Here is a 576,716-nt window from a genome sequence, read left to right as displayed (position 1 = left end):
CCCTTAGAACAGGTATTCTTCACACTTTTCATCTGGCTCACTTTTGGGATAAAATCAGTGAATGGGGCAATATACTGAAAGGTGGCCAAAAGTGTCCAAAAACTAAAAGTGCAGATAGGAGCAAATTATCACTCATCCTAAAGTTAACTGGGGGCCCGGAATGCAGCACTGACAGTAAAAAACTTCTACGTCGTGTGGGATCGCTAACGCTCACCCTAGCTAGGGTTGAAAAGTGTACATTCCTTCAAGGTGTCTCAGAAGCCCTCCAATCATGAGATTTGAATTTTTTCCTCAAACCCAAAAATATGAGTCTCAAACAACCCAAACGGTTTTCAAAACCTCTTGGAAATGTATCTTCTTTAATAATCTGTCTTCTTTAGGCAAATTTTCATTGAGGTGAAAAATGCTTTCAAATGGTACATACATCGGCAAGCTTTTGATGCCTGGCTAGGGTTAGGGTTAAAAGAACCATAGAATTTTGCCCAAAGTTACACTTCTAGCTGCACTTTAAATGACAAAATGAAGAGAGTTTACCCCTTAGAACAGGTATTCTTCACAATTTTCATCTGGCTCACTTTTGGGATAAAATCAGTGAACGGGGCAATATACTGAAAGGTGGCCAAAAGTGTCTGAACACTAAAAGTGCAGATAGGAGCAAATTATCACTCATCCTAAAGTTAACTGGGGGCCAGGAATGCAGCACTGACAGTAAAAAACGTATACGTCGTGTGGGATCGCTAACCCTAACCCTAGCTAGGGTTGAAAAGTGTACATTTCTGCAGGGTGTCTCAGAAGCCCTCCAATCATGAGATTTGAATTCTTTCCTCAAACCCAAAAATATGAATCTCAAACAACCCAAACCGTTTTCAAAACCTCTTGGAAATGTATCTTCTTTAATAATCTGTCTTCTTTAGGCAAATTTTCATTGAGGTGAAAAATGCTTTCAAATGGTACATACATCGGCAAGCTTTTGATGCCTGGCTAGGGTTAGGGTTAAAAGAACCATAGAATTTTGCCCAAAGTTACACTTCTAGCTGCACTTAAAATGACAAAATGAAGAGAGTTTACCCCTTAGAACAGGTATTCTTCACACTTTTCATCTGGCTCACTTTTGGGATAAAATCAGTGAATGGGGTAATATACTGAAAGGTGGCCAAAAGTGTCTGAACACTAAAAGTGCAGATAGGAGCAAATTATCACTCATCCTAAAGTTAACTGGGGGCCAGGAATGCAGCACTGACAGTAAAAAACGTATACGTCGTGTGGGATCGCTAACCCTAACCCTAGCTAGGGTTGAAAAGTGTACATTTCTGCAGGGTGTCTCAGAAGCCCTCCAATCATGAGATTTGAATTTTTTCCTCAAACCCAAAAATATGAATCTCAAACAACCCAAACGGTTTTCAAAACATCTTGGAAATGGATCTTTTTTAATAATCTGTCTTCTTTAGGCAAATTTTAATTGAGGTGAAAAATGCTTTCAAATGGTACATACATCGGCAAGCCTTTGATGCCTGGCTAGGGTTAGGGTTAAAAGAACCATAGAATTTTGCCCAAAGTTACACTTCTAGCTGCACTTTAAATGACAAAATGAAGAGAGTTTACCCCTTAGAACAGGTATTCTTCACACTTTTCATCTGGCTCACTTTTGGGATAAAATCAGTGAATGGGGTAATATACTGATAGGTGGCCAAAAGTGTCCGAAAACTAAAAGTGCAGATAGGAGCAAATTACCACTCATCCTAAAGTTAACTGGGGGCCCGGAATGCAGCACTGACAGTAAAAAACTTCTACGTCGTGTGGGATCGCTAACCCTCACCCTAGCTAGGCTTGAAAAGTGTACATTCCTGCAGGGTGTCTCAGAAGCCCTCCAATCATGAGATTTGAATTTTTTCCTCAAACCCAAAAATATGAGTCTCAAACAACCAAAACGGTTTTCAAAACCTCTTGGAAATGTATCTTCTTTAATAATCTGTCTTCTTTAGGCAAATTTTCATTGAGGTGAAAAATGCTTTCAAATGGTACATACATCGGCAAGCTTTTGATGCCTGGCTAGGGTTAGGGTTAAAAGAACCATAGAATTTTGCCCAAAGTTACACTTCTAGCTGCACTTTAAATGACAAAATGAAGAGAGTTTACCCCTTAGAACAGGTATTCTTCACACTTTTCATCTGGCTCACTTTTGGGATAAAATCAGTGAATGGGGCAATATACTGATAGGTGGCCAAAAGTGTCCGAAAACTAAAAGTGCAGATAGGAGCAAATTATCACTCATCCTAAAGTTAACTGGGGGCCCGGAATGCAGCACTGACAGTAAAAAACTTCTACGTCGTGTGGGATCGCTAACGCTCACCCTAGCTAGGGTTGAAAAGTGTACATTTCTGCAGGGTGTCTCAGAAGCCCTCCAATCATGAGATTTGAATTCTTTCCTCAAACCCAAAAATATGAATCTCAAACAACCCAAACCGTTTTCAAAACCACTTGGAAATGTATCTTCTTTAATAATCTGTCTTCTTTAGGCAAATTTTCATTGAGGTGAAAAATGCTTTCAAATGGTACATACATCGGCAAGCTTTTGATGCCTGGCTAGGGTTAGGGTTAAAAGAACCATAGAATTTTGCCCAAAGTTACACTTCTAGCTGCACTTTAAATGACAAAATGAAGAGAGTTTACCCCTTAGAACAGGTATTCTTCACACTTTTCATCTGGCTCACTTTTGGGATAAAATCAGTGAACGGGGCAATATACTGAAAGGTGGCCAAAAGTGTCTGAACACTAAAAGTGCAGATAGGAGCAAATTATCACTCATCCTAAAGTTAACTGGGGGCCAGGAATGCAGCACTGACAGTAAAAAACGTATATGTCGTGTGGGATCGCTAACCCTAACCCTAGCTAGGGTTGAAAAGTGTACATTTCTGCAGGGTGTCTCAGACGCCCTCCAATCATGAGATTTGAATTCTTTCCTCAAACCCAAAAATATGAATCTCAAACAACCCAAACCGTTTTCAAAACCTCTTGGAAATGTATCTTCTTTAATAATCTGTCTTCTTTAGGCAAATTTTCATTGAGCTGAAAAATGCTTTCAAATGGTACATACATCGGCAAGCTTTTGATGCCTGGCTAGGGTTAGGGTTAAAAGAACCATAGAATTTCGCCCAAAGTTACACTTCTAGCTGCACTTTAAATGACAAAATGAAGAGAGTTTACCCATTAGAACAGGTATTCTTCACACTTTTCATCTGGCTCACTTTTGGGATTAAATCAGTGAATGGGGCAATATACTGAAAGGTGGCCAAAAGTGTCCAAAAACTAAAAGTGCAGATAGGAGCAAATTATCACTCATCCTAAAGTTAACTGGGGGCCCGGAATGCAGCACTGACAGTAAAAAACTTCTACGTCGTGTGGGATCGCTAACGCTCACCCTAGCTAGGGTTGAAAAGTGTACATTCCTTCAAGGTGTCTCAGAAGCCCTCCAATCATGAGATTTGAATTTTTTCCTCAAACCCAAAAATATGAGTCTCAAACAACCCAAACGGTTTTCAAAACCTCTTGGAAATGTATCTTCTTTAATAATCTGTCTTCTTTAGGCAAATTTTCATTGAGGTGAAAAATGCTTTCAAATGGTACATACATCGGCAAGCTTTTGATGCCTGGCTAGGGTTAGGGTTAAAAGAACCATAGAATTTTGCCCAAAGTTACACTTCTAGCTGCACTTTAAATGACAAAATGAAGAGAGTTTACCCCTTAGAACAGGTATTCTTCACACTTTTCATCTGGCTCACTTTTGGGATAAAATCAGTGAACGGGGCAATATACTGAAAGGTGGCCAAAAGTGTCTGAACACTAAAAGTGCAGATAGGAGCAAATTATCACTCATCCTAAAGTTAACTGGGGGCCCGGAATGCAGCACTGACAGTAAAAAACTTCTAAGTCGTGTGGGATCGCTAACCCTCACCCTAGCTAGGGTTGAAAAGTGTACATTCCTTCAAGGTGTCTCAGAAGCCCTCCAATCATGAGATTTGAATTTTTTCCTCAAACCCAAAAATATGAGTCTCAAACAACCAAAACGGTTTTCAAAACCTCTTGGAAATGTATCTTCTTTAATAATCTGTCTTCTTTAGGCAAATTTTCATTGAGGTGAAAAATGCTTTCAAATGGTACATACATCGGCAAGCTTTTGATGCCTGGCTAGGGTTAGGGTTAAAAGAACCATAGAATTTTGCCCAAAGTTACACTTCTAGCTGCACTTTAAATGACAAAATGAAGAGAGTTTACCCCTTAGAACAGGTATTCTTCACACTTTTCATCTGGCTCACTTTTGGGATAAAATCAGTGAACGGGGCAATATACTGAAAGTTGGCCAAAAGTGTCTGAACACTAAAAGTGCAGATAGGAGCAAATTATCACTCATCCTAAAGTTAACTGGGGGCCAGGAATGCAGCACTGACAGTAAAAAACGTATACGTCGTGTGGGATCGCTAACCCTAACCCTAGCTAGGGTTGAAAAGTGTACATTTCTGCAGGGTGTCTCAGAAGCCCTCCAATCATGAGATTTGAATTCTTTCCTCAAACCCAAAAATATGAATCTCAAACAACCCAAACCGTTTTCAAAACCTCTTGGAAATGGATCTTCTTTAATAATCTGTCTTCTTTAGGCAAATTTTCATTGAGGTGAAAAATGCTTTCAAATGGTACATACATCGGCAAGCTTTTGATGCCTGGCTAGGGTTAGGGTTAAAAGAACCATAGAATTTTGCCCAAAGTTACACTTCTAGCTGCACTTTAAATGACAAAATGAAGAGAGTTTACCCCTTAGAACAGGTATTCTTCACACTTTTCATCTGGCTCACTTTTGGGATAAAATCAGTGAATGGGGCAATATACTGATAGGTGGCCAAAAGTGTCCGAAAACTAAAAGTGCAGATAGGAGCAAATTACCACTCATCCTAAAGTTATCTGGGGGCCCGGAATGCAGCACTGACAGTAAAAAACTTCTACGTCGTGTGGGATCGCTAACCGTCACCCTAGCTAGGGTTGAAAAGTGTACATTCCTGCAAGGTGTCTCAGAAGCCCTCCAATCATGAGATTTGAATTTTTCCTCAAACCCAAAAATATGAGTCTCAAACAACCCAAACGGTTTTCAAAACCTCTTGGAAATGTATCTTCTTTAATAATCTGTCTTCTTTAGGCAAATTTTCATTGAGGTGAAAAATGCTTTCAAATGGTACATACATCGGCAAGCTTTTGATGCCTGGCTAGGGTTAGGGTTAAAAGAACCATAGAAGTTTGCCCAAAGTTACACTTCTAGCTGCACTTTAAATGACAAAATGAAGAGAGTTTACCCCTTAAAACAGGTATTCTTCACACTTTTCATCTGGCTCACTTTTGGGATAAAATCAGTGAAAGGGGCAATATACTGAAAGGTGGCCAATAGTGTCCGAAAACTAAAAGTGCAGATAGGAGCAAATTATCACTCATCCTAAAGTTAACTGGGGGCCAGGAATGCAGCACTGACAGTAAAAAACGTATACGTCGTGTGGGATCGCTAACCCTCACCCTAGCTAGGGTTGAAAAGTGTACATTCCTGCAGGGTGTCTCAGAAGCCCTCCAATCATGAGATTTGAATTTTTTCCTCAAACCCAAAAATATGAATCTCAAACAACCCAAACGGTCTTCAAGACCTCTTGGAAATGTATCTTCTTTAATAATCTGTCTTCTTTAGGCAAATTTTCATTGAGGTGAAAAATGCTTTCAAATGGTACATACATTGGCAAGCTTTTGATGCCTGGCTAGGGTTAGGGTTAAAAGAACCATAGAATTTTGCCCAAAGTTACACTTCTAGCTGCACTTTAAATGACAAAATGAAGAGAGTTTACCCCTTAGAACAGGTATTCTTCACACTTTTCATCTGGCTCACTTTTGGGATAAAATCAGTGAACGGGGCAATATACTGAAAGGTGGCCAAAAGTGTCTGAACACTAAAAGTGCAGATAGGAGCAAATTATCACTTATCCTAAAGTTAACTGGGGGCCAGGAATGCAGCACTGACAGTAAAAAACGTATACGTCGTGTGGGATCGCTAACCCTAACCCTAGCTAGGGTTGAAAAGTGTACATTTCTGCAGGGTGTCTCAGAAGCCCTCCAATCATGAGATTTGAATTCTTTCCTCAAACCCAAAAATATGAATCTCAAACAACCCAAACCGTTTTCAAAACCTCTTGGAAATGTATCTTCTTTAATAATCTGTCTTCTTTAGGCAAATTTTCATTGAGGTGAAAAATGCTTTGAAATGGTACATAAATCGGCAAGCTTTTGATGACTGGCTAGGGTTAGGGTTAAAAGAACCATAGAATTTTGCCCAAAGTTACACTTCTAGCTGCACTTTAAATGACAAAATGAAGAGAGTTTACCCCTTAGAACAGGTATTCTTCACACTTTTCATCTGGCTCACTTTTGGGATAAAATCAGTGAACGGGGCAATATACTGAAAGGTGGCCAAAAGTGTCTGAACACTAAAAGTGCAGATAGGAGCAAATTATCACTCATCCTAAAGTTAACTGGGGGCCCGGAATGCAGCACTGACAGTAAAAAACGTATACGTCGTGTGGGATCGCTAACCCTCACCCTAGCTAGGGTTGAAAAGTGTACATTCCTGCAAGGTGTCTCAGAAGCCCTCCAATCATGAGATTTGAATTTTTTCCTCAAACCCAAAAATATGAGTCTCAAACAACCCAAACGGTTTTCAAAACCTCTTGGAAATGTATCTTCTTTAATAATCTGTCTTCTTTAGGCAAATTTTCATTGAGGTGAAAAATGCTTTCAAATGGTACATACATCGGCAAGCTTTTGATGCCTGGCTAGGGTTAGGGTTAAAAGAACCATAGAATTTTGCCCAAAGTTACACTTCTAGCTGCACTTTAAATGACAAAATGAAGAGAGTTTACCCCTTAGAACAGGTATTCTTCACACTTTTCATCTGGCTCACTTTTGGGATAAAATCAGTGAACGGGGCAATATACTGAAAGGTGGCAAAAAGTGTCTGAACACTAAAAGTGCAGATAAGAGCAAATTATCACTCATCCTAAAGTTAACTGGGGGCCAGGAATGCAGCACTGACAGTAAAAAACGTATACGTCGTGTGGGATCGCTAACCCTAACTCTAGCTAGGGTTGAAAAGTGTACATTTCTGCAGGGTGTCTCAGAAGCCCTCCAATCATGAGATTTGAATTCTTTCCTCAAACCCAAAAATATGAATCTCAAACAACCCAAACCGTTTTCAAAACCTCTTGGAAATGTATCTTCTTTAATAATCTGTCTTCTTTAGGCAAATTTTCATTGAGGTGAAAAATGCTTTCAAATGGTACATACATCGGCAAGCTTTTGATGCCTGGCTAGGGTTAGGGTTAAAAGAACCATAGAATTTTGCCCAAAGTTACACTTCTAGCTGCACTTTAAATGACAAAATGAAGAGAGTTTACCCCTTAGAACAGGTATTCTTCACACTTTTCATCTGGCTCACTTTTGGGATAAAATCAGTGAATGGGGCAATATACTGAAAGGTGGCCAAAAGTGTCTGAACACTAAAAGTGCAGATAGGAGCAAATTATCACTCATCCTAAAGTTAACTGGGGGCCAGGAATGCAGCACTGACAGTAAAAAACTTCTACGTCGTGTGGGATCGCTAACGCTCACCCTAGCTAGGGTTGAAAAGTGTACATTCCTTCAAGGTGTCTCAGAAGCCCTCCAATCATGAGATTTGAATTTTTTCCTCAAACCCAAAAATATGAGTCTCAAACAACCCAAACGGTTTTCAAAACCTCTTGGAAATGTATCTTCTTTAATAATCTGTCTTCTTTAGGCAAATTTTCATTGAGGTGAAAAATGCTTTCAAATGGTACATACATCGGCAAGCTTTTGATGCCTGGCTAGGGTTAGGGTTAAAAGAACCATAGAATTTTGCCCAAAGTTACACTTCTAGCTGCACTTTAAATGACAAAATGAAGAGAGTTTACCCCTTAGAACAGGTATTCTTCACACTTTTCATCTGGCTCACTTTTGGGATAAAATCAGTGAATGGGGCAATATACTGAAAGGTGGCCAAAAGTGTCTGAACACTAAGAGTGCAGATAGGAGCAAATTATCACTCATCCTAAAGTTAACTGGGGGCCCGGAATGCAGCACTGACAGTAAAAAACTTCTACGTCGTGTGGGATCGCTAACGCTCACCCTAGCTAGGGTTGAAAAGTGTACATTCCTTCAAGGTGTCTCAGAAGCCCTCCAATCATGAGATTTGAATTTTTTCCTCAAACCCAAAAATATGAGTCTCAAACAACCCAAACGGTTTTCAAAACCTCTTGGAAATGTATCTTCTTTAATAATCTGTCTTCTTTAGGCAAATTTTCATTGAGGTGAAAAATGCTTTCAAATGGTACATACATCGGCAAGCTTTTGATGCCTGGCTAGGGTTAGGGTTAAAAGAACCATAGAATTTTGCCCAAAGTTACACTTCTAGCTGCACTTTAAATGACAAAATGAAGAGAGTTTACCCCTTAGAACAGGTATTCTTCACACTTTTCATCTGGCTCACTTTTGGGATAAAATCAGTGAATGGGGCAATATACTGAAAGGTGGCCAAAAGTGTCCAAAAACTAAAAGTGCAGATAGGAGCAAATTATCACTCATCCTAAAGTTAACTGGGGGCCCGGAATGCAGCACTGACAGTAAAAAACTTCTACGTCGTGTGGGATCGCTAACGCTCACCCTAGCTAGGGTTGAAAAGTGTACATTCCTTCAAGGTGTCTCAGAAGCCCTCCAATCATGAGATTTGAATTTTTTCCTCAAACCCAAAAATATGAGTCTCAAACAACCCAAACGGTTTTCAAAACCTCTTGGAAATGTATCTTCTTTAATAATCTGTCTTCTTTAGGCAAATTTTCATTGAGGTGAAAAATGCTTTCAAATGGTACATACATCGGCAAGCTTTTGATGCCTGGCTAGGGTTAGGGTTAAAAGAACCATAGAATTTTGCCCAAAGTTACACTTCTAGCTGCACTTTAAATGACAAAATGAAGAGAGTTTACCCCTTAGAACAGGTATTCTTCACAATTTTCATCTGGCTCACTTTTGGGATAAAATCAGTGAACGGGGCAATATACTGAAAGGTGGCCAAAAGTGTCTGAACACTAAAAGTGCAGATAGGAGCAAATTATCACTCATCCTAAAGTTAACTGGGGGCCAGGAATGCAGCACTGACAGTAAAAAACGTATACGTCGTGTGGGATCGCTAACCCTAACCCTAGCTAGGGTTGAAAAGTGTACATTTCTGCAGGGTGTCTCAGAAGCCCTCCAATCATGAGATTTGAATTTTTTCCTCAAACCCAAAAATATGAATCTCAAACAACCCAAACGGTTTTCAAAACATCTTGGAAATGGATCTTCTTTAATAATCTGTCTTCTTTAGGCAAATTTTAATTGAGGTGAAAAATGCTTTCAAATGGTACATACATCGGCAAGCCTTTGATGCCTGGCTAGGGTTAGGGTTAAAAGAACCATAGAATTTTGCCCAAAGTTACACTTCTAGCTGCACTTTAAATGACAAAATGAAGAGAGTTTACCCCTTAGAACAGGTATTCTTCACACTTTTCATCTGGCTCACTTTTGGGATAAAATCAGTGAATGGGGCAATATACTGATAGGTGGCCAAAAGTGTCCGAAAACTAAAAGTGCAGATAGGAGCAAATTACCACTCATCCTAAAGTTAACTGGGGGCCCGGAATGCAGCACTGACAGTAAAAAACTTCTACGTCGTGTGGGATCGCTAACCCTCACCCTAGCTAGGGTTGAAAAGTGTACATTCCTTCAAGGTGTCTCAGAAGCCCTCCAATCATGAGATTTGAATTTTTTCCTCAAACCCAAAAATATGAGTCTCAAACAACCCAAACGGTTTTCAAAACCTCTTGGAAATGTATCTTCTTTAATAATCTGTCTTCTTTAGGCAAATTTTCATTGAGGTGAAAAATGCTTTCAAATGGTACATACATCGGCAAGCTTTTGATGCCTGGCTAGGGTTAGGGTTAAAAGAACCATAGAATTTTGCCCAAAGTTACACTTCTAGCTGCACTTTAAATGACAAAATGAAGAGAGTTTACCCCTTAGAACAGGTATTCTTCACAATTTTCATCTGGCTCACTTTTGGGATAAAATCAGTGAATGGGGCAATATACTGAAAGGTGGCCAAAAGTGTCTGAACACTAAAAGTGCAGATAGGAGCAAATTATCACTCATCCTAAAGTTAACTGGGGGCCAGGAATGCAGCACTGACAGTAAAAAACGTATACGTCGTGTGGGATCGCTAACCCTAACCCTAGCTAGGGTTGAAAAGTGTACATTTCTGCAGGGTGTCTCAGAAGCCCTCCAATCATGAGATTTGATTTTTTTCCTCAAACCCAAAAATATGAATCTCAAACAACCCAAACGGTTTTCAAAACATCTTGGAAATGGATCTTCTTTAATAATCTGTCTTCTTTAGGCAAATTTTAATTGAGGTGAAAAATGCTTTCAAATAGTACATACATCGGCAAGCCTTTGATGCCTGGCTAGGGTTAGGGTTAAAAGAACCATAGAATTTTGCCCAAAGTTACACTTCTAGCTGCACTTTAAATGACAAAATGAAGAGAGTTTACCCCTTAGAACAGGTATTCTTCACACTTTTCATCTGGCTCACTTTTGGGATAAAATCAGTGAATGGGGCAATATACTGATAGGTGGCCAAAAGTGTCCGAAAACTAAAAGTGCAGATAGGAGCAAATTACCACTCATCCTAAAGTTAACTGGGGGCCCGGAATGCAGCACTGACAGTAAAAAACTTCTACGTCGTGTGGGATCGCTAACCCTCACCCTAGCTAGGGTTGAAAAGTGTACATTCCTTCAAGGTGTCTCAGAAGCCCTCCAATCATGAGATTTGAATTTTTTCCTCAAACCCAAAAATATGAGTCTCAAACAACCCAAACGGTTTTCAAAACCTCTTGGAAATGTATCTTCTTTAATAATCTGTCTTCTTTAGGCAAATTTTCATTGAGGTGAAAAATGCTTTCAAATGGTACATACATCGGCAAGCTTTTGATGCCTGGCTAGGGTTAGGGTTAAAAGAACCATAGAATTTTGCCCAAAGTTACACTTCTAGCTGCACTTTAAATGACAAAATGAAGAGAGTTTACCCCTTAGAACAGGTATTCTTCACAATTTTCATCTGGCTCACTTTTGGGATAAAATCAGTGAATGGGGCAATATACTGAAAGGTGGCCAAAAGTGTCTGAACACTAAAAGTGCAGATAGGAGCAAATTATCACTCATCCTAAAGTTAACTGGGGGCCAGGAATGCAGCACTGACAGTAAAAAACGTATACGTCGTGTGGGATCGCTAACCCTAACCCTAGCTAGGGTTGAAAAGTGTACATTTCTGCAGGGTGTCTCAGAAGCCCTCCAATCATGAGATTTGATTTTTTTCCTCAAACCCAAAAATATGAATCTCAAACAACCCAAACGGTTTTCAAAACATCTTGGAAATGGATCTTCTTTAATAATCTGTCTTCTTTAGGCAAATTTTAATTGAGGTGAAAAATGCTTTCAAATGGTACATACATCGGCAAGCCTTTGATGCCTGGCTAGGGTTAGGGTTAAAAGAACCATAGAATTTTGCCCAAAGTTACACTTCTAGCTGCACTTTAAATGACAAAATGAAGAGAGTTTACCCCTTAGAACAGGTATTCTTCACACTTTTCATCTGGCTCACTTTTGGGATAAAATCAGTGAATGGGGCAATATACTGAAAGGTGGCCAAAGGTGTCCAAAAACTAAAAGTGCAGATAGGAGCAAATTATCACTCATCCTAAAGTTAACTGGGGGCCCGGAATGCAGCACTGACAGTAAAAAACTTCTACGTCGTGTGGGATCGCTAACGCTCACCCTAGCTAGGGTTGAAAAGTGTACATTCCTTCAAGGTGTCTCAGAAGCCCTCCAATCATGAGATTTGAATTTTTTCCTCAAACCCAAAAATATGAGTCTCAAACAACCCAAACGGTTTTCAAAACCTCTTGGAAATGTATCTTCTTTAATAATCTGTCTTCTTTAGGCAAATTTTCATTGAGGTGAAAAATGCTTTCAAATGGTACATACATCGGCAAGCTTTTGATGCCTGGCTAGGGTTAGGGTTAAAAGAACCATAGAATTTTGCCCAAAGTTACACTTCTAGCTGCACTTTAAATGACAAAATGAAGAGAGTTTACCCCTTAGAACAGGTATTCTTCACACTTTTCATCTGGCTCACTTTTGGGATAAAATCAGTGAATGGGGCAATATACTGAAAGGTGGCCAAAGGTGTCCAAAAACTAAAAGTGCAGATAGGAGCAAATTATCACTCATCCTAAAGTTAACTGGGGGCCCGGAATGCAGCACTGACAGTAAAAAACTTCTACGTCGTGTGGGATCGCTAACGCTCACCCTAGCTAGGGTTGAAAAGTGTACATTCCTTCAAGGTGTCTCAGAAGCCCTCCAATCATGAGATTTGAATTTTTTCCTCAAACCCAAAAATATGAGTCTCAAACAACCCAAACGGTTTTCAAAACCTCTTGGAAATGTATCTTCTTTAATAATCTGTCTTCTTTAGGCAAATTTTCATTGAGGTGAAAAATGCTTTCAAATGGTACATACATCGGCAAGCTTTTGATGCCTGGCTAGGGTTAGGGTTAAAAGAACCATAGAATTTTGCCCAAAGTTACACTTCTAGCTGCACTTTAAATGACAAAATGAAGAGAGTTTACCCCTTAGAACAGGTATTCTTCACACTTTTCATCTGGCTCACTTTTGGGATAAAATCAGTGAATGGGGCAATATACTGAAAGGTGGCCAAAAGTGTCCAAAAACTAAAAGTGCAGATAGGAGCAAATTATCACTCATCCTAAAGTTAACTGGGGGCCCGGAATGCAGCACTGACAGTAAAAAACTTCTACGTCGTGTGGGATCGCTAACGCTCACCCTAGCTAGGGTTGAAAAGTGTACATTCCTTCAAGGTGTCTCAGAAGCCCTCCAATCATGAGATTTGAATTTTTTCCTCAAACCCAAAAATATGAGTCTCAAACAACCCAAACGGTTTTCAAAACCTCTTGGAAATGTATCTTCTTTAATAATCTGTCTTCTTTAGGCAAATTTTCATTGAGGTGAAAAATGCTTTCAAATGGTACATACATCGGCAAGCTTTTGATGCCTGGCTAGGGTTAGGGTTAAAAGAACCATAGAATTTTGCCCAAAGTTACACTTCTAGCTGCACTTTAAATGACAAAATGAAGAGAGTTTACCCCTTAGAACAGGTATTCTTCACAATTTTCATCTGGCTCACTTTTGGGATAAAATCAGTGAACGGGGCAATATACTGAAAGGTGGCCAAAAGTGTCTGAACACTAAAAGTGCAGATAGGAGCAAATTATCACTCATCCTAAAGTTAACTGGGGGCCAGGAATGCAGCACTGACAGTAAAAAACGTATACGTCGTGTGGGATCGCTAACCCTAACCCTAGCTAGGGTTGAAAAGTGTACATTTCTGCAGGGTGTCTCAGAAGCCCTCCAATCATGAGATTTGAATTTTTTCCTCAAACCCAAAAATATGAATCTCAAACAACCCAAACGGTTTTCAAAACATCTTGGAAATGGATCTTCTTTAATAATCTGTCTTCTTTAGGCAAATTTTAATTGAGGTGAAAAATGCTTTCAAATGGTACATACATCGGCAAGCCTTTGATGCCTGGCTAGGGTTAGGGTTAAAAGAACCATAGAATTTTGCCCAAAGTTACACTTCTAGCTGCACTTTAAATGACAAAATGAAGAGAGTTTACCCATTAGAACAGGTATTCTTCACACTTTTCATCTGGCTCACTTTTGGGATAAAATCAGTGAATGGGGCAATATACTGATAGGTGGCCAAAAGTGTCCGAAAACTAAAAGTGCAGATAGGAGCAAATTACCACTCATCCTAAAGTTAACTGGGGGCCCGGAATGCAGCACTGACAGTAAAAAACTTCTACGTCGTGTGGGATCGCTAACCCTCACCCTAGCTAGGGTTGAAAAGTGTACATTCCTTCAAGGTGTCTCAGAAGCCCTCCAATCATGAGATTTGAATTTTTTCCTCAAACCCAAAAATATGAGTCTCAAACAACCCAAACGGTTTTCAAAACCTCTTGGAAATGTATCTTCTTTAATAATCTGTCTTCTTTAGGCAAATTTTCATTGAGGTGAAAAATGCTTTCAAATGGTATATACATCGGCAAGCTTTTGATGCCTGGCTAGGGTTAGGGTTAAAAGAACCATAGAAGTTTGCCCAAAGTTACACTTCTAGCTGCACTTTAAATGACAAAATGAAGAGAGTTTACCCCTTAGAAAAGGTATTCTTCACACTTTTCATCTGGCTCACTTTTGGGATAAAATCAGTGAACGGGGCAATATACTGAAAGGTGGCCAACAGTGTCCGAAAACTAAAAGTGCAGATAGGAGCAAATTATCACTCATCCTAAAGTTAACTGGGGTCCAGGAATTCAGCACTGACAGTAAAAAACGTATACGTTGTGTGGGATCGCTAACCCTAACCCTAGCTAGGATTGAAAAGTGTACATTCCTGCAGGGTGTCTCAGAAGCCCTCCAATCATGAGATTTGAATTTTTTCCTCAAACCCAAAAATATGAATCTCAAACAACCCAAACGGTCTTCAAGACCTCTTGGAAATGTATCTTCTTTAATAATCTGTCTTCTTTAGGCAAATTTTCATTGAGGTGAAAAATGCTTTCAAATGGTACATACATCGGCAAGCTTTTGATGCCTGGCTAGGGTTAGGGTTAAAAGAACCATAGAATTTTGCCCAAAGTTACACTTCTAGCTGCACTTTAAATGACAAAATGAAGAGAGTTTACCCCTTAGAACAGGTATTCTTCACACTTTTCATCTGGCTCACTTTTGGGATAAAATCAGTGAATGGGGCAATATACTGAAAGGTGGCCAAAAGTGTCTGAAAACTAAAAGTACAGATAGGAGCAAATTATCACTCATCCTAAAGTTAACTGTGGGCCAGGAATGCCGCACTGACAGTAAAAAACGTATACGTCTTGTGGGATCGCTAACCCTAACCCTAGCTAGGGTTGAAAAGTGTACATTTCTGCAGGGTGTCTCAGAAGCCCTCCAATCATGAGATTTGAATTCTTTCCTCAAACCCAAAAATATGAATCTCAAACAACCCAAACCGTTTTCAAAACCTCTTGGAAATGTATCTTCTTTAATAATCTGTCTTCTTTAGGCAAATTTTCATTGAGGTGAAAAATGCTTTCAAATGGTACATACATCGGCAAGCTTTTGATGCCTGGCTAGGGTTAGGGTTAAAAGAACCATAGAATTTTGCCCAAAGTTACACTTCTAGCTGCACTTTAAATGACAAAATGAAGAGAGTTTACCCCTTAGAACAGGTATTCTTCACACTTTTCATCTGGCTCACTTTTGGGATAAAATCAGTGAATGGGGCAATATACTGAAAGGTGGCCAAAAGTGTCCAAAAACTAAAAGTGCAGATAGGAGCAAATTATCACTCATCCTAAAGTTAACTGGGGGCCCGGAATGCAGCACTGACAGTAAAAAACTTCTACGTCGTGTGGGATCGCTAACGCTCACCCTAGCTAGGGTTGAAAAGTGTACATTCCTTCAAGGTGTCTCAGAAGCCCTCCAATCATGAGATTTGAATTTTTTCCTCAAACCCAAAAATATGAGTCTCAAACAACCCAAACGGTTTTCAAAACCTCTTGGAAATGTATCTTCTTTAATAATCTGTCTTCTTTAGGCAAATTTTCATTGAGGTGAAAAATGCTTTCAAATGGTACATACATCGGCAAGCTTTTGATGCCTGGCTAGGGTTAGGGTTAAAAGAACCATAGAATTTTGCCCAAAGTTACACTTCTAGCTGCACTTTAAATGACAAAATGAAGAGAGTTTACCCCTTAGAACAGGTATTCTTCACAATTTTCATCTGGCTCACTTTTGGGATAAAATCAGTGAACGGGGCAATATACTGAAAGGTGGCCAAAAGTGTCTGAACACTAAAAGTGCAGATAGGAGCAAATTATCACTCATCCTAAAGTTAACTGGGGGCCAGGAATGCAGCACTGACAGTAAAAAACGTATACGTCGTGTGGGATCGCTAACCCTAACCCTAGCTAGGGTTGAAAAGTGTACATTTCTGCAGGGTGTCTCAGAAGCCCTCCAATCATGAGATTTGAATTCTTTCCTCAAACCCAAAAATATGAATCTCAAACAACCCAAACCGTTTTCAAAACCTCTTGGAAATGTATCTTCTTTAATAATCTGTCTTCTTTAGGCAAATTTTCATTGAGGTGAAAAATGCTTTCAAATGGTACATACATCGGCAAGCTTTTGATGCCTGGCTAGGGTTAGGGTTAAAAGAACCATAGAATTTTGCCCAAAGTTACACTTCTAGCTGCACTTAAAATGACAAAATGAAGAGAGTTTACCCCTTAGAACAGGTATTCTTCACACTTTTCATCTGGCTCACTTTTGGGATAAAATCAGTGAATGGGGTAATATACTGAAAGGTGGCCAAAAGTGTCTGAACACTAAAAGTGCAGATAGGAGCAAATTATCACTCATCCTAAAGTTAACTGGGGGCCAGGAATGCAGCACTGACAGTAAAAAACGTATACGTCGTGTGGGATCGCTAACCCTAACCCTAGCTAGGGTTGAAAAGTGTACATTTCTGCAGGGTGTCTCAGAAGCCCTCCAATCATGAGATTTGAATTTTTTCCTCAAACCCAAAAATATGAATCTCAAACAACCCAAACGGTTTTCAAAACATCTTGGAAATGGATCTTTTTTAATAATCTGTCTTCTTTAGGCAAATTTTAATTGAGGTGAAAAATGCTTTCAAATGGTACATACATCGGCAAGCCTTTGATGCCTGGCTAGGGTTAGGGTTAAAAGAACCATAGAATTTTGCCCAAAGTTACACTTCTAGCTGCACTTTAAATGACAAAATGAAGAGAGTTTACCCCTTAGAACAGGTATTCTTCACACTTTTCATCTGGCTCACTTTTGGGATAAAATCAGTGAATGGGGTAATATACTGATAGGTGGCCAAAAGTGTCCGAAAACTAAAAGTGCAGATAGGAGCAAATTACCACTCATCCTAAAGTTAACTGGGGGCCCGGAATGCAGCACTGACAGTAAAAAACTTCTACGTCGTGTGGGATCGCTAACCCTCACCCTAGCTAGGCTTGAAAAGTGTACATTCCTGCAGGGTGTCTCAGAAGCCCTCCAATCATGAGATTTGAATTTTTTCCTCAAACCCAAAAATATGAGTCTCAAACAACCAAAACGGTTTTCAAAACCTCTTGGAAATGTATCTTCTTTAATAATCTGTCTTCTTTAGGCAAATTTTCATTGAGGTGAAAAATGCTTTCAAATGGTACATACATCGGCAAGCTTTTGATGCCTGGCTAGGGTTAGGGTTAAAAGAACCATAGAATTTTGCCCAAAGTTACACTTCTAGCTGCACTTTAAATGACAAAATGAAGAGAGTTTACCCCTTAGAACAGGTATTCTTCACACTTTTCATCTGGCTCACTTTTGGGATAAAATCAGTGAATGGGGCAATATACTGATAGGTGGCCAAAAGTGTCCGAAAACTAAAAGTGCAGATAGGAGCAAATTATCACTCATCCTAAAGTTAACTGGGGGCCCGGAATGCAGCACTGACAGTAAAAAACTTCTACGTCGTGTGGGATCGCTAACGCTCACCCTAGCTAGGGTTGAAAAGTGTACATTCCTGCAGGGTGTCTCAGAAGCCCTCCAATCATGAGATTTGAATTTTTTCCTCAAACCCAAAAATATGAATCTCAAACAACCCAAACGGTCTTCAAGACCTCTTGGAAATGTATCTTCTTTAATAATCTGTCTTCTTTAGGCAAATTTTCATTGAGGTGAAAAATGCTTTCAAATGGTACATACATCGGCAAGCTTTTGATGCCTGGCTAGGGTTAGGGTTAAAAGAACCATAGAATTTTGCCCAAAGTTACACTTCTAGCTGCACTTTAAATGACAAAATGAAGAGAGTTTACCCCTTAGAACAGGTATTCTTCACACTTTTCATCTCGCTCACTTTTGGGATAAAATCAGTGAATGGGGCAAAATGCTGAAAGGTGGCCAAAAGTGTCTGAAAACTAAAAGTGCAGATAGGAGCAAATTATCACTCATCCTAAAGTTAACTGGGGGCCAGGAATGCAGCACTGACAGTAAAAAACGTATACGTCGTGTGGGATCGCTAACCCTAACCCTAGCTAGGGTTGAAAAGTGTACATTTCTGCAGGGTGTCTCAGAAGCCCTCCAATCATGAGATTTGAATTCTTTCCTCAAACCCAAAAATATGAATCTCAAACAACCCAAACCGTTTTCAAAACCACTTGGAAATGTATCTTCTTTAATAATCTGTCTTCTTTAGGCAAATTTTCATTGAGGTGAAAAATGCTTTCAAATGGTACATACATCGGCAAGCTTTTGATGCCTGGCTAGGGTTAGGGTTAAAAGAACCATAGAATTTTGCCCAAAGTTACACTTCTAGCTGCACTTTAAATGACAAAATGAAGAGAGTTTACCCCTTAGAACAGGTATTCTTCACACTTTTCATCTGGCTCACTTTTGGGATAAAATCAGTGAACGGGGCAATATACTGAAAGGTGGCCAAAAGTGTCTGAACACTAAAAGTGCAGATAGGAGCAAATTATCACTCATCCTAAAGTTAACTGGGGGCCAGGAATGCAGCACTGACAGTAAAAAACGTATATGTCGTGTGGGATCGCTAACCCTAACCCTAGCTAGGGTTGAAAAGTGTACATTTCTGCAGGGTGTCTCAGACGCCCTCCAATCATGAGATTTGAATTCTTTCCTCAAACCCAAAAATATGAATCTCAAACAACCCAAACCGTTTTCAAAACCTCTTGGAAATGTATCTTCTTTAATAATCTGTCTTCTTTAGGCAAATTTTCATTGAGCTGAAAAATGCTTTCAAATGGTACATACATCGGCAAGCTTTTGATGCCTGGCTAGGGTTAGGGTTAAAAGAACCATAGAATTTCGCCCAAAGTTACACTTCTAGCTGCACTTTAAATGACAAAATGAAGAGAGTTTACCCATTAGAACAGGTATTCTTCACACTTTTCATCTGGCTCACTTTTGGGATTAAATCAGTGAATGGGGCAATATACTGAAAGGTGGCCAAAAGTGTCCAAAAACTAAAAGTGCAGATAGGAGCAAATTATCACTCATCCTAAAGTTAACTGGGGGCCCGGAATGCAGCACTGACAGTAAAAAACTTCTACGTCGTGTGGGATCGCTAACGCTCACCCTAGCTAGGGTTGAAAAGTGTACATTCCTTCAAGGTGTCTCAGAAGCCCTCCAATCATGAGATTTGAATTTTTTCCTCAAACCCAAAAATATGAGTCTCAAACAACCCAAACGGTTTTCAAAACCTCTTGGAAATGTATCTTCTTTAATAATCTGTCTTCTTTAGGCAAATTTTCATTGAGGTGAAAAATGCTTTCAAATGGTACATACATCGGCAAGCTTTTGATGCCTGGCTAGGGTTAGGGTTAAAAGAACCATAGAATTTTGCCCAAAGTTACACTTCTAGCTGCACTTTAAATGACAAAATGAAGAGAGTTTACCCCTTAGAACAGGTATTCTTCACACTTTTCATCTGGCTCACTTTTGGGATAAAATCAGTGAACGGGGCAATATACTGAAAGGTGGCCAAAAGTGTCTGAACACTAAAAGTGCAGATAGGAGCAAATTATCACTCATCCTAAAGTTAACTGGGGGCCCGGAATGCAGCACTGACAGTAAAAAACGTATACGTCGTGTGGGATCGCTAACCCTCACCCTAGCTAGGGTTGAAAAGTGTACATTCCTGCAAGGTGTCTCAGAAGCCCTCCAATCATGAGATTTGAATTTTTTCCTCAAACCCAAAAATATGAGTCTCAAACAACCCAAACGGTTTTCAAAACCTCTTGGAAATGTATCTTCTTTAATAATCTGTCTTCTTTAGGCAAATTTTCATTGAGGTGAAAAATGCTTTCAAATGGTACATACATCGGCAAGCTTTTGATGCCTGGCTAGGGTTAGGGTTAAAAGAACCATAGAATTTTGCCCAAAGTTACACTTCTAGCTGCACTTTAAATGACAAAATGAAGAGAGTTTACCCCTTAGAACAGGTATTCTTCACACTTTTCATCTGGCTCACTTTTGGGATAAAATCAGTGAATGGGGCAATATACTGATAGGTGGCCAAAAGTGTCCGAAAACTAAAAGTGCAGATAGGAGCAAATTATCACTCATCCTGAAGTTAACTGGGGGCCCAGAATGCAGCACTGACAGTAAAAAACTTCTAAGTCGTGTGGGATCGCTAACCCTCACCCTAGCTAGGGTTGAAAAGTGTACATTCCTTCAAGGTGTCTCAGAAGCCCTCCAATCATGAGATTTGAATTTTTTCCTCAAACCCAAAAATATGAGTCTCAAACAACCAAAACGGTTTTCAAAACCTCTTGGAAATGTATCTTCTTTAATAATCTGTCTTCTTTAGGCAAATTTTCATTGAGGTGAAAAATGCTTTCAAATGGTACATACATCGGCAAGCTTTTGATGCCTGGCTAGGGTTAGGGTTAAAAGAACCATAGAATTTTGCCCAAAGTTACACTTCTAGCTGCACTTTAAATGACAAAATGAAGAGAGTTTACCCCTTAGAACAGGTATTCTTCACACTTTTCATCTGGCTCACTTTTGGGATAAAATCAGTGAACGGGGCAATATACTGAAAGTTGGCCAAAAGTGTCTGAACACTAAAAGTGCAGATAGGAGCAAATTATCACTCATCCTAAAGTTAACTGGGGGCCAGGAATGCAGCACTGACAGTAAAAAACGTATACGTCGTGTGGGATCGCTAACCCTAACCCTAGCTAGGGTTGAAAAGTGTACATTTCTGCAGGGTGTCTCAGAAGCCCTCCAATCATGAGATTTGAATTCTTTCCTCAAACCCAAAAATATGAATCTCAAACAACCCAAACCGTTTTCAAAACCTCTTGGAAATGGATCTTCTTTAATAATCTGTCTTCTTTAGGCAAATTTTCATTGAGGTGAAAAATGCTTTCAAATGGTACATACATCGGCAAGCTTTTGATGCCTGGCTAGGGTTAGGGTTAAAAGAACCATAGAATTTTGCCCAAAGTTACACTTCTAGCTGCACTTTAAATGACAAAATGAAGAGAGTTTACCCCTTAGAACAGGTATTCTTCACACTTTTCATCTGGCTCACTTTTGGGATAAAATCAGTGAATGGGGCAATATACTGATAGGTGGCCAAAAGTGTCCGAAAACTAAAAGTGCAGATAGGAGCAAATTACCACTCATCCTAAAGTTATCTGGGGGCCCGGAATGCAGCACTGACAGTAAAAAACTTCTACGTCGTGTGGGATCGCTAACCGTCACCCTAGCTAGGGTTGAAAAGTGTACATTCCTGCAAGGTGTCTCAGAAGCCCTCCAATCATGAGATTTGAATTTTTCCTCAAACCCAAAAATATGAGTCTCAAACAACCCAAACGGTTTTCAAAACCTCTTGGAAATGTATCTTCTTTAATAATCTGTCTTCTTTAGGCAAATTTTCATTGAGGTGAAAAATGCTTTCAAATGGTACATACATCGGCAAGCTTTTGATGCCTGGCTAGGGTTAGGGTTAAAAGAACCATAGAAGTTTGCCCAAAGTTACACTTCTAGCTGCACTTTAAATGACAAAATGAAGAGAGTTTACCCCTTAAAACAGGTATTCTTCACACTTTTCATCTGGCTCACTTTTGGGATAAAATCAGTGAAAGGGGCAATATACTGAAAGGTGGCCAAAAGTGTCTGAACACTAAAAGTGCAGATAGGAGCAAATTATCACTCATCCTAAAGTTAACTGGGGGCCCGGAATGCAGCACTGACAGTAAAAAACGTATACGTCGTGTGGGATCGCTAACCCTCACCCTAGCTAGGGTTGAAAAGTGTACATTCCTGCAAGGTGTCTCAGAAGCCCTCCAATCATGAGATTTGAATTTTTTCCTCAAACCCAAAAATATGAGTCTCAAACAACCCAAACGGTTTTCAAAACCTCTTGGAAATGTATCTTCTTTAATAATCTGTCTTCTTTAGGCAAATTTTCATTGAGGTGAAAAATGCTTTCAAATGGTACATACATCGGCAAGCTTTTGATGCCTGGCTAGGGTTAGGGTTAAAAGAACCATAGAATTTTGCCCAAAGTTACACTTCTAGCTGCACTTTAAATGACAAAATGAAGAGAGTTTACCCCTTAGAACAGGTATTCTTCACACTTTTCATCTGGCTCACTTTTGGGATAAAATCAGTGAATGGGGCAATATACTGATAGGTGGCCAAAAGTGTCCGAAAACTAAAAGTGCAGATAGGAGCAAATTATCACTCATCCTGAAGTTAACTGGGGGCCCAGAATGCAGCACTGACAGTAAAAAACTTCTAAGTCGTGTGGGATCGCTAACCCTCACCCTAGCTAGGGTTGAAAAGTGTACATTCCTTCAAGGTGTCTCAGAAGCCCTCCAATCATGAGATTTGAATTTTTTCCTCAAACCCAAAAATATGAGTCTCAAACAACCAAAACGGTTTTCAAAACCTCTTGGAAATGTATCTTCTTTAATAATCTGTCTTCTTTAGGCAAATTTTCATTGAGGTGAAAAATGCTTTCAAATGGTACATACATCGGCAAGCTTTTGATGCCTGGCTAGGGTTAGGGTTAAAAGAACCATAGAATTTTGCCCAAAGTTACACTTCTAGCTGCACTTTAAATGACAAAATGAAGAGAGTTTACCCCTTAGAACAGGTATTCTTCACACTTTTCATCTGGCTCACTTTTGGGATAAAATCAGTGAACGGGGCAATATACTGAAAGTTGGCCAAAAGTGTCTGAACACTAAAAGTGCAGATAGGAGCAAATTATCACTCATCCTAAAGTTAACTGGGGGCCAGGAATGCAGCACTGACAGTAAAAAACGTATACGTCGTGTGGGATCGCTAACCCTAACCCTAGCTAGGGTTGAAAAGTGTACATTTCTGCAGGGTGTCTCAGAAGCCCTCCAATCATGAGATTTGAATTCTTTCCTCAAACCCAAAAATATGAATCTCAAACAACCCAAACCGTTTTCAAAACCTCTTGGAAATGGATCTTCTTTAATAATCTGTCTTCTTTAGGCAAATTTTCATTGAGGTGAAAAATGCTTTCAAATGGTACATACATCGGCAAGCTTTTGATGCCTGGCTAGGGTTAGGGTTAAAAGAACCATAGAATTTTGCCCAAAGTTACACTTCTAGCTGCACTTTAAATGACAAAATGAAGAGAGTTTACCCCTTAGAACAGGTATTCTTCACACTTTTCATCTGGCTCACTTTTGGGATAAAATCAGTGAATGGGGCAATATACTGATAGGTGGCCAAAAGTGTCCGAAAACTAAAAGTGCAGATAGGAGCAAATTACCACTCATCCTAAAGTTATCTGGGGGCCCGGAATGCAGCACTGACAGTAAAAAACTTCTACGTCGTGTGGGATCGCTAACCGTCACCCTAGCTAGGGTTGAAAAGTGTACATTCCTGCAAGGTGTCTCAGAAGCCCTCCAATCATGAGATTTGAATTTTTCCTCAAACCCAAAAATATGAGTCTCAAACAACCCAAACGGTTTTCAAAACCTCTTGGAAATGTATCTTCTTTAATAATCTGTCTTCTTTAGGCAAATTTTCATTGAGGTGAAAAATGCTTTCAAATGGTACATACATCGGCAAGCTTTTGATGCCTGGCTAGGGTTAGGGTTAAAAGAACCATAGAAGTTTGCCCAAAGTTACACTTCTAGCTGCACTTTAAATGACAAAATGAAGAGAGTTTACCCCTTAAAACAGGTATTCTTCACACTTTTCATCTGGCTCACTTTTGGGATAAAATCAGTGAAAGGGGCAATATACTGAAAGGTGGCCAATAGTGTCCGAAAACTAAAAGTGCAGATAGGAGCAAATTATCACTCATCCTAAAGTTAACTGGGGGCCAGGAATGCAGCACTGACAGTAAAAAACGTATACGTCGTGTGGGATCGCTAACCCTCACCCTAGCTAGGGTTGAAAAGTGTACATTCCTGCAGGGTGTCTCAGAAGCCCTCCAATCATGAGATTTGAATTTTTTCCTCAAACCCAAAAATATGAATCTCAAACAACCCAAACGGTCTTCAAGACCTCTTGGAAATGTATCTTCTTTAATAATCTGTCTTCTTTAGGCAAATTTTCATTGAGGTGAAAAATGCTTTCAAATGGTACATACATCGGCAAGCTTTTGATGCCTGGCTAGGGTTAGGGTTAAAAGAACCATAGAATTTTGCCCAAAGTTACACTTCTAGCTGCACTTTAAATGACAAAATGAAGAGAGTTTACCCCTTAGAACAGGTATTCTTCACACTTTTCATCTGGCTCACTTTTGGGATAAAATCAGTGAACGGGGCAATATACTGAAAGGTGGCCAAAAGTGTCTGAACACTAAAAGTGCAGATAGGAGCAAATTATCACTTATCCTAAAGTTAACTGGGGGCCAGGAATGCAGCACTGACAGTAAAAAACGTATACGTCGTGTGGGATCGCTAACCCTAACCCTAGCTAGGGTTGAAAAGTGTACATTTCTGCAGGGTGTCTCAGAAGCCCTCCAATCATGAGATTTGAATTCTTTCCTCAAACCCAAAAATATGAATCTCAAACAACCCAAACCGTTTTCAAAACCTCTTGGAAATGTATCTTCTTTAATAATCTGTCTTCTTTAGGCAAATTTTCATTGAGGTGAAAAATGCTTTGAAATGGTACATAAATCGGCAAGCTTTTGATGACTGGCTAGGGTTAGGGTTAAAAGAACCATAGAATTTTGCCCAAAGTTACACTTCTAGCTGCACTTTAAATGACAAAATGAAGAGAGTTTACCCCTTAGAACAGGTATTCTTCACACTTTTCATCTGGCTCACTTTTGGGATAAAATCAGTGAACGGGGCAATATACTGAAAGGTGGCCAAAAGTGTCTGAACACTAAAAGTGCAGATAGGAGCAAATTATCACTCATCCTAAAGTTAACTGGGGGCCCGGAATGCAGCACTGACAGTAAAAAACGTATACGTCGTGTGGGATCGCTAACCCTCACCCTAGCTAGGGTTGAAAAGTGTACATTCCTGCAAGGTGTCTCAGAAGCCCTCCAATCATGAGATTTGAATTTTTTCCTCAAACCCAAAAATATGAGTCTCAAACAACCCAAACGGTTTTCAAAACCTCTTGGAAATGTATCTTCTTTAATAATCTGTCTTCTTTAGGCAAATTTTCATTGAGGTGAAAAATGCTTTCAAATGGTACATACATCGGCAAGCTTTTGATGCCTGGCTAGGGTTAGGGTTAAAAGAACCATAGAATTTTGCCCAAAGTTACACTTCTAGCTGCACTTTAAATGACAAAATGAAGAGAGTTTACCCCTTAGAACAGGTATTCTTCACACTTTTCATCTGGCTCACTTTTGGGATAAAATCAGTGAATGGGGCAATATACTGATAGGTGGCCAAAAGTGTCCGAAAACTAAAAGTGCAGATAGGAGCAAATTATCACTCATCCTGAAGTTAACTGGGGGCCCAGAATGCAGCACTGACAGTAAAAAACTTCTAAGTCGTGTGGGATCGCTAACCCTCACCCTAGCTAGGGTTGAAAAGTGTACATTCCTTCAAGGTGTCTCAGAAGCCCTCCAATCATGAGATTTGAATTTTTTCCTCAAACCCAAAAATATGAGTCTCAAACAACCAAAACGGTTTTCAAAACCTCTTGGAAATGTATCTTCTTTAATAATCTGTCTTCTTTAGGCAAATTTTCATTGAGGTGAAAAATGCTTTCAAATGGTACATACATCGGCAAGCTTTTGATGCCTGGCTAGGGTTAGGGTTAAAAGAACCATAGAATTTTGCCCAAAGTTACACTTCTAGCTGCACTTTAAATGACAAAATGAAGAGAGTTTACCCCTTAGAACAGGTATTCTTCACACTTTTCATCTGGCTCACTTTTGGGATAAAATCAGTGAACGGGGCAATATACTGAAAGTTGGCCAAAAGTGTCTGAACACTAAAAGTGCAGATAGGAGCAAATTATCACTCATCCTAAAGTTAACTGGGGGCCAGGAATGCAGCACTGACAGTAAAAAACGTATACGTCGTGTGGGATCGCTAACCCTAACCCTAGCTAGGGTTGAAAAGTGTACATTTCTGCAGGGTGTCTCAGAAGCCCTCCAATCATGAGATTTGAATTCTTTCCTCAAACCCAAAAATATGAATCTCAAACAACCCAAACCGTTTTCAAAACCTCTTGGAAATGGATCTTCTTTAATAATCTGTCTTCTTTAGGCAAATTTTCATTGAGGTGAAAAATGCTTTCAAATGGTACATACATCGGCAAGCTTTTGATGCCTGGCTAGGGTTAGGGTTAAAAGAACCATAGAATTTTGCCCAAAGTTACACTTCTAGCTGCACTTTAAATGACAAAATGAAGAGAGTTTACCCCTTAGAACAGGTATTCTTCACACTTTTCATCTGGCTCACTTTTGGGATAAAATCAGTGAATGGGGCAATATACTGATAGGTGGCCAAAAGTGTCCGAAAACTAAAAGTGCAGATAGGAGCAAATTACCACTCATCCTAAAGTTATCTGGGGGCCCGGAATGCAGCACTGACAGTAAAAAACTTCTACGTCGTGTGGGATCGCTAACCGTCACCCTAGCTAGGGTTGAAAAGTGTACATTCCTGCAAGGTGTCTCAGAAGCCCTCCAATCATGAGATTTGAATTTTTCCTCAAACCCAAAAATATGAGTCTCAAACAACCCAAACGGTTTTCAAAACCTCTTGGAAATGTATCTTCTTTAATAATCTGTCTTCTTTAGGCAAATTTTCATTGAGGTGAAAAATGCTTTCAAATGGTACATACATCGGCAAGCTTTTGATGCCTGGCTAGGGTTAGGGTTAAAAGAACCATAGAAGTTTGCCCAAAGTTACACTTCTAGCTGCACTTTAAATGACAAAATGAAGAGAGTTTACCCCTTAAAACAGGTATTCTTCACACTTTTCATCTGGCTCACTTTTGGGATAAAATCAGTGAAAGGGGCAATATACTGAAAGGTGGCCAATAGTGTCCGAAAACTAAAAGTGCAGATAGGAGCAAATTATCACTCATCCTAAAGTTAACTGGGGGCCAGGAATGCAGCACTGACAGTAAAAAACGTATACGTCGTGTGGGATCGCTAACCCTCACCCTAGCTAGGGTTGAAAAGTGTACATTCCTGCAGGGTGTCTCAGAAGCCCTCCAATCATGAGATTTGAATTTTTTCCTCAAACCCAAAAATATGAATCTCAAACAACCCAAACGGTCTTCAAGACCTCTTGGAAATGTATCTTCTTTAATAATCTGTCTTCTTTAGGCAAATTTTCATTGAGGTGAAAAATGCTTTCAAATGGTACATACATCGGCAAGCTTTTGATGCCTGGCTAGGGTTAGGGTTAAAAGAACCATAGAATTTTGCCCAAAGTTACACTTCTAGCTGCACTTTAAATGACAAAATGAAGAGAGTTTACCCCTTAGAACAGGTATTCTTCACACTTTTCATCTGGCTCACTTTTGGGATAAAATCAGTGAACGGGGCAATATACTGAAAGGTGGCCAAAAGTGTCTGAACACTAAAAGTGCAGATAGGAGCAAATTATCACTTATCCTAAAGTTAACTGGGGGCCAGGAATGCAGCACTGACAGTAAAAAACGTATACGTCGTGTGGGATCGCTAACCCTAACCCTAGCTAGGGTTGAAAAGTGTACATTTCTGCAGGGTGTCTCAGAAGCCCTCCAATCATGAGATTTGAATTCTTTCCTCAAACCCAAAAATATGAATCTCAAACAACCCAAACCGTTTTCAAAACCTCTTGGAAATGTATCTTCTTTAATAATCTGTCTTCTTTAGGCAAATTTTCATTGAGGTGAAAAATGCTTTGAAATGGTACATAAATCGGCAAGCTTTTGATGCCTGGCTAGGGTTAGGGTTAAAAGAACCATAGAATTTTGCCCAAAGTTACACTTCTAGCTGCACTTTAAATGACAAAATGAAGAGAGTTTACCCCTTAGAACAGGTATTCTTCACACTTTTCATCTGGCTCACTTTTGGGATAAAATCAGTGAATGGGGCAATATACTGAAAGGTGGCCAAAAGTGTCTGAACACTAAAAGTGCAGATAGGAGCAAATTATCACTCATCCTAAAGTTAACTGGGGGCCAGGAATGCAGCACTGACAGTAAAAAACGTATACGTCGTGTGGGATCGCTAACCCTAACCCTAGCTAGGGTTGAAAAGTGTACATTTCTGCAGGGTGTCTCAGAAGCCCTCCAATCATGAGATTTGAATTTTTTCCTCAAACCCAAAAATATGAATCTCAAACAACCCAAACGGTTTTCAAAACATCTTGGAAATGGATCTTCTTTAATAATCTGTCTTCTTTAGGCAAATTTTCATTGAGGTGAAAAATGCTTTCAAATGGTACATACATCGGCAAGCTTTTGATGCCTGGCTAGGGTTAGGGTTAAAAGAACCATAGAATTTTGCCCAAAGTTACACTTCTAGCTGCACTTTAAATGACAAAATGAAGAGAGTTTACCCCTTAGAACAGGTATTCTTCACACTTTTCATCTGGCTCACTTTTGGGATAAAATCAGTGAATGGGGCAATATACTGATAGGTGGCTAAAAGTGTCCGAAAACTAAAAGTGCAGATAGGAGCAAATTACCACTCATCCTAAAGTTAACTGGGGGCCCGGAATGCAGCACTGACAGTAAAAAACTTCTACGTCGTGTGGGATCGCTAACCCTCACCCTAGCTAGGGTTGAAAAGTGTACATTCCTTCAAGGTGTCTCAGAAGCCCTCCAATCATGAGATTTGAATTTTTTCCTCAAACCCAAAAATATGAGTCTCAAACAACCTAAACGGTTTTCAAAACCTCTTGGAAATGTATCTTCTTTAATAATCTGTCTTCTTTAGGCAAATTTTCATTGAGGTGAAAAATGCTTTCAAATGGTACATACATCGGCAAGCTTTTGATGCCTGGCTAGGGTTAGGGTTAAAAGAACCATAGAAGTTTGCCCAAAGTTACACTTCTAGCTGCACTTTAAATGACAAAATGAAGAGAGTTTACCCCTTAGAACAGGTATTCTTCACACTTTTCATCTGGCTCACTTTTGGGATAAAATCAGTGAACGGGGCAATATACTGATAGGTGGCCAACAGTGTCCGAAAACTAAAAGTGCAGATAGGAGCAAATTATCACTCATCCTAAAGTTAACTGGGGGCCCGGAATGCAGCACTGACAGTAAAAAACTTCTACGTCGTGTGGGATCGCTAACCCTAACCCTAGCTAGGGTTGAAAAGTGTACATTCCTGCAGGGTGTCTCAGAAGCCCTCCAATCATGAGATTTGAATTTTTTCCTCAAACCCAAAAATATGAATCTCAAACAACCCAAACGGTCTTCAAGACCTTTTGGAAATGTATCTTCTTTAATAATCTGTCTTCTTTAGGCAAATTTTCATTGAGGTGAAAAATGCTTTCAAATGGTACATACATCGGCAAGCTTTTGATGCCTGGCTAGGGTTAGGGTTAAAAGAACCATAGAATTTTGCCCAAAGTTACACTTCTAGCTGCACTTTAAATGACAAAATGAAGAGAGTTTACCCCTTAGAACAGGTATTCTTCACACTTTTCATCTGGCTCACTTTTGGGATAAAATCAGTGAATGGGGCAATATACTGAAAGGTGGCCAAAAGTGTCTGAACACTAAAAGTGCAGATAGGAGCAAATTATCACTCATCCTAAAGTTAACTGGGGGCCCGGAATGCAGCACTGACAGTAAAAAACTTCTACGTCGTGTGGGATCGCTAACCCTCACCCTAGCTAGGGTTGAAAAGTGTACATTCCTTCAAGGTGTCTCAGAAAACCTCCAATCATGAGATTTGAATTTTTTCCTCAAACCCAAAAATATGAGTCTCAAACAACCTAAACGGTTTTCTAAACCTCTTGGAAATGTATCTTCTTTAATAATCTGTCTTCTTTAGGCAAATTTTCATTGAGGTGAAAAATGCTTTCAAATGGTACATACATCGGCAAGCTTTTGATGCCTGGCTAGGGTTAGGGTTAAAAGAACCATAGAAGTTTGCCCAAAGTTACACTTCTAGCTGCACTTTAAATGACAAAATGAAGAGAGTTTACCCCTTAGATCAGGTATTCTTCACACTTTTCATCTGGCTCACTTTTGGGATAAAATCAGTGAACGGGGCAATATACTGAAAGGTGGCCAAAAGTGTCCGAAAACTAAAAGTGCAGATAGGAGCAAATTATCACTCATCCTAAAGTTAACTGGGGGCCAGGAATGCAGCACTGACAGTAAAAAACGTATACGTCGTGTGGGATCGCTAACCCTAACCCTAGCTAGGGTTGAAAAGTGTACATTTCTGCAGGGTGTCTCAGAAGCCCTCCAATCATGAGATTTGAATTCTTTCCTCAAACCCAAAAATATGAATCTCAAACAACCCAAACCGTTTTCAAAACCTCTTGGAAATGTATCTTCTTTAATAATCTGTCTTCTTTAGGCAAATTTTCATTGAGGTGAAAACTGCTTTGAAATGGTACATACATCGGCAAGCTTTTGATGCCTGGCTAGGGTTAGGGTTAAAAGAACCATAGAATTTTGCCCAAAGTTACACTTCTAGCTGCACTTTAAATGACAAAATGAAGAGAGTTTACCCCTTAGAATAGGTATTCTTCACACTTTTCATCTGGCTCACTTTTGGGATAAAATCAGTGAATGGGGCAATATACTGAAAGGTGGCCAAAAGTGTCTGAACACTAAAAGTGCAGATAGGAGCAAATTATCACTCATCCTAAAGTTAACTGGGGGCCAGGAATGCAGCACTGACAGTAAAAAACGTATACGTCGTGTGGGATCGCTAACCCTAACCCTAGCTAGGGTTGAAAAGTGTATATTTCTGCAGGGTGTCTCAGAAGCCCTCCAATCATGAGATTTGAATTTTTTCCTCAAACCCAAAAATATGAATCTCAAACAACCCAAACGGTTTTCAAAACATCTTGGAAATGGATCTTCTTTAATAATCTGTCTTCTTTAGGCAAATTTTCATTGAGGTGAAAAATGCTTTCAAATGGTACATACATCGGCAAGCTTTTGATGCCTGGCTAGGGTTAGGGTTAAAAGAACCATAGAATTTTGCCCAAAGTTACACTTCTAGCTGCACTTTAAATGACAAAATGAAGAGAGTTTACCCCTTAGAACAGGTATTCTTCACACTTTTCATCTGGCTCACTTTTGGGATAAAATCAGTAAACGGGGCAATATACTGAAAGGTGGCCAAAAGTGTCTGAACACTAAAAGTGCAGATAGGAGCAAATTATCACTCATCCAAAAGTTAACTGGGGGCCAGGAATGCAGCACTGACAGTAAAAAACGTATACGTCGTGTGGGATCGCTAACCCTAACCCTAGCTAGGGTTGAAAAGTGTACATTTCTGCAGGGTGTCTCAGAAGCCCTCCAATCATGAGATTTGAATTCTTTCCTCAAACCCAAAAATATGAATCTCAAACAACCCAAACCGTTTTCAAAACCTCTTGGAAATGTATCTTCTTTAATAATCTGTCTTCTTTAGGCAAATTTTCATTGAGGTGAAAAATGCTTTCAAATGGTACATACATCGGCAAGCTTTTGATGCCTGGCTAGGGTTAGGGTTAAAAGAACCATAGAATTTTGCAAAAGTTACACTTCTAGCTGCACTTTAAATATCAAAATGAAGAGAGTTTACCCCTTAGAACAGGTATTCTTCACACTTTTCATCTGGCTCACTTTTGGGATAAAATCAGTGAATGGGGCAATATACTGAAAGGTGGCCAAAAGTGTCTGAAAACTAAAAGTGCAGATAGGAGCAAATTATCACTCATCCTAAAGTTAACTGGGGGCCAGGAATGCAGCACTGACAGTAAAAAACGTATACGTCGTGTGGGATCGCTAACCCTAACCCTAGCTAGGGTTGAAAAGTGTATATTTCTGCAGGGTGTCTCAGAAGCCCTCCAATCATGAGATTTGAATTTTTTCCTCAAACCCAAAAATATGAATCTCAAACAACCCAAACGGTCTTCAAGACCTCTTAGAAATGTATCTTCTTTAATAATCTGTCTTCTTTAGGCAAATTTTCATTGAGGTGAAAAATGCTTTCAAATGGTACATACATCGGCAAGCTTTTGATGCCTGGCTAGGGTTAGGGTTAAAAGAACCATAGAATTTTGCCCAAAGTTACACTTCTAGCTGCACTTTAAATGACAAAATGAAGAGAGTTTACCCCTTAGAACAGGTATTCTTCACACTTTTCATCTGGCTCACTTTTGGGATAAAATCAGTGAATGGGGCAATATACTGAAAGGTGGCCAAAAGTGTCTGAACACTAAAAGTGCAGATAGGAGCAAATTATCACTCATCTTAAAGTTAACTGGGGGCCAGGAATGCAGCACTGACAGTAAAAAACGTATACGTCGTGTGGGATCGCTAACCCTAACCCTAGCTAGGGTTGAAAAGTGTACATTTCTGCAAGGTGTCTCAGAAGCCCTCCAATCATGAGATTTGAATTTTTTCCTCAATCCCCAAAAATATGAGTCTCAAACAACCCAAACGGTTTTCAAAACCTCTTGGAAATGTATCTTCTTTAATAATCTGTCTTCTTTAGGCAAATTTTCATTGAGGTGAAAAATGCTTTCAAATGGTACATACATCGGCAAGCTTTTGATGCCTGGCTAGGGTTAGGGTTAAAAGAACCATAGAAGTTTGCCCAAAGTTACACTTCTAGCTGCACTTTAAATGACAAAATGAAGAGAGTTTACCCCTTAGAACAGGTATTCTTCACACTTTTCATCTGGCTCACTTTTGGGATAAAATCAGTGAACGGGGCAATATACTGAAAGGAGGCCAACAGTGTCCGAAAACTAAAAGTGCAGATAGGAGCAAATTATCACTCATCCTAAAGTTAACTGGGGGCCAGGAATGCAGCACTGACAGTAAAAAACATATACGTCGTGTGGGATCGCTAACCCTAACCCTAGCTAGGGTTGAAAAGTGTACATTTCTGCAGGGTGTCTCAGAAGCCCTCCAATCATGAGATTTGAATTTTTTCCTCAAACCCAAAAATATGAATCTCAAACAATCCAAACGGTTTTCAAAACATCTTGGAAATGGATCTTCTTTAATAATCTGTCTTCTTTAGGCAAATTTTAATTGAGGTGAAAAATGCTTTCAAATGGTACATACATCGGCAAGCCTTTGATGCCTGGCTAGGGTTAGAGTTAAAAGAACCATAGAATTTTGCACAAAGTTACACTTCTAGCTGCACTTTAAATGACAAAATGAAGAGAGTTTACCCCTTAGAACAGGTATTCTTCACACTTTTCATCTGGCTCACTCTTGGGATAAAATCAGTGAACGGGGCAATATACTGAAAGGAGGCCAACAGTGTCCGAAAACTAAAAGTGCAGATAGGAGCAAATTACCACTCATCCTAAAGTTAACTGGGGGCCCGGAATGCAGCACTGACAGTAAAAAACTTCTACGTCGTGTGGGATCGCTAACCCTCACCCTAGCTAGGGTTGAAAAGTGTACATTCCTGCAAGGTGTCTCAGAAGCCCTCCAATCATGAGATTTGAATTTTTTCCTCAAACCCAAAAATATGAATCTCAAACAACCCAAACGGTTTTCAAAACCTCTTGGAAATGTATCTTCTTTAATAATCTGTCTTCTTTAGGCAAATTTTCATTGAGGTGAAAAATGCTTTCAAATGCTACATACATCGGCAAGCTTTTGATGCCTGGCTAGGGTTAGGGTTAAAAGAACCATAGAATTTTGCCCAAAGTTACACTTCTAGCTCCACTTTAAATGACAAAATGAAGAGAGTTTACCCCTTAGAACAGGTATTCTTCACACTTTTCATCTGGCTCACTTTTGGGATAAAATCAGTGAATGGGGCAATATACTGATAGGTGGCCAAAAGTGTCCAAAAACTAAAAGTGCAGATAGGAGCAAATTATCACTCATCCTAAAGTTAACTGGGGGCCCGGAATGCAGCACTCACAGTAAAAAACGTATACGTCGTGTGGGATCGCTAACCCTAACCCTAGCTAGGGTTGAAAAGAGTACATTTCTGCAGGGTGTCTCAGAAGCCCTCCAATCATGAGATTTGAATTTTTTCCTCAAACCCAAAAATATTAGTCTCAAATAACCCAAACGGTTTTCGAAACCTATTGGAAATGTATCATCTTTAAGAATCTATCTTCTTAAGACAAATTTTCATTGAGGTGAAAAATGCTGTCAAATGGTACATACATCGGCAAGCTTTTGATGCCTGGCTAGGGTTAGGGTTAAAAGAACCATAGAATTTTGCCCAAAGTTACACGTCTAGCTGCACTTTAAATGACAAAATGAAGAGAGTTTACCCCTTAGAACAGGTATTCTTCACACTTTTCATCTGGCTCACTTTTGGGATAAAATCAGTGAATGGGGCAATATACTGAAAGGTGGCCAAAAGTGTCTGAAAACTAAAAGTGCAGATAGGAGCAAATTATCACTCATCCTAAAGTTAACTGGGGGCCAGGAATGCAGCACTGACAGTAAAAAACGTATACGTCGTGTGGGATCGCTAACCCTCACCCTAGCTAGGGTTGAAAAGTGTACATTTCTGCAGGGTGTCTCAGAAGCCCTCCAATCATGAGATTTGAATTTTTTCCTCAAACCCAAAAATATTAGTCTCAAATAACCCAAACGGTTTTCGAAACCTATTGGAAATGTATCATCTTTAAGAATCTATCTTCTTAAGACAAATTTTCATTGAGGTGAAAAATGCTGTCAAATGGTACATACATCGGCAAGCTTTTGATGCCTGGCTAGGGTTAGGGTTAAAAGAACCATAGAATTTTGCCCAAAGTTACACGTCTAGCTGCACTTTAAATGACAAAATGAAGAGAGTTTACCCCTTAGAACAGGTATTCTTCACACTTTTCATCTGGCTCACTTTTGGGATAAAATCAGTGAATGGGGCAATATACTGAAAGGTGGCCAAAAGTGTCCAAAAACTAAAAGTGCAGATAGAGGCAAATTATCACTCATCCTAAAGTTAACTGGGGGCCCGGAATGCAGCACTGACAGTAAAAAACTTCTACGTCGTGTGGGATCGCTAACGCTCACCCTAGCTAGGGTTGAAAAGTGTACATTCCTTCAAGGTGTCTCAGAAGCCCTCCAATCATGAGATTTGAATTTTTTCCTCAAACCCAAAAATATGAGTCTCAAACAACCCAAACGGTTTTCAATACCTCTTGGAAATGTATTTTCTTTAATAATCTGTCTTCTTTAGGCAAATTTTCATTGATGTGAAAAATGCTTTCAAATGGTACATACATCGGCAAGCTTTTGATGCCTGGCTAGGGTTAGGGTTAAAAGAACCATAGAAGTTTGCCCAAAGTTACACTTCTAGCTGCACTTTAAATGACAAAATGAAGAGAGTTTACCCCTTAGAACAGGTATTCTTCACACTTTTCATCTGGCTCACTTTTGGGATAAAATCAGTGAACGGGGCAATATACTGAAAGGTGGCCAACAGTGTCCGAAAACTAAAAGTGCAGATAGGAGCAAATTATCACTCATCCTAAAATTAACTGGGGGCCCGGAATGCAGCACTGACAGTAAAAAACTTCTACGTCTTGTGGGATCGCTAACGCTCACCCTAGCTAGGGTTGAAAAGTGTACATTCCTTCAAGGTGTCTCAGAAGCCCTCCAATCATGAGATTTGAATTTTTTCCTCAAACCCAAAAATATGAGTCTCAAACAACCCAAACGGTTTTCAAAACCTCTTGGAAATGTATCTTCTTTAATAATCTGTCTTCTTTAGGCAAATTTTCATTGAGGTGAAAAATGCTTTCAAATGGTACATACATCGGCAAGCTTTTGATGCCTGGCTAGGGTTAGGGTTAAAAGAACCATAGAAGTTTGCCCAAAGTTACACTTCTAGCTGCACTTTAAATGACAAAATGAAGAGAGTTTACCCCTTAGAACAGGTATTCTTCACACTTTTCATCTGGCTCACTTTTGGGATAAAATCAGTGAACGGGGCAATATACTGAAAGGTGGCCAACAGTGTCCGAAAACTAAAAGTGCAGATAGGAGCAAATTATCACTCATCCTAAACTTAACTGGGGGCCAGGAATGCAGCACTGACAGTAAAAAACGTATACGTCGTGTGGGATCGCTAACCCTAACCCTAGCTAGGGTTGAAAAGTGTACATTCCTACAGGGTGTCTCAGAAGCCCTCCAATCATGAGATTTGAATTTTTTCCTCAAACCCAAAAATATGAATCTCAAACAACCCAAACGGTCTTCAAGACCTCTTGGAAATGTATCTTCTTTAATAATCTGTCTTCTTTAGGCAAATTTTCATTGAGGTGAAAAATGCTTTCAAATGGTACATACATCGGCAAGCTTTTGATGCCTGGCTAGGGTTAGGGTTAAAAGAACCATAGAATTTTGCCCAAAGTTACACTTCTAGCTGCACTTTAAATGACAAAATGAAGAGAGTTTACCCCTTAGAACAGGTATTCTTCACACTTTTCATCTGGCTCACTTTTGGGATAAAATCAGTGAACGGGGCAATATACTGAAAGGTGGCCAACAGTGTCCGAAAACTAAAAGTGCAGATAGGAGCAAATTATCACTCATCCTAAACTTAACTGGGGGCCAGGAATGCAGCACTGACAGTAAAAAACGTATACGTCGTGTGGGATCGCTAACCCTAACCCTAGCTAGGGTTGAAAAGTGTACATTCCTACAGGGTGTCTCAGAAGCCCTCCAATCATGAGATTTGAATTTTTTCCTCAAACCCAAAAATATGAATCTCAAACAACCCAAACGGTCTTCAAGACCTCTTGGAAATGTATCTTCTTTAATAATCTGTCTTCTTTAGGCAAATTTTCATTGAGGTGAAAAATGCTTTCAAATGGTACATACATCGGCAAGCTTTTGATGCCTGGCTAGGGTTAGGGTTAAAAGAACCATAGAATGTTGCCAAAGTTGCACTTTTAGCTGCACTTTAAATGACAAAATGAAGAGAGTTTACCCCTTTGAACAGGTATTCTTCACACTTTTCATCTGGCTCACTTTTGGGATAAAATCAGTGAATGGGGCAATATACTGAAAGGTGGCCAAAAGTGTCCGAAAACTAAAAGTGCAGATAGGAGCAAATTATCACTCATCCTAAAGTTAACTGGGGGCCCGGAATGCAGCACTGACAATAAAAAACTTCTAAATCGTGTGGGATAGCTAACCCTAACCCTAGCTATGGATGAAAAGTTTACATTCCTGCAGTGTTTCTCAGAAGCCCTACAATCATGTGATTTGAATTTTTTCCTGAAACCCAAAAATATGAGTCTCAAACAACCCAAACGGTTTTCAAAACCTCTTGGAAATGTATCTTCTTTAATAATCTGTCTTCTTTAGGCAAATTTTCATTGAGGTGAAAAATGCTTTCAAATGGTACATACATTTAGGGTTAGGGTTAAAAGGCTTTCAAATGGTACATACATTTAGGGTTAGGGTACATACATTTAGGGTTAGGGTTAAAAGAACCATAGAAGTTTGCCCAAAGTTACACTTCTAGCTGCACTTTAAATGACAAAATGAAGAGAGTTTACCCCTTTAAACAGGTATTCTTCACACTTTTCATCTGGCTCTCTTTTGGGATAAAATCAGTGAATGCGGCAATATACTGAAAGGTGGCCAATAGTGTCTGAAAACTAAAAGTGCAGAGAGGAGCAAATTATCACTCATCCTAAAGTTAACTCTGGGCCCGGAATGCAGAACTGACAGTAAAAAACTTCTACGTCGTGTGGGATCGCTAACCCTAACCCTAGCTAGGGTTGAAAAGTGTACATTCCTGCAGGGTGTCTCAGAAGCCCTCCAATCATGAGATTTGAATTTTTTCCTGAAACCCAAAAATATGAGTCTCAAACAACCCAAACGGTTTTCAAAACCTCTTGGAAATGTATCTTCTTTAATAATCTGTCTTCTTTTGGCAAATTTTCATTGAGGTGAAAAATGCTTTCAAATGGTATATACATCGGCAAGCTTTTGATGCCTGGCTAGGGTTAGGGTTAAAAGAACCATAGAATTTTACCCAAAGTTACACTTCTTGCTGCACTTTAAATGACAAAATGAAGAGAGTTTACCCCTTTGAACAGGTATTCTTCACACTTTTCATCTGGCTCACTTTTGGGATAAAATCAGTGAATGGGGCAATATACTGAAAGGTGGCCAAAAGTGTCCGAAAACTAAAAGTGCAGAGAGGAGCAAATTATCACTCATCCTAAAGTTAACTGGGGGCCCGGAATGCAGCTCTGACAGTAATAGACTTCTACGTAGTGTGGGATCGCTAACCCTAACCCAAGCTAGGGTTGAAAAGTATACATTCCTGCAGGATGTCTCAGAACCCCTCCAATCATGAGATTTTAATATTTTCCTCAAACCCAAAAATATGAGTCTTAAACAACCCAAACGGTTTTCAAAACCTCTTGGAAATGTATCTTCTTTAAAAATCTGTCTTCTTTAGGCAAATTTTCAATGAGGTGAAAAATGCTTTCAAATGGTACATACATCGGCAAGCTTTTGATGCCTGGCTAGGGTTAGGGTTAAAAGAACCATAGAATTTTGCCCAAAGTTACACTTCTAGCTACACTTTAAATGACAAAATAAAGAGAGTTTACCCCTTAGAACAGGTATTCTTCACACTTTTCTTCTGGCTCACTTTTGGGATAAAATCAGTGAATGGGGCAATATACTGAAAGGTACCAAAAGTGTCCGAAAACTAAAAGTGCAGATAGGAGCAAATTATCACTCATCCTAAAGTTAACTGGGGGCCCGGAATGCAGCACTGACAGTAAAAAACTTCTACGTCATGTGGGATAGCTAACCCTAAGCTAGCTAGGGTTTAAAAGTGTACATTCCTGCAGGGTGTCTCAGAAGCCCTCCAATCATGAGATTTGAATTTTTTCCTCAAACCCAAAAACATGAGTCTCAAACAACCCAAACGGTTTTCAAAACCTCTTGGAAATGTAACTTCTTTAATAATCTGTCTTCTTTAGGCAAATTTTCATTGAAGTCGAAAATGCATTCAAATGGTACATACATCGGCAAGCTCTTGATGCCTGGCTAGGGTTAGGGTTAAAAGAACCATAGAATTTTGCCCAAAGTTACACTTCTAGCTGCACTTTAAATGACAAAATGAAGAGAGTTTACCCCTTAGAATAGGTATTCTTCACACTTTTCATCTGGCTCACTTTTGGGATAAAATCAGTGAATGGGGCAATATACTGAAAGGTGGCCAAAAGTGTCCGAAAACTAAAAGTGCAGATAGGAGCAAATTATCACTCATCCTAAAGTTAACTGGGGGCCCGGAATGCAGCACTGACAGTAAAAGACTTCTACGTCATGTGGGATAGCTAACCCTAAGCTAGCTAGGGTTTAAAAGTGTACATTCCTGCAGGGTGTCTCAGAAGCCCTCCAATCATGAGATTTGAATTTTTTCCTCAAACCCAAAAACATGAGTCTCGAACAACCCAAACGGTTTTCAAAACCTCTTGGAAATGTATCTTCTTTAATAATCTGTCTTCTTTAGGCAAATTTTCATTGAGGTGAAAAATGCTTTCAAATGGTACATACATCGGCAAGCTCTTGATGCCTGGCTAGGGTTAGGGTTAAAAGAAACATAGAATTTTGCCCAAAGTTACACTTCTAGCTGCACTTTAAATGACAAAATGAAGAGAGTTTACCCCTTAGAACAGGTATTCTTCACACTTTTCATCTGGCTCACTTTTGGGATAAAATCAGTGAATGGGGCAATATACTGAAAGGTGGCCAAAAGTGTCCGAAAACTAAAAGTGCAGATAGGAGCAAATTATCACTCATCCTAAAGTTAACTGGGGGCCCGGAATGCAGCACTGACAGTAAAAGACTTCTACGTCGTGTGGGATAGCTAACCCTAACCCTAGCTAGGGTTGAAAAGTGTACATTCCTGCAGGGTGTCTCAGAAGCCCTCCAATCATGAGATTTGAATTTTTTCCTTAAACCCAAAAATATGAGTCTCAAACAACCCAAACAGTTTTAAAAACCTCTTGGAAATGTATCTTCTTTAATAATCTGTCTTCTTTAGGCAAATTTTCATTGAGGTGAAAAATGCTTTCAAATGGTACATACATCGGCAAGCTTTTGATGCCTGGCTAGGGTTAGGGTTAAAAGAACCATAGAGTTTTGCCCAAAGTTACACTTCTAGCTGCACTTTAAATGACAAAATGAAGAGAGTTTACCCCTTAGAACAGGTATTCATCACACTTTTCATCTTGCTCACTTTTGGGATAAAATCAGTGAATGGGGCAATATACTGAAAGGTGGCCAACAGTGTCCGAAAACTAAAAGTGCAGATAGTAACAAATTATCACTCATCCAAAAGATAACTGAGGGCCCGGAATGCAGGACTGACAGTAGAAAACTTCTACGTAGTGTGGGATCGCTAACCCTAACCCTAGCTAGAGTTGAAAAGTGTACATTCCTGCAGGGTGTCTCAGAAGCCCTCCAATCATGAGATTTGAATTTTTTCCTCAAACCCAAAAATATGAGTCTCAAACAACCCAAACGGTTTTAAATACCTATTGGAAATGTATCATCTTTAAGAATCTGTCTTCTTTAGGCAAATTTTCATTGAGGGTAAAAATGCTGTCAAATGGTACAGATATCGGCATGCTTTTAATGCCTGGCTAGGGTTAGGGTTAAAAGAAACATAGAATTATGCCCGAAGTTACACTTCTAGCTACACTTTAAATGACAAAATGAAGAGAGTTTACCCCTTAGAACAGATATTCTTCACACTTTTCATCTGGCTCACTTTTGGGATAAAATCAGTGAATGGGGCAGTATACTGAAAGGTACCAAAAGTGTCCGAAAACTAAAAGTGCAGATAGGAGCAAATTATCACTCATCCTAAAGTTAACTGGGGGCCCGGAATGCAGCACTGACAGTAAAAAACTTCTACGTCATGTGGGATAGCTAACCCTAAGCTAGCTAGGGTTTAAAAGTGTACATTCCTGCAGGGTGTCTCAGAAGCCCTCCAATCATGAGATTTGAATTTTTTCCTCAAACCCAAAAACATGAGTCTCGAACAACCCAAACGGTTTTCAAAACCTCTTGGAAATGTATCTTCTTTAATAATCTGTCTTCTTTAGGCACATTTTCATTGAGGTGAAAAATGCTTTCAAATGGTACATACATCGGCAAGCTCTTGATGCCTGGCTAGGGTTAGGGTTAAAAGAAACATAGAATTTTGCCCAAAGTTACACTTCTAGCTGCACTTTAAATGACAAAATGAAGAGAGTTTACCCCTTAGAACAGGTATTCTTCACACTTTTCATCTGGCTCACTTTTGGGATAAAATCAGTGAATGGGGCAATATACTGAAAGGTGGCCAAAAGTGTCCGAAAACTAAAAGTGCAGATAGGAGCAAATTATCACTCATCCTAAAGTTAACTGGGGGCCCGGAATGCAGCACTGACAGTAAAAGACTTCTACGTCGTGTGGGATAGCTAACCCTAACCCTAGCTAGGGTTGAAAAGTGTACATTCCTGCAGGGTGTCTCAGAAGCCCTCCAATCATGAGATTTGAATTTTTTCCTTAAACCCAAAAATATGAGTCTCAAACAACCCAAACAGTTTTCAAAACCTCTTGGAAATGTATCTTCTTTAATAATCTGTCTTCTTTAGGCAAATTTTCATTGAGGTGAAAAATGCTTTCAAATGGTACATATATCGGCAAGCTTTTGATGCCTGGCTAGGGTTAGGGTTAAAAGAACCATAGAATTTTGCCCAAAGTTACACTTCTAGCTGCACTTTAAATGACAAAATGAAGAGAGTTTACCCCTTAGAACAGGTATTCATCACACTTTTCATCTGGCTCACTTTTGGGATAAAATCAGTGAATGGGGCAATATACTGAAAGGTGGCCAACAGTGTCCGAAAACTAAAAGTGCAGATAGTAACAAATTATCACTCATCCAAAAGATAACTGAGGGCCCGGAATGCAGGACTGACAGTAGAAAACTTCTACGTAGTGTGGGATCGCTAACCCTAACCCTAGCTAGAGTTGAAAAGTGTACATTCCTGCAGGGTGTCTCAGAAGCCCTCCAATCATGAGATTTGAATTTTTTCCTCAAACCCAAAAATATGAGTCTCAAACAACCCAAACGGTTTTAAATACCTATTGGAAATGTATCATCTTTAAGAATCTGTCTTCTTTAGGCAAATTTTCATTGAGGGTAAAAATGCTGTCAAATGGTACAGATATCGGCATGCTTTTAATGCCTGGCTAGGGTTAGGGTTAAAAGAAACATAGAATTATGCCCGAAGTTACACTTCTAGCTACACTTTAAATGACAAAATGAAGAGAGTTTACCCCTTAGAACAGGTATTCTTCACACTTTTCATCTGGCTCACTTTTGGGATAAAATCAGTGAATGGGGCAATATACTGAAAGGTGGCCAAAAGTGTCCGAAAACTAAAAGTGCAGATAGGAGCAAATTATCACTCATCCTAAAGTTAACTGGGGGCCCGGAATGCAGCACTGACAGTAAAAGACTTCTACGTCGTGTGGGATAGCTAACCCTAACCCTAGCTAGGGTTGAAAAGTGTACATTCCTGCAGGGTGTCTCAGAAGCCCTCCAATCATGAGATTTGAATTTTTTCCTTAAACCCAAAAATATGAGTCTCAAACAACCCAAACAGTTTTAAAAACCTCTTGGAAATGTATCTTCTTTAATAATCTGTCTTCTTTAGGCAAATTTTCATTGAGGTGAAAAATGCTTTCAAATGGTACATATATCGGCAAGCTTTTGATGCCTGGCTAGGGTTAGGGTTAAAAGAACCATAGAATTTTGCCCAAAGTTACACTTCTAGCTGCACTTTAAATGACAAAATGAAGAGAGTTTACCCCTTAGAACAGGTATTCATCACACTTTTCATCTGGCTCACTTTTGGGATAAAATCAGTGAATGGGGCAATATACTGAAAGGTGGCCAACAGTGTCCGAAAACTAAAAGTGCAGATAGGAGCAAATTATCACTCATCCTAAAGTTAACTGGGGGCCCGGAATGCAGCACTGACAGTAAAAAACTTCTACGTCATGTGGGATATCTAACCCTAAGCTAGCTAGGGTTTAAAAGTGGACATTCCTGCAGGGTGTCTCAGAAGCCCTCCAATCATGAGATTTGAATTTTTTCCTCAAACCCAAAAATATGAGTCTCAAACAACCCAAATGGTTTTCAAAACCTATTGGAAATGTATCATCTTTAAGAATCTGTCTTCTTTAGGCAAATTGTCATTGAGGTGAGAAATGCTGTCAAATGGTACATATATCGGCATGCTTTTAATGCCTGGCTAGGGTTAAGGTTAAAAGAAACATAGAATTATGCCCGAAGTTACACTTCTAGCTACACTTTAAATGACAAAATGAAGAGAGTTTACCCCTTAGAACAGGTATTCTTCACACTTTTCATCTGGCTCACTTTTGGGATAAAATCAGTGAATGGGGCAATATACTGAAAGGTACTCTAAAAGTGGTAAAACTGTTATAAGTATAACATTATAGCCTTCTGTAAAAAAATATTAGTAGTATATTTATGTCAATTACTTTGAGATTCCTTCTTCGTGTTCAGAAGAGTATTTTTATAAATGTGTTATGGACAAGCAAAATGAAGACTAAAATGTAATCTGAAAAGAGACCCATTCTGCAACAAGACAAGTGGCTTACAGCTTGCCCTCTGTCTGCACTTTTCTGTTTCTCTCTCAAACCTGTCTGTCACGACCACCAGGCAGTCAAGACCTAATCGTAAGCGAGCTAATCAGCCCCAGCAGAGGGTGATTATTAACAAACGCCGCCGCACGAGTTAAACCACCTGCGCACACTCACTGTGCGGTGCGCACTGCTATTTAAACCATCTTCACCTGCTTCCCACTGCTCGGTATTGAGTCTACTCCTTGAGAGCTCTACCTGGCATTTTTCCCCGTACCTCGTTTATTCTGGATTTTGGATTCCCCTTTTGCCTTTTCGACTTTGCACCTCGCCTCTCGCCTCGGACTGTCTGTTACCGGAGAACTTCCTGGATTACGACTTGCCTTTCGCCTTTTGACTACGACCTTGCCTCTCATTTTGGTTTGTTCGCCTGCCTCATCTATCACCCGTGCCTGCGTCTGCACAGGATCCGTGTATCTTCCCTCCAGGGATTCCTAACACTGTCCCCTGATTCTTAATGATCATGTAATAACTGTCCCTATATAAGGCTATTTACTGTATATATCTTTTAATACTAAATCCATAGGAGCCGTGGTAGCTCAGACAGCAAGGGTGTCTAATTACTTATTGGAAGATCCTGGGTTCAATCCCAGGTAGGGGCAAGTGATGTAGCTTGCTCTAATTCCTCCCAGGTGTCTCCCAGGTCCACTCAGCCTGTGTTCCAAATGAGTACCAGGGGTTAATCCTTCTACGGGTAATAGGCCAGCCGGAGTGTGATGCTGACCACTTCAACTCCACTTCCACTGTTGGATGGTTGAAAAAAAATCCCCCATGGGCCTTTATGGACTGAAAGGGAACATAACCCACCTACTAAATACACAGTAGAATATTAATATTAAATATTGAGTATTAATTTAAGGTGCTAGGCAATAAAGATGGAAAGAAAAGAAAAAAATCTCAAAAAGTTCCTGCTGTGTTTTTCCTTTATGATCAACAGGATATTTCAGATTTTCTTGCACATTCCCAGCAGGCAATGAAAGCTACATGGCTTAGATTTCTGTTCAGTAACTTGAAAAAGGTGATGTTGTTTTTGGAATCAATAGCCGTAAAATATGAAGGAGTTATACAGTGTAGATTAAACCGAGCCAGGGACACCAAATAACGTAGGGAAAACCGGTTCAGGGACACCAAATATGTAATCATAGTGGCTCTCTGAAGGCACCAGTTCTGTAGGGTTTGGGCATTTACTGAGACAATTATTAATTGTAGCAGTAAATCACAAAGTTGATTCTTTTGATGGCTTTAGAATCCAACCATGCGACATAACTCAAACAACGCGCACACACAGGTACTAATACACGAGGATACATTTATTAATACATAGAATATGCATATAAACCTAACAGATCTTATCGAAAGGGTTATCAGAATACCAAAAGGTATATATTCAATCAGTTACAAAGAGTTACACATCAAGAGGACATACGTTCAGTATATCATTCATTAAGACCGTTTCGTAAAGTGAACTTGGTTACAACTTCTACATTAGATCCTCAAAACAAGTACATAACTCTTAGGAATTAAATTGATATCAACTGTTTGGATAACAATTGAATTCTCGAGCTGTAATGCATTGAAGTTGAATACTCATCCAATCTTTGGGGATTCAGATCTCCTGCGGGCACAAAGAAAGAGTTGCAGGCTGTTGCTGTCCAATCTGCACTCTCTGGCTCCGTGCCAGGGTGTGCTGTGCGGCTTGTGACGGTGCGCTGCTGATGTTCACTGTTGGCTTTAACTAGCAAAGTTTGTGCACATGAGAAAAGATGACTGTGGGTCCCAGCAAGTCAGGAAGAGGACCAGTTCGTTCCTGATGAAGAGCTAGTTCTGAATAGTGATTCAGCTGTCCACAGTTCCGACCTGTTCACGAGGCCTGCTGCTGGTTACTCTCTGGCAACCTCCACTCTAGACTCTTAGAACAAAGGAAAGTTCTGGCACTCGGACACACTGGCCGTTCCGTGGTTGTCCGGGCTGAGTCTCAGGATGGTCAGGAGGCGCGCTGCGAGAATGTCCTGCCCTTGGGAGCCTTCTGCTCCTGGGCCGTCCTGCCCTGGAATTCTCCTTTGAATTCCCTTTAGAATTGTTGAATCTGAATCTGAATCTGAATCTGAAACTTGTTGAATCTTGTTCTGAATCTGAATCTCAATCTCCCAGGCTCTCTGTGTTGCCTGTTTTTACCTGGAGGAACTTTAGCTCATTGATTGGCTGAAAGTTCCATGGGCATCAGAGTCCCACGTGGGTTACTCGGCCCTACCAGTCCCTGATTGGTTGATCAAGGTGAGATATGAGTCACTTAGTCCTGACACTTAGGAATGCAATCCAGATGTCCAACTCGCACTCCCTAGACAGATAGGCGCCAATGGATGACCATTGATCATGATAGCCAGGCTTAGCTAAGTGCATCCCCCTTTGGGAGCTGTCCTTATCAAAAGAAAACATCTTGCATGAATGGTTTCTCTGTGGCTGCACCACAGAGATGAACAGAGAAATGGGGCCTCATTTGGGAAGCTCAGAAACACTTAATTCTGCATTATTATTAAGCCTCACCGCTACAACAGATAAAAGTCCACAATGTGCTTGACTTGGCAAAAAACTAATTCAATGAACAAGTTTCTTCAGCAACTATAGAAAATTTACTTCCACTAAAGCAGAGCTTTGAATAAAATAGCAGTATTAAAAAATTGAGATTCTTAAAGAAGAATTCAGCAGTTCCAGATTCTGTGGATGTTAAAGGACGGTAGAAGAAAGCAGACCCAAAGAAAGAGTAGCTATTACCTGAAATTCCTACTGTTCTTAAAACTGTAACAAATGAAATAGTTATGTTTATACTAATTATAAATTGTTATTGTGATTAATTTGATTTTATTATTCTGCCAGTAGAACAGAGACTTGCCTCTGAGATACTGGAAGCCAAGAAATAGCTGACTGACAAAAGTACTGTTTGTCTAATCTGTCTGGCAAGAAACATACATTCTTCTTGAATCATCAAAGTTACAAAAGGCCATTTAGTAAGCAATCTGAGAATTGAGAATAAGAATAGGTAAAAATTGGTCCTTCGGGCACAATAGAAAGTAGGTTGAACAATGAAAAAATAGAAAAGGTTTAGCACCAAAAATATTTCACACACCACATTCACCATCAGCTACAAGGACTCATAGGGCTATAAATAATGAACATGCAGCTGCTGATCAAATTCAGTAGAGCATACTGCACCTTTCACCTCATGCTTCCAAGAGACTAACCAGCCAATCGCAACAGGCTCAATACATGAACTCAGAGGGTCACACATAAAACCAAAGAGTCTATACAAGCAAATGCAAAAGCAAATGAACTGTGAAAATATAGCATGCACAAAGATGCTGATATGCTTGTTTCCTGATGCTTTTGTGCTTTCAGTACTAGACTTATTGGATATATAAATACAACTTAAAGTAAACTAAGTCTGAGTTAAAAGCCATGTAATGCAGTCTTATAGCACAATCTAAAGGTAACAGAAATAGCCTTAATGAAAAAAGGGGCCAAACAAACAAAAAAACAAAATTTAGCTTAGCTTTATATTCTTTTCTATTATAAAGGTGATGTAATTCAAAATAATTACATTTAGAGCATATGCTATATATGGAATCCTGTCATTCATTACCAGAAAACTACATATTTCTGATAAAGGTCATTACAACCATGCCCTGTCCCTGAAAAGTTCCCCTTAGTCCACAAGGAGGGACTAAACCTTGGACAGGTTGTCTATCCTTTAATAGGAAACAACTTAGAGACAGCTGTTAATCAAGGTAATCTTTGAGAGTTGGGAGAAAACTGCACCCAGAGAATATCCTCAGGGACATGATAAAAACATACAAATTCAACACAGACGTTTCCCAGGCTGAAATTAAACCCAAGAACTATGAAGCAGCAGAGCTATCCACTGTGCCAGTGAATCATCCAGAATCTGCTAGTTAAGAGGTGATTTACATTCTAGAGGAAACAACCTTTTGAATTATTTTAAAATGCAATATGAGAGCTTTGTTTTGTTTGCATTTCCAGTCACTGTCTCCTGTGGCTGTCTGATTGCCTGTCCTAAACGACCTTGCTATTACAACATACTTTAATTTAATAATTTTAATATGATCTTCCTGAATACAACAAATAAGTAACATGTAAGTATTGTTCAAAGTAATAACAGAGTAATTAAATGTCAATATAGGTGTGGTGCTAAACTGTCAGTCTCATACAGGCATAGCCATCTTTTATCGAATATATGAAATCAAGCTCCTGTCCACTCGATGAATATTAAGAACACTTTTGTACTTTTTTGCAAGATTGGGCATTTGACTTATTGTCAAATCCAATATATGTGTGCTGCCTAAGCTCCCCCTCCCACCGCCGTACAGTTCACATGGTTTTGCTGGTTTGGAAAAACACTTTGAGATTCTTGATTGCATGAAAAGCACTTGTTGCAGTATGTAATCTCATTGACCTTGTCTGCACTTCACAGTCTGGAGACTCACTTGGAGGCAAGTGCAATTAACAGAGTTAAGAATACAATAAGCACATTTTACAGTGTTGTGAGGAATGAGTGGAATGGTATACCTTTTCTCTTCAAATGAACAGAAAAAATGTGTCATGTTAACAAATTAACAAAGGCTTGTCTCCTACAAGATTACCCTTAAGAAGCTTTTTGTCCCTATGCTGCCAAGTGATATGTCATTATCTCCATAATTAATTGCCCCTGAATTTTGTAGTGATATACGGTTCATTAATTCACATTCAACCATGGGTTAAACTCCCTTAGGATTCACTTACATCCTATCCCATCATCACTGAGACTCTAGGGCAGGTCTCCATTGGAAATAAGAATATGCTTTTAATTAACATGCTTGGGTACGTGATTGATGACAGATTAATATTTTCATAGCATCTTTTGCATTGAAAATCAAAATCGCTTGTGGTCTAATCAATAATCAGTATGCTATGGTTCACTCTCATCAGTCATCACCCAAATACACTACTGTGATGCTCTTGTCGGCATATATCAAACATTCTGTCCCTCCTAGACAATTCACACTAATATGTGCATCTATTGTGTATTCATGGACTGTGGAGAATGAGAAGGTTTATAGGATAAAAGCGTTACTGCTAGTTACTGCTGAAATAAAAGATGCAGCAAATGTCCTAAATGACATTGTGTCAAAGTGCTTAGTAGTCACTTTATAATCATCACACATTGTCTTTGTTTCTCTTTCTGTAGAATTAAAGATAAGACAAAGTGCAATTTATTTTTTTATTAAAGGTTTTGAAATCAATGCAATCAAAATCAAAATTTCAATTTTTTCAATTCACCAATAAATAAAAGGGTTGGAACACTGGCCTTCTATTCACTGATGGCCACTAACATGACCAAAACTGTGTCTTTTAAATTTAAATACAATTGAGAATAGAACCAATAGTAAATCATTGTAATTCTACATATTAAACAACATATCTTTATTTGGTTGTATTTCCAACCAGAATATAACATAGTGGTACCTATCATTGATATCAACTAATCATCATGATTAATCGACTTATTTGGGTCTCATCTTTTCAATCATATTGGGCTATATTTCATCAAAATGATTACCATACTGTGTTCAAAACCACTAGCTAATAGTTATTTATGTTATCTTTTCTCCTCAGTTTGGTAGATCCAGGGATACTCACTAGAGTTGCCCTATCTCACCATTGCAAATTGTAATTTCATTAGAACCCCTAGTTCAGGCAAAAACACTTACCATTTTGGTAAGTGATACCATTGACACAAATCCACACAAGATGATATACTATGTCTGAATGCCTATTATTCTTCAAGAATCCTACTGAATCAACTTTCACTTCTGCTTTACATTTTTGAAATCATAATCTGCTATTGTATTATTATTGTGATTATTATGATTATGATTATTATTAATTTATTACTACTACTGTAGTATTAGATACAATACTCACAAATCAAATACAAGGTGGTCACTGGTCTTTATGATTGTGGAAGAAGGGAGATGCCCACATGTTAGGTGTTTGACACCACTCTACGACAATTCCACAGGAGGACTGACCAAACTTTAAACTGTATTTCTGTTCATCTGTGTAGTGTCCAGTCACAGTGTGGTTTCATAATGGAGATTATGCTTTATGGTTAAGTTTTCTCATGGTCTGGGAATGCAGAGATGTTCTAGTGCAGTGGTTCTCAAACTTTTTGGACCAAGTACCACCCCTAATCCAACCAAAGCATCCAAGTACCACCTACAAGTCATCATCTTATAGGAACCCCAGCAATTCTCAATGACCAACATGAGCGCGCGTGCACACACACTCACACACACATATAATAAATATTATAATAATAAACTTTATTTGATATAGCGCCTTTAAAGGTGGCTTCTTAAAGTGTTTTATAGAAAAAAAACAACAAATAAAAATAAAAAAGCACCATTTCAGTGAGAGGGGTGAGCCTGTTTAGTCGAGCAAAGCAGATGTGAATTAATTTTTCGAGCCTTCATACAATTCACAACAGTCTTAACAGATTTTAAATCGTCAGGCATTGTCTTGACGGCAAAGGTCTCGCGGTGGATGTTGCAATGAAACCATTAATTTCTGGAGCAACCTCTCTAATTCGTGTAACTACACCGCTGTGTCAGCTTGTCATTGCTCTAGCACCGTCTGTACAAACTCCGACACATTTTATCCAGTCGATACCATTCTCTTCGATAAATTCATTCAGAAGCTGAAATACGTGCTCTCCTGTAGTTTCTGTTGGTAGCGGTTTACAGAACAGAAAGTCCTCACAGGACGTACCCTCAAACTCGTATCTAACGTAAACGAGCAAATTGGCCAAATCGACTACAGACTCATCTAATTGCAGTGAAAAACATCTACTCATCTTAACGCGCTCTGTCAGCGTACTTTTGATATAATCCTTCATTTCAATAATTCTATGAATGACTGTGTCTTTCAGGGGAGGCAGCAGGTCGAGCTGTTCAGCAGCCTTTTCTTTACACATAATAGTGTGGGGCTTACCTGCTTTAGCAATCCACAACCTTGCATTTTTTCACGTTTTCGTTTTTATTTCAGTGTTTATTTTAAGTAATTATTTCATGCGCATGGAAGAGAAACACAGAGACGCTCGGTGTATTTTTCTCAAATTAAGTTAGAACAGTTCTTAAATATTTTTCTGTTATTTTTCACACTTTCCTGTGCTCACAAGATTACCAGCGTTCGTAGCACGCATTTCTATGCATTCCTGTGTTTACAACGTTGGCATTGTTCCAAAATCACACACATTCTCCTTTCTCCCTATTTGCTGGAGATACAGTAGCTTTTTTTAAATACAATTGGTCACTTGCGTCCGTAGCACGCATTCCTACAGAGTGGTATAGAATTACAGAGTATCTCTTGTGTCCACTGAAGTATTAACGCGCACTGTATCGTAGTACGTAAGCTGCATATTCGACACGTATAAAAATACAAAATATGAAAACCCGTCCCGATTTTTTCAGCGCACACAACACAGTTCCAGGGTCATTTGGCGTACCACTTGGCAGCATGCCACGTAACACTGCCGGTACGCGTACCACAGTTTGAGAACCACTGTTCTAGTGTTTATGGAGAAGGTATGTGTGACAATGTCCACAGTGCTGTAGTGTTCCTTGCTCCCCTTTAATCCTACTGCTAAATGATGACATTCTGTGGCACAGAACCACAGAAAAGGGTGCAGTTGTCTGGCATTGCTACTGCCAAGCGTTCGGCAAAACAATTGCTTTTGCTTAAATGGAGCTGTCTATTTATTTAACTATGAATCCACAGAAGAACGTGACATTGGGCAACATTGACGGTGAACATAGGAGCACTGTTGTTCCTGTTGCCAACCTCCAGTTAGTGAGTTATTTTTGCAGAATCCCTGGCAATGGGCATTTGGGCTGGGGTGGATTCTGGGAGAAGGATGTAGAGTTTATTCCTGGAGGGAGGGACGTTCCTGGAAGGGTGGTGTTGGGGTCAAGGGAGGATTAGGTAGGGGGGTGGGTGTTATTGTGTGTATGCTTGGTTTTTGATTGTTTGATGATCACAATATCCAAAATAAATCATCCATCCATTTTCTAAACTGCTTTATCCAGTATAGAGCTATGGGGGAAGCCAGAACCTTAAACCACAAGCTCTTTCGCAGAAGGGCCAATTTTACAGAAGCTTATTAATCTATAGTACCAGCATGTCTTTGGAATAGAAAACCCATACAAATACAGAGAGAACATACAAACTCCATGTGGATAGCACCTCAGGACTGGAATCAAACCCAGGACCCCAACACTGTGAAGCAGCAATGCTAAACACTGCACTCCATGCGTCCCCCAGAAATATCGTCTTTAATTTAAACATGCTTGTTTCAAAGTTCAGACAATCTTACTATTCTGATTCCAGGTAGTGTCTCTAGGTAACATCAATGCATGGCTTTCTTTTATGGAACAAATGCCACTTTCACAGTTAATGTTAGCCATATCTCAAAATTATTTAAAAGAATTATGTGTAATATCAAACAAATGATGTTATTTTGAATTATTTAAAAAGTCATATGTGTAACTTCAACTGCAAAAACACACTTCCATTCAATCTCCTGGATCTTGACTGGAAATACTTCCTTGAGGAAAAACATTACATTAAAATGTTTTAAAATTTTAATTTTATTCAACAGATGCAAAAGGTTATTGTGACTTTTATTTATCTGATGTTATCACCATAAAGTGACAAGGTTATGAACAAATGTAAAATACGTAACCTTTATTTACCCTCTGATATATCACATAAGCAAGCAAAGGGTTTCCATACTAATCTGTCTCATGACAAGGCCTGCATAGGGATTAATCAAACCAAGAGACAACTTTAAGTACTGGCCATACCCTTGGTTATGACAACTACTAAAGCATCAAATTACAATCTTTACAAGGGTAAAAGAAAACAGCAGCTGGAACATTGCTTTGACCTTCATCAGCAAAAGAAGTAAATTGAAAAAGAAGGCAATGGGCTCAAAAACTCATTTTCTGAGCAAAGGGTCACTTTTCTGACTCTGTCATGCCTTGAGTAATGACAGTCACTGTTGGTGAAAAGGAAGTGTCATTCTTATATATCTGCATTTCATTGACTTTTGTCACTTTTGTAAGTCAATTAACAGACAACATGAACAGATGAACCTACTGTCATTCACTGAAAGTTTTTAAAAATCTATCAGCTGTTTAGAAATGCAATTTATTCTTGTCTGCTTTAAAGTACTAGTATAAGACTTTTTGGCTGTAAATATTGTAAAGGTTTACTCATTTAAATGTATTGAAAAAATTATGACCTGTGCCTTACTAGTGAATCAATACTCTGTGTTTTCATTGTTTAAAGCAAAATGCATTTATAGACAGCATGATAGCACATCAGTTCTGTCACCCTTACAGACTAAAATGTCAGTTGAACCAGTCTTTTCCAATAGTTTGTACAAACTTTTCATTTGTAATAATGTTACTATTCCCTTGAGAAACATGAAGTGAGAATGGTAGAAATATAATTTACCTTAATCTGAATAGAGTGCAGGAAAATACACATTTTAAAAGTAGTGGGTGGGTGTGGAGGAGGACAATGAACAATGAAGGCCAGAAGCAGGACACAGATGATTAACTGTCTGTTAGATCAGCCCTGATTTCTCCTTTTCAAACAGGAAAGGAGTTAAGATGTGAGGAACAAGCCAGAAGAATAACAGTAGTGCACAAAAGACAACAGGAAGTTTATTAAGTAAACATCCACAGTGAAATTTTTGAAAAGTCCCCTGAAAAATGAATGAGTTCCTGGTTATCATTGTAAATATAATGATAGATAATGGATCATTATAAATACAGCTTATTACTGTTTTAATGCTGTAAGCAAAGCAATTAAAAAATCTCCTACACATTTCTGAAGTTAATTATCATCCTAACATGGAATCTTTAAACTATTGCAAAATAACTTTAGGCCAAAATTTGTGTAGTTACGTTATGCTTTATGATAATATATGCACATTTGGAGTAGTAATTACATTATGGCTTTTTAGTATTTTAGGAGCTGTTATTTGTTACATTAGAGAAACTATGAATTCATATATACATCTAACATTTTCATCTCATTATATTTCTTGCATCCTTACAAATAATAGTTACTTACAACAGAAAGCTAGCCTTGTTAATGCTGAAGTTTTCTAAGCAACAAACTTTGTGTAACATAATTTATTTAGAAATTGTAAAAAGAAATATAGGAGCCATAAACAAGTTGCAGTGTATATATTAAAATTATTAAATCTTAAAAAGAAATATTGAAAACTATAGTTATTTTTTCCACACATGCTGGTACTTTTTGTAGGAAAAAAAAAAGTTTTGTCTCAATTGACAAAAGAAGGTCAAGACAATGTGGGCCTGTATTAATATATGGGAAATTAGGTAAGTACAGTCTCCCTATAAATCTAAGAAGTAACAGATACATTATAAATCATTGTGATAATATGAATTCTTTCTCCAGCCTACATGTGGGGAAATGGGATGTTGCCAAACATAAAACTGTTTTGAAGTTAGAGCTTACTTTGCAGATTAAATTTAGTAAAGCAATAACTACAGTATTTTGCAGTGTTTTTCATTTACATTACATTGCTGTAATCTTGGGTAAGTAATTGAAGCCCTAAATGAGCAAGTATTTTTGCTCAAATTGAATTTCTCATTGTTTTCAGGATCAGAAAAATGAAACCTTTTAAGTTAATAATAAAAAACTTAATTCATAATCTTAAATTAATAATAATTACTAATATTAAAGAAGCTTCTATCTAATCAAATTGTTAGTTTAAATTAGCAACTGAGAATTGTATTGGAATTAATTTCAGTAGAGCCTGGAATTTGAAATTATTTGATAAAGTATGTCATCTGGATTATTATTATTATTATTATTGTTGTTGTTGTTGTTGTTGTTGTTGTTGTTGTTGTTGTTGTTGTTGTTGTTGTCAATAATGAATTTGCTTTCTTAAGGCGTTGTATTAAATTACAGTACAAATGTAAGTGACCAATTGCATCAACTTCATCTGAAATCCATCTTCTTCTATAATGCAACTCAAGCTATTGGACCCTGAGAGTGCCTTTGTTTTAAGCTTAAAAATGGAATTCATTGAGTGCCAGTACTAATATTGATTTAACTTAAAGAACATAAAAGCTGATTATCACTCCGATTGGTAATCTATTTAAACGTTCAAGGATTAGTAGGACATTCTTTACTTTGTTATGCAACAGAAAGAATAAAATTTAGCACTCTGCACAGTGCTATTCCACAATTTCCTGAACAACAAACCCAGTTCTTCCTTGCTCCTAGAAAGCATAAATCTTTTTTTAAACTGTTTCTGTTGTAGAGAAGAGAATTAATTGATTTTGCACACAGATTCCTTTGGTTTGCTTCAGTGAACATTCAAAAAAAAGAAATGCTGACATCCAGATACTAATTTAAGCTATCTATTTCCAGTAGCCGATTTACCAACCGAGTCCAAGCTTAGATAACAGAGCATAAAAAGCTGAATTACACCATAAACTGGACACCAGTCCATCACAAAGCACACACATGCACACTTTTATTCACACATGGATACCGGTGTCTATTTAGAGACATTAATGAACTTGGACATAGTATTTGGACTATGTGGGTAAACTGGGGCACATGGAAAAAAAAACAGACATGGGAAGAACATGAAAACAACTGTAAGGCTAATGTTCCAACCTACTAATTGTATGCTGAATATTAAGAAAATTTGTGCATTATATAAACTATAATTTCATTTGACTATTTTCATAGTTTTAGGAAGCCCTGCTTGAAAGTGTTATATAGCAGAATATTACTGTAGCCACAATATATTTTTAAAAGTATGTAATGATATTAACATACAGTATAGGATTTTGTTTTGATTTCAAACAATTAGTGCCTGCCTAAAAAGTACAGCATTGAGCTTTTTCCAACCTCAAATAATGAGTGCTATAAGCAAAGGGTCTCCAACCAACAGCCCATCTGGCCCGCAAAGTATTTTTATTCTGCCCAAGAACAGAGGACAGCACCACCACTGAATGCTTCTTCACAAGTGTTAAAGTTAAAGTGAAATAACCTTTACCTCAGGTTCTCTTGTTTGTTGTTCTTGAGTTTTCTTGCATTTTTTGTTTATTTATTTTACATCGAAATGTCAGGAGCTTAGAGGAGGAAAAGTTGCCGAAGTGTGTCGTGTTTCTAATGAGAAGTGGGATGAAAACTTTCGTGATTGAAAGCAATAACAAAGCATTGCATTTAATATCCAGAGAAACTCAAGAAATATAATATCCAAAGGCATTACAATACGAAGATAAGTACTCAGACTAGACTGTCAAAATGCATTCAGATTAAGTAAAAACACTAAAGAAAAACTTAATTTATCAGTGTGAAAAATTCACAACGCAAACACAACAATCAGAATCCATTGTAAGGGCAAGTTTCAAATTAGCCCATGTCATAGCTTAGGCAATGAAACCATTTACTGATCGGCAGTATATAAAAACTTTTATTATGAAGGCTGCTGATGATCTATGTCCAGAAAAAGTTGTTTTGTTCGAGCAAATAATTCTGTCAGCTAATACAATTGCTCGTCGCACAGAAGACCTGGGAAAACCCGATTATTTTGCACTGTATCATTCATCAGCAGGCTTTGTGTGGTAAAAATGTACAATTATCTGAAGTAATGGATATAGTTGTGAAGACAGTGGATTTTATATGACCGTCCTCCCTTAATCATTGTCAGTTTAAAAACTTCCTATCTAAAATTAAGAGTGAACATCAGGACGTTCCGTACCACTGTGAGGTTCACTGGATCAGCAAAGCTAAAGTGCTAGAGATTTTTTTAATTACACACAGAAATTGATATTTCCATGACTCAGACCTAGTAACGCTCTCTCTGACAGTGTTTGGTTATGGAAGCTCGCCGTTCTTGTGGATTTGACTGCATACAGTACATACCTGTAAGTGATCTGAATATAAAACTTAATTCTTTTCTTTTTGAAAACCAGGTGGCAGCTAACAATTTTTTTCATTTTGCAACTTGTGAAAAGTACAGATATGAATGTACTGATCCTTTTCAGAATCCGTTCACTTTAAACGTGATTTCACATTGGAAGCAGGAATGTCAGGACCAATTTCAAGATTTTGACAGTATCTCAGAGAACATAAGATTGTTCAGAATGCTTTTGCAAGTGAAGCTCAAGATCTTCAGCCTGAGTTGGAGAACGAAGTAATTGACCTTGCTGTGAATGACTTCTGTATAGGGATCTGTTTAAGGAAAGAGATTTGTTAAACTTCAATAAATCACTGCCTGAAGAGAGTTTTGAGAACATTAGAAAATGTGCTTGTGGGATGTTTTCTGTCTTTGCCTCCACATATTTGTGTGAACAGACATTTTTAAAGATGAAATATGTAAAATCTAAATATCGAACATCACTCTCTGATGAGCACCTCAAGCAGATTTTGATTCTGGGGGCAACAAAGTTTGAACCAGATTTTGAGGACATTCTGTCACAGAAGCAATTCCAAATATCGCATGAAGTTTGTACACATGCATGTGAATATTTATTTTAGTTCTATTTGTTCATTTGAATATTACAATATATGACATAAGGGTTTTCATTAAATTTATTATACGTGTAAATTGTGTTGTTTATTATGTATTCCTCCATCATAAAATCTCCCTATCTACCTACCCTCCCACTGTCTGGCCCTCTGGCCTTTCTTCCGAAGCAAATGTGGCCCTCAAGAAAAAAAGGTTAGAGACCCCTGCTGTAAGCCATTTTGATAGTTATGCATACGGCATATTCTGATCTTTGGGGGAAAAATAGAATGGTGCTCCCTTTAGCCGCCTCATAACAATCACACACGGTCTGAACACTGCACAGATGGGATTTGTTCAGTCATGCCACAGTGCTCACTGCTTCCTTTCAAACTTTTACACTAGGGTCATATCTCCTGCATCTACCCGGTCGCTCCCTCACACATGGATGTGGACAAACATAGAGCCTCTGATTACATTGCCCCTCCTTCAGCACAGAAAGAAATGCTTTTGATATATGTTTTTTAATTCCCCTAGAACTACATAAGTGCATGTGGTTAAGTACGGTACATGTGTGTGGGAACAACTCAGAATAATAATAATAATTAACTTTATTTTATATAGCGCCTTTAAAGGTGGCTTCTCAAGGTGCTTTACAGGATGACAACAACAATAAATAAGAAAAATACACAAGATAAAACACAATTACAATATAAAGAGGAGACCATGGATGGTGGTACTAAGAAAAGCAGAGGGGTGAAGAATGAAACCAGTTAAGTAAAGGCTTTTCTGAAGAAGAGGGTTTTGAGTCTGGATTTGAAGGAGTTTAGAGAAGGTGACTCTCTGATATCCTTGGGGAGAGAGTTCCAGAGCTTTGGGGCATAACAGGAGAAGGCCCTGTCATCCATACAATGTAGACGGGCTTGGGGGACAGTAAGGAAAGCAGAATTAGAAGAGCGAAGGTTGTGAGGTGAGGAGTAGGGCAATAATATATCAGACAGGTACTGAGGTGCCAAGCCATGCATAGCCTCATAGGTGAGCATGAGAATTTTAAAGTCTACACGGAATGTGACCGGAAAACAGTGCAAGGACTCCAGGATAGGAGTAATGTGAACACTTGCACTAGACCTGGTCAGGACTCTGGCTGCTGAATTTTGGACATACTGCAGTTTGTTTAGAGTAGATTTAGATACCCCAGTAAGTAGATCATTACAGTAGTCAATTCGAGAGAACACAAATCTGTTGATCAGCTTTTCAGCCACAGTTAGTGATAGCAGAGGGCTTAGTCTAACGATATTACTGAGGTGAAAAAAAGATTTTTTGACAGTATGCTGCACATGTGAGTCGAATGTTAAGACAGAATCGAATATAATATATATATATATATCGTATTATATAATATATATATAATATATATATATATCGAATATATATATATTTTGATTGAAGCTCAAATACAGAACCATCTACAGATAGGGTTACAGGACTGGCTTTACGAAGTTGATGGGGGGTGCCAATAAGCATGACTCCGGTCTTGTCACAGTTACGATGAAGGAAGTTTTGAGTCATCCAAATTTTCATGTCAGAGATGCAATTAGATAGAACAGAGACAGCTAAATCAGTGTCATATTTGGTATGGATGTATATTTGAGTATCATCAGCGTAAAAATGAAAGCTGAGGCCATGTGATCTTAAAAGCTGACCAAGTGGAAACATGTAAATGCTGAAGAGCAAGAATTTATGCAGTAAGGATGTTCAATATGGGCAGAGAGCAGCAGAAGAGAAGTGTGAAGGCTTTCAGATACTGTGTCTCTGTTACAATTCTCGGTGAATACTTGCAGCGACTTTTGTTAAAATACAGAGGAAGATATCTCTGAACTGGTACAGGACAAACATCAAAGAGGGATTGAAAGATATCACTCTCTTTAGCAGCAAGTGTTGGAAGCATTTTCTTTCAATTCCATGAAATTTTTAAGATCAGTGGTTTCAGCTATGAGCTTTGTTACCTTGGCCCCTGTAATACATGATGTGGCAAAAAAAAAAGAAATGTGGAGGGTCTTAGACATTTCTTGATTTCTTTGGTGCTGTAGTATAATGAGAGTATGGACTACATACTATTTTATGCTTTCAAAAGCTGGTATGACAGAACCATAAAAATATCTGTTTTAAGTACAGTACCTGACCCATTCATCTCTTAAAATGCTCTAATTCAGTTTGTGTTTGAAGATTGCTGGTATAAGAATGGTACAATGACTTTAAGAAGAAAGTAAGCCATCTCCTGCCTATCATTCCCAACACCGCCGACACAGAACCAGGAGGAGTTCACTACAATGCAAAACAAGATCACGTTGAGGTAAGAATACTGAGTAGTGGGTACTTGAGCAGGGGGTAGGGAGAGGCTTATTCACTAGCTAGATTTGTTTCACAATCCTAAAGTGTGGCACAGTTAATTTAAATCTATTATTTAACACATTTCAGCTCGGTTTCATCCAGCTCTGCTCTTCTTTCATCAGCTAGAGCAAATAACAAATAAATTAATTTGCAAGTTCATTCAAGACCATATTGTATTAACATATATGGATATGGATTGGTAGAATATAAACTTTGAAAAATTATATATTTATGTTTTGAAGATCGCATACTGTATTTCAGATAGTTTAAGACCATTGACACCACTGCCTTGTCAGTTCTAAATTGGTAAGTAATTAGTCACATTTTTAGCCTAGAATAGCAAATGGGTTGACAGAAATAAAAACTTATTTGTTGTCTGTAAGTTTCCACTTGTTAACCAGTAATCAGGATGGAACTCTCATTACCTCAGGAAAGAGCTGAATAGGAGACCTGTGATGTGTCTCTTAAAAAAATTGACTTTGTCTGTCTTTCACCTACGGATAGTACTTCCTTTTTTCTTTTCGATCATTAAGTATAAACATCACACTTGTTGCCCTCTCACAAGACTAATTTCTTATTTAGTTTCGAATGTGTTTTCTTGTTACCTGCTGATATTGACAGGGTTCCCAAGCCAGACCTCAGCAGGTAATCCTGTATAAATATTGTAGTTAATTTAAAATATTCTTTGATGAAGACTCAGCAAGGGTTTTCTGAAGTTAGAAATCCTTCATCCCAACAACATAAACTGATCTACTGATTTTTTTCTCTAATGGTCTATTAGTTTTAAGCCTAAAATATTTTTCTGAACTATATATATACTGTATGAACCACAGGCAACATTTAGTACAAAACTTGTTTTCCACAGGACACAGAAGATGAGTGTGCATCTGACCATTAAGCATGGTTATATTTTAATAGTAATAATGGATTAGTCTGGAATATCCATCTTTCATGTATCTTCGTAGGGAACATCATATGACTTCAGTTTGGGTGCCTTGGGTCCGAGATTGATGTTCATGAGAGAGATTTTTTATGACAGTACTGTAGATAAGGTGAAGTTGCTACAAACTTGGACTTTCAAGCTTCTTTCACTTCCTTTGTCAGGAATGTTCTTTGATGGAGAGTAAGAATGGTTTTACCAGTGAGTATACTGCTAGTCTTCTCTGATTGATGAACTACCCACAAAACTATTTTTATTACGTTCAAACTATGTTCATGACCAAGGTTGGGTACTTGTTGGTTTTTAATGCTTTCTCTAAAATATCGAGGCAATACATAGTTTAATTCCCTCCAAATTCTGGAACAGTATCTGAGGGTATCTTCTCCTTTACTACATTGCTGGCCAGATGTATCACTGAATTGGAAATCGATCTTTTTAGAGCTGTTGGATTACATTTGTTACGCAGTTTTTCAAGATGAAAATAAAACCATTTATTTTGCACAAATAAGTCTCTCTTACATTAAACAACTAAAATGTTGATATCCTTAATCATTAATTGGATCATACCGTATATGTCTTTTAGTCACTGTAATAATAGTTTACTAAAGTTTCTATTATTTACAGATTGTATTATCTTCATAATTCTGTTTTACTTGAAATCATGGACCTATTACTGTGGATTTGAAAGAGGGTTGTAGTCTTACTACATATATACTTGTATATACTACTTGTATATAAACAAGTATTCAGGTTCACGAGGTAAACCTAGAGGATCTACTGTATATGGGTCAGACTCATAAAAAACACTCTAAAGGTATTTTGTTAGACATATGCTATACAGTAGATTATCAAATGCAGATGTTAATTAGAATGCAATTAAGAATCAATGTGCAAAAGAAGAAGTGTTATATATAGAGAGAGTGTTTTTCCCAAAAAGACTGGGAAACAAAACTATAGGAATGTCATCAGTAGAAGCCAAAATTGTTAAAGATTGTTTTTTGCCTACTTTCTTTGGAGTACTGTATGTACAAGAGGGAGTGTATGCATATATCTTGTCTTTTCAAAAAGAGGTGAGAGAACCTTGACCATAATACGATGTTTGGAGTATACTTTGAAAGTGTAAAGAAATGATTGTCTGAAGAGTCCAAATTATTTTCTCTGAAAGACTAAGGCAGATCTTAAGAGAAGTAAAATGGGACTCGATAGAAATGGGAAAAAAGGATAACAGCCATTTAAAGGGATTCTGTTGAAGCACAGAACAGTTCTGTCCAAAGACTGGGTAAATCTCGTGCTAAAAAAACATAACAGAAAGATTTAACAAATTAATTAGGAAAAATATATGGGAAAAGAACAAATACAATGTGTAGAAATTAACATTATACATTTAAGAAACTAGTGCAATGTATTGCAAACACAGCAAAATGAATAGTAGAGACAAGAGACAGAAGGAAAGCAATATTTTTAAAATAATAAAAGAAACATCTGTGCTACAAAAGTAAAAAAGCCATAAAAATGAAGTAAAATGTAGCCTCAGGATGTTACATTTTACGCAGGGCAGTTCTTCATTAAATAGTACTAACATAGGAGAAACTGAAGTGTTTCAGGTGCTAGTAGCATTCAGAGAAAGAAATCTCTTGGACCCTATGATATTCTATTAATTGTACTTAAAGAAACAAGAGATTCATAAACCATTATGAATTATTCATAGGTCACTGACACAAGACATCTAACAGTTGCTCAAGACAGGTGGAGTGTAGAATTGCCAATGCAGCTCCAATCCTTTAAAAGTGTGACAAACCTTGATTAAGTTATTAAAGACAATTATGTCTTCTGTTAAATTTAAGGTTATGGAAACAATTATTAGAACTAAAAAAATGGAAATGGGATTCTGGGTAATCAATACGGACTTAGAAATGTTATGTCTTGCATAACTAAGGTTTTTTTTTTAATTCAGATTACATGAAATAGGCATTCAGAGAAATGTACGTGTTTGGTTTAGAAAACAAAGAGCGTAGGGAGTGCTTTAAATATGGGAGTACCACAGAAATCTGTACTAGGTAAAGATTAACAGGTGATTCTGGTATAGTTAGTAAACTAGTTAATGTGTGTAGGTGCGTCAGCATTCATAAGCTGCAAAGGAACAAGTAATAGGTTTATTCCTTACTGAAAAGAGAAGAAAGAAAACAAAACATTTTGGCTGTGAAGCCTTCTATGGGTGTCACCCATAGAAGGCTCCACAGGCAAAACGTTGGGTTTTCTGTATGAATATTAATTTCCTTGAGGGGGACAATGATACCTTAGTGTTAATTCAGTTTCATCCATATCTGTTGCATTTTCTGCCCTAATCAAAAAACATCTTAACTTAAGCACCAGGCAATTACCAAACTTGACTCAGAGACCAACAGGGGAGGTTTACCACTAACAAATTTTTCAAGATGCTGAGACTGAGGAGGATGCCTGGAATTCCACTGCCTCCACTGTGGTGTAAGGAGGCACACAAGGTCACTGACTGGAGATGGATTTGGAGAATGCATTACAAAGGTAAAAAAAAAGGGAGAGAAAGAGATTGAACCTGTGCAAACAATGTAAAGAAGAATACTAAAGAAAAAAAATAAGAGAAGTGGGTGGGTTTATGTACAAACATTTAAAAAAACAAGGAATAACAACTGTTTCTTTTTTTCCAAGATGACCTAAAATGTTCTAATTATTGTCTATTCCCACTGGTCACTGTGCAGCCAGGAAGCACACAAGGTTCACTGAACCCACGAGTGTACAGCTGTTATCTTTGACTTGTGGCCAAAGCAAAATTGGAACAGAACAGACTCAGACAAGTGTAAAGCCTTCTGTTTAAGGCAGTTATTTTTTTAAGGCCACTTAATCTGCTTTGAGACCAAGAGGCAAGGAATCCTTTTATATTACAGGAAAATCAAACTGAGGTCAACTTCAGTAAGAAAAGATGTTAACTTGGATTACTCACTTGGCTGCACAGAACTGTTGAAGTGAAGCAAAAAGTTAAAAGTGGTGAAAATTAACCAGAGTACCTGTTGAAAATGCCATTTCCGTTCTTAGATACCCATTGAAGCATTTGTACTATGAACTGAACATAAAAAGTAGGGTAGAGAACTCAAAAAAGAAAGAAATGTGTCCCTGTTTCATAGAGGACAGTTTAACCACTAATATTTGCAACAAATAAAATCCTTCAGAGTTCTTAATCTGAAACATTTCTGTGCTTCTGGTTTGAGGCCATCTGTATTTCCTTTGAATTTTTTCAGTATGAATAATTCATATCATGAATAACACAGATTGTACATTTACAAGCTATTCATTTAGTAGCTAAGTGAAATTTTAGATTCACTTAGCTACTAGACTACCAAATGAGAAAGATGGGTCGAATGGTGCCCCCTTGTTTACAGGCCTTTCTTATGTTCTTATTTTTTTGTTACAGTGGTGGCAAAATCTGCTCCATTTGTATCCCTAAAACCTTGCTGGTAAACCGTGCTTTTTTGTAGCCTTTTCAACATCCATTACATTCATGTAAAGGAAAATCTACAAAAAATGTACTGTAATAAGCAAATGCAGTGACATAATTCAGGATGGATTAAAAATTTAGTGCAGTACCAGTTACAGCAGATGAAACACTAAGTTAGATAATACAGTTAATACTTAGCTACTGAACAGAGTTTCCACTATCTCTGAAGATGACTTACTGTAACTTTTCATAATGTCTTACCAAGTTAAACAGCTGTGCTACCATTATGTTACATAATGTATCAATTATTTTAAATTTACACTAAACCCTTATAATTAATTTTAATAACAATAATTTAATTTTACAATTTCATTAACAATTAATAAAACTGTTTGTTTGGAACTCTTATATCAAAAGTGACCAGAACAAATATGTTGTTATGTTTATTTTTATTTTCACAAACACAATATAATACAACAATTAAAATAATATTTCCTAACCCAAACAAACCCCCTCTCAATGGTACTTCATAGCCTCTAATTTTCTAAAGATTGTTAAATTATGGTAAAAGAGCTATAGTGAAACTTATATATAGCATGGCATTGACTCCAAGCTTCCACTGTTTCCTAACTGGCATCAGGGATCCTAACTGTTGCAAGTTGCCCCCAGTAGCACGAATGCTCTGAAAGTTACGTTTAAGATTAAAAAGACTTATCTGTTTCATTTGATACATTTACATCTTTAAGACAACGTGAAGAATGAAATAAACAGCTAGAGAAGACCCTCAGATAAATTAAACTATGCAAAAAAATTAAATAGATGTGCAGAAACGGTCATATTCCACTTGTAACTTTTCATATGTTCTTATTAACTGTACCAGCATACATGCTCAGTCCTCCACCCAAGGGTAATTTGTGGACAAGTGGTAATTTCTCTTTGCACCCCAGATTTGTGATTAGAGTAATTATGGCACCATTATAGGAAGTGAGCATATCACTTCCCACACTAGGTGGGATGGTGAAGCTTGGCACTGGAGATTGCAATTTGCATTTACTAAATTCACATGGCAGCTATGAAGTTTCACCCATTATATAAACAATAATTGTGAAGAATGGTGGAATGCTTAAGTTCTCTATCTGTGTGTGTTTGGTTGTTAATTTCATTTTGGATAGTACAGTGTAACATTCAGAACTGTTTCTTGTTGGTCTGGACTAGGGTGGGGTACACAACCATAGTTTTAAAAGATCTTCTGCTTTGTACTATTAACCTTTTGAAAGCTCTATTGTAGTTAGATGAGCTCTTCGTTCAGTGTTAATTACTTTGTTCTTAAATTCATTATTGCTTTGATATGTGGCATCACTGAAATTATAACTACAATATATGGTGACTTGCAAAATAATTCGGCCCATCTAACAGTGAAGTCCTATGTTGGTGAATTACAGATAATGTACAAACATCGCTTAAAACGAATGTTCAAATTGAAGTAAGTTGAGATAAGTGAAATGTCAGAAAAAAACTGCTAAGAAAAAAATAAAAAATGAAATATGTTGATTGCATAAGTATTTGCTCTTTCTGAAGGAGCTCTGAGAACAAACATTTCTCAATGTTCTGGAATTGAATATATGTTTATAAATTTAAAATCAGATGCTGATAAGAACTCCTGTTCTTGTATACAATTCTATTTCTGCAGAACAGAAAGTCAAATAGAGATTATGGCATTCATGATAAGTATGAAAATTAAAAAAACAGCAAAAGGCAGGGTGTGTTTTATATTGTAGAGTAAATAGATATTGTTGGAAATTCACAAAGAAATTGTGCACAAGTTAAAATTTGTAAATTAAAAACAACGCAGGGAATGTTATTTGTTAAAATGTGATTTAGAATGTTATGTACTATTGTGGTTATACTTCAAATAGGATTTTAAAAATGTTCTGAAATGAAAGCACGTGAGACAATTCATTTGACACCAAGAAAAAGACCAGTGAATACCAGTTATATCAATACTCCCAGCTATATCAATGGATACCAAATTTTGTGTATAAAATAGGTAATTGTATCTTTTCAATTGCTTTTCATAAATGCAATAACAATAAATGGAAAATTAAGTGCTCAATACTTGTACTATAGGTGTATAGACTAAACCTTTAAACCATTATGTGAATCCTGACTCTCAGATTATTTAATAAGTGATGTGATGAAATTCCAAGATCAATCACTTATGAACAACCTACATACAGTCATCTAGAGTGACATGGTAGCAGAAAACACACTGCAGTATAATACAGTCTGGTCTGGCATACCAAATTAACCCCTTCACTGCTCAAAGAAGATCGATAAGTGACATTTGGCGATAGATGTTACTGAAATAGTCACTTCATTTAATCTGTTTTTTTAGTCTAATAGTCACATTTCTTGAAAATATAGTGTATTTTATATGTTGTATAGATACAGTATTTAAAATACATAGCCTAGCTGTCATTTTATATATAGCCTAGTTACGGTACAGCTGTAACATGGTTGTACACATTTTTTTTCTTAAAATTGCATGTCATGAATGAGACCTGGATCCATTAGATTGAAAGCTCCTGCATTAGACCACTGTGTATGATAGTACAAAGAAAAGAAATGTAAAATTCATGTGCTGGAAGCCTTCTTCTTTAAATCCACTTAATATGGAATGTAACTGAAGGGAAATTCTAATAATATGAATATGAAATCCAATAATAATTTCAAACATTATTAACAATATGAATTTATTAAAATAAATATAATATAGTATCATAAATGGTAGTGGTAGTTAAAAAAATAAGGTAAGAAATAGTATTCCACCATCTTCATAAACATTTTCTACATCAAATTCTTTAACTTAGTCGCTTGCTGTAGTTATTTTTGGAAAGTTTAAACATGCTCATTTTAACTACATTTCCCATAAACACTTGCAAGGTTCAAATTAAAGACAAACAACACATAATTTAATAAACATAAGGGATATGAGACTTATAAATCACCAAGGGTGGTTGGGACCTGCAAGACCCAAAGAAGCACAACTGTGAATTTCTGGGAGGTGTAGTTTTTGCAGGCTGACGAACCAGTCTTCTTCTCATCTAAAGAGTGTGACTTGCTTGGACCCGCAGTCACTTTTCATGTGCACAAACTCTGCTAGCTCATCCAAGAATAACTAGCCGGTCTTCAGAGAGTCACCGCCAGCACGCCACAGCAGGAATCTCTCCCTCCTTCTCCCACACCTCAAGCCGCACCAGGACTGCCTGGCAGATGCCGATTGGATGCAGCAACACCCTGTCACTGTTCCTTTGTGTCCATGGGAGATCTGAATCCACATAGATTGGATGACTATTCAACATTCTGCATTACAGCTCGAGAATTAAATTGTTACCTCAACCCCAGATGATGTCAATTTAATTCCTATGAGTGACGTACTTGCTTTTGAGTAGTGTAGAAGTTTGTAATCAAAGCTCATTAACGAAACGGTATAAATGAATAGTATACTGAATGTATACTATCATAAGATCCATCATAAGATCTGCTATGTTTATATGTACACTTTATGTATTAATAGATGTATTGTCGTGTATTAGTATCCATGTGTGTGCGTTGCTGAGTTGTTCCGCAAGGTCGTTTTTTTTTTAGCCATCAAAGAATCATTTTGTGACTTGCTGCTACAATTAATAATTGTCTCAGTAAATGCACAAACTCCCAACACATCTATCTTGTTTTGTATTACACAAAAAGAGGAGTATTATCTAATTTGTGAAACTGATGAAAATTGTCATTTTAAATGTCACTTTTCTGAGAATAAGGTATACCACACTGGATTTTTTTTGTGATTTCATACTTAATAGATTTTAATTAATTTAAACATTAAGATGTTTAATTAAATGTATTAAATCCAACTTAATAGAAGTTTCATCTTTAAATAAAAACTTACTTAAAATAAAAATGGGTCAAGGAACTTATGGAGTGCTGTATATCCATAAATTAGCTTTTTAGTGGTTTCTGAATTATGTGCATTGATAATTATATGTACAGTATGTCTGTAACAAATGCTCCATTAATTAATGATAGTAGCAAATGTTTTTTTCCATGAAGCTGCTTTTTCTATAAATTTGAAATAATATTACAATAAAACAAAATGCTTTTTGAAAAAATATTGTCTACTATTTTTAACTTCACATTACAAAATTTACCTCAAGTATTGAATCACAAAGCAATTTAAGGAGAGTAGATTTCCATTATTTTCCCTGTTCTCATTCCAAAATGTTGCCAGCAGTTAGCTTGAGCCCAGTTGAAATTGTTAAATTGCATGAGAGGTGTTTTTATCATATGAATGGACCCGTTACTGTTAATGGTTAACAGGGGCAAATTTTGTGACACCATTTATAAAAAAAACGCTGTTCGTTTTCATCAGAAACTAAACTTCTTTCAGATAGCCAAAACTACTGTATTTAACACTTTTCAGAAGTGTTTTAAAATACTCCCTTACTTGCTGTTTCGGTAACATCCATACCATTAATTGTAATAGGATGGTAAATTAATTAATATAAGCACCAAAATCATTATAACAAATCAAATAAACCTAAATGCCTAAATGCTCTCTACAAACAGAGGATTCCTAAAAAAGCCAAGAGCATTATAGAGTGTATGGCATACCCCCTCTGCTGTGAATTTACATTACTTTTACTTCTGTGTCTCCAGGTGTAAACTTTTCATATCTTCACTGACGTCTCTCACATTCTAGATGGTTGCATCTGTAGTGATGCTGATTGGCCTCTCATCTTTCATTTGCTCTCAGAGTAACAGAGGGAAACTCAGCTTACAGGCATAATATCAGCATTTTCTTTTAGTTTATTAGTCACCCATAGCAAATGTAATCCATATTGCTTTCACGCAAGCTTACATTTCCAAAACTTTTTTTCAATTACATGTACCTCCTCCAGTAGCACAGTGAGTATCCTTACCTCTTCAATCATTCAGTAAAGTACTGTAAATTTTAATTTTCGCAGCACTCCAAAAGTAACTGTACTCCTTTCCTGCACTAATCATTACATTTTACTTTCAGTACCTGTGGATCCCTTTATTCCATTTACTTGCTAATCAGAGAAAAAGGAATTACAGCTCAGGTTGCTCTCACGGACAAGTCTTACTCAATAAAAGTTTATAGGTGACAAGAAACCACTGCTGGTGAGTGACAATGAGGAGATTCACTTCTTTTGCCAGCTGGATTTATTTCAGTGGAGATGAAGAGAGTTAGACTTATCTTCAAAGAGTTTTTAGTACCTTTCTTCCTTTGAAGTTTGGACTTAAATATGATGCAGTTATTAATAATCTCCATCTAGTTTCAAAATAAGATCATTAATTTCCCTGGTTTAAGAAGTGTTTTATAAACCATTCACAAATGCAGTATGATCTTTAACCACACTGTTTTCACTTTAGTATAATTCCCATTGTATTGTTCCTCTGTTATTTTTCAATCACCAAAGACTGTTTTAGATTTTTATATCTTGACATTTTATGTTTTGTCAATTAATAGTAGTAACTAAAATATATATATAATTTAATGTAAGTTTTTAAAGTAACTATTACATATGGGAGTAAAGGCTAGGGGAGTCTGCACTCATAACTAGAAAGCTGTGGATTCAAATCTCAGGTAAAATAGTACCATTGTAACCTTAAGCAAGGTACTTCACCTTTGTTTTAGTGAAATAGCGAGCTCTATAAATGAGTACACAAGTAAGTTGCTTTGGATAAAACTTAGCCATATGGCATATAGCCAATTATTATTTTTTTCGCAGTAAGATGTCTCAGGCTTTTCAAATCACCAGAGTGCTCTTAAGAGTTCTTTAGAATTTGAATATCCACCATTTTAACTCATATCAAGTCAATTTGTAACCAAGCATATTAACTGTAAGTTACTTTAATACATTCATTTTTAGACAAACAGCATCCTCTCAATTAAACAAATTACTCATGATCTAATGAAATACAGTATGTCATTTTATGCAATAGTTTAATATCTAACTCACATCTATCAATTGCACAACAGTAATAACATTATTTGTAGTTTATCTCATTTTTCAAAATATTTGTATTTACTATAGATGTGTTGCAAATCATTGTAAACTGAATGGAATAATAACAGGTGATTTGATAATGACAGTTTTTGTAAAACTTTTACTGTCATACAATGATTATGAAAACTAAGTTTAAATCAATCAAAACAAAATTTGTATTTTTTCTGTCAAAATTATCAGAAAATAAAACTTGAAAACATCTAAACCTTATTATAGCTCCAATACTGAAATAATTAGATTCAATGTTATTCTACAATTTTAAATTATTTATGTCACAAATATTTTATGAAACAAGTGGTACTCCCCATATGTTGTCAAAACAATTAAAATAAATTAAAGTTAAAATTATATAATTTGGAAGTCACTAAAATTCCCCAGATCACTTCACAATTTCAAGAGCACAATCAAAATCATTTAATAATTCCCAATAATTTTATTTAGATTTATAACTACTACTTTAAGCAAATGTGTTTTGCTCAACTTGGAAATAGGCTACATTTAAGTATGCTAGAACTTCTCTCTCACTGTTTCACTCTTTTCCTTTCTCTTTAGAGAAATCCCAAACCTATTTCTAACCAAATTTAAAACCAAATTATTTTTTTCCTTTTATAACAAAATGTTACTCAATCTAATTGGCCACTAAACAGCAACAATAGATGTAAGAGACCAGTAAAATAATTCAGCCGAACTGACAGCTATATGTTAGTTGGCAGACATAAATGGAAACATACCAAGTACCAAGTACCATCCAGAGGACAAACTAAGATCCTGCTGATACAGCTCAGGCCTGCAGACACTTGGTCACAGTTGCACAGTTGTACATGTACTAGCCATTATCCCCCAATACAATGTCTCAAATTCCTTTCCAATTTACTGGTACACTTTACTCTCAACCACAGTGAGTGGACAACAGACAACATGAACTGAAAAGTCCATATTAGATGTTTCCCTGTGTTCTATACAAATTAATATAGCAATTACAAATTTGCAAAGGATTTGAAAAGGAAAACTTAAGTGGATATTGTATATATGATATTTATACCGTGAGGCATAAAAAAGTTTCAAGACTCATTTATGCTTTAATGCCCCTCAATATTAAATTGATAGAAGTTAACCAAAAATGTGTCCATTATGATTGTGACCAATTCAATGGTCACAATGATATTGGCCAGCAGCCATATCACCCTGCAACTCACAACTGGCAACCCACAGAAGCTAAGCAGGTGTGAGCCTGGTCAGTACCTGGATGGGAGACCTCCTGGGAAAAACTAAGGTTGCTGCTGGAAGAGGCGTTAGTGGGGCCAGCAGGGGGCGCTCACCCTGCGGCTCATGTGGGTCCTAATGCCCCAGTGTAGTGACGGGGACACTATACTGTAAACAGGCGCCGTCCTTCGGATGAGACGTAAAACCGAGGTCCTGACTCTCTGTGGTCATTAAAAATCCCAGGGTGATTCTCGAAAAGAGTAGTGGTGTAACCCCGGCATCCTGGCCAAATTTCCCCATCGGCTGTTATCAATCATGGCCTCCTAACAATCCCCCTCTGTGAATTGGCTTCATTACTCTGCTCTCCTCCCCACTGATAGCTGATGTGTGGTGAGCGTTCTGGCGCACTATGGCTGCCGTCGCATCATCCAGGTGGATGCTGCACATTGGTGGTGGTGGAGGGGAGTCCCCATTACCTGTAAAGCGCTTTGAGTGGAGTGTCCAGAAAAAGCGCTATATAAGTGTAAGCAATTATTATTATTATAATTCAAAAAGTTATTAACAGGAAAATGAACCTTTTTTCCAGAAGGTACACTGACATTTAATTAAATAGGCATGACATAGGTAAATTCTTTGTGCTGATTAACATTTACCTGTTGTGTTTAACCTTGTTGTGGTTGATCAACAGGGAATCTACTGGGAAAATAACACGCTAGAGCTATGTGTGGCCACCATCAGAAGAAATACTAGCTGTATATCTGCAATGCATGCCACTAGATTGAAGAGGCTGTCTTGTGGGATTGTATATCATTCCTCTCAAAAAACCTAAAAAAGCAGGTGACACCTGACTGGACTCTGAGCCCTAGATAGATAGATACTTTATTGATTCCGTGAGAGAAATTGCAGTGCAACAGCAGCTTAACACAGACAACACAGCCACAGTGTAACAAATTATATAATAATAGTACGATACATACAATACAATACAAGAGTTACTCACAGTCCGGACACACAAAGAACAGACTAGAACAGAACAGTACACAGAAAAATCGTATCACACATATGAATATAAATATAGATGTATAGATGTAAATGTATTGCACAGGTCCCTGGCATATATTGCACAAAAAACGGATGTAAACGGGAAAAGAAAATAAAGAGAACAGATGTAGCAGTAGATGTGTAGATGCGTTCAGTCCAGAAACAGGTCACTGTCAATGTTGCCTCTGCCCAGATGCAAGGTGGATGCGTTGTACAGTCTTATGGCAGAAGGCAAGAATGACCTTCTGTAGCACTCTCTGTCGCACCATGGATGAATCAGTCTATTGCTGAATGTGCTCTTCATTTCTGCAAGCCTGTCATAGAGGGAATGGGAGATGTTGTCCATGATGGCCTCTAGTTTGGACACCATTCTCCTCTCAGCCACTACCTCCAAGGGGTCCAGGTCAGACCCAATGACAGAGCTTGCTCTCCTGATGAGCTTGTTCAGCCTTTTAGAATCCACTGCTCTAATCCCAGAGCCCCAGCACACCACTGCATAGAAAATGGCACTCGCTACCACCGACTGATAGAACATATGTAGCATCTTACTACACACATTGAAGGACCTGAGCCTCCTCAAGAAGTAAAGTCGGCTCTGTCCCTTCTTATAGATGGCCTTGATGTTCTTAGACCATTCCTAGATGCCACATGTTATCCCAGTACATACCATAGACGTTCAGCTGGGCTCAAGTCTGGCAAGTAGGGCATCCACAGTCTTACCGTCAAATTCACATCCTGCAAGAAAGATGATCTTGATGTTGCTCTGCTAGAATGTTGTCATGTTAGGCAACATTCTGAATTGCAGGAGTGGCAGAAAATTATTTCCCAGGCATTATTGTATCTTACAGTTACAGCAGGTTACCATCAATCACTAGAAATGGAGTTGTATAGGAAAGAGACACTCATGCCAAGACCATCATGTAACTATAATTAACATATCATTCTTCATGTCCATGCTACACAGCTGACATCCATCAGGGTGGTCTACACAACATTTTTAACTCATTGCAATGATAGCTTGGCTCTGTTGCTGGCAAATTGACCTGAGGTGACTGAGTCCACCCTCCAAAATACTGAGGTATTTGTGCAATCGGGCACCTTGTTAAGCGGGGAATATGGGTTGCCTTATATGCTTTACCTTCTTGATTTTAACCAGGTTTGACTTTCAGCAAGCTATATCACCTGCCCAATCAACTCTCTCAAGTGGTATGATGCTTATACAACAGTCCAAGTCAACTGAGTGTATTTCAGTCAGTCATAAATGTTCAATCAATCAAACTAAAGCCAAAGGAATTTAGTTTATTTTGAAATTTCGTATACCTTTCTATTCTTAAAAAAATATTTTCTAAAAAACGTACATCAAAACATCAGAGTGATATGGTTATTTTTCAGTATGTATATATACATCATATACAAAAATTCAACCATTCAATTATTTAGATCTTGGATATGAAATGTATTTCCTCACATCCTATCCTGTTATGTACCCACACACCAAGTACTTACAAAATAAAATCTATAAATGGATAATCGTCCCCTGGAAACACTGTGTATCTCTAATGTTGATATTTAGGCTTCTGGGCTATCTGGCAAGTATTCACAAAATGAAAGTCTGATTTGAGCAAACAATTTGTTTGATATACAGTGCCTTGCGAAAGTATTCGGCCCCCTTGAACTTTTCAACCTTTTGCCACATTTCAGGCTTCAAACATAAAGATATACATTTTTTATTTTATGTGAAGAATCACCAACAAGTGGGACACAATTGTGAAGTGGAACGAAATCTATTGGATTTTTGAAACTTTTTTAACTAATAAAAAAATGAAAAGTGGGGCGTGCAAAATTATTCGGCCCCCTTGCGTTAATACTTTGTAGAGCCACCTTTTGCTGCGATTACAGCTGCAAGTCGCTTGGGGTATGTCTCCATCAGTTTTGCACATCGAGAGACTGAAATTCTTGCCCATTCTTCCTTGCAAAACAGCTCGAGCTCAGTGAGGTTGGATGGAGAGCGTTTGTGAACAGCAGTTTTCAGCTCTTTCCACAGATTCTCGATTGGATTCAGGTCTGGACTTTGACTTGGCCATTCAAACACCTGGATACGTTTATTTGTGAACCATTCCTTTGTAGATTTTGCTGTATGTTTGGGATCATTGTCTTGTTGGAAGATAAATCTCCGTCCCAGTTTCAGGTCTTTTGCAGACTCCAACAGGTTTTCATCCAGAATGGTCCTGTATTTGGCTGCATCCATCTTCCCCTCAATTTTAACCATCTTCCCTGTCCCTGCTGAAGAAAAGCAGGCCCAAACCATGATGCTGCCACCACCATGTTTGACAGTGGGGATGGTGTGTTGAGGGTGATGAGCTGTGTTGCTTTTACGCCAAACATATCGTTTTGCATTGTGGCCAAAAAGTTCGATTTTGGTTTCATCTGACCAGAGCACCTTCTTCCACATGTTTGGGGTGTCTCCCAGGTGGCTTGTGGCAAACTTTAGACGAGACTTTTTATGGATATCTTTGAGAAATGGCTTTCTTCTTGCCACTCTTCCATAAAGGCCAGATTTGTGCAGTGTAAGACTGATTGTTGTCCTATGGACAGACTCTCCCACCTCAGCTGTAGTTCTCTGCAGTTCATCCAGAGTGATCATGGGCCTCTTGGCTGCATCTCTGATCAGTCTTCTCCTTGTCTGAGCTGAAAGTTTAGAGGGACGGCCAGGTCTTGGTAGATTTGCAGTGGTCTGATCCTCCTTCCATTTCAAGATGATCGCTTGCACAGTGCTCCTTGGGATGTTTGAAGCTTGGGAAATTGTATCCAAATCCGGCTTTAAACTTCTCCACAACAGTATTACGGACCTGCCTGGTGTGTTCCTTGGTCTTCATGATGCTCTCTGCGCTTTCAACAGAACCTTGAGACTATCACAGAGCAGGTGCATTTATACAGAGACTTGATTACACACAGGTGGATTCTATTTATCACCATCAGTCATTTAGGACAACATTGGATCATTCAGAGATCCTCGCTGAACTTCTGGAGTGAGTTTGCTGCACTGAAAGTAAAGGGGCCGAATAATTTTGCACGCCCCACTTTTCATTTTTTTATTAGTTAAAAACGTTTCAAAAATCCAATAGATTTCGTTCCACTTCACAATTGTGTCCCACTTGTTGGTGATTCTTCACATAAAATAAAAAATTTATATCTTTATGTTTGAAGCCTGAAATGTGGCAAAAGGTTGAAAAGTTCAAGGGGGCCGAATACTTTCGCAAGGCACTGTACTATCAAGGATGGGTTTAAAAGGGGCTACACAGCAAAAGCCCACTGAGTTCTTCTTTAGCTAGCCGTGGCACTGAAGAATCCAATGTAGTTGTTTTCTCATATTAAGATATCCCATATTACTAGACATGAAGTATATAAACAATTAAGCTTGAAGGATGTCTGTGTATTACTATATGTTTCAGTTTTAGCAAACTGAATGTGACAATCACAGGTCCACACAGCTGATAATACAAGACAATGGATCAGTTGTTGAAGCTTATAGTACCTACAAGTGTGTTTTACTGGAGTGTCTGCTGAGTATCACATTTTCATTGTTTTCGTATTTTTGGTTGCCTAGACTGATTGAGTACCTACCACAAAGTGCTATAGTATCTGCAGGAGTCACACCATTGGATTTAACCTCTGGTCTGCAAAGTCAAAGGGCCAATTAAACTGAGTAAGCCACTGAACAACATCACTGATTTGTAGAATGTGCTAGAAGCACTAACCCCAACCCATTCATGTCTCATCAGTCAAGATGGGATTGTTATAAAAATAGAATTCAAGAGGTTTAAAACTAGCTGAATAAAAAATACACATTTTCATTAGTGATATCATCTTTAGTTTCTCCCTTGTGGTTTCCAAGACAATCTATGCCAATGTTGACCTTTTCACTTTAATTAAATTATTTTAGAAGGCACAATCAAAGATAAGGCACATATTTATTTTTGTCTTCTAATCTAGCTGAGAAGAGAAATGACTGCTTAAAAAGGTGCTCATTTATGATTTGTGTTGGGTGTTATATGTCTCAACAAATTGTCAGAGGGACAAAAAACATCACCTCTAAAACTGCAGTTCAATTGCAACCAAGGTCAGTATTGGCTGAAAAATATTTTGAGCTGGTGGCTTCATAAAGGCTTTTGTAAAACACATTTTCTTTTTACTTCTTTCCAAAGTAGGGCAAAGTGTGATGCAATCTAATGTGTATCAATTGCTGCCACTGTTTTTCCCAAACTGCGAATCAAATGAGGTGTTATATTATATATATTCTAGATAATTAATTATTTCATGCAAATAATTGTATGCATTTGCTATATTAATTATATTAATCATGATAAAAAAGACCATTACACAGTATATTCCTTTTAAATTAGTGACACAGGGAATAAAAAAAATGCATTTGCAGAAAAAAACATTTCCCAGTCTGATAATATTAATTACCTTTTTTATTGTTTTTATGTTTTTTTATAAAGAATAAATTTGTGTAATAATACAATATTCTGCTTACATTTGTAGATGTTTGTTAATGAGTGTACAGTACATCACAACCCTATCCACCTCAAACTTATATTCATATACCTTCTTCTTTGGTTCCTTCTGATTTCAAGTTCAAGTCTCCTCTCCAGTTGTCTGGAAAGGGAGTGCAAGGGAAGCTGCAGGGTTTGACCTCCCTATATTTGCAACCTTCACTTTGGTTCCCTTTCTTAAATAATCACCACACCAGAGTTACTTTATCCACCACTCCACATAACATTGAAGAGGTGCGTTAATGTTGGCACTGTAATGTTGCCCAATATTTTCAACATCTCTAAAGAAGTCTCATCCTCACTACTGAGTCTCACTACTGCTGCCTATCCACTATGAAGACACACAAGCCTATCCACTATGAAGACACACAAGCACTGCAATGACCTTAACAAAAGTGATAGATTTGATCTCAATAGAGGTTTCCAGCACTACTACCTGTAAGGAGGGTATGTCCACAAGTTTAAAGAGTTCTTCAAAGTGCTCCTTTTGCTTCTCTATACTTTCCTTGGATAATCTTAGGGTTTCACCACTTACTGAGAACAACCTTGTTAATGTCCCACCAACCTCTACTAAGGCTCTTAGAAATCCAGCAGGTTTCTGAATGGTTTAGAAGATCAACTTCAAAGCTGTCTGTTAGAAATTTCCTATGGTTTCCCTGAACACCTTCAAAGCCAGTCTTTTGCTTCAGGAACCTCCGCAGCCACAGACCTTATGCACTTGCCAAAGTCAGCCAATTTTCATGAGACTAATTTCTTAGAAAGCCTTCTTCCTTGACATGACAGTTTTGGTCAACAGTGGTGTTATCCAACAGTCGCAGGGTTTCTGTGAGGGCACTAACTGCTTTTAGGCATCAACTTTTAGTGGCTCCATTGACAATGGAAGTTTTAGACATGGTGAACTCTGATTCAATGTTCAAGATCTATGAGGCATTGTTAGACAACCCAAAATAAGTATTTGGGCTGCCTGAGTTCCATGCATAAAATCTAAATAACCAGCAAATAATGATCTTTCAACATCATTGCTCTGCTCTTTACCTGAGTGTCCAGAACATACGGCTCTAGTTCTGAAGATAGGCCTATGAAGTTGTAGCGGTGAGGCTTAATAGTAAGAAAGAATTAAGTGTTCTGGGCTTTCCCAAATGAGGCCCCATTTCTCTGTTCATCTCTGTGGTGCAGCCACAGAGAGACTATTCATCTAAGGTTCCTTTGATTTAAGGTCCTAGGACAGCTCCCAAAGGGGGATGCACTTAGCTTAGCCTGGCTATCATGATCAATGGTCATCCATTGGCGCCTATCTGTCTAGGGAGTGCCAGTTGGACATCTGGACTGCATTCCTAAGTGTCAGGAGTTAGTGACTCATATCTCACCTTGATCAACCAATCAGGGACTGGTAGGGCCGAGTAACCCACGTGGGACTCTGATGCCCATGGAACTTTCAGCCAATCAACGAGCTGAAGTTCCTCCAGGTAAAAACAGGCAACACAGAGAGCCTGAGAGATTCAGAAGGGGAGATTCAGTAAGATTCTGGAGAGGATTCTGTGGACTGTTCTAAAGGGAATTCAAAGGAGAATTCCAGGGCAGAACGGCCCAGGAGCAGAAGGCTCCCAAGGGCAGGACATTCTCGCAGAGCGCCTCCTGACCATCCTGAGACTCAGCTCGGACAACCACGGAACGGCCAGTGTGTCCGAGTGCCAGAACTTTCCTTTGTTCTAAGAGTCTAGAATGGAGGTTGCCAGAGAGTAACCAGCAGCAGGCCTCATGAACAGGTCGGAACTGTGGACAGCTGAATCACTATTCAGAATTAGCTCTTCATCAGGAACGAACCGGTCCTCTTCCTGACTTGCTTGGACCCACAGTCATCTTTTCTCCTGTGCACAAACTTTGCTAGTAAAGCCAACAGTGAGCATCAGCTGCGCACCGTCGCAAGCCGCACAGCACAGCCTGACACCGAGCCAGAGAGCGCAGATTGGACAGCAACAGCCTGCAACTGTTTCTTTGTGCCCGCAGGAGATCTGAATCCCCAGAAATTGGATGAGTATTCAACTTCAATGCATTACAGCTCGAGAATTCAATTGTTATCCCAACCAGTTGATATCAATTTAATTCCTAAGAGTTATGTACTTGTTTTGAGTATCTAATGTAGAAGTTATAACCAAGTTCATTTATGAAACGGTCTTAATGAATGATATACTGAACGTATGTCCTCTTGATATGTGTAACTTTTTGTAACTGACTGAATATATATCTTTTGTATTCTGATAACCCTCTCGATGAGATCTGTTAGGTTTACATGCATATTTTATGTATTAATAAATGTATCCTCGTGTATTAGTACCTGTGTGTGTGCGTTGTTTGAGTTATGTTGCATGGTTGGATTCTAAAGCCATCAAAAGAATCAACTTTGTGATTTACTGCTACAATTAATAATTGTCTCAGTAAATGCCCAAACTCTACAGAACTGGTGCCTTCAGAGAGCCACTACATTTTGGCTACGGCTATGATTACATATTTGGCGTCCCTGAGCTGGTTTTCCTACAAAGTCAATGACTGTCCTTTGTCTCCAGATGTCTCAAAGTTGCCATTTGGGGATCAAAGGGAACACCATCCATGAGGGTAGGTTCCAGTATCCCTGTTCTAGGTGCAATCCGTTTTATTAACCAACAGTGGGTTCTTGGGATTAACCCTATACTGTTACAAATTAGTAGTGAGGACCCTATGCAGAAAACCAGGCCAATCTCCAGGAGCATATTCGATAGACTGTGAAGCAGCATTATATAGGCTGGGATAAATGGGCTAATTGGGAACTGTGTTGGAAAGCGAGGTGGAATGACGAGTCTTCTGGGGGCGTGCTGTAACATATACCTGTTCATCACAGCAGAGAATTGAGCTCCAGTTAACATAGTTATTAGGTTTATCTGTACCACTGCAAGTTAATGATCTTTGGAGGGGGCACTTTACACACATTAGTTTAAAATTCCTTAATTTATTATGGATCTAGCAGCAAACCAGCTATAAGGTAATGGCTTGCTAACTTAATAAATAACCTTGACAAACTGATATTGCTCTGTTATCCATAAATCATTTTATTTATTAAATATACTGCCCCACCTGGGCGTCTGAAACAGATATTTTGCGAGACATGTGGAATCACACACATCTGCCAAAGCTGATATAGTTTCACTAGGACTGCAATCTGGTTTTGCACTGAAATCTGTGTACCTCTAAAATATTTTTAGTTTTTAAATTATCATTATTACTAAGAAGTACGTTTGCAGGAGAACTTAGAGGCCATTTTGTGTTTTGGTTAACTTATTTTGGGTTGATTCAACAGAGGTAACATGAGCCTCTTTTGCTTTATGTAGATTTAGGGGATTGGGAAATGCCTAAAATGCAATTGATAGAATCCTGGTTGGGATGAAACCAGATATGACACTGGCAAGCAGAGAAATATGATGAGCCAATAGATCTGTCTTGTGACCCAGAAGGTTCCCAATGGTTTTCAGGCTCCAGAGGGTTAACGTCCCATAATTAAATCATACTGAATTATTTATTATTAATAATAATTATTATGAATAATTAGTTTCATGGGAATTAAAACAATATGGCTGCATAATCAAAACACAATGAAAAATGTACTTCAGAAATTCTATAAACTGATTGTTTTGTCTCGGAGAAGGGGATTTTGCATAAACACTCTAAACAATCAAGTTAATCAGGCAAAGTAAAATCTATTCCACAAGATGATGTGATTTATTTCTAGAATGCCATATACAGTATAAAATAATAATGAAACACAGAATATCAGTATTATGTTGAAGGAAATCTAAAAGTTCAGTTTCCTTAGGCAACAATGATGTAGAAAATATCTAACCTTTACCTTACTAGCATTCCAGGGATACCAATTAATTGCTGTCCAGCTATGAACAACAACAAAAAACTATAGAAACTACATTAGGGAACACAGTGTGAAGAGAATAAAGTCAGCAGCAGAACAGGAGGATTTGTGATTGCGTTATGCTGATTGCTTGCTCTTCTAGTTTCAGTGCTACATAGGATTTCATACATTTTTTTAGTTTTTTGAAGTTTAAGTCACTTGGGAACATCTGCAGGTGTTAAGTAATTGGACAGTTGAGCTCTTAGCTCGGCTTTACTCAAGGGGTAAGATCGGTTAGGAAAGGATACAAGAGAGCAAAAGTGAAAGTAGGGAGTATTGCTGGATGCTGAAGGCATTAGTCTGCAAAGTACAAACAACTATGTATCCAGTTAAATTACTGTGAGATACATGCCTTAGGCACTGCCCTTACTGCATTACATTAGTAAATAAACCTGAATTTCTTTTCTAGTAACTAGCCTCCAGTGCAGGTATTCCTAAAGGTAACACAAAGACAAAATCAGTTATATCACTGTATGTCTGTTTATATTGAATAACTGTTAGCTATTTTATTTTTTTGCTGGAAATATAAAGTGATTTCCTTTATAGGATTTTGGTATATCTACACCATATAAATGTTTTTGTTTAAAACTTACTTCCAGGGAAATGGTTTGTACATGACAGTTCTGGAATTTACTAGGCCAGAAACCCAGTTATACTATCTCCCTAAAGGGAAACTAGACAAATGGGGCCAGATCTATGGTCTACCTCAGCTGTAATTATCTGGCAATCCTTACTTTGTGGCAAATCCTTCTCAATTAGCAGGGTACAGTAACTGCTTGATAACAAAGAAACAACAGCCCTCTGAAGCAGTACTGAATACAGATTAGTGACTGGCATCTAACACTATAAGCTGGAAAACAACAGTGAGATTTGCAAATTATTTTATTTACATTGAGCATAAAGAAGAGTTACTGACAATGAAACTGAACTATGTAATCCCCACATTTCATGTAATAATAACGATCCAGAGTTTTTTTTCATTTATGTAACTGATTTCCATAATTGAAATACAGAGTGAAACACAATTCAAATTTAAATAATTGACATGCTTACACTGAGCATTTAAGCCTTTAATTCAATAATAAGGAAGATTAAAAGCTTGGATTCCACCTTCACTGGAAACATTCCCAACGGGATAACAGTTCCTCTTGGCCGGAAGCTGTTAATGAAAAAAGAGAAAAGAATGTCATGCATCATTCACATTCAACAACTTTCAGTCCACGTGTGTGTCTTTCAGTATGTATTGCAAGCTGTACATCTGCAAAATGAACTGTAGTTTACATGAGCCTGAAGATGCTAACTTGTGGGATTTTGTCACATTCCTCTCAAACGGATGAGACAAACAAGGACCTTTTTGCTTGTCTCTGAACTTTAAATGACACATTTAATGTACAAATGTACAAGCAGAAATAAAGTGTTTGTGACGAGCAGGTGCTCACCCAGTTACTTTATAGCTAATGACATTATATAGTTATTTTGTCTTGGTTACTTTTCTAAATTACTATTTATAGTTGCAGCCTTACTTCGCAGCGCCGTAAGTTGTGCAATTTTTCTGCTGAATTTTCTCCAAGATGTAGGTTTTTAGGTCATCTGCTCCGTGAACTATAGGGTTTCTATGTTTCTATAGGGAATTAGTAGGGTTCTATGTCATGACCCAGGTCATTCATTTCTACTTATGGTGTACAATATTTGTTTTCCATACGTGTGTTTATTACGTAAGGCTCTGTCATATGTGTAACTAATTTTGTTCTTTTAAATGAGAAAAGGTTATTTAGTTATATACGTTTTTGCTGTGGATCCATAGCCCCATAGATACATACAATAGATTCACCCACATTGGGGATAAGGATATTTAAACCCTAATATGTTGCATTTGAGGGACTTGACTAAACAACTGTTTATTTTTTTTTATAATTTTTTAATCATTTTCAAAATATATTGTTTTGTTTTTCAGTCTAAAGGTAAATTTTTCCTATTTTTTTGTTTTTTCTAAATATATTTTTGTATTTTGTGATAACTGATTTTAAGGTTACAGTAGGCCCTAGTTGATTTTTTCTTTTTTCGTCCAATAGAAGATGTGATTTAAAAAAAAAACACTTCTTTAAAAAAAGTACTCAAAAGTACACATATCTTTGAGGAAAAATATGCTTCCACAAGAAAATCTGCTTCCACAGGAGCATTTTTCTTGTCCTTTTCTCCATTTTGACCATCTCTGAGGGACAGCTTTATCAGAATGATACATTTGTTTTCCATATGAATATATACACTGTAAAGATCTTAATATCACACAGTACACAGCTTGTGCACACCTACAAAATTTAAAATGCCTTAATTTCTTGTTTCATTTTCAAGGCAGTTTTTAAGGAATTATGAAAACAAATTTAGGACATCAAACTTTTTCACAGTCAGCATTTTTTGTTCTTGTTACTTAATCATTTTGTATTTAGGTCCATATCAGCCAGAGATGCCTTACGTTTGGAAGGGGATAGATGATTGATGTCAGTTTGCATTGTCCATTGTGTGATTCAATGTAATTGTTATTCTTCACATTCACTTAAATAGAACAATGGTCTTGACTGGGAGTTGAGAGCCTTTTCCATATTGTATCTCCTGGACTGCCAAAAAAAATTTGCTTGTTTTCAATTAAAAAGAACAGCAGGCGTAGACACAATCATGAACTAGGTTATGATTTAAACCTTTTCATAACTGTTACATTAGGGAAGTAAATGGAAAAGTTAGGCCACTATGTTATATTAGTATTTTTTCAGGTTTTTACAATAAAGCTCTTAAAGTCCAAAATATGTTTACATTTTATATGTAAGAAACATGAGAATTAATTTGAAAGTGACCTTTTATGTAAAGTAGTGCTTTACATAAAGCAAATCAGAAAATGTGTCCTGACTGCTAGAACAGAAGCATGCACAAAATATTTTCCTCTGCAAAATGTCCTGGGATCTGTAATTATTAAATTTGAGACTTACCTCAAGCCAAAAAAGCACAAAATATAGTTTCCAACATTAAAGGGTCAAAAGAACAATTATATGGAGTGTTTAACAAAGGTTCGGGAGGAATGAAGGCAGCCAAACTAATTGAACTCAGTTGTTGCAACTCACACTAATTCTGATGTCGTCTTCATATATGTCACCCTCTCGTCTTCCTCACTTGTTTTTCACATCGCACAAGTCCATGCTCTACCTTGTGCTGCTTACTTTTTGTGTTTCAGTTCCCCATGGATCTGCAAATTTACTGCTCCGATGACAAGCTCTTCAGTAGCATAGAGGATTCCCCTACCTTGCCTGATCACACCCTTTCATTTATCATAATGGCTGGTCCAGCTGCTTGGCTCACTAAGGCTGACATCTTCAGTGCCTTTAAAGTGATGCCTCTTGACCCCGACTTCTGGCATCTTTTTGAAGTTTGTAGGTGGAATAAGTACTTCTTTGCAGTTAATCTAAACTTTGGTTGCAAGAGTAGCCTAAACATTTGACACTATAGCCAAAGCTCTCTGTTGGATACTTTTAAACAACTACAAGCTCTTGACAATTTCCTCACCATAGATTTTCATCATGACCCCCTGACAAGAGCCTCCTCCACCCTTATTTCCATTTTTAAAAAAACTAGGTGTGCCTCTCCCTCTGGTCAAAACATCTGGCCCCTCCCAAACTATTGAATTCCTTGGGATTCCCCTCGATTCTGTTGATTTCTCTGACTCCCTGCCTTGTGACAAGCTCCACCGCATCCAGCTGTATATTTCTACCTACTTTTCTGGGAACTTCTCTCCCTGCTTGGCCACCTCTATTATGCCATATGAATCATTCCTGAAGGCCAGTTGCTCATTTCCTACCTTCTTGATCTTGCCTCTTAGGCTTACATGATAATGAAGAGAAAAACTGCAAATATGAACTCAGGCTATGGGAGCTTTTCTTGGCAAACTAGAATGGCAACAATTTGTTGTCTTCCCCTGTGGATCTACAGCTTTTAACTGGTGTGGCCCTTCCATTGGTTTTAGAGGCTACTACCATGGCCAATGGTTCATGGCTTCTTGGCCTCCTGAATTCTCCTCTATTCCTCTTACCAACAGGTCTACGGCCTCATTTGAAATATACTCAATTGTCATTGCTGCTTCACTTTTGGGCCACAATTGGAAACAAAAATCCACTCTTATTCATTCTGATACATCACAATAGTTCATATAATCAACAAAGGAATGCTCATTACATTAAGAAATTCCTCTACTGCCTCAAATGGATTTCTCCCAGAAATCAATTAATTCTCACTGCAGCTCATATTCCAGGTCACCCTAACAAAATAGCTGATTCTCTCTCTCACTTTCAATTTCACAAATACTTGGCAACAGATGCGAGCCAGAAACCTTGCGCAATACCTCCTTATTCAGAACTCATGTTCCTCTGAACCATCCTTTCCATTGCTATCTCCAACTGGCCCAGCAAACTATCTTGTCTGGAATTGGTCCTCGCATTCTCAAGTCTTACTGGACTGCCTGGAAAAGTTTCCAATCCTTCTACCTTTTCACAAACTTAAGGTTCCCATATTTCGATATACTCACCATTTCCTCTTTTATCTGCCATAGTAAGAACTCGCTCAAAGTGCGGGTATCCACTACTGAAGTATTCCTCAGCGGTATCCAGTTCTTTCACAAACTCCTTCTTTGTATGACCTGTCCAGCTCTTATTCACCCTCAAATCACTCTTCTTCGAACATTCCTAGAAGCCTCTTCTGAATCAACGTGCACCACTTATCTCAGACATCTTCGACATTTATGTTCTCAGATCTGGTTACGACTCACCCTAGTTTGACAGCACTGGTGTTCTTGAGCTTCCGCAATCTTTGATCCTTCCTCTCAACCTTGCTTACCCGACATCAATATCTTCTCTCCTGATACCTTAACCTTCTCAAGAAAAGCAAAACTGATCAATTCAGTTCCAGCAACATCATATTTTTTTTTTAAATTCAATCTTACATCAGCCCATATGAACCTCTATCCAATTACATACAAATTTGCGCTTCGTCCAGAGCTTTTCCTACTGATCCTCTGTTTGAATACAAGAAGGGCCTTATTGTGATCCATGCCTGGTTTCTCTCTCACACTTCAAACCGCTGGTTTTCTTTCAGAACAATTCTTTGGCTATTCCTTCAGAATTGGGACTGCTTCCTCCATTTCTCGACAAGGCACCCCAGACTACCTTATTAAACAACTTGGGCGCTGGCCATTAGAGCCCTATCACACATATATTAAAACCAGCCCTGACATCCTCAAACAAGCATTTACTCTCCTCGGATGAATTTAGGACAATGAGCATAGTTTTTTTTCTGCACTGGTGATTGGGGGTCCAGCTTGGTTCTTTTAGGAGAACTATCATACCCGTCCAAATTCCAGGAGATTGGCCCTCAGCCAAGTGGGTTAAGCCACATGTTTACAACTCAATTCTACTTTCCCCCATCTTTGGCTGCTATCATTCCTCGTCAAATATACTTAACAGCAGTGTTTGGATTATATCTCTAATTCATCAATATGATTATTTGACAGTACATTGTAACCATTTCATTTAATACAGATGTAAAACTGAGGCATTGATAACACAACAGGTATATTTATTACAATTGAATTGGATGCATATCACATGTTTCACAGAGCAAAACATATAAAAGATCAGTTTTTAGATTTTCATATTGAACGCCCTGACTTCCACATACAGTTTTATTGAAATTGTGTTTTTTATTGGAGCTGTAATATTATTGCAGCTGTCTGTTTGAATGTAATCATCTGCTATGTGTTGTCTTATGGTTGTTGAAGAGTGGACTTGCTGTCATGTGTCAGCTCCAGATATTTTGTCTGTGCAGACACTCTGCCTCAGGACAGGATGACCATATGCATAGTAATGTTGCTAGACAAGATCTATTAGCCGAAAGAAAAGGGCATTCAAGCTTGTTCATTTTGTTTCAGATATCAACAACTGCTGTTATTTGGCGAATCAAACAAATATGTGTAACTAAAATTATACCAGATGCATGAAATATAAAACTGTTTTATTAAGTGTTCTGGAACATACTGAGGCTTGAGTGCTTTGGGTTACGTGCAGGTTTAGTAAGAAACACCAGAAATAATATCTGTCTTAGGACATCATTGATGGAATGTGTAACTTTATTTCCTTGACTTTTCAGTAATGCAGTACTTTGGAAGACACTGCCTACTGTTTTCCTCCACCCTGTGGTCACTGTGGTATAAGGTGAACTTAAGTTGCAAGCTTTATTATTACTGTATGTATAACCAATGTAAAATACTATTATCTTTAATATATCCATTTAAGATTATGTATTTTTTTTCTTGTTATTTCTACCTTTTTTATTCATTACTTTTTAACAATCTTGTTTACAGAATCCAGCAGATAATTACTAAAGTTGTATACTGTACCAATGTATTTGATTATAGACAAAAGTTAATGCTTAAAATAGTTCTGTAATGATCTTTTTTATGAAATACACTATGCAATAGAGAAAAAAACTGCTTTGCTTAATTAATATCGTACAGTATTTTTAAAATAGTGAAGTTTTAAGTAAAAATAATCACTGTAGTTAGCTCAACAGTAAAATCAAAGAGAGGCTTAGAAACCTAATTTTGAACACTTTTATGTGAATTAGCTCTTAGACAAAGGTGAGGGGTATTTAAAATTAAATTTGTGTTGTATCCTTAATCACTAGCCTTATTTGATATATTAGTTATATTTTATCAAATTAAATTGTACATTTAGAACAGACTAGTCACAAATGCTGAAAAGTGGTGGCAAATAAAAAAATAAAGCAATGTTTGAAAACTACATTACATCAAAGCCAAATAAAACCTACATCTTCCAACAGAAATAATAGCTGATTGAAGGTATGAAGTGCATTTCTCCTTCTCTGTACCTATTGTTGTGACATATTGTGACATTTGTTTGGTCTGCATACTGTGTGCATTGCCAGCCTCTCTCTCTAAACTCTAAAATCATCCTGTATGTGTTTATTTTATTTAAAATCTTTTTCTTAAATAATAAAACAGAGGGTAATGGTAGAAAGTAGTAATAGCACACTTTATTATTTATATTAAGATCTTGAGGTCTACAGTACATTGAGATCTTGAAGAATAATGTTAAAATGATTGAAGGATGTCTGTATTGATCTTGATAGTTGATGTAAACTGCCAAAAGCCCCTAAATATTTGACAACTATTATTTGCCTTTTTATGGCAGCCTTAATTTCAAACTTGCTGTTTATTAATTAAGTGGTAATTAATCTTGGCTCCTTACCTGTAACCTGGACTAATGATTAACCTGGACTAATTCTTATCCCTTACATTTAAAAGGATCCTTATTCTAGGGGACTTTAATATACACATTGATTCAACCTCTTCCAGTCTGGCTAAAGACTTCCTTTCTCTTTTGGGATGCTTTGACCTTGCTCAGTTTGTTTGTACCCCTACACATAACAAAGGACACACCTTAGATCTAATTATTGCAAATGACTCCTTTGTCTCCCACTGCTCCCCCCTTGATCTAGGCCTCTCTGACCACTTAGCCATTCTCTTCAATCTGGAATTACCTGTTTCTAACACTTCCCCCTCACGCTCTGTCAATTTCCGCAACTGGCGATCAATTGATCACCCAAGGTTTGCAAATTCTGTTCTGTCCTCCTTATCCTGTTTCTCTTCCTCTGACCCTCTAGAGGACAAAATACAGTTACTTGACAATGCTCTTTTATCTACCCTCGACACCTTTGCTCCTTTAAAAACTCGAACCATCTCCTTCTCTCGCCCTGCCCCCTGGTACAATGACCATCTGCGTTTCATGAAGGCAGCCTCTCGCAAACTTGAGCGTAGGTGGCGTCTTTCCGGCCTAAATGTACATTATCAGGCCTGGAGAGATTACTTATCTGATTATAAGGTTACTATAGAGTCTGCTAGATCCACCTACTTCTCTCACATCATTGAAAATCACCAAAACAATCCCAGACATCTTTTCTCCACCATCAACAGACTGCTCAAGCCAAACTGCCCCACCACATTACCTGCCTCATCACAACTTTGCAACACATTCTTAGATTTCTTTAGTTCTAAGATTGACAACATCCGGCATCACATTCTCTCCACTACGGATATAATTTCCACACCTCCTCCCTCCTCATCCAACTTCTCTGTTTCCCGTCTCTCCAGCTTCTCTCTTCTTGACTCAGCATCCCTAAACAAACTAGTTACGCGCATGAAACCCACCACATCTATTTTAGATCCCATTCCCACCACTTTATTCCAGTCCTGTTTCTCTTCTCTCTGTCCCATTGTCCTCAATATAATACATGAATCCTTGAGCACCGGCATTGTACCAACGGTCCTCAAAACTGCTGCTATTACCCCAGTGCCAAAGAAGCCTAACATGGCTCTCGACAATCTTAACAACTTTCGCCCCATCTCCAACTTACCCTTTCTCTCTAAAATTCTAGAACGTGCTGTCACACTTCAGTTACATAACCACCTCATGACAAACAACCTTTTCGAACCCCTCCAATCTGGCTTCCGTCAACTTCACAGCACAGAAACCGCCCTAGTCAAAGTCACCAACGATCTCCTAATAGCTTCTGATTCTGGTTCTCTTTCCATACTCATCCTTCTTGATCTCAGTGCTGCCTTTGACACTGTTGACCATAACATCTTGCTTTCTCGTCTCGAGACTGTGTTTGGAGTCTCTGACACTGCCCTCAAATGGTTTAAGTCTTACCTCACTGATCGCTGTCACTTTGTCTCTCTCAATGGGTACAGGTCTGAAATTGGTCTTGTCAAGTCTGGTGTCCCTCAGGGCTCAATACTGGGCCCCTTGCTCTTCAGCATTTACATGTTCCCACTTGGTCAGCTTTTAAGATCACATGGCCTCAGCTTTCATTTTTACGCTGACGATACTCAAATATACATCCATACCAAACCCGACACTGATGTGGCTGTCTCTATTCTATCTAATTGCATCTCTGACATAAAAATTTGGATGACTCAAAACTTCCTTCATCTTAACTGTGACAAGACTGAAGTCATGCTTATTGGTACCCCCCATCAACTTCGTAAAGCCAGTCCTGTAACCCTGTCTGTAGATGGCTCTGTACTTGAGCTCCAATCAAAATTGAAAAACCTTGGGGTTATATTCGATTCTGGCTTAACATTCGACCCACATGTACAGCATACTGTCAAAACATCTTTTTTTCACCTTAGAAATATCGCAAGACTACGCCCTATGCTATCATTAACTGTGGCTGAAAAGCTGATCAACATATTTGTATTCTCTCGAATTGACTACTGCAATGCTCTGCTCCCTGGGGTATCTAAATCTACTCTGAACAAGCTGCAGTATGTCCAAAATTCAGCAGCCAGAATCCTGACCAGATCTAGTGCAAGTGTTCACATTACTCCTATCCTGGAGTCCTTGCACTGGCTTCCGGTCAAATTCCGCGTAGACTTTAAAATCCTCATGCTCACCTACAAGGCTTTACATGGCTTGGCACCTCAATACCTGTCTGAACTTTTATCGCCCTACTCCCCACCTCGCAACCTCCGCTCTTCAAATTCTGCCCTCCTTACTGTCCCCCAAGCCCGTCTACATTGTATGGGCGACAGGGCCTTCTCCTGCTATGCCCCCAAGCTCTGGAACTCCTTGCCCAAGGATATTAGAGAGTCATCTTCTCTAAACTCCTTCAAATCCAGACTCAAAACCCTCCTTTTCAGAAAAGCCTTTACTTAACTGCTTCCATTCTTCACCCCTCTGCTCTTCTTAATACCATCTTCCACGGTCTCCTCTATTGTTATTGTTGTATTGTTGTAATTATAATTGTGTCCTGTCTTGTGAAATTTTCTTATTTATTGTTGTAGTCTTCTTATTTATTGTTATTGTCATCCTGTAAAGCGCTTTGAGAAGCCACCTTTAAAGGCGCTATATAAAATAAAGTTTATTATTATTATTATTATTATTATTCACACAATGATCCCTGATTAGTCCGTTCAGACAGTAGGGGTAGGATTGGTTGGAGAAGTGATGGGACTTTCCCTGACAACATGGCAAAATAACAGGCTTCCAGAAAGTCAGGGGGTGGGTGTTTTGCCATCAGCCAACTCACATTAGTATGGTTGACTCAGGCCCACACAAGTTCAGCAACACTTAGTTAATTGCCCACTACTGGCTTCCAGCAATATATGGACTGCAGAGCCCAGAATGCACTCCTGACAAGAGTCTTTACTACATGCAAGATTAACCTTTATTTTTTTCATTGAACTTATTTAATTCATAGTATGTTTTTCAAATTCATGTAACAGCACAACGTAGGAGAATTAAAAAAAAACTTAATGGTTAGTTCACAAATTGTTCATTCAAATTCTTGCTAGAAATTCAAACAGTTTATTTTCCTGGTTTTCATAAAATGAGTACGTCCATGCTCAACAGAAAATTTTTCTTTTTGTTGAACAGTAGATCACTATCAGTAAGACTCTAGCTACTGTAGTACTGTTAAAGGCAGCCATTCATGGATGCTGTGTGGCCAAGTTCCCCTGAAATTTTTGATCACGTTATTAAAGCAAGGGTGAATGCCTTTTTATTTGGTGTTTGGAGGATTACCATAGGACTGTTTGAACACAATGCTGTTCTGTCTTTTCCTGGACTCAGTAGTCATGAAGTTAAGTCAGTAATTTTTGATTCACTACATCTGTCATTTAACAACATATCAAAATCATATGAATGTAAGTAACTGACAGCTGATCTGATAAATTGTCTGTTCTGTATTGCCACTGCTAATGATTAAACATACTTCAATAATATATCAATGAGCATTTGGAAAACCAGCCATACAAAAATGGTAAAACTGTTGCTGCGCTTCTTTGGCTTCTGATAGAAGTCTTCCATGGAACTTAATGATGGCAAGGAAGCCAGCACCAGATCAAAATCTTTGAAAAGCCAGAAATTGTTCTAAAAGTGGACCTCAACATGCACATGGGTCATATTTAATAATGAGAGGGGAAAAGCTTTCAGGCTTTAGAATTTTTTGAGGGCTGGCATCATCCATTAGAAAGTTTTCAAAAGCATGCGCAATCTCTCTGACACTGTCATATTGGAAAATGTCACCTAAATTTGTTTAGTTCTCACTTAAGATTAATTAAATAATAATTTATGTTTATTTTGACTTTTCTGTTTCTTGATCTTTTCATGGCAGTTTTTCTGGTTTACACAAAGGTTTTCTGTTGGCACATTATATACATGCTCCTTTTAAGTGATTTTTGCATTGTCATGCTTACAAATGCATGTTGTAGTTAGTAAATACGTTTTCTAAATAATTTTAGAAGAGGCTACATTGACCTGTTGGAGCTGGAGGACTGAAATAAAGGTTACAAGGTTAGTTGAAGAGAAACTCCTGGACCTGGTTGTAATCTGTTACTGCTGCTGATGCTTGGAACATGCTGTGGAACATTGGCTTTTTCAATACCATTTTATAAATATGACCACTTTTGCAAAGTCAACAAGTGTTTACCTTGTGGTAATATGTATCTACCCAGCCATGTGTTTAACAACAATACCTTGGCTTTCTTCATGAAACAGCTGGGTGAGATCCTGGGATTAATATGCACCTAACTGGTGCTAACTGCAGGTGGACTGAATGTCTCTCCTGTCATTTGGAACCTTTCTAATATTCTTGCGTTCTTATCTTTGCCAGGATTTCGGACACCTGGATAACAGAATAAAAACCCCTAGAACACCTATTCCAGGCCCTAGAAAAAAGATAGATTAAACAATTAAAACTTTAATTATATACTCGTATTTTAAACCATATTTTCATGGCTGTCTTATATAATGTAAAGTTCAACAATGATTGACATAAGTGATATACTGTAGTGTATGAAAAGGTCTAATCATTTGTTTCCAAAATTCCAAATTATGGACGTTTAGGCAGAAAACATGTTATACGGCCTTTTGACAAAATAAATTGGCTTTTCAATGATTTTATAATTTAACTTGAATGAAAACATTTTTTTTTCTTATGGTATTATTGGGTGGGTTCTTAAGTTAGCCTTTGTTCTAAGAATACAACAAAATAATTCTAAAACAGGTTTTTCCATCCATTGTCTAATACACTAATCCAGTATAAGGTCATGGTGGGAGCTGGTGCTAACCCAGCATGCAACAGGAACAGGGTGAGATCTGCCCTGGTTGGGGCTCCAGTCCAAGGCAGCAGTGTGAACCATTGCACCACCATGCCTCCTACTAAACCAACTTCTTGTTGTTTAAGAATAAAAATATATATATATTTTGAAAGAAAATCTACTGTTACTTTTTGTTTCCTACTGCAATGGAAAAAATAATATTTTTTATTCTTTTGTCTATACTATTTTTTTCTCAACTTTGACTTACAGATACTGTAAGTCAACGGCTCATCCTGCTTACTTTTATTATAACAGTCTCATAATAAACAGAAAATAGGAAGTTGCCCAGACATGAAATTATCAGAAGCTTACAGAAAATCAATATCTTCTATTTAGAAGCATATAATCTATAATGCACACCCAGTTTGCATTCTGACAGCAAAGATTTGCAAAAGAACAAGACTATAAAAAAAACCTGCCCTTCACATTTCTTCAGTTGTATTGTTATGCGTGCATAAAGAATGAATTACTTTCTAATTGGAGTTGAACAGATTATGAATAATGGAAAAGGAACAATTAGGCACTCATCAAGCTATCCTTATATACGTATATTTAATTATTTCACCATGATGATACAAAAGCAGTTTCACACAGTAATATTTAACATAAATTGCTATCAAATTTGTTTGCTTACTTTAGTCATGTGTTAAGAATTCCAAATACAATTTACAGTCTGTTGAATTTATCTGCAAAGGATTCATTCAGGTTTCACCCACAACCATTTTGATTTTGCTGTTATTGTTGTTCTCATTGTTACTGCAGAGTAATTTTCTATAATGATTGTCTGTCTTTGAGATGAAAACAGCCAGGTCATTTATTTAGTTTCTGTCAAAGGCATATTCAAATCGCATGTATTTTGCTGAAAGGTTATGCCATTACATATATTTTACCATTTAAAAAAATACATGGTGACAATTCAAGCATAAAAAAACTCTAGTAAAATGACAACTGTATGACCTGCAGAAGCCAAGCAAGATAAAAGTTCAAACTGCTGATGGTGTTGAGAGTCTATGTACTGTACATTTCCTTGCAAATGTAATTAAATGTTACCAATAACATCACATTTTGATAAATTACAAATAATGTACACCCTTATTATGTATTAATATTTTTTAGTTATACAGTGCACTCTACATATACTGGGAAAGCATAGTCGAAATTAATATTTGTGCTTTACAGTGAAGAAAATTGGATTTGTAATCATTAATGTGTAATACAATATCCATTCATCTATTTTCTAAGTGTTTTTTGCTATACGGAGTAGTGGGGAGGCCACCGCTAGAATATAATACTTTATTTTTTAATATGGTCAAAGGAATTCCAGACATTCCTTTGAGCATTTTAGAAAACAAAATATGCTTAGTGTTCAACCCAGTAATCATAAGTTTTGGGACACTGTTTAAATAAATGTAAGTGTTAAAGGTAGTATTTGGTTGTATACTCCATTGCAAATACAGGTGTTCTTTCCTGTTCTTGAGATGCTCATTTTTTTATCTTGGTATGTAAAATGCATGCTGAATTGTATTTAACACTGGAGATTGACATGGACAGTCTTTTTTCACTATTTAGTCATTATGAATTATTTGGTTGTATTGTGCACATGTTTTGTATTATTGTCATGGTGTCTGGTCATCTTTTACATAAGCAGACAAAATGCTTCTGTTACTAATCAACATATTCATTAGCTTTATTAACAGATTACTCTTTAATACAATTACATTTTAATTCTATTATACTGCCATCATATTGTTTATTAAATGCAATTTTAATGCACCTAAGTACACCTACAGCAAATGAAAAGGCGTTCCAAACCATATATATTTTTTGTGATGACATTTCATGGAGTGCTGGAGTTGCAGAGATCTGTATTTCTCCACCTAAACAATTAGCTCCATTTTGTGCTGACTAAACGTTTCTTGGACTAAACTTTTCACTGGAGCAAGATCTGAAACATGGTTTTCCACTTTCCTGTTTACTTTGATTATGACCTCATCAACCAGTCATCGCCTTCAGTCACAGGGTTTCGAATGTCAGCTAAGGCCAACTCATGGAAATTGGACTTGTCTTCCTCTGAAAAAATCCAATAATTCGTTTTTGGGTAGTAGAAAAAACAATCTACAGTACAAATGGTAAAAATTCAAGAACGTAGCCAAAATATCTAGGAGTGGCCTTCCTAACAAATTCTCTCCAGGATCTGACCATTCGATGCACTTAGAAGTCTCAAAGAACCCCAGGTTTACATCCAGGGCTCTACTGGCCTCTCTTGCTGTGGTAAATGTCAGACTTATTGGGAAAATATTGAATAAGAATGCCTTTCAAGGAAGGATAGCCAGGAGGAAACCGGCTGCTCTATAAGAAGAACATTGCTGCATACTGTAGCTTTATTTTGCAAAACAGTACTTGAATGAAAAACAAGACTTCTGGAACAATGTGCTCTGGAAAGATGAGTCAAAAATTGAGTTGTTTGGCCTTATTTCAAAATGTCATGATTGGCAAAATCAAACACCGCCATTGTCCAGAAGTACCTCATACCAACCATTAAGCAAGGTGGTGGTGGAGGGGGGCATGGTTTGGTTCTGTTTCACCATCACTGTACCTGTACATCTTGCCATCAATGAGTCTGCCATGAAATTCCCACTAAAACAGAGTGTTAAAAAGAAAAATCTGAGCCCATTTGACCAACAGCTAAAGTTGACCTGAAAGTGGATCATGCAACAGGACAATGGTCCAAAACACAGCAGGTCTATGACAGAATGGAGTAAAAGAATGGCTTTTGGAACGGCCAAGTCAAAGTCCAGACCTAAAACCTTTAGAGATGCTGTGGCAGGACCTAAAGAGAGCTGTGCATACAAGAAAGCCCTCAGACAAAGGGGGCCAGAAGTCTTCCCATGCAATGTGAAAGACTGATCAACTCTTACAGGAAACAATTAATTCAAGTTATTGCTGCTAAAGGAGGTGCCACAAGTTACTGAATTAAGCAGTGCACTTGTATTTCACACAAGAATATTAATGCTGGCTGACTTTTTAATAAATAACGACAACATAGAATTTGGGTGTGTGATTTGTCAAATGGGTTTAGTTTTATCTCCTATTAGGACTTGGTAAAGGTCAAGTATGTCTAAATATGTGAAATCATAAGGGAGTGTGCTTTCTCACCACACTATATGCTTGATTTGAGTAATTCTAAAGTAAGTTGCTTTGGGGAGAAAATGTAACCATCAAAAATTGTATGGCAGATACAGTCCTTACAATGACTTATTAAAAAGGTAATGTTTCAGAAGAAATTACTATGCACTTTGCTAAGAAAGCATTTAAGCATACTGCCCTAAACAGATTCTTGTTTGTTGCAAAGTACTGTTGACATCAGAGAACTGCAGGGTTCCACCATACACATATACATATTAATGAAGCGATTTATTTATTTACTCCCATGTTTTACATTGCAACAAGAATGGGAATTACACTCAAGATCTGAAATGAGGTCAGACTTTCCTGAAAATATTATTTAAAATGTAGCCTCTGGTCTGCTCATTTTTAATCTTAATTCCTTCATTACAGATTATCTCTATGTTTTGCACAAATTTGTTCTACAATGAAACAAATTGCTTTCTAAAAAGATTTGGAATATGCTGTTTCTCATGTCTACTGATTTTAGTCTTACCTTTTTTCATATTGCAGTATATTTTTCATTAACATACATTATAAAACAGACATCCATAAGACTTTTAAGAATATTAAAGAACTCTAAGGGTTTGTATCAATTATTTAAACGACAGTTGAAACTACACATGTATCTCCTTAAAGATTAACACCTACAACTACATGACACTTGTACTCTCTCTCTTATTACATTAAATATTAAATTTAAGTTTCAAGATGGAAAAAAGCAAGGGGATTGATATTGATTTGTTTCTCTGATATAAAATGCCAATTATTTCCCTTATGTACCCCACCTTGGAATGCTAAATTGGTATTCATAAAAACATGAAAAAACTGCAAAAACTTGTAGTCATACTTCCCTAAAAGGAGCTAAAATTGTGGGTTTCAGCCACACTCAACTTGTTGTGTAAAGAACTGTTCCCTTTTCTCTGTCCTAAGTGAGGTCCCCTTTACTTCCCAATAGTGATGAGGGTCTGAAGTAGTCCCCCGAGCTGAAACTATTTATACCACTTAGATCAAAACTATTCTAAACCTTCGTTGTTTTGATTGAAAGAGATTCAGTTTCTTTGATTTGTTTTATACCTTCTTTTATACTGTATTTGTATAGAAACTTCCTGAAACCAGTAAACTTTCTAGTTTCTCTTTTGTGAATCTTATAAGGTTATCATATGTATGTTGTGGCAATGTGACCAAAACTGTACATAATATTGTAAATTAGGTCTAAATAGCTTCCTTTGATTTACAGTATATGCCATGTAGTCTTATATACGTTAACATTTAGTTTGCCTTCATTGCACCTCCGCATTGAACTGAATTTAATTATTTCCATAAATACACAGCCATACATTAATGTATTGCTTCTTACACCTGGGAATCACCAGTGCATTATGTGTAGTTTAAGTCATAGTTCCTGTATAGATCTCTGTTTAATGATAAGCATTAAATTGAATACTGTATATCAAAACTTCTCCCATTTCTACATTTTTCTTTTCCACTATTTCTGTGTTGATACCCCTCTTTTTGATTGCATTATCTATTATTATGTACATTTTTAATCAATTGACATTGTTGACATTGTATTTACAGGAAGAAAAAATGGTACTAAAATGAATTCTAATACCACACCACAACTTACAGTGCCTTCAGAAAGTATTCACCCCCCTTTGATTATTTCTCGTTCTGCTATGTTGCAAAGTCAAATTAAAGCATATTTAAATGGGGTTTTCTTTCCACTCCTGTAGAAGTAATTCTCTATAATGTAAATTCCTTCTCAAACAATAGTCCAGCACTCCTAGACGATGTCGAAAGCTAGGCCTTAAAATAACTGAGTTGTAACTGGGCTAAAATGAATCCAAAACCAATCTGAATCTTTTCAAATATCAGAAAGAAGCTGCTGTAAAAGTATGCAATGTGAATGTGATTGAGTTTGCACCAGACTTCGTTTTTGTTGAAACATGGAGCTGAATTTGTATTTGAAATACATATTTCTGAACCATACTGTACATAGGTCAATATTACAATGAACACTACAGTTTGAAATTCTCATCTTGTGGTGTTCTAAAATGTTAAAAATAAGAGATTTGAGTATGTGGAAATTATTTTAAAAAACGCAGACGGGCGCGTCAACTAAAAATTTAAAAAGTGGTCTGAAATTTATTTTTCAGATGAACAGCAAATATCACATTTCCTGCATTTCAAATTCACCCAGAAACACAGGAAAGCCATCAAAAATTGTCTGTTCATTATGGAACCTTAACCCTAACCTTAGATCGGGGACTACTAGACCCTAAGCCTAAAGCTAGGCCTTAATGCAGGGGTGGGGAACGTAAATCATTTGGTCTGGCCCTGCCAAGGCAACCGCAGGCATAGAGCCTGGCGATAATTCGATAACGATAATTATCACGATATAATTTTCCTCTATATAAATTTAACAAAAGTTCGATCAATGTTCATGCTTTACGCATGATACGCGCATGTGCACTAAATACTGCGTGAGTGCGCGTGCGTGTTGCAGACCGAGCAGCTAACAGATTTGTTTAATGTTTCTGCTATTTGGCAAGTGTTGTGTTTTTAAAATAAAGAGTTGTTTAATTCACCAATTAACTGTCTGGTTTCTTCAACTTTCACTCAGGAGAAAAAAATCTGCCTTTAAACTTGAAAGAAATAATGATTTGACATTTATCGTGAAAATTATCGATAACGACTGATATGAAATTTTTTATCATGACAATGTTTTTGGCCATATCGCCCAGCCCTACGCAGGCGGGACTTGAAATTCAATAAATCTAGGAGCTTTTTTCATAGCAACATAAATTTATATTAAGTGAATCATAATAATAACGTACATTTTGAGGGACAAGCAAGGAATGTCCATTACGGGATAGACAGGACACATACGAGTACATGACGGGACAGACACGCATGCTTCTTGCCGGCTGCCCGTGGCCCGTCTGCCTGTATTGCGGTGACTCAGAGGACAGCCAGTGCCGGGCAGGCTGGGAGTGTACACGTTGTGAAAGTGTTAACACACTGTGTTTAAGAACTGCGGGATGAAGTCAAGCATTTCATGGAGGTGAAGAGAAAACCTGTCAGGGAACTCAATGATAGCAAGTGGCTGTTTGATCGACTGCGCTCCAGACTGACCGACGCAAACCTGGAAAGTAGCGAGTAGCAACATCATCAATACTAGCTAACATCACACGCCTCGCCAAAGAGAGGCAGTTTCAGTCATCACGTTAGGGGTGAGTTAATTAAATGCTTGGCCAAATATAGCAGGCCAAACATTTAATTAACTCACCCGCGTATGGCCCACGAATGATGTTATAAATATCCAAATGGCCCTTGGCAGAAAAAAGGTTCCCCACCCCTGCCTTAATGGAACCGAGTTGGATCTAGGCTCAAATGACTCCGAAATCAATTAGAATCTTTCCAAAGATCAGCAATAAGGTTTTGTAAAAGTATGCAACGTGAATGTGTTTGAGTTTTCACCAGATTTTGTTATTGTTGTTACATGCAGCTGAATTTGTTCTGGAAATACATACAATGTCTATTTTTTTACCAACCAGCACGTCAACAAGAAATTCCAAATGTGGTCCAATTTTTTTTCTTTTTCTTTGGGTTTAAGAAAGAGAGGGCAGTCAGCAAAGATAATAAAGCATAGGAAAACAAAAGCCAGGAGAGAGGAGGAGGCAGGAGCAGGGGAGAGGCAGAGTGGCCAATCAAGTGGTGCGAGGTCGAGAGAGGTGAGGAGAGGTGTGAAATTAAACCTCCAAATGAATAGAGACAATTAGAAGAACACAAGTCTGTAGTTTAGAGAAGGGGGAAGGTGTGAGCCACGTTTCAGGATAATTTTTGTTTCTGATGTCTTTCTGCTATGGGAGTTAAGAAACCCTACTTTCTGATGCAGATGGAGAGATCAGTGTGCTCATGGCCGTCAGGGGTGAAATGAGAAACTATGGGCTTGGAGAAATCTTTAATCTTCACAGCCCATAGAAGTTTAATATTAAGGAAAATAATAAAAACCATTGCATTTTGACTTTGATTTTTATTAGTCACTGCACTGCAGTGGCACACCCCAGAAGAACTACCATTTTGAATACAATTTCCTCCCGCTGTCTGTCTGTTTTACCAATTAGCCCAGTGTTCTGATCTCTGTCCTGGCCTTCTCCACTTATTTCTCTAACTTACCTAAGTGTATTCATGTCACTTTCATCTAATTTTTATTTTGTATTTATTTGTAATTTCAAAGATCAGTTTTGGACTCTTTGGATATTGAGATAAGAGTTTAATTTGTATGTTTTTCTGTCATTATTAACATACTACCATCATAACTGTTTCATTCTCTATCAAACACGTATTCAGTAGTATTCTATTCTTTCCACAAATCTTATGGAAAAAAGTTACAAATATATTTCATTGTATTTTAAAAAAGTATTATAAGAAATCCTGAGTGCATTATGTTTACTTCCAGGTTTATAAAGCTTTACAGAAGAACTGACTATGCAGAGATCTATACAAAGTATTCTTTCACTTTCACAACTCACCCTTATAGTTCCAGTAAAGTATTCTCATTCATGCTTGTACAAGCCTTTCAGCTTCCTAAGCTCTTATCAGCTTAATCTCTGATTAGTTTCCTTCTGAAATGGGTACATAGGTATTCAGACACATCTGTTTATGAGTGTGTAATCTCCTCCTCCAAAGTCTTGAAATTCTGCATATCTTTCTTTTTTTTGCATTGGTTATCTCATGATATTCACTTATGTATGAAATGTCATTCATTTTGTTTTATACACACTGCCCTGTAATCACACATTTAGTTACATACATGGAAAATATAGTAGAAGCAGGTTTATAAATAAGACAAGACCATTCACCCCATCTAGGTTGTTTGGTCGTTAATAGTCAATTCATCCAAGGAATTCATGCAGCCATTTCTTCAAAGAAGCAATAGGCCATGCCTCAGTGATATAGCCTGATGATTTTAAATTCACTTCCAAGTACTTTCCACTTGTGCCTTTTTGTTTGCGTGTCACTGTCAATAAGGCCATTGGGTTGAGTCTGTAAGTGCCTTTAAGGATTATGAATTCTCAAAGCTGCTTCCCTCATTGTTTTCTCTGTCCAAAATGTTTTGTTCTTTCAGCCTGTCAATTGAGGATATTACTTGAGAAAGCCTAAAAAGATTGGACTCCTTGAATATAACATAGAAATCATGACAAGAGTATGGTGTACCATGGCAGCGTACCGCTTTTCCTAAATAAACACCTAAAGTTTAATCAGGCTAATGGAAGGCCTGAGTTTATGGATTTGCAAGGGCAACTCACTGTTTGCCTCTATCCTGGAAAACCCATTGCAAACTCATGATGTGGAAAGTGTTTCATGCTGTCATCTGTAGACATCTGTAATTTAATGTTAATTCTTTAATGTACCACCATGGGATGCAGTGGCAGTGTTCCATAAATATGTACACTGCATGCCAAGAAATGGGAGTGCACTGCATCCTTGTCACTCAGAATTATCCTTTTTGCTGATTAATATTAATATCCATCACACCCATTCTAGAAGTGATTGGTGTTTTTGTTTTTAAGATGACATGAACAGGTTTCATATTTTCTTACTCCAGACATGCATAGCCCATAGCTCCATGACTCAGAAGGTCTATTACAAAGCCTTAGATTTAAACTTAAGAGTCAATGAAGCAGTGGCATTGCATTTGAGATTTTGCCTTTGAGCAAGCGTTTAAGTAGCAAATGATTTTGGACAACTAAATGGGTTATTTACAGCATTATTTTAAATAAAAAAAACTTTCTTTGATTTCCATAGCATTGGGCATCATTGATTTAGCAAGTATAATAAACTAAAGCAAGGCATGCGGAGAATTGCCTGTAGAGGTAATGTAAGAAATTAAAGAGCTAAGGAAGGATAAGAGTTAGGTTGGCACCAGAATGCAAATAGTGGGTTGTAATGAATATTCAAAAAGACATAACCAAAATGTAAAAAAAAAACAAACATTTTAATCATTCAAAACCATTGAATCATTCATTCAATCATTGCTTTGTTGATTTAGAAATCTGTTTAAAATTATGTCAAAAAGGATGTGCTTGGCACATGAAATATTATACTATATATCCAGATACAGGCTGTGTGCAAAGGGAGCAGGAGGAAGGAAAGCCTTCAGACAGCACTTAAAACCAGGAAATTCAACAATGCCAATTTTAGACCTTCTTTTACACATTGATTCCAATTATTATTTATATATACAGCAGACAGTTTAGTGCTAATTTTTTTTTTCTTAAGGCAGAATTACTAATACTATTACAGTAACTATCAAGACAGTGAACACATGCACAACAAAATAGTTATCTCACACACCAAACTAGTCAAGCATCCTCAATATTTGTGTTTTTTAACTGCAAACAATACAAAACCCAAGAAGCCGTACAGCTTACAGAATAATAATGGACAATTACATCACATAACACTAACTCCCACGTGAGTGTTCTTCAGAACGGAGGTATCTCAGTCATTGGAAAATCAACATTAATCAGTTTTCATATTCAAAGGGCTACATAAGGGGTGAGTTTACCTTGACTACATAATTACTATTTAGTATTTGGCAACAAAACCAGATAAAGAGAAGCCAAGGGAATCTAAATGTGAGGTGGTCTTAAACTGCATTTGACTATTACATTAAAGAGGCTGGAACCATGTGAAACATTTGAATACAATTCAATAATGTTATCTTAGAACTAACCAAACTCATCAGCACTATAATTACAGAAACCTTAACCATTTTCTGGAATTCTGTTTAATAGTGACAGGAAAGTTCCAAGAGATGATCTTTGTTGCTTTCTGACAATTTGAGGTAACCCACCACTGCTACATTTTTTAAGAAAGTTGGTTTTATTAATGTAATATAACTATATTGTCCTTTTTGAGAAACAGAGAAAAGCCTAAAGAATTGTATCATTGGGATGTCGAAATAACAGGAAATACATTTCTTGTTACATATTTTTTGCTTCATGTTTTTAAGCCTAACGTTTCTTGGAGGAATACTGTATACAATGTTTTTTTCTACTTGGTGTACATGCTATGCATGCACAAAGAATTATGGACAACATATATCAACATACATGTTAAAGAGAACAGGGCACCATGCTGCTTATAAAATATATTTTCAGTAATGAAGCAGGTTGAACATGAATCAATGAAGCAGACACAGAAAAGGTCAGCATGCCACTGTGATAGAGGCCTGCATGCCAAGCCAGTGTGGGTGAACATTACCGTTTGTGAGTGGTATTAATCAGGTGGAGTTCAGTCTTGGCCAACCCATGAGTATCCTACGGAATACAAAACAAATGCTTTAATTTCCTACAGTACAGTGACATACAGATGTCTGTTTTGAATTTGTATTTTTTTTTATATTTGGATTTTTAACTGTTCCTGAGGACTCTAACAATGTACTTTAGCCATTAAGAAAAAAACTGTAAAAACTATGGATAAGGATTTTAAGACTTTGTTAAACTCAATTCAAGCTCATTGTAATCATGCAACATCAGGGAGTGCATTTTGCCAATTACGGATTCATCTTACAGATTTTTTTATACGTGTGGCAATTGTTTACTTTCATTAAGAATAACATTTCACAAACTTTAACTCAACCTATTAGGCTACAAATCTTTATTTTTAATCATAACAATACACCACCATTTTTGGTGGGGGTGGGGGCAGGTGGTGTTAATACAATATTGAAAACCAAAAGCCTAGTGCTCTACTGCTGCTTCTGTACATCCACTTCGTAATTAACACATAACAGTATGAGATCTCCTAGGTCGTCCCTGTCACTTAGCATTTGCCTATTTTGGCAGACTTACTTTTTACAACAGGGGTGGCAGCAATTCACTGTTTCACACAGTGTGTGCCTGGCAGTCATGGAACACCTTATTTATTAGATGTCAGACATCTGGTCTTGGTACGGCTCAAGGATTTCGTGTTGATAGACACTGCAATTATTCAATACAATTTTGTCGGTGGTAGAACAAGAGGTGGAAAAAGATTTAAGATTAAGGAAACTGCTTTGCAAGGGAAAAACTCTCTTACACTGTTGTATGCTGAATGGTTGCCCTTTCTACTGCGCCTTTCACAGCATGGTTTAATGAAAATGTCTGTGTTCTTTAGCTCAGCATACTTAATCTTTGACAAATTAAAATTTGTAATATAAATAAGAAATATAACCAAACAAAATTGAAAACAATATACAGGTAATACAACATACAGATACAATCACTAAATAGAAGCGATATACTACACATACACCCTGGAAGTTACAACATAACGTCCATTGTTTTTGTTTGAAATGAGTAGGTGAATATTTTCACATTTGCTTGTTTACTTCCTTTATGTTTAGTGTAAAATACTTATTGATAGATTCATACAATACATATCAATATATACAGTATCTATTAATACAAGCACTTCATATATATACTGTAGGACACTTTATAATTTTTATAGTATTGTATATACAGTACTCCACATTTGTTAGGGATGTCAGATATAAAATACATAATAACATGGAGACATTTAATAACTGAGTTAACATTGCATGAAAATATATTATAAGGGAACTTAATAAGAGCCCTTGTATTGCACAGTTGATACTTTTATCACCCATCACCTGGATTTTCATACTCATGTCAAAACAGGACATTGGGTGAATTACCTGCATAAAACACTAAAGGGTGCCGAGACAACCACTTAATCAATGTCTTAGCAGTGAAATGATGAATTATGACATTGGCATTGCAGGAAATCTGTTTGAGAAGAGGTCAATGTTGCTGCCACCCTGATTGTGTCTCTCCCACACCGTTATTCAATCGAGAAACAAACTTCAGAATGCAGTAGGTTTTCATGATTCAGTCCTGATGACACTGAAACATAATGAAGCAGAATAGACATCAAGTGGGCCAGTCATACAGGTATGTGGTGTAAACAGCTACTGTATCAACAGGGTAATGAAGGGTAATGTTCCACAGAACATACAACAGACAGGGATTTCAGTAACAATATTACATTTACTGACATAACAATAACATTACATGGATATATCTAGAACAGTTTTCATATCATACAGTAACACCAATTTAGCTGGAAGTCTGAGGGAAACATTTCCAAAATCTTTCAATAAGGAATTTAAAAGAAAACAAATCCAAAGAAATTTGAAAGCTTCGTAGTAATATCCCAAAGACTGCAATCTGTTCCTGAATATGCTGCTTCTTGAATTTAAAAAGCAAATATTCAAGGACTCCTAAGAAATACATTTTGCAAATATTTTTTTTAAATAGACATCGCTCCATATCTTCCTTTCCCCACTACTTTCCATCTCCCATCATCACTTCCAATTACCTCAAGCAGTAAATATGTGATGTCTGTGTTTGGACTACCAGGTGCTTTCAAGATTTCAACAGATGCCTCTTGTGCCCTTGTGTGGAAAAATGCAAATTGTAAATTGTCAGCAGTCATGTGGAAAGAGAATGTGAGTGGCTGGCACTTGCATTGCTATTTGAGAAGCTAGTGCTGAATGAAGTCAAATCCAATAAGGCAGTGCTGAAAACTGGTTGCTCACAAAACAAATATGAGGCAAATTAAGCCAAACCCTTCCCAGTATGCTGAGAGGCACAATAATGTTTTTATTGTCAACTCCTAATGAATAAAGGAACTGAAGTCGTTGTGCAGCTCTAAACAGATTAATCTGTATTCTGAGTGACGATAACACTCCAAGATCAAAATATTGTTATCTAAAAAGCAGATTAGTTAATAAACTGATAAAACAGAAATCAGACTAACAAAATGGCAATTTTATCTATGATTTAAGATGAAGAAAATGAGGAATGCTACACTAAATTGCACATTATGGCATTATTTACAGGATGTTGAGATATTAAATATTAATGTGCATAGAGTTTCTACTGGCTTAGTCTCAAATAACCATAAATGTCTGGCTTTAAAGAAACTGCTAAATGAGTGTTGTATATCCTGAATCACAGTTAGAACAGTTTTCATCCTGAGCTTGTCCAGCTCCACACAGGCAACCAAGGAAGCATTTAAATAAATTAAAATAGAGAAAAAAGTATTTAATATTCCATTTCTTTTGAATTACAATGTGATTTAAATTTATAATGTAAGTCATTTTAGATCTCTGACGTATTTTAGCAATAGCAACCTAATATGAAGCATATTAGTGTGACGAATATACAATTACAAAAAATCTTCTTCACATTATTTTTTGGAGTATACTTTTACATTTGATTTTGTAAAAATTAAACAAGGATTATTCTTTCCCTCCAAAAATATATTTACTGGTTACTTTAATAACTGACTATTTGTAGCACTGGTACTGCAATTCCAGAATTGTCTCCTGGGGATTTGTGGGCCAACATTTTTTTCTCTAATGTCTGCATAAATTAACTCAAAGTGCACAGCCATTCTCTACTTCATGAATCATCTGTGGAATTACTTTTAGTATTACAAGAATACCACCTGATCTAGCTATCGTTTGTCAATTTAAAAAGGTCAAAAGAAGGTGATTCTATTGTCTTCAATGGATTTTTCAGGCACTTTAGGCTTTCTGTGCACTACTGACAGCTTGGAAGAGAAAAGCTAATATTGTTCATGTACAGTATATCCTTATAAGCTTCAAGTAAAACTCATTTGAGTCTATTAAAGTACATAGTGCCATGTGAGCTTATAATGCATGGAATACAAAAACAGTCAGCCAAGACGGATTTTAATGGAAAACAAGAATCCATTCATTAAAAGCAGTGTTTCGTGTGTGCCTCACTTGGAAATTAAAATGACAGTTCATCTAGGTGGCAGATCTTCGTGCAAAGCATAAAACTGCTTTATTTCCTGTTTTGCTTTATTAGGATTCGTGCAACAGAGAATGTACACACACTGCTTAGCATATAGTATGCCTTCACATCCATTAACAGGTGTAACCGCTGCTGTAATTACAGTATATTATTGTGTAACTAATTACTGTATCTGTTTAATTCCTTAGCAATGCAATGAGCTTTCTTCATGTAACATGGGATGTGACATTCCACAGTGATGTATAAAATGTCCCCATGTGGTTTTCTTTGCACTTATGAAAAGGTTATTGTGGAATCTATATACAGTATATAATATGGCACATATTAAATTATTAAAGCCTTTCTCAGTATCAATAAATCTATGAGCATGTGAATCTTTTTTACATGATTGCTAATCTTTTGGGGATTAGCAATATTAGGTACAAACTTGATTTCCTGTAAAAACAGGCTTGAACACAAGACGTCTGTGCAGTGATGTCATGCACTTCCATTCAATTTGCTGCTTGCTCCTCACTATATTGCATCAGAAAATTTGAAGCGTACTGCCAAAACAGGGAAACAATTCAACCACTTCGGTGTTATAGTCCAACTGTGGTCATGTCATGTCGCCATTTTTTGTGGGTCTGGATTCTAGTCTTATCCCAGACGATCTTAATACCAACTGGGTAAGCTTTAGTTTACATGACTTTGAAAGTGACCTGTGGTACAGTACTTCCTGTATTTTAGTCAGCAATGCAATATAGGCAGCACAGACCAAATCCACATTCTTAAGAATATTAAGTCCTAGCTTAGCCTTATGCACTATTCATTCCAGGGTCCAGATCACTGAATATAAAGCAAACAACTAGGCTAGACAGAGGCAGTCAAGACTGAGCTTCCTCTTCCATGGTTCAATAGCTTGGCAACTACCACTAATTATAAGAGAGAATGGATCAATCTTCAATCACTTCTTAAGCATAATTGTAGCAGTTAGGTAACAGTTTAGTACATTCATTGTTGAAGTGATAAATACTAAGTGATAGGGTTGCAGTTGTGAACTAACAAAACACCTTTCCACCTTTTTTTTTCTGGTGCCAAATATACTTCTTTTTCCAATTTCAAAAGAAAATTGAGCTAAAATTCCCTGAGATTCACAGTGCTTTGTTTCATCTGCTGATTTAAACTTTTACTAATACTAATAAAATCAGAAAGACATTTTGCTCTGGAACAAAAGACTTTGAAAACCCATATGTAAATGTATTTTAAATTCCAACAGATTAAAAGTGTGTTGTGCTGTATAGAAAATTAAGGTGCAATTTGATTAAACACGAAGAGAATTTGATATAGTTTAAGAGTAACTGTACATACAGTGGGAATAAAAAGTATAAGTGTATCTTAAAATCCTGAAGTAGCAATTTGTAATAACTAAGCAATATGTTACTTTCATTATGTAGTCATTAGGGTACAAAGAATACACACAGAGCTACAGATATACACTTGGAAAACTCAAAAGACCTTCACGAAAATGTTAATAATTCTCTTTCTGAAAATCCTCCCTTGTAATTCTGAGCCTTCTGTGATTCATAATGCCATTGATTTTCTGAACCTAAATACTTGGAACTTAACTTTGAAAAGACAAAGAATAAAGAATGCCACTAAGAGATTTAATGCCATTTTAAATCTTCAGTATTAACTTACAACGCCTCTTAGATTTGGGAAGGAGAAAATATTAAATGCACAATAAAAAGTGAGTTTAAAAAGCATGAGGGAAAACTGAGATACCTTGGTTTCAAAATATAACATTGGTAATACACAGGTGCAAAAGAGACTGAATCTAAAAACACATCAAATGGAATAAATGGAAAAATAATAGGTAACATTTATAAAAAGTTGGTTTGTCTTTTAATTCACAAGCAATTAAGACCAGGATCATGCTGCTGAGTAAACTGGTGGACCTGCAATTCTTGTTTAATTTTCTTCTCTCTACACTGGAAAATATAAATAATCCTTGAAAGTCAAATTGCTTTATAGCTCAGCATGTGTCACATTTGTGGAACAAAGCCCTGGGCCACATATTTAGATTTTGAACAGATTAATTAAAATACAATCCATACCTATGGAGTTTTTAATAATACATTAAAAACTGTTGATTGTAGGTTGGGCTTTTTTCATTACATGTACAACCTAATATGTAGTGGTGCGTAAAATCAGGTACACATTAACAGGAAATGATGACAGCTAAATCATTTTTTCTTAATGAAATGAGACGTGCTGAATGACAAAACAAAATCCAATTAAAGTATCAAATACTTTTCTTCTATCCGCTTATTCATACAAAACAAGGAAACATTTGCACAAGCTTTCTTTTATTGTATAAATGATGCTACAAAATGCGCAGTTCCCAGTTCTTACATTATCCTCTAATTAAACAGTGCTGATGATCTGAAGTAGGGAATAAGAAAAGTGAATTTAATAAAGATATAACAAAAAACAGTTTGGATAGAGATATAGCTACCTTGTCTGATTTAAGTCTAATAATTAAATTTTGTGAATAGATTATCACCCTTGTAGTGCCTGAGAGAATATGCGATTATTACAATTAACTGTGAAAATTCCCTCTGTGTGTCTCAATCCAATTCAACACCCACCACAAAACACATTCATATCGGTATTCAACAGGGAAGAACCAACAAATTACAGGACAAATCCACTTACTGCAATTACATGTTCACTCAAATTGAAATAGTGAAAGAAAAAGGGTTATTTTAAATGGTAGGTAATATTTAGCAAGTCTACCTTTGCCAAGCATTCGCTTTGCTCACAGACCTCGAATCAGCAGCAGACAACTTTACCAATAATTAAATTTAAAATATTAATTTAGAATACAGTCAATATTGAATGATTAGCATAGACAAAACTATACAATGGCACCAATTAGTATAACCACAGACGGACCTGAATAAAGCAAAACATTGCCATAAACCCACTGGTTGCTGGTTTCTGTTATACCTACTCAATAGAAAACTGAATATGCAATTCATGACTAACAGGCAGGTCAATGTTCTGGTTTAATCCAGGTCAGTGACTGAACCCATCACAAAGAGGACATGAACTCATGTAGCTGAAAATAACATAAAAACACCAAGGGACAAAGTGCTATTCTGCCAATCCTACGTACAGTAAATGTGAACACAATACACACACTAATAAATACAATAAAATGATGCATGTATATCTGTTTATGTGTGTATAATAAACATATTATTGCAGTCACATGTGAACAAAGAATGCTGATTTACATGATCTTTATATGGATGCCAAAGTATAACAATAATGTTTTATGTAATACACAATATTCTGTTCAAGGGTTAGACATAAGAAGACATTTTATGACTTAACTTTTTGGCAGAAAGCTTAAAAGGGAATTAAAATGAGAAGTAGACTGGATGACTTCAGATTCATTTTCACAAGTAATGATTAGAGTGTAAATGCAGTGTGTTTATATATATAGAAAAGCAAAAATGCAAAAAGTGTATACAGTATGCAAAACCAATCTGCAATGTATATGGAGGGGTATTAAAATTCAAGCTTCCAATATTCTTTTGCTGTGTTTTAATACCTCTCAGTATACAGCATTTATAAGGGGTGGGGAAAGAGCATGTTAAAAGAACTGCATTTAAACTGAGACAAACCTCAGGGCACTGGCGCTGTTGCATTATGAGACACCGTATAAACTTCATATTTTAACTTGCACATAAAAAAAATAATATAGATAACTTTATTTTTTATTTTGATTTGCATAGACTTAAAATTACATGTGAAGAGATAAAATATAATTATTTTTGTTAATTTTACATTTTGGGTATTGTGATAGTTTTTTCCCACTACTGTATGCAGGATACAGTTCTTGTAGAAATCACATTTTGCTGTAGGTACTAAAGTATATACTTAAAAGGATTCCTGAATAACAAATCATCCATTTAATTAATTGGAATAATGTCTATTTTTCTCCATCACCTATGAAAGAAGAAGCACAATACATGTATACAAGGGCAACATTCAGCAGAAGAACCATATTCAACTTATTACCTTTTACCAACTCTAACATTCAGATGTTATGGAACAAAATGTCAGGCTCTGAAAAAGGTTAAGGATCTTCAAATAAAGGTTAATTGTGAGAGTTATGTGATAGACCACTTTTGCTCATTAGAAAAATGACACCACACTATTGTGATGAGCTTGTTGGTTGAACAGTCTAACCAGACAGGTTGTCACATTACTCTCTTTCACAGGAACATGTGCATAGCAGATAGCATGGCTGTCCTGTTGAAAGGTTACAAGGCTCTTAATCTGGCCAGGAGAGCCTCTACGTCATTCTCTCCTTTAGAGGGGCAGCCTCCAAGCTCAGTTTCCTTCTCTTTGCTGCTTGAACCATACTGGGTCTCTCGCTTCCCAGACGATTTGCCTCTTCCTGTAGCTGAATGAGGCTCCACCTCATAATTCAGCTCCTTGGTGGCTGGTGATCTTGTCGAGTTGAAATGAATATTCTGCCGAGACCGTGACCTTTCAAAAGGTGTCTTCATGTTTTCTGCAGTAGAGAGAGACAAAATAAGTAGAAACTGAAGAGGTGATCTCATGAAAGTTTGAAAAAGGTGGTTTAAAAGGGGGGCATGTAAAACAGAGAAATCATTAAACAAATAGTAGTGGTTGCTGGAGAGGAAAAGAAGCTTTCAGTGGAAGAGGATGAAGCAAGAAGGTGTCAATCAGAAGGAGATGCAAATGAGTACCAAGGGATGAAGAGATGACTAAAATAATTAAATGGAATTGTAACTAGAACCCAACAGTGGCCTGTTTTGAAGTAAAACTTTTACTGAGCAAATTCAGCCTGAGGGAAAAATGGTACTGATGTAGGCAATGCATCTTTAATAGACTGATTTACATTTTGCATTTTCATGTTCAGCTAGACAAGTGGAATCACCATTTAGTGGTAACACTTTCACCTCCTCACCTTGGTTTTCAACAAAATATACAATACAATACCAAACACATGTGCCAGTATTTAATTCACAGAGAACCCTTCTTTTCCTTTCTGATTTTTTCCAGCATGCAACTAATATGTGACAGTGATCATGACTTATCACCTTCTATAACAGTCTGTGGCATTGGTTTGATGATTAAATGGCTCTTGCTGATTGACTTTTTCCAAGACAGCCTGAGCAAATTCCACCTTTTTTTACTCCACATGGCTCACTGGCAATGAATGTGCATTATGAATTACAGCCCCTTAGCAGATCTCAAACTTTAAAAAAAGGAAAACTCTATATTCATGTAACCTTGAGCAGGCTCGAAAAACAGCTTCGACAAACTTGACATGACATTTAAAGTTTTTCAGTTATTCTGTAAAAGATGTTCTATCATCCCATCAGTAATGACTTTGGAGCAGAGGCAGTCACTCATGACAGTGTGTTTTATGGCTACGCTGAAAATTCTTACCAAAAACAGCTTGAACATTAAAAGGTACCTGCGGAAGATATTTACTGCAGTGTCATTTCTTGACCAGAGGCTTCTTGTGATGGATGAGTATTTTACACAGTCACTTGGACAATCTCAACAAATCTCTTGGAATAATCACCTTGAGGTCATTGCAAAGAAAATGGAGGCTTCAGTCAAATATACCTCTTCTAAAACAGAATATATATAATTTTATATACATGTCGCAAATATATAAGGACACACAATGGAAGTGAAAAGGTCTTATATTAATATTTTTATGCCAATAACTCACTGGGCATGTTATTTACATTTTAAATAGTGTGAGGTTGAAAGGTGGTTAGAGTACTGTTGTATCTTGAACAAAACAGAGTTCAAATAATTTTGTGATTTTATAATAAAGGCAGGTGCTCAGTGTGTGGTATATCAGCTTAGTTAAAATTCCTAGGAGATCACCCTGAAATGAATAAGAATATGAATACACATCCATTCAAACAGAACTGATTTAATAAAGGCAAGACAGATTCGACCAGATTTTGTTTAAGGCAAGAAAGATATGACCAGTACTGACTGAGTACTGAAGGCTGCACAGGTGTCGAGATCGTGACATTGCCAGGTTTACTTCTTATGAGGCCAACAAAACATCTGGAGAACCAGTTCACCAATGCCATCAACAACCACAACCAGCCAGGCTTCGTTAGCTAACACCAGGAGCAGAAGAAGAGCTGCAGAACATCTCTCAGCAGTATATCCAGTGAGTGTTCAGGTCTATGCATCAACTTAGCAGACATTCTGGTAATACTCAGGGAGGTGGTACCTACTATCTTGTCATGTTTTCAATTCGATAGTGTGCCAGTCATTCTGCAGCCTTATCATGAATCTTTGATCACAATTTCTGTAACAGTGTTTGACAAATGAGCTCAATTCTAGATGTTTTGTTTAGAAAGTAGGATACAGATTATTTAAAACATTTTTGCACAACATTCTAAGTGTAAATACCAATTTGTCACATAGATACTAATAACAAATAAAAAAGGAAAAGAAAGGCTCTTTTCTCAGATTTCACAAGTAGTCAAAGTAAAAAGACTAACTGCTCTTCAGGTTTACTGTTTAATCCATGTTCATTTAGCCAGATCTCCTCCATGACTGCTGTGATCTCATTAATCTGTTTTTTCATTTGTTGCTGCAGTGATTCCTGTCTGCCTGCCTGTCTTTTTTTTGTCACTTCTGATGCTCTGAAAGAGTTATCTTCAGGCCACACTCATTAGCTCTGTTTACAGGCAAGATTTCCAAAAGCTTATTTTCTTGTGCTATTAAGATGATGTGAGCATCAACAGATTTTTTTAAACATTACTTTAAATTATGGTTCTTTTTAATGAACAATTAAGTAGACAGTTGAAAATGAAAGAACTGAAACAACCCATCTTGTGATCAGCTATTAAACCAATATGTAGACAGGGAAATTCTTAGTCTGTTATTATCATGTCTACTATTACAGTAACCCTGATTATTCATGACTGATGTGGCCTGCCTGGAAACCTTTACAAGACCCACAACACTGAAATCCTTAGGAGAAAAAAAAGATCTAGGTTAGCTCAAAGATTTGTTTATAGAAATGGCATAACTTATTATCCCATAGGTATCTCACAGTGCAAGTTGAAACTGTTACTGGCTACTTAGTATAGTGGGGGTTTGTATCTTGAATGCTTTGTTATTTGTATGAGTTTTGAAGTTCCTAAGAGATACAGATTGTAATCTGGCAGTCTGGCTGCATGTGTCACAAAGAAACTATGATTAGAATCATTGAGACTCGTGCCTAAGAAGAGCGGAGGTTGCTGCAATGCTTAGACTCGTTGCTAGAGTGTAACTGGTTTTGCAGTGTCAATCAGACTGCTATGGTCTAAGATCTGTCAAATCTGCTGCACAGAGGCCATGTCTTAGATCCACTTTCTGGTTATAGAGGGTTTGTCCATTGCAGATCTGAGTTTCGTGGGTGAGGGCACACAGACAGTCTGAATCCAGTGTCCATCTGCTTGTGCTACACAAAAACATATTTTACTTAACATATCACATTGTAATAACTTTTCCTGTATCTGCATTCTGTGTGGAGCACAGTGTTTTTAACAACACTACACCATACATTAATGAATCAATAAGTTGAAACTGGTCAATTAATTTTACAAATGCATTAATAGTAACTGTTACAATAAATTATCTTTATTGTGGTACACAGGTCTAAAAGCACACTTCATTATATTTAAGGGTGCAAAATCCTAAGCAAATACTTAAACAAATAATCGTCCCATTCTTTCTATTCATATCTTTCAAAATACAACATTATCATGTCTATTGCTGCTAATGCGCTTGAAGAGCAACAATTAATAAGTGATTTTTTTTTCTAACTAGGAAATTTAACACCCATAAAAGTATGTGTGAAATATGCTTGTATACTTTAGGAGGAAATGCAGTACTTAATAATTTAAATGTGTTGCTATAAATACATGCAATAATTCTGTCATGCATATTCTGTAAATGACTTTTAACTGCATAATACATTAACAGTACTGTAGTTTTAATGTCACAACTAAACTGATGACAGAAACAACAAGGTTAGCATATTTGATTGTTATATTGTTCACTCACAATATATAACACTCACTCACGTATATGACTGTTTTTTGGTAACAAATTTCAATGCCAATTTTCAGAACCTCCATAGGCTGTCTGAGCCTGCAAAGACAGGGATAAAAATAACCAGTACCTTTAGCTTTCCCTAACACTTGATTAAAAGAATGCTAATTGTTAGTGATAAGGGAAATGAGAGCTCACGTGGAATCGCTCTCCATTTCCCTTCATCTACTCTGTAAAGCTGATTGCTCGGCCCAGCAAAACACTTTGTCTAGACCAACATCCGATATTAAAAGTAAAAGGTTAGGGATCATCTTGGGAGTTTAATTATGCAAAAGGCAGCTAAAAACAAACCTGATCAGAAGACACAAAGACGCAGAAAGGCTCCTTCACTCTCTGACAGAGGAGGTTAAGAAAACATTTATGATAAAAATTGGAGCATCTGCTGATTATAGTTGAAGCTGCAGGACACCACCATTAAATCACTGAACCGTCTTGGCAGCTTCTGGGTACTTGGACTCTGCGGGGGCTTCATTCCACTGGTAATTTACAAAGAAGGCTGCCAAAAACTGAATTAATGCCAAAAATACTTCATTATGAGAAGAAATCTCTGGTCGTTCAGACCTTGCACTGCAATCACAAAGAAGGATTTTAAATCTACTGTAGGTAATCACCTAAGCAGATGGATTTTTAGCCCTCATAAATCCCACTACTTAATAGGACTGTGAAACATTAAAACTGATACATTCTTCAAAAGAGCTATAATGCCCTTTATTGATAACTAAACTTAATTTTATGATCCATTTAGCCTGTAGCTCATTCATCTCTTTCAACAGTACTTACCCTTTATTTAACTACTTTTGGGGAAAGGCTGATGACACCCAAAGACAAGGTCAGGTTGGAATTCAGTTTAATTCTATAAATGTGTGGAACAGACCAGAACATTTTTGCATTTAATGCTTTAATTGATATATTTATGTGTTAAAGGTGTGATTAGCTGAACAGGAACCACAAAGATTATGTAATGTGGTTGCTAAGCAAACAGGGGAACACAAAATGAGGCAGGGGGGTGGGGTGGGGAGTTGAACCATAAATCAAGACGACAGTACAATTATGCCCTGAACTGTCTTGTTGAAGGACTTACAGAGCAGTGACCTGCACATTATCCCACTTCAGAACATTATTTAAACAGTAATTAAGGAAATAATTTGCAAGTCAAGTCATTTGAAAGACAGCGAATGATTTCCCTTCCCCCAGTTTCTACAGGTATCATGTTTTTGCTAGCTGTTGCATGTTTCCCCCTTTCTGTCTATAGATAAAAGATACAGGAAACAAAATCTATTAAAAAAAGAGAAAAAAATCCACAGAAATCCACAGAGGTTTAAAGCCTGTGAGGTAACCCACAGCATGTCCTATTGTAATTCATATCAAAGCCTTCTCCACTGCTGAACTGGGATTTTTTCGCTTGATGCTATTCTCATCATGTATTTAACACCAGAATGTCTTTGTTGAAATACAGAAAGTGAATCGGTAATGCTGTTGGTAGAAAACTGAATAATTTGGGCAATGTTTTTTTTTCCCTATGACTGACAGGCACAGTTCTGAAATTATAGCTAACACCTTTGTTGGCATTGTATAATCACAGCGATTTACAAAGACACCAGCAAGCAATGTTAATCCTGTGCATTAATGTGTCTGAAAATTAATTTAAAAGTTGAAATGTTTTAATGCTTACCCAAGAAGAATTTTCATCAAGTTACATTTGTCATAAAGAAGAAATACTGTAGTGAATGTGTTGAAGTCCCTCCAGTTACTAGCAATATCAAAATTATTACAAATTTGAGATTCTTTAAGTCTCCAACTGATGTAAGCAGCAAGCAGCAACAATTACATTTTATAATACATAACACATAAATTAAATTATAATGCCACATATCTGTTGTACCTGTACTTTTGCTAGGGTCTTTCTGTGACAGGTACAGAGTTGTGTTTGGACAACTGTTACTAGCCACACTGGATTGTGAAGTTCTATTTTGATCTTTCACCTTTAGGTACCTTTGGTTGGATGGTCTATAATGTGGAGAGGATTTATAAGGTAAGTTTGAAAGGTCTGGACTACACAAGTCAAAGCTTAGCACGTGTGTAAGATGTGTGCTATAACTAGGTAATAATGTCCTGCTGCCATTTGTTTCTGATCTTGCCATTATATCTGCTTGTGGTTTTTCTTCTTATAATTCTGTTGTAATACAGTATGAAAAATAAACTACAAACTGTAATATGACTGAAATCTAGAAAAGAAAACCATATTTGTCCAGACGTTTTAAACATATTTAAAAAGCCGAGGGGCTCAGATGATAAAGAAACAATCTCCATCCTGAGCTCTTTAAAGTTTAAGAGTGAAATGCATGACTAGTATAGATGCTACAGTTAAAATTTGCTGCCCTAAAGTCTTAACCCTTCCCACTGAATGCAAAACACATGTGAAGCATGAAATCTTATTATTACGCTTTAGTGGGTGAACTGATTTTAAAATAAGATTCACTTAAAGCAGTAGCTGCTAGATGTACTGTGCCTAACTGAAATATATATATTAGGAGCTAGCTGGAACATTTAAACGAGTATGAGTTGGCAGCACAGACATTGCAAATATGCTACTGTGTCATTTTTGGAAAGAGAGTGAAAAAAATGTGTGACCGATTAGTTAGTGAACAAGGTTAATCAGGGAGAACAACCCTGAACCACCATTCCAATCAATCCTTTATCACTGCCACTACTGACCCAAAACCTTAAGTGGGTTGCACTGACTGGAGCACATGAAGCTGCAGATGGTCATTTTCGCAACATGACAGACATTCTTGCTTTATGCTAATCTTATTTACACGGTGTGTAATGGAGTGAAGATGTCTGTTCAGCTTTTGATTACTTAATTCTCAGGTCTATTTCCTGAACATTACAGCTGCAGTTACAGTGAGGAGCATAAAGAAAACAATAGGCTAGTGGAAAAAAAACTGGCATCAATTCAAAGAAAGTTAAGGATGTTTTAAGCCCCTTTCATACTTGCAGACCAGACTCCATCTGGGTCCAAGATTATACCTGGGCCTTGAACTGAGATGAGAAGTGCTGCGTAAGTGTAAAACAAAGTGTGAGGTGTGAAGCCTCTTTAAAACCACGGTCTAAACTAAGTATATCTATAACAAATGCAATGAAATTCCTTTATATTTATAAATTTAGAATTGACAACTGTGTTGTTCATAACTTTGCTTCCAGGTGAACCCTGTGACGGTACATGGAGCAGAATGAAGACACGTAGGCACACTCCTCTGACTTGTCCTGTGAGCCCCTTCACCTTTTAACGTGCACCAGATGAAAGAGAGGTTCGGCAGTCAAGAAGTTGCGGGTGTTCTTGTGTGAGAGCGAATACCATACAACCTTCAAGGGAGCTGAGCCATTTGGGGAAAGTGCTGCCACTTGTGAAATCCAAAATCAGTCAATGACATGCCCCAGTCTCAGGCCTACAATCGAAGTGCACAAGCTGAACTCAGTCTTGCGCTTACCACTTGAGCCACTAAAAAGGCTAAATAAATACATGTCTGATCCAACAAAATTAAGCGGTCTGAAGAATTTAAATGTTAATCCCATAAACCCAATTTAATTAGCGGTTTAATTTACAAAATGAGTTATTATTATTTTTATTAATTTCTATTATTCTAATATTTCTAACTATATTTCTATTATAATTCATCTGTGAATTATCATGTAAAGCTTATTGAACAATGCAATGACACATCCTTTATTAAACTTGAGCTTGATCCAAATATATTTAAAAGGTGGGTACACTCATCAATAAAACAAAACTTAAATATCTTAACATGAAATTACCTGTGTAAAGTGAACAACCATTAACCTTGTCCAACATGTAAATTGTAATTGAATAATAAAAATGATACTGATAAAGCTTTCTCCATTGTTCCATATCAATCCTGTAGGAATTTTATAAAAGCTTTTCAAAAGGGTCAAGATTTCAGCAAAGCATGGCTGTTTTCTTGACAAATCCCCAACTTACATTAAGCACCGACCATTCATTTTCTCTTGTTCAATCAGCCCACATCCTGAGATGGGTCTCTGCCAACCAGGTCAACCTTCTCTTGCCTCAGATATGTGGTTTCATACTAGATAAAATTTTCATCTGAACAACCAATCAGGTCAGAATGTCAGTGTGCATGCACAATCTAGATAAGTACCACTTAAACAAAATTTAAGTTCAATATACCACCAGGTTCTGTTTAAAAAAATCTTTTAAATCCCATGCAAATTAATTTAAACCTGTCACATATTTATGTCTTTCCTGAATTCTTTGAAAATATATGAATATGTATATCCAGATTACTCACACTAACAACAGGGTGTCTAGAACACCCACTCTGCTGTCAACAGTGTGAAGGGTAATATTGATTACTGTCTAGTTTGGGTTCCCGTATATGGTAATTGTCAGCTAGTTAACCATATACAAGAAAAAACACCTTTAAAAAGTTGTAATAAACTAGATACATACCTGTATACTCTGTACACAAACATATATACACATTTATCAGTGGCATCATTTCTAAATTTATGAAACAATATATTCTAGTGTGTCACTAAAGAGAATATAGATTTATTAGTTAATTAGACAGGGGTAAATATTTTTGTCTTTCATGACAGTATGGCACACATTGATTGGAGGGTTTTATTGTCTGCAGGATGTTAAAAAATGGGTCAAAGTATAAATAAGTGTTAAACAATTGGCCTGCATGTAATCCAGAAGTAATATGTATATTAGTTCCTCTATTTTTCTTTTAGACATAGTAAATTCCCCCCTAAAAACTGTGATTGTTATAATCTTCTACTGAATTTTGTCCAGTATATTTTGGTTCTGATTTTCACTTTGATTCACAACATTTCCTATTTTATATGGAAACCTATTTCGACAGCTTTCAATATGCACATCTACTTCTTTGAGACTTACTTATAAATTCAAAACAGCCTAGAGTCATGTTCCATATTTCATTCAAGTTGAATATTTAAAAAGATCAACCCACTCAAAAACCTATAAAACCTTTCTTACTGGGTCTACTGTCCTATAAATAAAATTTCACATGCCATATCGTATTAAAGCTAGCCTCATCATGCATCTACCAGAGAGAAACAATACTGTTCTAGTTAAAAGCCAGTCCACTAGAATATTGTACATTTTCAAATGTGTCTTTTCACGTGACACAGGCATGAAAGTAGTTGTGCTGTAGAAATTAAACTTTATCTGAGATATAGAGTAAATTCCACACAATTCGTATGAGGGAATAAGCTGTTTGACGGACATTAAAGAGTTGCAACAATACTCAGCATTAAAGATAAATATTTGTGTGGGTTTATGAGCTTTGATACCAACAAATTTGAGATTCTTTCCAAAATCACCTCACCACATTGCTCACTTTTAACTGAATTCTGTAGTTGGTTTGTATACCTTGATTGCTTTTTTTGTTAACGTTCATTTGTTTTATTTTCAACATTTCTTTCTTGTCAGCCTTTTACATTTGTCAATAGAGAAACTAAATGACATGGTCTTCTTGTTCAAGCTCCTCTTGTTTTTTTTTTCTCTTGTAACTTGACTTTTGTCCATTGCCAATATCCTTTTTTTGTCTATTGCTCTAAAGAAATCAAGATTTTTTTTACCTGATTTGGCTTATCAAATTTTGATTTGATTTGTGAGGTTTTCATTGGTCTGGAGATAGCACTGATTTGCCTAAATCATAACTAAACTATAAGCTATATATTCTAACACTCTTCGTTTATTGCTCCCTCATAGTGTCTACAACATAAAATGAGGCGTTAAAAAAAACATTTTCATAAGTATCTTCTTCAGACTTAGTGCTTCCCATTTTATACAAAGGAAGCTAGTTTCCAATCCCCATGGACAGTATCCTCTGCCTGGGGTAATCTGGGCTCCTTTTCACACTTTTTTGTATGTCCGGAATTAGGTTGAAGAAACATATCCTTTCTTGTTTATCCATTATTCTAATTTGGAACATGTTAAGGTTTATTTCATGCTGAAAAGAACAGAAAAGAAACAGTGTTTCGGCTGTGGAGCCTTCTTCTTTTCTGCTCTTTTCAGCATGAAATAAACTTAACTTGTTCCTTTGCAGCCCATGCATGCTGACGCAGCTACCTACTTGAACTATATTATTTTAATTAGGTATATTCACTATTCACAATTTGTGCTCTTGCTAGATGAAGATTGTAATCTGGACCTCTATCTGCAATAGAAGATCTGGCTGGCTACTCTAGTTAGTTACTGATGTTGTATAGTGAGCCTCCACATCCTCCTGATTGCATGAATGATCGCTGTTGCGGATGTCATGTCAAAGTCTTGTTACATAGGGCTTTCCTTCTTGCCGTTAGAATGTATTTTACTTGTGTACTGTTATTTTTGGAGAAAACATTTTTCACACAAAAATCAAAAGGTGTGATTTAAAACTAACAGCTTAATAGTAACAGTTTGTGTTTGTGCTTTAAGAATAACTATGTCTACAAAGATACAAACAATGTAGGTAAAAGGGGTACAGTAGTTACACAGTTATGGCTGAAGTAGTATACTGTATGTTACAATAAAAACATGTAAAAGGCTAAGCGAAAGACACGTACATTTCAGTTTATTCTAAATTGAAATGAAATGTACTAAATAGCATTCATCAATACAGAGATACATTTTATATATTTGTAACCATAATGGAAGAGTTCCTGTTTTCTTTTGTCTCACTTCTTAGTCAAAAAGGATACAATGTCTAATACAGAGACTGCCGAACAACACAGTGTGTAAGATTATCTTCAAACGGGGCTAATCTTACAGTCTCAGACTGGAGACTGCACCAGGTGGTGCTCCCAGCTGTGTGCAAAGTGAAAGAAATGATAGGGCTAGTCTGTGCTAGGTTAGGCACACACTCCCACATTACTTTCAAGGAAACAGCAATAGGACTTTATTGCTTCAAGACAGCACACATTGTAAAGCTCCTACAATAAAGATTCAAGAAATATATCCAGCAGAGACACTGATTTGTTGTATGTGTCATTTGCTTTTGTTCCTGTCTGAGGAGAAAAATTTAGGATAATATTTTCGCAATTATTTAGGTAAGGCTCATAATGAAATAGATAGAATGATACATGTTTATTTCTAAATACATACAATGAAGATTATAATAATAATAATAATAATAATAATAATAATAATAAACTTTATTTTATATAGCACCTTTAAAGGTGGCTTCTCAAAGTGCTTTACAGGATGACAATAACAATAAATAAGAAGACTATAACAATAATTAAGAAGATTTCACAAGATAAGACACAATTATAATTACAAGAATACAACAATAACAATAGAGGAAACCATGGAAGGTGGTATTAAGAAGAGCAGAGGGGTGAAGAGTGGAACCAGTTAAGTAAAGGCTTTTCTGAAGAACAAGGTTTTGAGTCTAGATTTGAAGGAGTTTAGAGAAGGTGACTCTCTAATATCCTTGGGCAAAGAGTTCCAGTGCTTGGGGGCATAGCAGGAGAAGGCCCTGTCGCCCATACAATGTAGACAGGCTTGGGGGACAGTAAGGAGGGCAGAATTTGAAGAGCGGAGGTTCCGAGGTGGGGAGTAGGGCGATAAAAGTTCAGACAGGTATTGAGGTGCCAAGCCATGTAAAGCCTTATAGGTGAGCATGAGGATTTTAAAGTCTATGCGGAATTTGACCGGAAGCCAGTGCAAGGACTCCAGGATAGGAGTAATGTGAACACTTGCACTAGACCTGGTCAGGATTCTGGCTGCAGAATTTTGGACATACTGCAGCTTGTACAGAGTAGATTTAGATACCCCAGGGAGTAGAGCATTGCAGTAGTCAATTCTAGAGAATACAAATATGTTGATCAGCTTTTCAGCCACAGTTAATGATAGCATAGGGTGTAGTCTTGCGATATTTCTAAGGTAAAAAAAAGATGTTTTGACAGTATGCTGTACATGTGGGTCGAATGTTAAGCCAGAATCGAATATAACCCCAAGGTTTTTCAATTTTGATTGAAGCTCAAGTACAGAGCCATCTACAGACAGGGTTACAGGACTGGCTTTACGAAGTTGATGGGGGGTACCAATAAGCATGACTTCAGTCTTGTCACAGTTAAGATGAAGGAAGTTTTGAGTCATCCAAATTTTTATGTCAGAGATGCAATTAGATAGAATAGAGACAGCCACATCAGTGTCGGGTTTGGTATGGATGTATATTTGAGTATCGCCAGCGTAAAAATGAAAGCTGAGGCCATGTGATCTTAAAAGCTGACCAAGTGGGAACATGTAAATGCTGAAGAGCAAGGGGCCCAGTATTGAGCCCTGGGGGACACCAGACTTGACAAGACCAATTTCAGACCTGTACCCATTGAGAGAGACAAAGTGACAGCGATCAGTGAGGTAAGACTTAAAGGGCATTTGAGGGCAGTGTCAGAGACTCCAAACACAGTCTCGAGACGAGAAAGTAAGATGTTATGGTCAACAGTGTCAAAGGCAGCACTGAGATCAAGAAGGATGAGTATGGAAAGAGAACCAGAATCAGAAGCTATTAGGAGATCGTTGGTGACTTTGACTAGGGCGGTTTCTGTGCTGTGAAGTTGACGGAAGCCAGATTGGAGGGGATCGAAAAGGTTGTTTGTCATGAGGTGGTTATGTAACTGAAGTGTGACAGCACGTTCTAGAATTTTAGAGAGAAAGGGAAAGTTGGAGATGGGGCGAAAGTTGTTAAGATTGTCGAGAGCCATGTTAGGCTTCTTTGGCACGGGAGTAATAGCAGCAGTTTTGAGGACCGTTGGTACAATGCCGGTGCTCAAGGATTCATGCATTATATTGAGGACAATGGGACAGAGAGAAGAGAAACAGGACTGGAATAAAGTGGTGGGAAAGGGAAAGTTGGAGATGGGGCGAAAGTTGTTAAGATTGTCGAGAGCCCTGTTAGGCTTCTTTGGCACGGGAGTAATAGCAGCAGTTTTGAGGACCGTTGGTACAATGCCGGTGCTCAAGGATTCATGCATTATATTGAGGACAATGGGACAGAGAGAAGAGAAACAGGACTGGAATAAAGTGGTGGGAATGGGATCTAAAATAGATGTGGTGGGTTTCATGCGCGTAACTAGTTTGTTTAGGGATGCTGAGTCAAGAAGAGAGAAGCTGGAGAGATTGGAACCAGAGAAGTTGGATGAGGAGGGAGGAGGTATGGAAATTATATCCGTAGTGGAGAGAATGTGATGCCGGATGTTGTCAATCTTAGAACTAAAGAAATCTAAGAATGTGTTGCAAAGTTGTGATGAGGAAGGTAATGTGGTAGGGCAGTTTGTCTTGAGCAGTCTGTTGATGGTGGAGAAAAGATGTCTGGAGTTGTTTTGGTGATTATCAATGATGTGAGAGAAGTAGGTGGATCTAGCAGACTCTATAGTGACCTTATAATCAGATAAGTAATCTCTCCAGGCCTGATAATGTACATTTAGGCTGGAAAGGCGCCACCTACGCTCAAGTTTGCGAGAGGCTGCCTTCATGAATCGCAGATGATCATTGTACCAGGGATTACCAGTTAATTCCATCTGGCTCATTGCAGAAATATAATCAGAGGAAAAAATAAACTCAATTAGAACAATGCAAAACACGTGGAATAAGTGTATTTTGGTTCATATACATGTAAGTGGACTATAGAAAACATGTTTGACAGTCCCTCCAAAAAAAATACAGTTAATGTAAAAGATCTAATAGGGTTAGTTTTACTGTTGTTATTTACTTAAAACCTATTTATTGACTCCAAAAAGATGCCTTTTAAACATTTTGAAGTTTGTGTGACATTGGTATTAAGGTTATATGTGCTCTTACATTCTTCTTAAAAAATCCATTAGAAAAGTTTACATCCTGACTTGTCCTGAATCATTTATCCATTTCATAAGTCTGACTTTCTTTGGAGTAATTAGGCAGAATGCTAAGCTTTATTGAAGGTCATGGATATTCTGTTTTTAAAAAAAGACATTAACCAGCAGTCTCATATGCCTGTTGTCTAGAAAGGAATTGACAACTCTAACTGAGCCAGGCAATTAAAAAGATGTGCACCACTACCCTTTTCATGAAACTAAAATGTAAAACAAATGCATTATTTTTAAATCGGTCCAAAGTGCAAATCAGCCTCAATCAAGTTATGCCCTGAAATCATTCTAAATTAAGAATGCTTCACATCATTGTAGGGTAGTTTACATTTACTGTATAGTGCCTTGTAAAAGTATTCATGCCGTTGCAGTTTTATCATTTTGATGCTTTTTAAAGCTTGTAGTCATGAAACTTTGAAGTAGCAATTAATGTGTTCTATAGACAACCTGCTCCACACACTCATTTCTATCCATAAAGGCCTAAGTTTACAACTCTAATCAAATTTCTTATGGCAAAGAGCTACATAATATAAAAGGCAAAAATTATGTGAAAACCTACCAAGAATATTATCATAAGAGAAGAATAAAGCAAAGGGCATACTGATTTGAATGCTGCTGCAATTCTTTTTCTTACATGATGTGAAGCACTACCTTTGGTTATTCAAAAGTTTTCACTAAACATTTCTACTCTTCTTATTAAGCTATTATAATGGAAAGACAAGACTAACATTTCTCAAAATCTGGTTCTCTGTTTCTGTTTATATCAAACCAATCTACTTAATTTTTGGGGAATTTCAAGTCAAAATCATATTTGTGTGTACTTTCTCCAGGAGTTACCTTTTATACAGTATATCTAGAAACAGATGGTACTGACCATTCAAGCTGTCAGAATATGTTGTACAAGAAGTCTTCTTATTAGTAGCACTTTGGAATAAAATAAAATACTGAAATATGCATTACTAACATACCTGTATAAAATATATGTATAAAGTGGGGTTCAATAAAAAAATGAAAAATTTTCTAGCTTGTGTTTAGATAAGACAACAGTCAGATGAACAATGACCTCTAAGGCTTTCATGCAGGACTTGGAAAGTTTTGTAATACATGACACTTTAACATGTCCTTTTGCACAGTGCTTTACAGTTAGATAATTTACTGATATTTTTATTCATTTGAGCACTCTACTATCAACATGCTATGCATTGTGTTGCATGTAGCATTCAAGCTAAAATAATATCTGAGATACACCTGAGTAAAAACAAATAGACGTAAACTACTACTATTATGAGTTAATGAGTTCAAATCTTATTGGAGTATTGTCCCCAAAAGAAATTACATACATCTGAAAACATTGTGACGATCCTGATGTAATCAAATGCAAGGCAATGTATGGTACATTCTAACATAATATTTATACACCTACCAAATAACATTATAGGGAGACATCTTTACTTTAACTAACATATAACTTCTGACTAAACTATCAAAATAGGTTCCACCTCTATTACTACACACAGTATAACACCCCTTAAAAATGGAACAATTAATTATATGTTTGTGCCTTTTCAGTTTTGAAGTGAAGTTTTTTATCTAATAGATAATATTGCAATTTTCTGTACAGTATGAAAACATTGAATAGTTTTTCTACGGTAGGTTTACCGTAGGTGTTAGGCTCAATACGTATCCAAAATCCTTTATGTAATATACTGCACTGTAAAAATATAAAAATGTGACTTACATTTTACAAAATATAAAACTTACAAAATATAAAAATGTAATTCTTACTTAGGATTCAGGTTACGTGGCTGGCTCAGTCTATGTCTGTATATGTAAGGTGATGCTGACAATCGTCATTACATTTTTTAACTTTGATGTTAGAAATATTCTGAAATGTAGCTACTATGTTGCCTGCATTTATGGCACAACTGTAATTACTAACAGGTTTATGTTCTCGGCAATGTCAGTTACACTAACCAAATTCTTGAAAGGCCACAGAAATTCTACTTCAGATTAATTGTTCTGTTTTGAGTTTGTTTTTTGTAAAGAAAAAAGGTATCCTATGGGGTTAAGAGACAGATTTGAACATGAATAACATATATTTTAGCATTATCTCAAAAGATCTTACTTTACCTATAGGAAGAGACCAACACCAAAGTGCAGCCATTATGTGCCAGGAGCCCCACTACACAGTAGATCAGTTAGAGAACTTACAGATTGTATATACTATACAATATACTGTACCCTGGACACAGGGGGGAACACCCCTTTTTCTTTGTAAAGTGGCAGGTGAATGTGGACTTCTGAAGAATAAAGTACAACTCTGTAAATCCTAAGAACCCTATTTGGGATTTTTTTATTTAGCTTTTCGTAGAGAACTATTTTAAAATCTCAACTGTCTGTTCCCTGGAATTTACCTCTGGCGTTTAAAGACCCTAAACCTCCAATTTATCAACATTATAAAAAGTCCTGTATTTTACTGTCAGGTAATGAGAGATAATTTATATTATGGACTGGAAACACCTTTAGGAAGAAATACAGAAACATCAAAGTCTAATACAGCGCCCTTCTTGAGCACTTTGCCTTTAATTATGTAACCAATACCCCGGCAAGACAGAAAAATAATTCGAAAGTCAGACATAAACCACGCAGACTAGACTCTCCACAGGAGCAAATTCAACTGCACTGCTGTGAAACTCATTTTATCTGTGAAACAACAGATGTGGCAAGTACCTTCTTTGATCATACACAACATAAAAGGAAGGTGAAAACTAAGGTGCTGTTTTCCCTTCAGTGGGATGCTGATTACCCGCTTTCACAGCCATATAAGCTTGTTTACTTGAAGCAGGCCTGCCTCATAATTTACACATAACAAATTATGTGGAGTGAAGATTCATGTTCTGCTGGAATAGTACTTTTTTTCTGCTGAGTGTGTAAGACAATAATTAAAACTAATCTTTGTTTATCCACTGTTTTTGAAGCTTAGTGCATTTTAAACACAAGCAGATTAGTTAACAGTGCTGATGAAACTGCTAAAGGAGAAGACTTCTATTCAGTGCCCAACACAACAAGAAAGATGATTCCTCTTAAAAACCAGGCACAAAAACAAAATTGGAAAATCCAGTGTCCTATCAAATATTTTCAAGCCTTCTAAGTTTCTTCTTTCCTCTCCAAGTTAATTGTTCATATTTGGATAAAAATAATAATTATTACAATAAAAAATAAATTATGTATACAATGTCTTCTGGTCATTATTTGCATTCTATTAAAATTTGGTATTGCCAGTTGTGGTTTTTATGTATTGGCTCCTGACTGCCAACTTTACACCAACACACAGAGTATAAGGAAATCAAAGCCCCATACAGGATGTTTAGAGCTGTTTGATGGAGAAACTTGCCACTCCACATCAAAACTACAAGTCCCCAGGAGGATGCAATGGTCGCTGTGTTTGCTGAGAGCTGAGACGGCCTTTGTGCCACGTTTCTATCCTAACCTCAGCGGAGCTCAGCTAATTGTGTGCTGGCAAGAAATCCACGTCAAGTTAGCTTGAACCAAACTGAGCAAATCTTGTGCTGAGGTGAGCGCCTTTACCATCTCATTCATTCTGGATGTCCATTTTTCATTTGTAAATGTACAGTCGGGGGACTTTAGAGATTCTGAAATACGCTTCCAAATATACTCAACTACAAACATGCAAAATTTGAGAATTTAATCTCAAGAGAACTAATTTAATATCCATAATTCAAATTCTAATGCGGTATAGTAAAACCATCTGTGAAAATATGCCAGTAAGTAAGTTGTAGATGGCAAGCTCTACTCTCTGTACAGTGTTGCAAACTACTGTTACTTTACCAAGATCAAACTACCGATTAATGAGTGTTATCTTCCATTACTAGCAATGATAGCTGTATACTATCATTCCAGGAAATATTCTTAAAGACACGTGGCTAATAGTGTGACTTATGGTGTTCTATACCAGGAATGCTTAGGTAAGACATGATGTGTGTGCTATGTAATTATCATGCTTGGAAAGAATATGACACTGAACAGCAAATAGTGGCATAATAACTGGTTGCAAACCATCAACTGAGCACTGTAAAACACGTGATTGTACTTGATGCCCCCAGAGATGGTAAGCAATTGCAAAATGAAAAATCCTAACAGCCTCTTTCTTCAACACAGTTCTCAAACTAAAAAGCAATCCTAGCAGGTACCTCTACTTGCACAAAGCTATTTTATTCACATAGATATCCATGTATTTCCATCTTCAATTACAACCAAGCTGGTAGGCCAAGTTGAACATTTTTATTTTTTAATTTCTCCTTTGTTATATGTTAATCAAGCAGGTATCATAAAATGCAAAGGAACACGGTGTGAATGTAAATTGAAGACTTGCATTTGAGTGTTTTTCTTGACTTCCAGCATACGCAAGCCTTTGGTATCATTAACAGTATTGATTAATATATTAAAATGTCCAATAAAAATATAACAGCATTTTAATCTTCAGTGTTTAGCGTTAAACTTTCGAGGTTTGTGATAAAAACTCACCTCAGTGCTCAGTACCAAAGATCAGGTAGGTGAAACTACCTAAAATGTACATATAATTCAATAACACATGCATTAACATTTCCTCTTGAACAGTTAAAAGATGCTTTATGCATAATTTTCCATTAATATTATGAAATATGCTTAGATTCAAAACAGAGAGACAAGAAATCTTAACTCATTTCTTAGCCTTTGAGCATTTGTTCCATCTTTAGAACACCACAATATAATAATGCAGCACAGGTTTGGAAATATAAACATTAATTAATGCAGTTAATGGGAACTACAACAGCAGCATTCACTTTCAAAACCTGTAACAAATGTCACTGAAATCACATAACTGCAATTGTCACTGATGCTGGCAGACTGTCAATAATATTTACAGATAGATCTTTGCAAAATTTACAAATAATATGCATCTTATTGCAGAAAGTTAACCATTTTTGGCAAAATACTTTATAGCGCCCTAAATCTTTACGACTTTTCAAAAGCTATGATATCATGCTTCCTAGGAGGTATTGAAAATAATTCTTACAGTGTCACTATTTTAGAAGGGATTCACCTCCAACCCAGGCACCAGTACATGTATGTTGGGGATGGCTAGATAAAAGAGATTTGTTTACGTGTTTTCCCATTAACAGTACTATAAATACTATATACAGTAAGTACTATAACTAAAAGATTGGGTTTGCTCTTGGAGAAGAGATGAGGTATTAGGTATCTGGTTGGAAATTTCTAGACCTTGACCTGTAGCTCATCTGATGATGTGATGAGGTTTACAAAAGTCAAGAGAAAGTATTTAAGCAGGAGAGCCAAAAAAAAATGAGCCAAGACAGGACCAATTATTTTTAGCCGATAGCCCAGTCTTTGCTTTGGATCCCCCTCTATGATGAAGTGAAACCAGTTATTGAATATTGGAGGAACTTAAACAAAATTTAGGGAATTGAATGCATTGTCAATTTGGTTGACCTATTTCAATTATTTTAAATCTGCAACACAAAATCTGTCACACTTCTCTATTAAATGCATTTTTATTAGGGATAAAATCTGGTTGGAATTACAGAAAAGTTGTTTCCTTTTTAGCACTGGTTTAGAGAACAGGCTCCTGTGTGGAGATATCTTTAATCAAAACAGTAATATTTACCCTTACAAAGATTTGTGTCCAGTTCTAAGTGCATCAGATTTATCAGTGTTAGGAATCCAGGTGAGAAGGGTGAATGTACAGTGATGAACTCCTATTGAAAATAGCTGTTTGTAAATATTAGCTTATGTGCTTTATGTCTTCTGTTTGTGCTAGCTAGTATAATAAATATTTGTTTTTTAAGCTATTCCCTCTTCATTTCTCCACCACCAAACTGCAAGAAGATTAAAGGAGTCATATAAACTTGCAAAGTATTACCTCATAAGAGGTGGTTATTCTTTAAAAAATAATTGCCTTTAAGATGCTGCCATGAAACATTCATTGAACACTATTACAAAGAATATAGTTTGAAGTACTATACTGTACATCTGTTTACAATAAATTACATGTGTGTAAAAAGTTCTATATATTTATTTGAAATTTATTTCTGACTACGTTATCGATTTAAAGCTGCAGTTTTTGTAAGTCATGTCCATTACCTTTATTCATTATAGACATAAACATGAATCAAGCTCACTATATTACACAGTAATGCCTGTATCAATGGACCTTTCTGAAGATCTTACTCATTGTTAAAGCAATCAAAAAGCAGCAAAGAATGAAATGGTGATTGAATTATTTCAGAATTTATAAAAATAGCCGTTACAGTATCACAAGAAATGTACAGAGAAAAAAATAACTCATCCAAACATTTTCCAACCATTTTATCCAATTCAGGGTCGTGAGGGAGCCAGACCAACCACGGGAAGCAATGGTTGCAAGACAAAGTACACCCTGGAAGGTACACACTTCATCGCAGAAAATTAAATCATATATTAACAGTTTAAGTTAGATTATAGATAGAAAACAGATTAATCTTTTCTTTGCAATTATTTTTTATCATGTGAGAAAAGTATGAATTCTCTCACAATGCAAGGTAAAACTATTTTCACTGTACAATACTCCTACAAATAAAAAAAGCTAGAAATCACATTCTTTCATTTTGAGTAGACGTCAGTGGACCAAAAATTGGGAAAATAATATTTATTTTTTTCAGACCATACCCTACATTGGCCCATATGGCCTGTTAATAAAAGGTTGATTTAATTCAGCAACTGTACTTGGAGCAACCAATTACTTGCACCACCCTGTAATATTTCAAAACTTCTGACAGGCTTGATTTGAAGTTTCAAGTCATTTTGCTTAACAACTAAAAGGTTTTATTATTCTCCCTAGGGAACACAGTAGGAGAGTTCCTTACATTTCTTTAAGTGCATAGTATGAAGAATATTCCATGCTCTTCTAAAAAATAAAATATATCTGCAGATATTTACTGTTCTTGAGTTTGTCAGAATTATTATTGTGACCTACTTATTCAAAGGAGATGTGCCATAATTGGTTATATTAATGGTTAATAGTCTTACAAAATAAATATTTCCCTGAATTCCAGCAGATTTTTGTTTAAATCTGTATACATCTACAAGTGCAGCCATCTAAAACATGTGAGGTGCAGAGGTGACGTGGCATCTTGAACTTGAACTTTATTGCCATATGTAACCGGTACTGGTACAATGGAATTCTTACTCACAGAAAGGTTCTCGATTGTAAAACAAGTGTAAAAAACAAAACAAAGTGCAAACAGTGCATCAAGACAATGTACAAACAAACAATAGACAATGTGCAAGTAAACATGCAGACAGTTTGAATGTAAACAATACAGACGTGTAAACAATGACTGGAGACGTACAATAAATAAATTACAATGAGGTAGATGGTGATGGTGTAGGTGTGGTCCGAGGGGGATGGCTAAATGTGTTCGCCAGTCTCACTGCTTGTGGATAGGAGCTATTGAAGAATCTAGTGGTAAGTGTCCGTATGCTCTTATATCTCTTGCCTGAGGGCAGTGGGGTGAAGAGCTCATGCCCGGGGTGGTGACTGTCCTCTGTGATGGCCAGAATTCTACCACGGCAGCGGTCCTCATAGAGCTGTTTAATCTCGGTGAGACCGCAGCCGATGATCTTCAGGGCCATATTGACCATTCTCTGCAGTGCCTTTCTTTCTCGCGAAGAGGTGTTGCCATACCACACGGTGATCCCGTTGGTGAGGACGCTCTCGATAGTGCAGCGGTAGAGGTTCACCAACACATGTATTGGCATCCCCCATCGCTTGAGGCACCTCAAGAAATAAAGGCGCTGCTGAGCCTTCTTCATGATAGAGTCAGTGTTCACAGTCCAGGTTAGATCTTTAGAGATGTGAATTCCCAAAAACCTAAAGCTGGAGACTGTTTCCACTTCCGTTCCATCAATACTGAGTGGGCTGTGAGTGTGTGGCCTGCGTCTCCGAAAGTCCACTATTAGCTCTTTCGTTTTCTTTATGTTCAAGTCCAGGTTATTGCTATGACACCACCTAAGCAGCTGTACAACTTCATCCCTGTAAGTGGACTCGTTATCATCACTGATCAGTCCTATTATAGTGGTGTCATCGGCAAACTTGATAATGCGGTTGTTGCTGTGTCTTGCTGTGCAGTCGTGTGTAAATAGGGAGTACAACCTTGGACTCAGACAGCAGCCTTGTGGGGTTCCAGTGCTCAGGGTGAGTGGTGTTGATGTTTTATTGCCTATCCGCACCACCTGTGGTCTCTCGATAAGAAAGTCCAGCAGCCAGTTGCAGACAGAGTTGCACAGACCTAATCCCCTGAGCTTTGTCACCAGTTGACTGGGTATGATGGAATTGAATGCTGAACTGTAGTCCACAAACAGCATTCTCACATACGAGTTCTTAGTGTCCAGGTGTTCCAAGGCTGTATGCAGAGCCAGGGAGACAGCATCATCCACTGATCTGTTGTTCTGGTAGGCGAACTGCAGGGGGTCCAGGGACTCTGTGATGGAGGAGTTGATGTGTGACAACACCAGCTTCTCCAGTCTTTTTGGGGGTTGGAACAATAGCGTTTTTTTTAAAGCAGGTGGGGACCATGGACTGTGACAGGGAGGAGTTAAAGATGTCTGTAAACACTGTGGTCAGCTGGGCTGCACATGTCCTCAGGACGCGAGGTGGTATCCCATCAGGCCCTGCAGCCTTACGGATTTTCACCCTGCTCAGAGTCTTCTGCACGTCCTGCTCTGAGAGTTTCTATCTTTTATTTTATTGCGAATGTCGTGGTTGAACCACGGTTTCTGATTGGGAAATGACCTAATTTTCATTTCTGGTACACAAACGTCGGTGCAGTATTTAATATAGCTGGTGACCGCGTCCGTATACTCATTTAAATCTGTGTCGGGAGCTCTGAATGCGTCCCAGTCTGTACTATCAAAGCAGTCTATTAACTTGCTTTCCGTCTCCTCAGACCAACAACGCACTGACCTGTTCGCAATGGGGGAGGTCTTCAGCTTCTGTTTGTACTCAGGAAGCAACAGGAGAGCGATGTGGTCCGACTTACCGAAACTCGGTTTGGGAAGCGCTTTGTATGCTCCTTTTATTGTTGTGTAGCAGTGGTCTAAAATATTGCCTCCTCTTGTCGGTACAGTGACATGCTGAATGTATTTTTGCAGAACTTTCCTCAGATTGCAGTGGTTGAAGTCCCCAACTACAATTGAGACGGCTTCTGGGTGGGAGTTTTCGTGCTTGTTGATAATGTCGTGGAGTTCGCTATGTGCTGCTTCCACGCAGGCTTGAGGTTGAATGTAAATGATTGTGATAATAGTGGCGGAAAACTCCCTCGGCAAATAAAAGGGTCGACATTTTTATTCTTACCCAGGTGTGAAATGCAGGACTGCACTACTCTATAATACTGCCAGGAGGCGCAGTGAAAACTTAAAATTCCCAACCACCAAGCTGCTGCACACTGGTGTGCTGTCAGCTGAGGTCATGTATGTGTGTAAAAAACTTTAAAAACAACAACAAAATAAATTATTTAAATCATGTTAAAATAACAATCACCAGTCAAAAATCCAGATCACTTAATTAAAATCTCAAAAGGCTATTTACCGTAAATTACATTATTGTCTTTTCACATTTACTTCAGCACATCAAGAATGTGGTTAAAATGCCTTAATTATTTATATTGCGTTCTGACAAAGTGGTATGCAGTGAGCTTCAATAATTTTTACAAAGTGTGCTGCAGGTAGAAAATGGTTGGAATTATTACCTTAAGTGTACACTGTAGCTGCATGTGGTCGACAGAGAAATAGGAACTATAGAAAATCTAAATTTAATGTTAATTAATTTGTTAGGGTTAGTTCATTTATGTGATGATCATATACTAGCAACAATTGGTTGAACAAAGTTGTACATAAAACAGTTTTCAACATCACTACTACAATTATTCCGACTATTCCAAACATAATTTAAAAAAGATAATAAATTACCAGTTTTATAAGCATCATATAGTGTAAAGGAACAAGTAATAGGTTTATTCCATGCTGAAAAAAAGAAGAAAGAGAACACAACGTTTCGGCCGTGGAGCCTTCTTCAGGTGTGTCACACCTGAAGAAGGCTCCACGGCCGAAACGTTGTGTTCTCTTTCTTCTTTTTTTCAGCATGGAATAAACCTATTACTTGTTCCTTTGCAGCCTACGCATGCTGACGCAGCTACCCACCTGAACTACAATCATATAGTGTATACAATAATTAACAATAGTTTACATGTAGTAATTGGAAAACTAGTAATTTTGTTTTATGTTGCAATTTCTGTATATTATATATATATAGTATTTCGGTGACAAGATAAACCGCATCTGTTAATACAATCACCTAATATTATGAGTCATACAGGTATTGTGGGTATAGAAAGTCACAAACCCCTTTCAAAATGTGTACCTTTTGCTGTATGACACTCTGAAAATAAAAACAAATTAAATCAGGCTTTTTTAATTAGCCAAGTGAAAATACAATTCTAAACATTCTGAAAATTAATTAATATTACAACAGCAAAATACCTTATTTGGATAAGTGAACACCCCCCTTACAATTGCATTTGTAAACTTGCTCAGGTATAACCAATCACCTTATAGATCACACAACAAACTAACTGGCTCCCACCTGTGATCAATTGTGCTGATGTTGATTAGCTCAAAATAAAAGCTGCTGTTTCTAGCTTGAAAGCACATTTCAAAGTAAAGAATCCACTATGGGCAGAAAGGTGCTTTCAAAACAACTTCGAGATAAAGTTGCGGAAAGGCACAAGTCAGGAGATGGGTATAAAAAGATTTCAAAGGCTTTAAGTATCCCATGGAGCACAGTCAAGACCATCATGTGGAAGTGGAAGGTGTATGGCACCACCCAGACCTTAAATAGATCAGGCCGTCCCTCCAAACTGGATGACAGAGCAAGAAGGAGACTGATCAGAGAGGCTACCAAGAGGCCGATGGCAACTTTGAAGGAGCTACAGGCCTTTCTGGCAAAGACTGGTCACTGTGTGCGTGTGACAACAATATTACAAGCACTCCACAAATCTGGCTTGTATGGGAGGGTGGCAAGAAAAAAAAACACTCCTTTAAAAAAGCCACATCAAGTCTCGTTTATGTTTTGCTTAAAGATTCTGCGGTCAGATGAGACCAAAATTAAAATGAAAAGCTATTAAAATGGAAGCTATCTGAATTACAAAAGTTTGTCAGAAATGTTTAAATTAACATTGACGGATCAAACTACGGAAGCTATCTGAATGACAAAGATTTGTCAGAAATGCTTAAAGCTGTTGCAAGCACACTCTTAGAAGAGTTAGATGCTGCTGTAGGGACAGGTCCTGTTTTTTCCTTAATATTGGATGAGTCCACTTATCATTATTAGTTATTTGTATAGCTATTTTTATTTTCAGCTAGTAAAATTTCCCTTTAGTTACAAGATTCAATATTAACTAGATTTAAAGAAGTAGGCTTCAACTACATTATTGTTACAGTACTGTACATTGAAGAACCATACTTAGTTTATACTTAGGTCTAACGCTACAGCTTTCAATCGAATAGATCCAGGCTGCATTTATGGCATGTAATCTCCTTTTTTTTTTGAAAAAAGTACAGTCGCATTACATTTTAAAACAGTATCTAGGCAATAGGTATTAGATATTTATACAACCAAAAAATATCGCTGTATATTCAAGAAATATTATTAGGCTAAGAAAAATACAGATTAAATGAATCTAACATTTCAGTAACATCTAATGTAACAAAAATACCATCTGCTTGCCGGATAGAACTGTAGTTTACCGCAGTATTCTTTCCACTGGCGCAAATTTTAATGTGCATTCTACATGGCTAAATCTGTACAGTGTCTATTCACCCCTTGGACCTTGTCACATTTTGTTGTGTTCCATTATGGAATCATAATATATTAATTAGCAATGTTTTGCTGTGGATCAACACGAAACACTCTTTAATGTCAAGCTGAAAAGAAAATTCTACAGATCATCCTAAATTGAGTATATAGAACAGAAAGTAAGAGATTGTGCAAGTATTCATTGAAAAAACACAATCAATGCAATACATCTGATGGACACCAGTAGGCTTTGGGCAAGTATCTAAAGTCAAAAGCATTTCAACTATGATGCCAGGATTAAATTGGAATAGAAGGGAAGAATAGAAAATAAGATCTCTACAATTAGATCCCTACAGTGAAGAGTCAAAAATGTAACCCAAAGGAAAGAAACAAATTATTTTACGACTTTTGTACTGAGTGTTTATGCCCACACTGTATGTCAGGATTATTAGGAACAGACTGCAATAAGTAGAAACTGTTGTTTATGAGTTAAGTTGCTGCACTATAGATCACAATCGGCTGGTTTAAGGAACTTATTCTAGAGGAAGGGTCTCAAAATCTCTAGGACCTAGCATTTATATGCGTTGCCACATATAAATGCATTCAGATATTAATTATAATGTTGGCTTGAATAAATCTGGAATGCATGTACAAAGGAAGATGTGCCTATAAGGGCAGATATTAATTTTCCTCATGGGTAAAATGATTATGGGTGTCAGTAACTGACACCAAAATGGCAGAAATGGCTAAAATTAATTTCTTACTCAGTTGGTTAGAGCACCTACAAGAAGGGATGTCTGTATTGCAGTTTTTCTTTATAATTACAATAGAAAGAGGAATACTTAAGATAGCCATTGGGGAAAATACAATGAAGTATACTTTAAAACTGTACAAGTGAAGCCCAAAATAAATATTTGAAATTCCAAAAAAAAAACAGAGGCTATGAATAATTGAGACAATTGAGACAGAGTTCAAAAGTATAATGGGATTTGAAATCAGAAGAGTATGATTTTAGTGCAGAACAGGTTCATTCCTAGAGAATACAAAATCTAGGGAGAAGTGATCCAAACTGTATAATTCAGTGGTTCTCAAACTGTGGTACGCGTACCTGCAGTGGTATGTGGAGTGCCGCCAAGTGGTACGCCAAATGACCCTGGAACTGTGTCATGTGCGCTGAAAAATCGGGACGGGTTTTCATATTTTGTATTTTAATACGTGTCAAATATGCAGCGTATGTACTACGATACAGTGCGCACTAATACTTCAGTGGACAAAAGAGATACTCTGCAATTCTATACCACTCTATAGGAATGCGTGCTACGGATGCAAGTGACAATTGTATTTAAAAAAAGCTACTGTATCTCCAGCAAATAGGGAGAAAGGAGAATGTGCGTGATTTTGGAACAATGCCAATGTTGTAAACACAGGAATGCATAGAAATCCGTGCTACGAACGCTGGTAGTCTTGTGTGCACACGAAAGCGTGATAACAGAAAAATATTTAACTGTTCTTATTTGAGAAAAATACACAGAGCGTCTCTGTGTTTCGCTCCCATGCACATGAAATAAAAACTTTAAATAAATACGGAAATAAAAACGGAAACGCGGAAAAATGCAAGCTTGCAGATTGCTAAAGCAGGTAAGCTACACTATTTTTGAAGAACCTTATTTACCCTTGGCAAAAGAGCTGACACGTATTATGTGTAGAGAAAAAGCTGCTTAAAAGCTCGACCTGCTGCCCCCCTCCCGCTGAAAGACACAGTCACTCATAGAAGTATTGAAATGAAGGATTATATCAAAAGTACACTGATAGAGCGCGTTAAGATGAGCAGATGTTTTTCACTGCAATTAGATGAGTCTGTAGTCGATTTGGCCAATTTGCTCGTTTACGTTAGATACGAGTTTGAGGGCATGTCCCATTAAGACTTTCTGTTCTGTAAACAGCTACCAACAGGAACTACAGGAGAGCACATCTTTCAGCTTCTGAATGAATTTATCGAAGAGAATGGCCTCGACTGGATAAAATGCGTCAGAGTTTGTACAGACGGTGCTAGAGCAATGACAAGCCGACACAGCGGTGTAGTTGCACGAATTAGATAGGTTGCCCCAGAAATTAATGGACGCATTACAACATCTACCACAAGACCTTTGCCGTCAAGAAAATGCCTGACGATTTAATATCTGTTAGACTCTGTTGTGAATTGTATCAAGGCTCGAAAAATTAATTCACATCTGCTTTGCTCAACTAAACAGGCTCACCCCTCTCACTGAAATGGAGCTTTTTTATTAGTTGTTGTTAATGTTTTTTTTTTCTGTAAAACACTTTGAGAAGCCACCTTTAAGGGCACTATATCAAATAAAGTTTATTATAATATTTCTTATATGTACAGTATGTGTGAGTGTGTGTGCACGCGCGTTCATGTTGGTCATTGAGAATTTCTGGGGTTGCTATGAGATGATGACTTGTAGGTGGTACTTGGATGCTTTGGTTGGATTAGGGGTGGTACTTGGTCCAAAAAGTTTGAGAAACACTGGTATAATTAATCAGTTAAAAACATGAGAAGAAAGAACTTTATTTAAAAAAAACAAATCAATGTAAACAAATAAGAATACAATGAAACACAGATGACAAACGTAAAAAAGGGAAATAGAAAGGGAAAAAGAAAAGAATATTGAGATGAAGACTAAAATATAAAATGCCAGCTTATTTCAATACTACAAATGCAAAGAAATTAAAAAGGATGAATAAAAATGTCTCAGGAAACATGTAGATGATGAAAGGGAAATGGCTAACATATTAAATTATTTCATTTATATTTATTTTTACCAAGGAAGAAAATGACAACATGCCTCAGGCTGAGCAAAGACAAAGCTATATATTAAACAGTATTAGAACAGAATAAGCAGAAGCTTTAGAGGCATTAAAAGCACTTAAACAATTCTCCATGGCCTGATGGTCTTCTACTAATTATACAACAAGAAACAGTATTCATAGAACATAAACAAAAGCAGCTTCCAGTCAATCAAGACAGGGCTAAGACCCAATCAAGACAGGGCTCAGAACCAAAGTTATTATAGATCAATACATCTTACTTTGATTACATCAAAGATTATGGAAATGATAAATAGAAGTAAAAGGGAAGATCCCTTGTATGGCTATAAGAGTCTAGGAGATATTCAGAGCATATGATATGGCATACTTTAATCTTGAGAAAACGTTTGATGAAATTTAATCTTAAAAAAATGTAAATTCTTAAATTATTTGTGGTACAAAACACTGGGCAGATGACATTCTGTAGGCAACAAGAACTATTACACAATAGTAGCATTTAAAATAGACTATACATATTATGGTGTGCTTTCATTTTCATTAATTAATGCTGCTAATCTTAGACAGGAACTTCCCCTACACCAGACATTATAGTTGTTACAGTACCTATCTAGATAACAGTCTAGAGAGACAAGAGATAGAAACAAGATGCAGGGCCACTTATGAGGTTGGACACTTCCAGAAGATGTCCAGTAGTTTATATGACATTGTGGTTGATAAGATACTCTATATTTTTAAGCTAGTACATACAGTACATTTGCACCCAGTTATACAGCTAGGCATTTTACTAGAGCAATTCAGGGTAAGTACTTCGCTGAATACAATTCTACCAAATATGTACACCTATAGTATATAGCAGGGGGAGAGAAGTGGCAAGACAGCAAAGAGTGAGTTACAACCTACAATAAATCTTTCAGATCAAGCTACAGTAAATCTGAGAAAGGGGCTATAGTTTTACATTTGTGGATCTATTCAGGTTAGCTGTTGTTAATGGGTTGTGTTAACTACCCTGCAAGTGTTCTCTTTCTTGTATTGATTGCATTTTTGTTAGGGACCAGTTTGTTTTCTTAACTCCTTCTTCTCAACACCAAATTATGAAACATTAAAGAAGCTATCTGAACACAACGGATATTAGAGACACATTCCCTGGCCATTGTGGATGTATTATAACTTAACTTTTATAAATTGCTTATACTCAGGCTGGTGTCAGAGCTGACTACTATTATTTACTTAAATGTTTAAACATTATACCTTGGTTATTATTTCTAATGCCTCATCAAAATAACAAAAAAGATAGGCAGGGCTATGTTTGATGTGTAATTCAAGAAACATTTTGAATGTAGAATAAAATGCTTCCATATTTATTGTGAAGTTTACTTAAACTGAATATTTTCTAATATTCAGAGTCATTTGAAATCATTGGATTGGAGATAAAATGTGATGAAATGTATGCATAGATATACAGTACCTGAAATATACTTGATATTTGATCATTTATATTAATCTCATTATTACAAATACATATTGCTTGACTGTAAATAAAAAATAACAGTTTTCTGCCCTAATTCTTTGAGGGTAATGCACATGTTAAAATTGTACAATACACTGCTAAACCTTCCTTAATAATACTGCACAAGTACTGTACAAGTCATCATGCTACAAAAATATTCTAGTGGTCTGGAATCAATCCAGGGAGGAGTGAATGGATACACATCCAGGGTCGAATGAATTTCCTACTCTGACAGGCTAAAAGAAGTTAATCTTTTTTTTTTAGTCTTGAACTGAGGAGAATATGAAGGGACGTGATTAAAGGATTCAAAATACTCAAAGGCACTGACAAAGTCAAATCAATGAACTTCTCCAGAATCAACAGTGAAACATGAACCACAGCAGACAAGTAGAAACATTTAAAACTGAAAACAGGAGGCTCTTCTTTACACAGTGTTGTGTTGCGGGAGTGCAGAACAAATTACCAGCTATGTTGTTGAAGCTGATACCCTGCCTCCTTTGAAAAAGCAGCTGAATTGAAATCCTCAGATCACTTAACTGCTAACAACCAATGATGAGCCAAATGGCCTCCTCTTGCTTGTAACCTTGCTCGTGTGTTTATGTAAACCCTTCATATTATTTTACTTTTATTAAAGACCAAGAATTATTGTTTTGTATTCTTCACTGGTTTGTAAACTTAAGCTGTGTTTGATATAGTGAATTCAGCAAGTAGCAGGCAGGTCCTGATTGCCTGAGACTGCAATACATTGATAGCATACTACATGCACCTCAGTGAATACCTAATCTTCTCCTTCTGCCTGTAAATAAATCATATTTACCTGGCTCTGCTTTTAATCTTAATCCTTTGTAGACATACACAGAAGTACAGAGTGCCTTACCATTTAGCAATGATTTCCTTAGAGCAATGCTTATGAGGGAAACCAGTGGTTAAGTTAAATCACAGAAACAGGTACATTAATATGTCTCAGAGCGCCTCAGTCTGAAGTGTCAGTTACACTGAATGGAGTCCTGTGACAGATTCTGACAACTTTTCGCTTGGAGCAAGAATTTAAATAGTAAAAGACAAAACCCTCTCACTGTATTGCTAAACAGAAATTGCATTTGCACCCTATGTCTGGGTTTTGCAGGATCTGGGTTGAGAACGCCAACCACAATAATCTCCTAGATCCTTGTCAGAGTGGTCATGACCCAACTGGGACCTCACCATGATTCTGATCTCCTCAAAGATGTCACAATAAATAAACCTCTTTTTCCCTCTGGCATGTTATGAATTCTTAAACTTTGCATTAAAACAGAGCTAAATTTGGTGTAATGCATACACTATTTTATCAGAGAAACAGCTGACATATAATGACATATAATATATATGTTTATATATTATTTTTACAAGTATCAATATCAATGTAAAATTAGATGAAAACCACTATAATTTTTAGCTTTCACATTTTGGAGGAGAATTGACAAAATTAATAACACAATACAGAAAACTGATTTTCGGCCTTTGTCAATCAGGTGATAAATACTGATAAACAAATAAACTAATAAAGTGCAGCTGTACTTTTTAAATTAAGCTTTAATGATTGTTTTTCTTTTTAAAAAAGAAAGGCATTTCTTCTGTACACCAGTTTGTATAAAACCTGACAAATGGAAAAAATGAACAATAAATCTTTTTTATCTATATTGTTTTTCAATTTTGTTCTTCAGTACTTGTTAATTGCACATTACTTTCTGTTCATATGCTTGACACTTCATCCAGCAAGCCATTCTAATAATAAAAAACAACAACCTTCACATTTGTTTGCCTTGTTTCTGAGTGGTAGAAACGATAGACACTCATTTCACTTACCATGAACCCCAGAGTGAAAAGAAATGCTTTGAATAAAGAAAAATGAAAATGTATGTCAGACATTATCTGCTAGTCCACAACAATAATTATGCAGGAAATACCTCAGAACAATGCTATATTTAGGCTACCTTGAATTTGAGATCTGCAAAACAATTGTTAGTTTTTCTTCAATTATGTTTTGTTAATTGGATGCAGAAACATTAATAATATTAAAATAGGCCCCTATAAATTTGCTGACTGACCTGATACAGTATCTGCTAAAGGAAATGTTGAAATAGCACACAATATCTGAAAAAAAAACAAGTATTTAATAAAATTAACTTCTTAGCTCCTGATTAAAATTGCCCTAATAATGTGAGTGATTATCTTGACTTATTACTTTACCTTGATTTAGAAGGTATTATTACAAAAAAATGATATTTTAAAAAGCTACAAATACTACATACTGTTTACATAATACAAATGATTTCTATTTTATCAACAACTGAAGGTAAAGTCTTGTTTACACCAAGATGTGTCTGTACAACAACAAATTCTATCAATGGAAAAGCATGAATGAAAGCAATGCTTATTAAATCATTAGGTTGTATATGTGTAACCGACAGATAATGATACACAGGTGAAACCTTTTTTTACATACTTGTCTATTAGAATAACGAAATATATTAATGAGTTATTTAGTAGTCATATAGTATTTCTGTGGCATAAGACATAAAAAATCAAAATAAAAAATGTAAACAGAAATAAACCTGGCAGTTACACCCCTGCCGGCAGCTCTGCCAGAATAATTAAGTTTATTCTGTGAGTTAGTGAACACAGTTAAGGGGCAGCTGCATTGTGCGAGCGAGGAGGCTGCCTGGCTTGGTACTGCCTGACAATGACCTTGCATGCATGATTAAAGAAGCCACTGGTGCATGACTGTGGCCCTACATATTCTGCTTACCCCATTCAGACTGCCAGTTCTTTAAATGACTGTCACTATTCAACCTATTTACTACAAAATTGCCTTGCGTTTTTTGTTGATAAAGCTACAGTCTTTTAAAAAAATTGAATTTCATTACAATGTGTTTGCTGTGACTCAAAACCATGGGATTTCCAGCATGGAAGTTTTATATGCAAGTAAACTAAAACACAAGCACCTGAGGTTTTGCTTTAGAAAGGACTCAGTAAGAACTGTAATTAAATCAGAAAACATCTAATAAACACAGAGCACATATTTGGATTTGTAATGAAGCATTATTTGTTGGGTTGGAATGGACGTATTTAGTTGTATTTGAATAATAATAAAACTTGTTTGGAATACAAGACAAATTTGAAATTTGTAGTAAACGGACCTTGAGATTTTTTGTGTTAACTTGCTTGATGCTTTGTGAAAAAAATGGCTTATGCTACACTTCAGGTGCCTACTAAATACAATACTTGCCATGCACAGAATATATATATAAACAATGTATTAATTTGATGACAGTCAGATAAGCTATAGACCCTTGATTATGGACATATATCTTAGGGTTTGGATAATGTAGGAGTTAATGTAATTAGAGAGAACTTTCAGGCCAGCCTCTCCCATTTGAGATTTAGATTTGGATGAGGATTCAGACCTGCTTACTAATTAACACATCATGGCTCCTTAGCATGTCACCTATTAATATCTATTAATATTAAAACTGGAGCCATCTAAAGTTTAGGTTTAGCAGTATACTAAAGTTGATCGTGGACTACAGGAAGGATCAAGGAACAGACCATGCCCCAGTTTCAAATTCCTAGGTGTCAACATCACAGACAATGTAACCTGGACCCATCACACCAACCTCATAACTAAGACAGCAGGCAGCGTCTATTCTTTTTCCGCAGACTAAAAAAGTTCAGCATGCCATCTCACATCCTGACTAATTAATACAGGTGCACCACTGAAAGCATCCTAACCGGCTGCATCGCTGCCTGGTATGGTAACTGCAACGCCTGCGCAAGGTACTCAAGAGGGTGGGGAAACTGGCACAAAACACTACCGGCTGCGCTCTACCGAACATTGAGGATATCTACTCTGTTAGATGCCTCCAGAAGGCCGGGCCTATCCTCAGGGACCCCAGTCACCCTAACAACAACTTGTTCTCTCTACTACTACCATCCAGAAAACAATACCGAAGTACTTTATACAGACCAAGACCAACATGTTTCGAAATAGCTTCTTCCCCCAGGCAGTAAGACTGCTAAACAGACAACCATCGCAGACACCTACAATTACCCAAATGGCTGCTGGCGAATAGGCTAACTCCTTGAACTGATAGGAAGGCAGTTATTTGGTTTTTCCAATTCAAAAGTTTCCTCGTTGTTTCCAAAAAGTTCAATTTTTGTCTTATCTATCCAGAGAACATCTGACCAGGATCATTTTCTGAAATGAAAGGTCCTGGGTAGAGTTACCATGGTCTTGAACATTTTACAACTGTAGACCACCTGTCTGACAGTGGATGGATGGAGTACGGAGCATGGATGGAGTACTAAAAAATGGTTTTGTTACCCGATTGATAAGCATTAACTGCTCTTTTTCTGAGGTTTTCTGAAATCTTTCATTGTGGCATGACATGTTTCCACTAACCTGTAGAGTGAAAGCCAAAAGGTTTCTGAACATAGGACATGGATACTCAGTCTTGGTCCTTGTTTGTCAATCATTTAACAGATTCTAATTACCCCTTTAATTATGCTTAGTTTACTATGGGAAAACTTATAATTACACATACACTGATTCTTAATTATTGTATTTTTTCTACTTCATGTACCACTGTGGCCAAAAAAACAATAAATGACTCCTTTGATTATGTGAGAAAATATTGGTTTTATATAAAAAACGGGTATTATAGTAAGAAATTATCATGCCCATCAATAGGTTCACAAACATTTTCTCAGCACTGTAAACTCTATCAAGTACAAAACATACTCGTATCGTTAGTGCCAAAAGTAACTTGCACTTAAAGTTTGATCACTAATACTGTATATGCTAAAGACACACAATATTATTGAATTAACTACCACCAGTGCCCTCAGCTGCAGTATTAAGAACTTTTAAAACATATCTTTTAACCATCACCTGTGCATGCATGGGAAAGGTGTTAAAACAGTCTTCTCAACTAAGTCATTAGTTTAATTAGCTACTGATGAACTCACATAAGATAAAAACCAGAGGCCCTAAAGCACTGGAGTTAGAGACCCCAAGTCCATGGAATCTGCTTAACAGAATATTTACTAATTAACATTTAGCTAAAATATTATGTAGAGTTCAGGTAATTAATCTAACTATTTAATAGTATGAATGCACACATTCAAAAACAGTATGTGACCTCTTAGCTAGGAACAGATGCAGGTTTTAGTGTAAATTAATGGGGAGGAGCAAGATGATATTGAAGGAGATGGAGTCTGTCCAATAACCCACCCACACAGACAAAATTATTGTAGAGCAACTGGCTACAGAAGATAACTGCTACTGTTATCCTAACAAATTTAGCTTAAGAAATCAATTGCCATATAGTCTTAAAATGTACCTGAAGAAGCAGTTGTAATCATTTATGTACCACACAATGAAAAAGTGATGCATATATACAAGAAAAAATGTATCTATATTTAGCCTAAATATATTTGAACCAGCACATTGAAATATTTAAAACTATGCATTGAGATTTGTCTGTACAACCTTTTGTTACTGACAGCATATAATGCTCAAACAACTTTAGATTCATGGTGACAAGCATCTATCCCTACACATTTTTTTAAAAAAGTATTAAAATTACAATAGGTAAGTAAAATTACTATTATACTTTGTGCAATATTATGAGGATTATCACAACAAGTCAGTACAATATTAACCTATTCTTTTATACCTTTTTAAAGACACACAATTAAGAATGTAAGAACATAAAAGATGAATAACATAACATTAATAAGAACTGCTTAGCTTGTTCATTTGGTAGCTAAGTGAATCAAAAACTTTGTCCTATCATTTATTGAAAGAGCAAAGAATCTAAGTCTCACCTGACTAAGAAACATGTTTCAGACACCCACAACTCTGTATGAAGAAGCACTTCCTATTTTCTGCCTAAATAAGTTCGCTTTTAGTTTCCCATTTCCTTGTCTCACTACTGCATCTAAAATTGTTTCATGGGTTGATAGGATCTATACACCATAGCGTTTTATACAACAGGATCAAATCTTCTCTCAGTCTCCTCTGAGATGTATTTCCTTTATCTTATCCTTTATGACAAGTCTTTGAGAATTTTCTAATGCTAATTTTTGTGATTACATAAACAAAACTGAACACAATTTTCTAAACGAACATCTTTTTCAAAAGCTCTTGAGTATATTTTTTGCCCTGTAGTGACATCAAGAATTTTATTAATTCATCATCTTCCATTTAAAACACATTGGTTGCCTTTTAAAATGATATTGGTTTGAAGGTACGGTGGGTATAGAAAGACACCACCCCCTTTCAAAATTTGTACCTTTCGTTGTATGACACTGAAAATAAAAATAAATAAATAAATTAGGCTTCTTCCATTTTATTTACACACAGTAATCCACATTAGTCAAGTGAAAATAAAATAAAATATTCTGAAAATGAATTAATATTACAACAGTAAAATACCTTATTTGGATAAGTGAACACCACCTTTACAATTACATTTGTAAGCTTGTTCAGGTATAACCAATCACCATAAAGATCACACAACAAACTAACCGACTTCCACCTGTGATCAATTGTGATTGATGAGTTCAGAATAATAGCAGCTGTTTCTAGAGAATTCCACTGCTTGGAAGTGCATTTCAAAGCAAAGAATCCACTATGGACAGAAAGATGCCTTCAAAAGAACATTGAGATAAAGCTGTGGAAAGGCACAGGTCAGGAGATGGGCATAAAAAGATTTTAAAGGCTTGAAATATCCCATGGAGCACAGTCAAGACCATCATTAAGAAGTGGAAGGTGTATGGCACCACCCAGACCTTTCCGTCCCTCCAAACTGGATAACCGAGCAAGAAGGAGACTGATCAGAGAGGCTACCAAGAGGCCGATGGCAACTTTGAATGAGTTACAGGCTTTTATGGCAAATACTGGTCACTGTGCATGCGTCAATATCACAAGCGCTCCACAAATCTGGTCTGTATGGGAGGGTGGCAAGAAAAAAGCCACTCCTCAAAAAAAGCCACGTCAAGTCTTGTTTTGCTAAAAAAATCACCAAAATCAGGCAAATTCTTGAAGAAAACCTGCAGCCCTCAGTCAGAAAGATAAAAATGGGACGTTGGTTCACCTTTCAACATGACAATGTTGTGGGAAATTCTTCATCAGTGGGGCAGGCTTGTGCAGATTCAGTTTTATTGAGCTCAATAAGTCTAACAATGTGCGCCAGGTCTGCCCCGTAGAACAGACAAATGCAAGGATTTCCCAGCTCTTATATACAGTCAGAAGAAAGTTTGTTTCACAATCTGAGTGCTTGTCCTGTTACTATTACTATTTGTCCTACTTTGTCTTGCTCTAGGCTCTGTCCTTTGATAAGCAGCAGACATTGGTCTGCTTTGTCCTGTTTGTGGGTTTGTGGGTGTCGTTCCTGTCTTTTATTATGTAGCGTTAAGCCACTTGGGCTGCCAAAGCAAGTCAGCTTTATGGCATCTTAGTGTAACTTTGTTTGAGGCTAAATTAACAGACCCCATCAACACCTCTCACAATGTGCTTAAGTGGTGATACTTTGATGTTGGATAAGTGAGACATATACATGTCCCACTTCAACAATGACCCAAAGCAACCATACAGTTGCTTTGGGTCATTGTTGAATGACCTTGAGTGGCCTAGTGAGAGCCCCAACCTAAATCCCATCGAAAGTCTTTGGAATTACTTGAAGAGGGTAGTCCATCAATGGTCACCACGCAGTTTGACTGAGCTTGAACAATTCTGTAAGGAGGAAGAGGCAAATATTCCTCCCTCTGGGCGTGCAAAGTTGGTGAAGATGTACCCAAACAGACTCAAGGCTGTAATTCAAGCAAAAGGGGCTTCCACCAAGTATTAACTCAGGGGGGTGTTCTCTTATCCAACCCAGTTATTCTACTTTTTTTCCAGAAATGTTGCTTTCTTTTTTCATTTGGATGCTGCAAGGTACAATTTGCAAATAAAAATGGAAAAAGTATGACTTTATATGTCTTCTTTTTGGGCTTTAGGGCAACAAAAGGTGAATATTTTGAAAGAGGGTGGTGACTTTCTATACCCATTGTATACATCAAATTTAGCTCAGTCTTTCCATAAGTTTACCAGTAAAAGAAAAAAAGAGATTTGTCTGTGTTTCCTCATTCATTTTGTCCCCTTTTTATGAGTTACCCTTGTGGGCTTCCAATCTGTGGATACAGCTCTTGTGCTTAGTGAGAGCTAAAATGTTTTATCTAGAGGTTTATGAATAACATATTCTCCGCCGCTTAAGTACGACTAGGAGAATGCTGTCTTTGGATGCAGATGCTTATTAGTTTTCAGATGCCATTCCCCTGTAGGACCTCAATATCACTTATGTTAAAAATGTCCCAATTCTGACAGAGATCATTCTATAACATGAAACATGACCTCTATTGCAAAATCCTGTGTAAAGTAGTCTTTTAACATGTCTTATATTTCCTTTTCATTTTCTATTATCCAATATCACATAGTTTTTATATATGATGTAATAAAAATAATCTGCACTCTTTCAGTGATTTTCACATAGTTTTCATCTGGACTTGTAGCTTAGTATACTTTTTTATCTAGAAAATTTGGTTTCCTTTATGCATCTAGGTACTGGTTGAGTTCCTGAGGAGAATGCTGTAGAAATTCTGCACTGGATTCTTGGAATAATGATCTCTATAATATTACTGAAACAACTGCTATTGAAACATTTTTTTGATGTGGAGATGATTTGTGAAACAATAGATAGTAACGTATCGTGCTGTGACTTTCTGCAGAGCTGTTTGGGCTAAATTGGAGCCAGATGAGTTAGCCTTAGCAAAAGCTTACAGAGTACGGTCTTTTCTTCATGATCTTTCTTCTTCTCACAAGCACAGAAGTGTGGTAGAAATGGGGCTGCTGAATTTAATAATGCTTAATTTACAAACATCTTCATTTTAACTTTAATTCCTTACCTTTGGAACTCTTTTCCATTAACCTATATCTTCAAATTGTCCAGCTTTCCTTCTAAAAGGGAAATTACAAACTACTGTACCAGTGCTTATTCACTATAATATTTTGTTTATCTTTGCATTGGACAAGAATAATAATAAAAACTTCTAGAGGACACAGGAGATTGCTTGAACAGAGAAAAGAACAAGGGCAAGGATATTGATAGAATTTTAAATAGGATAGGATATATTTACTAAAGATAACAGACATTTCAGAGCAAATGCAAAAAGAGTGTCAGTGATAACACTGAAAACTGTCAACAATTTAAAGAAAAATCTAACATGTGAGTACGCTGGCTCACACATCATAATTCTAGCTTTTCGGTAAATGATTAAAAATACTGGTAAAGCTATATTAAATATGAGTTACTATATACATTTCAAATACAATTATATCTTTGCATAAAAAGAAAAAAAGCATTTTTTCCTCTGTTATACCAAAAGCTCCTCTTTATGATTTAACCACTGATGTATAAAATTGCTCCATTGTTGTAACTTTAATGAAAACTTTTTTCTACTGATATAACCTTTGTGCAATTAATACATGAAGTACTACATCAACAGTTACCCATTTCCAACAACTGAAGTGCTGAATCAATATAATCAATACTCAGAAGGGTCAAGCATGTCAAATGCACTTTGATAATTGACATACAAGACAAAATTAACAGAAATGTTTCCATCTGCAGACAGAATCAATTTTATGAATTATTCATAACCTTACCAATGCTCGAGTTCAATTGTCAGAAATGCAGGAAAACTAATGGCTTTGTAATCTAATGCAACACTGCAGTGAACATTCCACAGGCTTTCAATGAGGCATAACCATCTCCCAATCAACAGGGACTCATGCTATGCAGGTGGCTCACATTCTTTGCCCTTTTTTCAGAGGGCAACTGTTTACCATTTCACAGGGGAGAATAGGGCCTTTTTTCCCTGAACCATACAAGAACAAGACCAACAGACATGCCACACATAATCTTGTCACAATATTCAGTCAACACTGCAAGCATGCAAACTGCAGAGCTTTTGAGCTACATGTACTTCTATAATATTATTTGTACATTGTACAGCAGCCGAGACAACTGTCCCCTAAATGCTTTGCAAAGACAGAACGATATATCATATAACAATTCCAGAAACAAACCAATTCACCACAGTATCTACCATTCAGCATTTGGTGTACTCATACGGTAACTGAGAAGCTTTGCACATCAAAGGTTTTATCAATACAATTTAAAATGTCTACACAACTATTGATTAATGTTTTTTTAAACAATGAAGGAAAAAAAGAAAAAAAGAAAAGAAAAAAAACAATGAAGGAACAAGATATCAAGAAACAAGTCAAGTAGATGTATCTAACACATCTAACACAACTAAATTCTCTGGTGAAATTATGATTTTACATAACATTACACCAATATAAATGATATGGATTTTTTTAGCTCATACAAACTAAAAAAATGTTTTAAATGTAGAAATAGCTTAGAATTTAACAGGCTGTGTATTTAGTACATTCTCTGCATATGCAATGAATGTATTGTATGATAAATAAAAGCATTAATTACATACCCTGAAATGAGATTTAAACATTTTTAGTCCTAGTACATGATTCACTAGCCTATTATAATGCAGCTGGAAAGTGAGAAATAAGAAGCTAAAATACTTTTTTTTTTCTTCAGACTCCGTAGTGGTACAAGTGTTATTACTAATTATAAAAGTTATAAAAGTTATTACTAATTTCAGAAGGTCAAACACAAAATATCCACATGTTGTATTTATTAGGGAATAAATCAAGCAAAACACATTATGTTAATCTCAAAATAATAATAAAAAACAGTATGGATGCAAAAACCACATGTAAAGTTATTAGGAAGTTTTTCTCTTCCACTTTCAGGACACTGAGAAACACGATCTGTAACAGCCTGTAAAAGATTACAGTAAGAGGTGCAAAATATGCTGTAGTAAAGCAGCACTACTTAGGAAAAGGATTATGCTGCATTATGTCTGATTAAGAACAGAGCATGATAAGAGCCAGACTGAAGGCCAGCAAAAAACGACTTAGTGAGGCAGACTTTAATAAAGTGCACCACACTAAGATTTTAAATAAATCTCTTCCAAAATGAGAACTACTGTATATTACATCAAATATAAAACCTTTGTAAGATAATCATAATGGATATATTTCAACGTAAAATAAAAAAAAAAACAATGCTTTGTGGAAGAAAACAGTAGCTTTTTAAAAACTGAAAGCAATTGGTCACAAGGATATGACTTTCAAATTCACTCTGTTGTATGCAAGGGAAATGCCAGTAGTAAATGCACAGCTGAAGTGAGTGTCTTGAACTGTAAAACATGTTGAGATAAAAGAAGAAAGGGTGAAAATACTGACAGAAATTAAAGGGTATCATGATGGCATACATAAAATGGTGACCACACAACAGGAAACATTTGATTAATGAAAGCACTTCAGAGATAGAATTCTCACTTCTGCGTGGAATTTGAAAATAAAAATCATGAGGTAAAGGACAATTTCTTAAAGGTCTTTCTGGACTTATAATTTAATACTTAGATTCTTGTTGGTGATTATTGTTTGAAAACATACATCAGATTGGTGCTTCTTTATTCTGAATGGAAAGATCACCATCAAATCAAGTTAAAATCAGCGTTAAAGTCAACTTAATTTTCAAACAAGCAAACAAAAACAGAACACTGATGGACCATATTGAAATTCTTATGCTGTATCACAAAATGTGTCTTGTACAATAAACACTGAATCTAATGTAAGAGAAATGAGTAAGTATTAGCACTTTTCATCATAAGTCACTTAATCCTGGTTTCAGAGAGCAGTATAGATGCAATTAAATCTTAAAGGCATGTAGAACATTGTTTTCAAGCTAGCAATTAAAAAGACTTCTACACATTTTAGCTCCAGAACTGCTTCCCAACACAACTCAGCGAGATGTAAATGCTCTAGCTACAGGCAGCATTTTAAACCCTGTAATCTAAATTAGAATAATATTAATAATTAATTAATTGCTTACACTTATATAGCGCTTTTCTGGACACTCCACTCAAAGCGCTTTACAGGTAATGGGGACTCCCCTCCACCACCACCAATGTGCAGCATCCACCTGGATGATGCGACGGCAGCCATAGTGCGCCAGAACGCTCACCACACATCAGATATTAGTGGGGAGGAGAGGAGAGTAATGTAGCCAATTCATAGAGGGGGACTATTAGGAGGCCATGATTGGTAAGGGCCAATGGGAAATCTGACCAGGACGTCGGGGTTACACCCCTACTCTTTTCGAGAAGCGCCCTGGGATTTTTAATGACCACAGAGAGTCAGGACCTCGGTTTTACATCTCATCCGAAGGATGGTGTCTGTTTACAGTATAGTGTCCCCGTCACTATACTGGGGCATTAGGACCCACATGGACCACAGGGTGAGCGCCCCCTGCTGGCCCCACTAACACCTCCTCAAGATAATGTATGCAGATATACAAAAATCTAAAAAATATTGAAAACAGTTCTGAATAAAGTTAAACATAGATGTCTCTCATCCAGGCTGCAAACATTTTAATATTTTTATTTACATTTTTTATGTTCCTTCATTTGAAATTGAATTCCAGAATGCTGGAATTTCAGAATGGGATATGAATACCAATAAGATAAAGAGGTTCTGTGTATTAATATTTAAATTCTTGTGTCTCAGTAAATGAATATCAACAATTAAGCTGATTAAATTATGATGAAAGGCATAGGTGCTTGGGGAACCTTTTTTTTATATTGGTAAGGAGTATGGTTTTGAAGCAGACAAAACCATACTCTGCAACTGTGCAACTGCTTAAACAACATCACTGTATTTTTTCCTGTAGTTTTTCCACCCGTCATAGGATTTTTAAGATTAAAATGTAAAACTCCACCACACCCATTCTGAAGCTTTCATCTTTTAATGGAGGGGGCGTTTTGTGTAGGGGTCTGCCCTAAATGCTGCTGTCTTTCTGAAAACATAATGGAAGTGAAATGGCTTTCTAGAAAATGTTATATGATGTTTCTTTTCATATTTTGGGGGATTTCGTCACTGGTTGTATGTGAATCAAGACACCTATATCTTAGACACATTCTGTGCTTACCTGCAATGAGCTGACATTTTTAACACAGACTTTAAATGTGTAAAATTAAAAACTATGTCAGTCATCAAAAACCAGTGGAACTAGTGACAGAGTTCTCAGAGATCAAAACTCAAATGTTTTCTTGAAAAGTCACGTTCATAATGATATATATTTTTGAGCATGAAAATTTGTATTTTCTCCAAACTATTTAACTTCAGGAAAAAGGCAATATAATATACATAATTGGATTAAGACTCTCATTTACTATTATAGTGCTTAAGATAACACTCCCCAAAAAACAGAAACTTCTTGCAGCTATATATTAATATTAATTATTAATAAATATTACTGAATTATATTAATAAAACATTGTAGTGATTAGGGTGCAGGACTCAGCTGGAAGGTTGTGGGTTCAAATCTCAGGTGAAGCATTGGATTTGTACCTTTAAACCAGGTACTTCACTCAGCTGTATAAATATGGACAGATTGAAGTTGCTAAGGATATAAGCATCATCCAAAGAAAAGAAATACTGTACTGAAATGTTTTTTTCCCCAATATTTACAATGTTATTTTCCAAGCAAACACAAAGGAAAATGTTATGTAGTACAGAAGGTAGCCATGAAAAAACAAATTGTTGAGAATAAAACAATCTGAATAATGAAAATACCAACAAGAATACAAACAAGTAGAAGTCATAACAACAGGAACATTCCATACACACATATATTCTGTTTACTCCTTAATTCTGATTAATATTCTTTGCTTTTAATAACAAAGCACAATGCCGTAAAAAAAGTAAAAATTCCATAAATATTGTGGAAATTTTCACTCAGATATCGTCATAATTACAATCTCTTTTTCATGGGCATCTTATGATGGCCAATGAAAAACAATGGAAAAAATCTTGCTTGTGGCTTTTTTAAAATAAAATATTAGCTGTAATAAGAGCCAGCTGCAAGCAACATCTCTCAGAAATCTTTCACCCAAGCCTAATCATTTGCCACATGCCAAAAAGCATTAATATGTATTCCTAACCTCTCCCCCCCCCCCAAGTAACACAAGCCTGAGGTTTAAAGCTTTAGCTGTTTGTCTACTGGTGTTTCTAATGAATTGCCCTGTTGCACTGCAGCTTCCTGATTATAGTATAACAGCTTTCATTAGTCATTGCAAATAAGGATTGGTGCAACCTGATTTACATTCTCAGTGCGAGAATGGTTGGTAATTCAAGTAACAATCAATTTAACAAACTTAATATGTGGACATATCAAGAAGTCTTATTTTGCATACACTTTTAAACAATCTTTGTTGTTATTTTTCCATTTACCTTTTTCAGAAAGTTCTACATTTACAGTAATCATCCAGTGAATCAGCTTGGAAAATCAAGAATCTTTTAGATGCTTTCATAGTTATACACAGTGACTTACACAAAGTAAATTTTCCCTAGTGTGGCGACTGTTGCTGAAGGGAAAAAATAAAAAATAAAATGAATCATGATCCAGAAGTTCAAAAATAAATGCTAAATATCAGCAACTGCTGATGAAATAAATACTGACAACTAAATGACATCTCTTGAATTTTAGTGTCATTGAAGGGAAATAAAATAATACAAAAACCATTAGCAATTAATCTTCCTTAATAAATGCATTATCATTCTCTGTCTGGAAGGAAAGGATGAATACTGAATTATCAGTGAAGAATGTCCCACTTTCCCATAGCTCAGGGTAGGCTGCAAACATAGTAACAGATTAGCTGTCTTCAGGTATACTCACAATGGAATAGCACGCTGAGCCTTTTTATGCACTTTACTTGGCACAGAAACCTCATTTCTCACTTACAGAAAGCAGTCCAAAGTTTTGCAACTGGGTATCGAAGGTACATCTCCTCAAGGTATCAAGTAACACTGCACTCTGTGAACACATCTAAGTATCATTAATCTTCAAACGTCTAAAAGACTAGACACAGAAGCAAAACAAATAACAAAACCCAGTAACAGAGCTGTAGTATGTTCTAATATGCTATTTCCATTTGCAACTGAATAGTTTAGTTAAGCAGAATGGTAGGTATTCTGGGTTTTGTGCTTCTAGACAGGCAATATTATCAACCTCATTCTGAATGGTGAATTTTAAATCGAGCACCAAAGCAGTTTAGAGAAGAAAAAAGGGTGAAATTGTGCATTTCAAAGATCATTTTTATCTTTGTGGGATCTGGTTTTGATTAAATATTTAATTGGCTTTCAATTTGACAATAAAACGTAAACTAAAGGAAATGTTAGCTGGTCATGTTTGAGAGTTGCAACTAGAGACGGACAGGATAATAAGTACACACCGGTGTTCTATGCAACTGCAACTTTCTGTCCAGTAATTATTAGTCATTTCCATCCCTATTCAAAATATCTTCTTTCATCTGAATTGAAATTTCCCTTGTAAAGTCAAAAACACCTTGACTTTACTGACGACTTATGCCCTTTGAGACGACCACATGATACTAATGTAGAACACATTATAATTGGAGCACTATGTCTGTTGCTATGGCAATAGTCAAACTGTTTTTAGAATATTAGGATACCAGGATATTTTTTTCAGAAATTGCAAATAAATCTTAACTTATACAATTTTCTGCTGACATGGTTTTCTAAGAACCTCAACAGATCAGTGAAATGCAATGTAAAAAAAGCCAGAATAATATCGAGAACATATATGTGGTAGATAAAAAACAAAGGAATAATTGGTAATATCCAGAGTAATTCTAGTTTTTATAGCCTAATCAATGTCAAATGCCACAAAACAACGACACCGTGTGTTTAAATTAATAATTACCATGTGTTGTGAATAATTAATAAGAGAACAAAGTGCCATTGATTATCTCAAAAACACGTTTTTTTCAAATCACCACGGGAAAGCTCTCTCTATTCTGTATAAAGGCATTCAAGGCAAGTATTTGATACAATAGCTAATCCAATGTGAAAAGTGAAGAACTTGACTTTAAATATTCTTACATTTTCTGAAATACTGCCATGTTATTCTTTCTATATTTATTTTTCTTAGGTTTTTCCACATGACGTCAATTTTATGCCTTAAGGGAAATAGGTTTACTGTCTGTCAGTTTTGTTTCTGCACTAGATTCCCCTTATTATCTTCATCCGAGGCACTGAGGCTCAAGGTAAAATAATCCCAGAGATAAAACACTGGGCAGCTGGATATGCTGATGAGGAAAGAACCTGCACGTTACCTGAATGAAATAAACAATGCTGCAATTATTTTGCAGACTGAAGTACTGTATGAATGTGATACATTTGCTCACATAATGCCAATTATTACTATTGTAATATTCTTCTTATACAGATTAATTTAAAACTTCAGTTGCACTAAAAAGCAAAATAATAAAAAAACATGCATATTAATTTAGGAATACAATTTTTTAATAACAGCTGTTAAAAATATTACCAAAAAAACATCTGAATTTTTCTGAAACATCTGAATCATTTTTCATTAAGAAGCAATAGATTATATTGATATACACATACAACTTATATGTTAAGGAAAAAAAATCTATATTGATTTGATACAAATTCTTACAAAATGTTACCTAAATGGAGAATATAACTAATTAAAAACATTTGGTCACAATGGAATGTGTGGACTGTTTTATCAATATGATCAACCCATGTAAAAAGGCTCTGACATTGTTAAGCTTCGTTCTTTTAAGACACAGGGAGAAAAAGGCACTATTAAGACTTGATAAAAATCAGCCCTAGGATATGCAAAAGCACATTAGTATTGCAGGACATTAAAGCCCCGGATAAATGCAACATACTGTAACAGTTGAGGTAACCAGCACACTTTAAGATAAAAGGAATTTCCACTACTTGTTATTTTCTTTGTCCTCACATTAGGGGATTAGACATGTCCTAAAATGTCAAAACACTAACATGGGCATTCAGGAGTAATATTCTTCGATGATCTGAAATCCCCAAATGCTGGAAACACTAGTAAACCCAAGAGACACAGGATGTGATTTTTGAAGCTTAGTCACATTTTCTCATAATAATCATTGGGACCCTTACCATGACCTCATGTGAATATGGCAATTATTTTATAAAGAAAAAAAAGATGACAGCCGGTGCTTCTCCAGGAAGTTTAGAAATGAAACTAGCATCTTTATTTACAAATAAATGCAAAGAAAAATATGGAACTGAGCACAACAGCAGTTCAAATATACTGTATGTACTACATTAAAAATAATTAACTTCCCTAAAAAAATAAATCTTAGGACTATACTATTCACTTTCACCCATTTCACAACCAAGGCCACTTAACATTACCTTCACTCATTTGGATAACCCTTTATTTCTGTACCAACAACTGCAGTTTATCATTCATTCTATAACCCAGAGAAGACATTTTGCTAAATTTCTCCCCGTTAAATCAAATAAAACAGGCCATTGCCTTTGAGGCTCTGTGTCACTTCCTCTTTGTGTCACTTCTCTGCACCGCTGCACTGCTACTGCGGCCACAAGAGTAGACGAAGCCATCAAATCAATTATAGCAGCTTGCCATTGTCTTAAGCAGACAACTCATGATTGATAACAAAACCTACCTACCTTCAGCTCTCATCTGACAGCAACAAAACAGTCCATGCCTGCTTTTACTGACATTTGTCATAAATCAATAGCAATTTCATCAGTCAGAGAGAAGCTGTCAGCCTTACTCATTCCATCTGTTTTCACTTTACTATCAAAGTTTTTGAGTAGAACTGTTATAGACAAGCTGTGGCAATCTAACTGCACTGTTTGCACTTATCACCCACTCTCCTCTAAATACAGTGTTAGTTACTGCTAAATTATAAAGTGCTTTTGGTCAAAGGAATCCTTCCCAAGACACAAACATTCACAGCGGCACCAAGTCCTGCCTTTATAGCAGTATTACCTGCTTCCTTATCAATCTGTTTATTTTCAAGAAAAAGAAAATAACTTCCATCTCCATTCATACCTGTAATCAGACTTACAAAATAGCTTAAACTATTTAAAACATTAACAATATGTGCATTTATATTAGAAAACGCATTATTTCTTTTTTTTCCCCCAAAATGTTTATGTAGAGTAATGTTTGTACAATGTTTAAAGAATTCTATGCAAAATGCAAGTGAGGATGGTTCAAAAACAAAAGGAAATAAGAGGCAAAAAAAGTAAAAAGTCTGTGAGCAGCACTTTTCTAAACAGGGAAACATCCATCACTTGTCTAACAGAACAGTGCTCTCCAACCAGCATCCAGATAATTGTTCCAACAACTGAACATCTGCATTGTTCTCTAGTCCACAAAAAAGCAATCCTATCAGCCTTTAAAGCTTCTCATTTACTGTAATCTGTTGTAGCAAAAAATAAAAGCAGATTTAATCAAACAAGTTTATCATATATTTCTGGTAATTTCCTTTTTTTGTTAATAAATCAACCTATTTTATTTTTTAGGTATCAGAATTAAATCATTTTGACTATTCTGCGACGTCAAAATGGTTTCTTCAGAGAACATTTGCTTCTCTTTTGTGCCTGTGTAGACACACAGATGTGGGTCCAATGTATACACCCCACAGTCCTTTTTAAAAAGCACTCTTAAGCCCAACAAGAAAACATGTAACTGAGAAGATCAGTTGCAATTATCTTTGATACTAAAAAAACCCACAATAAATTGTTCTGTAGTTAAAATGACCACCAAAAACTTACAGTTTGTGGTTCAAATAAAAAAGAGAAGAGCCTGTGAATCCATATGCTTAAATACTTTCATATGTGACTGTTTCCATTAGTACCATTATTCAGCAAAAAAGTGAGCTTTGTGGATGTATTGATTCCATACATCATGAAAAAAATTGATTGAATATATGCTGAATATTCAAAAGTGACATCAACTAATCTTGGTGAGCCAGACACCCAGAAGTTTTTGATAAGTATGCAGCTCCTGCAATGAAAAATGACCTCTTTAATTAAGATTATAAACATGTTTTATCAAAGTGGACCCTGTGAAATAATTTATGGTCAGCAGCGAAACAAAAAACAGGCACAAACATAAAAATCATAAGGACGAGCAATAACAAGTGAAAACAGGATGCACTTCTTTAAGGTGAGAGTTATACATCCACCCACTTTTTTAATTGCTTTACCTAATAAAGGGTCATGCGGGAGCCGGAGCCTATCCTGGCAAGCAACAGGTGCAAGGAGGGAAACACCCTTGACAGGACAGCAGTCCATTGCAGGGAATACAAAGACACAAACAAACACAGGCTCACACCAGGACCAATTTTCCCAGAAGGCAATTAACCTACCAGTATGTCTGTTGGAGGAAACTGAAGCAACCGGAAGAAACCCACACAAACACCACGTCTGGAACTGAACCCAGGGCCCCTGTCAGCAATATTAACTTTGCCATTGTACCACCCCATTATGGGGTATCATAATATAAAAGATACTTTATCTAATATATAAAGATATATCTAATATATAAAAGATCTTTTAAAATGCTTACAGGAATGTTACTTTTTCTGTTCTCTTCACAATTACAGAGTTAATCAGCAATTAAGAAAAAAAGAAAGAAATTAGAGTTTCTAAACAATATAAACTGTCAATGTGTAAAGTTAAATTTGCACATAAGAAGTAGCATGTTAGATATAATATGTAGAAGTGCTACGATAGAAGCACTAAACTATATTACAGAAGTAGAAACATTAGTGTTTCATTATTTCATTTAGCTGTTCTGGGAAAAGATCAGAGACTGTTCTTTAAATTATCTAGTTTGGGAAGACATACTCTCCAAGTAATTATCCTAAGAAAGGTATAGATGAAAAGCACTGCATTTTCTCATTTCTTTTTCTCAGTGGTTTTATCTACTGTTTAAACAATACGTACACTTTAACTGTAATTGCATGACAGCTGGAAAAATAGTCTACATAAGTAAGGGCACTAGGCAAGCTAGTGTTATGCATGTCTCTTTTATGACACAGCATGTTCTGATTATTTACTATAACAATGTATTATTTCTGTAGGCCAGTTGCACTTTTTGATAGTCTTTAGAAACCAACCTAAATATTCACTTGTAATAGATTGCATTACAGTACATGACCTGTAGCCAGACTGTATTTCCATAAAGCGGAAGAAATGCAATAATGGCATGGAAAATGGATGTTAAAACCTCAAGCTCTCATTTTTCACTGGAAGAAAAGAAATGTGAAGTCTACTGTGTTCTTTAGGGAGTATTAGTTAACATTCCCAAGCATTCTTGAGTAGCAAATGATAAATCATTAATTTTTTGGATATGGAATGGAAACAAGTCTGCAGTCTTCAAAGAGCCTTAAGTTGTTACTGACTGCTAATAAATTATTTAAAACACTCAATACTTTGAAAGAAATCCAACATCTAAACTGAATAAAAGCAAACACATGGGCATTTCAATCCAATAGTAGCCTTCAATATATTCTAATGGCCTATAAATGTAATATGATTATTATGTAAAAATAACATTTCCTATATATCAACTCAAAAACAACTTATAAGATCTTGACACAGACTTTAATTTATAGTTACTCTTTTCTTACTGCATTTTTCAAACAATTGTGTGGGTATAACATTGTACTGTATATTAATATAATGAAAATGAAGCTACGGTATAAAAATAAACAAGCAATGCAAATGGCACATAAGATAAATTAAAATAATTAAAACAGCATACTGTACATGTTGCATGGATACAGAGAAGTGATGTAAACACCCTGTAGGTATGCATAACTTGTTTACAGCAAGTAAATCCAATTAGCAAGGTACATTACCAGCTGGAGAATTAAAAACATGAATGCACCTCAATATAGAAGCTACTGAAGAATGCCATTGAGAACTGAGAGCTTACAGGTGTTGTCTAAACTAGTTAGTTAAAATGGTCCTTAAGATGGTCAGGGACTGGGGAGAACTGTTTTCTGTGGGGAGATCACTACACCCTGAAGGGCAAAGGGGTACAAAAAGTTTTGGAAAAGAGCAGGAGGGGTTATGGGGAGAGATAAGAGACTGAAAATAAGCAGGGGTAGAGTGACTGAGACAGCAGTAGGCCAGGACAAGCGTTTGGAATCAGATTTTTGTAACAACAGGGAGTCAATTAGAGTAATGGAGAAGCATGAGGAAAGACAAGGAGAACAGCAGAATTTTAAATGAGTTAAAGTGGACAGATGGCAATGGCAGGAAGGCTGGCCAAGGAGATTCAAAAGAAACCCCTTATTTTATATGAATGGGGGCGTTGTTGGTAATTTCCAGTTTTCGTGCAAAAATTCTGTTTAGAACATTTAAGTCTCAAAAAATATTTTGACATCTGACAACAAATTAAAAAAAGTATATCTTCACTTAAACATTTCTTATTTAAGAAATAATGCATTGACATACAGATGGCGTGTAGTGCCACTTTCCATCCTCTAGTTCAGGAAGTGCAAACCATACTAAGAATAATAAAGCTTTCTGATAATGGATGGATGTACAAAACAGCTTATTGCAAAATGTGTTAAATTAAAAGTAATTACTTAAAATATAGTGAACATTTCAGAAAAGGCGCTAGATTAAAGGTGAGCATTTGATGGGATACATTTACAGACTTAAGCAATCTTAGACAAATTACCAAGTTTGAGTGTAGTCACATAATCTTACATGAGTTCAGTTCTGTTAAGACCCAGCAGTACAGCGCTACCATTATGCAACTGCTTACAATGGTGGCATTCCCTTGCAAACCTCAGTGAAACTTTCAAGGTTTCTTCCACGTCATTGCCAAATGAGACAAAGACTGTTTAATATCCAGAAGGTTGTCATCCACGTCAATGCACAAACTGCAGTCTTACAGTCCAGTGAGTCATGACGTTACCATCTGAGGGGCACCTGCCGTCTGCAGTCTGGTTTATGGATCTTTCATGATGCCCACTGTATTAGCATAGAGAATTGCTGCTGTATGGAAGCGAACCCTCAGGTGGTCCTACTCAACTTTCCACACAACACATCCCCTTTGTCTTTCAGGCAGGGCACAGTTTTAGTGTCAGAGAAACCTACAAACTTCATTTGGGTTAGATTTGGGACAGCAATTTTATATCCTATAATAAAATGTGCTTTCTGATTCCCATACCATAGGGAACAATATGTTTAAAGGTACAGCATACTGTATGTATACAGTATATACTGTACACACAGCTATAAATACAAGAAGCCCGCAGTCTAATATGACTTTTTTGAATCAGAGATTTATTTCAGCCTTACTTGATCTAATTTCTATATTTTTATACTGTATGTTGAAAACAAGATGTACATAGTTAATAGGGAGAGATAGTTCATACATACACAAATAGCATTGCATCAACAAATCTTGTCTAGTTACCATTGAGTGCTGTAAGCAAATTTCATTAGTCTCTCCCCACAAGTATTTTTATCACAAAGACTTATTTATTATGGTTTTGTTCAGGAAATCAAAATACGTTTCACGCAACTTACAGTATGTTCAATAGATCTCCTCCTACCTCAAATAAAGATTACATTTGGGAACACGATTTAGCAGTACAGTGCTACTGCAACCTTGTTCATAATGAAACCAAATGGCATCTAACTGTGATTTTCAAATGAGATTGAGATTTTATTGTTTTAGTTCCCCCTAAAACTCATTATTGTAATTACAGCATTAAATGCTGGTTGTGATGCTGCAGTTTGAGGCCTCTTCTTGTATAAGCCTTTAAATACAATATGAAACAACAGCAGATCTCTGTGACCTAAAATATACATTTGAGATGTGACAAAATAACAGGCATTAAAATGAAATACACTGTCATGCTCTGCGTTGGGATGAATTGATTGTTTGATTCTTGACAAAAAACATGCCTTAAAGTAATTTTGCATGACAGTGTTTCTTCATTATTTAATTAAAAAACATTATTGAAGGACAATAAAGCATCTTATACTGAAGAAAGGTAAACCCCACGCTTTTCAAGGGTCTGTGGATTCTAGATTAATCTGAATTTATGTTCTGACAAATTCTGCAATAATTTCCTTTAGTTACTCTTTTTTTATTTCTCACAAACATTACCTAGTTAGAGATGAGCTTTCATTAATTGCTGTCTGTTAATTTATTAGCTCTTAAGAATTCACAGCGTGAGTAATTTTTCTAAGATGATGCACAGCTAGGCTTGCTAATATAAAACCTCAGTAGGCTGAAGCTTGGCTGATTCAATCTAATGAACCTCTTAGCCTCAGGCCACTCCAGAATCCACTATCCAAAGGGCTGGAACAACTAAAGCCCTTGGTGCCTGAACTCTGGCTTCCTTGACGCGTCAATGTTGTTGCTCAGGATAACAGAAACAGTTGTAAAGATTTGACTAAAACTAGTCTCAGAGGAACTGGTGTCAAATTAATCTTCATGTCATCAGCCTTTTCTTCCCTACAGGTTTTAAACATCCTTTCTTTTTAAGCCCCTGATCAACAGTTGTCAGCATGTCAGCCAAGCTGTGCCTCTTTGCACAGTAGCACTGCAAGCGCTGATGGCTGCTCAAACAATTTTTAAACAGAGCAGCCGGTAGCCATCATCAGAAGTGTTTTGGGGGGCAAATCCTGCCGTTTGCCCTAAGACTCAGAGCTGTGGCACAGTGGTATCTTAAGAAATAGACAGAAGGGACAACAAATGGCTACAATTAGCATTTGTACAACCCCCAACCTCCTTTACCTTCTGCATAAGAAATTGTCACCATGGAAACAGAAGCATTACAGGACACCGACTCACTCTATAAATTACTACTTAGATTAACCGCACATTTCTAAAATCCTTCATTATTATAAGGCTTTATGGGATCAAAAAAAGAAAAGAAATGGGATTTAAGGTTTAAGCTTTGAAAAAAGACCACTGACATAAGCATGATTTTATGGGTCACATTGCACCATTTTTCTATAGACACTGAATTCTCACTAATTCTATCAGCTAGACAAACCTATACATCAATTCAATGCTAACTGGTAATCTTACCACAATCACCTTTCCTACCAGTTGTGACACAATTTTGAGTTTATTTTCTTTATTGAAAAAAATCTTGTTTCTCCGCCTCCTCCTTTTATTTGTCTTCAATAAATTGCTAAAGGAATCTGGCATTGATATAAATCTGGCACCTTCTAATAAAATTCCATCTTAAGGTATGGCACGCCTTGTAAAGCATCGCTAAAAGGGAAGACAGACAATTTCCTTATATCCCCCTTAATACATAACGGCAACATAGGCAAAATTAGTCTGCAGTATGTGGGAGGGTAGCACTGGTATGCAAAGTCAAGATAACGCAAGTGTATAATTAAATTAACACAAAGCACACAGAGTTGTTAATTTCTGGAAAATTCACATTAACTTGAATTACTTTTGCCAGAATTAAACTGATGCAAGTACATCTGGATTATGATATGATGATAGTTCCTTTTTGTGGATCTGTGCAGTTCACACTGAAAAGCAGAGAGACATGCTGCTTTTTGCTCCTGGACTGGGCATTCAATAAACGGACCTCCACAGTGAGTCTGCAGGTACCCTGTTGATAACTTCAAGTGCCTTCATTATAATGTTCATGACTTAGTGCCAATTCAATAAAATCATCATGTGGATTTTAGTGATCAAACTTCGCATATGAAAAGAATCCTTTTCACAGATAAAATATCTTCCTGCAGAAGCATAAAGCTATTAAATCAAAACACACAGAATCATATAAAAGCCCAACCAATTTTAGATTATTTGCTCACCTGCTAGTTCCCTTAAGCACATGTGTGGAGTCTGATTACACTTCTGTGTTGGAATTCCAAGGTCACAATTCAGTTTCAAACCGTTTTTTAAAATTAAACTAGACTTCAAACTTCAATCACTGAAGAATTTAAAAGCAACAGACAGTATATTTGAAAGTTTGACGTCTAAGTTAAGAAGAAAAAGATGAATTTCACAAACAAGGATATAATTGCTAAAAGCACTGAAAGATCTCTATTTAACGTGCTTTGAAAAGCAAAAAAAAAACATCATGCATAAACAGCTAACAAGGAAGAACACTATTAGTGCATACTTTAAGAAACAGGGCTAATTTTAAAATTTTCATCCACTGGTCTATTAAAGTGTAACACAAATTAACAAAAGTTGCAAATCTTACTTTAAAATATCTGTTCTAGCCCAGGGGTCGGTAAACTACGGCCTACGGGCCAAATCCGGATCACTGAACTTTTCTGAGTGGCCCGCAGCTCAATATTGTTTGAATCTCGAGGGTTATCTTTTGCATCAGATGTTGAAAATCTTCCGCCAGTGGCTTCTACTTGTTAGCTCTGCTGCTCTCTCTCAACACTAACGGACAATTGCAGAACAACTCCTATTGCACGATGCATTTTACTTTTAGCCTATCACAGCCAGCAGCCATATCACCCTGCAACTCACAACTGAAAACCCACTGAAGCAGGTGTGAGCCTGGTCAGTACCTGGATGGGAGACCAGGGAAAAACTAATGTTGCTGCTGGAAGAGGTGTTAGTGGGGCCAGCAGAGGGCGCTCACCCTACGGTCCATGTGGGTCCTAATACCCCAGTATAGTGATGGGGACACTATACTGTAAACAGGCGCCGTCCTTCGGATGAGATGTAAAACTGAGGTCCTGACTCTCTGTGGTCATTAAAAATCCTAGGGTGTTTCTCGAAAAGAGCAGGGAGTATAACCCCGGCACCCTGGCCAAATTTCCCATTGGCCCTTACCCTAATAATCCCCAACTATGAATTGGCTTAATTACTCTGCTCTCTTCCCCACTGATAGCTGATGTGTGGTGAGCGTTCTATGGCTATGACTATGGCTGCCATTGCATCATCCAGGTGGATGCTGCACATTGGTGGTGGTGGAGGGGAGTCCCCATTACCTGTAAAGCGCTTTGAGTGAAGTGGCCAGAAAAGCGCTATATAAGTGTAAGCAATTATTATTATTATTATTCTCATCATTATTATTATTATTATCATCAGACGTCAGCTTTAGCCTAGGTTACACACGCCTGTGCTACAACAGATTCTTACTGTAAATTCATTTGGGTTTTTGTTGCCTACTGTGATTGGCTCAGTCACGCAAATTACGTCTAGTGTATACTATCTAGTTTGAAAGCAGGTAATGATTTCAAATGGTTCTAAAAGCTATAACTGACAAGAGGCTAACTGTTAGTTATTCCTGCCATGTCAAAAAAAAAAGATTGATGCAGATGGTCGAAAATTCAACAACAAATGGTCAGAAGACCATTTTCGCTCTGAAAAAAAAGGTAATGTGTCTTATATGTCAGGAAACAATTGCCGCGATTAAAGAATACAACATAAAAGGGCATTACGAGACAAAACATCAGGCTAGGTTTTCGGAAAGGAAATGGACGAAGGAAAAATCAGAACAGTTGAAAAAGTCGCTTCAGGGGCAGCAAAAACTTTTCAAGAGAAAATTCGAAGAAAATGTTGCGGCTACCCGAGCTAGTTATCGAGTATCACAGCAGTGTATGCAAGAGATCGCAGAGGAGATTTGCCTGGAGAAACACAACCTATTCCAGTCGGTGAGTTTATCGGCTACATAAAGGATTTCAATCAGATGGCCCTTCAAGGTTAGTAAAAAAATTTTAATGGTCCTTGCTCTAAAAAGGTTGCCGACCCCTGTTCTAGCATCTCAAAATGACAATTCCTAACTTATACTAAATAAGCAATGTTAGTATACTTTTTACACAATACAGTAACTAATTCTTCCAAAGTATCGAAGATAATGTCTTCTGGTTAGAAAAAAAAATGTTTTTTTTGACATTGCATAAATTGGTTTCATACAGTTTCAAATATTTTAACAAAAACTAACAAAATGTCCTCAGACCTGGACACTTGTAGTGCTCTGCATTTTATTTTAGGATTTAATGATAAGACAAGTATTATAATCTTTACACCATATTATTAGTTGAAAAAAGTTATGAGGAAATTATGGTTAGAGGTCAAATAACAATAGTTGCAGTGGTTTTTATAACCCTAGAGGTTGAACTTATAAGTTCATTAACCACAGTCACTATGCAACATTCAGCTAAGTTTAAAGTAGTTATTAAAATTCAGGAGTTCTCTCTGCCCCTGCTTAATTAAAAGATCACCTTTGTTATTAACCCCTGTACTAGCTATACTGTATATTTAACTGACTGTTATTCAGTGTCAGCAGCTCAGGAATTGTATATCTGTCAGCTACTGGTGTCCCTGTGGTTTATTTAAATTGGCAACAACTACATGAAAAATATCATCTTTATTACAATTTACTTACAATTTTTTTCTGTTCTTATGTCCCAGGTTATAACTGCTGAGCTGAAGAGCACTTCAGCTGAGTTGAAAACGTTACTGCTCCATTTTCTATTAGTAAAATTCTATATTTGATGTAATCTAATATTTAAGTAGGATTATTATATACTTCTTAAAATGGGAAAAAATAACCATTCTTATAAAAAGCATAAAAACAATGTGTAGAATACCTATGAAATGCAAACATGTCAACAGTGTTGACAGAATAACTCTTAAAATAAAGTTCTATTTCATTTTAAATGAATACTAGTGTAATGACCACAGTAACTTTAAATGACCACATAAACAGTATGTTTCTGTCACAACTGGCCAAAAATATGTTATAGGGTTATGCTGAGTGTGATTATTCTGTAATTCACACAGCAAATAACTTTTACGTGACACACTTCCTAATGGATCTGCAGTTCTTATATTACTTCTAATGCCATTTTTCAAGAAATGCAGTGATATCTTCCAAACAGAGAAAAACACTGGTTTTATAGTGTCGCGTGCGATTTTTCCACCAAATACTGTAAATGATCTCTGGTATTGCCTTAACTGATCAGTAGATCTTACAGTAGATCATCTTTAGAAATAACACAAATTTAAATCCACTTGGACATACAGCTAAAAAAAGATCAATGTGTATAGTATTAATGCTTTTATAATCTTACGGAAAAAAAACCCCTGTGGATCAAAAGAAACAATCACAAAAACAATTTATCTTTATTTTATAGATGGACTAATTCCTACATTCAAGAAATCCCCCCTTTTACACTCTTGTCATATCAAAAATATAATTACAGCACTTGAGGAAATCTTCTGAAAATAAAGTACCACCTTCACTGCGAAAAAGGAAAGACTTGAGCATGTAAAGCATCCCTCAAAAGCCTAATTGACTTCGTGGGAAGTCTTATCAGAAAGAAAATAATTTCTACATCTGCCTTTGTCTTGCTCTCTCTTTCTCTCTCTCACCCTCTGGCTCTCCCATCATTAAAATGATTTTGTCATGTAATACTTTCATAACTAGCTCTGATATAAAGTAGTTCTGAAAACTGTTGGATAGGCTCACATAAAAGTAAAATAAAATGTATTCAGTGTAGAAACCTCATTTCATAAAGGCTGCATTCCTCCCCACTGTGGGAAGTAAGAACACTGATAGCAATCCCTGTTAACAGAAACTGGTCTGGTGGCACACTGCACTTAAGCACTCTATTTCAGTGCATCAACACTCTCTTCTCAAGAAATGAGTTAGACAAGGGGTGAGCTCATGATGACTGCCTGAGCTGCACAGGCTTGGAGTTCATATTACTAGACAATGGAGATGGTGGTTACCCCCTGAGGGTCAGGGAAACCAGGGGATTGGTAAATCAAGAGCCAACGCTGTCACACTCAGTGGCTGAAAGCAATGTTGCTACCACAGAGATTTATACACGTTTCAGCTATACAGTTATTTTTGGACTACTACTACATCAATTAACAACAAATAACCTAAAAATAAGCATCTTTAATCATGCTATTTTCTTTTTTCACTCTATCACCTGTTCACCTGTATCATATTTCAAAATAGTCCCTTTCAGTTTCATCTTAACAAAATTAATTGCTATGTAACAGCACCATTGGTCACATATTTCCATTACTTAGTGCTTCTTACAGTTCTAATTTGTAACATTCACACATACATTAAAATGTAGTTTCTTATTAATTGAATTAATACATTCTTTTCAGTTTAATGAATACGAAATGTTTGCTCATATGACTCACTGACATGAAAGAAAGCTGGGCATGTTCACTTGTTTACGGCTTGTAATTTAAACAGAAAATGGCTTAGTATAATTTTAATTTTGTAGTCTGGTTAGTTGTGCTTGAAACAACCAGTGTGACCCAAAAGGTAAAACAAGATTATAATTCTATAAAATTACGACAGAATATTTAGGACTATGGAGATTTTAAAATTATTTAGCTAGCAGCTGTTAATTTGAGTGATTTTATAACACGCAGCACTAAAAAATGATAAATTATATTAATAAATAAAAAGTAAACATAGAGAACACTAAAATCTGCCCCTTCTAATGCTACCATCTACATATCTTACCATAAGCAACTTAGAAAAATAACTGTCATGTCGCCCAATGATTTTATGAGAGGTTCAGTGTGTAATGTGACCCTTACCAGCCTAGTAATAATAATAATCATTATAATAATTGCTTATACTTATATAGCGCTTTTTCTGGACACTCCACTCAAATCACTTTACAGGTAATGGGGACTCCCCTCCACCACCACCAATGTGCAGCATCCACCATAGTGCGCCAGAACACTCAACACACATCAGCTATCAGTGGGGAGGAGAGCAGAGAGTAATGAAGCCAATTCACAGAGGGGGATTGTTAGGAGGCCATGATTGATAAAGGCCGATGGGAAATTTGGCCACGACGCCGGGGTACACCCCTACTCTTTTCGAGAAACGCCCTGGGATTTTTAATGACCACAGAGAGTCAGGACCTCAGTTTTACGTCTCATCCGAAGGACGGCGCCTGTTTAAAGTATAGTGTCCCCATCACTATACTGGGGCATTAGGACCCACACAGACCTTAGTTTTTCCTTAGTGGGTTGCTAGTTGTGAGTTGCAGGGTGATATGGCTGCTGGCTAGTAGTTGGGTGTCTGGAATAGTTAAAAGAATTACATATTTTTTGCAAGGTTGGAAGTTCAATTCCATTAAACTGCCAAAATACAAAATAAACACTCTTCAACAAACTGTGTTAGTAAGCACTTTGGTAATGCTAAAGTAACTTTGTTTTCTGCTGTGTGTAACTTTCTATTAAAGTTTATTAGAAAACATATTAATCACTGATATCTAAGTGTGATTGATGGTAGCCAGGTACATCCTGCTTGAACAAGTTGTAAATCTGGAGAGCAATCACCTAATGTAACACCATGAAAGGATATGCTTTGCACCCTAATATTTCAAAAACTGTACCTGAGTCAAAGGACTACTCATCTTCCTAACATCTTTAATATGCAAAAATGTCATGCATATTAATTACATCTAATACAGGATTCTGAATTATGTTTTTAACACAAGAGTGTAAAAAAGTAAAAGCCTCAGAGAATGATTATTAAGAGACACTGAGAGATATAATAAAACTATTACCCATGACAAGTTCAGACTCAGAGTAACTGCCTATATTACACCTTTATTGACTAATCAAAACATTTTCTGTTCTTAAATAAAATTAGTTCATGTCAACATTGGAAATTGAACTCCTATAACCTTTCCATTAAGCAAAAGTAAATGTGACAAAGCCAAAAAGGAAAACAAGAAATTGGACTGGACAGAAAAATAATATATAAAAAAAACAGATGGTCCAACTGTTATGAAGATAAATATAAGGCCTGGCATGAACTGTGAAGCAATTTGCTATATTCACATTGAGGACTCTGACTGGCAAATGGAAACATAGTGGACTTGAAGCAATGCTCAGGAAGCCAGCAGCATGATTAGTCAATAAGCTGTAGCCAAAGGAGGCAGAAGCAGGAGTCAGCCTGGAAGTGCCCCCTCAGAGTAGTTTACTTTGCCTTGTGAGACTTGAACAGAAATCCCTTAATGTACTGTGCCCTTCATTTATTTTTGCTGCTGGACATCTGAGAGCAGTTAACTATGAGACAGTTTTGTGGTTGTTTTCCCAGTGATGGATCACATAAGACCCACAGGATTTTTCCCTGTATCCCCCACACCCTATAAAAACAGAAATAAAATAATACTAAGACAGAATCAATGTCTTTCATCCCAGACTCTGCACTGAGTAATGTGCGAAAGAAGAAATGATTATTTTTTTATCTTTTACCAAAACAAATGTTTCATATCGAAGGAAAAAATGATGGTAACCCTACAATTTGTCTTTTAAAGTGTATAACATGATCTAATAACTAAGGTAATAAAAACAAATTAAACTTCATCAGGGCTTTTAAAGGTTACTCTTGGATTACTTATCTGTAACCCCAAACCATTTAATATTTGTCACAATCAGAAAAATATCAGAAAACACTCTTCATGCCGTCAGTTCCTTAATTCTCTTTTTTTAAACTTTGGTATAGGTGTAATATAACTGTTTCTGTAGCAGTTTAGTTTTATACTTTCTAAGTATAGTACAAGGCATTAAGTTTTGCTGAGTTACAGAAGTTACAGTTCTATAACTTCCCAGAGGAAGTTATAAGAGACAGAAATGTCAATTTGCTTGATAAACCGCTGTTAATCATCTGCAGTATGTAATTCATAGTCTGTACCACATGTATGGCACTTGAAAACTAAATTATTTCTCAGATGATGACAATACAGACAGGAACTTTTTTCAGTCTTAAATTATGTGAACGTATGCAGTACATTCAGAAAATGTTCAAAATAAACAAATGAAAGCAAACGTCTTATTATTAATTGTTAGAACAAGAAGCAGCTTCAGAAAAACAAAGCGCATGCTGACGAAGATTCAGCTGGAAAAGTAGCACAGGTAAAACTGCAATGCATGATGAAAAAAAGTTTGCATAGATTTTTTTACCATGGTTACAAGACTTCAAAACAGGCTTCTGTGAACCTGGGCTGAGACTTTGGCGGACATCTGCAAAAGTTATGGAATAAAACTCTTAATATAAACAATGTCAAAACACAGAAAGGGTTTTAACCTTATCGATAACCAGGCAGTCTATCAAAAAGAGCAAGCAAGCCCCAATGTAAAGAGGAGTCTAGGTAGTGATAACTAGGCAGAGATAATGTAGAGTTTTCAATATGTGGTTATTTGACACTAACGTTCCTTGTAAGGAAATTTAATATGAACTTAATATGACAACAACAAAGAAATACAACTTTCAGATAAAGAAGGGTGCAATCTGTTGACAGTAGTAGTATTCTCTAGCTAAAACTTCTAATCCTATGTGCTGTCATGTGCAATTCCATTCTCGAGAGTCATAGTACTCACCACAAATTTAAAATTCTATAATGGTATAAGTAGACATTTCTAGACCTTTGGAACTCTGGAACTTTGTTATGGGCTGCCAGACAACCAATGACATTGCAGCATGTCAATATAAAACTGTATTAGATACCATTTAATTTTTACACAAAAGTTATTTATAATGCATAATTTGTATTATATAGCCATTTATTCTTTTGATTCCATAATTAATTTTCAATACTTTAAGTGGGAATTTGTGGGAGGAATAAAAGGCTTTAATTCTTTAGGGACATCATGACTTTCAGCTTCCCATATAATTACATTAATACAAAACCCACAGAGATAAGCTGCATATGCTTCTGTGGAGCAGTCTTGTCATTATAATCAGGCAATGCTGACTTCAGTACATTGATTCACAAACTGGTACTGACATCAGCCAACTGGAATAAGCGTCTTTCTGACATTTGTCATAGTAAAGAAAAGATTAAGCATGCCCCCTGGCACAGCCAGCTTTTCTCCCCTAAAGCACTTCAGTCATTACGTAACATGCATTATTTTGACATAAAAAGGTACGAATTCTGTTTCCTGGCTCCCAAAGAGTGTAATATCAAATAAGTAGGATATTCACCTTTTGGCCTGGGCACTCGCTTCCTCCGGTCTCTGAATGCAGCACCTGACTGCAGGGCCTCAAGCAAACTATCCATCACTCCCGTCTCATCACTCTCTGTGGAAGAAAAAAAAAGATTGGGGGAATTCTATCAGCCCTGAGGGTTGCCATAGCAATGTCAAAGAATACAGGCATAAAAGAAGGCCACTATGTCATGACAAAAACCAGCAATTTTAAAACTAGACAAGCTTTTAACTTGCTCATAAATCAGCTTTACCTTTTACTGAAATAAGTCCTACTTTGTGGTTTCGCTGCTGTACGATAAAATGGACGAATGTTCAACTGATTTACTTCAGGGCATTGGGTTTTATAGTAAAAATGAACAACATCTCTGTGCAAAATATGCTAACAATTAAAACAGAATTCATGTATTGGAATGCTTAAAAGGTTTGTCAAGTTATTTTAAATAAGCTCTCCTGTTTGAGTGGTCATTTCAGCTATTTTTAACACTGAACTGAAAACAGAGCTTCAAAAAACTAACTGCATCACTATTGCGGACAGAGACTTTTCTAGTATGACTTGAAACTGACTCTATGTAACCCGAATGCAAATCAAGTGTTTATTGCTACAGACAAGGGCCCATTCATTGGCATGAAAGAGACAACAGTGTTAACCTTTGCATTGATTGAAGGAGGCATGCTGTTCTCTTACACGAAAGTGATGAAACTACACCTAGACATTTAAAGACACACTGCACATAATATTCACAGTCTCAGAAAATACATTCAAATATTGGTAAATATTTAGCATGAGAAAAACAGCATTCTCTCGTTGATATCTGATATAAAAATAATACTAATACTACATTTGGTAGTTATGCGTATATAATATCTAAAAGATGCCACATTAATAATCTTTGAATTGGCAATATGTTTTTAATATAGTGCTAAATATCTCTACTTTTATTGTTGTAGTAAAATAACATTATAATACAATACAGATATGATCAAATAAGGAGAATGTGGTAAAGATATTGTCTTGACATTATTTCACAAAACTTGATCTTGAATTTCTAAGAAGTACCACATTGCAACAGGTCTGTTTAAAATACCTAGGGTTGAGTAAAAACATGAATATTGGCAAAAAAATAAAGTGTACAACAATGTTTTCGTTTTCTCAAGTGTTTCATTTTAAATAATAAAATTTAGGACATATACATGCACAAAGTCAGAATTACACCTGTAAATCTTGGCTGTGCAATCAGCTACTTGTTCTTTCACACAGAGAATGAGGGCAGAGGACAAGTGGCTTCAGGGAAGGAGACAAAACACAGTGATCATGTATTCATAATTACCCATCACAAGATATTCTGTGGTGAAAATCAAGAAAAGTTAATGTCTCTCATATGGAGTGCAGACCACAATTTATAGCTACAGTACAGAAATAATAGTAGTTATGCCAACAATAGTAGTAGAGACAGACATAGGAAAAGAAGTAATCTGAGAAAGTAGTTTCATTTTGTATATACAGTAAGTCAATAGTTTTCCATCTACTGTACTTTCCATAAGTTATGTTTTAGAAAAAAAAGCTCCATAATTTTGACAACTGGCCTATACATTATGCAGCCTATGGATATTTGTTCATTTTCAATATAAAGATAAGCCTCTAATCTAAAAATATGATTTATCCAGACACAGAAGATATTTAATGAATTTATAATTTAGGTCAAAGAGTAGAATTAAAGAAATAGTAATATATATATCTTTTATCCTGACATTCTTTTTTTCCCTGACAGAATAAAATAGTCTCATTTAAGAATATAAACCTTGACACTAATTGTAAGCATATACCTGGAAAGAATTCTAGGGCAACATAGTAGTCTGTAAAGTGAAGAAGTGCAAAGTGACTGCAATATATCGACTGCCTGAACTTTGCTTGTCTAATAACTTTATCTGTTTCAGGTTTCGGCGCCACAAATGGAACATATGTAAAACCTAATTATAAAAATTAATACTTATGACTATATGATTATACTGCAGTTCCATGATGGTGTGTGTGGTAGGTCTTTGAACCTGGGTTCAATTCTGGGCTGGAGCACCTTATACAGTATGTGGAGTTTATATGGGTAGTTTCTTAGGGCTGCGGTGTCCTCCCACTTCCCCAAAATTAATACACTAGGTTTCATTGGCCAGTATAAATCAATTCTATGTCTGTAATCTATCAATGAATTAGCATACAATCCTCATTTACTCTGGGTCTCGCCTTCTTCCATGTGTACCAAATTACAGCAGCTAGTCTTATAGTCAGAGTGACCATTTCACTTACAGGCCAGTGTCTATTCCTGATGTTATCTCTGCCTTTCAGCTTTTCCTATGATGTCAGGAAAAACGGCAGGTGTCTATTTAAAATTCACCTAAGTCAGATCAGGAGTAACGACCCCAGGCCACAGTCAGATTTGTACAAAAGCAACAAAATAATATTTTTGCTGCAGAGACTAAAATCCAAAGAAACCACATAAAGCATGGCAGAAAATCTTTGAAATCAATGTAATTCAACTACTGCTGTTGTAAAAAAAAGCACAATTGATTATGTATAGAGACCTATCTGCAAACTTTTTTGTAAATTAAAAAAAGAAACAAAAGATCAGCTAATTCAGCCACCTGTTTATACTGATTTTCAACAGCTTTCCTGAACAGACTACCACACAATTAAAGATGCATTAATAACTAGGGACTCAGAATTCTAGTGTGTACATGTTAATGAGCTCCAGTGTTAATGGACTGCAGTGTTGAGTGAGCTGTTGTCAAGGAAAATGAAAAGCTGTCCATTCACTAGACCTAGAAATGGAAACTAAAGGTCACTATATTACAATATTTATAGCATAGCCTAGCTCTGTGTTGCCCCTTCATGTCGCTGTACTTAAAAGATTATGAGGACATTGAGCATGCGATCAGTCATTGCTTCAGAGTTTTCTAAACCTAACATTTCCAGTACTAGGATTTCAAAAAGAAGAAACATATCACAAAAAAGAATTAAAGAAAACCTGTGAGTGGTAAGAACATTGCTTAACTTTATAAACAGCATCAAAGCACTAAAGAGAGCTATAAATATGTGCAACTTATAATGTGTAATGTGCATGTGATTCCCTTATTGTGCTGGGTACAATGCTGCAAAGCCGATTTGGAATTGCTTACACATCTGCAGCAGGAATTTGAAAAAAGTGGATGGTATAACTGTTGACAGGGTATTTTAAGATATTATTACTATTTGCTTTATGCTTAGTGTATGGTATGAGACACTACTGGGGCAGAGGGTATAAGTGATATGTAATCAAGGACAGCAGGCTGCTGCTTCTCCTGCCATATAATCTGTAACTGGGCAGTGCTCAGGATGGCTGTGTAAAGACACTTCTAAATAGCTATATTATTCGGAAATCAGTTCAAGGACTGAATGTTAAATCCCAATCTAGGAAGCAAGCACACTCAAATGCAAAGTTTTTTGCAAAGCAATCTAGTTTATCTAAAATAAAAAAGACTGATTCCAAACAAAATGACCTCAATTCTCTAAAAGATGGGAATGGCACAGCACAGAGTGCTTTACAAATTGAAACCTGCCACACACAGTGGAGGAAGAAAGTCCAAATGATTGGGCTCAGAAGCTGCGTGATTAAAAATGTTTTTTTCAACAATTTGAAATATATACAAACAAGCAATATTCTATAGATTAAATGTCCTGTTATTATCATGTCAAAAACATGGAAATCTATATTGTCTATTCTTCACTGAGTTAAGAAAACCAGGTTGTACAATAAATGTTGCACCTGACTGGTACATCTTGTTTCATACCCAGTATTCAAAGCAATGCACAAAGAACATGCCAAAATGACTGAGTTCTCAATTGTATTACAATAAATTTGTCTGATGCTATCACAGTTACACAGTTCTTTACAGACTGATAAAATCAAAATAATTGATTGGAGTGCTTTCTACCAAGTACATGAGCAGCATTCCAAAGTAAGTCAGGCCCCACAGACTATGTGTATTTAAACTACTAGGCAAGAACTATATAGACCTAAAGCATGTTTTTGAGGGAATGTCATGGTTTGCTGAGAAAGTGGAAAAAAACTAAATTATCACTTCTGCCACTATAATCCCTTGATAGGTAACCTTTCATTTTATTTTATCTTTTCAGAGTCATGACTTTTGAAAAGATACAAGAAAAAAACTATTATATAATTCATTTTGTTCTGTATCACTTCCACAAATGTCAGGAGCCAATCCCCAAGGAAAGTTACAACTCAATTACTGAATATCTTATATTGCTGGTAATTTATTTCTCATACTGTACATTTGTTAAAATACAAAAATGCAATTAGTTTCCTTTATTTACTGCACACTTTTGGATTTCCTAAAGGGGCATTTCATTACTTTTCTACAAGGTATGCATTGTCATCAAACCATTGTTATTGATAGGTACTATCCAATATTGCTGTCTGCACTTCTCCTGACTCACTATCTACTGCCGTGAAACATACAGTAGGAAGGAAAACATACAGTAGCCTTTCTTCCTTCATGTCTATGGAAAATCCTGGAAATCTGTCACTTCATGAAGATACTTAAATAATATTGGGATGTTGAGGCATTAATACTTAGAATTTAAGACTTTGATCACCTACCCAGCATAATGTAATAGGCTCATAAGGCCACTACTTCTGAATTACAGATCCAGAATTTACAAAAACTGCGTCCTAAATTTCTCAGTTTAATATTATGAGCTTTTTTGCTACTACACAACACTACTCATATACACAAAGTAAATTATGAAGAATTGTAGCAGTTTCTACAAGGTACATGGGTATTGGGATATCTAGGAGTACAGTACAGCTAAACAGGTTACCACATTAATTCATCATGGATGATTGTCTACACTCTGACACCCAAAGAAACACGGACCATCCATCAGTTAGAACTCATACGTGGGAGGAGGACACCCCCTCCCCTCCAGCCTTTAATTGACAACAGGTCAGAATGAGTAAGCAATTATCAGAATGGGTAGAGGAAAGAAAAAAAAAGAACAAAAAAGGAAGCTGCATTTTGATCCCGGTTCAAATTTACAGACTGTTCATCGCAAAATGATGTGGCTTTGATGAATATGAACAAATGCAAAAAAGGTTACTACTTTCTTGGAAATTACTTCTGAAGAGAACATGTTGTCAAATTTTACACAGCACCAATAAGTGTGTAAGAAAACCAGGAGAAAGCTTATATAAGTTTTCAAAGATATATTAAAAATAATAACATGAATGTGACAGACTTCCAAGGTAGTATTGTAGAATGCTGAAAAACTGGAATATGATTAGAACTAATTGCTGTGAAATAGATTTGAAATAGTAAAGAACCAGGACTTCTAAGAAGTGACAAGAAGGAAGCACAGGGTATAATCTTCCTTTGAAGATAACACCAGTGAATGGGGCTTTGATGTTTGCAGCTTTACTGGTTCGATTTATGCCTTTCCTAATATCTGAAGTACCTGTGACTGGTGTTTTCACTAAAGAGATGTACACAGAATATTTTGCTTTTTAAATGAAGAGCGTGTGCTTACACATACAATATCTAAAAACATATAAAAACTGAAAAAATGTTAAAATGCTCTGTATTCTCTACCTCATTAATATTCTCTCAATGCAGTGGGCAGTGATTAGGAAGACTGAGGAAAAAAAAAGGTAGTGTGCATCTAATGGAAGCACACAAATCTTAATACAAATGGTATTCACTAAAAGTAAGGACTTTAATAAAGTAGAAAAGCACTCAAAACCTCTGATTAAACTTGTAATTCACTGCAAAATAAAATATAATTTCTCATTCAGGTTTGAAATTATTTGGAATAATAATAAGAATATTAACTTCAGCTATGTCCTTCAGAAGCCATTTGGTTTAAGAAGACAAGGCTTGACTATATTTTTAAATATTCAAAAAGAAACAGCACCTTTGGATCACAGTATGGTAATTTCCTTCAGACCTTGTGTGCACTCTGCTGGATCTTGAGTAAACACAAACCAGCATATTTCTTTATTCAAACAGAATGCACTCCTTCCAAATTCCAAATAAATAAAAGTACTTGAGTGTAGTGGATGTGTGGTCTGTGCTTGACATGTTTTACAGTTGGCTTTAATATTAGGTAAGGAGTTTTGATTACTTTCTTGTAAGGGCTAACTGAACTGGCAAGTAGTTGCTTTGGGTAATTGATGGTCATTGTATTCAGTGCAGTTTTACATCCGAAGAAGGCCGCACAGCCGAAATGTTGTGTTCTTTTTCTTCTCTTTTCAGCATGGAATAAGCCTATTACTTGTTCCTTTGCTTTATTTGAGAGCATACTGTGAGCAAGCATATTGTAGGTCTACAATGCACACATGCACCCCACCATTTAAATTCATCACTAACTACCAACAGTAGATTATTATAAAGCTTAGCAAATCGTCATACAGGTGGGTCGTTGGCTGAAAATAAAACAATGAATGACAACTACTCTGTTGACTCATCTTAGCAATAAAATAATGAACACAGCCATTGTGACATTGAAATTCATCTGCCCATGGGTCCACCGTTGTGTGTACCATGGACAGGCTCAACAGTTTTGTAGTTTTGTGGATATGGCAGGAATGTCAAACCATTAGAAATATCTACAGGCAACATAGTGGAGATCATGCAACGTAAAATGCCACAAGTTCAAATTGTGTTGGGATGGTGCATAATTGATATTACCTCATAATAATATATCTCATATAGTTGCTTCTCATATAAAACATCATGGCCTCAGTGCAGATGGTACAGAATCATGCAATAAGTATATGTATAGGAAAGGATGAATTGAGACACAAAAGATTGCACATAGCCCTTAAATGAATCGTCTCGATTCATCGATCATGTCTCTGAGGTACACTGCACTGCAACTTCTTCAACTAAAACAAAGCTACTTCCTGGTCAAAGACACATTCGATTACTGCCGTTTTACTGGGATATTACGACCGACTCACTACATCCATCGCAGCACAGGATGCCGTTTTTTTCGTTCGTCTGCCTGCGGAGTCTCTATCCCTGCCTTTCGGCGCACGTCTGTAAGTCCATCACGTACCGGCACCAATCTCAAAAATCTCCTCTCACTACCGCACCTGGACCGCACTCCGCTTCCCCCTGCATCACCGAGACTGGCCAGATCAGCGCTACTCAACACCCGCTCCGTTAACAGCAAGGCTCTTCTGTCTAATGTGACATTATCAAAGAAAAACAACTGGACCTTCTGTGTTTAACAGAAACATGGCACAAACAAAACGAAGGACTCCTGTTCAACCAACTAGCTCCTCCTGGATATGGTTTGTTTGACCTTCCGCGTCTTTCAGGCAGAGGCGGGGGCATCATTGTTATTTACAACCTTTTTTACAGTCTAAGTCCTATAGCTATACCTCCTCCCTCTTCTTTTGAGTGTCTTGTTTTAAATGTTTCTATCCCCCAATCTACTATTATTGCCACAGTTTACAGACCACCCACGCCCAGTGGAGTCTTAGGTGAGTTTGGTGATTTTCTCTCATTCTTATCCCTTAAATTTAAAAGGACTTTAATATACACATTGATTCAACCTCTTCCAGTCTGGCTAAAGACTTCCTTTCTCTTTTGGGATGCTTTGACCTTACTCAGTTTGTTTGTACCCCTACACATAACAAAGGACACACCTTAGATCTAATTATTGCAAATGTCTCCTTTGTCTCCCACTGCTCTCCCCTTGATCTAGGCCTCTCTGACCACTTAGCCATTCTCTTCAATCTGGAATTACCTGTTTCTAACACTCCCCCCTCACGCTCTGTAAATTTCCGCAACTGGCGATCAATTGATCACCCAAGGTTTGCAAATTCTGTTCTGTCCTCCTTATCCTGTTTCTCTTCCTCTGACCCTCTAGAGGACAAAATACAGTTACTTGACAATGCTCTTTTATCTACCCTCGACACCTTTCCTCCTTTAAAAACTCGAACCATCTCCTTCTCTTGCCCTGCCCCCTGGTACAATGACCATCTGCGATTCATGAAGGCAGCCTCTCGCAAACTTGAGCGTAGGTGGCGTCTTTCCGGCCTAAATGTACATTATCAGGCCTGGAGAGATTACTTATCTGATTATAAGGTTACTATAGAGTCTGCTAGATCCACCTACTTCCCTCACATCATTGAAAATCACCAAAACAATCCCAGACATCTTTTCTCCACCATCAACAGACTGCTCAAGCCAAACTGCCCTACCACATTACCTGCCTCATCACAACTTTGCAACACATTCTTAGATTTCTTTAGTTCTAAGATTGACAACATCCGGCATCACATTCTCTCCACTACGGGTATAATTTCCATACCTCCTCCCTCCTCATCCAACTTCTCTGGTTCCCGTCTCTCCAGCTTCTCTCTTCTTGACTCAGCATCCCTAAACAAACTAGTTACGCGCATGAAACCTACCACATCTATTTTAGATCCCATTCCCACCACTTTATTCCAGTCCTGTTTCTCTTCGCTCTGTCCCATTGTCCTCAATATAATGCATGAATCCTTGAGCACCGGCATTGTACCAACGGTCCTCAAAACTGCTGCTATTACTCCCGTGCCAAAGAAGCCTAACATGGCTCTCGACAATCTTAACAACTTTCGCCCCATCTCCAACTTACCCTTTCTTTCTAAAATTCTAGAACGTGCTGTCACACTTCAGTTACATAACCACCTCATGACAAACAACCTTTTCGAACCCCTCCAATCTGGCTTCCGTCAACTTCACAGCACAGAAACCGCCCTAGTCAAAGTCACCAACGATCTCCTAATAGCTTCTGATTCTGGTTCTCTTTCCATACTCATCCTTCTTGATCTCAGTGCTGCCTTTGATACTGTTGACCATAACATCTTACTTTCTCGTCTCGAGACTATGTTTGGAGTCTCTGACACTGCCCTCAAATGGTTTAAGTCTTACCTCACTGATCGCTGTCACTTTGTCACTCTCAATGGGTACAGGTCTGAAATTGGTCTTGTCAAGTCTGGTGTCCCCCGGGGCTCAATACTGGGCCCCTTGCTCTTCAGCATTTACATGTTTCCAATTGGTCAGCTTTTAAGATCACATGGCCTCAGCTTTCATTTTTACGCTGACGATACTCAAATATACATCCATACCAAACCCGACACTGATGTGGCTGTCTCGATTCTATCTAATTGCATCTCTGACATAAAAATTTGGATGACTCAAAACTTCCTTCATCTTAACTGTGACAAGACTGAAGTCATGCTTATTGGTACCCCCCATCAACTTCGTAAAGCCAGTCCTGTAACCCTGTCTGTAGATGGCTCTGTACTTGAGCTTCAATCAAAATTGAAAAACCTTGGGGTTATATTCGATTCTGGCTTAACATTCGACCCACATGTACAGCATACTGTCAAAACATCTTTTTTTTACCTTAGAAATATCGCAAGACTACACCCTATGCTATCATTAACTGTGGCTGAAAAGCTGATCAACATATTTGTATTTTCTCGAATCGACTACTGCAATGCTCTACTCCCTGGGGTATCTAAATCTACTCTGAACAAGCTGCAGTATGTCCAAAATTCAGCAGCCAGAATCCTGACCAGGTCTAGTGCAAGTGTTCACATTACTCCTATCCTGGAGTCCTTGCACTGGCTTCCGGTCAAATTCCGCATAGACTTTAAAATCCTCATGCTCACCTATAAGGCTTTACATGGCTTGGCACCTCAATACCTGTCTGAACTTTTATCGCCCTACTCCCCACCTCGCAACCTCCGCTCTTCAAATTCTGCCCTCCTTACTGTCCCCCAAGCCCGTCTACATTGTATGGGCGACAGGGCCTTCTCGTGCTATGCCCCCAAGCTCTGGAACTCTTTGCCCAAGGATATTAGAGAGTCACCTTCTCTAAACTCCTTCAAATCTAGACTCAAAACCTTCTTCTTCAGAAAAGCCTTTAATTAACTGGTTCCATTCTTCACCCCTCTGCTCTTCTTAATACCACCTTCCACGGTCTCCTCTATTGTTATTGTTGTATTGTTGTAATTATAATTGTTTCCTATCTTGTGAAAGCTTCTTAATTATTGTTGTAGTCTTCTTATTTATTGTTATTGTCATCCTGTAAAGTGCTTTGAGAAGCCACCTTAAAAGGCGCTATATAAAATAAAGTGTATTATTATTATATTATTATTAAATGGACTCTGCAACGTTATTTTGATATTTTGGGGTTAGAAAGAATCAGCACTGATGAGCACACCTCAAACCCCAATTCATTACTAGTTATTACAGTGACTTGTGAGCAGGAAAGGGCGCATCATGTTGCAAATTATGGGAACTCTCACTCTCGCTCGTGGTAAGACCAGGGGCTTGTGACAACATGGTGACTTACAGTACTTTTACAAAGTTCATGATTTTGTGCTTAATTCAAAATTGTGTTACTGAGATTTGATGACTGGTCTGGGAAATTGGGACTGTAGTTCCCCTTTAACTGACTCAGTTCAGTTCAGATATCAGTTCTGATCACAGAAGACTTTTCTGTCTGTCTCGACTATAAAGACAGAAGGGTGAGGATCTGCAGCTGGAAAGACTTGCGGAGCAACATACTGACATATACGTGGACTGTATACTGGAGTGATGAATTCACTGGGATGGATTTCTATGAAGGAAAAACAGGCCTGTATGTTTTATATATACAGGTACATGGATTGTACAGATACATTGTGAGACCTTCTGCAGGAGTCATAGGTCCTCAGTTCATTTTGACAGATGGGTACCCTCTCAACCTTTCATTACAGAGTAATTAAGAAATACTAGAAAAGGAAACTGTCTATAACACAGACTGATTTGTATATATTCTTAAATAATCCTATGATGTGTCATTTTTTGCTCAACAAACATCTTCTTCTGAGTCCACCATGGGAATTAATAAAATACTTTTAAGCCTGAAGACAGACACTACAAAAAACAATTCCTCCATCTGAACTGCCATCACTACAGATTCTATGCAAATGCAGAACACTGTTTGTCTTTAATAGCAAATGTAATATAAAATTTAACAGTGAATCATATTTGTTATTTATTTCTGCATTACATGACCAGTACTAACACAACTGAATTATATGTTAGTGCACTTAAGATCAGACACTGAAAAGAATATGGGCAGAAGTGTTACCTCCTTGAAACCTGATCTCATCTCTTTGACTTTATATAAAAAAAGCTAAGAAACAATAAGAGATCAATCAGATCAACCTCAGTTATTTGGTAAAACCACATTCAGATATTTAGAATTTTGTGTTTATTTTGAGGGGTGGCAAGATGGCATTGTGGTTAGTACTGGTGCCTTGCAGTTCCAGGGGCCCAGGACTCTAATTGTGGAGTGCTATTTGCGTGGAGGTTACATGTTCTCCCCATGATTTTGTGTATGACCCACAATAGACTGCCATCCTGTCCAGGGTGTATCCAGCTTTAAGCACAATGCATCCCGGATAGGCTCTGTGCCACCGTGTATCTGGATTGGATGTGATGTAATGATCACCATGTTACAAAAAAAATACATTGCTGCTTTGGACTTAGTACTACAGGTTAAAAGGAATATCCTACACTGACAGGCTGATGGAACTTAACATTTTTAATCTTGAACAGAAAAGATCATGAGGTGACCTGACACGAGTATTCAGAATCCTCAAAGGCATTCAAAGTTAAGGAGGCACTTACCCACAATGTTGTAAGAGTACAGAAAATGCTACGTAGCCATGTTGTTGAAGCCTATATCCTGGCTTCTTTCAAGAAATTACTGGATACGATTCTTGTATCAATTAACTGCTACCAAACGGGTTAGATGGGCCAAATAGCCTTATCTTATTTGTAACCTTTTAATGTTCTTTTGTTTATTAGGGTTTCTAATATAGATCCCTGTGGTACACCACTAGAGCATTTATTAATGTCCTTATTTGTATAATTTATTTCCTCTCTTTTAAACTCTTAAGCACAATGATTACGAGTATAGTCATAGAATGATTACTGCATTCAATTTGAGAATTAAACTTTTATGAGGAACTTTATCTCACATCTCCTGAAAATCTAAACATACATCATTTGCTATGTGCTTGTTCAAAGAAGATAAATTAAACAAGAGCTAGCATTTTTAAATCCTAGTTGACTCTCCCTTAATTTTTTACTGCAATACATATGATCCTCTAGTTTAGTTACAATTATTGCTACCATAACTTTGCACGTAGTAGAAGAAAGACATACTGGTGCATAATTACTTGGGTTGGTTTTATCACCCTTTTTATGTAAGGGCACTACATTAGTAATTTTCCAGTCAGTGGGTATTACTCCTGTCTTAAGAGACTGCTCAAAGAGTTTTGTTACATGCCAATAAATGACATTGGGTCCTGGAGATGCGTTTAGTATCTGAAACACTTCTCTTTCTTCCATGCTAATGTTATTTAGTAAGAAACATTGTCATTCCTCAGCCTGAGGCATGTTGTCATCTGAGATAAATATTCCTTTAATTCATCAGTCTTTTCACCTTGTCATCATCAAGTTTACCATTGTTATCACTGAGACATTTTACTTCATTATTTACTCTTCCTTTGTTGTATTAGTACTGAACAACAACAACAACAACAACAACAACAACAACAACAACAACAACAACAACAACAACAACAACAACAACAACAACAACAACAAAATTGCAGTATTACTTTCTATCTCTCTCAGCCATTCCAAAATCTTTTTTATCCTGTGCTTTCAGTTAATTACTTTCCTTTTCAATTTAAAGTGGAAATGTAGATAATGTTCTTTTTAGCATGTTTTATATGGAATGATTGAATGCTCAAGGTTACAAACAAAGCAGCAAAGCAGGAAAAAAAGCAGTGCTCCACCCAGGATTTATAAACATGACCTTCAAGTTGCAAGTGCAGAGCCATAACCTTCAGCTCAGAATACTATACTAAAATGTGCTTCAATAAAAATGCTCATGTTATATAAATCTGTATAAAAGTACTGTATGTTGCTTCGCATAAAAGAATACATTAATAATGATCACAGATCATTGGCGATACTTCCTTTGGAGTTTGAGAACTGATTGGCTGATCTCCTGTTCAGCTAGACTTGTGTCTGCCTAAAGAAGAAAAGTACATTATGATAGTATTGTAACCAGAGAATAAAATCTATGAATCTGTAATATAGTGAAGGATTCCTAGAAATGGATCTAATTCAGGAATATTTAGGGGTTATTGAGAAATAAATACACCCCTCAACCAACTGCTTGTGATTAGTTTGCTTTCTACTATTTGTGCTTTGTTTCTGTCAGTTCTTCTACTTGAAAGTCACAGATCATCCCTTACAAAACTAAGCATGTTCTCTGAGTTTTCTGTGGCATGACATCATCACATTATATTTATTGTGTACTCTATCTACCTTAATTTCACAAGTGTTTTTCATTATTATTTTTCCAAGGACTCAAGCATGCACCCAGGCTTGGTTGCTAATGTAGAGTTCACAAATTATGAATCAATAAATTATTAGTCATTATTAAAATTGTGTGCAAATGGTGCTACTAAATGTATTAATTAAACAAATAAGGTTTCTATAAGGAATTATTTTATATATTCTCTTGCTAATTGCAGTTGTTTCTAATTGTGTGGAAACATAGCTTTACTAGCAATAAACCATTCTAATTATTGTTGGCACTCAATTATATAACAACATTCTTTGGGACAGGGTATACATACAGCCTGCATCTACAAGTTCAATGTTAAAGGTAATCATAAAAAAGTGTTTAATATTTTTAGAAGATACAAGCTTCCACCACAAATTTAATCTTTGGTTTTACTTTACAAATCTCCAAAGCTCAGTTCAATTAACAATTCACAAAGTCCTTTTTTTCTGAAGTATTGGAGTTCACTTCCTGTGCTTTAAACACTATAGGAAAAAGGAAGGCTTTAACATTAATTTAGACTCCATAAACAACATGATTTTTTGGCCTTAAGAGAATCTCTTGATTGATTCAAGCATGTCTTTGAAAGGACATTGCACCATAGACCAGGCTATTGGCTAAGACCTGCCCATTTATAATTTATCTGTTTCAGACACTGCAATCTTTGTAAATTTCAGATACGTGTTTCAAATATAATAGAAATGTACTGTGTGATAGTACATTAATAAATAAAAATATAGTGGTCTAAGTGAAAGATTTGACTGATATTGAGGCATACAATTACATTGTTAATTATAAGAAATTACATGTTTTTTATACTTTTACACAAAAACAGAAGACAAATGTGATTTTAAAATAAACAGCATCAATAGGAATAACAGTAACATGGCAGTTTTTGAGGAATATAATGCGAAATTGAAAAACATTTTGTTTCCTTAGCATCTATACTTTGCAACCAGACCCGGCCCTGGCATAGGCGATCTAGGCCACTGCTAGATGTTTTTACAAATTCACGTTTTCTGCAATATTACACATGCTGCTTGGGTCACCTGCCTAAAAATTGGCACTACCTGGCCAAACAAAAGAGTGAAAGCAAATGTGCAGTACAAAAGACTGTTCAGCACTTATACGTAACTGGCATTAAAACATATTGTTTTCTTGCAGTTTCTTCTGTATTTAAATGGAGGTTTTCTAGCCCTCCGGATTGCACTCACTCTCCCAATGACGGCGGCAGGAGTGGAGAGGAGTCTTTCAGATCTCAAGTGGATTAAAACATACCTGAGGTCAACCTTAGTTCAGTGGACTGGCCATGACAAGCAAGTGGACTGGCCATGACAATCATGCAATGGGACGACTACTATTGTATGAAGATGTGAGTGATGATTTTGTCTCCAGAAATCTAGGTGAATTGATTTCTTGAAAGTTTTTTATAAAACTCTCCTATTTGCTCAGCCTTTCTGATCTCACCTTCGTTATTGAGTGTACTTTTTCTTACTTAATTACATATTTATTTCTATAATTCCTTTCTACAAAGGATTTAAATTAATAATTTGTAACTTCTCCTATTTATAACTTTAAATATTAAAGGTTTATTTCTGAAAAGAGAAGAAAAGAGACACAATGTTTCAGCTGTGGAGCCTTCTTCAGGTTCTTCTTCACACAATGTCTCTTTTCTGTTATTTTCATCAAGGAACAAACCTTTACCTCTTCCTTATAAAATGTATGCTTCTGTTCTTCTTTGTAACTTTTGTGTTATTCAAAGCTGGTTAATACGTTTTCTAGTGATTTATTTTTTAATTTAATTGTTCTAAATAGTTAAATATGGTTGGGTAGTGAGCTGATAATAGTAATGTATGTTCAAATCGGGATCTAGAGGAGCCCCATTACAAGATCTTCCCTAGGGCTCCCAAAAAGCTAGGACTGCCCCTGTTTGCAACTATCATTCCAGTACTTGTTTGTCATTGATTTATTTAGTCACTATGTAATGTTTGATGCATTTGAACCTTACAGTGTGCTACTACTAGGGAAAACAAAAACTTTCAACCATTATACATTTTATACCATTATACCACCTAAAATGTTTTGAATATTTTCTAAGGCTTTAATTATCTATATCCTTAAGAAATCTAGTTCCCATCCATCTGAATGCTATGTGTTTTCTGAGGAATTCCCCGGGCTTTAGGTTATACACATTTCTTAAAATAAACTTTTAAGCACTAGTTTGGGAAAATCAATTTTCTACTATTAGTAGATCAGGTGGATCAGAAGGTGGCAGTCTTTTGTCTAAACCTACATTCAACAGAACAATGTGTTGTGAGAGGTACCATAGCTTGAATGAGACATTTAACTAAGGTCATAACTACTTGGTTATCAAAATTCCCATGAAGGTTTCTAAACCCTGGTATCCTGGCGAAATTACTTTTTCACTTTATTTGATTGGTAAAGCAAATTCCCATTTCTTTAACTAATCTGCTGTATAGTGGATGTGGGGTTACAGTACCTTACATTATTGAGCTGACTGTTGCATTTCAGTTTATAAGTCAAGTGTTTTGGGATTCCTTGTGACTAAATATGCTATACAATTAAAAATAATTAATATATTACTAATTAATTATTAAATGAAATGACCAGCTGTAACCTGTTTCCATGACTATGAGTTAAATATATCAAAAGTGTAAAGAACATAGGCTGTAATAACTGGATTGTTTCTAATTAAGTTTCAGAATAGTTTCCAGAAATATATCCCAAATTTAATACTGATTTTATTCTCACAGACCAGTATCTTTGAGTAGGCAGAGGAGGCAATCTATATTACAACTACTATTCTGGTTCCAAAAAGTTTTCATTTGCTGAATTTGCCACATACTTTTTTTTTTAAACACACCCTGGCACCTGCAACTGTAACATTTAGCAATATACTACTGTAGCGGCAAGGCTTATTAATAAGGCAGAATTAAGTGTTTCTGAGCTTTCCCAAATTAGGCCCCATTTCTCTGTTCATCTCTGTGGTGCAGCCACAGAGAGACTATTTATGCAGGGTGATTTAAGGTCCTAGGACAGCTCCCAAAGGGGGATGCACTTAGCTAAGCCTGGCTATCATGATCAATGGTCATCCATTGGCGCCTATCTGTCTAGGGAGTGCCAGATGGACATCTGGGCTGCATTCCTAAGTGTCAGGAGTAAGTGACTCATATCTCACCTTGATCAACCAATCAGGGACTGGTAGGGCCGAGTAACCCACGTGGGACTCTGATGCCCATGGAACTTTCAGCCAATCAATGAGCTGAAGTTCCTCCAGGTAAAAACAGGCAACACAGAGAGCCTGGGAGATTCAGTAAGATTCTGGAGAGGATTCTGTGGACTGTTCTAAAGGGAATTCAAAGGAGAATTCCAGGGCAGGACGGCCCAGGAGCAGAAGGCTCCCAAGGGCAGGACATTCTCGCAGCACGCCTCCTGACCATCCTGAGACTCAGCCCGGACAACCACGGAACGGCCAGTGTCTCAGAGTGCCAGAACTTTCCTTTGTTCTAAGAGTCTAGAGCGGAGGTTGCCAGAGAATAACCAGAGGATCCACCCGAGGTTAGCACCAGCAGCAGGCCTCGTGAACAGGTCGGAACTGTGGACAGCTGAATCACTATTCAGAACTAGCTCTTCACCAGGAACGAACCGGTCCTCTTCCTGACTTGCTGGGACCCACAGTCATCTTTTCTCCTGTGCACAAACTTTGCTAGTTAAAGCCAACACTAACTAGCCGGTCAGTGAGCATCAGCAGCGCACCGTCGACAAGCCGCACAGCACAGCCTGGCACGGAGCCAGAGAGCGCGGATTGGACAGCAACAGCCTGCAACTGTTTCTTTGTGCCCGCAGGAGATCTGAATCCCCAGAAATTGGATGAGTATTCAACTTCAATGCATTACAGCTCGAGAATTCAATTGTTATCCCAACCAGTTGATATCAATTTAATTCCTAAGAGTTATGTACTTGTTGTGAGTATCGAAAGTAGAAGTTATAACCAAGTTCATTTATGAAACGGTCTAAATGAATGATATACTGAACGTATGTCCTCTTGATATGTGTAACTCTTTGTAACTGACCGAATATACCTTTTGTATTCTGATAACCCTCTCGATAAGATCTGTTAGGTTTACATGCATATTCTATGTATTAATAAATGTATCCTCGTGTATTAGTACCTGTGTGTGTGCGTTGTTGAGTTATGTCGCATGGTTGGACTCTAAAGCCATCAAAAGAATCAACTTTGTGATTTACTGCTACAATTAATAATTGTCTCAGTAAATGCCCAACCCTACAGAACTGGTGCCTTCAGAGAGCCACTATGATTACATATTTGGCGTCCCTGATCCGGTTTTCTTACACTACCATTATGCTAATCCCAAAACATACTGTGCATAATTTTAAAAAAAACTCTACTCATAAATTACAGTCTGCTATTATTATTACTTGTGATGTTTAACATTTTGAAGATGGTAGTTATTAATCCTAAGGCACCATGATTCATATTTAAGGGATATCAGTTTAATATAAGTAAGTTGAGGAAATTACCTATAACAAAACAACTACCTAAATATTCTTTAAATATTTAAAAATCATCCATAGGAATTTCATGTCACCTTACTGAGATACTGTACCTCACAATATCACGTAAGTCACCGTAAAGAACATTAATCTCCACAAAATGGTGCAGATTAATTTTAATCTATATGATTAAAAGACTGTGGCTAATAAATTGCCTCAAACTGACTGGAGAGATTCACCACTGAAAGCATGCCTGTGTGACAGCAGTATAAAACTCACAAAAGGAAAATCCATTAACAAACTGCATGTAGGAGTGTAGTACCTGCATTGTTCTTTTTTAGAAATATCTGATCTTGATCAAAAGTAGCAGTGTACATGGACCTAGTGATTGCTAAGAACCCTCATTTTGTACAAATTGAGATATATGAATTGTAGACTTCAAATGAAATAAAAAATAAGTGTTTCTGCATTCAGAAAAGAGAGAAGTCTCCCTAATCTCCTACCAGTATTCACTTCCAGCAAGCGCTTTTTCTTCTGCAGTCTTTCCCGCTTCTCTTGTTCGGCCTTTTCTTTGGCAATCTTGACACGCCTTTGCTTTTCCTCAGCTTCTCGCCTCTTCATGTTTTCCTTTAACGCTTGCTGTACAGAATCAAGAAAGTGAAGAATTGAGGGAAAGTTTACACAGCAGATGTTTATTGATAACTAAAGGAAAAAGAGCCGTTGTTGGGAGTCCATAAGCAGCCAATGACACCTGCTGGGTGACCCCAAAGGCCTTCTTTTAAGACTACACAGAAAAAAGAAGAGTTCTATTTAGTGTACTGAGATGCACACTTATAAGTGTTCTCTAAGCACTTGAACCCAAAACATGTTGAGATATTTTTGCCTCCCATTAGTAGGTGAAGGCTCTTCTTAAAACGTAAATCCTGTTTTGTGTGATAAGAGCTACTCTTATTTGTAAAAGCACTCTTTGATCATCAATAATATGATTTTTGAATATAATACTGGATGCAACAGTAAATCTTGATTAATACCAAATCTTACAATTGCACAACACATAAGATATTATTATTCTTAAACATAAACCCATGGAATGCTGATGTGTACAGAATGTAGAAGTAATAATACAATTTGATCAATAAGCAATGTATTATGCACTCAGAATAAAAAAAAATATATTCTGGTGTTATCAAGTTACATCATGCTACTCCATCCTACAGAAAACAACAAAATGCATTTAAATTAAATAAAAAAATATAAACCAGAAATACACTTGTTTGGAGGTTAACTTTGCAGTTCAAACTTGTAATGTTGTTGACTCTCTAGAGATGCATCTGGCATCACTTAGCTCATTTGTGAGAAAAATAGAGCATTTTACAACAAGCCTCTAGACAATTAGCAGCTTGCCTTGTAACACAGTACAATTTGCATGTTCTTAATACTCTTTTACGAAGCTTGACATAGATGTAGTAATGGAGATAAGATATGAGCAGATAATAATAATGGAAATAGCCAAAAACCAAAATAATGAGTTATTTAATGTTTTTGTATCTACAGTGAAATTAATGGAATGGAAAAAATGCGGAAAGTATTTTTTCACAAAATGCAAATTAATACCAAAACTAGAAACATTTACAGCTTCTAAAATGTAATAACCTCTAAGAAAACTAAATCTGTCAAAAAGCATTACAAAGGTCAGTAAAAGTGCTGTGAAAAAGGATGGAAGTTTTTTTTAAATAAATGATTCAACAGATGGATTTATACTGAAGCATAGTTTTAAGGAAATATGGGAAAGGTTTAGAAAAGGCTATGTTAACAAATCACTTCAGCTATCATTTTACATTTTTTAAAAAAAACATAACTAATAAAAATGAAACAGACATGTATTTAACTATTTTCACAAGGAAATGGATAAAAAAGCATAATACATTAGTGGTTCAAGATGTTCAAGTAGGTAGCTGCGTCAGCATGCATATGCTGCAAAGGAACAGGTAATATATAGCTTGGAATAAACCTTTACCTGTTACTTCCATAATACATTAATACTTGTGTAGGAAATAAAAACATATATATATAAAGGATGAGATATTTCTACAAATGTAGTTTGTACATGTAAATACAAAAGTGCAGTTGGTCACAAAAAACAGTGGAAAAATTTACATGTAGTGTCACAAACGAGTTACATCAAGAACAACAGATCCCTGCAGTTCAGGGAACTAAGGTGCTACAGAACCTTTTATGTTAGTGGATGAAGTGTAGTAAATGACTTCTAAAAAAATCTGAGTAGAATATTTTGTGAGCCAGAGCCTGACAATGTTGGTGCACTAATGAGTTCATGAATCAATAACTGAATTAAAAATCATAGTTAAAAATTCCTCATTTTCAGAGTTTATTTGTACATTACCTTTCAAATACTGGAAACATGAAAGGGAGCTGAAAAGTTTTACAATTTCCCTTTAAGAATGTCTTACACTTTGGAGTGCCAGTTTGAAAAATTGCTGAAATTATCTGGATGTCATACATGAATGAAACAACTTTTAAAATTGGATGTTCTTGGGAAAGATGGGCAATAATCTCATACATTTTTAAAGGCAGAATTGCCTACTTTTACAGCTTTTTCTGCTTTTTTCTGTAAATTGCAAGTATTCTTAAATAAATCAAAATGATTATAATTTTTAATGTCTTATAACTGGAAAACATATTGTATCCAAGGAAAATATGTAAAAGTAGAACATGCACCAACATCAGTTAATAAAAACTGAAACTATTCACCATCGGCTTTATAGGATTGGTCATTTGCATCTGATCGTCAGACTCCAGATACTCAAGGAAGGTCCTTGCCTCCCAGTTTAATGAAGGCAATTGTACAAGAGGACAGAGGAAATATTCCAATGTTACTCAAAAAGAGCATGAAGAGAGCTCACCATATCTGAATTGCACTGTACACAACCGCAGATAAAACCTGTTCAGCCTCCCAGTGTGGATTCTGTATCGATTTTATCAGTCACTTTTGGGTTAACAGAAGGCAATCAACAAGTGAGGAAGAGTCAATGAATGAAGTGTAGTTAAATGACGCACAGGGGACCCTGCTTAATATCTCTCTTCTTTTAAGCCACTGACTTTCTGTTAGTATGGACATAAAACTTTCCTTGACTATATGCCGAAAGGACGTAAACTGCCCCCTAAAAATGTGTTCGAGCTTAGATCACAAGAAATGTCAAATTTTTAATAAAATCATTGCAAAATTGCATTGTATTATATATTAATCATTATAAATATATATTACTATATTTAAGAACTGTATGTGTCTGAAATTATGTATATTTTTACATTTTTTCTGTGCCCTGACATTGTGCTCTGAACTCAAAGTGCCATAACAAAGAAGTTCAAAGAAACACCAAAAAGCACAAGCAGATTACATTGCTAGATAAATTAATTTCACATTAATTTTACTCTATATGGTAGATGTCCTTAGTTATATGTACAGTATTTAGTGCAACTTAATGTAATAGCATAGTGTACATAAGTTAATTTTTAAATTCTAAGTGTTTTTAAAACATTTTCAACAAGGTTAAATTGCGATTAAGTGCTCAACTTAATGGAGCATTACAGTAATTATTCTGTTTACACACAGAAAAATTTACTTTCTGTTCATGTACAGAAAATGTGAATGAACTCTGCTACAGACTTGCATCTTTACGTCCTGGTCTCTATTAATGTTGAAATACATTGATTCTTATGGAGAAACATGTCACACTTAATGTCCCCCAGAGAATATTTATGTCCTTCTAGTTCCCAATTTCTAATTTCTATTAATTACGGAGAATAATTAATGTTTTATGACCCCCATCAAGGATGTTAAACAGGGACTTCTTCTATATACTATATATAGTATACAATAACATGTACAAAATTAAAAAAGTATAAACCAGATAATTTATATTACACAAATTCATAGGAAAATAAGACATTGTTAATAGTAATGATATGCTTGTGGGGCGTAGAAAAATATAGTTTGTATTTCAATGTATTTGGCTCACATACTGAATAAATGCCACTCACAAAAAACAAAATACAGTATATATTTGTCTTTTGCCTTTGTCCAATTTTGACATAGTTAGGAGTAAAAATATATAAGGCTTCAGCGGGACCTGCGAGACAGCATGATTGAAAGGCAGATTAGCATGCCTGTGTGAAACACAACTTTATAACGGCTGATATAAAAAAAAAAGTCCATGTCACTTGCAGCTACAAAGAATTAAAATAAGTTGTACCGTTATCGATTTAGGAAAATCATTCAGAAAAGTTTCACTTAATTTGCACAATATCACACAATTTACATCGCAATTTGTATTGGGGATGTGCTGTATCGGATATTACACTGAGAAGAAAAGATGATACTTATAATGCAATGTATGGAAGGAACTAGTTTTAAATATAATTAAATATAATTTCCTGATCTGGGGCACAGCACACATGCACTCAAACTGAGGAGAGATTACATGGGAGGGAGAACAGGTGGAACATATAATCTCTGCACAGATAGTCAACTGGGGACAGGACAAGTTTATATTTGAAAAGAACATTGTCTCTAGTTGGCTTAGCATTTGATTTATTGACAATTAGTTTCATTGTCCATTACACCTCAAAGTGGCAGCAAAAAGTCAATTAATAGAAAATATTTCAGATTAGTAAGGTTATGAAACCAAACCAAATATGTGTTCTCCTCTCCCTTGAATCACCTCCTTCTCCTTCCCTGAGTGATTATTCAACATTTAGCATAGAACAAGTGTAAACTTTGAAGAGAGTCTAATATTTTACTGTGCCAAGCTAGGAAAAAAAAAAGTAAATCTAGATTTTATGAAAACAATTGAGGCAGGACTGACACCTTATTGTTTGGTAACTAGTTCACCACACCATCTTTTGGAGGTTAGTTTGAGCTGGAAAAAAGAAGATCTGCATGGTGTTGTGAAGAAGATGCTGAAGGATTAAAATATGACATTCACACCAGGTGACACTCTTCTGGGATTTCTCACTAGCAACAGAGTCTCAAAACCAAAACTAATGTTAAATTTCTAATGGAATAAATATGAGGATTTCAAAATCAAGGTATTCAAGGCAACATACAACAGTGTTACTACCTTCTGGACCACAATTTCCAATAGAATGCCCCGGTGCTGTAGAAGTTGCAATTGTTTGGATAAAGCGTTAAAACAATGACTTCTTTGTCAGTGAAAATCTCATGGCACTATTTGTAAGAGCAGGGGTGGTAGTCCTCTTGTCCAGGCTAAACTTGACTTTGGTCTCGGCCTACTTAATGTCTCCCCCCGCCCAATTAATACAATTGTAGAAGCAATTTTTCCCTTCTGACTTAACAAATAAGGATGCTTCTGGTACCTAATGGATATTGTGTGTTACACAGGTACTGTATGAGCTGCACTTCAGCAATGGATGACAAGGGTCTCTTCCAATAAATAGGGATTGTCTGTGAAGAAAAGCTCTATAAACACTTGGAATTAAAAATGATCAAGTGACTGAGATATACTATGGAGACTACATACAGTATAAACAGACTTTTAAGTCTTTTTTTTCCCCCACAGAATCTATTGAAGGATTGCATTTTATGCTTTGTATAACACAACTGTAACCAGAGTAGAATTAACCTGTAGCCTACAAAAATTGCTTATATAGCTAGTTTCAATAAAAATATGTTTTTAGTGACATTTGATAAAACTAAAATGCAGACAACTGACAGGAACAAATTCTCTGAACAACAAGCTATATATCATTTGATGAATACAAAGGAGCACCTTTTGATTGTTACAAATAGCCTAATAAACTTTAAGTTACAGACAGGGGAGAAGGTTTGTTCCTAATCAGGAAGAGGTAATTTATCAGTTTACCTAGCACAAAGGAGTGGCTACCAAAATGCATTTTTTGGAACAAATGTTTGTTACAGGGTTTAAAAAAGACCTGCCAGAGAAACTGGCAGTGGTCTCCTGCTTTCACAAGCTGCTGCTGTTGTGCCTCGTCTTCAGTACTGAAATAAAGGCCAGTTGATCGCTTCACCTCTGTAGCCTGTTTCTTATTTATGGTCTTCAAAATAGGACCTCACCTGTCCACATTCACTATGAAGTAAATATAAAGGTAATGCAAGAACAACACTGTGTTACCTGTGACATACTATATGAAAAGATAAGTGGACTCGAAAGCCGTTTTCTTTCACGGTATGTGACCAAAGAAGACTAATTTTCTTCTTTGTATACTATTGGAAAAGTTTCAAATTGGTGTTCAATGTCCTTAATATATATATATAGGTTAAACTAATAGGTATATAAATCATATATTGGTTTTATGTTGTAACCAGGATATTCATAACAGAGTAGCATTTCTTTGATTTCCTGATGTCTCTATTCTTCCATAAAGTGAGCTGCCTTTGGATCTTTTTCTCATATCGACCTTCCTGGTTGTACAGTTCATAAGTATTGGGACAGTAAAGTTCAAATTGTTCTTTTTGCTGTATACTCAAACAATTTAGATTTCAGATGAAAAGAAGAATATGAGGCAAAGTCACTTTTTATTTTAGAGTATTTCTGCACTTACTGTATATGTTGTATTGTTTTAGCAATCATAGCACTTTTTGTGTTGATTCCAACCATTTCAGATGAGCATAATTATCGTGACAATTGGCTGCTAGGTGTTCCTGTTGCATTGATTGTGCACATATACAAGAGCTGTGAATGTGTACAGTTGGATTTAGCTATTGCGTTTCCCTTTGGTGGCTGCCTTTGGAGCCAGTAGGCCAAAACCACCATGGAGACTTTGAAAACTGTCTATGAAAGAAAAGCAAACAAAATGGAGGCTGAAAGAAACTAATTAAGTTTGAACCACTGCAAAGAATCAGGGCACAGCAAAATCCGCAATTTGGAATATCTTGAAAAAGAAAGAAACCGCTGGTGTACTTTGCAATTCTCAATGACCAGGTCATCTGAGGAAAACAACTGCAGTTGAAGAAAGAAACAAATATCATCACCATAATCGTGGCCAGAGAAGTCTTAGATTGGCCAAGTCAATCTCCTGATTTAAAACCGAATGAGCATGCTTTTTACTTGCTGAAAAGGAGAGTGAAGTCAGAAAGCCTCCTAAACGAACAGTAATTTAAAATGGCTGCAGCAAAGGGTTGGCAAAGCATCTCAAAAAACAGAAATCAAGAGTTTGGGGATATCAATGGGTTCCAAGCTTGATACAGTCACAGTACATTAAGGTATATATAGTGGATATAAAAACTCTACACACCCTTATTGAAATTGCAGGTTTTTTGCAGCCAGAAATCAAGATAAATTATGTCAGTAATTTTTCCATCTTTAATGTGACCTTCCAACCAACATAATTATTATTATTATTATAATTCAAGAGAAAAACAAATAGATAATTATTAGGAAAAATAATTGAAATTAAAAAACCTACAACATCCTGGTTGCATAAGTGCGCACACCCTTTCATAATGTGGGCTGTAGCTGTGTTCAGAGTTAACCAATCACATTCAAAATCATGTTCAAAGGTAGGTAACATACACCTGCCGTCAATTAAAGTGATTGATGATGATTAACCCCAAATAAAAATCAGCTGTTCCTGTAGGAGTTCCTTGAAACTTTTGTGGTTGTATCCTACTGGGATAGCAATGGTCCGAAAGGAGCTGACATCTACGGGATCTTATTGTTGAAAGGCACTGATCAGGAGAAGGGTATAAAAGAATATCAAAGGCACTGGATGTAACATGGAACACTCTGAAGACTATAATCAATAAGTGGAGAAAATGTGGCACCACAGGGACATCGCCGAGATCAGGACAACCCTCCAAAGCTGATGATAGGACAGGGAGAAAACGTATCAGGAAGACTACCAAGAGGCCTACAGCGATATTAAAGGAGCTGCAGGAATTTCTGGCAGGTACTGGTCACTCCTTGAATGTGACAACATATTCTGCACGTGTATGGGCTATGGGGTAGGGTGGCAAGACAAAAGCCATTTCTCACAAAAAAGAACATCCGTCTAAATTTTGCAAAAAATATATTCAATCACACCAAACCATGTGGGAAAATGTCTGATGAGACAAAGGTTAAACTTTTTGGCATTAATTCTAAAATGAGAATACAGCAAAAATAACATTTGTGACTACACTGTTGCAGTATTTATGGAGGATACTGTACATTGAGCCTTGGAATAGAAAGAGATTTACTGGTTTCAACACTTACTTTTTAATCTTAAAGGTCAGCTTAATTGTAACTTCAGTGCTACTAAAACATATGTTTGGCAATAGATTTTATTCGTGGCTAGCTCAATTCTCTCAGTTTACTGGTTTTTGCAAATCCTCTTCTACAGTTGGTATTAATGCAACACTGTCTGCGTACAGTAATATAGATTTTTCAATCGTATGACCACCTATTTTAAAACCTTTGTCGTCTACTGCTAGTCTCATTACTACATCTGCCAGATGTAGTAATGTGTTGACATCATACAGCTCTTGCACCTCTTCATATAGAAACCTATTCAGACGTGCTGCCAGGTACCCTCACTGAGCAAAGCTGCTTTTTGTACATTGAACACAATGATAAATAACTATTATGTCCCAGACTCCATAGTCACCTTATCTGACTTTTAGTTATGACACAGTTGACTTGTCATTTGCCATAAATAACTTAATCAGCAGGAACACAATGCAAAGGAGCAAATTCTTCTCAAAAACCTTGAAAAGGTGGGTATAATGACAACTGAGCACTTGTGAAATAAATATTCACACCAATGTAGTATTACAGGATATTACTTTGAGGAGAAAAAAATGAATCTAATTAAATAGAAATACATTTTCAAATGAGGAAAATGAGCTCTGAATCAGACCCAGTTAAACACAATCTATGATGAACTGCAGTTCTTATTTAAATGATCTATGCATTTTTTGCTGTAATTTTGAAAGCTGTTAAATGCAGTACTGAAATATATGTGCAGTGACTCCTCAATGCTTTGTCTCCGTGCTTCAATATTTTTATGATAATTTTGTCTTATAATGCTCAACCCTGTCCACACTTGAATTTAAGAGATTTAGGCATGTTAATGGATGTATATGCACTAAACAGACAAATGAAGATGCCTAACAGCACAATAGATTAACAATTTGTTAATAATAATATGGAGTGCTCGGTTCAAATTATAATAGGAGTCAACAAGAATTAAATGGATAACGTCACTAAACATAGTGTCCCATTCTCCATTATATCACTTAATGACTTCCAGTCCTAATTAATTTGTTTGATACTTATTAACACAAACTTCATAATTTAACTGTTTGTGATACCGTAGTAATTATTCATTCCTTGTACCATCTACTGTAGTTAACATGGTATCAGAATGGATAATACGCATATATGTCTTAAAATAAGAGTAAATGATTGCTCATTGTGTCAAACATACTGTAGGATTTTTCAATAGGGAAACTACTATTGAAGAGTAAATTTGGCGGAGTACCAAGAATGCCAGAATTTTGATGAGAAGCACATGATGTATTTTTGCCTAAATACTTTATGCTGATTACTTATTTTAAGTAATTTAAATGTAACAAACCTCTCTCTTTCACTCTGTATAAAAAGAGAGGTTCATTTCTAGAGTGGTGTGAGTAAAATCCTGCATGCAGCGTCCTGAGAGTGACATAACTCACACTCCTTGGGCCAGACCAATTTGTTACATTAACATTAACATTAAAAATTGTCAACTTAGAACAAGATATTGGCATTTATGAAAAAAGGAGGTGGAGTGGTGGTTGGCATTGCTACCTCATGACTGTTGAACCCTGGGTGTGATTCTAGTCTGATGTGCACTATGTGAGACATCTGCATGTTCTTCCAGTGTCTGTCATGCCGGCTAGGTTAAATGGTGTGTCCAAACTGTCCCTGTGGGCTTCTGTGAGTGCACCCTGTAAAGGACTGGTAACCCATTCAGGGTTCAGTCCTGCTTTGCACCATACCGTGGACATCACAACCTTATTAGGAATAAAAACACTTTCCTGATGGAAATGGAGAGTGAATAACAGAGTGGAGCTGTTAGTTTAATTTACAATTTTAAATAGGGTCATTGCACTGTTAAAAACACACTAAGCACAACAAAATCTCATTGGGCACATACTGTACATCATGTTAATAACATTTAAATAGTAAGCAGGAAGGTTTGTGGTCTATTAGTTAAGTATTATTTCTTGGGAAGAAAATGCTTAGCTCAAGTTGGGAAACTTCATAAAAATACTGTTTGGTGTTTGAGTTGAAATAAAAATGGCAATAGTGAAACATATGAACAAAACCCTCTTGCCTGGCTGCTCCTGGCTTGATAAGAGGCGGCTGGTATGTGAGTAACCTCGTGGAAAATGAGATGTTTGGTTACAACAATTAGCAGGCTAGTCCAGAGAAACCAGGAAACTATTTGAGGGATGTTATGGCCAGTGAGAGGGAGTACTCCAAGAATATTTAGACAATCCCTTTTAGGCTGAATGGTATGATTTAAAATGGTAGTTACATACCAATTGCAAAATATTATTAACTGTCCTTTTCTTCATTCTCTTCAAGAGGAAGTATCATCTGAAACTCTGAGTCTTCGAACAAGTGTGTTTACGCAACAGTGCATTTTAACAATGCTTAAATGTGTCTTGATATCCTGAATTTTTAAGGGAGGTTAATTTTTTTCCAACACACCTATGATATTGAGTGCAATTACCGATCAATTGTTTATTGTATCAATCTGTTATATGCTATACATTTACAATGAATTGAAGCCCTGTATTCTGTAGGCAGCTAAATATATTTTGCAGTTAGCATGCAATTAATGAGTATCACATTCTTTAACTCATCTGTCATGGTATTTAGAGGGGGATTTCCTGTAAATCCTGTTCATTAGATATGATCCATCTGTACAATGGTGTTCAGATTGTTGTAGCTACACCAAGAAGAAATTCAAGATATTATCCCCTGTAGATTGCCATTTGCATGAAAATGATCTGCACACTCAGATTTCTTTTTGGAACCACCAAACTGGCAGCAGAGAATGTGGTAAAATTTTATTTTATTCATCAATTAATTTGGACTCTTGAAAACATGTAATTTAATTTCATTACTATAATTTCTTCATGATCCACATCTCCATACATTAATTAAATAGAGATATGTTTCATCTGCAATCATGCATCCTGTAAAAGTACCTTTGTACTGTACCTCTGGGAGATGCTGTTCTTAAACTCCTCTAGCTTAAAGTTGACAAGCCTGAAATGTTATCTTCACAACCAAAATGGCATGATGTCAGTTAGATTCCTGTCACTACACTGTGTTGCTCTTTTAAAAGGGTGATGGAGCAAACGTTGAGTGCAGAAGAACATCTGCAACGACAATCTTCAGGAAGTATATGGCAGATTGTATAGAACCTACATTGACAAAAGTCAGCCCGAAATAATGAGTGAATCTCTTTATCTTACTGTTTCTCACATCATTTTTTATAATATTACAAAGGGACAAATCTAAATAAATATAGAATACTCTGAACAATACTTAAAGAAGTGAAATTCAATGAAAAAAAGAATATCTACTGTAGTGTTAGCATTTTTATCATTTCTTAAGTAAATGCTATAGGGTTTGATTGTTACAAGACTTCTTGTAGAAGTAAGCTCTATAACTCAGTAGGTCTGCCTCAGTGTCTTTATATACTCTCCAGCTAGATTATGAAAATCAGCTGTGGTTAATTTGGAACATAAAGTGACAATTTATAAAATATATAGAAATTAATTGTGAAGATGCACACCCTGAGGTCAAAGACCAACTGGAAATGGTGAAAATGTTCATCATTGTTTAAAAAAATTATCTATAAGATATTAGAGGAAGTCCCAAGTCTGGTTCTCCAGAATACTGCAGATTCAAAGAGAAATGGAATTCAGAGCTCTCCAACTCACAAAACAAAACACTATAATTACAAGATTTGTATAATTACAAAATAATGGTAATTCATCAAAATTAAAACAGCTGTCAAAAACAGCACTGTGGCACTCTTTTCCAGCAAAAACATAAAGCTGTCTATAAAATGTCAACAATATCACACAACATATGAGTGGACTTTATGGGATTCTGAAATGAAAAGCCACATAAATTGTGCTCTTTTCCTGTAAATAAGTAGTTCTTCACCCTGGTTGTAATGTTTTGGTAGAATTTCATGTGAAAGGAATTCACCTGCCTAGATCATTTTTTTTTATTGGTTTCCTTCAAAGAACTAAAACTTTGATATAGAACCACAAAATGCAATAGTTCCTGAAAGAAAGTACAGGCAAAGTTCATGAGAAGGACAAATGTCTAGGGTGCAGAGATTAACTGGACTCAAGCAATTGAGGATGCCCCAAACTTCAAGAGCACTTGTAGATTTCTTATTAATGTCACACTTTCACACTAACTTTTGAATTTTCAATCATAAAATCAGTTAAAATAATAAAAGCAATGAGATTCTTTTCATCATTGTCGCAGCCAAGTGGAAAATAACTTTGCATTTCAAATGGCAGTTCATATAAAACAGTCTACTTTTCTTCTGCCAAATAATTGCAAGTTTAACATTTTGAATAGGAATGAGGGAAAGAAGACACGTATGATATTTTAAAAATCCAAACCACACAGACAGAGAAAGACAAAGGCAGGGAACCATGAAATCCATTTTGATAACATGCATGCTGATGTGTCACTCAAGTACTATATTGAGATTCATGTGTGCCAATTAGTGCAAATTATCTTTAACACCAGTCCATTGTAAAAGAAATACAACTGATTACACACTTTTCCTGCAAAGCTAGTATATATCACACCAAAAGCATAACTTGTTTCTTTGGGCTGTTAGTTTACTTTGTAGTGTAAATACCTTCTTTATTCTTGAACAGATGAAAAGGAATCTAAACTGACATTAAAGACTTAAAAACATGATCAATTTCTCCTCCAGAACCAAACTCCATATTTTGATTTGGCTGTTTCGTTAACAGCATCTTGTGAACAGCAAAACCTGTTTTTCTTGACCCTACAAAAACATTCTCCACTTTTTTTTTTTACTGTGTCAGACTTTAAGGGGTTATAAAGTCCCCAAGTCATTGCTCACATTAGAATGTGAAGATTTTTAATTTTCACTCTCAGCAATCATGATGACTGTGAATAAAAACTTATCGAAGGAATAAAAGAGTTTGATGAAAATGATGACAAAATTTGAAATGTTGTGAAATCACTTAAATTAAGAGACACTCTCCCATGACTCCATGGTACATTACCTCAAAAAAACACCTTCAGATGTTCTTTCAATGAAGTGATTGGTACAAATCCTAACACTATCCCATTAGACAGTACCTGCCAATGTCTTTGCGTCTGGGCAATGGATAATGTATCTGGATATAATGAACAGTACTTATTGAAAGAGCCAGACATTTTGGCAGAGACAGTGGTCACATTGTTAGTAATCATCTCTTTATTTTTCCAATAAGATACTTTGCATTGCTTTGGAGAAAAAAAAAACATCTCAATATTTCTAGTGTATTTATTTATAATGTATTTCTCTCATACATTATCCTCTTATACTAATAAAGACTCCATTGCTTTGCCAGGTTAACATGATTCAAATACAACCTAGTGATGTACGGTAAGTAAACAGCAGCTACCTTGGAGAAAAGAGGAAAAAATATAATATAGTTAAATGAATAGGAAAATAAAACAAACATTAAGAAATTTAATTCAGTGACTTACCATAAACATGGAATGGAAGTTGCTCAGATCAATGAAGAGCTCCTCTATTGATGTTTTCTTTGGGTCTATGACAAAATATTCCACCAGGTTCTGTTGGAGTGTGCACATGTTGTTGTGCATTATAGCCAGCTTCTGGTACTGCTCTCTGCCATACATGGCAAAACTGTAAAGCCTCTGTTAAGGACACATCAATGTTGGTGCCAAAATATTAGCATTAATTAAAGCCAACACACTTTTCATGCTGATGAAAAGCAAGAAATGCAGTACAGAAACATGAGGTACATGCAGTACAAGAAGCAAAATGTGAAGAACACAGAAGAAAACAAAAATAAGATGTTTTTTTCCCCTTATAACTAGCGCCTTGTTATTACTAATAAGAATTTATAATCTGACATAAGCAGGTGCAATACTATCTGAAATAAAAGCAGAATTATACAAAACAGTGGATTATTTCATTTTAAGCTTTTTTATATCTTATTTTCCTAAAGCAAAAATGCTTACAAAGTGTATTAGCTTACAAAGTGTAAAAGAGTTTTAAAAATATGCTGAATAAATAAATATTTCCTTGTACACTACAACCATAATTAAGGATGTGTATAACTGTGTTTTCTTAACTACATTAAATTAGCAATTTATTACAATTAAAAAAAACAAAGATAGCAGTTCTTCTCCTTTTCAAGAAAAAAAAAACAAGTAGTAATGTGAACAACAAGGATTAAATTTTGTTAAAATGTCAAAACATGAATGAGAGAGCACTGAAGCAGATCAAAGACCAGAAATGACTTAACAGTGTGAAACAAATGCTGATATGAAATGGGTATTTAGGGCTGAAAACAGGAAAAAAAATGTTTTCTTTTTGTTTTCCATTTCTATAGAGGACAGGAAAAACTGCTTTAACAGATCGGTTTGACTACTGCTGGGCCACAGCAATCCACCTCAACCAACAGAGAGAGAAAACTAAATATTTTGCTACCACGTATATTGTGCTTTTTTTCTTTGAATTTTGGATTTCAATCACTTTTTTATTCCCGTATTTTACCAGGTAAGTCAATTGAGAAAAAAATTCTCATTTACAATAACAACCTCGAGACCCATTTATCTCAGGGCATTTACTGGAGCAATCAGTGAAATACCTCGCTCAAGGGCACAACTCCCACGCACAGAAGGTTCTGTACTCTTTGCATGGTCACTTTTATGGTTTAGAAATGCAATGTACATCTAAACGTTCACATCCTGAATGTCAAATGCAGAGTGTGTATTTTCTTTCTGAATGAAAAAGTACAACAAAAATAGCAATGCATATATATATATGTTAGCATTCCATTTACTGCAGAACACACACTATTTCTTGCAATGGGCCTCAGAGGCTTTTGTGGGTTACTTAAAAAACCCAAAGGACTCCAGCATGGGAATTTTTTTTTTCATATTTATAGCACGGAAGTAATGAGGAAGACAGACAACATATGAAAAGTCTTTGGGAATTCCAAATTGTGTAATAAAACAGCAAACATCCTACAGTCTGTTGTACAATTAAGATGGCATTTATGTTAATTGCATATATAATTTTATTTAGCATGAAAGACATTTCTGCTTTTCAGTAATATTCAGCATTGAATTGAGATGAATAAGAATAAGGGGCAGTATTTTGTATTATCAAGTTTGCTAGAAATATATACAGTATATTTGAAAACTCTTGAACATGAAGGAAATGTATTCTAGTTCACACAAAAAACTGGGATTATGGCAGGACAGGGGCAGGGAAATTGGGAGTCAAAAGTAAGTAACATAACTTTTTTAAATGCATGGGCTGCTTTTAACAGCATTCTTCTTCACAAGATTAATATGATCATTTTAACAGGGTCTTCAAAGATGGATATTTCTGAATCCTAATTTATTTGGCTTACAGCACTATTAATACCAAACTAATTCTTCAGTTTCACTTTTATCTATTGCTTTAGAAATAATGAACCTCGGGAGAAATGGAGAAACAAACAGTACATTTGAGTTAAAATAAGTTACTGTAAGTATATTTAAGGTTATGGCACAAATAATATGGTATTTACATGTGTGATTTGAACTTGTAATTCAGGCTAATAACATTTTCAAGAACATTTTGTATTAAATCTGCAGAAAATTTTCAAGTTATCTGATAATTAAATGCAATGTTAAGATTTAACAAGTTAGGCATTAATTCAATCATGCAGCTATGGAAAAAGGACCTACAGTTTAAACTCAATGAAATAGTGCTCAGTGATGATATATATTTTTTTTAATTTATCATTTTAATGTTAACTCATGCCCTATTGGCTTTATTAAAATTTTAAAAACATTGCTGAATCATTTATGACTTCTAGTCTGGGCACTATCCATATTCTTTCCTCTTTAGAAGACAAATTTAAAGAAGAAGAAAATATTTTATTCCTTACATTAGGATTCCTTAAATGAGGAATCATGAGTACCATTTTAAGTTTGTTTCATCACTGCAACTATTAATAATTCAAAGTCATAAAAAAATAAATGTTGGATTTTTGTGAGGCCAGTAAAAAAAAAAACTAAAGTTATTCTTATGAGGGAAAAAAATAGCATACAAAGATACAACAGACAAAATACAAAGATCGACAACATCCGGCATCACATTCTCTCGACAACCTCTTACCTCCACACCTCCTCCCTGCTTGCCTTGATTTACTGGATCACTTCTAACTTCTCTCTACTTGACTCTGTACCCCTCAGTAAACTGGTTTTGCATATGAAATCCACAACCTGTCTATTAGATCCTATTTCCACCTCTTTGTTTCAATCCTGTTTCACTACTTTCTGCCCCATTGCCAGCAGTATAATAAATGAACCCTTGAGCACTGGTGTGATACCAACGGCCTTCTTAACCGCTCCTATTACCCCTGTACAAAAAAACAAACAAATGATTCTTTACAATCTAAACAATTTCCACCCCATTTCCAACTTACCCCTGTGCCAAAAGGCCAAACATGGATCTGGACAATATGAAAAACTTTCGCCCCATATCCAATGTACCCTTTCTTGCAAAAAATCTAGAACATGCTGTTAATATTCAGTTAAATAACCATCTAATTGCAAATAACCTCTTCGAAACCCTCAAATCTGGTATCCGACAACTTCATAGCACAGAAACTACCCTGGTCAAAGTCACTAATGATGTTCTCATGGTTTCTGATTCTCTCTTTCCATCCTTCTTCTTCTCAACGTCAGAGCTGCTTTTGTCACTATTAACCATGATATTTTTCTTTCTCGTATTGAGACTATGTTTGGAGTTACTGAGTTACTGACACTGCTCTTAAATGGTTAATGTCTTACTTCACTGATCTATGTCACTTTGTCTCTCTTAGAGAATTTAACTCTGAAATTGGATTCGTTCAGTCTGGTGTTCTTCAGAGCTTGATATTGGGCCCCCAACCTTTTAGTTTTTACATGTTCCCACTTGTTTAACTTTTAAGGTTGCATGGCCTAAATTATTATTTCTACGCTGATGGTACTCAAATCTGTGTCCAGACCAAACCTGTAACTGATGTGGCTGTCTCTGTTCTCTCTAATTGGATCTCTGACATAGATGACTCAAAACTTCCTTTATCTAAATTGTGACTAGACTGCACATCAACTTTGTAAAGCCAATGCAGTAACCCTATCTGTGCATGGTACTGTACTTGAGCTTCAGTCAAAATTGAAAATCCAGGGGGTGAGATCTGATTCATGATTGATGTTTGACCCACATGTTCAACATACTGTCAAAACATCATTCTTTCACCTCAGAAAAATCGCCAGACTACGTTCTATGTTGTCGCTAACTGTTGCTGAAAAGTTGGTCAACACATTTGTCTTGTTTCGAATTGATTACTGTAATGCTCTACTCGCTGGGGTTTCTAAATTCACATTGAACAAACTTCAGTATGTCCAGAATTTGGCTGCCTGACCAGGTCAAGTGCAAGCGATCACATACTCCTATCCTGCAGTCCTTGCACAGCTTCCTGTCAGGTTTTGTGTCAACTTCCAAATCCTCATGATCACTTATAACGCACTGCATGGCTTGGCTCCTCAGTACCTGTCTGAGCTACTATCGTCCTACTCTCACCTCACGACCTTCGCTCTTCTAATTCTGGTCTCCTGTCTATTCCTCATGCCCATCTACACTCTATGGGTGACAGGGCCTTCTCCTGTTATGGCCCAAAGCTCTGGAACTCTATCATTAAGAATATCAGTCACCTTTTATAAGGTCTTTCAAATCTAGACTCAAAACCTTCTTTTTTAGAAGGGCCCTTACTTAACTTTATATATCCCATTGCTCCTACAGTATTCCATAACCCCATCTACTATCTTCTCTTATTGTGTATTTTCATTGTGTATACAGTGGTGTGAAAAAGTTTTTGCCCCCTTCCTGATTTCTTATTTTTTTCATGTTTGTCACACTGAAATGTTTCAGATCATCAAACAAATTGAAATTTTAGACAAAGATAACACAAGTAAACACAAAATGCAGTTTTTAAATGAAGGTTTTTATTATTAAGGGAAAAAAAATACAAACCTACATGGCCCTGTGTGAAAAAGTGATTGCCCCCTAAATCTAATAACTGGCTGGGCCACCCTTAGCAGCAACAACTGCAATCAAGCATTTGCGATAACTGGCAATGAGTCTTTTACAGCACTGTGGAGAAATTTTGGCCCACTCATCTTTGCAGAATTGTTGTAATTCAGCCACATTGGAGGGTTTTCGAGCCTTAACCGCTTTTTTAAGGTCATGCCACAACATCTCAATCGGATTCAGGTCAGGACTTTGACTAGGCCACTCCAAAGTCTTCATTTTGTTTTTCTTAAGCCATTCAGAGGTGGAATTGTTGGTGTGTTTTGGACCACTGTCCTGCTGCAGAACCCAAGTGCGCGTTAGCCTGAGGTCACGAACAGGCCGGAAATTCTCCTTCAGGATTTTTTGGTAGACAGCAGAATTCATGGTGCCATTTACCACATCAAGTCTTCCATGTCCTGAAGCAGCAAAACAGCCCCAGACCATCACACTACCACCACCATATTTTACTGTTGGTATGATGTTCCTTTTCTGAAATGCTGTGTTACTTTTACGCCAGATGTAATGGGACACACACCTTCCAAAAAGTTCAACCTTTGTCTCGTCAGTCCACAGAGTATTTTCCCAAAAGTCTTGGGGATCATCAAGATGTTTTCTGGCAAAACTGAGACGAGCCTTTATGTTCTTTTTGCTCAGCATTTGTTTTCGTCTTGGAACTCTGCCATGTAGGCCATTTTTGCCCAGTCTCTTTCTTATGGTGGAGTCATGAACACTGACCTTAACTGAGACAAGTGAAGCCTGCAGTTCTTTGGATGTTGTTGTGGGTTTTTTTGTGACCTCTTGGATGAGTCGTCGCTGCGCTCTTGGGGTAATTTTGGTCGGCCAGCCACTCCTGGGAAGGTTCACCACTGTTCCATGTTTTCGCCATTTGTGGATAATGGCTCTCACTGTGGTTCGCTGGAGTCCCAAAGCTTTAGAAATGGCTTTATAACCTTTTCCAGACTGATAAATCTCAATTACTCTGTTTCTCATTTGTTCCTGAATTTCTTTGGATCGCAGCATGATGTTTAGCTTTTGAAGATCTTTTGGTCTACTTCACTTTGTCAGGCAGGTCCTATTTAAGTGATTTCTTGATTGAGAACAGGTGTGGCAGTAATCAGGCCTGGGTGAGGCTAGAGAAATTGAACTCAGCTTTCCAAAGATGTGATAAACCACAGTTGATTTATGTTTTAACAGGGGGGGGAGGAATCACTTTTTCACACAGGGCCATGTAGGTTTGGATTTTTTTTCCCTTAATAATAAAAACCTTCATTTAAAAACTGCATTTTGTGTTTACTTGTGTCATCTTTGTCTAATATTTCAATTTGTTTGATGATCTGAAACATTTCAGTGTGACAAACATGCAAAAAAATAAGAAATCAGGAAGGGGGCAAACACTTTTTCACAACACTGTATATTATGTATTGTTTTTCTTGTCAGTTTGTAAATTGCTTTGAGAAGTCACCATTAAAGGAGTTACATAAAAATAAAGTTTATTATTTAAAGGTAAGCCTCTGCATAACAAATTCTTAATTCTTTAATTGTTATTGTTAATCATTTATGATCACTGGTTTACAGAGATGCGGATTTTACAGATAAACATTCGTTTAAATGTTCTACAAAGAGCACTCCTGACCTCTTGCAGACACTACCATCAGAATCTTTTCCCTTGCATATGCTCTGTCCTTGGGGCACTTTTGACACTTTTTTACATATTTCGGGGATGTCCAGATGTTGTTAGGTACCTGAATCAGGTTTCCTTTCCTTTTATGTGTACTACACCAAGCAAGTATATTTCGTCTTAGCATTCTTACTAAATTATTATGTACATTTTTGTTTTCCACAGCAGAAATGGATGCAATAGACTGATCTTACAAAAGCTAAGGAAATATACTATAGGTATAACTCTGGGCTAATTCAGATTCTCTCCTCTGACTTCACTGGATCTTGTCATGTCTTTACATTATTTGCACTGAGTTTTCCAGTTCACTGATTTCAGATCTATAGTTGAGGTTTGGAGTGCTGCTGTTGACGTGGTCAAATCCTTAAGGCACAGTACTTTGTTTTAGCCATTTATGGGTGCTTTGCTAGGACTCCATGATTAGGTAGCACTGCCTGGAAAGTGGATATGATTTGCCATGCTTTAGTTAATAAAGTTAATAAAAATTGTTTAAAAAAAACAAATGTTTAACAGTAATTAAGCAAAATAAATGCTAGATACTTGATTAATCCATTCTAAAATTACAGAAAAGCTAATAAAAAGAGAAAAAAAAGAAGATTAAATGGCATTATGAATTGCTATTAGACAAAGTACCTTATTAAATTATATGGCAACTTAAAGAGCCATTGAAATAAATTAAATTGAGAACTGATTTATATTTGTAGAGAATTACCATTCAATGATGATGATGAATGCACTTCTAACAACAGGAAACTTCATACAGACATAGTGGTTGAAAGGGTATTTACCAAAACACCTTCACTGCTGTTGTTAAGGTTAAGCACATTCTTTTGTAGTCCAAGAGTTTACCAACCTACGCATTTCACTGAATATGTCCTGTTTGAGGAGGACAAAAGGACTTGAATTAAACATTCCAGCCCAACTACTTTTTAATCTGTCCTTTTTTGTTTGAGATCATATCCTTTGCAATGCACAACACAGAAAATTGGCCCAGATCTGTTGTTTCCTATCTACCTAATTTGCTCAAAATACCTTAACACCAGCAGCTCTGTCAATGACAGGAAACTATCTCAGGCTAGGATGTGGCTGCAAAGCCCATTTCCCTCTTATTAATGTTCTACACATCACCCACCAATGCAATGTTCTATCTCTATACTGTACAGTATGTTGAACCTGTAGAAACCATTACCAAAAACAACTGTAATTTTCATGTCATAACAGCCTGATGAGACTTTGGTAAAGACAAAATGCTGTTTTAAGCTTAAGTTATGTCAGAATGACATTTTTCAGCGATAGTGTAAGCACACTATTTGCAATGAATGCTCTCGATCTATATAATTTATTTGAAATTCAATGGCATAAGCTTTGAAGTTGACTTAATTAATAATTAGAATCATCTGTATTGATCAGTGTATGTTTTTCATTTATTCTGAAATACAATATTACCATCATCATGAATTCAGATTTCAAATTGAAATGACATGGTGAAGTGTACAATACTCTCAGCTGCTTTTCCACTACATTTCGTTTGATCGAACTACTGTATTTGTAGGTTGCCTTTTGAATGATGTGCAAATTGCCTTCAATAGTGCCATTTGCAGTTTGACTTTTGAATGAGGCACAAACTGTAATCACATCCAAACTATAATCATCTAAAGTTGAGTGTGAGGTCTGTGAAATCAATGGAGCTCTTTCACAAATATTGGTTCATCTCTCACTGCCTTTATAATCTGTAAATCTACATGTAGTATTAAAATGCAATCTATTATTAATTTTCCTTGCTTCAAAACCAATCTGCCAGCAATTAGGGTATTCAGCTTTTCGTGGCTTTTTCAAGCTCAGCTAGCAAGCAGGGGAAAATAATGGGACATATCCAAGATATTAACACATTAGTGTCATAACACTGTATTTGGAAAGTGGTATTACATCAACCTCACATATTTAAGGTCCTTCTTTAGAGTTAAACAAAGTTGAAGTAATAAGATTATCCCTTGATGAGACGTCCATCCAGTGCAAGTTAACCCTCCAGAAACCATGGTATCAGGTAACTATGGCAACACAGGCAGAAGTTCTATCAGAACAACTACGTTAAAGGACATTACTAAAGGATGTAATAGCTGGGTTCAGCTCCCTAACCACTTAACCACAATGTTCCCTGAGAAAGGGATATCGATATACTGATTAATGCATGGCGATTGAACCTCAGTTTTTATATATATGAAATTTACAAAGGAATTTAGGTATAATCCATTTTGGGGCTTCAGATTTCAGACTCATTATGAACCTTAGTATATTTATTCATCAATTTTCTGTCCATTTGTCCTGGTGAGAGTAAAAGTACACCAGTATATAAAAAAATATATATTTGGCAACAGTCACCTCAATCACCTATTTGGCACAGCTTCTAACTAGTGGATTGTTTTTTAATGCACCACTGATCTCCATTTATAAATGTATGGGCATATCAATTCAAAATAATTCATGTTTTATATCCACAGCATATCCATAGTAGAATAAAAAGTGAATACTTTCTATGAGCAAAGAAAACAAAATCAATAAAGAAACACGAACATATAACTTCTTTTCAGAAACATAATTCAAAATTCAACTGGTGGGCTTTTGTATTTCCTCAGGGACTGTCACCCCGAGATAACTCCCCCTGGCTGATCTTCTGAAGGTTAAATGGCGTCATGTTTCATTTTCTGCTGACAACTTCTTTTTTTTTTTCTTAGAAATCTTGGCTTATTTCCTTGATTGGAATACAAAGCTGCATAAAGCCTTTTCTGGCTTGCGGGGCTGAAAATACGTTAACATATTTGAATGATAAAGCAATAGGTGAAACGCAGATACCTGTTTTTTTTAAATAATTGTCAGGAATATTTGAAAACTGGAAAGGGTGCCAACATGAGAAAAGACCCAGTATAGTGGTTAACCTGAAGTAAATGAAGAGATAAAGGTCATGTTCCTCATATCCCCTGGAAATCGCTTTAAGGTAAAATTCGAGTCTAAATGCACCTTTATTGGATAGCCCCAAAAGAAAAAAAAAACATTCCCTTATGTCTCTTCTTTCAAACAATGTGAAACAATGTGAATTCTAGTGTAGAAACAATAGATACCGTCTAAAGGTAGATGAGATATTTACACTTGACAATACACTGCAAACTGCTCTAACATTGAATGTAAAAGACACTATATATGACATACTGTATATAAACATTTCCAGTAATGTGAATACTAAACAAATTAAGATCAAGTGTTAATATGTGGATTACTTGTCATCTAATATGTTCCAACTAAAAGCATACAATAAAATGACAAAACCACAATGTTTCAGCAAAGACATTTTCCATTCCTCCTCTAATCACAAAAAAGGAAATCTTTAACTGGACTAAGTTCACCTGCTTTCACGTCTAAAAAGTCAACTAAACCTTTATGTAGATAGGTTTTGTAAAAAGATTATGAACTTGGTCTACAGAGAAGACAGCAACTGTTTGCACATCAGAATTATAAAGGGATTGGGAATTCTAATCAATTCATTTCATTAAAAGCCCATTGACTGTGATATTTAGTGACAGAGTAGGCTGCAGGCTGTAATTGGTCTCAGAATGACAAATTGTTTCCATCATGGCAACATCCTTCCTGTTTTGGATTTCTTGCAAGCTGCTTTTTCTGAAAACTTTTGTGGGATTCTACACAGCTTCCCGTCTAAAGCAGAAAAGTTCAGACAGCTCCAGACAACCAAGTGCTATGCTGCAGCCCTAACCTTTTCATCAGACTTCCTTTGCTTAAGTAATATATCGTACCTTGAGAGCACTTCCCTAATTAATGTGCTTGCCAGGCATTACTAGAACCATATCCAAGACTTTTAAATGAGCACCAGTCTTCTGGGACAGGATGTAGAGGACTACTACATGTATCATTTGAGAGCTTGATTTTACAGAACACAATCAAGAGCAGGTAAAAAAAAAAATTGCATCTGGCACTTAATTTAGGCAGATGTAGAGTAATTTACTAAAACAATGGTCAGTCATCTAATGACTTCCCACGATACATACAGATACATAGGAGGCTTATGTTAGCTAAAGGCACTGTTATTATTTTGTTGTCATTCTTAATTTACTTTAAAATATAGTGATAGACTGACAGAAAGAAAAACTGATAGTTATTGATCCGATGGAAGCAAAGAGAGATTTGTATCACATAGGGGAGAGAAAAGTTATCTAAACAAACGATATAAATCTTAAAATATAACTTAAAAAAAACGTTAAGGTAGAAACATGATGTTTAGACATTCACATAATGTAGAAAAATGACGTTTGCAAAAATACTAAGATTTAAGATGAAATATAGGAGTAACTTTTGTCAGCCAGTGGTATTTTGACACTCATGATTCCAAAACTTACAAACTCGCTAAAAAAAAAACTCAAGGGTGTGTCTGGACTTAAATTTAGGGGAACTTTTTATTATAGAAATAACCTAAATGTTTAACCAAAAGAATGGTAGAGGTAGTGCTATGAAAGAACAATTATGATGATCGTATCCTAGACATTTCTAAATAAAAAAAATAATATAAAACTTTTAAAACAGTGTATTAATGCTTCTGGCAATAATGAAATAGATGAAATAGAGATAAACACACAGATGGCTGACTGAGCGTTCAGACAGAAGATAACATTTTGAACACATCAGGCCCGTTTAGTTGAGAATAAAAAAAGGGTAAAAGCTGAAAGGAGAGGATGTTTTGTTTGTAAATCTTTTTCATTTTTTTGGCTAGCGTACTATTTAACTATTATCTTGGTGACATTTAAAGAATTGTTGAATTGCAGTGAAGATGAAGGATCTCTGCTTTGGACTACCACGTTACACACTGCAAAAGTCAGTGACGAGACACTAGTCTCTAACCAGTCTGGCAACTGCAGTTAATAAATTAACCTTTAAACAAAAAGAACATTTTACAATTAAAATACTTTGAAACCATAATTCAAAATAAATAGGAATTACATCACCAGGACTGCTTAATATTAAAATCAAAATATGTTTCAAGAAAGTAAGTTCTGAGGTGTCCTTGTCTGAATAACAGAGTGGAAGCTGACAGAGCACTTATACAAGGATTATGCAAAAGAAATCTGAATGTTAAATAAATCTATGACTTAAATGGCTAATGCTAAGTGACCACTGTAACTGTCAGGAAGGATATGGTCATCTTTGTGACAAACTTGTCATGCATGTCCTCCGCAGGCGTAAAGGTCTCTAAATCCTTCTCAAGCTGTTGAAGCTGCCGCTCCATCTGTTTTAAGTTCTTCTCCAGGTTTTCTGCTGAGACTGAAACCGAAGAAAAAAAGGAATAAATTAAACCAGTTGACATTCTCATTTCACAACGCACTAATTATGCAAATACAATCGGACAAATACAACTCCAAAAGCAATCAAGCATGTAGGTATATAATAATGCTGCTTACATGCAATTTTATTCTTTAATTTACTTTGTCTTCTTAGGAAAAAAATTATAATTTATTAAATTTAATCTAACAGGATACTTAGAATCTCACATATTAATCCATTTAATTTTCCTTTTCAAAATTTAAGCCCAGTACAAAATTACCTGCGCTGACAATGTGATTTGTTAAGCAGTCAATTCCTTACCAGTGATTTATTTAGACAATGGGTTTGTAAACAAAACTTTGTGTGCATTTTAATTTAAACCTACTCAAAACAGAATCTTTCAAATAGATCATCAAAAGCATTTGATAAAAATATATGAAAGAAGTCAAAAAGATTTATGGTTATGGTTAACTGAAAAAAAAAAAACTGACAGCAATTGACACACTTCTGTCAGGGACAAATCACGTCAATTGTTAAATCAAAATAATGCACAGATTTTGATTCCATTAGGCATGTGTTAAAAATTTAACAATATAAATTTAAATGTATTTAAATAGTTACTACTTCAGAAATAGTAGTTACTATTAGTTAAATAGTTACAACTTGGAAGCTTTATTTAAAATGGAACATTTAACAAAGGTAAAAATGATTTTTAATTATAATTGAATGAGTTAGCCATGATAATTTAAATTGATGCATTAGGAAAAACTAAAGTTTGCTGCATAATTGCCTTAGTTTTAGATTGTTAGCCTGTTGATGAAAGAGTAGATTAGCTAATTGATATGTATCTGTCCCACATTCTCCTTATTTTCAAAGCCACAGCCTCTTTACGTATCAGTGGAACAAGCAATATAACCAATGCAAAGATCAAAGGTGACTTCACAAAATGATACATTCCTCTTCTTCAATGTACACAGAAAAAAACAGCATAGATCCCTCGAACCAAACAGGGACAGCTGGCATACCTTCTTTTAAAATAAGTTTTCTGTCTGTACAACAGAAATAAAATGAAAATAAACATCTTGATTTTGACACAGCCTTTAGAAGAGCGATTTCCATATATCCAATGTGCTCTTTTCACAAAGAAATGCTGCTGTCTCAGATGTGGAAACCACATGGCGATTGTTTTTAACTTGAAACAGAACAGCAACATTACATCTGAACCCTTTTGGCAAGCCCAACATGCAAATGTTATTTTATTGTGAGCGGTATTCCAGCTTGAGTATTCAGCACTACCTTTGTTCCCACTGATCACCCCAAGACAAAGTTCAGTTTTGAGACCAACTGCTGCAAAGCTGAAATCTTTAATCAGAATCAAGTTCCGAGATACTGCTACAAACTGAAAGCTCACCACAGCCATCTCTATTTTTCTAAACATCTGCTTGGTTTTAAATAGACTATGCAAGTGGCTATCGATGACAGTACAGAAGAATCAAACCCTTTCCATTTATTTCTTACAAGTCCAAAGAATAGGCCTTTTTGTTCTAACATCCACTATATCATAAAAATCACATGCACAAATCAAATGAAAAATAGATGGGGGAAAATTAAACATAAGCAGAATCTCTACCTTTGAGCTAAACACCCAGCATACTGGTTACAATATCTCAACATTATGTTTATAAGACAAAAATAATCAAGGTGCTAGTTTTGCTCAATACATTTTAAAATGTATGCTAAGCTTTTGTGCTAAAACAAGTTTGATGTATTTTTAAAATAATTACTATAATCTTAATTTCCTGATGATACTTTACCTTAAAATCAAAGTGTAAGATGCTATTATTATAAAACAGCTTATGAAGAGTTCATGAAGCTAATGATGCTACAGACTTAAGTGAAATGGAAGCAGTATTTATGTGTGGTCCTCTAAACTGAAAATAAAAATATGTACATTAAGGCCTATGATATGTTTTCAGTCTATGATAAAAAAGTACAACAGTGAACAGAGCAATACAACTGTTTAATATGGCAGTAAGGCTTTCAAATATCTTAAGAACACATTTGCATGCTTAACATTCTTCCCTTTATTGCACTTCTTCATGCACTACAGGCAGGTGTGAAACACTTGAAACAGCACTGAAGGTTGTTTCTCTGTGAACTGCAGATCAGGAATGGGAATCAAATATTCAAAGATAAGCAGGAGAGAACTCATTACTTCTAAATAAAACACTGCTACTAAACCTAAAGGATTTCTTTGTTAGGAAAAAAGTACACTGTATATATCACAGAATCTTACCAATCTGATGTACTAACAGGTCACTAATATGCAATTATAGCTCTTGCATAGCCTGTTAAATTTATTACTGTAGTGTATACTGCATTATGACACAGTGGTGTATCTGATGTCTTTTATATTTTTGCATTCACTCCACCAATAATTACTTAATTTTATTTTTTGTCTTTCTGATAAATAAACAGAGACATCAAATGTCACTTTGGTATTGAGACAATTTGTTACAATGCACATTTGCTACAGCTGATTTACAGCAGGACAGTAGCACTTATTCCCTTCACTGATTACCTTTCTTCCCATGTGGGGACACGCGCCTCATTTGTAGAGGTAAAATATGTGAGGGACACCAAGTAAATGACAAGATGTTGTTTTCAGATTTGAACATGTTCTCCCATTTCATTTAAAAATTAGATGTCCTGCTTTATTTTAGGTATAGTTCCAGGTACACAGTAACATAAGGGAGACTGAAATTAAAGACAATGAGAAGGTTCTGCGGATATAATCTTTGCACATCAGTAATCATCTATTAAGCCCAGCCTACATACAAGGAGTTAACATTTAATTCATCTGCACAAAAAGACGTTTGTAATTAATCCATGTCACTGTTATAAGCACTGTTATTTTTCATTCCATAAAAAACATAATATAATGAAAAAAAAGAGAAACTTTACCTTACAGAAACAGAACCTAACCGAAACGGTTACTTATTACAATGTAAACAACAAATGTGATGTTGAAACAAGTATACTTTAAAACTTACACAACTTGAATCACAGTAATAGAGAAAAGAGAAACAAAAACAAATGTAACAAATGAAAATAAAAATCCATTGATTTCAGCAAATGTTTAATAAATACATCAGAAATATAAGAGACTCACTGTAAAATTAATCTCAGCGAGGCTCCCCTAATAGATGGTTAAAGTCATGATGTGAAATGTTCAGTCTCAATACAAGATTTATATTCAAGTTTAATTTATGTTGTCTCTTACATTCAGCTATTGAAATGTCGAGACCCTAAACCTTATATTTCTTGAACTATAAAAAATAATACAATAAGCAAAAAACAATCCCAACTTCAGACGTGGGATGAAAAATATAATTATATATGAAGAGATAAGTTGCCATCATCTGATCAGGTTTATAACAGGTTTTTATGGGCAACAGTCCACTAAAGATGGTTGACCAATAATTTGGCTAATTATGATGTTGTTGTTTAAGAAACTTAATGCTCATATTTTAGATAAACTATGCATACTTCCCATTTGGTTTTACGTTGGTTTACATTGTTTTGTTTTATAATACCACCAGGAAAGTAACCGGTTAATTACATTTGGAATTAACACATCTTAAAATTCACTCAATTAGTGTGACTGCAATTCCAAATCATCACAATGCTGTAGGACAGTAGTAGCAGTTGTAATTTATCTTCCTTAAATTCTGTAGGAAAAATACAAAGTACAGTACACTAAGTGCGTGCATACATAACAAAAAAAAAAAATTAGAATATTTCCTGAAGGTTCAATGCACAGGTCTTCTTTATTAATATCTAAACTGCAAGATTTTATCACGTTCAGAACCTATTATCTTTATCAGGTTTCTTTACTCCAGTGGGATTTAGCGACACAGGCCATGGTTTTCAAGACATTGGAGCAAATAAAAAGGAAAACAAGAAAATAATGGGCAAGACAAAATAGAAAGACATGGATTGTGTCTGACCCTTTCTGTCTTTATAGCTACCAAAGAAAAAAAACTATGTGAATGTAAACACAGATTCTACTTTAGGGTCTCTACATTGTACCTTTTAATCTATCTTTCCTCTATTAGCCTGCAGCAGGAGGCCCTAAACAACATATGTTTTCTGAATAAGTTGAGGAAGATGTGATGTACTACTGCTGACAACCTTCCTTGTAGCTATACAGAATGTCTGATAACGTATCCACTTGGTGAATACTAGTAATAGTTTTAAGTGCCAGACAGCTGACTTCAGTAATGAGAATCTTTTAAAAGGACGTGGCTGTGTTTTGATATCACGCTGCTTTTAACTAAGAAATGGAAATTATTTCACTTTTATTTTGCTACAAAAAGACTAAAAATACTGAAAAAAAAAACGTTTTTTGCAATACAAGACAAAAAATTGATCCATTATATGTTACACAACTGTGGTGCTTCTAGAAAACAGATTAAAAAACAATATGCCTATGACAATCCTTGCCACTACCACGATGCTCACCTCCTTCAAGGTATGTTAGGCTTTTTTCTTTAAATAATAGCCCATGTGAATAAAGATTTAATGTGCACGGTTTAACAGTATTTGCTTTTACAGTTTTGTAAACAGAGGTGTTACAGAGAAACAGGAAAGATGGAACAAGTGGTGATATAACAATCAGATACTGAATTTTAGCCAAGTTGAATTGAGGGTGTGACATGACCATCAACAAGACATGGACAAATGCAGGACACAACATTTAAATTAACTGGTGCAAATCTTTAATGATTAAAAGAAAAAGAAGTGCAGAATGTCCATTAAAACAACACATAGTGCAAACAACACAAAAAAAACACTCCCTGTCACCCCACCTAGGCCAGGCAAATAAGCCCCCCACCCCAGGACAAATCTGACTAACACGTGAACCCTATTTTACAGGGTGAAGCGGCTGGTTCTTTAACTTGAAACAGGATGGAGGAGCAGACAGAACAATTCAAGTCTGTAGATCCACAATAGGCAAAAGTAACACAAAACACAGCCTTATAACAATTAAACAACGTTAGGCCACACAGGTCATGCGACAAGGGCAAAAACATCCAGTAGCTCCTTCTCATAGACTGTCACAGAAAAGATATGGATCAGACTTATTAAAACATTCAAAGATATTTTGTTAGGAATATACTATATATACAACCAAATTCAGTTATCATGTACAGGAAAATGCATAGAGAAAGATATGGGAGATTTCAAAGTAGATTTTAATTTTCCTTACACAGACTGGGAAAAAAAGAACAATTGACATGTCAGCAGCTTAAACTGGAATCTCAAACATACACATGACTGTTGACAGCTTTGTTAGTCAGAGCACCAACTACAAGGAGTGTCTCCATTGATATAAAGTAGAGGTGGGAGAGCCATTATGGAACTGTGACCATAATACAGAATGTTATAAAGTATATTTTGAAACGGTACAAAAGCTTTGTTTTCTAGACCTTTGTCCAAAACAATGTTTTTGAATTATGCCAAAACACGAAAGTGAGTACTTACCATCACACATAATGTGTTTTACTGCTAACTTGAAATTTCATGAAAAATGTGGGGAAATTTTTTGTTGGTTTGATTTGGAATTTGTACATTCCATGTATACACCTGGACACAGTTTTCTTATAGATATGAACTCCCCTTATCACTCTGTTATAAGCTGGAAAGTTACATTATTTAAGAACACAATCTGAATGTATAGTGGGACCCTCTTTTATGTATTTGGTTAGCTACAAGTGAAACATGGAACCTAATTTATTCTTATTAATTCTGACTCTGTTTCTTTAGTTCTTATGGGAAAACCTCCCCATTTAAGTCAAATGGGCAAAGTGTATGCTCTTAGGCTCACACACCCTGGATATTCCTATTTATACAGTACATCATTTTGCTGTATGTCTTGATTTTCTAGTCCCTAACCTTGATATACATTGGTATAAAAAAAATCTGTTAAACTGTGAATCAGTAATACATACTTGAATTCAGACCTGATTAATGGACAGGAAACAGAGGGTACAGATAAAGGGATATACAGTATGTTCAAATTGTGGTGATGTAATTAGGGGAGTACTAGAGGGTTCTGTATTGTCAGCCCTGTTCTACCTATTTTATATTAATGATATAGATTCAGGTATTGTTATTAAACTAGAGTAGTTCTCAGGTTAGAGCAGAAGAAACTGCAAACATTGTAGAAGCTGTAAAGGAAATTAAAAAAAAACTGTCACATCTTCAATAATCAAGCTCAGTATCGCATGGAGGTTGGAAAAGCATACATTACAAATACTGTGTAAGATGGGATACACCGAGTTTGAAGAACCAACTTATGGAAAAGACTTAGATGTTTATAATGATTTTATGTCATTTATGTCTACTAGACAATGTGCGGAAGCAATATCAGGCAGATATTATAATCAGATAGAAAGGCAAAAAAAAACTTATTAGGATTCAAAAACATATATAGGTATTAAGGAGTTAAAACTTTAATTTAAATCAAGGGGAGTTATGTTAACATTATACAATTTAGTTACCTTGTAGCAAAATAATGTCCTACTCTGACATACTAAAGAATCTGTGCTTTTTAGTTGGACTATGAAGGGTCCTGGTTTAAGTTTTCAAAATCACTCCAATTGATTTTTTTATAATGAATGATGAAACACATAAAAAAATGGCACCTATAGAAAAGTGCATTTAAAACTGTGAACAAAGGGCACTTCTTAACACAAAGGGTTCTTGGGTTCTGAAATAAGTTACTAAATTGTGTAACAAAAACTATTAAAATCAAATAGCTACTAACAGACAAATAAGGTAGATGAGCAGAGCATCCAATCATATGTAACCTTTCTTAAATTAACAAGGTACAGTATCTTAAAACAAAGGCCATGCCTTAACTGTTTGATGGAAAATGGAAAAGAAAACACATTCCAGGATTAAGTAAAATTTACTGGCATGAATTAAGATATGAAGAAATACCATAAGGGAACAAGCTCCAAACTGAATGCAATTTCCCCAAAAAATTGTGGTTAAATAATTGTGAATATACTACATTTGTAGGACATGTTCCGGGTGAATGTCAATCTTTGCTAGTGATTTAGACAACTAAGAATTTGCTCTATGGTGATTAAGAGAATGACATCTGAGAAAGCTTGCTAGGTGCTTGGCCAGTAATAGGAAGCACTTGGTTCCTCTTAGTCCTAAAGGAAAACTTGTCACAAGCTTGGTAATTTTCTGAAGAGTGATTTGGCCCATGGCATTTTAAGTAAAGGCTGTGTAAGTCACCTACCGGCATTGCATGACTACTGTGAAATTTTGCAGATTGAATTTCGTATTGACTTGCTTGTCAGTCATCTAGACAAGATATTTAATGAAATACTATGTTCTAACATTTTACAAAATGAATAAAAAGCCATTTCTAGAAAGAAAAAGTATCAGTATTTTCTAAAAGTATTTTATCAAAATAATTTCACCACTGAAATTATCTATATAATGAATACACACAACAATGCTGAGAAAATAGTTTCCATAACATTTACATTTTTTAAACCAGAAAACCTTTAGCTTACAGCTTTTTTTTTAGTACATCCATATTAAATGTCTACAACCTCTAGCACCCTCTTATGGAATACACAGTACTATAAGTGAAGATAACCATTAGTGCATAACTAAGCTGATTATACCACTACACACTTGGATACAGCCTTTTCTGGTAGACCTGAATGCATACGCACACTGGTAATTTGCTCTCAAAATGAAATTTGTGCAGGCGTCCGGCCTGTGGTAGATGCTATCTGCTCACTTGTGGGAATTACTGACAGGAGACAGCAGCAAGAGCCTAAGTTCTTCTCGAGTGCCTTGCTTTGTGGAGCAGAAGATAAATATACCAATATCCCTTTGACTGAAGTCAGAAAAACGAAATAAATAAGAACAGTGATAAGTGAGATTATCAAGTAATGCATGATGGATGGTAAATTTTCTCAAAGCATGCTTGAAATAAGCCTCAGATCATGAAACAAGGAAAAAAAGCATATTGCTTTTAACACCCAGAATCGGTTCTAGAATATTAAAATGCATGCGGTCTAAAGAAAATGGGGATTTTTGAAGGATTACTTTCATAGACAAACTACTTACAGAAAGAGAAGAAAATCAATGTAAGCCATGGTAAACATCTACAAACTATAAACAAGTCAGAAGCAAAGGTAAGTTGGGTATGGTTTCTTTCCCCTTGTGACAACAAGAAAGTAAGGCAAGCCCTAGGCAAGAAAGACTCTCGGGACTGAAGTCAGACTTTCTTTTTCTTTCCTACAGTACTTGTCAATTTCAATTTTTATGCCCTTCCCTCAAGGAAGTATGAAGTAAATTGCATTAAAAACACATTTCACCTGAACAGCAATTCAAATTAGATTTCCACCGAAAGTAAACAATTTCCCCCCTTTACTATATTAACTAGATAGGGTGGCTAGGTTAAACACTAACAAGTTATGATATCACCACAAAACATGTTCCAATAAACAAATGTTCAAAGATGAAACATTAAATTAGCAAAGATGCCAGTAAGATTTCTGTCTGACAGAGCAGTCACCTAATTAGAAAACATTTCTCATTCGTAAAGTGAATGTGTACTTTTGTCAGACAGCAGTCATAGCATGTTTTCATTATGTATCCTCGGCAAAAGAGAACTAAATGGAAATCATGGTAATTCAGATATTTGTAAAATAAAATTGTGCAATTTCAGACTTTAAAAGAAATTAGTACAAAATGTAAAATCAAATTTCAGAAATGAATAATAACATTTTTAATGTACTGCTGAAATTCAAGAGAATGCATGAAGTAATAAAACTCTGTCTAAAATAGAAATCACTGTGATTTAATTGTTACTCTTATGGTTTCTATTTAGTTCAAAGGACTTCTGTGTGCATTTAAAAAAAATCATGGAGTGAACTGGCAGTGCTGCTGCAGGAATTGTTAGGCATCTGTCATGTAGCACAACTCAACGGTCAAGCATTTTTGAAGTGACATTTCTTTTACTGGTGCCCCTGGCATGCACTGCCATAGCTGTTCTCTTGTAATGAACATCCCTCGCTGGGATACCTGTCCTTAAGGAAAGGTCTCTTAGTGACAAGCTCTCTTTGCTCAGCAGCACTACATTTTCTTAAACAACTGCAACTTCTTCATACCTCTGAAGTCCTCCTAAAAAACTGCATTGTTGAGCAACGGTTTTATCAGCATTCAGTATTGTACACTCATTGTATAACATCTTAAGCATAATGTATCGTAAGAGTTACATTTATTCATAGTCATCTTCACATATTAAATTACAAAAATATTCTATAAATTAGAAAATGTTTTGCAAATATGCAGGGTTCCAAGGAAGTTCTAGGCTCCTTGGCTAGGTGTGGGCATTCCAGTATTCTGGAATGCTGTTCTTCCACATTGCAATTATACTTCCACAATAGGAAGTACATACCAATTATGAAGTTCATTGACCCAAACAAATTTTGAACAAAATCTAGACACGCACAACTGTGTTTCTCCAAGCTAAAGGTGACAGCTGTGAGCACAAAAGGAGTCACTACAACATGTGAAGAGCACGTTTGATGCATTTTTTACTGTAAGTAAACCAGACACACTACAATCCAAACAGTGGAGTGGTTCTCTTGATAGTAGCTGTTTGAATATTGAGACCAAAAAAAGATGGTCAGACAGCCATCTTGGCTTAAGGAGGAATCCAAATTTCTACATACAGTATGGCAACTGTATTATCGCTACAATGATACCTACATTTTTTTTTCTCATGGATACTTTATAGTTCATGGTTTGACAAAAGAACAAATAGTAGTCAAGAGGCCCACCTGGTTTATGATGGGACTCTGTTTCACCATGTTGCAATTTTAATGTCAATAGAATGTTACCTACCAATCTGAAGTACAGAGGCCAAATCATTTTTGAAGAGCAGCTATTGCCAACCACGTAATGACCTAGTTTTGGCATAGAAAAGATTCTTGTAACCCGTTTCCATCAAAAGAAAAAAATAATTCCAGAGAAAAAAAAAACATCAGCATGACCTTTGTTTTAAAATGCTTAGAAAACATTTTGAAAAATATAAAATTATGTAGCATAAGAACATAAAGAATGCAACCGTAAAGAGGTCATTTGGCTCATCTGGCTCGTTTGGGTGCTCGCAGGAAACTGATCCTAGGACCTTTTTTTAGAAGTTCCTTACAAAAACAGGGTAACAGCTTTGACAAATGGCTTAATAGCTTGTTTAATACTCCCACTAACAAGAAAACCCAGCCATAACAAACTTCTTTGCAAATGTTTCTAAGGTCCTCACACAAAGTCACTTTTTTAGCAGAGCCTTTATATGCGTGCTTATATATATTTATTTAAAGGGGAAACATTATTAACTATTCTCTGTTCTAGATTGTTTTGAAATGACTGTAGTTAACACAACAGGATTTAACCATGATACAGCTAAGATGCTCCCAAATACATGAGAAGATAATAATGATGACAAGTCCAACTTGGGTCTATTTGGTCCATCTATCTCATTTGGTAAATAGCAGCTAAGCAATCTTTTGATATCAGCCAGCCATTTCTGGATGTATCTATTGTGAATCGGAAGCATGCTAGCCACATGGTTAGGAGTCAAAATTCTCAAAATCTCTCAACCCTTTGAGTAAAAAAGTAAAGCGCCTCCTCTTATCAGTTTTAAATTCACTTGTAATTTTCACTCATATCTTCTTGTGCTTCACTTTTGGTCCTGAAAAGGTCCATAGTGTTCTTCTGTTTTCACATTTTGAAGCATTCAATGATGACTACTTGTGTTTCAAGATGATCTAAAAATATTTCCATGTTTTTAACCTGCCAGTGAGGGACAACCTTTTAAACCAAGGAATTCCACTGGACTGAACTTTAAGGCTAAAATTTACTGTCTTAGAATGTTATCTACATATTATTCTACATCTCTGAAACTGAAAATTTCTTTATTCGAGTCTGAAATCGACAATTTTTTTTTTACATTTTCCAATTATACTTCAAAGGCTACTGAATTATCATCAGTTTTATATTTACAGAATTTTGTTTTGTATCTTTGATTGTTCAAAAAGACTAAAAAGGTAAACAAAGGCATTCCAACTGAGTTCACCTTTAGCCATTAATAAAGACAAATGGGCAAAAAATGCAGTGTGCATATGTTTTCTATACTGTACATATAGAAAATGCATATTAATAAGGTCTTTTTAATCCAGGTGTATTCAGGTATATTTGAAGTTCTATCTTCTACCATTTTACCATGAATGTAATATTAACATATTTTGTGCATATAAGAACCTTCTATAGTGGAATTATAAAATTACATGTGTCCACTAATTCAGGGAAATGTCCTATAATCTGCCTGATCCTGACAGAGAATGCATGTCATAGTGCCTCAGAGTATTGATTTTTTCCTTTAGGTTTCAAATGATTTAAGGTTTGAATTTGGCAACTTACAGCAAGGATTAAAGAGATGATGTTCTGAAAAGAATACCTACTTCCCATAAAACAAATACTTGGACTAGCACGTGAGACCTGTTTTAAATCAAAGACACCTTTTGATTCAAAATAATAATCGGTATTAAGTTACTAAAATTATTTTTAAAGAAATAGTTTCTACTGTTAGTCCACATTGTTTCTTAAATCTGCTAGATGCTGATTTAGATGAAATACATTTTAAAAAAATAGAACTTCACAATTTATGTAGGTATATACTGTATATAAAAAAAACACTGACAGAATCATTCTATTGGATTGTGTTGGTAAAATATTATTTGTAGAACCTGAGCAAATAAATGTAGTTTTGGGACATTTAGTGAAAATCCTACAATTTATACATTATTAAAATATTTATGTTTAATAATTACTTTAAAAAAAACTAATTAAATGAAGTAAGTTCATGGTATTCCATTACAGAGTGCACTGTCTGTTAGTATGTTAACACCCATAAAGGTACAGGCTTACTGTGCAAATAAAATGTGGTTGATAGAAAGTACACAAGAGCTAGATCACAGCACAGGATACTGTGAAACCATGATTGATTTTATTATGTCAAAAACACAATTAAAGTACAACAATGAAGAATATATTAATTTTCTGCAGGATGGTTTTATGGCTGTCAAAAGACTAGCACTCTTTAAAAATCTAGATTACCCAATATTAGTCGTGTTACAAAAAGAAAATCTGATGCTTACAACACGTCTCTTTCCCCATTATCATTTTATTTGCCTTTTAAGATGTTACAATGTATTTATTACCCTTAAAAGGATTTTAATTGACATGGCAGGAAAATGGATTTCATTTGCTATGTATTGTAATACACTACTTACATAGTAAGGTTAGAGAATGCATCCCCACACACTGCTCTCGTTCAGGCTTTTGAGAGAAATAAAATAGCACACTACCATATCTATTTGGCCAACAACACTGCATTTTCCTATTAATAAAATCTCTGCTACATTTATAATAGAAAACAGATGGTGGATATATTTTAAATATAAAAATCATGAGTAAGTATAATATGCCCAATCATTTCTCTAATTGGTGTTGCTTTAAAAGGTAATAACAATGGTGCATGAATTAATTATAAACAGCACATGGTGCCTTATGGGGATCAATAGCTGTACAAGATATTTGAATGAATACAATTCATAAATGAACACAAATGGAAAAAGGCAATAAAACTAAAAACAAACACTGAATATAATGTCAGGAAATTAAAGCCATCTTGTACATTATTATACAATCACATGGATGTCTTTAGTCATTTTTGTGGCAAAGGTACATTATGAAGGAGAACATATATCATATGCACTTCATCCTACTTAATGTAATTTCAGAGAATACGATGTTATACACGTCAAGCTGTTCAAGGGCAGACATAACTGCTTGTTAGCATTTTGTTTTAAACAGGAGTGACAAACTTGCTTTAAATCCAGTTTTTCTGTACAAGGAAGAATGAATTATTTTGATGTACTGCACAACAACTACAGTATGTGACGGAGAGATCTGTTGATTAGGCCACAAGTTGTTTTTGTTCATTTGCATGGAAGCTACAGCACAAGTTCTGGGACAGTTTGCACAGTTGCAGATATTACAGCTCTGGAGTTACACAGGACCTCTGCATTAGAGTGTTTTTACCCCCTGTTCCTTATATGCAAGATTCATCTGCTGAAACCGCACCTATGATGTCTCAGCTCTGAAATGTATCCTTCAATAACTCTAACATTGTATTGCACAAATGTCATAAATTATCAGACCAGTAACAACTTGTTAATTGTGCTCTACACTATTCATATACTACTTTAATTCTTACTATTTCATATTTGTATAGCACTTGTGCTAGTTATTTTCATTTTATTGATTTAGGTCATTAATATATTGTACTTGACTGTAGGCACATGAACATTCCATGTACTAACCCTTGAAATGTGATATATGATGTCTGTACTGTATGCTGCACTGGGTAAGGGCATTTTACAACAGATACATGTAGTGCATATACAGTAGATGTATCTTTCCGTTGACTTTAGAAATTTGGAACATTTTTCAATTTGATCCTAAGATTTTTTTTTTATTATCTCCTTCTTTAAAGTAAAAGATCAATAAAATATTATGTGATGAAAAGAAAAAAAGATATTATAGCTGCATAGTATTCTTCCAAAGATATGTAGAAACATGATGAAAGCAATTAAACAGTGGATAAAAGACAAATAACTTGAATGATCATTTAAGGAAGGGTTACTTATGTCTTTTAACCTTAAACCATACATGTGACATACTGTAGTACATTAGATGACAGTATAGCCATAGACTTTGTTATATGTGAATTTGGGTATTTGCAATGGTTCTCTATATCGCAAATGTTGGGACCCTACTGTACATATACAGTATACTTATATAAAAAAATAAAGCTTAATTCTGAGATGCATATCTACCCTTTGACACTTTTGTGTTCGGGGAAGTTCTCCTTAAAAGACATTTTGCTGAAACATGTACAGTAGCTAACAGACCTACATAACCTAACAGACCTAAGCTAAGCTAACAGAACTATACTACAACAGTATATGCAATAAGACAAAACAAAACAGCTGTAGGAAGTAGGAAGCAATATGATCTATTTAAAAAAAATGCAAACTACATGCCTAAAGCCATAGTTTACCTAAACACTAAACCAAAAGAATAAAAAAATGAAATAATGAATCACTAGGACTGTTTGACTTCATATTATTGTCTAAGGTAATTAAACTTCTGATGAATTACTTCAAGTGGTATTATGTTACTACATGTTTACTGAATACAGTAGGCACTGTTACCTTCAAGAACCCTCAGCATCAACGTTTTACCTCAGTGACCTCATAAGCTCTTTGGAGATTGTTACAGATAGTTATTCACTGATTTCTCTTTCTGTGCATCAAAATAAATGCATCATTCTATTTGTGTTTGCATATTTTTTAGAAAAATAAAGTACATGACTGACAACTGGTGCTCTCTCTTGACATTAATGGGCTTTTTTTGTTGCTGGAAATTCTGGAACTTTCCACAGTCCATATCCACGGCGCCGACACACAGACAATGAGGTTATGGGAGTCTGAAATTGTATTAAATAAATAATTCTTTTAATTTTCTTTTGATCCTTTATATTTCCTGTTTCCCTATAATTGTTGGAAGTTTTTTTATTAAATATATTTTCTTCTCGTCTCTAGGTGTGGGTTGCCGTTGTGACTGGGGGTGGGAGAGCGGATATCTGGGTGGTAGGAGATGTTGTTTTGTTCTGTTTTTTAGTTACTGTTTTTTCATTATTGTTAACAAAAAAAAACAATAAATATACAACAATGTTTTGGTATTATTGTATTTAACAGATAATTTATTACAGATCCTGATACTTTTGAGTGACATTCTTGCATAAGCATTAGATCACCTATTTAGTGAGAGAGTTGACAGGGCAAAGGTGAGATTAATCTAAGGTTAATCTACTGAATGTCAAACCTTGTGTAAAGGAAAAAATATAACTACAGAAAGAAACAAATGCCCCGCTTATAAAAATCTATGGGTCACTGCTAAATAGAGGCTAGACTAAGTCAGCATACTGTCACCTGGAGTTAGTCTCACGAAGAAAATTAACTTGTCAAGCTGTGACTGCCCAACAGTCCATCAGTGATGGGTCATGATCTAGTAGACCATGAGTCACGACATCTCAACAAGATCAAATGGGGAAGTCCAAGTGTTATGGTCAGAGCAGAACTTGCTAGAAAACTCTACTTGTAGTGATAGATGACAAAACCAAGTCCCACAACCTCACTAATTGCCCTTGTCAATGGCTAACCCTGCGCTCGACCCCAGGCTCTCTCCCTGTCTGTGTGTCTCATGGAGAGCAAGCTGGGGTATGCGAAAAGATAATTCCTAATTTAAGAAATTGTAAAGGGTTAATAAAGTGATGTTGTTGTTGTTGTTGTTATATGTCAAACTAAAATTGAGTACTGTATTTAATTGAAACTAAATATTTTACTGTATATACAGTACTACTGTTTTGGTGGTGATTTCTTTGCCTTGATAACCAAACAGAAAAATAAAAAAACAAAACCATACTTGTTTCAATTTTGAATTTCATATGAAACTTATTTTATTTTAATTAGATTATAGACATAATGTGATTTGAATATTTAACCCCCATGGAAGATGGGAATAAAGAATTATTTGTTTTTGATCAAAAGGATCTAGCTCTTAAACGAAAAAAAAAACTGCTTTCTGATAATGGATGCTTGCTTTTGAACTTTGTATTATGAATACAATCTGCACTTTAAAAGGTAGAATATTATGGACCAATAAATTGAATACAATCTTACACAAAATGTCTTGTAATTGTCATAGCACACCTACTGGGTTCAAACAATGAACTTCAGAACAAATGACAGTCTTGTTAAGAAAACACAGCATGATTTCTAAGAAAAGTAGTTGCATGGTTATATATAATGAAAATAACAGAAAGACAATACAAAAACATATTGCAAAACAATAAAGACTAAAAGGAAGTGTCCCAAAAGCAAAGCTACAAGTCATTATCCCTTTGCAAAACTGCAGCTTTAATGAAGTAGATTGTGTGAAACTGTCATATTGGTAGCTCATTAGATGCAGTGAACTTTTCCCAGCTGAACCATTAGCAGATAACTGCCAAGATTTGTTATTCCTTGATAAAAATATATATATATTTAATTACAGATACACAAGATTTATACATTTTAAAATGTACAAACATAGCGTTGAGTGGAAGACAAGTATTGAGTATCTACTGTATGTGCAAGATTTGAAGTACGTTACCTCGCTTCTATCAGTACTCTACAGCAATTCTGCAGCACTAATTTACTCTACATTCCTTTATCCAATACATCGCAAGTGGCACAACAGTACATCTTTAAGTCACCCCGAGAATAACTACAGCACCTATAAGCTATACAGCTTTAAAAAACTGTAATACTTAAAACATTTCAGTTTATATAACATCACTTTATTAGCCCTATACAATTTCTTGCATTAGGAATTAGTCTTTTCGCATAGCCCTGCTTGCTCTCCATGAGAAACAGACACACAGACAGGGAGAGACGCTTGGGGTCAGAGCACAGGGTCAGCCATTGTACAGCGCCCCTGGAGCAGTTGGGGTTAAGGGCCTTGCTCAGGGGCCCAACAGAGTAGGATTCCTCTGCCGGCTGCAGGATTTGAACCGGCAACATTCCAGCCACAGGCGCAGATCCTTAGCCACAGAGCCACTGCTCCGCCTCACGTTTGCCAAGTAGGTTGCATAAATAAACTATTCAAGTCAGATAATTATCATTTCAAGCACATGCATGTTCTATGACAGTGACACACAATGCATTTAAGTCGTGAAAAACCACAATTAATGGGGTTGTCACTCAATATTTACATGCTGTGCTAATATTGCATTCACAGGAACAGATGTAATAAAACTAATTACTACCAAATAACTAATTTTGATCTGGCTTGAAGGAGAGATGCACAAGTAGAGCCTTAAGACATTAAAATTGCTTGTTGTTTCTGAGAATTCGCATGTGCTGTTACAAAACATCCTCAATGTTTAAGCACCTGCACCAACAAATTATTTGTTTACAGTGGCAAAACTAAATAACTTTACCAAAAACACAAAAGTCTGCAATACATCACCCATTCAAACCAGAGGTTCATTCCATCTATTGAACTGCTAAATACATTGAAAAAAATACAATAATTTACTGCACCTTCACTAACAATTATTGTATTTATGGTCAAACAGTCATCAGGAAAGTTATGTTCCTTAGCAAACTAGTTATAGCCTTAAGTTTATGGCTGTTGTTAATTTAAATACCACAAAGATTCTCATAGGAGTCTATGTGTTGTTGTACAAATAACTGTGAAAGTCAAAAGTCAGACTTTTGTCTGATGTGTCTGATTTTTATTAAAAACGATTTGCTGAGGAAATTGTCACTTTCTCAGGGTTTCGTCATGCAAGGAAGCAGTTTTGCACAAGGCTACTGGTGCATTCACAATTACTTGCCCTAAAGTTTTCCATGAAGTGGAAAATGATGTGGTGAGACAGTCTACATACCTAATTGTCTTTATGCCCAGGGTGTCACTTCAAGCAAGTTGACTGTACTGAACATACATCAATATCATACTCTACTGTCAGTCATTTTAAATTAGTAATACTATGTCTTACTCTACTGTAGGAATTTGTAATTGAGAAATTAATATAAGGATCTGCTAGACCAAAGACCTAGATGATCAGGAATGTCTGTTGTAAAATGAGGAGATAAAATTTATCTTCCCCATTATTAGTATTGTGTGAAGGATTTTTGAGAAATTTGGAAATATTAACATTTTTTTCTATTAATGTTAGCTTTGTAAAAAAAGAAGACTTTTTATTAACATTTAGTGGGGAAAAAAGCAGTGCCTAAGTTCTTAAGCAAAACAACATAAGGATCAAATCTGACAGCACAAAACCATAAAGGATAATAAATACATATTGAGTGGAATTAAAAGTGTAACACACCCTATTGGTTCCAATAGCTTTAAAAAAAATAAATGTATTTCCTATCATTATGATGACAATTTCCTCAACTACATCTGCCTGGACTCTAATATCAGAGCAAACATGGGATGGTTTTACATTAAGCTTTAGCAAAACAGCACTAGGAAAGAGAAGGTTTATTCAATATTGAATTATTAAAATCTAATAATTTTATTTCAAGACTTAAATCCGGTTTGGCTTTATCACTTTTGATCACAAAAATGAAAAGCATATTACAGTCTCTGCAATTCTGAAAATTGTGCTACAGACACAGCCATCTAGAATGCACATCAAAACTTACACAAGTGGAAAATGCTCTGCAGTAATCCACAAACTTGTCTGGCATACCACTTTCAGCCCTTCACTGCTCAACAGATTGTGCCAACAGTGGTGGTACTTGTGTCATGTTATATGTTATGGAAATGTAGTTTTTGTAGCCTAAATTGATAAAATTATGTATCAGAATATTACCAGCTATTTCATAAAACCCCTGTTAAATGGTATTCACTAATGTGAGGCCGGGAAACTTTATGAATGTACGCAAAAACTGTTTTAACGCAAACACGACTTTCCTCATTGCTCAACACACTATTATTTAACTCCAAGTCGTCAATACAGTAAAAAAAAACTGCACCATTGTTATCAATGTGTATCGGTTTAAGAGATTATCCTGTTAACCCCCTAGCCTTCTAGAGGCCATTTCCACCTGGAATGGCTATGCCCTTAACATTTTGAATTTAATTGGAAAGTACAGACAGTACAGGCCTGGTTTAGGGCTTGAATTCAAGGTAACCGCATGGGCATCAAGTCTAAAACATCACATTTTTTAGATACATCTTACTCAGTACATATCATTATTGGTGAGATAGAGCCACTGTAGTGGTCTCAGATCCATTTATCTACAGTAAGCAATTTTTAAGTTTGCCTTGTTTTATCTTAGTTAATTAAGTTCTGGATTAATTATTTATGGCCAAACAACAGTCCAGAAAGACACTATAAACCAGGCAAGTACAGAAAAGAGCAGGGAAAGTAAAGGGGAGAGAAAGAAGATAGAGGGTGAAGGAAGAGGGAAAGCAAAATATCAAAGATGAGAGCTCCTTATCCAGATCACCTGGAAAGACCAGATTGAAGCTAAGTATTTGAACCCTGTTAAGTTTGCTATTCTGTTGTTGTAAGGAACTTTGATTTCCTGTGTAAAGAATCCCTCTGTTAAAATAAGCCTATACTGGTCAGTGGGTTTATTTTTTAAAATAAGGATATAGGTTCCCATTTACTTTGTGGCATCAGGGTTTACAGTGAGAAAGATTTAACCACAGGTTTTATTGTGTTAATCCCTTATTGAGCTAAGGGAAAACCTCTCAGCAGAGACATGTTAATGAGACAAAATTAGATAAGAAATTAGTCAACTATTATTTCTATATATATTATAACAAACAGCCATTTTATCCACCTCCAGCCATCACTTCTGTAATGTGTTTTACTGATGTACACAATCCGAGGAGAAAGAGTAGTCAGAGAACATAATATAGTACAGCTCATAGCTAATCATAGTTTAGTAGCTTCTTGGAGCTCGAAACACACTTTTTATCTTCTGACCACCACATATAAACCCTTATGTCAACCTGCAAAATCACTGAAGAACTGAACTGATAAGTTTTTTCTTCTTCTATTGTCCTTTGCTATTTCTTTAAATGAAAAAAAAAGATCTAATGGTTGTAAAACATCCATTGTGTACACTACAATTTAATCAATGAGCCACAAAAAAAATCTGCTTTCATAAAGAACTCTTTGTAGATCTGGACTTGATTTTAGCAGTAGGTACTTGATCTTTACTTCAACAGGAGAGGCTTCCATGAGGTGAAACATATAAGCATTTCAAATCTGGGATAATGCCATACTTTTAGTTTTAGATCATTACATATGAATAGCTAGTGTCTACATCTTAACGTATAGTTTTGAAATTACATATACTGTAGCACAGAAACATAAGACAACTGGGAAGATTTTAAGTTAAACTGAAGACAGGAATACAAAGACACAGAAAGGGAACTATGAGACACGGTCCACCAAGCTGGACAACACAAATTGGCCTGTCAGTCCTTGGGAAATCTCACAGTTAAGATGCTGTTATGGTGGTTTCTCGTAAGCACGCGGGTCACAATTCTCAACTGCTGCCATTTACAATATTAAGAGCTATAAAAAATGCTGAAATTGAAAGTAAAATAGTACTAACCTCTGCTGGCTTTGTCAACATGCTGAAAGTCATCCAGAAACTTCAGCGCATCGGGAAACCTTTCCTCACACATTTCAGCCAGAAAATGAAGCAGAGTTGTTTTTTGATCAGCTGATTTTGTGTCTTTGAGCTGAAAAAAAAAAATAAAAAAGCAAGGTAAATCAGTAAGCAGTGAGAAAACAATTAAATTAGAAAAACAGTTTTCTAGAAGAAAATGTTATTCACATTTCCTATAGGAGTAATTACATTCTGGAAGGCATTAACCAGTCATGGTAGGAGATATTTTATCAGTACATACCTTAAATGAATACCATTATCAATAGATTTAACAAGATGTCTACACCTTGTTGACAGAGTTGTGAATATATATAAAAGAAGTGACAATATAAAGGAGAATAGAAGTTAATCTTAATTTGTAAAAATACTTTTTATGTCAGATTAATTTGATGTAAAGTTATACCTTTATACTGTACTGTATACTGTACTTTACGATCACACTAATCTCTCCCTCTGTGTTCTCAAAGATGGTTTTCAGAAAGGCTATAGAAACTAAAATTATCCTGCAGCTAGGATCACACCTTCCCCCTTCTCTTAACGACAGACTACTTTTCTTCTAAATTTTCTCTATTCGTTGTAGATTTTATTTCACACCTCTCTTCACCCATCCTGACTTCGCACCTCTTGATTGGCCTCTCTTTCTGTCCCCTGCTCCCGCCTCTCACTTCTCCTCTCTCCCAGTTTTCGTTCTCCCGCTACATTACCTTTGCTTACAGCCCTGTCTTTCTCACACCTGAAGAAGGCTCCACAGCCGAAACGTTGTATTTTCTTTTCTTCTTTTCAGTATGGAATAAACCTATTGTTCCTTTGCAGCCTACGCATGCTGATGCAGCTACCCACCTGAACTACTACAGCCTTTATACCGTATGTTTATATTGTAATGTGCTTGACAAGGTGGCTGTCTTAACAGAGCTGTACTTGTTAGGAAAAACCACTGACCTAACTAATATTAATTCAAAAAGAAAGTAAACAAGGCAAACAAGCAGTAGTGTACGAGAACAAAAAAAACTTTAACAGCTAATACACCATGGAGCAGTACATGGAATAAGCAGTTTCTCCACGTATGGTGCCGGGAATAGCAAAATACTACTAAATATCACTGTTGCATAAGAGTTGCTTTTAACACGTAGACCTAGTAACTAGTGGGGTGTAAAATACCCATTGCCATCTGCTCAGTTTGTTCTTAATTGTGCCTTGAACATGGAGATGCACTGCCATGCTCGCATGAAGAACAAACAGTAAAATGTCAAAAGGGATCATTAAAATGCAGAAAATCATACTGAGTTACCTAAAAAAAGAAAAAAAAATACTCATAATTAAGACTCAAAGGTCAACAATATATTTAAATAGATGTTTAAGACTAGCCTATAATACAGCTAGTGGCAAAGAGAGAAGGACAAATGCTGCATTTTCATGTATCAAATATATTCATTTGATATACTGTAGATGCTAGAATTGCATATACATGTGCATAAGAACATAATAGAACTGCATGATATCCAGGCTTCCAGGATCCTAAACAGTACTCCATTATCCAACCTGAACTTTAATTCACAGGAAAATACATTACAAAAAGTTCACATAATTGGAAAAAATTAGGAACTGACTGAAGAATCACACTTTAACTTTTAAAACTTACATTTCAAATTACATTTTGAAATCCAAACATCCAAGTTTCAAAAGCTTGATACTAAGAAATATTTGTAATATTGCATACTTCCAGCTATTAATATTTTTTGGCGTTACGGAGTTTGTGATAAGCACTGAAGAAAGATATAAGATGTGAAAAAGGGGTTAACTGATTTCTTTCTGTACATAGACTTCTTGTGACACACGACATTTCATGCTTAGGGACCTTTAAGTTATGGCAGGGATGGGAGTTAATTGATAAGAAATTCCAAGTGCAAGCTAGAGACCCCCTAACGGTTTTAGGAAAGATAAAACCGACCATTAAAAGTGTCCAAGGTCTTGGGAATGTCCAAACACAGGTGGTCCCCCCATCACCATGGCATCAATTTGCATCAGAAGCAGCTGAAATTTGCTATATAAACTGGAAGTTTTGTACCTGTATTCCAAACAATACTTTGGTCTTATTGTTCCTTGCATGTAATAAACTCAGTTGTTTAAATGTGATCTTGGGATCCAGAACGTATTTGTCTGTTACAACAGCACATTTAAGAAAAGGCTAACAGGTGAAGCCTGAGCTGAACTGCATTCAATAGATCTTTTTTCAACTGACAAAACTAATTAGAAATTATTTTCATCCCTCGACTCATGTAGATCAGAATAATAATTCACAAACGAGAACAAAAACATCTAAGCAATATGTTTATTTCTCACTGGAGTAGACTACTGAATAATTAATACAATGAATATGTAAACAGTCTATATAGCTATTTATTGAATGAAGGTTTAAGATTAGAATTGCTAAGGTTAGAATTGTTTGATGAGTGAATATCATGTTTGAGAACAAAAGTTCAGAGCAGAGGAGGCCTAGTTGAAAGTTTCTTAATTACCAGAATTAATTCAAAAAATTATTGGTTATTTGAAAGAAGCAACCAAGCCTGTTAGAAACGTACTTTTAACATTTTTTTCAAAGCAGTTAATTACACATATGTATTTTTTTATTTTTTTAAAATCAAGTTTTTGCAAATTTGCATTGCTTGATTTGTACTAAATATGCAAGGCAAAAATAAACTTGGAAATTGATTTTTGGTTCTGTTATTGCTGTTGCTTTTTCCTTTAAAATTGTATTTAAATAAAAAAGTAAATGTATACTGTACATTAAAATAATCTTTTAAGTCTTGAAAAAAAATTAATCAACCCTTAATTTAGGCCAGATAGATCAGATAGTCACCTCACAGCCATAAACATTCTAATTCTAATTGACTTTCAATTTTAACTTCTCATTTCTACTTTATGTCTGCAAAATTCAAAATCCCCTTTGCCTGATCTCTACTGAACAGATCTTGCTTTGCTTCTTCTGTTAATAGATTATAATACTAATACAAAAACAAATAAACAGAAAATAACAAAAAAAATATCACTGACAGGCAAATTAAAACAAGAACAGTCAATTTAATCTGTTCCTTCTAACATTTACTTATAAGGACACTTCAGGGAAAGCATTTTCATAGTGTGTGACTTTAAAATAAATGAGATTTCTTGCCATGCTTTTAATATATGAAAACATTTCCCTGTCCATGCCTTGTCAAAATGTATATTGTACTATATTACTTAGGGAGATGTTTATCATTACAATCTGCAGCTCCTACCTTGTGGAAAATGTGACTTATTCCAAAGCATGTGGCTGCTATTTCCTATCATGACAATGCTAGAGAGCCTCCTATCTTTTTTTATGACTATTTTGGAAATGCTGTTTTTAATCATTTGAAACAATTTTAATTCTATGCTGAGAAAAACATAAAAAGCATTTAGTGATTAACTACAATGTAATTCTAAATGAAAATGTTACAAAATAAGACATAATTGCTAAAATATATGAATATAAAATATTTATTAAGGAGAATTTCTTTATATACAGAAAAATACTGAGAAAAACGTAACTGAAGAAACTGAACCCAATTGTTTTGATGAATCATTACACTGAAAAATTGTATGTGTAAGAAAAATCCTGCAAATGCACAAATACGTTTTTCATTATTACCCTTATATGTGTATCGATAAAATGGACTTTTAGATTTGGCTTCAACACAAATCTTGTAACCTGCATATCACACAAATCATATTAAAACCTAGTTAACATTTACTATTGGATCACTATTTGCTCAGCATAGAAGGACAAAAGAATTATGGATGTACAAAGTTCATGGCTTCATAGACAAAGATGAACTTGTTTAAATGGGTGTTGTTTTTAGGTGATCAAAAGCTTCCTTGTTTTGTGCTAATAAAAAATCTTAAACAAGAAATCAAAAGGAAAGTGATTTGTATTTGACAACTTAATTAGAAGCCAGACTCAAAAACTGTACCAGAAATGGAAAAATAAAATATATAAAAAGTAGTGAATGTTTAATAGTTAATTACTAAATGTTTAGTAATATGATCACAATTCTGTATCATGTTAAAATACTTAGTTTTATAGAATTTAAAATTAAATGATCTACCATTACTAAACTTTTTGGCTTACAGAGTGCACATTATTTTCAAAATATCCTATAGCTCTGATAAACAAATGAAGTAAAAAAAACGTGCACTGCATTGATTTTATGGCAAAAATATCTATGGCTACAATACATAAGCAATAAGCACACAACCATTAAGAAATTTTAGGCTTGATTCATGAAAGATGGACGAGACCATCAACATTGGTCACCAAGGTAATTGTATTGCACTGCTGGAGTCAGAATGTCAGAAAATAAAAGGCCCAGACTGCCAAAAACCACAACTGTTGTGGCTTCCCAATTTATTTTGTTCAGAGGCACAAATGAACCACCACAGTGAACATGCAGTCGGAAAAAAAAACTAAACAAATACAAACAAAAAAACGAATGTAATTTGAGGCATATTTCAGTCACTATAAACTGCAACTAAAACTAACACAAGTGCTTTCTGCCTGAGCAATCACAGCAAATGCCAACCTTGATGTGTGGCTCTGTGGTAGCCAAATGTGTTGTGATACCACTCTAACATACTGTATCTGGGTGTTATCATGATCATGAGTCTGATCTTCAAGCCCCACATAAAATAGACCTTTGAGGAATTAGCTTATCTCATAAAAGGGCTTTCCTAAGTAGAGGGGTAGTCCTGTGAAGATGGGCTTGAGCCTGGGTCGAATCAGTAGCTGAGTGCGACCGGGATTCACCAAGCAACCACGAATAAATGGAAATGTGAAATCTCGAAGAGGGCTGTTGTCAAGGGCTTTCTCAACTCTAAGCGAGGCAGCCTCCCCGGTGCTTACAAGCATATGATGCCGTCAGTTAGGACGCAACTGTCCTCCAAATGGCAATGAACCTACTGTAAGGGGCTGTTCTGGAATTGGTAATTCTATACTGGATGGGCATTACAATCGTTCTTGGCAACTTTTGAAAACCTAAAAAAAATCTGATTAAACCAAGAGTCAGCAAGATCTTGCAGGATGAACCTGGGGTGCCTTAGCTGATATGATGCAAAAAGCCACTCTATCAGAGATCCACTCACCAAGAGAACACTATGCCTACACTTTGGCAGCTCGTACATAAAACTTCTACATATGCAACTGAATAAAGGGATGCATTAATTATGCCAACAGTATAATTTACAAATCTTCTTGTAAATTTAATTAAGGAGAAATCATAAGATATTGTGGTCATACAACTCAAACTATGGATCATATAATGAACCGATGTCCTGTGAAGAAATAGTAGTCATGCATTGCAAAAAACTAAAAATTAAAACTGAAATCACACGAAATCACCATTTTAAAGGTATTAAATCTTTTAAAAATAAATGCCAAAAATATGTTTAAATTATTACCACAGATTCTTTCAATGATGCTTAGCATACCAAATGTATAAAGGATGGTTGCATTATGTTTGTACACCTTAGGAGGCTCTGCCACACCACTCAGGAAACGGAGATCTGCAGGATTTCTATTGCATTTAAGCACCAATAAATCTGGTTCCCTTAACAGCTTTCCATTTTCTAACAGCTTTATCCAATATATTGTTACAAAGAAGCCAAAGTCTATTCCAGCAAGCAATGGGAGCCAGACAGGATACACTCTAGTTGGGATGCCAGTCAATCTCCGTACACACACAGATACAGACACGCATACATACACACCAGAGCAAATTTTCCCAGAAGACAATAAACCTACTGTACAAGTACTGTATGCCTTTGAAATGTGAATGGAAACCAGAGCACACTGAGGGAAACCACACAAACACACAGAACAAACCCCACACAGACAGCAGCCTAGGAATTGAACCCAGGGCCCCAGTGCCAAATTCTTACAATATCTTCATTAATTTGAACCCAGGACTAAACATTTTTAATATCTTGCATATTTTAAGGAGAGTAACTCATACCACCTGTATCTCCCTTCATTCATATTTACATTAACTACAGTACAGTCTATCAAATATCACATATAAACATCAGAATGTTTGTACATTAAACTGTTATGTAATGTTCTGAGCACACTATGCAGATGTCATCTTAAACTGAAATGTTCTTTATCTGACTCAGTTTCTGTTTGTGCACTGAAGTTCTTGTGTTTTGTCTGTGTAACATGAAAGGGGTACAAACTAATATAAATTGCAAAACAAAACAGAGAAACCATGGAAAAACATACAAACATAAAACATAATTTAAACAAGTATAAAGGCTGCTTGGCCCTTCTTTTGTGCTTCTAACTGCTAGTGCTGAGACTCAAAACTACTTCTAACTTTCCCCAAAACTATGACTTACTTCACATCACACACTATCAGTATTCCTTGGTCTTACTATAAACTGAGAAGCAGGGTGAATTTAGTAACCTTTAGTAAATATCATCTATGTGTTACACATCTCCTTGGGGGGTATTTGGTGTCAATTTGCATGCATTAGCTGTCATTATCCTTCAGATGTAAATGGCCTGAACATGGGTTAACATTGTAATTTTCCCTTGTGCTGAATTCTGTTAGATCAGCCCTGCTGCTTTTAGTGAAGACTGGTTGTGTACCCAAGATCCAGGGGTGATTATGACATGCAAAATATTACTGCCATTAAGTGAATGAGGCCTTATATATGCATTGAAATATACAGACTAGATTTAATTAAAACAGGTTTTTCCAACCCCTGATCACAGTGTATTGGAGATGTAGCTTAAAGCACATAAATAGCCACATGAATTAGTAAGACCTTAGACATCTATACAATTCAATATATTGTATGGTGTAATAAATATATAAATACTATGAAAGTTTCTCTGTACCACAGACATCTAGTTTAATATTTTATTAATTTCTGATGATAAAACCAAAGCAAAGCAAGCCTTAGAGAAGGTCCAAAGAAGAGAAATTAGACTTATTTTCTAGGTACATGTTAGCAGAATTAACAATTACTTAAGAAATGTTTTTAGTAAAGAGGGAGGGATGCTTTGAGCAGTTCACAAGATCATGAATATGATTGTTCTACAGTACTAGGACTCTTAAAAGATGACTAATCAACTGACAGGCTGAAGGACAAGTTCAAATGCTCTTAATAGCTTAAGGTCTTTCCTGTCAGATCCTTACTTCACTTAGGGTGTTTTTAAGAACAAATTATACCATAAAACTAACAAGGTCTCCAAAATGAAAAAAAAAAAACAACAACAACTAATTTAATTATACTAATTTAACAATAATCCCTTACTTTACTGGTTCCATCTTTTCCAGAGTAACTTAATTAGAATTCTGAATGAGAAATAGTATTTTATATGAGCACTTTACTAGATTTTTGTCTATCATACTGTTTACACACTGCAGTTCCTTGTAATTCATAACGTGGCCCAGAGTTACTACACACCTTGGCAAACATGTTAAGAAAAAAACAACTTGCATTTTTATGCATATTACAATGATATTATTTTGTTTTGTAAACATTTCTCCTTAGCCCAATTAGGAATTTACATTTTTAATATAAAATCTTAATTTATGAAAATGTGAAATGTATCATACTGAACTACAGACTTATCACACTACCTTCAGTGGAGTAAAGGCATGCTGAATTGACAGTCTTCACATGTAATCACTCATTTTCCAGAGCTTCAGGCTATAGTCTACACAGTTCCTAATGTGGAGCACAAGTATTTTTAGTCAGAATGCCAAAAGGTGTCACCATAGCTCAATAACTCATTATTCATTGCCATATTCTCTATTTTCCCAATGGAGAACAATTATACTATCAGACTAAATCTGATCCCATCTTAAGTAAAAATGTAGCACAAAGTCCAAAGACAATTTAGTATAACAGAATCTCACCTTGAAGCAGCCTATTTTCACAAAACAAAGTAATTTTTTTGACTGCTACTTCATGAATGAGACAATTTTAGATGTAAAAAAAATACAATAACTATGCAAACACTTACCTCTGGCAGTCACGGAAATATTTTTTTAAAGTGTATTTTGATAATCTATGTTTTACAGGAGAAAAGTAGAAGTGTATGCAGTGAATGCAATAAACATGGGACATGGGTATAACAATCTCATGCATTTAGGCATGCAAGATTTCCTCAAGGTCAGACACTCCTGAAATTCCTCTTCTATAACATACTGATTGTACTTATTGTAGTCTGTTAGTTATTGTTAGTCTTTAATGTCTTCAAAATGCGTAATTTCTGATCTTGCTTTTGACAAAAGGAAACTAAACATTTCACACTTTAAAATATTTGTTGATATTATTCTGGTTAATTGCATTTTATACTGCAAGTCAGCTCTATTCATCAAATAGATATGCTGCAATATAGTTTTAATCACATTATTTTTTTGTTTTGATGTGTGATTTTAGATTTGTTAGGTTTTGTAGTGTGCATGTCCTATGACAACAACTTTCCTTTCTTCCTGCAATCCAACAATTAGCTGTCTTTGCAAACCCTTAGCTCTCTCAGCAAGTGACAAGGTCCATTATCATGGGTACAGCTTATACCTAGTGGCTTCTCACAGAAATACATGCACAGGCATAACAAGATCTTTTTCCCAGTGAGACTGGGTTAGAGATTGCCTTTTTCCTTCCTTGGTGAGAGCCAGAAATGCCTGCTTCACTGTGAGAAGATAATTTTGACTTTATTACAATTAACTTGACAGTTAATTGATAAATGAGTGATGTTTTTAACAGCAGAAAATATATTTATGGTTGTTTTAAATATAATACTCCAATAGTACATTATTACTCTTATTTCGCTATCAAACTAGCCCAGCAGATGATAAAAAATATTTTTCTCCATGCTCTTTTTTAGTTTAAAGAAGATCTTACTTCAGCGTTTGACGTATAATACATATGCCTAACAGTTCCAAATATCAAAGAAATGTGTCACAAAAAACAGTGTTTTTCTAACTGGACCTTTCAAGGTCTGAGTTTAAGAGAATCAAGGACACCTCTTTGAAAAGCCTACAAAGATGTCAGTATACTCTCTGAAGTGGAGAGGATTTAAAGGATTGTTAACAGTGGAGAGATGCTCTTGCAAATGTAGCAACAGTACAGTACATACTAGGAAAACCAGACTCACTTTGCAAAGGGAGCTGAGGTCGAAACCATAAGACCGCGCATTTCGGGAGCCAGCATTCATGTAGTTTCCCATTAGCAGCACAAGCTCCAGCAGCTTCTTAAAGCTTTTACTTTTCCTTATCTCTTCACAGGCAGCATTCACAGCCATGATGCCAGGTTTGATGTTGTTCACCTGTTCTTCAAACTGCAGCTTAAATAGAATAGCATTAAGCCGTGGTCGTAGTCTCTTCACTCCACTCATCTGTTCAGAGACAAAATAGAAAAGTTGCTTTCATTTTATGTTCCAAAGTAAAGCAGTTAGTTAATCATTCTAATGCATATGGTTATTACCTCAAATCTTAAAATAACATCGTTATAATCTTATTTTGTTAAAAAATCACATCTTGTATATTGTGTTTTCTGAAGTTGAATTTGTGAAAATGTAAAATTTGCACTATGCAAAACCAGGTTGTCATGTTCATTTTTTAATTTAAAAGGTACATGGCATCACACTGAACAATGTATATCCTGAGCTCCAAAAGGCTGAAGATAAAAAATTCTGGAAACAAGACAGCAAATAGCTATTGCCATGAAAGGGAAAAATGTCATCGGTATTCAACTATGGGTAAGCAGTACCAAAAACCTTTTAAAACCTGTAGTAAAAAAGAGGCTAGAGTGAGGAAAGAGGAGGAATTAGAATCCTGTTTGTGATTACATGATTACAATCTTATTTTCACAATACCTAGTGACTAAGCAATAAAACATATGGTCTCACCATAGATCAATCTGTCATGTTACACAGCAAGTCCTGTGCATACAGAATAAAGTTCTCAAAATGATTACTCCCCAGCCTCCCAGGCAGGTTCAGCATCAATGGGCAGCTTTCTGTTATCCAGCCTGATAAGCCCCTGTCTCTTTTCCTAGACCTTGCTTATTTTTCATCTTTGAAGTTGCATAGCGGACCACTTCCTAAAAGTTTTAAGTTAAACATTGAAGTCATCCCGAGTGTCATACTTACATGATTATTACTTAGAATTCAACTATTTATGGCAATGCAGACAACATTCACATCAACATACAGTATTTGTGCTTTGATGTTTGCATGCAAAGGTACTTATAAAGTTATATTTTATGAATTGCCATTAAAACAACAGTACACTAATTGTGGCAATAAGCAAACAGGGTCATAAGCTCATGTCTATCATATCCCTTGGTACACCTTACCTCCAGGTTATTACATTTCTTGTCTAAAGTTTGCATGACTGTTGCTGGTGACCCATCTTTTGCTTTGCTAGTATACTTTGGAAGTCCCTATACTTCACACTTTTAACTGACACAGACACAGTTTGAAAAAAAAAATGCCTCCAGCTACTTGGCAGTTTGGATGTCTTTCAGCCATTATCACTAATAGTTAGACAGAAACGAGATATTAAAACTAATCACAATGTTCAATGTGATTTTGCAGTCATGGTTGCCCGCATCACTGTTAAGGCAGCCTTGAATGTAATTTCACTTTGGAAAGGTTTTAGGATATGACTGCCAGGCAAATATGTCATAAAGAAATTGGTGAATACCTCAGAAATAACTGAGCCACACCCTCTCAGAAGCAATAGGAGCAATGCAAAGAAAATTAAGCCCTTCAGAACATGTTTGTCAATTATTACACAGGAAAGCGTCAACACCTTTTCTTGGCTTTAGTTCTAACTCTGTCTGGAGGGGAGGAGTGTATTATAGTGAAATACCTTAAAACAACTCTTTTTTAAAAAACCCAAAACTCCAGGGAAGATCTGTTAGAAATGTATTTACATCAATACAAATAAAATTTAAAAATGGATATCTGCAAAACTGAATGAATTCTGAGACCAAGAGCATCTCTCATTTAGAAAAGCAAAGACAGGGAAAAATAAGTAAATGAACATGTGTAAGGAAGAAGCAAGTGCTAATGAAGAAAGGATAAAGTCAGGAACATTATGCTAACTTATACATCCTCATTATATCTCAACTTGCATCGAATCCACACAAAAAAAGGCAGAGATTGTGAATTTTGAAATGCAAAGAAAAAAAATTAAAAATATAAAATAACAGTTTTATATTTCAATAATTCTAAAGCGTGCTGGCATCTGCAGACAAGCTGTTTAACAGGTTAACTTATACCATAAATTTACAGACAGAAAATATTTTGAAAGTATACCCAGGAGCATGTCAAGATACCTTGAATTTCATACTGATGCTAAAATCTGTCATGCTATTTAGATTTATCTGCCAGGTTGTTGTCCACCGAGACCCATCCCTGGAGGCAAAAAGCCAATTAAAGTTTTCAGCTCTTACTTGTTTTGTGGAAGTGCAAATACTCAAAATTTTGAAACACCAGCTAGATAATTCTGTAATACACATGGTATAAGGTGAGGTCAGATGTTTGGGGGAAGTAATCATTTAAACAGAACATACTGAAAGTTCAAAACCATAAAAGGAGCAAGGCTTTTCAGCAGAAAACCTAACAAAACAACACAGATCTAAGAGCATTTGTCATGGGACAGAACACAGCCAGTAATTTGAAAACATGTTCATATTACATGAGAGTATGTTTATAAAAATCTTGTACAGTATATACAAACCCAAGGGGCATTTTAACTCGCATATCTAGACAGATAATTTTGTACTTGGTATGTTTTACTGAAAGGTGCATACAGTATTTTTAAATATGTCAATTTAAAGTTTTTAGCATCATATGTAAATTACTTATGCTGCTCTGTTTCTTTTGAGGGTAGGTGCTGTGTTGGACTTTTCTGAGCAAAGTGCAGTCATCATTTTTTTGTGCAATGAAGGATGCACAGTAAAACAAATCCATTGGAACCTGTTTGCTGTGTTAGAGGAAGCTGCCTCTCAAAATTCCACAATGGTGTGATGGGAAAGGTATTGAAACATGTCAGAAAATTGAACAAAGATGAGTTGATTCTGAGACTATCATTGCAGATCATTATTTACTAGGGATGCAAAGGGACAAGTAATAGGTTGATTCTATGCTGAAAAAAAGAAGAAAGAAAGCACAACATTTCGTCTGAGACCTGAAGAAGGCTCCATGGCCGAAACATTGTGTTTTCTTTCTTCTTTTTTTCAGCATGAAATAAACCTATTAGTTGTTCCTTTGCAGCCTACGCATGCTGACACAGCTACCCACCTGATTTACTAGGTATTATTAATTAATGTACTTCTATAACCTAACCCAAGCTGTTTTCTACTGTTTATTAGCTAACACATAGGAAAATGTCCTCTTACCCAAACCATCAGTTTGCATTAGGGTTATCTTTCTATATTTGCCTCTTCAAATGATTGTATATCCATCCATCCATTTTCTGATCAGGTCATTAGATTTAGAGTTGTAGGGGAGCCAGTGGCAGAACATGATACATCTTGGATGGGACACCGGTCCATTGCAGGACACACAGACACACACGCACTCCGACCAGGGACAATTTTCCCAGAAGCCAATTAACCTACCCATATGTCTTTGGATTGTGAGAGGAAACCAGAGCACCCAATGAAAACCCATGCGAACACAGGGAGAACATACTGTACAAACTCCACACTGACAGAACCTCCAAGTTTGGAATTGAACCCAGGACCCCAGTGCTGCAAGGCAGCGATGCTAAGCACTGTGCCACTGTCTCTCTCCACTTTGCAAATCACAAGTAATAAATGTTGATATCTGGCAAAACATTATTTCAGTTTAGCAAACAAACTTTAAACCTTAGAAAGCATTATTAAGTGCTGCTCAGAAAAGGCGTCATCTATAAAGTCAGTGATTAATGTACATACTGTACTGATAAGAATTTCAGGTTTGTTTTTACTTTCGCTTATGAAAGGTCAAAGCTTATTTGTTATAAAAGGTATGCAACAAAAGTTTGTTTTTAAGTTTACATGTGGCAGTAATACCATAAGACAATGTTTTTATTACATTTTTATGTTTTGAAACTTCTATAGCTAGAAATGTGTATCCTTTGCATTGTCGCGTGCCAGGTTGGGCTCAGGCTCCCCCCACAACTCTGTACTGGATGAAGTGGTTTAGAAAATGGATGGATAGTTTTAAATTTGCACCATTTGTAACTTGTACCATAAAACGAATTGACATTTGATGGTTTCTGTGTAACATTTTAGTGTAAGAAAAAATCAGTCTTGACCTTACCCCTTACATGTCTTTACACCATTCATTCAGCTATATATATATACAGTATATGACATTTTCACCAATTCTACGACTTTCACTTTATTTTTATTACAATGTTATTATGAGAAAGAAGCAGACTTCATTGTTTTAAGAATTATAGAAACAGTGCATGTTACATATATGTTATATGTATATGTTATAGTTTCAGATTCATTGGAGAAAGCAATGATGCTTGGAATGGTCAGTGGAACAAGAAGACAAGGCTACCAAAGAACGCGGTGGCTCGACACCATCAAAGCGGACACTAGCTTAGGTATAGAACAGCTGAAAGGGAAAGTCCAAGACCGGAAAGCGTGGCGAGAGATGGCCTATAAAATTGCCGAGAGTCAGATCCGACTGACCGGATAACATCATCGTCATCATATGTTATAGTGCATGTTAAAAGTGCCCCTTAATTGGCAGTTAATCATAATATTTCAGCATACAGTTCTGATTTTGATTGCTTACTGACATCATATTACTTAACGAAATTGCAACAACACAATGCACCTTCCTCAAAATGTATTTTGCCCTTTTCTGAGCTTTCACATGTTAAAAAAAAAAACAGTTTCTCAAATGTGGCAAATTGCTATGTTTATTTATATCTCAAATGAGTCAGTTAATAATAACATTACTTAAAAGCTTTTCATTATTAGAGGTGTCTCCAAGAAATAAACAGTATGAACAGCAATAATATATTTGATGAACAAAGTATCAATTATCTGACTCAAATAGACCTCTGTGTGTTGTACTGAATAATTGTCACTCTGCACCTGATAGTTTATCATCCTTTACTTAAGAATAAACTAAAGATAATGTCAATACATGGAATTTAAAAAGTGCATCATTGACGTAGACTGCTTTTGAATTACAGACCTTTAAGAACAGAACAAAATATATCAAATGTGAATCATTCTGTAAGGAATGCTTTCCGTATGAAAGAGTTTATGGCATCCCCTAGTGAATTACATGTAAAACAAGCGGCTTAAAAAGGGGGAAAAAGGTACATTATAAGATGTGTACTGTATGTCCTTTCTGTTCATCAGACTTGAAACTTTCTCTCAATGAGAGAGAGAAAAATACTGGCCCAAAGCAGCTACAAAGAAATCTCATTTGGCCCTTAAACCTGGTTACCAGGGAAACAGATATTTTTCCCACCATTTCCTACTGCAACAGGAGGAACCTAGCACTGTGGCTAGGTTTATTGTTGATAAATCCAATCTATACAGCCAGTAATCTATATTGTCCGTTACAGTTACCTGTACTTCAAGCATGATGAAAAACCATAAGCCAAAGCAATCAGATCAATTGATGACACACACATACTGTATTCAAAATGTGTGTGTCATCATTGCCTCTGATCAAATCTAAGTTTAAAGCTTTAAAAACAGTGCAAATCAGTCTTTGCATTGATCAAAATACAATGTAAAGGTTTCTTAACATTTGCATGTCAATCATGCAAACGTCAATCTACTTCTGATAAACATATATATATATAAAAGGTGTGGCATTTTTACAAAATATTAAAACAAACGTATAGCTGTATTTAAAAACTAACCAAACTGACAAGTGCAAACTGACTCACCAGTTGGTATTTACTGTGCAATACCCGATTTCTGAGTGTTTAATTAGAAATGCCATTTATGGTTATAAACATTTTTCCCAAATATAAAAAAAATGCCACAATAACTTAAGAAAAGGTACTATCACCAGTTTATTGGAATCTTTATTACTACCTCAATAATTCAGCAGTTCTGAACACCGTTAGGGCAAATAAGATGTGGTAGACATTTATCCCTCGGATAAACCATGTAGCTTTAAAAAAAGCTCTTGGCACTTTACAGCATCAAGCTGAACCAAAAAAATAAACATATGACATGAGGTTGAAAATTGGCAAGAACTATCAGTATGTAGGAGACAAGTTAACAAATAAAAGAGAATAAATGTTGACACCAAGCAAAACAATGCTACAATATGCATTTAATGCATTCTTTCATTGCAAATTAATGTTGATTTCAAGTAATTCTGAGAAAAGATCATCTAAATCGCTATTATTTACCTTTATATTAGTAATATTTGATTAAAGTATAACACAACAAATTAAAGCACTTTACATTGTAATACTAATGACAGTCCTGTAAATCCAAATTTATAATAATAATTTACAAAAACTTTTTTTAAGCTTATATTGAGATTATTATTGCATTATAGTACCTTCATACATACACTAAATTATTCATAATTAATAGTCAAAAACCTGAACTCAAAAATGTTCTTATCTTGCTACATGATGGACATCATTTGCAGATAACCTCATTCTGAATCTGGGTGTCATACATAGCAGAACAGACACCTTGCTGTGATCTACTGGCAAAGTCACCGTCGATTCAAAATTATGAATCTAAGCTCTATCTTTATTCCCACGTGTGAGTTAATATACAGTATGTTTTTAGAATTATTGATATAACAAGATTAAGCTGTCTGGAATACTACAGAGAAAAGGCTGGCCACACCACCTGCTGCAGGTATATTTTGGGGATTCATTTGTTTGAGCAGATCGCTCTTACTGAGATGAAATAGAAACTGCTGTGTTAATTTTAAGAGGTATGTGCTTGTGTTCGAACAATTATAATTCAACATCTCCCTTCCCATTACTTATGATTATAAGAAACAGTGCTGTCAATTTAGCATTTAAGAGACTTTCAGAAAGCCCTATACTATGCACATGTATTCGCCTTTGTTTGCTTAGGAAACTATTTTATTCCCCTCATACATCAAAGGTTTGCTGCAAAATAAAATCTTTTGACAGCTTATTTACCCCTTTGTCCTACTCAAGCTGTTGGTTGTAAAATTTGACTGACTTAATTGTTTGCTTTTATTTTTTTCTATTTTGCTTCTGTTTTTTAGCATGGTATCCATTTTGTCTCTTGTGATTCTGACTTCCCAAGATTGCTTACATGACTTTCATTACTTCTATGCAATGAACTGACTGCGATCATCTTTTAAGGCCAAAGAATTACAATTTCTATGGTCTACCAGCTTTGCATGTTTTTTATTATTAAATCAGGTATTGGAGTGGTCACATTTTCTGCTCTATGCGCTACAATAAATAAAATTATTTATATTATTCATAATACTTTTACAGTATCACTGGTTACCACAGAAAATGTTACATTCAAATCATGCAGAGCAGCTACTGAAAGCATAATGCAAGAGTTCTATGAGCATCTGTACTCAAATTCCAGATGGCTGACTTCCGCTTCCCCTGAGGGTTTATTTGTTTTGCCATAGGGTTGCCCTTTTAGATTTTTTGCTTTTCAACACAAAGAAAGCAATGAGCTTAAAATGCAGAATAAATTATTATAAGCTCATGATAGAACTAGACCATGCATTAACATTGTTAAAACATTCTTACATAGAATAAGAGTCTGTAGAACAAGATATGTAACACTATCAAATATTACAGACAGTATAATGAAATGGCAAAAAACATAGTTTGACCTGAAGCTCAGGAGGTACAAAAAAGCAAAACTTATAGCAAAGAAAACTAAGCATAACATATGATTTAGGTTTTAATAATTTAGAAGGAAGCTGAAAGTTGGTATATACATATCCACACGTTAGATTTACACGGAGAGATAAATTACTGTTTGCTCTATTTTCTTTGACCAATGATAACACTAATATTTTTAGACCATCACAGGAAGATATTTTTTCCACATATTACAACAATATCCAAATATTGGTGATGATGGAGGGAGGAGTGCTGCATTGCTGTAAGTATTCAAGCTGAACAGGAAGAATGAACAATATGCTAATTTGTTTCTAAGCCACAAAGATTGAAGCACCTGTAAATGGTCTTCTAGTGGTGGTTAAATCACATCCTGATTACTAAAGTGATGTAGACAGTTTAATGGCACATAAGCTCAGCATAAGATACCAGTTATCAAGACTACCCTTCTCCACTCCTTTAAATAATGATGATCCATTTAAATATCCCTCTATACATATGACTGAATGAAAGACAAAACCTAATGATTACAGAAGGACATTGTCTATATGAAAACAAAAAAAAGAAAATTTCGTAAGATCAAAGCATAAAATATCCATGTGAACTGTTAAATACATTAATGCATTAAAACAAATGCATTAAATGTAAATGCATTAAAAAATGAAGTGAACAAGGTTTTCTCCTGGCTCTGCAAACTTCATATATAAGGCTTAAAGTTTTTTGTTAAAACACTTCTTCTTGAGAAGCAAGCAAAGGTTTATTCCATGCTGAAAAGAGAACGTTTCACACACCTGAAGAAGGCGCCACAACCAAAACGTTGCATTTCCTTTCTTCTCTTTTCAACATGGAATAAACCTTTACTTGTTCCTTTGCAGCCTACACATGCTAACACAGCTTCTTACATGAACTACTTCTACTCAAGCTTTATAACTAATAATCTGCATGCAGTTTAAAAACTCACAATCATTAAACACTTGTTCAGAGTGAATATTAAGCCTACAGTCTAGACCGCCAGCTCAAGGCTGTACTGAGTGCGTGATTACCCAACTGGTGGTGCTCAACTGGATAAATTTAACTGGGCCAGATTATTCTCAGCTTTCAACACAAAGGTGACCTCTCTCATTTGCCAGGTGTCTGCAAGCTGGCAGTGTTGTCAAGGAGAGGCACATTAGTCCTTGATTCAAGGCAAACACTGCTGTTGGAATCAGTGTAAAAAATGGTTGATGGCTTTAAAGGATATACGTTTCAGAGGAGTGTGTACACTTTCCTCATTGTACCATGAAGTTTCAAGAGTCATAGCAGAAATGTGATTTAATTAACAGTTGACTTTCTAAATAAAGTGGGATAAAGAAAAAAAGAATGGATGATACAATGCAAGAAAAAAAAAAGTTCAACTGTGCCTGACTGCAAAACATGGTCAGGAAATCTAGAATGTGATACATTAACTCATCATCTGTGCTACACTCGGTACAGTACATACAGTGCCTTGCGAAAGTATTCGGCCCCCTTGAACTTTTCAACCTTTTGCCACATTTCAGGCTTCAAACATAAAGATATACATTTTTTATTTTATGTGAAGAATCACCAACAAGTGGGACACAATTGTGAAGTGGAACGAAATCTATTGGATTTTTGAAACTTTTTTAACTAATAAAAAAATGAAAAGTGGGGCGTGCAAAATTATTCGGCCCCCTTGCGTTAATACTTTGTAGAGCCACCTTTTGCTGCGATTACAGCTGCAAGTCGCTTGGGGTATGTCTCTATCAGTTTTGCACATCGAGAGACTGAAATTCTTGCCCATTCTTTCTTGCAAAACAGCTCGAGTTCAGTGAGGTTGGATGGAGAGTGTTTGTGAACAGCAGTTTTCAGCTCTTTCCACAGATTCTCGATTGGATTCAGGTCTGGACTTTGACTTGGCCATTCAAACACCTGGATACGTTTATTTGTGAACCATTCCTTTGTAGATTTTGCTGTATGTTTGGGATCATTGTCTTGTTGGAAGATAAATCTCCGTCCCAGTTTCAGGTCTTTTGCAGACTCCAACAGATTTTCATCCAGAATGGTCCTGTATTTGGCTGCATCCATCTTCCCCTCAATTTTAACCATCTTCCCTGTCCCTGCTGAAGAAAAGCAGGCCCAAACCATGATGCTGCCACCACCATGTTTGACAGTGGGGATGGTGTGTTGAGGGTGATGAGCTGTGTTGCTTTTACGCCAAACATATCGTTTTGCATTGTGGCCAAAAAGTTCGATTTTGGTTTCATCTGACCAGAGCACCTTCTTCCACATGTTTGGGGTGTCTCCCAGGTGGCTTGTGGCAAACTTTAGACGAGACTTTTTATGGATATCTTTGAGAAATGGCTTTCTTCTTGCCACTCTTCCATAAAGGCCAGATTTGTGCAGTGTAAGACTGATTGTTGTCCTATGGACAGACTCTCCCACCTCAGCTGTAGTTCTCTGCAGTTCATCCAGAGTGATCATGGGCCTCTTGGCTGCATCTCTGATCAGTCTTCTCCTTGTCTGAGCTGAAAGTTTAGAGGGACGGCCAGGTCTTGGTAGATTTGCAGTGGTCTGATACTCCTTCCATTTCAAGATGATCGCTTGCACAGTGCTCCTTGGGATGTTTGAAGCTTGGGAAATCTTTTTGTATCCAAATCCGGCTTTAAACTTCTCCACAACAGTATTACGGACCTGCCTGGTGTGTTCCTTGGTCTTCATGATGCTCTCTGCGCTTTCAACAGAACCTTGAGACTATCACAGAGCAGGTGCATTTATACAGAGACTTGATTACACACAGGTGGATTCTATTTATCACCATCAGTCATTTAGGACAACATTGGATCATTCAGAGATCCTCGCTGAACTTCTGGAGTGAGTTTGCTGCACTGAAAGTAAAGGGGCCGAATAATTTTGCACGCCCCACTTTTCATTTTTTTATTAGTTAAAAAAGTTTCAAAAATCCAATAGATTTCGTTCCACTTCACAATTGTGTCCCACTTGTTGGTGATTCTTCACATAAAATAAAAAATTTATATCTTTATGTTTGAAGCCTGAAATGTGGCAAAAGGTTGAAAAGTTCAAGGGGGCCGAATACTTTCGCAAGGCACTGTATGCATTAAAAGTACAGTTTTTCTTTCAACAAGGGATTATATGATTATAGTTAAATTAATATTTTAACACATCGTTTATAAAATGGCCTTATTTGCCACAACACCAGCAGTATCAATAACTTTAATCAAAAACTAGTAATCAAGCACAGGACTTTGTCTCTCTCAATTAATCAACAGAATTTATATTGGTCAGATCTTAATAATAATTCCTTACACTTATATAGCACTTTTATGGATACTCGACTCAAAGCGCTTTACAGGTAATGGGGACTCCCCTCCACCACCAATGTCCAGCCCCCACCTGGATGATGCAAAGGCAGCTATGGTCCGCCAGTATGCTCACCACACACCAGTTATCAGTGGGGAGGAGAACAGAGTGATGAAGCCAATTCATAAATGGGGATTATTAGGAGGCCATGATTGGTAAAGAACAATGGTTAATTTTACCAGGACGAGGGGTTACACTCCTACTCTTAGCATAGACCGCACTTATAGGGGGTGAGCACCCCCTGCTGGACCCACTAACACCTCTTCCAGCAGCAACCTTAGTTTTTCCCAAGAAGTCTCCCATTCAGGTACTGACCAGGCACACACCTGCTTAGTTTCAGTGGGCTATAGTGAGTGAGGTGACATGGCTGCTGGCATATGATACTGACTTACAAAATGAAACCAAATATATATATATATTTTTGCCTACTAGCAGCCAAACATATTTAATTGTCTAAATGGTCTACTCTTGGGTGTCATCATTGTTAGGTTCTCATGTTCATCATTTTAGTTTTAGACCTTAATGCAGCCTAGACTAGTTTGTGTAATCACAAATGTTCTAATTAAAAGAAATACAACCTTTTTGTTTCAATTTCCAACTTAAACAATTTAGAAGTGTCTATAGAGAAGAATTTAGACCAGCGTGTTACTGTAAACTAGCTGTCACTAGTGTACTTGCCACTAGTGTACTTGTCTAATAAGGCAGTTTTGTTTTTCATCCATTTGAATGCATCCTGTGCATGAATGTCATACAACCATAAAAAAGGCAGCACAGTGACAAATAATTCTGGTCTCCAGCAATGATACAGTATCATTGAACCATGCATTTCTCAGATAATAAATGCAGAATCTGTAGTCTTTTGGAATATATCAGCTCAACAAAACAATAAAAATTGGTTTAAGGTCTGACTTTAAATCACAGGGATGAGGAAACTACATGAGAAGTATTAAGTGGTGAAATTTGAAAATAGGTAGACATAGTAGCACTGTACAGTGGGTTTACAATTTTTCAACATAAAAGGTTATGTAATACTGTATGTTCTTATATTTCCGTATAAGAAGAAATCAGTCAGGCTAAAGATATTTATTCAAGTACTGAGACTTAAAATTCTGTATTTTTACTAACTCCTTCACTCAGTATTTAGTGATAATTCCATATTCCTTTTTCTAAAAACTGATTGTGACTTACAAGTTCCAAAAATGCTAACTAAAACACAACAACTATAAATCCATACTATAGGCCAATACTTAGGGTGTAGAATTTTATTAACTTTGTCGTCACATGTAAAAGGCAAGTCAAATTTCAAAACATCCTAAAAAACCTAAAATATTCAAAGGTATTCATTCTCCTAAATAAGTTGTTTTTAAGAAACAACGTGCCATGTAAAAATGGTTAGTGCTCAGAATTACAGGATTGATAACTCTGAAATGCAAAGTGGCTCTGATCCAACCCAAGACAGGAGACTTAGAGGTCACAGCTGTTCTCAGCATCCAATGTTGAAGCACCTATGGAAGGCAGCTGGAGGTGAGACATGAACCACATGAACTGAAAGCAACAGAAAAGAGACCAGCTGATAAATTATCTCTGAACTTGGGAAACGTGCATCTGCAAACGTTCTTGTTTCTTAAAACAGTCTACAGTAAAACAATAGGACCTTTTTTAAAGTACAATGCTAACTGAAGCAATGTGTGTCAAATTGAATGAGTCAATAGATGAATTAACACTTAGCATCTGCAAGTGTAGAGTTTGAATAGGTGAGTTCTGAGGCAGCGACAGATGGAACATCCCATTACCATTCCAAAGAGGTAAGGAAACAGATTGGCTATATGCTCCAAAAGTCAAATTCTGAACATAAAATAGAGGACACTTTTAATTAGTATTATTATTTTTCTTTTTAATGGTAAAATAAAAAGAGGAAGGAAAAACCTAGAAAAAATACTTCATCTAGCAATAAAAATTGAGTAGGTGTTATTTAAGGGGGAGCTGTCTCATTATAGACAAAGGCAGTGATACTTTTGAATAACACCCAAACAAACTGTTATCAATGCTCTCACATTCACTCGTTTTACATTTCACATACTCACAAAACGTCCTCACATTCACTAGCTTTACCTCGCACATATACATAAAACAGTCCTTCACAATGTGAAAATGAGAGACAAAACTAATTAATGTGAGAGCATTTTGTGTGTGTATGTGAGAGGTAAAACAGAGAGTGCAGAGAGCATTTTATGTATATGGGAGATGTGAATTATGGCCCAATGCAGTGGGTCCGTCTAAATGGCACAATGTGATTGGATGAGAAAATGTATCAATAAGCTTTCTCATTTTCTGCTGCACTCCAAGATGGAAGTAAGAAATCAACCTCAACCGCAACGAGCACTAAGCCATGCCATAGCTTTAATTAACAACATCTTAGCCACACCAGAAGCAATAGCTTCACTGTCATTGGCTATGATGCCTGCAACAAAAGTTCTTCCGTCAACGCAGCATGCAACTACTGAATACTTTATCTAGACGTAATTTCTTTTGGTTTCATATCGTACAGACTGTCTCTGAGCTGATACTGGTGCTAAAAGTACCGTCCCAGCTTTGTCACCACCACGATTACGTCAAAAGTAAGTTTATTTCAGTTTCGGTAGTTGAATGCTCAGACCCGGAGCCACGGGGGGGCTGGGGGGGAATAGGGCAAAACGGGGCGTCGCCCCCTGGACTGAACTGTCCTGCCCCCTCAGTTTTGGACAAAAGGATTTTTGAACACTTTTGCTTACTTAACCTGGGTTACTGGGTGTCAACATTATTATGATCTTTTTTGCTCAGGTGGACCGATTCCTTACAGAAGTTTATTCTTATACTTACAATCGTTATATAAAAAGGACTATAGTTACAGAAGTTCGTGCTTTCTGTTGTTTTTTACAACTATTTTTTCTTAACGATTCAGAACCTCGTTACTGTCAATGTAGCTGCAAAAATGAACGCATATGGTATTTTGTTGCTCCAGGCAACAATAATTGCAAGAGTGCTGATGAACATGAAACTGTACTTCATTGCTAAATACCAGATTGTTTGTTATCTTCTACCATGAAGCACTAATCAGTGGCATGGTTGTGAGACTTTACTTTGGTAGTGGCAACGTCTCCATTTCAACCGAAATATCACCACCCCTCTCAGAATTTCAGATGCCCCAACCAGATTTTTCCCGTTGCCAGCCTTGTGCATGCTGCGTTGACGGAAGAACATTCGTTGCAGGCATTGTAGCCGATGACAAAGAAGCTATTGCTTCTGGTGTGGCTAAGATGTTGTTAATTAAAGCTACGGCGTGTCTTAGTGCTTGTTGCGGTTGAGGGTGATTTCTTTCTTCCATCTTGGAGAAAATGAGAAAGCTTGTTGATACATTTTCTCAGCCAATCACATTGTGCCATTTAGATGGACCCGCTGCATTGGGCCATAATTCACCTGTAACATTAAATGCTCTCAACACTCTCCATTTTACCTCTCACACACACACAAAGTTCTCTCACATTCATTAGTTTTACCTCTCACATACACATAAAATGCATTCAGATTCACTAGTTTTGTCTCTCACGTTCACATTGTGAGGGAGTGCTTTATGTATATGTGCGAGGTTAAACTAGTAAATGTGAGAGCGGTTTGTGTATATGTGAGAGTTAAAACTAGTGAATGTGAGAGCGGTTTGTGTGTATGTGAGAGCAATTTGTGTGCATGAGAGGTAAAGTTTGAATAATGGCCTAAACGACACCTCATACAAAAGAGTTATCTGTTAATCTGAAAGGAAACTGAGAATTGTGTCATTACTGAAAGAATGGGAGGAGAAAAATGAATGTTTCAAGGTTGAAGGAACTACCTACTGCAGCTCAACACATGAGCCTCACAAGATTAGAAAAAAAATGCAATCTACCATTACAAGTCAACCCTTCATTGACAAAATGGAACCCAAAAGGTAAAAAGCAACAAGGAAAAACATTAAATTCCTTTGACATAAAACACTCAATTTGAAACTTCCAAGTATTAACACTTATAACATGTACAGTATGCTACACTGATTTTATCCAGGATATGGTGAGAACAGGGTGCACCACTAGCCTAATTATTCAATTGGTTGTAAAATGGGGAGGCACACATTTAAAGCTTAAAATAGCTACTGTAAATGTAGAGTACAAATTTGAAAATAGTGATAAACTGACATTTCAACTAAAAAGGGAATTTTTTACAGATGCATTCTATGTAACAGCAGAACACTAGTATTCAAAGTGTGCAAACTCACGGATCATTTGTACTAAAGAGGTGAAGATTACAATGCATACTTCACTTAAAAATGATACTTGTTTTTTTTAATGTATCAAATTTGTGTTCAGATGAAGAAACACTATTTACTTTGCACAGAATTCCATTGCTTGCTTTGGGATTATGAAAACTAAGCCGCTACATTACAGTATGAAAGACCTGACCACAAATCCAGTGTTAGACAATCCAAGATGCAGTTCAATGAGAAGCTAACATTTTAAAATAGAATTAAACATGGATTCATTTTTTCCAATTTGGCAAACAATCCAGCATAAATAAACAGGACAAAATTATGTTGAACATAATTTGTGTAATACGCACATTACTAAACATACTGTTTAGTATGACAGTCCATTATTCGCTTAAACTAAAGCAGTATTAACAAAAGGCTGTCATCAGCTGTGTACTTGACTATACAACATTACAGTTTGATGTATTTCTGAGCCTTCAACAATAGTTCCGCTGCACAGTGTGTTGTATAAATTAGTTACAAATATTTTATTTATTCATCTCTTACTCTTACTATAATAAGCATATTTATATACACATATCCCTAAAGACAGCTGTAGAACATTCAACAATCAAAGACTGAGAGCAGCTGTTTTACACATAGAAACTTACAAAGCATACAAACAGTACAAGTAAACATTACAAATAAACTTTGAATTCGATAACAGACTTCTACCGATACATATTCATTTTAAACCACTCCTCCAGGAATCAACATACTTATAGTAATGCACTATATTGTTCCTAATTAAAAAGTGATGTATGAACATAGATGTTTTAATATATCCACAGATGCTTTAATGAGTGTGAGGTGTCAGCATGTCAAGACAAGTGAATATTATGAATCAAAAAAAACTGACACTTATGGGTAAAAGAAGTCAAATATTAGCTCATCTCTTTTCCTCTCAATGGAGACAAGATTACCTGTTCCATGACTGCTGACGAGAAGATGCCATATTACATAATGCTGCCACCACCATGTTTTATAGTAGGGACTGGATTGGGTTTGAGCCAGATGTGAATGTTAAGAGCATACAAACGAATAGGTCGAAGTAGGAGTAATTTGGTCATCATGAAAAAAGTCTGTTTTACACTTTAGTCAGCCTTTACTTTAGTGCCTGGGTGGGAGCCTCTGCATTTTGCTAAGTTGTGAGTAGCCCTATTGCAATTATGTTAGGAAAGTATCAAATTTATTTTATTATTTTTTAGTGAAGTGTAAAGTACAGTATTTATTGTTAAACTTCTACAATGTTTATTTACTTTAAGTGTCTGTTATATATGGAGTTTGTTCTAATTACAGGGTTTTATAATTCTATTATTTTTTATTTTCTAATCATCAATATTTCATTTCACCCTCCCTGTATAAAAGGGGAAAGTTGACATTCTCTACCTTAAGAACTGCTAGCTGCTGCTACATTCGCTCACTGGATCTGTAAGCTCCCTCCACCCCCTCCATAACTAGTACACACATCCTTCAACCATAAAAGGACAATAAAAGCTGGAGAGTCTGCAGTTCTGCCCTCCTGTCCCTCTTTCCTCACTCAGGAATACAGCTAAGGAATGTATGGTGACACGGTGTTTGCTCTTCATGTTCTGTTGTTTTTGTTTACTGAGTTTCCCACATGTATGCTTAAGTATAACAGACTGGATTTATTACATTTATGTGAAAGGGTTCTGAGTCTCAATCTACAACCAAAGCTGATTTCTTCATAATGTAACTATTAATTTAAACAATACAGGTAGCTCACCCACCTGTAGCCCTCCGCAGACTAGGAAAAGGGGCCGACAAGCTGGAGTTCTTACCCATCAAAAAAATGCATTCTCTGCTCACTACTACCAGACTAAATGTCAAATCTACGCCCTCATCCAAACAAGAAGGATGAACTGGCTTTGCTTATGCAATCAACATGAGACTACACTGCTCTGTGTTCTGTCTCAATGAAACCTAGCTGAATTCAGTGGTGCCAGACTCCATGGTGGATATGCAGGGTTTCTCTTTACTACAGGCAGACTAGACAGCTAATCATTTACTTAAGCTCAAAGGTGGAGGTGTATTTCTATTTGAATCGAAGATGTTTGCCAGACCCTAAGGTACTTCTAAAATACTACTCTCCAGAGTTAGTACCACTTATCATAAATTGCAGGCCTTTTTATCTACCCAGAGAATTTACCTCTTTTGTCCTAGCAGCTCTTTATATTTCACCAAATACATAGAATACAGCTTCTGCTATCCAACAATTAATGGTGAAAATGTACACCCAGATTCCCCCATTATTGTTTCAGGTGATTTTAGCCATGCCAATGTGAGCAGATATAAACAGCAGACAGAAGTTGCAACTTAAAAAAAAAGTACACTATATCTTTACTTCTACACCTTCTCCAAGGCATACAGAGTGTTAGTATGAGCCCCTCTTGTCAGATCGTAATGAAGTATTTCTTGTCCCAAGATACAAACCGAGATTGAAAGCAAGTAAACCTACCATAAGAACTGTAAAAGAGCGTTCAGGGATTGTTTATATATCACAGACCACAAATGTTTACAGAGACCTGTGATTTTAAAGAGCTCACAGATACAGTAACTACATATATTCACTTTTGTGAGCATGCATACATTCCTTGCAAATCATTCATTGAATATAACAGTTATAATCCCAGATTCAATGGGGAAATAAAAAAAAAAACAGGGCTCAAGCTTTTCAATGAAGGTGATGATGCTTTAAAGCGCGATAAATATGAATTCCAACATACTGTAAAGAGGGCCAAAGCTGAAATAAAAACACACTAGAAAACAAACTTATCACCAATGACAGCCGAGGTATCTGGTGAGGCCTTTAACTAATTACAGACTACAAGGTGAAACAAACCGCTCCAGATGACGATCCCTTTCCCCCTGACGAGCCGAATAAATTCTACTGTAGGTTTGACAAAAAAAAATAACATGCAGCAGACTGCACCTAGACAGCCAGTGGAGTCCCTCCTGCCACCATTCTTTAATTCAGGAGCATGATGTAATTTTTTCCCACATGCAGAACAGCAGGAAAGCATCTGGGCCCATCCTTGTTTGAAGAACTATACTGAAATCTTGTGCTAATGAGCTTACACCTATTTTTACAGATATTTTCAATCTATCTCTTAAGCTGGCCAAGGTACTGCACTGCTTTAAGATGGCTACAATTATACCAGTACCTAAGATCCACTGCGAGCAGCCTCAAAAACTACAGACCAGTAGCCTTAATAATAAATAACAAAATAACGTTTGTTATTACTTAAGACTTCAAGCGAGCCAATTTCCTGTCTAATGTGCACTTGGACCAATGTTAGTTTGCCTACAGAAGATGATGTGGTCTCCCTGGGGCTCCGCGATACACAGGGTCAGTCAAAATGTTGTCGACAAGTATACATGCCAATTATTTTACTAAAGTTTTGTTTTCTCCTCCACAGATGGAGAAGGATTGTAAGGTAACTAACTGCTAGACACTTTGACAGATTATTACAAATTAATTACATGAGCTACTGTGACAAAAAAGGTTTCAAATGAAACATAAATATGAGAGTTGTCTCTTTATTGACTAGTTCTGCTTTTAATAATACCTCTCAAGCTTTTTAATAAGCTAGCAGAAATGGGTATTAATCAAACTGTGTTGTTGGCTACTGTATTTCCTTTCTGATAGGTGGTGAAGCTGAAGGATACCATCTCAAAGCCTCTCACCCTAAGTGCAAGAGCTCCTCGGGGGTGGTGTTTTAACACCTCTCATTTACTCTCTGTACACAAATTACTATTTCACATTTGCATTCAGTGAAAATGTTCATGTTAGATTGATGATACTACTCTCATAGGGCTATTGTGTTGTTTGGATGCTGTCTATTATTGGCTTTGTTGTATATTTGTATTTTTATTTTTTTTTTAATTTATGAGCTCAACAAACCAAATTCCATGCCACTAGTTGTTAAAGTAATGAAGCATTGAACTTGAACTATAAAAGAAGATCTCTGCAATTACATTTAAGTTATTTCTCTTCTTGTGTTCACACAACAGCCAAGAAAACGTCACTTCTAACTTATGTAAATTTAGTTTATGTAAAGACATGAGGAACAGAAGAATTGTATAACATGTGGAGTAACATATATCTTCCATTTTTTAACCATTTTAATGATCTATTTCACCACACTCAAAGGGATATTCAGAATCCTTTACAGTTTATCTATATATACCTTTCTCTTGATCTGTGCTTTTCTACAACTTAATCCCCGGGTTGTTTTGAGAGATTTCATCTCCTTTACTGAATTCTTGTTTTAAATTAATTACATACAGTGCCTTGCGAAAGTATTCGGCCCCCTTGAACTTTTCAACCTTTTGCCACATTTCAGGCTTCAAACATAAAGATATACATTTTTTATTTTATGTGAAGAATCACCAACAAGTGGGACACAATTGTGAAGTGGAACGAAATCTATTGGATTTTTGAAACTTTTTTAACTAATAAAAAAATGAAAAGTGGGGCGTGCAAAATTATTCGGCCCCCTTGCGTTTATACTTTGTAGAGCCACCTTTTGCTGCGATTACAGCTGCAAGTCGCTTGGGGTATGTCTCTATCAGTTTTGCACATCGAGAGACTGAAATTCTTGCCCATTCTTCCTTGCAAAACAGCTCGAGCTCAGTGAGGTTGGATGGAGAGCGTTTGTGAACAGCAGTTTTCAGCTCTTTCCACAGATTCTCGATTGGATTCAGGTCTGGACTTTGACTTGGCCATTCAAACACCTGGATACGTTTATTTGTGAACCATTCCTTTGTAGATTTTGCTGTATGTTTGGGATCATTGTCTTGTTGGAAGATAAATCTCCGTCCCAGTTTCAGGTCTTTTGCAGACTCCAACAGGTTTTCATCCAGAATGGTCCTGTATTTGGCTGCATCCATCTTCCCCTCAATTTTAACCATCTTCCCTGTCCCTGCTGATGAAAAGCAGGCCCAAACCATGATGCTGCCACCACCATGTTTGACAGTGGGGATGGTGTGTTGAGGGTGATGAGCTGTGTTGGTTTTACGCCAAACATATCGTTTTGCATTGTGGCCAAAAAGTTCGATTTTGGTTTCATCTGACCAGAGCACCTTCTTCCACATGTTTGGGGTGTCTCCCAGGTGGCTTGTGGCAAACTTTAGACGAGACTTTTTATGGATATCTTTGAGAAATGGCTTTCTTCTTGCCACTCTTCCATAAAGGCCAGATTTGTGCAGTGTAAGACTGATTGTTGTCCTATGGACAGACTCTCCCACCTCAGCTGTAGTTCTCTGCAGTTCATCCAGAGTGATCATGGGCCTCATGGCTGCATCTCTGATCAGTCTTCTCCTTGTCTGAGCTGAAAGTTTAGAGGGACGGCCAGGTCTTGGTAGATTTGCAGTGGTCTGATACTCCTTCCATTTCAAGATGATCGCTTGCACAGTGCTCCTTGGGATGTTTGAAGCTTGGGAAATCTTTTTGTATCCAAATCCGGCTTTAAACTTCTCCACAACAGTATTACGGACCTGCCTGGTGTGTTCCTTGGTCTTCATGATGCTCTTGCGCTTTCAACAGAACCTTGAGACTATCACAGAGCAGGTGCATTTATACAGAGACTTGATTACACACAGGTGGATTCTATTTATCACCATCAGTCATTTAGGACAACATTGGATCATTCAGAGATCCTCGCTGAACTTCTGGAGTGAGTTTGCTGCACTGAAAGTAAAGGGGCCGAATAATTTTGCACGCCCCACTTTTCATTTTTTTATTAGTTAAAAAAGTTTCAAAAATCCAATAGATTTCGTTCCACTTCACAATTGTGTCCCACTTGTTGGTGATTCTTCACATAAAATAAAAAATGTATATCTTTATGTTTGAAGCCTGAAATGTGGCAAAAGGTTGAAAAGTTCAAGGGGGCCGAATACTTTCGCAAGGCACTGTAAGTAAGTGATAACAAAGAGACAAGTTAATTTATTCTAAAATAATGTGAATGATTATTACTGCACAGAGTCTTTTCAACTATAAAAATGTGTTGTAAAGCTGTTAATCACAAAAACAATATATCAGGCAGTACAGTTTAAATGGAATGTATGCTTTATTATTTGTAGTGCATTACACTACAGTAGTAGTAAGGTTCCTGTTTCACTCAGTATTACAGTAACTTGCTATAATATATCACAGAGTGAAAAGGATGGGTGTTTGGGCACAAAGTGTTGTGGGTTGTATAGATGTTAAATTGCATTTATGGGCTAGTGACACCCTGATGCAGTGTGAACTTAACCTTTCCTGCACTGATCAAAGGCCTGGCAATTATCATACGATTCAGGGGTAACATCAGGTGTTGCTAAAAAGATTTAACTGTGCCTCTGATTGAGAGGGGAGGGCCCTTAGAATGTTTACACCTGGTCATCTGTGTACATTCATTTCCTGAATGTGCATGGGCAGTTGGCTCCTTCTACACCCAAAGCTTCACTAGTGCACTTCCACCTCCTGGGCAAAGAGTCAAGAACCCTTGTTAAGAAGGCTTAAAAAGCCCCAGGCAAGACTTTTGTAAAAAGGGAGGTTTGCAGGACTGTTTACAGCATTGGACCCAGAGACCAAGGAATTAACACTGAGCAGCCGAGGAAGGCTCTGGCATCATCTCCCCCACACCTCAACCTGACACTGGACTGCATTATTTTAGGACATTTGTTTGGTAACTGGGGTCCAATGGGGAGCTGATGGCTGGTCCAGAATGTGTACCTTTTGTGATGGTTTTGTAAAATGTCGTGGGTAGACAGTGAGACACTTAACTGTTGTGATCACTAGAAAATAAAAAGGGCACGTAAACCATAGCAGTGTATGTTGCTGATCTGTACGTGCACTGGTAATTCTGGGAGATTAACAGAACCTGTGGCTTGGAAAGATGAGTCCTAGATCCCTTTATAATTGATAGATGGTACAGTATAAGCGTCTGCAAAGAACTGTACTTTGTTCAATTCAGTAAATTCAGTAAAACCAATTCAATTCAGTGAAGTACTGAAATGAGGGGTCATGCAATTTGTAACACATGCAAAACAATCTGTTCTAAAGAAATTATGATGAGGCTGAACTGAATTTAACCTATCTAAGAGACTCTTTAGTGCACCTTTGATAATCTGTGTTATGTTAATATAAGAAGGAAATATATTCAACACAAGCCTTTTTCTGAATTTATTTATTTTGTAAAAGTCACAGTGAAGCATGGTTGAGCGATTAGTTCTTAACTAAGAAATAAAATTAGATCAGAAATAAATCTACAAATGTTTCGAATAATTGTTTACTTAAGAAATTAATTAGAAAACAGTTTTATAATTGTGTTAATGATTACATAGAATGAAACGGAGATAAAATGACAAATAGGAAGATATGAGTATAAATTAATGACCTTAAACTAAATACTTACCACCACTCCAAACTGCTCTGGCTCAGAAAGGTTGGCATATTCCTTTTTAAACTTAGCCAAGGCATTTAGTTGCTCCTGCTCAGGCAGATGTTTAACCAGGTTCTGAAGATGAATAACACAGGGAGACGGAATTAGAAACAAGTCTTTTTGGAAAAAAAAATTACAGTCTGCAACAATCATGAGTAATCATTTGATTTATAAAACCACAGATTAGTTTACTAGATGATCTCTTCTCATTTGTAAACTTTTCTTAAACAACTTACATATAAAATATTATATAGTTGTTATATATATTTCTTGATTATTGTTAAGTCACCTTCAGTTGTATGTTTTCTGAATAGAACATTAATCTTCAAGGAAATTAGACATCTTAGAAATACATACTGTATACAATAAATTGCACAGAAGCTAACACATATGCAGCACTAAAAAGTGTACATCCAAGATTACTGATAGGAAACAGTAAAAAATGTTATACAAATATGTAATGCTTAAATACTTAGTGACAATAAACGTGATATAATGTAAAAGAAAATTAAAACAATCATACACTGTGTGCTATGAAATTGCTTTTTGTAATTCTGTATTTTTGTTTGTTCCTCTATTTCTTTTTCTATATGAGGTCAGGATACAAAAAATATATTAATGAAAATGTTTGCTTTCATGTCATTGCTAAAACCTTAGCACGTTACACATAAATGAGAAAAAAAAAAACAAACACAGGTCAAAAACTTTGTGGAAGCCTCTTGCATTAAAAGTTAAGAACAAAATTAACAAAAAACTACATGAGAATTAAGTCTCGTATTTACTTAAATTGGCTGCCTAACACCATAGCAATTACAAGGCTAAATACTGGCTACCAATAATTTATTTATTATTCTAAAAACATATATATATATATCTGTATATTGAGAATCAAAAGATAATTACAAGTAATTGGTGAAAATGTACAAAAAGTAATCCCTTACAAAACTTGTAAGTACTGTATAATAGATTTCTTTTTAAGAACACGTTCCCCAATGTTGCTTATACTACACAAATTCATAAAGATGTTATTTAAAAAAAAAGCTATTTTGCAGCAGATGCACTGATATTATATTGAACATATGGGGCATAGGTAAATTCATTATGATAATTAGCACTTGTCATTAACAGTGTTGATAAACATAAGGTACACTGTAAAGCCACAAGTTAGTAGTATGTAGCCACAAAGCTATATACGCTGTGTGCAATGAATGTTTTGAAACCTGGTTGAATATGCAATCTTGTGGGATTCTGTTGTATTCCTCTTGTACAACCTGGACAAGCATTTGCCTGTTCGTTGTTATCCAATTCCTAGATGTTCAATGGCTCAATGGCAAGGGCACCAAATGACATACTGAAACTTTCACATTTTCATCTAACATGGAAGCCAAAGTTGCACAAGTAGCTTAAAGGTGTGCGCTGTACAGTTAGAACAGCCATAAGAAAGGCAGCATGTGAAGTTTAAGGTCTTGATCAGTATGCATTCAGGGCATCAATTAATATATTTGAACTACTGTAGTAGTCTAGATTCTCTTGCTCAGATGGGCCTTTCCATCGACTAGATTAAAAGGAATACCAGTGATATCACCATCACTGAACACTTCACTACCAGGTAGGCTGATCAGTTTTATCGCCAGTTTGAAGCTCAAAACACCAAGCCTTCCATCTGGTTTCTCTGTGAATCAGGGGCTTTTGTGCTACAACTCATTGAACATGAGTTATAAAGATATAAATCTGCAAAGTAGCTGGCCCAAATGGTGTTTCACCCCAAATTCTCAAAACCTTTGCAGATCACTTAACTCCCTTATTCATAGACATTTTCAACCTGTCACTGTCCCTATCTGTCATACCAACATGCTTCAATTAAACCACCGTGGACAGTGCCACCATCCAAGAAAACCAAGGTGACATGCCTGAATAACTACCATCCAGAGGCACTCACTTCTATGGCTGAGAAGTGCTTGAAAATGACTTACATTAAATATGAAACCTATACCAGGATGCTAATAACTGATTAAAGCTCTACTTCAATACAATTGTTCTCTCCAAACTGAAGTTTAAAGACCTGGGCTTGTGTAACTCCATGTGCAACTGGATACTGGATTTTCTAATGGGCAGAACATATGTGGTAAAGATAAACAACAAAATCTCATCCACACTGTCTCAGAACACTGAAGCCCCTCAAGAATACTCAAGAGTACTCACTGTTTGCTTGGGACAAATACAGAAACAACCATATAATCAAATTTAACACATAACATCACAGTACTTGATCTGATTAGTAATAAAGACTAGTCTACATTCAGCAAGGAGGTAGCAGATCTGATATTGTGGTGTTGTGACAACAACCTAGACCTCAATGTCACCAAGACAAAAGAACTCATTGTAGACTCATTGTAGAGAGGGTCATAATCTGATCAACATCAGTGGAAATTTCGTTGTTTCAGATTCCTTGAATTGCAGATTTCCGACGACCTCACGTTGACTGAATACTGAAATGATTCTGAAAAAGGCACAAAAGGTCCTCCACTTCATGAGGTGTCTGAGGAAACGCAAGATGAGTATGAGAAGACTTGAGTTTTTATCATAGTACCATGGAGAGTGTCCTGGCTGCTGGCATCACAGTATGGTATGACAACACAACCACATGGGACAGAAAGGCCATACAGAGGGCTGATAAAATAAAGCCTATGCCATTATAAAGGATTATAATCACCATGGATACAAACTGATCAAACCTGGCAGGTCTGGCAGGTGGCACTACATTATCAAAACACAGACCTCCAGGTTCAGAAACAGTTTTAATTCCTAAGCGTTATGAGTCTTGAATAGGTAACAAGTAAATGCAAAATGACTGACTACTAGCTCCTACCACTAACTGGCGAATGTTGCATTTTTGTCATGCATAGTAAAAGTTTTTGGTTCTGGATTGTATATTATTTTTTATATAACTATTAGTGTATATACTATACATGGTACTTTGTATTTTATGGTACACTGAAAGATACTGTCTTTGCACTTCTCGTCTACTGCTTTTATTCTTTCTGTTTTCACCTGTCTTTCACCTGTCAAACTTTGAACTTGAACTAGTTTGTTTTATACAACAATTACCACAGTGTTCTACAAATGTGCATCAACAACTCACTGACATCCATCAGGTTGGTCAAAACAAAAGCTTGGTTCATTTTAAATAATAAAACCACAAGAGAAAATATAAATATACAGCCAATGAGGTCCTTGAAAGTGCCCACAGACAAGTGCATATTAAAAAATGCCTGAGACATGTTCAGAGGTCAGGACCTCTAACTGAATAGAAACAAATCTTGTGACCTGTGTTTGATTAGTGCTGTCATTGTCCTCATATCATATTTACTGTTCAGACCTCAGATGCCAACAGACACTGGTCCAAACACATAAATCAACTGAGCACATTTTCTCTTGCTTTAATTTGGTTACACACAAAGGTCTTAAGTCTGTCTCTTTTTTAGAATTCAGACGAGTGGAAATTGCATATTAAGAGGCACTGAAAGGGCTTCTGCAACTTATTTAGGTGAGAAATTTTGATAATAAATTAAACATGATAACATTTTCCTGCTCTGCTCATTTCCCTACTTCACTCAGATTCATAACATGACTAGTATTGTAAACACCTTCTTAGTGTCAAAAATGAGAAATATACATATTAAGCAAATTACAAAATAGTTATCCGTCAAACGTCTAAGCAACAATTCTCATAACTTAAGACACTCATAAAACACTGCAGTTTAAGACTGAGTACAGCAGTGCTTACTAGGCAGATGATAATCACCTATTTCAGAATTTCTCATGATAGCAAACTACCTACAGTACATAGTAAAAAAAATCTGTCACTCCATGTTTTCATGAGCACATTTGTCTTATAATTGAAGATACCATATTTTGTATATGTGAACAAAATTAAAAATTACACTGAAAGAAATCCCTTTTCACCTTGAGAAGCAAAATATTCTGTAGATGAATACCTGTATCATAGGTTCCGTCAGTTGTTCTTCATCCACCTCTAATATCATTTGCTTGATTTCTTCATAAGGCATCCGGAAGGAACCCAAAAAGATTGCTATATAAATATAAATGAGGAGCATGAGATTAATTACAAGAAATGATCTGTTTAATTCCATCGGGTGAATTTTCTTGCATAAGCTGCATTTAAACAGTAGTTGCCTAGATGCACTGTGAAATCATTTTACACCAACATGCACAGAAAATAAGTAATCTTTCTGACTTAAATTAGAGTAGGTATGAGGTTTCAATTTCACATTGAAATAACAAATAATTTACAAATAATCACTGGACACATTATCTCTATAATGATGTTTTAACCCCAGTGTCCATCAGATCTTCTCAAAAATTTTAGGATGACAATAATTAAGAATTACATTATGTTATGAATGAATGGACCTGAGATTCTACGTTTATTATGAAAAAGTGTAGTTTACACTCCAGTTCATTTTTGTCTCCAAATTAAAAAAAATACATATGAAAAGGGGACAGTTCATTTACTTCAAAACAGACAAAAACATTCATAATGCAGTGCAGGCAACAGTCTTGCCAATACAAAGGTATAAACAAATACCTCTTGTGTATTATCAATGTGTTTTTCATGCAAGAGATCTGCATCATTTCCCATTAGGACATTATTCACAGCATTCTAGTTTTCATCTGCATAATTTATTACTTGGACTTAGATGATTAGCCTCATTTTCATTTAATACTGGAAACAAAGGTTACATGCCTTCTTGATAAAACTCTATGAACTGCTTAAATCAGTATCTATTCAAGTATCTTCACAACTGTATTGCTCAAAAGAGGATCATTAATAATTCTAAGCCCTAAATGACCATTTGAGGAGGGACACCTTTGGTCAGGAAACCACCGGGACCACAACACACACATTAAAGTTTACATCACCACTCCAAGGCACAGAGCTTTACAATCCTCTTAAGGCACATTTCACTGCTAGATCTCTGTTCCTATCAAACTTCCTCAGTCTAATGTTTTGTGCAGCTGCTCTGTATAAATGTTGCAATGAGCTTGGAACATGTTTGAGATTAAAATTAAGGGGAAAATACACATCACATACACATTACATACCAAATACAAAACTGTTTAAGATTTTTTGGGAAAATATGCTTCAGTGAAATAAATGAACAAAACTGGAAACTCCATTAAGATTTATGTATTCATTCAGCCATTTGTTATTGTTGTGGGTAAATAAATATTTAAAGAATCAAGAATGTTATCAAAGATTAATGGTTTTCTTCTTTTGTTAAACAATCTTGTGTTTTTATTTAAAAATAAAGGTGACCAGGTAATACCTATGCACCATTATTCCATTTTTACTAATTCTGTTCCCACACATTTAAGTACAACAGGCCCTTTGTAATTGACAAAGCCATGTATCTGAACAGGTGACCATCCGAGAAAAACAGGAAAAAAATGTTAGTTTGTTAATGCAGTGCCCATCCATAAGAAGAGTGGGAAAACCGAACCATGTACAGTAATTTTAGACCATTAAGTGTGATTTGTATTATATTGAAGTTTACTGAAACAATTATTCTAACTACAGGATTAAGTACAGTATACGAGAGTAGTATCCTAGGGAATAGTCAATCTGGATTTAAAAAAGGTAGTTCTTTCCTGCCCAACTTGTTAGAGCTCTTCAAACAAGCAACAACAGAAATAGATACACACAGAGCATATGGTATATTCAGATTTTCAGAAGGCTGTTGATAAAGTGCTTCATAAAAGGCTATTAAATTTCAGGTGGTTGGCATTCATGTAAATGTATGCATGTAGACATTTGGTTAATATAATAATAGAAAACAGAAGTGCAGATATGTGGTGAAAATCAAATCAAAACAAAATCAAATCTGGGTAATACAATTAGTGGATTATCTAAGGAATCTGTGCTTTAGATTCTGGTATAGTTAGGAAAGTAGTTATGTTTGATAAAAGATACCAAATCAGAAGGATTAGTGAACAATGTCAAAGCAATAAAATAATTTTGATTACAAAAAAATATAGATGTTCTGAATCCATACAGAAAACATTAACCAGATGCATTCCCAGGATTTAAAAGAATACCCTGACAGACTGAAAGAACTGAAACATTGCAGTCATAAAAAGACACATAAAAGACCCGATACAAGTATTCAAAATGCTCAAAACATTAAGTCAATACAGTGGACGTTTTCAGTCACAATGCACAGGAGTCAGAGGACAGAAATAAAAACTTTATTGAAGTGCATTTAAATCTGAGAAAAGGAGGCATTTATTTACCCAAAAGGTTGTGGGATTATCTAACTAGCTATGTGGTTAAAGCCGAAGACCTGGCTTCCTTCAACAAAGATCTGCATGAGATCCGTGTACAAATAAAGTACATCAAATGTGCCAGAATGGCTGAATGGCCTGCTCTTGTTAAATTAAATTATATCTGTTTAAGACTTCAGAAATCAGTTATGCAAGTCTGTTAATGTAGGATATTAATTAAAGCCTGATTATACAACTGGTTTACTTTTTATGGACCGATTCCAATGAAACTACATCATTTTTGCAAGTGGCAACCTGAAACAATATTCTAAATAAGGTCTTACATATTCTATCATTTAATGTATCATCCCCTGATTTAAATTCTATGCTTCCATCTATATATCGTAACATATTGTTTGCCTTTTGTTACTGCAGTCCCACATTGTCTATATGTAAATGATCTGTCAACATAAATACCAAAGTCTTTTTCACAAGCAAATTCTTCAAGCTCATTGTTCCCTATTTTGCATCTATATCCATCTATAGACTATGCTTTTGCTATGTATAAATCTTTTCTACACTAATAGTAACCAGCCAGTGTGAATTCTTTTCAAATCATTTGTAATCACTTTTTCTGCTTCTACAATTTTTGTTAATCCTCCTGTTTTGATACTGTCTGCAAACCTGACAACTTACTAACAACACCTGGATGTAGACATTGGATATAAATCAAGGAAAACAGTAGCCCTAGTACAGATCCCTGCAGTACTCTGCTAATACCCAAATAATGGCATTCACCAAAAATTGCTACTCTGATTTCAATCCATTAACCAGTTCTCAGTTCAAACATACATTTCCCAAATTGTAATTCTAATTTTAATTTGCAAATTATTTTATTGCAATTAACTTAGAAACTTTTAATTTAAAATAAAATAGCCTTTTCAAAATAATGTATACAAATTTCATATTGTATGTACAGTCTCAAGTGTTACTGTAATAGAATAAAAAAACACTTAAGCAGAACAACGTTTTTTAAAATCCATGTTGACTGTCCCCTAGCGTCTTATTTTCATATAGATGATCCACTAGTTTAGTCCTAAATATATATATATAAAACAAATATCTCTGAACCTTTTGAGTAGACATAAGTCTTAATCGTACTGTATGTCTTATAAAAAAACTGTGAAATTAAACAGAGGACAAACATTTTCCATATGTAAAAAATGTAAGAGGCCAGCAGCCATATCACCCTGCAACTCACAACTGGCAAAAAAATAAAAAATAAAAATAAAGAAGTCCTCCAAAGTTGGGGGGGTAGAGATGGGTTAAAAAAAACACACAAAAAACCAACTGGCAACCACTGAAGCTAATCACGTGTGTGTCTGGTCAGTACCTGGTTGGGAGAACTCTTGGGAAAAACTAATGTTGCTGCTGGAGGAGGTATTATAGGGGCCAGTAAGGGGCGCTCACCCCTTAGTCTGTGTGGGTCCTAATGGCCCAGTATAGTGATGGGGACACTATACTGTTAAAAGGCGCCGACATTCAGACGAGATGTAAAACCGAGGTCCTGACTGTCTGTCAGGGTGTTTCTCGAAAAGTGTAGGGGTGTTACCCTGGTGTCCTGGATTAATTTCCCCCTGGCCTTTACTATTGATGGCCTCATAATAATCCCCATTTATGAATTTGCTCTTCTCCTCCCCACTGATAGCTGGTGTGTGGTGAGCATACTGGGGCACTATGGCTGCCGTCGCTTCATCCAGGTGGATGCTACACATTGGTGGTGGTGGAGCTTTCAGTGGAGTGTACGGAAAAGCACTATCTAAGGGTAAGGAATTAATTAGACTTTAATAATATCAAAGCCATGTTGATATTTAATCTAAAACTATTTAAAAACATGGCCCTAACCTTACCTAGAGAATATGAATAACTTTACATCAGTTTATCACAAAAGAAAATAAATATGCTGTAAGAGCTTTACTTACATAGGTTCTGAGCTATCTTAGGATCCAAGACTTTGAGCTCTTTAATTCTTTTTTTGATCGTTTTTTTCTCCTCCAGTCCTTCCTCCTCTTTTTTGGCTGCAAAGTAATCACACATTAACAGATATTAATTCCTCACACACCCCAGACCCATATGTTCTTCTTCATTAGCTGGGCAATTACTAGAGAAAAAAAAAAAACATGAGTCATAATACGTCAGTAAAGGTTTTTACTTATGTGTACAGTTCAAGAACAGCAGATGTAATGATTTTTCTTTAGGGGAAAGGAATAATGAGAAATATGTAAAGAAATACATATTTCACAAATTTGAAAAAATAGCTAATTATTTTTAATTTCATAAAAATAAATATTAAAATATGAAAATATTTATATTTTCTTAAATTGTGTTCATTTACATTTAATCAGAACATCTTAAAAACAAGCGCTTAATAATGTAAAAGGTAGCGATAACACTTGTAAAAGTAATTGATACTCCTGGGGTTATCTGACGTGATCACCTCAATGGAGATTAATTACTAGATGCCAGCAATTAAGCAATAATTGTGTATTTGAACATATGCCTCTCAGAGCCTTTTGCAGGTTGTTTTTGCATGCAAGCATTCTGCTGACCAAAATAAATAACTGCATAAGTCTTTTAAGTCTTTAGAAAGATAAGTAAATCTTGGACTTTAAACACTCAAATATCATTAAAGTTAACTCATTTAGGTGTTATATTGAGTGTTAAGATTTAACATTAAATCTTAACCTATTAAGAATTGAACAAAAACCTTCACTGCACATCAAGATAGTAAATTTATAACATTACACAACGCAGTGGGTTTCTTCAAGCAATTGACTCAGTTGCCTTTTATAACAAAAATATACTTTTGATTCTCAGTGCCCTTTCTAATGAAATACTTCTGGTATTTGATTTATTAGGGCAGAACACAAATTCAGAATAAAAAAAAAATTCAATCTCAATTACCCAATTCTAATCTCAATACAGTTCAAAATGATTTTGTAAAGATACATTTTTACTGGTGTTAAATCTCAGCTTTACACATACTGTATCAATGTACAGTCTGTTTTCTTTTACTGTGCCAATTTCAGCAGTTACACATTGCCTTTATCCTGATTTTACATTTTCTACTGCACAAGAAGATACAACATAGAAAATAATTTGGTACACTTTCTGAAATAAAAAGCTGCAAAGAATATTGTCATTTTTGTACAAGAAAGAAACATAGTAGTTAATATACAGTATTTCCCTGACATATGTTGTGTGTTTTGTTCTAGGTCAGAAATGTTTCTGGAGATGTTTTTAAATAAAAGCAGAAAGCAATTCAGATGGTCTTCTGCTTTTATTACTAGGAGAAAGAAAAAAAGAACACAATTCGTTCAATAATCTTCAGCCCTAGAATTTCCATTTGCCTTGTGTCGAACAGTACAGAGCGTAGAAGTCTTCAATGCAAACTTAATTATTTAAGACACCAGATTAAGAGAACAAAATGTGTATCCCCAGAGGTAGATTGATAATTGTCTTGTGCACTAATTATTGTGTTTGACCAGGCATATAGGATTAGGAAAGTTTAAAATGTTAAGTTAATCTTATAAAAGTCAAGTCCATTTGATTCTTGCTTCATTAATTAATGTTAGAAGTATTGTGAACGTTAAGAAATATATAGTGCAGACTCACTGAGAAGGTGTTCTGTGATAACTGTTGGTAAATCACTTTGTTGAGTCTCGAAGTATTTACATGGCGAGTGTTATAACCTTTAAAAACAACCCCACTGAAATGCATAGCAGCTCACAGTTTTCCCCTGTAGGCTTAACTAAACAAAGCAAGCAGGGAAAAAAGCAATTATCAGTCCTCAAAGTCAAAAACTAAGCATACATATGTCAAGGCTGTTGGGAATCCACGAGGTCACATCCCAAGAAGGATGTTTACCTAACCGCCAGGGATATCTCACACATAACAAAAGGACACAAAACTGAATAATTACTCACAACGGATATGCAAATACCTATAACTTACGTGTTTCCACACGAGGAAGAATCACATCACAGACTTTAGTAAGAAAGAGAAAAGAAAAATGGAATAAACCATTTTAGAAATATGGAGATGCTAATTTAATGACAATGACAATTTCACATTTTTAAATATGATGCATCATTTAGAAAATAGTATGCTCATAAAAGATAAAAATAAATTATATAAATGAAAAAAAATACCTAGTTATTTCTCATTGTCTCTCTTTATTATGCATCTAATTATTATTATAATTTACCAAATATTGAACTATTTAAACACAAAGGGAAAGAAAATATCAAATACAGAAAAAATAACAATTGCGTTAGTCAGCAGTCTCATTGGTTTTCACAGAAAAGTCATCCACTAATTATAATAACAACAAATTGGCCAGTTCAGCCTGCACAGTTGTAATAAGATAAGGTCCTTAAAAATGAATGAAACAGCTTTTCTTGCCAAGAGTGTTTTTTAAATCCTTATATCTTCATAATATTTTACAGTCACCAAATTAAAAACTAGATCTTATGTCCAACTACTAAACTTATTTTCATCATTATCTTCTTAAAGAAGTTCTGGAAAAATCAGAAATGTTCATTCTCAATATTACATAAGTTCAGAGACTGAAGGTTTACTGCTGTTTACTGCTCTTGATCAAATTACAGTTATGACTACTGGCAGATAACTAGTTAAGTATAACATGACCGTTATATTAAAAAGGTATATATAAACATGAAAAGTTGAGAAAAAATGTCAGAGGTAAAAGTGATGTGTGACAAATCAAACATGGGTATTAATCAGGAGAAGTAAAACAAATGTTAGATCAAGATCACTTTTGATGAAAATATGCTATAGGGGACCGGAATGGTGTCTTATACAGAAAAGAGAAAAGCTGTATTTTGGGATTAGGAGAATACTGATTTTCACAAAACTCCCAATCAAAAACTCAATGCAAAGGCAATAATCAAAGTTAAGTAATAATCACAATCAAAAGCCCAGTTGAACAAAGGTTAGCAATCAATCACAATTATAGCAGGTGGAAACATTTTATACAATCTAATAACATTTTGGCAACATGTAGTCTAGTAAATAGTAAACCCAATATTGCAAGATTGTCATCCTTACTTGTATTATTACTTTTACTATTAAAAACTACTTTCATAAAAACAACATCTGGTGTAACAAGACGTCAAAAGTAACAAGTCTCAAGAACTGTACTATCATGGAAAGACAGTTTGAATATAAATTACCACAGATTCACCCTTTGTTTAAATACCTATTAAAAAAAAACAGAAACCAAAATATCAGAACTGAACAAAAGAAAAAAAACTGTTAAATAAAAATATTTTTATTTCAAACCTCTCAGATTGGAAATTAGTCATTACCATTTTCTGAAAGAAAAATGTGTGCTTGTCATTAATTTTGGCCTGTAAATCTTCAATACTCATTCTGACATTACCCTATACTGAACTTGAACTTTATTGCCATATGTAACCGGTGCTGGTACAATGGAATTCTTACTTACAGAAAGTCTCTCGATTGTAAAACAAGTGTAAAAAAAAAAACAAAACAAAGTGCAAACAGTGCATCAAGACAATGTACAAACAAACAATAGACAATGTGCAAGTAAACATGCAGACAGTTTGAATGTAAACAATACAGACGTGTAAACAATGACTGGAGACGTACAATAAATAAATTACAATGAGGTAGATGGTGATGGTGTAGGTGTGGTCCGAGGGGGATGGCTAAATGTGTTCGCCAGTCTCACTGCTTGTGGATAGAAGCTATTGAAGAATCTAGTGGTAAGTGTCCGTATGCTCTTATATCTCTTGCCTGAGGGCAGTGGGGTGAAGAGCTCATGCCCGGGGTTGTGACTGTCCTCTGTGATGGCCAGAATTCTACCACGGCAGCGGTCCTCATAGAGCTGTTTAATCTCGGTGAGACCGCAGCCGATGATCTTCTGGGCCATATTGACCATTCTCTGCAGTGCCTTTCTTTCTCGCGAAGAGGTGTTGCCATACCACACGGTGATCCCGTTGGTGAGGACGCTCTCGATAGTGCAGCGGTAGAAGTTCACCAACACATGTATTGGCATCCCCCATCGCTTGAGACACCTCAAGAAATAAAGGCGCTGCTGAGCCTTCTTCATGATAGAGTCAGTGTTCACAGTCCAGGTTAGATCTTTAGAGATGTGAATTCCCAAAAACCTAAAGCTGGTGACTGTTTCCACTTCCGTTCCATCAATACTGAGTGGGCTGTGAGTGTGTGGCCTGTGTCTCCGAAAGTCCACTATTAGCTCTTTCGTTTTCTTTATGTTCAAGATATCACATAATACTGATGTACTGTATTCTGACTCACTGCCATAGGTCAACTATAAGCAATCGTTTTTTGTGATTTTATTAGTACTTGGACTGCCAGTTTATATATTTTCTAAGCACTATTAATACATGGAAAATATTTTAAAAAAACCTTCCCTAATACATTTTTAAACATTAATTTAACCTGCATTCCCTTCAGAAGAAAAAATAATAGATAAAGATACAATAAATGTGCAACATTTACAAAACAAAATACCTTGCAAAAAGACAGCTCTGGTTATAGATAAAGATACAATAAATGTGCAACATTTACAAAACAAAATACCTTGCAAAAAGACAGCTCTGGTTATATGTAATATGTTTTATACATGAAAAGAAGCTTCGCAGTTTAACACTATCACTAAACACAGTAGTATTGTGTTTTCACTGCTATCATGCCCTTAAAAATATTCTTCCTTAGTTTTTGAACATATTGTTGCTCTTACTAATAATCTACTGATAAATCTGAAGTACAAAATGTAAACATACTTTAAAATATTGCACTGAGAAAGTGATGTCTACTTTATTTTCTGTATGAATTCATACGCAAGTATGATTTCGTGATTTTGCAAAGCAATTCTTTAAACCTTTGAAAGGGACAAATACACTACAGCAGGGGTGTCCTAACTACGGCCCACCACAGTTTCTGAAATGGCCCGCGAGTTAATTTAGAACTATAAATTTAACTTGACTTGACAGTGATTCTTCAGTCGAAGGGCACAGCATCACTGTTCCTATCAGTAGATTAACTACTAGATCATCACTAGAGAGTAAAATTTGTGAAATCTTACAGGTATATTAAAATTATGTGATATCTTTACAGGGCTCCAGACTAAAAGAAAATACTTGGGAGCCACTAGCTCCTAAAATGAAACATTTAGGAGCCAAATGACTTTTTTTAGTCGCCAAATTATAGAATCAAAATAGTTCGTCTGCAACGCACCGAATTTCATATTCTTTAAAGTTGGCTGTTTCTTCAAAGGTGCGAAACACAGCCCGGGCTAAAGGTGCCTGCCTTCGGCCTCACTTCGCAATTACACAATCACAAGTATTTTTATGCTTCTGACTCTCTCCATGACTCAGTTTTCCCTGCAACTTCCTGAGCCTTTAGAACAAGTAGAAAAACATTATTTAACTTTATCATACCTAAGCCAAGCAAATTCCTGAAGCCACGAAGTTCTAAAATACCATTCAAACCTGTTGACAGATGAATCAAAAAGTCTGTAATTTTACATTTCGCCATTGTTGGCAGATCAACTAGTGCCATGTGGAACGTTTGCTGTAGCCTGGGTTCTAGTGCGTAGCTTCTTAGCTTGCTACCTTTTAACCAAGTCACTGCCATGTGCTGTGATGAAGGGATGTAAATTAACACCCTATCACCACATGAAATTTGACCACATATCGACACGACAAGTTTTGATGTCCATCGCTAATGGCGACTAGATTTTAAATTGTCGCAAATTCTTTTTTGTCACATTTGCGACCATTTCAGTCACAGTCTGAAGCCCTGATTTATATAGATAATTTCAAGCTTACAGTTCAAAATACTTTATTTGATTATTTTTATTATTTAAGGTAGCCTATGGCCCGCGACTCCATATTGTTCTCCATCTGGCCCCCGATAAAAATGTTTGGGCACTTCTGCACTAAAGTATATAAAGCTACAGATGCAGCCATTCAAAATGCACGGTACAAACCTGCGGTACAGGAAACCCAAAAGCCACCGCAGGGCACCGTGGTAAATGATTGGCTGGCCAAAATGACCGACAGGGGCACTCGTGGTGCATTGGTCGGTAGTGAAAAGATTTAATCATTTAATCTCTTTACTGTGCACATTTTAATCCGCTTAGTATTGAATATTTATATGAAATTTGACCACTAAAGGGAAATTTTAGTAGCTGAGCATAAAAAGAAGAGGAGGATAACGCATCTGAAGGTCTTAAACTATATTAATTTAGGAACATAAACATTACTGTATGTAAACTGTACTGTGTATGGCTGGTCTTGGTAGTTTAAAGAAAAAACACACCAGTCTTCCATTTCTCCCTAAACATTTTAAGCATGAAAGTTTTATGAAACGGTACCCAAATATGCGATTGCTGTATAGAATGAATTTTAATTAAAAAAAATTATTTAACACGAAAATTACGCTGTTTACATCTTCCGCCTGAGAACATACTGTAGTCACCCGTTGCTACCCAACGCAGAAACACAGCCACTAACTAGCAAAGAGAGGACATTAGCTAGCCAATATGATGATATGATACGCGCCAGTTTGTGTCTTCTAGGATATAACGGCAGCGAATTTTTGTTAAATTTGGGTTTCCAATAATGCCGCAGCAAACTCTTGTTTTTATGTCCACTATAACAGATAATCTTCTTTGCTTTTAACTGAGCGTTTAATAATTTCCTAAAATGAAAATGATTTACTTTATTTCCCTCAAGGGATCAATAAAAGTATCTATCATCTATCTAAACTATGGGACAGAATTCTGGGGTCTCCCTATACCAGAGATTACGGTAGGGCTTTAGAATGGTGATTGGCTGACACCATGTGACACCCCTTTGATTGGGTAAAAAAGACGTGTTGATATGCTATACATACTGTACCAGGAAGAGGATTTCTTTCTATTCGAAACGTGTATTTTAAAAGTTTAATTAAGAAGTAAAAACCTTACAGCGTACACAGATTTCTAAACTGATCAGGAGGAAGAAAAATCACCCGTGTTTCGCACATAAAAAGTGGTTATTAACTATCGAAACCTGTTTTATTTATTTTATTTTTATTTCGATTAAGAGTTCCCGTCACCCCCATTCCCATTTAAATCACAAACCTGTGTTTAATTAAATGTCTTTTAACGTAAATCGTTATCTTTGTCTTCTGCATAATAATGTTCACCACTCTGTCCCCAAATTAATAATAAACTTTATTTTATATAGCGTTTTAAAAGAATAAGTAATTAGATTGCTCATGAACCTAATCACTTATTCTACATAAACACAGCGTAATTGCTCTCTGAAAATGCTTTTTCTTTTTATTAAGGCTCAGATTTCAACTATAGATCATACACTAATTACTAGCAGTAAATACTGATGTTCTGCTCCCTCTTACAACAAAAATATAAAAAATAATGTATTGTAGCTAGGATTAACTTTATTTCGAACGTGTCTCTACCTGCTGCGACTCGGACACAGAATGGTTAAAGATGGCGACAACTCAGGCACCCAGAGATGGGGGGGCGTCTTTCCGCCTCCATAACTAAAATGCCAAATAGGAGTAGTTCTTAATTCAGTTTGAATTATAACTGTACGTACTGTCTTCGTATTTGGCCAGGGCTTTAAAGAGAGGGCGCGCCAAAATTTTTCAGTGCCGTCGTCTGTGCTTTAAAGGTACCCCTGTTGCGGAAGAATTGGACCTCGGAACGTTCCCCCAGCGTAATTATTGTATTTCATTGCACTTTGACAGATTGTCTTTAAATCAATTGTTGTCAGAATATCCCCACCTCCAAATAAGAACAAAATTGCAACGATTTTGTTAACTGGCTGTTTCAGTAACCTACAGTAATAATTTAACAATATATGTACATTTTTAAAGATATGTTTATGTTGTGAATGTCTGTATATTGTATCTTATTTTTAGTTTTTGTTTTGTTTCAAATGGCCTTGCAGATCAGATACTGTATCAAGAACCAAAACAATTATCACGCCCGGCTCCTCAATGGAATCCCTTTAACATGCTAATGTGATGGTGTAACACTCTGTGTCTACAGTACATTGTGAACAAACCAGTTTCACAGGTATTTTCAACCCCCAACCAATGTTGTTTCATCGGTTGTTATCCTGCAAAGCGCTTTGAGGAGCCACCTTTAAAGGCGCTATATAAAATAAAGTTTTTTATTATTATTAATATTGATCATATTTTTCCTTCCAGAACTTGTAAATTGTTGTTGTTATCCTGTAAAGCGCTTTGAGAAGCATACTGTCCAGCTTGTCAGGTGCATTCTTTTGTAAAATAATAAGTAGAGCTTTGGGCTTATTAGTGCTCTACTTACAGCAACCCAATATAACTACATTTTGTCTCCAAATCCACCACCACTTTATGAATCATAGCCCTGCCAAATGATGCAAAATCCGCTGTGTGCAAACACAAATGCATTTAAAAAAAGTTTTTTTTTAAAAAGCCACCTTTAAAGGCGCTATATAAAAGAAAGTTTATTATAATTAATATTGATGATATTCTTCCTCCCAGGACTTGTAAAATTGTTGTTTTGTAATATTGTATTTCATTGCACTTTGACAGATCTTCTTATAATCACTTGTTGTTAGAATATCCCCCAAGAGGATATAGAGGATATCCCCCAAGAGGTATTCAGATAACAGTGAAACGGGCGTACAGTCTGGGGAGATCGCCCGTTTTCCATGTAAATAGTTCCCTGGTTCCGCACCCCTTGGTCTCTCTCTCTCTCTCTCTCTCTCTCTCTCTCTGTCTCTGTCCCTCTCTCCGTCTCTCTGCGCCCTTGGCGGGCTTGTCTTATGTTTCTCTCTCGTCTGGGTGCAGGAGTGCTGCTGGCAGGTGGTGACGTAGAAGAAATAAAGCGCAGTTTTCAACTCCACAGGTTTGAGTCTCTGTGTTCGTCCTCAACGAACCCAAATTCATTACATTGGTGTTAGAAGCGGGAGGATTGACCGTGAACGGCCGATGATGTCGGATTTAGAGAAGCGCCGGTTCCCCCAGCAGCCGAGTGACCCCTTAAAGCGCCTTTTGGGGGTGAGCAGCAGCCACCAGGGGCCAGGACGACCCCTCAGCATCGCCAGTGGCCACAGCCCTTATCAGGGCTACCCCACGGTGACCTACTCAGTGGAAGGGGGGCCCTTTCCCGGGTCGCCTCAGGCCATGTGGCAGGAAAGAGACGCCAGACCAGCGGGGTCCAGCCCGCCACCCCTGCTCCAGCCTGCGCCAGTAAGACCGAGCCATTATAATGGGGAAATCCCATAGCAAATGTTTGAGGCCAAGTTCCAGATGGCGGCTTGGGCAAACAGCTGGTCTCAGGTGGAGATGGTGGGGAAGCCCTGCCAGGCGTTGCTGGATGTACCCGGGGACCAGCGGTACAACAACGCGGCATTGGCGTCGGCCTTCCGGAGGCGTTTTGGCAGGAGAGGGGAGGCGCCGGGACTGCTCCGGGCAAGGTTGGCCCAACACTGCTGCCTAGCGGGAGAGCCACTGGGTCCAGTCGCCGCAGACGTGGCCTACTTAGCCCGCCAGGGTTACCCTACTCTCCTGGAGGAGGCCCACCAGGAGATAGCACTCCAGGCATTCCTCTGGGCGCTGGTGCCGATCAAGCCCCTGGCACTCCTGAGCGATGTGCCCCCTATCCCCACAGCGGTGGCAGATGACCAGCCATCGTCACTCCCCCAGCACCGCCGCACTGGCTGTCTCCTCCTCCCCATCTGATTCCCCGTGCACCCCTCCATTGGTGCCCACCGGTCTCCTCGAATACAGCATCAGCCTGCTCAGCCAGAGCCAGGGCCTGCTCCAAGAGGCGCTGCACCTCAGTCGGCACCAGGGCCCAGAGAAAAGCCTGGAGCGCTATCTCCCGGTGGGCATCCGCCACCTCTACGGCGACTGGACCCAGTGGCTCTCCCGCTAGGCAGCAGCGTTGGGCCAACCTTGCCCGCAGCACTTCCGGCGCCTCCCCTCTCCGGCCTCCGGAGGGCCGACGCCAACGCCGCGTAGTTGTACCGCTGGTCCCCGGGTACATCCAGCAACGCCTGGCAGGCCTTCCCCTCCAGGACGGCAGCAAGGTTGTCCACACATCTGTCACCAGTGCAGGCTGGAGCAGGGGTGGCGGGCTGGACCCCGCTGGTCTGGTGTCTCCTTCCTGCCACATGGCCTGAGGCAACCCGGGAAAGGGCCCCCCTTCTGCTGAGTAGGTCACCTGGTCATCATTATTAGCACCCTGGATGTAGACGATGCCGGCTACTTAAGTCCAGGTCAGACTGCGCTTGGGGTTCTGGCATAAGAAACGCCTGCTTACCTGTTTCTGAGCCTTGTTCTTGGGCTCTTGTGTTCCTGTGTCCCTGTATTCCCCAGTTCCTTGTTACCTGGTTGCTACCTGAGTTGCCGTCTCCTTTCTGTGTGTTCCCCAACCCTTGCCTAGTTCGGTTTCCCGACCTGCCCTGTCTTGACCTTGTCATAGCTGTTTTCCTCTCATCATAGCTGTTCCTTTGGTCTGGACCCTGCCTGTTCTTGTGACTTCGCCTTTTGGATTTCCCCTCTGTTTTTTTTAGACTGTAATCAGGTTAATGTCTCTGGCTTTAACTCTCATCTGCCTGACCACAAGCTAGAAGAGCACCATTTGATTGCACCTCAGCAGCCTACATGCGTAGCTGCAGTCTGTTCAGTGAGTGTACCCCCCCCCCCACCTCCACTGATATGTTCGCCTCGCGACTGTCCCCTGCCAAGGTCTATCTCTCCCTTCCACCGTAGTGGCAGATGTGATCAAGAAATGTGCACTTCTGACCAAAGAATTGGACAAATAAGTAATGACCGATAAAATTATAAACGCATGACTACAAAAATATAAAACACAAGGAAAATCTTGTGACAAAATGTCAAATCTCTATGTCATTGTGTTTAAAAATAATATTGTGATGGCACTATGGTACTTTTATTGAGGTACCACAGAAGTATAAGAATGATAATTAGAGCTAGGTGTTTATATAAAGTTATTTTAAGTAATACGTTGTTGAGTCAGATGGGCCAAATTGCCACTTAATTGAAACACTTCTTATGTGGAATGTTCATTTTAGTCTTAATAAATGAAACCACACATGAATGTAAGCTAGAAATTCAATCAATCAATCATCTAACGTTGATTACCTCATTAACCTTATATTTACACACAGTGCCATACCACAATGTTGTGACTGGACGAAAGCTAATTAATATTCCTATTTATTATACAAGCAGATACATTTTGATTTATGAGCTCTTAATTTGCTTGTTATTGGTTTACACGCCTCAAGTACATTTACTACTACTTAAATTAGGAAGTCTTTGAGACAATATACACATCTGCATATTCCAGATGTGAGCTGGGATAAACAGAATTGCTTGTGTGACAGGCAGCTGATCAGTCTTTCACAGTTCTTCAATCCATAGTTCATCTCTCATCTAATCACACCTTCCCCATAAATCTATACAGTGTAAGTTGGTTCTATTTGTATGTTATGTTCATATGGTATAAAATCTAAATATCAATCAAATTAAAACAAATTAATCTATTGCGTGCAAAACTTTACATGAAATTCAATGTAAAGAATTTCTAAATAAAATTGTTAGTCATTTAAAACAATAATAAAAAAACAACTGTCAGTTGTAACATACCATGAATAAAATAAATACACCCATATCCCATATAATAATTTGTTCCTGAAAATCTGTTCAGAAGGCAGGAGATCGTAAAGCGAAAATAATAATTCCAGTGTTTCTTATGGGAAAAATCCCTACCCGCTCCAAACCGAGGACAAATTTACTCAAAAACCACTCAAAACATATAATACCATACAAGTTATTATAGCAAGCTTAGTGAACACCACACTAAGGCCTACTCAAACAAGCCAACTTCAGCTGTAAAATAATCAATGATATCATATTTACATTTTTCATTCCTTCGTAATACATCCCTATCCAAGCGATAGGCTAGAACGATGTGCATGCTGTTGCTGCCTATTACGCTAAGAATCTTTTTTTTCTCTTCCTTAAGACTCCATAATGAACAGCAACTACAAAACAAACAAAAAAAAACTTTGAAAAGGAGAGCAGAAGCTTTCACTGTAAGTGGAAAAAAAGGACTCCTGCCTCACGGTGTCCTTAACCCCAATGCCAAAGAGACAAACAGCCAAAATCGGTCATTTTTGAACTTCAAAGTTTGAATTAGTGAAATTTCTTTTTTACTATAATGAATTACAAGGATGTTCGAATTCGTGAAAATTTGTATACCGAACGTTCTTATACCGGGGTATGAGTGTAAAAGTCTACAAGATCAATTAACAACAGAATGGTAAAAACCTAAATAAGAAAAATACATGTGTAACGTTATGTACTGTAACTCATGCAATTTCTACACCATTATTATTTTTACTTGAGAGCTCAACCCTCTGGATGTGAGCAGACCTGTAACATACCCTTTACAACCATTCTGAGAAATCTTAATTTATGGGTTTCTGAGTTACTTTCAAGAAAGCATCTGCCTTGTAAACTGAAAACTACCTGGACACATACATTGCAAGGTGCACTGCTTAGGTTTATGATGCATCTTAACCAAGCATTTGCTTTGAATTATTGGAATGAAAATTAGCATGTGGTTTCTCAAGAACTGTGGATAAGCACAGCTTGTTTAAATTTATAATTTTGCCAGTTGGCAGATTTATATTAAAAATAATAAAAAGACCATCTGAAAGTTTAAGAAATTATCTGATTTTAAGGTAATTATCAATTGCAAAAACTAAGCAATGTATTCGGTCAGGTGGTTATCAGCTAATTAAATCATCTGGTGTTTTTCAAAGACAACTTTTCAGGGGCATCTTGAGTGTTCATTATGCTGGAACCTATTAATTAATTGTCTTAGCCTAAGGTTCATTAGTTAATCAATCACAATACACCCCTAACATATTTATCACTACAAACATCAAACTGAGTGTACTGCGATAACAGCTTATGTGAAGCCAGTCACTACCTAACATCATTTAGTGACTATCTGCTTTGTATCTGTGAACCAGGAAATTAAACTCTGAAGCTCCTTATTATGCATTCAGCATAAAAAACCATGAGAAAGCACTGCTAAGACCAGCCAGGCAACTCTCGGCACATCTGACTGAATTTCAGAGACCACATTATAATAACCAGCCTGGTTGAACTACAGTACAACCAGGAACTGTAAAAACACAGATTAAATAGATCAGCAATGTAAAAACAATAAATACACATGCATTACCACATGTATATGTTCAACAAAATAAAAGTTAATTTACTGATCATTCTGTTTTAACAGTAAACAATATTAACATGGTTCTTTACTATTCATTACATCATTGAATTAGGTAGATTTTTTACACAATAAAAAATAATAATTACAAAGTACTAATATGCAGCACAAAAGGCCACAGTTAATTTATTTGATGCAGGTGCAAAAAATCAAAGTCTTACTGCAGTTCAAACGCAATTTGGCTGATGCGAAAACAAGATCAAAATACAACTGCTGCAGTTGTTTTACAACCAGTCTTGTAAGAACATCAGGTCAAACTCTACATAATTCTTTTTAAACTGCAGAGCTGTTCAGCTCCACTGGTCCTGACGGGGGTTAATAAAAGCATGCTTAATACAAATGATGTATTTGGGCGGCATGACATAAACAAACCAGGTTATCTTTCATCTTCCTTGCTCATAAAAATGAAAAGAAAGACATGAATCTGCTTGGTCACCAAGGGCACAAGCTTTGGACTACAATGTTAAATTAATAAATTACATGTAACCTTGGATAACAAACACTTTATTAGTCACTTGGGAAATGAATGATTTCTCTTTGTGTGTAACACATTTTCAAAGTATGTGCTTTTGATTGAAATATAATAATTAATAAAATGTGATTTTGAAGAGCTTCTATTACTAGAAAAGATGCAAGGACAATTAAATTCTTCAAGGACCTCCAAAAACAATCACACTCCACAAGGCTTTACATTTTGTACAGAGTTTCAGTATTATAAATGCATTTTGCCAGAAAACTGGAGTGGTCAGTACACTGTGATTAGGTACCACTTATCAAGCATTAATGTAGCATTCCATACATATTCACCTAAAACCTTATAGAGAAAAGCTTTGAAAAAGGAAAATGTCTAAGGCCATCTTGTGTAAATGCTATTAGCAGTCCCAGTAGTGGGGACTCAACCTCTCCCCCCACAAAAAAATAAAAAATAAAATGAAGACATCTGGAAAATTAAACTGGCAAGGTTGATACAACACATATAAAGCTTGGGCATATAAATGTTCTCTAGGAAGGAATTTATTCACTAGTAATGGCAATGTGTTTCACCCTAGCAAGCGCTGTACAATATTCTAAACAGAGATAAAACACGTTTTACTTGCCCACCAAATTCACATTAATTATCTTCCAGATGCCAGATTTCCAATGGATAAAAGCAAGACTCACATAAAAGCAAGACCAAAAAATCCATCTCAAAGCACTGGGTTTGTAAATTGCCAATGACAGACTAATCACAACTGGCTCATAACACTGAACATGCTTTTTATACATACTATGTTTCTATTCATACATTATATAAAAAATCCCTCTGACCAAGTGTTGCAGAAATGTTACATCGGAGTTCAGAAACTGCAAACACACCTTGATCATTCACATTGCAAGTATGTAACTGTGGCATGCTGCCAAGGACTCTGAATTAATGTGACATAACATTCCTCAATGGACAGTCATGGCACAGATCTTACATTAAGGATCTTGAACATCTGCTGTGACTACAGTCTTGTCACTGTACTACAGAGACATCCAAAAAAAACATGTACTCACTAATAGACCAGCTTTAAGCATTGCAATGCACAAATACTGTAATTGGCCTGGTCGCCTCTTAATGCACCATGCCTTGCAACTTTGTTAAGCTTTGTTAGCTTAAGTAAGAACAGTCAAAAAAATGGTTTTACAAAAGTGAAATGTTTTAATATTGGAAACTGAGGAAAAAATGATTGAAGTATATTAAAGTGTTTATATTTTTTCATGACTTGTTCTTTGATATCCAGTTTATAATTAAAGACATTGTATTAAAATCTCTCACTAAAAATGTAAATACATAGCAAAGAGCAAATAAGAAAAATACCATCAAGCCTTACATATGGCTGACTGAATTGTAATGGTAAATTGAATAGGGACTCGAGAGCCTTTGCATCTGTCATTGCATAAACAATCACAGTGTAATTGTGTACAGACAGTATATGCTGTATATAGACAAACTCATTAAAAAAACGATTATAGTGAGAGAAAAGCTTGTACTTACAAAACATGTAATGCATCTACACAAGGAGCCAGCTTTCAAATATGTACACCAGATCTCCTTCTTCCATAGTTTCTTCCACGGTTGTTAGTAGTCCCTCTTAAAATAAACAGTACACCTTCTCCCTGGTTTATACAACACTCAATTTATACATATTTCCATTGAAAATTGTGAGTAATCAGCACTTCAATCATGTCAGGAAAGCACCAAACTGATTGTATTATTATTGTGCAATTTATTTTACGCTTAAGGAATTAACAGTGCAGTGTATTGTAATGAAAGATTTAGAAATAATGCTAATACATTATTTACTTATTTTACTATATTTACAGTATATTTAAGTTTAGGCTACAGTATATTTTGTGCTTATTATAATTGTAGCATTCCAAAATGTCTTTCCCTATAGAAATGGGATTATCTTCCTTTCTTTCCCTACTTCGTGAGGGGGTTAGCTTCTGATACTCTCTTGCTATCTACCACCTATAGAGCACAAACTCTGGTGAGCCTACAATTCTCCTCTACTGCCCTCTTGCTCATTCAAAGACATAGTTATTTCAAATCAGGGAGGAGCACTGGAATTTTAAGAATGGTAATTATCTATATACATATATTCAGGCAACAGCTGAAAAAGGGTATTTTCAAAACTACTTAAGTTCCACGTTACAGGTTAGCCAAGGGAGTGGGTGTAGTGGCATGGGAGACTCCTGTTGAAGGACCCACTCCTAGTATGCATGCAGATTACTCAAGCAGCAGCTCACAGTAGGCTCAGAAATGCCAAGGGTTGTGATGGGATCAATGAAATAGGGATCTCTAGGCTCCCACAAGAACAGTAACATGTGAACTTCCCACAAATTTACATGTAGGGCTGGGAGCGATCCCAGTATTTCAATTTAAATTGTCCTTCAAATCAATTCCCAACTCCAATTGAGTGTAAAAAAAGGAATTGCAACCAGGAAAAAAAAATGTTTTAAAGATGCAACTGCAATCGAGAAACCTTTTGATTTTTCACCAGAAGCAATTTTCACTAGGCTTCTGATGTCTTTCATCACACCTGAATTGAATTGAAAAACATAACATGAACCCTTTCAGTCCATCTAGCCTGTTTAGTTAATAGTTAAATATGAGTACTTTTGGTGAGTTATTGCAACATATCCGATAAGAGAAAAAACATTTTTGCAAAGCTGTCTTTTTAAACTTACATTTTTTTCCTTTTCTTCATATTATACAATGATATACCAAACCCCATACTCCCAGTTCACACATCTACAAGACTAAATACCTTTAATCACATTTATGTGTCACAGCTATAGAATCTCAATCATGTTCTTATTGATACCACAGACCGAAATAGCCTTGAATGTGTGAAATACTATTGCTGTATTCATTCCAAATAAATTAACTATCCCAAATTGCAGTATATTCAAAGTAAAATAAAAGGCATAGGCTTAATTTAGTCACATAGGTAAATGTATCCTGAACAATAATACTTTTAGCCAGCTTGATAAATGGTAACAATTTTGAGTACCAAATGTTACAATCATACAATTGTTCTAGCAGGTGTATTTATATTGCAAAGTAAGCACATCAAAAGGTTAATAAAAAATGTCTTTTAAATATGCACTGGTTGTTCGGAATTGGTCAATCCATACTCAAAGCTAACCAGACATTATAAAAAGATACAACCTCAGCACCAGGTGGCCAGGAACAAGTCCTCCAAAGAATTAGCAAAGATTTTCTTAAAACAGAACATGCAATGGCCACACAACAAATATTTAGTAAATCAACAATATTATCCATATGTGATGAGGCCAAACATAGTAATAGCAGTGTACATTTAGTGCTACATCTGATTTTTTTACGATTCCACAAAATTTGATTTTTTTTAAAGCAGCCTGTCTTGTTCCCAGTGTTAAATAAATCTTGCCTAAAGATTCATTAATATTGTGTTTCTATTTTCTGTTGGCTTAGAAGATGGTGACTTAAAGAAATATACAATAATACATAAAAATAAATTAAAAAGACCATTCAAATACAGTACAAAAAATTAGTCTAGAAACTAGAAATGCAATGGTTTTCCTCATTATGGTGAACTTTTGCATTTTAAATATGACCTAGAAAAGTTAGGTTTGCTAAAGATACAACTCAATTCTTCTGTTTGAGATAAGTCAATTTTGCTTTACTAGGTGCTAAATAGGATGGCAGGACTGTTTTCCAAATACAGCACCATATAATAAATTCTCTCTATAATGTGTTGAGTCCAGAACTGCACATTCCACTGGTTTTCATTTAAATCGAGATCTGAGGATCATCAGGGAAAATGTTTCCTGTTTCCTGGATCTAAAGTCATCTTGTGAGTGTTTCATGATAATGTTATCAATTCAGCACTGCCCTTTAATATACTGACATACTGTACATGTTATGACAGACACTGCCAAAGATGACACAGAACTAAGGCTCAGTTGACTATCAGTGCAGTACGTAAACACTTCGCTCTGGTACTAATACAGCTTCAAGTCCCATTGGATGAACACCCATACATGGACTGGTAGATGTTGGAAAATATATATATTGAGTTATTGCTAATTTCTAAATGTACAGCATCTTCCTGGACAAATTTTCTAACTTTAAACTTGTCCGCTTTCTGCCTGCTGATGCTTAACATATTTAACACACTTGCTTTATACTTTAGCTAAAACATCCAGTTTTAAACCTCTGGAGTTTTTAACTGAAAGTGACTGGTGAATGTTTCCTTACCCTAATTATTCAAACTGCTGAGATGAGATCAGTGTAAGATATTTAATTCAACCCAACATTTTCCAAAAACATCTACATATAAATTATGTGTCAACAGTTATAGTATACTTTTTCAACTACATAGGCTTCTAAGTTTGTGTTCAGTGCTAAAAGCGTATTAGTTTTCATAATGTAGTTCAGGTGGGTAGCTGCGGCAGCATGCGTAGGCTGCAAAGAAACAAGTATTAGGTTTATTCCATGCTGAAAAGAGGAGAAAGAAAACACATTTCGGCTGTGGAGCCTTCTTCGGGTGAGAGAAAGACAGGGATAGGTTTATGTCTAGAAATGGAAGGGTAGTGGAAGATATGTTAACTGTATATTTGAGGGACGATGGAAGTTGGTGAAGTGATGCAGGAAGTGCTCTAACTGATCACTAGAGCATGTGGTAGCACCGACACAGTCATCGATGTATCGCTTGTAGAGGTCAGGGACATAAACCTATCCATTAACCATCCCCGACTCTCTACTTCAGTCTATTACAAACCCTCCAATTCACACAGCTATGTCCTATACAGCTCATTGCAATGCAAACATACTTAAAACTCTCTCCTTTTTTCTCAGTTCCTTCGGCTACGACAACTCTGCAATAATGACATGGATTTCTAGAACCAAGCACTCAAAATACACTCCATTTTCATCAACAGAGGATACCCCACCTATGTTATTGACGGCCCTCATCCGAGCCAAACTCCCCCCCCGGGCCATCTACTCAATCAGGAGCCCCAGGCCTAACACCTGCATTCCATGCTTCCCTTCCACCCTAAGACACTTTCTATCCCTAGGACCACTAACAACAACTTTTCCATCTTACAGGCTGATCCCTCCACTGGGGTCCTCTTATCTGACCGCCCTATCATATCATATCGCCGACCACCTAATCTGCGTAACCTTCTTTCTCACAGCTCCCTTGAACGCCCTCAAGAATCATCCACAACAGGTACTTTCCTTGCAACAAAGCTCTCTGCATCACCTGCAAGTACATATCTAACACCACACTCATTCAAGGCCCCTCAGGACAATTCTGAATCACCCAGGCAACCTCTTGTACCTCCAGCAACCTCATTTACTGTGTGTCTCTTGCAAAAAAATGCCCAGCGATCTATGTTGGGGAAATCGGAAGGAGACTAGGAGGCCGATTCAGAGAAAATGTTACGGCTGTGAAGATTAAAGATTTCTCCAAGCCCATAGTTTTTCATTTCACCTCTGACGGCCATAATGACACTGATCTCTCCGTCTGCATTCTCAAAGAAGGGTTTCTTAACTCCCATAGCAGAAAGACATCAGAAACAAAAAAATTCCTTAAACTTGGCTCACACCTCCCCCCTTCTCTCAACGACAGATTTGTTTTCGTGTGATCTTCTCTATTTACATGCAGGTTTCGACTTTACACCTCTCTTCACCTTTCTCCACTTCACACCACCTGAGTGGCCTCTCTGCCTCTCCCCTGCTCCCGCCTTCTCCACTCTCCCAGCTTTTGTTCTCCTATAAAAACGTTGTGTTTTCTTTCTTCTCTTTTCAGCATGGAATAAACCTATTACTTGTTTCTTAGTTTTCATAATCCTGCTCATTTAGGATATATGGACTAGGTATTCAAAACAGACCATACCATGGTATTTCTAATAAGAAAATAGTTTAAAAGCCTTCAAAAAAATAATTTCATATAATATACAATACAACACAATTTCAGCACTTTGAAAGGAGTGTCCAAAAAAGTGGTGTATAAATGTGAGGAATTAATTAATATACTGTAAAACCCTATTTGAGAGGGTGAGGTACAGTACCTTGGGAATGTGGGACTTAATGCCTCATAGGGAAAAGAGTGTTTCTGCAGCTTGTGAAATCAGCATTTACATTGTATTTTTTTAGTTTTAAATGTTAATAATTTCAGTTTGTATTGGTAGCAAGTACTGTATTTTTAATGAAAATGAATTCTCAAAACTTTATTATTCAATTAGCAAAAATATAAATTAGAACACTGTTATGATACTAAAGCTTAACCTACAATAGTGTTTTTTTATTATTAGTAGAACACGTTTTTCCCATTTTAAAATTCTTATTATAAACACACTATTGTACTGTCATAAAGTTTAATTTAGCACTGTAAAGGGTATTCACTCTCTTCTCTCTCAACTAACTCACTATCTTGCTCCTGCAGAATGAGGGAGGGATATTACTGCTCTCAAAATGCAAAATCATTAGGCTACTCTGAAACAACAGAATTTAAGTAAACACAATGGAAAAAAAACATAAGTAAAATTTACTTAGATATTTCTGTGAAATAACATTCTTGAGACTTAAGTTACCAAGTTGTCTTATCATCACCTTTTGTTTAAAAGAATTAGAACTTCTTATATGGACTACTTTAAAATATTAATGTTACTACAACAACAAAACTGTTCTCTAGACACTAATAGAACCACCTGCTGACATTTTACAGATCCAGCCACATGGTTAAATAGAAGCTTCATCTTTACCTTGTACAGCATGTTATAAAGAACAGGCAGGTCACCTGAGTGCACTACTCTGTGGCACCAAGTCGAGTTACCATTATGGGCAGAAGCTTTCTGAAAATATACTCAGTAATAAGAAGTTAGATTATGAGTGCCCTCTAGGCAACCGACCTAAGGCCTACAGCAGTATTGAATGAAACAGTTTTGAATTACATTTGTGACAGTTATTTACACTTTTCATATCTCCTTTTTTGTGGATGATGAAACAAGAGAAGCTTTTCTCATCTCTTCTCCATCTTCTTATCATTTCAGTAAAAATCAAAATACTTCACAAAAAGGTCTATTTTCAAATCTTTCCATAAAATCACTGGCATAATGAAGAATGATCTTAAAATATAAAGTACCTTGGCGTCTTTTAAAGAAGGAAGCTAATTTGTTGACTTACTGTAAGTGCAATGTAAAATAAATTCTAGATAACCCAGAGCGTTTTTATTATTATCTCTAAAATCTGCAGTTACAGAAGTGTCTATCAAACACAACTGACATGTTTCAACCAATGTGTCTTTCTGGTGGTAAAGGAATAAAACTTAATACTTAATAAGGCAAAAGTGACATTAGGATAAAAAACAAAAAAATACAATTTAATGAGAGGCTACAAGGCTGGTAAAGAGGATATTGTGTGGTAAGAAATAGTTTTTCATATGACCAAGCACTTTTCATAATTAGTAATTTGTTTCCTTTATCAAAAAATATGCATGTTTGCAAGAACTTCACTGTTTCCACTTGAGCACTACCAAAAATTAATCAGATTTATATGAAACAAATTCTACATGATTTCCACTTAAAAAATGTTCTGTATTCTATGACGTGGAAAACTCCTGGTTGAATTCCAACAGACAGACATCTGTGAAAACTGCTGCAAAAGCTAGTTCCTTCTTGAAAAAAAGATTGTTTTAAAAACAGCTTTAGGAACTGAGAGAGCACGATGTGATCGAGGAACAATGAAATCCTATATTCATGAAGGCCATTCATGCACCTTCAATATATCAGAGCAACAGAGATAAAGGCGACTGATGAGGATGCTCCCAATACAATTAAAATATATTGGCCTGACATCATCGCATAATATGAACAAAAAAAACTCACTTGAAATATAGAATCAAGCTCAAGGCAGAAGCTTCCAGGACACCGCTAGAACAGATCCAGAGGTTCTCAACAAGTATCACATTAGTGCAAAAAGAGAAGTACCGGGGGACTCTAATCAGGATCTTGGAAATAGGACAATGCTAGAGACATCTAGCATTGTCCAAAGTGGAGATAGTGAAGACCCAGTTGTTGTTGAGAGGTGAAAAAATTGAAATGCAAATGGCTGGGGATCTGGCGTGGTAAAGAATAATGCACCTTCCTTTCCCACGTTTCGATCACAAAGCCAATGGGCTCATACTGAATTACATTTAAACTAGATGGCCACCAAAGGGTTTGGGGACACATTATCTACTGAAAAAAATAAAATAAAATGAAAGGGCAGAGAATCTGAAGAAAATCTGCAAGGGAGAAACACGTGGACTAGAGTCAAAGAATGCAAAGAAAAAGCACAAGGAAAGAAATACTTATACAGTACCTAAATGCCAGGAGTATAAAAGAAATACAAGAAGGCTATTGAATTAGCAGGCAATTACAATATAATGGAAATCACTAAAACGCAGCTGAAGGAGAGTGATGGTGAAAAATACAACATTAACAGATACTCAGTATTCTTGAGAGAAAGAGAAGATCGAACAGGCGTAGATGTAGTCCCATACATCAAAAAGAACCTTCAGGCATAAGAAGTTAAACAAGATGGGTTAAGGGGCTCAGAATCTAGCTAGTCTAGGGTCACACTTGTAAAAAGAAAACATATAAAGGACACTATTAGAAGTATGTTACAGACCACTGCATTGAGATATTAATCATAATTCAGTCTTCCATAACAATCATGAAAATATGGTTAAAAGAAGCGGATATCAAAGCTGATTTTTAACTTTCCTAATATACTGTAGGTCTGGAAAAAACAGTTTTATCAGCAATTGAAACTGAAAGGCAGACATGGCAACTAACTTATTCAGTATTACTTAGTTTACTTCCTTATTCAGTTTGTCACCCATTAGAGATATTGCCTTTACTGAGTGTTTTCAAACAATCAAGACAGAAAGATGCGAGAGAAACATTTGGGAAATATGGTATGCTTTGAAGTATATTTTGAAATAGTACAGTCAAAAGGTACAATCCAAAACAAAGGTTCACAATTTTAGGTAAGAGAAATATAAAGAAATTAGACTAATTGTAAGAGAAAAGGGATAGGAGAGATAAGGAATCAGTAAAGAACAGATGACAACAGTTTAAAGATCTCCTGTTTGAAGCACAGAACAAATTAATCCCAAAAGCAAGCAAATCTGCAACTAGAAAGCAGTGATCCAACGGTTTAATAAATTAAGACATCTTAATGTGTAAATAGAAAGAAAGACTTAAATATTTAAAATAGAACTTAATCAAGGTAAAGAAATGAATATATATATATAATAAACTACATCACAGGTGCAGTAAAAGAAAGGCTATTAGGCTGGGAGAGCTTCCAAACAATATTGCAATGGTGGTCAAAATAACTTATCAGTATTAGAAACAGCAAAAGAACAGTTAAGGATGGCATAAAGTGAAGAAAGAGGAACTTTGTGCAATTAAACTGCTGAATTGGTAAAAGGATATTTAGGATATTTACAAAGGAGGAAAACAACAGCATGCTTCAAGTAGAGGAAAGAATGTTCTACTGTACATGTTAATGTTAATAGCATAGAAGAAGCAGAAATGTTAGTTACTAAAAGCACTTGATGTATATACCAGTCTCAAGGGACTGACTAGCTGTATTTCAAGAAACAAACTCTTATTCATAGGCAGTTAATAAAACTACAGTATATTCAATAATCACTCAAGATAGGGTTAATACCCATCGCCTGGAAAATTGGTAATGTAACAGTTGTCCATAAAAAAAGGAATGCAGGAAATTGGTTGGATCATAACTCCTTACTCAACTTGATTTTCTGCCGAGTTTAATTAACTCCAATAATATAAAAGTGAAAATACATGACAAGCAACCACACTGTCTTTAAATGTGCAAGAAACGTGATACTTATTTTGTTACATTTTATTTACCTCAGGACAGACCAAATTAAATTGTTGTAGTTCCTTTGAACGCACGGCTGTTTTCCCTGAACACACAACTGACCAGCAAGGCTTATAGCATCCGCACTCTCTGTGGTACAGTAGGTTGAGCAGGTGTTGTCTCTGGAGATTTCAGGTTGCATATCTAGTCCAGATGACCTTTCTTCAAAGATCCCGCTTCCTTTAATTGTTCTAACATCTTTGGGTTTCAGCATGTGGCCCTCTTCCCAAATTGATTCTTCACTCAATCTGGTTCAGTCAAGAATAATATTTTCCCAGGAGTTCATAATGAGTTTGAATTTCTTCAAGTTTGCCATATCTTTTAGACATTTCTACTGTTCTCCTTGGGTGAGACTGCTTTAGCCAAGCTGGGACACAGCTTACCTTTGGGAGCTTGTTCTTTGCTCTTGCTTTGAAGAAGACCTACAATGCATTTCTAATGTCTGTAATGGATGTAACTCATGAAACTCAAACATGCCAGGGCTCTCAGACAATGTCTAACAGGTGGTAGATTTTGAGGTACACAGTCTTCCAGATGTTAGTACAGATTTAAAAAGTATGGACCACCTCATTCATCTTGTCTTAAGGACTTTGCAAGCCTGAATGACAGCATTCAAAGCTGCTTTATTCTTTGAGGATTATTATCTTTATTGATATCTAAACATATTAACTCTTGAAAGCAATTTGATTAGTAATATTAAACATTTAGATATATCTGTACTTCTCTTATTCTGATGTAACACTAGATTAAAATGCTTGAGCACATTTGGAAGAAATAAAACAAGTACACACAAGTGTATAAAGAATGCTCCATCTGTTTATCTTAGAATACTAAAGTTAATATTTTTGGGAAAACAAGCCAGAATGACAGATTTTTTTTTTATCACGACAAGAATTATGCAGACCTAAATTAAAGTACCCGTGGTTTTCTTGAGACTGAGTATCTCAAAAAGACTGCACAGTGTTAATCATGATTTTCCATTCCCAGTACATCAAGTCACGTGATTTTGTCTTGATAAGAGCAAAAATTATACATTTTTAAAATAATGCACATATATCTTATTTGATTTTGTCAGCTTTGAAGAATTATTTCCAGAGTTATGTCTGAGTGCAAGTGCGTTTTTGTTTACTACATACTGTAGGTATCTTTCTTCAGCCTCTCCTAGTTCTTTCACTTCTATTGTGACAAGCTAGTGCGATTTTATTCAAATAAGACTAATTATCTTTTCCAATATGGCATTAAATAAAAACCACCTTCTCTTATGTTTCCTTTAATACTCTGTATATATATGAAAGCAAAGAAAGGTTTAAGATAGAGAAGTTATTCAGCCTGTCAGACAACGGTAAAGAATAAATCTTAGACATCTGAGATATATACTGCTTATATAAAACACCTCTGAGGTGCTTAGTTTTCTTTTCTCTTCCTCTTTGTTGTTGCTCTTGTTTTATTTTCTTTTAAGAAAGATGTTATTAGACAATGTTTGTTTCTCTGGAAAACATGCCAAACTGTTCTGTGATCCTTGAGGACTACCTATAATTGGATGTTGTTCATAATTCACATGCTTCATATTTTAAAGGCCAGCATGCATAATTAAGTTAATCTTTTCCACCTATGGTGTATTATCTATTGAACTCTTTGTTAACTTACGTTTGGTTGAACTATATTAATCCTTCCAATATTGCTTGAAGCTATATGTATGTAAAGATTTATTTGGTGAGGTTTCTGGAACTCATTTTGGTACTGGATATGCTTACTAGCCCTTTGATGACACATCTACTGTAAGAAGAGTTTTAGGTAAAGTTCCTTGGTGTACAATTATTTCTTTTGAAGGATTATCAAGGCAAGGATTTGAAGTCTAGCGTTAAGCTAAATTCCTTAGTGAATGTCATCCTCAGCCCAAAGAGCTGATATTTGAGTGAGATTGGTATAACATTTACTGCTGTGAAGGTTTCAATCCCAAGCAGTGCAATAAACTATTGAAACTGCTCTCCAATAATGACTAGCAAGCCCTGAAAGCCTAAGCTTGGAACATTCTTTCTTGAATTGCCTAGTTGTCTGCAGTCTGACTGACTGCAAGGAGACTTTGTAGACATGTTTTAATCTAGCCTCTTGGGAAAGAGGGCTTAGTATTGATTCAGCCTTAATATTTGACAAGCAGATTAATAAAGAAAACTATGGGATGCCTGCATCCTATATTCAATTCTAAGAGAGTATATTTCAGACTATCAGACTATTCAGTACCATACTTTAAGATAGCAGCTTTTATTCTAACACAGTATACTTATAATTAGACAATATCAGAGACAGTCATTATAAGTTCTGTTCCTCAAATCCGTTTCAATAACGCGATCTAACAACATGATAGAAGAGAAAAAAGTATTACTGAATACTTATTCACTTTAATTTCCACCTTTTTTGAAGACAAACATACTCTTTACTGATCTGATAACATTTAAATCAAAGAGTAATGGGTATAAACTATTTTTAAAATCACTGGTGATTTAAAAAAGTTAATTTCCTTGCTTAAACATGTGCTATTCTTTTTTGTTTCTTCTGCATTAAAGACAATACAACAATTATATCCAAATAATATTTAAAGTACTTAACGAATGATCTGTTCTACAACTATGTTGTACGTTGTTTCAGCTTCAATTATGTTTTCTTTTTTTGAAGATACCGACCTTCCCTGTTTGACTTGTTCATGCTCTGAGACATTACTAAAGATAGATAAACAATTCAGAAGGTAATTCATTCTACTATGTAATTCCTCTGATTCACAGTATTTAAGAATACTTAAGAAAGAAGTATTTACGAAAAACATGTAGGAATATGAGAGGAGACCATTTCCAAGGCTAAGTATCATCCAAATATTTTTTAAATGAACCAGAGTAACAGCTTTCACAACCCGATTGCATAAAAGACTCTAGACTCCTACAACTCATCATGCCTCCAGTTCTCAGTACAAAATGGACATCCCCCAAGTATGTACACAATAAATGAACTGTAACAGGCAGTTAAGGTAAGACATCTTTTAAAAAACAAAAAAGCACATTTTCCACTAAAGCAAAACTATTTTAGGATGGAACCATCTTATATATTTATAACCAAAATTAATAATTAATTTAACAATCATTAAATAATAATACTTAATACTTAATATTCTTTATCCTTTAGACTTCAAATAAAATCTGATATGTTTACTTTTGTATCAAACCAGTACTATCTAAAAACACTTTAAAAAGAAACCTTAATTTGAGTAGGAAAAATAAGAGTGCACCATATCTTGTGTTCACTAAAAGGAACATGTGTTGGTAGGTATTCATTTATCTCTAGGGATTAATTAATATGCTAAGAGGTATTATTCTGTCCTTATAAAGACTGCACTGTAGATTGAGAGGACAAATGAGTCAGTGCAGCTCTAAACAGGTTTGATTCATGATATATCATCAGGAGTTCAGGCTGTTTTTCTTAACAGTTGTAATTTTCTTACAGATGGAGTTTCTTAATTCATTCTGTGCTGATATACAGTATGGGATGAAAAGGAACTTTGATTTCCATGAATTGCAAACTTATTTCTAATCCACAAAATAATACGTAAAAGTTTTATTTTGCTGGTTTAAAGCAGAGCATCATGAAGACATGCCAGTTAGTGGTTCTGCCTCAAAGCTCTTTGACCTTCTGGAGTTAGCATGATGTCTCCATGTTCACTTGGGTTTTATGCCAGGTTCCCCGGTTTTGTCTTACAGTCTAGTTAAATACTGGTTAAATTATTTGGTGCCTATAAATTGTGAGTTTATGTGTGTGCCCTTTAATAAACTAACATCCTATGAAGAGTATAGTCCTGCTTTGAACTCAGTAGGTTCCAAGATAAGATAAAGGATTCTACATCTCACACAAGTTAGATGGTTCCAATCAAAGATATGTGAAAATAATTTTGCACCCACATTATTTTGTATCCATTACAGACAGTTAGAAATTTCTATGTACAGTATACTGTATATAAAAAGGCCAGACTTTTACAAATTTAGAGGTTGGAATAAGAGACTGACAACGATAAACAGCAGCAAGCAAACAAAAAATTCCATCTAGAAAACATTACTTATTGTTTTTGTACACAATTCTAGACTTCTTAGCTAAAAAGACTAAAGACTTTCATGAATGTGCCAAGGGAAGTTGATTTTTTTGTAATGGAAATAGCTTTCAAGGTCATTTCTATTAATTACTTTTGTGTGATTCCTTACGAGTGCTTTTAAATTATTCTAATTTGCCAAGAACAAGAGAAAGAACCTTGGGGTTTGTGTTTAGTGGTATTTGAAAAAGCCCTCAGGTACAATTATAGGCCTGCTGCAATTCCATGTCTGGCTTGCAAGCCATTTACTTACAAAGCACACTAAGTCAAGCTGACATTTACTTAAAACAATTACGAAAATAAAAACCTAGTAATATCCTTATTTCAAATACATTATATCCTTATTTTAAGTCTGGAATGTATAATCGTGTGAATTGAAAATTAAAAAAAATAGTATAAGAAAATGTGCTCCTGTTTTTACATGAGGACAGCACAAAAATCTTAACATTAAAATGAGACAGTTTAGCAATGAAGCTGAAATTTAGTTTTTACAGTTTTCAGTAGTTTTTTTTAAGCAACTTATTTCAAGCTCACTAAAGCTGTTAGAGCTGTTAGTGTGAGCTATAAATGCAGACTGCAAGAAGTGTACTCTATTTCACCTTGGCCTAAAAGTACCAGACAAAAAAATAGTGAAGTTCACCTTGGCCTACAATCACTGCCTTCAGAATTAAGGGATTTTAAAATAGTGGTTTACTAATGAAAAAGGCTAAATGAAAACAAATGATAGGCCAAATATCTGATTAATGGATGTCCTGTTTAATCAAAGTTTAGGAAAGTATCATATTAAGAATTATATGCTCAATTATGTTGGGACATCATTCATTTCTACTGTTTAAATAAGAAACTAGCTGTTTGATAAGTGCTTATTTTCTGAAACTGAAGTCTGGTCCCAATAATCTAAAATCAGCAGCAAAATATTCCAAAAACATTAGAACATTAGAAAAACAAGAAAAAAATGCTCTGTTTAATATAAAAGCTATCAATTTTTTCCCCCACAAATATTCATCAATATTTGGGTCTGGCTATTCTTATACAGTCCTATGGAACACTGAAAACATACCATTAAGGTCTGACATACTGTACAGTATAAAAAAAGATTTACAGGAGCCAAATAAAAAAAAATCTTAAACAAATAATGCCCCTTATATGCAGATCAGAACATGCTGTTGTAAGACCTTTGAAGCTGCAAAAGTCAAATATCATTACTACCATCTTACCTACATTATCACACTTACAATTCTATGCTCAGTGTCAAACAAGTGCAGGAAAGTTCTGGAGAAACAACTCTAGCCATGAGCCAGAGTTCAATTTCTGAATGATCTAATAAGGAAAGAGGAACAGGTTATTATTTTACCTTCTTAAAGAAAACCAGCAGAAGAGTTAATAGTTCACTCTGCCAAATCTGACCTAATAATAATAATAAGTGACAATAAAACACATACAGACATTTATCCTTTGATAAGTCAATTATAAACATTTCTATGTTCCACAAGCAACATGTAATTTTTGCAATCTAAAGATATTTGCTCAAAAATGTATTTCAATTATTATATTGATAAATAAATGACTGGTTGTAGGAGAAAATTAAAGGTAATAAATCCAGGCCTGTTGTCTCAGAATAACCCATACATTTGTTTTAATTACTTAGTCAAATGGAAGAATAGGTTTTAAATTCAAAGCACTCAGCCAAGCAGCATGATTTTATGATGCTATTGTAGTATATTACCCAAGTCTGGAAAAAGAAGAGCGACAGTCCTAACAAAATAGCTGTATCTGCTTAACCTTCAATAGGCTTCGTGCAATTTCATTAAAGTATTTGCAACTCATCTGCTAGTATGGCACAGTTCACAGTATAACTGTGTCTTTCCTTTAATTGTTCCAGACAACAACTGGACAGGCTGAGAAGAAAGGTGATGCTGTTGTATGTCAGTTGCATTACAATTAGTTCAAAACACAATTTGTACTGTGCATAACAACTTTTAAAATATACATTTGAATACTAAGAGAAATTCATCCACCTATTACAGTTCTTAACAAACACTGAATTACAAACCTTAAAAATACAATTTAGAGTGTGTTTGCATGAAGCAGAATGCACATCCAGAATTTGCAGATTTTAGCTCTTGATACGCCATTACTGATGCAGCACCACATCCAGTAAGCCAAAGGGAAATAAAATCTAACCCCATTCAACAGCATCCAATTTAAAGGCTACCTGGAGAATAAGGGAAGCTTCTAAACCTTCTGTGTTGCAGATCCATCTTTGTAGTGCCACCTAATAAACAATTCCATTACTGAGCTTCCCTAGGTGAAATTAAATGTCATGGTTAAGTGGGACACCTAATGTGGGAATGCTGCATGCTCATGTGCATGCTAAAGTGTGCTAAAAATTCATGGTCCCATTATCTTTTCAGCCAGACATGCCATAAAATATCATTCAAAAAGGTCCAGGAGAGAATATAAAACTGCCCTCTATTGAAATATTCTCATAACTATTCATCTAATCCAAATTAAAGCAGAATCTGAACCTAACAAGAGGAGTCACCAAGAAAAAGCTGGGTTAATTTCTATCTTTCTAAATGCAGTTCTTGGCACAGCTTTCCTGCAGGCAGCTGAATCATGTCAATGCCAGATAAAGGTAGGTGGACACAAAATGCTAATCACCATATAGACTTTAAGTTTATGACATATATAACATAGATCAGTAAGCCAGTTACCTGATAACTGACAAAAATGTTTGTCAACTGCAAGAAGATTCTTAGCACAGAAAGGCACCAGAACTGTTCCTGATAGACCATAATAATGAGACAGGATACCCAAATCCTTCCATCTGGAGACAAGGGCTTGAATTCTAGGTGGAGGTGGAATGCTTTAAATGAGTCAATCAGAACTATCCTGCATGTCCTTGGTAGGTGGGACACTAGAGTATTTGCAAACCCACACTAACATAAGAAAATTCCAACTCTACACAATGGCCAAAAGCAGGAATTGATCATATATGCAAAGGAACAAGTAATAGGTTTATTCCATGCTGAAAAAAAGAAGAGAGAGAACACAACGTTTCGGCCGTGGAGCCCACACCTGAAGAAGGCTCCATGGCCGAAACGTTGTGTTCTCTCTCTTCTTTTTTTCAGCATGGAATAAACCAATTACTTGTTCCTTTGCTAAATACTAAAGCATTTTGTTGAGAGCTGAGGAATAACAGGTGGTGTTTAAACAGATGAGTCTTGAACAGATGAGTGCCGTAAGGAGGACAGACTAACCAGTCCTGAATTTTCAAATGAATTTGGAAAATGAACAGACTCTGGAAGTGTGTTTTTGTCTGCCTATAATAATTTTTACAAAATTAGAATTAAGAGGCTGCTGTAGTCCATGTTTTCATGAAACCAAGCATATATTGATACAAAATTTGCTTGATGTTGTTTGTCATCAAGAACCTTTTTTTCCCAAATAAATGATTTAGCTGTTTAGGATTTAACTGACCAGCTCTCGTCGACTGCTTTCATAAAACTTTTCATTACGTAGCAATTAGAGAAGGGTGTTAATGTTCTCTTGGCGGAAACTAGAATGATCTAATTTTTAAAAACTTAAATAGTGTATGTTTGCAATGGATAACAAACATGTTACAATGTACAGTATAATGATTTTGGAAATTCTGAACAAATGCCTGCAGTATTCTTTAAGTGTTTATTATATTCTTCAAAAAGGTGTTTCCTAGGCTTTTCTTTATTTAATAATCCTAAGCTTTAATAATTTAATATTATTATTGGATGTTGACCTATTTATCATCTTTTTAGTATTTTTTTCAAAGGAACTTGTTGAAAGACCATTTTAACAGTCTGCCAAAAAAGTATGTAACAATCTGTTACATAAACAAATATGTAAATTAATTGTTTTTTTTTTTTTACTATGGGCATGCATTTCATAACATGCTTGGCTGCTAAGCCTATGACAGCACTAACATTTGTTTTCCATTTTTCCATCCCACTGAGAGAGATATTTTATCTCTCGCTGAGTTATTTGAATAAACATTTTTAAATAAATGAAAGAACAGTTCAAATACAAACAGATGGCTTTTTCTTTTTTAAGAACACCATTAAATCATGTTTTACAATATTGTGTACTTACAGCTAATGTTCTTGGCATTTAAACTTAGCTTTAAAAAAAATTCTTGTTGCAGTGCTTTCTTACTGTATGAGAATGATGATAATTTTTAAATGTTATTTTATGGCGGCAATTTATTTGATTAGATTTAAATGCTATAGGTCTTTGCTTATGTTTTCTCTCTTAATGTTCAAGTAGTATTATTTGGTAGGAAGTACAAGTAAAGGTTTATTCCAAGCTGAAAAGAGAAGAAAGAAAACACAACGTTTCGGCTGTGGAACCTTCTTCAGGAACTTGTTCCTTTGCAGCCTACGCATGCTAAAGCAGCTGCCTACTTGTATTATTTTCTAAGTTAAAAATGGCATCAGTAACTTTTAATCTAAATTCCATATTTTAAAACTAAAAAGAACTGCCATATAATTTTAATAAAATAGATTATACCTATCCACAAAACACTCATTCAGCTGCAGAATCAGTCAATTATTTCAGTACAATTCCTTAATGACAAAGTGAGCTTTTTCATGGGATTCTGGATGGCTCAACTAGCAGAAGCACAGATTTGGAAAAGCTGAGCTTTAAATATAACAGTTGTTTCATGGCTATGTAATTGAGAGAGGTGTGCATAGCTCTCAGTTGTGCATAGTTGTGTGCGAGAGGTGTTAGGGTTATGTGGGCAATACCAGAGTCTCTCAGATCGTTGTGCAAAAATCCATTTACACATGTAGTGTTCTCACTCCTGTTGCTCCTCAGCTGGTAACACTGTGGAGCACAGTGTGAAATGGGCCTCAGTTTTGCATCCATGCAAAGATGTGAGGTCACTCTCTAATTAGATGAGATTTAACTGAATTAATAATGTTTCAATTCCAGAACCAGTGACAATTTCATTTGACATAATACTTCAATACATTATTGACTTATTAATGTGATTCAAATTCAACTAATACTTCTAAAATTGTAATTTCTGGTCCCCTTATATTTTTCACACAGGTGGCAGTCTAGATGACCTTAAAGATAAAGCCCATTACACTAGAAACATTACATATACTATTTACTAGAAGCCCATTACATTTAAAAATACTCCTATTTTCAGACTAGACTTTGATGAGAACACTGGCTTTTTTTTTAAGCTCCACTCAGAAAAAATCTCTGAATTTAAGAAAAAATAATAATATATAATATCAATCGCATGTTAATTTTAATATCTCCAAATATGGGAAACCTCATTAAGCATAGTAAAATATAACTGCTGTTTTTTTTAGATTGTTAAATTCAAAATGCTATCCATAGAAACTAAGATCTTAAATTACCTAGTCTTCAATTAATTGTACTCCATAAATGCAAGTTAAACTAATACAGAATCTAAATATATAACATTTTTAAGCAAGACTTTCAAGAAGCATGCTACTGTCAAAGTCAATGGGCTAGCAGTATTCAGCAGCACTTACGTTATGCATACAGTATATGGGGAACATGTACAGTATGCGAGGTAGAGAGCTGACATAAAAAGGGGAGATTGAAATTTGGGATACAAACCCCAGGAAAAGAAAGAGTGAAAAGGATTCATTACACATCGTGTTTATCAAGGATAGATTTAACCTCTTAAGCCATGTATATGTATACAAATAAGTATAATGTCAAACTTTTTCTCTAAATCTGAAAATCTACCTTCTTCAATCAGAACACTTCAAATTCAGTGCCCTCCAGACTTATTCACGCTCCCATTGAAATACGAACAAAAAATAAAGATATCCGAATACAGTGATGCACTCTCATTTTAGCATTAAAAAAAAGACAGGGGACTCACAAAAAGATGCAGAACCTGCCACAGTGAAGGTGCAATAAAATGTCAGAGCCCCATCCCGCAACCTCACGGTCACAGTGCATTGTGGCAAGATACACTTGTGTCCTCTTCTTCACAAAAGTAACACTATATCAGTAGTCTTCATTATGGATACTTCATTGGAAAGTGGTAGATTCAGCTGTTTGTGGATGATTTTACAGCCCCTTCTAACTTGTGGAAGTGAAATGTCTACAGTCTAAAAGAGCTCTCTGACCTCAACCATAATGACATGTACTGCTACGTTACTGAATGTTTTCTTTGTATTACCTCCTTTTTTACCCGAGGGAATAAAAGGATCAACTTTAGTCAGTTTGTACAAGGCCACAGGAACATGATGGGATGATGCCTTCAGAGGCCTCTATATACAGTAGTTCTGGAGACTTCCGCTGTACTTCCAAAGAGCAGAATGTTTTAATTGATTTGTTTATTGTTGGATTCATTATTTAAATGAGTATTTAGATATGTAAATATATTGTTTTTCTGGTATTGAATTATGACAAATACAACACTACTGCAATACTATTATGATGATAACATTTTTAGAATTCTTCTAAGTGAGACATTATCCTCATTTCATGCTACTATATGATGTATTTGTTGCTATTTCAAAAGGGGTAATAAAAAGATTAATTCTGATTGTAGACAGCACTTTTGTATCTTAAGTGCAAGTTGCCTAGTATTCTCCTGAAAGCCTGAATAACAGTTTTGCTGTCTTGTGATTGGCAGGATTTCAGTACCATTTTTACCTCTTATAATCAAATATTCAACATAATGAAATAAAATGAACACATGCTGCTATCAATAGTGCTACCTGTCAAGCGAAAAGTTAAAGGGAGTGAAGAAAAATGGAATTGCTCATATAAAGTCAGTTAATACAGCATTGGCATTGGCATGGCAGTCAACTAGCATTAGGAACACTGCAGGCAGGATGCAGCACCATTCTTCAACAAGAAAGTCAATCAATGCATGCCTGGTTGATGGCGGTAAGAAAATGCAGTCTCAGACATTATTCCAGAATATCCCATGAATGCTCAATTGTGTTCGCATCTGGTGACTAAAAAGGCCATTTTATATGGATAAAATCAATGTCATGCTCATCAAACTATTGGGTTACACATGCTAGGCTTTTGGGTGTCACCATGGAAGACACATCTTCCTGAATGAAACAAAAGATGCAACATGGGGTGAGTATGATCACTCTGTACCATAAAGTAGCAATTGACATTTAGCAATTCAAGATTAATTTACCTTCTAAGGGAATAAGTGCAACCAAACCATGTCAGAAAAATGCATCCAGCAACAGTATGGAACAACCTGAACCCTCCACTGTTGGAAGCAAGCAGTCTAGGTTTCAGTAAGTGGCAAATGTTGCCCTTACCTAATTATGTTGTTTTTCCTTGGAGTTGCATGCTGACATTACTTTAGTGAATGCTGAAGGGGAAAAATCAAAGCTGAGTTGTTAGTCGCTGAAACTCCTGCCAGATGCACTCCAACAATCACCCTTCTTTCAAAGTCCTTGAGGTTTCTTCTTGCAGCCATTCAGCCATAATTATCAGTGACCAGGCCTGCCCAGCAATTTTTATTAATGGCGCTAAGTATGCTGGGATGTTTTTTTTTAATTAACAAATAAGTGAACTGTGTGAATGGCCTTTGTTACAATATAGTTGGTGTCTCTCATTTGGCTACCTGATTATCTTTGAAATGCACAACATTTGTCTTATTAATCCCTTCAGAAGCAGCTTCATATGTTACTAATTAACTGCCTGCTTTCCTCATCGAGGAATGTATAAGAAATAAAAAAGAGAAATGTGTGGTAGAGATGATGCATCATGTACTTCAATTGTACATGATGCAATTAATATTTTAATTGTGAATCAGAGTTTCTTGGAAAAAACAGAACATTGATTTGGAAGCACTCTGTGATGTATAATTTAAATAAACCATAAAATTAATCAATTTTCTAACAGGAGCTACATAGTTTGTTGAACTTTTGCAAACACATCATCAAGAAAGAATATTTGCAATCATGTTGCTGGGAATTTACTTCTTATTCATAGGTTCATACAGTATTGTTTCCAAAAATTCTAGGTACTTTTGAAATAATCTGGTAAATGCATTACTTAAAGATAAAGGGGTAAAGAAAAGTTAAAGTACGGTTTGTGATCTCTACTTTATTACTTACTTTCTTGCCATTTGCCCTTATTAGTATGTTTATAGAATGTATACAAAGTATGCAAGTATAAGTGAATAAAACTGCAATAATGTAAGCATTGTAAGGTTCAAAGTGCAAAAAAAATATTGTATAAATTGACTGCAATTCTTCATAATTTGATTCTATAACTAAGAAATATACAGTATATGGGGAATCAAAACAGGTGGATATTAAAAAAAGTTACTAATGCAAGGACTCAAAAGGGGAGCATCTTGAGTCCTAGTCAAGAAAATCATCTTTTTGCATATTTAAAGAAAGTTTGAAGAATTATTTAAATGTATATGGTTAACACAGTGAAAGTGACTGAAGACTAAGACCAACAGAAATGTGAGGCATAACATTTCTTCGCCCTTTAGATATGCTTTTATTTTTTAACATACAGTTTTTAAATCACCTGGGACTATTTAAAGCTGCTTTCACCTGCTACATTGCAACACAAATATTTAAAGAAAGACTGAAGTACAGTGAGAATGCACTACGTAACAAACTGCAGAACAGCAAAAAGAAAATATTCAAGATACAGTATTCCAGCAATAGTTACGCTGCCCTTGTGAGCCCAAATCAAGGCAATACAGGTCTACAGTTGTTAAAAGTTTTCACTGCATATTTATGCAGTAACTGAACTTCCAAATATAAAGGACTCACCTCTTTATTTCAATAGCATAGTCTTTACATACATACAGTAAACATAAATCTTTCATTTCCACAGTATAAGCATAAAAATAAGGAACAGCAGGAGGAAAGCAAGTAGTTATCTGGGTAGGTGCAAAAACATCTAGACATATGGGCCTCATGCATTATGAAAAGCAAGAGGAAAATGAAGACACTTCATACAGTGCTGTAAACACTTTAGCAACTTGTCTGCCTACAGAAGGAAATGAAGTTAAAAAGCCATTAAAAGCATAATTGACCATGCAGACACAGTGACTCAACAAGCTGGTCATTTCTTCCCTGATGGGGTTAGTAGTTGCCCTCCAGGGAAAGAGACAAATCAGAGGTGATTGCAGATGCTTGGTTGCCAACAACAATATTGTCTGGCGGAAGATACTAAGGGACCTAAAATACACTCTTAATACCATCCTTTGATTCCATAATGTTCCTGTTGCCTTGTACATACTGACTAAAGTTTGTCCTATTGCTTATGTTTATAATTATCTCCTGAATAAATAAACTACTGATGCTAACATCAGATTGTTACCACCACGGTTGTATGGTTAATCTACACTTATCCTGTCATCTCTCCATCATTTTACAAAAAAGGGATCTATGAAGAGACAAGATACACAAAACCAACTAATACTAAACACTAATCTATCCAATAATATATAGACAGGGACCTAAGGGTTGTTCGTAAGACATCAGTTTCCTTAAGAGGAAACAGCTGGGTTCCTCCCAAATTAAAAATCGAGAGAGATTAAATAATTCTATTTCAGAAACAAATATGGAGCACAGCATGTCCCTTAGGCAATGCCATTAGGTAGATATTAACTGCCACTGTTAAAAGCATGATAAGCTCAATAGCCTCCCTTTAATTTAAACAAAATACAACTATACCTTTAGAACAGCCATAGAGAGCCTGCTGTGAAATTGAACACAAACTGTACATACACAGCAGTGGTTCTAAACCTGCGGCCTGGCACCCACAAAAGTGTGGCCTGCAACGTCCAACCATTTTTAACAAATCTCATTTGTTTGAAGTCGATTCCTTCGATAAAAAAATTGGTAGTACTCGCAGCCCCACTAAGAGCATGTTCTTGTCACGTAAAACCATTTCTGAATGGATTCGCTGGTGATCAGATTAAATTTAATTAAAGTGCTGCACGAAGGCTAAAACGCATGTCACTAGAACACTCATATTGGCTTCACTGTCGCGCTGTCATACACCTGAGTGCAAAGTAGAGCCCGCTCACAGCAGGGTTGCCTAGCCTAGCAGCCTGCAAGTTCATATTAAAAAAAAAAGAAAAATAGATAAGTTTGTTGTGAGGGGTGAAAAACTACACGGGCCAGAGGAAGAAATGTCAACAAAACATATACAACGAAACGTGCAAACGGAAAAAAGAGTCGGAGCATCAGAGATGAAGGTAGGAAAGTACTGGAAGAATGCAGGAGCAAATTTGCCATGACTGATAGAGATGGGCAGTCTTTCTGTTTGTTTTGTAGTAAAAGTATTGGCACTACAATGTGTACAAAATGTACAATGTAAAAAGACATCTTGATGAAACTCAGAATAATTTTGACAATAAAATACCCACCTGATTCAAGTGACAGGTCTCTCAAGATAAGTAACCATGAAACTTCATGGCTACTCGCTAAACATTGCAAATCATTCAGTAATGGTGATATATATATATAGAAAGAGGGGTTGGAAAAGTTATGGCGTAGTACACAAGGTACTGTACAACTATTAATATTATATATTACTATTAATATTATTTTGTATATATTACAAATTATAATATAATATTATAATAGCTGTTATGCACGCAGATAAGGAAGGCCCAATAGTGATTGATATATGCGGCCTGCAAGACTTGCTTTTACCCACAGTTGCGGCCCAGTTGATAAAAAAGGTTGAGAACCACTGATATATAGGATAAAACAAGTAGACTCAAACTATAACTTAACTGTACATGTACTGTATAAATAAACCGATATGTGTTTATTTTACTCAGTATATTCCAAAAGCTATCCAAAACCTGCAAAAAATTTAAGATCAAGACACTTAAGAGAAGATCACAAGCAGATCAGTCAATAAAGAGACAAAATCCATGTTTGGATTTCAGGTAAGCTACTGAAGAAGAAGAAAGAGAAGGGTACACTAGCTTCATGTGGATAGTTAACAAAAATGCTTTCGACTTTGACTTCGATGCAGAAGCCCTCTTGTAAATTCAGTTGTGTCTTGGCAGTTTTGTGACAAGAAACATCAATATATCCTGCATACTGCAATAACAAATACATTTCCCACCACACAGATAATTCAAACAAAAGCTGAAAATTGTTCTCTCAACAGAAAACCTCATGCAGCACCAGAATTGTTCATACTTCCATTTGAGGTTTCTTTTAAATTGAAATTCATATTTAAAATCTAAGAAATCTTTTGTCTAAACTTGGCTGCATGAAAGCAAAAAGGTTGAATCATCACAATGTTTAGTCTAAAACATGTTAATGTTATTAATGTTATTAATATATTAATACATTAATGTTACAGTACATGGTGGTTAAAAGAAAACTAATAACTGTACAAACTGCAACTTACAGTAGTACCATTATTACTATGTATTTGTAGACTTAATATTACCTAACACTATGAAAAAGTAACTGAATAATTACATCAGTGAACATTTTTCACAGACTAACAATGAACTGTGAGTTTTAACTTTGTTCAACACTATAGATGTGAGTGAAACAATTCCTGCCCTTTAGTTATCAAAAGAAATCTTCAACACCACTTTTTTTCAAATAATGAAATATTGTATGCATCAAGCTTTACAGAGTATATTTGAGTCACAGCCCAGCCTGCTCCAATCTTTTGCATATTGCTGACATTTTCTACACTTCAGTAAGATAACAATACTTTCTAAATGCACTCTAGTGTAAACCTGTCACTTACAATCTTAAGGGGAAAAAGAATTCATTCCACAATGCCTTTTTAGTTCCTAAACAATTCAAATATAATGTCAACAATAATAGGCTTTTGCACACTTACAAAAAAGTGCATGAATAAGAATAAACCATCTTCTTACTAAAGCTATGATATGCAGCCTAAAATGTCAGAAAAACAAAGCAAATGTGACAAGAATACATCTTGCATGTGTCTCTTATGACACACAATGTTCTTACAGGTCTGGGATTAAATACATTACAGGACAGAATAATTAGCATTTATTTCCAAAGACTCAGAGGATGTTTCAGGAAATATGTTAGTAAGCAATCTGCAAGACAAGGGAATTAAAGAAAATAATGCCTAATGTTTCCTCAGATTATGCACACAACAGAAATAGTTTAGGCAGTATGGCTCTGGAGAGATTTATACATTATAAATTAAATGTCAGACAAAATTAAAACAATTATCTAGCACATTTTCCTAAAGGGTACACATTTTGCATTTTCAAAAGTACAAGCCTAACGTGACACATGTTTTTGTTTTTGTTTTCTTGTGTGCACAAATGCACATGTAAAGTATCTCACTCCCTTTTAGGCTTGAAAAGCAGTTTTTAAAAGTTATAGTAATAATTTATAAATAGTAAATAATACTAAGTATCCTTATACACTATAATAATGCACTAAAAACCCTGCATTATCTCTGCTTTGTGGGAAATTGGTTCATAAGAGATATAAGATTTTATCTCTGTAGAATAAACTAATATACCTTTTCTGCTGTATGTTAGTCTGTGCGATACCATCAGAATAATGCACTGGAAAGAAATAGAAAGCGTGCCTGGAGTCCAAATACTGAACGGTCTAAACTTGTGGAAAAAGTCATTTTCTTGTTTTTCTGTTCTTTTTATTTCCCATGTTTTACAATCAGCACACTGATAAAGCAGGCACAATACAAAAAAATGAAACATTAAGTCACAATTTAGATTATGAAAAATAATCTCTGTGTGAGATGTGCAAGCTGACTTATTCTGAATTCGAATATACTTTATATAGACATCTTCTACATCAAAAGAACATACTCTATTGACCATTAGAAATGGTGTCAAGACACATTCTAAACAAAACCCTTTTCTACTTTGTAGGGTTGTCAGGTTTTACATTTTCCGTTGTCCACATTTTCTTGCTTTTCTAGTTGAACTTTACTAGCTTGTGCTACAGCTAACAGAGTAGGTAGAAGTGGACCACCCTAAAAAAGCATGTTTAATAAACAAGTAACAACTGTTTCAACTATCAGTAAATATTGTGTCTAATGCTTCAAACAATCCTACATGTCTCAGTATTTAAGGCTCAAAAAGGAACGCCCCCAGGTGGATAGGGGTTATTCTAATGAGATTTGATCTCTGCTTTCAGACTTTAATTAAAAGTACCACTTTTGCAAAAACATTTTGCATATTTAAAGTCAGATACCAAAATCAGTGGCATTATTAAGAAACAGAAAAATGGAAAAATAAAGAAGCTAATGACATAATTAAAAACTAGGTTCAAAACACCATCAGTTGAGATGCTTTTATATGCTCAATAGCTATCAGTACATGATTTATTTTCTGAAAGCAAACTGGGCTTATTTAAATATCAGCAGGATTTGTGTATTATACATCACAGAAAAACAGTGACATGAGTTTTAGAGCTATGGCAGGTGCAGTCAAAGCCATCAGTCAAGATTCATTTTACAGCTTATCTCAGAATGCATAGCTCATGCTCATACATGAAGCAGGCACCCTTTTGAGCTTACTGTATCAATCTCACAAACACATGCAATCTACGGTGCTCCATCTGTATCCAGTTGCATTGGTCAAAGATGTAGTGTGACAGGGATGTTTCTTTGAACAAAAACTGCAAGTAAAGTCACTTCCTCCAAACTCCTCATCCAAATTCTGGAACAATATCTTTACAATTGTATTATTGACGGACTGATATATATATAGTCGTAGAAGTTAAGGGAAAGCCGACATACGTGATTTATACGGGTAACTTTTGGCAAAGATCAAAAACAGTAATTTAGAAGGGATTTTTTAAGTTTTTCATATTACTGTTATCTGGCAAAACAAAAGTGTTTCACATTTTTTACATTTATTTTTGTCACACAATGTCCATGCATTTTACATGCTCATTCCATTTCCCAATTAATAACACCAAAGCTCTGATAAATATGAAACTGAGCTGTTTCTCACTTAAAATCACTCCTCAGACAGACCTCAGAATTTTCAGATGATACTGATCATAAATCCAACAGTCCAGACCACTGGCATTTCAGTCCTGTAGTCTGGCAGTTAATATACATATACACCCATCCCTCCATTTGTGAATTTATTTCTAAAACAAATTTTATGTTCAATACATACAATTTAGGGAAAAAATAAATAAATTAGGCTTACTTTAGAAAGATTATGACCTGTCCCTGGGTTAAAAAAAATCCCAGTATTACTTATTAACTTAAAAGTACAGAATTATAAAAATAATAACATTACTGCATGCTTAAGATAGCTTATTTAACTTGGTTCAGCAGTTAACATCACAAAATATGTAAACATTGTAAACTGCTGAACAAATGTGCAATACAGCTAAGTTAAAAGCAATGCAAACGTCACTCCAACTGCTCATCTTTCTTAATCCTATCACTTCAAATTTTGCAGACAGGGAAGGCCTTACTCAAATTTCTTTTGCTTGTGTAATACCTGAAGAACAGGAAATGTTTTGCCAATGTGATGATCAAAATAAGGACTTTTAACAAAAAATCACTGAGCAAGCGAGATCGCAAGGAAAGTGCTCTTGATGTAGTGAAAATTACCCTGTGCAGCAAAAACAGGTATTCAAATAAGTTGTAAACAAAAGGTATAAATCACACAGTCGTAAAGTGGAGAATAGGTGGTAATAGTTCCAAATTTCTTCACCACTGATGGAATCGGGTGTCTCAACAATACCCTTTTCAGCAGAAGAGATTTACTGACAGACAATACAGAGAGGTGCATTGATTGTGAAATTAGATGAACCACCATTATTGTATATGGAGGCCACTCAACTAATGCTGTGGCTCATTATGGTAATGCTTTCCTTATTTTAATTTTTAATGTGTGGTTGTGTACAAAATAAAATCTGAAGTATAATGACAGCAAGATTTAAAGCAATAAAATGTGAATGTTGTGCCGTGGTCTGAATTTTTGTCTAAAGGCACTAAATATAAATCACTTGGGCTTGAATATTCAAGCTTTGTTGAAAAAATAATAGTTTCAAATAAACAGATCCAATCACAACATTAGATAAACAATTACAACTGCACAAAAGTTACTATAGTTGAATGCATCTAAAATTAATACAGAATGGTGACACTTCAGAGAAAAGGAAGCTCATACTCAATGTGTTGGTCTCTTATAGGGCAAAAGAAATAAAGCAAGTATCTCTTCTGACACAAATAAGTAAAAGGGTACTGAATGATACAGGCTAAGCCAAGCATAACTAAGCCAAGACACGTGAGGGGTTTGCAGTCTGATTTAGGTTCCAGCTTCACAGAGAACATTACACTTGTTTGTGCACTAGTATTGAAGTAAACCATACACGACACAGCTAAGATCCTGGGATAGGCCAAGGGCAGTTGTAGAGACTAGTCTGCGGAATTAGGAGCTTTGCAAGTGAGCTCAGAGAATGGGACAACCTAGACTAGAAACCATTACCCCACAAGGGCTGTGCAGATTTAAAGACATGACACTCCAATTAAGAGCTGCAGCAAGTACAAAATCCCACCAGCTCCCCAAACTGCACTAGATAGATATGTAGAATTATAGCAATTAATTGCATTGCTTTCTCCATCTCTGTATTTTTACTGTATTACACCTGTCTTTAGTCATACAATACTGTACCTTTAATGATTTCCAACAAATGCAAAAATCAACAACACATTTAATAAAAAAATAAGACAAATACTCAATGTATGGTCCATTTATATGTAGTCACTGTGGTTATACAGATAGATTTATCATGGATATTGGTGAAATATGAATCTCCAGAAATGTGGATTTCATTTTGATCCTTTCCACACCTTCAGCTCAGCAATCAGTGATATGAAGATGGAACTCCTGTTTATGAGTTTTTTCACTAGATGTGATATTGACAGTCATTTAAACTCAGTAATGTAATACAGTACAAGGAGAAATTTAAAAAGGTAACAAATGATAGAAGGTAATTTGGCTCATTTAGCTCATTTGATTGCTCATAGCTAAGTGCAAAGATCCCATTCAGTCACCTCCTGTAAGAAGCCAAAGTGTCACCTCAAAATAAATGGATCAGGAATTTACAAAATGGACAAACAACCGATTGTTTTTTTTTTCCATTTGGAACCACTCAAAGAATGCAATCTTTTTAATTATTTTTTTTTTTAAATCAGGGATTTCTATTTCAAAAAGCTATGGACCAGTGCATGCATCACTGAAACGTATACCCTAGCAAACGTACCGTGAAACTGTAGAACCACTGAAAAGGAAGCATAACACTAATGGGTAAATTTTGTAACACTCCATATCATGAGGCCATAGTCCAGTACTAATAGTTTTATTCTGCACAAATCTGCACAAACCATTTCTATAAATATCTAATGTGGTTCAGAAAAAAGCAAAGACTATATTTCCGAAAATTTACAAGAATTACAATAATTATAGGTAATACACATAAAAAATAAGAGTAACTGATTACCATCACTAGGAAAATGCATTAGAACCCTCAGAAGAAGGGATTTCACATGCACAAGTATTGTACATTTTAAAAATAACAATGAGGTAGAAAATCAAAAAGGTAGGCAGTAGCACAAAATCTAATGCATCAAACAGGCCAGAAATCAAGTAGAAACATATTGCTGATATCTATAAAATATTTGTTCAATTATAACTGCGCCAACAAATAGTAACTCCATCTCGGAGATATTTTTTTCTTTTCAGTGTGCTGAGCAATAGAAATAAGATCAGAAAATACAGCGGATTCGGATTACTCTATTTTTGGTTCAGAATTTAATAAAATAATGTAACATTTATGTTCTTGGGCAACACTTTAGCATGATGGCTTAAAGGTACTGACTCATATCTCTTGGGCTCTCGTTTCAGTTCCAAACTGTGGTCCTTCTGGCTGGTGTTCGTATGTTCTGTTACATCTGCTATTGGTTTTCTGTAGGTGTTTCCTCCCAGCTTCCAGAAATGGGATGGTTAGGTTTGACTAGATACTCTTAATTGTCCCTTTCTCCTCAATGGTCCAGTGGCTTATCCAGAGCAAGGGCAGAATTGTGCTCTGACTTCTGCCTTCTGCACTGTGTTTTTGATATGGAACGTGTCCTGTTATCATTGTTCATACACTAATACATAATACAGCAGACACAGTTAGCAAAAAATAATTATCTTTTCCCAAGCTTCAAAATAATGTGAATCGTGAAGGCAGTTTAAAAAAAAATAAGTTACAGTTAACACTTTGAAAAGAGAAAAGTTTTAATGAAGTAGAGAATTGGAAATCAACAACCTTTCTCAGGCTAAGCACAATTCTATCTGAAGGCAACAAATTGATTTACTATACGTGACACAATTATCACTGATTTACACTCCAAGTTTCAGTCTTTTCACTTTGCAATCTCCCACCTACCTGTTTTCAAGCCAATACAATATTTATCGGTTTATAATTTCTTACTCACATGGAACAAAGAATCTACAAAAGTATAACAGTAAGAATATATACTGTACTGCCTTAATAATTAGGCTGCATTAGGCTGCAAGTAAATAAAGATGTCCCTGCAAAGGTCTTCCAGTCTGGCTAAGGATTTTCCACCTCTGTTGGGATGCTTTGATCTAACCCAGTTTGTTCTTAGCCCAACACATAAGAAACATCACATCCTTGATTTAATTATTGCAAATGACTCTTTTGTTTCTCATTTCTCTTGCCACGAACTAGGCTTCTATGACCATTTGGGTATTCTTTTCAATCTGGATTGACCTGTTTTCTAACAATTCCCCTACGAGCTCCGTATATTTTCACAACTGGCAATCAATTGATAAGCCTAGGTTCGCGTATTCTGTTCTATCCTTCTTATTTTGTTTCTCTACCACAGATCCTCTAGAGCAGGGGTTTTCAACCTTTTTGACATGCTGCCCCTTTTCTAAATTTGAACTTGCGCACCCCCCAACCCAAAACCCATTGAAAAATCAATGCGAACACCCTCGTCACACTCACTCACACAATATAATTGACATTATGTATATATACATGCATTTCAGTGTCTTTCATTAATTTGCTTTAAAAGTTTCACGTTCACCGCTGTTGTTAACTTTAGAAGTAAGCCACCAGTAATCGTGGTATAATGTGAAGTTTCAACTCTGCTGAAGCCTTCACCAACGAGAATAGACGGCAGGTAGCCTCCTTAGCCAGGGACATGAGCCAGATTGCAAAACCCCCCTCTAGTGAATGAATAATGAATTGCTATTAACGACTGAAACAACATGTTCGCTGCAGTTGTATTATTCTTTTTCATTTTACTTGCGTGTTTGCGCCTAAATGTCTCGTAATCTCGCGCCCCCCTTGACATGTGCTCATACCTGATTCTGGTTGTTTTTCTATCCTCATTCTTCTTGAGACTGTGTTTGGAATTTCTGACACTGCTCTTAAACGGCCCAAGTCTTACCTCACTAATCACAGTCACTTTGTATCTCTTGGCGTATTTAGCTCTGAAATTGTACTTATTAATCTGGTGTTCCTCATGGTACAATATTAGGCTCCCTACTTTTCAACATTTACATGTTTCCACTAGGTCAGCTTTTGAGATTACATGGCCTCAACTATCATTTCTATGCTGATGATACTGAAATCTACATCCATACCAAACTGACACTGATGTGGCTGTCGCTATTCTCTCTAATTGCATCTCTGACATAAAAACAGATGACTCAAAATTTCCTTCATTTAAACTGTGGCAAGACTGAAGTCATGCTAATTGGAACACCCCATAAACTTCGTAAAGCCAATGCTGTAACCCTATCTGTGGATGGTACTGTATTTGAACTTCAGATTAAATTGAAAAACTTGGGGTTGATAATTGATTCAGGCTTGACATTCGACCCAAATCTGCAACATATCGTCAAAACATCTTTCTTTCACCTCAGAAACATTGCTAGACTACATCCTATGCTATTGCTAACTGTTGCTGAAAAGGTGATCAACACATTTCTCTTCTCCCAAATTGAATACTGTAATGCTCTACTTTTTGGGGTTTCTAAATCCACATTGAACAAACTCCAGTATGTCCAAAATTCAGCAGCCAGAATCCTGACCGGTTCTAGTGTAAGTAAGCACATTACTCTTATCTTGAATATACAGTATAATACAGAAAAACAAAATAAGGAACCAATATGCCCCACTATCAAGAAAAGACAACTTTTGTGACTCCGTTACTTTGGATGCTGGGCTAATAGGCTGCAGTGTCACTTATCATCTGGGGTGTCTATAGCTAACACTCTCTTACCTGGTATGATATTACATCCAAGCATAGTCCATTAATGTTCCACCATCAACTGAGAGACCACGAATCTGGACACTATCCCAAGATACTGGAGAGGTAAGTTTTAAGATGATCTCACTAGGAAGTTGTATTCACTACATAACTCAACTTGTTGTAGTGGTTGATGTCAAGCTGACCACACCACACTTCACTGACTGTGTCCTGGGACTTTGCATGCTGCCTCTCCTGTAAGTTCAAATTGATGTTTTTTCTTGAAAGATGAAATGTTGCTAATAACGGATGCCCTATTACACAGAGCTTGAGCACTGCTTAAGAAGATCTCTAAGAAGAGGTAAAGCTCAATGACCAGTGAACTGGCATGTATGTATTCATGCTCTACAATAGGTAGGGGTCAGAAAGAGGTTGGCAACGTTTCAGAAGAGGTGTGCCAAGAGTTAGCTCATGCACTTGTTTTTATGGATTTTCAAACAAACATTGCTGTGATTTTTATTGTCATGTTTTGTCTGAAAACGTTCTACAAAACTGCTGAAATGAGCAAATATATATATATATATCTTTGCTTTCTCAGCAACTGCCATTTTGTCCAAAATGTTAAACATTACATTTTAGTGTGAAAAATGTTACCAGCTGCAAGATTTCCTGTGAAACAATAGGGTAGCTCCGCTAAAATGAATGCAGTAAATATTTTTTATGCCAAAGAGCTTTCATTAATTACCATGCAGCAAAGAATTATAGAACAGTCAAGCACAGTTTTTATCATTTTTATCTTAATTTCTTTAGGGCATACAAGACTTTATTGCATGTGCCTTTAAAATTCCCTTCGGATGCCAATAATGGCATACATGCTGTGGGTTGTACACACCTGCCATAAGGTAATATCTTCACCGTGGCGCAAAAGACGCTAGCAGTAAAGCTGGTGTATAGCCACAGCAACCATAGAGGATGCCTCAATATACTGTATATATATTTATGTGTAACAACATACAAAAACACACATTGAATTTGTGGAATTTAAAGTAAATATACCTCCACAAAAGGAAATGGTTAATGTGGACTGAATCAAAATAAGATGCATTCATCCATTAAAAATATTTTCGCTATCAAAACCTGTTAAAACCTGTATCAAATGTGTACCTGTAAGTAACCTGTATTAAAACCTGTATCAAGACCTATACAACAAGAGGGAGTTTTCTGCAATGCTTTTGGAACAACAAGAAAAATAGAACTGTCCTTACAAAGATTATTGGAATTTTTACATATTCTCTTCAGTCTCTCTTCTCCATTCTCTACAATGTAGAAAAAACCCAGAATTCACATTTATCCTCTATTCTGGAATTATGGAAATCTTTTCTTTTTCTCTAATTTATCTACCTATTTTTAACAATGTTTTGTCTTATGAATAGAATGTTTATTTCAATGAATTTTGTTAACTAATACCAAGCTAGAGAGCAATAGAAAGCTTTAGCACAACATAAGTGACAACATAAGGTGTGCAAACATTTTTTTTCCCTGAAAGAATAAAGTTGTTTTTTAATTTTATCTTATTAATTTTAATACAGCATCATGGAAGACCTTCTTAATTACTATTGTATTTATCAGTTGAAAAAATGCGATATACTTTTCAAAACTGGACAGAGCTACCAAATGCATACTTTCTAGGAAAAACAATACGAGTCACTGTATATATAGCACAGCTTTAAAAGAACCATGATGAAAAGAAAACAATGTAGCAGAGCTCAAGAATGAACACCACTGTCCTACCACACTGCAGCATCACTCACACATGTACCATTAGTGCATGATGCTGTATCATTAACAGGATCACATCTTAAACGACATGGTTCAGCTCACAGGGCACGTCTAATTAATGGCGTCAATCCTGCTCATTTCAAGGAGAGATGCAATGTAGACTAAATTTGGACTGGCAAATTAGGTGATTTGCAAATTAATGAAAAGTATTTGCTCTGGATGAATCCAAATCTTAAGTAATGAGGTGGTTATATTATAAAGCAGTTTCAATGTCTTAGGGTACAAAAAATAATTTTTGGTGCACATATCAGAGAATAGGTACAATGTTTTGTAAAATTAATTCTATGACTTTTTTTCAGATAAATTCATACTACAATTTTGCAATTCATTAAATGCTTTAAAATACTAATTTGTGCTGTTATAATCATGTATTTTGAATTGTTCATCCAAAACATTAAGACCTGTTATTATCAATATAGACATAATGTACACACTAACAGACTTGCTATTTAGATCCAATTTACTGTTATAATGCTGTGGATAACTTATATTCAACCTTAAAGCTGTTTGTTGCTAGCTCTGTGCATGCAGAGTGCATCAACCAAATATTTTTGCATGATACACATCACAAGAATCATGTTTACACAAAAAACACACAAAAATGTCACACACAAAAAATGTTTTAAAGTATTTGTTCAATAATGTTTTCAGTGCATTAAGTCAGGATATTTTGTTTCTGCATAACATTTCCATTCATATAACAGGATATACATATAACATTCATATAACCATTTTGCTGTGCTGAGGTAAGTAGTTAAGAGTAGTTTCATTAAAAGCTGTACTTAGCACCCCACAAAAAAGGTAGTCTTATAATGGAAAGCAGTATTCTACCAATACATCTACTCAGCACCATGAGTAATTGTAGGGGCACTTAGAAATCGCCAATACTATAGCTGTGTTCTGTAGCAAATTTTGAAAAAAGAGATATAAATCATCAAAGTATGATAAAGCATTATAATTCCTAAGCCATTTTCAGCATTACTGCATAAAACACCACACCGGCCTATATCTGATATTCATTGATAATTCACTGCAGATATGAGAAAAGGCATACATTACTCATGTCCTTCAAACATTAAATGTTAAGATTCTCAAAACCCCTACCCATATTGTGTAGTTTAAATTAACACTGTCTTCCAGTTACTGAATGTCTCAATTCTATTATGTACGTGTTAAGTAATTCTTCGCTTGAAATCTTTACAATATTAAATAACTATTCAATTTAAATTAGCTCAAACTCGAATACTAGGAAGAATGCAGTAACCACTTTGGCTTAGATTCCATCGTGCTTCACTGCAATGTCTTACAGGATTTGACCCTCACTTCCCTGGACCCTGACCGCTCTCAAGGAATCCCCTGTGTGCTTTAACTTTGTGATTTACCAGGTTTCACTCCCTGCCTGCTCAACCCCGAACCCGGACTGCGTTTCTTCGCTTCCTGCTGTTCACTTCCTGTTCAGCTGTACTGCCCAGCAAGTAAGTTCACTTTACGAAAACAGACCACCTCTTACGCAACCTTAGCAGAGGTTTATTACATCTTGTAACAAGTCCACATTATAAACACATTTTTCAGACTAATTTATAATGCTCATTTTCAGTGCAAAGAGGGCATTCGAAGATTTAGACTCAGCTAACTGTTTTTAGATATCTTTAGTCATATGAAAAGCGAAAGCTGGGTCCTGTCATGTGTGCCAGATAAAGCGCATCACTTAAAAAAAAAGTTTATTTTTAGATAGTTTATCTTTATGAGCATATGAAAATCAATTATGAATTTAATGCCATTGTGATATTAAAAAATAAATATTCTCTTTCTAGCCACGCAAGCAAACTGTCATTGAACAAAAAATTCAACATACTAACATAAGGGTAGACCTGTAAACCAAAGACAAAAGTGGAAAGTGGCTTAAGGACTTGGAATAAAACATTTTTATGCACTTTTTAAAGATTGTCTTTATTCTATTTTAGCTCAAATGACCTCATTTAAGATGCCATGTCTGTGACAGAGCTTAATTAGATAATTTCTTATTTCCAAAATAAAGCCATACTTTGTGTTCAGTATAAGACCCACAGAGAACTTTTGTGACTCATAGGAATGTGCTGTATATTATACCCTCTGTTTAACAGACTTCACTTTAACAGGCTTTAAATGTAATGGACAAAATCTGCTAAAGGATAATTTTGCCTGTAAAATCAGAAATGCAGAACTTTTATCCTCGCAATAACAAATTGCATACTATGGGCTTTGTTTGTATTACATATGCTTTAGAATTTTTAGAAAACAATTCTTTTCTAAAATGTTTTATATATTATAACAGTATATTTTTAACATGTAAAATAAACAGCTTGTATATTTACAATGGAAAGGCAAAAGAACGATATATATGGGACAGTAAAACCACAATACTTGCAAGTTCTGTATTTGAGATTTGACCTTATCGCACAAAATATTTAATGACCATTTTTTCCACATTTGTGCACCAAATTCCATCTATTAGCAGGGTGCACAGTAATCTTCATCTTGCAAATCTACTTCACCTGACCCGCAAAAGTCACTGTACTTAAGGCACAAGTTGGTTAACAAAGGATTAACATGTTTATGTAGAAGTGCATTATGGGTTACACTTTAGTTACATTTTGCAAAGCATTACATGTGCATTGTGTGGATACCTCTTATTAGAGAGTAATGTGTGTATGTGAGTGAAATAAAAGAAATGTTAACAAAAAACTGCTCTGTGAACCTCTAAGTGATCATGGCTCATGTGAGGAAAAGGATAGGAAAAGACATTAAAAAAAAATGGAATTAGACAGGAGAGGGAGCTGTTTGAGTGGGAAGGGAGTGAGTACATATAATACTGATAAAAACAAGACATAAAAACTAAAGACTATCAACTAAGAACTGCATCTAATACAGGTTAAGCTATGATATTGAAGCAGCAATCTAGAATGATACAGGGAAAGCAAAGCTTTCAGTACTCATGACACTAAAAATACATATTACCAATACTAACACTATTTCTGAAATAGTTAACATTTATAACAAAAAACATTACGCGACAATACTTGTTTTGTAAGCCGTGGAACCACAAAATATTTTCTCTATAAGGTATTAAATTCTGTATTTGTGAATTAACCATTTGTAGAACGATACCTAACCCCCAGGAACACCAAGGTTTTACTGTTTTTTTTGGCTTAAAAAAATGTAATTTGTGATTTATCGGATATTCATCAATAACTGACACCCTTTCCCTAATTAGTGTGTTAAACCAAGAGTTTACCGCACTTTAATTACATTGTGAAAAGATTTTGCTGAACGTTTCATGAAACAGCACCAATGGTTAGAAGTGTAACCTACAAAAACCTTGCATAGGGAAATTAGAAAAACAAAATTGTCTATAAAGGTGAAACGCACACTTAAGATTTGTGAAGCAAGAAATGTGCATGGTATATGGCACTTGTCTTGTCTGCATACTTTAAGATAAGGATTAATTCAGTATTTTAGGATTAAAAATGCTAATAATGCTATGCAACTTCATGTGATATACAAATTGATATAATGAGTCTGGATAGTAATCCCTTTGCAGCTGACCTACATATTCGTCTAATTTGTTTTCTTTACAGATGACCTTAGCACTGTGGAAAACAAAAGCCTTTGTTGTGAAAGAATATGACGAGTTTAACAAAATTTAAGTTCCCTTGAAGTACTCAGTGTTTCAAACTTTGAAAGCCTGATTCATATTTCTTTCAGGGGATGGACAGCAATTCAGTTTTGATTTTTTTTATCATATCAGTCTGTATGGATTGTTTCAAGTTAATTCATCACTTTTCATTAATACCAGGATCGTTTTTTTTTTTCCATAACGTATTTTATTCAGCAAATATCCTTGCTATATAATGCAAAATAATGTCTTATGATAGGCAGAAGACAAATGTTAATGTTAAAATGTAGCTTAACCAGATAAAATTAACTGATATCCCATTTCAGTTTGCTTTAAACAGACCATACAAGTTGCAATATTCAAGTGCCCAACAGAAAAAAAGGCTACAGTTTAGGAATTCCTAATTTAAATAAGACTACAACACAACAAAGTGTGGAAAAAGTGGAGGGGTCTGTATACTTTCAAAAGGCACTGTAAATAGTAAAATGTAAAGCAAGAAAGCGTATAATTTTCAAATCGATATCTCTGAAAAGCTCTCCATTACATATTCTAATCCAATACCTGTTTCCTATTTTAAGATGCTAGAAAGAAAACACTTGGACAGAATGGTAGTTTGTTTATTGTGATCATCTGTTTGGGACTGTTTGGCTTTTAGGACTGGCTGCACTGAGCCACATCTGCCAACTCTAGAAAATAAAATAAACCTGAAGTTGATACAATTACATGCTGCTTCACAGAGTTGAAGTACAGTTTATTGCCAACCGCACAAATAGTGCAATAATAGTAAAAGGCCACTGAATTATTATTGAAAATAATTCATGTTAGCTAAATGACTTTTTCATTGCCCCACCAACCAAAGTAAAAGGTGATCTGTACACTTGTGATCAGGTAAACAGCTTATGTTAGTCACTGGTGACAGATTATTTTCAATATGCAAACTCCAGTCTTTTATATAGGTTTCACTTCATCCCCTTCTATATTTACAGTTATACAATTTAATGTCTGGGAGCCAGATACGTAAAATTACATCTACAGAATGAGAAGAGATGTTGTGTTAATTACTATAAATCAAAATTGAGACATAAGAATGTCATGAAAAACTGCCACATAAATTTACTGTCGTGTTTTAAGTATATATGGATTGTTGATTATAAATTTGAACCCATTCCAAAAATAAACTATTATGAGGGCAAGGCTAGTCAAGACAAAATGTCTGCCTTGTCTGGACCACACTCCCCAGAAGCCTTTGGGGAATGAGCTGCTGCTTCCCTCAGCCACCTGGTCAGTCACAGGAAGGTGACTGGTTAGGCAAAAATTTTAATGCAGGAAACTAAGGCTTCCTGAGTGAGAGAGAAAGAAGGTCATTTGTAACTACACTTCCAGGTGTGACTTGGAAGATCCTGTGTGAATCTGAAGTTTATTATGAAGCTGGTAAGCAGCTTAGCTGCCCAACCTGTTAGATAGGGACCAGAAGAAATGAAGTAAGAGCTCAAATAGCCAGCAGCCATATCACCCTGCAACTCACAACTGGCAACCCACTGAAGCTAAGCAAGTGTGAGCCTGGTCAGTACCTGGATGGGAGACCTCCTGGGAAAAACTAAGGTTGCTGCTGGAAGAGGTGTTAGTGGGACCGCTCACCCTGCGGTCCATGTGGGTCCTAATGCCCCAGTATAGTGACGGGGACACTATACTGTAAAAAGGTGCCGTCCTTCGGATGAGACGTAAAACCGAGGTCCTGACTCTCTGTGGCCATTAAAAATTCCAGGGTGTTTCTCGAAAAGAGTAGAGGTGTAACCCCGGCGTCCTGGCCAAATTTCCCATTGGCTCTTACCAATCATGGCCTCCAAATAATCCCCCTCTATGAACTGGCTACATTATTCTGCTCTCCTCCCCACTGACTCCTCCCCATGGCTGCCGTCGCATCATCCAGGTGGATGCTGCACATTGGTGGTGGTGGAGGGGAGTCCCCATTACCTGTAAAACGCTTTGAGTGGAGTGTCCAGAAAAGTACAATATAAGTGTAAACAATTATTATAATTATTATTATAAATATTATTATTATTATTATTATTATTATTATTATTATAAATAGGAGCTAGGTTTTGGTGTAGTGACTGATTTGCTTCCCACTTTGTAAATAAAGAGCATTTATTAAAGTACCTTAAAGTGGTTTGGTGGTGCGTTTGTTGTTCTGCCTATTTTAAGAGCCCCATGCAGCACAATACTACATTTTTCAGCAATGAAGCAAAATATAGTACTTTTAACTAGATCTTATTTTAAATAAAGAATGCTACAAATAGCAACCAATAATAATGCTGCTAATCTTACTAATAGTGGAAAAAAGAAGAGTTTAAATGAAATATTTGATTGAGCATTAACATTTTCAACATTTCATTCCATCTTTTAGAAATCAGCACTACATTTTCAATACCATTCAAAGGTTTTTATAGTTTTCACTATTTTTCGAGTACAGGTCTGGTTGAAGTATATTTCTAACGTGTACAAGGTAAAAGATATAATGTTTTTATTACTCAATTTCTGCACTAAAAGCAATGTTACTTCTTAAGGCTCCAAAGTAAGAAAAGAAATAATGACAAGTCTGAGAAAAAAAATATTCCCAATCAGACAGTTTACAATTTATGAGCAAGTAAATCAGTAAAGAAATATATAACACAGACATTAGATTTAAAAGAATAAAAACAGGTTACAGATAATGTATTATACCTTTATGTCAACCTTAAAACTAGAGAAAGAAAAACAAGATATTGTTTTACAACTTGAATTTGTATGAAGCTGAAAATCTGGTATGCATGCCATTATCCACTCCTAGTTAGTATGTGTGCCCAATTGTATAAAGTGCTGCTGGTCCTTCAAATGCAGATGCTTATTTTCTCCCCTTCAAATTTCATTAAATCTGGTAATTTCAAAACACAAGTACTGGAATATTCAAAATGATTTAAGGTGGATTGGAACAAAATGTCAAAGTAACCTATTATGAATTTCATTATTTAAACAATTGGTGAGATTAGGCATGTTGGCTTCATTAGTTGAAAAACCAATGAAGACAGCTAGCAGCTGTGACCTAGGTAACTATAAAAGCTCTTCTTTGAGGATTAGAAGAAAGAAGTGGCACACTGATATGAAGACCTCACGTGGCTGCAAAATCCAAATGTTAATGAGTGGATGCAATTCTAAAACGACTCTTTAGGAATTTTGATTAGATATTTGTCAGACTGAGTCAGACTCAGCGATTCAGAGATTTTAGTACACTGGTTTCTGGATAGCTTTTCAGAAAATATTAATAGAAAAACACTGAAGCAGAACAAATAATTGTAAGTACACTATTTAGCATTGTTTATATAGACTTTGTTGAAGAATAATAATCAAATATGAGAAATTTGTTTCTATTTTTTCTGCGTCCAGTAGACAACTGCAGATAAGACAATCAACCGCAAAACACACATACAAAGTGTATTTTAAGTCAATTGGAAACTCCTCATGAATCAAAGGCTTAATAGAATCCAAATGTGACTATTTTTTCTTAATAAAGCATGTCCTTCAAAAAGCAACTATTTTACTATTAATGCTATCTAACCTGTTTAAGACATATCCAGCAAAAACAAAAGACTTAAGACTACAATTTGTCTGAGGGGTGTAATAGATTAATAAAAATATATTAACATTTATTTTTTAGTTTTTGTGAGGTTTAATTGTGGATTTAGAGAGATGCCCTCTTGTATGACAGAATCATTGACAAAGGTATCTTGAATGTGATAACAGAGGAACTTAGAGTGCCTCATGTTTTAGAAGTGGAAAGATTCATAATACATGGAGGCTGATCCTTTGTGGAAAACCTGTACCTCTTGCCAGCTCAACAGAAGTATCAAAAACTGTGGCTGGGGTACATCTGTCTTCAATGGTTTCTATAACACAGACACATTAGGCTTTCTGGGCACCTAAAGGATTATTCACCATTCGTGGTGGCTGTTGCTGTTATTTAGGGGAATTCTCAAGGTATTTTGTTTCTGGTTTGGGCTACAGCAAACCAAGATAATTCCTAATTCCTTCATTAAATGAATCTGGCTACAGGTTGAATGAATATCAATCTAGTTGTGTTATTCCTGTGGTGCTGCTACTGTGCAACAGACTGAATGGTGAAGCAGAGTGCACTTTCTATAGACTCAACAAGGATCCCTTTTGAGCTAAAAGGTCAAAGGTAGAAGGCTGCTCTATTTGTCTATTTTTAATCCAAATAAAAGTCCTGACTGAACCTGCAGTTTTCAATACAATTTGTAAACACTGATGTACAATACACATTTATATAGCACGTGCACATGCATGCATAACTGCACTTAACTGATCATCAGGTCAAATGGCCTTATTCCATTTGCAGTCCTTCTTAACAAGCACCTAAAATTACATTTAAGCTAACAAGACTTCACATAATCAAAAACAAAATAACCCCACCCTACAACTCACAACTGGGAACCCATTGAAGCTAAGCAGGTGTGAGCCTGGTCAGTACCTGGATGTGAGACCACCTGGGAAAAACTAAGGTCACTGCTGGAAGAGGTATTAGAGGGGTCAGTAGGGGACGCTCACACTGTCATCTGTGTGGGACCTAATGCCCCAGTATAGTGATGGGGACACTATACTGTAAAAAGGTGCCGCCCTTTGGATGAGATGTAAAACTGAGGTCCTGACTCTCTGTGATAATTAAAAAAAACTCTGGGTGTTTTTTTAAAGAGTAGGGGTATTACCCTGGCATCCTGGCCAAATTTCGCATTGGCCTTCACCAGTCATGGCCTCCTAATAATCCCTATCTATTAATTGGCTTCATCACTTTGTTCAGCTATCAGTGGGAAGGAGATATGTGGTGAGCGTTCTGGCGCACTATAACTGCCGTTGCATCATCCAGATAGATGCTGCACATGGTGGTGGAAAGGAGTCCCCATTACCTGTAAAGCGCTATATAAGTGTAAAGAATAATTATTATTGTTGTTGTTGTAGTGCACTACAAAACCATATTCTATCTTGTTATTATGCTACAGGAGCATAATCTTGCTTGTGATAACACCAAATACCAAGATGTGCACAGCATTTTAAATTATGCTATTACAGCATTGGCTGTATTTCTTGCAAGCTAATTGGGTGGTGTTGACTCTATATCACATGAAGCAAATGTGCATGGGTGTTGGGCAAAGACTTGGATAACAGCAGAATGAAGGTTAAAGATGAGATACAACCTGCACCTCATCATCACTAAGTTAAGATTATCGAATATGTAATGAATCAATTACATGGCAGATACAATTTGATAACGAAGATCACCTTAGATACATACATCATCTAAATGGGCTGAAACTCTTCTACTGGGTCAACTTTAAGATTAATAAAATTTCAGGAAACTGCTAGAAATAAAAATATTACACATTAAAATAAAGATAAGACAGAATTAAACATTACAAAATAAATGTTTAACTACATACCTAAATAAGTTCAATTAACTTAAAATTCCCTAACTTCTTTGCTTTACTGTTTTTTCTATGTTCAAACTCTGATTTGTTGGAATACATAATGCTAGGAAGAGGTCAAAGCTAGTATCTTAACTAATTTACAATTTGTAACCAAACCAGAATAAACACCAACTTAATGCCAACTCAGTGACAAACTATGCAAAGAAAGATCATTTTCAGATTTTAAACAATCCTTTTTTAAAATAAAAACTAAGTCATTATTTTATGGTATCCTTTTGACTAATTTTCTTCCACTTTATCAGATTGCAACACTTAATGTAAACTGGTAATTTATTTCCATTCTTTTCCCCAATTACTGGTGCATCACACAAACATTCAAGACGTACTTTCACCCAACTAGGGAATACAGAGCTGACTGACAAAACTTCCCAGGCTTACAGATCATGCTTGTGCTGCTAAAGCTTCTGCACTAAACCATTTTTGTTCATTATCCCATCAGAGCACTGTATATTATATAAGTCTACTCAACTCTGCCTTTACTAAAAAGTTCTTACAGTACTGCCTATTAGAGAAAGTAAATCTACTCCACCAACTGCTGGCCTGTTTTTTTATTCCTCTAAAACTAATAGCAGAAATACCAGAATTTATTCTTCCATTTATTTTGTTTTTCTGACAAATTGCTGTAAATAGAAAGGATGTTGCATTTTTTTGCTTGGTTCCATCTTGGTTCTGTATCGGTGTGAACCTAACAAAGTTTTATATTTTGTTGCTTTAAAGATTATGGTCGTGGCAGATGAAGGGTGTAACAATATTTGTTATAGCACATTTAAAGCAATCAACAAAAAGAAAGAAGTAAACAGATAATATGAAAAAAAATGGTTGCATATCTATTCAATTTTCCTATGGGAAATACTCTAAATTATTTTAGTTTACAACAATTCAAGGATATTGCATAAAGCAACACATTAGGAGAAGGGTATAAAAACTTTCCAAAGACCCTTAATACTGTATTTTATAACTTTGAGGGAGAAAATGTCCATGGGTCAACAATATCCCTTTCACATTACAAAGGCTGCTTGTATGGAACTGAAAAAAACAACACACAACACACTTATGTGATACTGACAAAATGGGGCAAATGTTGTGGTCAGACAAGTCAAAATTGGAACCTTTTGTCTAAAAGCAAAGCATTACATCTGATGTAAAACCTAACATTGTGATTTGTCAGCATCATCTCTACTGTAATGCTGCTGGTGGCAGCATTAAGTTGTAGTTCTGTTTCTCATCAGCAGGGACTGTGAAACTCCTAGGACTAATGTAGCAGTGTACTGAAAAACATTATAGGAAAACTTGCTTCAGATCTAAGTTCAAAACCTCTGTTACCTTTGACCTTCGTTATAAACTGAAATAGAAGGGTTCAATTCTACCACCTTGATAAGATTCAGATCAGTTAAGAAACGTGTTATGCCAATCTGATGATAGTTTGAAATATTCATATATTCCCTCATTTCATCAGGATTCCACTACTGCCCTACCTAGTGTGATATCTTCTATGGTAGTAAATAGACTTCAGTACATCCAGAATTCTGGGGCACACAAGTTATCTACACTCTGCATCAAAAGCACTCTGTATTACCACCATAACTACTATTTTCAGCAAAGTGCACTAGCTGCCACTGAAAAGCTGATTTTTAAGTTGTCCTACTCCAATATAAGACAATAAATCATCTGGTACTAGATTATTTTAACGTTTTATGGTATAGGTCCAACTCTTAATCCTGTAGACTCAAGACTGTTTACTCTGCTGAAGGCCAGCCTCCACATAATAGATGACAAAGCCATTTTTTGTGCAACACTATGTCTCTGGAATGCATTGCTTAGTCCTCGAAAATGGACCTCTCCCCTGGAACACTAAGTTCTGTCCTCTTGTCCCTGTCTTCTTCTGCCTTTCCCTATTTTTTTCTTTTGTTGTTTTCATCTGATCTTATAAGGTGTATTTCTGGACTACTGACTGACACTTAATCATTTACCCAAACCTTAATTACTTAAGGAAACTTTATGATTGATTTGATCGCAGAATCTGGACACCCTACATCTCAGAAAACACTCCCTTTGCTTTGAACCTGAAAGTGTTTACACTGCCAGGTGTTATATACTTAATCTAGACTCTTAGAAACACCTCCTAGCCACCTATAACTGTAATAATATATTAGTATTAACACAGACTTCAATGTCTTTTAACCACTTTTTATTTGTTTTATATATGTGTGGAGTATTGTGGAGTGTCAAGAGTTTTCTGAAAACAACTGTATGACTAATTAAGACTTAATGCATTATATTAAAACCCACATACACAAAACCATCAGAAATAATCAAACAACTATTTTAGCATTAATAGCCATAAAGCAAAAACGATTGTTTCTTTTAACTACAGATTAAGGGAATTTATTTTAATACTATTATGCGTGTTCATATTGCACTCTATTTGATTGCACTGTTAATTATTTTAATGTGTTATCTATAAAGCTATTAAATTAAAATTTTTGATGATAATATTGCAGTTTTATTTTGATCTTGCATTGACCAGAGGCCTTGCATGCCCTGTCAAGAATTTGTAAATGGAGACTATGATGAAACACAAATTTCAGGATTCAAGCATGCATTTAAGAAGAATACAAGTGTAGTGCATTAGGAAATCAGTCATGCAAATTTTCCTGTGCACAATGATTTTCACAGGCTAATTAACCCTTTCCTGAATTTTGTTTTCAAATGTTACAAAGCATTTCTGTTTTTATGAACAGTTAAGAGATCTACGTATACATTATACAAGGAAAATGCTTAAATGGGGGCAATTTTGATGTCTGTAAACAATCTCAGAAGAAGATTTGTTGCTAAAAAAAAACTATTTGTATTGTATTATTTTATTAATTTAAAAAATGTATGTAAAGGTGCTCATTACACACATTTTATCACTAAAATGTTACGTATTATAAAACAGAATTTTGAAATTCCCTAAAGAATTGCCTCTAAGTTACTGCAAAGTGCAGGGTTATGGTTGTGTTTCCAGTGTTGGAAACAAATTCAAACTGTTTCTTATTCCATATACTGAAAAAAGACAAAACTAATGAAAAGTTGTAATACCACTTAGTCTTGTATTTGGAAAAAAAGTCATCCTTTCATTCCAAGAAAAGTATCCTTTTAAAAACAATGTCAAGAACAGTATTGAAATAATATTGACAACTCATGTTCACAGGATCTGAAATATGATAAACCTAAAAAGCCTTTCAAAATATGATCAACTCTACATCCCCTTTTTTAACTACACATATTGATGTATTTAGTGTATCTCTTCACTTCATCACCCTCTCTCTTTCCTCAGCTACAGTGCCTTGCGAAAGTATTCGGCCCCCTTGAACTTTTCAACCTTTTGCCACATTTCAGGTTTCAAACATAAAGATATCATTTTTTTATTTTATGTGAAGAATCACCAACAAGTGGGACACAATTGTGAAGTGGAACGAAATCTATTGGATTTTTGAAACTTTTTTAACTAATAAAAAAATGAAAAGTGGGGCGTGCAAAATTATTCGGCCCCCTTGCGTTAATACTTTGTAGAGCCACCTTTTGCTGCGATTACAGCTGCAAGTCGCTTGGGGTATGTCTCTATCAGTTTTGCACATCGAGAGACTGAAATTCTTGCCCATTCTTCCTTGCAAAACAGCTCGAGCTCAGTGAGGTTGGATGGAGAGCGTTTGTGAACAGCAGTTTTCAGCTCTTTCCACAGATTCTCGATTGGATTCAGGTCTGGACTTTGACTTGGCTATTCAAACACCTGGATACGTTTCTTTGTGAACCATTCCTTTGTAGATTTTGCTGTATGTTTGGGATCATTGTCTTGTTGGAAGATAAATCTCCGTCCCAGTTTCAGGTCTTTTGCAGACTCCAACAGGTTTTCATCCAGAATGGTCCTGTATTTGGCTGCATCCATCTTCCCCTCAATTTTAACCATCTTCCCTGTCCCTGCTGAAGAAAAGCAGGCCCAAACCATGATGCTGCCACCACCATGTTTGACAGTGGGGATGGTGTGTTGAGGGTGATGAGCTGTGTTGCTTTTACGCCAAACATATCGTTTTGCATTGTGGCCAAAAAGTTCAATTTTGGTTTCATCTGACCAGAGCACCTTCTTCCACATGTTTGGGGTGTCTCCCAGGTGGCTTGTGGCAAACTTTAGACGAGACTTTTTATGGATATCTTTGAGAAATGGCTTTCTTCTTGCCACTCTTCCATAAAGGCCAGATTTGTGCAGTGTAAGACTGATTGTTGTCCTATGGACAGACTCTCCCACCTCAGCTGTAGTTCTCTGCAGTTCATCCAGAGTGATCATGGGCCTCTTGGCTGCGTCTCTGATCAGTCTTCTCCTTGTCTGAGCTGAAAGTTTAGAGGGACGGCCAGGTCTTGGTAGATTTGCAGTGGTCTGATACTCCTTCCATTTCAAGATGATCGCTTGCACAGTGCTCCTTGGGATGTTTGAAGCTTGGGAAATTTTTTTGTATCCAAATCCGGCTTTAAACTTCTCCACAACAGTATTACGGACCTGCCTGGTGTGTTCCTTGGTCTTCATGATGCTCTCTGCGCTTTCAACAGAACCTTGAGACTATCACAGAGCAGGTGCATTTATACAGAGACTTGATTACACACAGGTGGATTCTATTTATCACCATCAGTCATTTAGGACAACATTGGATCATTCAGAGATCCTCGCTGAACTTCTGGAGTGAGTTTGCTGCACTGAAAGTAAAGGGGCCGAATAATTTTGCACGCCCCACTTTTCATTTTTTTATTAGTTAAAAAAGTTTCAAAAATCCAATAGATTTCGTTCCACTTCACAATTGTGTCCCACTTGTTGGTGATTCTTCACATAAAATAAAAAAATTATATCTTTATGTTTGAAGCCTGAAATGTGGCAAAAGGTTGAAAAGTTCAAGGGGGCCGAATACTTTCGCAAGGCACTGTACCAACAACTTAGTTGCCAATTTCTCCCTTTCCTACACTCAACTCTTCTCTTCCCTGTTATGCTCCTATCACTTTTTGTTTTCTTACCGGACCTCCCTTTTATTATACTCCACGAGCTCCTGCTCCAAGCTCTTGCTCTCTGTAAACAGGGCAAATGGAACATGAGTAGTATGTCCTTTTCATCTGACCCCAAACTCTCCATCTCCATTCAAAGACTCTCTACATCATTTGAGAAGTCCTCATTCACTGTTCACTGGCTTTTCCCAGTTTAAAATCTTTTTCAACTGCACTTATCACTCTGCAGCCTCCAACCTGTAATCCCTTGCTATATACGTCTTCTTCTCTTTGCTTACTTTCTGCTGGATGCTCAGTTGTACCATCTCTATTCTTACGCCCACTCACTTGTTCAAGTCCCTCAAATCTGTACAATCTCTGAATCTCTTTCAGAAACCTTCTTAAGACTCGGATGACAGACAGTGTGTAGGATAAAACACAGAGAGAGAAGAACAGAGAGAAAAGAGGGGACAGAAGGACAGAACATAAAGTGTGTGCCAGCAAGAGGTCTTTGTCCAGACCATCCATAAAGACCAGACTGTAGCTAAGTATTTGAACCTTGCAGAGAGCTTGCTTTTCTGTGTTTTTTATGGACCTCTAACTGCTTAAACCCCTTGGGAAAAAATGGCCTATCCTGGTTAGGTTTCCTTTAGAATAAGGAGATAGGATATTTATTTTGTGGCATCTGGCTTGGCAGAGAGAGATTTAACCACAGGTTGTATTCTATTTAGTTTTGAAGGCGGCTTTATCTTATTCTGGACTTTGTAGGCATTATGAGTTTGAATACATGGTAGCACTATGGGTTTTATTTTCTGGTTTGTTATGACATGAGGCCTCTGGAATGCCTTGTGTATAAACTTATAGAGTAGCATGTTGCTGCATATTTATGTTGTGTATAGGTTAGTGTGTGTAACTGATATTGTTAATAAATATTTAACACAGTGTGCCTAAATTATTACTCTTTGCACCAAAGCTGTACCAGAGAACAAAGAGCTCGTGCTTCTAACTACATATATTAACCTCTCAGGTATATTCTTGGTAAAATCCATAAATATTTAAGGTTCTGCTTCCGGCGCCGAAAAGATGGCGACGGTTTACAGAAAGCTCTCTCGTTGTGTGTCTGTTTTAATGTTTATTTATACATTAATACTCTTGCTTTGTGTTGGACGCTCAATGTCTGTCATTACTTATGATAGACAAACGCTTTTAAACCTGAGGACAGACTCCTTAATGTCATCAAACAACTTTTTTCACGTACCGGACCCCACCTGCTGGATCGGACAAAGATGCGGCGAACAACAACAACAGGTGGGCAGACGCCAGGGGAGACGAGGCGGCGTACTAGCGCGACTACGAAGGCGTCCGCACAGACCACCGCTGCCGTCTATTTTGTTAGCTAATGTTCAGTCACTGGACAATAAAATAGATGAGCTACATTGTCGGATCAACGCGGAAAGGGACCTGAGGGACTGCTGTGTTTATGCCTTCACTGAAACCTGGCTGAATGCATGTGTCCCGGACACCGCCATCCAGCCAAAGGGGTTCACCGTTTACCGCATGGACAGAAACCACCAAGCAACCGGCAAACACAAAGGCAGAGGCGTTTGCTTCCTGGTCAACAGCAAGTGGTGCACCGACGTGAAGGTAATCTCTAAATCCTGCTCGCCGAATCTAGAACACCTGACCATAAAATGTCGACCCTTTTATTTGACGAGGGAGTTTTCCGCCACTATTATCACAACCGTTTACATTCAACCTCAAGCCTGCGTGGAAGCAGCACATTGCGAACTCCACGACATTATCAACAAGCACGAAACCCAGAAGCCGTCTCAATTGTAGTTGGCGACTTCAACCACTGCAATCTGAGGGAAGTACTGCAAAAATGCATTCAGCATGTCACTGTACCGACAAGAGGAGGCAATATTTTGGATCACTGCTACACAACAATAAAAGGAGCATACAAAGCGCTTCCCAAACCGAGTTTCGGTAAGTCGGACCACATCGCTCTCCTGTTGCTTCCTGAGTACAAACAGAAGCTGAAGACCTCCCCCATTACGAACAGGTCAGTGCATTGTTGGTCTGATGAGGTGGAAAGCAGGTTAATAGACTGCTTTGATAGTACAGACTGGGACGCATTCAGAGCTCCCGACACAGATTTAAATGAGTATACGGACGCGGTCACCAGCCACATTAAATACTGCACCGACATTTGTTTACCAGAAATGAAAATTAGGTCATTTCCCAATCAGAAACCGTGGTTCAACAACGACATTCGCAATAAAATAAAAGATAGATCCATCGCGTTCAAATCGGGGAACAAAGAGCTGTACAAGAAATCACGGTATGCATTAGAGGAAGCCATAAAACACGCCAAACGGAGCTACAGAGTGCGGCTTGAAACGCAGTGCGCTGACACCCGGAGGCTGTGGCAGGGATTACAGTCAATCACAGGCTACAAGGGCTGCAGCCAGGAGATTGACACGAACAACGCATCCCTGCCTGACAAGCTGAACCACTTCTATGCCCGCTTTGATGCTCTGAACACGGGCAATGCTGAGAAGACCCCAAGTGTGCAGGGAGAGTTTGTTCTGAAACTCTCAGAGCAGGACGTGCAGAAGACTCTGAGCAGGGTGAAAATTCGTAAGGCTGCAGGGCCTGATGGGATACCACCTCGAGTCATAAGGACATGTGCAGCCCAGCTGACCAAAGTGTTTACGGACATCTTTAACACCTCCCTGTCACAGTCCATGGTCCCCACCTGCTTTAAAAAAAACACTATTGTTCCAACCCCCAAAAAGACAAAAGTGACATGCCTGAATGATTACCGCCCAGTAGCATTAACATCTGTAGTGATGAAATGCCTGGAGAAGCTGGTGTTGTCACACATCAACTCCTCCATCACAGAGTCCCTGGACCCCTTGCAGTTCGCCTACCAGAACAACAGATCAGTGGATGATGCTGTCTCCCTGGCTCTGCATACAGCCTTGGAACACCTGGACACTAAGAACTCGTATGTGAGAATGCTGTTTGTGGACTACAGTTCAGCATTCAATTCCATCATACCCAGTCCACTGGTGACAAAGCTCAGGGGATTAGGTCTGTGCAACTCTGTCTACAACTGGCTGCTGGACTTTCTTATCGAGAGACCACAGGTGGTGCGGATAGGCAATAAAACATCAACACCACTCACCCTGAGCACTGGAACCCCACAAGGCTGCTGTCTGAGTCCAAGGTTGTACTCCCTATTTACTCACGACTGCACAGCAAGACACAGCAACAACCGCATTATTAAGTTTGCCGATGACACCACTATAATAGGACTGATCAGTGATGATGACGAGTCCACTTACATGGATGAAGTTGTACAGCTGCTTAGGTGGTGTCATAGCAATAACCTGGACTTGAACATAAAGAAAACAAAACAGATAATAGTGGACTTTCGGAGACAGGCCATACACTCACAGCCCACTCAGTATTGATGAAATGGAAGTGGAAACAGTCACCAGCTTTAGGTTTTTGGGAATTCACATCTCTAAAGATGTAACCTGTACTGTGAACACTGACTCTATCATGAAGAAGGCTCAGCAGCGCCTTCATTTCTTGAGGTGCCTCAAGCGATGGGGGATGCCAATACATGTGTTGGTGAACTTCTACCGCTGCACCATCGAGAGCGTCCTCACCAACGGGATCACCGTGTGGTATGGCAACACCTCTTCGCGAGAAAGAAAGGCACTGCAGAGAATGGTCAATATGGCCCAGAAGATCATCGGCTGCGGTCTCACCGAGATTAAACAGCTCTATGAGGACCGCTGCCGTGGTAGAATTCTGGCCATCACAGATGACAGTCACCACCCCGGGCATGAGCTCTTCACCCCACTGCCCTCAGGCAAGAGATATAAGAGCATACGGACACTTACCACTAGATTCTTCAATAGCTTCTATCCACAAGCAGTAAGACTGGCGAACACATTTAGCCATCCCCCTCAGACCACTCCTACACCATCACCATCTACCTCTTTATGATTTCTTACCTATTGCACATCTCCAGTCATTGTTTACACATCTGTATTGTTTATACTCAAACTGTCTACATGTTTACTTGCACATTGTCTATTGTTTGTTTGTACATTGTCTTGATGCACTGTTTGCACTTTGTCTTGTTTTTTACACTTGTTTTACAATCGAGAGACTTTCTGTAAGTAAGAATTCCATTGTACCAGTACCGGTTACATATGGCAATAAAGTTCAAGTTTTTATCTTACTTATTAATACACTCTTTTGGTCATTTTCCAATTTTCTCCATTTTCATAACCATCCATTTGAAACAGAATACAAATGTTCAATTAGAAAAGTAGTGTACAGTAGATCTCCCTTGTATTTCATTTATATGGTATAGGCTCTGGTTTGCCACAAATCTTACCAGCAATAAGTTGCTTTCTGAAAATGGCTGGATGGAAGATGATTTATGATTAACAACTCGCATTACAGTGGCTATTATTAATACATCTTGCATTAGTAAGTAACTATATGGCTGATTTTTAAGATAGGCAATTAAGCAATGCTAAATTTGTTCAGAATCCTAATTTCTTATTCAAGATGCAACACTACAAAATTATCCAGAAAATAACTTAAAAGTGCGAGTTGCCTATGTTTAAGATGGGAATAATCTCTTCCCTTGATCAACTGAGAATCCATAACCCCAATATAAAAAAAATGCAAATTCCTAAAAATCAAAAGCCCAGCTCCAGGGGGCAGATCAAAAAAAGTGCAATAAATGATATCTCTGTATTTCTTAATAATTTCAGTAATAAATTATTTCAAGGGAGCAATCAACCATCAGAAATGCTAAGAACAAAGTTTTGAGAAAGTAAGTTGTATATATGGTCAAAAGTGGGCAAACGATTTGAAAAGTGCAAAATTCTCATGATAATTTACAGTATTAATTACTGATACTGGCCAGCTCTACTGAAAGCTAATTGTAAAATCAGATTACTGGCCAGATTTCAAAGTCCTCACAGAACTAGTTAAATAAACACTAAAGGAATTACCACAAAATTATAATATGTCAACATTTAATAAAAATATTTTTTATTTGCTGGGTTTTAACATTGATCTTGAACATAAGTATTGTCTTTCTTTTACTGCCATAAGTGTTTTAAATTAAATACAATGTAACCATTAATATTAACATTAGAACTTCATAAATATAAAGTACACTGTTAAAGCCAGTCATATTGTCACTACATTTAATGGAAATGAAGGGAAAAATGAGAATCCCATTTAATAGGCAATATAAAAGAGGTCAATATGTGACTTAAATCATGTTTTCTACTAACAGCATGAACTGCATGTGAGTGAGGAAAGTGCAGTCCAGTAAGCTGTGCAATAAATATTTTATAAGAAAAAAAAAGTTGATTTTGTTAAAATTTAATGACAATCCAGATGTCTTACCACTTAAGGGAGATAAACATGGTTTTATGTGCTAATTTTAAAATGAGGACATTTTGATAAACTAAAAAACTTCAGCATATACAGGTAAAGTAGTGCCAGGGAACATTTAACCTGAAAAATATATGAAAACAGAGGCCTAGAAAACATACTTTATTTCTCAAAAACGAAGCTTTTCTTTCACATTTAGATATAGAACACTATTAGTCTAGTCATCTGCAGTTCAAATTATAGGGATGCCTGGGAACCTCACTAAAACAACGAAGAAAATAACAATCAGATAAAAACACTGATTTATATAAAAAATAACATTCTTAGAATGAAATACAATAGAGGATATGTTTTGATTGCATTTTACTGCCAATGTTATTCATCAGACTATTGCTTCCAATCACAGCTGCACTTTTGGCATCCTGTCACAAGACCTGGCTCAACATTATCCATTATCAAATTTAATAGAAGTCGTAATGCTTCATCTTCCTTGAAAAAGTACAACTAAGGTTCTTATAGTATATAATTCTTAATTATTCTTAACACACCTTATGGCACGTTATCACCTGCTGTGTTCCATGTTAGAGTTATCAGATTACAATTACAAATAATAGAATACACAAGTGTTATACTTTATCACAAAAGGACACACTAATACAATGACTGATAATCTAGGTGCCAGTTGTGACTTTCAAGATATGTTTAATCCCTTAACAGTAGTTATACGAGTTGAAAAAACAGTCATTATGTTCTAACAGGGAGAAATGAGAGTGAACTTCCTCTTAGTTGTGTCAATTAAAGTCACTCCAATTTATTTAGAAAATACATTCTTTTCTACAGAATTCCTCACCCAGTACTAATCACACATGTCACAAATTGTCTTCCCTGTTCCTTGCTATCTGCTATTAATACATGACATTTAAACTATATACATAATTTACTGAAGTAATTTAACATCTACTCTCTATTAAAAATATACAGACTATTGAGGTCTGACAAGCAGGTAATGTTACAATCAATAATTTAACAAGTAACATACTGTACTAGAGAACTGAAAACCATCATGGAGAACCTGAATAAACGCATTGTATTACGCTGATAGGTAAGGCACGAGGGAGATACCAACACAGTGTATTTAACCTTACTGTTGTGTGTATGATGTCTTTTAAATTATTTATTTGAAATAGATTTTAATGTTTTCAGACATCAGATGTAATCCCACCTGACCATCCCACATTTTAATCAGCATATATACTACACCCAGGCGATGGCATTCTGAGGGGAATTGTTTGACTCATTTTCAAATAAAATATTTAATTCTAAATCTTACCTACAGTATATGGGAAGACATGATAAAAATGTATTCCTTAATCTTGTGAAAAACCCTGAAAAACCTGATGCTAAACAATCACAAATAAGATATTAAAACAATTACTTCCACTAAATATCACTGCATAATCTTAAAAAATAGAATACAATTTAAAGAATAAACCATGAAGTATCTTCTACGCTCAATTTCAGCTTCAAAGGTTTGTAACTATAAAGTTTACACAAATAAGGCAGAGTTATTTGTTATCTTCATATGTTCATGAAAAAATTTGTAAAGCTGCACAGATGAACACTGTCACAACTACCCCTTGCCAATTCTTCCTCCTTTTTGCTATCACATTGTAGAACAGAACTGGATACTGTCCCTTGGAAAAACTTTAGTAGGGGACCAGTTGCTCCTGTAAGTCTCAACCTTTGTTAAATAAACATGGATTTAACTGTTTTTTAAATTAAAACATTCTTTTAATTAACATTTAATAATCAGTTACTGTTGTAACTGTAGATGTTATATGTTGGATATTAGATCTTATCCATCCATTTTCTAACAGCTTTATCCATTTCAGGACCGCGAGGGAGCCGGAACCTATCCTGGCTATAAGTGTAAGGCAGGACACACCCTGGATGGCATGTCAGTCCATCACAAAGGAACACAGACACTGAAAAACACACTCACACCAGGGCCAATTATCCTGCCAGTATGTCTTTGGACAGTGGGAGGAAACCAGAGCACATGGAGGAAAGCAACAGGGAGAACATACAACTACCCGAGAGATATCATTCCAGGTCGGGAACTGAACCCAAGGCCCCATCTTTGCAAGACAGCACTCCAACCACTGTGCCAACGTGCTACATATTCTTTTTAATGTTTTAGTGACCAATGCCTATTACACTGAGACCTGACCTGCATCAAGTACAAATGAATGTCTTCAGCAAATTTCAGCAGAAAATACTGGTCATTAGTCATTTTCACTAGTCTTTCTACTTTAAAAACTGCACAAATCTGAAATTTCACACAGTAGTTAAAAAGTACAATTAATGGAATGACAATACATACTGTATACCTGAGATTTACAATGTCGCAATTTGTTATACAGCATGAAAAAATGACGGGTTTGATTATGTGTCAAGACAAGACACATTTTGACTAAAAATAATCAGATCAGATTGACTTTAAATCAATATCAATGTAGGTCTCTGAAGTGGCTTAACCAGTAAAGACACTCCACCTTAGCAAGGTTGAGCTGTTTGAACGCGGGTTTCAGTTCAAGTCACCAGCTTTCTGTGACTCAAGCAGAGGCACACAGTTTGCTGAATGCCACCTAGAGCCGTATTAGTCAGCCTAGGGCTCTCTCAGCTCCGAGTCCTACAAGGACCTCTGCAGTTTCCTGGGCATTCTGCAAGTTTGTGGTCCTCTAGGTAAGAGATGCTCCTCTACTCCTTCTGGCATTAAAGCTCTTTCTCTTGGCTACATAGTTTGTGACATTTCAAATGATGATTAGCTCAAGTGTTAGCTGGATTACTGAGGATTTTGTCTGCATTTTCTCATTTCCCCCAGTGTGTGGTTGTACATTGGAAATTCCAAGGCAGGTGAAAAACGTAACTTGTAATCTAATTAATAAAATAAACTTAGTACATCTGATACCAGTTGTTTATAATTAAACTATATTGGACAAAAAAAACATTGTCTGGCCATGGATATCTGTAAGCATTAGGAGACATGCATAACATGCATTCTATATCCGCAAGTCTTTTTTAGGTAACATCATTCCACATCACAACTCACAAAAATAAAAACGTATAAGACATGCAAAAACATCAAATGTCATCAAGGCTACTTGACTAAAATAGCCCACATGGTCCTCTTATTTTTTGCTAATTGCAATGAAAATGAGCAGTCTACAGCAATGTCACAAAGCTATTACTGCAAACTAGGTCAGGGATAAGTGACAGTCACTTCTCAGAGGTAAAGTACACAGCTTCACAGTTAATGGAATTAGTATCTAGCTTGAAACCACTGCCTGTTCTTTTTAGGTTAACGGTGCTCTGAATTATGAAAGTAGACAATGAAGACTTTTGGCACTTATGAGGAAGCTTGATTTTTTTTCTTGCATTTGAAAATGCATAATGAGAATGTACTGAAATCTTGAAAAGACCTATTCTTTAAAAAAAGTATTTTTGCTAGATAGAACAATGGAAACAACCAATTTAAGTTTTCACTATAAAGCAGATTTAACCCACACAACTATTTAAGCAGATTTAGTTTTGTTCTCCAAAACAAAAAAATGTTCTACAAATGTAACTGTTGATAGACTGAATCAAAAGTATATTTAGCAAAGAAATGCTACATGTAAATCAGCATCTCTCAAAACCTACGAATAATGTATAAAAAGTAACAGATAACAACAGCATAATTCAAAACAACTACAAATTTCAAGTTTTTTTAATACTCTGGATATGATGAGAATATTCTGAATTAAATCTTGAAATGTTTTTAATCATTTACTTTTTATGACTCAATTTTTTAAGATGTTTCTGCAAAATCACCTTGATTGCTATTGGGTATTATGGGTATCATTCCTAATAAAAGTAAGTCCATAAAAATGTAGCTTAGATGGTTAGATGGTGCTGGGGTGGCCAAAAGGATGACTGAAAAGAATACTGCAACAAGGTTTAAAAAAATAATGCACAGGGCTTGTTCAATACTACAACAATAAACAACTGTAATAGCTGCTATAAATAAAATAGGCATACAAACTGAAGATATAAGGGTTAAGTAAACACAAAATTAGTATTTCATATTTAAGGTGTTTACTGTAGAAGACGTCAGTGACACACCCAATGTTGGAAAATGATCCTCACCACTACTGGCTAATTTTAGTGTAACCAACAATGAATTTATACAAGGGCTAGGACAGCTATTATTAAATTGTTGGGTCCTAACAGAATTTTCTCAGTCTTACTTAAAACAAATTAGGCATGTTATTCAAAGTCTCCTCGCTAGAATTATTTTACTATCACTTAGAGAAGTGTCCATTCTGATAGTTTACAACAAGTCATATAAGAAGGCAGAACTGAACTAGGTAACTATAGAGCAATTGTTTGCTCCTGGTGAAGTTATGGAAATAATATTTACAGCTAAATTTGAAGACCACTTATAAAACAATGGCTCTTCATTTATAATTTAGAAGTGGAAGGCCTTGTTTAATTCATCTACAGGATTTGTTCAAACAAGCAACAGGGGTAGTAGATAACATTTGAGCACATGATATGCGATGATAAATTTCAAGTGAAATCTGTAATGATATATTTTAAATGATAGATTTTGATACCCAAAATGCCTTTGATAAGGCACCCCCTGAAAAACTTCAAATTTTCAAATTAAAAGCCATAGGAAACCAAGACAATGTATGTACACAAATCATGAATTTGATCACAAGAAACCATTATTTAAGGTGTGTCACCTAAATGGAGAGATGTAAGCAGCAGGGTGCTACAGAGTTCCATTTTAGGCCCAATGCCTAATGATTTAGTTTTTGATACACAGAAGTTAGCAACTAGTTTATGATGCACATAATCTAACCATAGGGGAGGTGCTACATCTGAAACAGTGGAAATAAAATACAAAAGGATTTAGACAAAATCATTAAGTGGGCAAACATTTGACAAAAGCAATTCATGCAGGAATTCATAACATACATTATACATGTTGCATGGGTGATTCTGAGTTTCAATAAGCTACATATGAAAGAGATCTGAATATTTATATAGATTATTCTGTCTTCATCAACACAATGTGGAGAAGCAAAAAAGGCTAAAGGAATACTGGAGTATGTAGCACAAGGTGTGGAATATTCAATTAAAGAATTAAATGCTCAAGCTTTATAACATGACCTCATTTAGAAAACTGATCACACCACAAAAAGAAATTATAGCTTGGAAAATACTTTACAAAAGAGTGACAACAATTCCTGGTCTCAGGAGATTGTTATATATGGGGAGGTTAAAGGGACTACACTTCTGTATAAAACAAAGTTGAGAAAAGACTTGATTTAAGTATATAAAACACTAAGGGGTATAGATAGGGTTAACCCAAGGGATTATTTCCTACTCAGTATAAAATTAGGATACAGGAGCACAACTGAAAATCTAAAAGGCGTTTTCATATAAGAAAGAGACACTTCTTAAGATAAAAGATCTTGGCCTCATTCCAAGTCTCTAAAAAAACGGATAGATAAAACTTGAGATTCACTCAGGTACTAAAATACAAAACAGGCGAAACACACCACAGAGCCACCTCCTATTTACAACCTCTCTTATGTTCTTAATGAAAGCTGAACAGAAGCAAACTGCTCACTACCATTAAAGTACAATCAGACTAGTAGTCGTTAGGGTGCTGTATAAGGACCTACAGTAAGAGCCATCGGTTAAAATCATGTATATTGTTCTCAGCAAACTACTACACTTAAATGATTTTTGGTTCAGTTTTGCTCCAGTAAATATACTACATACTGTATAAATGGGTATTCTCCAGGATGCAACTGCAAACAAGTTAATTGAGAAATAATTCTAATCTGGTTAAAGAACAAAATTAAAAATAAAACACAGAGCATAGGCAGAAAAACTTAAAAATTAACCCAATTTTAAAATAAGCATGAAGTGCCTGTGACACTTTAAGAAGAAGAACTAGATGACTTACTATATTGGGGGAAATAAAACTGCAGATCAAAAGGATTCAGAATCATTTGCAGTGGATTTTTTAATTAGTACAGATTATTTATCAGAAATGGAAAACAGTTCATAATAGTTCTCGGATGCATTTACTGTCCTTTAAGAATATAATCAACCAACTGGTATTTTAGGGATGTCTATGATGTTATCATGAATTCTACTATAAACGGAATTGCCCCCTAAGACATTTTGATAGTACACAAAATACTACAGTGAAAGAGAAGCTATCAAGTTATTAAACTGTTTCATTCTCCAAAACATAGGTTTTCAACATCTTTAAAAAGTAATAATGCCACTCCAATGAATTAAGACTGAAAAATCAAAAATGTTCAGAAAAAACAAGTGTTTGATCACCCTACTCCTCTTTTCTAAAGATGTAAAAGATATATGCCACTCTGACTAATTTACAGCTTTGATGTTAGGATTATTACTGTACAAAGATATACAGCTTCTGTCAATCATTCTTTTAAATGGTGAGGCTTTCCAACCTTCATTCTGACTAAAAAAGTAGTAAGCCTTTCTTAATATCAGATGAAACAAAAAGGAACAGGCCTATGAAATTTATTAGACACCTTGATTTGATAAACTGTAACTAAAGTACATTTAACAACATGCAATGCTTACAAAGTCCCTCTGCTTGCACTGAGTTTTTTTTTTCTAAATTTAAAAACTGTCAATTAATGTTACAGAAGATATACAAAGCATTATAATTATATAGGCTGTGCATAAATGTCCTGTGTGTTACATATAGTCTGTAACCATTAATTATTTATTTTATAACTTTGTGGAACTGTCTCTATATAAAGCCTATTGATCAGGCTTGTTGGCACACAAAATATTTACAGGAATAAAAAAGCCAAAACTGCCACCACATAATTAAATAATTTACATAATTGGCTCCTCCAAAATTTTCAAAATTAGGAAACCAGAAAATTCAAATTACTTTACATGTAAAATATTCTGATTTGTTCATGAGATCTAGAAAATCATCCAGCATTACTTATTTTTACAATAGCACTGAATCAACAAAGTAAGACCAGTATTGCCTGTCTATGATATTTACTCCTAGTACAGTAACTACCAAGATAATTAGACAAGATGAGTAAAATGAATTAAAATGATAAGAACTGGGAGAGATTGAGAAACCACGCAGTAGGAGGGCAAACACTATGAAAGCCCTTAGCTACGAAGAACGCACCTTCATTATAGTTAAAATATCTTCCTAACTGCATTACTGCATGAAAATGCATGTTTCATAACAACAGAAATCTGCAAACCAGGTGTTTAGAAATCTAGGAATTGGCATATTGGTTGTAACACCCAGATATGGACTACAACACTTAAGTAATAACAGATGGTAGTGAACTTGCCAAACAGCAAAGACTCTCAAGACAAGTGGGACAATATGTGTTTGGATGAAACACAAATTGGGTTTCTGGGACGTTTCTGGGATCCAACAGTTAAAGGAAAGGTGAGGCTTCTGTTGAAAAAACAGTGTTGAACAACATCCCTTTGGTGAAGAGCAGAAGTGGATCTGTTCTAGTTCAGTACTGTTTTGCCTTGTCTGGCCTTAGTGTCCAAGATGGAAGGAAGGAACAGAGTTTCCAAAGTTCAGCAGGATATTTTAACCCAAATCTCGTGCCATCGATCAAGAATGCTGGCTCACAAAAGGCCTTTAGAAAGGCCAAGGATGTTCAGTATGAAGTAGTTAAATATCCCTCTTGAGAAGGTTAAGAACTATAAAATGGCTAAAAGATTAACCTCCTTGAGGTTGTCAAAGACAAAACAGATTTCACTAAATAGATTTCCAGGGTATGTATACAATTGAAAACCATGTGTTTACACCTGCAGTGCTCCCAGGACTAATCTATACTTGTACCTCAATGAAAAAGAAATAAAACAACTGTCCACAGATTAGATGGATTACATTAGAAATACAGACTGTATACTGCACCCTATAAAAATGTCATATTTTAATCTTGATTGCACACAGCACACAGCAGTCATATTTCTCTTACTTAAAGCATAGAGGACATCAGGTTCACATTCATTCATACTCATGTAGTCAGTATTTTGTAAATCCTCCTCTATCATGAATTCAACAGACAAAATAAGTCCTGTAGTATGCTATGAAGTTCTGGCACTTCTGGGGGAGATTCCTAATCATTCTTCCAATTAGTATTACTCTAAGTCCTTTGAAAACCACTCAAATACAAAGATCTACGTATTGGGGTCTGGGGATGACCTGTAAAAAACTATTTTGTCTTTAGTTAAACATTTCTTTGTCAATTGGGATGTATGCTTTGGATCACTGTCATGCTTGCATATCCATTTTCAGTCAAACTTGAACTTTGCAGCAGAGGAAACCAGGTAAAGCTAATAATTCCTCCTATTTAAACATGGGCTGCAAAACAACTACAGGGAGAAATATTTTGTTTCACCTGACAATAAGATATGCTTAAATGTCATTCAGATATAGATGTAAAACTGAGTGGCCTCTTTCTGTGGTTCACCATCTGAAAAAAACATCTTTCTTGCAACCTGGCCAGGAATTGCACATTAAAGAAGACAAAATAGAAGTATATGCCAAAGATGCCACTTTGTACTAGGGATCTCCATCTGTTGAATTGAATTGTTGAATTTGCAGTTGCCTCCTGAACCACTTGACTCACAGTCAAAGCCCATGGTAGCAACATGCATCAGTTGTGTCCTCTTCCTTTACCAATAGCCTTAAACATATTAATAATGCAAGTTTGATATTTTTTAGTGAGTTTCATATTTTTGTGGATGCTTCCCTAACCCTCAAATTGTGGTCAATTTCATTTCTCTGCAGTCTCTGGAGAGCTCTCTCAACATAACCATGACTATACCTATTACAACTGAATGTCTCCTCTGTGCTACCACCATTTAAAACTCAAGAAAACAGTGAACAAGACACCTTGTGAGGATTGTATAGACTCTATTTTGTTCTAAAAGCTTACATTGTTCTTACAGCTTTTTTGTATTTTTTTTTTTTTAGTTTTTGTTTTTGAATTGTACCTCAAGCAATACTTTAATGTGTTAATACATGAGACCACAGTGTTTTCTTGTATAAATTAGGACAAAATTACGAAACTGTTTAACTTATGCAATTTTATCAAATACAGCATACAATTTTCAGAATCTTTCTACGCAAGACACATTAACCATGTAAACTCATTTTGTTTTCCCTGTTTCATAAGCAGTTTGAGTAAATCTGGATGGCAATGAATGTAAGTATATGACAGATTCACTAATACAAGACAGAGTCGTGCTTATCATTAGTGTTTGATATATTGGCATCACAAAACACAATCTACACCTGGATTTGTATGCTAAATCAGCAATATGATACCATTTTAAATTGTATGAATAAATTTAGAGTCTACTGTGTTGCTAACTTTTATGGGTTAGTATAAGATTAAAGCTAAACTGCATAGCAAACAATGAAACAAGATAGGGATAAGCATGGTGTAATAGCTTTAAAATAAACCTGACATTTGTTAAAAAATGAAAATCTGTATACTAACAAAACATGTTTGATGCGTGTTTTATTAATAAGATAAAGAATAATTAAAGGGTATTTGATTTTCACCATACAGGTTGAGTTGAGCCATAAGTAAAATCATATAAACATTATCTTTTGAAAAACTGATTTACACAAGACTTAAAATTAAGTCACACTACCACAGTAAGCAAGCTGTTCTTAAGCATAAAACAGCATTAAAGATTATACTAAATTGCACCATAACAAATTAATATGCCTTCTGTTCAAGCATAATCCACAATCCACTTAATGAACAAGATATAATGGTAACAAAAATGTTAATAAATCCCCTGCAGGTCCACATACCAGCAGAAAAATTTATTTTCTCCTACTTCTGAAAATAACTGTAACAAACTTTCAATATAATGCAAGATTAATTTAGTTTTGCTCCTTAACACTTGACAGCAGAGAAAGCCTCAGAAAAATTTTCTTTCCAACAGTGAAATCACCTTAATGAAATACCTTATTGTAGGTATTAAAAACAAACCAAAAAGTGCATGATAAAAAAAAACAAAACAAAGAAAAATAAGCTGCAGTAAGGTTTGGAAAAACTCTTGCCCCACTTTCCACCGCGGGCATCATTTCCCTTCTGATTCAATTTCTTTGAACCAGCTAGTCTGTCAGCCATGGAATACAATAATCTTCATTTTATGCAACAAGTCAGTAAGGAGACTAGCACAAACCTGTCATCTAAAAAAACACTGTATACTAAAAGATTCTAAACATAATTCTAAACAGTGCACATTTTTATATGAGCAACTTGTTACGCAGAGTGAAGAAAGTTTGCTGTTTATTAGTAAAGACACTTTCCTGAGCAACAATGTTTCACTTTAAAAGGAACTTACCATGTTTCTGAGATCCAAAGGTATGTACTAGCTTAGTAAGTAGTTCAGGATTCTCATATTTTTCTTCATTTACCATTACCCAGAAGCAGTCCTCCGACATCTCTTGGGGTCTGATCTGGAAAAAAAAGACACATGGAGGAAGGGAGATTTCAGATAAATGCTTGAGAAACAGCTGAAGAATAAGAATGAAATGAATGTGCTTTAGGATGAAAAGGGAAAATATTCCAAACAATTAGTATCTTTATCAATGGACACTAATTCTTCCCATTTGGAAGTATTTGAACAGAAAGCATCTGTTTTTAGCAAACCATAAGCTGGTGTAAGACTTCTCCACAAAAAAGGAAAGTGAACTTTGCAGACCGTTCAATAACAGAAACATGTCTAATGGAGGACTTTTTGAGATATTATAAAACGTATTAAATGTAAAAGCTTTTCAGCAAAAAAAATGCTATCAATAATAGCTGAAATAAGGCATACTCTTTACATTCAAGTAACTTCATACTTTATACATACAGTATTATGAAAGTGTTACCCATAAATCTTTACTGATAGAGTATTATTTGATGTTCATTATTAAAATCACATTTTGCAGTATTACCTAAACTACATCTACTGTACATACATATGATCTGCTTGTCTAAACAGAAGTATTCTTTTTACACAAAGAAAAAAACAAAATGTAAGAAATTCAGTTTACAGAAATGAAAATGAGGTGAGCAATTTTATTATCTGCTGCACTTCAGACAGAAAGACTGATAAACATTAAAGGTCTGATCAATAAGTGCTGGTGTTCCTTATTTCATTAAGTCAGTGGCACAAACTTTTCTTAAATTAAGGAAGGTGTCGGAAGCAGTTTGACGTAACTACTTCATAATCTTTGAAAATACGAGTACTTTATGATGGATAAATATGTATACAGGCAAAGTTTGTTAAACACATGACATAATATTATTTCTATCTATCCATATCTCACAACAAGGATGTTAAAATTATGTAACATTTACTATAATGAATAAACATTCAGTAAACTTTAAAAATAGATCAGAAAATCACATTACATTCATTTAACCATATTTACTATATAGTACTTAATAAAATTAGTGAATATCACTGTTGCAAAGTGAACAATTTGCCAATAGTTATGTGTGAAGCTACAGATTGAGATTTATGAACATTGTACTATATAAGCCAGAATGGTTTCCACTTATTTGTAACCTTCCATTTCTATAACAAAGATTAATTAAAACAAATCAAATAATGGAGTAAATTCTGTATTTTGTGACATTTAAAAAATAAAATCTGATACACTTACTACCAACAGTACCATATATATAGTATATTTAAAAAATGTAAATGTATGGTAATTGCATATAAAATATAAGGATATTTCTTCTTCCATTATTTATTGGTGTGCTGAATGAAATTCTCTCGTGCAGCACTCATACTGTACCTTTGACCAATTGAGTCGTTTCATGGAGACATCAGGCTTGAACTCCTTTTTAGGCTTCAACCCAAAAGGCAGCATGTGAGGTGGTGGAGACCAATTAGGCCCCCCAAATCCCAGTGGAGGTGGAGGAGGAACCCCACAGGGAAGAGGCACTCCAGGTTCATGTAAGAATGAAGGTGGAGGTGGAAGTACACATCCGGGAAGAGGGGGTGGGGGTGGTGGTGGGGGTACTGGTGTCCCTGAGACAAAGGGAGGAGGAGGTGGGGGTGGTGGTAAAGATGATGTAATGGTCTGAGGCGACTGGACGGTAGGAACCCCAACTGGCACAGCTCCAAACTGCAGAAGTCAAAGCAATACAAATTTATCAAGGACATAATTCAATTTATCTACCACAGGAAAATGTATCATCTTCCTGAAACATGGTTCATCACATAGCACTCTACAGAACATACAACATGTAAGGCAAATGTCAAAGGACTGCTGAAGTATGAGGTCACTAATCTCTTTTTCTCATGATCTGACAAACAAATGTCACGTCAGACTTTAAAATGAAGATTATTTCTCTTTATCTGCTTTTTTCTCCATTAAGGCAGAATATTTTATGAGGATGTCAAAACTTTTTTTCCCCCATAGACATTTTCAAAAAGCAGACAATAAGCACAAATTAGTCTTAATCAATGTCATTAATTGTAAGCACATTTTTTTACACTTTACAGCCACCATCACCAATGATGATCAATGAATAATTTTGCTGTGTGCTGTCCCAGTACGAAAAACAGTGTCTTCTTTTTCTTGACTACCACTGTTTATCTATATCTTGAATAAACCAACATCACAGTATATATATTTATTATATTTAATGCTGATCTTTGCCTATCCAAAAATCATACCAGTTTCAAATGTTTACCTATTTTGAGCCTAAACTTCTAAAAATTATATACATCAAAAAGACGTTAATAATAATTCCAATTTGGAGCATTAATGTCAAAGTGTATTAAAGATACAAAAAACATGTCATTGAAGTAAGAGGAGGTTCTACTGGTTGATCTGAATAACTGCTGCATATAAAGTTCCCATTGCAATAGCAAAACCTATGTATATTTATTCAATCATAAACCTTGTCTTCTTTATCTCCTGATTGTTTGGGACTGAAAGCTGTTTAAATAATCCTTGTGATTTAATTCCACATTGATGGATCAGCTCATTGATGAAATACAGGTAAACTCTCAGGAATAATGAGCTTCAGGTGAACTGTGAGATAAAGCTTATTTTCTGAATCTATATTTTACAGGGCAAAAAGTCATTGATTAATTTGTATCACAGATGTTTCCTTGAAAGCTTCTGTATTCCGCAATTTAAAGGTTTTGGATCAATAACAACAAAGACTTCAACATGACAAAAATACAGTTACCTGCTCATATTATTTTCTAGGTCAAAAAAAGTACGATACTTCGACAAGAACAAAGAAATCTGTCTCTTTTAAGACAATAACGAACATAAGGCTATTCAAAACATTAAGATAGTTTTCTTTTTTGCAGCTTTTCCTTCTGAAGTTTGTTTCCAAGAGTGGTGCACCAGCTTTTGTTTCACCATAATTAACAAGTGATTTTTCATGGTTGATGACCAGAACTTCTTTCCAATGTACTGTACATCTGGTGCTGATAGATACTTGGAGAGCAGTGATGATGATAAATGGCTCCTAGATAGCTACAGGGAACTTGAAGGTACAGTAGGAAACAGTCTGTGTTGATTCTGAAAACCTGAAACTGAACATCAGCAAGAAAACAATGATGATGCGCAGACAGCAGTGAGAGCTTTCAGGTCACACATAGCAAAAAGCAGTCTGAGTTATGGTAACCCAAGCTTCACAAACATATCTCATCTTTTTAATCTTGTGCAATGACAGTTCTTCTTTCAAATAAAGGGTAAATCTTGTCGTAACATCCAGGTGCATATTTATGCAGAATAGCAACTGCAGTTCCGTGCAGTGACCCCAACGTATTCGTGGACAATTATATGCATCACAAACTCCAGACTTGTACTTCTGTACCCCATGAAGCTATTTTTCAACACTGTATTAGCATTGTATATAGTTACAACTTCAAAATGTTGATCATACATATGAATAGAATCCTTACATTTTTTATAGTTCAAATGTCAGTTTTCATCATGCATCAATACTTATATATTTAACAACAAAGAAATAGTTATTATTTTTACAATTGTTTTTTTTTGTGTAGTCATTATTTTTATGTAAACAATTTAAAGTAAGCTAAAAGGGCACACTGTAATAAGTGTCTTTAGTGATCAACACATTTTGACCACATTTTATTTTTTCAAAGGTAAAATCAAACATTGCAACCAGAGCAACAAAGCTCCATACACTGTATAGTACAGAGCAAATGATTTATTGATCTGTGCAACAGCTTTAGATTAAAGACTCACAAAAGGTCATTCATGGTCTCTTTGCAGCTACAACCTCTTGAGGTACAAAACCTATATTGAATTTACCAGAGAGCTTGTTGCTAGCCAAGTCTAAGAATGCATTCTAACATTGATAAAGAAAGGAATCTGCAATTCTATGTTTCATTACAAGTAAGGGGAAGACAGCAAGAGTGGACAAAATAGCAAATAATTCACTGTTTTTTCCTACTTTGCTCTACTACTGTGCAAAAAGGTTAGCAGCATTAACAATATTTGCACTTTGGAGAAATGTACAGAGGCAACACTTTCTGAAAATGTAAATTTTGTGTAGTGAGTTAATGAGCCCAGGAGCAATTTCAAGGAAATTTCAGGTAAAATAGCAATAACACTTACTTTTTGCACGGTAAATCAGTCCAGGGAACATGCACCATAGTTAACGACAGACTCTGAGTTCAATTGAGCATTCCAATTGAGCATTTGTTAAAATGTGTTTACTTTACGAAATTGAAAAATTATCAGAAAAAAAGTTCTCATTCAGCTGAGAGTTATCTTTCATTGCAGGATAGTGCAGCCTGAGGTAAGACTGAATAAATTGCTTTAAGAACAATTTCCTTCGTTGGGATAAAGATCAGTGATTAAAGGCAAAGTGAGGAGCGGCAGTGTCTATAACCTTTCTGCTTAATTACTTGGGAAGTGTTTGATGCAGAAAGCAACAACCCAACACAAACCAATATATATATATATTTTTAAAAATGTAATCAATATTAATTATAAGCAGCAAAAGCAATTAATTTAACACATGGAAATCTAATTAAGTTTATTAGAACATTCTGAAAACAAAGAGTGACAAAAGTATACTCATCATTAAAAAGCACTTATGAAAAAAGTCAGATATTTTGGAAATCAATAAACTATGTATTACCTGTGATCTAAACGCTTGCACTTCCATTTCTAGTTCATTGATTTTTTCTTCCTTTTTCTGCAATTGAGCTTGGACTTCTTGTCGAGCCATAAATTCTTCATCAAACTGAAAGACAAAATGACATTAGTTTCTTGTCAAGGACACACCATTATCTAGATTTAAAAATAAAGGGTTCCATTTTAGTAGTTTCCCCTTACGTGCTTTGGTAGTTCTGATACATTTAATTATATTTCAACCAAAGCTGGGGAAAAATGGAGAACGGAGTATGAACACCTTAAAACCTGATCTACCTCTGCGATCTATTTTGTTTGAGCGAAATACCTAACATTTCTAGCACAAGAAGAGATCAGTACCTTATTTTCTGCATCTCATGCAAAAATGCCAAGCTATCTACATTGGTGAAACAGGAAGGAAACTGGGAACATGTTAGTTCATCTCAGTTCAGTTTATTGTCATATGCACAAGTGCAATGAAATGCGTATTTGGATGTATGCTCCAGTACAAAGGATACAAAGACATTAAGGAAACAAAACAAAACAAACACAGAACAGCAGCAGTAACAACAACAGGTTACATAACATACATCTTAGGAAAAAAAACACATCAATGTGAGCCAGTGCTAGGGGGTAGAGTTCAGTAATTATAATTGAATTGCTTAAAGTTATACAGCACTTTTCTGAACACTCCACTCAAAGAGCTGTACAGGTAAAGGTGACTCCCTTCAAACTGGACTAGCAGTGGCAGTCATAGTGCACCAGAACGCTCACCACACATCAGCTATTAGTGGGGAGCAGAACAGAGTAATTAAGCGAATTCATAAAGGGGATTATTAGGAGGTCATGATTGGTCCAATGGGAAATTTGGCCAGGATTAGTGTTTTCAAGAAACACCCTTGGATTTTGTAATGACCATAGAGTCAGCACCTCAGTTTCATGTTTCATCCGAAGGACGGCGCCTAGGACCTACAGATGCAGTCATTCAAAATGCGTGGGCGATACCGCATTATTTTGCGGTGCGCTTTACGCAGTCTACCGCGAGTTACCGTAAATTCTCCTATAATACCGCAACTAAAATAATAGTATCCGGAATTTCTGCAAGGTGGAGCTAATAAAGCTCAACTGACATGTTTGAGCTGTCGCCATCAAAGTCTTTAACGAAGATATTACTAATAGTATTAATAATGATTGACCTTGGACAAGCTGTAAACTCAAAGTATTGCCCTGGTCCACATTCTTTTTTTCATTGACTGTCTTTGTAAAAGTAACACCACAGCATTTCGCAATCACGCATTTGTTTCCAATCATGCAAAGTACAGAAATTTTTGAGAATCGATTCACCATGCCTTTCACATGCTCATAAAAGAGATTGATTTAGGAACATAAACATATAACTGTATGCAAACTGTACTGTATACAGTATGTATATGTATATTTAATGTCTTAACTGTGCCCGTTTAAGTATTGAATATTTATATGGAATTTTACCACTGAAGGGAAATCTTAGTACCTGAGCATAAAAAGAATAGGAGCATACTGTAGCGCATGTGAAGGCCATAAACGATATTAATTTTGGAACTTAAACATACAGTATATGGCTGGTCTCGGTACTTTAAAGAAAACATACACACCAGTATTCCATTTCTCCCTAAACAGTTTAAGCATCGAAGTCTTTAACTAACGTGATACCGGAGTCAACAAGCATACTTTTAGAATTTGATTAAAAGGGAATATAATATGGAATCGCGTATCTAAAAAAATGAATAACGATATAATTATATTCATGTACCGCAACACAAGAATAGTACACGCTGTACATTGTCTGTTGATAATGTTTCTGTAGTGCTTTTTCAGCACTCTGCATGTGACCCTACTGGTGGCGCTGTGGGTTAGGTTCCAGACGTCACACGGTCTGTGATCGAATCCCGCTGGAGCCATGAATTTTTTTTAACAAACGTTTCCCTGAGTCAGAGATTAAATAAAACCTCACTCGCACCAAACAAATTTATATTTCTAAATATCACAACAAGATCGAATTTAAGTCATTTTAATAACAATGAATAGTCACCTATGCGTTACAATATAAACATTTATATTGATTTAAATTGCATTTTGATTTAAATCGCAAACGTGGGTTTAAATATATGTTTTTTTTTTATTCACAATCAGACAAATGCAACATAAATTGATATCTTTGTCTTCTAAGTACCTTAATAAACTTTCAGCATAGCTTTCTCCCCGTTTAGATTTATTTTTCTTGGGATCTTGGGATCAAACGTGGAAAGATTAGATTGTAATCATTTTTATTTTTTAAATACATTTTAGAAAAGTGTAATCTATACTAAAAAGCTGTACACCACCTGCTATAAAGATACATATTGTAATACTTTCGGGTTTGGATAGGACAGATACAAGAACTCAGACTTGTGGAATTAAAGCAAGTTAAAGCCTTTAAAAGTGGCATCTCAAAGCAAAGTAAATACCCAACACTGATTGTACCCATCTGTCATGCTAATAAAGCACCTTGAATTGAATTGAGAGAGATTAAAACTGCAACACTTATCATTCAACCAGAGCTCGAAATATCACAAGGATCTCAAGAGCACAGCAAAGACTGTATTAAAAGCATTCTAGTGACAAACTAGTATACTTTAGATCTTTTTTTCTGAACCGGGGAAAATCTGATCATGTTTCTCTATAACAATAATAAAAAACATTATTTTACATATCACCTTTATGTGATATCACCTTTAGGACAGCACATACAAGGGTAAATTGCACAATGGACCGCGCAAAGAAATTTAAAATAGTCTTCTTTAGGTGTGAGGGCAGGAGTGGATCGCAGAAGGCATAATCAGCAAATTAGGAAAACAAAGAACAGGACAGGCGAGGCGTTTATCCAGAGAGCGAGTGATCAGAAAAAGGAACAGCTGTTACGCCCAGGTTTTACGCTCTCTCTCTGCTGAATGAATAAAAGCATTTTATTTGAAACGCGTCTGCGTTTGTCTGGGTATTTACTTTGTAATCTATGGTTTACATCTACTGTATTGCTTTGAGATGCCACTTTTAAAGGTGATATGTAAAATAATGTTTATTATTATTGCTATAGAGAAACATGATCAGATTTTCCCCGGTTCAGAAAAAAGACGATTAAAATCTGTAATCTTTCCACTTGTATGTCATCAGAAAATACAAGAAGTTTCTGCTTTGTGTAAGGATGGTATCAAAAAGTAATCTAAGTGGTGAGAAAGCTGTGCTCCTCAAAGCGCTTTACAGGATAAAAACAATAACAACAATAGTATTAGGCTGGGAAAACTTTTTTTTTATAGAAATACAAAATGAGATATAATGATGTGTTCCGACATTAAGGAGTACAACCCCCCTCTCTGCGGGAGTGCTGGCTGTGACGAATTAAACCAGTTTCACAGGTATTGTCAAAGTAGCAGGGGGCGAGATTTCCAACGAAAGACACTCCCCCCTTCCAAAACCAAGGAAGTACAGTACTTACTAGTTAAGAAAGCTAGGCTCCTCAATGAAATCGCTTTAGCATGCTAATGCGTTGGTGTAACAGTCCGGTAGAAATGTAACAGTCCGGTAGAAATTAAAATTCATTCTATACAGCAATCGCATATTTGGGTACTGTTTCATAAAACTTTCATGCTTAAAATGTTTAGGAAGAAATGGAAGACTGGTGGGTATTTTTTCTTTAAACTACCAAGACCAGCCATACACAGTACAGTTTACGTACATACAGTAATGTTTATGTTCCTAAATTAATATTGTTTATGACCTTCAGATGCGTTATGCTCCTCTTCTGTTTATGCTCAGCTACTAAAATTTCCCTTTAGTGGTAAAATTCCATATAAATATTCAAAACTAAGCGGATTAAAATGTGCACAGTAAAGACATTAAATGATTAAATCTTTTCACTGCCAACCAATGCACCATGAGTGTCCCTGTGAGTCATTTTGGCCAGCCAATCACTTAAGTGACCCGTGGTGGCTTGTGGGTAGTTTACCGTACCGCGCATTTTGAATGGCTGCATCTGTACACAGACCACAGGGTGAGCGGCCCCTGCTAGCCCGTCTAACACCTCTTCTAGCAGCAACCTTAGTTTTTCCCAGGAGGTCTCCTATCCAGGCTCACACATGCACAGGTTCAGTGGGTTGCCCATTGTGAGTTGCAGGGTGATATGGTAATCTGACAGTTTGTGGGAAGAAACGGTCTCTGAACCTGGATGTACATGCCTTTATGCTCCTATAACGCTTACCAGAGGAAAAAGGGGAAAAAAATGAGAAACCAGGATGACTGGTTCAAAGATCTCTCCAAACCTCAAAGTTTCTCATTTCACCACTAGCGGCCATGATCATACTTTTCTCTCCATCTGCGTTCTCAAAGAGGGGTTTCGAACTCCTATTGCAGAAAGACATCCCAAACCAAAGCTGTCCTGAAACAAGGATACACCTCTCCCTTCTCTCAATGACAGACTAGTTTCCTACTAATCCTCTCTATTAATTTGCAGATCTCGGCTTCACACCACCTGAGTGTCCACTCTGCTTCTTTCCTGCTCCACTCCTGGCTTTTGTTCTCCCATGCTTTATCACCTGATGATTTTTCACCCTTTTCACACCTGAAGAAGGCTCCAAAGCCAAAATGTTGTTTCTTTTCTTCTCTTTTCATCATGGAATAAACCTTTACTTGTTCCTTTACAGCCTATGCATGCTGACACAGCTACCTTCTTGTATATTTTAATTCACTTCCAGCATGCTGACCTCTGTCTTCTAGATCCCCCTTATGATTTTAATAGGTATATTTTAAGAATCCCCAAGAGCTCTTGAATGAACCACTGCAAGCTGTATAGATGTGTTTAAGCACAGCTCTTTCTGCATTCTTTTAGAATCACTGACTTGAAATAAGCAAATCCGCATATTTCCCCATTTTTCTTATTCTAGGGGACTTTAATATACACATTGATTCAACCTCTTCCAGTCTGGCTAAAGACTTCCTTTCTCTTTTGGGATGCTTTGACCTTGCTCAGTTTGTTTGTACCCCTACACATAACAAAGGACACACCTTAGATCTAATTATTGCAAATGACTCCTTTGTCTCCCACTGCTCCCCCCTTGATCTAGGCCTCTCTGACCACTTAGCCATTCTCTTCAATCTGGAATTACCTGTTTCTAACACTTCCCCCTCACGCTCTGTAAATTTCCGCAACTGGCGATCAATTGATCACCCAAGGTTTGCAAATTCTGTTCTGTCCTCCTTATCCTGTTTCTCTTCCTCTGACCCTCTAGAGGACAAAATACAGTTACTTGACAATGCTCTTTTATCTACCCTCGACACCTTTGCTCCTTTAAAAACTCGAACCATCTCCTTCTCTCGCCCTGCCCCCTGGTACAATGACCATCTGCGTTCCATGAAGGCAGCCTCTCGCAAACTTGAGCGTAGGTGGCGTCTTTCCGGCCTAAATGTACATTATCAGGCCTGGAGAGATTACTTATCTGATTGTAAGGTTACTATAGAGTCTGCTAGATCCACCTACTTCTCTCACATAATTGAAAATCACCAAAACAATCCCAGACATCTTTTCTCCACCATCAACAGACTGCTCAAGCCAAACTGCCCCACCACATTACCTGCCTCATCACAACTTTGCAACACATTCTTAGATTTCTTTAGTTCTAAGATTGACAACATCCGGCATCACATTCTCTCCACTACGGATATAATTTCCACACCTCCTCCATCCTCATCCAACTTCTCTGGTTCCCGTCTCTCCAGCTTCTCTCTTCTTGACTCAGCATCCCTAAACAAACTAGTTACGCGCATGAAACCCACCACATCTATTTTAGATCCCATTCCCACCACTTTATTCCAGTCCTGTTTCTCTTCTCTCTGTCCCATTGTCCTCAATATAATACATGAATCCTTGAGCACCGGCATTGTACCAACGGTCCTCAAAACTGCTGCTATTACCCCAGTGCCAAAGAAGCCTAACATGGCTCTCGACAATCTTAACAACTTTCGCCCCATCTCCAACTTACTCTTTCTCTCTAAAATTCTAGAACGTGCTGTCACACTTCAGTTACATAACCACCTCATGACAAACAACCTTTTCGAACCCCTCCAATCTGGCTTCCGTCAACTTCACAGCACAGAAACCGCCCTAGTCAAAGTCACCAACGATCTCCTAATAGCTTCTGATTCTGGTTCTCTTTCCATACTCATCCTTCTTGATCTCAGTGCTGCCTTTGACACTGTTGACCATAACATCTTGCTTTCTCGTCTCGAGACTGTGTTTGGAGTCTCTGACACTGCCCTCAAATGGTTTAAGTCTTACCTCACTGATCGCTGTCACTTTGTCTCTCTCAATGGGTACAGGTCTGAAATCGGTCTTGTCAAGTCTGGTGTCCCCCAGGGCTCAATACTGGGCCCCTTGCTCTTCAGCATTTACATGTTCCCACTTGATCAGCTTTTAAGATCACATGGCCTAAGCTTTCATTTTTACGCTGACGATACTCAAATATACATCCATACCAAACCCGACACTGATGTGGCTGTCTCTATTCTATCTAATTGCATCTGACATAAAAATTTGGATGACTCAAAACTTCCTTCATCTTAACTGTGACAAGACTGAAGTCATGCTTATTGGTACCCCCCATCAACTTCGTAAAGCCAGTCCTGTAACCCTGTCTGTAGATGGCTCTGTACTTGAGCTCCAATCAAAATTGAAAAACCTTGGGGTTATATTCGATTCTGGCTTAACATTCGACCCACATGTACAGCATACTGTCAAAACATCTTTTTTTCACCTTAGAAATATCGCAAGACTACGCCCTATGCTATCATTAACTGTGGCTGAAAAGCTGATCAACATATTTGTATTCTCTCGAATTGACTACTGCAATGCTCTGCTCCCTGGGGTATCTAAATCTACTCTGAACAAGCTGCAGTATGTCCAAAATTCAGCAGCCAGAATCCTGACCAGGTCTAGTGCAAGTGTTCACATTACTCCTATCCTGGAGTCCTTGCACTGGCTTCCGGTCAAATTCCGCGTAGACTTTAAAATCCTCATGCTCACCTACAAGGCTTTACATGGCTTGGCACCTCAATACTTGTCTGAACTTTTATCGCCCTATTCCCCACCTCGCAACCTCCGCTCTTCAAATTCTGCCCTCCTTACTGTCCCCCAAGCCCGTCTACATTGTATGGGCGACAGGGCCTTCTCCTGCTATGCCCCCAAGCTCTGGAACTCTTTGCCCAAGGATATTAGAGAGTCACCTTCTCTAAACTCCTTCAAATCCAGACTCAAAACCCTCCTTTTCAGAAAAGCCTTTACTTAACTGGTTCCATTCTTCACCCCTCTGCTCTTCTTAATACCATCTTCCACGGTCTCCTCTATTGTTATTGTTGTATTGTTGTAATTTTAATTGTGTCCTGTCTTGTGAAATTTTCTTATTTATTGTTGTAGTCTTCTTATTTATTGTTATTGTCATCCTGTAAAGCGCTTTGAGAAGCCACCTTTAAAGGCGCTATATAAAATAAAGTTTATTATTATTATTTCTTATAGTCAAAAGCACTTTTCTGACCTACAGTATATCCCTTTGTGTTGACAACAATTAAAATGCCTTTCATCTTAGAATATCAACATCCACCAATAATAAATACTACAATACACTTTTTATTGATTGTAAAACTAACAGTCCACCCCCTCTTTTCTTAAAACCACTTTGCAATTGCTAATGCAATTAGAGATGAAGGCAACATACATGTCTGCCAAAACATGCATTATCAAGCAATCCTCCCACTCGCCCCACCACATACAATGCAAGTCCACAGCACAAACAGCAGCACTGTTCCAATCAACAGAAGACAGACACTGCTCTTTCTGATACTACCACAAAACTCCCAAGATAGATACTTTATTGATCCCATGAGGAAAATTGCAGTGCAACAGCAGCTCAACACAGACAACACAGCAACAGTGTAAAGAATGATACAATAATAATAATACAATACATACAATACAATCTGTACAGTGAGAAGTGCACTAAGATGAGTTACTCACTTTCCAGGACACACAAAGAACAAACCAGAACAGAACAGTACACAAAAAAGTCGTATTGCACAATATATGAGCATTTAATCATTTAATCCAAGCATTTTAATCTGTCATATTGATCACTGTGTGTAGCAAACCATGGTTTTCCCATCCATTTTCACCCATTCTTGTACTCTCATGGGAGCCACTGGCACTGTCATGTATTCACACCAAACATTTTTAAATGGGGTCATACTGTATTCAGTGGAGGATTTTGATGGATGGGAGACTCGGAAGCTAAGGTATACACAATTAAATGGAAACACTAGGTAACAATTACAAAGAAAAAATTGGTATCATTAATTATTTGACTGATAGGAAACACTGGTAACAAAACATGTACTGGGGTAAACATTGTAGTCTCTAGTATTAAGATGTCACTGAAACACAGAGCTAAAAGGAAAGGGTTAAGGAACAAGTTTCATGATTCAATAAATCTAGTATACTCCACCACATATCTTTAGAATGCAATTACAAAATACCATTCTAAAAAATCAATTAGACCACCTTCTAATCTCAGAATACTGTTAATTACTAATGACTGTTTTAACGATTAGTAGCAATCTTCTTTTAATTAAGAAAAGTTAAGTGGAGGCTTCTTAAATGGTCTTTTAAGCAGAACTACTTATTAAAGAATAAAGACTGCGTAGTGGAGAAAATAAATGAGAATACTTGCCTTCTGTTCCAATTCTGAAACTCTCTGTTCATATTCTTCTGTTCTGGCTTTATCAACACACACATCTGCCAATATAGGTGAAATTTATTTATCAAAGCAATGTAAGATGTGCATGCAGAATGCCGCTTCATATTTATCGGTTCTAATAAAAAATCAGTGTAAACAATGAGACATACCTATAAGGTGACTGAAGTCCACATCTAGGCGCTTCCGGTATGTAAAATCAGGATCTGTACCACCACGATGTAACACTATCTGAGAGATGCACTCTTCTATTATCTTGAAGTACTGAGGCCTGTAAGTTAATAAAATAATTCAATTGTTAATGACTAAAATTGTTTTTATTTTAGACTGAGAGACTAAAACTTACAGTAGTTAAGGACTGGAAGAAAGTACAAAACAGCCCAACACTGGGTAAAATAAAATGCCTCATACAATAATCATTGAACAAATTTAAATCCATGAACAAGTATTTTAATAAACATTGAAGATATGTACGTTTAACATCACAGGACATTAATAACTGAGCAAAAGTAATTGGAGAGCAATAGGTCATTTTTTCTCTAAACATAAACAATGTTTTTAATAACTACGAATTAAATAGAACTCTTCTATTTAAATTCATTATTCTACAGGGTAGGATTTCCACTCTTCATTGTCCGGCAATCAGTGCTATATTCAAAACCAAATGTTTCAGATGGAAAAAACTTGATAAGAGATAAAAAACAAGACAAACCACAGCTTATACTGGTTATACAACACAATTTATTATGCTCAGACAAAATCAATAAAGAACACCAGCCACTTTATCTTCGCTGCATGTTAATGGAGCTTCATGACACACCTGTTTTTCCACGGCATTCACCTTAATACTACTGACGGAAGGAAGGTGGCGTAGTGCTTTAAGTAAAGGAAGCCTATGCTCAATAAATACAAAATTGAACAATAAATTAGGAATACCACAAAAATTCTGTTTTGTATATACTTGAAGCAAACATAAGGTAAAAGTGATGTCTCTTATATAATTCTTTCCTTTTTTGTAGCTTCAGTGCTTAATTAAGCTTCAAAATGTCTTTGATTTCTCTCATAAATACATTAAGCAGTAAAAAGGTCCTCAAGCCTAATAATGTGCTGAAAAAAAGATAGAGAAATAAAGAAAAACAATTTTATGTCTTGTCCAGCTATTTAATAGCATATGGTCATGTTAATTTGCTAAGAAAATGAAGTGCTATAATTGGCAGCACTGAATACTCTAAAACTTCCAAGCTGGCAGAATTAAAAAAAAAATTACCTAATTACTGCCAAGTTATTGTGAGTCAATATGACGTTTATTTTAATTGTAATTACAGTACTTGCAAAGTATACTATTGACTAAATGAATGTTTTAACAAGTTAGCTTTAAGTTTCTACTGAAATTAAATCTGTTACAGCAGTGTAAATGCAAACTTTATATGTATTATTTGGATTGACATACAGTATACACTCAAATCATCAAAATGCATAGGTTCTAATATTAGTTGCATTTAAATGCTTTTTAGAATATATATGCAGTGGTTCAAGTAGGTAGCTGCATCAGCATGCGTAGGCTGCAAAGGAACAAGTAAAGATTTATTCTGGTGAAAAGGGAAGAAAATAAACAGTTTGGCTGTGGAGACTTCTTCGAGTATAAAGGAACCTTTACTTGTCCCTACATATGCTGTTTACAACGGATACAAAACTATTGTATACCTTATATGTGTATATGATATGTACTGTATCCACGCACTTTTAAAGTAAAACATTTTGTAATTTCCATGTCTTCACAGAGGGTTCGAATCTTAACATTTGAAGTCAAGTGGTTATCTGTGCATGTTATTTCATTTAATAAAAAAACTTAGAAACCAAAACTGCAAGTTCCTCGCATACCTTCAACAGTAACAGTCAGATTTAATCAAATCTGTGTCTTAGTTCCACCCTGTTCCTTTTTGGATGGATGAATTGATACTGTATATGGAGTCCTGAGATGTGTCTTGGGGGTAGTTCCCATGATCTAACAGCGTAATCATTATTAGAAGTCTTAGTTACTCATTTTTAATTAGTGGCTCAATATGTACAATGGAGGGGATTAAACTAGAACATTGGTAAGCAATTAAGTTTCTGATTGAAGAAGGGGAAAAACAAAGAGATCTATTAAATACTGGAAATTGTTAATTGGTATTCTTCATGTCCCTGTCATCGCAAACACACAAGTAATTTTAACTATAAATACTTTAAGTGGGACAAGTAATCCTTTAAAGATACCGTAATCTGCATTTTTGCAAACCAGCCAAACTTTTCTCTTGAAAGTTGTAAAAAGATATGCACTGTGGCTTTGACCAATCAATGAATGAAGCTTCTACCGTTGCCTATAAAAATGTTATTAAAGAAGATGCACACATTTTCTGAAAAAAAACTTGCAACTCCAAAGTTGTTCACACTACCTCAAAATAAATCCAATTTGAAACTAGGCAGGGAAATTGCTCATTTTCAAGGTTTGTTCTGGGGGTGAAAATATCAGTTCATCACTGTATTCCTAAATGAAAACAGCCTATTCATCAGAAAATGGGGCATCTCAATCTTCCAAAACCAAATTATGGACAATGCTAAAAAATGAAGGTTACAGCAAAAAATGTTTGTGACAAAGCTGTTAAAAAATCTTCTCAAAAAGAAAAACATTACTGCAGAAATATAGAAATTGAAATATTTACAGAATGTACAGAATGCTTCATCTTTACAACAGGACTTGCCCACATGGTTCTGGCTACCACCAAGGAGTTGGATTTTGAAGCGAATCATCCACCATGTAGCCTTAATCTGTCCCCAGTGACTATTTCCTCTTCACAAGTTAGGAAAAGAGATTGCATAGAACATTTTTAAATGAAAAACTCAGTGTGTGGGTCTGGGAGATTTGAGGAACATGATGGTGATTTCTATCACAAAGCACTAATATCACTCAAATCTAAAAAAACTTGTATTGATTCAGTCTTCAATTAAAGTGGTGTGAGCAACAATTAGGGAAGTCATCATAATAGCGTATACTTAAAATATACAAGACTGGTAAAGTTCAATTTCAAATTGGAGATTGACAATTTCAGAAAAGCACAATATGAAGAAATAAGACAAAGATTAATAAAATAAATGGGCCAGGCATGAAATGAATAAAAAGTGTTGGCAACAGTTTAAAGATATTTCGAAGCACAAAACAATTTTATCCTACAAATAAATCAATGTAAGGAACGCAATGGCTAAAATGGTTAAATATAAGAAGAGTAAAAGGAGAAAGAAAGCACTTAAAGTATTCAAAAACAACAAGATCTAGTAAAGGAAAGGGAATACTGATCTGTAATCAGGTGCTAAAATAAATATACAAATGGAAGCCACCTTTCTATTATCACTGCAACAACAGAAGAAAAGTAAAGGATTAAGTAATAATATATATATATTTTTTTTTTTTAATTAAGATGATGGCAGGATATGGTGTATTTGAGTATTTCATTTAGTTGACAGGCACAGATGATAACTGTAATATTACTATTAAGTACCCATCAATACAAAGGGCGACAAAACTGAACCAAGTAACTAAGTAATACATCTAAACTATGGGTTAATCTCTACAGCAATAAAAGATTCTAGGGGATAGTCACCATGGATATAGAGAAGGACCATGGATATTTCGATGACTAAGTTGCTGTTACTCTCTCAACAAGAAATAGGTTGAATGGTTCAATGGTTACTAACAGAGCATCCAGAATGATATAGTACGATAAAGTATGATAAGTCAAAAGACATTCAATAAGGTTCCTCATAAAAGACACTTAAATTGCACGCAGCAGACATTCAAGGCAATGCATGTACTTCAATTAAGAATTGGTTAATGGACAGAAAACAGGGCAAATAGGTAAAAGTGTAAAACAAAGGGTAAATAATCAAACCAGAGTGATGTAATTAGCGGAGTATTCATGGATCTGTAAAGGGACCACCGTTGCTCTTAATTTATATCTATGTTTTTGATTCTGCTATAGTTATAGCAAACTATCCAAGGTCAAACACTGTAGAAGATGCTGATTTAACAAATTGGGGGTGATTCTCTAGTTTTACATTGATTGTGAGTATGGTGTTAAACGATAAAAAAAAATTCGAACCACTGCTCTTTCTAAACTAGTCAAGATTGTAGATGACACCATTCTAGAAAAATGAGCAAACACTATAGAAGCTGTACCAAATTTAGGACTGGGCAAATGCCTGTCAAATGTCCTGGTTGTATGTTTATGACCTTCATGTGCAAGATGTTTCATACAGGTAGCACCAACAATAAATATAAAATGGAATACATGAAGCTTGAAGGAGCTACATATGAAGCAGACTTAATTGTGTACGTAGACAATATTTACATTTTCCATAAACTGCAGAAAAGCAATTAATGACACAAACAGTTAGGATAAGCGTTAAATGTACCAAATTAAAATCAAGAGATGTAACATGAAATAAAACATAATATGAGTAAAACTACCCTATATGTACCTGTATAGTATAGTAATAGTATAGTAGTTCTGTATAGTATAGTAATGTATAGTAGTTCAGGTATAAAAGGTCCCAAATGCAAAAACAAAGTCAATTTAGAGTCAATTCTAAAGTAGAAGATGAACTGGATGTAACCAAGCTGACAAGCCATGTTATTGAGGCTGAAACTCTGCATTCATCCAAAAATCATCTAGATGATATTCCTGGATCAATTAGTTGCTGGAAAAAAAAAAACAAAACAAACTAAACTATTCTAATGGCCTGGTAATGAGGTAGTGAAATTTGGGAAGCATTACCAAACAGTAAAAATTGATCAGAACTGTTCACTCTCATGTTAAGGTAATTACTTACTGAATAACCCTGCAAATAAATAGATATACAAACATATGTCTATATTGCTTAACTGTATACATGCAGTATTTGTATCAGTCCAAACATGACATTCACACCAAACAATAAACAAAACATGCAAGGCTATCTATCCTTAGCAAATACTCATAATCACTATAATTTCCATTAATGTAATGTAAGAGTAATATAAGGCACACCAGAGTAAATTAAATTATTAAATACTGAAACATTTCAAGTGCTAGCTTTGAATAGTACAGATTACATACTCATTCTTTACATAAAATCATCCTTTGATTAGCTTTAGTTTCACTTCACATACCAGCTGTTGAAACCAAATATGAAAGAACCTTAACAACACTCCAATATTACAGTTTCAAATTGTAGGAATGCAGATCTTAAGCTAATATTAAGGAAAAAATATCTTTATTGCTAATATTTTAAGAGCATAAATTAAGCAGTTAATTTATAAGGTAGAACTGTTACATACATTTAAATTATTCTACACAGCTCTTCTTTGAATAAAACATTTTTCGACAGACATTTTCTATTGTTTCTACACTCACTTTGAGAATGTTTATTCAAATAACATGATAATTAAACGTGAAATTTGTGTCAGATTTAATTTTGTACTGTAGCAAACGAAGCCTCATATGGCTTTTAAAAGCTTTATTCTGACCATTGGGTGCAGTACAAAGCACTTGGATAACATTGGGTATGGGCTTATAAGTAGCAAAACAAATTACACAATAAATAATTCAATGAAAAAGGACTCAATTAAAAAAATATATGCACAATAACCTTTTCTCATAATTTAAATAAATGTGTAATGGGTTGGGATTGTCTTTTTGGGGTTGTGCTCTTTAGATCATAGAACATAGAACAGAATTAATAGTGGATTGTTATACCATACTATTCTTTTTGTTTCATAAACAATTGTAAACAAAGGCTGTGACTGATTTATAACTCCAAATTAAAACCTATGATACCTGTCCATGCTGTTCTGGAATGTACTCCTAAGGCCAGAATACATTTCTTTTTTTTAATGAAGACAAAAAAGAACAGTTTGGAAATGTGCAAGGCACTCATGCGTCTCCATAGCTATTTCATGTAGCAAAGTTCAGAAATTTTATCAGCTTTACCAAAGTCAAGATTCATACACAAAGTATACACAGAATTATCTTTTGCCCAATATAGGGTATGCTTACCTGATAAAATAATCATTCCTGATGAGCATCAGATGTTGCAGAATGGACAGAAAATAGCCTTCTGCACTAGTATCCTTGACTAAATTCATCACCATGTTGAAGACATCAGTGACATCAGTACACAATGTTAAAGAAAAAAAGAGCACTGGAATAATAATTGCAGTACAAAATGTGAAATTGTGTTAGAGCAATTTTGTTTTGAACATCTTGAGCGGGTTTTATAAACAATGGAACGTGATTTATAACACAGTTCTACGTATTAGTGGAGAATAATTAAAGGTAAAAGTAAGCACAAAAATGTGCTTGAGAAGGGTAAGCTATTAATTTAATAATTATAATAATAACTGCTTACACTTATACAGAACTTTTCTGGACACTCTTTACAGGTAATAGTGACTCCCCTCCACCACCACCAATGTGCAGCATCCACCTAGATGATGCGACGGCAGCCATAGTGCACCAGAACACTCCCCACACATCAGCTATTAGTGGAGAACAGAGTAATTCATAGATGAGGATTATTAGGAGGCCATGACTGGTACGGGCCAATGGGAAATTTGGCCAGGACACCGGGGTTACACCCCTACTCTTTTCGAGATATGCCCTGGGATTTTGAATGACAGGAGAGTCAGGACCTCGGTTTTATGTCTCATCCGAAGAATGGCGCCTTTTTAAAATATAGAATTCCCGTCACTATACTGGGGCATTAGGACCCACAGAGATCACAGGGTGAGCGCCCCCTGCTGGCCCTACTAACACCTCTTCCAGCAGCAACCTTAGTTTTTCCCAGGTCTCACATCCAGGTACTGAAAAGGCTCACACCTGCTTAGCTTCAGTGGGTTGCAGAGTGATATGGCTGCTGGCTGGTTTAAATGTGGTTTAAACTCTGCCCAATATGAGAGAACAAATTAAAGAAACATTGGAATCAAACCTTTACATTAGACATTTGAAAGAATATGATCATCCTTATAAAAGTGTAAGGTTATTAGAATATTAAAACATGGACCCACCCATTATTTCAACTCACTGCATCATAGTGATGTTTTATTGGTTAAATGTGAGACGTGTCTGACCTAAAAAAAACTGTTCTCTTGTCAGAATGTACTATTAGCAGACTGGTCAAAGAGAATATGTGGGCCTAACTAAATTTAAAGGAAAGATTATGAAAGAAATTAGTCTATCATTGAGAGCTAAGGGAAGGTGTAAATCTAGTTCTGGCTTCTAATGTCATCTTGGAGGACAAAAGGAACTTTTAGAACCATGTTTAAATAATTTCTCGGCTGTTTTTCAACACATAAGATAATTAAATGGGTGCAAGAAAAAGGATATTCCAATTCTGCTTTAATGTCTTCCAGACGGTGTGAAAACTCAATAATATCTTCTTCTTTATGTTCTTCAAATACTTTAAGTTGGATGTCCAGTGCATCATTTTTGATAACATTCAGATGCTGCACATGTAAAATAAGGAAAGGAAGGAGCATAAACAGTATGTAATTTAAAAGTACATTATGAATGCAAAAATTCAACACTGTTCAGATTGGAATTTTCTTCTGTTTATAAACTGTAAAAGTGTTTAACAAATCATTTATTGAAAAAGAACTGCTATTCTGTCCTTGTTTCAAATATTGACTCATACATATATGCTCCAAAAAGATGGATAATTCTGAAAGACATTTTTTTACCCAAGTGGACAACTAATTTAAATATAAATATAGAGAAAGTCTACAGGGTACTTACCGGCAATATCTCTTTCAGTCCACATCGCATAAATTCATTTCTGATGTGAAGCCTGAAGTCCAAATCATCAGGAGATGTAACAAGAGCATTGATGAGCTGCATGCAAGCAACCTACAGCAGATAGCATTCAGAAAATTAAACATTTTCAGCTTCCCCAAATATTTCATATCTCAATTTTCAATGACAGAAGGTTCCACTCTAGCACACTAAACCCCATGTTTTTTTTTTTCAAATTCTTTGAATGTGCAGAAAAGGTTAGCCATCACATTTTAAAAAATACCCTTCAAAGTAGTCAGGCAGCATGAATAATCAAGTCAAATTTTGCTTTTACCAGACTCACTGTTACTCCTTCCTATACAAGAAAGAAAAGTAGAATGTGTGATTGCTAGGAGTACTACCTGCTTATGAAGTCAGGCAGAACTTTAAATCTATCTGGATAATAAGTGAAATACCCTTTCAACCTATCCTTTGGTTAGGTTTACAAGTAATGTCGTGAGTGAGAATTTTCCAGTTCAATGTTCATTCTCAACTCAACTATTTATAATAACAGCGAGGAAAACAATTTTATTGATATAGAAAATTGTCTCCTTCAGATAAGTTCCCAAAAGGAAAAAGATTAAACACAATCAAAGAATGAATGTAATACTTGATGAATGCATATTTTAATAGATGAGAGGTAATGCTTAGAGGCATGTATTTTTATGCTTGATACATGCTTCTATCCACAAAATTAGATGTTTTTCCATTCCTCAATAACATTCTTCTTTGTTTAGTTATAATAGTTGTGTATGTTTCACAGTTCATTCTTTGTCTTTCACAGTGGTATTTAGCATGGATGCCAATCTTATAATGCCAATCTAATTTCACATGCAATATTTGGTAATGAATCAACATATCTATATCATATCTATTTAATATATTGATGTATTTGTAATTTATCTATACATACAATAACTTGAATTCTAGGGAGAAAACAATACTTCAAGTTTCCAATACTCATTTTCACTAAACATCAAGTTCAAGTTTATTGTCATTACACTCATATACAGGTACATGGTATAATGAAATGCTATTTAGCTAGCTCTCAGACGATAAGTAGCACAAAAAAAAACAACAATACAATTGTATAATAAAAGAAAGACAGAGACAACAGGCAGTGTGCAAAACAACATCAGATCTGCAAAAACATACATCAACAGAATGAAATAAAGGATAGAAAATTATGGAGAGTGAGCTTCTTGACATGTGAGGTATAGGTAGATTTCAATGTGTGTTTGAGTTTTTGGCAAGAAAGAAGGCACTGTGAGGTTCAGATCGTAGATGAGAGAGGCTGGTTTAATAGTTTGATAGTGCGGGGGTAAAACTGTCTCTGAGTCTGGTAGTCCGGGCCAAATGCTCCGGTACCGTTTTCCAGATGGTAGAGGGTCAAACAGTCTGTGGCTAGGGTGTGTGGTGATCAATAATTACTAACACTTTCTTAAATAGTTAATAATTATGAAAAAAATATCATTATGGAAATGCTTATTTTAGGAGACCTATAACCATTCCCTGTTTACTCTATGTGGTATTAAGTCCTGTATTTGCAAATTCACCCTCGCAGGCTAACCCTCACCAATACTGAGGTTTTACTGTACAAAGTAACTCAGTGACCACCTAGATATTAAAGTCTGTGAAAACTTTACCTTCCAAAACAGAATAACTTTTTGGACTAAATTACTAAATACTTGTTTCTCCCTAAAGAGCAGAAAAAGCCATATTCTATACATATAGAATACAACACATCTAAGAGAAATGACATGGTCATGTTCTTCTGGTCTGTAGGTCTGAGCTGCACAAATACTAATGGAACAACTGTTTATTACAGAAAAACTCCTGTAAATTAGGAAATTAGCCTCTTTCTTAATTTTAATTTCATTTAATTCTCATTAATGGCATTTCAAATTGCTTGCATGAAACATTACAAACATATACAAGGTTCTTTCCTATCCACCTTTCCAAGGTTTTTCCTAAGGTAAATGCGTACTGTTATTGCAAGTGTTCTATGCACAGATGATACAATGTGCTACTGAAGTAAAATCCATTCTTGAGAATGTTTCCCTAGGGTCAATTTACTTTTACATTTTATGATATCTTTAATAAATATGCGCTCAATTTAAAATTTAAAAGCTACAGCTACATTTTTAAAAATAACTTTCTGTAGCTACTGTATTGTAAAATTCTAATGTTATGTTCAGTGTGCATGAGAGAATTACATATCTACAAACATGGAAAGAAATCCATCTGCTACTGGGCTTTGGGGCAAACTCTAACTACATTATGTTAATATGAGGTTTTCTTGTTATGCTAAAGTGTTTTTAGACCAGAAAATCAACTTTTACTGATTTTTTTTTATTATTACAATACCATGGGCTTGGTTGTATGTCCTGTGCAGATTTGTTATTCCTAACTCTATAGTTGAAATTCTGGCTATTGTAAATGTTACTAACAAAAATGCTTTTGACATTGTCTTTCTCTTCCTTGAAGTGATTATCATTAAATGTTCAACTTCACTGCCTTAGGTTCTTTAGTTAACCTTTTGTCTTTTACAGTTATACAGTTATCAAAGTTTTAAGCAACATTAACCAATAGCAAAGGATAAATAGCTTTGTTGAGTCTTTGCTCTCAGTTTTATGTAGGATACTTGAAAACTGATCTCAAATACATGTACTCAAGCACTCTCAAATCAGATGTCAGCATTTCTACGTTAAAGTGAATATTTTTTCCAATGCTTTATATGTCTTATGATAAGGGCACAACCAAATTCATAGCCATGAAAAATGTGACACAAACCAAGAAATCTGATCTTCAGTCTATAATGAAATCCAGTAAATTTATTTATTACACGTTTTCATTATTGGTTTCAATTTTTTTAAAAAAAGTTAAAATACCACCCCACCTTGCTTTGCTCACTATTCCTTTTTGGGCACTTGGGTCATAGGGCAGTAGTCTTATTGGACGAGGAAGGCAGAATCAAGAAAATCTCTCTTCCCACAGATCACACCCCATCTGCTCATGTAGCAAACATGAGTGAAAGTAATTTAAATATTTAAAATTAAAAGTTTCTGAAATGGTATTAATTACTGCATTATTAATTGATGTGAAATAGTATACAGATGCAGCCATTCAAAGTGCGCGGTACAGACACCGCAGTACAGATACCGCAGGTATGATGACACGCGATACCGCAGTGCGTGATTGGTTGACCGACAGGGGCACTCGTGGTCCGTTGGTCTGTCGTAGAAAGACTTAGTGTAAACGTCTTTACTGTGCCCGTTGTAGATATTGAATTTTACCACTGAAGGGAAATCTTAGAAGCTGAGCATAAAAAGAATAGGAGCATACTGTAACGCGTGTGAAGGCCATAAACGATATTAATTTTGGAACGTAAACATACAGTATATGGCTGGTCTTGGTACTTTAAAGAAAAAAATACACACCAGTATTCCATTTCTCCCTAAACATTGTAAGCTTCGAAGTCTTTAACTAACGTGATACCGGAGTCAACAAGCATACTTTTAGAATTTGATTAAAAGGGAATATAATATGGAATCGCGTATCTAAAGAATTTAATAACGGTATGATTATATCAGTGTACTGCAGCAGAGCTATGTAGGGCTGTTTCGCCTGCCTGATCATGCGAGCTCTCTTGTAGCCTACTGGTCTAGGTGCGTGACTACCAACTGGCAGGTTGTGTGTTCGAATCCAGCTGGTGCTGGACTTTTCATTTTTATTTATTTATTTTTTAATCGCGTAACATAAACATATTACCGTATGCAAACTATACTGTATATGTTAATGTCTTAACTGTGCCCGTTTAATTGAATTAAAAAAAAAATATTTAACACGAACATTAAGCTGTTTACATCTTCCGCCTGAGAACAGTCACCCGTTGCTACCCAACGCAGAATGGTGATTGGCTGACACTATCTGACACCCCTCTGATTGGAGAAAAAAGACGTGCTGGTGTGCTATACACACTACCAGGAAGAGGATTTCTTTCTATTCAAAACGTGTATTTTAAAAGTTTAAGAAGTAAAAACCTTACAGCGTACACAGATTTCTAAACTGATCAGGATCGTTATCTTTGTCTTATGCATAATAATGTTCACCGCTCTGTCCAGCAAATTAATAATAAACTTTATTTTATATAGCGTTTTAAACGAATAAGTAATTAGATTGCTCATAAACCTAATCACTTGCTTTTTCTTTTTATTTAGGCTCAGATTTCAACTATAGATCGTATTATTAATAACCATAATAACAACCAACCAACAAAAACAACCATATAAACATAATGGTGGTGCTGGACCAAATGGTGCTTATTTTTTAATCGCGTAACATAAACATATTACCGTATGCAAACTGTACTGTATACAATATGTATATGTATATTTAATGTCTTAACTGTGCCCGTTTAAGTATTGAATATTCATATCTAATTTTACCACTGAAGGGAAATCTTAACATAAACATACAGTATATGGCTGGTCTCGGTACTTTAAAGAAAAAAATATACACCGGTATTCCATTTCTCCCTAAACATTGTAAGCTTCGAAGTCTTTAACTAACGTGATACCAGAGTCAACAAGCATACTTTTAGAATTTGATTAAAAGGGAATATAATATGGAATCGCGTATCTCAAGAAATTAATAACGATATAATTATATTCATGTTGCAAAAGAACTACAACGGACATAAAAACTCCCTTGCATGGTTTCATTACGACCAGAATCGGTCTTGAGATATTTTTAACTTGATTTACAGTATTTGAGAGGTATGTCTTAACACCGATACTACAGTGCTTAAGTACTGCTTACGTATATGTTTCTAGGTTTATATTATGCATTTCATACGGTCAAATTACTTTTGAGCAATAAGAAGCGCGAAACGGTATGCGTTTTAGTTTCGTTTTGTGCTGGGACCCGTGGATTGATTAGAGATATCAAGTACATACAAGTCATTTTTTAAATGTTGTAGTTCGTCTTGAAAAAATGTTACGAGTACATCATCTATCAACAATTACACAGGTTCTGTTTCCATATTGCGGATTTTGGTTACGTAATATTATTTTCTAGATTTCACGTTGTGAATATGATGGGATGTCTGATGGGATGTTTCTAAAAATCCATCCTCTGTAAAACGTCTTCTCTAGTTGTCCTGCATATGTATTCGCTAATGAAGCTGTGTGTTCTGAGCCTAGATGTCTACATTTCTGTATGAACCAGCTTAGAGGGCTAAAGACAGCTTGTGTTTAAATTGAGTGTAAGGCAATTTATGCTTCTAAAGTCATGGTCAGCATTTATCTTTGTACTGTGCTGTAAACTTGTTCTGTGCCAAGTCACATTATTTTATAGCGTTTTTAAAGCGTTATCAAATACGGTGTTACTGTAGTTTACTGAGTCCCATGTCACATGGTCTGTGATTGAAACCTGTAAAACCGGTTTAATTCGTCACAGCCAGCACTCTTCAGGTGTGAGGGTCTTCTGCTCAGAATGAAACGCTAAAATGTTTGTGTATATTCTAATGGTAGTGGGGGCGGGGTGTGTGGGAACAGGTTTGGTTGAAACATTTTCTCTGAAAGCATTTTCTTCGCAGTTTAACCGATCTTGTTACAGCATGTTACAGTTTACTATTATTAACCATATTAATTTTAAGTGCTTAATGTTAAATCTTGTAAAAATATATTTTCATTGTTCAAATATACATTAAGTCTGACTATCATATAATAAGTTAAATACAAAACTAAAGAAAAAATAGGGTTAAATATAATTCAAAATATTTTGCTAACAATGTTAACTGTTTATGAATAATAAAATGTATTAACTAAGGAGTAGGATGGCACAGTTGTTAGTATGTTTTTTTTTTTTTTTAACCCAATCTCCGGGAAACCATTAGTACGATGGTGAATCGGAGATTCTCAACCCTTTTCTCCAATTCTGGAGATACGCGATTCCATATTATATTCCCTTTTAATCAAATTCTAAAAGTATGCTTGTTGACTCCTGTATCGCGTTAGTTAAAGACTTCGATGCTTAAAATGTTTAGGGAGAAATGGAATACTGGTGTGTATGTTTTCTTTAAAGTACCGAGACCAGCCATATACTGTATGTTTAAGTTCCAAAATTAATATCGTTTATGGGCTTCACACGCGTTGCAGTATGCTCAGGCACTAAGTAAAAGGAGATGCTTCGTATTGCTTGACTAATTTTAAAAACTAAGTTATAAATGCAGACGCTCCCTCGGTGCGCTGCTCTGGTGCGTCGGCTCTTACACAGTGCCTGTCTGCTGTAAGCGTTACAATATACATACCCAACACTGCTTGTACCCATCTGTCATGCAAATAAAACACCTTGAATTGAATTGAATTGAGGGGAGAAGGGGGGGATACTAAAGCCAATACTGGCTCAATGGGCTTTGACGTGCTAATGCGTTGGTTTAACGGTCCGGGTGTGGCAGGCTTCCAATGTCAACTCGACTCGATTAGAAGACAATGAACGTATTTTAGCCTTAAATGAATTAATAGCAAACATGGTTTACATAAAATACATTTTTCCAAGAAAGTTTATAATAATACGATCTATAGTTGAAATCTGAGCCTACTTTAAAAATAAAGGAAAAGCATTTTCAGAGAGCAATCACGCTGTGTTTATGTAGAAAAAGTGATTAGGTTTATGAGCAATCTAATTACCTATTCGCTTAAAACGCTATATAAAATAAAGTTTATTTAGAGATGAATGATCAGTGTCGCAGTTTAAATAATGTGAGTCAGGAAACTAACACAGCGCCACCGGATTTAATAACGCAATAAAAACGCTATAAAATAATGTGACACAGTACAGCACAGTACAACAATACTGACCATGACTTTAGAAGCATAAATTACCTTACACTCAATTTAAACACAAGATGTCTTTCTGTATGAACCTCTAAGCTGGTTCATACAGAAAATGTAGAAATGCATTAGCCTGATCATGATTAAAAAACACATAATTAAACACGCGTTTGCGATTTAAATCAGAACACGATTTAAATCAATATAAATGTTTATATTGTAACGCATACTGTCCAGCCTCCATTTCTCTATAAAAATTTACTGTTGCACACACACACAATAGAAGCAGGAACCGCTGTCAGAAGGGAAGATATGTTCAAAATATCGCAAATATCGATCATGTTGCGATATTTTGAAATATAAAAGTCAATTGATTGTCCATAATATCGCTTACCTATTTTTTCGAAGAAATGTTTGTTAAAATAAAAGTCCAGCACCAGCTGGATTCGAACACACAACCTGCCAGTTGGTAGTCACGCACCTAGACCAGTAGGCTACAAGAGAGCTTGCATGATCAGGAAGGCGAAACAGCCCTACATAGCTCTGCCGCAGTACACTGATATAATCATACCGTTATTAAATTCTTTAGATACGCGATTCCATATTATATTCCCTTTTAATCAAATTCTAAAAGTATGCTTGTTGACTCCGGTATCACATTAGTTAAAGACTTCGAAGCTTACAATGTTTAGGGAGAAATGGAATACCGGTGTGTATTTTTCCTTGTGATATTTTAAGCTCTAGTTGAATGATAGGTGTCGCATTTTAAATCATTTTCGTAGCTAGAAATTATGAAACGCCCTGTTAAAAGCAAGGAAGTTTTTATGCCCCGTTGAAGTAAAACAAAATGCCTGACAAAGTATGGCTTGGACAGATTCCAAGTGCTTGTACAAATGTGCTAAAGAAATTATACTTTGAGTATACAGCTTGTCCAAAGTCATCCATTATTAATACTATTAGTAATATCTTCAGTAAAGGCTTTGATGCATAAATATTTCTGATAAAGGTAGGTTGTGTACTTTTGTCCAACTGAGCAATCTTGCTTTCATAAAATATACCAACATTTTAATGACTGATGATTAACATGCTGTAATACACAGTTCAAAATTAAAGGCTCAAATGCTGTACATGAGAGGTTAAGCTCCCCCTGGCGGTTTTACAAGGCGACGCCTTGACACACGTGAAACGCGTGATACTGCGTGATACTGCGTGATACTGTGACACGCCCACCGGGGTATGCCGCGAAATACCTCACCCATTTTGAATGGCTGCATCTGTATGGGCCAAAATCTATACATGTTTTTAGGTACTATATAACATCAGTCCAGTTTATAAAAACATTGTCAAAAAATGCTACAGCTTTGGAAGCTGGTGGAAAATGGAATTTGGTACTGACAGGGGATTCTAATGAAGTTTGTACGGTCAGAAAAAAACATTGTGTATGTTGACTGCAGAGGCGGAATTCAGACTGACTAAAGAAAGCATAGACTTACAGTATAAGTTAATATAGCAGTAAATATTGAAACAGTGTTCACAGTTATCACAAGAATGTAGAGTTAATTTCAGAGCTTTAATTTTCCCCCATTTTGAAATATTGTATATGGTTTGTGACACTACTTAAGTGTTAAATGTTATATACCATATGATTCAAACATTTGAGAGGTTATGACATGTATAATAATTAACTGAATTTGATCATCTCTTACTTATGATTCTCTATCAATTTTCAACTTTTCAACAAAAAATCTGCACATCAGTTATAAAATGTTGTGCATTGAACCTTTGAGAAGCTAAAGATAAAGAAAATGTTATATTACTATAAGCACAATATCAGATGTATTCAGAAACTTGAGGACCTACCCCAAGGGTAACACTTCAGCCAGAAGAAAGCGCTTCAAGTGTTTGTCAAGATAAGATGGCTGTATAAATTAATAACGCAATGCTTAGAAGGGATCAGGTTTATCCATCAGAAATTCAAAAGAAATAAAAAAATATCAATAAAACATAAAAGAAGCCTCCAACCATGGAACATTTCTTAATGTCTCCAACTCCCTTGTCTATTAGAAATTTACTTGCATTATTCTACAAGCATTTGGCAGATAAAATTGGGAGTCAGTGCAGCTTTTAAGCAGTCATTAACAACACTTGGATTCATGCTACAATGTCATAAATAAAAGATGCTTTTTGACAAAAGGTCTTGTCACATTGGACTTTGCTCTGTATACAGAGTCAGCCTCAACAGCTTTCCACATTATCTTCTCTTACAATATGCTACTATGTTGGATTGCAGCTATACATGTTTTTTTAAAGGCCAGTAAACCTATTCTTTGGGCGTGATTTTTTTTTAAAAAAGGTCACTTTCTTTGGTGGGTAAAACACAAGTGAATCTTCTTCAGTTGCACAGGAGGTTTAGATTACATTTATAACTAATAGTGTACAGATGCATCTCTGCCAAGGAAAATGTCACCTACACTTTGTCAATGACATAATAAATACCAAAGTAAATACCAAAGAATAAATCCAGATCATTTACTGTACACTCAAAGTGGATCCTTATTTGATTCTTGTCTGGATCTTGCACATCCACTGAATTTATTTGATTCACAAAAAATACAGTAGTGACCAAAAGATACATAGGCATGGGTTAGTACAGACTGGAGATGATCGTCAGTAAGCTCATAAATACTATATGAATAGGCTTAGGCAGGATTTCTTTTTTGCTTTAGAAGATGTTTAGAAATTTTATTTTCAAGTGCAAACTTGTCAAGCACCAATGTCTGCTGTGACATACATAAGGCAAATGTAAATGTAAATGTCACGGGTCAACAAACATTCTGATCGAGAAGGAAGCTGTCCATCACACTGCCAGAAGCAAGAACCTGATTTTCTTTGTAGGTCTCCCATTCCAGTACTGACCAGACACAGCCTAACATAGCTTGTTAACAGTGATGCCATTACTCTACCTAGCGGGCACTGTCTTCAGCTATGATTTGATGCAGACTTTTTAACACTTAAAGTTAAACAAAGTATAGATGTTTTTTTAAACAAATGTGTTGCTGTTGTAAAAAATGTAGTTTCCTGACAAGTAATAAAATTTAGTATTTTACAGAGCAAAGGTGATAAAGCATATCAATTTACATTTTTTTTTTACAATAAGTGTTCCTCCTCCAATAAGTTCCTCCAATAAGTGTTTACAGTTTCTGTAAACTAACTTCTAAGACTATAAACATTAGTTTGTGTTCAGATAGCCATAAAAATGTTTGAATATGACATCTGCAAATAGTTCAAAGGGCTACAGGAACATGATCTTTTGTGTGTTAAATTTCAGTCTATTTTTGAGTGCAATCCTTCTCTCAGCTGGCTTACCCAGGTTAAATGCAGACCAGAAAGTGTCATGTCCAGCTGTAGGAAAAGCTTAGATCCCTTTATGAAAATGCTTAATTGGAAAATCGTATACAATTTAACTAACAGTTACAAAAAAACTATTTGATTATATTTTAAAGAAATTAGCAATCACAGTAAAGCTATTGATGATATTTAGATTTTAAAATAAAACTAATAAATTACATCTAATATATTAAACCTTTTATTCAGATTTTATAAACAATCATTTCCATCAATCAGTCACTTGAGAACAAATTACTGCAGCCATTTAAATTAAATACCACACTCATCAGTACAATAACAACATCTAATCCAGCATTCGAACCCATAACCTTTCATTTGCAATTCCACAGTCCTAACCACAACTCTACACTGCAGCTTTCTGATACTGTCTGCCTACATTCATCTTAAAATCAATTGATAAATTAAGATTTTAATTCTCTCAATCCAATATCTCCAATTTCCACTTCAAAGTCCTTGTCTCTCTACCACACAACATATCGTCTGAGAACAAATTGTCCACAAGATTATGATCTGCCTTCAGGGAAAGTATAAAATCCAGAAGAAATGCTAAACTATTTCAGGTAAATTAATAATTAACAAACAAAACCCCAAAAGCTGTTGGTGTGTGATCTTACATAGAATCATTAAGCTTCTAGTTTTGACAGCACCTGAGGATCATTGTTGTGAGCTACCAGTAGGAATCATCTAATTACACTCCAGGAAAGCTTTCATTTTTTTAAAAAAGACAAACACTAAGTTTCAAGTTCAAAAAAGTATTGAGAACTTCACCACTGAGCAATTCTCAATATTTGCAGAAATACATAAGTAATTTGTTAAAAAACATACTTTCTCACTCAAATCACTGATTTAGATGTAATATGAGGAGCTACCAATAAAATATATATTTGATCAGCAAAAAGGTAGAAACATAGTTCTACTAATAAAGTGTTAATTAGTATACATTATAATTAGTACACATACAAACAATCTAAAGGACTGATGCCTTGGTCAGACTTCAAATAATTTAGGCATCTAACAACTATTTTAATTTGTCCTGCTCAAAACGAAGTTTGCATTTTTCGTATATGTATCCTTCAAAATAATGTTAAATTAACTGACAAAATGATACACCAAAGCATACTCCAAGAAAATGATTGCTCTTTACCGCCTTATCATAATTTTTCAACTCACTGTACATGATTTAAAGTTACATTTACAATTTTCTTAGCAACCTCACAAAACATACCAACCTTCAAAACCATTGAACAATCAAGACCCCGTAACGACAGACTAGTCAAAGCTATAAAGGTCATGTTTGTTTAAAAATTGACTTTAAGTGATCGCATGCCATGTAACTTGACAATAGCAAAAAATTGTTTTGGAGACACAGATGAAATTAAAGTATAGGTCAGTGTCTGTTATCTGATATGTAAACCAATTATTTTTTTCAGAAGATAAAAAATATCGCTATTGTTGGTTTGATTATCTTTGAGACATTAATATAATGATGACACTTTTTGACTTTGTTGAAAGGCTATCAGTCTTTTATACTAAATATACTTATGCACTGTAGGATTCCACTAGAAATAAGACAAAAATCAATTCTGACAGAACTAAAAACCTAAGTCTTCAGGTCCTTTAACCTACATCAGACCCCCATTTGTTACCAGTACAGTACTGTGTTCAAAACAAGCTACTGACCAGTCTCTTTACTAGAAGAGATTCACATATGGCAAGCTTAATATACAATTTTTTCTCAACTAGAAAAAAATAACACAAATCAGGTACCTTCCTTATATCCTAGGATATAATAGATGCAACATAGCCCCATTACAAAACACTACAACTCCAATGGCTTTGCATTACACAAGTGACTTCTGTGGCCTTGCCCATACACATTACAGTTCTTTTTAAGCAAAATGCAGTGTTTAAAGTGTTTTTAGGCAAAATGTTTAGGATGGCTATTTGTTTTTGTTTTGTATTGTTTCTTATGTACTTAAGTAACTTTAAATACTTAGAAAGTATCAGGTCGTTAATGCATGGGAGAAGAAGGTACTATAGGATGTTTTCCAGATGCTACATTGCAATGCATGCATGCCTTGTTTTACCTTTAAAACAAGATTTTGGAGTAGTCGCATACAACATCAACAGCAGCTTAAGTACTTACTTGTAGTTGCACAGACCGATCACGTAGTCCTTCAACAATTGGATGGAACCTTGCAATGCTTCTCCGTTCCCCAGCAGTAGTTATAGCTTCAAGGACCTTTTCCAAACTAAGTTGAAAAACACATTTCATTACATATAAAGTCATACAATAAACAATGATTCATCTATTTTTCTTATTATTTTTTAACCACAGGAACAAGCCATAAAAATATCCACAAAGATGATGAATCTTGATTATATAATTTAATACACAAAAACATTTTTAATTGATTTATTATTTAGATATGAAACATTTTTATATGTCAAGGAAACTATAATATGATTAAAGGATATTTTCAGGAGTTGTCTTTGGGTTTGAAGAATAAATTTTGCCTATCTTTCTTCATTCAGGTTAAACAAGGCAACAGTATTCAAAAGTCAGGCAACTGAAAGCAAAATTTCATTGTAATTAAATTGTATTGCCTAAGATATGGTTATACAGATGCAGCCATTCAGAATGGACATTAAAACCTGTAAGCTACCTGCACTGTACCACAGTGTGATTCAGAATGTCGAATTTACATTTTTCAGTCCAGACAAGATTGATAGGTGGCACTTGTGGTGCCTATTGTGTTAGTGAAATGCTAGCTTCACCAAATCTGTTATACTACTTCATTAAATCCATTTGATATGAAATATTAATATGGATTAATGCAACTAAAGTGAAATGTTGGCACCTGAAAATAAAAATAACAGAAGTATAATGTTTAGTAGTAACAATATTAATTTATGAATATAACTATATATTTACAGTACTGTATAACACTGGCAGAAGGGGAAAATAAAAATTAAGGTACACAGTATTCCACCTTCTTCATAACATTTTTTTACATCAAATTCTATAACTTGGTCACTTGCTGTAGTTGTCTTGGAAAAGTTTTGACATACTCATTTCAACTTATTTCTTATATTTCTTTGCAGTGTAATGTAGGCTACACTATATTCTTATATTTGTTAATTAAAATACAATATGTTTAAATGTTTTTTTTCAGCTGGCTTTTTTTTAACATTAGTTACAAAGTCCGGATAGTTAATAACTACACCTGCAATTCAGCCAATGGGCCATTAGAATAACCTTTTTTTTAGTTGTTTTATTTGATAAAGACATCTCTAATGAGGTTCTAAGTGGGGAAGAGAGAAATCATAAAATTAATTACTCTTCATGCTTTTATAATTAATTTAATAAGCATTTTCATATATCCATAATTTATCTTGCATATTGTCATATTGTTAAGCAGTATTACTTAAATTAGCATTAAGACAAAATATAAAATATTTTAATGCATATGTAAACCTGAAAACAAAATCTTATTCACAACAGGCTGGGCAATAAAATATTGTTTTACATATCCAGCTAACTGAGTAATCTTACTTTATGAAACAGCCCCAGGATGCCACATTTACTACAGAAAGCTCTACACTATGCAAGTTCATCCATCCTAGTGCTACAGTTATGTTTAAAATTAATGTAATATTTAATCTACTGTGATATATATAATGAATAAAAATGTCAAAATAGTTTATATATTATATTTTACTATTAAAAGATTAGCTCAGAGGAGCCAGGCATTGGCCAGGAATCAGACCTAGGCATCCTGAGCAGCAGGGAAGAATTATACCACTGAACCACCACTGCGTCACTCTGATTGGAGGAGGACAGTCTTGAATCAGCTACATTGAAACTTACAGTACATAACCGCTAGTCATGCATCACTAGATCACTACTGGCCTGTATGTAATTAAAAATAATAATTCTGTTAAGTGTTATACAGTACTCTGACACTGTACGAGTGAAACTCGTTAATTAAACCATTTGTCACTACAGTACAGTATTAGCATATTGGTATTATCACAGAATTAGCAGGGAACCATTAATCAGTGAAAAAACATTTAAGTTTTATCATTAAAATAATTTCAATTACAGGCACACGCAGCTGCGGTACATTAAGGATTCACAGATTCACCTGGCAGTTTTACAGAGTACAGTTCTTGATCAGATTATTTGAAAAAATAAAAATTGCATTACATTGTGCTGTTCATCCTACTGCTGCACTTGTTGCAGTATTCCGCCCTTCACCTCATGTGTTTTAAATGGCTGCATCCATATACATAATAACTTCAATACATTAAAAAATATATACTCTTTCATATACGCTTTCATCTAATATGGAGAACTTCAACATATTCCTAGATTGCAAAAAAAAGCAGTGCACTTATTACAAAATATATGAACATATACTGACATGTTTTCTTCTCCCACAATACATATTGCAGACAGTAATTTGACCACATCTGTCATCATGCTTGGCTGTCGTGGGTCAATAGCTCTGGCCAGTAGGCATAGACTTTTCTGCTCTCCAAGGATTCGCTCCAGTCCATACTTTAAAAAAAAAAAACATGTATATTTAATTTTAACAATAACATCCCATTTACTAATTAATGTAACACCAAGAGGATTAAGACTTTACAAGTATGACTAAAGCATGTCTCAAAGTACTTTTAATTCCATTAATGTTGGAGATAACAGGATTTTGATAATTATTCAAACAAGCCCATAAATCGTGCAACTGAAAATACCAAAAATAAGAGGCTCAAATATTAGGAAAAATATTAGCAGCTCAACAACTGAAGGTGTTCATTTGGGGGGCAGGTCGAGCCCTGTAGTACAGTAATCAGTAGATCACTACACAGTACTCTGTGCCATATTAGTACTTGACACTAACTGGTGCACATCCATCCTGTAGCAGTATTGGTGATTATGAATGAAAGGCTTAAAAGGAATAATTAACACCACTTCTCCAATTCTCCTATTTTTCTCAAATCTTTTAGTATTTAACCTTTGTATAATATTTTAAACTTTCTTTACATTATAACAACATTCAGTGCAAAGACAAAAAAAAATAGTAAAATGTGAAATTACATGATCACCTTCCACTTGGCTCCTCTTTCACCACCCCATAATATGATTTCATCCCACTATTCTGCACAATCATCTCTCCATTTGTTAACCACTGAGTAAGAAATGATTGAATAGGAAGGAGGGTTGTGCCTCCCTCAGACAACAGCGAAAGTGAAGGATTTTAAATAGATGCCCATTCATGAAGAGCTGGTGCAAGAGATCGAGCAAAGATGTTGAGATCGGTGCCCAGAATGACACTGTGTCAGGCTAATAAAAAACAATCACATCAGAAGTCATTATGTGGGTTTGGGCCAGGTGGATACTGCCCAGCTTTCAATCAGATATTTGTTTTGGATCAATTGGTGAGGGGGAAGTATGCAGATGGGCAGTGTTTATGACAACTGATGGAACTGTTATGAAAAATAAATAGTGTTTTTTTATTTATTTCAAAACACGTGCATAATCACAGTGAATGCACTTTTTATACAACACCATTTATATAAGATTACTTTAAGAAAGACATATTAAAAAATAAACATTGACCAGGCAACTCCTAGTGAGGTCATTAAACCATACAGACAGGCAAGCAAGAACAGGAGGAAGCCAAGTACAGATATCAAGATCCATCATCATCATTTTCATCAGAGGCTTGTGATACGGGACACTAAAACCATATACCGTCCAGGTAATCTGAATGCAAAAATAGTAGTGGACTCTATTCTTTATCATACTGTATAAGAGAGCTTATTATCTTAATTGGAAATTAATATTTCCATTATTGTAGAATCTACAGGCTAAAAATCTCTTATTTTTAGTGATGCATTTTTACAATAAAGACATTGTTTTCCATTCATTTTATGAGCATTATTTAAAATTTCAAATATATGTCAATAAGGAAAAAACAAATGAATGTTGGAAACACAAAAAATATAGTACTCTGCTCAAACATGAAGGGTTATCTTTATTTTGTGAAAGACCAAAAAATAAAACCTTTCAGTCTGGAAAAAAATGGGGATTTATGTCAGAAATTATTTCAGTAAATTAATTCCATTTTTAAATGCCCCCCCCCAAGCGTTTGCCTCATTACATCCTTGGTGCCCCTGAATTTTCATTCCCAGGACGATTTTTGACCTTTACTTCATACCTTGCTAGTCACAAACTGCAACTACACTTGAAATTGTATCTACAACATACTACAACAATAATGCCTCAATTAACAAGGCTGTTAATTGTTTTAACATCTAAAACACATGGTTACTTCGAAGTTTCTTGATTCAATTGTTTAGAAGACAGTAACAGCTGGTTATGAACACCTGGCAGTTAGTCACTCTAGACTGAATGAGTACCATAATGCAGACAAAATCCATGAAAGGTCTCAGTTTCATCTGTTACAAATAAGTAAACAAAAGACAACACCTGTTGTTATCCTGTATCATGTATTACCTTGAAGTGATAATCACGAAGCATCTGCTGATTTTCAGTGTTTACTGTAAACATCCTCTGCAAGTATACTTTTTTTCAAAAGTCCCAAATAATACAAGATCATTAAGTTGAAAATGTGTCCACTTCTAATGTAAGGAGTTACCACATCTAACCCATGAGGTTAAGCAAAAAAAAAACTGAGGTAAAATAATTGTAAGCTACAAATAAATTAAATACTTCAACATGCTTGTAAAAAGTACCCCATATTTGTGATTGATTTGCAAACGAAGCACTTCAAAGTAATTTAAGTAACTTAAATACTTCCTTAATATGCAGTACTGGTTTGATATCTAACACCACCGTAAATCTAACATGACTGAACCTCAGGATCCAAAGTATTACCTGAATCAATGACATAAAATATTCTAGGATGCTGGACCTACTGTGAATATTTAACAGGCTTGCAAAAGAGAATGTACAGGTATGACAGATTAATACTAGGAAACTGATAGCCAAACATAATCGTTTCATAGTTTATCAGTTAAGCTCCCAGCAAAATACACTAAAATTAAGAATCATAATTTATGATAGGACTTTTTTCTCCTCATAGGATATTTTATATGAGGGAAGGCCATCACAATTATCTGCAAGATGAATATATACTCTGTATATTTTTACCGTAAAGGAAAGAAAATGAATCTCCAAATTAAAAATATTCTGTGCAGAATGCAGATTTTCCAGTATAATCAGCATTTATATGCTGAACTATAAAAATAACTAGGTAAACAGTTCATTTTGTTTTGGTTTACAACTTTATAGAAAGTGCAACTCAATTCACAAAACTTATCTCTATAGCTTACACTAAGAATTTTTTTGTGAGTGATATCTTACAAGATGGCAGCATCATCACAGATTGTTAAAGATGTAATCCTCTCTAGGTACACTTTCCATTTTAAACTTGACTTCAAAAAATAGTTAATAGCTTGATTTGAGTTTTGAATAAATATATACTTAAATACTACATTCTAATTAACAATGTCCTAAAAGCATGTAAAATTCATCAAAAGCGCTCAGCCAGTCATTGTCAATCATTGTCAAAAACACCTATTTAATTGGAAAAAATATCAATGAAATGTTTCCACCTAAAATAAACCATAATTAAAAATGTCTGAATTCAAAATTACTATTTCTACTGCTAGGGAAATTATTTACATACTTTCACAATCTATGCCTAAACTAATTTGATCATGTGTGGACAAATCTTTGCACTATATGAATGACATTCTTCTGGACAGGTAAAATGACTAATTGTAATAGTGGTTACAGACATGCAGTTAACTATCTAGCCAAAAACTATCATTGTGCCTGGATGAGTGCAGTCATCTGAAATTCCATTTTCACAAAGATCAATAAGCCAATGTGATCCTGCAACTGTCTAAGGTCAATATGAACCCACCCAAGTGTACACAAGGCCTTAGTAGAAACATTAACAGCTCACTTGAAAAATTAAGTACCAACTAATCAAAGTCAGAATCAAGAAGCTTCTCAAAATGCAAGTTAAGCAAAGAAAGATTTACACTTTTTTATAAGCTGTTGCTTTAGTCAAAGAACACTTGTTTCAATCATATAAGCTAAATTTACTAAGCCTCCTTTGCTATTTCTATTGCTTTGTTTATAGTATACTATATAGCTTGTAATTTAGTTAAGCACAAATCCTTGAGTATACAATATTTAGATTCATTTGCAGCACTAAGCTAAAAACATAGAAAAGATTATTTCATTGTTTGATAACTGTCATGTGAATACTCTAGCACCAGATAACTTTATTCAGTTCGACATTCATTCAGCAGATTCTACTCAACATTTTTCAACAGTTTAAATTGTGAACAGTTTTCCACTCAACAGCCTTCACATTATAAATTGCACTACTGTACCTTATTGTTCATGAAGGCCTTCAAGCACTGTATGACTTTATGTTGACACTTCTTGTCAATCTTTTCTTGACTGAAAGAAAGAAGAAAAACATAGAATCAGGCATGATGAATGAAAAGTACAGTTTTTGAAATCTGATGTGGCATAGATAACGGAAGGTTATATTTTTGCAAGAGAAAGTAGTATTTACTGCTTTTTGTGAAGTAGTCTCTCCAGAGTGTCCAAAAGTAATCCCAAGCCTTCATGTCCAAAGTTCTGCACCCAGCTGTAAAACAAAGCATAATATATTAACACCAACTTAAACAAGGTCACTTCAAGGCTTCTTATGACATTCCAAACAAATAAATCATCTCAGCAACATTTAAAATTGGACATCAGTTCATAGGTGTAAGGGATCATCATGTTCTTTCTTCCTAGGTCTGATCTGCAGTCAGTTTGACTATATAACACTGCACTAGCACAACTTGAATAATATAAATGTGTAAATTCTGCTATATCATGAGTACTTTATATACCTTATATGACCTAAACCAGAATTTTACTTTAACTGCATTTTCTTTTTTCATCACACTGTCAGTACATTATATAAAATAAGACACTTCTTACACAGCAGTCCATACAAAACAAACACGTAAGTGGATTTTTCTATGAATTATCAATATTTTTTCCATAAATCCAGATTGATACTCAAATTTCAATTCAGAAAAATGATTCAAATTAAAGATGAGGTACTGTGAAACTCCAGATCAAAAGGTGTATAGAATGTTAATATATTCTACCTAATCACAAAGTGTGACAGAAATCCAGATTCACAGTGCATTATGTAAAGTGCACTAAATAATGACAGTGCACTAAATAAATTAAATAAGGTAAAAATGCCTTATCTTAGCTTTGAACTTTCTAATTACTTTTGAGAATTACATATTTCTGCCTTTTTTTAGAGAACCTGTGTCAAATGCTTTCTAAAAAAGTTGTTTGAACTAAGTCTAAAAATACATACAGATGAATAAAATTAAACAGTGGTATAAAGTTTACATAAAACACTTACGTTTTCATTCAGAATTAGAACACCAAAATATTTTTGTGCATGGGCTAAACATTCCTTTTCTTCCACTACAAATATGAGAAAGGATATGTGCACTGAATATCAATAAGCCTTATCGGGTAAATGTTTGTTAAACCCTATTTAATATCAGTAAAAGCAGACATTGGGAGATTAACTTTCCTTCCATAGTAATGACAGATCTCTAATGTTTATTTAAATCCACTGAAACAAATCTCTTTTCAAAATCTGTTTTTTTTTAGCTAGAAGCCTATAAAAATGTACATGAAATAAATTTGCAATTTTAGAAAGCTGGGAAAAGTGATAAACTGTCATTATTTATCAATAAAATACAGATTTTAGATACTTAATACAAGAAATGATTTTCCTATTTTTAAAAATATATATGTAAAGCAAATTTAAGCTAAGGCTAGGTTAAAAAAGTAACTATAATTTAGGATGACTGAACTGCCTCTTAATATCTTTTTGACTTCTAGAAGTTGCATTTTTTTAAGCTATGTGAGACGACAAAAGCGATGTAAGTGACCACGGAGCAATTTCACGACCACATTTTTCAAAATTGGAGTGACTATTATTCAATATGAAATTAAAGCAAAATCCAAACTTAGTTTAAAAAACGTTTACATGCATTTTTGAGAACACATTATGCAGAAAACAGGAAAGTCCTTTACTTAGATTAGGAAACTGGGTCAGAAAAACCTGTAACAGCCAGTAACAGCCTATAACATGATTGGACAAAACAGCAATGGTGTAGTGTATTAAAGTTAGATGAGAATGTTACAACATTTTGCAAAGAGAAAACACGTCCAAATTCTCAGAATGTTATGTTGTGACCAAAGTAAAACAACAATAGTCACAAAGTGAAGATCCGAAGTTGTGTTGCATGTACATAACATAAAAAAGGAGAAGGTGCATTTGTAAGAAGTGGCAAAACTCTGGACTCCTGACTGGAAGGTCATGAGTTCAAATCTCAGGGACACTGCTGCTACTATACTGGTCCAACAAGACACCGCTGTAAAAATTAGCAGAAAAATGTGTATGTAAAAAAATAGGTAAATGTAATCTCTCTGAGCAACTTTGGATAAAGGCTTTAGCCAAAGAAAATTAATAGTGGTTTTAGTGTGCCCTGAAGGAATTTAACAGATGGAAGCCCTCCCTAATACTAAACCAAGCCCTTTGAACATAAGAACATAAAAAGGGTACAAATGAGAGGAAGCCATTCTGCCCATCTGGCCCATTTTGATTGCTAGTTGCTAGGTGATTTGAGCAACTCATCCAGTTGTGTCTTGAAAGAAGCCAGAGTACTGGCTTCAACAACATTGCTGAGGAGCTTTTAACAGACTCCCACTTCTGTGTAAAAATCTGCCTCCTGTTCTCAGTTTTGAAATCATTTTCATTTATGTTCCAATTGTGTCCTATGGCTCATGTTTCACTGTTGATTTGGTTAAGTCCTTTGGGCTGATTTTGTCAATGCCTCTAAAGGTTTTAAATACTTGGTTCAGATTCCTTTATAGTCCTCTCCATTTAAGACTAAATAGTTTGAGTTCTTTTAACTTGCCAGCATAGGACAATCATTTAACTATTTATAATATGGGAACAGAATTTCACACAATCATCTAAATGAGGTCTAACTTTTGTTAACATCTATACTGTAATTCTACACTGTCAACTATACATTCTAATGTTAAACACAAAAGACACAAAAGAAAGTAACTTCTCCAAGCTCAGTGTTTCCTGATTTATATCCATACTTTGTAAATTACTGCTATTTGAACATAATGATCTGAGCTTAACTACGTTAAACATCACCTGCTATATATTTGCCCCGTTTTAAATTATCTGTATTTTTACCTTAATTTTCAGCTTCTACATCTGCAAATCTCACAGGCTTACTTATCATACCAAAATCTAAATAATTTAAATAGATTTCAAAGAGGTATGGTCCTAATACAGATCCCTAAGGTTTCCTTGAATTACATCACCCCCATAAGAGCATTCACCACTTGTTTGTATTCTGAATTAACTCAATAACTGGTTCTCAATCAAAACATATACCATCATTGAATGTCAACTACATGCAATTAATTTATTTTTTTATTTTAGGAGTACCATTATAAAAATCTCATGATTGTATACTACTGTATATACGTATTCATTACAGTTGTGGCTTGGTCAAAGAATCTGACTTTATGGATGGCACTTCATTAGGAATTTTCAAAGGGTATTACTTCCCATCTTCAGCAACTGTTGAAAAAATGTGTTAATGACCAATACATAGTATCTCTTATTTCCATAAGTACAATTGGTAGAATACCATCATGTATTGGAGATTTGTCAATCTTAAACTTTTTCAGTACTTCTGAAACCTTTGTTTTTCCATGCTCTTCATATCCCAAGATGTATTGTTGATATCTTTGGTAAAAACCTAAATTAAATAGCTTTTTGACCTAAAACATCAATCATTTCCTTTTTATTATTTGAAAGTTTCCTTTTATTGTTCCAAAAACGTATTCAATTTTTGTGACTGAAAAACTGAATACCAAACATCAAGTCTATGTATTTTAGCCTTCAATGCAATATCCTTTTCTTTCTGTTTGCCTATTATCTTTTTTCATCTCTGCTTGCAATTCACCATTCCTGTCGGCTATATCTCTAGTGAAATTATTCAATATAGAAAATTTAAGAAGGGATCTCAATTTCATCATTGGCTATAGATGGAGATATTGTTTAACAGATAGACAAGGGTGGACAGAGTGCAGATCTGAGACTTGTTTAAAAAATTGGTGGGGATGAAAAGCTAGAAACAGAGAGGGGCTCTTTATGGTGAATTGCACTGACACTGCAGCTTTCCATAATGCCCTCACCTTGTTAAAATAACCGTGGCCCAAGGCAAGATACGGAAAAGGATAAGGAAAGATGGAAAATTTTTTCTCAGTAAAAATAATTGGCCCTACTACATCTCTTGACAAAGGATTTACTTGTTGACTTGTAGCAGGAAACAGAAGGATTACAGGCCATGTGAGGCTTTTCTTTCTGGGGTGGTAAGGTCAAAAAGCAGTCAGAAGATGATGACAATAATACGTCTGGGTATCACACTCTCCATTAGCTCAAGGACATCATCCATTTAAACTTTATTTCACTTTTTTCTTTCAAAACATGATGATATTATAGTGAATAATTTCTATCTTCAATTTGGTTCACGTAATTTTGAAAAACACATTTTGATTAAATTGATGCTATTTTAAAACAAATGTAACAAAATGTACAATTCAAAAGTAAAAACTAAAGGAGGACGACAAACAGATTGACAAGGCCTAATATTTATATTTACAGAGAATGACATTTATAATTTGTTCACATTTTGTTTTTTTTAATTTATAGTGAACACTCATTCATTGATTCTATTGCACTTTGGCAAGCAGTATAATATTGAATCACCAAACTGCTATGTTTGAGATGTAAAACTATACATTGAAAAGAAAAAGTGAAGGAAATGTTCTTTTTAAATGCCAAACTTTATCATCAAACTATTATGTGAATATATTAATTGTAAAGTAAAAAGCACTAGTATAAATAGATTCTGCAACCAATTATCAATACACGTTTGTATGACATTCTAGAAGTATTTATAACCACTTAGTTGTAAAAAGATCTTGTTCAGCCAAAAGGAGGTCTGTCTTTCTTTTAATAGATGTCTTGGTACTCTTCATAGCTGTAAGCCAAACTTTTGATTGTTCTCTGCATTTTTACCATGATTCCACACAGTATATTAATTGACATTCTGTCTACGAACCGCAGAAATTTAAAAATGAATACATGGCCTGTCACAGCCTAAAGAAAAGTGATCTCTATATGTTACCCCCCTCTGAATACACAAAGTAAAATACGATGGACAATTCAAAAAAGGGAGCAAAACTTTGTATGATTTATTTTTCTTTTGGGTGGGGGGGGTCCTGGTTTTTCCCTGGTATGTAAAGTGCATTTAGACAAAAAGTTTTTATGTTCACTACAGTTTAATCCAGAAACAAAGAGAATATACCATTGTACCTTTTAAAAGACAATCAACATCATTCATACATTGTATATTTAAAACATGACTGTGAAAAGTGGCAACGTGAGGCTAGTAATGGGTGTTAATCAATACTCAGAAATGAGTGAAAATATATACATGAAAATATCTTAGCATTAGAGGAAATCACCTAGTCTCAAATTAACTTCTAGCATGAAAATCTATGCGTTTCAGAAGGAAAACAGGGAAAAAACTGCACGTGTTATTTTGAAACGGCCTCTTTATTGATAAAGATATAGTGTTTTGTAATAAAGCCCCAAGTCTCAAAGGTGATCAAAGCAGTTCATGTCAATGAGTTTTCAGCATACGAAACAGACTGAAGCATTTGAATAAAGTATAGAATATCACATCCTTCTCAATTGGAATTCAGCACCCGTGCAGCTCTAATCAACAAGCTGCATGCCTTCAAGCATCTAATAATCAAATTCAAGCATGTATGTCAGTGTGAATTTCAAGGTGAAGCAAAGGGCCCTCTACCTCAATTGAATTTGTCAAAAAAAAAAAGATAGCACATTGACTCCAACTTAATTTGTTAGGTGTTTTGCCTTAAAAAATGAACTTATGTACTGGAAAATAGAAAAAAAAATACACTTCAATTAACATAGTTCAATTAAAGGCATTACAAAAACCCGAGTTACTTCTTGAAAGATGAAAATCTTATTTTAAACAACAAAGACATTTTCAACTAGTGTAACATTCTTTATCATATACTCTGGAGTTGAAACAACCAGTGACATGTGGGTAACATAACATCAACCCTCACTTTTCTTGTTGGAATCCAAGTGTAAAAAAGTCATAGTAACAAGGATGTTTTGATGCATTTGACAAAAAGAAAGACTCATTTTTTAGTTACACTATTTAGATCAATTTGACTTAAAACACTTGTAAAGTTATAGAGTACTATTTGTGGAAGTACAGATTCTGATCTGGAAAGCAAACTACCACCAGATGGAAAAAAACAGTACACTACAGTCTAGCCACAAATAGGTAAGGGTCACTGACAGTAACAAATTTAATCACATATTCCAAAGACTCCAAAAGCAAGGTTAACTTACATCCTTTTTTGTCTTGTCCCTGTTGGGATGGGAAATTTGCTTTGCTGGCAGGTAAAAGACAACACCATACATCAAACCCAACATGAACCGATTAACAAATAAGAAACAGAAGTGCATGAAAGAAAGAAAAAAATATATCCAGTAAATAAAGTAGAATATATAATCAAATGTCCAAATTAAGCTTGTTAATAGCTGTGGGAATAAAGGATAACATTAAAAAAAAACAAGTTTGATTGTAATTCAGTCTGGGAAGTCTCCAAATCAACACCCAGACGAAAGCAGCTCAAATTCACTGTGCAAGGGATAGTCATCACAGTCAATGATTATATCGGTCTAATGCAATATTTAATAAAAATGTCTGACAGCCGTAGACCCATTATTTTGCTGGCTGCCATCACTATTCTGCTTAGTCAGATTTTATTTAAAAGAGCAGTGTTTTTCAGGAAGAACAATCGCTGTTGGCTCTTTTTACATAAGACATCCATGTATAATTCTATTATCAATGATCATATCTCTGGTTTTCAACACACTATGTTGAAGGAAGGAGTCCTTATACACTCAAACAGGCATCCACCACAGGCCCAAGATCAGTGTCTACGTCTTGGAACTGAGTGATAATGACAGCGTCATCAGTAAATTTAATGTGTCTGTCCTCAATTGGGCTTAAAGCCATATACTGTACTGCGTCTATTTTAAACATTTTAATACAGTTAAACCTCAGTTTTCACAAGGGTAAGGAACATTGAAATCTCACTGAATGGAGATTTTGCAAATGTGGGACTTAACACCATAAAGGAAATAGAGTATTTGGCTTTGGAAATCATGAAACAAGCATTTCAGTAATAAGATTTCTGTTAAAACTTATTTCAGAAATAGAGTTAGGATTTATTGGTAGTCTGCATTTTTATGAAAATAAATACTTAAAACAAGGGATTGTTTTTGACTTGTTATTCAAGTTATTGCATAACTATTAGATCACTGTTACATAATTCCTTACCTTTATATAGTTTTTTTACGTTTTTAATTACTATTATAAATACAATACTACTGTCTACATTAAATGTTACAGATGGAAAAGTAAATTAAGTGTACTCACTCCCTTTTGCAGTTTGTCCAATTCTCTTTTCTACAAAAAATTATTTTGTAATATTGTTCCACAACAAATTCAAGAACAGAGACTGATATCCTAGGGGACCATAGAGTTTTGTAGCATAACACTCACAGACAAGCATCATGCTCTTAACAGCTCTATAAACAACATACAGTAAACCACAAACTTTACTTTCAGAAATTGAATCAAGCATTACCAATAATGCACTTCTATTCTGTTAACCAAGCTTTATCTTTCACTACAGACTGATGTAGATAGGGTGAAGTAGATCCAGATTAAGATGTGTACGTGGGAGCCCACACATTCCCCTTATTGCATAGCTCAGAAACTTTGGTCCGCAAGTGCAGAAAAAGCGGTCACTAATAATATTGCGTAAACAGGCGAAATCATGAATGTAAAGATCCCAAATATCAAGGTTTTACAGTACATTCAATGTTTTTAGAAATTTTGTGCATCAAGTGACATATGGATATATATTTAAATTGTTCACTAATGTGGTCAGGCGTCTCTACAGTGGAAGCCATCACTACAGGTTTTTTTTTTTTAAATCATACACACCATACAAGCTGCCGCTTCTAATGGATTGGGTAGGGGTACACACAAAGACCAGGATATAATTTTGTGTGTCCAATATGACTTGTTATTGATGCGATGTGTTGTGTTGTGATACGTGTTGTACGTTATGCATTTGTTGTTCTTCTATTTTTGCCATTTGTGCTATTAAGCTTACTGGTGTAATCTAGTTGTTACTCTGGATCCATAGCCCTGCCATGTGGGGAAACGTAGGAACCCCTTTTTTTGAGACTTCTTTTTCCAAACATTCAGGGGAAGGACACGAGAGTACTTAAGTAAAAACTTCACCTCAAATTTCCTTATAGACAGAAGGGCTATCCAAAAAGAAGATTTAACTTTAATTCAAATTCAAGTGTAAGCCATTGACTGTTTTCCATTCCATTCCTTTTATTTTACTTTTTGACAAAAAGTATTTTGTTTTGGAATTTTTTTCAAAATGTTTTAACATATTTCTTGAAAATAATACATTTATTTCTTATAAAGTTGTGCCAAATCTTTTTTTTTTTAGTGAGTCTGTCTTCCTCAACCACTGATGGGGGACAACATCCTGTTTGAAAACACTACTTTCAAAAAAACAATACCTATACAGAAGATAATGTGAAAGGAAAACATGCATCTTTAGATAATCAGTACAAATCTGTCAAATTAAAAAAAAATAAGTTTCTTAAAAACTTGATAGTCTTCCAAAACAATTAATATAAACAAACATTTTAAGAAAAGGATATAGAATTTCATGTTGTGTGCAGAAGCACATTTAAAACACACCAATAATATAACCATTTTTAAATCTTTAGATCCACTATATATTGCATATAAGTAATTTGCTTTGTGGAGAACTTGGTAGTCATGCTGTGTCATATTACAAAATTCCAAGTATAGCATGGGGTGATGCAGGGATGTCAAGAAAGTGTGAAACAAAAGTCTACTTGAGACTAAATTATTTAGCAGCACTACAGAATGTAGCAGTCATTAAAGACAAGGGTAAGCCTAAAATCTTTTAATTATAATGGAAATACTTTTTGTGTCACCACTTAGGTACAGGTGTTGACGGTGGGGATTGATGAGGTGCTAATGGTTCTATTTTTTCTTTCTTTAAATGAGGCTATAAAATGCTCTCAGTTTTTTTCTCTCTTTTATGCACTAAGTAAATGATCTTTAGACCATTACAATTCCTAAGCCTATTAGCTTTCTTTAGACAAGTTTCTTTATTTTACAAGCAGTGTCTTTTAAATTGTCTCATCATTTATAAACAAAAGCTGTAATGGTGCACTTGAGCCAGAAAACAAAAATATTACAGGGTCACTTTGATCTTAGTGCAGCTGTAAGAAAGTGTAGATTATAAATGAGATTACCATTGACATCATCAACACTGCAGCTCCTAACTTTGTCCTGCTGTCATCAAAATTAATGTAATTCCCTTGCAAATATAGCACCAAATCTTGCAAGGTTTCAGCAATATACTGTAGACATTTTACCACTGCCAAATGAGAGACGGAACCAAGAGATAAAGTCATTTACCAGCATAGGGAATGGTAATCAAGGATGATGCATGCTGAGATGATACAGCTGTGCAGTCTGGTGACACAGACACATTTGGGTACATCTGATAACAGTAATCTGGGTTTATGGATCTTCTATGACACTTAACTGTTGATGGCTCATGAAAAGCAATGTTTTAAATTAGTGTCATAAGAACATAAAATCAGTTATAAACAAGAGGAGAACATTCAGACCATCTTGTTAATTTGTTTAAAGTATTTAATCTAATCTACCTAATCTAATGTATCTAAGAATCCAATCCATCTGATGAGGGATCAATTTGAACAACATGGCTTGGCAGCTTGTTCCATATAGACACATCCCTTTTTGCAAAAAACAGGCCTACTTCTCTGTTTTAACTGTACATCCTTATAAAATCCACTTGAGCCCTCCGGTTTACTTTTCACTGTTGATTGTGAATAATTTCTTTGAGAATTCTGATTATTTAAATCAGGGACCCTTTTAGTCGTCTCTTCTAGTCTTCAAGACTACATAAATGGTGACCGAAACCACAATTTTTTTAAAAAAATGAGGTACACTAAACTATTCATTCGTCTTTGCTGTTGCTTGTTCATTAATGTGTAAATCACCTTTCCACATGCAAACTCACAAGCAAATGTAAATAAACTCACTGGTTCTTTAACCAGTTGCATAAAATGCAAGAAGAAAAGAGGAATCATTTAGCATGTCTACCATTTATGGAGTGAAGGTTTTAGGATAAATCCATTGCTTATATGTTGCAACTTGAATACACCTGTACAAACTGCATATGTGCGCATGTATTAAAATGTCAAAATTTATTATAGTAATATCATTTCTACCCCTATTCCAAACTCTATTTGGTTTTCCAAGACAGATTTAATCACATTTTACACTCAATTTTTCAGTATCAAGGTTAAAAAAACACAGCAAGAATCACAATGGTGTCGATGATGGCTGTCGCTGAAGAATAAAGTGCCAACATGAGAAAGAAAATTAAATTTGGTTTGAGCTGTTCTAGAAGAAAATTGCCAAAGTCTAAAGTGATATTGAGTAGGCAGGTCCTAGGTCCTGACAGCAGTTCATTGAGATGCATAGCTCACTGCAGAGAAGCAATATTTTTCATCATCAGTGGGTAAAGCAAAGTGCAACAAGAAAATAATCAGCTGATCTATAAATGATTATTTCATGGGAAACCAAATCAGCCCCTATTATGGGTTTTGTTCCTGTCAGCACTAGAGAATCACCTAGGAATCAATAAAACAACTATCTATGGAAGGAGGAGAGACTCCACAAACACTCATTTGCCAAAATTCAATTCCCAGTAATGATGTTGAATTTACACTTACACAATGAAAAATATCCAAGAAAACAATACAATAATTCTTAAACTATCAAAAGTTTGAACTGTTCAGGTTTAAGGGGTGGGGTAAAGTGATGTAATGATGCATAGTACTTTAAAGAGAACCTAGTTTTCATTAAAGTTAACATTCAACACAAACACATGAAAATCACCAATCCCTATTCATTCATTTATATTACTTTTCACATTTCCAGAAGCAGCATACTGTAGTGTAGTGGGAAGCCTGTGCCTACAGGTTGTGGATTCAAGTCCCCACTGCATGCACTGCTGCTTTGCCCTTGGTTACCCCTGTTGCTCCAGTCCACCCAGCTGTATAAGTGGGGACCATCGCTGCAGGAAGTAAGCCCAGCAATGGACCTGTGTTACCTGAAACACTACAAAAAACAGGATAAGATCTTGGCCAATAAGCAACCGTTGCTCTGGAATGTACTTTACCTTCATCTAGTTACATTTCAAGAAGCTACAGAGCTTCCCCATTATTATATTACATTCACAGTGTCTGTCTTCTAAACCCTGTCTGGGTTAACAAGGTCATAACCCAGCTTGCGGAAGATCCATTTTTGAAAGACAGTCAAAAAGAACCTTCCACTTTGCCTTCCGTAACACTAATTTGTATGTTTATTAACAAAAAATAACATTTTAAATTCTCTTTCATAAAGCAACAGAAAGGAAGCTCATCCATGGTTCCAGCTTTTTTTTACCCCACTTATTAGATTTGTTTTTTAAATTTTAGAGCATTGTTTCCTGAAAAAGAGTGAGCACTTCTTCAGATAGTGAAGAGTACACCATTCTTTGTTATAAGCATGGGTACAATTAATATGGATAAGCACACACTGCTATAAACCAGGGAAATGCTGTCAGTGACAAAGGTGGCATTATAACAGATTCTCAACCATTGCTTTGCAGCCCACTGATGGTGTCACCTTGTAGTCTGCCGTGGTCATAACAAAACATGCATAATTATGGATCAAAAATAGGATCATTCAAAATCACAACCAACTTTTTCATTTTGGAAGAAACAGAGTACAGTCTGTTTTTAGTTTCTGGCAGAACTGAATGATTTAAAAAGAATCTCATATGATGTGGGAGATGTATCCACACTTGACTGAGATTTTGGAAGATTCTCCACACATCACTGTCTCCAAAGCTGTCTCCGAATTTGTCTAAGTCGTCACATTCACAGACTTTGTTTCACTGAGGACGCCTATGATGGCAATCCTTGGATTTTGGATCCGTTTTAAATTAATTCTACAGCTCAAGACATGACCCAATCCACCACAGGACATTGCTTCAGCTCACAAAACTTGATATTGCTTCATTTCAGATTTAGTCTGCCAAGGAATATAATTCTATTGCCTTACACTACCACAAACCAAGGTGATTCAGGATTTTCAGTTATCACAAAATCAGGTCACACAAATTAAAAGTAACTATGATTGTTGCATTGCAAGTCTTGCACATTCCACCTCTGCTTGACTGAATGTTTCTCAGACGCAATTCCAAAATGATTTTATTTAATCGTTTTAACACACAGCTTATATATAATTTTTGGTTCAGGAAAAAAACATTTTAAGTTTTTATTTATGTGGGCCCTGACCTTTTTAACATACAGCCAAGTGGGCAATGTACAAAATATTAAGTGATCTTTTAATTTATAGTATGGTAAAGAGGAACATGTTTTACAAAACCTGACTAGTGTCTTTCGTCAGTACAATTTTATTAACCTGGAAGTGTAAAGGATATAATCAACAAAAGATTCTGAGTGGTGTTTGTGGGGTTTCACATTATGCGATTAATTGTAGCAATACTTGTGTCTTATTCTCTGGGTTCTATTAGATTATGACTAAAAATTATGGCTAAAAATCTAAAAATAAAATAAAAGCATTTTATTCACACATTGTCCTAACTTGAAATATATGTATCTAAAATAATGCTCATACTCCATAAATAAGTATTTTCACACATCATTCAAACTCCATCAATAAAGTATTTTCACACCTGGAATTGCAGTGTGCAATATGATGGATGGTCAAAACAATTTATTGACATGAACATTAAAATACCTATAATGACATCAAAATGCAGGAAATTTTTATTTTTCCATCATTAAATTTGAAATAGGTATATGGAGGAAGATGGGGGTGGGGGTCTTGGACAATATGAAAGGTAGTTTATCACAAAGCCCACAAACTAAATACTGTACATGGTTTCCACTTTTAGAAATTTTAGAAAAACACAGAAAACTTACTTTAAAACAGGAATAAAAAGTAAAATTATCTGCAATTCTCAATACTGAGTTAAATTATATTTCACAAACTGTTGGTTTGTGAATCAATACAGTATACATATATAGTATACTATACAAAAAACATACATTATGGTTACCACTGTTGTCATTGTGTTTAATAAAGAAAATTTTCAGAAAGACATCCAGTACTGTACAAGGTGACTTTAATTTTTTTAAAGCTCAGAGTCACTTCATATTAAAAAAGGGATATTACTATTAAGACAAACCAGTTTATTGAAATATTTTGCTTCCTCAAAGTAATCAGGTACAATGTTCCTGGTCACATTAAACCTCATTTATGTAGCAATAACAAGAATGTGAATGCAATTTGTCTAATCTCTTATATTAGCCTTTCCAGGGGCCATTACATTCTCAAATCATTATGTAAATATTTTAAATTTTGAAAAGAACAAAACAGGTTAGATGTCTAACATTTGATTTTGTGAACTATAACTGCAGGACAGGGACAATTTTTCAAAAGTCAAAAGGAACATATGAGTTCTCAAAATGTACAGTAACTTATCATTGGTACTAACTAGTGGATTGACCTGATCTTCTGTGTAGTGGGTTTGTTGGCACATAACGACTGCAGTGTCTCATTAGTGTCTGCTGCTATGAGTCAAGTGCTTTGCAATTCTTCAGATAAACAACACTACATAAAAGGAGTTTTTTTTTTATTTCTTCATTTAACAGACTCTGAATATTTTATTAGAAGAAATATACCAAGTGCTGAAATACATATTCATTTTCTTCACTAAATTAAACTAGATATAACAATCATTTCCATATTTTCATATTTGCACTATTACCTGGCTTTCATGTGACATTTAGATCTTATTCATTTAAGCTTATTAATTTGAATAGTCTAGGACTAAAACCAGAACAAAAGTCTTTAATATCATTGCAAATAAGCTTTTTGCGAAGATACTTTTAACATGGAATGGTTCGTGTTCAGATCATTTCCTATTTTTGTAAATCCACCAATTTAATGATTTTAGTGGAAAACACATTTAGATATCTTAAAATTAATCATTTGCGATTACAGATTATCCTTTCTATTCCAGAGTATTCCAGGGCTCATGCCTGTTTGTTCACAATCTCAGAGACATTTACCATGCTATACTTGATGGCATTCAGATTAACCTTTGGCTTGTTGGATCTGTTCCCAGATAATGCCTGAATGTTCTAATCATCTTGTGAATCCAGGTACCTCTGCTTTTTGGATTGATGTGTTTATTCCTAAATTGATGAGTCATTAGTTACTTGGCAAAGGGAGTGAATGAAATCTTAACAAGGTCCTATTCCATACTTTTAAGTTTGGATACAACTTATATTAAAAATAAATGTTTTCTGTAGGGTGTTTACATGTAAAACAAACTGATATATCTTTATCAGATAAATCCTGAAGATATTGCCTGTTTTTTTTTAAATTGCAAAGTAATATATACTATATTATTGTCCTTGCCTATCTATAAATGAAATCTTCAAAGTGGTGTTTTAGGAGTATAGCCTTTGAAAATCTCTGGAGGAAAAAGTCAGATTACCTTAGCCATCAAGTTAGCAAGATAAGGTGCCTCATTTTTTTCTTTTTGATTTAGTGGTGTTTTTTTTGCTTGGTGAGAACTGAATGATAAATTTGTTTTCAATATTTCTCATGTGCAGCTAAGTGTGTATGTTCTCACTCTTCATCGCGATACATGCTCAATAACACAATTCACAAATCTTCCTTAACCCAATTTATTTGCATTAGCTTTCATATGGAGAAATGCCTCGTTCAAGTAAGCAAAGAGCAAAGCCTTTGAGTCCACTACCTCACACAATTTTATAGAAATTATAAAAGGTACATTTTATCATCTAATAATACCATCTAATATTAATTCTGTTGTGATTTTATGAACTGTGTTACTTATTAGATGTTTACATGAATCAACAAGGCATTATTCAAGGATAATGTAATTAGCAGTTGCATATCAATTTAGCATGACTTAATGAGCACCACTACTTCCCCCAGTACCAGCAGGTTGACTGCTAGTTCAATAATTAATATTTATATTTGTTTAACTTCTTTCACCCACTGGTTCTCCTTTCATAATCCTATCCAACTGACTTTTTTCCCAAACCTACAACTCTTCCAGTTAGCTGCTCCTATTACCCATATTTCTTCTTTTTCTGGACTGATATCTGTTTGTTTTTAAACAGTCCTGCATTAGAACCTCTAAGCACCCTTGGTCTCTTCGTCACTTCAATTATCACCTTATCTTCCATCTTCATTTTCTCCCTTGAGTTGAGTGAACGATGCACCACTAGTTCTCCATTTCTCTCTTAAAACACTCACTTTTTTACTTCTCCAGTCTGACTTTTGCCAGGTAAACTTAAAGCTCTTTTTCTGATTGTCTTTTCTTAGCTGCCTTAATTCGTCTTGATTTCTTTGCTATCTTTGACATCGTAAAACAATAACTTAAAATACAGTGCCTTGTAAAAGCATGTAACCCTTTCCAATAATGTTCTACTACATATATATGTAAATTCATATTTAAATCAAAACCTGAATATATTTTTATGTGAAAAGATTAATATATGTATAGATCACATTCACCACATAGCAAACCTAAATTAGTTCAGGTACATAACATTATTTTATCAGGCATGCTATAAGCAGAATTGGTGCTCAGTGTGCAATAACCATAGTTCAGGTGATTTCAGAATAAAAATTGCCGTCTCTGTATCTCCCTAAATCGTAGTGAATTTCAAGCAAAAATTTAACTATGAAGACCAAGAAGCTTTCAAATCAACTCGGGGATAAAGTTCTAGAAATGCAAAGATAAAGAGACCTAAAGACCTAAAACTTGAGAGTCAATTAACCTTTTGGCAGGACTTTGACCAAAAGTACAAGCCCAAACCTACACTGAAGTTGAATCAGAATACATGAATGTCCTTGTGTGGATCAGTCAAACTTCTGACTTGAATCAGTTAGAGAATCATTGGCAATACTTGAAAATTGCTTCCCATCAACAGTCTTGAACCACCTTTACAGACTTTGAGCACAACTGCAAGTAAGAATGGTTGAAAATTGCACCATGCCCGTGCAAACATTGGTAGACTTATCCAAAAATGTTTGCTAGAAGTTACACCAAGTTTCTGCTAAAGGGGGTAATTACTTATGCAATCAACATATTTTAGTTTTTTCATATTTTAGATAATAGATCATCTTTGATCAATTTTAAACATTCATGTTTTGATTAGAAATATTCCCTCACTTTTTCAAGGCATTGCATGTCTGATACAGTTTCCTCATTACCATATGTACTCTCATTTTTGTAAAATTTAAATAGACTTTCAGGTTAGAAATTAAATTTAGAAAACAGTGCTTCTAGTGAATGTTAAAGGTCATACTGGACAAATAATACTGCAAATGTAATTTTCCATTTAAACTGTCCAGGTAGCATTTCCTTGAAAAATAGCTTTACTTATTTGGATTCACCAGGTGAATAACTATCCCAGTCCCTATCAAAAAGCTAGTTTTACATCTCTGCTGGAACACAAATTCTACCTAATGAGGTCTTTATATCCTCTCATTGATGGGTCTGGTAAGTTCAAACAAGAACAATATGCTCCCCAAATGTCTTTACTTTTCCAATGTATTCTAGTCTTAATTTCCAAACTATCATTCTTTAGAAGACAGAAAAATTAACTTCTTGGGGAAAGGGTAAAACCAAGCAGTGGTCTGGATCTTCCTACCTTAGAACATTATTATAGGGCTGCTAACATAATCAATATGGTTTATTGGTTGCTAGTCTAGCACTAGCAAAATAGGCTGAATGGGTAGTTATGGAAAAAGCCTCTTGCAAAGACTGTTTACAGTGTGGGGTTCCTTCATTCAATATTCCCCATCTCAGTACAGCACTAACCCAGTAGTTATTCACTGCCTTTGAACCCAGTCAAATTCTAACCCTCTTTCGTCTGTCATCACTTTCAACTTTCAACTAAAGCCTATCATCTATTCACATCATTTGTGTGTTTGCAGGCACAAGCTTGATCATTTAAGACTTCATTGTTTGCCCCCTAAAACAATTAAGCAAATCTAAACTACATACATGTGCATTATATCTGCTCAGGCATGGTAAACAATCACAGGTTTTTGGAAAAGTAAGTTTGGACATCAGAAAAAGTTATTTATTATATATATATACAGTATAATGTTACCGGAATACTCCCGAAAAAAGTTTTGAACATTTGAGAATTTGAAAAGTCTTCTGAATAGAAGTGCCATGCTTGCTCTGGCTGCTGGCGAGCTAGCATCGGTGTGGCAGTGGCCACTGCTCCACCTATCTGTCACTCTGCACTGGTTGCAATGGAAAATATTAGACATGAGACCTATATCACCCGGAGACTAACTACCTCACCTACAGATGGCTCAGGGACATTTAGGGGCAGCTCCGACTCTGCTCAGGACTCTGTTATAGAGTTCTGTACATGAGCCTCTCAAGCTTGCATCCTCCAGTTTGTGACCTCTGCTTTATTATCTCTTTCCTGGATTACCTCTGGGCTTGGTACCTACATGGCTTGGACCCTGGTTTGCTTTGACCTTGTCTCTTGGATTTCCACCTTGTGCTTTGGAATGTGTTTCTGACCTACGCCTGCTCGGCCACGAACTTGAACTGCGCCATTTCCCTGAATCCCTAGCCTGTTTCCCCTGACTGCAAGCTGCCTGTGCGGTTCCCGGGGTCTCATCCACCTGTCGCCCATCAAGCGAGTTCAGCTGACGAGTCGATCGTTACAAGACAACATTTCAAATTATAATTCATTTCTGAAGTCTTTATTCAAACATAATGGAATAGTTATGTTTTTGTAAGTTTACTTATTGTTTACCATCAGTATTTACCTCCTGTTTTATTCGATTTTTGATGTTTAAGGTTTTAAAGCAGAGTGAAAAGTGAAAATGTCTCCTGGTGTGTTGACCCAGATCACAGCCTACCGTACAAAAGTCACAAAATTAGACTTGGTAACTCACTAAAATGTTTCCTATATGTTACCTAGTTTAATCCATAAGAAAGATACACATGGAAAATAAACATTTGCAAATGTCTATTATTAGCCACGTCACTTATGCTGGTTCAAAACATAAATAATACAACCTATTAGTCAAACGCAAGTGGTCCCTCTGAGACTAAGGATATGCTGTTTTTCCAAAAATCCTGAAAGCTATTGGTTAAACAGGGGACAACATTGCTTCTGTTTTAGGATTTCCATTATTAAATCTAAGTTAGATCCTGGAAACAATTTAACAGGACTGCAGAGACATCAGATGGTAAAAGACGATACTACAGACAAACAGTTAAATAAAGCTCAGCTGTACAACCATATAATAGACAGGATTTACAAATGTGCTGAGTATGATGTTAGTAAATTATATTTGTTAGAATAGCATGTCTAATTTGATGTTATTGTGCACATCACAGTAATAGCTATGGTTATTCAGAGAATCAACAGTCAAAAGTAGAACTGTGTCTCTGAAAATGGGAGTTCTGCCATAAATGCTATTTTGTTCTGCCCACTTTCCATCAGATGTTCCATGTTTTGGCATAGGATTGTTGTGCAGCAAGTTGGTTTTCTAGGTTTTTGGAAGCTGCCTCTTTGTTTAATCCTAGCCACCTGCTCTACATCATGGTGCAGGTTAAAAGAGAAAAGAGATTAGTGTTCCCAATTAGCTACTAATGGATATATGTCTAAATCATAAAACAGAATATCAGCTCTATTGACAATAACTTAGGAAAGGCAGATAAAATCTACAAAGGAACAGCAAGAGAACCCAACATCTAGTGAACAAGCAATCTTGTACTGTAGTTTCACTTATAGGTTTATACACTTTCATGAACAACACTAGCATTTTGTACATTTAAACAGGGTCTACCTAATGAGGTCATATAAAATGAAAACAGTTCATATACAGTATTCACATAACTGTCCTCACTACCTAATTATGAAGAGAAGGAGTAAAATTGTACTCAATTTGAAACCACTGTGACTACTGCTGTTAAGATTCTAATGATGTTTAGGCAGTCGAAGTGTTTTATAGCTTTACACACAGAGTGGCAAAGGTTTACAAAGAAAACTGAACAGTAACAAACTGGGCACCTAGTCAAGACTCCAACAAATTGGCTGTACTTGGCCCCAAATATATAGGTGTGGTGCAAAAGATTAAATCAGGGATGCTTTCTAATGGGAGCCAATGCTGAAGCCCCACCACTAAGAAAAGTGTCCTCACTTCTTCAAAAAAGTTCCCTTCACAAACCATACAATTTACCTCTACTCCACCAAACTACACTAGCTGCTGTTCATTTGAAGCATTTTTAACATGTTTCTAACATCTGTCTGCCACTCCAGTTAAGCACCTAATGTAGTCTTATGACCTTATGACTAAAAGAGATATCTAAATCTAAAAATAATATTTTCAGGAATGCCATTTAACACTGATTAATGTATTTCATAAACTGCATGAAATATAAGTTAATAAAACACTTATTGAATATATATATATAGTTATACATGTATATAACAATACAACAACATATATAGTTTAAGCAGAGGGTTTAAAAACAGGGTTTTAAACAGGGCTCATTCACATACAGTGCCTCTACACTTAAAACAATTAGATGTGAGAATATTGAATTAAAAGTCCATATATGCTGCTGGACGATTACTCTGTACACTCCAAACTCTACTATAATATATGTAGGTTTTAAGTCAGGTTTGTTGAAGCAAAGATCAGTCCTGTAATCATCGTATGCCTCCTACTTAACCTCTCAAGGAAGTTCCATGCACAGAAATAAATTACGATTTGAACTACTGTATGCATTAACTACATTCTTGCAGCCATTTCAATAATGTCAATGTGGTCACAGCTAATCTTGCTTTTCTGTTTTGTTTTCTCTTCTTCGGTACATTAATTTTTCTAGTAATACAACACACAAGTGACTGTAAAAAATGTCAACCATAAACCTGAAACCTCAGATATGCATTTCTTTCAAGACAAAACCCTTGAAAGATATTCCAAACAAAAACAAATCCCTATTAAATATAGCACTACACAAATACATTTTGTAAATTTTCAAACAAAAGTGTAAACACATACAGTAACTAAAGCCCTGAGAAAAGAGCTTTACAGGAGTCTGTCATGCAAACAAAAGAAAATGCTACAGCATTTTTAACTTCTTTTTATTCTAGTGAGACACATAACATTTTGCAGTGTAGACATACACTAAAGTTATAAAGTAGCATCATATCTGGTTCAAAAGCCTCGGGGATATTTAATGATGCACTGAGCACAACAATTCAACATCGAACCTGAGATTAACATTTTGCGTGAGCAACTCATTCCCTGTAAATGACTATCACTTAACTGTAGCACAGTCTAATTGAAAATCCTTCAGTGGCACAAAATCAGCAGCCTTTGCTTGGAAAATATACCAATTCAAATAAACAAATATAGTCCATTCTCTACAAAAAAATAAATGTAAATCGAATATTTCCTTTTCCTCAGCTAGACAAATTAAGATAGTCAATAGAAAAGCAAAATGCTCATTACACCTATGCTTTTTTAAAGTTTTTTAACAGACTTTTATTTTTAATAGGTTTTTATGCTTATAGTCATCCAAGTCAAAGTAAGCAAAACCATCTTTTCATTTCACTACTTCAGCATTCTAATAAAAAGTTACCATATTTTATGATCACCAACACATCTTCAACTTCAACAACAATTTCGCCAAAGAATTCTGATTTTGAAAACGGGCTGAAAAACATTTTTAATACTCCTTCAGTCACTTATTGGTTAGATTACTATAGAACATGCAATAGATATTTCCATCAGCTATAGAATTTAAATATTTTTTTTTTAAGAAAAACATAATACAGTATAAACAATATATGTCCATAAGACCCGTCATGTGCAATAATGCAATACACAGTTGCCCCAGACTTGAGGACCTGTAACTTTTTAACACAACAGAAATCCAACTTGCAAGTTAAAAAAGATTCAAAACAACTCAAGAATAAAGGTACCATAATTGAATCACATAGAAAAAAATAAATTGAGGAAAAGGCCTGCGTTTAGACAGCTATTTAATTTCAAGCAAGACAGAAATTGTCCTCCAAAAGACAACATAGAACCTTTGGGCAGCATTGAAGATGCTGGTATGAATCAAAACTCTGATTTTTTAAAAAAATTAAATTAAAAAACTTACTTTCAGCAAAAACTGCAATTTTAGATTAATTTTGTTTATGCTAAATATATATTTACATAGGGTGGCACAGTGGTTAGGGAGCTGGGGCCCTGGGTTCAATTTTCGACCTGGGGTGTTATCTGTGTGGGGTTTGTATGTTCTCCCCGTTTTCACATGGGTTTTCATTGAGTGCTCTGGTTTCCTCCCACAGTCCAAAGACACAGGTAATTTAGCTTCTGGGGAAAATCGGCCCTGGAATGAGTGTGTGCATCACACCTTGCAACCGTTGCTTGCCAAAATAGGCTCTGATTCCCTCCATGAGCATAAATTGAACGAATGGGTTAAAAAAAGATGGATGCATGTATTTACATATTCCAAAGCTAAATATACCTCTCCGATGTACATCATATATGCAAATAAAATAGGCACCAGAGATAAGAACCTATTAAGTGAGGTAATTCTGATTATACTGCCTTTAATTTTCAAGACTAATTACTCAAGTCTCTATTTATTAGAGAGAGATCACTTTATTAGCCCTATACAATTTCTTGCATTAAGAATTTGTCTTTTCACATACCCCAACTTGCTCTCCATGAGACACACAGACAGGCAGAGAAGCTTGGGGTCAGCCATTTATACGGCTCCCCTGGAGCAGCTGGGGTTAAGGGCCTTGCTCAGTGGCCCAACGGAGTAGGATTCCTCTGACAGCTGTGGGATTCGAACTGGCAACCTTCCAGCCACAGGCGCAGATCCTTAGCCACAGAGCCACTGCACCGCCCCATAATGTATTATAGTAATATCTATACAGTATATTATAGTATCTATTATAGTAATATAGTAAGATATTATTATAGTAATATCTTTACTATTCTGTCTTTTACTAACAATAATCCTCTACTAAACATTTTCATCTTAAGTGAAGACAAAATTATCCTTTATGGTTAAATTTTCTGGTTCTATCCTACTTTCATCCTCTATTGACTTTGGGTGTGCTAAGATACTATACAGTAAGTATCCGCCATAGTACAGACATAGCTCATCATTTTGCCTAGTTTTTCATCTAAAATTAAATTCAAATACAGTATTGTAGTTCACAATAGATGGATTAATATAACAACATCAGCAAGTACTGCATTTAATTTTTAATATTTTAAGGTACTCGCTGACGTACATAGATCTAACAATATAAATAGTTGTGGACATGTGGGGATAGTAATTCTAGAAGGTACACATAAGACAGCCCTTGCAACATCTGGTAGGTCAATGGGAGAATGGGGAAGTCTATCCTGTAAGAGACTGCAAGCCAGTGCAGACTATTTTTTAGTCTTGGTCAGGACTCAAACAAAACAGTTCTGGACATTCTACTGTAGTTTCTGAAGAAAGTTCTTGTATAAACCAGCTAACAGGGCATTACAGTAGTCCAACCTTGAGGAGATACAAGAATGAACTAATTTCTCAGCATTAACTGGCATTTTTTATGCCAGCACCACTCATTCCCCATTGATGCTGGATAGAAAAGCTTTTACTACAATAAGAAAATACTAATAATTTACTGGATGACAAAAGCACTAGCACAAGTTAGTTCTGTTTTACAACCTAATTTTCTAATTACACAATACACTTAAAAACACACCCATAGCATTCAAGCATATTCATGTACAGTTTCAAATGTATATTAGACAATATACTTGCAATATATTACAAGTAAATTAACCAGATTTAATTGAGAGGAAGCCACTGGTACACAAACCTTGAGCCTGACATGGGTCTCTTATAAATGCTCAAGTAAAGGCTGTGAATTTGAGAATTTAAATACATGGAAAATATGACAACAGTTACAAATGTGCATCTCAAGCCTCTGTAATACAGGCAATGTTAAAACAAGCATCACTTGTATAAGGGCTTATCTATGCTAACAGGATATTAAAGTGTTAAAGAAAATGGCACACAACAGGAATTATACCTCCATAACTGCAGCTACTATTATTTTCACTAAATAAGAAAATGTAACCTCCTACATTTAAATCAGTGAGAGTGCTATGTTTTGTTAAAAAATAATCCATAGTTCATCAAATAAAACCTGCTTCTGGTGTCTGACTGGGGTAGATTTGCTAAGAATTGACTTACCGTATATCATTAAGTGTTAAAGCAAGGCAGCATATGAAAAAGTCTGAAGTGCAGCCTATAGCCCCTTCATGTCAGACTCCCTAAGCAGCCCCTAGGGATTTTAGAAGAATACAGAGAGAAAAAACACGTGGAATTCACTCATAACTCCCAGGTGAATGTCTCTTCCCTCACAACAATAAAAAACCCTGAAAGAGGGCTGTATTCTATATCAAAACTCACACACATAAGTCAAGATAATTACCTAGGCCATGAACACACATAAGTAGTGAGAGACTGTCCCAAAAAAAAGAGAGTACAGTTGAGTGCAAATGTTTACATAAAGATCGAGAGGTACAGTAAACAAGTAGAGGGCAGCACTAATAACTGTAATAACCAAATTTTTTACATAAAGGTCGAGAGACAGTAAATAAGTAGTAAGAAGCACTAATAACCAAAATGATGTCTATTGACAATTTTAATTTTTCTGTTACCAAATAAAATAAGAAAGGGCTACAAATGAGAGGAGACAAATCAGCTCATTTGCTGCTAATAGCTAATTGATCCAATGTCCTCAACCAGCTGGTCTATAATAGAAGTAAGTGTTTTAGCTTCAACAACAAGTCTGGGCTAGCTTGTTTCAGACTCACTTAAAAGACCTATCAAGTCGACACATCTAAAGGCAGCAAAAGCAAGCATTCTATATAATACTTAAATTACCTAAAACAAGATGCAGTTGCACAGTATTTTTCTTTGAGGGGATCCAGTTCAAAGGCTGACCAATAGTGACTGCTAGCTAAATTTCTACATTGCTATTCCTTCCATCCATCCATCAGAAGAAAACCATTTATTCCTGGATTAAGCAAGACAAAGCCTTGCTGAAATTAAATATCTCTTACCCCCACTTAAATAAAAGCAAACCACTTTAACTTGAAATGCTTCATTTTCACATGAATAAGAGGTAAACTAAATAGTTGAGGACAGGACACAACAAAGAACAGATAGAATAAGCATTAATTCTTAATAGGTGAATCATTCATCATTGGCATTAACCGAAATGACAAGAAACTTTATATAATGACATTTGAGTCAAAAGAAATTTCTTTTGACACTGGTGAAAATCCCATAATAGAAATGTTTGATTGAAAATATAACTATAGTAGCTGTACTCAGTCCCATATGAAATATTCCAAGATATTTGACTTCCCCCCAAAAAAATACTGGAAGCACTGTAAGTGGAGAGTAGAGTAGAATGCACACTTCTGCTCTGATGCAAAATTAGAAGAAAAAACAATATCTAAAAAATAATGCCTGATATTTTTAGAATGCAAACGAACTGTCCTGGCTTAATGCCACTTTGAATTTGAAAATATAAATGTCCATCCTAATTAAATTAAATTTCTCCCTTCGAAACCAGATCTGCCGTTTAGTGGGGTTGCTGTTACAAAATGGCCCTGCATCACCTGCGAGTGTTCTATACTTTAGTGACGGATTAGGTAGGATTCTTTGGAATTCATAGTGCTATACAAAACACAAAAATCATCACCATCATCACTGCACAGGTAGTTTTATTATAATTTACACAGCAGATCAATTCCTGAAAAATAATCCTTAAATCAAAAAAAGCACTAAAAACCAACTTCCCATAAGAACGCATGAAAATAGTGGCAGTTGTTTTGAGTCCACTCCCACCTAGAAGGCCTCCCAAAATATAAATATTGCTATGTATTCAGGTAAAATATTTATTTAATTGTGGTAAAAGTCATTTTTTAAATAAATCCTTGTCAATGCTTACTAATTTCAAGCTATCTTTGTTCTTTGTCCTTTCACTCTCAGTGACTCTTTTTAACCGACATTTATTTTAAAGACACGTAAGGAACATTACAAATGTTTTTTTTTCCCCCAGTATTTTTTTTGCCAATTATTCAATGCAGACAATTTAACTGTTTTAGTTTACTGTTGTTTTTCAAAGCATTTGTTAATATTAATACTTACAAATTAACAACTGGACAAGTAAAGGTTAATACTGTGATGCTATTTTTTTTTTTTTAAATGGCGCTTAAGCCTTTTTCAGGAGACCTAAAGAAGACTTAGGCCTCTCCTAGCTCTCTTGGTAGAGCACGAGACTCAATCTCAGGGTAGTGGGTTAATATCCCATGCTATTTCCTGGATTTTTCTGATCAGCATGCCCAAGCAATGCAGCCTGCTCTTTTTAAGTGTTTTTCTTCTACATGAAATAGAATGAATTAACAATACAACATTGGCAAAGTCACTACAAATAAGAACAAGTCTTACAGTAAGAAAAGGAAATGGTCTGTACATTTGGCCACATTTGTTTATTTTCACTGATATATATACCAATATTCTTAAATATAAATCTTCAAATTTAAATTATATTTATACTACAAATAGGGAAGCACAAACATAGTTCCAAAATCTCACAATGACACAAAAACTGTACCAGAGCTAGTTTATGGCATTGGAGAGAATTGCTAAGGTAAATTGCTTTAAGTGCTTAGCAGATTCATGCTGTCCTACAATTACTAAATGTAGAGAATGAAAATTAAGAATTAAGTCATCTAAAATTTACCCACAAAAAAATAAAAGACATACACAAAATGCTGCATAAGCAATGGCTGGTTAAACAACACTCTTCATAAAAAGCACTGTATGGCTCTTTAAAAACATGCTTCGGAAGATAAGTTTCTACATCTTAAAAAAGGTTTCAATCATGTTAAAGAGACTGTGGTTCCCAATTATCAGGAATATTACACGCACAGCTTGTCAATTTTGGAGAAAACATTATTGAACTGCCTGGATGCTGCACTCCTGTTGTGCTTTTTTCTCTTGGCATAACAACTAAAATTAGCTAAATTAAAATCACAAGCAAAATTGAGAAGCCTGAAATGCAATAACTGTTAATAAGCAGAAAATAACAAATTTCAGTCAATTAATCAAAACTGCATGTAGAGGTTGTTCGATCTCATGGCACCTTAACAGTAATGTTAAAAGGTAACTGAGATACTCTGTTGCAGAGAAAGTCTTGGGCAGGCATGTGGTTATGTACTGTATAGACTGACTCTCTCAGAGAGGTTGGAATAAAGTGGTTGATTAGCTAGTCAGTTTGCCAGTTTTCGTGCGACAGAAAGCAAGTTTTCATCGTCATGCAACAATGGGAACTGATTGTGATGTCATCAGATGCAGGTTTGATGATTGACAGGTGATTTCCAGCTTGTGTTTCCACTCCAGATGAGTACAACCTGTTAGTGATTAAGACAAACGGGCACTGAGTGTTGGGGACTTCATTACTGGAGGTGTCAAGATGGACCCAATTAATGACGTGTTAGGTTTTGTTAAAGTCAGGACATGATATTTGTCAGAGGCCCATCTCAAATCTTTTCCTAAAGACCTGAGTCAAAGAAGCTAAGTTGTGCCAGGGTTAATATCCATTGAAGGCCACAGAAAGATTAAAAATCTTTTGAAGACTTACAGTAATTCTAAGCTTAATAAGGCCTTCTGCATCACGTTCATAAAAGAACATGGTAAAAAAGCATATTTTAATTTTGTTAGACATCTTAACAAGGTAATAAACTAGAAGAAGCACTAAGTAATAAATGTGATATAATTTATTTTCTTAAACCTAGCATTCAGATATTACTAGGATATACAGTGGCAGCTCAGAAAAGAGCAATGCTTGCCTGTAATTTCTTATATATATATATCAATACCAGACCTTATTCTCTGCTATACATGTATTCCAGTGGTTGCTGACGTATGGTCAGTTTAATCTCTCTTGTAGATTGCCTAAAGGACAGCCTTGTGCCAAGTGGTAGTCTCTACTGTGCAATATAAGTATAGTGTCCCTAATCCGACCTGCCCATATGCATAGCTAAGAAATTAATTATCCATTTAGACTCGTACACAAAACGTCAGCATGAAGCCTTGAACTGAAAAGTTTTCATGCTGACATGCTACATTATATTCCCTTTCTAGAGTCAACTATTCCACGAATGTGGTGCTGAAGCCAAAATTCAGATTCCCTTATCTGATACAGTTTTAAATTATTATTATGGCTAATAATCTGATTAAAATCCTTAATTTTCCTACATGATCTAGCTAATTATCAATAAGACAATGATGGCTGCACTTGATCTTCCACAGTTATTGGTATAGCGTTTAATAAGGAAGAAACAAGTTTATGCCAGGGTACTGTAAATCAAGTAAGCTGAGCTGCTTCATCTATTGCCCTTTATCTTGATGTTATAACTTTGCAAACATTTATTTCTAACATTTCCAACACGTGTTTGTTTAGATCCTCCATTTACTACACAAACACAGAGGCTGTTTAAGTTTTTCTATTTAAGTTGTTTTAGTCAATTTCACTGCAGGAAAAAAAAGAGTGTATTCCATTGTATATCTGACAAAATAACAAATTTGGAGCCTTAAACCTGAAGGTCAATTTTAATATAATATCAAAAACCAATTTCCACTTCTTTGTCAGACCCATTTATCACTTGTATTTAATACAATTACAGTGTATATTCAGCTTTTATTTGCACCTACTCTTTGCTACCATTTGGGGAGAGGAAAGAGTGATTAGTTGAAATAAAACTATGAAAAGGTCCCGTGAGATCTAAGGGAAGTTAAAATTCATGTCTATAATTCTGAATCTTGAGATCAGATCACATTTATAACCTGACCACCTCACAAATACTGAAGAGCTCAATAAAATATGTGAACCTCTGAATATCAGAAATGAAAGTCAGTGACCCTTGATGATTCTAGGACCTATCTGCATTCAGAAAGGGATCCAGATTTAATACTACAGGATGCAGCCTTTTCCTGGGAAGATTTCTCACCCCTGTGAAGCTGTTCCACTATTTTTTTTCCCACAGCTGGCAGTCATCACTGTCCCATGAAGCTCCTGATTTATTATGTAGTTTAGCAGAATGTTATGCAGGCAGCAACACACAAGATATTGCATGTCACAGAACATTTAATACTAAAGCTTCCATCTAATAAATACAAAACAATTCTTGCTTTATATTTTGAAGGAGAAAAGGGTGGACTAGATCCTGTACCCATCGTGAAAAAAGGTACGTTCTCACTGACATTCAGTGACTACAGAAATGATGTTCCACTGATTGTAACTATTCCAAACCAAGAAAATTGCTGAACTAAGGTTTATCAAAGGAGACATTTAACCAACTATAAGAATATTGTATAGTTACAAATTTATTTTTCCAAATGTAAATATCCTGAAATCTTTTTGGTTGCATACTTTAATTTTGCAATGGATTTTAATCAAATGAAGAGGTTAGAGTAAGTAAGCTTCTTCAATTTGAGGGCTGCAAAAGAACAACTAATGGTTAATTCCATGCTGAAAATGTGTAACTTTAATATGTCCATTTGGGGTTTTAATAGAAGTAATTTTACAGATTTAAGCTGTATGTTCTTTCACTGAGCAAGTTCATGAAAGTTTTCTGGTTAATAAGCTTGCTGCAAATTCAGAAGAAGTGAAGTCATTGTTCTTTTATACTTGCATCTTGCATTTTCTTCTCATTAATTTTGTAGTTAATCACACTAAGCAATCCTGCTTCAGTATCTTTTATATTAAGGCTGTTGTATAACACCTGTTTTATAATAAAATCCATTGTTCACAATTCATAATTGATCTACTGTGTAACATAAAAGATTATTATAAGATGATGTTCAATACCAGTACGGGAGAAAATAAAATTAGCACTTCCTAGTGTACAACAGGGACAGGGACTGAAAATAGGCATATATCTTAGAGATCTTGAAAAAAAGAACAGCGTGTATGTGTTACAGGGAAGTCTGTTACAAAGGGTAACCTGGTCAGTATAAAATTCTCCTTTGTCAGGATCTATTGGCATAGAGGAGTTCTTTCCTGCCTAGGGAGTGGCACTGTCAAATATGCTTTAGGTTGTTCATCAACCCATACAAAATATGAATTATAAAATTAAAGAATTTCACATTCTGAAAAACCATAATCAAAAATACTTTGACAGTTTTTAAATCAATTTCTATATTTTTCATGTCTTCAATATTTGTGCTATATGGTACAGAGGACCAGGAACAGAAAAGATTTCCAACCATAAAGACTGACTGGATCCAAGGGCTGCTTGGTCATGCATGCTGTGCAGTCGGGGAGAACCTGTACTTCTTAAGGTCACTAACCTGGCATTTTCCCCAATGTTACAGCACAACTCCTTATGAAAGACAGTCAAACACATTCAGTGAATACAAAACTAGTAATAGCATAATCCATTTTACAACAGCCATGAAATAAAATTCACATTTTCACTTCAACAAACAAAATAGAAGCAGTTGTTAAAAAGAACTCCTTGCAAATGTCAACAAAGGTGACAAAACATTTGAATAATCTATTCTATTATTATCCACTGTAGCATCTGAGGTTTTGAGCTGATCTTTGAATTCTGCAATTAGGGAATGTTTACTAACACATTTAACAGTAAAAATTTAAATGGAAGGGGTGGACACATCGGGGAAAAAAAAATATCGCAATCCTTAACCACCTACTTTTTAAGGACAAATATGTTAGAATGCATGTTTCTATTTTATACAGAAAAAAAATAGTGAGATTACAATCATATTAGTGCAATTAAGAGAAACACTATAAATACTCATGACCTATAGAATTTTAACAGAGAATGTCCTTTGATATTTAAGACAGTTGCCAAAACAAGTAATTTCTGGGTATAAAGACATTTCCAAATAGTAAATTAAAGGAATAAAGGCTCTAAATGCTCCAGGAAACCTGTGCTGACATGATGACAGAGAAAAATAATACAAAGAAAAAAGTCAACATTAAAGCTAAATGACCAAAGTGGACAAAAACAAAAGCTAACAAGTAACAAGTTGTGACAATCAAACTCTGTTGAAAACCAAACTCTGAGCTAACAAGTAACAAGTAGCTAACAAGTAACAACTTTTGTTCACACAGAAGCTTAAATCCATAAAGTATCCGACGTAATGTTCATTTACTTCAATTATTCTATCCATTCTTCACTGTATCCTTTGTAAAACTGTCCAACTGGATCGATGCACTACACATCTTACAAAAACTCCTTAATCATATTACTCTTGAAAACCTTAACTCATATCAATACATATAAATACTAAGTTAATTTCTGTACTATTGTATTTTAATAACTGAAGTAAGCAGATAGTCTAACACTGTATATTAACACTTGTGCATTAATTTACTGGCAGTAGATTTGTACAACATACAGAGCAGATACATAAGTTTTAGGAAATGTTGCCAATCAAATAACTAGTGCTTGGCAGCAAATATCCTTTTTTGTATGGATAGCTCTTACTTTAGATGCATTTGTGGTTTTATCAATCAGCCACATAACCATAATGCTCAATTCTGAATAATTTGGATACCTTTTAAGCTAAAGAAAGTTATTTCCTTCAATATCAAAACCCTATGAACACAGCTATCAAAAACAAGGCGTTTTTTAGACTGACATATAATTTATGTTGCAGACATGCCCCCAGGACTGTTGTGTTGCTGTAGAGAAAGTGTTTGTTGGCTTTATTATTCACCTCAAAAAGAACCTTGTTTTCATTATGTATTTTCAGCATGTTCAAATAGGATCTGTAAAAGTGACAGTCTTTCATGGAAGAAGTGTACCTATCTAAAACGCTGCTTAAAAACATGAAAAGGTTAAGTAAGCAGCAGAGATACTTTTCACTAATAAGAAGAGTTAAGTGCATCAACTATTAAACATTTTAACATGAATGATATTTAGTAGAATTAGTACTCATCTTCAAAGACTTTTCACAAGCTATTTTGAATGAAGGAATCAGTGAGGTAAGAGGAAGCACTTTGTCCCCTCAAAAAAAAACAGAATATTACTAGCACATCTCACAGGAATTCAGAATTCAATATACTGTAATGTGGCCATGAACCAGACAAGCATCTCATTCCCACTGTAAAATGTACAGAAAATTACTTGTGTAACATGTTGTGACAATCAAACTCTGTTGAAAACCAAACTCTGAGCTATTTCAAGAAATGAACACACAAAACTTCTACTGCAATGTGACTGTGAATTAAAGCAAACTAATAGCTTTGCTTCCATACCTTTCAGCTAATTAACTTAATAGTTGTGCCAGAATAAAATGCTGTACTTTAAGTACTGCAAAACAGAAATCAGAAATGTGCTTAGTATTAAAAATTAAATTAAAGGCCCAACTCTATGCATTTATGTTTCCTGGTTCATCATTCATATATTCATTCAGCATTCATCATCAATTATTCATGATCAATTAGTCAAAAGGAAACCGAAAAAAACTTAATCAGTATCCAAAACTCATACACTATTTCTCTAAAAACATAACATGCATAGAGTTACGTTTCTTGTAATGTTCAGTATATATTCTTTACTATATACAGTGTACTGTATATATTCAGTAAATTTCGTATCAGCTAAGGAGCTGCGTGGTTAGTACATACACCAACTGTGCTGCCATGGCTACAAACCTCTACTGAGATTTAAGCATCTAGGAAACTTTTTTCTGTGCGAAAAATACCTCCAGGAATTGCACTTCACATGTAAAAGGTCACCAGAAAAAGATTCACTTCCCTATTCTGTGATTTAGTTGTGCTCAAATTGCTCTCTACTTCTGCCCATTTTTCTTCATTCACTGCTGTCTGAAAATAGTGTATGACAAAATTATTTGAGATTCAGAGCAATTGTACAGTGTGCAGACCGCCCAGTACAGCAGAGTTTCACAGTAGCACACACAAGACCATCTTGTATATAGGCATTTATCTAACTGGAATCAGTGCAAGAAAAATCTCAGCATGAGCCACAGGTAATGTCTGTAGAGCAGAGGTCTTCAACCGGGGTCCGCAGAAAAGAAAAACAGTTCAAAAACAGCTTTCCGAATAGAAAACAGAGGCACTGTTTTCTATTCAGTCAGATTTTTGTGAAAGGAAAAAATATTAACTATATACAATGCATGTTACATTGTGTTACTAAAGAATAAACTATTTTATAACCCAAACTCCAAACATTAACTCCAGGCATTCACCATTCTGTATTGCATAGATTTCCTGATCTTTACCTCTGTATCAACAAATCAGCTTATAGCATCATTTGGCAGTCGACCAATAGCAATTAGTCATATTTACTATGCTGTCAAATGTGAATTTTACACACAGCAAAAAGAAAGACAACAGTTAAGGAGATTACAATGGATCAAATCTTAATCAGGAACCCCGATCAGCCCCCCACCTCCACCGAGACTGGTAAAACAAAAGAAACAGCACATGTCCCAGAAGCCCAAGGTAAACGGAAAATAAAAATTGTGGAAATATTCGGAGGAGCACCTTAATTGGGATAGAGGACATGCTCATGTGTGGAACAAGTAATAGGTTTATTCCATGCTGAAAAAAAGAAGAAAGAGAACACAACGTTTCGGCCGTGGAGCCTTCTTCAGGTGTGAGAGAGACAGGGCAGTAGGCAAAGGTAAAGTAGCGGGAGAACAAAGGTTGAGAGGGAGGAGGAGTGAGAGGCGGGAGCAGGGGACAGAAAGAGAGGCCAATCAAGAGGTGTGAAGTCAGAATGGGTGCAGAGAGGTGTGAAATGAAACTTCCAATGAATGGAGAAAATTTAAAAGAACAGTAATCTGTCGTTAAGGGAAGGGAGAATGTGTGATCCTAGCTGCAGAATAATTTTAGTTTCGGTGGTCTTTCTGATGTATGAGTTCGGAAAACCGTCTTTGAGAACACAGACGGAGAGATTAGAGTGGTCGTGGCCATCAGAGGTGAAATGAGAAACAATGGGCTTGGAGAGATCTTTAATCTTCACAGCCCTGACGTGTTCTCTGAAGCGGTCTCCGAGTCTCCTTCCTGTTTCCCCAATGTAGATGGCGGTTTTCCGAACTCATACATCAGAAAGACCACCGAAACTAAAATTATTCTGCAGCTAGGATCACACATTCTCCCTTCCCTTAACGACAGATTACTGTTCTTTTAAATTTCATATCAAGCTTCATATCAAGTGGAATTGCGCTTTTCTCAATGTAAAGCAGAATATTTAATCGCAGAGAGACTAGTATTGACTGCGGCAAGCAAAATATGCAAAACAATCATTGAGGAAGAGTGAGAGAATATACTGAGAGAATAAGTCTGTATCTTTGTCAAAAACAACAATTGCTTACAGAATTGATATAGTTTCAGATATAACAATTCAATTAATCCAAAAACTCAAATTAGCTGAGGCATTTGTTGTACAGTCGGGCGAGTCAATTGATAATGCTACAGATGTTCAACTCCTGTGCGTTTTGTTGACAACAAAATTTATTAAGTATTTTTGCTTTGAAAAATTCTACCTGAATGCTCATGAAGCTCTAATATTAAACTGATTGATTTTTTAAAGAAAATTATATACCCTGGGCAAATAATGTCATGATGTGTACTGATGGCACAAGAGCTCTGAGTGGCCTAAAAAGCAGCTTCCTTGTACTCAAAGAAGCTGCATGTAACATACTGTGGACATGCTGCATGTTACACTGCTAATGAAATAAGCCCTGACCTTGCTGGCGTTCATGACATCATAGTGAAAGTGATCAACTGAATCAAGAATAGAGCCCTAAGACATGTCTGCCTGCCTCTCTGCGTGAAGCAATGTGAGCAGATGAGCTCCTTTTCCATTCTGAGGTCAGATGGCTCTCTCATGGAGTGGTGTGAACAGAGTGTATGAGTTACACTCGGCCTTTCAAGAGTTTCTAGTAACCCAAAGTCATAGCCAAAGATTTGGCTGCTAAATTCATTGACGACATCTGGCTTATTAAATTTGCATATTTAACAGATGTTTTCTCAGAACTAAACAAACTTAATACAACTATAAAGGACCACAATACAAATGCTAATCAGCTGTATGACAAACTGGATGACTTTTTAAAAAAGATAAAGAGGTGGAAAGCGTGACTCATGGAAAATTTCCATTTTCATCAGTGGAGGAATTGGCTGATAGTACGGCACTTGCAGTCAAGGTGACAAGTGCAATAATTAGATACTTGGTGGCACTTGAACTTCAATTTCACAATACTGTCCAGAGGAAGAGTACTGACAACGGAACAAAACATGGGTACAATTTCCATTCAAGGAAAAGCATCAGAAGGCTCAAATGAAACAACCCTTGAGGAGGACCACATGATTGAACTGTCCTCAGGCAACACATACAGGAACATTTACGACTCAAGTCCTCTCATCCAGATCTGGATTTGCTTCCAGAAGGATTTCCCCCCCAGCTAAGCACAAAGACGATAATGAGCTTTTTGCCTTTTGCAACATTGTGTGAAATAGTATTTTCTGCCCTGGGTTACTTGAAAAACAAATACCATTTAAGACTCCAGCCAGAGAATGATCTGAGGCTGTCTGTCCTTCATCTCCCAAAGAACAGAAAAAGAAAAGCTGTGTGCCTTTCACCAGGGCCAGTCATCTCACTAAGGTATGTGTAATGGTTACAATGAGTTTTATTATTGTTTCTTTTTATTATTGTTTTAATCACCTCATCTGCCTAAATAAAACTAAAAGGCATTTACATTAAAAAATATAAAATTTGCAAAAACAACATAGAATAGGTTAAAACCCAATAGGTCCCTTGTGTGCTCTTCTATCCAAGTAGAAGAAGTAGTCCTTGGACTGGAAAAGGTTGAAGACCTCTGTTGTTGGGGCTGTAACTAACCTGTTTAGATCTCTATATCTGGAGAGTACTGTTCATACAAAAAGCTCTAGAATTACCTACTAGAGCTTACTCATATCTGGTAAGAATCATTCACATATAAGGCATGTGTGTAATCATTTAAAAAGGCTTTTTTTTTAAACTGCTTTCAGTCCCTGGACAAATATGTTAAGCAGCATTTGAAAAGTTGCTGGGCTGCACAACAACTGGTGTTACATTTGAAAGATATGTACTGCAATTGCACATAACCACCCTTTACCATTACCACCAACCGACTGTAAAAATGATTCCGCCACTGCTCAAGGTAACTCTGCAATGGTATCCCATACAAGTTAGTCATTTAGTCTTAGTCTGCTTAATGCTACAGAAACTGAGATAAACTAGTCAAGATGAACCTCTTCACTAATACTTCCAATGGTTTCAGTTTCTAGAGCTATATAAAGTATGTGCCCATTAAAAAATCAAATCATGCTCTGCATTTTTCATTTTAACTTGCAGGTTTTAAAATAGAAAAAATACTTAATTTTTACTTCTGGAATTAATGAGCTGACTGAAAAAGATAAATGTTTGTTACCAAATCCAACTTCTTCAATTATCACTAATGGTTTGTATGCATAATAATAAAAAAAAAAGATTTGCACACATTACTTTAATGGTTTGGACAACTATTTGACAGATTTGGGAGACTGATGCATAACACTGAGAGATATAGGATTGCCTTTATCATTGATAGCAATAACTGAGGACAATTCTATGCTAATTATAATAGGCAAGACTGTTAAATTTAACATGACAAATTGTATTAATATTTGGAGGCTAATGTAGAGGGTAGAGTTTAATGGTTCATATATATTCTTCTTTTAATGCAAAACACACTACAGCTTGAACATACAAAGTGTTTTGATTTGATGCTTCTACTGTCATGTTAGACATTTTAAAGAGTTAAATTTTTAAAAATAATGTTAATGTATAAAATAAAACATCACATAACATCAAAAGCTTTAATAAACTTGACATAATGGAAATATACTTTTTATAGGCAGCAACAAGATTTCTGTTGGTGAAACCCAGCAGCAACTAAATTCAGCTGCTACCCAAAATTTTAGTTTAGATCATTACCTTGCTTCATGCTTACTGGTGGATATTTCTTTTTCTGACCTTTTCTTCAGATCCAGTAGCAACGACCATTTTCCAGTCCCTGAGGCACCAGTGAGGCTTTTTTAAAAATATTATTTGGTTTTGAACTTCTCATCTGTAGACTTTCACTTACAAGTAAGTATCCTCAGGGTATTTTTGAGACAACACCAATTTCTATTAGACCATCAACCATCAATTTCTATGCTTTACATTATAGCACAGTTCTTTGTGGGACAGAACTCAATTGATGCACATTTTGACATGGAGTAAAGGTGGAAGAGAAAAAAGTTTCATTAATGACAAATTTTCACACTGTCTTCTTAAGTCTACTCAATGTTCAACATATTGGCTGTACATTTGGGATTCTCAAAATAGATTTTTAGAAATGTGAGCAGCAAGCAAAGTTACCAGTAGCCAAAGTTACTTTACAGTATGTTTGACATGCTTTATCTTCTTTAATGACTAAGATAAGTTGTGTGTATAAACAGTTTTCGACATCAGACTGTATACAGCAGATGACCAAAAACAGTCACCATAAAAAAGTAAGAATTTCAGTTATAAGACACCACACTCAAAATTATAACAAAACCATTTAAATAATGACAGGCCTGATATTGCCCATTTAATGCTTATCAGTTAGCACTTTGGGAAGGGTTAAGGATAGCTACAATAAGTGGTCAAATAAATTAAAAAAAAGAAAAAATGTAACAGTATGAATCTATAATTACTAAATACTGCAGGCCACCTCCTTCAAAGCATTTCTCATTCATATTTTTACATTTTAACAGCATTATTATTTGAGTACATACCATAGTTCTACATTTCTAGAGGCCAGATAACCATTTTATACAGACCCCAAAAGATCTTTTAGTGAAAGGAATCATGTTACAAGAATCTAGATGTTTTCTATACTAAACTGTACTTCATGTTAGAGAGCAGAAGCTTCACCTGAAATCCCCTTTGATTCTTGCCTGTTTATGCTGCTTTGTGATAAACAACTAGTGATACTGGTGAAGTCATAATCTACCACAAATACTCATTACTTTTTCTTAATATCCATCTGTACAAGTAGTCTCTAAGCTCTATCATGAATGGTTACAACCCCACACATATCCATTTTACATAAACTGTACCAAAAAAACAATAGAAGACTACTGTTGAAAATACGCAAGTAAAAGCAAAATCAAACTATTAAGTTTTAAACCTTAAAAATTAAGGTTAGGGTCACTTCTGTCACTAGCATAAACCTTCATTTTATGACTAACAAATACCACAATATATATGATAGCATGAATGTATTCTTTAAATTCATACATACTGGTGTGCAGAGATCTAGCTTGCCCCAGGGTGTCTCCAACCCAATTTCCAGTAGGGAAATAGCAACCATTTTCCATACAACTGGATAAATAGAACTGGATTCTATTGCAAGAAAACCTATCAAGCAAATGGATAGGAGAATATTCCAAAAAGTCCCATGAAAAACACAAACTGAACATTAACTTATATTAATGCAACTGAATCAAAATAGATATGTGAGAAAAATAACTTTACGTCTAAGTACTTCACAATACATGGTGTTATACACTTTACGTTTTAGAAAGACAGAGGGGTTCCACTCACGGCCACCTTTAGTCCAGTAGGATAGTAGGATAATAATCTACACTCAACTACAAAAGCAAATATGGATTTGTGGTTGAAAACTGAAAATTAAAAAAAAATCAAACCAGTGACATTAAGAACATCAAAAATTCAACTAGAAGGAAAGAAAAAAAAATATGTTAGTCCTCACATTAAAGGTTAAACATCTAAAAAAAGGTTTTGACAAAAAATGACAGTTAAGAACATCTTGTTGCTTTTAAGATGATTTTCTAGAAAGGCATCTTTGGATGAGACATCTTTTGGGAATTGAAGTCCAAAAGCTGTCCTCATTTGTCCAATAAACCTCAAGGGTGCTTATGAGTATTCTTGCAACAGAAAAATATGAAAAAAATATTTACCGTAATTAAGTAATGGACAGAGAACTTGCAGATAAAACGTACATTTTCCATTACCATTTACTACTACATACTTGTGCAAGTCAGGATTTTCAGCACTTAACACACTTAAGTCCATTTACAGAAGCAGTAAGTAAACATGCTTGCCCAGGCTTTATGAGAGAAATGGGACAGAATCCCACAATACAGCATCTGCAACCTGGCGCCAAGCATGCATCACAGATGTACAGCTTCCAGCTGTGGCTACAAATGCTACTATCCTGTGACACTCACAGTACACCTCCTCCTGATCGACCCTGCTGACGACAAATGTTAATCATAATAATAAATCTATCTATATCACATCTGTTCAATAAAATACCAAAGCACCTGGTAAGAAAAGATTGGCCTTTACATGGTAAAACATTTGTGAATGTGTTACAGTTATAACGTTTAAGTTTCTATTGATACTTAGAAAACAACCCTGTAAAACCAACCAAAAAAATATTTTAGAGCTGCCTCTACTCTCGACAGCTGCATAATTCTAACCTTGGCTTTGCCACCAATTGTGACATACTGACATAAACAGATGTTCTTCTCATCCCTTGCTGTTATGAATTAATATTACTGGAAATCCATGATCATAAGGTACTTCCTTCTACCACCTACTAGCAAGACCTTGTGACCTAAGTAGGCTTTAAAACTTGAAATCATGTTAATAGCACACTGAAATATAAATTAGTTCAGACTTGAAATTCCCAGCTGTATGCCACATATACAGAAACCGCAATTTAAAAAATGTCTTGTGCACACTAACATATAATGTTAATATGTTGTATATATGTCTTCAAAAGGCAGTTCTTTTTTCACATATTGTGCACTAAATGATTGTTCTTAACATTGTAAATTGTTACATTGAATTCATTGTAATTCGTCGTTACAATGAATAACATTGCACTGGAGCTTCTTCAGAATTGAATAAAAACTGAACAATGCTAATTTTTACTTCCTTTTGTCTCAATTCTACTTATAAGTAAAATTAATAATGTTTACAAATTTAAAGCTCAAAAAGTACATCAAAACAGAGATTTAAATATCTTAACAGGTGATCCTAACTGATGCGCCAGATAAATGTAAATAAAATAACATTGTGAAGAGAATTTATTTTAAGATTTATTCCTGACCAGAAAAGTTATTCTGCCTGTGAAAAAAAAACGACAACTACAACAATGTTCATTATTTTTCATCTTCAGGAGAAGAAGTAAATCTTGCCTCTCAAGACAGTGAAATTGTCTCCAGTCTCTCTATACGTCATAATGGCTAGATCACAAAGAAATTAACATATGATGCAATCATCACCTTAGCAATCAAAGGTTACAAGTTTGTTTCTAAATCAAAAGAATATGTAATATGTTTTTCACAACAAAAATAAAAAATTAAATAAAACTAAACAACCAAGGTCATATTAGTATGAATACAAAAAAAATAACCAGTGTAATAGTACATGAAGATAACCCCTAATATTTCAGAAACTATTGCTTTGTTTTCATTTGGCATTCTAAATGTCCAAAAGCATATCTGAATCAGTCAGCATTACTGACTTACAAGGTAGCCTGTCACATCTATTTATATAGATAATGAGGTCAAGGAAATGATTTTATGCTTCACAACTTTGTATTCTTTCTTGAATACACAATGGAAAGTGGGACAATACCACTTTGATTTTATCCACCCAGAGCTCCAGGCTGGATTCCAATATAGTAAACGAATTCCTAGCTCTCAGATAGGAAGGATACTGCAGTTTGTAAATGTATATTGTTTTTTTCTCCCCCAGGACAACACTTAGCTTGTGAAATACTGTATCTAGGAGATCAAACCATCTTAACTTAAAGAAAAGGAAAAAATTGGCCCAGATATGATTAGATGAGTTTAAAAGATTTCACAATTTACTCATCTTAAGCAAATAAAGACTTCAGAGTTTTCCATTTATTTAGAGGTTGTTAATTATAGTTTTAAAAATTCACAAAAGTTTTTTAGTATTTTTTTATATTAGCGAAATGAAAGCTTTTTATTGGGAAATTAATTTTTATTATTTGTCTTTTGTTTAATTTTGGATGTCTGAGCTCCTGTTGAAGGGCAACAGGATTCCCCATTGATTTTTTTTAATCCCATAAGGCTTGAGTTTAGTTCAAATATGGGGTTCATAATACAAATTAAGTTTACAGCAAGAACGTATTTTTCTTCCAAACACATAAAGCACTGTACAAAAACACATGATTCATACAGAAACAAGAAAAAAAAGCAACAAAACTAAATTGTCCATTAAAAAGCTTTAGTGAAAAGATTGGGCTTTGAGTTTAATAATGTTCAGTCAGACAGGACATGTGAAAAAGTTTTTAGTGCACATGATCAGCATATTTCTAGACATACTGTAGCATATTTAGCAGACAACCCGGTAAGTAAGGTATTGCAATAGTCTGATCTTCATTAAATAAAGGAAATAAAAGATTTTGAATCAGATAGAAAGACCAAGTCCATAAGAGCAAATCTAAACAAAGGACAACATACAGATACTACAAAATAAAGGACCCAACACAAAACACAACAGCACCCTGTAGTGGACATTACCAGATTAAAAACAGAAAAGATTAACAAATTTGGTCTTGATAGCAAAATAGTAGCCAAACCAACAAAGGAAAGCTGAGATATCCATTTTCCTTTCCATGTATTCCAGGTGGATGTTGTGATTAATAGAATTAAAAGTTGCACTTCACTTCAGGAATAGAAGAATATTAAGTGACATTGTCAGAAATCTTCAGTAAATTATCGTTAAGAGCTGTTTCAGGATTATACAGTTGTGAGAAACCATTTGTGAACCCTTTGGAATTATCTGGATTTCTGCATGAATGCCTCCTAAAAAGTGATCTTCTTCTAAGTCATAAATCTAAATCAAGACAGTCTTATTTAACAAACACACACAACATTTTACACTGTCATATCTTTATTTAACAAATGGTTTAAACCAGAGGTCTGCAACCTTTTTTCCTTGAGGGCCACATTTGCTCGGAAGAAAGGCCGGAGGGCCAGACAATGGGAGGGGAGATTTTAAGATGGTGGAATACATAATAAACAACACAATTTACACTTATAAGAAATTTAAAGAAAACCCTTATGTCATATATTGTAATATTCAAATGAACAAATAGAACTAAAAGAAATGTTCACATACATGTGTACAAACTTAATGCAATATTTGGAATTGCTTCTGTGACAGAATGTCCTCAAATTCTAGTTCAAACTTTTTCGCCCCCAGAATCAAACTCTGCTTGAGGTCCTCATCAGAGAGTGATGTTCGATATTTAGATGTTACATATTTCATCTTTGCAAATTTTCTAATGTTCTTAAAACTCTCTTTAGGCAGTGATTTATAGAAGTTTAACAAATCCCTTTCCTTAAACAGATCCCTATTCACATCATTCGCAGCAAGGTCAATTACTTCAATTACAATTACCTCAGGCTGAAGATCCTCAGCTTCACTTGCAAAAGGGTTCTGGAACAATCTTATGTTCTCTGAGATACTGTGAAAAACTTGAAAACGGTCCTGAAATTGCTGATTCAAATGCGCAGTTAATTTTAAAGCAAACAGAATCGGAAAAGTTTCGGTACATTTATTTCTGTACATCTTCTGTACTAGCTGCAAAATGAACAAAACTGTTAGCTCCCACCTGTTTTTCAAAAAGAACTAATTTTTGTTACACGTGTAAACAAACCTGAAACGTTAGAATGTTCGCTCTGAATTTTCACATTCACTTCACTTACGTATATGTGCAGTCAAACCCACAAGAAATGACAGCTTCCATAACCAAACACTGTCAGAGAGGGCGTTAATAGGTCGTTTCCTCTGAGTCACGAAAATATCAATTTCTGTGCGTCATTCAAAAAATCTCTTTGGCACTTTAGCTTTGTTGATCCAGCAATCCTCACAGTGGTACGGAATGTCCGGATATTCACTCTCAATTTCAGATAGGAAGTTTTTAAACTGATGATGATTAAGGGAGGACGATCGGATAAAATTCATCGTCTGCACAACAATATCCATTACTTCAGATAATTGTATTTTTTTATAGCAAAAAGCCTGCTGATGAATTATACAGTGCAGAATAATCGGGTTTTCCAACTGTATTCGCTCACAGACTTATTTGCTCGAACAAAGCAACTTTTTCTGGACATAGTTCATCAGCAGCCTTCATAATACAAGTTTTTATATCCTGCCCTTCAATAAATGGTTTCCCTGCCTTAGCTATGACATGGGCTATTTTGAAACCCGCCCTTACAATGGATTCTGATTGTTGTGATCGCTTTGTGAATATTTCATGGTGATAAATTAAGTTTTTCTTCACTGTTCCTACTTTATCTGAATGCATTTTGCCAGTCAAGTCTGAGTACTTCTATGCTTTGTATCATAATGCCTTTGGATATATGTCTGCATTCTCAAAGTAGGGTTTCTTAACTCCTATAACAAAAAGACATCAGAAACTAAAATTAATCATGAAACTTAGCTCACACCTTTCCCCTTTTCTCAACAACAGATTTGTTTTCTTCTAATTTTCTCTATTCATTTGGAGGTTTCATTTCATACCTCTCCTTACCTCTCTCGACCTCGCACCACTTGATTGGCCACTCTGCCTCTCCCCTGCTCCTGCCTCCTCTTCTCTCCTGGCTTTTGTTTTCCCATGCTACAGTATATTATCTTTGCTGACTGCCCTCTCTTAAACCCAAAGAAGGCTCCACAGCTGAAACGTTGTGTTTCCTTTCTTCTCTTTTTAGTATGGAATAAACTTATTACTTGTTCCTTTGCAGCTACAGAAAGCGTTTGGTTGTGGTTATTACCCATAAAGGACGTTCCACTAGTTACTAACTATAAGGGATCACATACTTTTTCTATCAATGACCTTGATTGCTTAAACCATTTGTTCAATAAAGATATGGCCATGTAAAATGCTGTGTGTGGTATTTGTTAAATAAGACTGTCTCTATTTATTATTATGACTTAGATGAAGATCAGATCACATTGTAGGAGCCATTCATGCAGAAATACATATAATTCCTAAGGGTTCACAAACTTTTTCTCACAACTGTATCTTTCGCTAAACACTGAAAAGTTGCAAAAGGCTCATTAAATGCCAGATAAGATTAAAATCGAGCTTTCATGGCTCAAGGAAAATTGGAAACAGGATGACAGTCTAGTACCTGGGGTTTTTAACACATGGCATGACAGCATCAAACTTCATGCCTACACAGTTTACAGGTATCATTTTAGCTATGAACACATTTGCATAAATACTATGTCATGAACAGAAAAATCAGAGAAACTGTCACTCCATTATTTGGAGGTAATGTTATATTTCAAAGCTTAAAGTATTTTTAATAATATGAATTGCACAGTCCACATTTTCAGAGCAAGGCTTGGCTTTGATATGATTTGATTTGTTATGGATATTTATATATATATTCATTAACCACAATGACTATCAAGTAGATGACATTTGTAATATCTATTTCTGGAGTTTAAAATAGTCTTTCATGGAAATGGAGTTAACAGTCGCTTCTGATATAACATTAACTAGGTGTAACCTTGCTAAAAGCAAATTAAAAAGTGACAATGCCTCATAAAACGCTCTGTATGCAACTTCACGAGAACAACTGAACCTTAATTCATAGGTTGTTCCTCTTTGAAAATACTCAGATTTAATGAGCACATATATCAATACAACATACAGCAGCTAATAGAAATCATGACATTTAATAAATTATGAAAATAAAGACTTTACTGTGCTTCAACAAAGTATTTCTTCTGTTTTCTTAATTGGATGTTCTAAATATTGATTCAGTCTTACCATTTCCCTTTCCCTTCACTCAAAAAGAAACACAAAGCACTTCCTTTCAAAAATTATATACACAACGCTTGTCTTGATTCATAGCATACCTTAAAACAATACAATACAAATTTCTTGTGTGATATTTTTCTTTTGATTATATCTCTAGTTTACATGAGGGCAAAAAAATGGAAGTCTGTAATAGAAAACATTTCAATGCGAGGCCTTTAATTTTAATAAATCAATGTTTTGTCTGTTTAATAAGTTCTTCTAAATCTGATTTTCACAACAGTCTGTATTTATTATCAGTGCCATGTATTGTCTGCAGATATACTAATTCTCCTGGTTTGACATAGGAGACCACAGTAAAATCTGCACTTCAACAGAAATTGATTAAAATAATAAATGTGACAGAATCCAAGGACAGGGCAAGGACAAAGCAAAAAAAAAAAAGAGCTTCTATTTATAATCTGTGGGGTTTAAAATACAATGTCTTCTCCTCTACAGCCTGAAGCTCCCTTCGCTGTATGAACTTCATTTAAAAACAACAAATGTTAAATTAAGGTAGTCACTGTACCAAAAGGTTTAATTATTTAAAATTATTTATCACTACTCCCCAGCTCCCATGTCATGTTTGTGTTAGAGAGTCGAAGAACAGCAGGCTAATTGTTAGGATAGGCATCAAACAATTAAAAAGCTCTGTAACATAACCTGAAGCACTTGTGTCTTCTTAATAAATATTAATGAAACCCAGCTTGTCGTTTACATTAGCCTGACACAAGGGGGGTAAGAGACATCTATTAGCAAATCATCATAAAGCAGAAACTATACGGCCACAGCTTCTGTAGATGCATTTCACTTAAAGGTTTCACTTTGCTCTGTTGGGGCACTATAATTACCTGACAGGATTGCTGGTCAAAGACACACGCAGGGAGTCAAGGCAGCCAAAGAGCCTCTCATCTGCTGCACCTGACTTTAGCTCATGCAGGAATTCCTGTGGTGAAATCTGGTGGCTACTCTTCAGGCTGCCCTAAAAAAAAAGAAAAATGCCCGATTATAGTTTCCCAGCTGGTACAAATGGATCTCTCTCTCAGTCATTTTCAACGGGATAAAGAATTACAGCAGGATAAAGACACACCCACTTCTATTATTTTTGTCCTGTAGGATATCAATATCTAGTTCCACAAACATTCCATACCAGGGCTACACAAGTAAACACAAAGGGACCAGCAGACCTTTCCACATTCAACAAGCCCTCACACCCAAAGAATGTTTTTACACTGCCCTTTTGTTTGGTCTTTTCATCCTCTTCATTCACAAGGTGGAGACACCTGTCTTAATTATAGCCTTGGGAGCAAACGTCAAATTATTTTCTGGATAATTTGAAATGTTAAACTGGAATATTCTGAATTTGATTGGATTTCTGCTGTGCTACCAAATGGAACAAACAGTTCATAATGGATTAACATCTACAAAAAATATGCAAATAAAAACATAATTATAATAATAATTGCTTATACTTATATAGCGCTTTTCTGGACACTCCACTCAAAGCGCTTTACAGGTAATGGGGATCCCCTCCACCACCACCAATGTGCAGCATCCACCTGGATGATGCGACGGCAGCCATAGTGTGCCAGAACGCTCACCACACATCAGCTATCAGTGGGGAGGAGAGCAGAGTAATGAAGCCAATTCACAGAGGGGGATTGTTAGGAGGCCATGATTGATAATGGCCAATGGGGAAATTTGGTCAGGATGCCAGGGTTACACCCCTACTCTTTTCGAGAAACACCCTGGGATTTTTAATGACCACAGAGAGTCAGGACCTCAGTTTTATGTCTCATCCGAAGGACGGCTCCTGTTTACAGTATAGTGTCCCCGTCACTACACTGGGGCATTGGGACCCACATGAGCCGCAGGGTGAGCGCCCCCTGCTGGCCCCACTAACACCTCTTCCAGAAGCAACCTTAGTTTTTCCCAGGAGGTCTCTTATCCAGGTACTGAACAGGCTCACACCTGCTTAGCTTCAGTGGGCTGCCGGTTGTGAGATGCAGGGTGATATGGCTTGTAATGTTTGTAATGTGTTACAAACTATAAAATTTAAAATGCTATTCCATAAGAGTGTATCTGCTGGCACTGGACGAACACTGCTTTTGTATTTACCTTAACGTAGTTCATTAAGGTGCTTAGAATGCTTCATTTATTGGAACACACTGCTTTGTTCTAGAATATCAATTACAACAATATAAAAGTGAAATAATAAAAAGATGTCTGATATATACTCATTAAATGTAATACAAACCGTTTAGAAAACATACTAACATGCAATTTTATAACATGGGAATTCTCTACATGTCCAATGATCTGCATTCACATGAGTGTTATCCCTGCAAATGGACTTTTAGAATGCATCTGCTGCTGCAGGCATCACTTGGAAAAAAACAAAAATCAATGTAACAATTATTAAGCATATTATTAAGCATATAAAAATGTTAGAAATATTTTAATATTTCTTATATAACCTAATTTCTTACCTTCACCAACCTAGTTACCCTAAGGCATTTAGTCTCTTTTTTCTATTCGTCTCAACATTCTGACTACTACCTGTGATGCATTTAATAAAGATCACATTACGTGGAATTACCAAATGTTTTGGTTCCTTAAGTCTGTTTTTTCTTTCAAACTTTTATTAAGAGCCTTTAAGGAAGTATAGTGCATGTAAAATTATAAGGGGAAAATTATAAGCAAACAAAACATTGTGCGAGGACTCTAGTTTGATCAAAATCTAATGAATATACATGCTTAATGTTTGATTTTGCTGTTGTAAAAGCTAAAGTATTTTCCTAGAGGCTGTCTATGTGCACACTCATTATCATTATTCTATGCATATCCCCATGTTGGTGAGACAGACTGCATGTTTTAATGAGTAAACTCATTCTGCACGATTCATACACTGCTTTGAGAATAAGTTTATCTAAATATGTAATTTAGGGGATGAAAAATGTTTTAAAAATGGCTTTTTAAAGAAAAGTGTTGTCTAGAAATTTTCTTTTTCCAATGAAGAGAAACACAAAACCTTGCACTCTATTACAGCTGCTACATGTAAAAACAAAAACTAAAAAAATATATACTAGGCTCCTTCCACATTGTGGTGGTGTAAAACCTTAGGGCAAACTAAAAATATCAAGGGTGGAAGAACAAATGCAAGATGGTGTTAGAGAGATTTCTTGGGGGATCACATTTAATGAAAAACACAAGCCAACAACAGATTTCCTCACCACTAAACATTCTCTACTGGAATACGGGTAGTAAGCAAGAAGAAAACACTTTCCCCACAGCACATTGGACTCTAACATGGTTATTAGTTAGGATCTTTCATGGATTAGACAATTTATTTGAACATCCATTCACTCTAGTGGAATGTGGTGGAAATATTGAAGTAGAAAATGAAATCTCATCACTATTTTTTTTAGAAAACTTAAGTCTCTACATTGGCTGCCTATAACGTTAGATATTTCAGACAGGATCTTGTTATAAGTTTTAAGGCTTTTAAAGCTCTGTGAACTCAGCTACAGAGTAATCTAATAGTCCTTGCATGTGGGAAAGTATAGGAGATGAATTTGTTATCTGAATAAGGATCTTTCCCCGGACAGTCCAAATCCAGTCAACACTCCCTAAAAAAAAATCACAGGGCATGATCAATGATTCAAAAAGATGACAAATCAATCAGGGACCTGCAGCAAGTGGGTACCCACTCCACATGGTAACTTCTTGACCAGCAAGCATCAACTCTAACTCTGCTTCTCTCCACTGAACTAACTTGGCTGACTGACAACAAAACCACATGGCTACCACACTTCTTGTCTAAACCTTGGGACTTTTTCCTGAAAGAAAATACATAGAGAGTGAGCTCGTACTTAAAGACAGAATTCTGACTTGCCACCAGCTACCTACCACCATACATCCGTCTGATCACCAGGGTAATAAGGCTGGACTTTCATTGGCACATCTGAATCTAGCAGTAGTCGCTATGCTGAGAGCATAGAAGATTCTCCCCTTTTCGTGTGACTACCACCAATTAAGCAGTCACCAGGTCGATTTGTCCCAGTTCATTACTAACCCGGACACCTCACTTGTGAGAACTGACTGTCAGAACAAGGTAACAGCATGAGCTTTCTCTCTCTCCTCGATACTCCAAGCACGAAACCCCTTTGTTATGGAATGCCCTTCCTCTACTCTACAAGAGAAAGTCTTTGACTCTCTTCAAATCCAAACTCAAAACTTACCTTTTTCTAGGGTCTGTTTTGGATGGCCCTACATAACATCCTGAGTGTATTTCTCTATTTGTTTTCCTTTTACTTATGGTCTTTTTTAACACTATATACTGTACAGCATCCTCAGTCTGGGAAAAACAGCTATATAAATTAAATTAAAGGTGTTTATTACTATTACTATTATGATTATACCACAAAACAATTCTATAAAGCCAGAGAGCCATTGTCATAGCACTCCTCATGCTGAGTTCGGGTGACACACCCCTGAGTACTAGATGTGAATAATCCCCACACAGAGGACCCAAACTCCATAGGTATCCTTCTTGCCACCATGCCCCTGGTATGAATCTGTTGGTGGACTGGGTCGTTGATCCAGGCACCATTCACCAGCCATTTCTAACCTGATAAGAAGCACTAATGTGTGATGAAGACACTAGCAACTAAGAAATACCACTGGCGAACACACAGAGCAGCATACCTTAGCTGTCTTACCCATCAAGAGCAGGCTTATTGCACTCCCTATAATGCAGTGTACTGTAAATACTGTAAGCACCCTTCAAACCCCATGACAAATTGAGGGTGATTTAAAGTTCAATAGCAAATGTCTAGAACTAGTATGTGAAATGATTTCTGTTTTAAAATAGTAAGAGAAAAATTGGAAATCTAGGTAAAACGTGGCTTGGTGATTAAAGCTGCTCCCTCACAGCTCTTGGGTACTGGGTCCTTAATCCTGACTGTGGCACCTTTTGTGTAGACTACATGTTAATACAGGTTTAGCCAAGGTGCACCAGTTTCCTCCCACCTTCAAAGGCATGCTTTGGTTAATTGGTCCATCTGAATTGTTTCTTTGTTGTTGTGTTGGTATTCACTCCATGAACTGCTACCCTATAAAATATTTGCTCCTGTACTTTTGGAATAGGCCCCCAGTTTACACAATTCTCTAACCAATAATAAGCAGCTTTCTGATAATGGTTGTATTATTTCAAAACTGTTGTGTTTACTTGATTACCCCATATTTATAAGTTACTTATAGAACCAGAGTTTCACCATCATTGGCACTAGAGACCAGGACACCTTGACAATATTGATGAAAACCAGTCCTAAGGAAATTATCAGCCTCCACAAGATCAGACCAATTACACAAAGAAACCCATGTGGCATTTCTTAATCCAAGTTCTGTAAACAAGCTGACCATAGCATCAAAACCATAGCATCAAAAAGACAGTGAACAACCAACACCCGAAACATTGTTTCTTCTCTTCTCTTTTCAGCATGGAATAAACCTTTGCAACAATATATTAGTATGTAAGGGTTTTAAGGTTGCTTTGCTTCCTATGACTCATTGCTGGTTTCTGAGCTTTCATCTTTCAGAGACTAAAAGCTCTGCTTTAATTAAGCATCAATTAAGCTGTTTATTTTTGTTCCTAAAACACTAAAAGCCATTTAACTAAGAAACCGGATCAATTATTGTTTTCTTAAAATTGTTTCAGTAGACAGCAATTACATGCTTTTTCCACTGACTACTTTCTGAATGTTATGCTTTAATTGAACTTGTAGAAGCCTTTACTGCATACAGGGACAATCTGTGCTCAGAGTTTCAACTGATCACATGTATATACATTGCTCTCATGCTTACAGAGGAGCTGGGTTTCTGCAAAATATAAAAACTCTTAAATATTTAACACTATAAATATACTTTTTTTCTTTCTTTAAAATGTACCAATTTGCTACATTTTTGAAAAAGTTATCAAAATTGGCAAAACCGCAGTTTCATTTAAGCTCATTTGGTAAAAACCAAAACAGTTTGGAACACTCTCAGCCATGCTGATGAAGCCAATACTCTGCCTTATTTCAATAAATGGTTGGATGAGATCCTTATAACAAGAAAGAAGAATAAAAAGACCTAAGATTATTTATGCATTGATGCTTTATGCACAGGAACTTGAATTTGTAAAATTACCCACAAATACACCATCTTATTTGTACTGATATGAATAGCATTGAAGCAATAAAGCTAAATAAGTAATATAATACAAAATTCTTCTCTGCTTCAAAAGAGAAACACAAAAAGACAAATTGCCCAATAAGATAAGCAGAGAAAGGGGAACGAGCAAGATGAAACGCACATATGGACAAAAGTAAAACATCAAAAGAAGGCACATCTGCACACATTGTAATATTGATTTTGGAAATCAATTAGCCTATTAAGGGCTTTCTAAATGAATGAAGATCAACTCATTTTGAAGGCCACAAAGTGAGACTTTTCTTAAATTCACATTTAATACTTCAAAAAAGAAAAACCCTTTCTGACAGACAACTAATAGCAATAAATCTCAAACTTATTTTGTTCTCTACAAAATGTGAAGAATGAAGCAAGAAAGGGAAAACAAAAACTTTATTTACTGTAGCTGTTGCGTTTTGCATAACACAGTTTGTTAATGTACATCTTGCATTTCCTGGAACAATTTAGTGATTTGATTTGAAGTTACTGAAAAACAAGAGAATGCAACCAAATACTTAGGGAGTACCCAAAGTCTGCTATAAATCAAACAGAAAAGTAACAGACTTGCTTGGATTTGAACTTTATAATATAAAATATGTTAAATATATATTTAGAACTTTATCATAATGAAACAATGTGGAAAACAAGCAAAAGTATATATATATTATGTATGTGAACCAATCTGTCGTGATACAAATAGTTGATTACTCAGGGATTACAAAAGACATTAATCAAAACATGGTTAAAATACATGGACTGTAACACTCACTATTGTAATCCATCTCTTGTAATACAAGGGACCCCTGTATTACTTTTGTTGAATTTATCTTCAATTTATCTTCATCAAATACTTTTGAATTATCTATACAGTTAATTTCAGATAAAATGCTCCAGATGCAGGTTGGACAACAATGGTCAAAGTGACAATTTTCTTTCTGCTTTAAAGCTGCTAGGAGTATTCAGAGCATCACAAACTGTTATACACAGCATTTTAAGTCGAGCTGTCAGAGCTGGTGATTGTTCAAAATGTCATTAAGTGGATAATGTATACATCTCAACATGGCATATTCCTTAGATGGTGACCTCAATGAGGGCATCAAGTCCAGATGTCCAATTGTCAGTGTTCATTATTGCTCTATTCCTATGGAACTTACTCCGGATCTATAAAGTGCCAAGGTAATTTTCCAAATCAAGGAAAGAAATAGAAATTCAAAAAGAATACTTCTAAGAACAATACCCTATATATATAATACCCTAACAATACCCTATATTTGCTGCTACAACAATATCTTGCATAAATAAGTGCTCAAGTTAATCACTTTTTAGGTCCATTCCAATAAATATTTTTGGTAAAGTACTTCCTCTTCTTGGTTTTAAAAGCACGCCCACATACAGATGCGGAAACCTAGAATGCACAAGATGTCAGGCAAGATACCTCAGTATGACAGAAAGCACAGCACTATGATGTTTTTATTTGGTTGGATTATCTGATACAGGACTGCACTACACTGTAAAGTTGCCAGGTGGTGATGTGAATCCTTTAAGTACCACGGCAGTGTGCGGTTGTCAGTCAAATCAGGAGAGTATTAAATATTTATTAACCCATTAGTGCTTTCCTGCACTAATGCGTGCGTACTGTACTAGATACAATTTCATTAAACGCAATGTTTACACATAAAAAGTACACAGTGGATTACAGTATTAAAAAAAGATACTGTTTCACAACACTGTATAACATTAACAGAATTATCATTTGTTTAATTATATAAAGCATATAGAATTATTGGTAATTGTGTATAAATAGTCATTAGAATGAATGCAGCGTTTATTTTTGCCATAAGCTAAATTAAAAAGCAGGTGTTGCTTAGTGATGGGTTTGTTTGATTGGAAGTTTAATTTTCCTTTGCACTGCAAAGAAACTTTATATATACATTTTAATATATTATCATAATAATAAGGTAAATTATTATATATAAATGATAAATTAAGATTACTTGTGATCATTGTTCTCAGAGGAAGTAAACAAGAAAACAACTCGTAAAAAACAAACCAAAAAGAGCATATTATAAATCAAAAACATTATTTCAAAGATATTGCAGTATTGTGGCAAAAGTGTGGTTTATGCACCTTAAAATACTGGTGCTCAGTGAATCTTTAAAGGACTAGGGAAAACCTGGACTGGCAGAGCACAGACGTTAAGTTAATGGACTTTAGTACTTCTTGAACTGGACTATTTGTATACATTTCTATTCTGCATTTCTGTATTGTTAACTTAAAAACAACAACAAAACTTCTAGGGGAAAGGTATTTTCACAATGTTCACTATATTGCAGCGATTCCTCCCTAATTCCCCTTGTGGATACAGTAGCTACAGCGATATCTATGGTCCATCGACAAAAAACAAAGGAGCAATTTACATGATAAAGACAAGTCTCACAGCTTTCTGCCAACAACTGGCACTAATGTAGAGCAGGGGCAGGGAAATGAATGCCAATGAATATCATGTATATTCCTATGACCCATCTTTATTTTAAGTTTGTTTTTTTTATCTAAAGAGGAACTTATATAAATCATCTATTAAATATTAACATTCACAAAAAAGCCTTGTGGTACTAACTTTCTCTCTTCAAAGTCACATGTAAAATGAAATTGTATGTCAATCTGAGAAAATTCGATAACATTCCACTTTTGTGTGATACAAATCAAACAAAAGATGACTTGAGGGTAACTATGGCTGTGTCCTGGTACAATGAGTTAAAAATTAAAACTCATACTGTACCATAGTACTTTTAATCTCCTAATTTGGACTTTTTTCCCCTACATATTTAGTGCCAAGCTATAGCTGAGATTAACCCAGTTCTCTTTGACCTACCTTGCAGCCAGATCCAAGAAGACAACAGTGCACATACTGCTTTAAATACTACTTGTAAAGACAGAATTCAGTACAATACTACTTCCTTGTAGGGTTGCCTGATAAGGCTCTTTTCTACCTCTCCTCTCTATACGCAGGACACTCCCTGCACAGAGCAAGCCGATGGCATTTCGGACCACAGATCAATCCAGCTTGCCGTGTCTTCAGCCAACGGATCTTTGAGTATAAACTATTTTTTTCACATTATAACGATATAACAATAATACACGTATGTAAACTAGTATCTGAACATATGAATGCAATGTATTTATGAGACTGACAAAACATAAGGTAAACATATCTTCTAGCCCATGTATTTTGAGAAGGATTTGTACCAGTTTGTTTCGCTCATTCTGGTCTGTTGCACAAAATCTAACCAACCTGACCTCTGAAGAAGCAAAATAAATGCTCACTGTGGGATGTCTGATCCACTGCTGCTTGCAGCTGTGTCTATAAATCATAAATTGATCACATGCATATGGAAGCCCGTTTCTGCCAGGGAGCAAAAAAAACGCGCTATGGTATCTCAGAATTGCGACATAGGAACTCAGAATTGCGACATAGCAACTCAGAATTCCGACTTTATATCTCACATTTGTGACTTCGAAATAGCCAAATTTCATTGTCTGTCCTTTTGTTATTGTAACGGATTCAGGTTCTAGGGCTTGTGCCCTCGCCGCTCCCACCCTCGTTCATGCCTCGCTGCACTGGCTCGAACCTGAGTCTTGCCAGCTGAGCTAAAGAAGACCTTTTTTAAGTAAAAAAGGACATACAATGGAAATACGTAAAAAGTATGTTTCAGCTTTTATAATTGTGAATTCTTCTGGATGTGAAGTGCCTATTTCTGTATCTTATTTCATATTCACACAATAAAAAACACATTTTCTGAAAATGGCAAACAATAACTGTAAAACACTTTGTAAAGCTAAAAAAAATAGTCACTGTAGTCTACATTTTAATTTACATAATACTTTATTTCACTCAATCGCACCCATTTATGAGTCAAGGGCAGAATGTGCTCCTAATAAACAAAGGCATGACATAACTGCATCTAAGTTACCTCAATGATATCAGTAACCCAAGAGTAAAAGAACAACACTTTTCCTTTAAAGGGTTAATACTATATCAGTTAACTAAGAACACACATTAAACTAAAACCCAGAATCATTTCCAGTTTATCTCTCAGAGCCGCGCTGCTTCAATAATCCAACAAACATTTATATAATAAACCTATAGACACCTGCAATATGTAAGACTTTCTGAATTTCTTAAACCACAGCAGGACGATCAGTCTAAGAAGCTGAACAGAAGATTAAAAATGAAAGGAGGCCACTCAGTTTATCTAACACATTTGGTTTCCTAGATGCCATTCTTGTCCGGCCATTTCTTGAAGGACTCCGGGATACTGGTTTCAATAACTTGACAGCTAATTTCAGACTCCCACAACTTCTGCCGTAAAATTGTACCTCCTATTCTTTTTAATTATGTATATCCTAACTATGTTTACTTCTATTGATTTCCCTTTTAGTCCAGTAGATGAAAAAACACACACCTGTTTACACAAGTCATTGCTTCAAACTTATCTTACATTTACAGTATAATGTATGTTTTTGTAGTTGCATTCTGTGCTCTGCACTTAATCAAGTTAAAAGTAACATGCCAAGGATTTGACAAGTCTTCTACAGCATTTGTTTATCACCCTAGATTGATATAATCTGCAAAATTTCATTAGTTTACTAACTATACTACAGCCAGAATTTTCTATCTATAATATAAATTAGGAGGTACAGATCCCTGTAGTATTCCACTAATTACATCATCCTAATTGGAGCATTCACCCCTTATCTATGCTCTGTTTTACATCTACTAAACAGTTTTCAATCGAAACAAACATTCCATTGAATCGCTTAAGTGACTTTCTTTCATAAGCACTAAATCACCTCATTAGTAAAAGAGTTGATTGGGAACAGGTGATGAGGTAATTTAGCTTTAAGTAAAAAAATAAGAAACAATAGAAAAGGACCACATAATCCCACTTATCAAGAGAACAATGCCTTCATAAAGAACAGACTAAATCTCTTCAGGTGGATTTATATTCAGTGCTGACTTGAGTTTTCAAGTTGTAAAAAAATACTAAATCAAAAAATATGGATACAGCATTTCATAACAGAATGCTATAGGAGGAGACTGTTCTTGCGATGTACAATATATATTTATATGCAAGACTAGCAAACTAGGCCACAACAAAAACTTGATTATGTCCATTTAACTGGCTAAAGTGACACTCAAAAATAAGAAACCTAAAGATTATCCTGTTGAAACAATATCAGAGTAGGATCATACTCAAGTGCCATGTTTAGAACTAATTTCTCATCTGTATAGCAAATCTTGCACACAAGCAGGCAATCATGTTGCCAAGGAAACATGTTGCCAAGGTGCCTCATCACAAAAGGAAATTTCTCTCAGGCCTTTATTGGCCTGCTGTTTAATGTGAGTCATTCAAGTACCAAGATCAAACTTACACTACCTTCTTTTAGCCAATTATGGCAAAAAAAAATCCTATTTTGGCTGTGCTTCATGAATTCAGAACACAGTATCCCAAACTTAGCTGCAGTATTATGACATTTCTGTTATCACTTTGGAGCCATCTGGCTGTCAGTGTCAGGAATACAATCTATTCCTCGGAACATGGAAATCAATCCGTTTATAAACAATTTTACTAGGCCATACGAAATTCTGTTCTCCAATAAGGATGCAGAAAAAAAACATTTTGATTTCCATCTTAATTACATCCACTGACTTTCCCCTTAAGACAGTGAGATGTGAGGTGCTCATCTTGAAAACGTTACTGATTTTTAATTGATGACATGCAACAACAGCAATACAGAATGTTTTTTTCTTGTTTTTATGGTGCTGCTGGTTTTTATGGAATGCAATGAACTGACCTTGTCAATGCCACAGAGTTTTAAAAACATAAATCAAATTCCCTTATAGTCATCTTTGTTCAGGACTTAATTCAGCTCCGATTTCATGGCTTAGCCATTTTGTTCAAATCATTTTTTTTTTAACCTGGCTGCCATGTTTTTCAGACCAGGCATAAAAGGGAGTACTGATAATCAAGATGACCTTCATGTATCTTGCTTTTACATTGTACAAACATTAGATGCTTGGGATGTGACCTTTGCTCATGGTAAGGATTCTAAGACACCTAAACAAAAAGATGAGCTGGAAAGGTCTTTGCCCATGTAGATTTTAAATCAACTTGCAAAGTAAATGTCATCTAAACCGACCAGAAACTTCATCTACACATTCCAATAGGTAGGATGATTAGACATCCTCCATTATAGAAACACTGGTCTTTCTGTTCCCTATGCTTTTCCTATGGGATCCCACCACCCACATAGTATTTCAACATATTTACCAAAATTACGTTGGCTGCTAATGGGGATGACTCACATTTATGAGATTCTTCTGGCTTCACTTTGCAGTGCTGGCTGAAAATAAAGTACTGGATAGGCCAATCAAAAGTTCACTCAAATTAAATAATGATCAAAAGTATAATAAAAGTATGTCTTCAAAATAAGTTTTTTTTCTGGATAGCCTTCTTGTATTTATTTTATTTTCCATTTTCGATCTTATATGTTGACTTCTCCTTTCTCTCATTTATAATGGTTAAGCACATAAGAATTAAAATATACTTCTGACAGAGCAATAGAAGCCACGTCAGGTCCATTTTAAAAACAAGTCTGTTTTGTAAATACAGCAGCACAAACTAGAGAATGGGATGTTACATTTATAACAGTACTGGTGAGATATAAAGGCCTTCAATCCGTAATTCTAAATATTTTCATTGTGGAATATGGAGACATTATTAAATGTCAAACTTATTTTGCAACTATAAAATTCTAAAATATCAAATACTAAGATTAAGAGACAGAAAAGCTAGTTGAGACCAAGAAAGCGTGTGTTGTCTTGAAAATGTCTGGATTTTTAAGGGAACACAAAACCTTTGCCTTTTTATGCATTTACACATAATAAACCATCACACACCCAAAATAATTAGAATAAGGCCTTAATGTTAAGAAGTCATGCAGCACACAGCTTTGCTACCTCGCAATATTGGGGCACTGGGTTCAATCCCAGACCTGGGGTTCTATCTAAATGGAGTTGTATATTGTCCCCATGTTCCTGTGGGTTTCCCTCTGGGTGCCCCAGTTACCTCCCATAGTCCAAAATATTGGTAGACTAGTAATTAGGTTCTGGGAAAATTGTCAATAGATGCAATATTGTATGTCTGTTTCTGCCTTCTGATGTACCAGCATCACATCCATAGTGAATCCCCCCTTGTGCCAATTGCTTACCAAGATATGCTCCGGGCCTCCACAAACCTGAACTGGAAAAAGCTGTTAGAAAATGGATGGATAAGAAGTCCATTGTTAAAGCTCTCTTGTTATAGCACAGTATTTTTTTTTTTTTGGGGGGGGTTTCTTAAAGCTATATTCCATGAAATTCCCAATTCAGATTGTACGTAAACTACATCAAACCCATAGATCAGGATTTGCCTCATACAATAAAGTTATGTTACAAGCAAGATCTAAAGTTCATAAGATCACCAACATCAATACAAAATATCATCAAAACAGTATTTTGCTACATTCTTTCAAGATCACTAAACACTCAACCCCCATAATAACACACTACAGTTATGAGTTGCAGGGTGACAGATATGCATGTGCATCATACCTAACCAATTCAAGTGTTTGGGTTGAACACTATGAATGCAAAGTGGTAATGGTAAAGAGTTTGAAAACATTATGAAGATACTTTACTGCATAAACAGGGTTGAGTTGTGAATACAATTTGTACTCCCATGACTTCTCATCTTTCCGGCAAATCTGGGGCAGTTGTTTCTGAAATTCTTTACTTTTTTTCTCTAGATGTCTTCATTCAAATATCAGCCTACAGGCTTAGAGCCATAGATAATTAATCACATTTCTAACCTTATCAATTAACGCACTAACACAATATTAGCATTTATAATCCTTTACAGCTAGGTTCTCCATACTCCTACTTTCTAAAGATTAGAAACTGTGGTGGCTTCAAAGATTTTTTATTTTTACTTTTGTATTTTGGAATACAAAAATTAGACTTACAGAAGTGCAATTAGGAAATACCATCTACATGTATGTACTTTTGGGCCACACCCAGGAGTATCTGTACATCTCACCTGAAAGCTCAAGGTCCTTGGGAGATAAAGGAAACATTTTCAACGACCAAAAGTTGCTCATCACATAATGTAATGAAACTTGTGTTCTGTGTCATTACATATACTTAAGTTGCCTAACCATGGAAACACGGTAAATTGTGCAGACAATAATAATGGTAATACATATAAATGACAATGTAATGACAACACAGGCAGAACTCAAGTGATTTGCAATTTCCATTTATTAAAATACATTTCATAAGCCTCTTTAGTTATAATTATACATGGATGTATACCAATAATGATTATACATGGATGTGCCCTACGCGAAGATGGTAATCTTGATGACCAACTACTCAGGTCTTCACAAATGTTTTTAATCTGAAACAATGTACTTTCAAACTAATCTGAGCAAAGCACATCTTTCAAATGTGTACTACTTTGAAACAACACAGAAATGCCCCTCTCATTTAAAATATACAATTTATTACAAGTGTTGTTGATGTTGACTAGTAAGACAAATTTGTTAGTCCCTAAGCTCTCTTCAATTTAAAAGAATGATGTAAAAGCAGTACAGAAAAAACCTGCTGGGAAACATGGCCACAACAGATGTGGATTCACCCAAATCTTCTCCCTGTCAGTGTGTAATAGTGAATGAGTGGTGTGTGATGGTTAAATCGCTGTAGGATATCTCAGGTTTCATTCTGCATCCATAACCAGGAGTGACTAAACTCAGTATCACCTAAGAAGAAAAACCACAGGCTATGACACTGAAATCTGAAGTGTTCATGTTCTTATTACAAAGGCTCCTGTAGGGGATTACATTTAAGGGACTTCTTGTAAAGCTCCCCTCAACAGCAAATACACTCTTTAAAGTCTGGACCACATTTGACTCATCTCTATACCCATTTCTTCTTCATAATCAGGAATACATACAGAAAGTTTGCATTAACAGTAAATGCGTGGCCACCAAGGTCAATATTACCACAGTACAAGAATATTAATTTAGATATGCTTTACTTCAGTTTTCAGAAATATACTCTTTCAGCTTCATTATATTCTTCTTGCTGGTCAATCATTTCTTCCTATTTATGCAATGTCTATTTTACAGACATGTTAACAAGAGTCTCACAATGCTTTCCCTTATCGTTGTGAAAAGATAAGTTTAATAGTTAGTCTAATTCCTGAGGAAAGGCCAGTATCACTTATTCTCTCAAAAGTAAATACCATCATATTAAAGCATCTAAAAAATGTAATCAATAACCATTACTAACAAAATATTTTTTTTAAACAGTAATGATGCCTAAGCTATTGGTCTATAGAAAATATTATACTTTTCAGGTTTATGAAAGTCAATATTTTAAATGTGGGATAATCTAATTTATCTGATGCTTATAAATCATATTTTCATTGAAAAAAAAACACATTTTTATGAACAATACATACAAAAGAAAATATTAAATTAGTGAATGTTTTTTTCTTTCTGAATCCTAAAGATTGAACCACTCACTAATAAAAAAAAAATGTCTAAAGGATTACCCAGTGGCAGCTTTTCATTAGGTAAATGTAAAAGGCTTCTGGCAAACTGGGTGTCACCATTATTGACATTTTTGGAACTGGAGGGCTGTGATTTTAATATAACACTGTGCCACATGAAGACAGCTTTGTATGAGCTAAGGAGTATGGCTTGATCTGTGATCTCTCTCATGTTTTCATACATTTGCAGATCAAGCAAAATTGCTGTAGTTCAGTGGACAACATAAAGGATAAGGTACGAAGGGGTATATTAAAATATGTCAAAGCAAATGGCTTGAGGCTGCAAACAAATTAACCTCAATAACTGAAATACAGCTGAGCTGTTAAAGATTTCCAAAAGACAAAATGGCCTAAATATGCCTGGACACATCTATCGTCACTCAAAAGGTTCATTGTTATGCATGCACTGGTTTACTAGTGAACCTTCAATTATAACACCTGCTGTTTAATTATGAGATAAAGAAGTTATTTTATAAGTGCTGAAATACAGATTTTAAAAGTATTTTATAAATAAATATAATTGGTTTGAAAATGGTTTATTGCCAAAAGCACTACACAACCTAGAATGAATGAAACTATTAAAGTACTTCTTAAAAAAAAAGATAAGTAGTGACCTACCTTAAATCTTATATTAAATTTAGACAAAAACAATATAAGTAAGTAAATCAAACAATGCACAAAGGGAACAATTGCAACTTTTTGTGCAGCCTACCCTTGTTTTCCACCATAGATAACTTTACTCAGACATTAAAACTGGAAATTCTATCCTAACTACCTTCAAGAAATCATACACACCTTTAGCAATCTTATATTTCAAACACAGATATGTAAAAACAAACAAAACTTTTTCTTTTATTTTCCTTTCATTACGTTTTGTTTTCCTGTAGTCACACAGTAAATACTACTGTGAGAAGTCATATCCCAATTTGGCAACCATGTTTTCAAAGTTAAATCTTTCATATGGCTGCCCAGTTATTTAATTCAATCTACCACAACTTAGATGAGTGGAAAAAAGGAACTTAAGTCTTTTGTCATGTTATTTCATTTTGATCACGATCTTACATAGCACATTCATGGAGCCACTAGATTTTTTCCATTTAATATTATAACGCATTTATTTTCATTGATTTGATTGACATCTTAATCTAAAACAATTTATTCAAGACATTAATGAAAAAGAAAAAATTCCAATGCATTTAACATCTCTGAGAAATCTAATGTTTATTAAATAAATGTGGAGTTCGATATTTTCTTAACATAAATCCTACACTTATGATGGGCTTCATCAACATTTGTCGGTGACTCAGGTACTATGTCCAACTGACATTTCATTACAGATTATGATGCATGTCTTCTTCAGTGCAATATCAATTAAATTTTGAATTCTTGTTAAAATAATCTTGCTTCAATAAATGGCTTTTGATGAGAACAGCAACATTCTACTCTGTGTTAAAAGACCAGCATTTAATAGTCCATTTGAAAGCTAACTACATTAATTAAACCCTGGAGTTTTAATGCAGCCTAAAATGCATTATCACAACATCATACCGTATTCTTGTTCATTTTAATTTAGAAAAAATAAAAGTAATTCATATAATCAAAAATCAGTTACACTGCTAAATTGCTTGATTCAAGAGAACCATTAAGTCTGGAAAAAAGTCTAGATAAAGCTGCAGAAAAACTTTCTGAATGTTGAGAAACTGTGCGTTAATAAGAAATATTAAAAAACAACATTCTACTTACAAAAAGATGGAACTACTTCTGAAAAGAGTTTAAAAGCGTCATTGTATTTTGGCTTTCTAGCAATATTTGTTTTTTCTTGCGATTCCTTCCATTACTTTTCATTCACCTTTAATACGGGGCAACACACCTGTCAACAGAACTTGTTCTTCAAGAAACAAATGGGCAGTAGCGGTTAGTTATCTCTAAAATGTCACATCTGGAGGTGTGTCACACTACTCTGCAGCCTTACATCACTTTCATTGACCTGAAAACATAAGCTTAGATGATGATCAAAATAGAGAACTAGGTAAAGGTCACATACTGTACATCTAAATATGTGAAATCATAAAATTAAGAGAGTGCACATTTTCACCATACTGTAGTTCTGACAGCAGCATTGGACCTGTTCTAGAAAAGCTTTAAGTATAAGCAAGTTAATAAGTGTTTTTTTTGGACCAGAAATTCTAAACCAATGAATCAGTCTAGTTGTGACAAGGGTCACCGTGCTTAAAGATGTGACATCCTTTGGATTAGAATCTATATCGGATGTGTAGCAGCAAGACATTATTACACAGAGAATGTGTTGTGAAGAATTATGATTTTTTTTTTTGCTGCCTTGACAAAGCAGCTTGGCCACCTGTGTAAAAGAAGCTAAACTATGCTAAGACGTGCCCCATTTGATAAGAAAGGACTTCTAAGATATCCACAGACCAAGACATCATAAAGCTGTCTTCATCCTAAAGCATAGCTAGATTCCACTGAGTATAGCTAGCCTCTTTCTGCCAAAGCCACAGGTCCCAAGTTACTGTCCTTTACCCAATGAAAGATCAACCAATGAGGGACCTGAAGGGTGAGCAGCAGGATTATATCTGATAACATCCTAAACCAATCAGCTGCTGTGATGTCGCACCTTATAAGACAGTACCCAACTAATTTCTGTTGGTTAACGCACTGGCTCCTCATCTCTTTCCAAATAACCTGGTAGCACTGACTTTACCAACCACTTGACCACAAGCAGTCCGAGTCAGGATTTTAACTTTTCTCCAAGACAGTCAGTAAGTAAAATGCAGGATGCTGCCTAAGATCTACTTAGGGTTAGGGTAAGGGTTTTCTACTAAAGAAGAAATCTTGTGTTCACAAACCAAATTATTTAAATTTAACAAAATAAGACAGTTGGCTTTTTTTTTTGTCATCATCACAAATATCAGAGAATTTCAGTAAGAATATAGCCTGGATGATCCCTCTCCCACAGTCTCATTTGCTGCCAAAATACATGGCCAACAACAAATTTTAAATAAAGGAAGGAAAAGTAAATGAAACTCAGCATTGTAAAACACAGCAAGAAAATTTTAAGCACTTCTTAAGGGTCTAACTTCTACTTCACCTAATATACTTCATTAATAACTATGGAAAAAAAAACTTTTAAGATTCTTTCATACTAACCCTACCTCAACTAGTTTTATTTTTTTCTGATTAACCCCTTTGACTATTTAAGCATACGTCTCTATCAGAAGCACCTTTTAAACTTCTTACCTTCTTTTCCTTGAAGCTTTTCTGGTGATATCTATCCATCTCAGAGATTACTTGTTTGGCTTCCACTTGTTGATTTAGCCCTGCATTATTAGAAGGGTACTGTACTTTGCATACGTATGAAATATAATTTCACCCCAATTTGTGTGGAATACTCTTTTCTAATACTCCTCTTTCTAATAGGTTGTTAAGTTTATTTTTTTTAATTCACTTCAAAGTTAGTCTTTCTAAAATTATATTCCATAAAGATAAGACAACCTAATACATGACCTTTGAAAATTACAGTCGTTACAAGGACACTAAAAAAATAAAGATGAAGTCCCATTTTGTATGCATCTTTTAAGGTGTGAAGAATTAAACATTTCTGTTTTCTTCACACTTGCCTAAATTAGAATCTAATCCCAATGAGAGGTTAATTGATAGTGCTCAATTCTTTTTTTTTTTTTACTGGATCACATATACCTAAACCCTATTTTAAGACCAGGTTTCCTAAGCCCCACATAGAAGAGTAATAAATTGCCTGAGCATGAACCTTAGGCTGCAGAAGCTTAAGATCAGACTTCAAAAGAAGATAAAAGGCACTTTATGAATGTAAATGTCAAGATGTTTAAAAAAATAAATTCACACTTAACTATGACATAGCCATTTAAATCTAGTGGTATTATGAGACTATGTTTAGATTTCCACTCAGTTTTTACAGTCATTAATAGATTGCTGTTTTTACCTATGGGTATCCATTTGAGTTCCGCAGAACTAAAATCAAGAGCAAGTATGTTGTTCAAGATGTGTGAGAAAAAATTGGTAACGGGGCTGGCATCTGAGATAGGACATGTTTCATGATAATTTCACAAGAGAATATGAATGGCACTGCCACACTTTCCTGTCAGTAACTACAAAAGTGTGAAGTCTCACATTATCAGAGTTGCTGTTAGCAGATCTCTTCACAACCAATTAGTAGCAACGTTTAATTTAATACCATGTAATAAAATCATGAGTTTCATGGATAACGAAAAACAAAAGGATTAATCGAAACAAGGGAATATGCAGTACAAAGGATTGCCAAGGGTTTTGTGCCAGTCTTCCCAGAAGCCATTTGAACTACCAGTACCTCTTTGGACTGTGGAGGGAAACCAGAACACCTGAAATAAACCCACTCAAACACGGGTAGAACACAAGACTGCATCCAGACAGATATTGAACCCTGGGACCAAGCACTGAGCCAGCAATTATAACCACTGCACCACCATGCCACATTCATATTCACACAGTAATATTATAATATCTCATAAAAAAATAACATAGCAAAACAAACATTTTCTCCAGAAAGACACTATTTATAAAGCAAATTTATAAACAATTTGTATTCTAAAAATTTACCTATATCACATGCATATTCCTAAATTATTTATGTTCATTATGTCAGAGGTACATTGCTGTAGGTGAGGGGATAAAAAAACAGAAAATATAATCTTATCCACAGTTCACACAAATAATTGATGTTCCCTTCTATTCCATTTGCCAGAAGGAAGCTTGCCCAGTTGTAAATATTTTAAAGCCATTGATGGTAGTTTAGTGAAAGAAAATGTTTAAATATGCCCTGTTTGTAGAGGAAATAGCTTTAAACTTGTGATAAAATACATATCTGCCTAATTAAAATTTCTCAGAAATATTTTAGCACAATATTTTTTATATTTTAGTTACCAAAATTATTCTGTTAATATTAAACCATTTCACTGTTCATATACACTGTATTCGTGACAGGACCTTTTGTGCTACGCTCCTAAAGTCTAGAATACCACCCCCAAAGAAATTACAAGCAACATTGAGTGCTTTTAAATCCAGACAGAAAACTTACTTTAGAAAGGCCTTCTATGTGACTCTTATCTTCTGTGTTTGCTTTGTTTTCAAGCAAAGCAAAATAACAAAGCCTTGTATTTTCTAATGTGATGTGCTTTCTTTACATTACAATCAAAGGAGTTCAGGTAAAACATACATGAAATGGATCATCTGACAAGCAAAACAGCATAGAAATTTGAAGGCTAAAATACTGAACTACTGTATACGACAGTGGTCATTTTAGGCTTCCAGTTGTCATGCCTAACCCTTTTTCAAAGCAAATTAGTTTTGGAGACACCTTCTGGTATTCAAGGTTACAAGGTTTAGAGAAGTAAATGCAGTTTTGATTACTTTGTGCAATCCAACTGTGACCCCATAATCTCCAGCTGGTTTTAAGGAATTACTGTGAAGAAGAATGACCCATCTCCTAAGGAGCTGAATAAATGACTCTTTTCTACTTCTCAACTAATGGTTGAAATATCTGATTTTAAAGCAAGTTTGTTCTTTTTTGTTGTAATCAACCTGTTCTAACAAGAATCTTGTCTAACTTTATACTTTTAAAGGAAAAAAGCACATTTTGTACTTAACAAAAAATCACAAATTAATAGGATTTCCATCAGAACTACAGACCTCAGTTTTGTTAAATTGTAGATGTTTAGAAAACAAAAAAGTCACAAACTGTATATCACCACTCTTACAGATAAGCAGAGAATTGTGAAAGTCAAAATTTGGTATGAAGTAAATTAGAACAAAATAACATATGCAGTCTTCATAAGAACATTTACAAACTGTTCATCTCATCCATTTGATAGAGATCCAAGGATCTCATCCAGCTGTTTCGTGTAAGAATCCAGGGTATCAGCTTCAACAATATAGCTGGAAAGTTTGTTCCATCGTCCCAAAACCTTTTCAGCCAAAACTTCTCATCTGAAGCAAACTTTTTTCTATAAATAATAATATAATAAATGTGATGATTAAAACAGATTATTGACTGAAAATGAAAAGGATAATCTTGATGCATATGTTTTACAAAGAATAACATCTAAATGTTTCTTAAAGCATTTGCCTTAATATTTATTAATTGATTATTCATGACTGGCAGTGATACACAAAAGAGACTTTACTGCATTGGACTAAATCACCTGAAGAGAGAGTTGATGGGCACAGGTGACCAGGTGATGTTACCCTTTGAATGTCAAACCTGGTGAAAGATATACAAAAGATCCAATCTGTTCCAATTGTCAGATTGCTTCTTATGTATATTATGTATAGTATGTTGGAGTCAGGAGTAAGTCAGCATACAGCTCACTTCTGCCTCAAGACTTTGACCTTGCAACAACTGCCTCTGCGCCAGATTATAACAAGGAGCTTCAAGACATCACCAACTTACTCATGTCATTAGCTAGTTAGCCAAGAGCTTGGAGAATTTCTAGTGATGGAAGATGCACATATTTCCTAACAGAAAACAAATGTGACTCAAAGCCATAGAGACCAAGATGATTGGAAGCCTTCTTCTAAATATATACACAAAGTGATGGGTACCATTTGCTGGTCAGTACACTAATATAACTATCTGTACATTCATTGAAACAAGGATTTTGAATTCAAAGTACTTGTATTATCTTTACTGTACTCAAGAACATAAATAAACTGGTCTAATTTTAGTTAACATTAACAAGCTAATTTGCATATCATTGGTTGAGCTTGTCAGATTCATTAAAATCTTTTAAAAAATTGTTTCTGCTATTAACTAGCAAAGAGAATCAAAGTACATATCTAAAAAATTCAACAAGGTAGTAATGACTTCCCTCAATCCCTGCAGGAGAATGGAAGTATGAAACATAATGGTAATGATGTGAAAAAAACATCTAAATAATATGCAGGTTTATACAAATAGACATTATTGGCGAAGTGAAATTATGTTAAGCCAGGAGCTAAAGGTGTTCTGGTAAAGAACAGTTTTGTTTTGTAAATGAGTCCAATTATAATACTGTTGATAAATGGTGCATATTAAATCAAAATGAGCATACAGAAGTCATCTTTTATTTTCTTTGTGGGAGACAAAAGGAGATATAGAGCTCCATATTGTAAAACAAATTCAAGCAAAAGACTGTTCTGAGTAATACATGCAACTGTAATATTAAATGTTTCTTAAACCTGATAAATTGTTTGTAAGTACTATAACAAGTTAGTTTGTTTTTCAATTTAAGTTAGGTCTACAAATCTACCAAGAATAAGAGAAAATGTCAAATAGCATGAGCTTGTATGCAGACAATGCAGCTCTACAAATAAATACTGTAAATCACAGAGACAGAATTCATAAAATCAAAATGAGTACAAGCAGCTGCATATGAAGATGTAAATAATGCTGATTGCATATGTGCACTCTGAACCTTTTTCAATTGCAATTCTACCACAGCATTTTTGTTCTCAGCATAACCACTGGCAAAAAAAGATAAAAGGCATGAAAGCTTTTTTTTTTCCACTTGCAAACTGTCAGTAGGAACATCAGTACAACTTTTACCTTCATGTCATTCAATACACCAAATAAAATTTGGTGTATTGTAAAATATACTACAGTGCTCCCTTCTCAAATAAATTGATTCACAGATGAACTGGTCCTGCCTTGATTTTCTCCTATTCAGTTTACAAATTCACCATGCTTTACTCAGTATCGACAAATGGTAACAATGAACACACCCTGAAAGAAAAACTGTCCAATACTGAAATTCCTTAAACATAAAATTGAGGAATACTGGGCAGCACAGATATCCAGTTTTGAAAGTAGCAAAGCCACCTTCTTGTACTTAGCACATCACTATGCCCTTTTCTTCATTTCAAGAGTAAATGCACTATGTACCAATAAATTAAAACCTGCAAGTTTACATGGTTAGAATATGCAAGTTTATTATGCAATGCCTCACTTGCTGATACAAAAATGTTGCTCTTTTTTGTTAATCTCTATACTAGGAAAATAACCATGAAAAGGAAACTGAACAGTTAAATAGAAAAAGAACACATTTGCCGCTGTTTACACAACCTTTGGGCGACAAAATACACCTTCATTTTTCTTCTCCTTGTAATAAGACATTACTAATTTGACTGATGAATTTGCCAGCTGTCTAATGGTAGCACTGCCCTTGGTTTTTTCCCCTTATTTCTAATGAATCAATGTACTGAAAATTAGGACTACATGATTGGCTCCGGGACAATTAAATTTAAGGTCACACCTGCTCTCTGACATCTTCGATTGCTATATTCTAGTTTAAGTGCATGAAAAGCATAAACGAAACACAGCTCATTTGCTTCTTTTAATTTAGCGAGAGGAAAGAATAATCAAAAACTGGATTGTAACAAAATGATGCTTCCAAAATTAGATAATGCAGAATATCATTAATGATGTCTAATGGAGCCTTTAAAGAGTTTTCTGGAATTAACATGGTAATAAAGATTTCTGCAACGGGAAGTCACTGGTAGCGACTCTGAAGTTCTTCAGTGCAGTTATTTCATGCAGGTGGTCTTCCAAGCTCAGCAGATAATTCTGGCAATTTAATAATTATGTTTCCTCCTAAACCCACTTCACTATGAATAACACATCACATCATGGCTCGACACGTGGATAAGTCTTTTTATAATTCACACCCAGCATTCTTTTGTCAAACCATGTAAAGGTTTTTCTGCAGGCAATGCTTTGTGTTCTATACAGAAATGTGACAATGGCCAAGAACATAGACTGGTGGCTGCTGAGCAGTAGTGTTATACATCTTGGACAAAACCGATATTTCTAACACACTGTGTGCATCCAAAAACAAATATCCACAGTAGTGTTCTATAATTTTATTCTTACTAAATAAACCATCATTAATATAGCTGCCCTAGTTTGCTGCTCTAACTTACCACTTGAACATCGAGAGCTTCATTTTGTTCTTCATAACCATTTTAGACATTCATTCGTAAGTATAGAATTAATGACTTTATTATGCTGGCATTTATGAAGTCATGTTGTGGACTTCAAAAGTTATCTGTAGATGTTGACATTTTCGGGGAACTACATAATACACCAAAAATGCCAGCAATAAGCCTGTGATGCTTGAAAACAGATCTCTGGTGAGGCTTATACCAATTGACTCCTTAGCTGACCATAGTCAAGGGATGTTAAAGAAGCAGCTTCTGGATGACTTACTATCCATGGAGCACAGTGCAATATGCTTCAGCTGCGCTCAGATGTCGCAAAACCCTGCGCTGTGTACAACTGATGGAAGTACGTGAAAATGAATAATGAAACTGACTATGCTACTAGTAAGCTTCAGCTTATTTGAATATCAGCACACTAAGAAAAATAGCAATTTTTCATATATAGCTCATTAAGCAACAAATCTGGCTGAATAACTTCTTTTCTTCTCTTTTCAGCATGGAATAAACCTCTACTTGTTCCTAAAAATAATACTGCATATTATTTGGCAAGATGAGCTAAATACATACTCCATCAAGTATGATGCTCACAAACTGTATAAAACATGTGGTCAGATGAAAGGCAACTATTGAAATGGAGCCACACCTCTAAGATGCACTTAAATAATTACTTATAAAATCAACATGTATTATTCAGAGTGAATAGTTTTAGTGGAGTTCTAATAGTTCAGTTATATAACCAAATTATTTTTACAGAATAGGCATTAATGTCTATTTTCCTCATTAATTAACTAGTTAAGCACAAACTAAACATTGAAATTATCAATTTAAGAAATACAGATGTACAGTATACAGTATGTAGTTACAGGCACTGAAGTGCCTTATGAAGTTGGAAGATGTTTTTGACAAACCATAGAAAGATTTCTCAATGGTTAAAAAAAGATCACAATTAATTCACACTTTGCTTTCTTCACATGGCTCATGCTAATTCTCCCTTGACATTGTGGCACCCAAAGACAACAAAGATAAAAAAAAGTTAGTTCTCTATCTATTCCTCAGTTCATCAGGTCCAGGATCAACCACATAACCAAGGTTTTCTTGTTCTAGTCCAAGTTCAAAATCCAAGTAATTCCGCACGCATTGTCCAACACAGCTATCTACTCTCCAAACCTTAACAATCCATTGACCTCCTTATCTCATCAAAAACATACTCAACAAAAACTGAGTGGAAAGCAGCATCCTAAATTTAGCTGTGGAGCTGGTTAGAGCGTTAGACTTAATTGAGAACAGGAGATAACTAACATTGCTACTATCATACTAAAAGACTCACTTCTAAAGATAAGACAATTTACTAATGTAGGTGCTGACTAGTGATCTGTTTATCTCAGTACCTGCTTCCTTATGAAAACGTATACCCTATAATCAACATATCAGTTATGACACCCGTTACTGTGTTGCAATTTACAAACAAGCATGTTGACTACTGTATCAGCTTATACTGGTTATACTATTCGTCATGATTGCTAAAATAATTTTGAAAGCAATGAAGTTCATACAAAAACACTTTTTTGCTGGAAGTGAAATGGAATTCATAAATAAATTCACTAAAAAGCCAATTAAAAATCAACTCCTAATCTTCACGACTTTACTCAAATGCAGTTCATAACAAATTTCATAGAAGAATTACAGTAGAACCTCTCTGAAAGTGATATTAAGTCTGGAATTGACCCTAACTCTGATAATTGTAAATGGTGCATTTGTTCTCAACTGACACACCTAGTTAAAAGTTTATAAAGTATACATACGGTCAATAAAAGTATTGCACAAATGGCTGGAACCAGTTTGATTTGACATACAATAGGCAACAGAAACAATATTGGAAGAATGTGCAGTCTAAATTTACATGGGTGGAGGATGTTGTAACATATCTTGCATTACAATTAATACAATTTGCATTTTTGAAGTTTCTACATTACTGGTAATATGTTGTACAAGCAGTTTATGAGCACTTTTGTACCATCTTACAGTTAAAGTCTACACAAACCTATACCATGATCTTTAACTGCATAAGCAATTCAATTTACATTTCACATAAAATGTCATCCATGCTATTCTTTGCCTAGATGTAGTTTCATCAAAGTCTGAATACTGAAGTGGCGTTGGTCCCCTTGGAGCATACCTACAATTCTAAGCTATGCTCAACTACAGTAGAAATGAGATGTACTGTACATCCAAGGCCATAAAAACCTATAATTATAGCTAAATCCAACCAGTTTGCTAGGCTTAGCTTCACTAAATTATCTGTGTAAGGTAATTTAGTGAAGCTCACACTGCTGTGTGTAATGTGTAATGCAGATGTTCTCTTCACTAGAGTCATGAAGAATATACAGTAATACCCTCCAATAGCTAAAATGACAATAATTCTATACATTTGTGAAGAGCATTTTGTTTTGATACTGGATATTTCTACATTTTGTGACAATAATGCCTCAGTGATCTACTAAACGTCATTATTCTGGGAGATTGATATTCCAGCTCTACTAAAGCTTAAGGTTATCTTCAACATGCACAAATCTGTCAATCAAAAATGTTTCAGATGCTGAATGACATTTAAATTTAAATCTTGATTTATCACATTAGACCACTGAAACCTATTCGACTGGATGTGTTTGTTAGCTCATTTAAGTTGTGCTTGCAGTTGTCTGGCAGCAAGCCTAGTTATTGACAAGGTGAACAATTCTAAATAGTAGTGAAACTAATTTTACATTGTCCATGAAGTGTACTGCTGGCTAATTAAGTTGTTGCTATATACCAAGGTGGCAAACTCATTTTCTATGGCAAGCTACATTTGACTTAAATGTACTTCAAGTGAGCCACCTAGACCATAAATTACAGAAACGGCTACAAAACAATTATATAGGACTATTTATTTGTAGTGCATAGAACTAAAGGTGTTAATTTTTACTTACTTACCTCCCTTTAAATACACTTAGAAGTCAATACATGTCCACATATAACCAAGTATAATGAATACTTAAGTATACAGTATGGGAAATGGGGGTTAGGGTCACACAGCTACCAATAAGCCTTGTAAATCTCAAAATAGCTCAAACTTATTCCTACAACACTACTGACTTCCTCATGCATAACACAAGATACAGTACATGGTTTATCATGTTTCAAAAACACGAGGGGAAAGTACAGAGAAAGTCACAAAATACCAAGAAAATGTATGGCACACAATATGTGAGCTGAGTACCATGAATCAAACTAGAATGAACACATTGCTGGCACAATGGGAAGAAGACAGTAGAGATGGGCTAGTATAGATGCACTAACACTTTGCCCTCCTTTGGTAAAATTTGGATATCAATGAATTCTGCATGTAAACGTGAAACCATGTAAGCTAACAGCACATAAGGCGAAGGAGACCAGCATTTAGGAATATCTATGTCATTATTGTACACTGTGTATATCTGTGTATATCCTTTTTGTTGAAAAGAATAGTGTAAGAATATGATAACTGGAAAAAATAAATGTAGATCCATATACTGTATGTGCAAATCAGTTGCTAAACTTAAGAACTGAGAAGTGAGTGAAACAGGCTCCGAGATTTGTGACTGAACATCATATTGCATCTCTGCTTGAGAGACTTGATAATACTAACACATAGCAGTTATAATTGCAAGGAAGCTTGTTTTGTGTCACGCAGTTTTAGTAGTTTTAACTGGTGTACTGATTTCATAGTTAGAATTTGCTGAAACAATAAGGAAATGATACAGTAAATCCAGGGAATACCATTAGCTATTAGGAATCAATCAATCAGAACAACTTCAGAATACACACCTGGAGTCGGAAAATGCAATATAACATATAGAATTTTGTCACAATAAATCATGCTGAATACATTTAAAACAAGAATGATAAGATATGTATCAATCTGTCGTGATACAAATGGTTGATCAGTAACTCAGGGATGACTAAAATACCAATATACCACAGTAAAATTTAATTGACTACAAAACTCATGTGTTATCATTTAAATTAGGAACTAATCTTTACCAAACACATACTCATTTGGAATAAATTTTCATGGATTATAATCTGAGCACTGAATTTCCTGTAGGAAAAGAAATTATCCAGATCCCAATGCAGTTTGTCTTTTCCTACTGGTCTACTGGTTCCATGCCAAAGGAAGTCCAGCAGCTGCAGAATAAGAAAATAAAAGAATTCCAAATAGCTTTACACTGAAGACAGCCTCTCAAAAGGAATATGCACAAAGTCTGATGAGGGTGCGGCTATGTGATATGAAGAAACTTAAATCTGATCACCCCTATCTTCCAGCTGCTACTCTCAATATGTTGTGATGTTTAGTGGTGTCAACAATAGTTAAAACTATTATTTTATTCAAAAGGTTAAACTGGAATAGGGAGCTTGTCCAAAAACATATTCTGTTTCATAGGAAGTCTTGGATCTCAGCCCTGCAGTTACTTAAGATAAGTAGTTCCAGTTGCAGCTAATACAGACGTGTCAGAAATAAATTAATCTGAATACATTTGGAGATCACTGCACACTAAAAACAGAAGTTCATTACATGTTGAAAAGTAAAAAATGAAATGTGGAATCTTCACCAAAAGAAAGGCCTACAGCTGGATGTTTTAATCTTTTTTTTTCCAGAACAAGATTAGCCTTTTTTTGGTCTTGCAGCTTGCACATCCTCAAGAAATATAACATACAAAATGGTAAACAAAAATCATTTAGCAAACAAGGGAGAGAATGCTTTTAGTTCTAATGGAATACATATAGAAAAAAATCAAATATTATTATGTGATGAACACAATAAAAGCAATGTCTTCAAAACAGCATTCTCTGAATAAAAGATCTAAGGTATTGCACACATGGATTTATTTTGTATTCAGGTATTGTGGAAGGCTACCTGTTAATTTGGCAGCACAACAAAAAACACCCTCTTTTGTTGCAAAACTGGAGTACTGCAATTATCAAGCTACATGCACAGTGCACACAAACACTGAGAAATGGTTCTATTTTTTTCCTGTCAATAACCTTCTAAACTATTATAACCTTAAAGCCTTATTTCTAGAATATTTTATTTATATTTGTTTGTATTTATAAAGCACTTTCCATCCAACAGTACCTAAAAAACCTTTACAGAAATGGAGGGAACCATGAAAGCAGCTATTATAGAACAGTAGCACCACTACACAGCAGTTCAGGTGGATAAGGTGGATAAGAAAATGCTTTACTAACTGAATTAAGAGAAGACTTTAGGTAGGCCACAGTGGAATTTAGCAGAACTGTGTAATGGACCACTAAATGCGCCTGAAGGAGGCAGCGGTCTGTATTGAAGAAAGGTTCTTTTGCTGTGCTCAGGAAAGGTGGTGTAAAACAGTGAGGCTGCAGGAGCACATAGGCAGGCACACGGAGACGCAACTGTGGGGCCAGGCAGCCACACAGGGGTCGCATGGAAGCAGGTGCACAGCTGAAAGGAAACAAAGGAAACACCGGAGGAAAAATCCAAATGCAAGTGTCCAAGCACTGGAGAATGGAAGGCACGTTTGGATAGTCTGGAAAACACACAAGCATGGAAGAATCAAACAAAATCAAAGGGGAATCTAGGAATTAAGTAGCATGGAGAAGGTCAATCAGGATAAACAAGCCGAGCTCAAGAGGTACAAGCACTGAGACGCAAACACCAGGTGACAGATGTAAGGCTGAGTGCCCCAATGTCAGCATAGTGGTCATAAATATACTCTAGCAATCAGGTGAGTGCTGTTTAATTATGAGCTAAAAGCATTGACCGCCTGCTTAATCGCGTTGTCATGGGATTGGGAAACTAGAGCAACCTGATGGAGCGGTCAGAAGTCTTCCTTTCAGAACTCCTAGAATGTAATGATACACCAACTAAGTTATTGTGGGTATAGGACGTCACCACCCCCTTTCAAAATTTTCACCTTTTGTTGCCCTAAAGCCCAAAAAGAAGACAAAAGAAATTAGACAATTTCCTGTTTTATTAACAAATTGTAGCTTGCAAGGTCAAAGTGAAAAAAGAAAGCAAAATAAAAATAAAAAAGTAGAATAACTGGGTTGGATATGAGAACACCTCCCTGAGTTAATACTTGGTGGAAGCACCTTTTGCTTGAATTACAGCCTTGTCTCTGTTTGGATACATCCCTATCAGCTTCACACACCTAGAGGGAGGAATATTTGCCCATTCCTCCTTACAGAATTGTTTAAGCTCATTCAAACTGCATGGTGACCATTGATGGACTGCCCTCTTCAAGTCATTCCAAAGATTTTTGATGGGATTTAAGTCAGGACTCTGACTAGGCCACTCAAGAACAGGAAGGTGAATGTCCTTCAGCCACTGTATGGTTGCTTTGGGGGTGTGCTTTGGGTCATTGTCATGTTGAAAGGTGAACCATCATCCCATTTTCAACTTCCTGGCTGAGGGCTGCAGGTTTTCTTCAATAATTTGCCTGTATTTTGCACCATCCATCTTCCCTTCTATCCTGACAAGTGCCCCAGTCCCAGCTGAAGAGAAACATCCCACACAACAAGTTGCTGCAATGACCATGCTTTACTGTAGGAATGGTGTTCTTTGGATGGTAAGATGTATTGGGTTTTCGCCAGACCTACCGTTTTGTATTCCGGCCAAAATGTTCGATTTGGTCTCATCTGACCACAGCACCTTTTGCCACTTGGCCACAGAATCTTTAAGCTGCTTTTTAGCAAAACCTAAGCTTTATTTAAGGAGTGGCTTTTTTCTTGCCACACTCCCAAACAGGCCAGATTTGTGGAGTGCTTGTGATATTGTCGTGACATGCACACAGTGACCAGTCTTTGCCATAAAGGCCTGTAGCTCCTTCAAAGTTGCCATCGGCCTCTTGGTAGCCTCTCTGATTAGTCTCCTTCTTGCTCGGTCATCAAGTTAGGAGGAACAGCCTGATCTAGGCAAGGTCAGGGTGGTGCCATACGCCTTCCACTTCCACATGATGGTCTTGACTGTGCTCCATGGGATACTTAAAGCCTTTGAAATCGTTTTATACCCTCCTGAGTTGTGCCTTTATCTTTAACTTTATCTTGATGTTCTTCTGAAAGCACCTTTCCGCCCATAGTGGATTCTTTGCTTTGAAATGCAGTGGAATCCTCTCGAAACAGCTGCTTTTATTCTGAGCTAATCAAAATCACCATAGGTGATTGATCACAGGTGGGAGCAAATTAGTTTGTTATGTGATCTGTATGGTGATTGGTTATACCTGAACAAGTTTACAAATGCAAATGTAAGGGGAGTTTTCACTTATCCAAATAAGGTATTTTACTGTTGTAACTAATTAATTTCCAGAATTTTATTTTCACTTGGCTTATGTGGGTTACTGTGTAAATATAAATGGAACAAGCCTAACTTAAATTGTTTTTATTTTCAGAGCGTCATTCAACAACATTTTGAAAGGGGGTGGTGACTTTCTATACCCACTGTACCTTGACAAAGTAATCCATACCATACCGACCACGAGGATGCATGTTAGGATTGTAGGGAAGCACCAAAGGAATGCAGTTGTGAGGCCGGGGGTCCCGATTCATCAGCTCAATCTTAACACATTCTTAACTCCTATTGCACCCGAAACCAAAATTGTTCTGAAACTAGGTTCACACCTTCCCCCTTCTCTCAACAACAGACTCGGAGCACCTTCTAATCCTCTCTATTCATTTGCAGGTTTTGACTTCACATCACTCTTCACTTCAAACAACTCCATACCACCTGATTGCCCTCTCTGCCTCCCCCCTGCTCCCACCTCCTCTACACTCACGGCTTTAGCTCTCCTGTGATATATCAGCTGCCGACTTCCCTGTCTTTCTCACACCCGAAGGCAGCTCCACAGCCGAAATATTGCGTTTCCTTTCTTCTGTTTTCAGCATGGAATAAACCTTTACTTTTTCCTTTGCAGCCTAAGCATGCTGATGCAGCTACCAACTTGAAATACTTCATCCTGAACAGTATACAGTAATTAGCTTCATTGTATCTTGCACATATGTACATTTCATTATTCTTGTTAGTATTGTTAAGCAAAAGACCTTTCTTTTTTCCCATTAAGTATTTTGAAAATGCAAGTGAAAACTAAGAACATATAGCCTTATCCATTTGCAAAAAATAAATACCAAGACCCATGTTTTTATACTGTACAGACCTGCCATTTGCATTCTAAAAAATGCCTATACAGTAGTTGGGTAGAAATAGAGCAACATTTATCCGAATAAAGACACCTTTAATGGTATTTATTGATTTGACTTTTTTTCTTACATAACTAAATAAATTAAGGATGCAGGCAGTGGTTCTGTCTTCAAAGCCTGGTGTATCTCAGGATCGCTTTTTATCAAGATCAATTCAACTTTTCATAACAAATAATTCAAACAGTAATTTGTTCACTGCTAAAGTTTCTAATTTTTTGGACTTTTCATGAAACATCAATCTAATTGCTGAAACTGACATTTTATGAAAATGCTGAAAAACTCTGCTACGCTGTCATTTAAAGCCATAAGATGTAACCTGAATTGCAAAACAAGGTTACAAGTCTCCACAGATGTGAAAATAATTGGAATCATCATACTTTAACTAGTATGAAGTGCAAAGTCTTATGGTTCATATTACAATTTTAAAGGTGTTTATTTTAATTGGAACAAGAAACTCTCAAATCGGCACATTAATAACTGTGATGATGCCAGGCTCTACCTTCAACAGTTGCTAATAACATAATAGTGGGAAGAAACAATCCATACCAATGCTGCAGATGGGGAAAAGGTCTTGTATAATCAATCATCATCTGTCATCGGAGGCCTTTTCAGAACTCAACACCACAAGAAGTCAAGGCTACAACAGAATTGCTTTTCTTAATAACATAACCTACAGCCACTGGGGATAAAAGATGATGAAACCTTTCAAACATGATTTACAAGAGGATCTTACCAATATACTCTGCTGCATGCAAAAAATATAAATAAACTAAAATTACTGTCTCCAAAACAAATTGCAGGCCTCACATAAAGAATTCATATATCCTTAAGTTAAATCACCCTGCAGGTCTTCTGTACTTCTCTAATGTGCAAGCCTTAAACAGAGGGATTTTAATAGCAGTCAGAGTAATAAATTCACTAGATGATGCGTGACATCTCTTTCATGTTTCTACAAGGGTACAGACTCAAGTCACAGTGTTATACTCAGGCCCCTGAATAATGCGTATATAATGCAATATATAAAAAAACAAGATGTTTATATAGGCTGACACAACATCTATTGGTTATTATGGTTGGTAAGTGAAAAAGTTGTTTCTACAATTTAAAATGTAGAAACTATGGGCCATAATTCATATTTTATGTAGATATTACTCATGTGTTTAAACTGTACTTAACCACTGTCCAAACATCTGTAAAATACAAATTTAGTTTTCAGCACCAGTAGCAACTCCAACAAAACATAATGCACAAATGTATTTCTGATATTTCTATAATTGTTAATGTCATTGTCACAATGAAACAATCATAACTGTGATAAATTACGCTAACACCTTAGACAAATACTCACTTCATTATTTGCAAACATTTCTGACAAGCAAGTCTGAAATGCATGTGTAGTTTAAATCATGCACTGCATTCTATGAGCTCTGACATCAATATCTAGAGGATCCATTCATTGAAATTATTACAGAGACAGAACAGTATATTTACAACGGTCAGATCAGCACCATTTTTTTTTATTAGAAGCAACAATTATCTGTTATACCCACCCAATTTTGAACAGCCAGTTGTGGTTTTCACATCTTACCCTGCATCTACAGACCCTGTGCTCTCATACAGGAGACTATGCAGAACTGTAGACAAACTCCTCTTAACCACCACCTTTAAAACTTTGTCTTTTAGCACGTCAAGCTATGCTGCTTTGTAACAAAGGTTTAGACAGGAACATATCATACTGACAGCATTATATGTCTGCAAGCACTCAGGATGTTGCTGTAGTCACCATGTCAAAGAGTAAAGAACTCTACCCATCTTCTCCCACCCTCAGTGGCACTCAGCCAGTTATGCCCACTACTGCTTGGGGAATCCCAGTCACAGTTGGCTAGTGCCCAATCTCACACTAGTGATTGTGGAGCTCAATCTGCTCTGAGCATGAGATTTTACCAGCTAAAGCACTTGGAACACCCAACAATATTTTTGTGTATCAAACTATCCAAACTATACTTTAAAAATGCTGTGAGGTGAAATCACCGACAATAAAAAAAATTGTCCTTCAACTATTTTCACAGCAACGTCTCATGTAAATCATAGTGTTTCAAGAAAGCATCACAGATTTTTCACTGGCTACAAATGTTGCATTGGTGAAATTAAGAGGTGTGTTCATTCTGGTGCAGTTAATGTTCCAGAAAAAAATACAGCACCCTTTTTTTTTACACTTTTTTCTCTAAGTGATCTAGCTCCACACAAAAGATGAAACTGAATATACTTTGTTTTTAGTATAGCACTGCCTGTTCAGGAGTTTGTACTTGCTTTTCTATTTCATTTAAATTATTAAATTTTTGCCCAAAAAACATGTTTAGCGATGTTTTATCTCAGATTTTGATTACCAGATGTAGCTTTGTAAATGTCATTTTTATTTTTATTGTGGTAAGTACAATATTGCAGCAAGTACATGTTTAAAAAGTGCAATATAAACGGTTTTAAATGATGCCGATTGTTTTTTTGCTTATTGTCAATATTTTAGTGACAAATTGAGTAACTCAACAAATTAAGCAAGAAATCATTCATCAACCATGTCTACTATTTTGTTTTCTGCTTATTTTCATTTTACAGTTCTGAATTATATCTGCATAAGGCTGTCTGTATATTTATACTTGTTGTTTAAGTTATACAAAACCCATGGATATATTAATAAATAATGAAATCCTTCTTCTGTGGAAACAAAATTACAAATGGATGATTAGAAGAGAATAAAATATTTTGCCATGGGGAGAGGCATATTTTGTTACATGAACATTTAACAAAACTTCTATCAGTACAGAGACCTAGTTTATTGTGATGCTGTGCATTTTTACTATGGCTGTAATCTTCAGTGTGATTTTTATTATCAATGTTTGTGTCTTCTTGGGAAACAGGACTAAGAAACTGATATACAGATATACTATGCCTGTAACATCCTAAGAAAACTTAGGGCACTATCAATCAGAACTACACTAAATCTGCCTAAGTGTGATGTCAATGTTGTAAAGATTAAAAAAAAAGAGATAGAATGGCCTTAATATTTACTTAAAAAGACAGGATTACATTTATAAGTGGTGAATGCAATAAAGCAAAATGGTTGCAGCTCTTTGTTGGAAAAACTAACAATTCCATTATAACTTATTAACATAAAATTTTATCTCAAGCATTAATAAACAACCTGTGCATCAGGAATGAATCCAAATAAACACTAATCATGCCTTAGCTACTTAATGGCCATCAAAGGTGAGCAAGTTCGCTTTAAATCAAGAAAGAAAGCAATGCCAGAATCTATAGTTTCAATTACCCCATAAGTGGGAACACATCCAACAAAAAAGACATTACTGAAAGGCAATTATTTGTAGAGAAACAAGGTGATAACTCACCCTGAATTTCAAAAGTGAAAACTAAACAAAAGACTTTTTGACATTGAAAAACAACTGATTTTTAATCAGAAATCAGAGGAATAACGTTACCAGTGACTTAATCAGACAAATGCAACAGAGTGTTCCATTATATTCATCAACATGACTGTACAATAAGTATTCTATGGAAAAGATCAAAACAGTTTAATTCATTTCAGAATCAAAATGACATTTCCTTTCTAGTTCAAAAGCATATTAATCTACAGATAAGGAAATAAGAGATCACTAGTAGAAACTAAGATTTTCTTGTTCAATGTTTTATGTTTTAGAAAAACAATAATTCACAATTCACAATGCAATAACTCAACTGGTATCAAAAGATTAATATGGTCACTTTCAAAAACATTAATTGTCTTGAATTAGGTCCAGATAAAAAAAACACACCTGGCATTGAGTGACAGGTCTTTTCATTAGCCACAAGCTCTCATTAAGTAAAACAGTAAGGAAACAATGTTTTTTTTTTCCCTAAATCACACTTTAACTTAATTTTTCAAACATTTATATTCATTTAGATATTGTCTTATTTCAATATTAATAGCATTTGTCAGTTATGCGCATTAAGAAAAATCATTCAGCAGTTCTGAGATTTTTTTTGACTGACTGGCATGTCACTAACAGCAATGTTGTGCAAGCAGTCAAATTGAGCCATACAAATATTTTGAAACTTTCAACAAACAAACAAAATATTAGTCTTCAATATGATACTACATTCTTCAATTTTAGTCTCAAACACATCCTGGTTCTCTCCCAAACACATGTCCAGAATAAATTTATTTCACAGAAATGTGTTATCCCTGGCCTGAAAAAAACAATTTTACTACTGTAAAAGTAGTGGGTTCCAAGTTTTGCTTTTGTTTTATTTTTCCCCAAACATCACAGTTGATATTCATACCACTCTTTTCTAATACGTGTATAATATTTTTTTTAAATCACTAGTGCTAGACAAAGCATGAGATATCCTAAAAAGATGAGAAATACTGAAGCAGAAAAAAATAGCTGAAAAAGAACACATTTTCTCATTTTACGATCGGGGCAAGAGTTAAAATAACTAGGAAGTTCTTCAATCATGAATCACAAGAATAAGAGACAAGTGTTAATAGAATAAATGCAGTGGAGATTAAAAAAACTATTACCTGGTACCATGCAATCTTTGCACCTAAGCCTACACTAATGATAAGAACTGAGAAAAGACTCGAGTGTGAAGATAAAAGACCTGTTTCCTGAACATTTTAATATTTTTCAGTCCACAGCTAGTAATGGAATCTGTTGCTTATCAGTAAAGTCACTAAATTACTGTGTGCATGTCTATAAAATATTTCAGAATGCATACTACAAAGATGAATGAACACTAAATAAGATACAGATAATACGCAGAAAGAGAAATATATAAACTGCAGAAGGATCGCAAATTGCTCCATAGAGATTTTTTTTTTTACTTTCACAATAAAATGACTGCTCTTCTATATAGGAACAAGTAATAGGTTTATTCAATGCTGAAAAAAGAAGAAAGAAAACACATTTAGGCCGTGGAGCCTTCTTCAGGTGTGGCTGAAAAAATAAAGAAAACACCTGAAGAATGCTCCACGGCCAAAAAGTTGTGTTTTCTTTCTTCTTTCTTCTTTTTCAGCACTGAATAAACATATTACTTGTTCCTTTGCAGCCTACGCATGCTGACGCAGCTACCCACCTGCGCTTCTGTATAGACTAAAGTATTCTACTGCAGTAGTTACTGGCCTTTACAGGAAACATTATGCAAAAAATGTATTTTCCTGAAAGTAATTAAATATTCAATTTAAGCACAAAACTTCTCTCATTTTACAATTAGTGTAGTCTTCATATATAATGAGACATACTGTACATTTTCAAACATCAAGACCTAAGCAGTATTTTCTGCTTAAATACAACAGTATTAGTTTGATTAGAGAGAAAGAAGGTGAACAAGTTATCATTTTTAACGTCTTCTCAAATGTCAGGGGGGAAAAAAGAACATTTTTAAAATGAATATTTAGTTTAAAGATTTAAATCAATTGCAAATCATAATAAATCAGTACTTTCCTCATACACATTCTGTACAGATTAAAGTATTTTACATTAAATGTTCCGACCATATTAAGACATTCCAAACATTTTAATGTATAAATGAATCACAGTAAATCTACTGCTATCTATCGTAGATAGACTAAATCTATCTACATTTGTACAATACAAATGTTTCTATAGGATAAACCTTCCCGTCAGTTATAAACACTGTAGTTTCATGCAGTATTTTTCAGCTTCATCTAATAATAATAATAATAATAATAATAATAATTGCTTACACTTATATAGCGCTTTTCTGGACACTCCACTCAAAGCGCTTTACAGGTAATGGGGACTCCCCTCCACCACCACCAACGTGCAGCATCCACCTGGATGATGCGACGGCAGCCATAGTGCGCCAGAATGCTCACCACACATCAGCTATTAGTGGGGAGGAGAGCAGAGTAATGAAGCCAATTCATAGATGGGGAACGAGTCAGGACCTCGGTTTTATGTCTCATCCAAAGGACGGCACCTGTTTACAGTATAGTGTCCCCATCACTATACTGGGGCATTAGGACCCACTTGGACAACAGGGTGAGCACCTCCTGCTGACCCCACTAACACCTCTTCCAGCAGCACCTCTTCCAGCAGCTTCAGTGGGCTGCCAGTTGTGAGTTGCAGGGTGATATGGCTGCTGGCATATAATATAATCAAGAGTGAGGCTGTAGGGCAGAGTGCTGACAGTTGCCATTGAGGCTTTTTGTGCCAGGAAACCTCAAAACTCCCTATCATTTTGCCTTACATTCTTATACATTTTGCCATGTTATGCTGTACTAGCTTGGTAGGTAGAGTACATACCTGCAAAGGGATTCAATGCGACTCCATACACTTAACTTGGCCAGATTGCCAGAATTGAAAAAGATAAAAGGCAAGTGAATTCGCATCTTAGTCATCTCAAGAGTTAGAAACTTTTCTCGTTTTTCTATACTCATGCATGGATTTGAATTAGAAAATAGATTGTCACGGGAAGCTATGAGGTATCTTTGCATAGTATTGTTTCATAAAAGCAACTAAAGTTTCTCACAATCTCAAAACTCACAAAGTCCTAAAACAACCTGTTGTACAGTCAGTTAAACCATTGCTTTGCTCATCTGGTGCTGTATCTAGCAAAGGATAGCTTCTATAGAAGTCAAATACAGACCAGCAATTTGAAGCCTCCACTTCCTAGACTGAGTTAACCAATCAATTGTTTTGCTATCTGCAAACACTAGGGTGAACAAGATCAGCAGATCATTCCCCACCATGTTCTTTTGTCATGTTCAAAATCTAGCCTAGTTTCTAGGATTCTGGATCCCAAGGATCAGAACTAGTCACCTCTACTAAGAAGTTCTTACTATAATACTTTCTCAACTTCAATCTAACAATTGCAGTTGCCTAAACTACTCATCTTCAGCACTGATGCCATGTCTGGAATCTATCACTGGTTCCAATTGATGGAGTTTTTCCCTAAAATGGCACTAGATCATGGAATTTTGCCGCTGTCCTAATGCCTTTTAACAAAAGGCATTGGTACTATTAAAAAAACAATTTTAAACCCCAGAGTGAAAGTAAGGAGTAGTGGTTAGGGCTCTGGACCAATGACAATCTCATGGGTTTAAATCCCAGGGCACTGCTGTGGATTTTACACACATCATTTATTCAGTTGGACTGGGTGGAACAGATACCATAATCTGCTAGATAAAAATAAGTAAGCTCTCTAATAGTGCTAGATAAAAGCATCAGCCAAATAAATCAATAATGATGATGATGATAATCACACTCTTCCACAAAAACAATCCCATGCATTCAGTTTATGAAATTATTGCAGAAATAGAGTTCTCTTGCTCTCTCAGATGTTCTTCATGTTTCCAATTTAGCATTTTCAAAAGGAAACTCAATAATGGATTAACCTTTCTGTTTTTAGCATATAAAGTAGCAAGTACTGCATAGTTTCAATTTGAGTTCTGAGAAGATTTGATAATTAAGCCTATAACAAAAACCGTTATGAAATGGATTCTGATAAAATTCCAATGTAACAGCTATGAACAGAAAACAAATGCATCCAATAAATCAATGTCAACACTAGGCCAAAACGTCTGAAAAAACTTGCTTTTATATAGACTCAGACTGCATTTAAGGATCAAAGTAATATATTGGAAGACTTTCATATTACGTTTTAACACTGGCATGCATGATGGGGGTACTGAGATGACAATACTGCAATACTATTGCATCCAAATTGCCCAGTTTCTCTTCGAAGCTCATACCAATGCAAACAAGGCTAAAATAAGATAGATCATATGTTGATTCTATTAACTGACACATTTGCATCAAAAACTAGAAAAAAGTTATAATAAAAAATTCAAGCTACAATCATTACAATCAAGCTTAACATAAATCATTAATGAATAAAATTATAATTACAGTTATGCAGTATGTTCAATCACAAAAACATAAGTTATGTTTTTAAATTGCTTTAGAAATGACATACAAGAATTTCAAAAGATCTCTTGCAACTTTGATAAATATAATTTCAAATCTCAAAAACCTCCACAGACTATTTGCAGAAAAAGCTATTAGAGCCTTGTATTTCTTAATATGTATTCAGATGAAAATACTATTTTAGCTGACAGTGAAAGTTTTATAAAGCATCCTAAAGCTCTGATCCTAAAAGGCTAGCTTTGTCATACTCTAAAAGGAAGGCTTCCACTTGACTATAACGGCACATACTGTATACTGTAACAAGGGCATTGGGATAATACATGCACAAAGCTGTTCCCCTGCAACACACTGCAGCAAGGAAATGAAAAGTTTAAATTAGTCATCTAAGATCTAATGGCATTTTATCATCAAAAGTCCCAAAAGGCAAGGAGAATCACATCACAGCTAAAAATGCACATATTCCAAACTCAAAGTGGGAAATCAGCAAAAAACTAGACAAGAGGTTTAGAGACAAAAAATGTCAGAAAATATATTAAGGCTACCATTTTTTAACAGATTTTACATTTAAACAGAATTTCCATGTCATAATGGAAACACAGGCTATGTTTAATAGTCAAGTCTGATAAAACATTGGAAATTCACCATTACTTAAGTATTTCTGGCACTGTACCATTGGGAAACATTACGCCTGTAGCGGCGAGGCTTATCAAAATACAGGAATTAAGTTTTCTGCACCCTTGCCAGTCCCTCTCTCTTTCATCTCAGTCCTGCTTGATACTGAGAGAGGCCATTCCATTTGGATAACAATTAAGGTTTTTCTAGCTGATAGAGTGTCCTGATAAGGAGCAACTCCCAATTCCTGATATTCTCCAGCAACCTTAATAAATGTTCATCTCTGGCACCTTAAAGTCTGAGATTCCAAGGGAGAGTCTGACTCAAAGTTGGTTTACGACCCTAAGGTCAAAGGGCATGGTTACTCATCATCAGCCAATCAAGAACTGGTAGGGCAGGTTAACCCCACGTGGGTCTCTGATGCTCATGAAACTTTCAGCCAATGAGAGACCCGCAGTTCCTCTAGGTAAAAACAGGCAACACAGAACGCCTGTGGAACGGTTCGCAGGGCAGAACAGTCGGGAAGGGCAGGACAGTTCCGAAAGGAACACAGTTCCCAAAAGCAGGACATTCTCGCAGCGCGCCTCCTGGACATTCAGCCTCAGGGCTCCACCTGAGCATCCTCAGACTCAGCCCGGACCACCACATAACGGCCAGTGTGTCTGAGTAGCAGGACTTCCCTTTGTTCTAAGAGTGGAGGACGGAGGTTGCCAGCGCATAACCAAAGGATACACCTGAGGTTAGCATCAGCAGCAAGCCTCATGAACAGGTCGGAACTGTGGACAGCTGAATCAGTATTCAGGACTAGCGCTTCATCAGGAACTAACCAGTCTTCTTCCGACCTGCTTGGACCCGCAGTCACTTTTCTTCTGTGCCCAAACTTTGCTAGTTTCAGCCAAAACTAACTAGCCTGTCTTCAGAGAGCATCAGCAGAACGCCATCACATGCCGCAACAACACTGCCTGGCACCGAGCCAGAGAGCGCCGATTGGACAACAAGCCTGCCTTTGCTTTTTTGTGTCTGCAGGAGATCTGAATCCCCACAAATGGATGAGTATTCAACTTCAGTGCATTACCGCTCGAGAATTCAATTATCTCAACCAGTTGATATCAATTTAATTCCTATGAGTGATGTACTTGTTTTGAGTATCTAGTGTAGAAGTTGTAACCAAGTTCATTTACGAAACGGTCTAAATGAATGATATACTGAATGTATGTTCTCTTGGTATGTGCAACTCTTCGTGACTGAATATATACCTTTTGTATTCTGCTAACCCTCAAGATAAGGTCTGTTATGTTTATATGCACATTTTATGTATTAATATATGTATTCTCGTGTATTAGTACCTGTGTGTGTGCGTTGTTTGAGTTATCCCGCAAGGTTGGATTCTAATACCATCAGCAGAATCATTTTGTGCTACAATTAAGAATTGTCCCAGTAAATACACAACCCCTATATTACTGGTGCCTCATGAGAGGATACTACACTCCCGTGTAACCAAGCTAACAAAATATTTTCACAAACATATTTAGTGCAGGGAAAAATATAATGAAATGATTTTCTTTTTCTATACAGTACATACATACCAACAAATACATTTTTTACTTACTAACCAATGTAACATTCTTAAAAATAAACAGCTCTTAAAAACAGCCTGTATCAATGTTTTGCATGAGGGGTAAGGCTGAGGCTTGGTAAAATATATTCATACACAAATGCAGAATAACAACTTAGAAAAGTTAGTTATTATTTTATCTAAAATAAATTCAATACTGCTGCTAAAAAGGAAAGAGCAACGTAAAACGACTGATAATTTTGGGGAATGGGGATTGTGCAGAAAAAATGTTGCGTTCAAAAGGCACACAGCATAATACATTCAAATACTGAATATTAATACATTATGTAACCACAATTAAAGAGTTGCAGTACAGCCTTTCTAACTAGATCTCAAAAAATTAAACAGCAAAATTCAGCACACAGTGGGAACTAGAATATTCCGTCAGAAGAAGTTTTACTTTTAGCTTAGCATAAGAATGAAATTTGTTATTAGAAAACCCCACAAAAATAATCCTGATATCCCAGCACTATTAAACTATACAGTATGTTTCCAGCAAAAAATAATGTAAGAAGCATATTAACCAAAACAAAAAACAAATGGTTTGACATATTAGCTTAATAACAGATCAGCTATATATAAATGTGATGACAATTTCTGTATTTTTAGCTGTCAATCTTTTTAACCCAAGGTATACAATCCTGGTCCTAGTGGTTCAGTGCCTGCAGTTTTTTTTTCTTCAGAACACCAGGTTAAGAAATTGTTAAAATGAGTCCCTTTAAGCCAGAAATGAGTTGATTTAGGTTGGCAGACAGAGCTGGAATGAAAACTTGCAAAAACACTAGCTAGAAATATTAATCTCTCTTAATTTAGATAAGCAGGACATTTTAAAATATTTTTTTTTTTTTTGGAAAACAAAGGGATGAGACACTAACATAGGTTCAATGCCGAAGGACAAAGGTTCTGATGAATGATCAGCCATTAAGCAAACTGAAACCCAACAAGGACTGTGCTTCATTATTAACTATAACTAGCATCACAATATAGCATAAGTAAGTTTAACATTCTGCTGCTTCAGAAGGCTTCAACATATTAATCAGTTTCAGTATATCAAAATTGTTTCTAAGACAAAAACAAATGATAATTAAGTGTAGGAGGAGGCAATACAAAGTTACACTGCTTCCTGCTGACACCACTGTAAATCACGTATCCATACAGAACAATTATTTCTATGCCTGTCTGTTTGATTCTTATTTTATAGTGTCTTAGCTATATGCAAACCACTTTATGTAAAACTATCATAGGTGCCTTCAAGTCCAAGTTTACTAGAAACTGCTACAATGCACATCTCTTGTGAAGCCACCTATCAGTATGAAAAAAGCTCTGAAATTATTATATAAAACATACCATTAAAATGGTCAAATCATTTGAAAAAATCAAATATTAAGACTGGCTATAAACAAGGTAGATTACACAATCAAATGTATAATCAAGAATGTCTAAAGAGGGTCCACAGGGTTCTTTGTTACCACCATTCTTGAAAAATGTATACTTGACTGTATACTTCCATTATAACATCACAGGCATTTGGCTATGTGTCAATGTAAAACTAAAAAAAAGGATAAAACTGTGAAAAATTGAATATGCTTGATTGTCTCAAAATTCTCTGATAAAAAAAGTTGAGTCTAGAGGTTAAAAATCAGAATTTTTCTATCAGTTAACATCAGCACATTAGGATAAGAATGAGAAACATACTAGTTATCTCTTTGACGGAGATGACAAATAATTCAATCAAGGTTTGATTGTTTCAATCCTCTTTTTCCTGTATCTTCAACTGTCATTTTAACTTTAAGCTTAACAGCAGAAATGGTATGTATGATTTTTTCAAAAAAAACAATATTGAAACATGTCACATTTGAGCCAAAATGTACAAAATCCTTGCAAACACTTACAGTTTTGTTGGCTGTGCTCATGTACTGAATCACCATGTCTTTTTTAGTGTTGAGGTCCTTTTCTCTGAGGGGTGCTTTTTTGTCCTCATTCAAGTTCATGTCCTCCTAACAAAAGAAAAAACATAAAAAAGTGTCAGAAATATACATTTTTAACCTGCATCCAATGTTTTCATTTATTATAACATAAATTGTATATATTCTGCCATACAACAGTATAGTTCAGTATTTATTATACCATACAGAATAAAATATTTGTATATATAATTGGTATCACTTTATATAATTGGTACTCATCTCAATACACTTTTCTTTAAAGTATAAACTGCATATTTATGCATCAGAAAGTCAGTGTACATATGTATGTAATCAAATAAGATGCATATCTAACATTTCATGCCAGGATATTAAATTTATATAATTTACTGAAGAGGGAAAAAATAACTTACAAAACAGAATCTTACTAAAACTTCTGTTCAAGCAAAAATGATTACTGATATAAAATTTACATATACCTTCAATGGACAAAAATGGTATTTGGAAATGAAAGCAAACAAAAATCATGTATAATTTTGGATTTATATGATCAAATATAGTTTTGAATTAAAGTAATATATCAGGTACAAGAGTGGAAATGTAACATTTTCCAGATCCAAACATTAAAATACATATAGATTTCCACAAATCTCAGACACATGGTCAATGAAACCTATATAGTGATAAAAATACTAGACTTAATCAGTTCATGAAAATGTTCAAAAATCACAAAGTCAACACCAAATGGATATTAGAATATGGATATCAGAATCAGTAGTACAAAACTAGAGAACTACAGGTGGAAACTACCGGAAAATGTGGTGAACAAGAGGCACTTCTTTCACCAAGATGTTGCTGAAGTCTAGAACAAGCTACCTGCCATGTTGTTGAAGCTGATCCCTAGGAATCCTTCAGGAAATGGTTGGATTCATGTTTTAGAAACAAAACAGTGCGATGCAGCTACAGATGCAGCCATTCAAAGTGTGCAGTACAGACACGTACCGCAGGTAAGATGACACGGGGTACCGCGGTGCGTGATTGGTTGACCGACAGGGGCACTCGTGATCCATTGGTCTGTCGTAGAAAGACTTACTGTAAACGTCTTTACTGTGCCCGTTGTAGATATTGAATTTTACCACTGAAGGGAAATCTTAGTAGCTGAGCATAAAAAGAATAGGAGCATACTGAAACAGGTGTGAAGGCCATAAACGATATTAATTTTGGAACGTAAACATACAGTATATAGCTGGTCTTGGTACTTTAAAGAAAAAAATACACACCAGTATTCCATTTCTCCCTAAACATTGTAAGCTTCGAAGTCTTTAATTAACGTGATACCGGAGTCAACAAGCATACTTTTAGAATTTGATTAAAAGGGAATATAATATGGAATCGCGTATCTCAAGAATTTAATAACGGTATGATTATATCCGTGTTCTGCGGCAGGGCTGTGTAGGGCTGTTTCGCCTGCCTGTTCATGCGAGCTGTCTTGTAGCCTACTGGTCTAGGTGCGTGACTACCAACTGGCAGGTTGTGTGTTCGAATCCAGCTGGTGCTGGACCTTTCAGTTTTATTTATTTATTTTTTAATCGCGTAACATAAACATATTACCGTATGCAAACTGTACTGTATACAATATGTATATGTATATTTAATGTCTTAACTGTGCCCGTTTAAGTATTGAATATTCATATCTAAGTTTACCACTGAAGGGAAATCTTAACATAAACATACAGTATATGGCTGGTCTCGGTACTTTAAAGAAAAAAATACACACTAGTATTCCATTTCTCCCTAAACATTGTAAGCTTCGAATGAAACCACTAAATAAAGACATAAATATAGAAATCTTAAGATTTGTTTTATTTAATGTTGGTAGCAGGATGAACTGTCAGAGTGTATATTTTGTCGCAAAGTTGCTGCAAGATGTTAACAGTGAAAAAGGTATTTAGAAATGAGTTATTTCAAGATGAAAAAGAAAACATACACGAAACATGGTTTCATTACGACCAGAATCGGTCTTGAGATATTTTTAACTTGATTTACAGTATTTGAGAGGTATGTCTTAACACCGATACAATTACACAGGTTCTGTTTCCATATTGCGTTATTGGTTAGTTATTATCAAATCCAGTGGCGCTGTGTTTTAGTTTTAGTCCCATGTCACATGGTCTGTGACTGAAACCTGTAAAACCGCTTTAATTCGTCACAGCCAGCACTCTTCAGGTGTGAGGGTCTTCTGCTCAGAATGAAACGCTAAAATGTTTGTGTATATTCTAATGGTAGTGCGGGCAGGGTGTGTGGGAACAGGTTTGGTTGAAATTGCATTGGAGATCTATGTTCTTCACACCTGAAACATTTTCTCTGAAAGCATTTTCTTCGCAGTTTAACCGATCTTGTTACAGCATGTTACAGTTTACTATTATTAACCATATTAATTTTAAGTGCTTAATGTAAAATCTTGTAAAAATATATTTTCATATTTTCATTGTTCAAATATACATTAAGTCTGACTATCATATAATAAGTTAAATACAAAACTAAAGAAAAAATAGGGTTAAATATAATTCAAAATATTTTGCTAACAATGTTAACTGTTTATAAATAATAAAATGTATTAACTAAGGAGTAGGATGGCACAGTTGTTAGTATGCAAAGGAACAAGTAATAGGTTTATTAGTATGTTTGTTAGTATGTTTTTTGTTTTGTTTCTTTTTCATAAATACAACAGTAGTACCTGATGTCTCAGTGGCTTTCAAAATTAAATTATGCATGCAAACCTGTGAACTAGAAAGATAACTAAGATATCCATCCATTATATTCCATAATATCCATGAAATATATGGCGCTGAAATACAGTATGTGTGACACATAAAAGACACCAAGGGATTGGGTGAGCTCACATCACAAAAAAAAAAACTGCGAACCTGCACTACAGTGACCATAGTACAGTATGGAGACCAAGGCGTTTTACGGGAAGAGACGGGGTGCTTCTGCCGCCCCAGCTTCCAAAGAGCGAAGGGTAAGCAAATACAGCAGACTTCATCTGAAATACACGATTACAGCGCATATTACAAGGTATTATTGCCGTTTTGAATTTTAAATTCAATTATAATTATTTCTTCGTAGCCTGTTCTTCAAGAAAACACCGCACGGGCGAAACGATCTACCACCAGGACAGTAAAAAAGAAAGCGGTAAGCGGTAAGCGGAAAAAAAAGAAAAGTTTATTTTGACTTCTGTTCCGCGACTGATGAATACTACTGTGTGACTTTATTTCTTACATGAATTATGTTATTTTGCTACAGGCCGTGGGTCTCTGCTCTCGGCCACTGGCCAGGGTGCCAACCTGTAGAAGCAGCACCTGTATGGAGACATTTCGGCAGCAGCGGGAGCATTACGATGCATTACTGGGGAGGATTGGGAGGCTAGAGTTCCAGCAGTCAAACAGTTGAGCAGCTGTCTCCCGAAAAGTGCCTCTCCCCGCCGTGCAGGCTGCAATGCCTGGCGGAAGCTCTGCCCCCCCCAGAGCACACACCGCCTCAGGACACTCCATCCCGGCCTCTCAGTTCACCACCGCGCAGGAATCTGTTGATGCCGTCCCCGCCGGCTATCTCCCCCCAGGAAGCACAGCGGAATTCACAGATGCCAGTGGGACGAATAATTCTCCCAGATGTCCAACTGCTACCCATCACCCAGGAGATGGAAGGGGGGTTGTACTTGCAGTGCATCAGCATAGACGGGAAAGCAAGAGCCAACCGCTACGCCGCCCTCGTGTTTCGAAATCTTGTGACTTTTGAAATTTACTGGGGGTGGACCACGTCTGTAAATTTCGATGGGTCCAGAGGCAAAAGTGCCTTGCCTTGCAATCTCCGGGAAACCATTAGTACGATGGTGAATCGGAGATCCTCAACCCTTGCTGTGTACGACTGGAAAAGAATTCGTGATCGGATCAACGAAATGCTTCGTAGGAGGAGGCGGTCTTTTCCTCTTGTCTAACAGTCTGTCCACAAACAAAACATTCCTGTTAGACAAGAGGAATTGAAAAAAAACAATTTTGTCAATGAAAACCGGTGTGTGTGTCTCTCCCTGCTGGATGTCCCTCTCACAAACTGCTGAATCAATAAAATTATTTTATTGAAAACGAGTTTGCGATTGTCTGGTCTTTAAATTCTTGAGATTCGTGATTCCATATTATATTCCCTTTTAATCAAATTCTAAAAGTATGCTTGTTGACTCCGGTATCGCGTTAGTTAAAGACTTCGATGCTTAAAATGTTTAGGGAGAAATGGAATACTGGTGTGTATGTTTTCTTTAAAGTACCGAGACCAGCCATATACTGTATGTTTAAGTTCCAAAATTAATATCGTTTATGGGCTTCACACGCGTTGCAGTGTGCTCAGGCACTAAGTAAAAGGAGATGCTTCGTATTGCTTGACTAATTTTAAAAACTAAGTTATAAATGCAGACGCTCCCTCGGTGCGCTGCTTTGGTGCGTCGGCTCCTACACAGTGCCTGTCTGCCGTAAGCGTTACAATATACATACCCAACACTGCTTGTACCCATCTGTCATGCAAATAAAACACCTTGAATTGAATTGAATTGAGGGGAAAAGGGGGGAATACTAAAGCCAATACTAGCTCAATGGGCTTTGACGTGCTAATGCGTTGGTTTAACAGTCCGGGTGTGGCAAGCTTCCAATGTCAACTCGACTCGATTGGAAGACAATGAACGTATTTTAGCCCTAAATGAATTAATAGCAAACATGGTTTACATAAAATACATTTTTCCAAGAAAGTTTATAATAATACGATCTATAGTTGAAATCTGAGCCTACTTTAAAAATAAAGGAAAAGCATTTTCAGAGAGCAATCACGCTGTGTTTATGTAGAAAAAGCGATTAGGTTTATGAGCAATCTAATTACCTATTCGCTTAAAATGCTATATAAAATAAAGTTTATTTAGAGATGAATGATCAGTGTCGCAGTTTAAATAATGTTTAGTCAGGAAACTAACACAGCGCCACCGGATTTAATAACGCAATAAAAACGCTATAAAATAATGTGACACAGTACAGCACAGTACAATAATACTGACCATGACTTTAGAAGCATAAATTACCTTACACTCAATTTAAACACAAGCTGTCTTTCTGTATGAACCTCTAAGCTGGTTCATACAGAAAATGTAGAAATGCATTAGCCTGATTATGATTAAAAAACACATAATTAAACACGCGTTTGCGATTTAAATCAGAACACGATTTAAATCAATATAAATGTTTATATTGTAACGCATACTGTCCAGCCTCCATTTCTCTATAAAAATTTACTGTTGCACACACACACACACAATAGAAGCAGGAACCGCTGTCAGAAGGGGAGATATGTTCAAAATATCACAAATATCGATCATGTTGCGATATTTTGAAATATAAAAGTCAATTGATTGTCCATAATATCGTTTACCTATTTTTTCGAAGAAATGTTTGTTAAAATAAAAGTCCAGCACACGCTGGATTCGAACACACAACCTGCCAGTTGGTAGTCACGCACCTAGACCAGTAGGCTACAAGACAGCTCGCATGAACAGGCAGGCGAAACAGCCCTACACAGCCCTGTCGCAGTACACGGATATAATCATACAGTTATTAAATTCTTGAGATACGCGATTCCATATTATATTCCCTTTTAATCAAATTCTAAAAGTATGCTTGTTGACTCCGGTATCACATTAGTTAAAGACTTCGAAGCTTACAATGTTTAGGGAGAAATGGAATACCGGTGTGTATTTTTCCTTGTGATATTTTAAGCTCTAGTTGAATGATAGGTGTCGCATTTTAAATCATTTTCGTAGCTAGAAATTATGAAACGCCCTGTTAAAAGCAAGGAAGTTTTTATGCCCGTTGAAGTAAAACAAAATGCCTGACAAAGTATGGCTTGGACAGATTCCAAGTGCTTGTACAAATGTGCTAAAGAAATTATACTTTGAGTATACAGCTTGTCCAAAGTCATCCATTATTAATACTATTAGTAATATCTTCAGTAAAGGCTTTGATGCATAAATATTTCTGATAAAGGTAGGTTGTGTACATTTGTCCAACTGAGCAATCTTGCTTTCATAAAATATACCAACATTTTAATGACTGATGATTAACATGCTGTAATACACAGTTCAAAATTAAAGGCTCAAATGCTGTACATGAGAGGTTAAGCTCCCCCTGGCGGTTTTACAAGGCGACGCCGGATAGTTAGTCATGTGACACACGTGAACTGCGTGATTCCGCGTGATACCGCGACACGCCCACCGGGGTATGCCGCGAAATACCTCACCCATTTTGAATGGCTGCATCTGTACAGTCAATATGCTTGTTAAGTATGTTTCATAGTACTTCTCTGATACTAAGTCACTTTAGTCAATATATGAACTCATTTGGTGAAATTTGTGTCCTTCATTTCAATTCTGTTTTAAAGTGAAAACATTAACACTGCTGAATGACTTTAGATGGTTCTAAACATTAAAAAGAGCAAAACAAATCAGAAATTAATAACTCTTTCTTGGTGTGAATCTTAAACCCACTGATATTACACCACACTCTTAGAAATTGTGTTTAGGTAGATTGAGATATACAGGCAAAGTAGCCAAAAGGGAATTTTAACAGACTGGGATAAAACATGTGACATTACTGCATTCCCCTGATAAAGTGGTGATATTACCAGAGCAATGTTTCCTTATTTGAGAAGCCCATAGGATAAATGAAATTTGGGACTTCCACAGGCAATATGCCTCCACTGTAGCAAGGGATGACTGCTATATTAAGTATAATCACCACTTAAAATGTTTCAAAGAATGTACTGTAAATTAATAAATGTTATTGGCTGGCATAGATTACTCGCTTTCACTCCATGAAGTCAACTACCCAGAGATATTTGGTGTATATTACTAAATCCACAGATACTCTAAAACAAGATAAATTAACCTATTAGTTCGCTGAGCTAGGAAATTGGTTTATATGAAAATCATTAAAATCTGTGTCCCACCAAGATATGAAACCAGGTCTTTCACACAGAATAAGATTAATATGTTTCAAGTAACATTACCCTGTGTTGTGAAGTGTAGTTAACAGTTTATTATTTATGCTTTCCACTGCCATGCAACTGAGAACTGAATAACTCTTTTGAAGCTTACGGTCATTAAGAGTAAAAGCCACCTGAAAGGGGGCCAAGGATAATATTAGATTCTCATGGGTATTCTTTGTGCAAGATAACCGAATCCTGATGAAAAAAACATTTGAAAGAAACCTTATTTTACCCAAGTTCTGCATCAGCTACAGTATATAACAAGTAAATTGTTTCAAGACTAACAGTAGACATAACATCTATGTGCAAAGAGAATACATTAACTATATACAATAGCCAATTTCTCCAAATGCAAACTACAAACAAAAAGGCTTAATGTGTCAACGAACAAGAAAACCAGAGAAAAATAGTTACAAACTGGAAATTTGTGAAAGTACACACACACTAATCAAATCCAAGCTCAAGGTGGTTATACTTGCAATAACAACCAAAAACAGCATCTCCGCAAGAACCTATCTGTTTCCTGTAAATATCAGTTCTGTTTTGGAGGTATGCTTCTAGAAAGTTGCTGCATTAGACACAAATCAGTACTGTAATAGAAACATGCAAATCAGAATGGCAATTTTGTTTTAAATGGTTCTGCGATTACAGTATGTGTAGAGTATAAAAAGGGCTGTGACATTATTTTATCATTTGTGAACAAGTTTCTATAAAGTTCAAAACTCACATTAAGTACTTAAGTACATTAGCTACAGTGGATATAAAAAGTCTACACACTCTTATTGAAATTGCAGGTTTTTGTGATGTAAAGCCAGAAATCAAGATAAACCATGTCAGACATTTTTCCCATCTTAAATGTAACCTTGCAACCAACACAATTAGAGAGAAAAACAAATAGATAATTAGGAAAAATAACTGAAATTAAAAAACCTACAACACCCTGGTTGCGTAAGACAGAACTTTGATAAATCGACAGAACTTGGATAAGTTGACCTGTTACATTTCATAGTGTAAGTCTGAAAGACTTAGACTATGAAAACAGATTTATTTATTGTTACATGTGGTCAACAAGGCATGTGGGGATCACCTAAAATCTTTTGGAGGCCAGTGGCAGGCACATGGATGCAATATGACAGACCCATATAATTGCAAAAACTTTATATAATTGATCAATAACAGTCCAGTTAAATCTGTCAGTTATACATTTTCATAATCATACAGTATATGATTCACTGCACATCAGGATAATTTTCCTGAACAATTATTTCAGCAATTAAGTAGATATTAAAATTATGTTCAACAAATAACCTCTAATCAAATTTAGCAAAGAACAAAGGAAGAACTATACTTTGCTTCGAGATCAGCAGTCCAATGTAATTACTCTTGATCTCAAAGATATGAGAAATACTAATTACGAACACCATCACATTCTTCTAATTTCATCCACTATGATCCCCAGGAACAGATAACTATCCTTGCCTACTAAAATATGATGTTAAGAAACTGTGGTGAAGACGTTTTGGACCTTTGCAAAAGTCTCCAGCTGAGAGGAGCTATTTAGTCTAACTTTAAATTACACTTTCAACAGTTAATTATTGGTTTAAGGAAATGGTCTTTGGAAAAGGCACATATTATGCAAATATGGTCCTTGTTTTGCAACTGCTCTGTTATATACAATACATCAAATTAATGTGTGTACAGTATGTTTCCGTTTTTATAAGCATAATTGCAACATTTCAACTAACAATGTAGTGGTCAGTGTAATTTTAACAGCAAACTCTTGCTAATGAAACAGCACCTCTAAACACATATTTTTCAGTAGTATAAATCCATATGCAAACACATAAAGCATAGTGATTTAACGTAACTTTGCTTCTTATTTTACACTGATCTGCAATTTTTGATTTAATTTCAAATTAAATCATTTCTGCTGTGCGAGCAGCTGCAGCTTAGACAAGGTTATATAAAGAAGCCACAATTTCAATATGTCCACCCCTGCCAGCAATGACCACTTTTCATCATTTCGCCTGTGACCTAATCACGGTTTAAATTCTAATCTTTGCAGAATGAATGGCATTCTATGCCTCAGTGAGCATCTGTTATAGCTCTGTTCAGGTTTGGGGATGCCTACAAAGAGCATGAACCTGACAAAAAATTTCAGAAAGATGCTAGATAGGTTTTTAAATTATTTACATACTGTAAAACAATTTAAAAAAATCATGTATGGAAAATTATAATTATTCCACTCTAAGCACCCAAAAAGAAGTTCAAACTTTAATTTAAAACATTGTAAATAAAAACACTAGTCAATATTTGCTCTTATCTCCTTTGGGCACCTATTCTAAGCATCCCCACTTGTGAAAATTTGAATGATCTACTTAACACTCAGACATAAGATACCCGGCATTGGTTTCAAGAAGCCTTTTGTGGCCCATTACACTGATTTATCTGAAAAAAGGAAGTGGGCCTACTGAAACTGATTCCTGGATCAGTGTTGGCTAGCCCATTTAAATGTAGCTCATAGTTCTCTGGAAGTCACTGAACACGTCAACAAACACAGGCAGACAACTCAAAACGCCTTTGTACTGATCTAATAATATCTAAGGATTTTGTGCAGTTCACTGAGAACTCTTCATCAAAAGTTCAATAATGTCTTTAACAAGTCAATCTCTCGAAGTTGAAAAATCAAGTTAAGCAGAATCTTCCTGCAGAAATCCTGCAGAACTAGTTACTACTACTAACCTTGTCCTGTTTTCACACCTTATAGAGTAGATCTCTACAAATCAATAGAAAATCTCTGAATTTTAAGATCTCAGGTGACTTTAACTGCATATGGTGTACACAAAGTTATTAATGACATTATAAAATGCATAACCTAATTCTTTTCATTTATCAATAAACAGGTATACTCAATCATTTGATGAAATGCTTATAATCTTATCATAACTTGTCAGGTGTATAAAACACCAGGTCTTATAAACTTGGTTATAATTTTGATGTTTTTTAAAACATTTTCATGATATTCTTAAGACTACACAGTGCTTAAATCTAAGGACAAATGATAAAAAGCTAAGGTCCCTAAAGTCTCTGTAAATTGTGGCAATGAAGGAACGACAGTGTTAAAACATACTGCTTAAAATTTCCAGTAGCATTAAGTTACTAATTCTTTGGTTGATCTAAAGGCAGCAATTATCTTTGTTAGAAGTACCAACTCCAAACTCAAGACACATACAGTTAACAGAAGTACTAATTACAATGTTTTATCAAGTCATTTTATATTTTTCAGCTTTAAGATAAAGTACCTGCCTTGTTAACATCAGGTTTATTAGAGCAATATTAAATAAGAACATATAAGAAGCACATTATTACTTGGAAATAAAGTTTAATTTACTCCGCATTCACCTGATTCTCTAAACAACTGCTACCATCAGGTCTGACTGCTTTTAATGCTCTTCAGAAAAACATGTATATTATTCTTAACACCATAATTAAGACATCTCAACATGTAATTGACATTTACCATACAGTAAGTCAAATCAGCTATAAAATTCATAAAATGTATTATGACAATTTAAAGACAAAAAACTTAGGGGGAACACAGTAGAATCAAATAACCAAAAGTAAAGCTAAAATGACAGGTTGCTCCCAAAGTCAAACAGTAGCAATGAAAATAATGTTGGTTCCCGTGGTGGTTTTGTATGTGACCTGCTTCAAAGTGCTTATTTAGACTATTACTGGTTGAGTCATTCCAAACTTCAAAAATCAGTCCAATCACCAAGAGCTAAGTTTTTTTTTGTTTGTTTCTGTTTTTGCCACAGGGACAAAGAAACAAAGATAAACGTTTGCAGGTTATCATGTTTAAGGTAACATGAAAGCCCGTAACCAACTGGAAAAAAAAAGGATCTGAGATACGGAACTACTTGGTATCTTTTTGACATTTTTACAACAAAAACCATGAAATTCCTGATACACTATAAACAAAACAGATTCCCTGCAAGTTTTTAAATGTTTTCTAGTGAAATGTTACAGTGTTTCTACCAGCCTACTGCTTAGTGCCGTTTGCAACAAAAAAATTATCCATGAAATTCTTCAACATGTGTCCGTTTTCCCTAGCTACTTTGCCACTGTCTCAAAACAATTAAGCAGTAAATGGCACATCCTTAATTAACTCCCTTCTAATTAGTAACTTATGCTCATTGTTTAAAATTACTGAACTTGTTTACATTAACCATTGCAACAAGTTTACTGACCATGGAAATTGATCTTAAATTCCCTACTGTTTGCTAACATTTTATTTCATTTCATTTGCTAACATTTTGTCACATACGAAGAAGGCTCTGCAGCCAAAAATTTGTTTCTTTTCTTCTCTTTTCAGCATGGAATAAACCTTTACTTGTTCCTTAGCATTTTATTTCATTGCTGTATGATTTTTTATTTCATTTTTTAAATAAACCACAACCGAGACATTTTTTGTGCTTTGCAATATATTTGGCCAGTTGCATGCCTGCCATACATTCAGTTGCTACTAGCAACAGCAATTTACGGATTTAGTAAAGTAATTTTCAGTGGTAGTGCTGGCTAAAACAATTGTATAAGAGATGCTATCAAACTCAGTTCTCTAGGGTGTAATATTCTTTAGTGCTATAGTTGGTCTAGTTGATAGGTATGGGCTGCAGATGACTTGTGGCCACTTAAGTCACATGATAAATAGTCTTCCCCAACATAGCCAATGTAAACAGTAAAAAATACAAATTAGTTTTACATCTAAGTATGTGAACACAAAATCTTAGTATGAAAATTTACTTCTCAATACCTTTAGTTGCATTAGAATTGCTAATAAACAGAAGAGACTTTGTCAGAACTGCCAACTTCAAACATCAAGATATACACAGTAAACAGATAAATTGAATGTAATGTTTTCTTTGTAACTTTACAGCTTTTAAATAAAGCACTTGTTCACAAATTACATCTTAGAGTAACATTAAATAACATTACACACTCACAATCTTACTTGAAACACAACATGAATATGAATATACAGTAGATTAATACAGCAATAAATTGAATTTGCCTTCTAACAGAAACTACAAATGTGAAAAATGTTTTTACATTGTACAAAATTAAAGTCACAAACAGACCATTTTTCACATTTTATTTGAAACATTAAATTGCTGCAAAATACCTTATCCATCTTTCAGTTCAGTGAGAAATCATGAGACCTGCAACACTGGTGTAAATGTAGTATGCTTTTTTGTTTTATAGATTACTACGGGATCATCTGTATGGCAATAACCTTCTAGGGCAGTGGTTCTCAAACTGTGGTACGCGTACCTGCAGTGGTACGCCAAATGACCCTGGAACTGTGTTGTGTGCGCTGAAAAAAAGCGGGACGAGTTTTCATATTTTGTATTTTTATACGTGTTGAATATGCAGCCGACGTACTACGATACAGTGCGCGCTAATACTTCAGTGGACACAAGAGATACTCTGTAATTCTATACCACTCTATAGGAATGCGTGCTACGGACGCAAGTGACCAATTGTATTTAAAAAAAGCTACTGTATCTCCAGCAAATAGGGAGAAAGGAGAATGTGCCTGATTTGGGAACAATGCCAACGTTGTAAACAGGAATGCATAGAAATGTGTGCTACGAATGCTGGTAATCTTGTGAAAACAGGAAAGCGTGAAAAATAACAGAAAAATATTTAAGAACCGTTCTAAGTTAATTTGAGAAAAATACACCGAGTGTTTCTGTGTTTCTCTCCCATGCGCATGAAATAAATACTTAAACACTGAAATAAAAACGGACACGTGGAAAAATGCAAGCTTGCGGATTGCTAAAGCAGGTAAGCCCCACACTATTATGTGTGGAGAAAAAGCTGCTGAACAGCTCGACCTGCTGCCCCCCCTGAAAGACACAGTCATTCACAGAATTATTGAAATGAAGGATTATATCAAAAGTACGCTGACAGAGCGCGTTAAGATGAGAAGATGTTTTTCACTGCAATTAGATGAGTCTGTAGTCGATTTGGCCAATTTGCTCGTTTACGTTCGATACGAGTTTGAGGGTACGTCCCGTGAGGACTTTCTGTTCTGTAAGCCGCTACCAACAGGAACTACAGGAGAGCACGTATTTCAGCTTCTGAATGAATTTATCGAAGAGAATGGCATTGACTGGATAAAATGTCGGAGTTTGTACAGACGGTGCTAGAGCAATGACAAGCCGACACAGCGGTGTAGTTGCACGAATTGGAGAGGTTGCTCCAGAAATTAATGGTTTCATTGCAACATCCACCGCGAGACCTTTGCCGTCAAGAAAATGCCCGACGATTTAAAATCTGTGAAGACTCTGTTGTGAATTGTATCAAGGCTCACCCCTCTCACTGAAATTGTGCTTTTTTATTTTTATTTGTTGTTGGTTTTTTTTCTGTAAAACACTTTGAGAAGCCACATTTTAATATATCAAACAAAGTTTATTATAATATTTATTATATGTATTTGTGATTGTGTGTGCACATGCGCTCTTGAGAACTTCTGGGGTTCCTATGAGATGATGACTTGTATGTGGTACTTGGATGCTTTGGTTGGATTAGGGGTGGTACTTGGTCCAAAAAGTTTGAGAACCACTGTTCTAGGGCATAGCATTTGTGTATTTAGAAAAGGTAGGTATTGCTAAATTCATTTGATTGAATTCTTTGAATAAGCTACAGCAGTAATGGATACATAGAACAGATCATATGAAAAACAGATTTTCAGAAGACTTTTGATAGTTCCCCAGAAAAGATGCTCAAACTGCAGGCAAAGACAGTACTTGTTAATCTTCAAATATTTATGAAGATAAATATTTCCACAGACTCTTAAAATCTGATCACTTGTAGTTATACTTGTACTTATGTACTGAAATTTGCAAATGATTAGTAAATGTTTTAAAGCCGTCTTGGATGTTACAAAAGTAAAAACATTTTAAAAAAACTATAATCAGTTTAAACAGATATTGAAAACTAAAGAATGAGAAATCTGACGTCTCAGGGCCTCTTCTTACTGACACGGAAAGAGAAAGTAAAGAACCCCTAATAGCACTCTATAAAACTGACCAAACAGTAATTAAAGCAGCTGACTCTGCTCAAATGTCAATACACAACAAATGTGGAAGAGTGATGCAAAGCAGTGGTGATTAGTGTTCAATGCATGTCATGTCCTTGTAAGTAATGATTTAAAAAACCAATATGACCTGAAGCTTAATTTGAATTTTTAATCTTTCTGCAGAATTAATTGCCCTTAGTTCATAATGCTCTTTACATTTGAATTCATATGTACTGTAGTAAATTTAAAAGGACACACATAATTTTACACTATTTATTCTCAATGTCAAAGGCAGCATGTCTTAAAACTAAAAAAGGTTTGCAGATAATATGAACAGGCCATGTTCCAAAGGATGAGCTTTGTGTATCAAAAAAATCTGTATAATGCTATATATGTCTTAATATCTGTATATATTATATTCATGTTCTTTTGACTGTCACCTGTTTTTTCACTACCCTGCATTACGATTAAAACTGCCACAGACTGAAGTTCTATATCTTGAAAGATAAATTAGGTACTGATTATATAACAAGGTTGTAAACAAGGTAATCTGTATGCTTAACAATGAGTCAATGCTACATTATATGACTCAGTTTTGGATTGTTGCAAGTGTGTTCTCCTTTAATCCGAAGCTGATGCCATACCAGTGGCACTGTAAAGAGACAACATAATGGAGGGCAAAGAGCTACAATCTCTCAAGAATACCAAATTGAATCACTCTGGGAATCTTTCACAAAGGCTACCCAATTAATCATACCCAAACATATCCAGGAGCATTTGAGATGGTATAGGTATCAGGTCAGCTATAATGTCAACAACTATAGACCAGTACACTGCACAGATTAAACCAGATTTGATCTTCACAAAACCTGACAAAAGTAGGACAGAATCTGAATGCAGCAAAGGAAGAATTACAGTATACCGGAAAGAACAACATGTCTCATGATGTAGAGCTCACACACTGCTGTTAAATACATTATAATGTCATAAAGGCCACACATGAGAATAGGCCAATCAGCCTATGAAATCCTCTTCCATGGAAGAGTACAACTTTGTGCCGGACTAGTCAACCCAAACATCAAATACTTGTACATGTGTCAAGGAGTTTCACTGGAAATCTTCAACAGAAAGTACAACCTGTAGGACAATCAAAGAACTAGACCTGAAACTCTTGAACCTACCTGGGACAACGTATAGAGAAAGCTACTGTGGCACTATATTTAAGGAGGGAATTACAGATCCCCTAGAAGACTGATCTGTATCTGATATACAGGCCAAAATACTTAACAAAATGTCTAATGCTTAAGTAGAGCACACCTACACAATCAGTATGTTGATAAATAATACAGCACAAACCACCTGTTAGTTGTAAATTTCTGATGATAAACTTGATGAGTTTATGAAAAAGAAAAAAATTAGATGAATTGTATATGATGCCTTTTTCATTAACTGTTTGTCAGAAATTCCAGCAGTGTTTAAGTAGACTATTCAACTTTGTGCTCATTTAAATTTGAAAGTTTATTCCAAGATTTCATTAGGTGACACTATACATAAGTTCAGGTGCTCCTTGCAAACTTTACATGTAAAAAAGTATTAGAAAAGCTCATCCTTTTTATTGAGGCTATATGACTCATTTAGTCAAACAGGTAATGGAGTCTATCTGTATCTGTCTAATGGACATTTAATAAGCAATGCACAATCATGCAGCCAGTAATTAAACTGAACACTTCAGTCATAAAAATGACAGTTTACTGCTAAAAAAGGTATTTGTCCATGAATCACTAACATTCAAGAAGATTCATCTTCTGTGCAATTAAGAGCTATTTTGTGATATCACTTAATTTACCTTTTAATGCTTTTAATTTGTAAAAATTAGTACAAAGAGTACTGGTAAGAGTTTATAAACAGAATTATTAAAGATGGATATTCTAATCATTTTGAAACTGAAAACTGAAGAAAGCAGGTAAGCATTAGTGTATTTTTTAAAGCGACTCTCAATGTGAAAAATTAAGTGTTTTTTTTTAATGTGTGTCTATATAAAACATTGTTTACATACAGAGTGGCACCAGAGAGAATCGGAGAAAAAAAAAAACATACCCTACACAGCAATAAATGTTGTTCCATATTTCTAAGAACTCTTCCGCATCTCTTGACAAATAAGAAAAATAGATGTGCAGCCTGTTTCGTGAAGCCTAATAATGGAAAAGCAATCTATGCAAATTTCCCATCGATGATAATCCGATTCATCCTTTGCCTAGTCCTTTGGAAGGGGCTGATTATGAAGTCATTAGATAAATATTTACGCATTAAATCCTTCACAACAAAGATTTCAGCAGCCTGTAACAGTTTAGCAGATTATTAAATGAGTTTCTGCTTGCTTTTCTCCAATACATACCTTACAATCAAAATCAAAATCTTCAAATTATTTTTTCTTCATTCCACTTCAGAAGCTGTGTCAATCTAACATAAATTACCTGGAACTAACAATATGAAAGCACATCTATATTTGCTACAGCTTAATCTTCAATTATGCACAGTTAAAAGACATTCATTCAGTGTAAACTAACCATGTCATTGTAAATTTGTCAGCAATATACTAATAACTGCATGATGTGTACAAAAATGTTTGATGTGTGCAAGCTTTTTATGACACAACCTGACTTCAGAGACAAGATAATCTTACGTGACATTTTGCTGGAAAACACAGCTGATATATGCCTGATCCAAAGAAATATACAGACATATGGTATTTACTACAACTCTATAAACCGTACTTTAACAGCTGCAAATCAAAGAAAATCATTCCTTTCCATCTTTCAAGAAAAAAACTAAAATGCCCTAATATAAAAATAAATACTTCAAAGTATATTTTGAAATGGTCGGTTGAAATTATAGTGGATCATAAGAAAGGTTCTAAATAAGAGGGGGTCATTTGGCCCATCTAGTTCATTTGCTAGTAGCAAATTGATCCACAGATCTCATCCAGCCGTTTCTTTAAAGAAACCAGAGTATCAGTTCAATAAAACGGCTTGTTAGCTTGGCTGTTAATCTATATAAAACGTATTTCCTGTTCTGTTTTAAATCCACTTTCCCCTTGTTTCCACTTGTATCCTCCTGTTCTTGGCCCATTACTTATTCTCAGAAAGTTCACTAGATTGACTATTTCAACTGAATACTTGAATGGTCTCTGTCAACGGCTAAAAATACTCTTCTAGCCTGTTTTTAACCTTTATTTAAGCACAGAAATAGTCACTGGTCACTCTTTTCAAGGCTGATTCTAGAGCAAAAACATTTCAAATAATGTGTATTGCAATGTGATAACCATAGATAACAAAGTGTTATAAATTAAGTAGTATTACATTGTACATTTTTTAACTTATCCCTTGATTCATCCCAGTATTTTATGATCCTGAACTTAACTATATATATATATTTCCTATCCTAACTTTCCCAGTTTCTGAAAGATGTATATGGGTCATTGAAAGCTATGACATGACATTTTCATGCTCAGCATTTACCCCTGTCTTATATTTATACTTTATGTATTTTTCTACCTGCGCGTAACATTCTCTGTGTCGAGATTAAATGTCATCTGTAAGGTGATTGCCCAGTATTGACTTCTTTCACTCTACATTTCCTTTGCAGCTCCAACAGTGTTTGCTAATCTTCCTATTTTATTATTTTATTACCATCTGCAAATATGACTAGTTTATAAGCTAAATCATTTATATAGATTTGAGCAACAGTGGTCCTAATAACAAACATTCACTTCTTATTTGATCCCATTGTTTTCTATCCATTAAGCGGTTTCCAATCTAAATATATTACCATGATGCTTACCTGTAATTTAAAAATTAATATTTTATGTGAAACTTAATCAAAAGGTTTCACACTCTAAATAGTCCATATCATAGCTGTCTATACTTACTGTTTCTGATGACTCCAACAAGCTAGTGTTTAGCTAATAAGATAAAAACTGCTTCTTTAAAAGCAATGCTGACTCCCAAGAATCAGGCAAAATTCAAATGAAGAGATTAAATCTAGATCTCCATGCTAATAGTTCACACGACACAGAGATTCAATCCTTGCATTGACAGCTATTGTCAAGTACGTTATTTTAAATTCCTAAAAGTATTTATTGTGAATTACACACCAAAAAGATAAGGTGTTGAGGTAAGGTGTCTTGACCTTACTGGAAAGCACAAAAAATAAAGACATAAGGAAACAGAAGTAAAGATATTTAGTATTAAGCCTTCATGACTTTGTTTTGACTGATTTCAAACAAATTAATCCAATCTGATTACTTTGACACCAGCTAAAAAAAACTCAGACATGCAGAGACATCTCACCAATTGTTCTAAAGAAGTCTTTAAATGTCCAAACGTTATGGCCAATGAATGTTTCCCTTTAATTGGGAATTTTTAGCATTAACCATTTGCTATGAACCAAAAATTTGGGCAATCAGAGCAATGTTGTAACATGTCAACATCTGAATTTTAGTCAGAGCTACACTGATTTTTCAAAGCACTCAAACTCTAAAGTTATATTATGTTCATCACAAAAAAAAACAGTTCTGGTCAAATGAAAATAAGCCAGGCATGTCATATTTATCTTTAGGATAATGTAGAAGCTCAATTCTTTCAAACAATGGCTGGAATGTAGGTGTGCTTCTGTTGTTTAACTACAGTATGCTATAAAAGTACTGGGAAAGGAGTTCAAATTAGCCCGTTATATCTGTATGCTTTCTCTTTTAACAATAGGTATTTTTATGCCTAAATGTTTTACCGTTATACAATATTACTTTTTTTGTTCCATCCCCTACATTTTATGAGCATAAGTACTGGGACAAACGGCTTTAGAGGTGTTTCTTATTGTCAAGGGGTAACAACCAGTTAAAGTCATGGAAATATACAAATAAACATGTCGAGGTCTGAATGCTATGTTGACAGTATAGTGAGCTGTGGTTTGTGAAATTTAAATTAAGAAGTACAAGCACAAGAAAAGTTACATACTAGAAGGGGCCATTTCACCCATATAGCTTGTTAAGTTGTGAGTAGTTAATTAACCAAGAATTTTCTCCAGTTATTTGAAGGAAGCCAGGGTATCAGCATCAACAGCATGTTTGGATACAGGAGAATGGTGAAGAAAACCTAAATTCGGCACTCAAATGGAGGGGGGATGGGGGGGAACTTGTGGGAAAGAGAAATTAAATGAAGTGTCTGTAAAAGACAGAAATCACATTTGGCACTATCAGTGTGTAGCTGTCTAGAGAGAGACATCTTCTAGCTTTATTAGCTAGAAATTCAAAAATAGATTCATCCAGCTGTTTATTAAGCTCACACCACTGTTTTTCTTTACAGAAAGGGGGAAAAGCAAAAATAAGTTAATAGCTTAGGTTGGCTAGTAAAATAAAGCATTCAGTCCTTGTATTCAGTTTTTACTCATCTCAAAAATATAAGTGTCAATGTCTACATTGTCACCAAAGTTATTTAATTGAAAAAATACACAGCCTGCTGAAAATAGTAATTTAAGTGCTGTCATCACAGTTTTTTCACTCTGAAGAAAGATCAACAGTTAGCATCTTAAAATGGCTCCTATGAAATAAACCTTCACTGAAGCCTGCATTTGAGGCATACAAAAATGTTTTGTTTTCTAAAACAATGCCTTCAAAAAAGATTTATTTTTTTAAATTTGAACATGTAGGATTCTAGTTTAACATTACAATACTTTATTTGCTCAGCAAAATATCCATGAGCACTCCATAATTCGGGTTTTGATGTTGAACATTTCAAAAATTTTTTACTTCAAAACATACAATACGTAATCCTATTTCAGAATCACACCTGAAATACATATCTTGAAAGTAAATGAGGTATATAATCACTGATATTTACAGATAAATCTTTATAATAACTTAACTGAAAATTATGTTGAAACATGGTATTAAACCAAATGTTACACTGAATTGTCAAGAGATTAATATTGTTTATACGAGTTATCCATCTGAGTAGCCAAAACACAGAAAATCTCCGGGGCTGTGCAGGATTGTTTAATCAGAGCTATTTATGTCACATGAACATAGTTTCTACTCTAATTTTTTTGCTCAATTTATGATCTATGATTTGCATAAAGTAACAGATTCTGTAAGTGGGACAGCTCAAGCTGAACCAAAAGACACGTAATGCATTTTAATTGAGGACAAACACCCAGAAATGTCTTGGCAACCTGCATCCATTCAAGCATGAATAATAAAATTAGAATTTTATTACTATGAGGAGTTGTCATTTCCTTACTCATTAGAGAATTAAAAACACATCCATCAATTTAGCAATTTTCCACATTTTAATATAGTTCAAAGCTGCATGCTTCATCTCATCTTACACGTGCAGTAGTTAATATGCAAAAATGAAATGTTAATTAATGACAATAAGAGCCAAGATGCCTGTGATTAAGAAATTATCTTTGTAATTCTGATTCAAGAAAACGAAAACACTGAAAATTAGTCTTCAGATATTTTTGCATGCCCAATAAGAACTATTAATGACCAAAAAACAGAACAAAAGGTAGTAATAAATTAACTTAAAACTTAAATCTTTATGTGCCTCTCTCTGTGTGCAGACATTTTTCATTGGGGAGAAAAAAATATATTTTGCATTTTAAGCTAAATAAAAAGGGATGTGCATGGAGGAGCTGGAGTTTCTGCAGCTGGCCCTTAATCTACTCAGATAAAGAAACCTAAACATAAGTGAGGAATACATGCAGGTCAGAGGCTGATACGAAAGTTTCAAGAAGCTCCCGGAAATGACCGTAAGTTATGATGTGGTAGGCTGAGGGTGCAATGATGTGGGAGAGTGTATGACTACACCTGAGAGAAAAGGAGGCTGGAGTGGGCAAATTTTGCTCAACCAAAGTGCATCACATGTTTAACATCAGTTCAGAGGGCAATCTTACCTTTGGAGGATTATGTATTTAATGAAAACAGTCATGTTTACCCTAGTAGAGATTTTGATAACATTATATGGATCAAAGTTAGGAACTAGTGCAAGATGTTTAAGTAACAGGACTCTGAGAAACCGCTTCTATTGTAAATAACTGCAAATAGCAGTACAGTAGACTTGCTTTTTATGCAAAATATTTTAACACAAATTAGTGTATATGCGGTTGGCAATGAAAAAATAAATGAAAAATGAAATAATGTGGGAAAAATCAAATTCATCATTACTATATTCACTAGGAGATTATGGTGAGTGTTCCCTGCATTTTATTATTAAACTTTATTTAATCTATTTTGCATACCATATATTACTGTATTTGCTGGATTACTGTTTATACACACATACTAATACACTTCAGATTAATTTTATTTGTTCAAGGGAGGGGAATAGAAGGGTCTAAGGGAGGGTGTCCTGATTATACGCAATTTTGGGTATACGCACTGTAAGGAACCTACCACACAAAAAGCAAGTCTAATGTAGTTTGTTTTGTCTTATGGGTGTCTTAAAATAAACCCTGTTAATTTATTTCTCCAGCTTCAAGTTGTTTACAGAAAACAAAAGGCCACATGATTTGTATTAATAAAATAACTTATTAGGACAGGAATTCTAACATAATGTTTACAATATTAACTGACTTTACAACTGTTCATTACAGCTGACTTCTGTGCTTGACCAACCCCTAATGAACCCTTCCCCCAGCCCCACCCCAGTCTTAGGACTGGGTTTCGGTTACCTGAACATTTTAAGGAAAAAAAACGGGGTAATTACCATCATCTTTTCAAAGAGTGCAAGGATTTCTTTCTCCGACATCAGTTTGGAAGAGAAGTCCTCAAACTCTTCAGAGACAGCCGACCAGTCACTGGACGAGCAGTGCTTCACATGAGGAATATTTGGTCGTTCCTTTTTGCTGCCTGGCATGCGAATACTGGCAAATCTGTCCAGCTAAAAAAGGAAATTAAGAACATAATATGCTAAGGTTGTGAAAATTCTTTGCAAAAAACACACACTAACTTATATACAAAATTAGAGGACCACCTTTATTCTAGTTGGATTTCTTATGAATTGGGTATATATCAAGTTTCATTTCCAAAACATTTCTAAAGTATTGCAGAATTATTTGGGAGCTACAATATAATACGTAATATGAAAAGTAAGTTCAGACAGCAACACAAAATGTTTGCTTCATCCTCCATGTGGGAAGCATCATACATTAAAAAGACAATGTGAAAGCCTGGAGAAATACAAAACACTTTAGTCATTCACAGAATTTAATGTTAATTAACAAAAGCTCCTCTCTCCCAGCTTTTGTCCTCCTATGCTACATTACCTTTGCTTACTGCCTTGTCTTTCTCACACCTGAAGAAGACTCCACAGGCGAAACATTGTTTTCTTTCTTCTCTTTTCAGCATGGAATAAACCTATTACTTGTTCCTTTGCAGCCTACGCATGCTGATGCAGCTACCCACCTGAACTAAGTATAAGATTGGTCTTTTTTATCTAAAATGTAAGAAAAACATGCCACAATTTTATGTTTACTGAATTTTATAACAACTAAAAAGGGAAATAATTTTAACTGGATTAGCCCTGTCAAAAGACATTTGCCCTTATGATTCTCTAGCTATGGGGGTATTCTATTGAAATGTCATTTGAAGGTGATAAGGTAGGTGGTTAATTTTCCAGTGTTAGCATGCATTGGGTCTGTAAATTACTAACACTTATCTTCAAGGATAAGTTAAATGAGCATCCTATTGAGCATTATCTCAGGAAGAGTAATCTCTCAGATAATCTATGGTGACACTAATGTAGAATTAATGAAATACAACTGTAGCAACTTCAGTATTTTATCTACATTTGGAGACTAGAATGTTAACAAGAGAACATTACACATATGTCTAAATAATCTATTACTGTTTCTCATTTGTAAGGTTTGTCTTTAGAAAAAAGTGGTTAGGTACTTTTCCACAATAATGGACATATGCCAACAAAACAGTACATTTTATTGTTTACAGTAAAAATGATCAATTAGAAATTTACCAAAAGGGTAAGTGCTTCATTTATTTATTTATTGATAATGGTACACTGGTAATATGAGTTTGATATGCTTCTGAAAATTGTGTACCTAAAAGGTCATGGAAATAAATTTTCTCTTAACACTTGCACAAAGCATGAACATTTATCAAAGGTCTCAGACTTCTCTATGACATTACTATCCTTGGAATTAGCCTGTTTTTGAACTGGTGCATTTTGCAAATGTGAGAAGGCTATTTTAAAAGAGAAGCAAGAATTAAATTACATGGAGAAATGTAACTTATTTTTGTAAAGTAAACTGCATTTGTCCATTCTTACATCTTCTGAATTATTGTACATATATGATATCTGCAAAGACAATTCCAGGCTTCAGAAATATATATCACTGTGATCCAACCCCTTCTCCAATGTGATACCTAAGCCAGCACAGAATCTATAATAAACACATAAATTGTACAATGAAAAATCTGGACAATTTTACTTAGTAAAAATACTTCTGAAGAATATTTAACTATAATTATTTAAATCACAACAAGGCTATTTCCAGTCTTTACTACGACAGCACAAAATTCCACAGTATCATAAAGGCTTGCACATCTTCATTTCCTTTTCAAACTGCTTGAGTTGTGCATGTGACATGTAGCCCTCAAAGCTATTTTTTTTAAATGGAGAACTGCTTGTTGATACTATAGTGTCAAGTATACTACAAATCTCCAAGATAGTGTTATGACTTAGCACTTAATTTCAAGTCTTGCAAGCAAGTACTGTATATCAGGTCTACAGAATGAATAATGTGTACAAATATTAAACAATCAAAGATAACACCACAGTACAGGAAAAATTCTGTAGGAACAGGAAAAAGACAACTTGCTGATTATTATTTAAAATAAAGTTATATTTAAAAAATGTCTGGTTGTCGAAGACAAAGTGCATTCATTTTGAAATTAATAACTCGCCCCCATATAATTGTCCTAAAAACCTACAAATAAATATCTATTTGATACAAAATTAAGTAAAACAATGTTTCAAGTGCTGTTTAAACATTAGTTTCATCCCTAATTCACAACTGTGAAAATAAAGTCTAGCCAAATAACCTTTGAGGTATGACATTTTAAGTAACAGATCTTTGCCTGTAGAAAACTTTGGAGCCATCTGTATAAAATGAGAACATATTTAAAACCTTCACACCAAGAAAATCAAAGGTAGGTGTACATGATTGTGTGTGATTAAAAGGCACACAGGTGTTATACTTTTAATTACACTGCATATATGACACAGCTTCTAAGTGATGCTATACATTAATTTTCATATGTATATGTATAACCTAATATTTAGGGTTCAGGTGGGTAGCACCTGAAGAAGGCTCCACGGCCGAAACGTTGTGTTCTCTTTCTTCTTTTTTTCAGCATGGAATAAACCTATTACTTGTTCCTAATATTTAGGGTTCCTGATATGTCTTGATACACATATGCTCTTACATAGTTAGCAGATTCCCTAAAGATGATGATGATGATGATCATGATTCAGAATCATCCACCCACTTTGGGTGGGGAAACCCGAGCCTATCCTAGCCACTAACAGGTACAATGCTAACCACTGCTCGCACAGGCCACCCAATTCACCATCATCTGGTTTGAAAGAGATGAAAGCCCAGAGTACTAACAAAGGATTATGTTTTCTGGTGAACTTATTAGATTTAGGGCAACTAATAGACTATAGATCTGAATGATCATTTTTGTAAATTATAATTTCACTGCACTGCATTTTACTGACTACACTGTGGGACATGCTTAAAGCAATAATAAGGGCCTAACAAATGATTCAGTCCATTTCCTGCTTCATATGTTTAGAACTGAACTATCTGCTGCAACTGTGGATCCCTATCACAGTGATGCTTTGCTTATAAAACACTATTTTCACACATTAAATGTTTTCATTGCAAATAAATTAAGTTTAAATTTCCATAAAGTTAAAAAATCCATAAAACATAATTTCTGTTAAAATGACTTTGGAAATTTTTATTCTAATAATCAATTATTATATTAATTAATACATAAAAATTAAACACAAGATCAACCATTTAAATGGCCAAAAATCAGATGGAGATTTGGTAAAAAAAAAACTAATAAACACAAAACTGATGTATGGTATGTTTTTTAGCCTCACCTCGGATGCCTTATGAAGACTAGGCTCCAAATCTCCCATCAATAAGAATGCCAGTTATAATTTAAATAAAAAATGTTTACCTTTTATGTGATCTTTAGATCCAGAAAGCTCCCTGATGTTTACCTTAATAAACATTTCATGATACAAGCATATATATATATACACAATTTCCTCAAGATTACTGCACCTCAAAAACCAAGATGTATGAAATAGTCTAGGAATTATTTTAAAAGCTTGTAGCTTGTATTATTGCAAGTAGAAAATAATAAGACTGAATTCAGGATTAATTGGAGATGGGCTTTAAAACCCATGCATTTGGTTTAACATTTAATTAAATTTGTTTTAACAGGCAAAAAAAGACAAAAGGTAGCAGATGAGGATTTGTTGTTCTCCTTCTTATGAAATTACACCCTCAAAATCAGGTAAATAAAAAGTCAATATTTCTAAATAGTTTTCATTAGTTCTCAAACTTTGGCATGCAGATGGAAGCTATTATTGCTACTGGATATTATAATGCATGGATTCCATTACAAACACGGCAGTGCACAAGTTTGCACATCCATAAGGATGGATGAATGGACTTGATTAAATATTGTTCACATTACTTGATTTTCCCTGTAGTTTCAAGGGAGAATAACTAAAACATTAAAAAAACAAAATTGTTATACTGCATACTTGAACAGTATAACATAGAATTCCCACAAAAGGCCTGGATTAAAGTCTCAAGACCTTCAATATAGCAATGAGGTCAGAAAGTTTCCCCTACTTCTGATTTCCAATAAATGTGTTGACAAGTGCATTTAAGAATACAACCTGAAAATACAGCATCATGAAAAGTATTTGCCCCCTTCCTGATTTCCTCTATTATTGCAGATTTGTGACTGTTGTGATTTGTGAATGTTTTCAGGTCTTCAACCGAAATCTAAAATTAGATAAAGGGAACCAGAGTGGAAAAAATGCCACTTTTTTTACTTCTTTCATTTATTTAATGAACAAAGTTATCTGCACTGTGTGGGAAAAGTAAAAGTTAAATCAACCCAATTAAAGGAATAACTTAGAGTCAGCTGATTGAACACAGCCAGGCTTGATTACAGCCAGCCCTCTCACTTATTTTGACCCTTACCATCAGAGTCAAGTTGCCAGCACAATGATTCAACGAGCACATTATGCTACGATAAATGGAAATTCCTGAAGAGATCAGACAAAAAGTTGTTTATATCTATCTGGAAAGGGTTACAAAGCCATTTCTAAGGCTCTGGGACTCCACAGAACCACAGTGAGAGCCATAATCTCCAAATGGAGAACACTTACAGTGTGAATCTTCCCAGGAGTGGCCAACCTGCCAAAGTTTTTCTAAGATCACAGCATAAAATCATCCAGAAAGTTACAAAGGATCCTAAAAAAACATTCAAAGAACTGTTCATAACTCCACAATCAGAAAGAGACAGTGCAAAAATTGGCTTCATGGGAGAGTAGCAAGGCAGAAACCACTGCTAACCAAGAAAAACAGAAATGCCCATCTCTCATTTGCCAAAAAGCACCTGGATGATCACCAAACCTTTCAGGAGAATGTTATATGGACAGATGAGTCAAAAGTGGAACATTTTGGATGACATGAGTCCCATTATGTCTGGCGTAAAGCAAACACAGCATTCCACAGTAAGAACATCACACCAAAAGTCAAACATGATGGTGGTAGTGTGATGGTGTGGGGATGCTTTGCTGCCTCAGGACCTGGAAGACTTGCCATAATTGAGGGAACCATGAATTCTGCTCTGTATCAGAAAATTCTTAAGGAGAAATTCTTAAGGAGAACTGAGCTGAAGCACAGTTGGGTCATGCAGCAAGATAATGATCCAAAACACAAAACCAAGTCCACATCAGAATGGCGGAAAATAATCAAAATTAAAGTTTTGTAGTGGCCTAGTCAAGTCCAGACCTAAACTCAATAGAGATGCTGTGGCAGGACCTGAAACGAGCAGTTCATGCTTGAAAATCTACTAATGTTTCTTAATTAAAGCAGCTCTGCGAGGAAAAGCGGGCTAAAATTCCTCCACAGCGATATGAAAGAATTATAGGAAGTGTTTGGTTGTAGTCATTGCAGGTAAAAGTGGTGCAACCAGTTTATATATGGGGATATGGGTGTTGGATAACTTTATTAAGTAAGTGAAATAGTCATAAAAAATGTGTTATTTGTTCACTCAGGTTCCCTTTATCTAATATTAGATTTTGTCTAAAGATCCGAAAACATCCAGTGAGACAAATATGCAATAATAGAGGAAATCAGGAAGGGGGCAAATACTTCCAAGTAGTCAATCCAACTGGATACGGTTGCTTTCTTAAAAATCTAAAAATGTTATATAGTATACATTATAATAATGTTATAATAGCATTGCTCCAGTAAAAATCATATTTCTTATAAATAATTTAAGTTAAGAAAACACAAGAGTCACACCCCTGTAGCGAGTATTTTGTAAATCCTCCCTTAGCAGGAACCGCACTGACTAGACGCATGAGGTTCTGGAACTTCAGAGAGGATATTTTTAAACTTTCCTTCATGTAGAATTGCACTAAATCCTCCAGATTCTTTGGTCTCCATCTGCCATCTTGAGAGTAAGAATCACAGGATGAAATGAATTGAGGTCTGCAGATTGAGGTGGCCAGTCAATAACATTTTTTTTGTGTGCAATTAACTATTCCTTTATTGATTTGAATGACTGTGATTCTGGAATGTCCAATTTCAGCTATACTCGAGCTTCTTGGCAGAAAGAGACACGTGTCTGGCCAAAATGTCTTGATACATGCTGAACTTCATTATTTCCCTTATCTTGACTAGGGCTCCAGGACCCGTAGATGCAAATTAACTCCAAAACAAAATAAGAGCCTCCAAATGTTTCACTGCCAGCATAAGCGTTTTCTCATGCTCACATTTTTTACGCCAAAAATGACCAAAAGGCTCAATTTTCATTTAATCTGACCATAAGACATTGTTCCAATTGTCATTCAAATGAGAAGTTTGAGTCCCCTCTTTTAGTGGTTTTCCACCAAAAGAGGCTTTTCCTTACAATCCTGCTATGAATACCAGTCAAGCAGAAACTGAACTTTTTTTTGACACTTCATATCCTGAAGATGCCAGTGAGTATTGGAGATATGTATTGGTGTGTATTGTGTATTGGAGATGGCTGCAATGGTAGATAATCACCTAGTAATTAATAAAAAATGTTGAAATGATTTAACTCGCAATTCCATTAACTTATTTCCTCAATGAGTTCCAAATAATGAACAGTGCCTCTATAGCAAAAAGAACAACGATAGGATGGGCATTTTACTGTAGTAGTGTCCTGCCTTCACAGTTACTCAGGTAACTCTGGTCTTCTTTGAAAGTGTGCAACTTAAGTGTAAGGATAACTGTATACAACTTTCCAAATTTAGCAGCAAATGCAAGAGATTTTTCTGGACTGCTTCACAATGTTGTGGGTAGCAGTAGGTCCAGATTGTGAGTTTATTTACGCCATAAAGAATAATTTCAGTCAGTCTAGGTACTGCAATAAATCAAACTAAGTAAACAGTGAAGAGTATCACTTGTTTAATATTTAAATTAATCAGATAGGTCAATTGAGAATACATTCTCATTTACAATTATATCCTAGAGGCCTATTTACACAGTCTGAGTATTATTGGTGCAATCTGAATGAAATACTTCTCTCAATTGTACAAAATCAGTGTCCCACATGGGATTTGAACCCAAGATCCTCCAGTCAAAAATCCACATACATGTATTTCAGAGGTTTAAATAAGGAGACTTCCAATAATACAGTGGTGTGAAAAAGTGTTTGTCCTGATTTCTTATTTTTTTGCATGTTTATCACACTGAAATGTTTCAGATCATCAAACAAGTTGAAATATTAGATAAAGATAACACAAGTAAACACAAAATGCAGTTTTTAAATGAAGCTTTTTATCACTTTTTCACACCACTGTACATGCACTTACTCATAATACTGTAGATGAATAGGAGCTTAGCACGTTACTATTAGTCTGTATGTAAAAAAATCGAATGCACTACAGTGGGTACAAAGTACAATATTGCACAAAGTAATACTTTTTATCTTCCTTGTCTTAGTTTCATTGTCAAAAAAGGAGCACTCAACATTCAAACAGAAAACAATGCAAATGAACAGAAAAAACATCAGACCATGCTATGACAGGTTTCATGCAATTATTAAATTGCAAAGCAAGCACACATGCATGTTAAGACTGCATAAAACTGAAAAAATGATAATTTCTAAAAGTCATTAGTTTTATACCAAAACAGGTTATTTTGTATTGTATTATCAGCCCAGACAGATATAAGATACATACACCATAACTTCAGGTGCATCAGAAACTAGACACTGAGTGTCATATTGGCCTCAAAACTATCATACATTTACAATTATCTATGACATAATCCATTTGCTTCACTGATGCAAAGATCTCACTACAATCGGTCAAGGTATGACCACAAGGCAACTCATTTACAGCATGATTTTATTTGTTAGCATTCAACTTCTGCTATGTGACAGAGTTCAATAGCACTTAAAATGAAATTAAAAATTAACTTTAAAAAATAAAAAGATACTTTAAAGCATTTACATCCAACAAGGCAAAAAAGGTAACATTCTGTCTGACATTGGCAAGACACACTCTCTGCCTTCTACTAATGGAAGAATTATGGACGAAGTAGAATTACTGGAATGTGTAAAAGTTATCACACAAATGCAGTAAATTATTTAAAAAACATTTGGTGCTAAAGAGCTAATCGCATAATTTCTAATAGGTGAAAAAAGTGTCCATTTAAGATTTAACTCAAGTTATGAACTGGGCTTTGGAACATCTCATTCACAATTGTAGGACTGAGTGTAGCATTTAGCTTTAAACATGCTGTTAGAATATTAGTGTGAAGAAAAAATAAATCTTACCACATCATCTGTCAATGTTCTAATATTTAAGTTCTACAAATGGAAAGAAAAAGTTCATCAGAATCCTTACTATTCATATCTGATAGCAACAATATTTAATCATCAGAACATACTATATCACAGCATACTGAGCTTGGAGACAAAGTACATTTAATGGTTACAGGTTTCAGCAGGTTGATAACTTAAGAAACTTCACGTTCTGAAAATCATTTACTTTATTATTACTGTTACAGAAAAAAGTTCTAGCTAATTATCTTTGTCATCAATTTATCAATACCATCCAAAGGCCTCACTAATATAAAGTGCTATATATCAACTAATAATTTTAAATATCTGAAACTTGTGTACATCTGCATTTGTACTTCACTTGAACTTCATCACAAAACTTGATGATGGACACTTTCCTGCAGTATTGCCATGCCTTCACGATTACTCAGCAACTTTTGGTCCTAGAAAGTTTACAACTTCAGTATAAGAATAAATGTACTCAATTTTTCTTCACTTCTTGTAGGACTGCTTCACAATGTGGTGGATAGCAAGACACAAAGATTGAGTTTCCCCCCCCAATCAAGAATACCTTCTCTCAGTCTACTGTAGATACTGTAGTAAATTGAACTGTAAGTAATCAGTGAAGAGAATCACTTGTCTAATCTTTAATTTAATCAGATAAGTCAATGGAGATGGCTCATTTACAATGACAACGCAGAGATCCATTTACACAGTATGAGTATTATTGGTGCAATCTGAAATACCTTACTCTGTACAAATGTGTCCCACATGGGACATGAACACATGATCCTTCAGTCTAGAATCCATATACATGTGTTTCAGAAGTGTGTAGTACTGTATGTCTTTCACTGGCTGGGCACCTCTAATGCAGACTTTTTTGATCCATTACCCTGAAGGGTTTAGAACCTCACTTTTAAAAATGTATGTTCTAATCTATATTTCCAGAATAACAAGTGTGCAGTTAGACAGGATAATCACAAAAGAAAACCTCAGCATCTCCCAGTTGGAAAAAAAGAACAGAAAAAAATAACATAAGGAAATTAACAGCAAACAAATATAGCTTGTACAGATAAGCCAAATTGCTATGGTAGACCTTTTGTATATGTAAATGTGTTCATTATTAAATTAGCCCAGAATTAATGCTAAGAAACTTTAAACATTTAAAGCTTATCCAACTGTACAACCTTTATACCAGGAAAGAAGCTTTTTAGTTTTTTTCCTAGATCAGAAACATTACCTAGCCCATTATATCGCATGCAATCATCTCCAATTTGATAGTCCCTAAAAAAGACTGTTACCGTGCAGAAAGAAAACATTACATTTGTGTGTCTGTGAAGAAAAAAACTATCTGAATTAATCATAATGATTTGCACAGCACGACAGACTTCTGCAGTTATATGATAATTTCAGAAAACCAACTAGTAAGTTCATTTCAAGTTTCCATGCCACCCATAAATTTCAAAATCTGGTTAGCAAAACATTGTGATTATCTAACTGCTGCTGGCATTATAATAGTTTAATTGAAGTTAAAAAATCAGTCACCACCTATCACCTAAGTCATCTCCTATGTTTTGAATGCAAAAACAAATGCACTGAGCTTTCCATGTACAGTATATGCAGTCGGTCACATTTCTTAAAGGAAAACAATTTTTAGTTTTTGAGCTTTGGAAAAAAGAACCCACAAATACAAAGTTTGTAACTTAACAGAGGTTGGATACAGTCCACCATTATGTAAAGACAGTAAATATAGATCAACCTTATATTTCATATAACCCTATTAAAGCCTTTTGCCCCCCCACCTAATCACTAAAAATAATTTGATCTTCAAGTACAAAACAATTTAGCCAAAGAAGCAACTGTCTGACCCTTAAACATTGCAACGCAGGTGTCCACAGTCTGTAAAGAATGCATTCAGGCCAGACAAACACCACTCAGCAAAGTTAACTTCACTCAAAGATTATGTCTACATCTTCAAAAAGTTTGAGCTGTATATTTATAACTGATTCACAACTGAACTCTAGAAAATGAAAACAAGGCATATTAATTTAAAAAGTTATATTCAACCCACCATTCATTTACATACTTATAAGACTTTTTTAAAGATAATTTTAAGTTGGAAAAACCGATTTCATGAAAAAATTAAAAATTGAATGCACATACTATATATACATTGTTCTTATACAAGTAAAGATATATGGACAGGTTCTTAAATCTTAGCATTCCAAACTAGGAAATTCCAATGGGATACAAGAACAGATCAGGAAGCTTTCTTGGGATTAAAAGAAAGAAAGTGGTATAGGTGAACATTTATATACCAAGTCTTTAGAACTGTTCGGCCTAACATTTTTTCCCCATTTTCAAGTAGCAGGTTTTGCACACAGAATGAAGATTGTATAAAATATTCTAGACAGAAAAGATCCAGACACTACATTTTCTATAATAGCACACAACTATTGATGAAGGCTAATGGACCAATTTGGTTTTGTACAAGGGAATATCCTTATGTAAGCACAAACTGCAAATCTGAGAAGATAATCAATATTTTAGCCTTTTATTAACATAATATCCACAAGCCAAAGCATAAAAAAGTTCATCCTGTCAATTCTTACAGTAACGGCTAATCTCAAACTCTATGCTTCGAAGATTTAATAAATCATAAAAAAATCCTTTTCTGTGAAGTGTCGAAATGTAAATTTGCCTTCATTCGGATCAATTCACCAATTATGAAACCAAGAGAGAATTATGAACCCTTAATTACAGACAGATGGCAGCATATATTTTCCATATGGATTTTGACAGTTATAAAATTTTATTCTACAGGATAGCAGTTTTGGAAACAAAAATCAATGGACAAAAATAAGAAGATTCAGTGCAATCAAAAGCAGAAAGTATCCAGGGCAATTAAAAACATATCAAATGTTGCATCCTTTACAGTTCAGGTCATTCTTTATTGGAAGGTAGTGTGGTACAGGTCAGCCTGGTTAGAGTAGCCAGACAGAGGGTTTTATTTTTGTCACGAATTATTGAAGTTCTGTGATAGCTGAAGAAGTTCAGCACTCTTAGAAATAACTCATACACAAAGTTACTATGATTTCTCTTGATGTCTGTACAAACAAACGTTTTTACATTTTGAGTCAGTTTTTCTACATTCACTGAAATGTGTGGAAACACTGGTGACCATGACAATACCCTATGAAAAAGAAATCCAAACAAAAGGTTTTATAAGACAACATAGCCAGAGCTATTTTCTGCTCAGTAGTCCCATTTAATAATTTTTTCAAGTGTTACAGTGTACCCTGATGATACACGACAATCTTTTCTGAGATCTATATTTGTGATGAGACCATTACAAATTTCAGGTGTCCTTCTTTACTCTAAGTTTAAAATTGTACGTGTGATTAATTCAGACTCTTGAGCAGGTCATTCAGAAATAACCAAGTTATTGAATACTCAGCTTAGTGAGTCCACCATCAGTCTTACTTCATTAATGAAGTCAAAACAAATCAGCACGGCTCAGCGTAAACATGTGGTGGGAGTGATCAATCAAGGAGAAAGCTGAATTGGAAATAGACTGCACACCTAATCTGAACAAGACCCTTTTTTAATTAGTTTGAAGGAAAGAGGAAAAAGTCAAAGTGTCAGACATGAAAATTGTTACAAAATTGTATTATCAGCTGTGCATAACAGTACTTATCATTGACATGCTGTGACTAATGTGTATATACACTCTTTTTTCCTCTTTATTAATAAGAAAAGCCTATGGTACTTTCACTGCAAGTTTCACTGTACCTTTAAACATAGACTGAACACTTCTTAAACTGCAGTTAAACAGTCAGAAATTACTTTAAACAATATTATACATCCTAAAGGATTTGGTATTACACATTTTTACCAATCATACACTGCATAAGTTGATCTTGTGGTTACTGCAGTGATCAGTACTAAACTAGGACACATTAGTGACAATCAAGGACTATGTGCTCAACAGAGGTAAACCTAAATAATGCAAGATGATAATGAAGAGTAATAAAATTCCTTCATGTTAGAATACTGGTAATCACAAATAATACAATATTGTTCTCATTATTATTCTATGCTGTAATAGAAACAAAGAGTAAGAAATTAGTCCCCAACTGGTGCTCTACTATTTAGAATACAACTTAATACGGACTTTAGATTACAATTGAGTCTACAAAGTATACAATACTTAATGGCCAAAGCACAAAACAGTAAGCATCTCTTTTGTGCTTGATAACTTCAAACAAAAAACTCAGTAACAATAAATACACAGTCACTTGCATATAACTTACACAAATAAATACAGAAATAAAGGCCGGTAGTTTCTGTTTCCACAAATACTCAAAGTTCTTTAATTAAGATATAAGTTAATTCCAAATTTAATTTAGGCAGCACTATTAAAAATATATTATGCAATTTTGACAGAATTGGCTGCTAGCTGAAAGGAATACATAATATTTGTTTTGAAATCCCTCAATTAAAATTATATAAATGTTATTATTGCCGATATAACAACTCACTAAAGAAGTCAAAGGAGCTTGCATTTTAAGATTCAATATACAGCACAAAAGATCACAATATAGCATTTAATTAAGGAGAACTCCAAGTTAACATATTTCATTTCTCAGGTCCATTTCAAGCATGGTGCATTTTTTTTATATTCCACATGTATAGAAAGGACAAAAGCAAAAGGAATCATACCCCAGTTGGTACAAATTAAAGCATATGGACAAATTGTGTCCATTATTATAGTTTCGAAGGCTTTACACAAAGACCTGTTAGGAAAAAAAAAAGAGCATGAAAACACTATTAATAAATTCAAGATAAAATTAAATTCCAAATAAATACATCTGGATACACTGGAATATATTAATATACTAATATAGTAACTAATAATGAACAATATAATGAGATATAAGCAAACCTACTTATTGTCAGTGTCAAAACAATCTGATAAATCTATATTAGAATCAGTTTTAGAATATTTAAGATTCATAACAATGAAAGACTAGTGAGTACAGGTAGAGCTTAAATTGAGCTCTGCCCTCCCTCGCTGGTTCAGTACCAAACCTCTATCAGTAAGAGTGGGTGCAATGACTTTGAAAAAGTAAGGAGATAATGCAGTAGAAAGAAATCCAAGCTCATTGTCAAAACTCATTAATATGTCTTGTTTACAGTTGGGTTGCACTAAATCCAAAATAAAAGTATATTTTAAATAAAAAACCTGAGAAGTAACAAATTCAGATAGCACCCCAGCCAAAGCCCCAGAACCCATCAAAGAATATTAATAATCAGTGGAATGAATAGCAATTTATTGCTGTTAAAATTAGACGTCTGTACTGTACAAGAACCATATTTCCCCATCAATTTCAGATTTTGCCTTCAAGTAAAATACATCTACAGTTGTATCCGACAGAAACAGGTTTAACAAACTGTGAAAGCCTCCACTTGCGCTTGCATTTCAAAAATTAATTAACTTCACACAGTGATCCGGGGTTTCATGACCACATACAGTACTCAGTGGTAGTTTGCCACCAGCAGCTTTTTACTCAGTTTGCTCTGATTTCTCCTTCACTACTCTCTGTGTCCCACAACCTTGCCATCTGTAAAGCTTCATCTTTAACAAACAAACAACTACACATAATCTGCTCAGATACACATGGAAAAAGTACAGTCGATATTTATGCATTCTACTAGTCTGTAAGGCTTCTGAACAAATTCAACTGTTTCCAATGCTTGTGGTTTTTATTTTCAAATAGATCTGGTGAAAACCACTAAAAACACTTTCCTCCAGAAAGCAAAAGCAATGTGACAATATTTCACACTGATCAGATAACCCTCACTGGGCATTCTTCAGTTACTATTTCCATATTCTGTATCAGGGTGCTAAACGCTGTAAAGTTTCTCTTAATCACACTCATGGCCATACACATTCATGTTTATAATACTAATTTAAACTTAAGAACCAGTCTAAAACTAAACTTTGGGATCAAGAAAAAATAGACAAAAAATGTGATTCAAGCCAAGGTGCAGATCAAACCTATAATTTTCTTATCAAAGGTAATTCACTACACAGATACCAATAACACATACATATCTGAGCTTTTCTTTTAACCAAAAAACACTTCTATTTTATTAGACAGACAGAAGAGTGGTCCTGCGAAAACTGGTACCAGTTCCTCAAAAGCAGCTAAAGTGTAAAATTTGAAGTGGGTAATTTCTCTCATCTTCTTTCATAAAACTGGAAAAAGTAAGGCATCTGTCCTGTGCTTTCTAACCTTAAGATGTAACATTGCGTAGCCAACAATATAACTTTCTAACAGTTCTGAGCTAGAGTAGATCCCAGCATGAATTCTGCATTAACTTCAAAGTTGGTGGGAAATGTTTCCAAGTTCTCTAATGAGTTCATTCTTTCACTTGCACACCCCCTTCCCAGACACACACAAAATCTGGTTGTAGCAAAGTTGCTGGCCCAATGCTTAGTACAGTCAGCGGTGGTGGAAAATAGCTCAGACTATTCCTGGCCCTCTCCAAAGAGTGTATACACACAGTAGCCCTTTGAACGTGCCTGTGTCGTGAGGGACTGTAGGCAGGGGTAAGCAACAGCAAAAGAGAAGCAGGATCTGATTTTCTCCATCGTGTGCATTCAAGTCACATACAACAGACACTCATTAAGAGGTTCTCTATAACAGTATCTGATATAGGACCACAATACGCTGGCTCCTGACTACATTAAAACCTATTAAATCCACCTTTATTTCAAAAGACACCTCATTAAAACATGCAAGCTACTCTGCTCTAGGACTTTGAGAAATACATACTGCACCTCATTAGAGCGACATGACCAAGAAGGGCTACTTGAAAAGTGAGCAAAGAAGGTAGGCTAAATATTAAGAAAAACCCTTATTAAAAGAGAAAATGTTTTAGTAAATTATAAAAAACAGAACTGCATATTTCTTAAACTATATTATATGAATTATTTGAAGAGAGGTTGTTACCTTTCCTGCTGTGCTCAGGACATAAATCATGAAAACTCTGTTAAATTAAGGCATTTATGAACACAAAATATTTAATCACGAAAATGATGTTAAACTAAGGCATTTACGAACCCAAAATATTTAATCAATCACTTAAAATAACAGAAGATGAAAAGTTGGGTTTTTTCCCCACCTTTGGATACAGAGGTTCATATTCAGCATACAGGAACAAAAGAGTAATTTGTTTCAATAAGACAGAATTTATATAGATAAAATCATACTTATAAGATGGAAGCACTTTAAAACAGGGTAAAATAATTAGCTGGTAACATGTTGTCATGAGCTGTATGTTTTTTTTAGATTAAGTTTAGGATTCTGTTTTGAATTTGGACACGACCACACACATACACACATTGTAAAAATAACATCTTGAAACACCACATTTCTTGTGATTTCAGATCTTGACCTACTGTATACAAAACACTCTTAGTAATATTTCAATAAACTCAAATTCCAAACCTATAACTCCATAAACTAAAAAACATTATAATGGTACCACAAACAAAATCTAATTTCTGGAACTGTCCTTCCCGGACATATATAATTCACAGATAGATCTCACTTCACTTTGATTGCAGATTTCCAGAACCACATAGAACAACACAATCAGTCCATGTTGCTGATAGCGCTACAATCTTATACAGAAACACTCCTTTTGATGCTTAAGTGGAAAAAACACGAAACAAATAAAGGCAGGTGCAATGTGGAGCTTGTGTTTTTTGTTTCTTTTCATTTCTTTTATTCAAGGGCAAGATCATATTCAGTCCCGATCCATAATATTTACATTACAGAAAGCATGAAAAGATTTTAAAATGATAAAAAACTGAATTGATCATGTAGCCTACAGCTATTAGCAAATTTACACCAAAACCTCTCAGTTATAACAGACTCACAAAGTTAGCTAGCTGGTTTAAGTATGTTATTTAAAAACAGAGATCTAATGTATAAATTCACTGACTGCTGATTAACATTAGTCAGTCTACTGGATAATATCATGTGGCCAATATTAGAAGTAATACAAAACTGTACATCTGTGGCTCAAGCTTTTCAAGAGGCAACAGAAGTTGATTTGTGGTATAATGTCCTCTTCCTCTCACAGAGCTCAGGCAAGCAGTGCCCGTTTACTTGTCTTTGAAGCTTCAATGTTGCATGTTGTCCCTGCTCTTCTCACAGATGTTCACCATAGCTGAAATCTAAGTAAGGTAGTCGCAGCATAATGGTCTCAACTCCATGAAAGCAACTGTTACACAGGCATGAGGGTCATGAAGAGCATTATGAGCAGCATTAACATCTTTAGCCACATGAGCATCAGCATGTGTTGTCCTGCTGGAACGCTGTGTCACATCGAGTCAGCAGGAAAGGCAGCAAGTGTGGTCATCCTGTGCTTGAACAATGAAGTGTTGTAGCAAAAGCACCACACCTGGACCTCCCCATCAATTAGCCTGCTGTACACGATTAGCATATTATTCTACATCTTTGGTGAGACTCAGAGTTATCTACACAATCACTAAAAATGACTTAAAATCACTAAAAAGGACACAAAGGCATTGCACTTTTGTAGGGAGGAACATTTGTTCCTCTCTGCTTTGCTTTCTCCTTGTTCAATAGGCTTGATGTTAACAGGTTAAATCAATTATTCACCTGTTCCAAATCATCTCTGTCACCAATGAGGTGATTTACTGCTTATGCAAGACAAAGCTTAAGAGTATAACAGTGTCATGAATAATCGATACAAAATAAAAATACATTTCAATTTTAAAGTAAAAACATTAAATTCCCCAATTTCAATCACCAAAATCCATATGTTTTATTTTACTAAAAACATCCATGCAGGGTAATATTTCTTTTGATGCTCAGTACATTATTAAATGCAAAGACAGGGTGTTATTTGTACTATTGAATTCAGCAGTGGTGCATACAGTACAAATGAAAATTAGAGAGTTGCTTGAATCAGTGACTTACTGATGCTGTCTGCTGCAGAATTATGTCTAAGAATACATATGACTTAGCAACCTGCATCTATCACTCCAAATCCTTCTTTGACAAAAATTATATTTCAAATTTGAAAAAATATTGTTCCTCCTGTGCATGTGATGTTATACAGCTTAGATTAATGAAATATAAAAACGGCACAGATCAATTTTAATACAAATGTTATCAACATTTTTGCACGAAAGCTATAACAACCTATAGCAATAATTCTGAACAATATTAATAATGCACAATATATGCTGAATATTTTAAACATAACTGTTAGTCGATGCAAACAAGGCAAGGGAAGCTGAGGAAAACTGAAGATTTGAGATGGAGATGTTCCACTGTCCACTATATTACATGTTTCAAACCAGCAGAATAACTAACATTGCTAGCACGATTTAAAAATATCCAGCACCCGATTTTGGCGCAATCGAACATTAAATGGATCCAGGCTAGGAATGGCAGTCTTGTCTTCCTATAGGAGTACATTCACTAAATGTAGCAACAGTATTTTGTAAAGAATTTTTTTTATACAAACTTGAAATCAAATATTGCAACCATCTCCATTAAAAACACAAAGAGTGATCAGGTTTGTCACTCTTCTTTCTTTAACTTACCCAAATTGATATACATCTTATAATATTCAAAACTCTAAAACATTCAATACAAACAAACAGTGATCTGGTTTAAGGCTAAAAATGTTAACATAACATCACAAGTTTAAATTTAAAAAGCTTTTTTATATATAAAGAACCTTTTAGGGCCTAAAGATCTGATCTAAACTAGTAGCACTCAATGTCTTTGACAGACCTAACTCAGGTATAACTCCTAACAACTGTTCTATGTATTTTGGGATTTCTACAGATTGTAAAATAAAAAGTTAATGACTCAGCTAATCAAAGAACTACATTTCACCAAAACATAAAACTAAAAACTTCGCAAAATATTTTTTATGTTCTCCAAGGTTGAGTACATTTATTTTGCATAATAAATTTTGGTGTATTTTTTTCTACTAGCCTACGAGCCTATGCTGGCAGGGGCAAAAAAAATTACTTGCTACATCCATCTAACTCAGCACCCAAAGAAGGCAAAAACAAGACAAACCGATTCAAATCAAACAGATTAATACTATGAATTAACGTTAACTTCTCGATAGTGTCATTGCCACAATGAGCACTATTAAGGTTATCAAAGAGAAATGGAAAAGGCCTGTCCTGTTGCAGTGTAGAAACAGATAAATATCAGAGAGTTCAAAATGTCTTCAATTGTTTTTGGAACTACTTTGTTTTGTTTTTGGTTCCTTTCCACTGCACTACTCTTGCTAAATTCTTCTGTGATCTTTAAAGGACTGATTCCATCAATTGTCCCTAATGTTTATTTTCATGCTGTCCTTGTGCAATCTTTTTTTTTCTTCAGCAAGTTGTCTGGTTTAAAATCATGATTTCCCACAACCATCAATTTCCCACAAAAGGCCTACTGCTTTGCAGACCACTTAGTTCCCTTTATTTAGATTGCACTGGCTTAAATTTCACTAAAACACGCATGATCTCACCTATTTTGATTTACAGTATCACAGTCCCCTTAGAATCTAATATTTATAAAATATCAAGAATTTAATGGATTTTAATACTCAATCTCAGTATGATATGTTCTTAAAAATTGAAGGAATAATTGAAATGTTAAAATACACGAAAGTATTCCTTTAAGTAAGCATATGCAAGTTCAGAAAAAAAATTAAACGATCTATTACAGTAAACCACAACTTCACAAATGCGACTGGAACACAACTTTTAAAGCAGCATTGTTTTGAGTACACACCAGTAAGCTCAAAAACTATATCACAGTTATAAAAGCTTGACAAGTAAATTCCTGTTCTTGGGTCAAACCTACATAGCAAATCAAATCTCTATAAATCCAACGTATTGCTGTTCCCGTCCAATTATAAAGTTTTGAGCATATGTCTCTTCTAGAAAATCACAGAGGCCTTTGAAACAAAGCAGGGTACAATATAGCTCAGTAATGGTATGAGTCCACTTCATCAAAATGAAAAAAAACATAATGGTTATAAATGAGAACAGGGTATTTGCCCTGCATTACATGTTTGGTTTTACAATGGCTAACTGATCCAGGGATCTTACCCACATATATCTTGAAAGAAGCCAGACTTATCAGATTCTACTACATGGCTGGTCACCTTATACTATACTACAATCACCATTTGTGTTAAGAAATACCTGCTCTGTTTAGATTTAAATGCAATTCCCTGCCGTTTCCACTTGTAGCCTCTGATTTGCTTCACTGTTAATTCTGAAGAAGGCCATGAAGAATTCTTAATGTTCCTGCAGCTTGGTGAACAAATAGTATCTTGTACTGTATTTAAAATGAAGTAATTCTAACACAATGTACAATTTTAACCTAACTTTCCTTGGTTTAAAATCTCTACTGTATATATCACATTGATTGTTTTTCTTGCTGCATGCCTGGAAGATGAAAATGTTGTATCTACATAAACACCCTTCTCATAAGTAGCCTCCTGAAGCTCCTTGCTTTCCAATTTATATTTGTAGCTTGTGTGTTTTCTAACTCAAGAAGCACCAACATGTCATCTGCCAGGTGTTTACCCAGACTAACTTAATCTATGTCTTTTTGAATTTCCACTGTGATTTATACTGTTTGCTAATTCTCCTAGTTTGATAGAATCTGCAAACATGACTAGTTTGCTAGCTAGACCATAAACTAGATTATGTAAACTGGAAAGAGCAATGGCCTTAATACTAATGAGATCCAATGATAGATTAATTATTATGACCTGCTCTTGTTTGTATCCTTTATTAATAGAGATCCTTGACTATCCCTTAGTTGCATCGTGTTTCCTCCACATCAATCAATTTACCCAAGTACATATATTAATTGTAAGGCCTGCTCTCATACTTGCTCTAGACAGACAATCAGAAGACGCATCCCGGCAACCATGGCAAGCAGCAATTCTGCTCTTCCACCAGTTAATCAATCCGTGACCATGACAACACTCCCACCTGATTGCTACTAACCCAGCACTTTCCTTGTTTCCACAGCATACTTAGAACTTGGTTTCCCAATAATCTCTGCTTTGTGATACAGAGTATTTACTTCAGCCCCTCTGTTCCAAGTTTTACTCCGTGTTCCTGTTTCCTCTCAGGATCTCAAGAATGGACATCACCTGTGTTTCTGACATTGCTTTGAAGTTTACCTACGCTCATCTGGTTGTTTTTTTGGCTTTTGATCCATGCGTGTGTTACTTTTGCTAACCTGTTGGCTCTGATCTCGACTTGGACTGTGCTTACTACCGGCATCTGCCTGCTTACTCTGCCTTGCACCTGGGTTCATCTCACTGCATTAGGATGTAGCTCTCAGTTCAGAAGAGCAGTGCTTATTACACCTACCACCTAAAATCTGAGAATTAATCTTTCTTCATCTATTCGGTTTTACATTTAACACTAAAACATGAGGTTGTCCCCTTGACCACTATTCTTTGCACTTGTCACTTTAAAAAAAAGTTATGTGAATAACTTTTCAGTAATTAGGCAAAAACACCAAAATAAAAACTAAATTAGGTCTGCCAGTTTTAAAATACAAAACCATTACATTCAGGTATCCAGAAAAATCTACTAAATTAAAGATCCACACAGAGACATAGCAAAACTAGGTGATTTGCTTGTTGCTTCAGTCTAAGCATTGCTTCGAAGCTTCCAAATGAAACTTTAAATTCATCTTCTACTTGTTTCATTTCTATAGGTGCGTAATCCGATAGAATCATTTCATTTAAAGAAAAAAAAGTGTGCAGTGCCTGTGCCCCGCTGAAACCAAAGTGATCAGTTATCTTAAACAAAAGTACCATTTATAAAATGCACTGGGTGCCTGAATTATCAAGTGTGTAAATCACAAGTCTAAGTATAAAAAAACTCCTAAATGTTTAAAACTAAATATTCAATGTTTAGTTAAGTGAACATTATTTTAGACTATGAAGAGGCAGGGAGAGTCAGAAAATTTTGCTTACTAAGAATTCCTTAGGCACTCATCACAATGCATAATACTTTACTGGACTGAAGGATGATGCAATATTCACATTGAGACAAATATTTAAAGTAGCAAACTATTCTAAAACTATAAAAAATAAATCTGTACAATACCATGACTCTATGAGCCATCTACAGTAAGTGTAGAAAGTATTAACAACCCTTGGACCTCTACCACATTCTGCCGTGCTTCAACTTCAAATTGCAACGCATATGAACAGGATTTTGTATGCAATTAACAAAACATACTTAACATTTGATGTGGTATAATCATTTATAATATTTCTTATTGTAAAACATTTTATAAAAAACAGAAAACTGAAAAATTCAGCTTGGACAAGTGTTCACCCTCCTAAGACGTTCAGCATTTAACATTTAGTTGGTCCCCCTTACAGCCTCAGGTCTATTGTGGCATGTTGCTACCAGCTTCTCACATCTTGCAGGGTTAATTTTCACCCACTCTTCCTTGCAAAATTGCTCCAGCTCTTGCAGGTTACTGAGGGAGCAGTGATGTAAAGCAATCTTCAGTTTCTGCCACAGTTTTTTCTATGGGAATTAAGTCTACTTCGACAGGGCCACTTAAGGACTTCCCCCTTTGCCGACAGTTCCAGGTTTTGCTTCAGGATCTGCCTATATTTTGCCCCATCCATTTTCCATTTTTCCCTCTATTTTAACAAGCCCACCCCGCCAATGAAAAGGAACCCCACAACATTGTGCTGCCACCACCATACATCAATGTGGGAATGGCAGTTTATGATAGCAGTGCTTTTCTTTCACCACGCATTACGCATGGCATTTAGGCCAAATAACTCACTTTATATGTCTCATCAGACCACATTTTTTCCCCACAATTTTCAAATATGGCTTCCTCCTTGCCACTCTACCACACAGCACAGATGTGAACAGAACTATTGTTGACTCTGTTTCTCCTTTCTCAATTATGAGAATTGTTTTCAGCCTGTTGACTGCTTCTCTGACCAATGTCTTTCTTGCCTATCTACTGAGTTTAGGAGGATGACCTGGTCGTTGAAGATTCCGAGTAGTTTTGTGTGTACTTTACTTCCTGATAATTGATTTAACAGTGGTACTCCGTGCCTTTGAAATCTTTTTATATATCCCTCACCTGACTTGTCTGCCCACAGATCTGTTCTTTAGGTGCAAGAACAGAATTGTGGACAGATCCTTTGTCTTCACATTGCTTTGTATGCAATGTCCAACAGTGGGAACTCACACAGACAGGTATAATTAACCTTACAAAGTGTCTGACTGGTTAACCACATTCATTGCACAAATTCCTGTCAACACACTAAGGAAATTCAGATGGCAACTGGTTGAGGCAGAGCTTATTAATGACTGTTAATGCGAGGGGGTGAATATTTTCCAATTAAGATATTTCAGGTTTTTATTATCTAATTTCTTTGGCTTCAAACTTTTAAACACATTTATATTGTGGAGTATGCTGTATGGATCAAAAGGGAAAAAATATATGTATTACGTTTTCCAGTTGTAAGACAACAAAATGTGGCAAAACACTAACGCTCCGGGGTTCACGTGGGTATGCGCCCTCGCTGCTGCTGCTTCAGGTCGGCCCTCCACCATCGGGGACTTGAACCCGGGCCTCCGGCGTCACTCAACAGGGACCCAACCTCTTGAGCTAAAGGGAAATCTCCCTCCAGCCCGGCAGCTGCGGTCCCTGCTATTCACAGGGAAGAGCGGTGACGTCACCGCGCTGGTAAGCCGACCCTCACAACCAATGGTGGCTGTATGCGTTACAATACAATGGGCATCAATGCTTTCGACACCCATAGTACATTTGTTGTCAAGCTATATTTATTCACTGCACTAAATAATCAGCAAATTTAAGAGGAATAGGCTTTAATGTTGCAGTTTATGTTAAATGCAACATAAAATGTTCATTTAATTTAGATTTGAAAACCGTGAATTAAAAAAGGCCAGAGGCAAGCAGCAATGCAATGTGATGTCTTGTTGCTGTGCCCTTTCAATTTTCTACACATTTCTTCAAATATTTCTAGGTGTTGTTCTGTCATAAGATATCTAGGAAAAGATATCTAGGATATCTAGGAAAAGGTGATTGTTATCCATATATATATAGATTTATGTTAAGAAAAAAACTCCATGCCTAGGAAGAAGTGCTTACACAATTGTCAACTATTATTTAAATAGGATTTAACTAGAAAGGAGGTCCAAAAGTAAATCGTCTTATACTTAAAATAGTCATTTTATTTGGTGATATATTAAAAATGAGTAAGAAGAGCTCTTATGAGAAGAATACTTTTTTAATAGGGGTCAAAGGATCGATCAGAATCAGACCGTTGTTCCTTTCATTTGGCCGATACTGAGATCCAATCTATGATGCTAAGTATTTTGCCGTGTGCCTTGGAATTAAAAAATGTTATGCGAATGAAAACGTTATCCGTCTGGCAGTTTTTGGCTGATGCTATTTGCAATGTTTGTAAAATGAACGTGTCTCGTGGGGGGAGCAAGACAAAAAATGTAAATACAACTAACCTGATAGACATTTAAGAGCACATCACCCGACCGAGTACAGTGAGCAAAGATGGATAAAGCCACACCGACATTAAGACAGCCATCAGTGCAGGTGACATTTGAGATATACCAAAAGTACAGCAGCAATAGCCCGAAAGCAAAAGGAATCGCAGCCAAAATAATGGAATTTATTGTGCTAGATAACCAACCATTTTCGGTTGTTGAAGATGTAGGATTCTGCCGCTTGATATCTCACCTATGCTATTCCTGGTCAGAAATACTTTTCAGATTCTGGTGTTTGGTAATCTTCATTAGATAAAAGTAGACTTCAGGTTGTTACTTCATGTTAGTTGGTTGCAACAATTTTAGCTTATACCATCTTTTGTGTCTTTGGCTGGATAGTAACACACTTACCACCCTCTCCCCGGATCATATTGGTTTATCTCCTTTTTAATCATAAACATAACATTATGTTATTATCAGAAAGAACCTACTGTACAATGAAGGACAAATGAACTGAAATTAAGGATGACGCCAAGAAACTCATCTTGTTTCTTTACATGTATGCAGCAAAAGTTTTGGAAATTGCCTTATTAAAACTAAAGAAGCTGTTCAAACTCTTTTCTTCCGTACTTTACCATTTCTACTACAAAAAAGGAAATGAGCGCACACCCAAACACATGACTATCAGGATCTCTAAGGTCAGTACAATAGTGGAGTGATAAGTTATGAATAAGAATGATTGCTAGTTCCAAACTGTAACACGAAAAACTGTTTCAAAGATAAACTCACCAGACTTTATTTGATCAACGTATCACAAATATTCTTTCAAACCTTGTATTAAAACAAACACCTTCATGGCACAAACCTACACACATTAGAGGTGGTTTATTTTCTTCAGATTTTTCTGAAACAAAACATGGCTGTCAAAAAATATCAAATGATTCTGAGATTAACATGATGAAGTGATAATCCATGAAACAAAAGTGATGATGCCTTGCAACACACTCAAGATGTATGCCACTATCCATACTGAAAGTGAGACCAGTTACCATGGTTACAAAAAGCATATTTGTATACATGCCTGTTCTTTCATGCACACAAGTGATGACAGAGACGACTACAGGGCTTCTGTAATAGTGTGCAGTTTCTTTTAACAATATTATAGCTCAATGTGAAGGATATTCTCAGTATGTTATCAACATACAGTAGCCTTCAAACTGTTTTGATAACTAGCATTTTGCTATACCTTTGAAATTCTCAGTTGTATATCGTGAATCAAACCATACTTTTGCTCTAAGCAACAGGGTACTGTTGAAAGCCTGGGTACTGTCTGAAAAGAAAGCCATGAAAGATTTGGTTTATGAAATTCAGAAAAGGGAGTGGTTACAATACATGTCACAATGCATTCCTTATTTTTTTATTTTGGTTCTTTAATAAAACCTTGAGATATTGACTTGAGTTTTTTTCAAATTAAAAATTTAAACAATTTGCACAATTTATTCCTGATGGATGACTGCAGAATGCCACCAGGAGTTTTTATAACCTTTGAAATCTGGGTTGTTTTGATTCCTCAATGGCGAACAAATACATAAAATGTTATTAAGGATTGAACTTCACAGTTCACTACTCTCAACAGCTCCACTTAGTTGGAATTAAGGTATCGGCTCATATAATATATAATCAGACACATTTGTCATATGGCAGGAATTCATTAATACCAACACTATAGGAGAACTTCTTGCTCTAGTTTCTCTGAGATCCTTTACACAGACAGAATCCCTTGCAGCGCTACCCAATATACCACAATAAAGTGTACAAAATAATATACACAGTTTATACTTTTAGAACTGTTCATTCAAAGAGAAATAATGTTGCCATCCTGTTTTTTCTAAATAAAAATGAAAGAACAAAAGTTCATCAACAAATGCAAGATTTTAAGTTACATGTATACATCCTTTAACTGACTCAAGTCCAGTGTTGGTCTCTTCATGGCAGTATGTCCCCATCTATAAAACTACAGAAAAAATCCCTACCTCTTGAACACCAAAGTGCACATATTAAGCATGGTAACTATAATTAAGAAAAAATTAAGAGTTGCATCTCTAATTCCTACTGTACATACTTCTGAAAATTGTAAAAAAACAAACATTGAAAGAAACAAAAAAGGGACCAAAAAATAAAAGATAAAAAATTAGATTCAGAAATATTCAGAGGTACAAAAAAAAACGTTACCATTACCCAATTATTTTTAGTTCCTCAGGCAAATCCAGATCAGGCTACTAATTATTTTTGAAAGACAAAGGTTTCAAATTTTAAAATGGATTTATTGAACTCAATAGATTAACAATATACATTTAAAACTTTGCTTCAAGGAATAAAAATAAAACTGATTATGATAAGATACTGATATATTAAACCCATCATTGGAAAACAATTTAAAATATCAACAATGGTATTTTGTTCACTAACAACTTCATATTACAATTCATTAGGTAAAACTGTTACTTCAGATTAAGTAAATTTAAAAGATGAATACAGAAATTAATACAGAAACATATTAATACACAATTTAAATCTAAACATATAACTACAAACCATCACCATCCTCCTAAAAAACACCTCTAGCTTTAGATCCTTTATTTTAAATGTTCAATTGTTAACTACAACATTAATACAATCAAACATGTTGTGATAAAACTCAAGCACAGCTGGCACATTCTGTAATTGCTTCACAAAACTGGTTTTGTTCAATAATTTCAAACTGATGTGCTGCCTACCAATGAGGTCAAAGCCATTTTACAATGGAGGTGCCCTAATCTGGACTCCCAATTTTAAAAGGATACTCCTGTTGCATCCAATAACAGTTCTTGTTATTGCTTTGTTCTGCATTTTCATAATCGGTTAATTCTTGGTATAAATTTATAGATGTATTAATCCAAGCTTTACATCCCGCACAATACTATTCATTCAGTTACTTGAAAAAAAATCTTTTGATTTTATGTCCTGAAGCACATCATGTTTAACTACATGGGGTTGAAGCAAGAGATGTATTTGCCGAGTCAAATGATTTTCATAATAGTAGCAACAGCAATATTTATCCTAAAAAGACAAAAGAAAATCCCAATATCAAGAAAAACTAAAGTAAAGCAAACAGAAGTACATTTTGAACAGTAGTAGTTCAAAGCACAAACTACATACAGACAACAGAGCAAAAGGGCCAACGAGTATCCATCTCGGCCAGGATGGTAGTGGCAGTGGTATCGCAACTGAACAGCAAGTAAAATTATACCTACCCCCTCTAGGCACAGAACTGCAACATGTAACCACAAGGGGAGCAGGTTTGTAAATTGATTAAATCTGCTAAGTATTCCTCCTCAAAATTCACCAGAATGTGTTGTAAACAAAATTAAGAAGAAAGATCCCCAGGGTGGGGTGTACGTCCCATCAAGTTTGCAACCACCTACTTTTCCTAAATAATTGGCAATTTTTTTGTAAAAAAAAAAAGAATTGCTATTTGTCATATGCTAACAAAGCTTATTATTGTAGAAATATAACAAGTTTCAATTCAACCAGTGGACTATACATATGCATTTGAAAGCGTTTCCAAATACATGGGTCAGGTTGCCAATATGGCTTAGACAGGACCCCTCTTTTAGTCACAGAATTAATGACTTACAGTATCTGTTCCATTTTGCTTGACATCCACATCTAGGAAGCTTTTTATTAATGGAGACATAAACCTAAAAGGTCTATAGAAGCCTCAACTGGCAGTACAGGATGTTGCACATTTCAACATTTCCTCACGTTTCCCAGCTCATACTCAGAATAGTACCAGCTGACTGCAGTGAAAAACTCCCAGGAGGTAAAATATGTTCACAATAGTAAAGTCAGCTAGAGGATCCTCATCTCACCAGGCACCTGTGAGATGCCTGCGAGCCTGAACACTGTCACTAACAGCTGTTAGTCTTCTGACATAGAAGCATGCTGTTTTCCCACTTTTCGTTCATGGTGCAAAAAATGGTAACATTTATTACAGAGCATCTTATCCTCATCTTTCACAGGATAGTGAGAAATTCCACAGCAGCAAATCAAGTAAAATACAAGATAATCCATACTGGTGTAGAAGTGTGAAAAGCATTTTCCAATTCTCATTTCAACAAAGAAAAAAAACTGTTATAGATCAATTTTGAAATTATTTTTATGTAACATTTTTGTAAAAGGTGCTCTCCCAACCCCAACATACCCATACTGTCAGACTAAAAGCCAACCAAACACCCTGGTTTCTTTAATAATGGCAACACTGGAAACAAAGCATACCACTCTCATTCAGTACACTCTAGGTTAGTGGGTCAAATACTGTATTTGTTTCCATACTACTTGAAATCATCCTCAAAATATTAAATCAATTACAGTTAATAGTATACAGTTATTTAAAAAAATATTTGTTTTCTTCAAACTACCCTGAAATCTAGTTGTGTGCTGGTGAAAAGCACAAAACTTTCTTGAACATTAAAATAATTTGTCCTGCAAAAAACAAAATTTGTTATCATAGCACATTATTTAATAAGATTACTTTTCTAAATCACTTCTTCCAAAACTTCATGGAAGTGGTTCAAAAAGTGATAATCGTGTCAGTGGAGTACAAGATTCACCAACTGTGACCCATGAGAGTCAGATTTAGGACTAAGTGTAACCCTCAGGTTTCTGCTGTACAGAGACTAAATGGTCTCGTGCTGTCTAACACAAGTGTAAAACACAGATCTATTGAGTTTAATGCTACCATCCCCACGATGTCTCCAAAGTCCCATTATGAGTTGCAAAATAATACTATTGCCCAAATCATCATATTGTTGACAGAAATTACTGAAGGTGTCCTGTGTACAGCATTGAAAACACATGAAAAGAGCAGCAGAGATAAACTCATACTGCTTTTATGTAATTAAAATAACTTTTTCTTCCAAGACTGATGTTTGATTTCCTATGCTCTTCACAATATGACATTTCTGTTTCCGCAATTGTCAGTTGAGGCCCCTAGAAAGAAGTTTGAAGTGGCACTGGAGACCATTCCAGAAGAATTGCTCATAAAATGGTGTATAAGTCACTGACATTTGCACAGCCTTTTCTTATAGATTGTTGTACAGCTGTTTGACCTCAGTTAAAACAACCTATGTAAATTCCAGTTCAATAGTCAATTTTCTGCACATCAGAATTTGTCACAAATGTTTGTTTTAAAAATAGTTTGTAGGTGAAAACTTCATTTGTCACATCTTGAGCATATAGAATAGTTTTTACTGTAAATTACAAAATATGTGGCTTTAACCAAATAAATGCATTATGTGATCAATAAACCACAAACATAAAATAAAAATATTATTTCATAACAGAACATAATCTCAAAACCTAACATAGTAACTAACATCCAAAATTAGAAAAAATCCATGTGAACAAACATGCAAAAAAGTATCTGAAAAGGGTGGGTAAAAAGCTGTCCTTTGTATTTATAATGATTATGCAGTTTTGGGACAGCAAAGGAACCAGAATAAATGTGTTAATTAAAATATATTTCTTTCAAATACAAATATAATATCTTAATACTAGCAGAATACATATGTGGTTTTATACAAATACGGTATTAACGCAGTAAGAACTTAATTACATTTAAACATATAGGGCAACAAATTAAATTCAATGCAACAAATTCACAAATCTATCAGAAAAAGGAAAATATACTGATGTACTGACATTTTATTGAACAGTTATTTTCCCCAACATAATGATCAATAGGCAGTCACTTATTAAAGGCTAGTAGTGCTCATTTCCAGCACTGTAAGAAATATCTCAGATCCATGCCTGCAGATACTTTTATGTAATTCTGTACTGCTCCTCTCTTACTGCTTGGAGAAATCTGAATAAAGCATCTACAGCATAAAGGTCTCCTCTCACAAGAAGTAATTACAGCATGAAAGATGTCAGGATGTGGAGGTCCCAGGACTTCACTAGTAGAGCAGTGGAGCAGGTTGTCATCAATCACTAAAACTGAGTAAAACTGCAATATCTTAACTGAAAATCGGCAGCAACCAAGCCTTAGCTAGAGTTTTATTCATAGGTTTTAGCTCAGCATTTAACACAATAAAGATCCCCATTTTATCATGTCTTTTGATTTGGGGGTGAATGGTGCACTCATACCTTGGATAAAAGATTTCCTTACAAATCGATCATAGAGTGCCTATGAACAGTATCCGCTCTGGAAAAATGGTTTTAATAAATGGCACTCTACAAGGTTGTGTTTTATCACTGGTATTTTTGATCTGCAAAACAAAATGCAGATCCATGATGGCGTTTTTAAGTTATTTAAATATGCTGACGGTATGGCCTTGGATGGACTGATATGGCCTTCAGGCCAAACATTCTACTTTGATTAACTTTTAACTCTTATTGATTGACATCAGTCAAACATTTTAGAATTAAACAACAATAAAACAAAAGGATTAGTGCTACACTCAGCCTTATTTTAAATAACTGGGAACATACATTGAAAAACTAAACTCATCAGACAACAGAGTATGTTTTTAACAAAAGTCATGCAGAGATTATTTATCTTGAGAAGGTTGAGGAGCTGCAATGTAAGCTAACGCATCCTTGAATTGGACTACACAAGTCCGAGAGTGTGGTCTTTTAACATCTCCACCTGGTATGGGGATCTTGGTATCAGGCATAGAGCCACGATCTCAAGGATAATAAACATGGGCAGCAAATTTGATGGTCAGAAACAAAACCAACTGAATCACATGAATACTAGGAGTGTATAGAGGGATACAATCCTAAAAATCAATTCTGTAAAATCCACTGGATGTTTTACACATTCTGCATTACACTTTTTATTTTGGTCTCTGTGAACATAAAGGACATTTTCCTTTGTATGTGGACAATAAAGTAGATTTTGATTCCTAATGGATATTATTTTGTTATAAGTTGCATTACTTGGGGAATTAATATTTGGACTCTCTGAATGCATTTGGTTAGCTATAAGTAGAACACACACTCAATCTAATATATGGATCTTTAGAATGAATAGACTAGAATTGGTTAAGGGAAAAGCCCCCCGCTTTAAGTTGCATGTCCAAAGTTTACGCTCTTATGGTCCAGAACCTCCTATAAAATTGACCACCTTCTTATGAGAACAAAGATTTTTTAAAAGAAATTCCCTGTATACATTTTGCTATATGTCACAAGTTTCCGTATATTGGGGACTTCCTGTACTAAGGTCCATAAACGTTGTCTACACTTAACCCTTTATTCACTGTTAAAAAATCCAATGAGGTACTCCTCCAACAGATGGTACAAAGGCATTGTTCTCTTAATAAACAAGGTTTATTGGTTTCCTTCTATGTTTTTTTTCCCCCTTTTCACAAAGTATGATGTTCAATTGGTTATATACCTCATCTGTGTCCAGCCAACACTCTCAGTAATGAGATGACTCAGTGCTTATCATCAGTCACGGTGGCTCAAGTGCATCATGGTCAGTCGTGAAAAATGAACTAATCAAAATGACACCAAAAAATAAGTAATACAAAAAATATGTACTTTTATTTTTCTGAACAAATACATGCTTAGTGATATGTTTTGTTTGACAGTCAGTATAGTGTTGTTTTATAATATTTAAAATAAATATAAATTACCACAACTATACATAATTTTAGCATTTTAACACTATACATATTTGATTTGACCAAAGAGAGGCAAGAAGTAGTCAACCTATGAACTCAGTGACAGTGCAAATGCTGCAGTATATCAACTAATAAACCAAATTTTGTCCCGGTAAGGTGCTAGACTTCATAAAGTTAACAGTATAAAAACATCTAGCAGACAATGCCACAGAAAACTATATTTACAGTACCATCATTATTTGCAAACTTTCACACTGGATTTAACGGCAGCTGTACTCAGATGTTAAGTACTAGATGCTTCACTGTTACGTAATTCATTAAGGGTTTGTTGGTCTAATACCACTCTTACTGAACTCTAGAGAGTGAGCAGAAACAGGGATGTTTCAAGAAGGTAAGACTGGTATTGATTGCCACATAAGTAAACGTATACTGTTATCAGAGACATACATCACCATTAGTCACCAAAGATACTCAAAACTGATATGACAATGAAAAGAACCTTCAACCGGTCTTGTCTGTGAGAAATGCCTTCTACATCTGGATTTGTAAGATGCACATTATGAATATAATTAAATTTATTAAAACAATTCTGAAGAACTACTACTAATTTCAAATCAAAACAACCCTTTGTATACCTAGGGAATATAGGAAACCATAGCAAACAAAAAAAAAGAATTTAAATAAACTGTGTTTATCCACTAGAAATGCAATCTCCATTTTTTTAATGCAAGCTCCAATTGTCCTCACGCTCACGTGTGGATATAATAATGTGACGTTTTTCAAAATTTGAACATTTAATAAGAACCACCTAGAGCAGGTGATTACTGTTCTTCAGGATAGTGCATTTTCAAGGGTACATCAGAATGTCAGCACAAATTTGAACACCTGCTCTCTTATAATTTCAAATAAAGTAGTAAATTAGCTCAATTAATGCCTGCTCACTAATGATCCACTTGTCACCACTTAAGTTTGACCTCAACCACCAAAAAAGTCTCCATCAGATTTTATTAGTAGTAACCAATATCTATATTCGTTAACCAATTTATACAGAAAACCTGGTTTAAATGTACCGTTTAAATACCTTTGCGAGCAACTGCAAAACTATTGTTTCAGTTTGTTAAAAGCTAAGAATTCACTCAATTTGGTCATTGTTTTTTCGACTACTGCAGTGACGCGTTATATAAACCAAAATACTAGGAATTAAAAATTCTGTAATTGTGCAGTGTTTCTCTGTAAAATGTATGCCATATGTATTCACTGATCTAACTGAAGTTCGACAAATAAGTTATTGGAGGTAAGCAGTTTGATGAACTTTTAATAAACAAAAAATAGATATGTGCAACGGAAATTGTTTTAGCCTTGTGATTTAAATTGTAATAGCCTAGCAATAAGCAAACAAAGGCATCTACAATGTACTCAAAAACAATTTTAAAGCCAACTGTAATTATGACAAATTGTTAATTTTATCTACTGACACATTCATATTCAAAAAAGTAGATACTCTGTAATATCCCTCCATTTTCTAACCACTCATCCAATTCAGGGTTGCCAGAGCCTGTCCTGGCAAGCAACGGGCACAAGTCAGGATGCACACAACATAGGACACCAGTCCAATGAAGGGTTCACAGACAAACACACACAAACTCACACCAGGGACAATCTTCTCAGTAGCCAGTTAATCTACCCAGCAAAAATCCACGCAAACAAAGGGAAAACATAGTACAAACTCCACGGAGATAGCACCTCCAGTCCAGAATTAAGTTGCAGCAATGCAAACCACTGTGTCACTCTTGCTACCCTGTATTATAAGTAACAAAAATGACCAATAAAAGGTATTTGTCAGTGAATCAGATGTTGATTTGTTGGGATAACATTCATCACATTTTAAATTCAGAAAAAGAAACTGAATCTAAAATTGGTCTTCATTTGTATTTTGAACTAGTAATTTTAAAAATGCATTATAATTTGAAATGCAGCATTTTCTTTTTATAGTTACAGAGGAAAAATACATTTACACAAAAACTTCCAAGTTTGTGTTTCAATTCCAACCTTCTTGTGTCCTTTCCCAAGAGGTAAAGCTTATCAAAATAATCAAGCACTTTATGTTATTCTCAAATTAATAGATTACATTACTCAAGTCTTACTAATTAGCTTTAACTATGAGGAAAAATTGCATCACCAAGGTCATTTTCACTTAAAAACCCTCTTCAAATCGGATTAATGATTGCTGAATATAGGTTGTTTTAAGCAGCACTTTTGACAGTCACTAGATACTTAAAATTCATTTTTTCTCTGTACAATGGCTTCTCCAACATAAGAAAAAAAGTTATCTCCGAAAGAGAACGTTGAACTAAACAAACTAAATATTTATACAAATGAAACTTCTTACAATGTTCTAAAAGCTTTCATAACTAGAATCTAATTTCTGCGACATACATCTTGTAACATTTCACAAATTATATTGAATTCAGAAGTAGAATACAGTAAAAGTGTTACATAAGAATCATGGACAAGTTTAACTTAATTTTCTTCAGTAGCTTTTTCCCCCCCAAATAGTTTCCATATTCCTTTTATTCTTCTTTTGCACTCTTGTTAATGTTACACAATAATTGTCTCTTTCAAGAATCCCACATTAAAGTAAATAGTGGCATCAATACACAAACTAATGAGATCATTACTATTTTAAATCAGACTGGTATTTTATGAATAGCTCTCTGCAAATTATTAAATGTCTGAGAATCCTTAAACTGTTTTCCATCGCAAATTCTGTTGTCACATTCAAGTTTCCAAGACAAAATGTGTCTGGCAATTAAGAGCCCCAAGGGAAGTCAGCTGGCACCAGCAAACCTGCTGTAGTGTGACCAGAGCTGATATCACACTTGTATACTGGAGTAGCAGACAAGATTTCTGCATCATATGTTTAGAATTTAAGCTTTTACAAGGTCACATGTTTTTGAAAACAGCAAGTTAATACGGGGAAACACTTTTTTCTGCAGATGAACAAAGTATTATAAAGTATGTTAAATACAACTTCTTCTCAATTAAAGACACTTCCTGAAAATTTAAAAAAATACCCTCACAGCAGTTTATACAATATCCACAGCAGACATTAACCTTTTAACAAGGCAGGCATGGGTTAAAGTGACTTTTCAATGTTCCTCCTTAATTGATCTTTAACTCCGTCAGATGTCATTTAAAAAAGAGGTGCTATTTTATAACTTGATAAATGCAACAAAACACAGCCTACCTGTTAATTTCAACATGTGCAGTGTTTTGTTGCCAATGATAATATGGAAGTACGTCCTTTTAAATGCAAATCATTAAACTTCTCTTGGATTTTAAAACCTCATTTGCTGATTTTCAGTGTATATGCTACTATGGGGTAAATTATTTGTATTAAATAAATATGGAGATTTGTACAGTGAATTTTATCCACAAGGCAGTCAAATTAGCAATCACACTTCCTGTTCAAAGTAATCAAGTGACAGCATTTTATGTGATGAGAAATGAAGGTCTAAATCTCCCTTATTGTTCCACATTAGTCTATGCAGCAAATAAACTGTGGCTGAAAAGCCATTAGCCTTTTTAAAATACCCAGAAGTACTGTATTTCAGATGGTTAGAAGATGCTTTCTCTCTCCAAGTGACAATTTACATAAATGTACAAGTACATATGAAATGAAGGGCAAGGCACAGATTGTCATTTTGCAGTTCAGGTCTGAGCTAAAAAGTATGTTTTGCACAACATAGTGTATTATTTATTAAATTAAAAGCACAAAAATACCAGTTTTGACTTTATAAAAGCTGTAAAGCTTTTCCATTCCCAATCATTCCCAATCTGCAGGAAATAAAGTATTAACAAGACACCTGTGCTTTATTGCTGACCCACATTGGAAGAAATATATTCTGTATTAGTTTATAGCCATCTGCTAAAATTACAGCTCAAATCTTTTTAGCAATAATATTATATGTGGTTTGCATTAATAATATGCACATTCACACAAATACAGGACACCAGATCCCAACTTAAGTTACATAACACATTTACGAACAGCAACAAACATTTACACATTTAAAATATTAAATGCTGTTATCCTGGCAGCAGGTAAATACAGACTTGCAATAATTGACAAAGGCTTTTTTTACACTCAAATGTTTCCAATGCCATATAGGCTTGAAAGTAAATAACTTGGGCTATTTGTGTTTTGTGTTAACCCTGAGAACTTTAAAGCTAAATGGCAAATATTTCCTTTTATTTACAGCTGATATAAAGGCCATGCTTTTATTCTGCCCTTAGTGATGTATGAATATGAAACTCAGTCACAGTTAGCCACAAATAGACTAAATATGGCTTGAGATGTTTATTTTATTCTTTTCCCAATAGTCAACATGGAGCAAATATTTCAAATTTTATCACTTAAAGAAAATGGTCATGTTCAGACTTTGATCATTTCATTACACCTTAAACCAATATTCTATTAAAACAAAAAATGATACAACAGTGAAAATATTAAAATTGGGAAAAAGACCCTGCTAGCTTGTTTGATGCAATGACCTCTAACCACAAAGTACTATAAGCTACAATTGCACATACAGAACCATTGCAATGGTGGTCAGTGTTTGGTACAACAGTACTGCATCTTAAGAAATGACAAGTGGGTAATCCTTAATCCAAAATGACATGTAACATGTACGCATCCTCTAAATTCCTAAATCCATTCCTATGACTTTATCTCAGGTTTGTTACTACAGTCCTCTAGTTCCCTTGGAAAAAAATAAAAAGCATTAAAATTGGGCCCAAGAGGTCAAACTTGCTAAGTGGAAATTAAGGACTGAGTAATGTATTTCAGTTTTAATACAGTCATCTATAAATTGTAATGGGATATTTTTTCATTTAAGGCACAATACATAAAATAACCCCATTAATAAATAACTTAAGACTGACGTTCAGCTCAGACTCATTCTAACATAGTACTACCAAGCAAGCCAAATGTAAAAAAAATGCACAATAAAGAAAAATAATTATAAACAACACCTGCGAATACATCATCAGATATTTTCTGTAATAAATCCCCATCTAATCTAGTTATCAGGAGAATAAATGGCATTCTTTGATAATACAATTTTGACATGCTTGTAATTGCTTACAGACACCAATAAATCAAATCAGACATGCTCACTTTCCATCTTCGCAGTCAATTCACAAGGAAAAGAAAATTCATATTCTAAGGAAAGCCAGCAGAAGCTTGTAGAATGTGAATTCCTAAATCTTTGGATTTTAAACACACACAGATGGTTACAAAGTGTGCCTCAAAAGCATCTTCTTTGTTTTTTCCAAGATTCAGACTTGAGAATATCAAACCTCACTGCCTTACAGCAGCCAGTCATTGCCTCAGACCACCTCCATACCAGCCCCCTTGTTCCTAGTTACTTAATCACACTTGTGACAACGTTATTTAGTGAATGACAGGCTACAATCTAGCCATACCTGGATATCAATCATCATCATCCAAACAATTACTTATTTTTCAAAAGATGAAGCATAGAATTAAGAAAAGATATGATTAAAACATGCATTAGGTTGCTTAGTACAGGTATTTAAATCAAAATGCTATTAAATGCCATAAAACTCAATTTGAAACTTTGACTTCTTGTTTTTTGCATTGCATGCAAAAGTACTTTCCAAAGGCACCCTAAACAGGGAAGATGTAGAGGGCACTGAGAACACAAATATACAACTATGCATTCTGTAACAGTCTAACTAGACACAAGACCAATTAAAACACAAAATGCATGACATTTTCCAAATAATCACTCTTTAGATATAAATACAAGAAAAAAGAAGGCTTTCATGTTTAAAAAAAAGATCACAGAACCAAAGGTAATAGACTTCAAACACACAAACATTAAAATCCATTTTCTTGCTTTTGCTATTTTCTAGTGCAAACTCTAATCATAGCTTGAAAAACACTGCTGTTATAAAAGCAGGCAGCTGGGATCACATTCAGAAAAATAATGGTGGTATATTTCAGGAGCTTTATTTGACAGTTTTAAAGCACCACCTATTGGACAGAATTCACAATTCCCTTTGCTGAAATAAGGCTTAGGACAGTAACTATCAGGCATTTGTCAGCTGTTAAAAAAAATACTGAAAAGGTCATAGCTACTCCAAAACAGCCTTTTCTTGTCAGCAACCATCAGCCCCCAGAGTTTAAAAAAGCCTTGGTAATCACAGGCTGCCTAATGTGAAGAGAGCACAGCTACAGTTTAAAATCTTTTAATTTCATTTTGTACTTTTTATGCCCAAGTTATTTTTTTTACAACAGAATACTAAGGTATTATACAGCAAGAAATAATGTATACATGCCTATAACAGCGCAGATGTTAACTTTTTCTTTTAGAATTTGTTTTCTCCAAACATAGTGAATGAAAAAATGATTGTCTCAAGCTCGCACAAAACCCTCACCACCTCCAGTGGTACTCTCTTCGGTTTCCTACCAAAAGACCCTTTCCTATAGGGTCAAACAACTACAAGGGTATCCCCACGCAACATGGCTGTGACTTGACCAGCATGAGCACTCAGGCAGCAGAAAACAGGCTAGACATAAGATTTATGTTCTTATATTCACTCAAACCCATCACATTACTGGCACCATAGGTCCAATTGGTGTTATGTCCCAGATAAATAATGTCAGACCAGGATCCAGTGTTGCCAGAAGAGAGAGGCTGATGTGTGGAGGCTCTTTACACAACTTTAAGACCCATACTAGTCCACCTAATCTGTTTCTGCTCTGCTTAAGAGACCCTGGATAAATATTTGACACTTTCACATAAAATCATTACTAGGGTTTGGGGTACTGTATGTACGAACAAAACCAAATGCAGAACTCTTTGCAATATTTTAAAATACTACAACACGTAGTGTAATTCAGGTAGACATGGTATATAAAAAAAACAAATTAGTATAAAAATCAACTTTCTTCAAAACCTCTGTAAAATAAGAAGCATGTATTTAATAAAAATCACATAAGAAATGTATATAAAGCACAGTGGTAAAAAATGCTTAAATATTTGGATCTGATATGCACTGAACATAATTATCACACAACAGTTCTGTTATGGCAATCAAATGCTTGCTGAAATCCATGACCCAGGAATCAGGTCAGGAGAAAACCTGTGCTGAATATTATATGAACATATGATTAATTTCTCTCATTAGAATTAATTGATTACTTGGTTGTGTATATAAGAGAAATCTGTTAAAAAGTATGTACTTATGTCTATGTGTCTGTATTTTGCAACACTCAAGTTTCAGGTTTTCTATCACTGAATGGATAAGGTGGGCCCAGGCAATGATGGATCTAACAACATCCTTCAGTATGTCTGGGTCTGCATTACAACCCTCTGCTTTTCATCTTTATATGAACCTTGGCTGTCCCTTGGTTTTTAACAAATTAGACCACAGAACATAGACAAAACTCTTCTGAGATTTATACATAAGACACATCAGTATACTGGTTACTCTTGCAAATTTTTGAAGAGGCCAGACCCTGACTGGCACCTACTGACCTATTTGTTGTTCAACTATGTTTGGACAGTAGTACACTGATGTTCTAGATGTTGCCACATTAATATGTAGTTCCTTTACTGTTAGTGTCTTTATAATTGTTTCCCAACAATCTTATTTTCCAATTATTTTTGCTTTGTCTCCCAGATCCTGCCAGTGTTTTTTATCTTTATGTATGGACATGCTTGTACTTCTAAAGTTTCTAAGTTATTTCCCAATATTCTAAAGTATTGAGCTTTTGAACTAATTAAACAAAGAAAAATCTATTAATCTTAATGTCTATACTGAATACCAATGTAGAACTTTGTACTCAATATAAAAGTTAATACAACTCATTCAGATTCAAGCTGCTTTCTGCATGTTCTCTTTCAATCTGACTAAGAACTACAAAACATACAGAAGGGACCAATTAAGTTAACTGGTATAATAAGCAGCAGATTTTGAAACTGCAGAAATAACATTATAAAATCTCTATGCACCTTTATCAATAAACACTTGAATCTTAAATGCAAATATACTGTAAGTAAATTCTACAGTTACCTTTAAGAACTGCTCATTTAAACCATGAATCTACGATTTACATTTGCTTTCTGGTGCACGTGCTGAAAACCAGTTGGCATGGTGAGGACTGCCTGTAGTACTACACAAAGCCTTTATAGTTTAGAATTGTAACTCAGGTTAACCAACCTTTAGTGTCTTAATGAGAAATCCTAGATATGATATTCAGACAAACATATCTAGTCTAGAATTTCTAGATACCTACACAGGATGGTGTAATCACACTGTCCAATTCAAACAGAAAAGAAGACAATTTTATCCCAGGAGTTTCAATTATATAAAAAAAAACTCTTAATATTTTTACTCTTATGAAGACAAGGAAGCCTGCAATACACTTAAATGGGTGTGATTTGCTCATTTCAAGCTAGGTTCCTTCATTTACTTTTGTTGAAACAATATCTCTTTTCAGTTCTACTGCAACACTGCCAATATAATCACTAAGGTAAAATTTAACACTAAATTCAGAGCTTAGAGCCATCATTTCCCAAAAGACAACAAATACATAGTATACCTGAAGGCAGGTGGTATTTAAATAACCGAGAAAGAATATGCATTTTAAACAAAATCACCCCTAATAAAAACTCTATTGTCATTGAATTTGAAACATAAATGTTAGTTTTAAAATGATTATTAAGTATTAAAAATAATGAAGTAGGACCTGCAAACACTATGGGCGGAGCCGTGGCACTGTGGCTAAGGAGCTGTGCCTGCGCCTGGAAGGTTGCCAGTTCAAATCCCACAGCTGGCAGAGGAATCCTACTCCTATGAGAAAGGCTCTGACCCCAAGCTTCTCTCTTCCCGTCTGTGTGCCTGTGTGTCTCATGGAGAGCAAGCTGGGGTATGCGAAAAGAAATTCCTAATACAAGAAATTCTATATGGCTAATATATCTAATCTCTATAATAATAATAATTGCTTACACTTATATAGCGCTTTTCTGGACACTGCACTCAAAGCGCTTTACAGGTAATGGGGACTCCCCTCCACCATCACCAATGTGCAGCATCCACCTGGATGATGGGACGGCAGCCATAGTGCGCCAGAACGCTATCAGTGGGGAGGAGAGCAGAGTGATGAGGCCAATTCAGAGATGGGGATTATTAGGAGGCCATATTACCATGATTGGTAAGGGCCAATGGGAAATTTGGCCAGGACGCCAGGGTTACACCCCTACTCTTTTCGAGAAACGCCCTGGGATTTTTTTTTAATGACCACAGAGAGTTAGGACCTCGGTTTTACATCTCATCCGAAGGACGGCGCCTGTTTACAGTATAGTGTCCCCATCACTATACTGGGGCATTAGGACCCACATGGACCACAGGGTGAGCGCCCCCTGCTGGCCCCACTAACACCTCTTCCAGCAGTTTTTCCCAGGAGGTCTCCCATACAGGTACTGACCAGGCTCACACCTGCTTAGCTTCAGTGGGCTACCAGTTGTGAGTTGCAGGGTGATATGGCTGCTGTAGTGGAGCTTAAAGACATGTATCATTCTGAAATAGCCCACACAAATATTTGTCTGTCTGCATTTAAAATCATTCATACTTATATAGTGTATATACAGTATACAGTTTAAAGACAAAATAGTTTGAGATTGGCATATGGGTCAAAAGTTGACTGAACATCTAAAAATTAATCAAAAACACCTCTTCCAGCAGTTTTTCCCAGGAGGTCTCCCATACAGGTACTGACCAGGCTCACACCTGCTTAGCTTCAGTGGGCTGCCAGTTGTGAGTTGCAGGGTGATATGGCTGCTGTAGTGGAGCTTAAAGACATCGCAAAGGAAGAAATTGCTCAAGACTGCCAATGGAATGCTGTATCATTCTGAAATGGCCCACACAAATATTTGTCTGTCTCCATTTAAAATCATTCATACCTATATAGTGTATATACAGTATACAGTTTAAAGACAAAATAGTTTGAGATTGGCATATGGGTCAAAAGTTGACTGAACATCTAAAAATTCATCAAACAGAATGAATTCCACCAAAGTGAGCTGCAAAAATTGTTTTAGTCATGATACAAGAATTAACAATAAAAATATGAATGTTCATTTAATTCTGCAGTGTAAATACTTTACTTAGAGTAAAATTAAATAAGTTTCACCCATGTGTCTTTTCTTTTATGGGAGGAAGAATACCACCTGCATCATTATTGACATTATGATTTTCCTCTGATACCTCCTATGCAAATCCTGACCAGTACAATGTTATCTTCAGAGATCTGACTAGATAAGGTTTAAGTATGCCATGTTGAAAGATAAGATGCTACACAAGCAGATTACAGAGTAATCCTTGCTTTAGCGTGAAACTCATTTATTCTAACTGGTAGAAAGTTCAAAATCAATACAGGTTTTTTTATCCAGTTATTTGAAATACCGGAGGTGTCTGTACCTAAAGGCATTTTTTGGCATTCCGGGATTAAGAAATTGACCTAAAAGTTCTTATACTGTGACTAAAATAGAAGCCTAGACAGGTATCTTATAGTCTCAGGTGCAATAGTGTTAAATGCGATGTTCTGACATGAAAGATGGCAGTAGCTTCCATATCAATTCAGAAAGTTCAAAAGAAGCAAACTTAACAGAAATCAATGGTTTCCTACCCACTTCTCCTCAGAGAACACCTTTATGTGTCATTATATAAACATTAGTCTTTGAAATAAAAGAGAGCAGTTTTCATTATTTTTCCCAAACATAACACCCACCGAGCACAGGAAATTCCTGACAGCATAAAATTGCTCTAATCATCTTTCATTCACCTCCTCTCATTTGCTTCATGTAATAAAGTGGCGTTAGAGAAGAAAATCGGGGAATTTGAAACGTTAATATTTAACATGTCAGCTCAAAAGAGTTGTCAGTTTATTGAACTAAGACATACATGGACAAAAGTATCTGAAAAATGGCGGTATTGCCTTCAACAAACTACACAATGTTTTTAGTTGTGCTATATGACTTAATAAATTTAAATTTAGCCAATAGCCTGTTAGCACCTTATTAAACAGGCAAGAAACTTTTAACTCCTTCAGTAAAACATACAATTCTGCACTGACAACGCATTGTAGTTTCTCAATATCAAGCTGAATTTATTAAACATTTAATGCTTTCCACTGCATAACAAGGAACATGATTGGAAAGATACTATATATGTGGGTTTTTTTTTCTACAGTCAATGCTTAATATCAGTCATCATCAGCCTACAACCTAAACAAACACTTTTAAACATGTCATTGGTTTCAAACAACTAGTTTCCATTAATATATTTATACAAATGCAATGAATACAGCTGTCTTGGACTATAAAAGGATCATGAATCTCATGTAACTTCTTATTCCAAAAACATCTCAGGTTCTTGATTCCATTTCAATTCATGCTTAACTTAAGTGTATACTCCTGCATGGACAAATTAACAAGAAATGGCTGTTACAATCTAGGTTAAGGCATCATAAGTTTCTCCAGGAATTTAACTGTTTATTAAAAAATCCTCGGCATAAGAACATTACAAAGAAACAATCAACAATATGTATGTGGTTTTCTACAAGTAGCTGCTACATTACATTTATCCAGGGTATATTTAGGGTATTAGGCAAAGACATTATGCTATCCATTTTGAGATCAGTACTCCATGTATAGTCCGATCTAGTCTAGATATGCTGCTAGGATAATGGGACCACCATGTTACCCAAACATGGCTGACATGAGCTTAAGTTGGACAGAAAGTTCTCTAAATGCTTTATAGCAGCAAGCAGGTATGGTCAAAATCTTCCTCCTTCTGGTTCCCAGGTCATTATTTTTAAGCTAAGTTGATTATGTTGAGGGTGCTTTCAAGTGGTTCAAGTATTGAAGGTCCTGACATGTATTGTAGGTTCAGCCTCATGGTGCAGACATCAACGTTTCAAGCCTGGGCCATCCTAACAGACTAGGATTCCTCAGGTAACATCGCACCCCTGTCTTTTCAGGTATTTTCTTTTTGGAGAATTGTATTGCGTTGGTATGCCATTTTACTGAAGAGCAAGACTTGGCAGCATTGTAAACAAGCTATATTTCTCTTTTTTGATGATTTGTCATTAAAGATAAAACGTAATTGATCATTTGACAATAAAAAAGGCTCTAACAATGGTATGTCTACAGGTCCTCATACTACTCCAGTGGTACAACAGGTACAGCAGAATTATAAACAACTCCAATTTGGCAATTCCAAACTGGGTGGGTATAAAACAGAAAATAGTGAATGCCAAATAAACTTTCACATAAAGGAGCCTGCAACAGATAATGCAAAAAATACATCAACAGAAAGTTTAAGCAGAAGAGTTTACATTAATCAGTGCAGTTTTCACCAGATCACCAGGGGATAGACAGAATGTCAGAAATAGTTACAGCGCAAACTTGTGGTTTCTTGAAGCTCCTCCAAAGGTGGTGTAGGACATGAGAGGTTGCTTCCAGAAGATAAGTCAACATGAGGGGCCTTGTGACCCTTACAGCTGGGCATTGCACAAGAAAACAAATCCTTATCATAGTGTTAAAAAGCATACTAAGCACTGGCTCACAATGGAAAAAGCTGTCATAGAACTAAGGGAATTTAAACTTACAGTAGCACAGGGAGTGGTGGAGAATCAATTTTCTACATCCAAATCCCATCCTAAGGGTGGGAATAGTTGCAAAATACTGAAATATTGAGAGAGACTATCCTTCATTCTGATCAAAAAATGTAGTGAGCTTACTTCTGAAGAATCAGCCAAGGTAAGGCTCAGATACATTCTGACTGTGAATGTGGATGTCTCACTACTTGTGGGGTTAAAGCCATTATCATCAACTTGACAGGATTGTTTTATCTTGCATTGACACTTTTCCCATGATCATCTGCCCATTAAATGCAGATGCTTTGTTGAATTAAAGCCAGTGTTCTGAGGGATTTACTTACATGCACCGACTTATTTTACGCTGAGGAATTCCTTCTTTTATATCAAAGTAATTCTATACACTACTCTAATGTTAAAAACATACATCAATTGCTGTGTCTCTCTTGATGAGACACTAAGAACAAAAACCTACAAACAACTAATGCAAAGCATTTCTACCACAGTAATACTCAGTAATTTAAAATAATGAGAAGACAATGCAATAGTTCTTGTACACACCACAATGCTTTCTAGAAATGCCTGATTACCATAATGCTTTTCATCTAAGTTGCCTTCTGTTGCCATTGATGCAGACAAATGACAATATCATAGTCATGCTATAAAGCCTTTTTGTTATGATCTCTAAATAATAAAGACAAAACTCCAGCTTAAACAATAAAGAATGCATATCAATCTTTTGCTACCATGAAATACATGTCACCATGTACACTGGGAGTTGGACTTTACACACCTCCAACTCATGTCTTTAGAGGTTCACGGTTTATCTCATGGCTAGAATTCGGCACTCTCACCACCTCAGTTTGGATTCAGTACCCATTCAGTGAAGCCTAAGGTCTGTGCTGATAGCTAACAAAGGACATCAGAGTAAACACTAAGAGAGTAAGCCACTTTTTTCCCCAATAAGGGTTGTGAGAGTATCGAGCATAGAGTAGAATCATGTTACTAAAGTGGATACCATGGGATCCTTAAAAGAAACAGATGGGTTCTTTATAAGTTACTAGTCAGAAGAATCTATCTATAGCAAGCTTTAGACTTAGACTTAATTAATAGACATTTTAAAAACCCTCTGTCTCAAGCAATACAACCAGTTAAGGCACTCAGAGTACAATTTGACCCAGCTAGTCAAAACTGTCATTTCAAACCTGCCTTAATGGTGCTCGTTCTATCTTGAAGCCCATTAAACTATCATAATCCACTAAAAACCTTGATTGGCTACATTTTCCCCATGACAGGTGGCTAGACCTTGGGTGTAGTAAAATACAGTGCTGTATGAGGAGCTGCTGTATGGCATCTCAGAAACTGCAATCAAAGCCAGGCAAATAATGAGCCTCACAAGCCATAATACGTTATGAGCCGACTATGACCAGCAGTTCCCAACTCATAGTACATAATTTCCCAAGCATTTAACCAGCGACCCCTGTGGCTCTGGTACGTGCTTGGTTGTAGGTTTGTCAATGAGAATGATTTCACTCCTCCACAGCTTAAGCTAAGTCTCCCCATAAAGCACTGTGTACATTAAACTATATAAAATCCTAAATGCTTAATCAGTCCACATTTCTGAGGAAACTATAAGGGTATAAAAAATGGAAATCTCCAAACTGTACAAAGATTTAGTCCATCTTTCAACATACCAACAGCACAAAGGCATTGTTTTCTTTTTTATTTTGTCCAGCCAGCTTGACATTCAACAGGTTAAATCACCTCATCGCTTGTACCCTCTGAACTCTCTTACTAATGAGGTGATTTAGCATGTATGCTATCAAAGTCACTTCAGCAGCACAGTCAGTCATGAAGGATCAATTAACCAAAGTGACTCAAATATCCCAAATCAGTATAATCTGTTCTTCTAAATGCATACATACAAAAACAGTTATTGATTTCTTTGGGTTACCCCTGTGGTTCTCAAACTGTGGTATGCGTACCTGCAGTGGTACACGGAGTGCCACCAGGTGGTACGCCAAATTACCCTGGAACTGTGTCGTGTGCGCTGAAAAATCGGGACGGGTTTTCATATTTTGTATTTTAGTACGTGTCGAATACGCAGCCGACGTACTACGATACAGTGCGCGCTAATACTTCAGTGGACGCAAGAGATACTCTGTAATTCTATACCACTCTGTATGAATGCGTGCTATGGACGCAAATGACCAATTGTATTTTAAAAAAAGCTATTGTATCTCCTGCAAATAGGGAGGTAGGAGAATGTGCGTGATTTTGGAACAATACCAATGTCGTAAGTACAGGAATGCATAGAAATACGTACTACAAATGCTGGTAATCTTGTGAGCACAGGAAAGCGTGATAGATAACAGAAAAATATTTAAGAACTGTTCTTGGTTAATTTGAGGAAAATACACTGAGCGTCTCTGTGTTTCGCTCCCATGTGCATGAAACAAAAAATTAAAATAAATACGGAAATAAAAACGGAAATGCAGAAAAATGCAAGCTTGTTGATTGCTAAAGCAGGTAAGCCACACTATTTTTGAAGAACCTTATTTACCGTTGGGAAAAGAGCCAACACGTATTATGTGTGGAGAAAAAGCTGCTAAACAGCTCGACCTGCTGCCCACCGGAAGACACAGTCACTCATAGAATTATTGAAATGAAGGATTATATCAAAAGTATGCTGATAGAGCGTGTTAAGATAAGCAGATGTTTTTCACTGCAATTAGATGATTCTGTAGTCGATTTGGCCAACTTGCTCGTTTACGTTAGATTCGAGTTTGAGGGCATGTCCCATGAGGACTTTCTGTTCTGTAAACCGCTACCAACAGGAACTACAGGAGAGCACATATTTCAGTTTCTGAATTAATTTATGGAAGAGAATGGCATCGACTGGATAAAATGTGTTGGAGTTTGTACAGACGGTGCTAGAGCGATGACAAGCCGACACAGCTGTGTAAATGCATGAATTAGAGAGGTTGCTGCAGAAATGAATGGACGCATTGCAAAATCCACCGCAAGACTTTTGCAGTCAAGAAAATGCCTGACAATTTAAATCTGTTAGACTCTGTTGTGAATTGTATCAAGGCTCGAAAAATTAATTCACATCTGCTTTGCTCGACTAAACAGGCTCACCCCTCTCACTGAAATGGTGATTTTTTATTTTTTTTATTTGTTGCTGTTACTGTTTTTTTCTGTAAAACACTTTGCAAAGCCACCTTTATAGTGTTATTATTATTATAATATTTATTATATCTATGTGTGAGTGTGAGTGCACGCCCGCTCATGTTGGTCATTGAGAATTTCTGGGGTTCCTATGAGATGATGACTTGTAGGTGGTACTTGGATGCTTTGGTTGGACTAGGGGTAGTACTTGGTCCAAAAAGTTTGAGAACCACTGGGTTACCCTATTTTTATGTAATAAGCAATGAGAGGGTTAAGAAAAATTAAATATATGAGGTCAAAGATGTGCTTATCCAGTAAACATCTTCACAGTTCAGGCCGTCTGTTAACACCTGGCTATCAGTTGAATTATGAGACTTCCCAGTTGGGACTTGAAATTCTCAGTGGGCTCAAATCTGGCTTATCCGATCAGCAAGTGGGTAGGGTGGTTCCTTGAACTACCGTGCAGTGAAAATCCATCACTGAACAGGAGCCTGAAAGATATCTGTGGAATCTTCCCAATTGACCTTTCAAGCATAATTAAAAAGGGATATGGGGAACTCCAAGTAAGAAAGAAAAGAACACTAATTGCACTAAAATAAATAAAAAGTTATTTCAGTCTTGCGACAGTAAAAAAAAAATAGTGGAGGATGAGCAGATGTCTCAGAGAAGATAATGACAAAGAGGAAATAGAGGGGGGAAACATTCATTTCACTCAGGTGTTTTCCAAGAAATTCACATCTTGCATCAGGCTAAGCCAAAACAAAGCTCGTACTTAAATGAAAATAACAGAGAATAGGTAGTAATTAATGGATATGTAATTAAGATCACTGTTCTTCCTAATTTAGATCCAAAGTGTGTCTTAGGTAATAACCCAGTGAAATCTGCACCCACCATACCAAAATGGGAGCACTAGCACAGACTGTAGAAGATTGTAATGAGCTCTCAGAGCTGTCCATGATGGTCTGTAGCTACACTACAGACACTAGAGAGAAAGTACAGGCACTCACACAAGGTTTTAAGAAAAAAATCCAATGCAGCTGGTTTTCATTAAATTTTCTATACGTAGGTAAGGAACAAAGGAGAAGGAATTGAGTCTTGTGATGAAATCATACCCAGTCTAGACCCATGGCAAGACTTTAGGATAAGTTAGTTCTAGAGTCAGCACCAATTTAAGTCACTGGTAAAGCTCAGTGCTTACTCAAACCCACTGACTCAGGATAAGACAAGAAGTATATACCATTAAAGTACCAGTTAGCTCACTCTCCCAAAAGAGTTCCACTGAGCTCATGGATGGATGGTGCAACTATAGCTACCGGATCAGGCTAAAAGAACCATATAAAGTTTTAGAAAACAAATGGGGGGAAAAAGTGGAGGCTAGTAGGTTATGGATCTCATTACGGTGAGACATCGATTTTATTACACAAAGCCTGGTTCTCAAGACTCCATGTAGCTTGTCTGGTTCTCCTTAGCCATTCTACCTGTTAAGGGGGTACCAACACAAGATGCATGGAAATTCAAACACTGTACAAACACCTAGAATATGTCATTTACTGTGGACAATAGAAACACATACATGCCGGTAATAGAAATAAAACTAGAGATACAAATTGTAAAACGGTTTTGAAGAATCAATAGAAGGGTTCACAGAATGTTAAAATATACAATTACATTATCGATTATGACAAAATTGTGATCAATTATGATAAAATTCACAGTACCTCATTTAGAGGTACTGTGAGTTTTACACAATCCAAAAAACATTTTACACAATCCAAAAAAAAGATAGTGGCACCATGTTAACCTTTAACAGAAAGAGGTAAACAGATTCAAAAGCAATCCTCAAAAGCACTGACAAAGTCAACCAAAATAATTTATTTCACAAATAACCAGGTAATGTAAATATAAAGTACAGTACATGGAAGTACATTTACAACAATCTGATAAAAGTAGGCACTTTTGATACACAAAGAGACGTGGGAGTCTGTAAAACACTACTTAGCCATGTTATTGAAGCTGAACACCCCAATGTCTTTCACAGAAATGTCTGGATGAAACCCTCAGATCATTTTTTTCCAAAACCCAAATAAGTTAGACGGGCCACACAGATTTCTTATATAGGTCTTCATTTATTCTAAATTGAAGCATTTTAGTTTTTCATGGTTTAAACCACATTAAATACATTCAGAAAAATACCATACTAGAGAGAACAGAGAATGCTGCCCTTTTAAATAAATACTGTTGAAGATGCATACATGGACTCCTTTACAATCACCTTGTAGTGCAAATGATTTTTCCTTTCAAAAAAGAATCATTGAGTAAAATAGCTACACCTGCACGTTTTTTGCTTCAATATTCTGGATTTTAACAAAACACAGGCATAGCATTTTAAACACACCATACATACTTTTGACCACAAAACATTTTTGCCCCTCTTCGAACAGATACTTAAGACATCCATTCATTTAGTGGTATTATTTCCAATGGCACAGATAGAATGTCTTAATATTTTGAGGGAGGTTTATCATAACTTGTCAATTGGACAAAAACACAGCCAGGTGTGTCCAGGCTGGCTTGGCTAGTGTGTCAGCAGGTTTTCATCCCAACCCAGCTCTTAATAACCTTAATCAGCTTGTTATTGGCTTAACTGGACCAATTAAACCACTTCTCCCAGCTTTTCAAGCCCTGCTCCATTAAAGAGGCCTAGAAAATATGAATACACACCGGCCCTCCAGGACCAGGATTGGGCAGATTCTTATTTGAAAAAATTAAATGTTTTCAGGAATGATTCATCTAATTATAGCTCAGCAATGCAAACCATAAAAAAAGAACTTGCATACCATTTAGATCTATCCAGGCAAATTAAATTACACATGAATAAATAAAAGGTATTACGATATTATGATAGCACTGCAAAATACAAGAATTAACTTGGTCTAGAAGTAACACACCAGAGGGCAACTAGACAATATCCTAAAAGGTCCAAGAAAATGCCATGCTTGAACAGATTAAGGAAACTAACTTTTTAGCCTGGAACAGACAAGATTATGTGGGGACATGACCCTGCCATTCAAATTCTTGAAAATCTGGGGGCTACAAAAACAACGGTACCGGGATCCATCTCAACATTGAAGAGCATTCAAAGCAAAAAAAAAAAACAGGACAGAGTTACTTTGCACAATCATGAAAATCTGGAACAAAGCCACTAGTCATATTGCAGAAACTGACTAGTATTAAAAGGCTAAAATAAAAATCATGACATTTTTGCATTACTTAGCTTTTAGGATTCAAACAAGCAAGACATGACTTGCAGCTTTGTACCAATTTATAATATTATCCATTTTTATTTATTTTATTACCAATTTACAAGATTATGTATTATCTTCTATTATTGGAAACGGCATGTTTAAAAAATTACATATATATATATATGTGACCTAGTACAGTATCAATGGTTTGGACACAGTCTCTCTTTAAAGCATATTTCAGATCAGAAGCAAATCACATCGAAGACTGAGGCAATTTCTTCATGTCAAAAAGCAACATGACAATTTAAACATTTCAGATTTAAAACTACCCTGTTGGTTTCAACTACAGATCAATATAATCATCCATCCATTTTCTAACTCCTTTATTCATGCCAGGGTCGCAGGAGAGCCACAGTCTGTTCTAGCAAGCAACGGGTGCAAGGCAGGATACACCTAAGACAGGGCTCACAGACATAAAACATACAAACTCACACCAGAGACAAGCTTACCAGAAGCCAATTAGATAAGATAAGATCACTTTATTAGCCATATACAATTTGTTGCATATACAATTTGTCTTTTCGCATACCCCAGCTTGCTCTCCTTGAGGCACACAGGCATACAGACGGGGAGAGAGAAGCTTGGGGTCAGAGCACAGGGTTAGCCATTTATACAGCGCCCCTAGAGCAGCTGGGGTTAAGGGCCTTGCTCAGGAGCCCAACAGAGTAGGATTCCTCTGCCGGCCGCGGGATTTGAACTGGCAACTTTCCAGCCACAGGCGCAAATCCTTAGCCACAGTGCCACCGCTCCACCCCCAATTTATGACTTTGGACTGTGTGAAGAAACCAGAGTACCCAGCAAAAACCCAAGCAAACACGGAAAGGACATACAAACACCTCAGAGAAAGCACCGCAAGTCCAGAATTGAACCCAGGATCCCAGGGCTGCAAGGCAGCAATGCTAACCATGCCACCCCTTCAACCCTAATTATTTAAAATTAAAACAATACTAGAACATTTTTTTGGGATAGATCTGAAGAGAAAAGACTATAATATGAACACTGCTAAGGGTAAAGATAGCGTCAGCTTCGTTTTCAGGATTGTCACAATCAGAGTGTAAAACCTTCTTGGAGCAGCATAATCAAGTACAAAAAGGCAGCATAATCATGTAATAAAATATAAAAAATTAGATACAGTAGACAAGAATTATTTCAATATATTTGACTCCCTCTCCTTCGTCAACAGTTACTCGTTTACGTCTGGCACAAATCCAAGATAAATTAGAAGTCTTAATCCCTCTAATTGCATTACAGGGGTCATAAGATTCATGGGGGGAAGGGCAGGTTTCTATTGCAATTAATACTATCTGAAGAAACTTGTAAAGGGTACAATATCAAAAACTTGAAATTCTGAAAAGCAAAAAACAATTCTCCTGGCATTTGCTTTTCAATACAATTACTCTCTCATCACCTTATTTCCAAAAAAACAACTTAGAAATCAAGAGGAAACGATACAATTTACATTTTCATTTTTTGAAAACTTAGATGTATGACAAAGTACAAATACACATTAAGTACAGTGCAATGAACAATTATTTTTCAAGAAAATGATTTAAGCTTTTTAAGATTTTAATAATGAGGTTTATAACTTAATAATGAATTGTTTTTTTTCTCTCTCCATCTAGGGAAGATTCTTTTATGGTAAAATATCTTACATGCTAATGTTCTATAAACATGAGCAATCCAATCTTTTGTTTGTCCTGATTACCACAATGTTAATGACCAAAACATACAATAAACAAAAGACAAATATTAATAAATTGCCTTTACAGGGGGAAAGGTTTTTTTTTTTACATAATAAGGTGCTGATATAACACACCACCCTCCAGAAAGATGAGGCGGGCAAAGGGGACTCGCATTCCTCCGATCGGGAAGGAACCGGGGGGGAGAGAATCAAGGACAGGACAAGGCATACATCTCTGGGGGCAGTTCACTGGGGGGCACTCTCTCAGGGGAATCAGTTCCACAGACTTGACTAAGCGTGCATTGTCTGTCAGGGCAAACTAGAGAGGCATATCATGGACCGGGCCAAGTAGTGTGCTCACGGAGGTTCGGGTCTGGTGCAGGTCAGGACAAGGGGCAGATAGGCTAAAGCAGTGTCCAGGCGCAGGGCAGGAGTGTAGACAGTGCGCAGGTCATTGGGGTAGTCACCCGAAGATGCGCCAGAAACAGGGTTGAACAGGGGGTGCGCTGTCAGGATGATATTCTCCCGAGGCCGAGCTGAACAAGCGCACGCTGGGGGCATGCCTTGGACCAAGACTGAGCAGTGTGCCCACTGGAGGCCCGAACGGGTCCAGAATCCCTAGAGAGCTTTGATGGAAAGCACCAGGGACTGAGGCTGTACTATAATCCAGGAGAAAGGCAGTATTAGTCACCCTGTCCAGCAAGGCCACACATCACCAGGGCTGTCAAATGAAATGTTTGTCAGGAGCCAGAATACGTGGACCACGCCCTCATCAGGGGAGTCTCCTTCAGAGACCAAGTGCATGCTGTCAGAGAAGACTATAGAAGGCACGCCCTGGACCGGGCTAGGTAGTGTGTCCACTAAATATCGGAGCCAGTGCAGAGTGCCCAGTTGTACTGCCACACTGGCAGAGTGGATTAATACTGGAAAGCAGAGCAACAGACGGGGCATGTCAGGAAACAGGAAAGTCGGACAGAGTAGTCAGCTGGGAAGCACCAGGGGGTAGATTGGGAGCAGAGTAATGTTGGATCGCAGAGGAAAAACAGAACAGGGTTTAAATACCCCAGAGCCCCTGCTGCTGTGTGACTTCACACTACAGCCAGGGTCTCTGCATATTCTGCTTCCTCAGCAATCAGTGAAGGGCAGAGGTGTGGCCCACGGCCACTACAGCTGCACATACCCCCAGGGCTTCAAAGTGTAACAAGTTCATTCTTCTTTCTCATTAATATGATGGTTAAACCTTCACAAAATGTACAGTACATGTTATACTACTTATCCATCTCCTAATGAATAACTTGACAGGCCAGGTTTCAGTTTGTATTAAACACATACTCTGTCTGAATTAAAAGGAGTTTAGGAAACAATATGAGGAATAAAACTTTTTATAATTTCAATCATTTCCAACGTACCCAAAAAATAGCAAATTAAACAATTTTCAGAGATTATTCAATTCTGCCTGCAAATCTAATTAACACCACATTCAGACAGACTTTTACTAGACAAAGCAAATAACACCTAATACATTTTTAAAATAATTAATAAATGTTAACTCTAAGATGAGCGACAGGTAGTATGTTTCAATCTCGCTTAATTAAATTCAAATAAGAAAAAGATAATTAAAAATAGAGATAAAAAGGCAAACATCATCAAACAAAGGGTCTAAATAAACTACCATAAGTGCACTTTATACATCCCTGAGCTTAGGAAGTACTAGAGTACTATCTTCCCACATAATTGTGCACTTAAAACCAAGAACTTATCATGAAAATCATTTTCAAGCTTTCCGTGGACTGATATATATATATAAAGAAAAATCTAAAAACTTTCCTATTATATCAAACTCCAAGAAGACAACAAAAAGCTTTTTAGTTTGTTTGATAAACTCAAATCCTAAAATCCCTACCAGCTATTCTGAAGGAGCTAGTGCTCCAGCTCACCTGATTTTAAAGCCATAGCCTTGAAAACAGATGGCGAGTTCCAATCTTAGAATCCCAGTGTTGTAGTAGTAGGTACTCCAGTTCCATTTTCACTCTTTCACTTGAATCTTTAGTCTTTAGAGGAAAAAGTAGTAAAGTGGTTTACAGAACCACTAAAGAAAATACTATAAAGAGAAAAAATGTTTTCTATTGTATGACGTACAATACATGAAGCGTGAGCACAACACTTCGGAAGAAAGGATTTTAGTCTAGGTCTAGATTTTATAAACTACGGGCATTACATTTTGTTTTCCCATGGAGTCTCTACAGACATCCAGACAAAAGACATAAGACTAAAAGACCCCAATGGCCTTCGATTTTAAATACTAGAGATGCAGACATAGAGACTCCCAATCTACTTGCTGTTTTCTTAACTTCTGCAATCTTTGATCTTATAAACATCAGGCCCTAAGTCCCTAGTTTCTTACTTACAATATTTTTTCCAAAGGCTAATTTATCTGCATAAAAGCAATTACACTGGTTACCCAAAGCTATCTTGAAGCATAACTAAAGTACACATCTGCTCTGAAACAACATGAAAGATCGTGTCTAAAGCTGTTGATTTCTGTGCAGCTTGAGGAAATGTACCATGGAAACAAAAAATAAATTACCCATAGGCCTTTACACACACTTATACGTTTCGGGTAAACTAACATGTTTTCTACAGTATGTTTAATAACAAAAAAAATCCAAAGCGCTCATGCATAAAAGAATGACAATGATTTGCAGAACGATTTTTTGCATACTGAATAAAGTGTTGAGGATTAAATATTGTCTCAAACTAATTTTGAAAAATGTAAATTGTTAGGACTACTGTATTTACAATAAATATTTTAAACCACAAATTGAGATAAAAATATATATCTGCAATTAATCACTGAAATGCAAAAGCTACTGAAAATAGCCATAGTCAAATCAGTTTGAAGTGTGTGAACATGGATTCAGTACACAAAACAGAATTAAAAGAAAATTCAGAAATTCACTTCATTTTCATAAAGTTCAGAGCCTGGGCCTCCTCAGGGAGTATGCAAATGGAAAGAAATGAAGAGGAGGAGCGAGAGAACAGGGGAAAAACTGAGGGAGACAGAAGAAAGAAAGACTGAAGGTAAGGACAATAAAGTATATAGTTTAGATAGAGGACACCTGAGGCAGATGGAGAGGAGAAAGTATGAAGGAGGAGGAGAAAAACTGAGAAGGACATACAGTGCCCTCCAGAAGTATTTGCACCCTTGGCAAAGATGAGCAAAAAAGGCTATGAAAAAATGTCTTTGTTGTTTATCAGCTTGATCTTACACTGAAAATGAGAGAAATCTAACCTTTCAGTGAGGTACAATTATTCAAAGAAAAAAATCCTTTTTACAATTTTGTAAAAAAACATGCATCACAATTAATGGCACCCCTAGAACTTCCTATGAACACAATCATTGACATATATTCCCATTCATATCTTACCTTTTTTAAGCACACCTGAGTCTTTAGGAACTTTTCAGTGGTCATCCATGACTTCCTGTTTTACTGGGTTATAAATATGAGGTGATACACAGGCCAAACACCCTTAGTCATCCAAGCCAAGTCAAGCTGATAAACAACAAAGACATTTTTTCATAGCCTTTTTTGCTCATCTTTACCAAGGGTGCCAATAATTCTGGAGGGCACTGTAGTTTTATGTTCTTGTTCATTTAATAAAGAGGAGGATGTCTCTGAAAGACAGATCGGAGACAAGGTAGGAATGTACTTACAATAAACAGCTCAGGTTGTGTATTAATAATTTCAATACACTCATTGCATTTATCCAATATTAGACCTCCCCTCATTCACAGAGACTTCAAGGTACAAAATCATTGAGAATATCAAGGTTTTACTGTATGGGCCCAAGATTGAAAAGATAATCTTTTCAAACAGAAACGACAAATACCAATAGGTTAATTCGAGCAAGAATGACACGTCGTGGTGCAGCCACTTGCCTAATGTAAATAACACCTCCCTTACACATTGTACAAAAAAAGATCAAGGACTTTTGATTATCAAAAGTGGTGGTCAACAAATGTTTACCTTCTTCCAAAAATACAAAGACTCTCCAAGAGCTGATGTGTGAAATGTAGACAAAAATTGGGGTAAAGGTGAAGTTACCTTGCAATACTTTATTATCATACTTCAGACAATCAGCTGCTTTATAAATTCTCTACTTCTTACAGAATTGTGAATGCATTTCTAAGTTTGATGTAAACCGTGTGAGTGGCTTATTTATAGCTTAACTCAACGCACCTAGTATAAATCTCTCCAGGACCCCAGACAGAATATTCACAATATGTTAAGGGGGTATATCAAGTACAGACCCACTTCCGCACTTCAGACCTTCAGCAAAAGGTCTAGTCCACATTCACATTTTAAACTTCACCTCTGAAAGAATGACTTCTGTTAGTCTATACCAATGTCATCTGTCCAAATTATGAATTTAATTAAAACTACGCTCCATTTCACACCACCATCCCATCACAAAGACAGAGAGAAGTCATAAATCTGCCAGATTCATTACTATATTACAAGACATATAAATCAGAAAATGAAAAGCAAAAATCTGACCCACAGTTCAAAGCTGGGGGGTGGGGGATTACTCAAATATGGCACAATCTACTGATACGGCCAATTCCACTACTTTCTGTGGAAGGATGTCACAGAAGGAAAAAAATTACAACATGATGGACTGCCTTCACTTAAAAACATCAATTTGCTTCATATGTGTTATTGACTGTTTTATTAAATCAAGGATGAATAATACCCATCACCCAAACTAAATAAAAAATCATATTCGAGCTGAAAATTCTAAACACTGCTTTCAATCACATATTTTCACTTAGTTCTTTACTTTCTACCTTTCTACACATCTAAATATTAAAATCTAAAATAATTCTAATAGCAAAAGTGTTTTACAGATTATGGCTAAGAAACATTGTTACATTTTTAAAAACTAAACATGGAAAAGCAGCATAAATTACCCATTTACAACATAACAGATTCAAATTACTACTTTGAGAAGCAGTTATAATGAAATACAAACTAACAACTGCTGGAGTTTAGATTGAGCTTTTTTTATTTTTATGTAAAAGGAAAACTTATCAAGTTAGAAGACTGAGTAGTTTTTGAGAATGACTGTTTTACCCTAGGAATTATTTAAATTCACTATGACAACAATAACCATTTGTATCAAAGTCAAAGTCATGACAACTGAGCCAAAAGTAAGCAACAAAGTACTTCATCTATTGCAGAAAATAAAATAGAGGAAGTTTACAGCTATGCAAGATTAATCATCTTTATATAGTTACATGCTTAAGAAGTGTACAAAAAAAAGCATCATTTTCCTCTTAGTTTCAGGGTGCATAACATCAACCACTTTAATCTTTCTGAAGAATAGATGGAGCTCAAAAACAACCATAACAATCTTGGCATGTTGTTTACTCCAACATAAAAGAGGTCTTAATTTTGGGGGGTTACTGTAATGTATTTAACAGTAAAACAAAACGTTTAATTCTCTCAGACAATATATTTCTCCCTTTGGTTAGAAAATTACTAAAAATTACCAGTACTACGCAAATAGCAAAGACATGTCAGTATTGCTATAACTTATCTGTACTTGACATTTTATATAATTCTGAAAGAACTGTTCAAAACTAAATATGACTATTGCTAATAACTTCACACAAAGTCACATTTTCAAGCATCTAACATAGCTGGAGTATTTTTGGGTTTCATAGAATTAAAGAATTAAAGTTCTTTGGAACAACACCGTTCTGCAGTTTGTCCATAACTACACAAGGTGACCTAAGGCTGGATTAGCCCAACCTGTTCCTGGAGAGCCACAGGTCACCTTTAAATTAAAAAAAACTCAACACTTTGAAACATTCAGTTTTGCCCACTGATTCAAGTGATTTTTTTTCCCCATTAAGTAGTTTAAAGAAAAACATCTTATGCTGATATTTTAAAAATATTTTATCACTTTTCCCTAGTTAACCAGTAAATAAAAACATACCTTTTGTATTTAATGTTCTTCTGTATTCAGGAAATATAAACTTTAAAAGATTAAGATCACAAAGACAGCTCCCACTGGCATTAGGTAAAAGCACTGATATCAGATTTCATTAACAGATACTACAAAAAACTTACATTCAGCACGCTATTTCCTTTTTATTACCACCCATGACAGTTACATGTCAAAATTCTTACAAAATCTTTAACTCTGCTGCAGGCACGGTACAGCATTCCTCCAAAGAACCTAGATCTGTTTGCCTTTGCCAGAGGCAAAGAGATCTGGGTACTTTATATCATATATAAAAAAAACATTACATTTTTTCAAGTAGTTGTTTATACCAAGTCTGATTAAAAACATCAGCACAAAATCCTGAGCGAACATCCTAGTAGCTTAGCAAGGACTCAGACTAGGTAGAGCAATCATCTTCGTAGATCTGCTTGGAGCTCAACAAAGTGAAGCTCAGACACATTACAACCAGCCAGGTCATCACGGAAATGTTGCAGGATTAAACTCCACTAATCTGCCTCCCCCTGCTAATTTTACATTTTGAATGAGCTAAGAGTCTAAGAGAAATGAGCAGTACAACCAGCAAAGCCTTCAACAGAGAATTAAAAAAAATAAGCCATTTCTCTACTGGAACAAAATTTACAGTACATTTCATGGAACACACCAGTAAAAGATTTTTATTACATATCCTACAAATAACATAATTCACCATATCATTTCTGAGCATCTTTTCGATACTGCTATCCAGTTATAAACGTGATTTCTTCACATTTTATAATTATAAAGTTTTAAATAAATAACTACAAAACATCTATTTGGAAAAGGAAAACGTTTACATCCTTATAAAAAAAAGGCCACTTTTCACTCCACGGCATTCTTTTAAAATATTAACCAATCAAAAAAAGTATTGCACCAAAATAAATATTTAACATGCCAAAATATTCCGTTGCAATGAAACACTGACTGGCCCCCTCATGTGCTCAGTAAATTTCATTAAGACCGTTACTAATTATGGGGATTTTGAAAAAAAACAGCAGTTACTCAGGTCTTTTTCAAAAGCAAAGAGCCCAGTTTATTTCAGTTAATCAGAAAAGGGCGGCTGTGCTCAAGAGTTGCTCCCTGTGAGGATTCAACTATTTAATGAGTCATATAGGCAACTTTGTACAGTACATACTTAGTCTGATTCCACCCACTTTGACTGTTACAGAGCTACAACCTTGTGTTAGCTTTGCAATTTCATAAAGGTTGTCAAAAATAAACTCTGTAGGAGTTTATTCTTATCTCAACAAGAGAACTGTAAAAAGGCATAAGCAAGTTTTAGCTGTTTTGTCTGGCTGTTGTTTAGCTGTTTTTTATGTATTTGTGTTTTTTTTCTTAAGTCTTAACTAAATAATAAACTCTCTCTGAACAACATATATTGGTATATAGATATTATTTTCAGGAATGTAAGCAAGCATATGTGTTAAAGTCTTGCTTGCTCATTATAGCACTGAACGTATTTCAAATTCAATGCGTTTTAAAGCTAGAACTAAATAGCATTCAGCTCTGGTGCGCCACATCAGGCACCTGAGATTCTTGTATGCCTGTATATACAGGCTACTGTGTTCTTTCTATTTTAAATCAATTACACGAAGCCCTGACAATTAGAAGCCACTTCCTTCAGCTGTGTAAACGTTAAGCAAAGTAAAACGCTGTCACAGTGTATCAAATCAAAATGTGTGAACGCATTAGTGTTGCATTTTTAAAAAGTGTGTATGGTGTGTAATTAACTCGAGACTTTCTAAAACAGCGGTCTTTTAGGAGCAGGTACGTATACGAACGCTATTTCTTCTAACTTGTTTCAATGGAATGAGGGTCTGAAATGTTTTTATTCCAGCACAAGAAATGTACGACATTTAGGCCTGGGACTGGCGTTGGAAAATTGTTAATATAAATATTTAATCTGAAGTATTAATAATTATAATACTGATAATATTAATCATATTTTCCCTGATTAATTATCACTATACCACTCTTAAACAGCAAACACCTAAAGTGAAAACCCAAGAAAAAAAAACAAACCTTGAATGCGTTAATAGAAACTGGCCTCGGCACCTCAAAACTATTACAGAACAACGCAGAAAAGAAAGCTACAATGATTCGTCGGTTTTTGCCAACAGCAATTTCTTTCACTTTAGTATCTATCTTTTGTTCTACAATAACAAGGAACGTCCCTAAATAAAGAAGCCCATACTTACGAATTTAGGCTTTCTCTGCCCTTCGTCATGCTGTCCTGAAGACCCTCCTTGGGAACTTGTACCGACTCCCCCGGAGAAAACTTTCTTTCGACTGAATTTGTTTTCCCTTCCATGGGCTGAAGGATCATAACGCTGGTGATGGTAATTATCCATAATATCCAACAAACCCCTCAGTGTTATAAGTTTTATTCCTAGCACATATTATTTCAAAGGGAATGTAACGTTGTTATATTTAGATATCCACAAGCAACCAAGTCGGCTCCCGGTATGCTCTACCAAAGGATTTCACAGAAATCTCTCAATCAACTAGTTGCTCTTCAGGAAAAACTAAAAGCAAACAGGTTTCCGGCTTTACTTCGTCGTCGTCTTCTTTTTTTCTCATCCAACATATAATGTTACACAACAAAATCCTTATAATTCACAAACAAGGAAACACAGATTTTCACAAAAGGCTAATCTACCTGCAGAGAATGAAATTGACTCTGACATTAATCTGAAAAATCCCGCGTCCTTACCAAACCCGCCAACGTGGGGATTGTGTCAGCGGTGATTGGGCAAAGATCCTTGTCATTTTAGAGTAGCGGGAATGTGATTCGCTAAAACAGGTGTAGCTCACACATGTCGTCACTATTTATCTTAGTTACGCATTTTTGTTTGAGCATTCAAGGCGGGAAGGGCGGAAGTTAGAAGTTTCACCTACGGCCGGCGTGCGTTTGAAAAACAGCGCATGCGCAAACACAAGGGTCTCAGCTCAAACTAATTACGGGTCACCTGACCAGCAAAGAAGATTTTCACAAGGAGCAAAATAGAAAGTAGACGTTTTCTGATAAGTTTAATTTAAGTCGCTTAATTGCTATATTTATATGTTTATATTCAAAAGTTTATCTGATACAGATTATTTCAAAATAATGTAATATTTCAGTAAGGTTACTATACATCCAGTTTTGTAGTTCTCGAATAGTATTAGATACTGATGCAAATACCAAATACCACCGTTGTCGAGTGTTCTCTCTTCTGAATGTTTAAACATGATAATCCTAGATATAAAAAAACTGGTAGAACAACCTCCCATTGCAAACCCCCACCCCGTTGACAGAGGCTCCACATCTTCAGAAATGTTCAAATGTGGTAGCCCGATAATTTGGTGAGACAAATTAGATTTTTAAGTCGCTTATGGAGTTCTTGTTATGTCCACGTTTGTAAATCAGGTTTATGGTCTGTTAAATGTTGGAATTGGACACATTTGGAAGGTAAAATTCGTAGTTTTATGAAGTTTGGTTTAATAAAAGCAAGTTACCCGGAACAAGACATTTGATGCTTATTAGGGCAGTACTACTTTTTACCTCTAAAAGACATCGGAGCGACCGTAAAAGTGTGGAATTTGTTTAAAGCTGTACTTGAACACAGAATACATTAATTCCAATACTCATTTTAAATACTAAAGGCTAGAAAGCAGTGTTTCAATTGGTTTGAAAAATTAAGAAAAATATAAGGAGAAAGACAGCACTTTTTAGTTTTCTAAAAATAGGATTCAGTTAAACAAAATATATTGAATTATAAGCACGTATAAAAATGATATTAGTTCAAGAGTGAGACAGAAAATAATACAGCAACAGAGGCTTTTACAACAGAAAAAGAACAGTAAAGGATGAAGTAATATAAATTCAGAATAATAACTAGATCTTTTAAGACGGTGAAAAGTAAATGGCTTATTTCCTAAATTAATGTTTCATTCAGGTGTTCACCAAGTAAAAATTAACAGACTGCCTCAGGCTTTGGAAGGACTGAGTTCCATGTTAAATTGTATAAGCTCTGGAGAGTCACCTACTAGAACAGCTACTAGAGGCACTTACTATAAACAAATCCCCAGTGCCTGAAGATATTTTGCCAATTTTAATTAAGGAAAAAATAGATAAATTGAATTCTTCAAATTGTAACTCAAGAAAAATAAACAGTAATACAAATTGTGTATATATATAAAGAATATATATAAAAAAGTCAATTAGTCTGACCCCTTTTTCATGTAAGGTTATGAAAATGGGTGTGATGGTGGTGTAGTGGTTAGCATTGCTGTCTCACAGCGCTGGGGGCCTGGGTTAATTCCAGACCTGGGGTACTATTTAAGTGGAGTTTGAATGTTCTCCTGTGTTTGCATGGGTTTCCTTTGGGTGCTGTTTTTTCCAACAGTTATAAAACATACTGGAATGTTTTTAGAAATTAAATTGATTAAATGTAATTAAATCTCATTAAATTTAGAGGATCATTTTTATGGAAATAGAATCCAGTGGGATAGTCAGCATGGTTTTCAAAAAGGTAGGCCATGCTTAAGTAACTTGAGAGTACTGCTAGCCACACAGAGAACATGTAATATGGTATATTCAAATTTTTAAAAGGCTCTTGATTAAAATCTTAATAAAATATGTAATATTAAATTGCAGGTAGCAATCATTCAGGGTAATGCTGTACTTGAATTAATAATGGTTGATGGACAAGAAACATGCTACAGACAAAGGGTAAGTGCTCAGTTTGGGGTGATGTAATTAAGGGACTATGTCAAGGATCCTGGATCATTGACCTTACTTTCACTGCTCTTCCTAATTTATTTGAGTAATTCTGGTATAATTAGCATTAGCGCACTAATCATATTCACTTCTTATACTAGGAGCATTGGTGAACACCTTTGAAGCAAAAGCAGTAAAAGAAATTCAAATAAATCTAGGCCATATTAAGACACTAGCAAACACTTAGCTTATGCAACACTTAATGACATTTAATTTAGATAAGTGTAGGGTTTTGCACCCAAGCAGAAAAATATAAAATACAAATATACTGTAGCATTGTAATCACCAATTTTGAAGAGTCTACTTATGGAAATGACTTAGGAGTTTACAGTGTTTGTGGAGACTCATCATTTTCAATCATATAAAAGTGCAAAATGTTAATCAAAGGATGTGACGTTAAAATTGTATAATGCAAGAGTAGAATGCTATATATAACTTCCTTCACCAAGATACAGGAATCAGTTCAGAGAAGTGCAATAAGATACAGTATGTTCTGGGGCTCAAAGAAATATCCAACTCTGCCAGGCAAATGTAATGTAACCTTTTTAGTCTTCAGCAGACAACACTACTTGTCTTCAAGCTGATTCAAGTAATCAAAATCCTCAAAGGCACCGGCAAAGTCAACCAACGAACTTCTTCAGAATCAACAGTGAAATGTGAACCAGAGAACACAAGTGGACAGGACATGTTGATTTAGCACAAAGGGTTGTAAGAGTATGAAATAACTGCCCAGACATTCTGTTGAAACTTATAGCCCTGTTTCCTTCAAAAAATGTCTGGATACAAGTCCTGGATCAAGTAGCATCTACAGTAGCTCACGTGTTTTTTACAGGAAAACAGATGAGCTAGATGGATCAAAAGGTTTAATGTTCTCATGTATAATTTGGAAATCTAAAGAATCAACACATAGTTATAACTTTTCTGTAAATGCAGTTTATCTGTGTGAAGTTAGCCAGCGTACAAATTAGTACCAAGGTTCATATGTAAACAGAAGGAAATCATAAAATCTGTACTTTGGAAAAAGTGTCAACCAAGTAAATTAATACAGTTAGAGTGATATCAATTTTGTATCAGTGTAAACAATAATGGTGCAGATGACAACGTCAACAACAACAACACTTAATAATAATAGTTTCCTTTGTATCCTATTTCAGTGCGTGTTTGCGTCCATGTCTGCCCTGCGATGGCCTAGCATCCAGGGTCTATCCTACCTTGCAATAGCAGTTGCTTACCAGGATAGGCTGTGGCACCCCTACTAGATACTGTAATAGATAAAGCAGTTTAGAAAATGGATAGATACATTTTACTTGAATATATCTTATCAGAAGACAGATTCCATAAAGCATTCTTTTAAAATGATGATATTTTCACTTTTAAAAGTTGATTTGATGTATCTAATATTTTGGACACAATCCTCCATGTCCCATAGTGTTTTTAATATGGGTTTAAGCCAGAGCTCCAGGCTGGCACTATGACAGTGTTCACATACCTGTCCATGTAACATTGCCTACACAGTCATTAAGACTGGTGTTTTTGCAGCAGAAAAGGGGCAGGAAGTGAATTAAAAACTGTCTGCCTAGGTACCTTCCCATAGGTCCTTTCAATATAAATATAGTACTCAGTTCATATCTGGAAAAAAAATGCAGCAGACTTTTACATTTTTCTAATCTATCTCTGGATCAGTACACCACTACAACACAATAACATATAAGGAATTAACCAGACTGTGATGCCATGGTCTGGTATGGGCTGGTTAGTGTTTTATGTCCAGCAGACCATAGAGTTCACGTGCAAGGTAACCCAAACTGGCAAGCTAGGTCAGTATGAATAGCATTAGGGACACTATGTTATCCATGATATTAATCAAACTGACACTGGTTTATTGGTCTTGAATTGTAAAGTATTCCATTATTACTAAAACATAACAATTGCCTCTTGAAGAAGGCGGAAGCTCTGTGATGTCTGCTGCTATCTTTAAAAAATGTCAAGCAACATTGGTAACAAAAGTTCATGTCTATGGGAGCAGGTGAATGTTGTGACTGGCAAACAAGGCAGTTCACGCTAAATCTTTCAATTTCCTGATACATGACTGGCCAGTACCAAATCAATCAAGCATCTTGCAAAATCTGTGTCCCATTCTGTGTCCATGAGACAAATGGATGGGTGGCCATGGATAAATTCCAGTTTGGTAGTTTTCACTGCTTTAGGAATTACAACCTGGTAGTAAATTGTGTCAGGGGGTGGGGCAGGTGGTTGGTGTTGATCCTTTTGTAGGTAAGGGTGACTGTGCTGTACAGATGGAAGATTACCTGTAAGTAATGGCAAGTCATCCTGTAACAAACTGGAATGTTGTTTCTGTCTAGTGTGACTACTCATATGTACAACAAAGAATGATAATGTCAGTGGACGCTGTGATTTACTTGAGTACTGTAGACTAACTTCAGCTGTTTTCTTGGGGGAGGAAGCTACATGTCAAGGATGTGAGGAGTGTCTGGTTGAGACAGGTTTTCCATGAGCATTGCAGTTTTGGGGGTATGAAATTCTGAGCAGACACATTCATCCCTGTAATATGGTGGGGCAGGTTGACAGTAGTGATATCTGAATCTGCTGTTATGGCTTGGAGGGCCTGGTGACTTGGGCATGAGGTGATGAGCATTCAGGAGATCTGCAACAGGGTGGAAAGAGATATGGGGATGTGTTAAGGCAATAGTCATAAAGGTCTGGAGTAGCTTCAGTGATTCTCTTTGACCAGTGAGGTGTAGAGGTAAGTGAAAGTTTTAATTGTTCCTGATCTGTTCTCATCTGTTTAACCTGAGTTTTCAACTTTGTCACGTTTCCAGATATGTTTTCCATCACTTTAAGGAAATGTTGCTCTACAGATGTGGCAGGCTGGGAAAGCACAGGACTAGCACTTGACTATATAAGTCCAATAGTGGCAGATGGAACAGGTGATGACTCCCTGAGAAGTAACAAACTTCAGGGAGCTCATCTGTAAGACTTGTTGTGCTCTCCCATTAGCTTGTATTGTGAGGTACTGCTCCAGTGTGGTAGCACCATATTCATGACATTTTGACTGTAATGTGGGGTCTGAACCTGAAACAAAATGGCTCAACAGCTCAATGTCCAAAGCATCTTCTCCATAATTTAAAAAAAAAAAGTTTTCAGCTGCAAAAACTTTCAAAGGCACTTTAGGACGCCTGGGCCTTGCAATGAAAAAGCTATGAAAAAGTGTCAAATATTGCTGTTTGCTAAACACTGCATTAATTCTCTCAACTGTCTTATTTATAATAATCTTTGTATTTCAGAAAGCAGAGAAAGCCTGTAGGCTAATGTGTCTCTACCAAGGCGAGGCAAATAGAGGCCCAATTGCAATTTTGAGAATTGCAGGTTTTAATAGTGAGATCTGATTCAGTGAAAAACTTCTTTCTCCTAGCCATCTCTGAGAAAAAGATGAAAATCCAAGCAATAATGAAGGACTCTGCTTGAAGCCAATGCATCCACAGTGTCTTTCTTTGTATGAATAGAATGCAATATGTTCTCACTGTCCAAAATAGAGGACCTCCTCCACTCAAATTATTAGTCTATCCCAACAACAAGCAATGTGTGTTTCACTTAAGGAACATCAAAGCTCTCAAGTGACTCCCATCATTTTCCCTTTATGAAATAATCCCCATAATTCAATCAATATTTTGTTTTG

The 576,716-nt window shown here is 35.7% G+C and overlaps 1 protein-coding gene across 5 annotated transcripts; it reads right to left on the bottom strand.

Annotated features, from left to right (window-relative positions):
- Positions 1 to 109,956: 109,956 nt before the first annotated feature.
- On the bottom strand, positions 109,957 to 571,079 carry LOC102697182 (protein diaphanous homolog 3). Of its 5 annotated transcripts, XM_069178992.1 has the most exons (29): positions 570,459 to 571,079; positions 518,091 to 518,123; positions 509,704 to 509,877; positions 487,747 to 487,851; positions 443,399 to 443,529; positions 398,596 to 398,670; positions 398,408 to 398,477; positions 394,396 to 394,532; positions 392,115 to 392,220; positions 379,689 to 379,799; positions 379,281 to 379,399; positions 377,952 to 378,068; positions 372,033 to 372,151; positions 371,857 to 371,921; positions 363,078 to 363,182; positions 359,735 to 360,067; positions 358,285 to 358,399; positions 281,092 to 281,124; positions 279,060 to 279,155; positions 274,791 to 274,885; positions 270,766 to 270,867; positions 247,959 to 248,198; positions 238,718 to 238,847; positions 218,237 to 218,360; positions 206,767 to 206,932; positions 193,480 to 193,615; positions 174,974 to 175,069; positions 173,953 to 174,012; positions 109,957 to 112,197 (listed from the first exon to the last, which is right to left on the bottom strand). In XM_069178992.1, the coding sequence occupies exons 1-29, from the start codon at positions 570,609 to 570,611 to the stop codon at positions 111,944 to 111,946; spliced, it is 3,600 nt and encodes a 1,199-aa protein (XP_069035093.1). In that variant the 5' UTR covers positions 570,612 to 571,079; the 3' UTR covers positions 109,957 to 111,943. The 5 variants fall into 5 exon arrangements, with proteins under 5 accessions (XP_069035093.1, XP_069035096.1, XP_069035097.1 ...); XM_069178995.1 differs by lacking the exon at positions 173,953 to 174,012; XM_069178996.1 differs by lacking the exon at positions 359,735 to 360,067.
- Positions 571,080 to 576,716: the final 5,637 nt, after the last annotated feature.

The sequence above is a fragment of the Lepisosteus oculatus genome, chromosome 15 (assembly GCF_040954835.1).
Source record: "Lepisosteus oculatus isolate fLepOcu1 chromosome 15, fLepOcu1.hap2, whole genome shotgun sequence".
NCBI lineage: Eukaryota > Metazoa > Chordata > Actinopteri > Semionotiformes > Lepisosteidae > Lepisosteus > Lepisosteus oculatus.
This window is presented reverse-complemented; position numbering and strand designations above follow the sequence as displayed.

Bases quoted from the DNA above. Each gene is read 5' to 3' on its own strand.
- LOC102697182 (XM_069178992.1), bottom strand. From the start codon at position 570,611: ATGGATAATTACCATCACCAGCGTTATGATCCTTCAGCCCATGGAAGG. The intron at 281,125-358,284 runs GTAAGTTCCTTT...TTCTTACTAAAG, and splicing joins CTTTGGATCTCAGAAACATG to TCTGTGATGTGATTCTTCCT. The intron at 174,013-174,973 runs GTGAATATCCTA...TAACTTTTGCAG, and splicing joins GCGAGTGCCCAGGCCAAAAG to ATGTCCGCCAAAGTCTCAGC.